At 45.4% G+C, this 505,180-nt stretch overlaps 3 protein-coding genes, 4 long non-coding RNA genes and 1 pseudogene across 12 annotated transcripts in view; 5 read left to right on the forward strand and 3 right to left on the reverse strand.

Annotated features, from left to right (window-relative positions):
* LOC106781550 (uncharacterized) overlaps positions 1 to 4,628 on the forward strand; it is a 4,980-nt gene extending 352 nt beyond the window's left edge. Inside the window, exons 1-5 of one of the 2 annotated variants that reach the window (XR_011424710.1) lie at positions 1 to 12; positions 848 to 1,228; positions 2,080 to 2,198; positions 3,179 to 3,245; positions 3,408 to 4,628. The exon at positions 1 to 12 is cut by the window's left edge and continues 352 nt beyond it. This is a non-coding gene — a long non-coding RNA (uncharacterized lncRNA). The remainder of the gene's footprint in view (positions 13 to 847; positions 1,229 to 2,079; positions 2,199 to 3,178; positions 3,246 to 3,407) is intronic. The other variant, XR_001378193.3, reaches the window with a different exon arrangement.
* A 4,610-nt stretch (positions 4,629 to 9,238) lies between these two features.
* LOC138917157 (uncharacterized) lies at positions 9,239 to 10,092 on the forward strand. The gene is made up of 2 exons (XR_011424715.1): positions 9,239 to 9,356; positions 9,958 to 10,092. It is a non-coding gene; the product is annotated as an uncharacterized lncRNA (long non-coding RNA).
* A 501-nt stretch (positions 10,093 to 10,593) lies between these two features.
* Positions 10,594 to 90,910, reverse strand: CACNG3 (calcium voltage-gated channel auxiliary subunit gamma 3). Its single transcript, XM_001501201.5, has 4 exons — positions 89,617 to 90,910; positions 21,089 to 21,172; positions 16,081 to 16,221; positions 10,594 to 11,645 (listed from the first exon to the last, which is right to left on the reverse strand). The coding sequence occupies exons 1-4, from the start codon at positions 89,825 to 89,827 to the stop codon at positions 11,134 to 11,136; spliced, it is 948 nt and encodes a 315-aa protein (XP_001501251.1). The 5' UTR covers positions 89,828 to 90,910; the 3' UTR covers positions 10,594 to 11,133.
* LOC138917155 (uncharacterized) lies at positions 90,099 to 128,081 on the forward strand. 3 transcript variants are annotated; one of them, XR_011424711.1, is made up of 4 exons: positions 90,099 to 90,230; positions 96,288 to 96,387; positions 114,771 to 114,930; positions 116,965 to 128,081. It is a non-coding gene; the product is annotated as an uncharacterized lncRNA (long non-coding RNA). The 3 variants fall into 3 exon arrangements; XR_011424712.1 differs by lacking the exon at positions 90,099 to 90,230 and adding an exon at positions 92,658 to 92,767 and having other exon boundaries at positions 116,965 to 120,736; XR_011424713.1 differs by lacking the exons at positions 90,099 to 90,230; positions 96,288 to 96,387 and adding exons at positions 99,420 to 99,535; positions 100,151 to 100,213 and having other exon boundaries at positions 116,965 to 117,251.
* On the reverse strand, positions 121,195 to 425,630 carry PRKCB (protein kinase C beta). 2 transcript variants are annotated; one of them, XM_023616107.2, is made up of 17 exons: positions 425,217 to 425,630; positions 424,184 to 424,215; positions 294,585 to 294,667; positions 265,298 to 265,409; positions 262,310 to 262,438; positions 218,290 to 218,446; positions 216,737 to 216,871; positions 207,585 to 207,681; positions 202,486 to 202,632; positions 177,956 to 178,129; positions 163,255 to 163,346; positions 161,309 to 161,371; positions 156,089 to 156,227; positions 151,965 to 152,045; positions 151,569 to 151,676; positions 146,810 to 146,950; positions 121,195 to 127,903 (listed from the first exon to the last, which is right to left on the reverse strand). In XM_023616107.2, exons 1-17 carry the CDS (start codon positions 425,387 to 425,389, stop codon positions 127,745 to 127,747), a joined length of 2,022 nt encoding a protein of 673 aa, XP_023471875.1. In that variant the 5' UTR covers positions 425,390 to 425,630; the 3' UTR covers positions 121,195 to 127,744. The 2 variants fall into 2 exon arrangements, with proteins under 2 accessions (XP_023471875.1, XP_023471876.1); XM_023616108.2 differs by having other exon boundaries at positions 121,195 to 121,847; positions 425,217 to 425,608.
* Positions 155,438 to 157,905, forward strand: LOC138917156 (uncharacterized). Its single transcript, XR_011424714.1, has 2 exons — positions 155,438 to 155,512; positions 156,422 to 157,905. It is a non-coding gene; the product is annotated as an uncharacterized lncRNA (long non-coding RNA).
* LOC138917154 (cAMP-dependent protein kinase inhibitor gamma pseudogene) lies at positions 343,162 to 343,387 on the forward strand (annotated as a pseudogene).
* A 43,788-nt stretch (positions 425,631 to 469,418) lies between the features above and the next one.
* CHP2 (calcineurin like EF-hand protein 2) lies at positions 469,419 to 484,022 on the reverse strand. Of its 2 annotated transcripts, none has more exons than XM_023616110.2 (7): positions 483,811 to 483,966; positions 483,239 to 483,311; positions 483,053 to 483,133; positions 482,799 to 482,929; positions 482,542 to 482,603; positions 481,648 to 481,770; positions 469,419 to 471,821 (listed from the first exon to the last, which is right to left on the reverse strand). In XM_023616110.2, the coding sequence occupies exons 1-7, from the start codon at positions 483,875 to 483,877 to the stop codon at positions 471,660 to 471,662; spliced, it is 699 nt and encodes a 232-aa protein (XP_023471878.1). In that variant the 5' UTR covers positions 483,878 to 483,966; the 3' UTR covers positions 469,419 to 471,659. The 2 variants fall into 2 exon arrangements, with proteins under 2 accessions (XP_023471878.1, XP_023471879.1); XM_023616111.2 differs by lacking the exon at positions 469,419 to 471,821 and adding an exon at positions 480,670 to 481,450 and having other exon boundaries at positions 483,811 to 484,022.
* Between the last annotated feature and the right edge of the window lie 21,158 nt (positions 484,023 to 505,180).

A 505,180-nucleotide genomic window follows, 5' to 3' on the forward strand; every position in this document is an offset into this window, starting at 1 on the left:
GAAGAAAAGACGGTAAGTTTTGGGTTTTAGAAGTTCCCCTTCCTGAGATAGACTTGGAGTGGGGATTGCCTGCTTCCTTTGGTTAATTAAATCGGCGATGTTTCTGTGACTCAGCTGTTCTGCCTTCTCTAAATTGTCCTGGGACCTTAAGGGGCAAGGATACCCAGGCTGGAGGTGGAGGTAGATAGGACTAGTACTGGTGACTATCTAACAGGTGCTCACTTATTAGGCACTGACTATGAGCTGGTCATGTGTTAAGTGCCACACAAACATTCTCTTGTTTAATCCTCACTTTGCCAATAAGGTGGATTCTGTTGTTATCCACATTTTGCGGTATAGGAGAGGAAAAATGTTTTCCTCTACCCTCTTACATTCTGTGCCTGAGACCCTGCACATTAAACTGACAAAAGACGGGTTAACGAAGAAGAGGCATGCACATTTTAATTTGATGTTAATATTATAATTTTTTACATGTATATGGGGATCTCACAGAAAGGAAATGAAAAGTCAAAGAACTGGTTGGGTTGCGAGCTCATATACCATTTTAACACAGGGTGATAAACTTGTGGAGAAGTGACAAGATAAAAGAAAAAGGTTTGAGCTTCTAGGAGCAGTAAATTGTGGGAAAGTAAATATATGGGGGAAACTAATGGAAGACAAGGGTTATTTCAGTAACATTTGCTTATGCTTATGGTGCCATCTCCAGTGATCAGAATCCTTTCTTCTTCCTGGTGTGGGAGTGGGGGAGGGTGGACACCTTCACAAAGGGAAATTTATGCCCTGCCTTTATGCAGAAATGGGGAGGAAAGAGATTTTTCTGCATCTGCTGTTTCTTGATTGCCTTTAGCTCAAAATAATCGTCATGCCAAAGTGGCGTATTTCGATGTGGCGTATCCTGATCCCATCCAGCAGCTGAGTAAACTGAAGCATAGAAAGCAACTTGCCTGAAGTCGCAGAACAGGCACCTGAGCTGGACCTGTTTTAAAGACAGAGAAGGCGGGGCTGGGGCAGCAGGCGCGGAGCTCACGTGGCAAGAACGTCAAGGTCATGTAGCTCAAAATCTGCTCTCCCAGCCCGTTAGTCCTTGGGACACCCAACACAGGGGAAGAAACTGCTGGTCCTCTGAGGAGGTGAGAAGTAGCAGGAGAGAGAAAGAACCAGGAGGATGAGGAGCTGTGGGTCAAGCCAGGAAACTTCCACCAGGGAGGCTGGGATTCAGGACAAAAAGGTCAGAAACCTGGGATGAGTCAATACCAGAACTGGGCAAGAAAACTCAGGATTTATGCCTTTTAACAAGGCGGTGGTGGGAGGAGAGGAGGCAGGGAGGGAGGAGGGTACGGAGAGTTAAGGCTGTAAAGAGATTTATCACAAATAATTGGCTTATGTGATTCTGGAGCTGGCCGGGCAAATCGGAAATCTGCAGGACAGGCCGTTAGGAAGGGCAGGCTGGAAACTTGGGCAGGAACTGACGCTGCCGTCCGATGCAGGCCGAATTTCTTCAGGGACGCCTTGGTTCTGCTCTGAAGGCCCGTCAACTGATTGCATCAGGCCCACCCAGGTTATTGAGAATAAGCCCTGTAAAGTCTAACATTTTGTAGGTGTTAATCACGTCTACAAAATTCCTTCAGAGCAACACCTAGGTTAGTGTTTGTTGGAATAACTGGGTTGTTATCAGTCAGAAATAATGGTCAGCCAACTGACCATCACAATGCTCAATAAACACTTGCTGCATTAATAAATAATAATAAGCTAGTATTCTTTGAGCACTTAATAGATGCCAGGCACCGTTCTAAGCACTTTGTATGTATTAATTAGTTTTCCCTTCCCGAAAACCTATGAAATCAGTATTATTATTACTTGTGTCCAACATTGGTGCTGTTTATCAGTCAATATTTCCTCTTCTCCTTTCTCCAGGTAGATAGATTTCCACTTTGTTATCTTCCTTCAAATTCAGTAGAGCCACGTGACTTTTTTTGATCAATGAATTATGAGCAGGAATGACGTGCATTACTTCCAGGTGGAAACATTTAAGAGCCAGTTTATCACTTCTCTTTCTTTTCTCCTTGTCGTTCTGACCAGCACTGTCCAGATGGTGGAGCCTCTAGGAGCCTGGGTCTCTTGGAGCGGACAGCGTGAGCAGAGCCCCAGCTGACCACATTGGGCACAGAGCATGTGTTTTAAGCTACTGATATTTGCAGGTGTTTGTTTCCTCTGTATACCCCAATCTATCCTGATTATCCCATTTCACAGAGGAGGAAACTGAGGCACAGAGAAGTAACTTGACTGAAGTCGTACATCTAGGAGACGGTGGAGCCAGGATTCAAAGTCAACCGTCTATTAGTCCTTGCTGTTTAGAACCCTGGAATGACTCAGATGGCCATCTTTTCTGAGGCTTCGCTCTTAGCTTTCTCACTGGGAGAAATTTTACTCCTCCCTCCCCGACCCCAGACATTTGGCAACGTCTAGAGATATTTTTGGTCATCACAACTTGGGGGGTGGGAGGGGAGCTGCTGGCATCGGGGTGAGTAGAAGCCAGGTACGCTGCTAAGAGTCCTATCGTGCACAGGACGTCCCCCACCACAAAGAATTACCCATCCCCAAACTTCAATAGCACCGCTGTGGAGAAGCCCCAACTTACACGAAATTCCTCTGTTGCTTAAACTAACCGCAGTTGGCTGCTTCTGCTTGCAGCTGGAGACTTAGTTGGGTTGTTATGAGTTAGTTAATTAATTAATTGCAAACAGCGGGGTGTCGGTGCTGGGCCTGGTCCTATTTGACATTTGCCTAACTAATGTGGAGGAGTAAGTGGTGAGAGCCCCACATTCGCTGATGACACTTAGCTGTGCCAGGTAGTGAAATGCCAAGCCGCTGGTGATAAGCTGCGGGAAGATCTCACCAGGCTGTGCGAGTGGGCAGAGGAGTTGCCAAGGAGGAGCTTCAGTGTGGGCAAGTGCAAGGTGCTGTGTTTGGCAAAAAATAATCCCAGCTATACTTAGAGGCTGGAAGAGGACGGAAGAGGATAGAAGAAAATGAATAAAAATTGAAAGGACTCCAGAGAGTGATTCCCACGCCTGATTCTAAGGCTCACCTGCGCTCTGGCTAACAACACCACAGGCCCTGGCATGGGCTTGACCCGAGGCCTGGGCACTGCTACTTGGCTGCTTTTTATTTTCTGCAGGAATACAGACCCAGTTTCTCCAGATTTCCTGATTTTCAAGAGAAGCCCCAAATCCTGACTTTTATGTGTAAGTTCCCACTTTTCCTTTTCTTTTCTTTTTTTTTTTTTTGAGGAAGATTAGCCCTGAGCTAGCTACTGCCAACTCTCTTCGTTTTGCTGAGCAGGACTGGCCCTGAGCTAACATCCGTGCCCATCTTCTTCTACTTTCTATGTGGGACGCCTGCCACAGCATGGCTTTTGCCAAGCGGTGCCATGTCTGCACCCGGGATCCGAACCGGCGAACCCTGGGCTGCCGAGAAGTGGAACGTGCGAACTTAACTGCTGCGCCACCGGGCCGGCCCTCTCCTTTTTTTTTTTGGTCACTTTTTATTTCAATATAATGTCAAGCCTATAGAAAAAAATGCAAGGATGGCATAAAGAGCTCCTATACCCTTTACCCAGATTCACCAGTTGCTAACATTTTGCCCAATTTGCTTTATCATTTTAAGTTCCCAATTTTTGTAAACATCCCATGGATCAAGCTAAAGAAGAATGTGAATGGACTTTGGTCCTTAAACCATCAGCTGGTGACTTCTGAAGCTCAGGCTCCCCTCAGACCAAATAAATGAGAATCTAGGCGGCGGACATTTGTATTTTAAAAAATTTCCTCCAGCTGGTGCTAACGCGCAGCTAGGGCTGAGAACTGTCATGGTGATTCCATTCCCCCTATTCGTGACTGGCTTAGGGGTGGCCACGTGACCCAGTTGCGGTCAGTGAGAATAAGGAGAAAGTCTAACGGAGTGCTTCTAAGAAAGGTTTCTTCCCGCTTCAAGATACACAGGAGAGCGGCAGCTCTCCTGTTAGGTGCTGTCTCTGCATTTGATGGATACTGGCCTAAGGATGCAAGTGTGAAAACACGGAAAGACTGTGGGTCTTTAAATTTATCTTTGAGCTGCTGAATTAACTAAGCTTGGGGCCCGTTTATCTCGAGATTTCTTTTTATGGAAGATACATTTTTCTTCCTTAGGTTGTTTGGCAGAGATGACTAGTCACCTGCCAAAGATCCGCGCATACCCGTGTTATGTAGAGTTAGTCCTTGGAAGCAAGTCTCCAGCCACGGATGACATTTCCAGCATCCCCTCCCCTGCAATCTAGAGGGAACCACGTGACTCGTTCTCACTAATGGAATGTGACATGAAGTGGCTTACTTCTGGGTCAAGGTGGTTAAATTCAGGTGCCTGAGGGGCTGGCCCCATGGCCGAGTGGTTAAGTTCGCGCGCTCCGCTGCAGGCGGCCCAGTGTTTCGTCGGTTCGAATCCTGGGCGCGGACATGGCACTGCTCGTCAGACCACGCTGAGGCAGCGTCCCACATGCCACAACTAGAGGAACCCACAACGAAGAATACACAACTATGTACCGGGGGGCTTTGGGGAGAAAAAGGAAAAAATAAAATCTTGAAAAAAAAAAAAAATTCAGGTGCCTGATCCTTCACCTTCTCACCACCACCCCTGTCCCCTTCCCCGATCTAGCCAGGTGGGTGACATCAGGGTAACCCTGAAGCCACAAGATGGCAGGACTAAAAGACAGAAGCAGCTTGGTTCCCTGGTTACAGGCTGGAGCAGAGCCGTCCAGGAGTGCAGCTCGGCCAGGAGCACCTACATTGGACTTTGCGTGGGCAAAAAATAAAGGGCTATTGGGTTAAGCCCTTGAGATTTGGGGTTTTGTTATGACAGATAGTGTAGTCCACCTGACAAATAGAGTCTAGCTAAGCTAGAATCAGGTGTTGTTTGCAGCCTAAAGGTTCTTACTGAAAGTTTTGGAGAAGGACCCACGAAGTCCAGACCACCACCTCACAACGGGGCGGTTTGGTTGGTGGTGTTTTTATTTACAAAGAGGCAATCAGCATTCCGCGGATTTGCTCTAACATCTAGGAGTTGCTTGCCTTCAGCCTGGTCACCTGACCTTGCCACTGCCATTATGGTGGCTTTGATCCTAGACTGAGGATTTAGCAGCTTTCAGTCTCTGCCACTTGGCTGCTGGTCTCTGGTTGTTTCTCCGTCTCGGCTCCTCCTGAACTGAGCTGCGTTTGAGGTTCCGCTCTCCCTTCTGTAAACATTCTGACTAAATACCGTTCTGGTCCAACTGTCTTGCTGACCCTAAGAGGGACTCTCGGCTGCCCCCATATGGCTGGGTGTTGCCCAGCTCTGGAAGCTTCTGGAGGCATGGGTTCTAGTCTGTTCACTTGGTAACTAGGAACAGAGACTCCCGGAGGCTCGAGGAGAGGGGAGATTGTTGACAGAGTGCGGAGAAAGGCTCCCAGAGACCTGAGGGCTGCAGTCCAGCTGGGCCTGAGGGAAGGGGACGGGGAAGCCGTTAGAAACCGAGGAAGCCCTCCTTCCTCTCCTGGCGGTGTTTCTGCTTTCCTCCAAGCAGTTCTCCAGGCTTTCTTGTTCTTTCCCTCCTTCCCTCCTTCAGATATCTGAGCAGCCACCAGGTGACCAGCTCCATGGAGGACAACAGTGGAGAACAAGACGGTCAAGCACACTGCTCTCACAGAACTTATGTTCTAGTAAGTAAGCAAACACACAAAAAATAAAATATTACAGACTTTTGAGCTATCAAGGGAGTAAGTATGGACTATACTAAAGAGTAACAGGGGATCTCCTTTCGAGGGCTGATGAGGGAAGTCCTCACCAAAGAGGTGACTTGTCAGCTCAGACTTGATGGATGAGAAGGGGCCAGCCATATAAAGAGACACAAGAGATTTCAAGCAGCAGGAATGGCAGGTGCAAAGGCCCTGAGGCAGAAATATGTTTGGCTGGATCAAAGAACTGAAAAGGGAGGACACATGACTGGAGTGTAGGCAGCAGGATGAAAAGTGGCATAGAGTAAAGTTGGATAGGTTAGCATGGTCTCAATAAAGGCACGACCTTGGAGACCATGGCAAAATGTATCTTATTTAAGTGCGACAGGAAGCCTTTGCAGGATTGTCTTTTCTTTACCAAACAGTTTTGCTTTTTTCTTTTTTAAGTAACTTCAGCTTGCGTTTTGCCCATTGTCGCTGCCCTGGTCCCAAAGCTTCCTTATATCTTTTCTGTTCTGCTCCCCTCTAGCCTACTAGCAACTGCTTTCCATGTCCCTTAGTTGAAATTCCCAGCAGACGTCATCTGATTGGCTCAGTTTACCTTTCTAAGTCCAGTCACAAATCCTAGGCCACCGGCTACCCTATGGATGGCTGTGAATGGATTGGCTGGCCTTGGGTCAGGTGCAATCTGTGACCCGGTCAGCTGTGGCTGGAGGCAGAGTCCCGTCCAGGACAAGGTCATGGACAAAGCAGGCAATGATGCAAGCTCTTAAAGAAGTATTTCCAGAGATAAGACTTAGGAAACTAGTGTTTTGCTGTGCGCCTGACTTATTTAACTTCTGAAAATGCATGTTAGGTGGTATCTAACGTGCCCCTGATGAAAACTCGGAAATGGCTTCTGAATGCACTTAGGGTCAAAATTCATGGTGCCATGTCCTCTGGATCCAGCTTTCCCATCTGGTTTCATCTGATGCTACTCTTCCCCTCACTCTGTGCTCCAGCTTTACTGGCCTTTTTTTTTCTTTGGTCTCTCCAGTCTCAGGCCCTTTGCACATGCTCTTTGTGTTTTCGTCCTTCCATACTTCCCTCCCTTTACTTGGATAACTCCAACTCTTCCTTTAGGTCTGATTGTAAATGTCACCTCCTCATCCTTGACCCTCCATCAGAATTACAGAGCCCTGTTTATATTCCTTTGCACTTTCTGCTCTATATTTTCCTTAATGATGCAGATTACAACTTTAAATGATGTTGATGTGTGTTTACCTGCTTAATGCTTGTCTCCCCCATTGGACTGAGAATTCTGTGAGGGAAGTGGTCATATCTGTCGAGATTGTGACTGTTTCTGGCACACAGTAGGTACTGGATAAATGAATGAATGCCAAGAAGTGAGAGATTATGTGGCCTGAGGAGTCACTGAAGACTTCATGGAAGGAACAAGGCTTGATCTTGCCCTTGAAGAATGGACCGAATTTGGAGAGAACAAGGGAAAACATTTCAGGCAGGGACACACTCGTCAGCAAGACCAGAGAATTGGGAATAAGTATGGTATAGCCAGGGAGCAGTGTGGACACCGGCCTGAGTAGAGCAGAGGTGTGTGTTGACAAGATCTGGAAAATAAGACTGTCTGGGTGGGAAAGGGCCCGAGTAGGAAAAATATAAGTCTGAGAATGGTATTAAATAACAATAGCTAATATTTGTATGGTGATTATTATCTTTAAAGTAGTTTTCCAAGTGCTTCACGAAAATAAGCTCATTTAATCCTCACAACAAACTCATGGAGTCAGTACTATTTTCGTGTCCATTTTACAGATGAGGAAACTGAGGCACAGGGAGATTATTTTGTCAGAGTTCTCATGGCTGATAAATACAGGGCTGGGATGCAAATCTGGGCAGAGATACAGCTGTAGAGTTTGTGTGCTGGAACGTTACGCCAAGCTGCCTCTCCCCTTCCATAACTTGGCAAAAGATCAGCTCTGGGGGGTGCAGAGTAGAGAAGCGTGACAGAGGAACCCAAGGGTTCTGGTCTTGAGACGGGAGGTAGGATGCTGCTGGGCCAGAAATGAGTGAGCCGGGAAAGGGAGGGGAACAGCCTTTGAGGAGAAGGGGAACTCAGAAAGGAGCAAGAGATCAGAGAAGTGTGGCTGGGAAAGCTTAGTGACGGGCTGTTGCATCTGCTCGGAGGCACGAGGAAGTGCTTTCTGTCTCTCTGCAAGTTTCAACACCTGTCCCATGAGTTTAACAATAGCACTGATCTCAAAGGTTAGGCTTGAATGAGACAAAATCAGGGAGGGTCACGGTACATTGCTTGGCACACACAGTGGGGGCCCAGTGAATGTGAACACTCTTCAGAGGGGTTGGGACCACAAGGACTGCCCGGGGTCCTGGCTGGGAACCGGGAGTGGTAATATTAATGTTTATTTGGTGCCAGCCAGCTTGGGCCAGCTGAGCAGTCTTCAGGCAAAGGCACTTGGAGGGCCCACGTGCCAGAGCCCTGGAGGGAGCAGACTGAGATGGTGCGGGGGTCCTCCCAGGGGTCAGGCGCCTACGTCTCTCCTCCAGCTCTCTGGCCTTTGCAGAAGAGCTTTGACCTGGGTCTCCAGAGCAGGCGTCCCGCTAGTTAAGCCCCTGGGACCCTTCTTTCCATGCTCCATCAGCGACCCAGATGCCCTGTGGTTGACGAAGTCCTAGTTCCCAGGGCTGCAGGTTGCTGCATCTGCCGCTTCACCACTGCTCGTCACCTTTTTGCTCCATCTCTCAGATCCTCCCCTCTCCAAGGTGCCTGGAGCCGCTTTGGGGACGAGACAACTCGAGGTGACATGGCGCAGGATTAGAGGCATGAAGCCCACAGAGGGAAGGATGTTCCCTTTTGCTCCTCCTTTGATCTCTCTGATTAAGCACCTTCTCTGGTGCTAGACTGTCTTATCTTTAACACCTTTCTAACACTTCGGTTGTATCTTTTTTACAAAGAGCAGGCAGCCGGCCTTCAGCTTACAATAGGCAGCAGCCAGAATATGGCTTGATTGTTTTGTTTTTGTTGTATTTATTTTCCCAGTTACTACTTGCTTATGGCAAGTAATTCAGTTTTCTTTTCACAGTAGTGATATAAAGTTCACTTTCAAAATATGTTTATTGAAGTAAAAAGCGAGTCAATTTAAAGAGAAACATGAGATACATAACTGTTGATGTGGTGTGTGGATATGAAACACTTCACAAGGGTCGTACGCAGATGACCGAGGTTGGGAAAATGCTGGAAGAGTGAAGAAGCCTGTCAAGTGTGGAACCAGAGCTTCCCTATAAGCGCCGGCTCTGCTCATTAGCACCCAAGACACTTACTCTCTTTGAGCCTCTATTTCCTCATCTGCCAAAATGCAGACAATAATTCCTACTGTGTGGGGGGTTGTTTTAAGGATTCGATGAGGTCATTTGATGTCTGTGAGTGTGGTTTGCTTGCGATGAATCTTAAGTGTTAAACAAAATGAATTGTTGCTAGTTTGAACTCTGCAATCAAATTCACCAGGTGCATGTGGACAGTGGCCAGCTTCCCAGGACTTCCATCCCACAGTGGGGCTGAAATCTGGGCAAATCGGGAAGCTCCCTTGCCTCATTTCCTCCTAGGTAAATGGGGATGGTACTGGGAGGATTAAACCATGACATGAGTGCACAGTGCTAGGACACAGCCCGGTACAAGCGATGTTGGGTCAGTGTGAGCTCTTACAACTGTAACTCTGCCCCCAGAGTGACTGGAATCCTATGTGGCTCAGCTCCCTGGAGCTGTGAAATACTGGGTGTGTGCCAAAAGCACTCCAGGAAGTCGGGGTTGGCAGAGGTGACGACGTGGGCCTCTCATGCTTTCTGATATTGAATATTCAAAATATCCAACTGTCCTTCCACTCTCCCCGGGGAGCCAGAGCCGGCACAGAGCGCCCTCCTCCCCTCCTGTGCCATGTGGAATAGCTCCCGTTTAGCTTTCATCTTCCTGCAACAGCGCTTGCTGCGGACTATATTGTGTCCTCCCCAGATCCACGTGTTGAAGCCTTACCTCTCAACGTGGTGGTATTTGGAGACAGGGCTTTTGGGAGATAATTAGGGTTAGATGAGGCCATGAGGGTGGGGCCCCCATGATGGGACTGGTGGTTTTATAAGAAGAGGAAAAGAGAGCTTAATCGCGTGCACGCGCACACGCACACACACACTTTCTCTCTCTCCTCCATATGAGGACATAGCAAGAAGACCGCGTCTACAAGCCAAGAAGAGAGCTCCCACCAGGAGCCCAATCTCTGGCTCCTTGGTCTTGGACTTTCCAGCCTCTAGAACCGTGAGAAATAAATGTCTGTTGTTTAAGCCCCCCTGACAAGTGGTATTTTCTTACAGCAGTCTGAGCTGACTAAGACAATGCTAACTCTGCCTGGAATCCTCCCCAGGTTAAAAAAGATATATGGATTATTTCCAAAGTGCTAATCCTTTTACACGCGACATTGTACTGAAGCCTCACGACTCTATGGAGGAGAGTACTGTTACTGTGTCCCATTTGACAGATGAGGAGACTGAGGCTTGAAGTTTAGGTGGACTTGCCCGGGGTCCCAGAGCTGCTGTGTGCCAGAGCCAGATTTTGAACACCAGCATTCACACGCCCACCCCCAGCTAGCCTCCAGCCATTCGGATGAGGGACACACCCACCCTGATATGGGCAAGAGCACCTTGCTGGCCTCAAGGGGTGCAGGGGGATCCTTCCTAGTGGCCCGAGTGTGGATGAGCAAAGCCCAGCTTCCACCACAGAGATGAGCCAGCTGGATGACAGGGCAGTGAGTTTGTGCAGACGTACCCAGAAGAACACCACTCCCAGCTCCATTGGTTACGACAAGGCAAAACCTTTAATAACATGAGTGCTTATTACATTAGCTGCTTCGGGGCTCTGACATCTTTGATTTCTGGTCATGTTTTTCTAACACGTAAAGGTGAATGCCTCCCTCAGGGCCACCTGGGTGGTTGGTAGCTCGAGGATTTGTGTGAGTAGACAATGGGGACAACTCTGCACACGCCTCCTGGGGATTCAGGGATCCCCACCCCCAGCCACCACCTGTGACTTTGAGTGAAGTCCTCTTCCAACGAGGGAAGAATGTGGAGGTCCTTCCAGTAAAGAAGGAAGAGAGGAAAACATCTGGCACAGATACACAAAGAGGGGAATGACATCATGGGTTTGGCTTGAAAGTTGGGGAGGAACAGAGGGGTTAGGACTTGGAGGGCGAGGGGCAAAGTGTGGGAGAGAGCTGAGTCCATTTGGTTTCATTCTTTGTAAAAAGTAATACCATCACGAGGACCATGCCATGCAACCTCGGAGACACCTCTGTACGCTTCCCCCAAGGCTGTGCAGGGGCAGAGGGCAGAGGTCAGTTCAGACCGGCGTGGTGCGCCTGTTGGCCGGATTATTATGCAGCGAATCTTTGAATTCTTTGGGCGTGGAATTATGGAACTGTAGAAAAGCGTGGTCCCGGTCAGAGTTGAGGAGGGTCCCCATGGTGATCTTTGAGGGGTCCCGGGAGAGGGTGAACATTGAGATGTCAGTGGAAGGGATGGTGTGGAAGCCTTTGCTGATGGGGGACAGGTCTCGGGATCTGGGCTCCGTGGAGCGAGAACTTGACCGCCTCCGGAATCTATACCTGTAGGGTGGAAGGCGGGCAAAAGTAGATTTCTTCAGGAGCTCCGAGTGGGATTTGGCACGTAGCTGCTGATGTTTTTCTATATAGATGTGCACGGCGACGACACCCACAATTTCCGCGATGATGAAAGAGAAGGCTCCGAAATAAAAGGACCAGCCATAGGAGTAGCTTTTTTTGGAGTCTCGCTGCCCGGGGTCTCCGGCATTGGCTGATATATAAACTATGATGCCGATGATGTTGCTTAACCCTAAGAGAAGGGAAAAGAAAAATACGTCTTTTAGAAAGCTCAGAGGTAACTGTCATTTTTAGTCTTGAAATATTTATAGAGAATGTGGAGGTAACAGGGAGAGAGGAGAATGGATTCATGGCCAGGAAATCCACCCGCTGAGCTCCTGTCGCATGGTCTGTCTCCTGGGAAATGAAGAATTCCAGGGCTCCGTCCCAGGCGTTGTGCGTTCAGCGGAAGAATACATCCCACCCCTACAGCAAATGCAGCAGACTCAGAATGCGGGTATTTTCCCTTAAAAGCAATTCATTCCATCAAAACTTAATCTTCAGCACTAAGTCATGAGAAGGATAAAATAAAGGCGCTACAGGTCCCTGGCCTCGAGTTCTTCACCATTAGTAGGAGAGACTGACATAGAAATGCAATTATAGCAAAATACAGTGAGAGCTCTCCCAGAGACACATGTAAAATGGCTCGGGAGCAAAGGGAGCGAGAATGACTAAGCCACCTCTCTTTGAAGACAAGGTGACATTTGAGCTGGATCCTGAATTGAATAGGGGTGAGCCAGGAGATGAAAGGCTATTGACTATGGAGTGTGAGAGAAGGAATTGAGAATGACTTGCTAGGGTTCTGGCTTGGATGATGGGGAGGTTGGTGGCATCTTGAGCTAAATAAGAGGCAGCAGAGAGAAGAGGTTTAGAGAAGAGGAGATATTTGGATACAGCAAGTAGGAAGTGGTTATCAAGAGTGCAAATGTGGCTGTCCAGGGGACATATATGGGTCTGCAGGTGCAGTCTGGTTACTGACGAGCCTGTGGCTGGGACAGTAGCTTACCAAGTCTTTGCATCTGCACAGGACAAGATAATGCTTTAGATTAGCTGTTGTACAAGCATCAGGAATTGGGGAAGATGAAGCTGTTGTCCCCAAAAGGCAATGCCTGCGGACTTAGTGTTCCCAAGGGCCAGCGGAATAGCACTGGAAACAGCTGCCCAGTCAGCCGGAGAGGAATTGATTCTCTAAGGAGTAGTAAGGAGAAACGATAGAACCTGAGAGCTCAGGGGCTGTGCTCATCTCTGACCACCTTTCTCGTATTATTGCTCCAAAGGCAAAATGTCTGTTTTTGTCCTTCTGCTTCAAGGGCCTCATCTGGGCCTTGATACCAACCGTGACTCAGGGAGGTTGGGACATCAGCTGGAATCTCCTTGCCTCCAAATTTAGGCCACCTGTGGGGTAGTGCTAAATGGAGTCTGTTCCTGGCACCAGTTGGCAAATGACCATTTCCAGGGGCCTTCTGAGTACCCCCTCTTTTCCTCGAATGCTCCATACTCTTCCTGGGGATCCCCAAGATCTCCCCATAGTCCAGCAACCCAAGGGTTAAAGCCGGGCATAGCAGGAGCCTGTGGACTCTGCTCCAGTGCCGCCACTCTGATTGGCCAGTGCACAAGCACTAAGGGGAATTAATACTTTGCATGTGATCCCTGGCCATACTCCATCTAGGACTTGCCCTGGAGGGCAGCGCTGGAGTCTGCTTCTGCCCTGTCTCCTCTTGGCCTGACCCAGCTCAGTCATTCAGCAGGTAGACAGCGCGTTTTAATCACTGAGCTATTCCTTAATATGTGGGTTGACACAGCCGGCCCAGTGTCAGGCTGCAGGAAACCACAGGATGAAAAATGGCTCCTCTTTCTGGAGTGTCAATTTGGCTTGAAGATTAGTAAGGAAGACACATTCTTTTATATTAAAATGAACATGGATATAATAAGGAGGTGAGAGCAGAATTCACATGAATTTTTAAGTGTAAAGGAGAGACTGACTTCAAAGACATTTCAGCTCACGGAAGGCGGCTTCTAGCGATGCCCCCTGACTCCCCAGGGCCAGCTTTTCTCTCTCCTCTGCCAGCAGGGAAATTTTGGTGGCAAAGTTTGGGAAGCCCCCAAAGGGAGTCTTGCCGGGGAAAAAGTAAACGAAGAAGTTCAAAGAGAAGCTCAGATGTCAGCCCAGGCGAAAGGAGGCAGGAAGCCAGATGAGTTGCCATCTATTTATAGGGCACTCACTATGAACCAGGCAGTGTGCGGAGTCTTTATGAGCATCATCGCAATCCTTGCAACGGGCCCACTTTAAAAAGATTACCCCTTTTTACAGACAAGGAAACTGAGGCACAGAGAAGATAACTTCCCAAGTTTACACAGCTAGGACATAGTGAGGTGGGATTTGAACCCAGGACTGTCTCTTAGCCACGGCTACGTTTAGATTTCAGTAACAAAGCTTAGGAAGAACAAGGTATAAGCGGGCAATTGCTGCCTCCCAGCCACCAGACAGTCGGCTCCCTGCGGGCAGGCCTTGGCTGGTTTTGTTCATTGCCACAGCCCCATCCCCTAGGCAGAGCCTGACCCAGAGCAAGACTGCAGTGCATATTTGTTGAATGAGTGAACGAATTGAATCGGCCCAAGAATTAAGTGGTACCATTTGTATAGTAACAGTTACTGTGTGCTAGGAGCAGTTCCGGGCACGTTACACATACCAACTCATTTAATCCTCTCCACAGCCTGAAGAGGTAGAGCCATTATTAGCCCCATTTTTCAGATGAGGAAATTGAGGCACAGAGAGGTCAAGAGACTTGCCCGAGTTTACACAGCTGGGAAGTAGTAGAGGCAAAATTTGCACCAGGCAGCCTGGCTTCAGAGCCTGTGCTCTCCAACATCGTGCACGGTGCCTGGCACACAGTCGGTGCTCAGTAAAGGGTTGTTGATTGCTTGCAGGAAACCACAGAACCTTACAACAGCTGAGCGAAAAAGAGCCTTAGAAAGTGCTGAGTCCTCCAAAACTTTCATTTTATAGGTGGAAAAACTAAAGCTGTTCAGGTCTTCCAGGAGATGTGTGTGTGCAGGGGCGGGGAGTCCATGAACAGACCCCAAGCTTCTGGCTTCTCCTCGGGGCTTTCGCCACCTGCTCCTCGTGTGTCCCAGTTCTCGTGTGTCTGATCTACCTGCCATCTCTCAGAACAGCCCTGTGAGAAGAAAGCTGTGACACTCTCTTCCCTAACAATCCCCTTGGGGGACAAAATAATGATCTTCTCTTGTTTGGGAAACCCGCACGTCAGCACAACACATCCTCCTCTGGGTCAGTCAGAGCCCAGGAGGTCTGGACGGGCTGCCAGCGACTAGAACGTGACTCCAAGCCACACAAGTCCCTGGGTTACCATCTGTCCACACAAAGCGTGGTCCGGGGCCACAGCCACCTTTGGGGTGACCACATGCCTGTGGCAAGATGGCAGCTTTCTCCCTGGTCTGTTGCTGGAGTCTGTTCCCAGAGACTCAGAGCTGGATGCGGTCCAGCTTCCTCATTTCACGGAGCGGGCAACAGTGGGGCCAGAAGCCGAGCAAGATCGTAGAGGGGCCAGGGCTTCAGACTTTGGAACTACAGATATTGTTGCTGCTTTTCCAGTACTGGAAAATAATACTGTGCTTTTTATGTTCAGCCTCCTTCCAACAACCCTGTGTAGTAGGTACTCTGATTATTTCCCAATTTACATCAAGGAAACCAAGTCACAGGGAGTTGGTAGTGTTCCCAAGGCCCCACAGGTGGAGCCGGTGGGCAAGTCCAGGGGGTGAGGCCCTCTTACCCACCATGTGAGACTCTTCCCCATTGTTCCCTCCCCAAAAAATATCATGCCGTTATTGGGCAAAGTTTGAAGGTCATCACCAAGGTGTCAATTCCCCTTCTCCCCCACCCACCTTGCTCTTTGCTTCTCTAAAGCATTTCTTGCAGCTGGCATTGACTGAGGGGTGGGGTGGGAAGAGATGGCAAAGGGATGAACGGAGGGGAAAGAGGGGAAGACGAGGAGAGTGGAGGCGGGGTGCAGATGAAGAGGGGAGAGAGAAGGCAGAGACTAGGACCCCTTCCTGAAGCCTGTCTTGTCCTCTTGCCACCTCTTGCTCAGAGTCCTCCCTGAGAGCCTCTGGCGCTGCCCGCTTTTACCTTGTTCTGAGACATGTTTGAACAGTGTGAGGATTTGAGCGCTTGAGAAGCTGGGAACAGTACTTAACCAGCAAGCGCACGTCTCAAAGGGCCAGAGATAGTAGGTGAACATGACGAAGTGAACACAAAGTTGGACCCCTTTAAAGCACACTGAAGTAGTCTCAGGTTCACGCATTACACCGTATGTGCCCCCACCCCTCCATGTGCAAGCATATACACCCCCTCTCTTCTCAGTCACTCTCTCTCCCTCTCCGAGCTGACCTTGCCACCCTGCCTCCTCATCTCGCCATCACGCCACCCTGAGCTAGAGTGTCATCACCTTTGGTTCTACTTAAAGGCTTTGGGTCCTCCTTCTTAACACAAGTCAAACATTCTCTTGCTCTTTCCCTGGAGGGAACCCTCAATAGCATTGCTTTGTCCTCCTGGCCCTGGCTTGAGTTTGGTGTCTGTGAAGATCTCAGGGCTGGGGCCAGATGCTCACCTGCAGAGACAAAAAAGATGCCCGCGCTGAGGATGACGTTGTGTCTGCTGCGGTGGAACTCGCTGGCTGCCACGCAGAGCCCACCGAAGAAGAGCAGCGTGACGCTGAGGATGGGGAAGATACTGGAGGCCCTCACGGCCCCTGCGGAGAGAACAAGAGAGGGTTCGGCCTGCACCCCAGCCAGCCCCAGGACCAACCCCGCATGGGCATGGGGCTGCCGAGGGGAAAACAGCCCCCGAGCAGGGGGACAGAGCCGCAGCTCACATGGGCGTGAGACCAGTGCGGTCACTTGGGGCTCTGGGCTTGCAGTTAACGCTTGCAGTCACCGTCCTGCAATTCCTCATAATTTTATCTTTGAATTTGTCTTTTATAAGTAAGTCTGATGGGCCAATGGAGCACGCACTCGGGGCTTGGAGCCCGGACTTAAGTGCGACCCCACCTCCCTACCTCCCCTTCTCCTTGGAGTACGTTCTCAGCTGTCCACTCTCCCACCTAACCAGTGACCTCTGCCACGCTTTGCTCCTGGTGGGGGCTGGGCGTGGACACGAGTAGAATCAAGGTTGGGTGCAAGGCCCAGGTAATTTTGAGGCTACATACTCACCCCTCGAGTGTCCCTGTGCCCCAGGGATATGACATTAAATAGCAAATAAAAGACACCATAACAGGTCAAGAGAGAGATCCCAGACGAAACAAAAAAGCTTTTTTTGCCTGAATTTTGAACCAGGAGCCCGAGATCTTTGTTTTGCACTGGGCCCTGCAAATTACGTAGCCAGCCCTGCATCCAGGAGCTCCCATCCAATCACATGCTCTTCACCCAAATGCAGAATCTTTCCCACCACACACCTACATTTGCCTAGCACTGAGTCTGGCAATACACACTTAATATCCATTTAGTCACTGAATAAACAAACGAATTTATTTATTCATTCAACAATATTTATTGAGCACCTACTAAGTGCCAGGTGCTGTGCTGTGTCCTGGGAGACTAGTGGAAATGTCTAACAATCACAAGGGAACAGGAAGTCACTGAGAGCTGGAGCAGTGTCCTGGAGGCCCCTGTGTTAACTCTTTAGTTGCTGGATCACGGAGACACCCTAAGGTTCGGGGAGAGGGCTCCTACGGTGGGGATCCCAGTATTCACCCAACCAGTATAAGAGTATTTCCTAGTAGGCCCAGGCCAGAATACAGTTGAATAAATTCTGTGTTCACTGGTGTACAAGAGCTGAGGTCCCTGTCCTCACGGGGCTTGCATTCTAGTAGAGATGACAGGCAGGACCGGCTACATAGTTGGGAGGGCCCTGTGCAAAATGAAAATGCAAGGCCTCATGTTCCAAAATTATTAAGAATTTCAGGATGGCGACAGCAGAGCACTGAACCAAGTGTGGGCCCTTGTAAGGGCGGGCCCTGTGTGGCTGAGAGGGCCTGCAAGAACGAGGCTTGAGCTGACCGCGGCTCAGACTAGGGTGGTAGACTGGAGGTGGTGAGGTGTCGGAATCAGGATGTATCTCGAAGATACAGCCAACAGAATTGGCAATGGAATGTGAGAGAAAGGAGCTGAGAAGGACTCCCACGTCTGGTGCTCAGCCTCTGCGTGAACGGTGGTGCCCTTAGTGACACAGGGCATGTGCATGGGCGGGAGGAGCAGTGGCGGGTCGGTGCAGATTTAAGCCTGCGCGTTTATTGAGTTCTGCTGTGGCTCTAGCTCCAGCCGTCTCCGTTTGCTGCTGCGCGGCAGTGCTCATGCTTCAGCTGCAAAGCTCCTTCCACAGCGCCATGATGGGGTTTTCTCAGTCTCATGGAAAAAGTTTTCTGAAAGTTTGGTAACTGATTTAGCCAGTGAGGGTTGTCTGGGAGGGCCGATCGAGGAGAACTGGGGGTAGGGGCTGAGGCCACGCAGCGGGGAGGGTCTCAATGGAGAGAAGAGAATGGAAGAGTCCTTGCTTTTGCTTCAAGACGGCTGCCCCAAATTATGCAACCTTGGCGTCTGGGCTGACCAGGGTCCCAGTAACCGTGTCCCTCCTGCCCCTCTGCTGCGATGGTGGAGTTTTGGGAAGTGCTTCAACCTGCCTAGAAATGCTGATGGGAGAAGTGAGGCATGGGGAGACCCTGTCCCTGGGACCGTGATTAGGTCAGTCTCCATCCTGGTTTCAGGCCGGTCAGTCACTGCCCAGGAGTCCTGGGCCCAGGTCTGGCCTCTGGCCTGCCCTGCGCTGTCCTGCACATCTCTGCTACCACACAGGCTTGCAGGGGGCAGAGCTGGTCCCCTGTTCCTCTAGCCCCCAGGTCAAGGGGTGATCCCCGGGAAGCAAGCTTTGGGTCCTGGGTGGGCACATGGGCCCCGCTGTGGGTGTGCTTTATTTATAACTTCTAAATATTTACACGGATGACCTGTGGGTTTCCATTAGGACTTTGGCCCCAGGCCCCACAACTATCAGGGGTGAGTCTGCCTCCAATGGTTTCAAGCACTTGTTAGGAACTTGTGAACAAATGTTTAAAGTGATCATTTGCATTGTGTATTCAAAAGAAGTTGCTCAGATATTCAACATGATGAGTTCAATTGGTTAAAGGAGAGTACCCTTTTTTTAAATAATTTTTTTTATTTCAAAGTATGGCTAAAGGATGATTATGCCCAAAGGAAATGATCTGAATGTTGGAAGCTATTGAATTGTGTTGGTTGTGTGTATCTGAAATGTGTGACCATGAGCTGTGTAAACGTGGCTATTTCCCACTTGGTGCAGTAACCATTTGGCAACCAATTGGTGGCCCACTCTCCACCCCACAAATGAAACACGAACAGATCCTGTTAACTCTGGCTACAGGCGTCTGCCGCAGACAGGACATTCGCTGCTGCCATTTTCTCCTGAGCCAGTCGGGGTCTACGCAGGAATCCTTTTATCCCAGCGGACACGTGGTGGCTTCAGAACAAAAGGTTTTACTGTCTTGCTTCCCTGTTTCTCCTCCTCCTCCTCTGGGGCTAAGCTGGTGTCTTAGGGGTGGGGATGGAAGCCTGTTCAGTGTAATTCCACCACTGGTGTCTGAGCAGGGCTTGGCCCAGTCCAGGGCTATATATACTGTGGGGAGTCTCTAGTTAGCGGGACCTGCGGGCCGTTAAAACTTCCGCTATAGGTTTAAGCTGTAGCCAACCCAATAGCACAGGAGAAAGAGGAAATAGCAGAAAAACCAGTGTGCAGAATCCTGTCCCACTAGCACGTGGTCACAATGGCAGCACACACACTGGACAGGCCTGGAGACACCTGCAGGAACGTGCCCCCAGCCCTACATGGTAGGCTCAGGGATTCCAGAATTCCCAACAGGAAATTCATGTGCTCGTTAAGGTCCCTCCTTAACCTTAGCCTGATTCTGTGGCTAATGGTGAAGCCTGGGTGGGCCATGGTGAGGGTGCCCATCTTCCCAGAGGGGAGAAATGTATTTTGTCGGGAAAGCGATTGACCTCTCCAAAGAACTTAAAATCAGCTTTGCGAGTTGTAAAACAGAAGTCACAGCTCTGTTCAGTCACAGGGCAAACATCAAAATGTGTCATCAAATTAGGAGAGAAAAACTTTGGGCACGCTGGTCAAACCCACTGGTGATGACTTTGAGGAGGCCCAAGTAATTTATGTCATCCCCAAACTTTGGTCAAGCTACATGTCAACATGTGGCCTTTATTCCCCACAACGAATCTTTCTGAGCTGCTGGTATAAATCCTAGTAGATAGATAAGGACTGAAATGAGAGAAATGGTATGTTTATGTTTTAAAAATTAGCTTAAAAATGACTGTTTCTTTCAAATTGACCCCTGCACCATTGACATTGTCATGTGATTTAAGGCTCATATATAGACCCACAGTCCATCTGCAGACTAGCAGGCACGACTAGAGCTAAAAATCATTTTAATTGTAAAAACACTCTTCTTGAGCTATGAGTTACAAATATAATTTGAATAGGCCAATTTCTTAAAGTTTTTATTTATAATAGTAGTTAAGAAAAAAACCAAAATCTTACTTTAAACACTCCCTAATAGTAATTAGTCAATGCCTTAGAATTTTGCTTTTGAGTGAACTCGACACACATACTCATTGAAGAATTACACTTAAATTACATTAATCCCAAGTTCTCTCTGTGCCTGGATCAATGTCAGGCCCGTGTCTGCAGTTGGCCTTTGCTATTGCTCATCCCAAACCACGAAAAAGAGCTAACACACATGGCTTCATGACTCCATCCTGGCCCTGGGCTAAGGGCAACGTGCATGAGCTTATTTTATTTTCACGAGCTCGTCAGATGATGACATTATAATCTCCATTTCTGACTAGATAAAGAAAGCGAAGCAATGGAGAGGTAAACCAACATGGTCCAGGTCCGACCCAGCTGGCAGGGAGGGAGTCAGATCAGAGGAAAACCCGGGTCAACCAGAATCCAGAGCACTTGCTCTAAGCCACCACACTCTACTGCCTCCCACATGCTGCACTTGTGACAGTCCCGTGTCATATCCAGGTTACTGACCTTGGGACAATCCTAGGGAGACACTGGCCCTGCCCCAGTAGGATTGAAACTGGAGGGAAGTCAAAGAGAGGTGAACTTCAGTTGGCATTTATTCTCCCAGGCCTTGCCCCTTAGGACCTCACCCATTAGCACATCATCACCCATTAGCACCTCACCCATTGGCACTGTGCCCATTAGCACCTCAAATCGACCCCCTGGGGAAGGTGAAAGCTTGTATTCAAGTTGAAGAAAATCCCATAGATTTTCTGCTAAGCAGACTAAAAAGAACTTTTCAGGTTTGACTCACCTACTTTTTTTTTTTTTTTTTCTATTTCTAGTTCATTCGTATTAAAGACACTTAGACATCAGAACCACTCAAAGGTCTGTCTAGTAACCGAGGTCCCCGAAGCTCTTTTATAGGTGTCCATCTCTAGGGGCACGTATCAAGGAGCCTTCAGCTCAGAGGCAGCCTGGTGCCCACAGGGCACCCTTCCCTCCGCGAGGGGAGACCTCGGACGCTGGGAACTTACGCAGGAGATACTCAGCTGTGTCCTGTTCATAGTCAGCGTCTTCAGGGAAGTGATCGATTTTCTTGCATACTCCTCGGAAAGCCCCTGTGGAGACAAAGGCGGTCCTGAGCCAGGGGAGGAGAGAGAGGCCCTGAGGCCCAGCCTGGCTCCTCAGCCCCAAGGCGAAGAGCCTGGCTATTCTGGGCTGTGCATAGGGTGGCCCATCAGCATCATTCTTTGGGCACAAAAAGGAGACCAGCAGACGTCGGGAGGGTGGGGAAAGGAAAAGACTGGAATTCTCTGCTTTTTAGACTTGCATGCTGTTGGGATCTACTTAGCAGGGCAAAGAGCTATGAAGCATAAGCATCCATTATGAGGACTGTCTTGTCTGTTTTCTTTTTTCCCCAATTAATGAGGAGAAAGGGGAAAAGGAAGCAGAATTTATGTATATTAATTTATCTTCCCATTTTACAGATGGGGAAATGGCATAAGAATTTGGCTTCAGCTCACACAGGGAAGCAACAGAGCCACGATTCCAGTCAGGACCTGCTGAATCCGGGGCGTAGATTCCAGGCATGGATTCGGGAGGAGGCCAGTCTCCCCAGTAATGCCCACGTCTGCCTCAGCACCACCCCCTTCCCGCGCCCCCGGCCGAGGACCACAGCCTCTGTGCTCTGCTGTGTGGCCACTCCTTCAGGAGGCACAGAATTGTGCTAGTGCGTCTTGGGGAACCTGACTGTCAGCATTTTGCTTCCTTTTCTTTCTTTGCCATCAACCTGACTTAACTCATTGTGGGTGTTCGACAATCATTGTGGGTGTTTGCTAACTAGCCAATTAACCAATCTCTGGGGCAGCTAATGGCTCTGCCAGTTCTGATAAATGACAAACAATTTCAGAACTTCTCACCACAACACAGTATGAAATTATGCATTATTGTTCTTGTCCCTGCCCGTGGAGATGGCGTGGAGGTGAGGGGCAGCGTGGTGTCATGGACAGCGGACAGGGTTTAGAGTCACACAGAGCTGGCCTGATATTTCAGAGAAGTTACTGTAAGAATTAAATAAAGCAATAAATGAAGATGAGATAATTTTTTGCTAAGCTTTAATGAATAATGAATAATGGCCAACATTTTTTAAGTGCTTTCGATGGGCCAGGCACAGAGCTGAAAACTTATGTTGCTCCCCTTGCTTATTCTTGTCCACTGTCCTAGGAAGGATGGGCTATTAATACTGACATTTGATGATGAGGCAACCCAGGATCACAGAGGAGATCAAAGTGTCACAGCCGGACACTGGAGGAATCGGTATTTGAATACGGGCTTCCAAGCCTATGGTTTTCACCATTATACTATGAACAGTAGCCATTATTATTATATCTAGTATAATCTTATAATAATAAGAGTGCCATATATTTAACCCCTACTATAAGTAGGATCTAAGCCAGAGGCATTTCACAATAAATGCAATGCAGTATGAGAGCATCCTCTTGGTTCTGATTCTCTGCTCACCAGGCAAAGAATGGACTCCGAACCAAGAGGAGTCCTGGAGAGAGGACCTGCAGACTCAAGGAAATTGTTGGCAGAAAGACAAACTTATCAATATCTTCCTTGATATTGACAGAACGCCCTCCTTTTTCTTGTTTAGATTTTAGAGTTTGATTCACACATTCCTGTTTGTTTTTAAGGTCCATCCCCTTCCAGCTGGCTGGCTAGTAAATCATAAGAAGTCACACACGTTGAGCGCTTACCGGATACCGAGTGCTGTTCTGAGCACTTCGCATGGTTTACCCTTGTACCTGGTATCATGGTCCCTATTTTACAGATGAGGAAACCGAGGCATAGTGAAGCAGGTGATTTCCCCAAGGACGCAGCCATCAGTGGCGCACCCAGATGGAAGTCAGCCTGACTCCAACGCTACAGTTCCTACCGCAACTGTGAACCGCGCTCTCTTCAACAGGTTCTAGGGTTGGAAGCAAAATCCTTTGCCAAGTGGCTTTATGACAGTTTTGTGGTCCATCCGCTGCTATCTTTTGCGGCAATGAACTGGACTAGTGGTTTTTCCATCAACCATGCTTGTCCCACGATAGGCATCAGGGGCCGCTGAGCAGGGCAAGGGCGGTGGGCGTGGGACTGTTAGCTGTTTTACATACTCCACGAAAGATTTCCTAGGAAGGAAAGGTCCAGCTGAAGATGAGATTTGAACACGACTAAACCTGACCAGCCCGAACCGTGTGGGAACAAGGACCAACACGCATGCCTGCCTCTGCTTGTGAAATGGGCCCTACCCAAGGTGGCTTAAGGCAGCTTGAAACTGGTATCTAGAGCCAGCAAACACCAGTATCTCCTGCAGAAACAGTCATCAGTATTTAATGGTCTAAGGTAGCCCGCCACCTGTTTTTGCCCAGCCCACCAGCTAAGAATGGCTTTCGCATATTTAGAGGGTTGGAAAAAAATCAAAAGAAGAGTATTGTTTTATGACATGTAAAAAAAAACATGAAAATCAAATTTCAGCATATGTAAATAAAATCATATTGAAACACAGCCATGCCCATTTGTCTACGGCTTTCACGCTATCATAGCAGGCCCGAGTAGTTGCGGCAGAGACAGCAAAGCTGAAAACATTTACTATCTGGCTAAGGAAAATTTTACTGATGTCTGGTCTAAAGATCTCTGTGAGGTAGCACAAACTTGGTGAGGGCAAAAATGGAAAGCAAGGAGGAGTTTGGATCTTCCTAGGACTGGAGGATGTAATTCAGGCTGGTGTCTGAATTTTAGAAAAAAGTAGATAATGTTGGGTGTTTAGGGCAAATCTGGGTGTCTGAATGTTTTGTTCGGTGTTCTTGTTTGTTTATTTTGTTTTATTTTTTCCTGCAGTATTTTAGTGCATATTTAAAAAAAATTAAATATGTTGCTGCAATTTACAATTCATGATATAGCAGCTGAAAGCCTGACTTGCAGCTTCTCTTAAAAAATGGGGAACTCTGTCCCATATTTCCACGTGGAAACAATCCTGTGCCGCTGGATAGCAGCATCCCCCTTGAGACGAGCTCTCCAGTTGGCCAAAGTCCCCACCAGGCCCTAAGTCACTTGAGGTTCCTGTGGCGAATTACCTCTCCAGACCTCCGTTTCTTCTGCAGAACGAAGATAATAATGATCGCTTCATGGAACTGTCATGAGAACTAATGCAAGCTGTAAGAGTAGTCACGGTGCCAGTCACTGTTCTCAGCGATTTACTCATAACTCTGTTAATCCGACGACATAGAGCATTTAGTACCGTTCCTGGCACATAGTGAGAACTCAATAAATTACAGCTATTACTACCGTTGGTTTTAGTAGGTATTTTAGGACCGGAAGAGACACATTGGCGCCATGGCGAGATTTAAAGAAACAATATAAAAAGAAAAGGAGTGGAGAATTTCCCCAAGGAAGACTCCACTCTGAAAATGAAGCTGCTGGCACCCCAAGTCATACACTCATCAAAAAGTAAACTTGGCCTTGCGTGTAGGTAGCATATTGCTAGCTCCCAGAAATAACTCCTACTTAGCATTTCTGTATATTTCCTTCCAGGCTTTTTTTTCCCCCATGCTTTCACACACAAATGGTTTTAGAAAATTGGGATCATGCTGTTCTTCTTCTCCTACATTTTTCATGAGTATTTCCCCATATCAGTAAATCCAAGAAAAATAGGATGGGGTTGGACTTGCCCATGAACTGCAGAGGATGGAACCAAGAGAGATGTTGAAAATATATACAGTCATGCATCACTTAATGATGAGGATATGATCTGAGAAATGCATCTTTGGGTGATTTTGTCATTGTGCAAACATCACAGAGTGCACTTACACAAACCTAGATGGTATAGCCTGCTACACACCTAGGTTCTATGGATCTAATCTTACGGTATCGCCGACATATGTGTGGTCCGTTGTTGATGGAAATGTTTTTATGTGGCGCACGACTGTGCCCTGCAAGGATGAAGCCAGGATTCAGAGACAAGCACTGTCCTGGCTCAGTTGAAGCTAAGGCACTGGGGCAGAGAGAAGCAGAAAACAGGAACGTGGTAAACCATGAAGAGGATCAGTGGTGGTTGGTCTGGGAGACAGATCAGTGGTTACATGGGAGAGGCAAAGGGAACCCAGGATATGGCAGGTGTGGGAGCTGGGCTGTGAGAACTCATAGACCCCAGGACCCCAGGGAGAGGTTTGGGTGGAAGACAGAGTAAGGAGAGACTTCCCGAAGTGCTGAAGTCTAATTGCAGAGGCTGGCTTGATGATGACAACAGCCTCATCCTGGATAGAGAAATTGTGCTAATGGTTCCTCTCTGGCTCAGACAATGGAAGAATTCTTCCTTCCTACGAGGAAGGGCACCTTCTTTAAACCAACAATCCTTCTTACATGTCAAACCCTAGAAATATTCCAATTACAATCAAGAACGAGACAAGAATGCCCACCGTCGCCTCTATTATTTACCACTGTTCTACAAGTTCTGGTGCAAGAAGAAATAAAACAGAATTAAGAATTATAAGCAACAGAAAAATAGGATAAAATTACCATTTTTCTTCCAGGTGATAGAATAGCCTACTTGGGAAGCTGAAGGCAATTTGCTAGGAAAAATATTAGAATGAATGGAAGAGCTCCGTGAGGTGGCTTTTATAAGACATTAACCCATAAAATAAAGCTGTAATAACTGTCATTGTGGTACTGACATTTAAAAATAGCATTTATTAGGATATTTTTTCGATGCAGAGGAATATTATAAAGAAAATAAGAATAAGTCCATTATCTCATATGCAAATAATCCCTGTTAAATTAAAAGAATATATGTACGTAGTTAGAAAATTCAAGCAGTATAGAAAGACATAAGATTAAAAGGAGAAATGCTTCCCCACCACCAAAAACTCTCTCACCTGAGAACTCAGGAGCGTGATTTTCGTTAACTGATGTTGAGGGAAATCCTGTCTCAGCTGAGAGCTGAAGGTGAGTTAGAATTTAGTCAGAGTAAGGGTGGCGTGTTGCTTCAGGCAGAGTGGAATAGCACGTGTGATGGTGAGAGCGCGAGAGAGGGAGAGAGGGCCTCGTTTGGGAACTCAAGTAGTTGAGGGTGTTAGGAGGATTATGGTGGTTGGTCTGGGGAACAGATCCAGGGGTTACAGGTGAGAGGTGAAAGGTGATGGGAACCTGGAGTAGGGCACGTGTGGGAACTGGGCTACAAAGATTGGTTGATTCAGCCGTTGTCCTCCTCCCCTTCCTTCCTTCCCTTCTTTCTTTCCCCAAATTTATCAAACACCTCCAATGTACCAGAGATGTTTCAGGTCCTAGGGATTTGCTAGTGGCCAAGACAGACGATCCTCAGAACTTACGTTCTCACTGGGGAGAGAGCCTATAGACTAGTCAGTAAACGAACCACACAATGGTGCTTTGAAGGAAACACAATGGGGTGGTGTGGTGGTGACTATGCATTGGGAGGGGGCAGGTGGTGGGCAACTTTGGATGGGTGGGTAGGGTGGACATTTGAGCTCAGACCTGAATAAAGAGAAGGAGCCAGTTATAAGGAGAGCCAGAGAAAGGGCTTTCCAGGCAGAGGGAACTGCGAGTGCAAGGGCCCTGAGGCAGGAATGAGCTTGGTTAGTTTGAGGAACAGAAGAGAGGTCAGTGGGGAGAAAGAAGGCCTATTGTGGTGGTTTTACCACGTCCATCAGCATCCTTCTAGCTGTCCCTTCAGCACTCGATCTCTGGACTATCTAGGAGGTTGGGTTGCACAAGGGCCAAGTTCAACTCCATCTTTCCCTTAGGGCTGGGGCAACCTAAAGGCCCCACATGGTCCTGAGAAGCTTCCAAATGTGCAAGGGAGGCAGCAAGGGCGAGCAGGGAGTCTGGAAGGTGGGATGTTTGTGTTTTTAACTCTTAAAGCCCTTAAAGCATAGCTTCAGGAAAAGTGGTGCTTCCACGTTCCTTGGCTCGAATCTCTTTTCTGAGTATTTCCATTTAGGTCCCAGCAATGTGGGCCCCCAGCCCCATCTGGGAAATCACCACAGTCATGAAGGGGGATAAGACTACTTTGCTGTGAATTGTCACAAAGTCAGATTCTTGCGACCTTAGGGAAACAGGCGGCTGCTTCTTCAGCAGGGATGTATTTGACCTGTAGAGAGGCGGTGTGGTGCACTGGTAGGAAAAAAGCTTTGGAGCCCTTGGGTCTGAGCTCGAATCTCTGTTCCACCGCTTACTAACTGACTGGTTGAGTGACCTGGGGTGAGTTACTTCTTCCTCTGGGCCTTGATCGCTTCATCTGTAAAATACAGAAAACCTGCAGATTGTTAGGAGTTTTCAAAGAAATAACTCTGTTATCTGTTTGGTTAGATGAACTCTGGGCCGGGCAGTTGCTTAAGGGAGCTTTCGATGTTCCTCACGACCCCGTGAAGCAGGCACTACCATTGGTCAGAGGGTGGGTGAGCAGCGTGGGTTCTGGAGCCAGACTGCCTGGGTTTGAGGGCCGACTGTGCCACATGTCAGCTGCGAGTTACTTACTGTGCCTCAGTTTCCTCATCTGTAAACAGAGAATAATAATAGTGTCTAGCTCAAGGGATTTTTTTATGAGGATTAGAAGAGCTAATATTTATTAAGTACTTTAGAGTGATGCTTAGCACATAAGTATTGTGTAAGTTAATTCAATAAATATATTTATAGATGGGGAAATTGAGGCATAAAACCAAGTTCTGTCTAACCCCAGATACTGAGCTCTTAGAAAAATCCTCTAAATGTACCAACACAACACTGGGCCCCGAGAAGAGGGCTAACACGGGACAGCTATGAACATGATTACTGTCTCTATTTTGGGCATGGGGGTGAGAGGAAACCAGTGGGAAGCTGGAGCTCGTGGTCACCTTTCTCCCACCGTCACATAGACATGTGTGCAAACGTGCAGATATGTATGTGGCTGCTCGCGTGTGTGTACCCACCTAGGACGAACCCAGGGAGGGAGCCCGAGGAGCCGTCACACTTGGGCAGGAATAGGCCGAGGCCACCTGCTGTGCCAAGTTTGAGAAAACCGAGTTTTCTAGGTCATCTAAAGACAGCTCTGCATTTAGCGATTTTGGCCTCAAGAAATACCAGACCCTCAGAAGAGAGGCCTGGGGAGTGAGAGCATTGTCCAAGGCCCAGCCTTTCCAAGTCTGCAGTCCTGAAGGGAGACCCTGAATGGGGGCGGGAGGGGGGGCCGAGCTGTCCCCTGGATGTCCATCCTCCACAGAAGGAGAGGACATCAGCAGAGCCTCTCGATGGTCTTCCAGGAGGGACCCTCCTCATCTGCCTCCCGTGGATGATGAGCAGCCCACATGGATGGTCCTGGGGCAGAATTTGGTGACAGTGGCATCACCCAAACTAACAAAGGGACATTATTTCTGAGCCATCTCTGGACAGTTCCACACGCTCAGAGTGAGAGTGGATGCTCCTATGTAGCCCACGCAGCCCAGCAGCAGTGCCCAGAACCTGGTCCAGCCCAGAAACACAGCCAACCCCATGACCAGAGCTTGGTACCCATCTCAGCCACAAGTCCAGCTGGTGCAACCAAATTCCAGGCCCCCAAAGTCCAGCTCAGAGCTCAAAACCAAGGCCGACTAGAGACCAGGGTTCTGGGTCCAGCCATATAGGTTTTTTTCTTTTAGGTCCCCACTGTGATGCGTTTGCCTTGAGAAATCAGAAAAGAACAAACACCGTTTGTTTACACCCCAGGAATACTTGAGTTGAGAAAGCACAAGGAAGCTCCAGACTGTAAGACTGTTTGGGTTCTTGGTGTTACAGTGGATCTTTATGACAGAGGATAAAGAGACCTAAGACGGTGGTTCTCCACATGGTCGGCACATTGGAATGACCAGGCAGGATGGGGATAGGCTGGAAAATACTGACGCCGGGCTCTACCCTCAGAGATTCTTACTTATTGGTCTTTCAAAGCTCCCCAGATGAGTCTAACTGATCAGCTAAGGTTGAGAACCATGGCCTTCAGGGGAGTCCACTTAAGAATAGAGACCACTATTTCATAGCAAATGACAAAGTTCAAAGATGTGCTTCCAATTTTATCTTGAAAATGAAATTATCGTTCATGAAAACATTTATTTTGTCTTATCTTTTCTAACTATGCACCAGGGTGAACAAAAACGTAAGCCGTGTTGATCTTTGGTGGGAGGGGGCATCATTTTTCTGATAAAATTGCAAGAGGGTCCAATATAAAATCCATCACTTTCCAGGCAGGATTGTAAAGTTTTGACTTTCACAGCAGGATCATAAAGTGGGTCATTTTTGCAAAAAAATATTTGAGTACATCATCAGTGTTCTCGAGGGCCTCTCTCAATCTTTTGATATTCAAATCATGGGATGTTCCTATCACATCATCTTTCCTGTCCATTTTCTCTTCTTCCATTGTGAACTGGCGTCCCTCTGCCAGGCTCTCGGCTGCCCATGGTTGGCATGTCACATCCCTCTGGCAGATCTCCAACACCCCTCTATCCATTTCACGAAGTTCTGCGTATTTTGCTAGGTAGACAATCTCACTTTGCAATCGGTTTGCCTCCTATTTGCATTGTATTGTCACATGTTGACAAGGGCTGGCAATCAGAGGCTGCCAGACAAACCCCATGAATTAGAGTATTAAATAGGGTGGGGTGGGGCATGGGGTGGTGGGGGGAGGTGTTTGAGGAAAGACTGGTTTTAGAAGTGGTCAGGCCATTAATGCGTATACGCATATTAAGTTGGAGTTTGCTTGCTTTCCATGCAACCTCACATGTGCAGGCATTTGGATAATGAATTCGTGGATAATGAGGACCCTGAACTAAACCTGGTCTCTCTGAGCAAGATGAAGGGCTTGGGGTAAGCAATTATGGCTTAGGGCTTTAAGAAGAGAACCACAGGAGTGAGTGGGTTAAGCAGAAATAAACATGCTCTTCTGATGTAACCGAACTGCTGTCGGTGCACATTCACGCCTTTGTTATACAGATGTCGACTGAGGTGCCTGCTTTGCATTAAGCGCTGTCCTGGGCTCTTGGGGTTTCTCAGTGAACTAGACAGACTAGGTTCTGGATCTTAAGGCTGTTATATTCTAGCGGGGAAAAACTTACAGTGAAGGAATGAATAAATGAAACTAGTGTACCAGGAAAAAGGAAAAGGCAATTTCGGATAGTGCTAAGTGCCATGAAAATAATAAATTCTGGAGAGTGACTTGGAGGAGGAGGGGAGGGGCAATCATGAGATTGGTGGACAGGGAAGGCCTCTCTGAGAAGATAACCTGAGTGACAAGACAAAGCCACCTGCGGGAAGATTTGAGAGAAGAGTTTTCTAAGAAGAGGGCACTACGAGTGCAAAGGCCCCCGGAAAGGATAACACTTGGTTGTTTCCAGAAGCAAGAGGAACGCAGGTGACTGGAGCAGAGTGAGTGAGGCGGAAAGCAGAATAAGACCAGGTCCACGGAGGAGGCAGGTGATGGAGCGCCTACAGGCCAGGGTCGGCAGTTGGGAAAGTGTGAGGTCCACGCTTTGGGAGAGCTTTAAGCATATGAGAAACGCAATCTGATTTATAGTTTGAAAGATCTCTTTGGAGGCCAGGGGCTTGCAGAGGGAGGACCAAGAATGGAAGTGCATCTTCAAAGGAATCATTGAAAGCCATCTTGTAATTGGTGACGGGGGACAGCGGTCAAGCCAGAGTTCAGCCACATTCACCCAGAGAGAGACACCCAATCGAAAGAGTGTGCTGCCTTGGAACCAAGTACGGGAAATTTAATTAGGAGGAAGGGACCGTGGGTGCTAGCCATCTTCCTGTGCACCCAGGAAATAGGCCTGCTTTATTTATGAAAGCCTGATGTTGGGTGCTTCGCCTGATCAATACATTGGGTGGATTTGGGAGGTTTGGGGTAAAATGCTTTCCCTGGTCCTTAATTATTTGTTTAATTACAGGTCCCACTGGAACACCAGCCTAGCCCAAAGCCCAAGTCCCACCCAGTCCTGGAGCACAGAGCTGAGGGCCCAGCCCAGAGCCCTGCCCATCCCAGCCAAGACAGCAGTTCTAATCTAGTTCTGTGTTCTAGTTATCCTTTGCAGCCCGGCACCCAACACAGTACCTGGAACGTCATAGGCCCTGGCGTAGAATTAACTAATTAGTCAGAATAAATCATGTGGTTAGGGTAGCAGCAAGGCAGGGGTACAGAAAGAGAGAATAAGAATGGGAAATTATCTGATATTTGACTTTTATAAAAGAGCATCAAAATAGCATGGAAAAAAATCAGAAGTGTGTTGATCTTCCTTATTTAATAGCTTCGTACTATTATTACTACAGTGTGTGGGAGTGTGGGGTTCAAAAGGTTGTTATTATTTTTTAATAGACTTTATTTTTTAGAGCAGCTTTAGGTTCACAGAGAAATTGAGCAGCAGGTCCAGAGATTTCCCATATCCCCTCTGCCCCCAACACATGCACAGCCTCCCCCCATCAACGTCCCCCGCCAGAGCGGTACATTGTTACAATAGATGAACCTACATTGACACATCAGTATCACTCAAAGTCCACAGCTGACATGAGGTTTGCTCTTGGGTTGTACATTCTATGCATTTGGACAAATTTATGATGACACGTTTCCATCATCATAGCATCATACAGACCAGTTTCCCTGCCCTAAAAATCCTCTGCCTCCACAACCACTGATCTATTTACGGTCGATATAGTTTTGCCTTTTCCAGAAAGTCAGATAGTTGGAATCGTACAGAATGTAGACTTTTCAGACTGGTTTCTTTCACTTAGTAGTATGCATCTAGGAGCCTCCCTGTCTGTTCATGGCTTGATAGCTCATTGCTTTTTAGCTCTGCATTACATTCCATTGCCTGGATGTACTACAGTTTGTTTATGCATTCACCTACTGAAGGACATCTTGGTTGTTTCCAGGTTTTGGCAATTATGGAATAAAGCTGCTATAAATATCCATGTGCAGGTTGTCGTGTGGACATAAATAACAAGGAGTATTTGGGTAAACACCAAGGTATGTGACTGCTGGATGGTATGGTAAGAGCATGTCTAGTTTTGTAAGAAATTGCCAAACTTCTTCCGAAGTGGCTGGTTCACTTTACGTTCCCACCAGCAATGAGGGAGAGTTCCTGTTGCTCCACATTCTCGCCAGCATTTGGTGCTGTCAGTGTTCCAGATTTTGGCCGTTCTAATGGGTACGCAGTGGAATCTCATTGTTTCAATTTGTGCTTGCCTGATGACATATGATGTGGAGCATCTCTTCATATGCTTATTTGTCCTCTGTCTATCTTCTATGGTGAGCCGTCTGTTAGGGTCTTTGGCCTATTTTTCAATCAGATGGTTTGTTTTCTTATTGTTGAGTTTTAATAGTTCTTTGCGTATTTTGGATAAGAGTCCTTTATCAGATGTATGTTTTGGAAATATTTTCTCCCAGTCTATGGCTTGTCTTCTCATTTTCTTGACATTACCTTTCCAAAAGGTTATTTTTCCAACCCTAATTTGGCACTTTCTTTATTAAAAAAAAAAATTCAAAAGAGTTTCTCAAAAAAGAGTGGCATCTCGGGCTGGCCCCGTGGCCGAGTGGTTAAGTTCGCGCGCTCCGCTGCAGGCGGCCCAGTGTTTCGTCAGTTTGAATCCTGGGCACAGACATGGCACTGCTCATCAAACCACGCTGAGGCAGCGTCCCACATGCCACAACTAGAAGGACCCACAACTAAGAATATGCAACTATGTACCGGGGGGCTTTGGGGAGAAAAAGGAAAAAAAAAATTTAAAAAAAAAAAAGAGTGGCATCTCTTAACTCCTGGGAGACCTGGGCTCACATTTCTGCCCCCTGCAAATTCTGTAAACATGTTGCAGATCAAACCTGCAAAACCAGAGCCCATGTTTAAATTGTCTGTGCAGAAAGCTGCCCTTTTTGACATTTTGTGCCATTCTGACTCTGCTAAACCGAGAAAGGGGGAGAGAGAGTCTCCTGGATCTGTTTCCAGCTACCCTGGACTGCTCATTTCAACCTTCACTGGTCACCTCTGACCAGCGCTAACAGATATGCTCCCAAGCAAATCCATCCTGGTCCCTGACATTTATTCAGCATCTTTTACTCTCTTCTATTCATTAAGCATGGGTGGTTGCCACGGCAACCATTAACTGCACCTGACATCCAGGAATAGTTCTCGCGTTTTGAGCAAACACCACGCTGGGAGTTAGTTCTGCAAGGTAAAGAGCCTGGCTGCCTCCCCTGTAACCTCGGTGGATGGCGGGCTTTCTCCCCTAAATCTGAGCTGCCCCTCAGGCCTTTGGCCTGGACTCAGAGCCTGGGGTGGGAGAAAGAAGGCGAGGTCTCCTGCTCTCGGTTCCCCATTCTGCTCCCTCACCTACCAGAGTCTTTTCGAGTTGCAGCGTGATGGGAGTGTGTCGGGTGTGTCTCTGGGTGGGGCATGTCTAAGGGCAGGAGTGGGTGTGCGATGGGGTAGGGATGAGGGTGGAGGGGGGCATTGGAGGTTGTCAGAGGTGGATGCAAATATATTTTGGAAAAGCAGAGAATGTAAAGGGGTCTGTGGTGCCCACGTGTGGATGTGACTATATGTATGTGTGCTGAGGAGGGTGTGTTTCGTGTGTGTGGTGTGTCCATGCTTGTGTTGCCCTTGGAATGAAACCATGCTCTTAGAGTAAAACCCATTTGACCTCTCTCATCTCTCCTGTCCCACCTTGTCCTGCTCACACTCTTCCCTCTCGCTATACTCGAGATCAGCCATTCTCAAACTTGAATATGTACATGGACAGCCTGGGCACCTTGTGAAGACGCAGGTTCTGAACTCATAGGTCTGAGGGGAGAGCCAGCATGAGAGTCCTTCTGAGATTTCTAACCAGCTCCTACGTGGTGCTGATGCTGCCAGTCCGTGGACCACACTTTGAGTAGCCAGGCCTGGCTCATGGGTTCTCAGTCCTGGCTGACCCCAGAGTTACCCCAGAAACTCTAAAATAGCACTGGTACCTGGACCCTACTGCAGACCAATGAATCAGAATCTCTGGATGTTGGCCTAGTCTTTCTTAGAAGCTCCTCCAGGTGATTCTAATGTGCAGAGGGATGAGATCCGCGGCTCTTGCGACACCCGTCCTCTCTCTGTTCCTCTAACACACATTGTGTGGCTGGGAGGCCTTTGGTTTTCTCTTCTCTCCACCCGAACCTCGGTCTCCCCTCACGAGCTGGCTCCTTCTCAGCATTTACGTCTCTGCCTGCCTCAAACACTTCCGGTCATTTCCTTCACAGAGCTTGTGATTATAGGTGAGTGTGCTAATTATCTTGTTTATATTTACTGCCTTGTTTATTTTCTGACTTCTTCACTAGAATATAAGCATCAGTGCATCTCCAACATCTTGCACGAGGGCTAGTACATAATAGGTGATTCATAAGTATTTATTGAATGTCTGTCTGTTGTGTGTTGCATCTGAGGGAAACTTAGACAAGGCGGCTTCCTTCCTGACATAAGTCCTTAACCTGGCCTAAGCGGTCCTGTGTGGTCTAGCCCCAGCTCATCTCCAGATTCTTCTCTCTACACTCCTCTTGCATAGACTTTGTTTTTCTTACCTGCCTCAGGTCCTTTGCACCTACAGTCTCTCTCTGCCTCATACGTCCTTCTCTATCCATTCTCCATTTGATTAATTCCTACTTGTCCTTAAGATCTGACCATCAACATGTCCTCAGGCTGATGCTGTCTAATTATTTGCTCTCACAGCACCTCATGCTTTTCCTTTGGGGGACATATTATAAATAATTGTGAGTTTAATTGTGTGTCTGTTTATTCGATGCAACAATAAGTTCTAAGAGTGCATCGCTGTCTTGTTTACTGCTGTCTTCACAGTGCCGGGCAGAGTCAGTTATTAAATAAAGAAATAAGTGAATGAAAGGATGAGTATTGAGTATTTCCTTGAAGTCTGGATTCTTTGCTAAGCTTCTTATGTTGGCATCTCTTTACTACCTGTGGCCTTCCTTTTATTCCAGAGCCTTTTGGAGCCTGGGCCCTTGGCTTGCCCCTTCTCTTCCCTCTCCCAGGACCGTGGGTCCCCGAGCCCAGTGTACTCCTTAGACATGTGTGTCCCTCTTCATGAGAAGGTACTCAGGCTCATGCCCCTTCAGCTGGTAGTGCTGGCCCCCAGGCATGGCCAGCGGCCTCAGGCGTGGAGCCTACCGTCAGGTGTCATTAGCTGGGCTGGTTCCGGGTGGGGCAGTGGGCAGACATCACAGCGTGTCCTTCTCTATGGTCAGGGAGTCTGGGGTCACTGGTCAGTACCAGAACTCTGGAGGGGACATCTGTTCTAGCTGCCTGAGGCGTAGCCACTCCCTGTCTTCTGTTAATGGCCCCTGATTCCACTGTATGGAACCACTTCTCCCTCACATCAGCCTGTGTGTGTGCTGGGTGGCCCTACTGTCAGCTTAGGGGTGGGCATGTGATTCAGTTTGACCAATCAGAACTCCAAATTGGCCTGGCTACTGTGGTTGGCTAAAGGGGGGTCACATGACCTAGATTTGGCCCATCAACACATTTCACCTCCCTGACCAGAGTGATTGGTTCAGGGCTGAGCAAGTGACCAAGGGGGTCCAGTGAGGATAGTCCTGGAGCCTTGGCTAGAACTATTGAGAAACAAAAATTTTCCTTCTCATTGGGTTGCTAAGGTAGTGAGCTGGCACTGGAGCCCCCAGGGGCCCCTTTTGGTGAAGGCAAGTCCGAGGGTGAAGGCAAGACAAGACCATAGAGCTGAGAGGTGTTGAAGGTCCGAATCTCCATGACATCATTTGAGCCCCTGGATCCAGCCATGCCTGAATTAGGTGACCCTTTGGATATTTCAGTTACATAAGCCAATAATCCTTCTGGCTGCTTATGGTTATTTGACTTGGGTTTCTGTCAATTGCAACTGAGAGTCTTCATAAATATGGGGTCACCTTCTTGAAACAGTAGCATCTGCTATTTATTAAATGTTAACTATGTAATAATAACAATAATAAATATTGTTATGTGCCAAGCCCAGTTCTAACCACTTAGATCTAACCCTATGAGGTAGGTACTATTATTGTATATTCATTTTAGTGATGAGGAAATGTCATAGAGAAATAAGCAACTTGCCCAAGATTACACACCCACTCTGTGGCCGACTCGGGATTCAATCCAGATTCTGGTTCCAGAGTTCATGCATTTGCCACTATGCTACCCTGCCTCTCTCTTTCCTATACTTACTGTATGAAGTGTTCAGTACTCATTATCCTATGTCATCCTCACACCCCACCGCTTGAGATAGATCCGTTCTTGTTATGACCATATTACAAACGTGTAAACTGAAGCTCAGAGAGGTTAAGTATCTTGCCCAATTCACACAGCTAGTGAGTGGCAGATTCAGAACTTAAATGCAGGTCCTTCTGACTCCAAAATCTGAGTGTGCTTCCTTGTGACTAATCAAGCAGGGGTTCAGTAACCAGCCCCTTTTTAGCCTGTCACAGACCCTAATTCCTCCACAGGGCTTTCTCTGGGTGCGAGAGCTCTCAGCCACTGACATTCTCAGCCTGTGCCCAACATGAATCCTTTTCTTTCACCAATGATGAGTCGCACCCTCAGGAATCCAGAGCAACTATTCGTTTCATTCAGCAACCATTTCTTGCATACATGAACGAATGTGCCTCCTGCTGAAAGGACCAGATCAACAACAAACAGTTATTGAGTTTCAGTGGTTACTGATATGTCCAGGGGGTGAAGCTGATTCAGGCATGGCTGGATCTAGGGTCTCAAATGAGGTCATTAGGATTTGATCTCTCATCCCTCGTCTATGGTTTCAACTTCCAGCAACCATCTGAAAAGGTACCCACTGAAGAGAATCAGTGGACCCCAGAGCAAAACAGATCTATGTCCCAGTGCCAGCTTTGCCCCACGCCTATGCTGCAAACCCAGGCAACTCACATAACCATCCCTGGTCTGGGTGTCCATGTCTATGAAAGGAGGATCACCAGGCCCACTTTTCCTACATCGAGGGCTTGCTGTGAGAGTCAGACGAGATGATGGGTGCAGGTGACTCGTAAACTGTGAATCCTTGGCCCACAGCGCAGGACCAGTGCTGAGCCTCATCCCCCAGGATCAGAGCTCGCTGGCGTGGGTGAGGCTTGTGCAGCTCTGGGGCCCAGCAGCTGGGACTCAGGACAGGGAGAGCCCAGGCTGGGCGCACTGCCTCTCAAGCCCGTGGAGGAATATAGTGGGATAAAGATGTGTGGTGGGTGACTATTCTGGTGTATTAACTGATGTCCCTCCAACCCTTCTTCCCATCATCCTTCCTTTTTTTGCCCCAGGGAAGGAGACTATCTCAGCAGATGCCAGCATAGATAGGAGATGACCCAGACCAGACACACCCACCCCTCCTGCCCCCAGAGTTTATATGCCCTTCAGGGAAAGCGATTGGCTGACATCCAATTCTCACCCCCCTCCCCCCTCCAGCCCGCCAGCCCGCCATGGAAACAGGGCTCATAACAAAAATTCATTCATTCACCTCACTCAATAAATAGGCCACCTGCTAGGTGCCAGGAACCATGCTAGGCCCTGGGACCACTGTCACAAGACAGAGAGCACCCGGGGACCCTTCTAAGGGGAGGAGGAGCAAATTGAACCAATGATTTCAGACAGGGATCAGAGCTATGAAGAGTTTAAAGCAGGATGAAGGGCTTGGGTGTGACTGAGGGTGGGATCCAGGAGGGTGTCTCTGAGGGGGACATGTGGCCAGAGGGCCGGGTGGGGAAGGAACCAGCCTCGTTCTAAATCCCGGGCAAGTGCACTCAGGCAGCGGGAAGAGGAAGCGCTGGGCTCTGTGGGGGAATGAGCTGGGGCATCAAGGGGCAGAAAGCAGGGAATGGGAAAGGAGGCGGTGAAGGCTGAGATGAAGGTTGAGGCCTCAGGAAGTAGAGCCCGTGGGTCATGGAAGGGCCCGGAGGTCTTATTCCAATGGCCTGGAGCTTGGGGAGGGAGGTTAAGCAGGAGAGCAAGACGACCAGATACTCAGTTTTTAAATGACCCCTTTGACTGCCAGGTGGAGAATGGTCTGGAGGGGAGAAGTGGAGGGGGCAGGGTGCTGGGGAGACAAGCATGAAAACCGGGGCAGCCAGGGCCATGCAGTCCGCAGTCCTCGGCTGAGAGCAGTCCTCCGCAGTGGCCTGGGCTGAAAGGCAGCTCGGGGAGGTGGGAGGAGCGTTGGGCTAATTCAGTATTGTGGAGGCAGAGCCCACAAGACTTGGTGTATTGGATGTGGGGGGAAAAAAGAGGCATCAAAGATGGTTACGCTTTTGGCCTGTGCAACTCGAGTAAATAGCGGTCCCAGGAAATGAGATGGGAAAACTGGGCAGGGAGCAGGTTTAGGAAGAAAATTAAGAAACGAAGTTCACTTGCAGAAAAATACAATCATATTCATGCACACTTGAGTCTGTGGGCTGAGATCTGTATCCATTAGAAACACAAGCAAAGAAGAAGTGGCTTGACTCCCAGCGCCCCCACTTCCTGTGTGAGCTGGGGCAGGTGACCTCACCTGACCTTCAATTTCCTGTACACAAGGACAGCAGCATCTTTATGGACGTCTTCGTTGATGTTCGTCTCTTTGAGAACTCAATAAAATAATGTATATAAAGCATCTAGGAAGATGCCCGACACACACTGGGTGCTAAATAAAAGTTAGTGTTCCTTTTCTTCCCTCTGCCCTGTCTCCCTTTGTGGACGGATATTGACCAACATCAACCCGTGAAGATGACGATCTTGCCTTATTGACAGCTGCTGTGAGCCATGCTCAGGATGGAGTGCTTTACATAAACAAGGAGTCAGACTGACCTGGGATTGCATCCTGGCACTTCCTAGCTGTTCATGCTTGGGCAAGTTACTTCACCACTCTGAGCTTCAGTTTCCTTACCTTAAAACCAGTATAATGATGCCACCCCCAAAGGGCTGCTAGGAGTTTTAAAGGGACTACATAAGAGTCAAAAAGCTTGGAAACATCTTAGATGACTCTCATTAGGGTAAGGGTTGCATTCATTCAGGGACAGCCATACTATGGACTATCTGTCAGGCAGCCATCCCTCTGACTACATGGGTGACCAGGAAAGATGTCTGTAATGAGCATATTTTTTTTAAAGTTGCAGTTTAATATGACAGGGCTCATCTCATTTTTGTAAGGCAAAAAATACGTGTGAGTGGATTTTAAGGCAGTGTATGTGAATAGTGGCCCCAGGAGTTGAGCAGTGCACTCCCTGAGCAACCACACATAGGTTATTTCGTGGGTCGACAGCTGCATAGGTAGATATTGATTTAGATAGAGAACAATCATGGATATAGATCTGGACATAGATACCCCACAATAAGCATAGGAAAAGATTGAGAAAGTTGCTTTCAATGGTGGTTACCTCTGGGGGTGGAGAAGAGAGAGAATTGGAGAGGCAGAATGGGGAGACAACTTTCGCCTCTTACTCTCTCTTTTTTAAAGTGGATTATGAGTGAGTTTTCCTTTGTTGCCTCCATTTTCCTATATTTTTCAAATTTAAAAATCTCTAAAAACAGAGGTAAATATATAAGAAAATGTGTAGCTCACTGCCTGGCACGAGGTTTGTGTGTTCAATAAAAATGGTAAAACAGGGAAAAGGGAAAAAGGAGGCAGCGGAGGGTACATTTGGGGGGGAGGGGGCAGGGTAAAGGCTGAAAGGAACTGCGGCTGCGCAGCGCACGCTCCCCTCTGCGGCTTCCGGCTGTCCCCAGGGTGACCGGGTGGCCCTGCGGTGCTAATGCAATCTTACAGCTGCTCGCGGGCGCTGGCTGGGCTGCTTCTCTGGGGCGTCTGGAGATGGTGTCTCCTCTTTCTCTCCTAACTAAGGAATGACGCTGATGCGAGAGTTTCGGTCCCAGCAGGGGAGTGGGAGTCAGCAGGGCACGGGCCGCCCACGGGGATGGCCGCCTCTGAGTTCCAGGTCATTCTGCTCGCCTCCTCCAGCTTGGCTGGCTTCCAATCCCGGTTCCACCATTATACTAGTTGTGTAACCTTGGCAAGTGAATGAGCCGCTTGAGGCCTGAGTTTCCTCATCTGGAAAAGGGGTACAATCATGGTACTTAACTGCTGTGTTGTCATGAGGATTGAATGAGATCGAATAGGTGGAGCACGCAGCAGTGGAATCCTCATTAACCCCCAGCTAGGGTTCGTATGAGTCGCATTTCTAAGGTCCATCATCCCTATCCAAAACTCTGAAATCCAAAAGGCTCTGAAAAAAGAAAAGTTCCTTGTTATTTATCTGGGAGCAAAACTGTGAGGTCATCACGTGGGCCCCTTCCGTCACAGCACCTGACCTGAGTGAGTATGGTGGTCTTCATGGACCTCGCTCCTTGCAACTATTTCAGAGTTTTGCTGCAGGGCAACAAATGCATCTGATTGCAGGAGCTGCCCCAGAGGTGTGAAGCCATCTGTGGTCAACACACCCCAGAGCCTTTCTGAAATCCTAAGCATTCTTCTTTCTGAAATGAGTCAGAGTACAAGACTGTGGGTGCAGCCACAGCGAACCACATGTTCCCCCATCTTTCTGCCTTTCTCCGTGTATTTATATCACGTTTTAGTATTTGTCTTATACTTATTTTTCTTTAAATCAACTTACTTGTTTTTTTAACTGAAATTTATTTTAAAACGAGACTTTATAACCTGACTGTAAGTGGAAAGTTAGTATTCTGGCCATAAATAGAAGGCCACTGCAAAAATAAGTACAATGAAAACAAAATGATGTTATTAAATCTCAGCTGGATACTGTGAATTGAAAAGCAAACAGCTTTCTCGTCACGTCGTGGGAGGTTATTCAGTGCCGGGTCCGGATACCAGGCCTCTGCCATGGGGGGTGCCACGGGACGCAGGGGAGCCTCCTGCTGGTGGAGTGTCTGGTAGCCCCCGCTATCCCGTGGAAGGAAGGGGCTGGGTAACCCCTCTTCCCTCTAGGGTGGGCTGCACAGATTCCCCGCGCTCCAAGTGGCAGCATTAACAGCTGTCCTTCATGTGATGAGAGCAGCCAGAATTTGCCCAAAGCCACCCCCGCCTATAACAGAAAACGTCCTCCTTGATCTGTAAAGCTCTCGGGCCTGCATTGCTGGAGACCTTGCCTTGAAGGAGCCGTCATTTAATAACCGGGGGACAGTGGGCCTAGAAGCTGGTTTTGGCCGGGTTCGGGATTACGCAGAAAGTTTGGAAGTTTGATCATTCATTCGTTCCAAAAAGGATTTACAGAGTGCCTACTATGTGCTAAGCGCCATGCCCGGCTCCAGGGATGCAGAGAAATGTTAGATGAACAAAATCCCTGCCTTTGTGGATGGGGGGAGAGAGAGAAGGAACAAACTCATGACTGCATGGGGGACGTGCCGTGAAGGGAGTAAACCAGGTGCCGTGACAGCCAGTTGCAGTGGGAAGTTAGGGAGGCCTCTCGAAGGGGCGTCTGAGCTGATGCTGGATGCTGAACAGAAGCCAGCCATGCTACGAGCAAGAGGGAGAGCGTCCTGGCGGGGTGACCAACAGGTGCAAAGGCCCAGAGGCTGGAATCCTTGTGGGCAGCGCTTCTCAAACTTCAGGGATGCAGAATTCCCTGGGAGACTTGTCCTAATACAGATTCCCCAGAGATTCTGACTCAGCAGGTCTGCAGCACGGCCCACGGCTCTGCATTTCTAGCTCCCAGGAGATGCTGACACTGCTGGTCCAGGGTGCATCTATTCTGCATACCTGCCCCCCATCCCAGCCTGCCTACAGCGCTCCTTGAGTGGAGCTCCTCACCTTCTTCCACCTGCTAGTGCCCTCTACACACACGCATTCCCCTGCCCGGGGTGCGGAGGTGTGCAGTCTCTCCAGGCTTCCAACCTGCGAACACTCCCAATGCCAAGATGCAAGAACCAGGCCTGTGGCTCTCCAGCTCTCACTTGACTGGAGCCCCCGCACGGCTGAGCAGAAACGAGGAGACTCCTTCCCTCCAGTGTCGTGGCTCTGGGCTCCAAGGTGGCCTGCCTGGGCCTCAGGGCTCACCCGTCCTTGTGAACAGTGGCCCCTGCACGTTCTGCCGGTGGTCCCTGGTGCAGGTTGAGGAGCACACCCATCCCCTCCGCTTCATCCACCTTGCCTCCCGTTGTCCGATTCCTCTGTGATGCGTCGGTGCCGCCCAACGGCCTCAGAGAGAGCCAGCCTGCAGGATAACTCGGTGCTTAAGAGCTCAGGCTCACGCTCAACCAACCCCAAGTTCAAACCTGCCTCTGCCCTTTCTTGCCTGTGCGACCTTATTCAAACTTCTCTAAGGTTCCGTTTCCTCCATCAGAAAGTTGGAATGGCCAATTAAATGAGATAATATAAATAAAGCACTTAGCATGTCCCTAGGACACAGGCTATGTGGGCGCTGATGATGATGATGGTTACTCGGCAGGCTGGCGGGTCATTTGTGGGACCCCTTCATTCACATCCGTTCAATCATTGCCTTGGTCCAGTCTGGGAAACTGTCATGATGCTTATGTCCGGGTACTATATGAGGTGTTTCTCCTGTTCTGTGATTTCTTGCTCTGTTATTTCTTTATCCATATCTCACAGGTGAGGACCCTACAGCTCAGGGGAGGCAAGGCAATGATGTAAGGGTGGCCCAGCCAGCAGCCGAGCTGAAATTTGAACCCAACACTGTTTGTTTCCATTCCCCATGGACCGCCATATCAGGACCTCAGGGGAGGCCAGACAGACTGGGCAGAACTGTCACCCAGGAGCCGAGGGCAGACAAGGCACAGCCTGGATCAGGTTGGGGGGCTCCAGGGCTTCTGGGGGTGGGGTGATCTCAGGGTGTCTCAGCTGGGCTGCTGGGAGGCGGTCTGGGAAGATGCCCAGAGCAGAATGAAGCCACAGATGGATCAATCAGTTGTCGCCCCAGTGAGCAACATGGCTGCCTGTGCCATGCTGGTTCGGCGGGGGACACGGGGAAGCAGGCCAGCACCTTCCCGCGGGAGCTCTGTCTCACTGGCAGAGAGCGCACTGCCTCACAAAGAGGGAATCCGTTCCGAGTGGGCAGTGGACGCTCAGGGCTCAGAGGAGCTCGCAGAGCGCTGGGCATTTAGGCTGCAGCTTGAAGCAAAGGCCGAGCCTGGTCCTCAGCCAGGACAGCGACGGGGAAGGCGTGGGGCTGGCACAGCCCAGACCGACGGGGAAGGCTCTTCCCCAGGGGTTGGAAAGGGAGGCTGGGCCTGCTCTTGATGCCCTTCAGGACGCATGAGGTCCAGTGGGCTCCCGAGATCCTCTGAGTGGGGAAGACCTCAAGGTCTGCTCCAGCCTGGCTCCCAGTCTGTGTGACCTTGGGCGAGTTACTTATGCCCCCGGAGCCTCAGTTTCCTCCTCTGTAAAATAAGGATACTAAGAGTACAAGCCCCCTAGGGGAGCTGTAGGATTAGATGGCCAGTGCCTGCGACGCACACGGCACAGAGCTGTCTGGCACACAGCACGTGCCCAGTGAATGCAAGCGATCAGTGATGCCGGAGACGGTGAGGATGGCCATCAGAGGAAGAGGGAAAGACACAGGTGTGTTCTGACGGCTGAGCAGGTGCACCTGAGAAGTCCAAACATCCGTCCCTTGGATTTGGAGAAGACCTTCCTCCCGGCACACCTGGGCGAGATACACAGATGGGTAAATCTTGGCCAAAGAGAGAAGGCCAGTCGGCAGTATGACAGTGTGGCCAGGCCCCGGGGAAGCGCTCAATGAACACTTGTTGAATTCATAGGGTTCCAAAAATAATTCTGCGAGGCGTCGGGGAGAGGCTGGGGATGCTGAGTTAGGGAAGTGCCAGCGCGAGCCTGGGGGTGGGGGGTGCTGGAAGCTCCATGTCCTGGGAACCTTCAGGTGGGCAAGGCCACACTCGCATCCTGGGAGCTTCCCTAAGAGCCTGGCAGAGAGTGAAAGTGGCTGCAGGAATCAGCAGTTTTGTGATGCAGCCGCCCGGCTGGCCGAGGGGTCACAGCCTTGCTTTGCAATCACCACGACACTTAGAGCCCTCGCTCCCAGTTCCCACCCCCTATTGCCTACCTGGATTTCCTGATTGTGGGGATCGTGGACGGTGTGAAAATGAGGCAGAGAGGGTCGGGGTGGAGGAGGAGGAGGCGGCGGTGAGAGTCTTGGGGAATTTGCCTGGTTCCAGAATGATGGCTGTGGGGAGTGGGCGGGAACACAGGGACTCATGTATCTCTACTGTGAGGGCTGGGGCGGCCCACACTCGTGGAATGTTTTGGTGGTTCATAAACCCTGGGGAGAAGAACTGGGCTTTGGTTCAGACTGAGGAAGAGCCATTCTCTAGATTCCTCCATGAGGGCAGGCCTTCCTACCTTTTCCATGGCAGTATGCTCCGGGGCAATAGGTCAAGGCCACTCATAAGGCAACAGGTCTGGGGTCACCCATGGCAGCTGGGTTGCCCCTGGCCCGAGGCATCAGGGCCAGCTTCATGGTCATAGGACCCGAGCAGCCTTAGGGGGTCCTATGTTCAGAAGAGTCCTCTACTTGGTTTAATGCTCTGCTCTCATCATCTTGAAATTTTTAATTTTTTTTTTTTGAGGAGGATTAGCCCTGAGCTAACATCTGCTGCCCGTCCTCCTTTTTTTTTTGCTGAGGAAGATTGGCTCTGAGCTAACATCCATGCCCATCTTCCTCTATATGTGGGATGCCTGTCACAGAATAGCTTGACAAGCAGCGTGTAGGTCTGCACTCAGGATCCGAACCAGCGAACCCCAGGCCGCCGAAGCGGAGCAAACGAACTTAACGGCTACACCACCAGGCTGGCCCCTGAAATTCTTAATGCTTTTTGAACAAGGGGCTCCACGTTTCCATTTTGCACTGGGTCCTGTAAGTTATGCTGCCAGTCCTGCTTGGCACACCAGCAAACACACAAGGCCCACCTGGAGGGGCCTGTTTTGGGGCGCTGAGGCGTGCTGGGTATGCCTTTTGGCCAATTTCAGCTTTTTATTGATTCTGAAAGGTGTAGGAAAAGAAAGGTTTCAAGAACATAAAAGTGCTAAAAAACCCACGACTCTCTTAGTGTGGGGATTATGAGCCTTGACTCTGGAGCCAGAGGGCCTGGGTTCAAATCCCGACCACCGGCCACTGCATGCTGTGTAACCTTCTGAGCCTCATTTTCCTCATCAGTAAATTGGAGATAATAGGATTCATCTAAGAGCGTTGTTGTGAGAAATAAATAAATTTGTAGAGATAGAGTTCTTAGAACAGTGAATCTTTTAGCTACTCTTATTTTTTTTAAAAAAGAGAAATTGTTATACATACTGTGATTGCTATTTATTCAGTGCTTATTGCGTGCTAGCAACATACTTTTATTTAATTATCACAACACCACCACAAGATACATATTATTATTATTATTATCACCCAAGTTTTTACAGATGAAAAAACTGAGGTCAGAGAGGGTAAGTGGCTCGTGGAAGGAAGCACAGCTAACAAGTAGCAGAGCTGGGCTTTGAACCCAGGTAGTCTAGCTCTGGACTTCTACACTATGCTTCTCTTTGTTACACTCACCAAAGCCAGGGATGGATAGAGATTGTTTTGATGAGGAGAGAGGAGATGCTGAGCAAATTATGGACAGGTCGATTAGGAGAGGATCGTGGAACATCCTGGTGGAGACATCCGGTGGGCTGCAGCCTCCCACCAGGGGGCCACGGTTCATAGTATAAAGCCCGTGTCTCACTGCCTGATGCCGCCCAGCCGCCGATGCTTGCTCCGTATTCCTTCTTGTTGAGTTTGATTTCATATTTAGAGCTGGTCGGCGAAGGCTGACTTGAGCATTTTTCCAAATCAACCCCCAGATAGTCAGGTCTGGGGCCCAACACGATGGTTGATCATGCTGGGCACATCCTGGTCTGTGGACGACAGTCCTGGCCTGGAGAAGCCTCTCCCCTCCCCAGTGTCCCCACTCACACCCTTGAAAAGCTCTTAGAATGTACCAGCTACTTATGAATCGCACTTTACGTATATTAACTCATAACAACCCCACGAGATACTAACATTTCCCCCATTTCAAGATGGGGAAACTGAGGCACAGAGTGGTCAAGTCACGTGCCTAGGGTCTGTGGGCAGAGCTTCTGATCTTTTGCCCCCCACTGTGTCTAAACAAGGCCACCCAGGCGTCCTGTGGCTGCGTTCCTGTTCCCCGACAGAGAAAAGGGAAACAGCTTGAGGATGCCTGAAGGCCCTGGGTCCTCCTGCCCATGCTGGGGAGCTGGCAGGGAGGCAGGACCCTGCAGAGTCCCCAGTGTTTGTCCCTCGCAGGGACATCACCTAGAGTGTGTCCGGGAGGAGTGTCTGCCTCCCTGTGAGCTCAGCCAACCTCAGGAGAGCAGCTCCATTGACTGCTCTGTGCACACTGACTGAGCTGCTCATGGCAGGATGTACGAGGCCAGAAAGGTCCCCCCTTTGTGAGCATTCCTCTTCGAGGAGGAGAATACAAGGTGAGATTGCAGTGCGTGGGCCCTTGAGCCAGACCGCCCAGGTGCAAACACCAGCAGCACCACCTACGAGCTGTGTGACCTCAGGCAAGTCACTTAACCTCTCTGTACCTCAGTTTCCCCAGCTGTAAAATGGGGATAGCAATACCACGTATCTCGCCGAGTCCTTGTGAGGATTCGGTGAGGTAATCTGCGGGAAGTGACTAGAACAGTGCCAAGCTCACGGTAACCACGGTCTCAGAGACGGCTGTCTTCATCGTTGGGCCTTCCCTGTCTCAGGAAAGCCGACGTCTTGTTATCTTTCCTTCACTCTCAAACGTCCAGTTTATCATCAGGTGCTGTCAACTCAACCTCCAAAGCCTGTCCCTGTTGGGAACTCTTCTTCCTTACAGCAGCTCAAGCCACCACTGCCTCTTACCTGGAGTGCTCCAGTGATCTCCTACGTGGTCTTCTGGCTCCCCGGCCTGCTCACTTCTTCTCCATTTCGATATTTCACAATGAAAACCACAGCACGCGACGCTTCTGCTTTCAAGCACTCCAATGGCTCCCATCACATCTGGAACTACATCTGAAGTCCTCACAGGCACCATGGTGGCCTTCCTGATCCGGTTCCTGTCTACCCTCCAGCCTCATCTTCTGCCACTCTGCCCCCTTGGTCACTATGCTCCAGTCATGTCAGCTGGAAGCACACTGAGCTCTTCACTGCCCCAGGGCCTTAGCACATGCGGTTCCCTCTGCCTGGAATACATCTCCGTCATATTCTCATGTGGTTGGCTTCATCTTCCCACCGAGGTCTCAGCTCAAATGTCATCTCCTCCAGGAGGCCCTTCCTGCCGTCCCATGGTGGAACATGGTCTGATTTACTCTTTGAGAAGACCACTCGCATTGCTTTGTGGAGAAATCATTACTTACGCAGCACATTCTTGTGCTGCTTCTGCCAGTCCCATCAGGCACCCGGCATCCCTGTGTGAAAGTCCGTGAACTGTAATTCATCTGCTTGCTCAACAGGCATTGTGCTGGGAAGTGTGTGCAGACCCAAGGCAGACGAGAAATACGCTGGCCCACCAGGAGGTCGCAGCCCGAACTAGGAACTTATCTGGTGGTTTTCTCATGCTGAAAACATTCCAGGGCCCATAGTTTTCTACAAAGAGTGAAGTTGCTCTAATGGGTGTCAGGAGGGCTGGGTTTGAATCCCGGCTCTGACACTTGCTTTGATGACCTTGGGCAAGTTACTTAACCTCTCTGAGCCTCCCATATTTCATAGCACTGCAGTTGAAAGAAAAAGACATAAAGTATGAAAAAGGACCTAGCACACATTAGGCTTTACATAGCATTTGTTTGCTGCCTTCTTTTTCTACCCTACCTACTCATGAGTCCTTTTTCCGTTGTTCAAATGCCTTCACTTTGTGCACATTGGAGACATATAGAGTGGTGGTTAAGCACTTGCACTCAGGGCCTGACTCCACTGCTTTATTAGCTGTGTGACCTCAGGCAAAATGCTTGACATCTCTGTGTCTTTTTCCACATCTGCAAGATGAAAATACTAGCTCATAGAGCTGTTGTGAAAGTTAAAGGAGTGAATTCAGGAAACATAGTTAGGCCACTGGCATGTAGCAAATGCTTCAAAGCTGTTAGCTTTTACCACTGATAGTATTAATCAATCAAGTGCTTACAATGGGCTCGGGCCTGGACAAGAAGATGCGAGAATGCAGACGCAGGTAAGACACAGCCCAGCTACAAGGACAGCGTGTAGAGACAATGGATGGGACTGAAGTGTACAAAGCCACAGCCAGCGAAGTTGTGCAGGCTGTGCGGGTTCTCAGGCACAAGAGGGGAACGGGTGTGCTGCCTCTGCCTTGGCCGCTGCAGGCTCTGGAAGAGCAGAGAGCTTCAGGAACAGCGATACCCAGGCCTGAAGTGACAAGGAGTGATCTGCGCCTTCCCACAGGCACGGGGACTGCCATCATTGATGGAATGGGGAGCTCAGTAGGGGGACCCACTGTCTAACCCCCATCACGTGTGCTCATTTCCACCTTTACTGGCCTTCCTCCTGGGTCCCTGGCTCATCTGTTCATCCAAGCACTCAATGTTCATTCAGTGTTTTCTGAGTGTCCCCAGAGTCAAAGACCCCAGCCTATGCCCAGGAATTTCAGACGCAGATAAACATCGTCCCCCCACCTTGAGAGCTCAGAGCAGAGTGGGGGAGGCGGACACAGCAGCAAGCCTGTTGCCTCTTGGATGCAGATGAGAAAACACAGCACCGCTGGACCAACGAAGGGAGAGCCCGCTGCGGCAGGCCCAGGGCTGCTGCCGGCATCTTGGCCTCCTCAACCCACACCCTGTGCTGGGCGATGCCACCAACCACAACAAGCTGAACCGTGGGTGAGAAATGCAAAGGATGCAATGGAGTTGTCCAGAGGTGGGAGCCCCCGCCCACGGCACGCGAGGCAGGGTTTCCTCCCTGGCTGCATGCTCCTATGAGCATTTTGTCATGCGTGGGCCCTCCGGTTCCTCCAAGAGGAGCACAGGGAAATGGAGGAGCTTGGGGCTCTGTCCCTTCTCGGTTTGCTGGGTACCAGATGGAGAAGCCTGTGGGTAAGTTCACAGCAGAGCCTAGCAGTTCAGTGTGTGACTGGGGTGTTGTCTTCGTTTGTGTTCCCAGGACACAGACTGCTCGAGAGTTGCATGCCAGAGGCTTATGGGGTGGGCTCTTGGGAGCGGTCCCCCCATGGTAGGGCAGTGAGGGAAGCAGGACTGGACAGAGGGAGAACGGAACCGTGATGCAGTTCTTATGTAGACACAGCCAGTGCCGCAGGAACTCTCAGTTGAGATGGCATTTTAGAGATGTCCCGAATGAAGGCGAGGAGGCGGGGCCTTTGTACCCCCACCTTGATCAGCCACTGGATGTGGGATGCCTCTGGGAACGGCGTGTGACCTTGGCCAGAGCAGCTAGCTCGCTTATGCTGAGGGCAATGCCCGGAGAGGGCTCAGCTGCGTCAGCAGGTGCAATCCTGGCAGCTGAGAGGATAAGGGCTGAAGGGGAGGTCTGGCTGGTACACCCCAGCAGCTGCCACTCAGGTCAAACAGACTAGGGTGCCAATCTCGGCTCCGCCACTGACTAGCCGAGAGACCTTGGGTAAGTCAACCTCTGGGAGCCTCATTTTCCTCATCTGTAAAATGGGGACGAGGCCAGGAGGGGCTTCCCAGGGCTGAATGGGGGCTGCAGGTGAAGCTCTGGCACAGGGCTGGGCAGTGTAATGAGAGGTCAGCATTATGCCTGAGAGTGCACAGAATATCACCCTGAATGCAAACTGTGGAATTTGTGTGGGGGGGAGCAGGAGTTAGGGGTGGGGAGGACTGGGTCCAGGAAAGCTTCTCACAGTTGGGGACAGTGCATTTTGAGGAAACCGTAGTCCCCGGCCATACATACATACCTACAGGCCAAGGTGTGGGGTGAGGGCAGTGCAAAATGGGCAGAAGGAAGAGTTCAGAGCCTGTGGCGAGAGAGAGCCCGTGGACTGCCAGGCTGTCGCCATCTTTGGGGTCGGTGCCCGCACCCTCCTCCCTTCGCGTCACACTCCTGCTGCACAGGAAACTGGGCCCTGGCCAACTGCCTCAGCACGGCTGCGTCATGAACCAGAAGGGGAAAAAATGAAAAGTCCAGAAGGAAGAATAGCAACCTCGAGCTTCCATGGGGCTAAAAACAAGCCCCAAATGCAAAGAAGCCCGAAGGCCAGTGACCGCGGTGATGCCAAGCAAAGGCCACCGGTGGAAGAAATGCTGCTGCTGAAGAGTGTGGCGCAGCGGGATGAGCGCCCAGGGTGGGTACCCAAGAAAACTCGCCTCGGGGGTCCCTTCAAAAGGCTCATACCAACTGGACCTTGCAGATGTGCCATCAACTGCCCAGCGTCCGAAAGGGGACTGAGGTCAGCTCTGAGCCCATCGCTTGTTTTTGTTCAAATTAGGCCGTTCGGCCTCTGAGAGCCATGCTGCCTCGATTCCCCAGAAAGAGTGTGCATGAAGATGACTGGAGGAAAATAATCCATCGGTTAACCAATTAGTTTAGTCAGCAAACACTGATTGGCTATCTGGTATTGGCCAGACACTGTTCTAGTCACCAGGCGACAGAGATGACAATATCGGATTAAACCGTTCAAAAATCAACAATCATTTTACAATACTATATAAATGTATCAAAGTAACACGATGCACACCTTCAACTTACACAATGTTACACGTCAAATTTGTTCAATTCAAAAAAAAGATTGGGAGAGGCTGGCCCCGTGGCTGAGTAGTTAAGTTCGCGCGCTCCGCTTCGGTGGCCCAGGGTTTCTCTGGTTCGGATCCTGGGTGCGGACATGGCACCGCTCATCAAGCCATGCTGAGGTGGCATCCCACATGCCACAACTAGAAGGACCTACAACTAGAATATACAACTATATACTGGGGGGATTTGGGGAGAAGAAGAAGGGGAAAAAAAGAAGATTGGCGAAGATGTTAGCTCAGGTGCCAATCTTTAAAAAAAAAAAAAGATTGAGAAGCTAGAAGACAAAAGACAGCTTCAATTTTTAAATAAGATATTGAATAAAAATTATACAGCTATCCAAGTTATATTGTCATACATAAAGTGCTTGCTATATACTAGGTACTACGATAATCACTTTTTTTTCATTGTGTCATTTACCAAAAAAAACAACCCTTCCAGAAACCCAGTCTATGCTGTCAGAAGTCAGGACTGGTGGTAAACAGGAGCACGCGAGAGGCTTCTAGAAGCTGATCGGGTACAACTTCTTGATCTGGGTGCTGGTTACACAGGTGTGTTCAGTTTCTGAACTTTCATTGAGTTTTATGCTTAGGATACATTTCTCTGTAGGCATGTTATACTTTTTTAAAGTTTAAAAATGTAAAAGCTCTGAGTACTAAAAAACTGATGGTAACCTTTCCCACATGTGATTGAAAAAAACATTCTCTTTAAAATGTGTATGAGGCAGTACAACAAATTCTAGCTTTCCATGATGACTACTTTGGTCAGTTTTTGCAATAAATATCAAATCTTGTTTTTAAAAAGCTTTTCTCTCTCCCCACTCGCCTCACATGTTCTCGCCCGAAGTACACGCTTAGTTTGCTGTGAATCCGGCTCTGTGGGTAAATAAAACCCACGAGGTCTCTGTCTTTCTGAAACTGAAATGCTGCTGAAGGAAAGCAGCCATTCCACAGGCAAATAAACCCAGACACGAGCTAGCCGCAGAGAGCAATGAGCGCCGTGAAGGAAAGCCAACAGAGCAGTGGGACACAGATCTGGAGAGGGTGGGAACAGTCGGGGAGGTTCCCTGAGACGGTGCCATTAAGAGTCAGGTCCTAAATGATGAATAGACAACCATGACAGGAGCTTTCTAGGCAGTGGGAATGCAAGGGTGAGGGACTAAGAATTTGCTGGAGTCTGAAACAAGGGTTGGAGTGACTGGAATAGAGGAGAGAGAGGGAAGTAGTGGAAATGAAGCTGGAGAGGCCAACAAGGGACAGAAGGAGCAAAGCAGGGTTTTTGCCCCCATTCACACCTTCCATCCACCTGGGGAGCTTTCAAAAAATACCAGTGCCTGGAACCCACCACAGTGGATGGGGTCCGGGCATGGGCGTGTTTAAAACTCCCTAGGGAGTCAATGTGCAGCCAGGGGTGAGAACCACTACCGAGAAGCCTGGAATGCCAGTTTATTAGACTTTTCTGTGCATCCCAATCGCCAGAGGATCTGGTTAAAATGCAGATTCTGATTCAGTAGGTTGGGTTCGGTAGCTGCATTTCTAACAAGCTCCTCGGTGATGCCCATGCTCCCAGTCCAAGGACCACACTTTGAGTAGCAGGTTTTGGGCTGTGATAAGGAAGCTTATTTTTCAAGAGCCATGGGAAGCCATTGGAGAATATTAAGCGGAAGGATAGCATGATCTTATGGATGTTTTCAGGATGACAATGGGCAAAATGGATTGGAGGCAGGAAAGGGGGGAAGATAAGCGATGAGAAATGAAAGGGAAGGTTGAGTGACTTCTCTTGCTTTCCATGTTGTCTGAGGCCCTAAGGTCTCCCGGCGTTGGGAGAGCCAGAGAGAGACTAGAAATTGACAGTGTCCAAGGCTTGAATCTAGAATCTCTATCTTTGCCATCTAACCAGATACTCCAAATTATCCCGTGAGCAGTAACGCACCCAGATAATGACTTTCAAGCCCAGATCCACACCCCAACCATAGAGATCTCAGAGAGCAGAGAGGAGGAGCAGACCTAGGGAAGTATGGAAAACCAGAAGACTATACAGTTGTTTTAAGCTACAAGAAAATGATCATTAATGTCTCAACTCTTTTGTTACCAACTAATATTGCTGTCTTGGGTGAGAGAACATAGGCTGCATGCCCAGACGAGTGAAGGAAGGATGGTTTTCACTCGGAGGCCTGATCCTGCGGGATGGGTAATAATTCCCCCGCCCTCCTTCCCTGCCTTGGGCGATGCCTTCAACCCAATCTCCACAGCGCTGAAAAAGAGTTGTGAGTCAGAAAAGCCGAGGAAGCAGTGAGACCGCAGGGCGGGCGGATAGATAGTTTAGCTGGATAGAGATGCCCTGCCCGCTCCCTCTCTGTGACTGTGTTGGGCTGTGGGACACCGTGCTTCTCCCAACACTGCACAGAGAAGGCATCTGACTTGGGTCGCTCTGCTTCTGATGCTTTGCTCCATTCCAGTGGTAATCCGTCAACCTGCGGAGAATCTACATCTCATCTTGTCTGCAAACTCAGTGACCCAGGAAAGAAGCAAAAATGAACGTTTTTGCAAGACAAAAAGACCCAGTGGTACCCAAACTTTGCAGTATGTGGGACCCCACATCAGGGATCCCCAGATCATTGAGTGGTTAGGCTTTTTCTATCAACAAAAGAGCATAAACGTGGAGCTCTCCAACTGGGCTTCTGAAGGTCATATCCTGCCTGAGGACACTTTTTGGTTGGCGCTTACAGCATTTTGGAAAGATTGACAATCATAGCTAACATTTAAAAACTGCAGGGGTTCACAGAAAAATCTAGATTTCTGGCTTCTTCCAAAAAGTCAGAGGACCTGGCAACAAGGGTCTATGTTCCTGTAACAGGCCATGTGACTTCCAGTTGTCATTGTCCCTCCTCCCTTCCCTCATGCATAACCCACCTGGCTCTGTAGGCACCTGAGTTTGTGACCCTTGGCTATAGATTCAGGAGCCCATTGTTGGCCCCATGAGGTCCCAGGTCCACAAGTTGGGAATAAAAGACTAACTCTTTATCTGGGGCTTAAAAGCAGTTTGGAAGCCATTCAGCTCAAAAGATCTTAGTCATAGCTCAAAAGAGGACTCTGCAAAGCGAGAAATAAATGTAGAAATAACCACAGCTGTCCACCTGGAGTTCTTCTCTGATGTTAGCGGTCTCGGGTTCTCAAAGTGGGTGAGTTGTGCACACAAGTACTTTCAGACTTTGATCTCTTCAAGAAAAAGCACTGGAAGTCCCTGGAATAGCAGGAGAAATGTTATCTTCGGATGCGTCATTCTACCCTGTGTGTGCGCGACCGACTTCATTAAAACCTGATTGGCAGCAAATAGGTTCAGGGCGTACTTCTTCCCCTCCTGTTCTCTCCCCACCAAAAGTTCACGGAAGGCAATATGGCAATATAAATCAGAAGCCTTTAAAATATAGCCATCTTCAAGGAGGAGGAAGGCTGGGATGAGATACTGGGTTAAAATTGAAGACATCAGTATGAATTCATGTTTAGCTGGATAGAGATACAGATAGATAAATACAGAAATAATTATAGATATGTCTATACACACGGGTTAGTGTACACACATATTTCCAGGCTCTGTTTGCCAGGAGGGCCCGGAAGCAACAGCACCCTGGTAGCTCGTTGGTAGCAATGAGCATAACTAATACCCAGATCTTGGTTTCGAATCCCATTCTCCAGTCAAGGGAACCAGGCCACTTGGAGAAATGACTTCTTCTAGGGCTAGGGTAGGGAACACACAATAGGAGCCCAGAGCATCTTGTAGGCCAGAGAATAAGGAAGTGTTCAAGATACAAACCGATGGGGGACACAGGGGCCAACTGAAAGATGGCCAAAGCCGGAACGATTTCAAGAAGGGAATAAAAATGGAGTACTGGATTATAATCCAAAGTATAAAATAAATATCTCTGAGTCTATACTGATATAAATAAATGAATGAATAAATAAGTAAATGAAAGAGAATAGACAAATCTCCTGTACAGAAGAATTCTAATAGTTTATGTAGATATTGCCCCCTTGGAGAGCACGGCTCCCCACTCCTTAGGTGTGGGCCATGCGGCCTAACTTCCTTCCAAATAGTACAGCATGGAAAGGGCGGGGAGAGCGGCTCCACAGTGGCGAGACCTGAGAAACACGACCTCAGCCAGGCGATCAAGGTCAACATCAACGGTGAGGAGTCATGTGGAGAGCGTGTACCCTTGACATGATGTGAGGAGGATGGTGCATTTTGTGGTCTTAGTCCCCAAACCCCATAACTTCTGATGTAATCATGAGAAAAACATCAGACAAAGCCAAACTGAGGGACATTCTACAGAATACCTACCTGACCAGTACTTCTCAAAACTATCAAGGTCATCGAAAACAAAGAAAGTCTGAGAAAGTGTCACAGTCTAGAGGAGCCTAAGGATTATGTGATGACTAAACATTGTATGCTGTCCTGGAGGGGATCCTCGAGCAGGAAAAGGACATAAGGTAAAAACTAAGGAAGTCAGAATAAAGTATAGAGTTTAGTTAATAATAACATATCAATATGGTTCATTAATTGGAATATATGTATTATATTAATGTAAGATCTTAACAAGAGGGGAAACTGAATGTGAGGTACACAGGAACTCTCTGTACTGTCTTTGCAGCCTTTCTGTAAATCTAAAACTACTCAGAGTAGAAAGTTTACTTAAAAATATGCTCATCTTTTGACTCAGTAATTTCAGCTCTAGAAATTCCGTCATAAGGAAATGATTACGAGTGTGTGCAAAAATTTATTTACAATGATGTGTGTGTGTCTATTGTTTTTAATTGGAAGCAATCTTAATACTAAATAATCTCAATAATAGGGGATTAACTAAATAAGTTATGGTACGTCATACAATGAAATACTATCTATTCATTAAATGATACAGTAAAACGTTTGTTGATGTAGAAAAGATGACCATGATGCTTTAGTAAATGAAAAAGTACATTACAACAAGTATACAGTATAGTCCCATTTTGGTTAAAAATAAAGGATAACTGGGGCTGGCCCCATGGCCGAGTGGTTAAGTTCGCACGCTCCGCTGCAGGCGGCCCAGTGTTTCGTTGGTTCGAATCCTGGGCGCGGACATGGCACTGCTCATCAAACCACGCTGAGGCAGCGTCCCACATGCCACAGCTAGAAGGACCCACACGAAAAATATACAACTATGTACTGGGGGGCTTCGGGGAGAAAAAGGAAAAAATAAAATCTTTAAAAAAAAAATTTCAAACTTAAGATATTGACTTATATGATAGGCAGGAAATCATAATTTAAAAAAAAAGGATAACTATATAGAGTAGAAAATGTAAATATAGATACCCAATGGTCATTATATCTGGGCTAAGAGAACATGAGAATAACTATTACTTACTTTCAAACTAATTTTTATTTTCTAAGTTTTCTATAGTGAATAACGCATTGCTTCTAAAGTACGAAAGAAAAGCAATTATATATGTAAATATACTTTTTCAAAAAGAAAAGAAAACAGGTGTCCAGGCCAGGCCGTGGACCCCCACTCGGACCACCATAACAAGAAGCTTTGCGGAAGGATCCAGTCTTTCCTTTGCTCAAGGTCCCTAGAAAAATGCGAGGAGATCCTTTTCGGTGCAAGGATTTTGTTGCTGAACACGTCTGGGAAACAGAACAAAACTGCTCACGTGGGGTGAGAGCTTCTAGAACCTTACAGAGATCAACCTGCAGCCCCTTTCTGTCCATCATCCAGGCTCCTTTCTTGGACGCCTAGCAGATGCCTCAGTCTCAGAGACGTTTCCGGGTGCTCAGGCTGCCGAGTCTGGGGGGGCCCTTTGACCTGCCCGGGGTGCAGTAGGTTCTTGATAAACACTGGCTGAGTGGGTGGGTGAGTAAGTGGATGGATGCTTGCTCCATGTCTTCTCATGTCCTCTCTTCCAGTTCTAAGTTGAGAGGATTTTGATTTTGGTTTTCGGAGGCCTTGCTCCCTGTGGCAGAGCAGTCCTCACCCCAGCTGCCCATCTCAACCCCCGGAGCAGCTTCAAAACAAGCTGTTGCCCAGGATTCTGGTTGAAGCGGGTCTGGAGGAGGGAGGCAGACATCAGCACTTTTAAGCAATCCCCAGGGGATCTTCGGGGCTGCCAGGACAGAGGACCACTGCTGCTGGCCACACTCTCAGCTCCTGTCCCTGTTTGAGGGACAGTTGGCCATAAGGGCCATTTGCAAACCCAAAATGACAGGCAGACGCTGAGGGAACGATGAAGGCTTTTCTGGCCCAGGGCATCACCTCCTTGCAACTTTTGTGACTCACATAAGAGCCAAGCAGCCTCTCTCCTCCCCTCGATGGTATTCTGAGAATCCTGGCTTTATAATGGAATGCTAATGAGCTTATTCAGACACAGTAGTAGTTACCGTGTACACCAGGAATGAGGAGGGTTCATGCTTTAACGTCTTCACTTAAGAGGAGAAAAGAGAGAGAGAAAAAAAGCATTACAGAGGAAGCCGTAGATCTCGAAACACCCACGGGGATGAGCTCGCATGGCCAGCAAGCCCACCCTGGCTTTTCAGAGGACAGCCCAGAAGTGCCTTCAGAGATAGCAGCAGTCTCGCCACAGCCCCGAGCTTCTCCTTTGCTGCTCTTATCTCAAAAGTAATTGATTAATTTTCTGTGCACCGCTGGGTGCCTGGTGAGGAAGAGGTTTAATTTTGTTTTCTGCAAGAGAAACGGTTGCTATGCAGTTCTGGAGGAGCTGCAAGTTCAGAGGACGATTTGCAGGAGACCAAGATGAAAAGTTGTGGAACGCTGTCAGGGCAAACTGGCCAAGCTGATGGTGCGGGACAGCGATGCGGCCATTTGAAACGGAAGTCATTCTGAACGGAAGTCACCCCGAGGGCGGAAGGAGACAGGATGAGGAGTGAGGTCTCCGAGGGGGAAAGACAGTCGTGGATGGTGGACTTTGGGAACTCCTGACCTTGCCATCCTGAGGACAGACTTGACCTTGAAGCTAAAGATCTGTATGTCTTATTTTGGTGTGAGGCGCCTCGTGGAAAATTCTCTTTCTTCTTACCTCCTCCAGTGGAGCTTGGTGGTTAGAGGGGATGGCTCTGGTTCAAATCCTGGCTCTGTCACTTACAACTGTGACCTTGGAGGGTTGCTTAGCCTCTCCAAGCTTCAGTTTCCTCATCTGTAAAGTGGGGTAATCCTAATCCTTGCTTCTTAAAAGGTGTCTTGAGGGTTAGAGATACTGTACGAAACATGCTCAGAATAATAATCAGTTCATTCATCGCCACATCCCTCCATAACTGTCGGCTGTCTTTATAATTCACACTGGAAAGGATCGCAGCAGCCTGGGTGGAAATGACGCTCTGGAGACTGAGATGGAGCTGCCGCCAGTGCCAGGAGCTGCAAGCTGAAGATCCATTTGGCCTTCTCCGACCTGGTAGGCAGGCCTCATGGCTTGGCAGCGTGGAGGCCCATTCTGAAGCTAGCGGCTCGGTGGCAGTTGTGACACCCTGTAGCCTTCAGGGAGCACATCTTGGGTCCAGTTAAGGCTGCAAGTCTGGAGAAAACTGGACTGATCATTTGAACCCCAGGAAGCAACCTGGAGTAGTAGGAAGAGACCGGAGGAAGGAAATTGGACGTCCAGCTAAACTGGCAGGTGGAGGTCTAGGACTTGGCCTCTGGAGGGCGCTCCTGAGAAACCATTCCTCCGCTCTGATGGCAATGGCACACCTGTCTTCCCCGCCATGCGCGAGAGGGCAGTTACCACCCGACACCACTCGATCGCCAATGCCTGGCACCTACTAAACACTCAGTATCTGTCATTTGAATGAATGAATGCATGCATAAATGAAGACGTGCAAAATATTTCTCAAAATCCTTTTCTACCTGGTATCTCATTTAATTCTCATCATAGTCCTATGAAATACCCAGGGCAAGAATCGTTTTTCTACTTTTGCCAGATAAACTAACACTTGAGGCAAGGTCTCAGATGCCTCATTGTTCTTTCTGCTGTAGCACGCTGCTTCTAAAATATCTTTCATTTGTTTGTTTTGTTAGGAGTTAAGGACAATATGGTTTCATCACCATTATCCTCCTGGACTTTTTTGAACTGTGTAAAGTTACTTGACCTCCTTGCCAAGGATCCCCTGGCTATAAAGACAATTATCTTCTCCAGTGCTCTGGAACCTGGACCTTCTGCCCGTCGGAGCAGACAGACTTCTCCCTTGGCCTGTGGGCAGCATTAATGAGCAGTGGCTGGGAACCCCGTGGCTTTGGCAAAGGCAGCTCTGCTGCCAGCAGGGATGGTGTCGTGTCCCTTCACGCTGGCTAATTCAGGGGATTTCTTGTTCCCCAGCCAAGGGGATGCTGGCCCAGCTGCCCGGAGGGGAGACATTCTGGTGTCTTCTTCCGATGTCCTCTCTCAGCTAAGAGTTTGCAGAAAAGCAAAAGAAACCAATTTTACCACCTGGATTCGTCTTCTTGCTCCTGCACCTATGATCTGGTGCACAATGCTTAGTCAGTGGGGAGAATCCATCTTTTCAGAAGCAGCAAATTTTCTTGGAAGGGAGTTAAAGCAAGAGCAATTTTCAATGAAAACGTGTTCCCGCGGCCGAGGACGAGGCTGGAGATCAGATGGACGGGATAGAGGCAAGAGGATCAGAACGCTCTTGATTCAAGGGTTTTTTCCCCACCGGTAATGTTTCCTTTACGGGTCCCAGGCCCAGATGCAGGGCCTAGGAGTGAGAGAGAACTTCCCCATTCCAGCTCTCCCGTGGCCCTTTCAGCAGGCACTGGAAAACGTCTGCTGACTGGTGCTGGGCAGATAGCTTTGCCTCTCTGGTCCTCCCCTTTCTCAGGCTGGAACTGAAATGGAAACAGATCCGAGGAACGACCAAATCTCCATTGCAGAATATTCCCCTGTTGGTTGTGGAGGGCATCACAAGACTCTTACTACCAGTAATCCTGTAAGTTCTGAAATGTGCGAGTGATGTACTTTTTATTTTTATAAATTAGGGCAGTTTCTGGTCTTACTCAGTTGCATTCTGATATACTTTCTTGAGTGGAGTGGAAAGAAAAGTGGAGTGAATAACCCTATTCTTATCCATTTTACAGATGAAGAAACTGAGTACCCTAAGAGTTCAGAGTTCATAGCCACCCGGTATAGAGGCAAGATTCAAATGCTGGCAGTGTGGCTCGGAAGTTCACACTCTCAACTGGCTGCCAAGAGGAGTGACAAGGCTAAAGAGAACAAGAGACTGAAGGTCAGAGCTGGAGGACCCTTGAGGTCATCTTATCTAACCCTCTCATTGCGTAAAGAAGGAAACAGGGCCCTCAACGGGTGTGATTTACTGCAGGGCTCAGAGTAAACTAGGGGCAGAGCTGAGACTAGAGCTAAGATTCTCGCTTTTCCACCAAAGAAGACTTCAATATTTTCTTGACAGCACCAGGATCTTTAAATCCAAGGGACAAGGACTTCTTGACTTGGGTGGGGACCCACATCCACAGTGGCCAAGACCTAAAAGGCCAGATCTATACAAGCAATGACCCCAACGTTTCCAAGAGGAGAAATTTGGCACAGAATGGACTTGACATTCAAATGATTGAGTAAATGCTTTCCTCTCTCCCTGCTGGCTTTCAGGTCTTCTGATCAAACACCTTGGTTTGGGTTCCTCTCCAACATGCTGGTCTTCACCTCCTCTCTGCTCTTCTCTGTTCCACATTCTGTCTGGGGAGCTTAGGTTCTTTTCTCTAACCCATTTCATTTTTCAGGATTATTGTTTGGTTCATTCTGGCTTAGATTATACCCAAATTTCTTCGGACTGACTCAAAGGAAAAAGCATTTTGTTAAAATAGCTGCGTTGCTTTTAAACAATTTGTCCTCCTACTCACTTTTTCTTTTTGGAAGACAGAAACTGAATATAGATTTGTGGGAGAGGGATAAAGAGGGAAGCGGAGAAGAGGGGTTGAGAGGAAGAAGGGGAGAAGAGAGAGAGGCTGGGGAGAGGGGTGGGAGAGAGAGGCAGAGAGGGAGAAGAGTGCAGGATGCAAGGAAACTAGCCTGGACCCTTTTGCATTTCTGGTTGTGTACCAGCTATGAGTCAAGACCAGGCCTTGTTTATGTCACAAAGGAATCAGCGCACAGCTCCCTGGTGATCCGGAATCTCTAAACATGTAGTTTCATTTAACAAGGGGAAGGGAGGCCCCTCTCTGGTCCCCTACAGGGGGTTTGGGGAAGCCGGTGGCCTGAACCCAGGACAAACAGGCACAGACTGCCCTCCACACAGGGATACCGGCTGACTCTGTTTCCCCATTCATGACTCCCATGAGAAACAATTGAAAAATTGAGCTGTTTGGCACAGCGGGAGGACAGTTCATGCATATGCAAATCCCTCCCTTCCAGTGCTAAACTTAGCTGCCACCTTGCTCATCCTGAATGCCTCCCACCTCCGCATGCCCGGTTATCCGCTCCACCTGTGCCCAGGAGCCCCTCTCGCCTGTCGCCCCCACGTCCTCCTCATCAATAACCACCTGAGTCTCTCTCTCTGCTGGCTCGTCCTAAGACTCCACTCTGCCCCTCTTTGAAAGTCCATTCTCCTTCACCCTTGCCTCTACCCTCACGCCTCTTCAGTTTCTCACCTTCCATTCACTCCGGGGTAACAGCTAACACTTAGGTGGGTTTTCCTGCGGGTGCCTGCTCAATGCATCTTAGGTGTACCTGTTCACTGAATCCTTATCACAACCATTGGAGGTTGGCGCTATTATAATCTCTCCCCTTTTGTTTAACAGAAGAGGAAACGGAGGCACAGAGGGGTTAAGAAACATGTCACAGGTCACATAGCCAGTAAGTGGTGGCAGCAGCCCTTGAACCCAGAACAGTCTGACTCCCTATGCCGTGCTCCTGTTAAGTTGTAATAACTCAACCCTGTGCATCTGGCTTTCTCCAACTCAATTTTTCTAAGGAGGATCGGGAAATGGCCTTTCCTTCAGGCCCAGGTCATTATAAGGCTCCTTGTCTTCTTCTAAACGATACTGCTTCTAACCCCCACTTGATTATTGAAGCCTGTGTGGTTTGCACTCAGTCGACAAGATAAGACAGCTGTACTTGGACACGGGCTTGAGAGTGCGGTCTTGAAGTGCATTGTCATGCAGTGGTTACCAGGAGGATGACTGAGAGGAGAATATTCAGGATATGCAGACGGCCCACCTCCCAGGTATTCTGAACGTCCCTCTGGATCAAGCCAGCCTAGCAGTGATGAATTACAGTGCTGTCAACATCAACGACAAACAATATGGCCGTTGAGTGCTAACTGCCTACTAAAACCATGCTAAGTGCTTTGTCAACTAGAATCTCATTTAATTTCCATAACAACCCTACAAGGGAGGTACTATTATTTTACCCATTAACGGAGAACCCAAGTACCGGGAGAGGGAAGTGACTTGGCAGAGCTGGGACTTGAGGCCCTGGCTGTGGTCCTAGGCGCTGCACGCCATGGCTTTGGGGCTCTAGCCACAGTCCATGCTGAGGATATCATGTTTTGTTATGTGCAACGTCATCCTCTTAGAAAGGGAGCTAGTCCTATCTCACCTTTGTACCAAGGAGCGCTGTATGTATCTATAAATTCCAAAATTTATCTATTTGAGCTACCATTTATGGCACACTCACTAAGTGGCTGGTGCTATGATAAACACTTCACAGATATTATTTCATGTTACTCTCAGAATAACCCCATGACTACAAGTATTAGCCACACTGCGGGTGAAGAAACTCAGACTCCATTAAGTAATTTGCACGGGGACAAGCCAAGGAGGCTGCTCTGGGCCCGGGACGGCCTGAGTGCGCGTCTGCTTGGCCGCCGCGTTTCCTGCGCTCTGTGGCCGTGTGACTGACCAGGCTTCCCTTAGTCAAGGGGCCGCGAGGAAACCTGGTTCACAGGCTGCCTCGTGAGCCACCCTTAGAAGGAATGTCATTCCTCATGTGGTGCTTGTTTAGACTCATTCTGGGCTCTGTTCTGTCCCCATTTTTTCTTTCTTAGTCCCATTTAAAAATTGGACCTATCTTGTCTTATTTTGTATACTGGAAACCCCCTTAAATCCTTTCTGGAACAAGATGGATATAAATCAACAATACATTAAGTATTAATTTTGAATCCCAGCAAAGCTTCTGACATATAGCAGGTCCTCATTATATCTCGGATGACCTTTGCCCTAACCCCACCCCTGACTTGCTAGATCCTAAGCCTCTCTCATCCCCTGGGACTGGGCTGCCTGCTGTTGTTAGCCACTACCCCAGATCTTTCTTTGCAGGTGAGCTTTCTCTGTTAATAAACGATAGCCAACGTTATTGAGCGTTCCTCATGTTCTTGGTACTGTTCTAAGACACTTTCAAGACTTAACTCACTTAGTCCCCACAGCAACTCCACTAGATAGTTACTCTCCCCATTTTACAGATGGAGAAACTGAGGCACAGAGGAATCAAGTAACTTGAATAAGGTCCTAAGTTTATAGGTAGTGGAATCAGGCAGCCTGGCTCCACAGCCTGAATCCTTAACCACTATGCTGTACTGCCAGCGGCTGCCAGGGCAGTGGGGCAGCCTTCATGGACTAAGCCAGGAGTGTCTCTGAGAATAAGCTCTGTTAGCAAGTAGCGAGAAGGAAGACAAGGACCCAGGCATGAAGGGCTCCCTGCGAGTGGGTGGCCACCCGTCGTGTTGATGGCTCAGGCCCACAGGCTCATCAAAACCCTCTGAAATGCAAGGCTCCCACTCTTGTCAAGTCGAACCGGCTCTGCAGATTTCAGTTTCAATCCTGCCAACTTGAAAGTTTTAGCATTTCAGCTGTTTCAGAATTATAAAAGCCTACAAATGCTAAGGTGCTTTTTTTAGAGTTAAAAAAAATGTGTCTTTTCCCCACCATCACATAACAATCTGAAGGGATTTTTTGCAGATTCTTGCCAAATGTATATTTTTAAAGATTGCCTTTGGCCGAAGACCAGAAGTAGAAGATTTGGGAGGAACGTTGAGGAAGTTCTAAAGCATGTTCCCAGAGGAGAGGGGAAGCTCTTTCTTCTCTGCAGAGCCCTGGGTCCTGGCTGGGTGCTGTTTATTTCAGCTTTCTTGCTGCTTTTGGTGACAAAATGTTTCCTTAGGACACTGACGTTTCAGCTGGTTGGGTGGCCCAGAGGACAGTTGGACTACAGCCCTGGCCAGGGGAGACCATCATCGCTGCATAAAAAGCTCCCAGCTCAGCAACTGTCACCAGGAGCCAGATGGCCCCTCAGTGGATAAAGTTACTGCACCCCTTGGACCAGGTGCCACCTTGGTCCTCACTAATTAAGTGTCTCGTGTGTGTGTGTGTGTGTGTGTGTTTATGTGTCACAGACTCTCTTCCAGTGTGAATCAGCTCAATCATCATTTTGCAGTGTTTCAGCTTCAGATTGCAAACATCAACCAACAAAAAGGAGCCTTGCTTTCTAACGAGCTGGAGATGTGTGGAAAATAGAATCACTCACAGTAGTAGTGAGCCACAGATGTTCCCTGGAGACAGCAGGCTGCGCCAAGTGCAGACGGCATGTGTGGCCACGAGACAGGATGCAGAATCTTGCCATGAAACTATTGCCCACAGAACCCAGAAGATAAAGGATGAAGACAGGCAGGTTGGAATCTGGTTTCTTCCCAAAGCCTGGCCTTCTGTAAAGCTGCATGACACTACATTTGGAAGTGGTCCAAGAAGCTGAATGTTTAAATTTGAATAACTGCCACCAAGGCCTTCACTACCAAAGCAGAGGAAAGACAACTCACTTCTAAGGAATCAGAAGGACCTGGGTTCCAATCCCAGCTCCAACACTTACTAATTGAGTGCCCTTGAATGATCACTTAACCTTTTGGGACCTCGGTTTTCTCAACTGCAAAAGGGGATGATAATAGGACTTACCGACTGAATTGTTGTGAGGGTTAAATGTGAGAGCACAAACGAAGCTCTTCGAATAGTTCCTACTCAGAGCAAATGCTCAATAAACAATAGTCATCATCATCATCATCATCATCATCGTCATCGTTGTCGTCACCATCACCATCATTTCTAGCTCTGCAATCCTAGCAAAGTTATCCTGACTCTGCCAGGTTTCCTATTCCTCCTCTGTGCAATGGGAAAAATTATGCCTACTTCACACAGCTGAGTTAATGTTGATTAAGTTCCAGCACGGTGCCCAGCCCATAGGCCCTCAACAAGCGTGAATTCGTTTTCCCTCTCTGCTTATCAGCCCTCAACCTGACTTGAAAACATCACTGAACTTAGTTATCGAGAATCAATATTTGCCCAGTATCGTGCAGGTTCCTCGAGACCTGGAAGCCAAGAGGCAGGACCTTGACCTGTCCCCGAGGAGATGATGCTCTAATAGGTGAGACAAGACACTGAGCAGATGGTTATGCTGCCAGGGAGACTGGGAGGCTTAGAGAATCTCCGGAAATTCACTCAAAGACAACAAGGAGGTTTCCAACCCAAGTCATCCTGATTCCAGAGTGAACCACGACTATCTATGAGCTATCCTGAGAGAATGGGGAGAGGTCCAGCCAAGGGTCCTCATTTCTCTTAATTGCTTCATTTCTCTGTTTTGGGAAAGAAAGAGAAAGAGAGCGGGAGAGAGAGAGAGAGAAGAAAGCTGGCTTCTGAATTGAGTGCGGAAGCAAGCAAACATGTCAGCCTAGGGGCCCGGGGAGCCCAGGAGCTCACTTTGGAGAGGGAAGGCCCTACCTGAGGTCAGGCGCGCCTCAAGCACCTTACAGAGGAGTGCTCCTCCTCCACAGCAGGAGGCAGGGCTTGGCCCATTCACAGTGAACGTCAGAGTTCATGTCGTTTGGGAGCTCTGATGAAACCGTCTCAGCGACGGCGTCCTTGGAAGAAATCCCACACGGTGGTTAAGAGCACAGGTTTTAGAGTCAGCAGGACTGGAATCAAAGCCCGGCTACACCACTTACTCGACGTGCAACCTTGAGTAAGTGTCTTAAAGTTTCTAGGCCTCAGTTTCCATTTCTGTAAAGTGAGGATGGGAATTCACAGTATCCATCTCTTACCTTGCAATGAGAGGAAAAGGAAAAACATGCGCTTAACTTGATTGTTTTCAGAGTAGTGCCTCCTGGGGGCCGGCATGGAAGTGGCTACAGAGAGTACCAGGGACGACCGAAACTCAGGGCTCGTATTTGTGCTTCCAAACCCCATTCTAGGGGGTCTTCTTTCCAAGCAAAAGTCTTGGAGTTTGCTGAGGTGGGGGATCTTTTATGGTAATAATGAAGACGTTTGCTTGCTAACCACTCCACTCCCCTTGCTATAATCTTTTAGGATAATAATCTGTCAATATCCATTAAGATTATAAGCCCATTCCTCTACTTATCCAGCAATCTCCCCTTTGGTAACCTAGCCTCTAAAAATAAAAGCACCAGTACTTAGGAACACATGTGTAAGAATGACCGAAACCAAAACCAAACAAACCTGGAAACAAGACGAATGTCCACCAACAGGGAAATGATTGAATACACTGAAGGGGTTCCATTCTGTGGAATATTATGCAGCTATAAAAAAGACTGGGTAAGATCTGTCTCTGACCAGGAAGGATATCTGTGATGTGTTGATGGAACAGGCAGTGGGAGACGAACATCTCCAGTGTGACTCAATTTTAAAAATCCAACGATGCCGCCGCGTGCCCATCTGTGTGTGTGTTGAGGGTGGAGAGTGATGTGGAGGAAGCACGTCTGGTTGTTAACATCGGTTACTTCGGAGCGGGGTTGGGGTGGGACGGGGTGGGAATTGAGCAGGGTATATGATTATTTCTTCTTTTTCTATTTTTGGGTAGTTATAGTAAGCACATGTTATTCGTATAATTTTTGAAGAGGGAACTTATTTGCAGATGTAAAGAAAAAATAATGGGGTGAGGTAACCTTGTGACAGAGGAGATCACATAACTGAGAAAGGCTTTTCTTCATACCCCGAGTCCCTGAGGAAAGGGGCCACATCTTTTCAGCTTTGTGTGTCTAAGACCAGCATGGTGCCTTCCTCATCAAGAGAAAGCACTGATGAGTGTGAGATACGCGAGTGAACAACATTCGCTCAGCCAGCGTTAGGTTCACTAGCTTTTCAGGGAGCTCACTGAACTTGAAGTGAATTTGCACTCGAATGAATCTTCTGACAGTAATCATGCTTGGCTAATTCTTTGCCACAGAGCGATGTTCCCAAACTTTTCCTTTCCAATGGTTTTATCAATGACTTGGTGAGAATCTAAGTGGCAAGCTAGTCAATCACATTGGCAGATGACACTTAGCTGGGAGCTCCGGTGACTTTGCTGGATGATAGTTGTGATCCGAAAAAGAACCTCTTCACATTAAAACACGCCACCCTGAACAAGACGAAATTTTAAATCTGGGTTAAAAAGTCCCAAGAACGAAAACGTGTTGCTCAAAATGGCATTTGGCCAGCCGCCTCCCAACAGCTCTTCCCAGCTTCTTAAAACATACATAAAAACAGAAAGATATGAAAGTGCAAAGCCTAAAAATTGAAGACTGAAAGACAACTTCATGGCACAAGCTTGGAAGAAACAACACCAACTATAAATGCCGTTGGAGACAAAATAAGAAAATAGAGAAAAAAATAACGACACCAACTATGAAGGCAGTTGGAGCCAAAATAAGAAAATAGAGAAGGAAAAAAAATGCCTTGGAAGAAAATAAACTATAAGCCATCGCACTGTTCAACTCTATACTAAAGCATTTATACATTTCTACGTTGTGAATAATTTTCTAGGAAACAAAAATGACTCTAGAAAAACGCTGATACTGACTAATAAGACATACAAGAAGTTGTCAAAGAAGTACTTTCAAAAAGGCCCCAGGCCCAGAGGGTTTTATATAAAAATTTCCATGCTGTTTAATCTATCTCGGAGCATAGAAAACGCCTTTATCAAACTACCACAACTCTGATATCAAAAATTAACAGGAAGTGACATACAAAAGGCAAACTATACACAAATTTCATTGACAAAGAGAAAAATCCTAAATTACATGTTAGCAAATCTATTTCGGCATTATATCATCAAAAATAAATTATGCCCCAAAAGAATTTATTACAAGAATGAACGATAGTTTGCTAAAACAAAAGATATTAACACAATTTATCCTATTAACAAGCCAAAGGAGAAAAAGCTTGCACTCTCAATAGACATTCAAAAACGTAAACCTTCAGACCCAATCAAAAGTGTCAGTTAGCTCGACATTGCTAGATATCTCCATAGCATCATAAAGGAAAGCTTTCTGAACCAATAGCAAATACCATGCTTCTTTTTTTTTTTTTTAAGGAAGATTAGCCTTGAGCTAACATCTGCCACCAATCCTCCTCTTTTTGCTGAGGAAGATCTGGCCCTGAGCTAACATCCATGCCCATCTTCCTCTACTTTATATGTGGGACGCCTGCCACAGCATGGCTTGACAAGCGGTGCCATGTCCGCACCTGGGATCCAAACCAGTGAACCCCAGGGCTGCCAAACTAGGAAGTGCGAACTTAACCGCTGCGCCACCAGGCCAGCCCCACATGCTTCTTGACAAAACCCTGGAGCTGCTGTCCACTTTAGGGAGCTCAGAAAGCACCCCAGCAGTTTGCTAAAATGAAGATTACTGTGTTTGCATAACTTGTGGGATTTGTACCCAGCTCTGTAGACCCAGATCTGCAAGCACACTCTAAGAAACACTGTCTGTAAGGCATTACGATTACAGTTAGAAGTAGGGCAAGGTGGTCTTTGACTACCACCATTATTTAACACTATTCTCCAAGCGTTGGTCAAAGAAAAAAGAGCTGGGGGGAAAAGTTCTATCATTTGCAGATAATATGATTGCCTACCTTGAAAACCAAATGAAATTAATTACAGCACAATAGGCACCAATGAGAAAGTTCAAGCAGCTTACAAATAGATAATTATAGATCCATAGCTTCCTCAAATATCCATAATACTAACCACTTAGACAATATCCTAGAAAACACCTCCCATTAACATTAGTAACCAAAAATATAAACTCTACCTAAAAATAATGTAACCAATCCATGCATAGGCTTGAATGAGAAAAATGGTACAACTTCTTTAAAAGACATAAAAGAAAATGTTAATAAATGGGAGATACATTTTTAAGTGGGGAAGAGTCAATGTTCTAAAGATGTCAATTGTGCCAAAAGAAGTCTATTAATTACATTTTTATTAACATCCCTGTTTTTCTGGCAACTCCACAGAACGCTCAGAAAATTCACTGGGAAAATCAAAATGTAAGAACTAAGAAGATGTTGGTAAAGAAGCAGGGTCAAGAACATGCCCTTCTGGCACTGAGTCTTATAAAGCTATATTAATTCAAACAATAGTATCATAGAACCTCAGAAATAGAAATACAGATTAAAAGAAAAGAATAGAAAGTCCAGAAGCAGATACAGATCTATGATACGTGTGTGTGTGAATTTAATAAGAGATAAAGGTCATAATTCAATTCAATGTGGATGAACTATTTTATAATTCATAAATAGCTTAATTTGCAGTTTAAAGAGCTAGGTCAACTTTGGGTCCAAATTCTTGGCATTCGCCTATCTGCCTACAACAAACAGAGAAGGAAATTAACATGGTGGCAGCAGAGAGGTAGTGTTCAGAATTAGCCTGGATGAGCCCAATACGAGCCTCCAGGGCTGTGTGGCTTCCTAAACATTTACTAAAATCTTAGGCTACGTTACTGCAGGGTCAGAAAGGATAGGCACGGGATTCTACTCTCCATTCCCCTATCGACTTGATGTTTGACCTAGAGCGAATCACTCAACTAACCTGAACCTCAATTTCCTCATTGGAAAATGAGGATAACGCTCCCAGGTCCTGATCATTCATAAAACTATGAGGGAAAGTGAAGTCATGTATGAAAGCCTGTAACTGTAAAGTGTTGAGTGATGGTGGACATCTGCTAACACCATCCTAGTTTAGGATGCTATCATAGCTTAGGGGATAAGAGCCCAGACTGTGGTAAGAGGCTGCCTGAATTTGCATTGTGGCTCCATCATTTGCCATCTGTGGGTCTTTGGGAAGGTGACTTCACCTGTTTGTACCTTGGTTTTGTCATTTACCAGCTGTAGGCCTTTGGGCAAGTTACTTAACCTCACTGTATTTTGACTTTCCTCATCATTAAAAGAGGATCACAATAGTACCTACCTCAAAGAGCTGTTACAACGAGCAAGTGAAAAAAGCATGCATCCTGCTTAGAACAGTGCCCGATGTAGTAATTGATCAATTACACCTGTTGTTTAGCATCATAATTATCTCTGGGGATCTATGCCTCTCCTATGCCGAGGTTAGAGCAGGTGACACAGGGCAAAGCCAATCAGGACTTTGGGACCCCTTGTCTACCATGATTGGTTCATTAATGGACATATGACCTAACGGGAGCCAATGAAATGCAGTAAGACTTTTACTTGCTGGAAAGAAACTCATACTCTTATGCCAGATTCAAGCATAGAAGAAGATAGCCCCGAGACCTGCTGTTGTCCATCCTGTCTCCATGAGTCTCCCATCCATTACTCTGAAATGGGTTAATCAGAGAGGAAGCAGAGAAAGGAAAGGTCAAAGAAATAGCGCACTTGTGAATTTGATCCCTGCATCAAGTCATACCTTTACTATCCAGGTATGTGAGCCAGTAGAGCTCTCTCTCTCTCTCTCCTTAAGTCAGTTAGAACTGGGTTTTCTGTCACTTGCAACTGAATGGATTCTAGGTGATACAACAGTGTCATTGCACTCTTATGACCTCAGACAAAATGTCCCCAAATTCTCTGGAACAGATTATTAACCTAAACTCGGCACTTGGTACATTTTTCATCCTCGGTGTGTGGTCACACAATTATGAATGATGATCCTTCATCCAAATGATGGACGTTTTAAGGATGAAACAGCACTGCCCTTTTCCAAATTCTGGTTGAGAGCACAGGGCTAGAGACGAGTCAGCAGCCCCGGGGCTGGACTGGAAATTAACCAGAAGCCATCATTTCACATTTCAAAAGGTCACCGTTTATGAAAAGATTCTTCAACGTTCACCCCAAACCACATGATAAGTCAGAAATGGAAGGGGAGGGGAGCTGACATGATGGTTACACACAACTTGGTTTCCACGACCCAGTATGCTCTCTCTGTGCCAAATTAGACTGGCAGTGACCTCTCGATGTTGCATTCAGACTTTTAACGTCAGTTAATCTGTCACATAGAACCTCGTCTGATGACCTTTTGCTGGTTGCCTCTATTAGAATTAGCAGGGGCCGGCCCGGTGGCCGAGTGGTTAAATGCGCACGTTCCACTTTGGCAGCCCAGGGTTTCGCCGGTTCGGATCCTGGGTGCGGACATGGCACTGCTCATCAGGCCGTGTTGAGGCAGCATCCCACATGCCACAACAAGAAGGACCCACAACTAAAAATATGCAACTATGTACCGGGGGCACTTTGGAGAGAAAAAGGAAAAATAAAATCTTAAAAAAAACATGAAAACCTTATCATGTCCCATTTTAAACTTTCCAAAGGATTCCTGTCGCCCCCAGAATAAAGTCTAACTTGGCATATCTCCCAAGGATCCACATGACATGGCCCTGCCATTCTCTGCACTCACCCCACCTGTGAATTTACACTTTTCTCTATCACGTCATGCTCTCCCTAGCCTCCAGACCTCCGCACATGCTGTTCCCACTTCCTGGAACATTACGCTAGCCCTTCACCTCTCTAACTCTCATTCATGCTTCAGCTCTTGCGAGAGCAGTAATCTTCCTTTGGGAAGATTCTTCTCAGTCCAGGGAGGCAGCTTGATCATTACGGGAGAAGGCTACAGAGTCCCATCATTTGAGTTCGAATTATGTCTCGGATAATAGTGAGCTGTGTGACCTTGAACCAGTTACTTAACCTCTCTTTGCCTAAGTTTTCTTATCTGTAAAATGGGGATGATAAGTGCTGTTAAAAGAGTCAAATGTGATCACGTAAATTGCTTAGCATAGCAGCTGGCACGTAAACTCTCAAACCGTGTTAAATATTATCATTATTATCTTACTTGCTATACGTGGATTTCCCAAAGGCTCTGTCTTTGATTCTATTCTCTTATTTTTCACAGCAGTATTGGAGGTTCTTGTTCATAGCGAAGGCTCTACCTCTTGCCACTGACGATTTTCATATGTGTATTTCCGGATCAAACCTCCTTCCAAACTTCTAGAGTCTCTCGCCGGTGTTATTGCAATAGCCCCCTGGCTCATCTCCCTGCTCCCTCCAGCATCTCTAAAATCTGTTTGCACGCATCACCTAGCTATGCTTTTAAAAACGTCAGTTCAGAGCACATCGCTCCTCTGCTTATAATCCTTCAACGGCTGCCCGTTACTTTTCTATCAGGGCTCTCAGCTTCGGCGCTGTTGGCATTTGGGACTGGAGGCCTCTTTGTTGTGGGAGGCTGTCCTGTGCATTGCAGAACATTTAGTAACATCCCCAGTCTCACCCCCTAGTACTCCCTGATACCCCCACCCAAGTTGTGACAACAAAAAATGTCGCCTGACATTGCCAAATGTCCTCTGGGGGGTGGGGCAAAATCATCTTGCATTGAGAACCACTGCCCTCGTATAAACTCTTGATGCCTCATGGTAATCTTCAAGGTCATACCTGGGTCACTTGCTCACCCTGAGAGCCAGGCTGGGGTCATTTCTACCCAAACCACACGGATGGAGGACAGAGTGACAGGATGATATGATAATCACCCCCCGCACCCCCCAAATCAGAATACTGTTACCAGAGGGGAGGGATGCAGGCCTGGCAAAGCACAAACAAGCAGGAACAGACATTCCCGGCAGCCTCCCCAAGCTTCCCTTCTATTCCCTGATTCTTTCTCTTCCCCAGTGCCTTTTTCTTTTCCCAGCACTGGGACTGGCCGAGAGAACTGTTCAGTAACTGCTCGATAGTCCCCTCCATTCCCTAAACTTTCCATCTTCACACAGTCTCTTTTAATTATAGGCAGAAGGTAGACAATTTATAAATCCAAACCCCCATCCACCAAAACCCCGAGGGATCAGAGCTCAGTTTTCCTACACTCTGCTTCATCTCACGTGTAAGGAATCTTGCCACTGATCCCGAGCTTTCACCTCTTTGTGGAGTCATGCCTAAGCTTTGTCGGTGTTCCTGGGCAAAGACACAAGATGCGCTGAATCCTTCGGGCGCTGTCAAGCTTTACACCAGCAGGGTTGCATTTTAATCAAACGCATCTCTTCCAGTGCCTGCTGAAATCTCATGTTGACTCTTACATCCAGTGATGGCGGAACAATGGCCGGGCTTAGCTGCAACTAAAGAGAACCTAAAAGCAGAGAGACTGGAACAGGCTGAGGGACTGCGTTTCATCTCTGGTGGAGAAGAAAAGGCAGAACCAGAAGGAAATCTTCTGACAAAAGTATGAAAAGGGTTCCTTCGGTTCCTCTCCTCAGCCATTTGAAGTTTGTCCCCGGAATTAAAATACAGCTGTAGCAGAGGTTCTCAAGTTTTTTGGTCTCAGACTCCTTTCCACTTGTGCAAATTATTGAGCTGAACTTTATTTGGTTTATACCTACCCATATTTCCTGTATCAGAAAATAAAACTCAAAACATCCAAAAATATTTACTTTAAAATTCATTTGAAAATAAGGATACACCCAATTGCATGTTAACATAAATACATATTTATATGAAAAACAACCATATTTTCTAAAACAAAAAAAAAGTGACAGGAGTGGCATTCGTTTTTATATTTTTGCAAATCTCTTTAGAGGGTCTGGCTTAAGAGAAGGTGGACAGATTCTCATATCTGCTTCTGCATTTGATCTGCTGCCAAATGTCGTCTTGATTTCGTTGAAGTATATGAAGAAAATCTAGCCCCACACAGCTATGTTGATGGCGAAGAGAGGCATATTTGAATAGCCTTTGAAGATAGTTGTAAATATTTTCTTTAATACTACACCAAAACTCGACAAGCAGTAGTTTCTTAAAGGCTAGTTGCAATTTGGAATATGAAATCATATTAATTATCTTTCCATGCTCTAGGAGATTAAAATCCATCGTTCTAATCCTGCACTTTGAATGACTCTTTTACCCAGGAATAATTTTGTAACATCATGCATTGGTCATTTGGAAAATATTGGTTTGCTGAGTTCTATAGGTCTTCCAGATTTGGCACATTTCATTACACAATATTAAAAAAAAAAAAACAACACATTCGTTCCTGGGGGGCAGATAGAAGCAAAATTGTAATTTTCTCTTGAAACCTTGAATTTTATCCTTGGCAATAAATTCTGTCAGTTGCTTTCCTTGAAGTGACAGGCTCGCTTAGCTCATTTTCGAGAAAATGTCTGCCAAATACCCAAGCCTCAATAACCATAATTTGCCTGTCAGTCGTTCTTTCAAGTAAATATGGTGTTTCATAGAAAAAAAGCAGCTAGTTCAGCTCGCAACTCAGTTGCACAAGTGGTTTTGTGGGAGACCAACACTGTGCTTTTCTTGTAACCGGAGAGCTTTCTGTGTACTTCCGACTTTGTTACATACAAGGTTTGAGATTTAATAAAATCGAATAGAATTAATACTCTTTCACTGCTTCACCAAGGACATTTCAAAGTGAAACTAGCATTTTCTTTCACTGTGGTGAGTGGTGGCGATACATACAATGACGACTAGTACAGTTTGGGGCCACAGCCTTTGTTTGTGCTCAGGCTCCACCAGTGTTACCCACCGTGGCTTTTGCATCACCAGTGCAAACGTCAACACGGTGAAAAAGGCAAGTCGCATCTTATTATTGCTATGAAATAGTCTTGACCTTGCAGACTCCCACAGAATGGTCTTGGAAGGCGCCCCTGACCCCCAGGGTTAACAGAACACACTTTGAGAACACCGGGCTAGAACCTCAGCTCTAAGGACATCGGCTTTCGGATTTCAAAGGCCTGGGGTGGAATCCTACCTCTACCACTCACTAGCTATTGGAATTTGGGACAGTTACTTCTCTGAGTTCCGTTTGCTCGTCAGTAAAGTGAGTCTAACACCCCATCAGGCTCCTGAGAGGACTGAGTGAGATAATGCGTGTGATGTAATGCGTTAATGCACATAAGCACTCAGTAGGCACTTTCTACTGTTATTTATTAAGTGCTAATGGTTCCCCAATGTGGCGCATCTGGGGGATATGCCAGAAGACAGATTTACTAAGGTTTTGACCACCTCGTCAACTAGTATGGAAAGAATCAGGCACCAAGATGTGTCACTAAAGACCATGAGAGATTCCCTCGTAAGGTCTCCATCAGCTGTGTCACTGGCTTTGCCTCTGGGAAGCAGAGACTTGTGAAGATTCTTGAGGACTAACAGAACAGTGGTAACTGCAGCCTGGATGCTTCCTTGCTGTTGGCAGAACAACGCAGAAGAGCAGATTCTGTCCATTCTCTTTATCATAGGAAGATGGTATCAACCAACACCAAATTACTACTTATATGTGCCGGGCACTGTTCTAAGTGCTGTCAACATATTAACTCATTAAATACCCATAGCAACCTTATGAGTAGGTACAATAATAATCCTCATTTTATAGATGAGGAAACTGAGGCACAAAGAGGTTAAGTAACCCACCCAAAGTTACACAGTTGTATGTGGTTGACCTGAGATTTGAACCCAAGCAATCTGACCGGATAGGCCAAGTTCTTAACTACTATGCTGTACTAAGGAAGCAGAAAAAAAGCAGAGAAAGAGGGATTTTTCCAGAAGGTCCTTTCCCCCACCGCCAGGCTTACGTTTAAAAAGCCCAACTTTCTCTGAAATGACCTATTAAAAACCACTTGGAGTCAATCAGAAACTCCAGGAAAAATGAAAACTGTACCAAAAAGCCCACGTATGACACAAACAAGTATATGGAATGATTTTGAACAATTGGTTAAGTGTTAGAAAGGAGGCTCCATTTGGATGTTTTCCTTTGAATGACTCAGAGATTGTAACATTGAAACCACAGAGAAAAATGCAATCCTAGAAAACAACTTAGCTTTGCAATGAACGATATCTACATAATCATAATAATGTTCATCGGTTTTCATACTTCAGAATTGCTGTATAACCTCAACATGGAAGACATTAGCATATAGAATAGAATGCAAATGGAGAGAATCTTGACCATGACAAAGCAAGGATACAAGTAACAGACGTGGGGGGACGGAAGGGGGAATGTTTGACACCTTCATTCTGTAGAGTGGGAAGCTAAGACATCCTACCCAAGGTGGACGGAAAAAGAAAGGGAGATTTATGCTATTTTTAGAAGTTAGAAGGGTAATCAATAGAGAAGGTGGAGTGAGTTAGCTAAATGCTCACCTATTATGGCAGGAAGTCAATAGATTATAAATCAGGAAATAGAGGATGAAACACATTATTTAGAGATGTGGATGTATCCACAAGAAGAACTGAATCAGAAATGGTGGAATGAAAGCTTGCTCTGAGGACCAGGTCTCGGCGTGAGGAGGGCTGAGCACCCCTGAGGTGGATGCACGTCATTAAAAAGCCTTTCTATATGATATGATGTTTTAAATAGTGTGCGTGATTAAATGTCTTTTAAATTGTAAGATAATTTTTAGAAGTTTTTGAGCAAATTGTGAAGAATTTGATCTAGAAGAGAAACACGTACCCCTTATAATCTCTTTGACTTGGTAGGGCAGAGAGAGAGGGAAATGGTATTTATTAGATAGTCACTGAGCTGGAAGTAGCTGCCATTTGGTGGCAAGGAGAGGAGGAGGTAGTGAGGGTACAGGGGCAAGCTTGCCTTTCCTATTTTGTTGTAAGAGTTTATATTGAGAATGTGTTTTTGTATTACTTTTATAGGAAATGTGTTTTAGTTAAGAAAATATGACAGGAAAAATATGCCACTCAGAAGAACATGACAAAAGTCGAATATCCAGGATTATTTGTAAGAAAAAAGAAAGTTCAAAAAGAAAAAAAGAGGGAAATGTGTAGTCACCCAGCTAGTCTCTGTGGATTTCTAAAGGTCGGCTATCATTCTGTTCTCTTTCCCCTCTGCTTGAGGGTGAGAAATCAGGAGGTCTGGATTCACTTCCACTCCGGCCCCCAGCTCTTAGGAGAGCTCAGTTCTCTGTGAACCTACACACGCCTTTTCGGCAAATGCGTTTCAGGCATCTATTGTAGGCGAGACACCTTGGGGACGCACAAATCCTAAGAGAATATTTCTGTAACAAGACCTCCCTCCCCCTGACTATGCAGGACCCCTGCTCCAGGAGCATCCTGCACTCTTCACCTCGCTGCACTTCTTTGCATCGTCCCTATGCAATTGTGAACTCATGAAAGATGAGAACTTGTCTACTTTATCCTCTGCTGAATCCTCAGCACCTAACGCCAACCTGACACATAAAGCAGGTGCTCGGTGAGTACCTGTAGAGCAGAGGACCCAGGCTGGCGGTCCCCTCCAAATGCAAACCACTCACTCTGCACCTCCTATGGGGTCTCCGGGCTGAGAAGAGAGACCTGCAGGGGAGAAGATGCCAGCTTGAGCTGGAGAAGGCTGAGGAGCTGTGAGTTAGGAAAAGCTGCCCTACAAGAATGATGACTCTTGGCTTTGCAAGATTCAATAAGCATTAGAAAATTTCACACCATTGTTCTCCCCCTTGCCCCCCACCCCATTTTCCCACAATAAGAAATACAGTACTGAAAACAATAAGGGCCCATGGGCTTGTCTTCAGGGGCAGAAGGAAGACAATTCTGAAGAGATGCTATTCCACCGTGCCCATTCCCTCCAAGAGCCACCTTGCTTGGTTTCCCACCTCCTCCATATTTTGGGTTAAATGTCACCTTCTCAGGGAAGCCTACCGTGAGCACACTATCTACCATTTCATCCCCCTCCTGACCCCAGCACATCTCCCCACCTAGGACAGTTTAGAGAAGGTCTGGAGTGCTGGGCTAGGACTCTGCATTTCCTATGCCAATGGGATGTCGCTGCAGCCCCAGCGACTCCAACTGGAAAATCAACTTTGGGGGTGGGCCAGACTGAATTTGCCTTGCTTCAGACCTTATTATCTCCTGGAACCCCTGCCATCTCTCCCCTGCTAGGGAGCTAAGCCATCACTCACCACAGAGTAGAAAAGCAGAAAAGAGCAATTATTATGCTGTGCGACAGACCTTTGACTCAGATTAACATCATTGCCTCTTGATTTGATCTTTTTATTTTTCTCTAAACACTTAAAGCATTTTGATCGCAAGCCAGATTCATCTTTGGTGAAAAGTAATATTTTGAAAAAACAGGACTTACTTGGTAGTACATATTTTAAGGCATTTTAAGCTGATTGGTAAGCTAATTGGTTCTGCTGTCCTATAATTTGCAAAGGGTGAAAATGATTTGTCGTAAATATGCATCTATATTAACAGCTCTATGCCAAAACCAATTTCCACAGGTGACAGAAGAATTTTGTAATAGATGAGGTGATGGAAGGCACCCCAACGGTTATCTATGATTTTCTGAATCACTTTAATTTAACAGGTAGGTATTATTGTATTCCAAGGCAGCTATGCATGATGCTGAATAGCATATGCTGCAGAATACAGAGTGGTGGAAATTCCATTTCCTAAACATGCAGATAACCAAATATATATAGAATCTGAAACACAAGGAATAGCAACAGTGCCTGCTGGGTCTGTGTACAATATGTCTACACAACATGTATTTTCTTTTTTCTTTGCCCAAGTTTGCACCCAAGGTATTGAGGAAATTTTTAAACGAAACTGTTAAACAACTCTGGATAATCTTTGAGGAAAAAATGGAAAAATAAGGATGGACAAATAATATTGAGATTTTCGAGACTGTGAAGTCGGACTTCCTCAAAATACAGGCTGCTGAATTAGCAACAACTGTGGCAGGGATTATGGAATATATTATTTAAAAGGTGGTTTGCAAGCATTTAAGAACAGAACAGCATTAAGAATTAGCATGGATTCACCAGGAGAAGCTCAAGGTAATCGCATTACCTACCCTCAAGCAACAAACTCAAGATGTATTTATTGAGTGTCTACTACGTGCCAGGCTCTGGTTCTAGGCTTTCTAGGCTGGTGGTTCAGGAAAATGTGGTGGATAATGAGTGTTTAGAAGGCAACAAGATATTTAATAATGTTTCTAACTATAGGCTGGTTAAAAGGTAGATAGAAGGTATTAGGCCTTGCCTGCCCCCAGCTCATCCTAGCTGCCTCTTCCTGGCCTACTCAAGCCCAAGGTCACTAAGAAGCAGGCCTGGTGGTCCATTGGTCCACTGCATATCTGGTGGGTGTTTGGTGCTTTTCAAAGATTGTTTTCGGCTCTCTAGTGCTGCATGAGAATCAGGCTACAGATCCCTAAGTACCAGAGTTATCCAAGCCAGAAATCTTAACTCCTGCCTGACACAGAGTTGAAAGCTCAAAGAAGTCAAATAAATGATGCGCCCAAGTTTGCTCCTCAGGCAGCGGGACAGCCATGAACCTGATGGCATCCCCAAGTTTGCAAACACCCCCAACTCCGATGCAGAAGACGTGAGAATCTCCAATAGCTTACTCACCTGCGTCCAGTCAGGCTCTTTACGAAAGAAACTCTGTTCTCACTTCCAAAGGATCGGTGTTGCCTTTTTTTAAAAAAAAAAATTCATATTTGATCTCCAGAACTGGTGTTTGTTCACAGCCTACTGCTACAATGTTTAAGTCTTGTTAGCTTTACCCTTTGTTTTCTTTGTCCTTGCTTTCTGGATTTGGAATAAAAATTGGCAAAGGTTGGGTTAATTATTTTTCACAATATTTCCAGTCAATGAATGGCTCAGGGCCAGTGACTGACACAAACTCTCCTTGACATAGAAGTGGGCATGTTGGAGAAGACCCACCCCACTAGGCGCTTAAATTAAGGCAGTGCAGTGTGGTGGTTAGGGTGAAGCTTCTGGTTCAGCCCTGCCACAACCTAGCAGATGATCTTGTGCAAGCCACTTCATTTCTCTGAACCTCGGTCTCCTTGTTGGTGGAACAGGCCTACTCGTGGTACATGCGCTATTACGAGAATAAGTTGCATCTATTTATACTAAGCGCTTATCCAGGTGCATGGACTACAGTCCTGAAAGGCAGCACAGGGTAGGGCTGGAATCCCAGCTCTGCCTCTTACTAACCATGTGCCTCTCTGGGTCTCCGTTCTCTCACTTGTAAAGTGGGGGTAATAGTAGTATCCAGCTCTGAAGAAGTCACAGGGTGAAATATTTGTCAGGTGCTGACCTAGTGCCTGGCATATCGCATGTGTCTGCTAAAGAAATAAATGAATGCTCAGGAGTTAGTTCAGAAATGAATGTTCGGTCTTCTGCAATAATTGCAGCCTGCACACAGAAGGTGTTCATTAAGTGTTACCTATTCATTATTTAGACCACTCTGTGGCGCCTCTTTCTGGAATTCTCACGGCCCATCTTCTCCTTCTAGAGCTTCCTTGGAAGCAGCCCTCAAGGATCCATACTGGCATCTCATCTGCTTACTGATCCCAGAAGGAGGGGTAGACCTATCCTGGAAGTGAGCCCCCTCGTGCAAACCCAGGAAGTGGCCCACAGGTGACACCACTGCTTTGCAGGGGGTTCTCCTAGGCTGGAGAGCTTCTAGTATGGACTTTGCTGTTCATTTGCATCATTTTGGACCAAGCCGCAGTAAGACCATCAAAATGTTGGGTCAAATACTGAATTTTCCTTCTCTTCCTTCATCTCTGTTTTTTTTTTTTTTTCCTTCCGATTTTCACCAGCTCCTCTGTTCCCTGCTCCCTAAGTGTCAATGCCACTTAGGGTTCTGTCATTTTCCCTCTGGGTACTCATTGGGTTTTCTCTGGCACTTCTGATGTACTTTCATGTCTAAAATTACCATCCATGTTTGGATGAGCCTAAGTGCCATCCCAGGTTTCACGTCTGTCCTAAGCTCTATATTAGTGATTCTTAACATTTTTAGAGGACAAGACTCTCTCTATAAAAGTGCTCTTTCACATATTCTCTAGGAAGTTTCATAAGCATATGAACTCATCCACAGAACTAGATGGAAGAGTGCCTCTATCTGGCCTCCCAATACCGATGGCCTGTTCTGGACCTCAATTTCTTCACCCTCACCCACTCAGCACCCATGTCTGATTGAGTCTACTTTCAATCTGTCTGTACCGTCCCTTTCTTCTCATGGCCATCAGAACACTGGCTCCCAAAACTTCCTTCTCTGCCAGCCCCAAAGACATTGTTCCTTGGGTACCTGGTCAGGGCTGCCTTTTCCTGGAGACCATCTGAGAGGGGAGGATCTCATTGACTTCCTTTCAACCTTTCCACGTCTCAGGAAGTGGTCAAGGACCACCTGGGCAAAGAACTAAGCGAGAGGACTCCAGGAAAGGCAAGAGGATTCAACAGAATACCTGATGAGAAGAAGAGTCTATGATAGAGGCAAGCAGTGCAAGAAAAAAGGAAAGCAATTCAATACTCTTGGGAAAACAAAGGGTACTTCTGAAATAAAATGCCATTATAGATTCCCACGTGTCTCTCCATGAGCTATAGAAGGGGTCAGCGAACTTTACTTTTTCTGTAAAGGGCCAGACAATAAATATTTCAGGCTTCTCAGGCCAAGCAGCAAAACTGAGGCTACTATGTAAGTATGTATACAACAAGAGAGAGAACAAATTTTTATAGACTTTTTATTGGCAACATTCAGAATTATGAATGCCGAAATTTGACTTTCTTATAATTTTTATGTCATGAAATATTACTGATGTTATTTAATTTTTTCAACCTTTAAAAAATATACAAATGTTCTTAACTTGCTGGCTGTACAAAGTAAGCAACAGGCTGAATTTGGCCCTTGGGCCATTGTTTGTCAACCCCTGAGATATAGTTATGTGTCACAGCTTATATTCATCATTGGGTTTTCAACTTTTGTGTGTGTGTGAGGAAGATGAGCCCTAAGCTAACATCTGTGCCAATCCTCCTTTATTTTTTTGTATGTGGAACATCTCCACAGGGTGGCTGGTGAGTAGAGTAGGTCCACGCCCGGGATCTGAACCTGCAAACCCTCGGCCGCTGAAGTGGAGCATGCAGCACTTTAGCCACTCAACCACAGGGCCGGGCCCCGAGTTTCCAACTTTTAGAATTTTAAAGACAAAGCATGATGATATCTATCCTGTGTATCGATGAGTGTCGACTTAGTGGAGTATGAACATGCAATTGTTTTATTTTGGCTTTCCACTGCATTATATCCAATCCTTCATCTCCTCAATGATATTTTGGGCCGATTTCATAACTTCCCAGTCTCTTTTGGTTGTTAAAACTTCCAATCGCATATCTGATTGCAAAGCTAACATCTCTGCTCCTCCCTCTCTTAGATTCTAGCACCTTCAGTATGTTGTGGCAGGGAACAGGAAGTAAAAAAGGCCAAAATGTCTCTTCACTGAGCTGGGTGAGGTTGCAAACCTTTACTGTTCATTGTTACCGCTTCTTCAGCTAACAGGGCTCTTCAGTTGTCAGTGCTCTCTGCGGGCAGGGATCTATGTGTTGATTACGTTGTGGAGGCACGTGCATTGGTTATTGGAGGGCCCTGTGGGGCCTTTCCACTGCAACTTCCCTCTCTGATGTGGGATATCTGAGTCTGGTCCAGCGTTTTCCAACCCACCTTGGCTCCCACCACTGGCAACTCATGGCCCCATGCTGCTGAGCCTGTGGTTGGCCCGTACAGGATCCTGTGAACGTTTTTAAAAGGCCCTTCCCCCTTTAGATGGACTCAGTTTTGGACCAAGGTGCATGGTTTGGGGAGAGGAACATGGGTTGACTCTCAGCCCCTTCTTGACCCCTGAGCCAGGCAGCTCTGTGCAGGGTAACATCTTCATAGATGTCATGCAGCCCTGGCTAGGGTCTTCTTACTTAATGGGTTGCTCTCTTGGGTAGGATACTGACAAAATGGCTCAAGTTCAGGTATCCACCACCACATCTACTCAACTCCCAGAACATCCCCATTCCAAACAGCCTGCCTGGTTGCCGTTTCCTCTCTCAGCCCTGGTGTTTCTGCCCAACTCCCTTGCTGAGGTAGGCACATGAGCAGATGAGCAGCTGTGCTGCCTGAGCAAGTGTCAAATCCAGGAGTGAGATGCCAGTCTCTCTTTCTTCCAGGCACCCTCAAGCTTTATGAATGATTCTTCTTGGAGCCACAGGCAACTCACTTAGGAACTACAAGTATTGGGAGGAAGACAAGCACTGGTATAAGAAAGCTAACTTATCATTTGCCTTAGCAAGTGGATATTGTCCAGAATGAATCAAGAACTAACGGTCCACATATTATTTAGAGGTATGAAGGAATGAAAGAACCACAAGAAGAACTAGAAGAGAAAGAGTTGAAAGTGCCTTCTACTTGTGTTTCCCCATTTTAGAGATGAGGAAACTCTTGTGAATCTCGGAGATTAAGTCTCAGAGATTAAAAAAACTTCCAAAGTCTTGCAGCCAGTAAACAGCAGGATCCGGGTAAGAAGCCAGGTCCGCCTGACCCCACAGCCCCTGCTGTTACCCGATATTCCCTGCGGTCTCTCATGAGTTATTAACGGCCCGTTTGCTCCTACATTGAAAAAGTGGGCTCTGGCAGGGTTGTGGAAAGGGGAGAAGAAGAAAAACAAGCTTAGAGTTTACTAGGCTTCTCTTTAATTTCAGAAACGTTGGTTTCATTGAGGGTACTTCCACAAGTCTGAGTATAATTTTCAAATTGTTTAAAACATAATTTTCCTAAAATACAAAGTGAGTTCATGTCAAGTTTTATTTAACTCATCACTGAGGGAACCAGCAGAATGACAAAACTGGTTCAAAGAAGGATCTATATTTTTTCAGGAAAAAATTCTGAAATAAGATTAAGTTAGATATAAAATGGATTAATGTCCTAGGGGGTGGGCAATAAAGCCACAAGGTTTAAAGTTATCTCCTTTAATGAACGGAAATCATTTGCACCTCTACTGAAGAAACAATTTATTGTGTCTTCCCAAGTTTTCTACATGCAAACATCTAACTATACAACTGGCCCCGAATCTATAATAACAGCAAAGTCACACAAAGTTACATTCTCCTGGAAAATCAAATGACCTCTTACGCAAGCCTGTTAGACACTGCTCTATGGGAAAGTTAAAAGGACATAATCATCTTTTTGCCTGATTTCTTTTTTTATTTTTTCTTGACTCATGCTAGTAACCCACACTCGTCACCCATGTTAATAATCCACACTGGTCACCCAACTTTGGAATACAGATCACTTGCCTTTATTCTAATCCAGAAGATAAAATTTCAAATGATGAAGCAAACAAAAGTATTTTCAAGGCATCTACTTCCCTAAGATGGATATAATCCTAACGTCAGATTCTCGAGGGCTGGGTTTGAGGTAGAAAGAAGAGGAGTAGGTCTTTTCCACCAGTGATGACACAAGTAGGAGTAAGATTCAAAATATTAAACCACCAGTAGGACACAAGACCAGCCGCTCAGGATGGATGCTCCCATAGGGTTGGAGCAAGATGGTGCAGGGGGCTAGTGGAGGACTTGGGCCAGATGCTGTTTACCAACAGGTAGAGAAGTATTTCCACCTTTTAAAATTCAGTGTGGCTATATGGACATGTTCTGGCTGAATGTTAGTCATGCTCACACCCCAACCTCTGCCACCTTCCCAATCCTGACCTGCCCCACAAACACAGTCATGGTCACTCACCCCCATCCTGCCTTAAGACTCCAGCCCGTTTCTCCCTTCTCTCTGCCTCTTGGGCTTTACGGACAAGGAAGAAGAGGGCAGGGAAAAGAATAGGGAGAAGGTCAGGAGTAGGGAAGAGAATAAGAGAGTTCTGATGCGTTCTGCATCCACGTCTAAGGGAAGGAACAGCATCAGACCTAGGATGGGAGGAGCAGAAGTGACTATTGGTACTGCTTCTAAGCTCCAGGGATGCAGCAGTGCCCCAAACAGACAATTGCTGTCCTTATCGAGTTTATATTCTACTAGGAGATATGAAAATTATGAGTTAGTGTATTTGAAAGCACCTAGTGCTGGGCTTGACACGTGGGAAATACTCAACCAATATCATGACCTTCTCTCCCCCTTGTCCTCAACCACATCTTTGCAGCTTCCCCAAAGGCTTCTGAACACATAAATAAAGCTGGAACCCCATCTGGCTGAAAAAGTCAACCATCTGGAGATTGGGAAATATGGGGGAACTTCTAATGACTGGATATTTTTTTCAGTTTTTCAGCCAGATGTTTGATGTCATCCAGGCCCATCTGTAGCAGAAATAGCAGTTTATTGAAGCTCTATTCTAGAATTTTAAGTTCCCTGTCCTAAAATCCTAAATGGGCTTTCTTTTCTTAGTAGGCATTTTTTTTAATGAATAGAAAAAGTAAATATTGGCTAATGAAGAGCAATTCAGGAATCAAATATGAAACTATCAGAAATTTGGAATAAAAAGGCCATTTAGATAATTTCCAGGGCACAAAACTGGCCATCCATGGGTCAAATTCAGCTACAGGGTGAGTTTGGTTTGGCTGGCACTGTGTTTTTTAAAAGTTGAATTAGTCGCCCACATTTTAAAAATCAAAATTCTACATCTGGCATTTTAAAATTTGGAATATTGAGCCAAATTTGGTTTCCCCAGGGTAAAAATCAATTCCAGCTAAGTAGGAGTTGTCCCTCAGATGGGGCTGGTGCTCTCCAATTTGCCGCAGTCCGTGTCACTCTCTATTGCCCCCATATTGAGACCAAGTTTCTTCTATCTTCTCAAATGCACTGTTACTTTTCCTCCCATAGAACTGAGTTAAGAGGACTGTGAAATGCTTGTTTCACACTTTAAATTATCTGCCTAGTCCACGTGAACATATGGATTTTTTCCTTCCTAATCTAATCTTAGCTGAAGCCCTGGTTTCAGAATTGGGTAAACAGAGGTCCAGATGAGGAAAATAACACGCACAATTCGCATTACTCTTAGTGACAGAAATGTGATTAGTACACAGGGTCTCTTGCTACTAGGCCTGTGGTTTTCCCACTATCTAAATACATCCCTTTGATTGTATCTGGGACTTCAAGAGGTCCTCTTAATGAGAGAATCACATTTTGAACGTGTTCTCATTCAAATTCAAACGCTGCCATTGAAAACACGCAGCAGGTTGGGGCACCACTTTGTGAATGCCTTGCATGCTTTCCAGATAATGAGTCAGGCATGCGTTTTGGTTTCTCAGTGTGGGTGTCTCTACATAGGTCGATTGTTTTCTCATTCAAAGCGTGTCCTTTGCTGCCTCTGAGTTTGTGCCTGTCTGGTGGCTCCTGCACCCCTGCAGACACTGCACAGGCATGCTGGGTATTCTGGGCTCTGGGGCTTCTGAATGGAAAAACCCATGTGTCGGGGCATTCTCAAGCTAACGTCTGTACCAGTAGCAACCTATCCAGCAGAGCATGAAGTAATGTTGTGTAGCAAATGCTCTTCGCCTAACACGGCTTAGGTGAAGTACTGCCTGCTGGGTTATGTATGTGACCTTGGGCAAGTCATATGACTTCTTTAGGCCTCAGTTTCCTCACCTATAAAACAAGGATAATAACAATACCTACAACATTGAGCTCCTTTGAAGATGAAGGGGGTAATTTTTCAAAATTCTTAGAGCAGTTCCAGCACATAGTAAGTGCTAAATGTGGAGGACATTTTGGTGAGTTATAGAAATGAAAACTGGAAACATCCTCTCTCTCACTTGAGCAATGTGATCCTTTTTAACACATGTAGTCGCTCCCAGGCCTATTGTAAATTCTCAGTGCATAGTGGCTTTAACATCATAATTGCTTGGAGGACTTTTAGAAAATCCAGATTCCAGTGATGCACCGCAGACCTATGGAAGCCGGGAATCCAGTTGAGGGGCCTGATCGTCTATTTTTTAAAGTTCCTCACGTGATTCTGATGACTAGCCAAGTTTGGAAACAATTGATGTAGTTGTCTTATACTTGAATATCTTTGGTGGTGGAGAACTCATAACCTCTTAAAGCTTCCCATTCCACATTGGGTAGTTACTTATATTAAGGTAAAACTGTTTTCCTCTAGCTCCTCCTTCTACCCCTCGAGGCCACACAGAACATTTCGAATCTCTCTTCAGTATGACAACCCTTCAGACGTTTGCAGGCAGCTGTCATGTCCCTCCTGAGCATTCTCTTCTTTTGAACAAAATAGCCACATTCTCTCATGGCTCTTAAAAAGTGTAAATGAACTAACTCTTCTAATTTGATATCAAAGAAAATTGAGCTACAAGACCCCCCACTATCCTTTGACGTTAAAGGACCAGAAAAATGAGGATGTTGAGGCTCTGGGAGAGAGGAGATACTGAATGAGAGATGGCTGTACCTTCATTCCAGCAACGTATGAATGCTGCCTACTGCATATGTCTCCCCATGCAGAAATCAGAGGCTCCTGCAAATTCCTTGAACACTTGATGTATTCAGTACATGAGGAAAAATCTTGGCCTCAGATTTCAGCCAGGTCCATCTAGTGCTGGTTATATGGGTATAAGCATAGCTAAAAAATCATTGGGATTCATTAAAGTTCATGCATCTTACTATATTTAATACTTCAAAATATGTTAAAAAAAAATTAGCTGGGCCAAATTGCATGGAGACTGCAACAAATTTTCTCAAAAGAGTTCACATGACCAAGAACATATCTTAGAGTCATCCGACTCCTTCTTGATTCAAATTCTCACTTCTCCCACTGAGCCCACAGAATGCCCGAGTGCGGTTCCAATTCCTTGTACAAACTGTGGGTGTAGGACATGATGTTGGAGAAAAGAGAAACCCTCAGTTGAGAAATTCTGAGCAAGGGTTCAGGAATTTTAGGCCCTAAGAGGGGGAGCCGAAATTGGTGTTTAATTGTGCATTCTCAGGTTTGGTTCCATGAGGCAAAAGAATTGGAAATTACTAAAACATGGTCTACATATGTGCCACTTTGAGCTTGGGAAGAGCTTCAGATTTTTTATGCCATTCCTAGAACCATGTAGCCATCAAATCACCCACCAAATCACTGCTTCACAAAAGATTATTCAAGTCCTTATTGTCAGTACAGGAAAGGGAATTATGGAATTTCCCTAAGGTAAATGACTTCACCATAACTGATCACAAATAGCAGATTTTTGTCAATGTTTAGGAAAGAATTATTCTAGAATTTCCATCAGTATGCTGGATACAATATAAGCTTTGGGTAGTGCTAATTCAAGACTACCTACTCCAAACTAATCATTTCCCAGATTACTAAACTGAGGGTTAGAGAGGGTAAGAGTCTTTGCCAAGGTCACACAGATAGGTTGCAGGATTAACCAGGTCTTTCGACTTCAAGTACAGAGATCCTTGTTGCATTGAATGTAGTTCTTTCCTACCTGGGCTTCCCACCAGTTGCAAATTTGCCTTGCAAACACAATCAATTGTAGTAGTGCTACACTCAGGAGAGCAGTTGTTCAGAGTGTCAGGACATGGGAAGGAGGCCAGGGGATGACGCAATATTACACTAGCAAGTGATGTCATAGCATGATTTCCTAAGCGATTTACATAAATGCAAGTTCTCAAGAAGCCCTGACAAATGCCAGCCAGTGGGCTGTAAGCATGGAGAACCAATGACAAGCAGGGGACGGGAGCATACAGAAAACCCAGGTTTCCTTGCCCATCACTGTGACCAGCTTCACAGATTCCCCAGAAACCTGAGAAAACTCCCTTCTGCCCCTCTAATCCCCTCTGATCTGAGAGTGTCTTCTCTCAGGTACATAGGCTCCAAAGAACTTTGCTTTTCTTCTCTGTCTTTCTGTTTTCTCCCACTGACATCCAGGCATTGCCTGTGATGCTGAGAATGACTCCTGGTGTAGTGAAAGCAAGTTTTATAGGGAGAAAGGATACCCAGGAGCTTGGCATTCTAAAATTGGTCCATCCTCTTCATTATAACTTAGAACAAATTCTCATTTTTTAACATTAGAAGTGACAGGCTTCGATTCTTGGAGAATCCACCTCATGTAAATATCATCGAAATATATTTGTTGGGCTTTGGGGATGATTTAGGAAAGAAGACAGGTGGATTCTAAGCACCAAGACTTCGGTTTTGTTTTGATCCCAAATAGCGAAAGATGTATTAATAAGGACGTTTTCTTAAAATGTCTGTGTGTTCATGTAGGGGTTCACACATGTTAGTCTAGAACTGGTTGGTAATGGAAGTTCATGGAAATATCTGGTTAAACCAAACTCAGAAGAAACTGATAAGACTGTGTTGAGAAATAAGGAAATAGCTCAAAGTGTGCCAGTCTAGGTCAGGGACTCTCATTCTTTCTCTCTTTCTCTGTCTCTCTCACTCTCTCTCTTGTCCCCCCTCCCTCTCAGCCTCCCTCCCCCTCCCTCCCTCTCCTTCCCCTCCAAAATGCAATTTAAGCATAGCCAAAGACCCATCTCAAGCCAGAGACCAGAGCGGTTCACAATATGCCTAAGGATTTTGGATTAGAAGACTTTTGTCAACTGCAGAAGCTGCCTAGAGTGCCACAAAATCTCATCTCATGAAGCTTTTACAAAAAACAATCAACAAGACTCAACCCCTTCATTCCACACAGCATTCGTCTTGCTGGGAACAGTCTGGACATCTGCACGTTCTCAGCAATAATTTGAGCTATTCCTCTTTCCTTATCACTGCCTCCATCTCCCAAACACCCACTGGAACATCAGAATATCAGAAACTGGATTATTTGGGACCAGTAAGAGGAATTTGCAAATACCTTCTAGGCAGCAGGTCCTCCACAGCCCCGAATGGGTCATTACTTCTTCATTCTTCCTGCTGGTTTCATTATCACTTGTAGATTTAGTCCTGCACACACCTCTGGAATATAACCAGTAGTCCGTGCCCACTGCAATGGTCATTAAACTAAAAGCTGCGAAGGCTCCCACAGTGGTGATCAACATCTGGATACCTCTGTCACACATCCTCATAATTCTTCATGGTATTCTGGATGGCTGGGGGTGCAGAGGGAGCTTCAATGCCAGAGGGGAAAATCACTCTGCAGCTGGATAACCTAGCACAGGCGCTTCCAAAAATCCGAGTCTCCTTCTGTCAGCATCCACAGGGACTTTGGGAAAGCTGGGATTTCCTGTCAGGAGCTCTGTCTTGTTCTCTGGGTCGCCTATGGCCCTCGGAAGGGTGCAGGCTCCAGGGGATTGGTCCACATCACTGCTGCTTTCTGAGGGTCCCTGGGTTCCTTTCATTCCTCAGGAGCTTGGTAAGGATGAGGGTCCGTGCAGGGCATGGCTCCAGAGCCTGAAGATGCCAGCTCGGTTTGAGATGCGCCTGGCTCCTCACAGCCCCAGGAGACTCAAGGCAAAGAAATCCAGAGAGGTCTGTGTGTGTGTGTGTGCGTGCGTGCGTTTGTGTGCGAGCGCGTGTGCTGGGGGTGAGGGCGGATGGCAAAAAATAGCACTGCTGGGAGGCGAGTCGCTGAGAAGAGTGTTCATTGCTTCCCCAGCCACCCAGGAAAGCTCTCCGCCTGCTCCCGACACCCCCGCTCAAACTGGAGAAAAGACAGTCCTGGGGCGGGGGCCGGACGGTTTCACCGGAGGGCAAAGGTCCGTGGTGCTGAAGGGACAGCTTCTCTGCTGCTGCTGCACCCCCGCCTTTCTAGCGCCCGGCCTGGAGACCTGGGGTGCTGAAGGGTCGGTCCTCCCCCATGCCCTTCCCCCCGTCCCTTCCCAGACCAGCCAGCCGGCTCGGCTCTGCCTAGTCAAGCCCACGCTCCGCGCAAAGTTTCGGGAGCCGAGGGTAGTCAGCGCCCCGGCTCCTTGGCGCTGCAGCACAGCTCCGTTCCTCCGCTCCCGGAAGGGTTAAGGAAAGGGGAAGGGGAAAGAAGCCCGCAGCGCACTCTGGGGCTCTCTCGCTCCCACCCAACGCGGCGTTTCCCCCCACCAATGAGCCAGGCAAGTTTGCCTTTTGCTGCGGGCGCTGCTGGAGCCCATGGGGAAGACCGAGTCTTCTTAAAGGGACCGGCGACTCCGGGCGACGTTTCTATGTCTCACTTGGGCGGGCAAAAAGTGTTCTCACAGGCACATCTGTGTATAGTCTATCTCAATTTGGTTCCCCAGAAAACAAACCAATATGTCTACCCTCCTTTCTCTGGAGCTCTGGTTTACACCGGAGACAACGTGCTCAGATCAGAGCCGGAACTGTTCATATACATGATTGTGTATTCCTAAAAGACAGAAGGAGCTAAACGTATATAGACTCTGTTGTACACATAGCAGGGATTTGGGGCAAAGGGGTGTGAGTACCGGTCTCTGAATTCACATATATATTAATATCCCTACATTTGGGGGTGCGGAGGCGATAGATTAAAGGCGGGAGAGCCACCAAAAATGTCAGATTCTTTCCAAGGGTGCTTGGGATATTCATTTGTTAAAATCCTTGTCTCAGTTAGACTAGGAGGCAGGTGAAGTTAGGTCTGCTCTCCTTGTTAGTCCAAAGTGCACATGCCACTGCACACCTGAAAGCTAGTGAGACTCTCCCTTCGAAATAGTCAGTGTTGCAAAACAGCGTTTAAGCCAATTTTTGTTACTATGCATTCTGGCACAGCCATGAGTCACACTGAGTTGACTAAGGACAGTCCACAGAACGCCTTTAATATTATTTTTTTCCTACAGCATGATGGAACAGATGCCCAGAGGCTGGGTCTTTGGAATTGAGGTTGCTTGGGCTGTTTCTGCAGTCCCTGAGATGTGTCCATAACCAACTGTCATGTTTGAATGTTATTTAACTGGACAAAAATATAATGGGAGGTAAACTCAAACACATATAGTCCCCTGGTGTCATCTCTGGCTGTCAGTCTGAGAGATTCCTTACAGATGAGTGAGTAGCAGCAACGTATTGAAGAGTTCCCAAATGCAGCTCACAACTTCTCAGTGACTTTGCTACTTTTTCTTTGGTGTTAAACTCACTTGAAGATTTGGTTCTTGGTATTAGACATATACGCACTTTCATGCATAGGTTTGAAGATATAGTCATGGTGTATTGTGTTTGAATGTTTACCTGTGCTGTGTCCAATTTAGTTACGAGCTCTGAGTACCTGCGAATTTGTTGAAGTGAAGCAGGTATGCAAATACGTGTCTGTGCCTGCATGCAATGTTGTGAGCCATGTGGCTATGTTTGCTGCAGATGCATCGCTCTGTGCATGTGTGGGTCTACCTGCCTGTGTATATGTATACTGTCAATTTGTGCACTTATATTCATTTAATTGCATATGCATGTGTCATGGTCCATTGATTTGTGGGCAGGAAGTAGAAATGTTGTAAATTTGCCACACAACCAAAATGGAACAGATAAACTTGGGACCAGAGCCACACTAGCCATGCCCCTGAAGAATGACAGGAAATAATGGGGGAAAGTATACAAAGCCTTCTATATAAGTTACTTAAGTGTTCTTCCTTTCCTAAAAAGAAAACTTCCTTCTCAATAAAGTGTCCGGCCTTGATTATTTATTTTTTTGTTTGTTTATTTATCTTTAAGGAAAAAGCCATATGTAACATGGAGGTGAAGTGGGTCTCTGTTGGGAGGGATTATTAAATGAGTGGAATTTTCCTTCCTTCCCCCTCAGATATTTAAATAACATGAAATAATTAATAATGACCAAAACAGCCATTCAAGGATCTGTTTGTTTCTTCACTTACTCCGATAAGGGTGAGAAATGTCTTTTCTCAAATCAGGACCGTGTCGGTGGAACGTCAATGGGCTTTGGGCCGTAGGGAGAGTATGCTCCAGTCACTGCCTTCAGCAGACCCACAGTAACACAACAGCAGCTCCGTCTCCACCTCCTCAGCTCTGTAGTGTAGGCCCCACAGACAAGGTGTGGTGCCCGGGAGGTCCAGCAGAAGGAATCAGGTCTCCAGGTAGGACAGTGCGGGGTTGGGGGGAGAGCTTGGGAAGATGAAGGTGAAAATCATGGGTCAGGATGTGGACAATTTTTCTGAAGGAGAGAAAGGGACGCATGTGACAAGAATGAAGCTTTATGCTGAGCCTTTGACATGGTGAGGCAGGATGATCCTTTGCAAGACCTGCCCTGGCCAAAGCTGCTCACAGAGTGTGGGGAGTCCTGAACCTGCATTTGGAGCAAGTCAGAACACCTGACTGGAGTGGGTGTGCGGAGGCAGGGAGGCCGTCAGTCAGCTCCCAATGGTGCCTCCCCACTTACTAGGGGGTGACCTCATCCTTTCATTCAATTGAATGTGTAGGTGTGTGTACAGAGGTGCGTAGAATCAGCGTCTAAGCCTAGATGTAATTGCTCATTTTCACCACCAGAGGGCTCTTTCACCAGATCAATCAGGGACCCAAGAGATTCAAAGCACTCTCTCTTCTCATAGTGATGGAGCCAGACTTTTTCTGTGTCTGCTGACGATCTTCTCTGATCCTACTAACGTGGCGGGAGACTGGGAGGCATTCAGACAGCTTAAAACTGACGTTTGATTCTCTTGTTACGGCTTCTTCTTTTTTTCCTCGGTCGGACTCTTAGCCGGTAGGGTAGCTGGCATGGTGCGTCCGTGCTTTTTTCTGTTCATCCTCTCATACATCCGAGTTAACCTCACCTCAGGAGGAGGGGTCACTGCTCCCTGGAAGCTGTTGTGTCATTTACGAAGGGGTGCTGACATCTGATTCAACTCAATAAACGCTTCTTGAGTGCCTACTACGTACAAGGCATTCTGATTCGCACTTTGGAGAATACGAAGGTGTGGTTCCTATGCCACAAGGAGCCCGTTACAGAGTAGGGGATATTTTGTTAGTACATTTTGACTGTAAGTAGCAGAAACTCACTGGAGCTAATTTAATGGGGGGATTTGGTATAAGGATATGGTGGGGTTTCAAGGAAACTTTGGGCAAAGACACAATCAGGTTTCGTCAAGGAAATGAAATCAGGCAATAAAAGCCATCAGGAGTCTTGAGAGTCACTCCATTTTTATCTCTGCCTCTTTTCATGTTTTTAGTTGAAAAAGATTGTTTTGCTTTCTTTACTCTTTGATTCTCAAGATGGAAGCTAGATTTTGAGTTTTCGTGTTTTTTCTATCCAAGAGACTAAACTGAGCAGTTTTAATCTGAATTCTAAATTTCCAGGAGAGACAAACTGATTGTGTCATGTACCACTTCCTGGCCCAACCAGTTGGTCACAGAGACAGGGTCATGTAGCACAAACACGGCTATTGGGACAAGCCCCTGTGAGCTGTGAGTTGGAGAAGGGATGACACTTTTCAGAGTAGGAGGAATTTCCATGAGATCTCAAGAGACAACTATGAAACTTCCATGTGATTCGATTTTGGAGCCACTCTGATGACGCCCAGGTGCTCAGCAGTAAAACATGATCATGAATGAGAAGATGACATGGCAGGATTTAGGGGCTCTGAAGATATTTGAGCTCTCTGCCAGAAGCAGAACTGAGCTGGGTGTCAGTGGTACCAAACCAGCCTCACCTTTGTCTATGCTCTTCTTCCGAGGGACATAGGTTAAAAGAGAAAAACTCTTCTGAGGCACCCACATGGGTATAAGTCAAGGAGATGGTGAAAACCAAGCAGACGTAGACAAAGTGATGTAGTGCCTCCCATCTTGTAATTTCCCCTTGATGTTTTCACATGGTCTAGTTAATAGTTTTCTACTTTTAGATGCAATCTATAGAAAAAGCATTGAAAGCCAAATACGGTTATAAAACACATCGTCACATTATTATTTAAACTTTAGCCTTACTAACGTTCTTTCAGTCTCTGAAAACCCCTATCCTATCTCACCCAAGTGCTTGCAAGTTCTTTTCCTACTGTCTAGGGTGAGGATAGAAGTTGGGTAGTGCAAGGTGGGGAAGGATGGCAGGGGTGCAGCGTCCTGATATTACAAAGGCAACAGCAAGATATGCTGTCCACAGCTGATGGAAGGAGAGCTAGAGGTTTGAAGATGCTATTGAAAGTTACAAAGGAAACCAATAAAGGAACCAAAAATGTTCTACAACTATACTTGGGGTGAAGTGAGCTACACTAAGGCAGAAGCAGTCACCGTGGATACCTTTGGGGAGAGAGACTGGACTGGGACCAGGACAGCTGCTTTTCATTACAGCCCCTTTGATTTTTTTAAATCTGTGCATGTATACTCTGATAAATGTTTAAAGTTAATTAAAAAATAAATGAAAACAGTAAGCAGCCTGCCACCTGTCCATCTCTCGCAGCCACCTCCTGCTTTATCAGTATAGAAATGCCAGGTGTTTCCTGTGATTCATCCGTCTATTCTCTGGGTTTGGAATGCACTTCCCTGAGATATTCTTCTTATAAACAAACTTTTATTTTGAAATAACTTTGAATTTACATAAAAGTTGCTGCCGCCAGATGTTCTCCTGGTTTGATTCCTCATATCATTCATATCCCAGCTCAAATGTCACCTTCTCAGAGAATCCTTCTTTGACTGCTCCATCTAAAATAACACCCCATACTTCCCCTTGTCCTCTCACTCTGCTTTGTTTTTCTCCATAGCATTTATCAATATCTGACATTATCCTATGTACCTGTGCACATATGTACATATGCATGTATATAATGTTTTTGTGTTTATTGTCATCTCCCCAACGAGAGCAAAGAATTCCGTGAGGCTGGGTGCTTTGTCTTGTTCGTGTCTAAGTGACGAGCCCCTGAAACAGTGCTCAAGATATAGTAGGCACTCAATTAGTATTTGATTAATCAGTTAATTGCGTAAATGGTTTTTATCGTTCACATACTGTGCTAGGCACTGAAGAGTCAATAATAAGCAGGAAAAAACTTGTTCTGGATCACCGGAACTCTCAGTCTGGTGGCAAGGATGGAAGTAATGAACAACTAAGAACAATGGTAGTAAATGCTGCTGGTACCCCACAAATGCCCAGATCCCCCTTCCTGGATGGGTGCATTTGCTCCTTCAACCCTAACCTCCCCACCCCTCTCCCTGCCCTCGGCTGCCCCTTCTTGGGAAAATTGCTCTCAGCTGATAAGAGCTGCCTCACCCAAGGAACCACCAGCCTCTCCCCCAGGGGAAGCCTGTAGTCAATGAGTGGCTGATACAGGCGTGCAAAAGGCTGCCCTCTTGTCAGAGGCGGGGACAACTTAGCGGTACAATTTATGCTCCAGAGTCATCTGTGGGTGAGGCCAAGGCTGGACTTTGCCTGGGATCACATCCTTGTTTGACTCTGGCCCCTTACTCTGCGGTTCTCAAACTTTAGGGTGCATCAGAATCACTTAAAAGGCTGGTTCAATGACAGATTCCTGGGTTTCCCTTGCAGAGTTTCTAGGGTAGCTCTTGAAACTTTTCATTTCTAGCAAGTTCCCAGGTGACGCTAATGCTGCTCCTTTGGGAAATCACAAGTGGAGAATCACTGCCCTTCCTTATACTGTTTCCCGTACTCCCTTACAGGTTTTCCTAAAGATCACTCCTCCTAAGAGTCAGCCGCCTCTGAATCCCTGCCTCAGGCTCTGCTTCTGGGGAACTGCATCTAAGACAACAAGGAGGGTTGGTAAGTGCTCTGCTGGGGAAGTGCAGGTGAGGGACAATGAATGCCATTGAAGGTCATCAAGGAAGGCTTCACAGAGGGAGTCCCATTTAATCAAAACCCTTAAAGATGAGCAGACAAGAGCAGGGGAAGCTGTGTTCTAGGCTGTGGGACTTGTATGTTCAAAGCCCTGGGGCGTGAGGAGTTGGAGGGAATGAAAGAAGTTTAGGATGGCTGGAGTGTAACGTGGGTTAGTGTGGCAGACTCTTCGTGCTTGAATACTACGTACAGATGAGACGTTTGGCCATGAATACTCTTCCAGACAATATTGGAAACCTATTGGCTTTTTGGAGGAACTATATTGCCAAATACTTCCCAAGCTTGATATGTAGCAACCAGTGACTATTAACCCCTAAACAGGTAAACCCCTAAAAGATTCCACAGCCAAATAGGAAGATTGCCCTCCCCCAATTCCATCTTAGATGAGTCCAGGGAGAAAGAAGGACAAAGAAGAATCTTCCAGAAGGCAGATAGAAGCATGAGGGAAAGTAATGGATAAGGGAGTTCCTCCTTGCTAGCCAGGAAACTTCTTTCATTCTCAGAAAAGAGAAATTTTGTTATTCCTGCTCAGTTGGGTTGATCATTTCTACAAACCTGTGGATGCTATGTGTACCTCAGTCTCTGCTTTTACAAGGACCTCATGGAGCTGGCCCAGTGGTGTAGTGGTTAAGTTCTCATGCTCTGCTTCAGTGGCCTGGGGTTTGTGGGTTTAGATGCAGGGCGTGGGCCTACATACTGCTCATCAAGCCATGCTGTGGAAGTGTCCCACATACAAAACAGAGGAAAATTGGCAAAGATGTTAGCCCAGGGCCAATCTTCTTCACCAAGAAAAAAAAAAAAAGAGGAAGATTGGCAACAGATGTTAGCTCAGGGCTAATCTTCCTCACCAGAAAAAAAGGACCTCTTACTGGTTATCTGGTTCTATCTGCATAATTGACTAATGGGTGTGCTGGTAGCAAGTAAGTTATCTTTTAGTTTAGACCAAGAAAAGACACCTACAGACATGCCAAAGAGGCCTGCACATTGCCCAGAAATCCTACCCTCTGAAGAGGCGCGTCTTTGTCATTGTCTTCTTTGGAAAAAGGTGGATGTGTTCTGTGTATGGAAAGATATTTGCTGGCAAAGGGGTGAACTGTTGCAGAGGCTGCTAGTTGCTCACCTAATAGCCTTTCTTCATTTCTTTTTAACTAATAAAACTCCAATTGTGATTGGGAACGCTCTCTGTCTAGTCGAAAGAAAATTACATTTTCAACTCTCCTTGAAGAGAAGGGCGGACCTGTAACAAAATTCTGACCAATAAAATGTAATTAAAAGTTGTTTTGTGGACTATAGCCAAAGATGGAAACAACCCGAGTGTCCATGAACAGACGAATGGATCAACAGACGTGTTATACACCCACAATGGAATATTATTCAGCCGTACAAAGAATGAAGTTTGGACACACGCTACGACACGGATGAACCTTGAAGACATTATGCTAAGTGAAAGGAGCCAGTCACAAAAAGACACATATTGTCTCATTCCACTTATATGAGGTACCTGGAACAGGCAAATTCGTGGAGACCAAGTAGACTAGAGGTTGTCAGGGGCTGAGAGGAGAGTGGAATGGAGAGTTAGCGTTTAATGGTTGCAGAAGTTTTGTTTGGTATGATGAACAGTTTCAGAAATAGTGGTGATGGTTGCGTAACATATTGAATGTAATTAATGCCACTGAATTGGACACTTAAGTGGCAAGTTTTATATTACTTACATTTTACCACAATAAAAAAATGAGGGAGAAAAAGTTATTCTGTGGGATTTCCGGAAAATCTCCTTGAAGGGGGTCGGTGCTCAGACTTTGCTGGAACGTGTGTTGCGTTTTGCTCTTCCCTTTCACCCTGCATGGAACTAGAACTCAGTGCTGGAGTTTGATTGGCCTTTTTGTTACCATAAGGTGATAAGCACAAGTTTAGGGATGGCAGAAAATAAAATAAAATCGAAGAAGCCTTGGTCTCTGATAGCATTACGGAGCCACCATTCCAGGCCAGGACTGTTTATCTCCAAAATTATTAGTACATGACAAAAACAAACTCCCTAATTTATTTCACCCCATTTTAAGTTTAGCAGATGAACATAAATCCCGATTTATACAGATGAAGAGAAGCGGAATTAGAGAGGTGGTCTATTGGTCATGAAGCTTCAGTTGACAGAAACTCAACATAAAACGTGCGTAAAACAAAAGCAAGCAATCAGCGCATGCGACTTGCAAGTGCAAAGTGACTTAAAATATCCTCATGAGTGACTGGATCCAGGGCTGCAGACAACGGCAGTCAGGATCTGCCTCTCCGTCCCAGCGCTGTCTCCGCCTGCACGGGCTGCATTCTCAGCCCGCCTCTCTTCTCAAGTACCAAGAACCCCAGGCTTGCATTCTACCAGCTAAGCAACCCTAGAAGAAAGAGCACTGTTTTCCACCAACAGTTTAAAAAAATGTTGTGGGGCTGGCTTCTCATTGACCCATTTGGTTCACACCCACCTGTGTCAATCGTGGTTGCCAGGAAATGGGACTCATTGATCTTCAGGTCTGGGCTGTCCTTCTGTCCCTGGACACACAAGGAGGAAGATGAGCTTCATCTTAATCTGTGAGGCCTGAGAGTGGGTGAAGGACTGATGCTTTAGAGGAATTTGAGGGTGCTCTTGTCAGAAGAAGGAAGTAGAAAACACTGTAGATATGTGGATGCCAGGTCATGCAGGGCCTTTTAGCCACGTTAGATCGTTCAACAAATATCTGTTAAGACCTGCTTGTTTACCAGGCCCTGCTGTAGGTACTGAGGACGGAGCAGTGAGCAACAGTTCCATGCCCCTAAGGAACTTACATTCTAGGTAACAGAGACAGCCAGTGAGCCTGTACCCAAACAAACAAAAAGGGCAGGAAGTGACACATGCTGTGAGGAAAATAGAAGTGGGTCATGTGACAGGATGTGAGCGGTGTTGGCAGTGGAGGAGGGACTGCTTAGGTAGTGCGGTCAGGGAGGGCATTCTGAGGAGACTCTGAGCTGAGCAAAGCCGATGCACGCAGGAGGAGTCAGTCCTAAGAGGAGCTAGGGAAAACGTCCCCAGCAGAAGGATCAGCAGGTACAGACAACCTTCTCACAACCCTGTTGTGAGAATGAACATGGCTTGTTGAAGGACAGAAAGGATACTGTGGTGGGAATCCTAGGAACAAGAGGAAAAATTATAGTCAGTGAGGTCAGAGAGGTGGGCTGGGGCCAGATTATACAGAGCTAATGGGCCAGGGTGAGTAGAGTCGGGTGTTCTCTAACAATGTGAAGCCACTGCACCATTTTAATCAGGGGAGTCACATGATCTGATCCATATCAGATCCATATCAGATCTGATCTGATCTGACCAGATGGATCTGATCCATCTGAGTGGGTAACGGACCCTACAGGTGCAAGAGTGAAGCCCAGGAGACGGATGAGGGGGCTGTTGCGTTAACTCGGGAGGAGACGTTGGCGTCTTGGACCAGGCATGTTAAGGATCACGACTTTCTCCTGAGGGTGGCGGGGGCATCGAGAGGCTGCAGCAAGGAGGGCTGTGATCCAGCTTGTATTGTTAGTGGTACATCAGAGCCTCGGCTCCGCTCCCTGGAGGAGAAATAGCGGCAGAGACCAAGAAGATGGCAAGAAAATAGCAGAGCCCTTTGGCCCCAAGCTTCCTCAGGGCATTCGTTCTCCTCCCGCCTTCTAGGTTGAGATATGTGGAAGGAGGCGCTGGCCTTTCCCCAAGACCTGACGAAGGAACCGGACTCAGGTTAGAGACCCCAAATGGTGTCCTGGACAAACAAACTTCCCCAGGAGAACTAGGAAAAAGAGGCTTTGTTCTTCTCTAATCCAGAACAGGTTTGGGGGACAGAAGCTCATATCTACAACCAAGCACTGTACTTTGTGCCTGGCTGAAGGCGTTGATAGAGAGTATGGGGTTTGGAGTCAGTGGAACCTGGATTCAGGCTCTAATTGCATCACTTGCTGCGTAACCTTGAGAAAATTATTTGACCCTTCTGTGTCACTCTTTCCTCAGAAATAAAATAAGGACAGCAATACAACCTATCTCTTTGGCCGATAGGACCTTCTTCTTGTGTAAGAAGATTACATGTGCTAATACACATAAGTGATTAACACAGTGCATGGCACGTAGGGAGTGCTCAATAAACGTCAGCTCCAGCTATAAATAAAACAGTGATGCCAAGAAGCCAGCTCACTTAATGAGATTTATTTTAATCTGCCACCTTCAGAATCACAAAGGCTGACTATTATGTGGGTAATCACTTTCCGTGAGACTAGTGCACCAGGAAAACAAAATGACCCCCGAGGCAGTTAGGGATTCAAAAGGTGTCTTTATTGAGAGATGAGATAAACACCTCAATAGACAACTAAGAGGCTTAAAACCACTTTGGAAACCTTCCTAAAATCAGAACAGGATGTGGTTTAGGGCTTTTCCTGTCGGCTTAGAGTGTTGGCCAAGGCCCCAAAGCTGAAAACAATAAGCATGAAATATTCCCGCATCCAGAGCCAAAGAGCTGCCAAGTGACTCCCCAGGGCTCACGAGGAGACGGCCAGACAGGGCCTGCAGCCCTCGGTCCGATGACTCCCGACTAGGCTGTAGGGACGGAAGACTAGGGTTCAATGGGGTGGAGGGGATAATGAGTTGGGGGCTCAAGGGAGGAAGGTGCTCTGGCTCTTCTTATCCCATCCCCATGGTGGAGGAGGGCATGTCTCTTCCCTACAAAGCCAGGTGAGAAGAGGTCCACTCAGCTCATTGGAAGGATAAGGGACCTGCAAAACGGGGGACTGACTCCTCACTCCCTGGCCAGTGCTCGCTGAGCTGTGGAGATTCTAGCCTGGCACCTGGAACAAAGTGCGGGGCCAGAACACCTGGAGGGAGTGCTTGAGAGAAATTGATGTGTTGTCTGGGGTTCGGAGCACGCATGAACACATGAACATAGAGACTAGTGCCTGATACCTGCCTGGAGAACCGTGAAGGCAAGAGGCTGGCTGGAGCAGCCTTCCATTCCAGGGCGAGGAGAGAGGGCATCACGAAGGCAGCTTCGACTCCTAGGATTTGGTGTTGTAAAGATGCACTGAGTGCCATGTAATTACGGAGGAATATAACTGAGCTCAAACTCTCCTCCATGGGACCACACTCACGAAAGAACAGCATTTGGATGCCAGCAATGCAGAGAGCATCAGCAGCCAAGAGAGAACCACTGATGGCACCATCTCAGTAAGAAGACTTTTCCTCTTACCCTCTACCCACCACCCCAGCCCCAGAGGAGCCAGGAACAGAGGAGGGGAAGCAGACAAGGACATCCCAGCCTTCTCCTCTCCCACTGTGAAGCCCCCCGACTCATGGTCAGGCTGGGGCTAAAAGAGGGAAAGACTTCGAATTGAACGTGAGGTTGAAGTTTTGATTTTGACTGAATTAGAAACCTTTTCATTATGAAAAAACTAAAAACATACATAAAAGTGGGAAGGAAAGTATAATGAACGAATGGCCTTGTACCACCCATCGCTGACTGCAACAGTTATTGACTCATGCCCAATCTCATGTCATCTCCGTGTTCCATTAACTGCCTCTCCCCACTGGATTATCTTGTTTTTGTTTTTGTTTTGTTTTTGGTGAGAAAGATTCGCCCTGAGCTAACATCCATTGCTAATCTTCTTCTTCTTCTTTTTTTTTTTTTGCCTGAGGATGATTAGCCCTGACCTAATACCCATGCCAGTCTTCCTCTATTTTATGTGGGACACCTCCACAGCATGGCTGATGACTGGAGTAGGCCGGGGCCTGGGATCCGAATCCACAAACCCAGGCCAAGAACTTTAATTACTCAGCCGTGGGGCAAGCACCCCCAATGGATTATTTTGAAGCAAGTCCCAGATATCATATTGTTTCTGGGTTGAGCTTTTAATTCCTACAGGTGAGTGCTAATTACAAAATTGAGGTTCTTAACCTTGAAATTGATCAGGAGACCCTGAGTTCTGCCGATTATTTTTACAATCACTAGAACATAAAGTTCCATGAAGGCAGAGCATTTTTCTATTTTATTCACTGCTTTACCTTATTAATAGCATACGATTCATAGTAGGTGCTTGATAAATATTTGTTGAATACATGAATGAATGAATGATTTTTTCAAAATAGTCCAGCCTTCCTAACTGCACAGCCATGTGCGAAAGAATGAAGGCAGACCATTATCTTACACAAAAATCAACTCGGAATGGATTGAAGGTTTGAATCTAAGACCTGAAACCATAAAACTCCTAGAAGAAAATATAAGCAGTACACTCTTTGACACTGGTCTTAGAAGGATCTTAGCGAATACCGTGTCTACTTAGGCAAGGAAAACAAAAGAAAAAATAAACAAATGAGACTACATCAGACTAAAAAGCTGCTGCACTACAAAGGAAACCATCAACAAAATGAAAAGACAACCCACCAACTGAAAGAAAATATTTGCAAATCATGTATCTGACAAGGGGCTAATTTCCAAAATATATGAAGAACTCACACAACTCAACAACAACAAAATGAACAAAAAATGGGCAGAGGAGATGAACAGACATTTTTCCAAAGAAGATACACAGATGGCCAATGGGCACATGAAAAGATGTTCAATATCACTAATTATTGGGGAAATGCAAATCAAAACTACAATGAGGTAGCACCTCACACCCATCAGAATGGCTGTAATTAACAAGACAAGAAATAACAAGTGTTGGAGAGGATGTGGAGAAAAGGGAGCCCTCATACACTGCTGGTGGGAGTGCAAACTGGTGCAGCCACTATGAAAAACAGTACGGAGATTTCTAAAAAAATTAAAAATAGAAATACCATATGATCCAGCTATCTCACTACTGGGTGTTTATCCAAAGGACATGAAATCAACAATTCAAAGAGATTTATGCACCCCTATGTTCATAGCAGCATTATTCACAATAGCCAAGATGTGAAAGCAACCCAAGTACCTATCAACTGACGAATGGATAAAGAAGATGTGGGGTGTGTGTGCGTGTATATATATATATACTACTCAGCCATAAAATACTACTCAGCCATAAAAAAGACAAAGTTGTACCATTCAAGACAACATGGATGGAGCTTGAGGGTATTATGCTGAGTGAACTAAGTCAGACAGAGAAAGACAGACACCATATGATTTCACTCAGATGTGGAAGATAAACACACAGATAAGGTCAACAGTTTAGTGGTTATCAAAGGGGAAGGAGATGGGAGGAAGGTAAAAGGGATAAGTGGGCACACATGTATGGTTATGAATAAAAACGAGATTATTGGTGGTGAACAAGATGCAGTCTACACAGGAACTGAAATATAATAATGTACACCTGAAATTTACACAATGTTATAAGCCTGTATGACCTCAATAAAATATAAAAAAAATAGTCCAGGCTTCCTTTATCATAACTTTAGAGGTGCTGAGATTGAGATAAAATGTAAAATCTTATTTTATCTTACTCAATCGACTTGCCTCAGGACTGACTGAAGGACTGATGGGGGTAATCGTTTCTTCTGAGAAACAGCTTTTACATCAATTCTAGCCGATGGTGTGGAGGTCGCCTCTCCCTAAATCCTGTGTATACCGAGCATTTCCAAGAGAACTTGCAAACTGGTAGCTCACAGGTTCCTTCCGGTCTGTCAATGTTTGTTTCGCCCACCTCCTTTTACAATTTGCATTGCGCTGAATTGACTTGGGCCCACATTCCTGCCAGCAACTGGCTGGAGGACAGTAGCATCTGCCCGCCCCCCCCTCCACCCCCCCAACCTCCCCCCACCATGAGGCATGCCTGCTTCAGCTTACCGCAGTCCCCAGCCCTCCCTGCGCCCCTCTGCCTGCATCTCTCCTAAGCCATCTGACTGGCTCCAGTCGGATCCCTGGTTTAGAACCAAACAGAGACCTGGGAGTATAGATTCCGCCAACTCCCGTCAGTCTGTCCAACTGTGTGATCCCTCCACAACACCCACTGGGCCCACTGCCTTTCCTTGACTAATTTTCATCTTTTCCCCACGGTTTTGTATCTCACTCAGATCTTTTAATTCTTTTGTAATCAATTTTTTGGCCATATATGTTCTCCCATAATATAATCTATGTCATCAAAATTTTCTAATTTACCAGTATGAAGTTATGCAGAATATTTTATTGCATTTTAAATTTTTTTCTTAACTGCTTCCTCTTATTCTTAACAGTGATTTTTCTCTCTTCCTCCTCTTGATTAGATTAACTAAAGATTTCTTTTTCGTTGACCCCCAACACCCACCAAAGATCCATTTTTGAATTTTGTCTCATCCATACCATACTGAGTAGAAATATTTTGAAGTTTCAAATATATGGATGAAAGCCTTCCATGGCTTCCAGCACAGATACAGCTTTGCTTCTAGTCTTTAAAATATCTGTGCGTGTATCCGTGATGCGTGTGTGTATATGTATTCTGAACAGGGGAACCTGGGAGAAAGGAGTAGATAGATGTCAGCTGCCTGTGATCAAGTTACCTTCTTCCCCAGAACTTCGTCTAGATTGTTCATTAGTTTTAATTAACTTTTAAATTACTTCATAGTTTTTAATCAATCTGGAATTTACATCGATGTATAGTATGAGACGAAGATTTAATTTTGCTTTATGTATCTCTTCCAAATATTAATCAGTTGTCCTAGCGTCATTTATTGAATATTTCTTCTTTCTCCATAATCTTGTATGGCCCCTTTTATTATCTAATAAAGTCAAGTACATGAAGGATTGTCTCAGAGCTATCTGTTCTAGTCCATTGATCTATGTTTCCATACTTATGTACAATGCTCTTTTAATCCATGAAATTTATAGTCCATCTTAATATCTGTATTTGGCGTGTCCCTTAATTATTCTTCACTTTCAAGTTGTTCTTGGCTATTTTGCCCATTCATTCTTCTCATTGAATTTTAGAGTCATTTTGTCAAATTCCCTCCCTTCTCACCAGGGGAAAGCAAATATAACACATATAAAATTAATTGTACAGGGATTTTTATTAGAATTGCATCAAATCCATTTATTTATTTAGGAATAACTGACATTATTAAATAATTTTTCTTTAATTCCATTCATCTGATCTTATTTTGAATTCCCTTCATGAACTTCTGTTATTTCTTCATATATGTTCTGTGCACATCTAGTTCTGTTTATTTCTAGGCAGGGACTTTTTTACCCCCATTTTTGAAGTGAAGAAATTAAGTGTTGCCCAAGGTCACACAGCTGGTAAGTGGTGGAGACTGGATTTGAATCCACATCCATCTAACGGCTGAGCCCACCCTCTTAATCATTATGCTACTTCATTTAAGATCATATTATACCTTGAAAGAATTTTAGTAGTTATTTTCCAGAAAAGCATCCATTTCATCAAGATTTTTCAGCTTGGGAAGCATAGAATTGTACATGGTACTTTCACTTCCTTTCCTAACTTCTTGAGCTGGATGCTTATTTCATTTAATTTCCTTCTTTCTTATTTAATGAATGGAAACCATTATGGCTGCCCTCTACTTTCCGTGGCCCTGCCCACTCTCTCTTCCTGAATTCAGAACCTTGTCATTTTGGCTCTTCTGTGTACTGTCTTGCTGACCTCCTGTTGCTGGAGTAGGAAGATCATCACTCTGGATAGACAGAGCTCCGGTCAGGCCGAGGGGCTCACATCTGGATGCCGGGAGTCTGATGTTCAGATCAGTTCAGGGTTCCATGATTTAGTACATACCCCTCAGTCAACACTGAGTCGAGCCTCCCCGCCCACCTGCTTCCCCTTGGTTTGGTCCATTGAACAGCCAGAAATGACACTTTTAAGAAATTGACCAGCTCTGTCACTACTCTATTTTTTTAAAAAAAGCTTTCAGATTTCCCATTTTTCTTAAAATGGACCCACACTCTTTACCTTGACCAACAACACCAGTGTGGTCCGGCCTCAGCTGTGCTCTCTGCCCACATCTCATTGCCTGTCTTTTCTTGTTTGCTTCCAGGCTGGCCTCTTTTTGTTTCTTGAATATGCCAGGTGCTCCCAGAACCCTGGCTTTCTTCTCTATGTTTCTGCCACCTGGGAAACTCTTTCTCCAGGACCCCATACATAGATCTCACGTCATGTCTCTCAAAGGCCACTTCCTCAGAGGGGTTTGAAGGCAGCTCCTTAATTACTACCCGTCTCATCACTATTTCCCTCACAGCAAGGATCACAATCAGCAGTGCCGTTATTTATTTACTGACTTGCTCCTTTGTTTTCCTGTCTGCCGCACTGGAGTCTGGGTGCAAGAATCTCATCTGTCTTCTTCCCCACACTGTCTCCGGGGCCTGGCACTGCATGTGGCACATCGTAGGAGCTCAATAGATCGACGTGGAATCAGTCAGTCAATGAAAACCTGGCTTTGCTGCACCCTAGCTGTGCGTCTCTGGACAGCTTAACTCCCTGACTTCAGCTCCAAACCTGAGAAAGATGACAATGCCATGGGGGTGTTTTGAGCAAAAAAATGAAAATGGAAGGAAAGCCCGTAGCTCTCTGCGTGGCACGTACAACACTCTCAAGAAGCAGCAGCGTGAATTATCCTCCTCATCTCGATTATTTAAATTTAGACGCACCGTTAGAGAGGCAGCGGAGAGTTGCCCAGAGAAGATTTTGTAGGATTGGAGCCTACTCAGCTTGGAGTCAAATCCTACAAGTCAAGCAGCTCATTTTTACTTTACTTTTTGTCAGGACCCAAGGACTGAGCATTTTTTACAGGAACTAATTCATATTAACTGTTCCTAATGGCCATCACTTATTATCTCACAATTCTGGAAATCCACTGGGATCAGTATGTGGTTCTGGTTCAGGGTCCCTCACATGTCTTGTGTGGATACTGGCTATGGGTTGGGACCTCAGTGTGGGCTCTCAGAGGGAGCACCTACACGTGGCCTCTGTGTGGCCTGAGCTTCCTCACAGCATGGCAGCTGGGTCCCGAGTGTGAGCATCCCAGGACATGGAGCCAGGTGGAAGCTCTATGGCTTTTTCTAAGCAAACCTTGGAAATTTCAAGCCATGTCTTCTGCCACATTCTATTCGTTAGAAGCCAGCCCATATTCAAGGGGAAGGGAATTAGTTTCTCCCTTCTGGTGGGAGGGGTGTCAAAGAATTTGTGGACATGTTTAAGACCACTAAACTAGTTATACTGAGAGAAAATTGATGTGTGGATCAGATGATTCTTTAACAATTAGCAAAAATAAATACAGTTGTCAAATGGCTCAGAACATTCATGTCAGCTCATTGATGCATTCTCTTTCCTAGTAGGCCTTATAGTGTGGTGAGTAAGCTAGAGTGCTAGATTTATAGCCAACGAGGTTCAAAATCTGGCTCTGCCACCTATTAGCTTTGTGACTCCAGGCAAGTCCATTAACCTTTCTGGGCTTCCTTCTCTGTGGAGTGGACGTGATAAAAACATAATACATGATGAGTGCTGGCCCACAGGGAGCACTCACGATATGGTGAGGACTACTGTAAGCCCCACTTCCTCCTGCAAGACCTTTACTGGTGTGGATGCTCCAACCAGACAGGGGGCGTGCTCCTTTCAAAAGAGTGAGCAAGCCTGGAGGGCACTTGCCCTCACCTGGGTCACCTTCGGGACTTGAGTTCCACCCCCTCATAGTTCATACAGCTCTCAAGTGAGCCCTTCCAAAGGGCTGGGTTCCAGGCTGCTGGGGTGGGTGGGCATGGCAACAGCCCCATCACAGCCGGCGCGTGGCCAGGGACTCAGATCTGCCAGTGTGGGCGCAAACACTCTCTCCCCAGAAAAGCTGCTTGAAGGCATAGACATGGGGAAGGGAAGGTTAAAAATAAAGAGTGGTCATGTCGGTTTTGAAATTAAGGAGCACCGTGGACTCAAAGGCCCTTCTATCCTCTTGCTTTTGGAGGGGCAGGGGGCTGAGGTGAGGCACCACGGAGCTCCCTTTCTCCAGAACCCTAACCCATGGGAGCACCCAGAATCAGGCACCTGCCCCTCCTGGCTCGCAGCTGTGGTCTCTCGTGAAACATTCCTGTTTTAATTGATTTGCAGGGTTTGTGAACTAGCAGCCCCCATCCTTATTATGTTCGTCCCTCACAGAGATTTTAAATTTTCAAGTTTGAATGATTTTGATTTGGGCATTTGCTCTCCAGTTAGCCCCACCCTCCCTGTTATCTGAGACCAGCGAGCTCGTCTACAGCCAATGTTTTCTTGGCTCTGATAGACATTCAAGTTTGGTTTTCATCTCGCTTACTTGGGCTTTTCCCGCTCTCCCAACGCCAGTGAATCTTCCATGGATGATGCACACACGGTGTTCCCAGAACTGTGCTAAGGATTAATCAGCTAGACCCTCAATGACTATCCGGGAAACCCTGCAAGCGTTCTCCACTCCATAGAGAAGGCAACCAAGGACCAGAGGGGTTAATGGACTCGCCCAAAATGACATGGTTTGTAAAAATGGCAGAGCTGGTATCTGAACCCAGGGAGTAGCAGTTAGTTTTTAGTTGTAAGTGATGGAAAATCCATTTCAAATTGGTTTAATTCAAGAAAAGAAAAATGATGGTGATTAATTGGCTCAAATAAGGTCCCTCTGGGTCCCGGAGCCCAGACTCCATCTCTCAGCTCTGGCTCCCTCTATGTTGGATACTTTTCAGGCCAGCTCTATCCTTGCAGAGGCAAGATGGCTTCTAGCATCTCATGGCCAACATCCTACTCTCTCGCCAACCTGAGTCAAAAAAGAACTTTTTGTCCCCCATTAGTTTTTTTTCTTTTTTACTGCCCAGGACATGATGACTCTGGTAAGAATCAGATCATATAACCTATCAGAGCCAATCATATAGGCAGAGGTATAGGATGGGCTTAAGGCACAGTCTCACGCTTGAAGCCTTGGGGGGTTAGCTCCACCTGAACCGTGGTGACTGAGAATAAGGAATGGATAGTATCACAAGGAGCATTGGTGTGGTCTTTCCAGAAGGGGAAATGTCCACTATATATGCCAGCAAAGACATTTATTGCCTTTCTCATAGGCTTCAGAGGTCTTAAGAAACTTCCATTAAGAATGAACAGGTAAGGGCCGGCCCTATAGCTGAGTGGTTAAGTTTGCGCGCTCCTCTTCGGCAGCCCAGGGTTTCTCTGGTTCAGATCCTGGGTGTGGACATGGCACTGCTCATCAGACTAAGCTGAGGTGGCATCCCACATGCCACACCTAGAAGGACCCACAAGTAAAATATACAACTATGTACTGGGGGATTCAGGGACAAAAAAAAAAAAAGAAGATTTGGGCTGGCCCTGTGGCCGAGTGGTTAAGTTCGCACGCTCCGCTGCAGGCGGCCCAGTGTTTCGTTGGTTCGAATCCCGGGCGCGGACATGGCACTGCTCATCAAACCACGCTGAGGCAGCGTCCCACATGCCACAACTAGAAGGACCCACAACAAAGAATGTACAACTATGTACCGGGGGGCTTTGGGGGAAGAAAAAAAAAAAGAAGATTGGCAACAGTTGTTAGCTCAGCTGCCAATCTTTAAAAAAAAAAAAAAAACGAGTGACTAGGTAAACATAATAGGGACAAGATGGATCTGTGTCTATAACCTTAGCATCCAGAAGAAGGTGACTATAGAGCGAGCTTTCAGAAGACAACTGTTAGTATCTCTCAGAACTCACTCTCCTTTCTTTTCCCAGTTATACCACCATTTCCCTCTGGGAAACCCTTCATCCCCCAAGTGATGCAAGGGCACTGTCTCTTATCTCCATACTACTCCAAAGGGGGAGCATGTAACCCAGTCTTGGCAAATCTGATGCTTATCCCCCAGGCTAAGATAATTAAGTTAGAGGTAAATAATCAAGCCAAGCTAGTAAAACTCAGTCCCATAACTTTTATTGGGACTATTGGAAAAAATTTAATTCTTCTTCCACAGGTATTGCTAAGCTCTGGGGTTAGTGGTTGGAACTTCTGGGGGCCACCAAGAAAATGAGGTCGTGGAGAAAATTAGATGAAGTAGAGAGGGACAGTTTTCTGATATTGAACGAGTCCCTGGATCCATTTGTACTTGAAGCCAGACAACCCAAGGCCTCTTTAGTTACCTAAATAAATAAATGATCTCTGTTTTTCTTTTAATTACTCCAGCTTCAGGTGGGTTTTGCCACTTGTAAACCTCAGAGGGTTCAACACACAAGTCCAATACCCAGGCAGGTGTTGGGTTCCAGGAGGGAACAAGGCAGAAGGACACTCTTCACATTTAGCAAGAGGAAGGGGAGGGTACGTGGTCCTCTTGTTTCAGGGTGTCTGAGGGCTGGGCCTGAGGGATGTCAGGGAGACATCCTGGTGAGGCTGTATCCTAAACCTCGACCCCTCAGGCACTGAACGTCTCTTTGAACTTCTCTTTGGAAACTCCCTGGAAGTTACCCCATGGCTGTTTGGAATTAGTCCTTGTTCTCATTTATTCCACCCCCTTAGCAGAAGTAGTTCTGGAAGTAACAAGCTCCTGAACATTTTAATGCGGCACTTAAACACACAAGCTGTAGGATCTGATAGTCCTGCATTCAAGCCCTCCCTTGAGCACCTATCAGCTGTGTGACCTTACTCAAGTTACTTGGCGTCTCTGAGACTCAGCTTTCTCCTCTGTAAAATAGCTTTAATAATATCCAGCTCCTACAGTTTATACGAGGCTAACATGAACTTAACCCTGGTGGTAACCTAGTGATAACTCAATAAAAGCTAGCTATTGTCATCATTATAAGCAAACTGCATTCCCCCCAAAATGTTCAGTCTCATCTGTAACTTAATTTGAAATCTCTCCTTTGCTGTGTTCTTTCTTGCTTATGGGTGTTTTTGCAGTGGATGTAACTACAGGTAATTGACGTTGTCAATCGATTTATGAACAAAGAAAGGGTAGTAGCTGAGAGTGTAGACTTGGGAACTGAACTGCCTGGATTCAAATCCTGCCCCTGTTCATGGCTGTGTAGACAAATGGCTCCATCTCTCTGTGACTCAGTTTCCATATAATGAATATATGATAGAAATAGCACTTTTCATTGTGGTTAAGTAAATTAGTATTTGTAGAGTGTTTAGAATAGTGACTGGCTCACGGTAAGCGCTCTGTAAGCGTTAGCCATCAGCTACCTTTAATGCAGTGCCACGTCAACCACAAATATGGTTCAGTCGCCAAGTACCGACTTCTGGGGGACACAAGCAGCTCTGTGTGCGTGACGAGGCTTTGCCGAGTTCTGACTGCTTGAGTTCTCTCGTGGTCCTGCTGATCCCAACAGCACTCAGGAACACACGCCCTTATAAATACACATTTTGGTGACAGCTCTGGCCATGCCAACATTTTGTGTGGGTTTTAAAAGAATTTCATGTGATTCATAACAAATTTTTTGAAGGCAGCCTGCATTCAAAATCTGGCTCTACCACCTGCTATTTTGTCTTGAGCAAGTTACTTAACCTCTGAGCTTGTCTCCTCCACTGTAAAATGGCAAAAATAATAGTACCTGCATTATAGGGTCGTTGTGAGGATTGAGTTCTTATCGCAAAGCCCCAGGATAGGGCTCGACACATTGTTAGTACTAAATTATTATATTACGAATAATAATGTCCAGTTAATAAGTTCTGCAAATACAAGCCCCCTAAAACACCCTTAGAATTCTTGTAAAAGAGCTGAAAATGTGTGCCCATTGCTTTTCTACAGAAGAGGTTTCAAGCTTGTAGCCTCCCTGACGTATATCAAATGGATACATTTTATTTGTACAGACTACAGTTTCAAAAAATTAGAATTAGTGGCCCATATTTTAAAATCAAGACATTTCATATGAAACTCTAGATTTCCAGCTTCTCTGGAGGAATGGGAAAATACGGCATTGTTGAGCTGTGCTCTTGCAGGTCATCTCTTGGAGAGGACGCTGCAGTGGCTGCCACTTTAGACAGGTCAAGATACTCTCCAGGTCAAGAACACTTGGCTCACAACACCCCTGTGTTTTCACTCCTGGAACGCTTCATGAATTTGCCTTATTTGCCTGGCTTCTGTCATAGTGAAAATAATAGCTAAGACATATGTAAAACATACCATATTCTAGGTACTGTCTCATTCGATCTCCACAACAATTCTAAAGGAGAAGTATTATCATTGTCTTCTCCCATCTTGAGGATGGGAAGACACAGCTAAGTAACTTTCCAAGGTTATGCGGCTGGTTTGTGGCCGAGCTGGGGGTTGAATGCTCTGGTTCTGGGGTCTGGGTTCTCATCGCTCGGCTGGACTCTAGAAGCCCTTCATTCTGACCCAGGTCAAGTTTTCTGCAGTGGTATCAATGAAATGGGAACAGGTTCCACGGTGTCAGTCTTCAGTTCTCATGGTCCTGTTGGCCAAGAAAGCTTAGATATGGATCCCTAAGGTCATGATTTAGGGACTTAGCTGCCTAGTTTCCTGTTGCCCTCAGCATCTCCAGACTCATCTATGATACCTAAGGACGGTCCTATTTGGAATAGAAGCTCTTGCTGGAAGCCATTGAACTTGGAGCGAGAGTCTCTTCCCACCCTATTGCCTCCCAACTCAGCGTCTGCGATGCAGGGCATGAAGGACAAAAGCCATCCCCAGAAGTTGGTACATGTGCTCATCCTCTACAACCACAGACACATCCCTTCCTAGATGGCTATACTCACTTCCCAAACGTGCTGAGACTCAAAGGAAAGTGACACATCCCTATACTGAAGGTGATACACACACACCCTCCCTTTTTTTAAAACGTTGTGTCCCTTTTTGATAAACATAAAAATCTCACCATGGCCAGGAAATTCCAATAAGCCCTCACCCCAGAGTCTATAATTCTTGATTGAGAAATTCTTCCATTTTCTACACAGCCCTTCTAGCCAGATTTGGTCAAGCTTTCTTTTCTGAAGTCTGTATTATAGAAACAAGACATCTTCTTTCCTTTTCTGGTTATAAAATTATGTGATAATATTTGAAGATGCTGTTTCAAAATACGATTCACTCCTCATTGCAAACCCTGGAGAATCACCGATCTGTGAGTGATTCTTGTGGATTTTTAAGACAGTCTTTACCCAAATGGTAGCTTTTGAGATAATGCCTGACAACTGCTATCAAATGCTTAACATTTGAAAATAAATTCGCAAAACACAGAAGATGAACAGATGGTCTGTGAGTTTTGTCCATTCTCTGTAGCTTTCCACCACTCTGCAGCATCAGACATAAGGGAGTTTGAGCCAACCCCAGGTGGGTGTATTGCGAGGGGGAGGCGAGCCGTGCCCAGGCCTGAACCATACAGAGCAACAGCTGTCTTCAGGGGCTCCGCAGCAGGGCTGTGCCCACAGAGGGGGGGTCCTTGCTCCTGCTTCCAGCTGGTGAGGACAGCGCCAATAGGGAAGAGGTTTAAAGGCACCAGGGTCCCCTGGCTGTCAGAGTGGCCTTCCTAGTTTCCTCTCATCTTGTTGCCTGGGACAATTAGGAGTGAGAATTCCATCCCTGATTGCACCTGGCTGGTGGCACCCCACATTGGAAGGCTTGGTCCTGGAATCCCAGTTCGGTCAACTGGCCAGCAGTTGGGTCAGACTCCAGGCTATAATCTGGTCCACATCAGGTGTATTAGTTTCGATAATAAAAGACCACAAACTAGATGGCTTAAAACAATAGAAATTTGGGGCCGGCCCCGTGGCCGAGTGGTTAAGTTCTTGCGCTCTGCTGCAGGCGGCCCAGTGTTTCGTTGGTTCGAATCCTGGGTGCGGACATGGCACTGCTCATCAAACCACGCTGAGGCGGTGTCCCACAGGCCACAACTAGAAGGACCCACAAGGAAGAATATACAACTATGTACCGGAGGGCTTTGGGGAGAAAAAGGAAAAAATAAAATCGTAAAAACAAAAAAAACAAAAAAAACAATAGAAATTTATCCTCTCACAGTTCTGGAGGCCAGAAGTGCCAAATCAAAGTGTTGACAGGGTGGCACTCTCTCTGCAGGCTCTAGGGGAGAGTCCACTCCTTACCTTTGGCATCCCTCTCTGCTTGTGGCTTGTGGCTGCATCCCTCTCTGCCCGCCTTCACACTGCCTCGCCTGTGTATCTGTATCTCCCTCTGCCTCTCCCTTATAAGGAGACTTGTGATGGCATTTAGGGCCCACCCTGGTAATCCAGGGTAATCTCTTCATCTCAAAATCCTCCATTTAATTACTTCTGCAAAGTAAGATGACTTTTACAAACTCCAGGGTTAGGACTCAATATCTTGGGGTGACCATTCCTCAATTTACTGCACCAGGTTCTTCTCACCACTGCTGAGGCCTTAATTTTATCCTGCTCTACTCCCTTCCAGACCAGCCTCTTCCCTTCAGAAAAGTCACAGGCCCCGGCGGTCTCTGAGGAAACTGACCCTGGCCAGCTGAAAGAGCACCACTTTGGCTGGCTTAGTCCGAATCAGTCACCTCCCTTCTCTGCGTTTTTCTCTCACCTCTACAAAGATGGCGATGGGCAAGGTAAGCTCACCTCTGCTTCCCCCTGCGCTTTTGCAATGGACCCACTGATCTGCCTGCTCTCCTCTCACCCCTACAAACCATGTTGTCTAAGGTAAATCAGGTCATGTCACTCCTTTGCTTAAAGCCTCTGTGAAAAGACAGAGTAAAGGCCCTCCCTGTGGATATGTCCCCTTCCATGGCAAAAGGGACTTTGCAGATGTGTTAAGGATCATGAGCGAGGGAGATTATCCTGGATGATCTGGGTGGGCTCAACGTAATCCCAAGGGAGGCGGGGAGGTGCCCCGGACAGAAGAGGAGCTGTGACAATGTAGGCAGAGGTTGGAGTGATGTGCTTTGAAGATGACAGGAGACCACGAGCCAAGGAACGTAGGTGACCCCTCAAAGGTGAAACAGACAAGGAAAGAAGCTCTCCCCCAGAGCCTCCGGAAGGAACCAGCTCCGCTTACTTCTTGACTTTGGACCAGTGAGACTGATTTTGGACTTTTGGCCTCCAGAACTATAAGATAATAAATTTGTGTTGTTTTGAGCCACATAGTTTGTGGCAATTTGTTGTAGCAGCAACAGGAATCAAATACAGTGTCAAAGGGATTCTCATTGAACTTAGAACAAAGTCAGATTTCTCATCATAGTCTACAAACGCCTGCAAGATCTTGCCCCTGCCTTCCTCTCTGGCCTCATCTCCATCACTTCGCCCAGACTTACCATTGTCCAGCAACAGGGGCTACTTTCTGGTCTTTGGCAGGCCGGGCCTCATGCTCTGGCCCTCGCTATCCCCTCTGTCTTCAATGCTTTGCTCTGGCTCTTTGTCACTAAGCTCAAACTATCACCTTCTCAATGAGGCTTTCCTTGAAAACTCAGGCTAAACAGGTGACAACCCAATCGTCCCCACCCCAGCCAGTCTCTCTCCCATCACTCTGCTTTGCTTTTGCTCACAGCACGTATTGCTATCTACAATCGTGCTATTCACTATGTTTAATATGCATCCCTCCCAGAACGTCAGCTGCATGAGAACAGGGTCCATGTTTTGTTTCCCATCTGGAACAGCCATTGATCCTAAAGAGAGATTTATTCAATGAATGAATGGATGAAATATTCCTTCCTAATGATTCTTCTCTGCAGTCACGGGCTGCCTGACATAGTTTCAGCCTTTGTAGCATAACAAGAAAATCACCCTCAAGCCCAGGTTTGAGCCATGAGATGAGAGAGGACGGGATCTGGAGGCACTGTCTGCTTGCTCCTCTCTTCAGTCAGAGTTTCTTCCCCCTTAACGCAGTTTTAAAATATTTCCCCCTTTTCATTTGCTTCCCCTGTAAGCCCTCCCCTGGGCTCTGTCCATTTGCGACTAGTAGAATTTCCTGAGGATGATCTTAGGGTCAAATACCCTCAGGGACTCCTCAGCTAAAGCTCCTATGGTCCCTTTCGGCTTCCTGCTGCTTAACGAGGGCAGAGGTGTGAATCTGATGCTGTTCATGTTTTAGGGGCTCAAGGAAACTCCTGTTTTGAGACTGAGGGCCCTTAAATCTTGTGGGCTTAAATAAATCCTGACTTCTGTTCTACTCATGAAGGGCTTGAATCTTTTGATGCCAAAAAAGGGTGATTTCCATTCAGAAAAATGGTATCAGTCTGGCCACCCATACCAGCTCAGAAACTCTTGGTCAGAAAAGAGATGATCATAGTGCCTGCTCCCCACCTCCGCTTCACATCTAAGGAGGAGGCTTGATCTGGTTGATCAAGATGGAGCACATTCACTGGACATAGAGCTAAGACCCCCCTTTCCCTCTCATACTCCACCCCATACCCTTTGGAGGATACCCTTTACACCCATGAAGTAGGCAGCTTCTGACATGGCTCCCAGTGGTCTCTGTCTTTCCTATTTATGCCCTGTGTAATCCCTTCTTGAGTGTGAGCTGGACCTAGTGACCTGCTTGTAATGAAGAGAATAGGGCAAAAATGATATAATGGCACTCCTGTGATGAATTTTCAAAAGAATGGAATTTACATCTTACTGGTATTCTCACTATATTGCCTTCTTAGCTTGAACACTTTAATGAAGCAAGCCAACATCCTGGAAAGGCCCACATGGCAAGGGACAAGGGCAGACTCCAGCCAAGAGCCAGAGAGGAACCGAGGCTCTCAGCAGAACAACTCACAAGGAACTGAATCCTGCCAACCACCATACAAGCAAGCTTAGAAGTGGACTTTTCCCTGGTTGAACCTTCAGATGAGACCACAGCCCCTGCCACACCTTGATCGCAGCTTCTAAGGGACCCTGAAGCAGAGGACCCAGCTAAACTGTGCCTGGATTCCCAGCCCATATAAATGTGAGCTAAAAAATTTGTATTATTTTAAGCTGCTAAGTTTTGGGGTACTTTGCTAACAGTGATAGATAAGTAATACAACCCACATGATATCTAGGAATTCTCCATGCAATTCAACCCACCTTAGGATTAGGATTCCACATTGGGATATGAAGTCAAATCGTCAGGTAGTAATCAACTTTTCATCTGCTAGGCTTTGTCCTCTATGCATTTATTTCCCTCTTGGACCTTGTGAGGGAGAGTGACTGGTTGAAAACAGAATTGAAAGTTCTTGCTTCTCTCGTCCAAATGCCATTGTAGTCTCACTCTGACATCTGGCCTAATTTGGACAGGCCATATGCCAGGGAGACTAGCATTTATGGGACAAAATCCACAGTGGAAAGAGTCTGGGTCAAACATTGAAAGGCCTCTAGAATTCAAACCTTTATTGTTTTGGGAAATTGGGATTCACTTTTGGGGTCAGCACTGCTTGTCCAGGAAGTGATGAGCAGCAGAATTCCATGTGGGTCAAAGCGGTTTCACATCAAAACCAGCAAATATACGGGACCCGTGATATTTGGCTTTCCGGCTTTTAGAGCCAGACATTGATAGGTGGTACTGGATCAGGCGTGCTGGATCACATATTCCAGATTTGGTTCCCATTTATCTTGCTTTGCGTTCCTTCCTGATTTCTCCAGTATTTCAGCTTGTGTGTGAGGTTAGAAAAAGAATCATGGCAGGAATAACATTTGAGGATTTTGGAATTGTGTCATCATTGGTTGTACCATCAGCTCTCAAGTGGGCTCTGCTTATCCGACTGACAAGCCTGAACTCTGGCACTGTCTTTGTATTTGGGATTGAAGAGACAAGCAAGAAGACTGACTTCTGGTGATTTATGCGGCCTAACCTTGGGGCAGCCGAGGACGCTCCTGCAATTTCTTTCCCATCTGTCTTATTTCTTTGATCCCCTCTAAGTTCATGAATGGCTCCACTGATAGATTATGTGGTAGATAAAAAATCGGCCACCCATTATGCCATTGCTGTGTCCACTCGCCTTTGCAGTGTGTTTCTACAGTGCCTCCCATGCAGAAGTGGAGTCTATTTCTCCACCCCTTGAATTTGGCTTATGGGAAAGCAGCAAACGTGACATAAGCAGAGGCCAGAAAAGTGCTTGTGCACAGGGGCTTCTCTTCGGCATCCTTAAAGCCACCATGTGTAGAGACCTGTGTTCTAGTGGGGACATAAGAGAGCACATGGAGCAAAACAAGCATCTCGACTGAGTTTCCTCTAGACCAGTTAGTGTGTCAAACACCATATATGTGAACGAGGCCACCCCAGACCATCTAGTCCCCAGGTGACCTTCCAGCTGACTGAAGATACACAGGCATTCCATCAGAGACAAGCCAGACCAGAAAAGACACCACCGTGAATTAAATAAACGGTTATTTTTAAAAGACACTAAGTTTTGAGGTAGTTTGTCACTCAGGATTAGATAATTGACTTAGACTTCTATCATGTGTATGTTTCCACCAACTCACCTTCTTGCTGGATCTTGAGTCCCCGAAGGCAAAGGACTATAACTCATCAGAAGGTCAAATTCAGGCCCTTGCTTTTGGTGGTGAGCTTGGTAATGAAACGATGGGGACCTCTATGAACCAAGAGCAATGACAAGCAAGTCACTTCTTTAATTGCTTCTCAGTGTTGGCCTGTCTCTTTATATCACTAGCCCTAAGTATCTTGGGCAGCCCCAAATCCCCATCTGCAGAGAATCCACCTTGGTGGTTTGCTTTCTAAGCACGTAGCCCTCTTGCTCCAAGAAGAACTTCCAATTTTTGTTCAGAGAGCTGCCCTCACCCATGCTCGGTTGCCATGGTTTGAGTGGCACTCTGCTCACAGCTCCAGAGGCGCAGCTCCTGATGTAGGTGGTTGGCAATCTCTAAGATGACACCTGGAGGCCTCCACTGCCCGGAATTCTCACCTTGTATAATCCCCTCACCTTAACCGTGGGCTGGACTTACTGACTTCCTTCTAAAGAAGAGACAACAGCAGTATGACAGGATGTCACTTCTGAGATTGGCTTACTTCTGAGACTAGATGTCGTCCGGATTAGGCATTCTCACTCAAATCATTTGCACCAGGGAAAACCAGCTGCCATGGCCAGAGGCGGCCCTATGGAGATGCCTTCCTGGCGAGGAACTGAGGCTGCCATGTGAGTAGGCTTAGAAGTGAATTCCATCTCCCCCCAAGATGAGCCTTCGTATGTGACAGCACCCTGGCCAAGAACTTGACTGCGACCTCACGGGAGGCATTAATCCAGCTAACAGACATTGAGAGGTAATGAAATTTTGTTGTTTCAAAGTTTTGGAGTAATTTGTTACACAGCAACAGATAACAAATGTAATTTGGGTCTGGCCAAAGCACCTCCCCTGCCTCTTCTCTCTGACACAGTGCTTGGTTCAGGAATGTACACGTGACCAGGCTGAGCCAATCACGGTAAACTGCAGGATTTTTATAGGAGCTCCCACTCTTTCTCCCTGGACGTGATCCCAGGAGGAGGAGAGGCTGGGACTTCCGTAGTCTTCTTGCCCCTAGGAGTGAAAAGTCCCGGACTATCTTGCTGGTCTCTATATCATCAGCACCCAGAACTATGCCTGGATCACAGCAGATGCTCAATATTTATGAAATGAAAGCTGGGTTTACAACCAGCAGAGGGAGAAAATACGACGGGCTGACATGGAATGGAGAACCAGAAGCAGCAATGGTAACCTCCTCCATAATATCATCTTAAACGGCACGTCATCGAACATGGATAGAAATCCATGTATTTTCACTTTCTAAATATGATGTTCTAAATGGAACACACAATTTCTTCTTTAAATTTAAGTTGGCTTTAGCCAATTTTAACTGGCAGAATTTCTAAAATTCTGCAAAGTCCACTAGGACCAATGCATTCACTGTATCCTCCTAATGCTCCATTTATTGGGGGTCTCCCAAGGAGGGAGGACATGAATAAACTCTGTAAAGTCATAACGTAATTGGTGTGACAGGTCTCTTTTCTGCTACCCACTGGGATTAGCAGCCACAAATGCATGTGCTGTAGATTGGCTTACTACAGCTTTCAAAAAGAAAACAGAAGCATGATTTCACTCAGAGAAGATATTGGGCAGACACCCAGTGATTCAGTAATGTGCCACTCTGATCTCAGAGAGCGTGGGGCTCCTTGTCATGCCAACAGCTTTTGGAAGCAATCTCCTTTATTTTCCCCTCCTCTTCTGGCCTCCCTGGACAAGTATGTCTGTGGAGAAAACAGCATGCACCTTTTTTTGCAGATGCTCAATTAGGAGAAAATAGTAAAAGGTAAGTAGTTTTACAAATAGTGACATCCTCATAGACCATGAAAAAATGTTCTCTCTTTACTGACACCAACCTCCTTGTTGACTTTTGTCATGCCTGGAAAGAAATTTTTGTTCTGTACTTTGTGCTTGAGGATTTAATATACATGAACCACACTGACTGGGTGACTGAGCAGAAACCATAATTATGGGAACAGGAGGATATTGAGGTCATTAAGCTTGTGACTTGCAAATGGCAGAGGTTTCAACCTCAAATGGCTACACCAGCCAGGTAAATGGATGGAGAGTGTAGGACAATAGGGCACGGTGGAGACTGTGGTGAAATGAGAGCACACACCACTTTTAAAGGAGATACCTATTTCTCAGTTCTGTCAAATTATTTCCACATGTGTACATAGGCCCAGTGCTGTCAGTCTTCTGATGCTTTCCAAGTGAATCTGAAAGCCCAGAAATTTATATAAAATCTCCTATTTTTTAATGTTGACAATGATATCAATTAAGTAAAATGTTGTGCATGTGAGACAAATCATCTACCAGCTGTATCAGCCCATGGCTCTCCAGTCTGTAACCTTTGTACCAGAGTCTATTTAGAAGCAGACATGTTAACAAGAGAGTTCGCATATATTAACTCAGTTTAATCATATCAATTCTTAAACAAAAAATTTCCTCCAAGAGACAATAGTTCACAGTAACTGCAAAGCTTACTCACAATTTTTAAAAATACCGGTCATGCTTAGCATTCAAAGATGATATTTTAGAATAACTGTAAAAACTTTTACCAGGAACATCAGCTTCTGACTTTAAAAATTACAAATACTGAAGCATTTTGGTATCAGACACAGTAGTTTTGACATCGTCTGTTCATTTGATGAGTTTCTGGAAGTTTGGAAAATTGTACCTCTATAATTGGGATAAAGCGCTTATTCTAAACTAAACATTTTCCAATGTAGAAAACAAACTAGCAAGCTACACATACAAAGAAAAGCCCTCTAGGACAAGCTCTCCACCTGTTGAATGCCAGCATATGCACCATGAATCCTGGAAGACTAGAATTGATACATACATTTGACCTGAAGTCTTACACTCCAGGCTCGGCAATGGAACCTGCATTCACCTACACATTAATGACAAACTCTGGGTTAGTATAGGAGAAGCCAGCAAATTCGTTTTGGTCCAAGTTCATGATGAAGAGCTTATCCGTAGGCGTGAGTTCCACAGGCTGTCTGGTGAACTCTTTGTCGAAGTTGGAGGTGTCTCGCCTGTCTCTCTGCCAAACGGAAAGCAAACACATTAACACAGCAGCGGCAGAAGAAAACAGAACCAAGACATGCCAGGTACCGGGAAGCTGACGACATCTCATGGGCAGAGTCAGAAAGAGCCCTGTGCTCACAGTTTTTAGCAGCTGCATTGTGCATACCACTCCCTGGCCTTCGTTTCACATTGTATATTGGCTTCAGGAGAGAAAACTTGGTGGAAATTTTCTAAGAAAGGAAATGAGACATGAAATTTCTTTAAGGATTGCCCTTAAGTGTTGTGTGCGTGCTCTGTTTTCTTTGTCTTTGAGATGAACTGAGTTGGCAACTACTTCTTACCATGGATAAGGTCACAGAATTCATCAGGGGGTAGAGCGTCCTGGAGAAAACCATCCAGTAGCGACCTCTGTGCCCAGGAGGCTCTTTTCTTTAACAAGGGGAACAGCTGCACAGCCTTTCCCAGCCTCCAAGAAGGCTGAGTGGGGTGTGAGGAAAGGAGATCGCTGCCAATGAAAGGAGCTGACCACTGTCTGCCTACATTCTTTGGTGCAATCTAGACTTTGAAAGGATGCTCAGAAATCCACCCACAGACTAGAATTTGGGTCTTCATCAGCCAGACGTTCTCTCCAAGGATGTTTATAGCATGCATCTAGTCAAACTAGATAACTGTAACAAACAAAACCCAAAAGCTTAAAGTAAGGTCTGTAAGGACAGCCTTAAAAGAAACAAAAATGCTATTCTCCTAGTTACCCTGGTATTTCTTTCAGGGGGGCAGATGGGCATTGATCCCAGTTTACTAACTACAGTTTGGGGCAAGTTTTACCAGGGAATGTCAGAGTGCGCTCTGATAAAAACATCTCACAGACGAATGATGCTCTCCCCTCTCCAGGGTCTGTGTCAGCCTATCGTCTCTTCCCATCCTCACCACCCACCTCGGGGCAGGCAGAGCTGGAGTCCTCATCTCCCATGGTTTGGTACAGGAGGAAACTGAGGCACGGGAAGGTGAAGTGACTTGCCCAGGATTGCACAGTGGGTTAGTGATTTTTATCTGACCACATCGCTCCTAATTATGCCTCATCTCAGTCCCTCTGATTCGAGGGAGACAGCCCAGTGGCTGGTTTATTACAGGAAAACCAAGGATAATGCCTGGGTTTCACTGTTACTGAGCAGGCTGCCTGGCGTTAGCCAGAGTTGTAGCAGACAGTCAAGAGGGGAGGGTCAGTGAGGACTGACTGACTTGCTAGTCTGGCCAATCGCCATCCATGCTTTAGTCTTGGCCCCCAGTGGGCACTGACTGCTAAGGATTTCTCATTGCTGGGCTCATTCTCCTTTGCAAGACACCTCTCACAAGAATTCCTTTTTTTGGGCTGCTCCCTTGAGATAGGTAACATGTGCCTATGGAGTTCTCCACTCACTTGTGCAGTGTACGTGTTGGGGTGCAGGAGTAAGGGGGACATCAGGAACACATTTCAGTACGTGTAGCCACAGCAGAGAGGCTGAAGGTGCTGACGGAGCTGTTCTCTGGATGATGGGCCGTCTCCTGCCACATGCCACCTCTTCTGCTGTGTCTCCTGCCTGTTGTGAGCCTGTCCTGTGCTGTCCCAGGCACTGAATGCATCACTTCCTGTGTTCAGAGAAAAACTCAATTGCCAGCTCTTCCTTTAACATTGTCTGTGCATCCCTTTCCTGACTCCAGAAATCATACTTTAGCATCCTTTCAATTGTCTTCATGGCACCTGCTGCCATCAGCAATTGTCTTGTTTATTTATTGCCTCTCTCCAGGAGGACAGAGTCCTTGTCTGTTTCTTCACTATCGTATTTCCAGTGCCAACAATAATGCATGACACACAGCAGGCTGTCCACAATTATTTGTTGAATGCATGAATCAATGAATGAAGACCTGAGGAAGGATGAGACTCTTCCCCTTTCTCAACTTATAGTTGTCCCCGAGTCAGAGACTTCACTCTATAGCAAAACAATTGTTCCCATTGATCTTAAGGGTCTCTCACATGGGCCACTGCCCATTTTGAGTCACAGTATAGACTGAACTGTGTTAATCCCTTTCGAGGTCTGACAGCTCCAGGGCTGTGTGTGGGTCGTGGGTATATCTTGGGCTAGAAGGCAAGAAGCTGCCTCTTTTCGGGTCTCCCCTGGTAATATGAACCTATGTGGCCTTCCCTGCCTGTGGGCATCCAGCAGGGCTCCTTTCCCACTACCCACAACTTTGAAAGCCCTTCCCATTTGTGGTGCTGGTGATGTCTCATGCGTCAAACAGCCACATGGTCCAAAGAGGACTTGCCATGATGGACTTTGCCCTATTGGCAGGTCCCCATAGGAAATATCCCTGAATTTTACCCTAGAAGTTGGGAGAGAATGTTGGGACAATTCCTTTCTGGGTTGATAGCATTTGAAGCCACATGAGAATAGTCTCACTAATCCAATGAGGGTTATTAATTCCACTGGCCTCCTATTAATTCCCCAAGAAGGTCATTGTGACCACGGCACTATCTTTTCTTAGAAGAGGAGCAGGTTAGTGAGAAGTCTAAGGAATGAAAAGAGGATTCCTGGATCCTGGTAGACAATTAACCATGGCTAACATGGATGTGTTTAGGTTTCTTTGGATTTTCTCATTAAATTTTCTTTTTTTTAAATTCTGCCCTTATTTAGGTTCTTTCAGAAAATCTCAATCTGTCTCATCTAGAAGAACCAAGTGGCGTGAGGCCAGGGACAGTGTGCTGGAAGGACAGCAGTGTCTCCCTGACCCGGAAAGGGTAATGCCTGCAGGAATAAAGAGGTGAGAGCCAGGACTCGGAAGCGAGCTGTAAAACTGGCTCCCTTTCTCCACATGAGCACCTGTCTCTGCTCAGATCTTGGTGATCCTGTGGTCTGTTCGAGCACAGAGACCGTGCCTTTGGCCTTCTAGAGGGAAACCCACCCCAGCTTCCATCCTGCCTCTCTCTTTCCTCACCCATCATGCTATAGGATTGTCCCAGAACTCTGAGTCAAGAGGGCGCTGCTGCAGCTTCTCCTTCAGCCTCAAACTGTGGTCTCCAGAGAGAAGAAAGAGCCCCGAAGATTTTAATGAGTTTCTCTTTCTCGTAAGAAGCCTCCCTGACTAACGCAGAGACTAGTTATCTCTAGATCCTATCATGCTTTTAGTCACTTGTTTGATGACTGCCCTCTGGACGGCATCTGGATGGCTCCTCACTGTGCTCCTGGCACCCAGCACAGAGCCTGGCACACAGCTGGTGCTCAATAAATGCTGGTTGGATGAATTAATGGAGGGTGGAATACATGGATGATGGCAAAAATAAATTAAAAATCTTCCTTCCAGGATAAATTTGCGAACTATTGCCCAGAGATTATATATGTTAAAAGCTGTATCTTGGTCTCATCTTTACTTGAAATGTTGATAGAAAAGGAAACTGCAGGAATTCTGACTAACGATCTCTTACTTCCACAGAAGGCTTTCCTGACCAACCTCAGTAGGACATGTTAGGGGAACAGAGACTTTGGCCTGAGCATCTATGTATGCAAACTGTTAAACTTCTGAAAAATAATGGCAGCAATTCAGAAAACTTAGAGTGCAGTATATATAGACAGTTTAGTCTATCTATCTGTGTCTATCTATCTTACATTGTTCTCAAAAGTTGTCATAAATCATTTGTCAACGTCCCAGCATTTCTCCATGTTTTTATCTTCCTGAGAGTATATCCAAGGAAAAGCCTGGTGACCCAACGGCCAGATGAAGGGCCTCAGATAACCTGCCTGTTGATGGGCATGGCTCAGAGATGCTGGTTATAGAGCAGGAGGAGTCCCGCCCTGAGAATCAGGACACTCAGGTTTGCATCCCAGCTGGCTGACCTTGGGCAAGTCACTTCCTCTCTCCAGACGCCAGTTTCCCCAACAATAAAATGAGAGGGCTGTGCCTCGATTTCCCTCCTTCTCTAGCCTCCTAAGCTTGTCAGCTAGGACTGAAGTTTGCTTCACCTGAGGTCTAGATTGCCACCACCATGGCAGTAGCAGAGATGGCCCCAAAGCCTGCAGCAAGGAGAAGCAAGAGGGCAGAAAGGAATGAAGGGCAGGACCCTGGCCTAAGCAGAAATCCAAATCATGGTTTTCTTAAGATGAGAAGTCTTACTTCAAGGACATTTGTCAAGTTTTTCAAGTTCCCTTGATGGTCTCTTAGAAGCCCTGGCGCTTCTGGAAATCACTCGACTTGTGATAAGAATTCTCTTTAGGGCTGCCTGCAAATAGCAGGAGGCAGCAGGCAAGGATGGGGAGCCATTTGCTGTCCTCATCCACTCAGAAAGAAATGGGATTTCTGCCACCCAGGGGGTTTCCTTGGGCTTCTGGGGGCTCATAAAGCTGCTTGCTGGAAAGAATGTTTCGTCCGAGCTGGGAGGAGTGGTGATTTTAATAAGAAAAACAGGAGCGTGCCCCAGCCACGCTCCAAGCTGACCCCTAAACGTGACTGGTGGGGCTGTGGGCTTTGAGCTCTGACATCCTTGGAGGCCCCCCAGCTAGCTCACCCCATCCTATTACAGGCCACCAGGAGTCCCTGAACGGTCCCCAGTCCCAGCCTCTCTGAACTGGCTGAACACTGGGGCCAAGATTAAGCTCTGGGTTTAGCTCCTTTCTCTCCTGAAGCCTCGAGAGGCCCCACTTTGTAGTTTGGGTCCACATTTTTCAAAGAGAGTTGTTTTCCTTGAAATAGCATTTCTTCTTCTTCTTTTTTTTATTATTGTATGCTGACGCTAGAAGAAAAATGGCACATAACAGATATCCAGATACAAATGAACATTTTCACAAACATCTTGCAAAACAACATCAAAGTGAAGAATACAACTGTCTATGTGTCAAGAAATGGTGTCTTTCTCAGAGCACTTAATTAGCTTTCCAAAGCCAGCAACGAACCTAGACAAATCCCATCCACACAGGCCTGGGTCTGCTGGCGCCAGAGCTGTCCTCTTGGCAAATCAAAGCAGGTCATCATGGTTAATAACATTTGGACACATATTTCAAAGCGTGTGTAACAAAGTGAGGAATTTTTTTGCACTTGAACAACAACAGAAATAAAACCCCAAAGCAAATAAAGTTTGAAATGTAATGTAAAACCGTGGCCCGTTGGGACCATGTAGAGTGACCATGCCTTCTCAGGGAGTGGTGCCAAATGCCCTTTTCAAGTAGTTTGGGGGTGAAGGTCACTGGGGACATATAGCATCAGAAATTACAGTCCTGAGGCAGCACCCAAGCTGGTTGTCTTTTGACCTCTGAGGTGCTTTTAGATCGAAACTGCCTAAAAGCACACTCTGAGAATTTTCAAAGGGCTTAGATAATCTTCTTAACTTTGAGTTAAAAAAAATAACAAATAAAATTTTATTTTTAGCACGTTCTTTTCAAAGCTCATGGTGTTTCCAAACCAGGCAGAATGGAGGAATTCCCTCTAAGTCAAAGAAACCATAAACTTGGGTACAAGCCAAGCTCCAGGTCCAGAAGTGGAAGAATAGGCTAGCATCCGATTATCCACTCATTTGGTAAGAAAAATCTGGACTGGATGGTTGGAGTTGGAGAAGGTATGAAAACAGTAGTGCAGAATAAAAGGGGAAGAAAGCAGGCATTTTCTGTCCCCACTGGATCTACTTGGCTGACATGCTGGAAAAAATAAATTGTAAGAGGACTATGATAACGTGTTAATTATGCAGCAGCATTTCCATACGCCATCTGCATAATCCCATCTCACAGAGATGCTCCAAACTACCTGAGGACATTTGGGTTCTGAAACACGGTCACTCTAGTCTCATCAGCAAATAAAGACATGGATGCAACTTTGCAATGAAAAAAACAATGTCACCACAATAGCCGTTGAGCTTGAATGACAGAAATGAAGGACGGAGATCTACACATCTACTTAGCTCTTGACTTCAGGTTTTAAAAATTCAGAGTTAACAAAGGAAAATCCTTCGAATTCTGATTGGTCAATATTCCTGATGACTTCCTGGTCAGGAGGTGTTAGGACTGGTGGATGGCGGGTGAAAAATCTGTCGAAGTTTTCAGCATTTCGCCCACACTATGAGAGGGGAAGAAAAGAACTTGTGGTGGGTGGAAAAAAAAAAACAAAACCAAAATCAAAACAACAGAACCAAACAAAATCGGGTGTGGTTTTCTTCGATCCCTTCCCTTTCACTACCTCAGAGAGATTGTTTCAATGATCTGAAATGAGAGCAACATAAAATGCAAAATTCTTATGACCTTGGGCTCCCGACCTTCAGTTCCTGTAGCTCGTGAGCTGCCCCTGGTGTCCTTCTGGGCAGTCAGGAGCTGTATGGTAAAGGCATGAGATGGTGGGGCTGGTGACACATGGCATGTCCCCCCACCCCCTACCCCCAGGAGTCAGCCAAGTTCATCTGTTGAAAGAGATGGGATTAAGGTACCTGAGATGTTTCATGTGGCACATGATGCAAAGTAATGACCTGCTTATACATCACCTGTGAGGTCCCAATACTTAGCAGCAGGTCCCTCAAAGTGCTGTCCTCTGGCTCTCAATCAGGAACAAATGACGTTTTCCAGCTCATCAGATACAGGAGTTTACAAACTCCAGTCAATGGAGAAAGATCCCAAGACCTGGGTTTGGTGGTTGTAATGCATGGGCCACCACAAGGGCCTGGTTAGCTGGCTAAGTCATTGACCCTTACTTACAAGGTGCCAGGAGGTAAACTCAGCCATTCTCTCCAAGCGGGAATGAAGGGTGTGGGATGAAATACAAACCAGTGTTCGATGGGGCAACTGGGTCCTAGGGAGAAAATCATTGCCATTTCTCACCATCCTGCGGTCCGTCTACCGTATATGAAAAGGCCCTAGTCTGAGGCAGAGTGGTAACACGTGTGTGTTTGCACATGCATACCTGTGTGTGCTCATGCATGAGTGCACACACATGCACACGCTCATTTCCACCTAATGAGAAGAGACGAGTCACTAAATCTGTTCTTTGTTCTTCACCAGCAAAATTCATTTTCACAAAAGTTCTAAGTGTTTCAAACATGGTGTCTACAGGAGGTAACTACAATGTAATAACATAGTAGTAGCAGTAATAATAATTATGACAACTAATATTTATTATGTGTTTGCTATATGCCAGGCACCCTGGAATGCTCTTTATGTGCGTTATCTTATTTAATCCTCCCAATGACCCTATGAAGTGAGTATTATTATCATCCCTATTGTACAGATGGGGAAACTGAGGGCAGGGAGATTATGTAATTTGTTCAAGACCACACAGCTAACAAATAGCAGAGCTGCACTGTGAGCCAGGTCCGTCTGAGGTCAGAGCCCTAACTCCTGGCTCTATTTTCCAAGAACAGTTGACAGGCTGGGGACTGACTGGATAATGGAGTGTGGCAGGGATGGGCGGGGAGGGAGGAGAAGCCAAAGATGGGATGATGAGGTCTCTGGTTTGAATGACAGAGAATGTAGTTATATCAATCACTGAGACGAAGAAAGTGGGAGAAATGGGAAAGATGACTATTTCTGTTTCAGACATGATGACCTTGCGGGACCTGTGAGATTCTAGGGGGTGACCTGAGGCAGCTCGAAGTACCAGTTCTGCAGTTTGGGAGAGAGAACTTGAAAAAAAATTTAAAGGACAGAATATGAAGGGTGGAAAAGAGATAATAATACTAGTCATAAAGATCATTGAGCACTTCCCAGGCAACTGACACTTGCCAAGTGTTTCCCATATGTTACCTTTTAATTCACGTAACCACCCCGTGAAGTAGGTGTTTGATTCCCGTCTCCCAATGAGAAAACTCCCCCTAAAACTTTGAGCGGTAAGAGCAGAACCAGGAGAGAGCAATGGCAGATAAGCTGGGGACTGAGGGGGATCCAAAGAGAAGGGCATCGTTATAGCAGAAATACCTCCAAGAGGTCAAGCAGGAAAGTCACTGACAGTGGACGATTGCACTTGGCATTGGGAGGAGTCTGATGAGAAAAGGTAGGGCTGCCATTGAACTTTAGTGGCTGGAAGAGGGAAGGTCATTTGAGAAAGTGAAAGAGCACCAGCTCCTCTTCCACACCCTGCAATGAAAGGAAGCAGAGGTATAGGACGTGTGTGCCGGGACCTAACTCTCAGAGGGCAGCCTCCTGCTCAGGTCCTATTTGGGCAGAAGGAAGCCCACGCGGCCGTAGCCTGGAGACGTGGGTTCGAATCTGGGCATCGCTGCCCACCAGATGCGCAGCTCTGGGCAAGTCCCTTAAAGTCTCAGTTTCCTCTTTTGTGACCTGGGGACGATTCTCATTCCTCTCACATGGGGTTGTGATGAAGATAACACGAGATAATGCGTGTGCCAGGTACAGTGCCTGGCTCAACACGTCCAAGCTGTAGGCATTATTTGGCTCTTGTTTTCCACTACGAACCCCTCCAGGGAGCATCTGCTCCCCACGGTGGGGTGCTTTCATGACGTTTAAGTTTTAAACACTGAGGAAAGAGCCTTGCATTTTTAAAAGATCCATGTCAGACTTAGAGAAATATGCTTGTTATTCTAAGCTAAATTGTTTCAGCTGTTCTGATATCTTGGCTTCTGTTCTGCTGGCCAGTGGGGAAAACGCCCTGAAAGGATGGTACCTTAGGGTCAACACAGTGTGGTCAGGACTACTGCCCAGATTCTTTCATTGTTTATTCATTTTCTCATTCAATGAATATTTATTGAGTATCTACTATGTGCTACTAGTAAATTACCCTGTGCCAGCAGAAAATTATACAAAATTGGGGCTGGCCCCGTGGCCAAGTGGTTAAGTTTGCACGCTCCACTTTGGCAGCCCAGGGTTTTGCTGGTTCGGATCCCAGGTCTGGACATGGCACTGCTCATTAGGCCATGCTGAGGCGGTGTCCCAAGATCTGCTGATGGATCCGATGTGGGGTAGGAGAGGAAGAAAGGACCCATCAGTGACCCCAAGATTTTTTTGGCTTGAGCAAACTGGTTGGGTGGAGGATGCGAGGGGTAGAGCATATTTAGGGGGAAACAGAGCACTTAGTTTCATTTATGGTAAGTTCGAGAGGCCAGTGAACATGTCAAGGATCGAATGGGAGTCCCCTCACAGCGGTGTGGGCACTAAGGGCAGCAGGAGCTAGACTGATGGCAGAGGCACTCGGGAGGGTAGAAGATGACGCAGAGGAGAGAGATGGTGGATAGGGCCATGGAAGAGAGGGTGGAGCAGAGGGGATGGAGATGGAAAATACAAAGAGGCGCCTGTGGTGGGGATGGTTGGAGTGAGATGGCACGTTATAAGGCAGACCTGCAGGCGTTTCTCTTTGGCCTGGGTGCGTTGGGACCCTAACCAGCCATCATAGGAAGGATGTTAGCATAGAGTCTTCAGGGGCCGTTTTTCTCTAAAAGCCATCAATTTCCCATCCACGCCAGAAGGCTGCTGCTTTGCCGAGGCCTCCCCAGAGGCTGTGACGGGAGACAGAGGAACGAACAGCTTCTAGCAGCTCTGCAGCCTCCTCTCCCAACACTCCCCCACTGCCTCGAGAACAATGAAATTTTTAAGTGAGATAGCAGAGAGACGCAAGAACAGGGGTTAACCAAGGGGGCGCGATACAGCGGGAGCGTGATTTCCCTGCTAATAAGCAGCTTATGGGGCTGGCAGATCACAGCCTCCCTAAGCGTTTCCGTGTTTTTCAAATGGAGCTGTCACTGCCCATTAGCTTCAGGAGCGCTCCCTAAATGGAGACGTCAGCCCTTGGGAGGCACAGCCCGCATCAGCTCTGCGCCTGCGGCGTCCTTGGAGAATGGGCAGCTGGGCGGCTGGCATTTAATTACAAACGCAGCGTGGACCACACCTGCTTCTCTGGCTGCCTTGGGTGGATACTTCAGCCTCATTCAGCTACTAAAAGAAAACCCAACCCCCTTGTCATCCGGATACACCACTGGGGCTCCTGGAACAGGGATGGGGGCCAAAAGCAACTGGGTTACTTACATCAGATGGCACCTCTTCCAGGGCTGGAGAGGGGAGTAAGGACTGTGACTTGTTCAATCGTGCCCTGAATCTAAGAACCTAGACAGTTTGAAAAGCTTATCTGTGAGCTGTTACATGTGAGCTCTTTTTTTTCTTCTTTTTCTCTTCTCTCTGACGTCTGTTTCACTGTGTTAACAGCTCCGAGTCTAGCTGTGGAATGTGGAGTTGGCTCAGACACAGCAGCCACAGGGATCTTTCAAAGACGCCAACCTGGATATGTCACTTCCTTGCTCTAATCAGCAATGGCTCCCCATTGCTCAAAGCCCACACTGCTTAGCATGGCTTACGGGGCCATTTAGGACTTGGCCCTGGTGACCTGGTCAATAGGCCCCCTTGCTGTCCATTCCCTTAGCCCAACTCCTCCCACCCCCAACACACCCTCCAGCTGTACTGAACTACTTCCAGTTCCTAGAACACTCACGCATTCCTTCACGTCCAAGGCAATGCACAGCCCACCTCTTCCCCCAGCAACGCTGGCCTCCTGCCCTTTCCCCCTCCCCTGGGAACCTCCCATGCATCTTCTTCTCCAGACAGATGTCACTTCCTCCAGGAGGCTTTTCCTGGACCCCTCCTCTATACTCCTGGGTTTACAGGACACTCATCAAAGAATTGTTAGAGGGTTTAAAAAACATTGAAATCAACTATCAACCAATAGGGAAAACAGTTAAATAAATAATGATACATCTATTTGAAGTATTACCATGCAAAACAGTTCTAAAAATTAAAAGAAGCTATAGAAGAATATTAAATGACAGAGTTATATACAATTACTAACAGTGTGTACAATATGTTTCCATTCTACAAATTATATACATAAATATACATGCAGTATCTGTATGTATATTATATATATGCCTATAGAGATTGAGAGAGTTACGGATTGTTTAATTTTCTCCTTTATCCTCTATGCTTGATTGTCTTTTCCAAAACTTAAATAACAATCAGATATATTTTTTTGTAATAAGAAAAGAAGCTATTTTAAGTGAGGGAGCTATTTCTGCGGGAGAAAGGGAGAAAATAGAAATAAAGAGAATGGGAGGATTTCGCCAGATTGTTGAGGTCCGCCTATTGCTGTGGAACCTGCTTCATCTTAGTGAAGAACTCTAAGCTCTCCCAGGTGGCTTCCCTAGTGTACAGCTTCAGTGTGTATTTTGGTGCGCAGGGATGGTGAGGAAGCCTAATATTTAGGTCCTGGGCATTTTCTGCCCAGCAGTGTGCTGGGTCCGGGAAATGCAATGACACACAGAGGGTCCCTGTCCTTGTCGTCATGGAACTTACAGTCTAGCAGAGGAGACAGTTGCATACACAGGCCACTGCATGGTCCCATGTGACAGAGGCGAGGAACCCAAGAAGGGCCAGGGAGACTCTCTGGACGAGGTGACATCTAAGCTGAGTGGGACCAGAAGGAAGGGCATTGCTTCCATGAAGGAGGGTAGGAAAGAGCCCAGGAAAGAGATGGAGGTGAAAAGTGGGCAGGGACAGGCTGAGATGCTGGAGAAGAGGATGAAGACCCATGTGATGCTGTTCACTGCTCAACCGGGTTTGATAAGGTGAGGCTAATGGCACAGTGCAGCTCCCTGCCGCGCCTCCATCAGACTCCAGGACATCCTCAGGAACTGAAACTAGAAGGTTGCAATGAAAAGGGACCCAAGCCATATAGCCTGGGTACAAAGACGAAGGAGTATCTTTTTAAAAAAAATGTGCAAATTCAATGAAATTCAGGGTCCTTTTTATGCCTTACAGTTCTCCGCAGCAGGAGAAGGCAGGAGGGCCCCACTCAGTGAGAAGAAGCCGCTAAGCACGGAGCTGCACACACATTTGATCATTTGTAGAAGTCGTCTGCGGACCAGGGTTTTTCTCCCAAGCACAGTCAAACAATATTCAGCATGCTCTGGCCTTGGGCAAAGAGAAGAAAGATTAAAGCCCCCTTTTCTGCGAATAATGAAGGTCCCTTATAATTGGGGACATTTGCTCTCTTGTGGCTATTTAGGAGGAAGTTGGCGAGAGAGGGGTCTTGTGCTCAATGGCAAGTTTCTTTTTTTTTTTAAATTTTCATTTAAAAATAAAATGCAATGTTTTGTTTCCCTCCAGATCTCAGTGTAAATGCCACCTCTTCAGAGAAGCTGTTCCAGATCACCTCCAAATAAAGTAGGTCCCCCATTCCCCCTTCCCTTATTCCCCACTAGAGCATCCTGTTCGCTTCCTTCATAGGAAATCAAATACCTGAATAGCCCAACCTACAATCACATGTTTATTTCTTTGCTCATCCGTTTCTTGTCTGTACTTCCATCTGGACTGTGAGCTCCATGAGAGCTGAAGCCACCTCTGTTTGGCTCATCAGTGCATTTCTAGGACCCAAGACAGGCTTCGGCACACAGTAGGCACTCGATACTGTCAGACGGGTGAATAAGGATATATATTAAGTGCCTTTGATTAGCCAGACACTGTGCAAGGGCTTTACAAGCAGTATCTCATCTGATCTCCCAACAGTTCTACGAAGTCTTTGCTGTACCATGAGGAATGGGGTTAGACAGCTTAAGTATCTAAGATCTGATCCCAGATCCGACAACTGATCCAGACTCTTCTGTCGTCTTCCACATTTATTGCCAAAACAAACAAGTTCTTCAAATGCACCAAGAAAAATTAACAACAAAACCCTTTGTAATTCCACCACCCGAATATCTTTATTATGTTAGCATTTTAACATGATAAATGTTAAAATGTGTCCTGTGTCCTAGATGGCTGGATGAATAGAAGGATGGATGTTCTTTACTCTTTAAACAGATGTAGAATTATTACTTTATTCCTCAGCCTGCTTTTACAACACTAGATGAAATACGCTCCAAACATTTTCCCACGTCAACAAAGCATCATATTTCTTGTCTATTCTTCACCGTTCACCCTAAACCCACATTGCTGGCTTCAAATAAACTAGCCCTCAAATAATAATAATCTCTTTAATTTGCCTATGTTTTTACAGTTTGATTCTCACGCATCTGTGAGATAGGCAGGAAAAGGATTAGCTTCACCTAACAGATAACTGGAAAAGTAAACAATTTGGTCAAAGTCAAACAGGATAAAGGAGGAGAACCAAGATTCAGAGTTGGGTCTGTTCCATTCCGAAGACCACAGGCTTCCTATTACATCTATCTCACCGACTTATAATTTGTATCCGAGTTTGTGGCGTGGACTTAAAGTTGACCTGGGTACCAATCCCAGCACCATCAATCCCCAGCTATCCAACCTTTAAGCAAGTTAGCTAAATTTCCTAACCCAAGTTTTCTGTTACAGCAAATAGACGTGCCTTGCAGTGTGCACAGGGGATGACTAGATCGAATGCACGTGAAATATTTGACATGATAGCTGCCATTGAGTGCTGCCTGACCCAGTCCTGTCCAGTGAGCTACACTGATGGGGGTGTCTGTGCTCTGGCTACAGAGGGGTCCTGCAGGCCTGCCACAGCCCCTTATCCTAGGTACTTAAAACACAAAACAAAATCTTTCGCACTAAGGCTGGTGGGATATGTGAGGGAGCTGCAAGGTGAAGCCAGGCCCTGGGGCTCCCAGTGAGAGGAAGTGAGGAAAAGATGTGTGCCCAGGGGCAAAAGGGACACATTTCCACTCCCACCCAAGCCTTTGGAAAGACATTTCAAGCAGATTCACATACCACCTCTGAGGTGTTTTTCATACCCTACTTGGGGGGCGTTCTGTGGTTGTTTCTAAGAAACTGCTTGTGTAAATAAGCAACAAATTAGCTTTCTTTTTCCCTTTCTGGGTCACGGACATGTCTCAAACCTCCAAGTTCTACTGTCATTGTAAGTCTTTACGGAATCAGCTTTTCCACCAGGGATGGCTGCAGAGGTAGGAGGCAAATGAGCGAGCTGGGTGCCATAAAGATGAGGGAGAAGAGGGGTTCAAAGGAGAGAGACTCAGCATTTATCCTGCAGATGCACTCACACACATAAGAAAGTAGGACGCTACCGAAAGAATGAAGTAGATTTCGACGTGCAGATAAAAAACAATCTCCAAGATGGATGGGGCGGGCCCAGTGGTGTAGTGGTTAAGTTTGCATGCTCCGCTTCGGAGGCCTGGGGTTCACAAGTTTGGATCCCGGGTAGGGAGGGATCTATGCACGACTCACCAAGCCATGCTGCAGCAGTATCCCACATACAAGACAGAAGAAGACTGGCACAGAAGTTAGCTCAGGGACAATCTTCCTCACCAAAAAACACAAAACAAAACAACAAGAAAAAACAATGTCCAAGATAGAAGGGAGTAAAACAGGGCATGGAAATTGAGCACGGGGGCTAACATCCTTGCGTATGAGGTACAGTACTTCTGTCTTCAACACAGCCTCTCTAGAAGGTCACATAAGACCCTGGTCACAGTGGGTGGCTCTGGGAAAGAGAACCAAGGAGCCAAGTTAGGAGTCTATTGGGGACTGGAGGGTGCCTTAATTTCACTGTATAGCTTTTGATGCTACTTGAATATTTTACTTTTTTCAGATTTTTTTCTTTTTCTTTTTCTTTTTTTTAAGGAGGGAAGATCAAAGTATCAAATAATGTGAGGTCAAGAAAGAAAAGTCTTCAAAGGAGGCCATTTTGAGGTCATTGATGACTCAGTGAGAGAAATTTCAATAGAATGCTGGGGCAGAAGCCAGAGCGCACCAAACTGAGGAAAGAATGGATTGTAGTGGAGTGGAGATAACGAGAACTGGCAACTCTTTCAAGAGTCTGTTTGTCTGAGAAAATAAGGCAGAAGCCCTAGAAGTAGGAAGGAGGGATCCCAGGTTTGAAGTGAAGGGGCTTTTAAGATGAGAAAGACTTAGCATGTTCCTGTGTTGAGGAGGATGAGCCAGAGTGGACATCCGCTGGCTTGCCTACTCAGTAGGCATTTCCTTTTTTTCTAGCAATGATGCTCTATTTTTCTTGGCAGACCCACTCCTCCCCACCTCTCAAGATGGCTGGTTTAGATAGGCATAGATCCAGTCCCTTGGCTGGTGACCCAGGCCTGGCCAATCAGCCATCCCACCTGCCTGGCATAGTGACTACTCCAGAGATGGGTCTAGGACCCAACATCTTGCAATAAGATTGAATTTCAGGCTGCTGAGAATTTTAGGAAAAGGAAATTCTTTTTTGGCAGAAGTTGCTAAGATATTGGGATGTTAGTCTAGAATAGCAATGCACCCAGGAAAGCCTGAGAAGGAAGAATGAAGTCAGTGCAGAGGAAAGCAACCTCCAGGGATCCAGAGGAATCCAATGGATTCCTCTTCATGTTACTTGAGAGCCTGGATCCAGCCACAACTGAATACTTAAAAAAAATTCTGTTGTTGTTTAAAGGTCAGCTTGCGTCAGGTTCCTATTTGCAGTCATCGGAGCCGTGGTTAACATAGAGAGAAGCTGTAGGCACAGACTGGACAGAGGAGATTTGTGAAGGAGATGGGAGCATGGAAGTGCAGAGCAGGAGGGAGGGTAAGTCTTACAAGGGGAGGACACCTGTTTGCTGACAATAGAGGGAAGGAGATAAGGAGGTCAAGACGACTGTGCGGGTGCAGGGAGGGTGCAGGAAGTTGAGGGCCACACCCTCAGGGGCACCCATGGGCCTCAATTTCCCCCATGACTCAGGGGATAGGGCTATCAGCCGAGACCAAGGGGACTGGAACTTTAGCAGGAGGATTGGCAGAAAAGAGAGGGTTTGGGGATTTGCCTAGGGGACTCAGAGGGATTGACCGGAAAGGCTGAGGGCCCTGCTGAGACTCGAGCTTGATTTGTGGAGGCTCAGAGGGTCAAGCTACTGGCCCATCTTTACTCAGCTGCTGAATAGCAAAGCTGGTGTTTGAATCCTGGGTCCATTTGACTCTCAATCCATTTTCTTTCTGCTTGACCCGGTCTCCCTGGACCCACCTGCTCATCTCCTCAAGTTCTCCTCCCCTTTGGTCAATTCTGGGGCATTGTGATAAGAATTACAACCTGGGCAGGGCTGATGGCAGAATCCGAGAAGCTGGACTTCACGGACATTCACTCGACAGAGCCCATCCCCCAGGAAAGTATTTAAACTCAGGACTGGACCAAGAGCAGTTTAAATCCCACATATGTGCAGCTGAGTTTGGAAGAAGAGAGAAGAAACTCTGCAGCGGCCAAGAGTACAGGCTTTGGAAATAGGACTTTAAATTAAATTGGCACTCGGACTTACTGGCTGTGTGACCATGGGCAAGATAGTTAACCTCTCTAGGCCTGTTTCCTTAAGTGTACAGGGGAAGTAATAACAGCATGTATTTCACAGGGTTGTTGGGAGGATGAAATGAAATTAGTACAATAGATAGAGTGCTCTGCTCTCTAGCAAAATTGAATAATTTAATAGAACTGACCCATTTTATTGTTGTTGTTACAAAGCGTTCATAATAAAGTCCTGCATCCATTAAGTGGAGTGTCAGTTTTCTCGCCCTGGTTCTGTTATATTCCCGGCGTAAATCACTGAGGCAAATTTCTGGGCCTCTGCTTGCTCATCTATATGATGGAGTTGAATTCTACTGCAAAGGTATCTTTCAATTCTTGACTTCTGTTATATTTCAGTGGTCATTGCCAGACGTAACCTAACAGTCTCATGCTCTCTCCCAGCATGTGACTTTCCTGTCTCCCATTTCAACTCAAACTGTTGGCTTCTCCGCCAGGGGACAGCTCAAAGTCACACACCTGGTAAGTGATTTAGGAACTTCCCTTGACCTAGGAATGTGCCAATTCGAACCATCCGAAAGGAGCTTGTTTGATCTGCAGTTTAAATAGCTTCTCTGTGGATCGGTGGACAGACGGAAAGAGAGAGAAAGAGACAGACTCCAGGCTATGCGTCCTAAACGACTCTTGGCTATTTGTTAGTCAGTGTACAAATGTAGCTAATATTTTGATTACAATCTCTGCAAACTCCACTCTCTGCATAACCGAAAGAACAAAACAAACCAAGTAGGGAAACGTCTACTCCTTAATGAGCCCGTTGTGAGTGCCTCGGTTCAGATGCTGCCATGCCCTGCTTCCAGGCGTTATTCAACGTCTGCTGCTTTTGTCAGCCTCAAAATCAAAGCCTTAAGGAACAAGTGAGATTTGCATCTTTCAAAATCCTGCCAGTGAACTGTAAAAGGTGTGAATATGCTACTTGTTTGTTGCAATATTTTAAAATAAATTGAAGATCATTTGAATTGTAAGAATACTTAGTCTCTTTCTATTATGTAACAGACACCATTAGATGGTGTTATCATGGCTTCTCCCAGGAGCGCAATCACAAACCTTAAAAGGGGCTCCACGGGCTTCGAATAATCTTTCTAAGAATATTGGGCAGTATGGAGCCCAGGGGTCAAGTCCTGGCTCTGCCAACTGCCAGCCGCTGGACCATGAGCAAACGTCCTCACCTTTCCCAGCTCTATGCCCTTATCTGCACTATGGTGACAATGACACCTACCTCATAGAGTTGTGAGAATTAAATGAGGTAATGCCTGAGAGGCGGTTAAAACAGAGCCTGGCACAGACGAGAACTCAATATTTTTTCCAATATATTCGAATAGTATAGGGTTTAAGAGAATTATGCTAAATCCCAATTTTCAGAAAGGTATTGTTCTCTCGAGCATTTGGTACTTTGGGGGAGCTGGGCTCTATTCTTAAATAAATCATATTAAGTAAAAGTTAGATCCCTTTCTTAAGCTTCGAATTCGGAGCTTTAATAGCAAACATACAAAGGTCACGCTTTGTGGCTTCGATTCAGAAATGTCAGCACATCAAACACACATTCAGACACACACACAGAGACACTTACTCTACGGTGTAAAGGGCAATTGAGTTTGGAGGAGAATGTCACATGAACAGAACTGCAGGTCATTAAAGCAGCACTTAAGCTTCTGACCTCAGCTACATAAACAATGTTTTCAGATGACAGAACTACCGAGAAAGCCAGTCCTGCGAGCACGGTTTAGTTTCCGAAGCAGTTCAGCACGGAGGCTCCCCGAGGATGCGGGCAACGGTGTGTGGTTAGATAACCTAGGCAGTATTTCGGAAACGAGATTAAATGAAAAGCTGGAAGAAAGCAGAATGGAGACAAGGGCCCTGCTCTTTTGCACTCTTTTAGACTGCAAGATGCCAAAGCTTTCCTGATATGCAGATGCCTCAAAATTCTACGGGGCTGCATGTCAAGTGAAGATGAGAATAGGTAACCAGAGCAGAGATGACTGGAATCGGTCCATTGCACAGGTGGGGCTGGCGTTTGTCTGGCCAGTGAACTGGCCATCGCATTGATCACATTTTAGAACAGCCGAGCCAATTTCATAGTGGGCAGGTCGCTGAACACACACCCTAGCGTGTGTTGAGTCAAGACTCCATGGACTGTAAGGAAGCAGGGGATCCTTGTCATCTGGTCACTTTTCTCTCACCCTTTGATGTGCTGCATCTACGCTGCCAGCTGGGTGAGTTGATGCAAGGGCTGCCTCCTCAGGGCAGCTGGAGCCTTGAGCTCAAGGTTTGTGTCCCTACTTCGTTTTCACAGCGAGCCCTGCATTATGGACACTCCTGGACTTCCCTGAGGCAATTTTATAATAACATAGGAATGCCATCAAAATCTCTATCAGCCAGTTCAACTTAAACATACTACGCCAGTATATCTTGTACTGTGACATGATACCACCACATATCACAAATTCTTCAATAAAACATGCTCGCTTATGGTGTGCCCTCAATGCACCCTCAGGTACAGCACAGCCAAATCTGGAGCCGATCACCCAGACCAAGGGAACTTCCGGCTACAGCCCTGGGCACGTGGAACCTCCCACAGTGCCATATAATTTACGCTGACAGGAGGAAAGACAACCCATGGCACCACCACGCCCTGCTCTGGGCCCTGCAAGCCAGCACTCTGAACTCTGGAAGCTTTCACGACAACCCATTCCTTTGGTTCACCCTGCTCTTCACCGGGACCAGTGCTTGGCCAGCACACGTTACACTCCAGGGGCAACTCTGCGGGCCGTCTGCAGGGATTCTCCTTCATCCAGCCTTCGTGTCCCAGGGGGTAATCCCTGAGCGCCTGCAAGGCACCAGGAACCGGGCAGGGGCTGGGGACGCCAAGGTGAACACAACCCAGCGGCTCTGAAGCAGCTCCATCCTGTGCAAGTGCCCACCACCTCCCTCCTGGATTACTGCAGAGGCCTCGGAGCCAGTCCCCTCATCTCACTCTTGGATCTACAGCAGTCAGAGTGATCCTTTTAAAACCCAAAGTCAGAACAAGCTATTTCTCTCCTCATAGCCCTCCAATGGCTGTGCATCTTAGCTGGAGTAAAAGCCAAAGATCCTACAGTGGCCTGCACCATCTGCCCCTCCCGTGACCTCTCCGATCTCACCTCCTTTTACTGTCTCCCTTGCCCACTCAGCTCAGCCACCTGGACTCTTTGTTCTTCCTTGAATGTGCCAGGCAAGCTCCTGCCTCAGGGCCTTTGCACCTGTTACTACCACCTGAGCCACCCTCCCCCCAGACAGACACATGGCTCACTCACTCTCTCACCTTCTTCCCACCTTTGCTGAAATGTCACTTTCTCAGTGAGGCTTTCCAACCACTCTATTTAAAACTGACCTCTCCCTGACCTGGCTCTTTCAATCCCCATCCCTCCATAATGCTTATCGACTTCAAACATATTCACACTGATTTCTATGTTTACTATTTGCCCACTCCCTCTAGAATATAAGTTCCACGAAGGCAGAGATTTTTATTATTTTTCTTGCTGTGTCCCCAACACCTAGAACGGTACCTAATCTCAATAAACACCTACTGAATGGATGGCCCATGGCATCTGGCAACGGCCGCACCAGAGGACACAATTTGGAATACACTACTTCTCACCCCACTGCTCCACCAGGCACTGAGCCACACACTCTGCCCTTCAGCACACAAACTAGCACCTCCCACCCACCATACACTGACCCACAACAGCCTGCTGTGTGCCCTGAACCACATTCACCAGCATGTTCTGTACCAAAGCTTATATACCCCTTCAGTACAGCCCTCACCATCCTACATGGCACACCGACTACAAGAGGATCTGCCATTCAACTCACCAGCCTGCGGCACCCCGCAGAACCAAGACCGAGCCTCAGCTATGCGAAGTGTAGCCCGTGGTCCAGCAGCATCCTCCCACCAGGGAGCATGTCAGAAATGCAGAATCTCTGGCTCTACCCCGGACCGGCTGAGTCAGAATCCACATTTTACTCAGATGCCCAAGTGACTCGTGTGTGCACATTACGGTTTCAGAAGCTCTGCTAGGCTATGTCACGGCCCCCGTGGCATCAGACAGGGCAATGGCAGACTGCAGGAGTCACAGCCCTCTCCAGCCAAAGTCCACCGATGCCTGCGTTACAGCTTCAGATTCTTCACCAGCACTCCACCAGCACACACCGCACAACCGCACGATGCCCTGACAGATACAATTCAGCACCCAAATTATAGCCCTTTATAAATAGGGTAGTAACTTACACAACAACCAATTTATCTGAGACACCCTGCCGTACATGAGAAAAACACGCCGTGCTCTAATATATATCCCTCCAGAATTCCTTGTTTCTCAGCGCAGTGCATCGCAGCACCCTATTTTATAGCCATTCATTTATTCAGTAAAAATTATTAAGCACCTGTTATAGGCTAAACCCTATGCTGAGCACTGGGATTTGACACTGAAAAAGACAGACACAGTCTTTCACTAGTCAAAAAGACCGACATTAGATTGAACAAGTAATTACGACAACGTGTGATGAGTTTGTGCAGAGGACACTAGCAAGGATCCCTAACCAGGAAACAAGAGCCTCCCTGAGGGGTGACGTTCTACCGATTTGATGAGGTGGAAGGAGCAGGCACCAGGAGGGGCGAGGGTGGAGGGAGCATGGGAAGGGTTTTGGGCATCCCAGGTGGAGGGCTCTGCACGGACCAAGCCGGGAAGAAACGAGAAGGCAGGGCATGTTTGAGGAACTGAAAGAAGCTCAGAAATGCTGGCTCTTGTCAGGAGCTGAAGCTGGGGAGGGGGCAGAGGCTGGAACCTGGAAGACCCCAAAAGTCATATCTGTGAAGGAACATAGACATTATCTATCCTGGGGGAAGCGGGGGGCGGGGGGTGCTTCAAGCAAGAGAGCGACACAATCAGATACACTTGAAAAAAAATTACTCTTGTACCCTGAAACCATACACCAAAGCTAGTGTATTTCCGTAGCTTTGAACGACACTCTGAGAACAGCTCTTTGCCATAATGAAAGATGGCACTGAGAACAACTTAAAAATCCATTTAAAATGATTTTAATGAACCTCCAATAACAGCACCCTTCAGTGCTGTGGGAGTACCATCCTCTGTTGCTGCCCCGTGTTTTTTCTCTCCTGCACTCTACTTAACAGCACACATGAATCAGGAGCACGGTGACAGACACAGACATGCCTTTTATATCCCGCAAGCACACGGCACTCTGCACACACTCGCCTCGGGCCTCTGGGAAGGTGTGGGGGAGAGGAAATGTGAAATCCTTGGGTTGGGGGGCTCTAAAGCCAGCATTCGCTCTGTGAAAGGCACAGGCACAGGGTGAATCGAACGAGTGGGTGGTGTGTCCGTTATTATTATTATTTCTAATTCAGTCGAAGAAGATCAAGGGCAGCACCTCTTGCCCTGGAGCCGGAGGCAGGACTTCTTGAAGTATATAGGGCAGCCCAGTCATTGTACTCTAAAAGTCATTGTCAAACCCACGTGAGGGGATTCGAGCATTGGCTGGTTGGAAACCACGTCAAATGCAGAACACTTGAAGGATCCTGTTGATCATCACTAATTTTTGTGATCTTATATTCTCCATAAGAACAGCTACTTTTCCCTGAGCACCTTCTGAGCCAGGCACTGGCTAGACCTTTCATATTCATTAACGCTTAGCAAGAATATTCAAAATATTTCATCAATTAGAATGGACTCTGGTTATAAATAACCAGTACTAACGGGAACTGGCTAAATGTCAACCTGTCTTTGAGTAATGACTACCCCGGAGGTTACAAACTGACAGTCCACGGCCACATAGGGCTCATGGGTGTGTTTTGTTGGGCCTGAACTGTGTTTAATTTTTAAAACTTTGCTGCTGGTCTATCAAAAAAGAGTGAGAGTTCATATAAAAATCCTGATGAGGACGGAGCAATGGAGAGCCTGCATCCCGGCAGGGCCAACCTGGCAGTCCAGTGCCTGGGTCACAGAAGGTGCTCAGAAAAAGGTAGCTATTCTCACCACGGATAATATAAAAAGATTATGGTAATTAGTAATGATCAACAAGATTTTCCAACTGTTCAGCTGGAGATGAACACCCCCTGAGCCTTTTAGATAGCTTGTCAGCTCTCCAGTCTGCCTCTTCCCTCATTTACATTACCTGCCTGGCCTCTTAGGCATCTGAGTTTATGACCTGTTCCTGGAAGCTACGCCCCCTCCCCCCCCCCCCGCCCCTGACCACAGGCTGGGCAAGAAGCAGTGTCTTCCTCTTAAAGAGCTTTTTCCTTGCCACATTCCTCTGGCCTTCGCTAAGCTTCCCTGACTGAGCTTTTAACAGTCAGCTCCCCAGCAGGAATTCTCAACCTGGAGTGTGATTGGATTCACCTGGAGGGCCAGACCCTCAGAGCGTCTGATGCTCCCAGGTGATGCTCCTCGTCTGAGGACCACACTTTGAAAACCACAGTTCTACAACTAGAGAATGAACCCCAAATGTCACTGGATTCAACACTGTGGGGACAGGAGCATTTGCATCTTGCCTCTGGCAAGTGAGGAGCAGGGGAGGTCCACGTTTTGAGACCTCATGAATAGCCCCACAAAACCCAAATGAGTTGTATACCCCACCTCCGAGATCCCAGTTTCCTGACTAGAGAAGCCGTTCTTCTCTTCCAGATTGCCTTTGGATCCTTATCCAAATGGTTCAACGAAAGCGATGATACTGCCTGTGACGTGCAGGGCCCCTCCCCAAGCCCAAGTGTACACACGGATATTATCTTACAGAATAGTGTCAGCAGGACTCGACACTGTTCTGCCCCTCAAAGACTCTGCACCTGAGACATTGATCAAGGTGTGACACTGCTAACAAAAACAATTAACTCTCCTAGAGTGCCAACTATGTGCCAGGCATGTATTGAGAGCTTTATGCATCATAATGATCCTCTGACGGAGAAACCATCATCATTGCTGTGTTACAGATGATGAAACAGAGGAGCAGAGAGGAGAACTGACTCGTCCAAGCTCACCAGCTCCACAATAATCAAGAGATTGTTTATTGGACCCACTGTATTCACTGAGGGCCAGACGCTGTTAGGAATACTGTGCTCAATCTTGTGTCTGTATTTTAAGAGGGATGTTGATTACCTGGAGAGAAATAGGCATCTGGAGGCGACGTCATATGGAACATGCTTGCGTGTGTGTGTGTAGGGGTGTGTTTAGCCTGGAAATCACAGGATTCAGGGATCTAAGACCAGCATCTGCAAATGTCTGAAGGATGCCCTACAGAGAAAGAGGCTCTGGTTGACAGAACAGGACCCCGTGGTGGCAGTTCTGGGGAGGCTGATTTGATATCAATATGAGTCTGCAACAATTAGAAGGGCCATGAAGCAGATCTGGCTGCCTGTCTAGGACCTGGCTTCCTGACACCAGGAAGTGTCAGAGAGAAACAGCACTCATGAAGGATGCTGTACAGCTGCGATTCTAATCACCCGGGACGGAGGGAAAGTGCAGCACCAGGGAGAGGGGAGAATCATCTGAGAAGCTTTCTTAAGCTACACGCCCTTTGCCCCTGGGCATTCCGGTTTGCCTCTAAGGGAGTCCGACCGTCTGGGATTTGAATCCTTGCTTCATCACACACTAGCTGAGTGACCTTGGACAGAGCACATAACCCCTCTGAGCCTCTATTTCTTCTTCCATTCCGTGGAATAACAGCACCTGCCAAACAGGTTGTTGCGAGGATTTATTTAGATGCTACATGTGAGGCGCTTAACATGGTGCCTGGCACATAATAAGTGGCCAAGAAATTAATAATAGTAATATCAAAATAACTACCCTTATCGTCGTCATTTTCTTCATCTTAACACCCGAGACCCTTACAACGTCAGGATTCGTCGACAGTGTTTATGTTCACTTTTCAGCCGCCAACGGCACTTTTACAGCCCCTAATAAAGTCACGAGGTCTCCGCTGTACTTAATCTACAAAGAAACATCGCCCAGCGGCATCATTGCAGTTGTGATTACTGAGGTGCAAACTCCTCCTCCCTCATGCTGACAAGTATTCCCCCGCCCTGAGGCTTGGGGGATGGAAAACCCTCCGTGTGCACACGACTAGGGGAAAGGTGAGACTTCTTCTTCCATTCTAACAGGTACCACGCAGCCACATCTACACCCAGAGCCTCCAGGAGATCTCGGAGCACGCCAGCTTCTGCTCCATCCCGCTTCGCCTGGGCGGGAGCCGGCTGGTGCTGCTGTCTTATTTACTGACTCAGACGTAGTGTATGTTTCAGAATTAAATTTAAATACTGTTGAGGTAAACAACATGACCTTTTCAATGTCACTATTAAGAAACCATGACACAGTCGAACCAAGGAAAGAACGAGGGCAAAATTAGATTCTTTATCATAGTCCAAAAATGGATCTGAACTCTGCTCACCAAAGAACCGTTCCCAAAAAGTTGCCAGCTAAGACAGTTACAATAATTCAATCAACAAAACAAAAACTCGATATTCAATTGTCTTTTCTGCATTTACAGAGGCTGGGCTGTGTGAATGGAGATCTTCATTTTTGTACCCAGTGACTTCGTGCATAAACGTGAGCACTCACAGACATATTCAAGTAGAGGCATCAGCATCTGCCCCTCAGAGAGCATGGATGGCACACACAATCGGAGAGGGAAAGAGCGGGTTATGCGTGTGTACCCAACAGTCAGAGAGAACAGTTTACTTACGGCTTTTGGCTTATACGGGGGCTGAATCTCTTTGCGTTCAAGTTTCTCCCAGTCAATATACCGGAAGAATGCATGCTCTTTGATGTCACGTTCGCCTTCAGGTCCACAACCCAGACGCTTGCCTGGGTGTTTGGTCATCAGCTTCAAGAGAAAGAGAAACGTTGAATTTAATGAACTTCAGAAGAGGAAATGTGAGACACTCAGAAATGGTTACTCCAATGAATTAGGGAAGAAAGCACAATGAAGAGTCGCAACTAATTTTTATTTTTTGCTTCTCATCCCAGTGATAATTTCCTAGCCAGGTCTTCATAATAGGAGGACCCAACGATAGCACCTGCTGCTACTTGTCCCAGAGCAAGATCTCTGTGTTGAATCAAACCTAAGCCTGAAGGTGGCCTTGAACTTCAAGTTAGAAATGTTACACAATGCATTTTGATTTAGGAATGAGTCTTATGCAATTACTGGTGCATTTAATGAGAACAGTTTCAAAATCTTCAAATTCCCCTCCTCCCACCACAAGGACACTGGAGTGTGACCAAGGCAAAGGCCAAATTCATTCAGAAAATATTTGCATTTCTCAGTAAAGGGCTTGTGAAAATGACAAAACAGAAGAAAAAATATTAGTGAAATGGACCCAAGTTTCAAGTAATTACTTTCTGAAAGCTCATTAAATAGTCAAAACCTAGCCCAGCTCATTTCTCTTGTATCACACATTACACTAAACTCTGCTGAGGTTTCTTTGGTGTTCCATTTAAATTACTTAATTATCAAAACCCTGCATCTTTGGGTCTCTGAGTCAGTGCTAAAGAACAAGATGAATAGATGCTCCAAGATGAAACCAGACACGCTTCCTCTTGTAAATGAATCCAAAGCAGCATGAAAATATCTCTGATCTCAAGACTTCAGCAAATACACAGAGAGGAAAGACGGAGGAGTTGATGATTTAAAAAAATATCCTGACAAGAGGACATCAAAAGAGGAAGCAAAAGTGATTAGAACATAAAAGTCCAAGAAGATTCCCCAAGTTGACTTGACACCAAGCAGCCGTGACGTTAGAAGCCTTAGATTTTTGCTAGGATTTATGAATTATGGGGAAGAGACAAACAGCAATTCACACCTACTCCACTGGACATTCAGCTTAGCCTGATTCTTGCTTACAAGATAATTTGTCATCAGAAACTACCCCCTACATACACATATACACAAGCACATACTTTCTGTGTATGCTTTATGTTCCAAGGGAAAAAATAATTGGGCATTAGGTTCTAAGCTACTTCTTTATTTACATGCACGATCTTATCTGATTCTCACAATAACCCAAGGAGTTGGTGCATTATTTTTGCCATTGGAATGACAAGGCAATTGACACTCAGAGAGGTTAAGCAACTAGCAAGGACTCCGAGACAGCTCCAAAACTTGGGCTTTTAAGAGAACTCAGAGAGCTCTTCACATGTGGTTTCCCCAGAGATATTTGTGGCTTGGCTTGGTGAGGAAAGGTTTATGGAGGGCAAGCAAATTGGGCCAAGCCTTGAGATTTGTGTAGGACTAGGATGCAGGAAAGAAAGGGCTGAGAAGTCTTGACTACTAAGAATATCAATAATGGCTTCCGTGTACTGAGCGCTTCCTATGTGCCCAGGCTCTGTGTCAAAGGCTCTCCAGCCATTATTCACCACTCTTTCATCTTTACAACCACACTTTAAAGCCTCAGCAACTACTGTCTTCATTTTCCAGATAAAGAAATTGGGTCCGGAGAAGTAGTCATCTGCCCAAGGTCACACAGCAACGTAGCAGGGTCATGCTTTGCACAGATCTGGAGTTCTTACAGCTCTGTCCTCTACAGCCTTTGCTTGTTTTCACACTGATGTGTGGCCAATTTGGCTTCTGTCTGCTTTAAATTTGTTCAAAGTGGGAGTGGCAACGTGAGCAAAGTTATACTAATCTTGTTTTTGGTAGAAAATGGGGTCTTCAATGGGATGGGGATATAGAAGACATTTTCATTTGGAATGGGACTGTTTTCAAAAACCTAGTTCAACTTCCGTGTAAGCAGGAGGATGCCAAGCAAAGAAAAGCCACTGCAGAAATATCCAGCACTAACGCGAGTGTGCCCAGCCCCTCGCTCCGCTGATATGCCTGAAGCCACGCAGACAGCTGGATTTAATCACTGTTCCGATCTCTGATCACATCCCAGACGCATCCCCTGGGGCCCGCTGTGGAGGAGGACGCATTTGGCTGTTCGCTTGAGCATCACCCTTCTTTGGGGCATCAACCTTGAAGAAAGAGCCCACACTGGACTCAGCCCACTCAACTCAGAAAGGTCCCCAAACCCAACAGTAAGAAAGCCACCCCAGTTAATCCTGAAGGTTACGGGTCCTAAATTAATAGAAATCTGCTGGACCAGGGAAACTGCTAATTGGAGCTGAAGCTGAATGTAGCTGACCTGGAAAATCCTCTCTCCTCCATGACCCACTTAGAACCCCAGCTGCCCAGGCCGGGCAGAGTTGTGAAGGAGAAGATCCTGAGCGTGTATTGAGCACCTACTGTGTGTCAACACCACACAAGGACATTTCTCTTATGTTACCTCATCTAATGCTCTCAAAAACTCTGATCAATGAGTATGATGACTCCATTTTTAGAGATAAAGAAACAGAAGCCTGGAGATGCGAACTTGCTCAAGACCACACACCTAGAAAGGGGAAGGGCCGAGAGGTGCAAAGGGTCTCTTGGTCTGGAAAATCGCTCATTTTTAAAATTCCTGTTGCAGGGGATGCAAACTCAAATGGCAAGAGAAGCCTGGCGTGTAACACAGTCCTGCCAACATTAGTATTAGTAATAACAATAGCCTAAGGGTTTTGGAGCAGAGCACCAGGCTAAGTGATTTGCTTCTAACCTGCCTGAGTGATGCTTTGCAGGAATGACAGACCACGTGGTAAGACTGGATTTTTCTTTTCTTTCTTTCTTTTTTTTTTTTTGTTTGAGGAAGATTAGCCCTGAGCTAACATCTGCCCCCAATCCTCCTCTTTTTGCTGGGGAAGACTGGCCCTGAACTAACATCCATGCCCATCTTCCTCTAATTGCCAAGCAGTGCCATGTCTACAACCGGCATCCGAACTGGCGAACCCCAGGCCACCAAAGTGGAACATGCGAACTTAACTGCTGTGCCACCAGGCCGGCCTTGGTGAGATTGCATTTTTCAAGAGAAACTGGAAAGTTGAATGCTTTTGGGAAATCCCCTGATCTTAAAATGTTGGTAATTATTAAACAAACTCAAAGCTCAGGATACGGCCTCCTCCCTCGCCTCTCCTTAAAATGTCTACAGGGGTCTGCACTGGCTTGAGTCTGTGCCCTCATTTTTTCCAAGGGCCTTGCCTAAGTTCCTAGGGAACCCCTGGGTCTCCACTCTCTGTTTCTCATTTTCCCTCTCCCTGCCTCATACTCTCAAAGAAAATATTTTCAACCAATTCATTTTAGGAGGTTATGCATTGAGACTAATTCACATGTGGTTTCCCCAGGGATATCTGCATCGTAACCTCTGCAGCTGAAACACAAAGCTCAGGCGACTCACTAACAGTGGGAATTCAGGCGATGTGAGAGGGGCTTCTAGACTGAGAGGTTGGCCCAGCGATTACCAACCGCCTGAATCTTCCAGCTTTTCTTCTCCCAAACCAGCTCACATGGCATCTGACGAACCGGGAAGAACGGGGCTGGGTCGGGGATTAGGAAACCTGCAAGGACCCCGAGGATCTAGGACCAGCAGCCCCTGTGCGTGTGGTTTATTCGGACACACAGGCGGCACCCACTGGGAGAGCAGAGCCATGCCGCGACCTTGGGAACGCACCTGCACCAGTGACTGGGGGGAGGGAATGCTTTAGAGAGGCAGCATCGCTGGGCCGCACGCTCTGGGGGTCTCACCGCGATGCTTTCACACTTTCATCAGAGTTGAAAAGTTACCACATTTGGAGGATACGTTTAAAAGCAGTGGCTTTCAAGCCACATGGAGACTTTCTCAAATTGCAGATGCCCAGACTTAATCTCTGGGGCGAGGCTGAAGTATGTGCATTCCGACTTCAGGTCATCCTGACAGCACCAAAGGTGAGGACCACTGATCTCCAGGGACTCACCCAGGTCACCGCGAGCACGGCCTGGCCTAACACAAGCCGCATAACAAGCAATCCGTACCCTCAACCTGTGTCCTGCTTTCTCTGTGGGTGCGATCTGCATACACTGCATGTGTACAAAGGAGCGTGCTATTCAGCCGTTTGTGTGTTGGGTGGGGAGACACTGAATTTGGGTCGCCTGATCCAGAGAATCCCTTAAACTCAATATGGCTTCATATTGTCTTAGGACAAAAGTTACATGCTGTTAGTATTAACTACCCACACACGCGGCAGAGCGGGGTGGGGGTGGGGGCTGACGGATTCGGGCCGCAGACCTCTCGCGCACCTTCCCATGGGCTCCAGCTCTTTGGCAGAGTCTCTGTGCTTCCTACCTCATTCATTCAATAAGCAATCTCCTGTGCTGGGCTGGAGGCTGGAGCCCAGCCAGCAGCAAGACGCTGTTGCAGGCAGGCCTCTACGGTGCTTTTGTGCAAATTAGAAAAAAGCTCCCTTTCCTCTAGGAGATAGCAGCTCCCTGCCACAGCTCTTGGGTTGGCAAGTGGGTGAGGGGCGGAGTTCTCCCTGGGTGGGGCATCCTTGCCCAGGATGCAGGCTGTACCCCTCTAAGTGGCGGTTGGGCTGCCAGCTTTAAGGTGCTCACTCACCCCTTTGCAGATGGCCACAGCCTCCTTGGACATGGACTTCGGATAAGCCACATTGTGTTCCATGATGGACTGGAAGAGTTCATCCTCATCCTCCCCTTCAAAGGGAGCCTGTGGGACAGAAGCAAGGGCGGGAGGAGAAAGATTCCTGCCTGAACCTCCCCAACCATCCCACAGCAGCAGGCCCTCCTCCCTGGGGCCCCCAGTGAGGCCACACTCCAGGGCTTCCAGCGAGAAGACAAGGAAAAATGATCAAGAAATTAGGGTAACCCCAAGGCCGTGGAAGTTACAGAAGTTCAAATCTACGAGCTGGGATCAAGTTGACACTTTGCTCTAAAGAAACCGTATAGATGAGGGGAGGGGAGGACTTTCCTTACAAATGACTTCAAATTCGATTACCTGCCCAGCCAACATTTCATACAGCAAGACTCCGAATGCCCACCAATCCACGGACTTCCCATAGGGCTGATAAGCAATTATCTGGAAAACAGAAGGCACTGCATCAGGGAGGCGTGCAGGTTTTTGTCGCAACTGGAGTCTGAAGGCGCACGTCTTTTACAATAAGAGTGGAGCATCGCTGGGGGCGGGGGGTGGGAGTTCTTTCCTCTTCCTGCCACCTGCCTATTGTGACAGGTTAAATGGGCTGTCACAGTCCCAGATGCAGGCCACTGTCTACAAGAGTGAACAGGGCGTCTGGCGTCCACCCCGCTATTTCTTTACCTTCGGAAGATGGATAGGCTTTACAGAGGGACCTGCAGGCAGGGGAACATCTGGGGACGCCACATGGTCTTTCCGAGGCACTGAGCACAGTGTGCTAGCTTTCATTTTCATACAGTGAGTGCGGCCTTTTTAAGAAGAAAAACTGTCTTTGTTTCTCATTACAAAAGTAATAATATTTACATAACAACGTGAATATACTTAACACCACTGAACCGTGCGCTTAGAAATGGATAGGATGTAAATTTTATGTTTTGAGTTTTTTTACCACAATTAAAATTTTTTAAGTTAAAAAATGTAATAGCATGTATTACCACTTTATGATTTATTTTAAAAATATAGATAAGCTAAGAGAATACAATTGAAGTCACCCATAATCCTTTATCGAGAAAAAAGTTATGATTGATATTTGGCCTATTACCTTCTAGATTCTTTTCTATTGATACAATATTAAGCTCTGCGTGTATGTGTGTGCCACATAAAGACTTTAATATGTAGAGTTTTAATGAAGTATTTTATTCACTTCAAATTTCTATGCTAATATTTGTACATTAACATAATCAGTTTTTACCTCTGCATAGCCTTCTATTGAATGAATATACCAAGATCTATTTTGTCAATTCCCAATTGATTAGGTTTCTTCTGATGCTACTATTCATATTCTTTGGGATTAGGTGTTTGGACATTTGTCCAATTATTTCCTTAAGAGAAATTCCTAGAAGTAGAATTGGTGGATCAAATGGTATATAGTTTTCAGATTTTTTTTTAATTATAATAATGGGATTTTTTTTTTTAAAGATTGGCACCTGAGCTAACAACTGTTGCCAATCTTATTTTTTTTTCTGTTTTTTCACCCCAAATCCCCTCAGTACATTGTTATATATTTTTAGTTGTGGGTCCTTCTAGTTGTGGCATGTGGGATGCCGCCTCAGCATGGCCTGACGAGCGGTGCCATGTCTGCGCACAGGATCCAAACCAGTGAAACCCTGGGCCGCCGAAGCGGAGTGCAAGAACTTAACCACTCAGCCATGGGGCTGGCTCCTAGTTTTCAGATTTTTGACACTTATTACCAAATTGTCAGAGCATGGCAAAGTCTGGAATAGCTGTGTGACCATCCAACTTCAGTAGGTACAGGTGTAAAACTAAGTGGTTCAAAGGGGTTAAGAGGTGATATAGCAAAAGTTAAGGGTCAAGGTTTGAGGGTCAAACAGCCTTGACTTTGAATCCTGACTGCTATTTCCTGGTTGTGTGACTTTGAGGGAAATGATTTAACTTCTTTAAGTTTCAGTTTCCTTATCTACAAAACAAGGTTTATAATGATATCTGTGTCATAGGGTTTTGTGAGAATGAAAGAGAAATATGTGCCTCTCACACACAATGCCCTCAAAATCTTAGCTATTACTAGAAAGTTCTCTAATTCAGTGATTGCTCGTTTTACTCCACAAATGTGTTGGAGCAAACCTGGCTATATGTGCAGGTCTGTTCACAGAACTCCATCTCTCACCTCGGCTTCCACTCTAAAATCAGACACGCCCTCTGAGGAGAATTAACTGCCGGAGACTGAAGGGAAAGCTTTCTGTGAGAACGCTTCTCACTGAAAGTGTTTTCACACTTTTAAAGTACTTCATGTCTTATTTGATCCTCGTGACAACCTGACAAGTTAATCCTTTTACAAAGGAAAACAGAGCCTGGGGAAGTGAAAGAAGTTGCTGGAGGTGATGTGATCAGTTAGTGGCAAACCCAGCTTATTCCTACAGTCAGTGGGCTGAGGAAGACGCCACTTGACCAGCAACACACCTAGGGGCTTCTCTGGCTTGCTAGCATCACAACCCCCAGGAACTTTTGGAAACCACAGACAGGGGCCCCACCCTGAAGAGATTCTGATTCGACTGACCTGTGGGGACACCTAGGCACCTTACACTTTAAAAGCTCCCCAGGTGACCATAAAGTGCAGCAAGGGTTGCGAACCAGAGATGACTGAACGCGTGGAGATCAAGGGACTGTGTCTGATGTCCTAACTAATTAACACAATGAGAACAAACCAAGTGATGCCACATAGGGAAAACTCCCTTGGGCCCTAAAAAGAAAGAATTAATTTTTTTTAAGGATTACTTTTTAATTACTTGAGTAATACACAAATACATTTACCTTGTGAAAAACTTATTTACAGTGTGAGCTAAATTTCCCTTTACCATGCCCTTATCCTCAGAGGTAACCAACGTTATAAACTCAGTCTATAATCTTCCACATTTTCTATGCTTTTACATGCAAATATACATACTCATAGGAAACATTTAGCAGTGTTCTGTGCATTGTCATTATTTTCCACAAATGGTATCACATTGTATTTATTATTGTGTACCGTGATTTTTTCTCTTAAGAATATGTCTCGAAGATCTTTCCATATCTACATATATATCTAACTTACTATTTCGAATTGACGCCTAGTAGTATTCCACACTATAAACAATTCAGTCTATCGCCCGTTCTGTGATTGATGGACACTGCTTACGTTCATACGTACAGATGCATTCTGACCTTTGTAAGGGCTGTGTAGTATTTCGTAATATGACTATAGCATATTTTAGCTAACCATTCCTTTACTGATAACTGTTGAGGTTGTCTCCTATTTTTCATTATTAAAAAATCACAGGGCCAGCCTGGTGGCATAGTGGTTAACTTGGTGCACTCTGCTTCAGCAGCCTGGGGTTTGCCAGTGTGGATCCCAGGTATGGACCTATATAATGCTTATCAAGCCATGCTAGGGTAGGCGTCCCACATATAAAATAGAGGAAGATGGGTACAGATGTTGGCTCAGGGCCAATCTTCCTCAGCAAAAAGAGGAGGATTGGTGGTGGACGTTATCTCAGGGCTAATCTTCCTCCAAAAAAAAAAAAAACTCAGTGCTGCAATGAAGAAAGAACTTTGAACACATAACCTTCCACCCTTGTGTGTGAATGTGTGTCCTGCACACTAGGCTCCTGCAGGAGGAACAGCTTTGGTAAAGGAGTATGCAGGTTTTAAATTTTGTGCCAAGTTATTTAGTTGGGCCTCCCACCACCATTATTACATACCAAGTGACTGACAGGCAAGAAGAGAGGAATTCTAGAATGTGCATTTCCAAGACTCTGTGCCACGCCCTCAGTTCTTTTCCTAAAAAATCTAGTAACAGATTGCAGAATGCCACCTTTTTGAGCACCGACTCAGAGAAAAAGGAAAGATATCATCTGGTACAAATTTTTGTACCATGACATGTTGGGGAAATCCATTCTGCCACTGACCGTTTCCTTTGGGAAGGGAGGGGGAGGCGTTAGAATAAAATCCTCACCGTTCCATTTACAGCTTAATCACAGGAAGACTCTCAGGGTCCAGCACAGCTACTGCATACCTACTATCCACAGACCCTGTGTCACACATCAGCCCAAGGGGTCAATCTCTCTCTTTCTTTCCCTGCTTTTAACAAACATTTCAATGTCATAATCAGGAGGCATCATATGGCCATGAGCCACAGCAGCTTGATGAAGAATTCTACTGATGTGTGGATGGTTCTTTTGAGTTTTATTTAAATTTTCTCCCAAACCTTGATATATTTTGGGCCTGAGCTTCTGGATGTGTGCTAAGTTAATTTGCATGTGTGATCCCAAAGGAATCATTTCAAGTACAGGAGAAGGACCAGCCTGAGCTTGTTTGCCAGGTACCCCCCCCCCCCCCCACCGGACCCTCCCCAGCAACGACACGGCCATTTGGAGCACAAGGGCGACATCGAGGCAACGCAGACATGCGTTAGGGATCCCATCAGCTCTCACCTCAGGGGCGATATAGTCTGGAGTGCCACAGAATGTCTTGGTCGTCACTCCGTCCCAGATGTTTTCCTTACACATGCCAAAATCAGCGATCTTGATGTGGCCCTCCGAATCTAGCATCACGTTATCAAGTTTTAGGTCACTGCGGCAGACATAAGAATTTAGGGATTTAATTAAATGCTATTTGTTTCAAGTCAACCAACAACCACTCATTTTGTATAAAACACTGTGCTAAATGTTGTGGGGGCACAAAGTTGAGTGCCCTCCAACAGCTTATAAACTGGCCGGGAGATGAAGAAGGGTCCGCAAACCTCTGTTGTTTTTCTTTTTCTACAGAGCAACTGTGCCAAGAGTCTCACGAGGACACAGGGAGACAGCAGCTCTGGGAAGAGAGAGATCTACAGAAAGCCAAATAAAGGGCAGAATGTCCATGGAGGCATCCTGTATCCAGAAGCATTTCAAGAGTTGACTTTTGCAACTTAAGGACCCCTTATATTTCATAAGAAGATATACTTTTCACAAAATTAATATTTTGTTAATATCTCTGAGGATCACAGAGAAAAAAGCTGATTGAAAGAACATTACTTAATTCCAAGTACTCCAAGCCCTCCTAGGCTAGCTCCTAGGAGATGATCCAGGAGTTTCCATCGATTCTTTCAATCAAAAAATATTTCTTGCCCACCTACTATGTGACAGGCACTGTGCTTGAAGCTAGCTATACACTGTGAACAAGATAGACAAGTACCCTGGTCTTGTTCAGATTAAATTCCAGTACAGGGAAAAAGATAGTTAAGTATTCACATCTGTACGCGAGATTATTATAGGTTCTGATGTATGGTATGAAGAAAACAAAGATGATGATGAGATAGAGAGTAACTAGGGAAGGTCACTTTAAACAGGGTGTCAGGAAGGACCTCTCCAAAGAGGTGACATTTGAGCATTAACCTAAAGGACATGTGGTACACTCTCATTCTTTTATTTCATCTGTGTTGATGAGGAGAGCTTGATATTTTGGGGGACCCTTGCACATTCCCAGCATATCAGGTCACTCCAGTATCAATACACTTTCCTCCTCCCTAACTACCCACTCCAGTGTCAACATTTGGTATTTCAGCACCAATGAATAGCGATGATCTATGGGCCAGACTTCCTCAATTCTAATAGAAGGGCAACTTCCCGAGAGGTGAGGGGATCTACTGGTCAATTCAGATCTCGACCTTAAATTGTCTTCACTAGGTGGTGGACATTGTGGTTTCTGCCTATTCTAGCATCTTGGGGTGAGGGTGTCCTAATATTCCTTTGAAGAACCATCCTTCCCTGATTTTCAAGCCATGTAAGGTTGGTGGTGTTGAGCCTAACTCCTGGCTCCAGGAGTGGTCCTGTGGGCCTGTCCTGGACAGTGGAAATATCCCACCCTGTGGTCACAGTGATTGGTTTAGGAGTGGACACGTAACTCAGTATGAGCTAATCAAAGCTAGTGAGCATCAGTCTTGGCACTTTTGCTGGTACCATCAGGAAAGACATGAGCTCTTTTTACACTGGGATTGCTCAGGTGGCAGAATGTAAGTCTAGAAGTGCCAGGGGTACCAGATGGAGAAAAGAAAGCTAATAGATAAAGCAGAGCCTAGAGAGAGGGTGATAAAGTGAATACTTATAATTTGAGCCCCTTGCTCCATCCAGACCTAAAGTCAGATCTGCCCCCTGGACTTCTTGGTTGTCAGCCAAAAAATGCCTCTTTTAACTTAAGTTAGTTTGAATTGAGTTGCTGTCATCATTTTCAACTAAAAGAATACAACTTGAAAATATACCCTGGCATCTCCTATCTGTGTCTGTGAGGTCTCTTCATCCAAGGGGAGGCCCAGTTGCATCCACTGTTTGCCAACAGCAACATTCCATTCTCTTTGGTGCTGTCCGTGGTACTACCCATATGGAGCCTTCATGATTACCTACAAGTCATGGGTGGTCTCTGAATGCCAGCTTGGAACTTAGAAAAACTGGACTTTGCAGCAAAGTCCAACTTACTTTACCCAAACGTATCAGGTCTACATGTGATTTGATTAACAGAGACTCAAGACATTCCTTTCAGCTTGACCACATGTCTCAAAACAGGCAGCTGGGGCAACTAGGGGAGTGATAAAATCTTGATCTGTCATGGTGTCAAGAGCCAGCAGGTCTTGGGGCTGGAGGACACCCCAGTCATATTCACTGTCACTCAGTAGTGTCTTGATAGTCTACCGCATTCTTCTGTTCAATGTAATAAATCCTCGTTTCTGCTTCAAAAAGGGGCTGGAGCAATTGTTTTCATTTTCAGAAATCCATGAAGAGCAAAATCAACACACATGTCAGAGATGGCAATCAATAAATCAGACACTAAATTTAGAAGTATCTTTGGTCCTCCCCCAACCCAACATCTCCAGCCGCGGTCCTCAGAGAGGGCAGTTCTAATGTAACTCTTCACCCCTTTTACTTAAGAACTGACCAATTAACTAAGCTCTAAATGAAGGAGGGAGGGATTTATGACATTTTAAGAGACTTTACCACCATGAAGACAATCTCAACAAAATTATGAAACCATACATCTCCTGTCATGTAATTTTTTTTATAGTTTTCATTTGATTATCAATTTCGAAAACTCTGCCTCAACCAAAGGTCTTGACTGTGAGCAACAAAAACATACTATAACTATTTTGACCTAAAAAGGAATTTTTAAAAGGGTATTGGGGAGCTCCCAGAATCTCTAAGGAGGCTAGAGAACTAGATTTGGAGGCTCCCAGTGAGGAATAATACCTAATGGCAACACAGAGCTGGACCAGTGAAGATGTCACTGATACCACCATTGGGCACAAACATCACCCTTTGTTTCAGGAAGCCCTACTGCTGGACTCTGGGTGTTGCTGCTAACTGCTTCCCCTCACGCCTCTGAAAACTAGATATACCTGATTGCCGTGGCCACTCTCAATGCTGCAGTTTCTGCTTTCTTGGTCACTAACTGCTGATTCAACATCTTGAGTGAGTGTGACAAGTGTCAGAGCCTAGGCGGTGGGCCTGCCCTTGCTGCAGGGAGGCCGTGAAAGTATCTGGTATTTCCCATCTGTATAGTAAGAGATGGACTCTGTTCCTATATACAATGAAAGGGGTTCAGATACTGAGAGGCTTAAAAGAGTGATAAATGTCCCCTAAAAAACATACGAATAGTGGAGGAAGAAGGGGAGAATGTGTAGTTAGGAGAAAGAGCTTTGGGAGTTAGATATGGTCTTAGCACCCGAAATGCTAATCTTTGGGTTTTATGACCTGAATGGTCAACGTTCTGGATCCATGGATCCCAGATCCCAATCCACTTCCTTACTAGATTGGAAACTTGGCTCTGAATCCCAACCAAGTTGACAAGAAGTCTAATTATTTCCTCTCCTGGAACCTCCCCTGGGACTGGATTTTCTTCCAATAAACTTGCGGTCTCATGTTTAACCTTCTCAGCAATCGTCGAGTGGCTGGTTGTATTCTACGGGAGGCCCATCCTCTATAGGAGGTAGCTTCTGGTGGCAGCACAGAAGGTGAAAATCACGTTGAGTGAACAATTACCCATGACTCCTGTTTCTTTGGTTAAGCACCAACGGAAGTCATTGGCTTGAATTTAGGGGTCATATCATACAGAAGATAATGTGTATCTTTCAACACCAGAATTACATTCGGTCCAAGATGCTCCCACTATGACAGTGGAAGGGGGAACTGAGGGAATTAGAGGCTTCACCAGCCCATCTCACACTCACATGGTGAGCCGTGTTCATTGAGGGCAAGCACAGGCACAAGACCACAGCATTTACAGTTTGAATTCTCCTTCTCTCTGTTTCTATTTCTTCACTGAGATCACCCATGTGCCAGTGCCAGGTGAACACTCCTCTTCCTGACCTTTATCCTTCCATTACCAGGAGTAAACAGAGAGAGTGGGGACTCTATGCGTTCAGGGTAGGATTGTCCTTGCCCCACTGGACTCATTGCCACTTCAAAGAGTGAAAAGAGCCCCAGGACTCAGCAGGCTTCCTGCAAGGCTCCCACCTTCCAGCCCTCCATCCCACCAGAACCCATAGGCTCACCTTCCTATCTGCCTTGAGACCACCAGGGCTAAATCCTTACGCCTTTTAGCCCCATACCTTTCAGTTGCAGCAAGAGGCCCAGGACTCTGAGGTCCCCCTAACTCTCTAGACCCTAATCCCATGCTCTCTACAGAATGACAGGGAACCCACCACCACCCAGCACCCACCAGCCCCTCCTCTGCTTGATTTTTCTCCACAGCACTCATCTACTTGACAGACTATATCTTTATGATTTACATATCTGACCCCCACCACTAGAATATAAGTTCTACAAAGGCAGGGGTTTTGTATATCTTCTTCACTGCTCTATCTCCACCACCGAGAAGAGTGCCTAGCACATAGTAGGCTTTTGATAAATGCTTGTCAAATGAATGAATGAAATGGACTTTATGGCGCTTCATGATCTTTTAACAGACTCTCGCCTGTGCCACGTGCCCTTTGGAAACCCCATGCCCCTGCCAGCCCCTCCTGCATAACAAACCAGCCCAAGTCTGCACTGTCTATGCCATCTGCATCCATGTGGTGTAAGGAGAATTATACACCCCAGACTCACTGACAAATAGCAGCCTCAGGCTCAACAGTCTGCCTTGCATGAAATATAAAATGGGATGACTCACACAGCTATGATCATACACTTCCTCCTCCAAAAACGAGCAAATGGCAAGTCCTGAACTTAATCCTGTCTTTTAGGGCAAGCTACTCAGAGATCCATTTCCAAGTTGTAGTTACACAGCAAAAAAAAAAAAAATTTGTTTCATAATAACATGATCCATCACATTCTGCCAGCCAAGATTCTCTGCTTACTCCCCAAATGTGGGGTCCGCAGGCAAGAGAAAGAGGTGCTGGGCCCCCAGTGGTGTGCCTCCTTCTCTTAGAGCAATTGCTCTCACATTTGAATCTCTGAACCATCAGTGGTGGCAGAGTCCATCGAGATCTTCTATCACCATATAGAGCTGCCCAAACTCTGCCAGGGCAGTGGGCGATGCTGCCTGGCAGAACACATGCCCAAGTTAGTACTGGAGGATTCCTCCCCCAGCATGGATTCTAATTTTAAAAGCAGTTAAAGGAAGAGCCAGGGAAGGGAGGAGCTGAGGGAGATGAGGAGATGGAAAGCACAGCAGTGTTCACTTACCGGTAAATGATGCCCTTGCTCTGTAAGAAGAACAGACCGATGGCAATTTCTGCAGCGTAAAATCTGAAATTAAAAAAAAAAAACGCAATGGAGAAATTCAAGGACACCATAGGCTTGGCAACTCTCAGAATTCAATATAGTATTGAACTAGGCGTAGGGCATTAATGTCCCACCATGGATGGTCAGTCACACATCTCATAAAATGAAGTATGAGAGTGTGGACGGATTAATAGGGTTTAGAGAGCCATGAGACTGCCTTAAGGACAAATTGGGGGTGGGCAGAGGTTCAGTAGTCGCTTAGTGGGGGAGGCCATGGGGTGTCATGGACTGGATGGAGGACAGTTTCAGACTATAGCAAGTTAAAATATCTTAATAATAACAGCTACCATCTGTTGAAGGCTTACTATCTACCTGGTACCATTTCAGGTTATTAGCTGATTAAATCCTAATAATAATCCTATAAGGTAGGTCTTACTATTACCTCCCTGTTCCTTAAATGAGAAAACTGAGGCTTGGCGACATGAAATAATTTGGCCAAGTTATACAGCTAATGAATGGCCCAGCCAGGATTGGAAACAGCACCTGTCTGATGTGTAAGCTCTTAATGAAGGCCCAGAAGGAAAGAGGTTTTGGGAGAGCCAGAAAGCTCAGTTATACCACAGGCTTAGGCAGGGCTTTGGGCACTATGTTAAGTGTCCTGACAATACATCTTGTGTAATAATGGGATTAAGGCCTGTAGTCAATTAGATGTTAGAAATAAAAGAAGAGACCCAACCTTATAATCCCATTAGAATTGCGCCAAGATATATGAATGGCATGATTTGGAAGCACAAGAATGCAAACCCTATCAGAACATAGTGCTCACAATCTTGGCAGGTGGGAGGAGAAGAGGCAAGGCTGATTTGAACAGGAGCCAGTAAACCTCTGCAATGACAGGATGGGGTCCTAGATATGAGCCCCTGAGAGCCTTCTAGAGGGAGAATAAGATCTCAGCAAACTCTCTGGGAGACGTTATTGTGGCTAATCCTGTGATTTGCCATGTTCCTGTTCACCAACAGCAGGGGAGAAATATGAAGAGATTCGCATGCTACAAAGAAGAGACTGGCTGCCTTGTGGACTGAAGGGGACAGAATGGACTCAGGAGGGGAAACACATTTCCAAGAACCTGGAGCCAGTCTCCCCACCCCACAGAGCACAGCCTCTATGCAGCTTGATCTTTCATCTCCCTGGCATGAGGGCACCTAAGAGACAGTGTGGTGTAGGACAGAGAACATGAGCAAAGGAGAGTCGGGTCAGAATTCTGGGTCTGCCTCACACAGCTCTGTGATCTTGAGCAAGTTTCCAAAACCTCTCTGGGCCTGGCACAGAGTAAGCTCCTAATAAATTCCAGCAAAGAATAAACAAAACCTACGATGACATTCTCCAAGGAAGCTGTAGAGCCTTTCCTCAAGAGTCAGGGGCAAGAATGAGAGATAAGGAGGGGCAGGTCCCACGGCTGAATGGTTAGGTTTGTGTGCTCCACTTCGGTGGCCCAGGGTTTTGCCAGTTCAGATCCTGGGCACCCACATGGCACTGCTCATCAGGCCACGCTGGGGCGGCGCCCCACATAGCACAACCAGAAGGACCTACAACTATGTACTGTGGGGTTTTGGGAGGAAGAAGAATAATAAGGAGAAAAAGAGTGGCAACAGATGTTAGCTCAGGTGCCAATCTTAAAAATAAAAAGAATTAGAGATAAGGAAACAGGTGCGGTTTTCAAGCTTCAAGTTCTTAGCTGGTATCAGGAAAGAAAGATGCACCCCATATCAAGCAGAATGCCCTTTTCCATTGGCCATACATTTCTCATGAAGAAGCCAAGGATGTTTACAATCCCTATTCAGCTAAAAACCCAAGGGAACTAACAATCATCCATTCATCCCAAGGGGAAAGCACAAGTTCCCACTTACACAGCATGAGGCTCCTTAAACCGGCCAACTTGTTGGATGTGGTACATGAGGTCACCCCCGTTGACATACTCCATCACAAAGTACAGGCGGTCCTGGAAGAGGAGAGTAAAGAGCAAAATCAACATCTTGCAGCTTCTTGGGGTCCAAGTGGAGAGCAGGGAGCAGCTGGGATTTATGACCAAAACCACCAGGACCCTATGACAGGCCCTTATTCGCCAGGCCCATTGCTTCTCCAAGTGTAGTACGTGTGCCATTGGAGGTGTGCAAGTGAGCGGAGGTGGTACAGGAATTTGTTTTTTAATTAATAACTCTAAGTTTATATTCATTTGTACCGGAAAATGTAATTAGCCCATTAATCTTGTGACTTAATAGATATTATTGTTTAGGACAAAGCTAATTTTAATAAAAAGTGGGAAATATTGAGCAAATCATATTACAGGTAATAGGCAGCAGTGGCAGCCAACCTCCATGATGGCCCCCCAGTGATTGTCACCTCCTGGTGCTCACGTCCTTGTGCAGTCCCTTCTCACAAGGAATAGGACTAATTTGTGTAACTAACAGCGTATTGTAAAAACAACAGTGCGTGACTTCCAAGACTAGGTCACGTAAGACATTACAGCTTCTACTTTGCTCTCTCTTGGATCGCTCGCTCTGGGGGAAGCCAGCCACCAAGTCAGGGGACAGTCAAGCAGTTCTATAGAAAGGTACATCCGGCGAAGAACTGAGGCCTCCTGCCAACAGCCAGCACCGACTCCCCAGCCATGCGAGTAAGCCACCTTGGAAACAGATCCTCCAGCCCAGGCAAATCTTTGGATGATGGCAATCCCAGCTGGCAATCCCAACTGCAGTTTTCATTGGAGACCCCAAAGCCAGAACGACCCAGGTAAGCCACTCCTGAATTCCTGCCCCACAGAAACTGTGAGATAATAAATGTTTATTGTTGTTTTAAGCCACTGGATTTTGAGGGACTCCGCATTAGATAACTAACAGAGAGACTATGCAGGAAAAAAAATGAATTATTAAAGTTTGAAAAATAGTGGCTAGGAGGGCATATCTAGAAGTAAAAGAATTTGGGCCAGAAAAAGAAATCTATACCCCATTCAGGGAAGTTTTTCAACACATCTTTCAAGGGAGACGTAAAGTCAGGGGCTGTGTCCTGCTCAGCCGTGTAAGCCCCATTCCTGTGCCACGACTAGCACATAGCAGGTGCCCAGAGAATGTTTCCAAAGAGACTTTATCTGAAACCCAGCTCTGCCTCCTGATAGCTGGGTATATTTGGAGAAGTTATGAAACATCTGGGTCTCCTTTTCTGAGAAATGGAGATGATAACTGAACCACAGCGCTGTTGCTAGGATTCAATGAGACCGACGTGTGTTATGGTCCTTGGGCAGCACCTACAGGACATCCGCCTTCTCTCCTTCCATCAAAGGCTGTTGTTAAATGAATGAATGACTTCACCTCTCCTTAGAGACTGCCACTTGGGTCAAGCTATTCCTTTATGCCACATGATCAACTTAATAAAACACAAAAAGAAAGAGAATGGAATAGAAATTATCAGAGTGCCCTGCACAGGGTACCACTAGGTTATTTTGTGACATGTGTGTTTTGGTTATATTTGTATGTCGGGAGGGCTGGGTTGCAATGTAAAGAGAGGTTTACCGTCAAAAGTCGCAAAGCTTTTGTGCGGGGCTATGCAATCAGGAGCAGGGTCTGGGAAAGTGAAGCAGAGAGCAAAGTTTCCACTTTTGAAATCAATATAAGATTTGAAGTCTCATTCCACTACTTACTAGCTGGGCAACAATGAGCAGTTAACTTAACCTCTCAGATCTCCAGCTTTCTCTTTATCTGTACAGTGGACATTGTTCACTTGCCCCATAGAGTACGAAGACAACATATGTAAAGTGCCTAACATGATGTTGGCCGTGTGACAAATGTTAAATCACCAGTTCCTTACAGTGCATGAACTTTATCTTAAATATAACAGCCATATGTACATTTATCAAATGTGTATTGTCTAATAATTAGAATAACAGCAATAAGAAATAAAGCTACCATCTTGTGAGCAGTTACTATGTAACTGAGCCAAGTGCTTTATATCTATTGTCTCACTTCTCTCTCTAAACAACCCAATGTGATCAGTATTACTATTCTCCCCCTTGTAAAGACACGACAGTTGAAGATCAGAAAGGGTCTTGCCGATGGTCACTCAGCTGTTAGGTTGCAGAGCCAAGATTTGAACCCAGGCAGTTCCTTCCCACGGTCTACACTTGCAACCTCTTATTAGGCTGCTTTCCATGTAAGGTTCTGAGCTAGACATTGTAAGGATGTGTGGGTGTGTCCTCCCTTCTGAGGGCACCAGGTTGAGGGCAGGAGAGAAGGGACATAGAGATCCAGTCATACATCAAGACAGAAGCTGGCAGGTCACAGGAGAGGCGTACAGGTTAATCATTTTTTTTTTTTGGAAATGTCGACTTTCTCAGACTGATACTACTTCACCCTCTCAACATCTCTAATGAGAGGCAGAGAGGAGGCAGAATTATCACTTCTGTTCTCAGAGTCCAAGCCATATGAGATTTGCAAAAAGGTCACAGACAAGTCAGTGGCAGAGTGGAGACAGTCAGCCAGAACTATCGACATCCAGCCCCTGGTTCTTTGGGGTTTTTTTTTTTGATAGAAAACAAGCCTAAAAATAGCATCTGTCTTTGCTGCACATTGAAGAGAACCAAAACACTTGCTTTTAAAAATTATTTTTAAAACGAACAGATGGCATCGGCCACAGAGAGAGAGAAATAAGTGAGGGAGAGATTTCACTTGCTTGCTTTCTGCTTGGAAGAACTCAACTTGCCCCCCAAACTCATTCGTCAGAATCCCGGGGAGAGCTCCACTGTGGGTAATGCCACGTCTTGCGGTCTGTTTCTACCGCTAACCACATGCAGGGGAACCCCGAGATCATCATCTTTGAACTGTACTGAGTCCGGCTTTGGCACACCAGTATCTCAGCTATTAAACATTATGGCTGGCGTTTCACTGTCCTTTCATTTTCCGAACAAACACTTAACGATGTCTGCTGTATGCCAGGCACTATTCTACGGCCAGAAATGCTGCTGTGAACAATCCATGGTGCCTGATGTGAAGGATTCCCCAGATGAGTGAGGGAGACCAGATAAATTTCCAAACAGCAATGTTTCCCAAAAGGGGGTGGGAGATAATTTTAGGTGGGCTATGGATGCATATGTTTTTACCTGTATAGGTTTGCGTTTATTTTAATGTGTATTGTGAAAAATATAACTAGCACTTGAAGCTCCTGATTTTACGGCTACTATTGCTGGAGAGGGAGAGCAGAATGCATAGAGTTAAACAGGAGAAGGGGTGAGGTAGGGTGGGACAGATTATGACAAACTGCATAAGGCCATCAGCTCAAACTTGGGGTGTCTCATCCACTGGCTTCAAGATCGTTACCATGCTGGTCTGCGTCATCTACTAAAATTTACTTATTTTTAAATATCTTTATTAACTTGCTTTTGTTTTAACTTAAACATAGTTATTTTAAAATTTTAAAATTTCATACCAAAGTCATAAATGGAAATGCATTGTCTCTGTAAAAAGTAAATGCATACCTAGAGTTTATCAACCCTGTGCTGTATCCTGTCTGGCTTTGGTATCCCAATCCCTTAAATGACTTATTTTTAAAACAAATGTAATTTGTCCATGTACCACCGGTTCATCTCCTGCTCCAAAGTAAGGAACATCGAAATGTTGAAAACACTGCCAGAGGCCATCTAGAGCCAATCTTGAGCAGAGAAGTGAATTTTAGAACTTTTATTGAGCATTTGTTTTTGCAAGTCATGTTTTAGGTGTTAAAGGGTCAAAAATGATGAATAAGGCAAAGACCTGGCCCTTGGAGAATTCAGAATCATTGTGAAAACAAATATACAACTAACTCAGGCCATAATCTAAAAGAGAATGTGATAAAAGAAATTGCATGCGAGCCATAAAGGGTAAGCTCTGAGGACTTCAGCCCTCACCCACTGCCTCCAATTCGTACCTAATTATTCTCCTACATGGTGCCCTGAAATTTGACTTTGTTCCCAACTCTCCCCATAAAATTATTTCAAAGCCTCAAAAGATCTTTCTTAGAGTCACAGGCAGTGGTTTTTGATTAGGACTTATTTGCTGGACTCTACTATGTGAAAATCAAAAAGTATGTATTGTGCATCGACTCAAGGCCCAGCTTGGCTCTCTGCTACTTGCTCAGCTTTCCAAAGAGGACGTGTCATGGCTCAAAATTTCAACTCTCATCTCTCTGGGCTGATGAATCTTGACTTAGATTTCTATCCTCTCCCTTTCTCTGGAGCTCCAGTCAGCTCCAGCTGGTTGCAGGACGTTTCTACGTGGGTGTTCCACTGTCAACTCCAATTAAAAGCTCACAAAGGCAAGCTCACCATCTTTCTCTTCAAACTAGCCAGTCTGCTCAACTTGCAAAGTGTTTCTTCCAAATTGTCATAGTTATTACTGTTATCCTTCATTACACATTGCCCTTATCCCCTGAGCATGAAGCGACTTCAGTTAATTTTAAATTTCCTTTCTCCTTTGTCTCTCATATTTAATCAGTAAATAAACAAATTTAAATGTTTGTCTGTCACTGCATCATGTAAAATAGTTGGATAGAATTTCTCAAATTTGGAGCATGAGTATGAGGATAGCCTGATTTACAACAATGACTGGATGGGATGTGTGGAATTCACCTGGGGGGTCTAGGATAGGGCAGAGAATTCAAAGAGGTAATCATTCTTCCTCCAAGACAGCGGGAAGTGGGATGTGACATGATGCCCATGTGACTGCCAGGGGAACATTTGCCACTTTCAATATGGTACCATGGACAGAGCAAATCAACCATGTGGGCAACTCCAAGAGCGTGTACCAGGCTCTATGGTGAGTTACAGTAAGCATTTACCTAATTAATGATCTTTAGTGATTTTCTAAGCTGAACAGTGAATTAATCCCGTCTGTGAGCTGTTCCTCTTATTGCTCAGATCCATCTGTTTCTCTCGAGAAGCCGTGCAGTCCTGTAGTTAAGAGCCCTCGCTTTGGCATAAGCTAATCATGGGTTCAAGTTCCACTTACATTGCTTACTCACTCTGAGACCTTGCATCAGATACTTAAACTTGCCCTGCCTTCCTAAAGGGGTTAACAATAGCTTGTCCTTCATGGGGGTGTTTCAAAGATAGTATCAGATGAGGCACATCAAGTCCATGCAAACTCACAGAGTGTTGCTCAAGTAAGCGTGTGGTCAAGGACTTGTGTCAATCACAACTTTTCCTTCCTCTGCAGTCTATAGCCTTAGAATCACTACCAGAATCAAGCAACTGATGCTCCTCTAACTTTTTTGCAGCTTTCTAAGCCTTGCCCTTCCACATAAAGAGCAAAGTTCTCAAGGGCTAGGACCATCTTTCTTCTTCCTTAGAATTCTCTGGACCTTTGATTATTGAATGAATGTGCAACGGCCACCATCAAGAAGGCAGAGAGAACCAAGCTGTCTATTCTTACCCAACCCAGCTTTATATGCCTGGCTTGAATCCCTGGCTCCTTTCCTGCACTCAAGATCTTCGGATGGCTTTAGTTCCCTAAACCCCTGACCCCTGAAAAGCCCTCACCAGCTTCCTCTCCTTGGAGGCACTGAATGCCATGTTTGTACCACCAGCAGCAGGCTATGTCCTGCTCCAACCCAGCTAGTTTCCCCGGACTTAGGATGGTGTCTCCCACCTGACATGAGCACCAATTATTCCCTCCCTTTAGAAACAATCCCTTCTTAAAGGTTCCTGCCAAACGAGTAGTAGCCAATTACCAGCTGATTGGGACAGGAGTAAAACACCTGACCTACGCTGAAGCAATCAGATTCTCTTTCTTATGAGTATCAATGGGAACTCAGGGAATTTGGAGGTTAGGCAAACTGCAAGGGGCTAGAGAAGCCATGTTACCATGAGCAGGGAATAGCAAAGAAAACAAGGAGAAAGAAATAGAGATCTATTCTAGAAACCTTCGAAGCTATAGATTCTAGTTCCTAATGAGTCTAAGGCACATCTTTACCTTCGGATTGTTTCCTTCCAACAAAGTCCTTTTTTAAAAACTAACATCAGCTAGGTTGGAGGAGGGGGTGCTCTATTTCTTGCAACTAAATCACTGCTGACTCTGAGACTACTGCCACAGCTTCCTACAGCAATGCCCTTAGATCAAACCACACCCTTGGACGCTGCTGCCAACCCAGAGCTGACCCTGAGTCACCAGGACCTTGTGACACTCTCGAGGCTCAACAGACATGCCATCAGGGGTCATCTCTACAAATGTAGTCATCCTCATTCCCCTCCCTGTCCCCTCTTACATTCCGGCTTGACACCCTTCCCAGCATGCCTTGCAGCTGAGTTCTTGCTGGGCCACGACAGCAAATTTGGGGAGGAAGTAACTTCTGTCCTTCAGTGACTCATAAAATCTAATTCTATTTAAAAAAAAAAAAAGAAGTGCATATGTTCAATTGAAAAGAAAACATTTAAAATAGATGTTTTGCTGAGGAGACTTAACTGCTTGTGCCCACTGGCAGTTGGGAAATTGCATGAATGTGCCGGGCTGACAATTGTCCCTGGGAAAGACTGCAAAAGGACTGGAAGAAACATAATCCTTTCATGCCCGTGCAGCAAGGTGCCCCTCCAGCCCAGCTCTGATAATGCAGGTAGCCTCTATTTATTGTTTATTCTGCACTTTGTATAGCATCTCTTTTAATCTTCACTCATTAGGCCCAGTTTGAAGAAGAGAGAACCAATATTCAGAGCTGTTAGGTGATTTCCTGGAGGTCACACAGCCTATAATCACAGACCCAAATTTTATTTGACTGAGGTGCTCATGCTTATCCCTTTGTGCTTCTAGAACAATTTGCCTAAACACCATTCTCCTAAGACCAATTCATCTAACGAGCAATCCTCTAAAAATTCAACCTCCTTCTGATGGCTTTTGCATCTATTTGGGCACTATCTTTTGCTGTCTTGTGGCACATTCAACACATTTAAACTGTTTTATTATAGATACTTCGGAAATAATATAAATTCAAAACAAAGACCATTGCCCGTGGAGCCCTCACTAAAGCAAATCAATGTTTTGATTTGTCCATGTCTCTTTCTGATTCTTTTCCACATGCATATTCAGTTTTAACGCACTTAGAAAAATCTCTTAAAAATAATTTAATATCTTACATTTTCTGTTAACATGTGCCATGCATATTTTTCAAAGATTTTTTAAATCCAATTGTCTAAGAATACTTCTGATGTAACTTTGCTTTTCTAAGTAAGCTTTTAGAAATTAAATTTGCATCATTTTAAGGATGACAAAAGTTATTTTGTATACGGGTGGGTGTCTTTTTCCCTCTTATCTATTTTGATCACCTTTGGGTTTTTTATTCTATTAAGGATCTTGCATCGTCAAAATTCTAAGTCTCTAGCAAGAAAAATATATCAAATTTGCAGCATGTTATACTAGATTTGTCATTTTTTAAAGGTAGCTGATTCATAAGGGAATTCTGGGTCACAAAATACAAAATGACAGTCTACTTGGGCTACACTGGCCTCCTCGCTGCTCCTCAAACACACCGAGCATGTTCCCGCCTCAGGCACTTACACTCACTTTTCCTGCTGTCGAGAACACTTTGCCCCCAGATATCTACATGCCTCGCTCTCTCACCTTCTCTGGTCTCTGCTCAAATGTCATCCTTATCAGAACGACCTTCCTTGATCATCCTATCAAAAATAGCATCTTTCTCTCCCCTCTATTTTTTACTGTTCTTGTTTATTACCTATCTCCTCCATTAGAATGTAAATTCCAAAGGGACAGGGATTTCATCTTTTGTTCACTGATGCACCCCTCACAGTGACGCAGCTGGGTCCTGACACATTTATTTCAACAAATAAATAGTCGTTGACAGAATCAATGAGTATCCTCCGTAGACTGGCGATAACGATCTGACTTTTAGGGACCCTGCCCATTCCAGCCCAGGCTGCCTCCCCCTCTGGAGCACCTATCTGGGGTCGGGGTTGTGCAATTCTAGAAGGTGAGCATGAGCCAGACGACCACCCTCAAGGGCCTTCCCCCAAAAGGGGTGTCACCGTCCTGCTCACCTGAGCCACACTAACGATGGTTTGCCTCGTATATACACAGTGGTCCCTAAACTTTAAGATCACTCCCACCATAAAATCTTTCCCATTGCTGCAATATCCTTGTGGGGTCAGTAGGTGACTCTTCTACAGCAGAAAGAACACCTGAAGGGGCAGTAGGGAACCTGCCACTTACCGATTGTGTAAGCAGAGCCATTTCATCTTTCTGAGGGTCGGGTCCCTTTGTATGGAAATGTGGACAGTAATACTTGCTCATAATGTTCTTGTGAAAATCAGATGTGATCACAAAAGTGAAAATAATTTATAAACTAGAAAAAGGGATCTGGAGTTAAGGCAGAGGCAGGACAGGAAGGCTTCGGAGTTTGGGGTTCTGGACTCTTACAGAACAAATCCCAGTACCACCACTTACCAACTGAGTGGTATTGCATGAGTTACCTAACTTCTCTGAATATCAGTGTCCTTATCTATAAATTGGGGACAGCAACTGTGCCCTCCCAGTAGGGGTGTTGGGAGGATCAAACGAGAGAATACCTGTAGAGTGCTGAGCCTGTGCCTGACGCATGCTGAAGTGCTCACTAACGTCAGCTGCTGCTTTTTGTTGTTTATATCATCCCTTTTAAGCCCATTTTGGTGGCAACTCAACAGTCTACTAGTGAAAGCTTGGGCTCTGAGTTCAGCGGGCCTGTGACCCTGTGCTGTGTCTACAGAGAACTACTGTGCATCTCAGATCCTCAATCCTTTCACCAGCAAAGTGGGATGACAGATAATCCCTTCCATCATAAGATATTTTGTGAAACATGTGAAATAAAAGTTTTGAAGGCCCATACAATGGGAGATGCTCAGATGGAAAGTCAGCCACTCTAGAGACGGGAAAGCTCATCAGCATGTGCCTTTACTGAGCAGGTGAGAGATAAGCCAGGCTCGGTTAGAGCTCAGGCCCCTGCTGGAACCTGCAGACAGGCTGGCTGCTGGTGTCCCGCCCCAGGGGTGGCAGGTGCCTTGGGAATCGGTGATCCACACTCAGCACCTCTTGGGGCAGTGGTTAAGTGTAAAGCCTCTTGGAACCAGGCTGCCTGGATTCAAATCCTCGCCCTGAAATGTACTAGCTGTGTCGCCTCAGTCCCCTCATCTGTGAAACAGGTGATGACAGGACTCATCCAAAGGGTGTCATGTGGCTTAAGATGGTTAGTCCTGTGCCCGACATATAGCAGGCATTATTATGCTTTTGAAATAAATTTAATTTATAAAATTAAAATATATGTGGTTAGCCAAAAAAAAGGAAAAGTAAGTTTAAAAAAAAGTAATTTAAACTGGGGCCTTTCACTCCGTGAGCCTCTGCCGCTGAGTGAAGGTGCAATGGGAGGGGTCTCTGCTCGTCCCTCAGCTGGCCTTGCTCAGCCCCCGAGGGCCTCTCCCTCACAGGAAGTGCATCTCCTCAAGCCAAGCACAACTCTACCATGTCAAGTTACCTGCTTCCCCCCAAGAACACAGCCCCTAGAGACAGGATAACTATTTCATCTGATCCTCACCAAGGAGAAAGCAAGCCGTTCCACCCCTGGCCTTGCTGGACGGGAAGAGTGCCTGGGTCTCCAATGTGGCACCTTCATCCCCAGGCAAAACTCGAATCCACTGAACCCTCGTCTTCTAGGCTCTCTTGGCTCTTCTCTTCCCTGGCATGCGACAACTCCTTGCAGGGACCCAGAGCACTGCGCACTTTCCATGTCAACCCAGGCCCTGCTCTCTAATTCCAGAAAGCACACTGAAATATAGCTGAGCGAGGTGGCTCAATATTAAATGAATAAACTCACATTTACTCTATCATTTTTAAAACAGTAAATTACAAACGAAGATACTGTACTTTAATGAATATTAGTCACAAATGACTAATTTCCCCCAATCTCAACACATCCAGCTGAAATTGAAAACTGCTGCTGTGAATGAGCCCAGCTTCCTCCTTGAGAACAAGACCTCTTTGAGTCTATTTACCACACTGAGACCGTCCTTCACCTGGTGATGTCAGGGAGTCAATCTAGGGACCACCAATGGAAAAAAGAGAAGATGTGGGAATGAGGGAGTCTAGAGGTTTAAGACTCCAGTCTAGTCCTGTCTCTGCCACCACTTGAACACCCCTAGGCCTTAACTTCCCAAGGTAAAACTAGAGGTCTAGACTAGTAAGATGTATGCCCCTCCCCACCTTTGCCAAGCCCCGTCTGATATGAATTCTTGCTCACTTAATATTTTTCTTTGGCACAAAAACAGACATACAGATCAATGGAACAGAATTGAGAGCCCAGAAATAAACCCACACATCTACAGACAGCTAATTTTCAACAAGGGAGCCAAGAACATACAATGGAGAAAGGATAGTCTCTTCAATAAATGGTGTTGGGAAAACTGGACAGCCACATGCAAAAGAATGAAAGTAGATCTTATCTTACACTACACACAAACATTAACTAAAAATGGGTTAAAGATGTGAATGTAAGACCTGAAACCATGAAACTTCTAGAAGAAAACATAGGCAGTACACTCTTTGACATCGGTCTTAGCAGCATATTTTCAAGAACCATGTCTGACCAGGCAAGGGAAACAAAAGAAAAAATGAACAAATGGGACTACATGAGACTAAAAAGCTTCTGCACAGCAAAGGAAACCATCATCCAAATGAAAAGACAAGCTAACAATTGGGAGAAGATATTTTGCAAATCATATATCTGATAAGGGGTTAAGATCCAAAATATATAAAGAACTCACACATCTCAACAACAACAACAACAACAAAAGCCAATTTAAAAATGGGCAAAAGATCTGAACAGACATTTCTCCAAAGAAGATATATAGATGGCCAACAGGTACATGAAAAGATGTTCAACATCACTAATTATCAGGGAAATGCAAATCAAAGTTACAATGAGATATCACCTCATGCCTGGCAGAATGGCTATAATTTACAAGACAGGAAATATGTGTTGGAGAGGATATGGAGAGAAGGGAACTCTCATCCACTGCTGGTGGGAGTGCAAACTGGTACAGCCACTATGGAAAACAGTATGGAGATTCCTCAAAAAATTAAGAACAGAAATACCACGTGATCCAGCTATTCCACTGCTGGGTATTTATCCAAAGAACATGAAAACACGAATGCGTAAAGATACATGCACCCTTATGTTCACTGCTGCATTATTGACAATAGCCAAGACTTAGAAGCAACCCATCAAGGGACGAATGGATAAAGAAGACGCGGTGTATTTATACACAATGGAAAACTACCTAGCCATAAAAAACGATGAAATCTGCCCATCTGTGACAACACAGATGGACCTTGACGGTATTAATGCTAAGTGAAATAAGTCAGAGGAAAAAAGTCAAATACCATATGATCTCATTCATAAATAGAAGATAAAAACAACAGAAACACATAGAGACAGAGACTGGATTGGTGGTTACCACAGGGGAAGGAGGGAAGGAGGGGGGCAAAACGGGTGTTTCGGCGCACGTGTGGTGATGGATGGTAACTAGTCTGGGTGGTGAACATGATGTAATCTACACAGGAATCAAAACATAACGATGTACACCCGAAATTTATATAATGTTATAAACCAATGTTACCACAATGAAAAAAACTAAATTAAAAAATATTTTTTTCTTTACGTGACTCTCTTCTTTTACCCCAAAATTTTCTTTTAAGAGCAAACATTAGTCACCTTTGGAGCATAATAATGAACCAATTCATGAAAACTGTTAAATAACGGGAAGAATCAAGCGTTTATCCTGCCTTTCCTATATGAACTGTACCACTGGGGATCTAGGCAATAGATAAGGAGCAGGCTCTCTTTACAAAAGCATTCCAGCTAATAAATGAAAAAGAAATGATAGAATTAGGATACCACCATCTCACAATCCTTAATGAATTAATGGACCTACGCATCGAGCATCAGTGGTTGCCAATCTCACAAAAAAGAGACAATCAGACATTATGTGCCTTTGGATGAAAGAATACACTACCCCCCACGGCCTTGCCAAAGGGATGGAACCTCAGTCTGACTAAGCCTCAGGTCAACCACCAAGGCACAGGAAACACAGAGGACAGAGGGGTCCTGTGGAAGTATCCCATGACTGTGCAATCAGCAAAACCCAGACTGAAAACGGCCCGAGGATCTCAGCAGATAAAAGTAGCGGCTGGAAGGGATAGGGGAGGAAATCACTATACCAAAAGACTCAAAGACATATCAAACTTCTAAAAGCAGGAAAGATTAAACTAGCCTATCGAGGGATGAAAAACTATAAAGGCAGGCAAGGAAGTCAAGCTACCATTGGGGGGAGGTTGAGATTAGAACACAGAGAAGTTTCCAGAGTGGCTGCCAAAGTTCTCTTTCTCGGCCGGGGTAGTCGTACAAGGAACTTCACCTTATAATAACTCATTACTCAAGCATCTATTTGGTGTGGTTTTCTGTATTAGTTATACCTCAAAATTAAGAAATGAAAAGACTTCATAGCACTGTCATAAATTGAAGAAGTCTGTAAAAAATATATACAATGAAAGCAAAAACAATGACCTAGAAACTGCTGGTTGCCAAAGCTCAGAACCTGAAGCCTGGTACTCTCTCTTTGTTAAAAAAGTGAGTGTTAGAAAGATGTTGTGGGCGTCCCAGAACCAAAGGGAAACATTGTCCTCGACGTACTCAGAAGAACTTCAAGTGAGCTGAGGAGGGGAATGTAATTTCAAATCCATGCCCCACCCAGAAGCACCCTTCACGCTACCCAGAATAGTGGTGCATGCTCCATACTTTGGGAAACACGATTCCAGCTCCTCGTCCTGCCTGCAGTGAGGCAAAGGATGTTCTTATAGCCCTGTGTCACCCAGCAGACCCCAAAGGGGCTGGTGGACCAAAGTCCCCTCAGGAATACTGTACATATTGCCTAAAATGTTTCCTCCCTCGACGACCTGTGGTAGCGAGACTGTCTAGGATTTGGAGAATCTGGCCCCAGAAAAATCATCTCATCACTCAAAACGCAGACGCCTTTGTGGCGACCAGGCCACAATCTGCAGACCCAATCGCCTCTCCAGGTTCTGCCATCACACCCCCTATTGCATTGTTTTGTAACCATCCCCACATCTGTTTCCTCTGCACTAAGACCATGAATTTCTTAAAAACAGGACCTAGCTTACTCAGCTCTATACCTCAGCACTTTGTCAAGGCCAAGGCCAATGTTAAATGTTTGTGAAGTGAATAACCAACATTTCTTGAGCGTTCACCAGGTACCCAGCACTGTGTTAAGAGCTTCTCAGGTGTAATCTCACTTCCTCCTCACAACAACCTTGTCGCTACTATTATCTCATCCATTTTACAGATGAGGAAACTGAGGCCCAGAGAGGTTTTTATAATTTTCCCAAGGCCACTCAGCCAGTAAGTGACAGAGCCGGGATCTGAACCCATGTTTCTCTGACCCCAAAAATGTATCAAGAGACTACTTTGAACAGGGAAGGAGTGAGTTCCAGCTCTACCCATCTCACACAGGGCAGTTCTCCGGCTGGCGTGTGGTCTGCAATAAGAAAACACCCCGAGTCCGGCTATGCGTCTTTCTCGGCTGCGAATGTTTAACCTAGCTTAGCAGAGCACAGAACTTGGTGATGTTGGAGAAGAAAGGAAGTCCCAACCTTTAAATTATACGCAGCATACAATAGCATCCCCTCTCACAAAGGGGTTGAGCTCTAAAATTAGTATGTAGGGTAAGAGCTGGAGAGAGTCAAAATAATCTTGAAAAATCCCTTAAAGCATCTTTCAGTCACCGGGCCACTGGCCCTTAGAAGCCCCAAAGGCAAGAATTTACTTTTTACCTCTTTGTCTTTGGGCTCTGGCCTCCCCGTCCTGAGGAATGGAGGCCAAGGTCTAATTTGGACAGGAAAAAGCTACGAAGTTACTTAAAGGGATGTCTCCTGCTCTTGGAGATAGAGTTGGAATCACAGTTAATAGTAGATAGTGGACAAATGTCCCCTTCCCTTCATTGGAGCCACAGCTCTGAGCTCACAGCCCCTGCCTAGGACACTGTGCGCCTTCCCGGAGTCCTCTGAGGGCTTTCTCAGGCTACCCCGCCTCCAAGAAGGTCCATGCCACTTGCAGGATGTACTCGTGCATATATCTGAAGGGTCTGCAGGGCCGACCGTGACCATCTAAAGTCACAACGCAGGGACCTTTTCTCACTGCCGTCTGGAAGTTCTGCTATTACATCTCATATTGTGAGACCAAAAGTCCTGAGTGCCTGTCCTCAAGTCACCTCTTGCTGTCAGGGAAAGGCCCTGCTCTGTTGGTTATAAAACCAATTGCCTGAGTTCCTTTATCTTTGTTGAAACAGCATCTGCCTCAGAGGAGAGCACTTCTCAGCAGCAACCTCAGAAACTCTCAGCAGAGTTCCCAGGCCCCAAATCTTCCCGTCTAGAATGGGAGGGCCCAGGGGTTCCTTTGGGGTGGGTGCTGCTGGGATAGCTTTGCCCAAATCCTGGTGAAACTCTGGAGGTGGAGTGGCCAGGCCTGCATGCCAGTTACCATGGTCTGAAAGCAGGAGTGCAGCTGGGTCAGGAACGGCGGCTTCCCGGGCAGGGCCAGCACCCGCTTCTCCACCATCGTGCATTCCACATCGTCATCTTGGATCACCACATCCTTCTTGAGGATCTTCACAGCATAGAGCTCATCTGTGCCCTTTCGCTCTGAGAGCATGACCTGGAAAGAGAGCAAGGATGTCAGGATAGTTGGAAGGGGCCCGAGGGAAAGCCACGGGTGGCTGATGTTCCTTCAAATCCACTCCAAGCTTTGTCCAGACGCCCTCTGTTGACGCGGAAACAATAGGCGAAGTTTTGACAGACCTCACACTTGGAATGGCTGAACCTAGTGAAGAGAGGATGGTTCCAAGAGCAATGATCCAGTACCGATCCCTTTGGGATATGTATCAATGCCCAACCAACATGGTTAGAACATAAACCCCACGGGGGCAAGCATCTTTGCTTGTTTTGTTCACAGGTGTAACCCAGGAGCCTGGAATAGTGCCTGGCACATGGTAGATGTTTAATAAAGATCTGCTGAATGAGAGAATCAGTGAATTCCTGATAAAACTGAATTTGGGGCACTTGTTCCCTATTCATTCAACTATTTAATATTCATTAGGATCCTGCTAGGCACTGGGGATACAACAAAAAACAAGCAGGCACGTTCTCTGACCCTGCACTCCAAAGAGGAAGGAAGACTTCAGACATTAATTACAGGGATGATTAACGCAACATTTTAACATCCTCTCCTGTTGTCCTGGGGGTTCTTTCCACTCAGCTGTGGTCACAATCAGGGCATGTAAATTGGTGTGCTTGTGATGTCATTATTTTCACTGGTTGTGACTATGCCAGAGGGAACAGTGACCAGCAGATACCATTCTCAAGAAGCCACTTAGGAAGCACAGGGTAGGACTACTTGCACAAGACCCAGCCTGGCCTGGGGGCTTCTGGGAAGGCTTCCTGGAGGAAGAAGCAATCATATTGAAGTATTTATTGCATGCACTATATCGGATATTTTGTAGATAATATTATCAATCACCACAATATTTTTGAGCACATATCAATGTGCCAGACAACGAGTGGTTTTCATGTATTATTTCTCATTTACTTTGCATAAGACCTAGTGGGTAGGAACCATTAAGAATCCTATTTTATAGAGAACAGAGGCTCAGGGAGGGTAAGCAACCTGTCACAGCATGAATTCAGTTAGGAACAGAGGCAGGATTTGAACTCCGGTCTACCTGACAGCAAAGTCTCTGCTTGTAAATGCTCCACCTGCTCAGAGCTCCAGAAGAATCCTCCAGGAGGTTAGGTGGCTGAGGAAACAAAGTGCTCACATCTGACTCAGCTGGAGGACCAGAGAATGCAACAGAGGCCTGGGGTCAGAGGAAGTGATGCACGGAGGGAGGCTCAAGGAGGAAGGGCAGCACAGCCCGCTCCACTCGGCCCTTATCCTAAAGCTCAGAGGTCTGACTGGACTCATGCACAGAAGCTTCCAGCCGAGCTCCCTGGCTCACGCAGAGGCCCCGTCTCCTGCTCTCACCATCTTCTGGCTTGTCACAGCCGGGGGGGGGGGGGGGGGGGCCCGGGCACTGCAGACTCAGGACTTTAGAGCTCTTAGGAAGAAAGTTTCCTGGCGTCCGCTTCCACAGCAACAGGACTTTCTCAACCTTTTTCTCTCCAGCCCCACCGTAGAAATAGGAGCTGCCAAGCTGAGCAGGTCTCACCTGCTGGCATTTACTCAGTCCTCACAGCAGACCCACCAGCCCACGCTGCAGGGTAGGTCTCAAAGTGCTGGAACGTGTGTCTTAGTTTATTTCCCATTTCCTTCTGTTCTCTCGCTGGTACCCAAGAGCCGTTTCCCTTCCCCAGCCCTCACCAAGGCAGAAACAGTGACTCCAGGGAGCCACCGTCCTAAGATGCAAAGAGTCGGGTGGAGTTGGGTGCTCTGCTCCCAGATTCCAGAGAAGGCTGGGGTGAGTGCAGGGCGGGGGCAGCGAGGTGATGTGGCCAGAAGGCAAATGGGGAGAGGGCCTGGGATTGGGAGCGAGAAGAACCTGCAGCTGAGAGGACCCCAGAGTACAACAGATGCTCAGGCTGTGCTTTCTTTGCTTGTGGACAGCCCCACAGACCCATCAGACGGGTCAAGGCACCATCTCACAATCCTGAATACTTGTAACACCCCCTACACCTGCCACACACACACACTGCTCGTGAACACAGGGGAGGGGCGCTGGGCACCTTGAATGCTGACGCAGTCATGATAGGACATCTTAGTGCCCTGCCTGGGGAGAAGCAGGACAGATGGCTGGGAATTCCCCATGCACCAGCAGCACGGGCGGACATCCTACATCTGTTTCAATTATCCCCATTCTACAGATAAGCAAACTGAGGCTCAGAGAGATTAACCTGCTTGAGCTAACGATTGCTGTAAAAATGCAGATCTGAACATGCTCCTCGAATGCTTAAAGTCCTTCACTGGTACCTGCAAGCCACACAATTCCATAACCACATCCTCCTCTTTCTCTTCCTTTGAATGTTCTGTTCCCACTGCCTGCAGTGTCCAGCCCAGCTGATAACTTTCAGTGATCCACTTAGACCAAAGGGGTCACTCCCTCCTCTGGGCACCAGGATTGCTTGGTAGCCCTGTCAGTGACTTTGACACAGGCTTTTCCAAACTTCAACCAATCAGTCATGTGCCTTTTCCCATCTTTTCCTACCACCTAAACTGGTACTTGCTTAGTATTTTAAAAATCCAGTCATTTTTTTACTTAACTAAACTTATCTGAAAAGGAAACTTTATATCACCACTATTAATGGCAAGCCAGGATCACTAGCCATAAACGGAAGACAAACATAAAAATAAATAAAAGCAAAGCAGTGCAGGAAATTCTAGCTCGATACTGCTCACTGCTGAAGGTTCTGAGCCAGGCCCTGCGTTTCCTCCTTGTTAAAGGAAAAAATGATATTAGCAAATATTAGAGAACTATTAGTGGCATATTGCCATCAAATGAGACTTTCTTGTTCGAGTAATTAGAAAGACAAAAAGAAAACATAAAGAGAGAATAATGGATATCTTGATGTGATTTACTTTTATGTAATATCACGTCTATGTACCACCTAAAAAAAATCTCAAGTACTAAACTAAAATCATCTTGCAAATCATCAAGGAGAGGGGTTCACACCTTAGGAAATTCTGTTGCATTTGTAAAGATAGGTTTTTCAGTCGATCAACAAGGTTGTATAAAGATTCTCAGTGCCTTGCCCTGTCCTAACCACATGGGTAGACGGAAGAACAAGCCAGTGCCAGATGGCACTTCTAACATCATGCGAGTGGTATGCAAATGTGCCAAGTTTGGGAAATTCTCTTATATTGGTTGGAGGGAAATAGAACTGACGCACATGAAACATAAGTAACAATTTAGATATAGAACTGAATTAAATTCTAGAGCAGGGGTCGGCAAACTTTTTCTGTAAAGGTCCAAATAGTAAACATTATAGGCTTTTTGGGAAATCTCGGTATCAACTACTTCACTCACCATTGTAGCACTAACGCAGCCATAGACAATACACAACGATTAGCTGTGTTCCAATAAAACTTTATTTACAAAAATATATGGTGGGCCAGGCACCCTGTTCTAGAACTTGTGTTTCAAGAAAGATGAGGAAAAATAAGAGTGACTATACTATCAAAAGTGGCTGCAGTTTAATTTTGAGATGAACTCTACCATCTCTTTCATTTATTCCAACTCCTTATTAGAAGAACCCTCTGACTGGTCAGTGGACCCACCTGGCCATAGATGATTGGATCAGAGGTAGATAACTGATCTAAGCTGAGCTGATCAGATTCTCTCTCCTAAAATTTGGAATTGAGACACTCCAAGCAGTCAGTCCTGGGCCACTGAATAGAGAAACACACAGAGCTGCCAGGAGTGGTCCTTTTCCACCACACACAGGCAGAGACGAATGAAACACACGTGCGGGGGAGAAAAGAAGGTCAGAGAATGAGCAGAGGCCTTGCTTTCCAGTTCCTGGTTCCAATCTCTCATGAGGCTTGGCTGTTTCCTATTAGAAACCTCCATATCCCTCCAATAAAGTTACCATTTTTATTTATATTAGGGTGAATGGATTTCCGTTTCTTAGAGATCCTGTAAGACAAAATTATTACCCGGGTATCTCAAATTCTTAATAAAAATAAAAATTTCAGGAAGCCAAATAGCATTAGGTCAGGACGTGACCTAAAACAAGGCAAATTCCACGCTGTGTAAGGACAGAGCCTCTTGCCTGTATCAGAAGCACATGGGGGCACTTGTTTACAATACAGATTCCAAGAACCTTCTCGCATCCGGAAGCTCTGGGTGGTGGCCTGGGAGTCTGCATTTTAACAAGCACCTCCCCTCCCCTTCATTCTAATCACTAAATTTGTTGTTCTGAGGAAGTATGAGGTGCTCTTAAAACTGATTCATTTAATGCGGTGGTTAGGAAGTGTCCACAGGTACAACAGAATCCTTCGATCTTGATTTTCCTGAGACTCTCTCAGCAGTCATTCATGTGGGGTGAGAAGGGAACTTTCTTTTGCTTCTTAATATTTTAATGAAGCTTTCCTTTTCGGTAGGAATCTCTCTGCCCCCTCTTAGAGAACTATTTGAGAGCTTTCCCCATGTCATGAAGGAAGTGATATTCTGTAGTGGTTTCAAAAGATGTCTACAACAGAATTGAGAGCCCAGAAATAAACCCACGCATCTATGGACTGCTGATTTTCGACAAGGGAGCCAAGAACATACAACAGTGAAAGGAAAGTCTCTTCAATAAGTGGTGTTGGGAAAACTAGACAGCCACATGCAAAAGAATGAAAGTAGACCATTATCTTACACCATACACAAAAATTAACCCAAATTGGATTAAAGACTTGCATGTAAGACCTGAAGCCATGAAACTTCTAGAAGAAAACATAGGCAGTACACTCTTTGACATCGGTCTTAGTAGTATCTTTTTGAATACCATGTCTTAACAGGCAAGGGAAACAAAAGAAAAAATAAACAAATGGGACCACATCAGCCTAAAGAGCTTTTGTACAACAAAATGAAAAGACAACCTAACAACTGGGAGAAGATATTTGCAAATCATCTATCTGATAAGAGGTTAATCTCCAAAATATATAAAGAACTCATACATCTTAAAAACAAAGAAACAAATAGCCCAACTAAAAAATGGGCAAAAGATCTGAACAGGGATTTCTCCAAAGAAGATATACAGATGGCCAACAGGCACACAAAAAGATGCTCAACATCACTAATTATCAGGGAAATGCAAATCAAAACTACAACAAGTTATCACCTCACACCTGTGAGAACGGCTCTAATTAAAAAGAGAAGAAACAACAAGCATTGGAGAGGACGTGCAGAGAAAAGAACTCTCCTACACTGCTGGTGGGATAAACTGGTGCAGCCACTATGGAAAACAGTACGGAGATTCTTCAAAAACTTAAGAATAGAACTACCATATGATCCAATTTTTCCACTGCTGGGTATTTATCCAAAGCACATGAAAACAGAAATGCATAAAAATATATGCACCCCCATGTTTATTACAGCATTATTCACAATAGCCAAGACTTGGCAGCAACCTAGATGCCCATCAAGGGACAAATGAATAAAGAAGATGTAGTACATACACACAATGGAATACTACTCAGCCATAAAAAAGATGAAATCTTGCCATCTGGGACAAGATGGATGGACCCTGAGGGCATTAGGCTAAGTGAAATAAGTCAGATAGAGAAAGCCAAATAATCTATGATCTCACTCATAAGTAGAAGGTAGAAGATGAGAGCAAGAACAACAACAAACACATAGCAACAGAGATTAGATTGGTTGTTACCAGAAGGGAAGTGAGGTGGGAGGAGGGCATATGTGTATGAGGACAGATGGTAATTAGTCTTTGGGTGGTGAACATGATGTAATCTACACAGAAATCAAAACATAATGATGTACACCTGAAACTTATATAATGTTCTAAAGCAATGTTACCTCAATAAAAAAAATATCATATCTACAAATATTTAATACTCCTCAATCAAGAGGCAGAGTCTAAGCCCTCTCCCCTTGACCTGGGCAGGTCTTTGTGACCGACTCAGCAAAGAGAATATAGTGGAAGTGATCTTGTGTGACTTCTGAGGCAGTAGCTTCTATCAGTTTCTCTTGGGACACGTGTCTTTGGAGCCCTGAGGCCATGGTGCTGACAAGTCCACAGAATGAGACTTCACGGAGGAGCCCGGAGATTACACGAAGAGCTTGGTGCCCAGACAGCACCAGGTGGAGCCACACTGGCCCAGCCCCGGCCACCATAAGAGAAAGCCCGAACCACAATCAACCAGCGCGCATTCCCAATTTCCTGACCCTTGGAGACCATGAGAGACAACATACGATTGTCGTTTGAAACCTCTGAGTTTGGGGATGACCTGGTATGCAGAATGGATATCTAAGTTCCTATGTGCACTAATGCAAACCAGCGTCGTCACGTGTGGCCCTGTACCTCGGTTTGTTTAATTCTTGGGTTTCGCTGTGCACACATTTTTCAATCAATTTATTTTAGAAAAAAGGCTTCAATTGAGAGGGGCAATGGAGATGAAATTCATTCTGCCTTCCCATTGTATCACCTTTCCTAGTCTAATCCAGGACCTGGAAGGCTGGCCAGCTCATCCATTCATTCAGTAAGCATTAGGTAAGTGTCTAGGATGTGCCAGGCACTAAGTTAGGCACTGGGGATGCAGAATGACAAGGCCCCTGCCCTCATGAAGCTTACACTCCAGCACAAATAATACCTAATTGAGCCACAAGTAAACCCCTGAAAGAGAAGGGCATGGTGCTCTGCAAATGTTTACAGGGAGGACTCAACCTGATTGGTGGGTCAGCAAAAGATGCCCTGAGGAAGTGACAGTTAGGCGAGACCTGAAGTATCAACAGGACTAGCAAGGTGGAGATGGGGAGGCATCTTCCAGCTCAAAGGAAGAGAACTGTACTCCCTTAGGATTAAATTCCCTGCATCCATAAAGCTTGGCCTAGAATTACTGCAGGAAGTAAGCACTCAAGCTCTAGAACTCAAATTCCAGGTTCCAACTCAAAACGTCTGAGACACAGCGAATGACTCTCCTGCAGAATCTGAGAGACCCAGCAGCCAGAGCAGCACCGGTGCTGAGCAGGGTGACTGCACAAAGAGGAGGCGATGTTCGTTCAAAGGGGATGGCCCAATGTTTGTGCTGGGGAGAGAAAGGGCAATGCTGGGAGGGAGGCCCAGCACATGAGGGGAGGTGGCTGACTTGGGGTTGACAGGACAGCCACTCCCACTTCTTACTTACGCTGTGCATTGACTCATTTACCTTCCACACCACTATGTAGGGTAGGTACCACTACTATATTCCCAATTTACAGATGAGGAAGCTAGGTTCTTAGAGATGTTAGGTGACCTGGCCAAAGTCACTCCACCACAAAGTGACACTTCCTAGGTCACCTGTCTCCTACATCCATGCTTTTAACCACACCCTATCTGATTCTCTGAGCCCTAAATACCAAGTGGTGCATTGTGAGGCTGCTCTGTCTGCAAATTATTGCTGGGGTGTTTCGAATTTGGTTCCAGATCCTGGCCTTATTCCTCCCTTTCTCACCCATTCCAGCTGCTGAGGCTTGGGACCCGGTGGGCTATTCATGGCCAAGGACAGAACAGTCATTTCCTTTTTCCGTTTCTTATACAACCATTAACGAACCATTCATTCACTTAGCAAGATGAGCCTGGTGTGAGTGAGTGCTGCAGTCACCATTCCAGTTCATCCTGCGGTCCACAAGTTCTGTGGGGAATTCTGTGCTAGGCACGATGCCTGGCCCTGATGATACAGCCATAAACAGAACACACATGGCCCTGCTTCCAATCATAAGTGGCTTGAGAAGATCCTACTTCCTCCACCGGGGCCCTGAAGCCTTGGCACAGGACAGAGAAATGGCAGAAAAATAGCCAAAGCACCGGCTATGGCGGTGATGGCCATGTTCTAAAATGTTCTTTCAAGTGGAAACGATCTTTTATGAATTGTCTCAGGCAGTTTCTGGAGCTTTCCCTGGAGTTCATACCAACATAGAGGGCGTGGGCTGTTTGCTCAGCTGTCCCTCCATCTCCAGGGTGAGGATTCCAAACAGATTGAGAGGATGTGTTGAAGTGACGTTCTTATCAAATTCCAAGCCACATCTGTTACCCAAGAATCTTCTGGGAGAGATGTGATAAATAGCAACACTCCAGTGACAGCAGATAACATGGAGGAAAGCAGCCCAGGGACTCCCGGGTGGAAAGTTTGTTGTGGTGAACTTTCCTGGCGAATCCACATGGTGAAATGTGCCTGAAATCTAAGCTCTTGGCCAAGGGACAGTGTTGCATAATGGTTAGGGCACTGATTTTAGAGCTAGAAGACCTGGTACATGTCCAAGTTCCTTCACATACTAGCTGCATGACCTCGGGAAATTCACTTAACTTTCCCAAGCTTTCATTTCCTCATCTGTAAAATAGGGACACCAACAATACCAAGCTTTTGGTGGTACTGAGGGAACTTTGTGGGATAAAGTGTGCAAAGCACACACCTTGACTCAGTCCTGTGCCAGGCAAATGATGAGTGCTCAAAACCCGCTCTTTGTACTCATTTCTGAGGGCTGCCAGAGGAAGGAACCAGAAATTGGGTGGCATAAGACAACAGGAATTTATTCTTTCACAGTTCTGGCGACCAGAAGTCCAAAATCAAGGTGTGGGCAGGGCTGGTTCCTTTGGGAGGCTCTGATCCACGCCTCTCTCCCAGCTTCAGCTGGCTGCCAGCGACTGTTGGCACTCCTTGGCTTGCAGACGCATCACTCCAATCTCCGCCTCTGTCTTCACATGGCCTTATTCCCTGGGTCTCTGTGTCTGTGTCCACTCTTCCTCTCTTATGAGGTCTCCAGTCATTGGATTGGGGCCCACCCTAATCCAGTATGACCTCATCTTAACTTGATTACATCTGCAAAGACCCTATGTCCAAATAAGGCCACATTCACAGGTCCGGGAAGTTAGGACTTGAACATAAATTCTGGGGGGAGACAAGTCTACCCACCACAGTGGTTATCAGCAACTTCATCTTTTCAGAGAACAAGCCAGGGGACTGCTTGTGATCCTTGTACCAATTTCCAGTCCTCAAGTGGCTAAGGAGATCTGCGCTGAGGGAACTGTGTGTTCATTTGCTGACTAATGAGAGAAGGCAGGGACAGTCAGGGGCCCAAGACCCATTCCCGAATCCCCCAACTTCAACAGACACCCACCAAAAGTCCAAAGCCAAATGGAGCTTCCCTCAATTCCTTTCTCTTACATCTCTCATCCAACACATCAACAAGTTTTGTCAGCTCTACTTTCAAAATACATACCACATCCACCCTCCTTCCTGCTCTAAGCCCCACGGTCTCTAACCTGGTCTCCTGCAATTGCCTCCTAACTAATTCTCTGCTTCCACTTTACTTCTCCCAACCCCCACGTACACTGTGTCCTCCACAGCGCCCAACAATGCTTTAAAGCTCAAGTGGGCTCGTGTCACGCAGCCTTCCTCGGATCTTCCTCCGTCTTCCCGCTGCACTTAGCACTGAATCCTATCTCTTGGGATTGCTGCATCCCGTTTGTCCTGCCTGCAGGATGCTTCCCCCAGATATGCTCAACAGTTTTCTCCCTTACCTTGTCCAGTGTGACCTCCTTGCAGAGGTCCTCCCTGACCACCGTCTCTAAAACTGCAGTCACCTCTGTTGCTCCCCATTGGCTTCCGCTATTTTTTTTTTCTTCGCAGCACTTACTACACCTGGCAACATAGTAATCTCTATTTGTTTATTTTCCTCTCTTCTTAGAATGTAAGCTCTGTGAGAGCAGCTATTTTGTTTGGCTTGCTCACTGTTACATCCCCAACATCTAGCACCTAGTAGACACTCACTCACTCAGTATCTGTTGAATAAATGAATGAAAAGATCTGAGTGGGGGGCAAGTAGCTAAAAAACTCTAGAGCGAGGTCACCAAAGATCTTCAGATACTTAGGCCTCAGCATTGTTTAATTTACCTACGACTATATCCAACCCATATTTCACAAAGAATTAGAGGTAGCATTCAAGATTATATAACATAAACAAGCAGATTTTATGGTATGTAAATCATACCTCAATAAAGCTGGTTAAAATGATTACACAGCATGTAGCGCGTATGTATATGTATTGTGTATATATATATGTATATACATGTATATATTCATATATATATATACTAAATATAGTGTGTACCCATGTGTACTCTCAGCTTCCTAGAGGCCAAAGCAGCCAGAGATACATGAAAAATAATAAAAGTTCCTATTTTCTATAAGGGAAATCATTTTTTGAGGAGAAAAATAAGCTTCCCCTAGAACTTAGGTCTAAAAAAAAAAAAAAAGCAGCTCAGGGACTCCCGGGTGGAAAGTGCATGGATCTTGAACACACAGTGCTGTGGCGGATGATGTGCTTAACCACACCCGTACAAGGTCGGAAGAGGAGGAGGAGAGGGAAGAGGAGCAAACCATCGAGCACCGTGGGAGCTGTAAGCTTGACTGACGCACAGGGAGCGGGAAAAGATTCTCACTCGATGAACTCAGAGGCTGCATCTAAAACAGAGAGACAGTGGGGCTCACAGGGTCCCCGAACACTAATTTTGGAGAAAAGGATTGGTAAGGTGCAGCGAGCCGGGGTCGACATGGGAGAGGGGTAGAGAGGCAAGTTAAAGCCATGTGTGCACACTGTCAGCTGTGGGGCACCTCAAGCCCCTCTGCTCCTCCGGTCCCACACCCATCACACTAGGGAGAGGCCTTACAGACAAGGCTGGGTACCCGACTGGGTGCCGATCTGCTGCAAGGTGTGTACCCTCCTCTAGTTTAGGATTCCACCTCTTTGAGGGTTGCCCCGCTCTCTGGGGCTGTCTCCCGCTTGGGCTGCACCCAGTCCCTCTGAAGACCCGCAGAGGGTACCTTAGATCAGCTCAACTCTAAGTTTCAAGGCAGATTCGGGCTCCTCCCCTCTCCCATCCTTTCCTTGGGCTTGCCTTGCCTGCTTGCACTGAGCTCCTGTTTCTCCAGGCTACACATTAGAACGCCATGTGGAGCTTTTAGAAGCTGATGCTTGGGGCACACTCCAGACCAATTAAATCAGAATCTTCTAAATATTTGGGCCTTCCTGTGCTGGGGCTGGCCTGCCCTGGGGGAGGCCATCAGGATGCTGTTGTAATCGGGTCCAGAAACGCTGGGCAGACACCGTCCACCTGCACTTCCAAGGCTGTTACCCACTCAGGAGTAGGATTTTGAGGGAAATTTGGATGCGGCCAGGTTAAAAAAGGAGGTTAACGTCAGCATCCTTATCTTTACAACATGGCAGGTATCCTGACAAGCTCTTCAATACAAGAATGAGATTATGATACCAACCGAGTCTGAGGAGATGGAAGTTTATATCTAATTTGAATTGCAAAATCATAGTAGGTACAAGTTCAGCTCTGTAATCATGAGTTCAAAGCCTGACTCTATCATGTGCTTGCTGTGTGATCTTGGGCAAGTTACTTAACCTCTCTGAGTCTCAGTTCCCTCATCCATAAAAGGGGCATAATGATAGTTCCTCTCTCACAGGGTTGTGGTGAGAGCAGGTAACATAATGCGTGTAAACCTCAGTGCCCAGCACACAGCAAGCCATATTGATAAAGTGAAAGCATAATTAGGGAGAACAAGAGGAATGTTCTAACTCCTTCTGTGGGGATAGAGGTTCTCTCCCACATTCTCCAGATGGGAGAAAGAGAAAGGCAGAAAGTGAATCAGAGTCATAGGCCAAAATTTCTGCAAAATCTGAAGCCCAGGAGATCCTTATGCGAAGCCCAGAAGGAAAGGCAAGGTTGTCCTGTCTGTGCTTAGAGCTGGGGCAGGGCAAGAGGCCTCTAGAAGAGGCTAAGAGGACTCTCCCGCATGGAACTGCATGCCCAGTGCAGAAAGGCTTCCCTGTGGAATCAGCAGACCAGCTGTCAACTTCCAAGATTCCAAATACGGAAGGGGCTACATAGCCTGGTTTCCAGGCCCCCCTAGACTCGTCTTTCTAGCATAGAGGTTTGCCAAAGCTCTCCTTCAGACCGGGTCAGGGATGAAGAGTGAGCCCAAGTCACCCAGCCCTTGATGACCAGAGGCCCGGACTGAGGGCAGAGCCATTCCACCCAGGAGATCTCATAGTCTGCCGGATGTGGGGGTAAAGAGTAGACAAGAGTTCCCCAGTTCACAGGGCCGTGGTGCTGATTCAGTGACACAGGGCATGTTAAGAGCTTAACACATAGGAAGAACTCAACATACCATGTTCATCACAGTTGGCGAACTGTTGGCCTTTTGAGGTTCTCCCAATTTCAACTTTCACCAGGCATGAAGATGTCCTAACACGGTCTAGGTTATCCTGAAGGCCCTAATTTTGATTCTACAAAGTGTACTGTTAGCGTTCAAACTTTGGATCAAGTATTCTGAGCGTTTATATCCACACGTGCGTGTTTAAACTTTATTTTTGCTGGTGGTCACACGAATGGAATATGAAGTCATTTGGTTCAGGGGAAACAAACAGATTTGCCTCTAGCAGCAAAGTGGAAGTTAGCAGGATAGAAAGGATTTCTGGCTTCTAATAGCTTGTTTTGAGGAAGACAACTGGGTTGACTTGCTAATTGAAGAAGTACTTCAGGAAAAATTGAAAAGCAGCATAGGGGGGAAAAGATGCTAATTGGGAGTTAACAGGGTGGATCTGGGTAGGGACTGAATCACTTTGTGGATACAATCTTCAAGTTGGCTAGACAAAAAAAGAGTGGTGACACTCAGCATGCAGATCAACTCAGATGATACACTCGGTTATTTCATGATTTATTATGTAAGGTTTTCCGTATTTAAAATAAAATCTCTTTATATGGTTACATACTGTATGATTCCAACTATATGACATTCTGGAAAAGGCAAAACCATGGAGACAGTAAAAAGATCAGTGGTTGCTAGGGGGTAGCGAAGAGAGAGGGATGAATAAGGCAGAGCATAGAGGATTTTTAGGGCAGTGAAACTATTCTGTATGATGCTATAATGGTGGATACATGTCATCATACATTTGTCCAAACCCATAGGACGCACACCACCAAGACTGACCCCTTATGTAAACTGTGACTTTGGGTGATAATGATGTGTCAATGTAGGTTCATCGATTGTATGGGGACGAACTCTAGTCGGGGATGCTGATCCTGGGGGAGGCATGGATCTCTGTGATAGAAAAGCTGAGTTTTCAGATCAGAGGTCAGGTTGACAGGTGTTATTAAGATCTAAGCCTTTTAAAATGATGCCATGTCACACCTTAGATTTAATTAAGTTGAATTGTTGTCCACTACCAGAGAAGGCCAATGGAAGTGTGAAACAAAGTTGAGAATGGAGGTCCTTTTAGCCTACTCATCTCAGGGTCTTGTGTACTTGCTATTGTTAAGCAACTGTCACTACACCCGTGGCAGGAATGACTCACAGTGACTGCTGGGAAGGGGGAGGAGAGTGAATAAGAAGATTTAAACCTGAAACGCCAAGCCCCTGAGCTTTAAATGAAGATGTTTTGTTGGGTTTAATAAGAAGCATTTAATTGTTTAATTGGGTTGTAATAAGAAATGCAAAAGAACGACTATTTCAACACTCTGGGCTGCATCAAGTCTAATTATTGATATCAATAGAATTGATATGATAAAATTGATAGGTATCAATTCGAGTTATTGAAGTATCTTGAGCCAAAATCAGCGTTGGTGGCATATACAGTCAATTTTCTTTGAATCATATGTTATATTTGACAAAGCTAGATGGTTAAAATAAAAGCAGACTTAATTTGGCTGCTTTTTAGATGGTTCCCAGGGGGCAGAAAACAATAATTGATGCCTTTTACCAAAAGAAAATGCAATGAAACTCTTAAGGGTCCAGCATTCAGTCTCAACAATTAGGTTGCACAAAGGAAGCTGGTTCTCTGTAATCTGATCTGCCCTGGGCACACAAGCTTCCCTTTGTTGTTGGTATTACAAACGAACAGAGAATGGGCTTCCTCCAAGGCAGGAGAGGAACACGTGAGTGCAGCATAAGAGACTGGGTGGCACAGTGGTTATGCACTGGGGAGCCAGACTCCCAGGGTTTCAACCTGCATCCACAGCTGCCTGACTTTGCAAGTCTCTCACCTCTCTGAGTCTCTGTTTCCTCATCTGTCCAGTGGAGATAATAACAGCACCCACCTCAAGAGATCATTGTGAAGAATAAATAAAGAATGCATATAAAACACTTAGACGAGTTCTCAGTGCTCAAAATACATTATCAATCTCTGCAGTGGTTTTCAATAAGGTCAACACATAACGTGAAACTGGGTGGCAAGGAGGGGACAGAAACAAACCATGGCCTGTTTAATCATATTAATCATACATATTTGTACATCCAAAATATGTACCATGGGTGCTGGAGGAGTATAATCTACAGGCTTCTGCTGTTAGGTTTGTTGTTAAAAAAAAGATTATGGGTTATGCTGTTAGTAACCAGGGGTTCATCTTAACAGGACTGTGAATTCGGAAATAGCACATAAAGATGCAGTGGAGATAGATGTGCGGAGGGGAGCAGGAACTATGACAGCACGATAACTGGACCAGTGGCCATGAATTATCACCTGAAACCGAGTTTCCATGTTAATAGGCTCTATCTGGCCCTTCAATAACAGGACTAACTTTGTATTATTTTTCCCAAAGAGTTAGGCAGCATTTTAAAGAATACAATCTTAAAGGAAACTCCCACTTTGGTACCAAACAGGCCAGTCATTTTCTTCCTTCTGTTAGAGAGACTGCCCATACCACATCGGCTTTTCAGAGAGTCTGTTCCTGTCGTCCTAACTGATGGGTGGCTGGAAAAGTGACCCATCCCCGTTGGCCACAGCTAATTGGATCGTATGGCCATCAGCTTCTCATTCCTGGTATTTCAGAATTCTAGGATGTTCTAGATTTGAGAATCAGACATAGAGAATTGAGAAGCGACATAAGGCTGCGGGATGTGGTGCTGGTGCACATCCACGGAGAGAGACGTAAGCAAAAAGCAGGGATGGCAGATTAGGGGCCCCCAAGACGGGGACAACGGCAGTTGGGTTCCTGGAAGCTTTCTCGTTCCAGCTGCTTTTCCTGCCTTTCACTGTTGTGAGATACACAGAAACATGCCACGTCTTTCCAGTAAATACCCCCTTTATTCACTCTGACTTGACAATCTACTTGCAAGCAGGGCAGAGGGTTGTAAAACTTGAATTCCAGATATTTTACTTCCCTTGATATCATTAATTTTGTTGCGGAAAGGGGACCCTTATGCTTTCCTGTTGTGTAATTTACTATCTTCTGAGGAGTAAATGTAGGGGTTACAGAAAAGCAGTAAGTCACTTCATTGAGGAGAGACCTGGAAGAATTCAGAAAGCAGAAGGGCCTCCCAATGATTTGGGAAGATGAGTTGGCAAAAACACACTGCAATCAGAATTGCATATGAAAGACTGGGGGCTGGGAGGAAGGTGCCATCATTGGGATGAAACCAAAGAGAAGGCAGGAATCCAAGATCAGACAGCGAATGTCAAAAGGTTCTCTGGAAGAGGATTAAGGGAACAGGTAGCTAAAGACTTTCAGCTATCTGCGAACCATACGATAAAGGAACTCGCCATATGGTGCAGGAAGATAGCAGAGCAGGGTGAAGTAAAGGGAAGTACTTTTGTCTGTAGGATTATGTAACCACATCTAATGTATGTACGCATATGAGTGCGTGAGAATCCACAGCACTAATGAGATTAAAATTAGGATAGACTCCCACAACAGGAGCACCAAGATGAGAAAAGGCCTTTGTTACTGGTATGAACTAAACTGCCTTTTAATCTCCTCAGGAAATTTCTTCCTGTTGTAATTCAGTGCTGCACTGGCTTCCAGGAGAACACGCTGTAGTCTGGGTCTTGCAGTCCTGCATTGTTCTCTTGTGCCCAAACCCAAAGCGCATGCTACTTAAGTACCCCGGTGGCTTTTGGGGTGACAAGCTTGGGAGTTGCTGAGGGACGTGCTGGTTCTAGCAACCATGGTTGATGCCATCAAGCACACTAGGCATAGTGCTAGGGGTCACCATCTTTTTAGGGGCTCATGAAAGCATTTTAATTTCTTTTAAAATCACAAGAAAAAAGTAAACTTCTAGGTTTGCTTTAACATAAAATATTAATATATTTGTCCTTATACCATTGCAGTCATAAGATATAATTTTTAACTTTTTTTTCCCCTGGTGGAAGCAGGAATTCATAATGCAGATCTGTGGCAGTTTTGAAACCGCTTTTTCAAAAAAGAAAAGACTAGCAGTTTGGTGGAGATGAGTAAAATGCAAAGTAGAGAAGAGTGCTGTAAGAGATGGAAAGAGTCAATTGGAATCAGAAAATCTCATTTCAAGTCCTGGTCCTGTCTCCTCCCAGCTGTGTGGTCCTGGGGAGGTTACTCGATCTCTCTGACTTATAATTCCCATATAGATATAATAGGGTTAATAACAGTAACTACCCTACAGGGCTGTGGTGAGAATTAATATGTTGTAATGCATGTAAACCCATAGCATGGTCCCTGGCAGTCAGTATGAGCTCATTAAAAGTTGGAGGCAATGGGGGGCTGGCCCCGTGGCCGAGTGGTTAAGTTCGCGCACTCCGCTGCAGGCGGCCCAGTGTTTCGTTGGTTCGAATCCTGGGCGCAGACATGGCACTGCTCATCAGACCACGCTGAGGCAGCGTCCCACATGCCACAACTAAAAGGACCCACAACAAAGAATATTCAACTATGTACCGGGGGGCTTTGGGGAGAAAAAGGGGAAAAAAAATTTAAAAAATCTTAAAAAAAAAAAAAAAGTTGGAGGCAATGGGGATGGAGGTGAGCGGAATTGGAGAGGGTGAGGATGGGAGACAGAGTGGGTGAGGATGAGAAGAAATGGAGGGCGAGGGTTGAAAGGGAACCAGCTGTGGAGTTAATGCACGCACTAGAGATGCTGCCAAGACGTGGAGGATCCCACAGGTTGAAGCCTGCGGGAGATATGAGAAAGGCAGTCGCTGGAAGAGTGAAGTCCCTTCTCATGAGCCCTCTCAGGAATCCCTGCTGACGGCTCCCAGTTCCAGCGAGTGTCTGCACATGGATCGGTGATTGACAGGCACAGAGCAACGAGGGAGAACAGAAAAGCTGAAGCCTTCCATCACTGTGGGCATGCAGTTTGTCTAATGGCAGAGGCTCAGAGTAAGAACAAGGCATGCAAACTCTGTTACACATAGAGGGAAAAAGAAGAGAAAGGAAAAAAAAAATAAGAAGAAGGAGGAAAAAAAAGAAGAGGGGAAAATGGTTAACCTCCTAGACTACGTCTGTGACGTGGTGCTGAGGAGACCACTGTGGAGAGTAGGAATACAAGTGTTAAGCACCAAGCAATCAAGAGCCCAAGAACCAAACCTCACCTGTTAAATGCCACTCACTAGCTGTGTGACTTTAGTAAGTTATTTCAAGTTTCTGCATCTCACGTCCTCATCTGTAAAATGGGGATAATAGTAGCTACATTACAGCATGTGAGCCAATACCTATAAAGTGCTTACGGCAGAGCCTGGCATGTAGTAAGGACTCAAAACATTAGGTGGTATCATCGTCATCATCACCGCTAGAATATGTGTTTCTTGAGGGCAGGTATTTTTGTCTGTTTTGTTCATGGCCATTTCCTCTGCACCTAGAAGCGTGCCGGGCACATAGTAGATGCTTGACAAATACTTCCTGAATGAACAAATCCTTAATTATGCCTGTCAGTGGGCAGTTATTATAAAAATGATGACTTCTCTCCGCTATGGGGTTCCAATCTCAGTCTCAATTCCTTTCCCTCATGCCTGCCCTCTGCTGTTATAAGCAGCCCCCACGCCTCATGCTCAGATCTGGAGAATTAGGACCTAAGAGATCAATGATAACGTGGGATACAGTTGTTTCCGAAGTGGCTGAGGGTAGAAGTCATATTGCAAAAGGATAAGGCCTGGGTGGGGGGAGGAAGTGGAGGCAGTATACCTCAAAAGACCAGACTGATTCCCTGGATATATTCAGTGAGTAAAGGATGGAGAAGGGAGGGTCCAGATCACAGGAAAGATTTTTAAGGACACAGGAAATATTGAGCACGCTCATCTAAAGGAAAGGATCTGGGGGACAGGGAAGATCAGAGACTTTCTGTACCTTTAGGTATGTGCAAGATATGTAGCAAAAGATTTCACATTCTTAGAAATGCAAGGGTATTGAAGTGCCAAATTGTCACAAAAGTGTAAGATTTTAAAAGAGTTTTTCACAAAATGTAGTACTCATACCATCATCAGTACAAGGACAAGATTTTTTTTAATAAATTCTCCTGAAACACATTAAATATACAGCTGATATATCAAGGCTGTGATTTCACAAAAGTTGTTGCTTAAGGCAATGCTAAGAAGAAGACAAGGAAGTCAGTTAAATGAATTTAAAGAAAAATACTTAAGATAGTAAAAAGGAGGTATGTACATGACAGAAAAAAATAAACAGGTGCATGAATAACTAATATTTGGGACACTTGGCCACAGCCACACACAATCCAATCATACAGTCTGAATTTTGAGCCAAAGGAGTTGGCGTCAGCACCTTGGAGAGAGGCACTCATGAGCCCAGTCTCTAGGGGTGCCTTAGTGGAAGTGGCCACCGCCTAAGCCTCAAAGGCTTCCTCAGTGACACTCAGGCATGTGATGTCATCAATCTCCTGGGGCATTATCTAGGAAAGTCAAGCACCAGAAAAGGAGGCTTAATGGTTTTGTCTCTCCCCTTCTGGCTTTTGATTTTAGACCATGTTAGAGGCATAGAGAGCAACAGACCTGGATGGCGGGACTTTTTGAAGAAATAAATGTAATACCTGGGCACCCAGTTTCTAAGGACCTTCCACTTTTTCCCTTTAATTTCATAAGCTGCTGAATTCTTCCGACTTGATTTATTCCTGGCTTATGCTATGCTTCAGGAAAAGCAGCAGTAACACCTGGCATGCTCCATGATTTGAACACAAGGAAATGTCACTGAGAAGAGGAGCTTGAAGGTTTTTGTTTGTGGGGCATGACAAACTGGGAATTCTACAGGGAAAAGTCAGATCTTGTGTGTCCTCAAGAAAAATTCCAGCCAGAGCTGAAAAGTAGGGAGAGTGGCTGAGACCACGAGCTTTCCACCAAAATTGTTCTCCCAGCTTCCCTTGCACTGAGGCATGGCCCTGTGACTAAACTGTCTCTAACAGAGTGTAGGCAGAAGTGATGGGTGCCACTTCCAAACCAAGACTTTTAAGAAGTAGTTTGTGCCGCCTCTGTACTCTTTTTCCCCTCCTCCTTCTGAATGTAGACAAGAAGGTCACAGAGATTAATGCAGCCATATAAGATGGAAGGAACCTGTGACCCTTCATCACCATGTGGAGAGAGTGGACGAGGCCAGGAGCATCCCTTTTGGACTGTTACATGAATGAAAACTAAATTTCTACGGTGTCTGAGCCAGTATACATGTGGGGCCTATTTGTAGCAGCAGTTGAATCCTCTCTAACTAATATAGGAGCTTAGGTGTCCTGGCTGCCACACAGATCAACGAAGCCTGGCCTGGGGGTGGAGTGAGGAAGAGGAGACATTCTGAGATTTCCATTTGCTCCCTCCCCTCTTTGCACAGTTAACTCAGCCTTTAGATACAGCTCAAGAGCCACGTTCTTGCAGAAGCCTTCACTGACTTCAGTGAGGGCTGATGCCACTCCCACGCGCTCTCACAGCCCACAACAAGCATCGCAGTTGCACTTTACATCTGTTAGTGTGATTTTCTTGATTAATGTTTATATCCCCATTGGGTTTTAAAGTACGTATTTTTCAAAACTCAGAATGATACATTTACTTGTGCATTTTGTTGTATGTAAATTTTACCTTAAAAATTATCAAAAACAAACATTGAATTCTGGTTAAATGATAAGCATGCTGAAGAATTTAGGGGTAAAGTGTACCAATGTCTTCAACTTGCTTTGAAATGCACTGAAAAATGGATTGACAGAGGGACAGATAGATGGATAGATACGCAATAAAGCAAATACAGTCAAATGTTAATTGTAGAATCTAGGTATTTGATATTATGTATGTTCACTGTATAATTCTTTCAATTTTTCTGTGTTTTTAAAATTTTTCACAATAATATGTTGGGGGAAAAGTTTAATGAGAGGAGGGACCATGAGTCCATTATATAAAGAGAATTATTCTACCTAGAGTTTATTTTCCATTAGTAATCATAATGTTCCGTGATCTGCTTCTATTTTTACTTTGTGTTATGTCACGGACATCTTTCCATGATGATAGACAGGCAGACAGACAGATAGCGATGAGAGAGAAAGAAGACAGAGAGAGACTTCATTCTTTTGAATGTATCATGGATACACCCTTATACATTTAACTTTCACACTACTGATGAACACTCGGGCTATATTCATTTTTTTTCTATTACCCATCACTTTCCATGATAGATCTCTTACAAAGACTTTTGTGCTGTTGGGTTTGAACTCCTTTATTTTAGATCTATGTCCACCACAGCATACACCTGCTTCTCCCCACATCTCCCCCACATTAGCACACTACCCTTCATAGGCAAGAGTCAGAGATATAAAAGAATAAGAAAGGCCCCATTCAAACTTGCCAGTATAACTTTTTTAAAAGACTTGGATCCTATGAATCACTACCACAAGCACATCTGAAATCTCAGAAAGCAAGCAGTAGCAGCATTAATTAAAGATTTAATGGATATTTATTGTGACAGTACTTCAGGGGTAATGAATCAAGTTTATAATGTATAGAGTTGTATTTTTGCTGTGTATATACCACATCAGGCACTTGCTGTGTTTACTTTATAAGGTCCACTTGTATAATGAATCTGGACAGTCTGTATCTGCCCAGTTGATATATTTGGAGCACAATTTTAACTCCAGTCATCACTCGACAACCACAGAGGTTAAATTTCTAAAAAGTGCAGTGGTTGGCAAAGCTGAAGTCAAAGGTTCAGGAAATCATAAAAAATAGAGAGTGAAGGATAAAACCATACAATAAACATTAAATAATAAATGAATAATACATTCAAACATTCTATAACAAAAGTCCTAGAAGGCATCTATCTCCAAGGAAGCCAGACATGCCAAGATGCCCTGCTCTGGTAAGACAACCCCTCCAGGTGAGCACTCTCACCTGATGGGGACAGCACGCTCTCCAACCTGCTCTTCTTTTTAAAGGGTTTGAAACAGGCTCACTTGTTCGGAACTCAGTGGCCTTCCCACTGGCTTTCTCCCTTGTTCCATTTTCATAGGTCTTAGCACACTGTTTGTCATTTCCTAGTCGCTCCACAAATTATGACAGTGCTGAAGAGCATGTTTTCCAGGGCCAGACCTGGCTCAGTGGGCCCGGGGGAGGGGAGGTGTAAACGGATTCCCCAAAGGTCGATCCGTGTCATCTCTCGAAGGGGGAGAGCAACTACTCCACTTGTTTGTCCATTTAAGGGGCTTGATCAACATACCTAACAAGATTGCAAAAAGTTAAAAGTAGACATTCGAATATAAAACCACAATAAAATCATCAGTAAAACTGGAGTTGCAAAGGGTTACTCTATGCTTTAAAGGCTCAGAGAAGTTTCTGTTAGTCTATTTTGCTAGTCACGGCATGCTGTTGTTTTCATCTGTGATGTATTTGATGCCACATTCCTAGACTGGAACAGAACTCTCAATTATTATAACAGTTTCGTGGAAACATAAGATCTATTCTCTCTCATTCCCTCACTGCTCCCCAGTGACCCACTCTCCCACTTCTTTACCCACCCCCCCCCAACCCCAATCCCGTTCTGTAAGTCCCTCCGGAACTTCCAATCCTCAATCAAAAACTCTCAAACCTATATTGTTAAGTGATCAAAAAAGTGCAGAATTATGTGTATAGTACGGTAACTTTTGAGGTAACAAGGACAAGAATAAAAATGCATATTTGTCCAATTAGCATAGAGAAACCGGAAAGATGCAAATTAAATGAAAAGTGTTTATATATGGAGGGCAATAGCAGCAAGGGGGCACAGAAAGACATGAACTTGGGTGGGAGCAAGACTTCTCAATGTTTATCCTTTTAACATAATTTTAATTATGAACCATGTGAATACATCACTTATTAAAAATATAACGTAATTTTTTCAAACTCCCCGACAGCCTCCGCACGTTAGAGCCTCTTCTGCCTTTAGATCACTTTCTTCCTCGTCCTCACGGAAACAGCTCCATCTTTGAGATCTAAATGTCTCTCTTCTTCCTAGCATTTTATCTCTCGATCTTACCCATTGGTTTGTCATCCCTAAGCCTCTAGACTCCTTTCCTACGCAGGTTATGATTCTCTTCCTGCTTTGACTTCCTTCCCGACCTGGTCTAGATAGCATTTTTAGTCGTTTATTCAGTACACTTTGACTGGGCATCTGCTAGAATCCGGCTCCGTGGGACCTGCAGTGGGCGACACTCTTCCCAGAATCCTTCACTCCCTTATTACTGAAAACTTCTGGTTCACTGGTCCTGCTAATCTCCACCCTTAGCTCAAACCCACCGTCGACTTCTCCATCTCCACACCCAGGTTGCTCAGAACTGAGGGCAAAAAGCGCACTTCCATTACCAACTGCTGTACTCTAACTTTATGGACCCCGGAGCTGCTCAGCAATCTGGGTGCGTGTGTTCTACTCTCTGTTCCGGTTCCATGCTGAGGCTCTTCAATCTTTGGGCCGCCACCTCAGACCCCTCTTCCATCTCAGCAGATGACCATGTGACCCACAGACAGAGAAAATCCGTGCATTCAATCTAGGCCCTGAATGAGTTCAATCCGTACGCACTGGAAGTACAGTGGGGAACAGACAGAGGTGGTCTCTGCTCTTATGGAGCTTAGATCTCAGAAGGAGAAGAGAGACAAACCAATAAACAAACAAGAAAAGCATCATCTGGCGATGGGTGCTATGAAAGAGTTAAATATCATGGAGGATGAATGCATGGCTCTTTGAGTGGGTCGTCAGGGAAGGCTTCTCAGAAGAGGTGACATCTAAATTGAGATGAGAATTACAAGAAGGAGTCAGTCTTGAAAGACCGAAGGGAACAGCATCACAAAAGCTCTAAGAGAGGAAGGAACTTTGCATGTTTCAAAAAGCCCAAGAGACACCACTGTGGCCAGAGCACTGTGGATGACAGAGAGCCAAAAAAGAAGTCATCATGCAGAGGACAAGGGTCAGACTGTCAGGAGAGGTGTAAACTGAGGACGTAGAATGGAGTTTATTCCAACTGTGACGGGAAGCCATTGGAGGGCTGTATGCAGGGGAGTCTTGACTTAACAGAAGTTCCTAAAAATGACTATGGCTGCTAAACAGGATCACAGGCAGGGAAACTAGTTAGGAGCTCCTGCAGTGGTCCAGGCGGTACGCACGCTCTAGATTAGGGTTGCACTAGCGAAGATGGAGGGAAGTCAGTCAACTTGTGACAGGCTATGGAGGAGGATCTGGCAGGAGTCACCACATGTGGCGGGGCTGAGGGGAGCGTGAGGGAAACTCAAGGATAACTCCCACGTTTTTGACTTAAGCTACAGAGATGGAGAAGAAATTTATATTTTTTGCACACCTGAGTTTGCGGTATGAGATTTATACTAGACATGTTTGTGGCACACAAAGGGATTCAAAGACTCTAAACAACACTAAACAAGTCAAGAATACTTAGAACACAATCTCAACTTGAGTACAACAGTGTCTCCCGGTATCTATGAAAGCATCCAGCATCATCCTACGAGTCCCAGGGTCATCCTTCAACTGTGCTGCTGCTCGAAAGCAACGGCTTCCATTCTTGGCTGCCAGAGTGATCTTTTCCAAAGGCAAATCTGATCGTGTCACTTCTCTGCTTAAAAACTTTCAATGGCTCCCCATTGCACTGTAAATAAAATCCAAACTCATCACAGCTCATGAGGCTTTACATGATCAGGCCTCTGCCTATCTCTGCAACCTCACATCCTCCTACCTCCCCTGGCTCAGGACTTTTGGCCCCAAAATCTTCTGATGGTACCTAGAATGCACTAAGCCCTTCCCCCACCTCAGGACCTTTGCACTTGCTATTCTCTCTCCTGGGAAAATTCTTTCCTAGCCCTTGGAATGCATAGCTGGTTCATTCTCATCCTTCAGGTTTCAGTTTATGTCACCTCCTCAGACAGTCTGAGTGGGTCCCCTCTTGACTCGTTTGTGGCACAGCACTCTATCCATTTCCTTCATGGTATTCATTACCAACTGTAGTGCAGACTTAGTGACTTTTTACTCCGTCCCTCAGTGTAAGCCCCATATGAACAGCAAACGCGCCTGCCTTGTTAGCTGTTCTGGAGTGGGTGAGGCCACCGAGCCATACTGTACCTTGCCAAAGCTGCCTTTCCCCAGCACCATCAGGAAGTTAAAATCGGTCAGCTTCATCCGGTCCCTGTTCCCATTGTTGTCAAATTTGGATATGGTGTTGGTCGTCTTTTCTTCTGGAGTCTTAGTCCCCTGACTGATCTTGGCCCTCTGGAGGGAGAAGCACACAGAAAACATCATCAGGGTTTGAAGATGCTCTTGGAGGAAGGCACACGTAGACGGTCCATGCTGTGGTTCCTGCAACTCGCGGCCCCCCATCTCGGTGAATAGAAGCATGGTCAACATCCACGCTGCAAGCCCTAAACCTGGAGACCATCCTTGGCACCTCCTTTCCTCCTTTATCCCTCATGTCTCATCCACCACCAGGAGCAGTCATTTTTTCCCCCATAGCTGTCGTTAGAATTCATCTACTTCTTTCCATCTCCACCAACACCACCTGTCATCATCTGTCACCTGGATAGCCCACCTTGGTCCCTCCACACTGGGCTTCACATGCAGCCAGAGTGACTTTCCATTTCTTCACATCCAACCAAGTTGCCACTTGCTTCAGTAGTGACCCATTATTGTTAGGATAAAGACCTCGGTGCTTTCACTGGCCTATGTGGCCCAGTATAATCAGGCCCTACCTGGTCTCCAAACTCATCACTTCTTGGGTCCTTCTTCCCTGAAACCCAGCTTCATTCTCCTTTCATGCCCTTAAATGTCCCAGGCCCCTCCTGCCTCAGGGCCTTTGCACATGCTGTTGCTGCTGTGTGGATGGCTCTGTCCCCCTTGCCGGCCTAGTTACCCCCCGCTTCACATTTTCACTTCCTCAGGGAAGGGTTCCTTGATCCCTTCTGTCTGGATTAGGTGTCCCTATTTGCTCCCTTCATCGACCTCACTTCCCGTTTATATTGGATAATAATTGTCTGTTCATTTGTTTCCCCCAGTAGACTGGAAACTGCACAGGCACCGAATGTCTCATTCTCTGCAATTTCCCTGACAACTAGGAAAGTTTCCGGCTAAATATTTGGTTGGATAAATGGATGAATGAGGCCCATGTTTGTCCTCAGTGCAGTGGGGGAAGGGCTTGCTGCTGTGAGCCGAGTGGTGACTCAGAGTGGCAGCAAATGCTTTGGAACAAGGAGAGAGAGGACGCCAGCAGTGAGACCTGCAGCTGCCAGGGCTTTGTTACTGGATTCGCTTCTGGGAGCAAGAAAACTGTGGAGTTAAAAGCTTGGGTTAGCATCCTGCCCCGGCGTGGGTAAGCTAAGTGACCCTGAGTGAGTCAGTGGGCTCAGGACGCTCCTCCCTGCAAACATCCCACAACTTCCCGTCTCTCGCAGGAAAACAGCTGAGGGCCACAGCTGAGGGCCACAGACGACCCTGGTCCTCTGCACCCTCTCTGATTTCAGGCCCTTCTCCTTGCTGCTGCCACACTGGTCTCACTGCTATTCTCTGAAAGCTCTAAACATGTTCCTGCCCCTGGGCCTTTGCACTCGCTGTCCCCTGTGCCTAGAGGTTTCTTTCCCCAGAGCTCCCTCCCCCCTGAATGCACAGCCTTTCCCAAGGCCGACTTGCAATAGCTCTCATTTGAGTTTGTGGCCCCTACACGGTGAGCCTCTGCAGGACAAGAACCCTGTCCTCTGTCCCTCTGAAAGTCCCATGATGTCCCAGCAGGTACTCATCAAAGAGAAACTGAGGCCCCAAATAAAAGGATCCTTTATCCTGCTGGGCCGGATATGCCTTCAGACACAGGAATACACTAATGGTTGCGTTTTCATGTCTGCAGCTGAGAGCACTGGAACTCGGGGCTCAGAGGGACAGCAGACTGCCTGCCCCTCTGAGCAGAGCCTGCCTCCTCCCAGACCATCCACACCAGGGAGAGTGGAGGCGTCCTGGCAGCCAGGCTCCCGGCACCATTCAGACGATGCATGCCTGTCCTGGCTTCAACTAGACCCCTCTGCCACCCCCACCCCTCCAAGGAGCTCGGACGGGCACTCCCAGCCCAGCAGCAGGGGTAGAGACCTCAGGAGGCAAGGAGTCCCCGTAGATGCTCCCCAACCCCCTGCAGCCCTTCCAAAGCCCAGAAGGAGCTTCCAAGAGGGGCTGATCACGATAACGACGACCTGACGTGTGAACGCTCTGACACGCCGGATGCTGTTCTAAACGCATTAGCTCATTCAGCCCTCACATAACCTCAGGAGGCCAGAAGTGTGTGATTCCCCCATTTTACAGATGGGGGATGGAAAGCTCCGAGAGAGGAAGTAACTTGCCGACAGCACTCAGCAGGAAGGGCAGAGCTTGGATTCACACTCAGCAGCCTGGCTCTCAACCAACCTGAACAGAGAATGGGCTACACTGCACAGATGCGCCCAGTGTCCCGCCAAGACCCCCGGGCGCTCTCCTCTCTACACCTGTGACACCGCCTGAGGGCTCGCCTCCTGGCCACAGGAGCAAGCACAGCCCACAAGCAGGGCAAGTGGAAAGTGCTGGCGAGTTAATTCCCCTGGAAGCAGCCCTCGGCCGGGGACGGAAGGAGCTGGTGGGTGGATCATGCTTCAGCTGCCTGCCTCTTGGCTGGGAGACCCTGCAGCACACATTCAACTCCCAGAGTTCTCCAGTGGATTACAGCCCAGCTGCCCACAGTGGGACTTGGGAAGACACCCCTTCCTGTCCCTCATCACATTCCCTCTACTCTATGATGCTCTGGGATCATCTCCCAGAGAAACTCCTTGCACTTGGATCCTCAGCGTCTGCTTCTGAGGAAACTCCAAGCAGGACAATGGCCAGCTTTGGGATGTTAGAAAGTTGCTTAATTCCTCTGGGCCTCAGTTTGCTCATCTGTAAAAGAAAAATGAGGATGATAACAGTACCTGCCATTCAGGGTTGTTGCAAAGATGGAATTAAATGAGTTCAGATTTCTACAGCACATAAGAAATGGCACACAGGAAGCATTTTGTTTAAAAAAACTCATTCTGAACCATCTGGAATGGAGTCTTTCCTTCTCTGGCCCAGCGGCAGGCCCACGGTCCGATGAAAGCCCCCCAGAGAGCCTCCTCCGATGTTCTGAAACCCACCACGTGCAGCACGGCACCCTGCTCACCCCGCGTGAAATTCTATTACCCCGGCTGCAGCAGCTCGATTTTACCGGCACTCAGAATTTCCCCAGATAAGAGGCTTGAAAGTAATTTCTGAGTCATTCTGGGTGCTAATTGGTTATTACATAGGGATTACATTTCTCACATTCAAGGTCAACTGAAATTTCTCTCTGTGTCTGAGAACAATTTTTGGTCTGCTGGAAACATTTTTTTAATCAACAACTATGGTATGGAGCGATTATAATTCAGGCATAAACAAGCATTTAAAGGCTCTTGCTAGAAATAAAGGGACACATTTTGTTGCGTGTGGATAAAACAGTCCTTTCCTGCAAGCCAATAACTGGCCCAGACAAACGCTCTGTTCATATAGGCGATGCTTTCCTCGGTGTTCTGAAATGTCACCACAGCTGCCCTAGGACTGAAGAAATCATTTTGTAAAACCCAGCCTTCATATACAAGAAAGTACTGGCCTTGTCTTTTCATCCACAACAGTGCATTTTTAACCCAGCAGCAAATGGACACGTCTTCATCAGAAAGTTGAGGGAAGGAGATGCAAATCTTCTGGAAGGACAGCCCTCCTGTCCGAATCAAGCGTCCAGTTCTCAGCTCTATAGGTGGGGAAGTTCTTTTATGAAGTCACTCGGGCTTGAGCAGACTCTACGGGAATGACGCTTAGTTATCGAGTTCACTGGAGAATGACTGGGGAGCCCAGGGCCAATTCCATTTGTTTCCAGGAAGGGATATCCCACGGGGTCGGAACCATCACCCCAGTCCACGTTTTGCGGCGGGCACAGGCTCAGGACAAGAGTCAATACTCAAGTGCTTTTTCTGTCAAATTGAGGGGGAAACTAACATGGCTCTTGGGATAAATGCCAAAATCCTGTTAAGGCCAGCACAGTCTTTCTACTCTGACCCCCACCTATTTCCCCAGCCTGACCTTGAACTCACCCTTGACTCTCTCTGTTCTACCCACACTGGTCTTCTTTCAGTCTCAGATAGTTGCTATACAACTCCCACCACAGGGCCTTTGCACATGCTGGCCTCTCTGAATGGAATTCTCTTTCCCTCTCTTTACTTGGTTCACTTCCACTGTTGCTTCCTCAATGAGTCCTTCCTGGTCCTCTCAGACAAGGTTACATTTCCCTCTTATATAGTCTCAAAGTACCAAGGACCTCTCTTTCACAGAACTTTACCTGGTCATCATTTTTTTTCTTCGCTTGGGTGATTATCTGATGAATAACAATGGTGGTAATCTATTTCATTTTAGCTATTTTATACATTTTTTTCAATCAGTAGGCCATCATTGCTTATCTAGAAGTGATGATTTCCCATCAGAGTCAGTATACTATTGAGTTTGTGTGAACAAAATAATGTTTTCCCTCACAAAACTACTCTAAAATCATTCAACACACATATAAGGAAAGTAGTCAAACCTGTCTTGCCCAAAACATTTTCTTTGTAAAACTAGGATGTGGCTACACACCGGACACCTGCACAGAGATGAAATGGAGGGGCTCATCTGAGATACAGCAGAGCCAGCAGCACGGCCGAGCGCTCTTGGTCTTTAGAAGGTACACCCACGGGCGTCATGAAGTCGCCTCACAATCAATTCCACTTGCTAGCAGTACAGCACCCTGCCAACAGATCCAAGTCCAGATTCTAGGCCTCAGCGAGCCTCGCTGACTCAGCCACCAAAACACGTCACTACTCTGTCCGATTCTTCCTTTCGCCACGACCACCATCCCAGTCCAAGCCACCATCCAAATGACCTGGGCAGCGAATGAGCACTTCTGAGGAAAGGTCTAACCCTGAAGGAGGACGGGGAGGCAGGAATGGCTTTTCGAGGCGGGGAATACTTAATTGGGGTCTTGAAGGATGAATAGGAGTTTTCTGGGATATGGAACAACATTATAAAGGCACAGAGTCGTGAAAGGCCTTAGTAGAAACCACACCATAAACAGAAAACCAGCACGGGGGCAGACTCGATCAGGTCCCGCTGACGCAGAAAGGAAGACAGCTCACCTCGAACTTCTGCCGCAGCTCTTCACTGCCCTCGCCTCCTTCCGGCGGCACAGGCACGTTGAAGTACTCGCCTTCCTCCTGGCTCAGTAACTTAAACCTGAGGGGAGACAAGGGGCAGGACAAATCCCGTGACTCGACTTGATATGATTTGGTTGATGAGGATAAGAGAAGGAGGCCTATGAAAACCTCTACTTTACAAAACGTGTTGAGGGTTTTCGTTTTGGGGTGTGTGTGCGCAGCCAGGTATACACTATAGACTTCTGTAACTATTCCATGGGCATCAGCATAAAATTATAGTCCGCGCCGGTAGGATGCAAAGTTCCCTCTCCCTCTCTGTCTGGCTGTCTCTGTCCACACACACACTTTTCTTCGTTGTAGCATTCAACACTGCATGTTTCTCCCTCCCTGTCCATCCAGTGCCTCCTTACTCTGAAAGCACGCCACGAAGCTCTCCCCCCGTCAGGGCACTCTCATCGCAGCCTCCCAGCACTGCGACCGTCTCCACTTTACGCACACGGCCGCCTCGCTGTCCTGGCACCCAGCGGCATTTGGACGACTATGAACTTCACTCCACGGTGCTGCTTTTCCCGGCAGAAGCTTTCCCAAAGTGTTCTGTATTGAACACTTGAGAAGCGGTATTCCTTGGTGGTTAAGTACACAACCCCCGGAGTCAAACTATGCCTGTGCCCAGATCTCGCCTCTGCCCTTGCCTCCTTGGATAACTGGATACGTTGGTCACGCCCTCTGAGCCTCGATTTTTTTCTCCTCTACAAATTGGAATAAAAGCCTCTTTTTCACAGGATTATTGTAAAGCCAAGACATGATGATGCATGCATAACCATAAACACGCTGCCTGGCATTTAGCAAGTGTTCAATGAAGGGCATTGTCATCATCAGTAGTGGTATCAAAATTATTATAATAAACATGATGGCTTCAGTTTATTTCTTGGCTACAAAGATGTTTCCATCTACTCAGAGGATGAGATGAGAGTGAAGAAGGAAAAGAGACATTCCAAAGGCATTTGAGTCAGTAGAGGGGAAAAAAGATCCCAAACGCCTCATTCCCAAAGAGACTTCCTAAACCAAATTTACGACGCTCATCACAACTTTCTTCTCCATTCACAAATCTTCCTAGGCTGCTTCTAAAAATAGGAGGATAGGTGATTCAAAGCAGAGACGACAATTCGAGTCTCTACGCCTCCACATTTACACTCAATGCTCTTCTTCCAAGTTTCCATTGAAATTACCAAAAGAAACACAAAAATAAGAGAACATCTGTATCTTTGCTGGAAATCAAGAGGGTGCTATCCACACAGCAGGGACTTCCAGGAATTTCCACAAATTAAAGTAATAGTAAGAATATGGAGCAGCGTTTGGCAAACTCTATCCACCTTTGTGGATTTTGCTAAATCTGGATAGCATTATCAACAATGTTTTTCATTAAATCATCTCTTTTTTATAATAAATTCACCTTAAAAGGACACTTTATAGCTCTTCCTTGTAAAGAAAGTCAGTATCATTTGTTACAAAACAAGTAACTGTAAAAAAATAAACAGATGCAAATCAATGTTACTCAAGTCCACGTAGATGCGTTACTGACCAAAGGCTCTGAGACCCATCCCAGCCCTCTTTGCTAAAACGGCAGATCAGCAAGCAGCAAGTGTTACAGAGCGCTAAGGATACACTCTCTGAGACTTTCTCTTTGTAGTAATCTTAAGATTTGAAGGAGCACTGACAAAAGAATAGCTTTGTCAGGGAACAATTCAATATTATTTATACCCCAACCATGTACTATCTGAGCTGTTTGGGGTCCCACACTTTGGAAACTACAGGTAAAGGGGGGTTCACCACCTGTGATCAGTCAGTGGGAACCCCAAAAGAACCCCCATGAACAACCCCGGGTCAGACCATCAGCACTGGATGCGGGTCAGCAGGTGTGATCCACATTCAGGAAGTACGGGATGTCGGCCCCTGGAGCATCAGGCAGGGCGTGGTGCCTCAGCCACGTCACTGTGGCCTGTACACTGTCACTCCTGCCTCCAAGTAAGGACACTTGTGCCCATTAGAAAAGAGGATCAGGGACCCCTTTAAACCTTGAGTGGCACAAAACCAACATGGGAAGATGCCCCTCCGTGGGGCAGTAAGGCTGCCTACTGTGCAGCTGTCTGCAGCTATAGCCCTCCCCCAAATCTCTACAGGGAACAGGACCCCTGAGGTGACGAAGCAGAATTCCAAAAAACACCAAAGGCTCCTTTCTCCCTTTGTCTGGATAGGAAAGATTAGGACAGGGGCCCCCTTCATTTCTGTGCTCACCCTTCTATAGGGATGGGCAGATAGAGAAAAATAACAGGACGTAAAACTCATTCAAGTAAAGAGAAACAAGGAGGGAGCAGATAAGCACCTCCCATGAAATAGAACTATTGCCCAAACAGAGAAAATTCTAGAAAATATCTAATTCATATTTTCAATGAGATTCAAGAGGTCAGTGCATCTATGAAGGGAACAATCTGAGATTAGGAAAGATTACTTTCAGAAGAAAAATATATCTCCAAAGATCCATTGGAGATAGTGAACACTAGGATGAATAATTCTGATAACAATTAGTGAATTAGAAGACAGACTTGAGAAATTTTTCTGGCAGTTGGCTTGATATTTATTATATTGATTAGAATTGAACCGAATGCTTTATATACCACTAAGAAAAATGCATATTACCAAAATTAACATACAACACGAAAAGGGGGAATACTGCAACATACATGTCAGTGAAGACATGTTAATATCCTTCTTATATAAAAAGTTCTTAAAATCAATAAGAAAATGATAGGCAAAAGACAGGACCTAGTCATTTATAAATATAAACAAATGGCAACATACAAATGAAAATCTTCAACATGATTAGTAATAAAATATGTATAAAAATGTATATTATGTATAATATGTAAATACGTATAACTAGTAACAAAATATGTATAATCTTTGCATCATATCTTTGACATTTATAACATCAGATGTTGACAAGTGTGGGTGAAACGAAAACTCACACATCATTGGTGAGAACGTAAAAAGACTGAAAAAAGTTGCAGAACATTTTGTCAAATATGTTAGTATGCATGTGTTCCCAAAGCCATCAATTCCAGGTTGAGGAATTTATTAGGAAATAAAGCTATGCACAAAAGTTTTGCTACAAGTACATTTATTGTAGAATTACTTATATAGGTAAGCAACGCACACCTCATAATAAGAACATGATTGTGTAAGTTGAGGCAGAGCTATAGAAGGGACCATATGAAGCTATTAAAAATGATGTTGCCCAAGATTACTGAGTGACAGGGAAAGAGTTCATAGGTCATCGTTAGTGAAAAATGCAGGCTGCCAAGCAATATGTACGGTGAGACTTCACTGTTGTTCACACACACACATGCATACACACAGAAAAAATTGTGAGTAGTGTGGATAGTGATTCTCTCTGGGCACTGGGATCCTGGATGACATTTTCTGTTTGCTTATTTACAGTTTTCTAATAATGATTCCGTTAATAATAAGATTAACATTTACTGAATGTTTACCATTGACCACCTGACACTGGGCATTTCACTTATACTAACTAATTTAATATCACAACAATCCTATGACATAATTACCACTGATTATCTTCAAATGATGAAAAGAGGCACAGAAAGGCAAAGTAACTTACCCAACGGTACACAGCTAGGAAGGGGTACAGCAGAAATTCTAACCCAGGAAGCCTGATTCCAAAACCTTAGGTATATTTTTTTTGTAATAAGACCAAAATGTCTTTATTAGTAATAACAAAAGAAAGCTTAAAGAAACATAATTTTAAGGTAACAACGATTTAAGATAATAGTTGTCTGTTCAGAAGGAGAAAAAATGAAATAGGAAAGAAAAAAAACTTGAGAAACAAAAGCATCAGGAGAGAAACGTGGCAATTAAGACCATAAACGTTGAAATATCTCCCTAACAAAACGAAGAGAAGACTTTCAGATTCAAGTTTGTGTTTTTTAATCCAACAACATGCCCCTTGTTATACAAGACGTAAGGACTTAGAAAGATTACACAGAACGGCCAAGCCTCCTCCAGGCGAGAAGTGTCCATCACTCTGCACCCCAGAGGACGGGTTAAAGGTAGCCCAGATCTCCTCATGCCTCGGCTCCCTCACTTAGAGCAGGAAAGAAAGTCCCTCCAAGGCCCCCATGGGGTCTGCCAAGCTGCCCTCACCCTGCACGTCCTCACCCCGCTGCGCCCCACTTCACTGATGCAGCTCTGGCCACACAGGCCGCTTCACTGCTCCTCAAACTTGCCAGGCACATGCCTGCCTCAGGGCCTTTGCTCTTGCTGTTTTCTCCATCTGGAACAATCTCTCCCTAGACTTCCATGAGGTTCACTCCCTCACCCCCTCAGGTCTTTGCTATAAGTCCTTTCCAGCGAGTCCTTTCCTGAGGTCTCTGAGGAGTCGGGACCCACCATCCCCCAGCAGGCCCATGCCCATTGGTTTACTTCTCTCTAAGCATTTATCAGCCTCAGACATGCTATTTTTCACTATTTCTTTTTGTCCATTTTTAAAGTTTTGTTTATTCTCCAAATAAAAAGAAAATCCATGAGGCCAAGGATTCTTGTCTGTTTTGCTCACTAGAGTCTCCTCAGGACACAGGTTCTCACCTGTATTCACTGAAGGAATGAAAGAGGCCAGCAACAGGCAAGGTCACAGGCAGAAATATTAACCGCCAAAAACACAAGTTTATGTTGATAGAAGAAGTCACTTTTAAAAAGAAGCCTTTTTAAAAAACTGTTTTGAAGAGTTATGTGACCAATAATGATGTCACATACATATTAACACAAAAATCATTAGAAATGAAAGGAAATTTTCGAAAAAAGATTTTACTAGGAGAACATTAAGAAGCACTAGACACGTAGGTCAGATCAAGCAAACAGAAAGAAAATACAAAGACATAAAAGATCCAGACATTATAATAAGATGGAATTAATAGACCTTAAAATGTATCTCCTAAAAATAGTAAATATAATGTTTTTATTGAAGTGTCCACAGAACGTTTAGCAACAGTGAGCATATACTAAGCTAAATTGCAAAAAAAGAAAGAAAAGTACACAGGTCACATTATCTAATACTAATACTGTCATTTAACATTAATAACAAAAATGTAAACCAAAAGCTAATACTAGACGTTAAAAAATATACCTCGATAAAAGCATGTTAGAAAGGAAATTAAAAATACAACTATAGACCTTGAGTAAGCAGCAGAAGTTAGACTATGACATATCAAAACTTGGAGGAAATATTTATTTCCTCAAATGCTTGCTCATTATTTTTAAAGAGTAGAGTAAGTTAAAAGCAGAAAAATAAGTGAGCAAAATATTCAACTGAAATTCAAAGGAAACCACAAAATAAACCAACAGAAAAAGAGAAAACAGAAACCCAGAACTAATATACACATCCCAAAGTTAATTCTTTGGAGAAAAAGAAACAACGGCAATAGAACAGATGAACCTCTGGAAAACAAGGGGAGAGAAAGGACACAGCAAAAATAAATAAAATTAGAAACAAAGAAGAGGATTTGCCAACAGACACAGAGCTGGCGGCAAAGCAGCAGACGAGGGGCCTGAGGCTGACGCACGACGTCTGGGAGCTTTCACAGCTGCCTCTGCTGTTTCTGCCACGTGGTCTTCAATTATAGCCCAAGAGAAGAGCTCAAGCCCTTCCAGAGGAAACTGAGTCTCAGAGAGGGGATGTCATTACCCAAGATCACTTTAACATGGGCTTAAAAGAATTCCTGGGACAAAAATCCAATTTCTAGAATGTGGTCCAGTTAGAGTGAAGACAGCATTGTTGATGTCTTGACCCTGAATCTGAAGAAGACTTTTATCCGCCAAATCTGAAGAGGGCTTTTATTTTGCAAAAGCTCCCTCCCAACCTTTATTTTATCAACCTCACAACTATCCTAAGAGGTGGATGGGGATGCTGTAATTATCCCTGATGAATGGAGTCATCTCTGCTGAGAAGGCTACAGGAGGTGAAGTGACTCACCTGAGGGCACCGAGCGTCCATCCAGTCAGAAGAGGCAAGGTCAAAGCCTTTCTATCTAGCCTCTAGGCCTCTGCCAACTCCGGTAGGAGGAGGCAGAAAGGGATGTGCGTGTGCTTAGGCTCTGGCATCACAGAGACCTGGACCCAAACTCCAGTGCTGTCACGAGCTGTGTGTCCCTAACACATTGTTTAACTACTCTGATCCTGGGAACAATGCTCCACCCAGAATTGCTGGAGGAATTAAAGAATGATGTAAGTGTAAATGTGGTAATCTTTTGGACTTATTCCTGATGGCCCATCCCTTACACCAAGCTGTTTTGTCCTCCCTGCCCTCTGTTGTCTGTTTCAAGGCAGTAGACAAGGCAGGTGTGGGACTAGGAAGAAGAACATGGCACCTGAGGAAGAGCGTCCTGCCCTTTAGGGCCTGGAGAACCACGGGAAGAAGGGAGAGAATAGGGTGAAAGCAGAGGGGGTTTGCCCCCTCCTCTTTGCAGCTCTGGGCAGAGACCTACGTTGGAGGGCCCCAGCATCACAGCCCCAGCTGGAGGGAGGAGGAATGGATGGAGGACTGGTTTTCCAGGCAGGAGGCTCAAAAACCAGGGGTCATGGAAGTGCTGAGTGGGGTGGGGCCTGGCAGTGGCCTGGGGTTGGGACAAAGAGGGCACTATATGGAGGGACCTCACAACCAGAGGCAAGAGGCAAGGCCCTGGGACTCCAGCAGGAAGCCAGAATGATGTCCCAAAGCTGGGACCTATCCCGCCTCAGTGGGCACTGGTTCGGGGACCAGGCAAGATCGGCCACTCTGTAGCAGTGAAGACCAGAAGATGCCACATGCAGTGAAAGGTCCCCTTTTCGTTGGCCACCATGAGGTCACAAAACTGCATAAGAAAGTCTAGGTCCATTATAGAAAATAAAGAAGCTGTAATTTTTCTGCACGTCGGATTAGTGCTGTATGGCTGTGTGACTCCGAAACACCTGGAAAGTGATCAGCCAGCACCTGGTATCTAGTAAGAGTCAATAAGTGGTTGCTGTTGTTATTATAATTGTTATTATTATGTTCTCTCCTGTCTCATTTATACCCCCTGGGGATCCTGCATTCTTTCTGTTTAACCTCTTTACACTTGACTGAAACAGGAAGGAACGTGCGATCTGTGAGTGGTGATGGCTGGAGCATGCAAAGGCAAATCATCCATATGTTAAGAAAAATTATCCAAAACTTCAGAAAAAGGCAAAAAGTTGACAGTGTGACCTTTTATGTCACGCTAGAGCATTTTCAAATTAGTTGTCTCCTTCCTCGCCATAATATTACTTATTATTCACAATCCAGTAGAACCCAGATGGTCTCCCAACTCTGCAAAGATAGATGTTAACTTTGAGAAAACCAAGGTGAGATTTTGCTCTCCAGTCTGGAAGACAAGATTTAACCTCCAAGGCTGTGATTTCATTGCCCTGTTTAGCAGCCAGTTATATTTCCAACTTAGCAAAGTTATCTCAACATTCCTTTGTCTACTGACACACAAATATCAGTTTCTCAAACCTTTGGCATCAACTATTCATCTTCCTGGTTTCCTCGTTTGTGAGCTAAGGAAAACTGTGACAAATGCTCATTATCTATTCTAAGAGAATTATGTTTTTAACCATTTGTGAATTGTGCTTTCACACACATTATTATTTTTTTTTTTACACTCAACTTCCATCCTCCTTCACGTCTCACAGCATATTGTCACTGATTAGTTATTTGTGTCATTTCTTCCTCAAGGTTTCTCTTCTCTTTCCAGAAGCTAAGTGCCAAGGCATGTCCGTCTTATAGTTGATGTATCTCAAGTGACTACAATGGAGTCGACACAACACATATCTGAATAAAAGCCTACGATAAATATGGAGGAGACACAAGGAAGGGGTAAGATGAGCAATGGGAGGAACGTGTGGTTCTGATGACACATCCTCTTTCTGGCTCAACCAGTTTGATTTTTTTGTTTGTTTTGTTTTGTTTCGTCAGGAAGATTGGCCCTGAGCTAACATCTGTTGCCAATCTTCCTCTTTTTGCTTCAGGAAGATTGTCACTGAGCTAACATCTGCACCAATCTTCCTCTATTTTACATGGGATGCCGCCACAGCGTGGCTCAAACAGTGGTGCTAGGTCCGTGCCAGGGATCTGAACCTGTGAACCCTGGGCCGCCAAAGTGTAGTGTGTGAAACCAACCACTACGCCACCAGGCTGGCCCTCAACCAGTTTTTTATTTTCTTTCACTTGTAACTGAAAAAGCCTTGAGTGATACCATCAGAAATGAGACAATTTCTCTTGAAGAGATAAGAGCAGCCCCTAATCCCCATTTCTCCCAAAGTTATAGTGCCAGGCTGGACTATCTATTCTGACTCCTTTACTTAGAAAACTGTGAAGCAAACAGTTGCCAAGGGGGTTGACCCTGCCTTTTTGTTGGGAATATTGGGCAAGGATTTTTTACTGTAAGAAGTGAGCAAAGGGCAAAAACTCCAGAACAAAGGAGACATTGCAAATGACCATGACAGCAACTCCCCAGCACCTTTGTGGTCAGGCTGGGTGAGCACTCCCAATGAAGGAGCATCTTCATAAGGAGTTGAACTCTGACAGTGGGTTGCACTTATCTTTTGGGTAAAATGTGAGAGCCACTTTAGTGCCCATGGGGCCAGTCAAGTTATATAATTGTGTAAAGTCGGGCAGATGTAAGACAATAGGGGGTGGGAGGGACCGTGGCAAATAGAAAACCCACGTCCTGTCTGGAAGGGGCATTAACTATGCAACTCTTCTCCATTGTTCTCAACTGCTCCTTCTAGGCCAGGTGTGCCCAGATATTTCTCGCTTTTCAAGCCAGAAGTCCAGATTTTTATAGGAAATGTCCTGATTTTTTAAAATATTGGTGACTAATTCTTTTTTCTTTTTTTAGTCCAAGGACCAAATAAAACATATCATGAGGCAGACCCAATCTACCAGGCATCGCTCTGTGACTCCGCTTTAGCATTTCACTTTCAGGACAAAAAGGAATACATACTTGATCTCATGTTTGATGGATCAAGCTATATCATAGCTTTGAAAGCAATATCTTCCTTACCAGCCATCAACACCAGCTTTCTGCAATTCAGAAATCCCAAACGACAAAGATCCCATGAAGTCATTCCTGCTGGTCAGATCCCAATCCCAAATCTCTACAGACAGTCTCCTGTCTTTGTCCGATTCTTTCAGCTGGCTGCAAAGAGAAAAAAGAGAAGTCAGTGCAGGTTATAGTGATTTCTCCTGCCAATGAAACGTACAAGAGGACAAGGCCCAGAGGTAGGAATTTTTAAAGATTACAAGCTGTTGCAAGATACAAATTCAGTTTGCATCCCAGGCGAGCTCCCCAGGGAGTGAGAGCTTTCCTGTTTGACAGCCTGTGGCTTAAACAAGCAGAGGACCTAGGCCAGCTCCGACAGGAACAGTTCTAAATACTTCTGTTGTCTTATGTCTTTATGGGGTTCGTGGTGTTCAGGAAATCCTATTGAGACAGTCACTATAAGAAATATGAATGTCAGTTACATAACCATGTGAGTGTTTGCACACGTGTGGATTAGGAGGAGGCTGAGGAAACGTATGGAGGAAAGAGTCTTGTGGATGTCGATCTGGGGGAAATCGTCTGTTCTAAGGCATGTCTTTGACTGAGGCTGAGATGGGCCCCAGTTTTGCTCTGAGGGAAGAAAGAGGGGATGGGGCTAATAGAAGGAATCATGCTTTTGGCCCATAGTCTCTGGAGTCAGACTGTCGGAGGTTGAAGCCCCCTCCACCCCGTATTTGTTGTGGGACTCTGAGCATGTTCTTTAATCTCTTTAAGCCTCACTGGTGAAATGGGGATCAAACGACTAATGAAAGAATACAGTGCTTGTTATACATAGTATACACTCAGTAAATACTGGCTGATATAACTAACACTTGTTGGCCCAGATGCATCAAAAAGTGACGCCAGGGGCTGGCCCAGTGGCATAGTGGTTGCGTTCACATGCTCTGCTTCAGTTGCCCAGGGTTCATGGGTTGGGATCCCAGATGTGGAGTACACACTGTTCATCAATCCATGCTGTGGCGGCGTCCCACAGACAAAATATAGGAAGGCTGGCAACAGATGTTAGCTCAGGGCCAATCTTCCTCACCAAAACCAAAACCAAAACCAAAACCAAAAAAAGTGACCCCAGGTTCTTGGAGCACTGGCCAGGGAAGACCCTCCATGGCAGCTGGCAGAGAGCTCCCAGCGGGCAGCTGGCCCAGCATTATCCATAATGCCCTAGAGAGGTTATCCCCACACCCTATGGGTTATGTCCCACTGGATGCTGAGACCCAGAGCCTCTCCCACAACTTGCCTTCACCTAGCAACAAATCACACTGTTTTCTATCCCACCCACCCTCCCACACCACAGACATTCTCAACTCTATTAAAGAAAAAAAGTTCCAATTTTTATTTGGCTTGCAATGCAAAAATGCAGATGGAAGGGGAGGAAGGGAAGGAAGGAAGGAGGGAGGGAGGAAGGGAGAGAGGGAAGGAGGGAAGGCAACAGAGGCTAGGAGAGAAACTCCGTGATCCCAGGTGGCCCACAATCCAACCTCCACCACCCATGCTGAGCTGCAAGAATTTTCACTTACAATCTAAACGTCTCATTCCACTCAGGGTTGAGGGAGCACTTGATGGTTTTGGTCTTCTGCTTGCTCTCACTTTTGGGGTCAGGAATCAGTTTCAGTTTCACGTAAGGATCTGACAAGCCATTGGGATCCATAGGTACAAGGTTTTTAGCATCTCTTACTAAAAGAATAAAAAGCAGTTTCAGGATTAATAGCCCCTAAAATGTGTAAGCACCAACCAGTGATGGCTGTTGAACCGGTAGAGGGGTCCTTGGCAGCACACCTAGTTAATGGGAATTTTTAATTTATTAACACCAATATTTAGAAGCATACAAAGTGAGATAAACTGCCAAGATGGAGACTCTGCTCTATATTGGTTTAAAATTGATTTCTGACTTTCATATTGCTCTGCCTCCAAGATTAACTGTAAGTTCTCTAAGCTTGTTTTCCATAAAGCTTACAAGAAAGATGGGCTTCCTTCATTAAGTATAATGTCTTCAAGGTTCATCCATGTTGAATCAGTACTTCCTTTAAGGCTGAATAATATCACCTTGTCTGGATATATCAAATTTTGTTTATCCACTCATCAGCTGATCAATATTTGGGTTGTTCCCACTTTTTGGCTATTGTGACTAGTGTTGCTATGAACATTTGTGTATTCTGACACAATAAGTCACGTATTCTATGATTCCATTCAGATGAAACATCCAGAACAGGTAAGTCCATCAAGACAGAAAGCAGTTTCCAGGGGCTGGACGGAGCTGGGGGATGACAGTGATTACTTAACGGGCACATGGTTTCCTTTATAGGTGATGGAAGGTTTTTGGAACTAGATAGAGATGATGGTTGCATGTACAACACTGTGAACGTACTAAATGCCACTGAATTATAAAATGGTTAATGGTTAATTTTATCTTATGTGAATTTTACCTCAATTCAAAAAGAAAAAGCTGAAAGAGAAAGAAGGAGTTGCCCTCTAAATCAAGGTGCACCCATCTACCATGTACACCCCATAACCAGTACCCAGACAGCCCACAGAGAGAAGGTTGGAAAAATATTGGTATGTATTGTAGCTAGGCTCAACCCTCAATCAAGAACACCCTGGGTAAAGGAGTCTATAAGGCCAGTTTAGAGAAGGAAAGGAAGCAGAGGGTCAGCAGTGTAGATGCAACTAGCCATGGGAAGGATGAGATGGAACAAGGTAGCAGCCTGGAGAAACAGGAGAAAGTCAATTAGGAATCAATTCAAAAACCAGTAACGTAGGTAGCCACAGGAAGGAGACAAGAAAATGGGAGTTGTACAGATTTAAAGGATACAGTGCCAACCATCTCACTTATGAGAGAAAAATTCAAAGTAATATATTAGCAAATTGAATCAAGCTATCTGCCAGGTTAATATATAATGACTCCTACCAGGAATGCAAAGATGGTTCAACCTTAGAAAATTATTATTAAAATATTCATCATATTTATAGGTCAAAGGAAAAAAAAACATAGGATCATTGCAATTAGCTGGAAATAGCAGGGAATTTTCTTCACAGGACAAGGGTTATCTGAAATAATAGTAGCACAGTGAATGATAAATGCAATCCTATTAAAGTCAGGAACAAGTCAAAGATACACATTACCCTAGCCATTTGCAACATTTTTTCTAAGTGTTCCATAAGTGCAATAAGACAACAGAAACAGTTCTATACACTGATGGCAAGAAAAACAAATTAGAAGAAAGATTGGAAAGTAGGGACTAAAGCACTCTCTCAATTCCTGCAAACGTTGCTTCCACCCCATCATAGTCACCTCCACCTTGAGCTTATCATCCCAGAAATTACACCACTTTCTCAATCTCAGTTTCATGTACCCCACAACCCACAACCTTACACCACTTCCCATTCTTCCAGTTCATTAACTCTAGTACCCCACTGCAACAAGCCTTTCACCACCAATCAATCTATCGAGCCCAACACATTTTGTCTTCCTTCCCATTCCCTCCTGCCTTTACCCCATCCACCCCAGCTTAGATTTTATGGTGCATTATAATCACTCCCTCGAAAAAACCCTCAAGTCCCCTTCTTTCCATTTTACTTCTCTGACAAAACCCCATCCCTAATTAAATTAAAATATCTTCCTTTTATTATCCTACATCCAAGCAGCTGACCCTTGCTGGGGGGAAAAAACTGACTTGCCTAAGATCATACAGCTGGTAAGGGGTTGGAACTGAATAAATTAGATGAGAAAAGGGCTGCGTGGGCTGCCAGATGAGTGACAAGGGACCCCAGGATGCAAGTTGTAGTTTATGCTGCACTGACACTTTTCTGTACTCTAGCATATGGCACTTTCTTCCATTTATCCACAGATTGAATTCATGCTCCATCTCAGCTTGTAAGTTGCATCTCATTCTTGCATCAGAAACTTTTTTTTCACTTTTTTACGTTTTTAACTTTGGTTCAGTTCAACAAGCAAGTTCCTACTATGTGCTAGGCGTTCTGCTAGGCACTGGGGACACAGGGGAAAATATAAGATGTTGATCCTGTCCCACAAGAAATATATAAAACCAAATTTATATAAAGTATGGTTGATTTTTCATAAGACAGTAGCCAGGTCATATGGTGTAGTGGATACGAGACTATAAGATGCCAGCGTCTGCATCTTGCTTAGCAGTTACTTCATATTTTTGAACTCAATTTCTTAACCAATGAAGTGGAGATAATGCATACCTCATAGGGTTGTTACAAGAGTACAATTGGATAAAGAATACACATGTTTAGGGGCTGGCCCCATGGCCGAGTGGTTAAGTTTGCATGCTCCGCTTCAGCGGCCCAGGGTTTCACTGATCTGGATCCTGGGCATGGACATGGCACTGCTCATCAGGCCACGCTGAGGCGGCATCCCACATGCCACAAATAGAAGGACCCACAACTAAAATATACAACTATGTACTGGGGGGATTTGGGGAGAAAAAGCAGGGAAAAAAAAAAAAGACTGGCAACAGTTGTTAGCTCAGGTGCCAATCTTTAAAAAAAAAATGAATATACATGTTTAGCATAAAATGTGGCATCTAGGAAACAGTCAATAAATGCTAGCTATATTCCTGCTGTTTCATTATTATTATTAATATTCAGTTCCCTCTTTTACATTTGTTCATTTTTATGATGATGATGACAGCCATTTCTGAATGGACTGATATCAGACAGAACCACTTGTGGTTTTTCTTCTCGAGAATAATGCATTGACCATTCCAACCCTTCCCCAGGAGTGTCTCTCAAACCGCAGTGTGTGCTAAGAGTCACGCAGAGGGCTTGAGAGACACAGATTCCTGGGACCCATTCCCACAGATGGATTCTGATCCACCAGGTCTGGAGCGATACCTGCTCATTTGTTTTTCTAACAAGTTCTCAGGTGATGCTGAGGCTGCAGGTCCATGGAGCACACATTAAGTAAAGCTTTTCTAGATGATATAATTTCTTAAGATCCCCATGCATTTTCCCCACAGAATACAATCTCCAACATTATTTTCTCTTTTATTGAGCCTTCCAAGGAAAACAGCATGTGACAGTTTCTAGGCTGGGCTCTTCGAATGACACATCTATCACATAGTGAGCTGAATAAAAACACGATTTGAGACACTCTGAAGTGCCAGAAACTTGTCTGGTCGATTGGCAACACATATCATACACATATTGGCAAGTGGAAACAGTGCATCTTTCTTCTCTTTGCTAAGGCCACACTGCCCTTCCCCGTCCTTGAACTGACACCACAGGACAATCATCAGGAGAAGATTCTTCTCGTGTAAGTTTACGACTTCAGGGCTCTTTCAGAGTGCTCTTTGCAGGACAACTGTGTGGGACGCTTGAGCCAATCTTGCAACTAACGGTTTAAGAATGATCTCTCTTTGGGCATCTACTGCCCCTGAACCAAACATTCCTAAGTGGCGCCTGACTCCATCTCTCCCTCAGCCCTTATAGACTCTTTCTTATTCTTCTGTCCTTTTGGGTCTATCCTCTACTGAAGGGGCCAAGAATTTCTGTGGCAAGGAATGGAGTGGAATTGATTCTGGGACTGCTGGCATTCACGTCTCCAAGGGCTCTGGTTACTAAAACCATGGTATCATGAGCAGTTGACAGTAGCTGCAGGCTAAGACTCAAAGCCTGTCCCTCTTGAAGCTTTTCAGAGTAGAGTCATGTTTCTCAGCAGCAAGAGACCACATATGTATCGAGGAAGCAAATCTCTCTAGACCACACTTGGCGAGACTGACTTTGATTTTTCTTGATAAATGTTTCTTTACTATCTTTGTTGAAATTCAGCCAGCCCAGATGGTACAAAATGCTTTACACAAAGCAGAAATAGCAACCTTCCCCCCTGGTGGAAGACGGCTAAATGTACAGGAGAAAAACGTCCTGATCCAGGGAACGCTGCTTGCCTTGGAGTGAAGCCAGGTGGGGGGTAAGGTCTGGCTGTTTCCATCAAAGGGTCTTCAAAGCAAATGAGGCCTCTGCATTCTGGTAAAAGTTACTTAAAACAGTGCTGAATACATAAAAAGATAGCACTAATGTTAACTATTTTCCTAAGAATCATTCTTCACCAATAATTTTCCAACTGTTTTTTCTCCCCCAAAAATACAACTATCTATTGGAAAAGTCCGAATAATTTTGCTGCTTCAAAGCCTTTATCTCATATTGTGAGGATCATGGGGCGTCTCTTTATGAACTCCTCTTGAAGGAACTTTCTTCAACATCATGAGTCCTCACTTGTCCTCACTGTGTATCCTCAGAACAGTTATTCAAAGCAACACTCAGTAACATTCAGTTAGCTTTGAGGACGTTTGCAATAACAGAAAGTAGGAAATGACCTGAGCACCCATCAACAGGAGAAACGGTACATAATCCACAGCATATTCACACTGTCAAATACCAGGCACATGGTAATAAGACTTGGGTGTCTATATGCACCAACATGAAGAAGATAACAAGATGAAGATCAATGATTACAACATAACACCCTTTGTTTAAGAAAAAGGTCTGAGGACATCAGTGGTTCAGTAGATAATATCTAGATCTGGACGGTGGACTAGATAACAGCATTGGGTCAATGTTACATTTCCTGATTTGGATAATTATACTATGCATATGTAAGAGAAGGTCCTTGTTCTTGGGAAATAGACACTGAAGTATTTAGGGGCAAATGGGAACCATGACTCCAACTTACTCTCAGATGGCTCAGAAAAAAAAAGATACGCATATATTAAAATATTTAATAAAGAAGATGATAAACCAAATGGGGCAAAATATAAACAATTGGTAAATCAGGCAAAGAGTATACAGATGTGGCTTGTACTATTCTTGCAACTTTTCTGTAACTTTGAGATTATGTCAAAATAAAAGCTTTTAAAAAACAAGGCCCTTCCAAATCTTCAAGAGAAAAGTACAAAAAAATAAATTTTCTACAAGGTTATATAGGAATGTAAACATACAGAAAAGAGTCTGGAAAGATATAGCTAAAACTAACTTAAAATAATGATCACAGGGCTGGCTTGGTGGCACAGTGGTTAAGTTCTTGCGCTCTGCTTTGGCAGCTTGGGGTTCGCCGGTTCAGATCCTGGGCGCAGACCTACACATCGCTCATCAGGCCATGCTGTGGCGGCATCCCACACAGAAGAACTAGAAGGACTTACAACTAAAATATACAACTACGTACTGGGGCATTGGGCAGGGAAAAAAAATAATAAAATAGAATAAAATAATGATTACATCTGAGGAAGAGGAAGAGTTGTGGGCAAAAGAGACTTTAGCTGTATCTGTCACATTCTAAATTTATTGCAAAGAGAATGCATTCTTGTATTGATTGTGTTATTAAAACTAATTTTTTTAAAAAAACAATCCAGTTGCACATCTCCAGCCTCCAAGAATCCATTGCCCTGGCCTTCAAGGACCTCATCCTGTTCCCCAAAGGCTATAGAGCAATTGGGTCTGCAGAGAGTTGCTTAAAAACTCTTGGTGTGAATCACAGAACCCTTGGGGAACAGCGCACAGACTCTGGAGGACCACGCTGAGATCAGCGGGACACTGCCAGCACATACCCCAGGATCAAAGCAGGGTTGCAGGCCAAGAGACTAAACAGGTGAAAGATTTCAGAGCCACCAACCTATTTTCACTACCCTGCCACGCTCCTCTCTTTCTACTCCAGTGACTTCCTGGTGGCTGACAGGTTACCTCTGCCTTTTGCTAACCACAACTCTCTCCCCACCACCCTGCGACACCTTCTCAAGGTGGACGCTTCTTTAGCCCTTTGCTCTAAAGTCTACTCCTACATCTGTGTCCCTTTGACTCCTGTTTACTTATTACTTCTTCTAATTCCAGTGTTCACTGATGCTATGGCTTTCGTGAGCCTTGGATCCATCAGAATCCCCTTCCCACTCTTCTTAACTAGCCATCCCCTATGGCCTCAACTGATAGGTTCTGATTGCAAAGCAAGCAAACCCAGGGTCTTTGGGCAGCTCACACGCAGCATCTAAGTCATCCCGAGCACGTCCTGGCCAAGGGCTCCTAGAACAGCTGGCTTCCTGTCACTGCTGGCAGTGGTACAGTTATCACACATCTAATTAACTGTGTTGAGACAGACTTCCAGCTGGGACCGTCACAGTGTCTGTCTAGAAGAGAGCCTGTCAAGCCATGGCAAGTGAAACGATGGTGGGGAGCTAGCGCAGATGAGTCAGGAACCACGTTAGCAACAGTCGGACTTTGGAGTCAGACAAAACTGGGTTTGAATTCTACCTCTGCCATGACTCCCACTAACTGGGTGGTCTTAGTCAAAGACTTCTCTGAGCCTCAGTTCCCATCTCCGAAATGCTGATAAAACCACAGACAACTCTGTTGGATAATAACTAGGGTGACCATATACACTGGTTTGCCCAGCACAGCCTCAGTTTATCTCTGTTGTCCTTTGACTCTCAAAGGGTCCCAGTGCAGACAATAAATTATATGGTTACTCTAATTAAAGAGGATAACAGCATTAAAGCAGAATGTAAAGTACATGGCAGAGGCTCAACAAATGTTGATTTCCTTTCTCCTTTGAGAGAATTTAGATCAAGTTATATAACTATCAAGATCAATTTCAGGGCTAAAAGAGTATGCCTCCAATGTGATTTTCATACAAATGAACCTGGAGGAGTGTAAGAGAATGAGAGATGATCTGAAGCCAAATGTGATCAATCGACTTCTTCTCATGGCTTCCCCTCCATTACAATTCAGCCACCTGGAGTTTCACCCAGAATGGCACTTCCTCTGAACTCTCAAGTAATCTTTTATCCTTTTACTTCCCTACCCCCTTACACCAATATTTTGACTTCATCAAACCCTCTAATACCTCTACTCTTTCCTTTCATCATAAATGGACATTAAATTTTGTCAAACGCTTTTTCCACATCAATCAATAGGTTCATGTGTTTGCTTTTCTTCTGATTATTAACATGGCTGATTATATTAACTGATTTTTGATTATTGAACCAGCCTTGCATTCTCAGGATAAAACTCACTTGGTTGGAGTATATTACTCTTTTTATATATTTCTGGATTTGACTTGCCAATATTTTGTTGAAGATTTACATATTTATGTTCATAAGGGATATTTGTCTTTAGTTTTCTCATACTATTTTTGTCTGGTTTTGGTATCAGGGTAATGCTAGCCTCACAAAATAAGTTAGGAAGTGTTCTCTCTGCTTCTATTTTCTAGAAGAATCAGTGTTATTTTTTCTTCAAATGTTTGGTAGAATTCCACAACACATATATCATTTCAAGCCCTTCTTTACGTGGATTCCACAAATTTTGGTGTCATTTTCTTTCATGGGTTCAAAATATTTTTTAATTTTCCTGGAGACTTCCTCTTTGAACCATGGATTTAGAAGTCTGTTTTTTAATTTCCATATTTTCCCAGGGGCTCTACTCCCATTACTGAGCTTTAGAGAACAGTATATACAACTGTCTAGCAGAAATCTTGTAGGGGATATCCCATAAGTACATCAAATTCAACACGTCCGATAATGCTCATTATCTCCCTGGTCTCCCCCATCACCATGTCTGCTCCCCCTTTCAATGCCATTCTTGATGAGTGCTCAACCATCCACCCAACTGTCCACGTGAGAAATCCGGAAATCACCCCGGTCTCTTCACCCTGGTGCAATCTATGTGTGTACTGTTCCTTCTACCTCTTTACCATTTCACTGCACCTGAGCCCTTCTTACCATCCACGCTGCTACCACCTTCACAATAATAATTACATCATAGTGTTATTGCAATTACTTTATATTAAAGCCTGTAAAGTGCCTGGTATTGTCTTTGGCCGGTGAGTGAATAGTAAGCAGCAGTTACTCACATGGTTGTCGCTTCAGCTCTCATTTGTTTGCTCCTGGTGAAATTAAGATCCTCCTAGTTGGTTTCTTGCCTCCTGTCTTGTTCCATCCAGCCCTTCCTCCACTCCAAAGTAATCTTTCAAAAACTCACATACTGTCTAAACAAAACCCTCATAGTTTTAGAAAAATCTATTAACATTATTCACTATAAAACTAGGTCAAAGGAGAAAAATTCTATCATCTCAAAAAAATGACAAAAAGGCAAGTGACAAAATTCAGTAATCATTCTTTCTTTTAACTCTTAGAAAAATAGGACTAGATGGATGCTTTTCTTAGTATAATAAATATATCAAAGGCTTTCATCATGCTTACTGGTAAAAATCTAGAGACATTTCTATTTCCACTAAGGCCACAATCAAATCAAGAATGCCCACCATCACCACTATAATTTAACAACATTCTGGAAGTACCAACCAGTGCAATTACACAAAAGAAAAGTATTAAGAGGCTTAACTGTTGGAAAAGAAGAGACAAAATTAGCTACTATTGTCTGAACTGTATCTTAGAGAAATTCCTCAATAGTTCTGGCATGTGACTGACATTCTCTTTCTGGTTGACAGCCTTCATAAATCTTTCCCATTTTTAATCTCCTTGTCATTCAGTGGGAATTTGGAAAAAGGAGAAGTGAAATATATGGTCTCAGTTGAGCATGAATTACTTTTTTAATTAGAAAAGAAAGGTTACTCTAAATCTGAGAGAATTCTTTGCTTAATGGGAGGCCAGTCTTGTGTACATTATTCTTAACAAATTGTTATTGGATACAACTTGGATGCCCCAAGATGCAGTTGGCTGATTCCTCCAAGTTCTGAGTCTGTACATCACTGTCCAAACCATGCAACTCCCGTGGTCTGTACCTGGGTTCTCCTTGGAACCAGAACTCGGAAAGCTGGACAGCTCTATAAGCCATTAAACCCAGCTTAGTGGCATCTGTTCTCTACAGAGGTTTCTCTGCAATTCCTAGGGCTGCTCTACACCCAGTGACTCTATACCATCTCAACCCCAGAAGGCCAGAGAAGACTCCCCTCCCTAAGGAGGAGCTGGATTAGGCCCCCTTTGAGGTCTCACAAGCCTAGTCTCTTAACACCTGGCACTCCTCCACGGTGCAGCCAGTATCACCACCGGTCCCCCTGGGGATGCAGGGCATCCCCTCTTCAAACCAGCTTGAGAAAAAAAGGAATAAACTCTGCCTGCGTGAACATCTGATCCCCTCGGGCTGGCCCTGGGGTCTTTCCTTGTGCCTAGGACAGGTGGTTTGTGAGTAAGGCATCCAAAAAACAGCTTTATTTCTTGTTTGGAGACAACCTCATGCCTCAAGTCGAGAGAAAAGAAGGACAGACGAGGCTTCCAGCCTCTTGGTCCCCATCCTCAGGACGGGAACTATGACGGTGTGCTGAGTAAACACAGCAGAAGCACCAGGCGGGGGGCGTTCAGACCCTCAGCTGCAGTGGCTGCTGACATGGCTTTCGGCGCTGCTTCACAATGTGATTATTTCTAAAGATGTGACATAAATACTAACTTGGGGTCCCTGGAGCTGCAGAGTTGCTACTTGGCAGCTTAATTTGGACATTCAATCAAAACTATCTGTCGGCAGCTTTGTGCAGCCCAAGCAGCAAGGCCCAGAAGCCCCGAAATCTGCTAAGTGATGGGTTTAATTTCCAGAGGCTTGGGACAAAAGCCGCCCCAGCTCCGAGGAAGGCAGGCTTACCTCCCTTCTGTGGAGAAACAGTACATATTTTCTCATTTCTTCAATGGGCTCTCTGCTTTGATAGAAGAGCCCTATCTACATTAACCACATCACTGAATCATGAAATCCAACAGATTTTTTAAAACCTGACAGCCACATTCTCACACCATGTTCCCCAGGCAGTCAGAGGAAAGGGCTGTCATTTGAAGATAAGTTTTCTGTTTCTTCTACTGTCATATGGGGGTGATGAGGGAAGAAAACATCTGTTAGCAGGAGTCCCAACAGAGGAATGTTCTCCCTTATGTACTGTCAAACATCCTCAATGGCAAAGAAACACTAAAAGAAGGAGAATTTTCCTGCTGGACCCATTTATTCTAAATGGATGGATGAACAGATGTGTGGATGTATGTATCTATGGATGGATGGATGGATGGCTGGATGGATGGGTGGGTTGGGTGGATGGATGATTAAAGTGATGGGTCTTAACCAGCCTGAAGGAAACTATCACCCTTCCTATTTCTTTTTTATTATAATTTTACTGAACTATTCATATCTCAAGGCCATTGCAGCACCTATGGAATCCTCCCCACCCTCCCCCACTCTTCACCACTGAACACACACACACACACACCCACATACACACACAAACAGGTGTTATATTCAAAATACTTCCAAATGGCACAGCCTAGGCACCAGCTAATCACTACTGACGCCATCCTCAGCATTAGCAAAGGGTCTTGGAGGCCCCTGATTTGCCCAGGCACTAACTTTAGTTCCTGGGCTGTGGGGAGGTCCAAGGAGGATCCCAGGAGAGCAGCTAGGACAGTGGGGACAGCCATCTTAGGAGGGTCCCAGCTATTTGCCATCTGTACAGAAGTACTGCTGGTGTGTTCTGGAAGAATGTCCAAACTGCATTCAGACGCTTATGTAAGTTCAATGACCATCTGTAAGATGGTGCACAGCTGGGGCGGGGAGGGTTTTATTGCTTCCAGTGTATCACAGCCCCACCCTATGCCTCTGCCTGATATTCCAAGCTCAGCTCAGATCCAGGTGAACATCCCAGGGCTCTGTCCATCCACAGATGCTGTACTCTGGCTCACAAGCCCTATGGTGTTTCCTTCTGCAGCTCAAACGAGTTTGAGGCACACTAGTGGCAGGGTAACATGTCAAAGTTTTACGTGATGTGTCTCCCCCACTTTCACATCATTGAATTCTGTCACTTATACCCCAGCCCCTTCCCCCCAACCCCCTCAACTGTGCAGCTAGACTTGAGTCATTCATGCCTCAGGGAGAAAGTTGTCAAGGTACAACCGAGGGACAAAGGCAGCAAATTCTTGGCTTTTTAGTTCTGAAAGCATCTGTCTCTACCTCCTCTCCATCAGACCTCAAAAGCCGAGCTCCAGAATGGCAGGCAGAGGACAGGGGACGGCAGATACTGCTCCTTCACTACCTCATTAGTTTCTCTCTTCTCCAGACTCGGAATTAGCCCCACCCTTATCCTTCTTCAGCCAGAAAAGCCAAAGCTCCTATGCATATTTCCTCATGAAACAGACCCCCAGGAGCGTCCCCAGCCTGTCAATCCTGGACAGAGACTGAGTCCAAATCCCAGATGGGCTTAGCAGGGACACATAAAGAAGACATACATGATTTTCAACAAGCTCAAAACAACTCCCCTTTCCCTCACACCATGAACTGAGAAGTGCAGGTCTGGAGATGTGGTTCTCAAAGGGGCATCCTAGACCAGAAGCATCAGCACCTCCTGGGAGCTTGTTAGAAATGCACATTCTTAGGCCTCACCCCAGATCTCATGAGTCAGAAACTCCGGGGGTGGAGCCCAGGGATCTGCATTTTAACAACACACCTCCTAGGTTATTCTGATGCACACTGAGAACCACTGCTCTCAACTGGTACTGTCCGATAGAACTTTCTAGAATGATGGAAATGTTTGCTGTCCAATACTGTAGCCACTAGCCTCACACGGCTATTGAGTACTTGAAAGGTGGCTATTGTGTCTGAAGAACTGAGTTTTTCATTTTATTTAACTTTCATCAATTTACATGGCCACACGTGGCTAGTGGCTGCCATATTGCACAGCGCAGTGCAGACTGTCACGTCAGCCTCCTGACCAATCGCGCTTCCTTCCAGGTCAGCCTGTGAGCTGCAGACAAATTAATCTTCCTAAAGCAGAGATCTTATCATATCATTCCTACTTTCAAAAAATCCTCAGTGACTCACCATTGCCTACCGATTTTAAGTCCATGTTCTTTTTGCTCTTTTTTAGGAAGCCAAAAATGATTTATCCCCAATACGATAGAAATAAAGATTAAATCATAATAGCCGGTGGAGACCGAGCTCTTCCTATGAGCCAAGCACTATGCTAAGTGCTCTGCATGTATTAGCTCATGTGATCCTCACAAAAATCTTCTGACTGGAGTATTACTGTTTCCCCATTTTACCAACGTGGAAACCGAGAGCTGAGGAGGTAAGATGACTTCTCCAAGGTGACGTAGCTGGTAACCATCCAGCAGAGATTTGAGCTCAGGCTCTCTGGCTCCAAAGCCCGCAGCCTTAATGGTGACATCACATTGCCTCTGAAAACCCCTGGGGGTCAGACCTCTCCCCTCTGACTGTGCCTCTTTTCAATCCACAACTGTGGTCAGACACTCTGTGGCAGCAGCTTCTATGTCTGTCTTAAACGCATCACTTGCTCTCCTGTAGTGAACAAACGAAAGCCATCTTCAGATGTCTTGGGCTCCTTTAGGGAGACGGCAACATATTTCTCCCCAAAATAGCATCGTTCCATCTCAGAAGGTGTATCTGGCACACTTTAGGTAAAGTCAGCACATCGTTCATCAAGGTGTGAAAAAACATCAAGGAGAGAAAATATTGAACTTTAGATTAAGACATTTAAAAAATGGTAAAACTGTTCAAGACAGGTGGGATGCAAACAGGTGAGCAATGGGAGGCAGTCTTTGGACGAGGAGAGGCTCTGACATCTAGAAGAATTCTAACCCTAACCTCCCCCACAGGGCTGATGGTCAAACAGTGTTACCCACCAAAAAGGATACAACAAAGGCCCTGCAGTAGATCTGAAGGCTCCCACTGGACTAGACGTCAGCCTTGTCATTGCTGGCTCACACCCAAGGGTCCTGGAGAGCGGGCCGAGGAGGCCAAGGAGGCAGGGGGCACTTGGAGTACTGGTTATTTGCAGACTGGTTCAGAAGTATTTTGATGTCCTGACAACCAGCCCTGACCTAGATGAACGAGTGTTGCATGATTATGCTCTTCATTGCAGTAAAAGATACTTGAGACACTGACTAGTTTCATTTTTAAACAGTCTTCAAAAGAGAGAGAGTTAAAGAAAGCAGATTGATGGTTTCCAGGGGCCGAGGGCAAAGGGGAAAGAGGAATGACAGCTGAGTGGGTATGAGGTTTATTTTGGAGTGATGGGAATGTTTTGGATCTAGACAGAGGTGGTGGTTGCACAACATTGTGAATGTACTCAATGCCTTGAATTGTTCACTCTAAAATGGTGGCGTTTACATTATGCGAATTTCACCTCATTAAATTTAAAGAGAGAGAGAGAGTTAAGCTCAGTCTAAATTGCAATCAGCCCAGAAGAGAAAAGCAAGCTGAGTTGGGGACCCTCATGATGATAATAACACCCTCACTGAGACCCTGGAGCAGGGGCCAAAGATGCCTACAATTCCTCCGGAATGTGTCCACTGTGATAACTGGCACCTGTCCCCACCATAACTTTCCAGACTTCCCTGCCACTTCCTCCTTAGGTGTGTTCCAAACTCTAGTCATACATGGCTGCTTGCTGCTCCCTGCAAGTTCCTGCCTCCGTGGGAGGAGACAGGCAGCATCTAGTGTCCAGGGTCATGCCCACAGCTACTTCCTGTGGGGTATGTGCAGAACGGACAAGCCAGGCAGAGATTCACTTTCTTTACTAGAATCTTTACCCCAAAGCACAAGTAGAATCACTCACCCTGGTAAGCTGGGCTAGACCAGAGTTCTCACCCCTGGATACATGTCAGGATCAGTGGGAACTGGATGGGCCCCTCTTGCTTCCTTTCCCCTAGTCCTGTCTGTTTGCACAGCAACTCAGAGAGAGTAATGTGTTCCATGCAGGAGGGACGCTCAGGCTCCTCTTACCATATAGCCACTGGAGCTCTGGAGGTCTGAAGACAGAGCAAGCCTCAAACAGAAACCTAAGAGAGAACACTTCAAGGTGCGGCGTGATGATGAGGTCAGTAAGCTCCTCCCCATCTCTCTGAAAGCCCTTTAGCTAAGTCTCATGAACCAATAGTATCATCCTAGTCGTTAGCCCTGACCAGTATCCTCCCACTGCCCTGAGCGGAGAGGAGCTTTGAGCTCCCCCTAGAGGTCAGAGTGTGCACTACCCTTTACCCCGTGGGTTCCCTCCCTCGGCCCTTTGCTCAAAGTCCACCCATCCTTGCAGTCAGACCTCTAATGCCACCTCTTCCCTGAAGCATTTCTTGACTTCATCTGACCCTCCAACAGGATTTGTTTCTTTCTACTGTTCAGTAGCACAGTATTGTTTAGGGATATGTTTACTTGCCTTGCTTGTTCTACTTAATAGAGCTCATTCAGGGACAGGACTGTGACTTTCTAATATTTCCAGAAGGAGCATTACATAGTGGCTAAGCACCTGGCCTCAAACAGCCCTGGGTTTGAGTCAGTCATGCCCTTTTCTAGCTGTGTGACCTTGAAAAGTTACCTAACCTCTCTGAACCTCACCTGCCTCATCTGTAATATGAGAACAGTAACAGTGCTACCACACAGGCCTGAGAGGGTTTAGGAGCTATAATGCACGCTAAGTGGCTGCCACTTATTATACACTCAACAACTCCTAGCCGTCATGATTATTCTGTCCTATTAAGTGCTTAGGTCTGGGCCAGGTATTGTGTAGGTGCTCAATATATATTATTAAGTGCCATTAAATTTGCTGATTTCCTGCAAGGTTAAAGGCTTCATGGGAGCAGGGTCTGTTTCTGTGTTGTCACTTTTGTATTCCAAGCCCTAACACAGTGTCTAGCACATAGTAAGTGCTCAATGAATGTTTGAGGAATGAATTGATAAGTGGATGAATGATACGTTCCCTTCTCTCTATGCCCTAAAACCACTGCAGAGCCCCAGAACCTGCAGGGTTGACACCCCTTCTGTGCTCTCTCAGGACACCAGCACCAATGTCTGCACAGCACATGTAACACTTCACTGTGATTATTCATTTATCTGTCTTACTGGTGGTAGGGACCCCTCCGTCCAGCACAGCGTGAGGTACACTCTGAAGGAAAGAAGGAATGACCTTGAATCTTATCACCTTGGGAGCATCCTTTGGCAATGGAGAAGAATCGTCTCAAGCCCAGAGAGAATTCGCAGGATTTGTGATTTGAGTTGTTCTGGACAAGGATGATGACGATGAGGACAAGAGCATCTACTGAGCAGGTACAAAGTACCAGGCACTGTGTTAAGCACCTCACACACACCTGGTGTTGCCCGTCCCCAGCGCCCAAGCACCTCACTGCCACACTTTACTGCTCTCTCGGGGACACAGGAATCCAGCCCACTCAGAAAAGAGAGGGTCCTGACCGATTTAAGAACAGACTGTTCTGAGACCACCCGCTTGCCTCGCTTCAGGACCTGGAGCTGGACTCTTCCTCCAGCCCAGCGCCTCCTGCCTGTCAAGCACCCTTATCTGATCCAAAGCCGCTGTCTTTACCAAATTCACATAGTGGGGTGGTGAGGAGCTCAGGCATAAAGCCAAGGACCCTGGCCTTTAATATAAGCTCTGCCACTCAGCGCTGTTGCCCTAAACATTCTCCGTGTCTCCTGTCTAAGAAATGGGGCTAATGATAAGGATGTAGTCTCATAAGGATGTTGTAACAATTTAAACGAATTAATAGGATGTCTGGCACATCGTAAACATTCTGTATGCACTAGGTTGCTAGTGTTGGCTATTATTCTGTATCAATACTCCCATAATATACTTAGAAACGTTAACCTTGGTGTCTTCATTTCCAAGAGTTCTCAGGGTCTCCCCACCAGGACCCAGAAGAAACGGGCATTCTGCATTCTGAAGCTCTCACAATCCCCTCTTTTTTAAAAAAAATCTTTTTGAACTTAATTGCAGATGTAACAGAAGCCAAAGCAAATACTGCCTTTGACCCTATCCTAAACGTAAGTAAATCCTTTAATTTGTACACTCACCTTCTGGTCTTTATCCACATTAACATTCAATTTTTACATAATTATAAAGCCATAAATCCACTTTCTATTTTACATTTTCACTTAAAATCATACCACTTGGGGCTATGATGAAGCAGCTTATAGAATCTCACTCCTGCTGAGAACAAGTACAAAACCCAGATAAACAAATGAAAAACAATTTTTTCACGGAATTGGAATGTTGAAGGAATTGAAATTGAGATAAGCCTAAAAGCCTCAAGTGCCACTTTGTCCTGTGGGGCATAAGCCAGTTCTCAGCACAGGGCAAGAGGCTAAGAAACTAGTCAGAGGGCAGATGCTAAGAAGCAGAGAAGCCAACAAAACTTGAGGCATCCTCTTGGGGCAAGAAATAAGAGCTGCCAGGAAAACCAGAACTTGAGGGGCCAACATATTAGAGAGAAGAGAAGAGCAAAGAAGTGAACTTGACCCTAGGCACTGGTTTTCCCTGGAGGCTTTGCCAATTCAGCGGGCAGAGGCTGAGACACAAAACAGAAATCAGCTGAGTCTTTGGCAGTCTTCTGTTAGAGAATAAAAACTGGAGTTCAGAGCCCAGGAAGGAGGAGAGCCCTGGGAAGTCTTCAGCCTCATAACTGGAAACCTCCAGTAAGCTACACACAGGAGTGAGGAGGAAGAACGCCTCACCCACAGCTCTCTGCTCTGGCCTACAAAGCGACTGGAAGTCAAACCAAAGTTCCAAGCATCCCAAGAAATAGGACCAGAAGAAAAAACAGACAATAGGACAGACCCACAGGTCACCAGGACTGGAATTACCAGACATGCACTTAAAAATAACTGTGATGAAGATGTTTTTTAAAAAAAATGGATGACAAAATGGAGAATTTCCCCAAAGAGCTATAATCTATTTAAGAAAAAAGACCAAATGTAAACTTTAGAATTAAAAATAAAATGATTCCCGGGGCTGGCCCCGTGGCCGAGTGGTTAAGTTCGCACGCTCCGTTGCAGGTGTCCCAGTGTTTCGTTGGTTCGAATCCTGGGCGCGGACATATGGCACTGCTCATCAACCCACGCTGAGGCAGCATCCCACATGCCACAACTAGGACTCACAACAAAGAATATACAACTATGTACTTGGGGGCTTTAGGGAGAAAAAGGAAAAAAATGAAATCTTAAAAGTAAATAAATAAATAAAATGATTCCCAAATTGAGGGACATTCTACAACATACCTGACTAGTATTGCTCAAAACTGTCAAGGTCATGAAAAACAGAGACAGACTGAGAAACTGTCACAAATCCGAAGAGACTAAGGAGACATGACAACTAAATGTAATCTGGCATCTTGGATCGGATCCTGGACACATAAAGGGCAGCAATGACAAAACTAGTAACATCCAACCAAAGTATGGAGTTTAGTTAATCGTGATGTACTAATTAAAGCTAATTTATTAGTTTTGACAAACGTACCATGATAATGTAAGATGTTAACAATAGCAGAAACTGGGTGAGGAGTACATGGGAACTCTACCATCTTTGCAACTTTTCTGTAAATCTAAAACTATTCTAAAATAAAAAGTCTGTTAAAAAATACAATAATTAAAATTAAGATCTCAATATAAGGATTTAGCAACAGATTAGAAGCTGTTGGCCGGTCTATTAGTGACCTTAAAAGAAACTCACGGAGAACAATCAGACTAAACAGAAAGAGGAAATAGATGGAAAGCATTGAAGACAGTGTCAGAGACAGTGAAAAGGGCTAACATATGTGTCATCAAAACCCAGGATAAAAAGAGAAGGAATGGGGAAGTGAATGGCCAAGAATTTTCCAATACTGATGAAAAGACATAAGCTGACAATTCAAGAAGCATACAAACACCAAACAGGATAAATACACACATACACACACACACACTCACACACACACACACACACACACATCCCTAGGAACATCATAGTCAAACTGTTGAAAATCAAAGAGAGAGAAAATCAAAAAAGCAGCCAAATGAAAAAAGACATGTTACCCTCAAAGGAGGATCAATAAGAATAAGAAGAATAAAATGATGGAAGAAGAACAATGGGATACTATGTTTAAAGTGCTGAAAGAAAATAACTCCCAATTTTGAATTCTATACCCAGCAAAAACATTCTTGAAAAGTGAATGTGAAATAAAGGTATTTTTAGATTTATTTCCAGCAGGCCCAAACTCAAATAAGGATTAAAAGGGTTCTTCAGATAGAAGATAAGGATTCCAGATGGAAACGTGACTATGTAAGAAGTAATGGAAAACAACAGAAAGAATAAATACATTGATAAATCTAAATGAATGTTGAATGTACAAAGCAATAACGAAAATGTATGGCTTAAGTGACATGTGAAATTAAAATGCAGAGAGTGAGATGGGGTAAACGGAACCAAAATGTTTAAGAACCTAAGGTTATTTGGTAATATAACAGACTCTAAAAGGTAACGATGCATGTCGAAATCTCTAGAGCCAACATAAGAATAATAACAATCCATGACTAACAAGTTAACAGAAAGGAGATATGAAATGACAAAATATACATGAGTGATGCAAAACAAGGCAAAAACAAACAGAACAAGGAATGGGACAAATAGACAATAAATAGGAAGATGACAGATATAAGCTCAAACATATCAGCAATTACACTTAATGTAAATGGTCTAAACGCTCAAATTAAAAAATCAAATGACTGATTGGACTTAAAAACTATGCTTATAAGAGACCCACTCTAAACATGAGGATGCAGAAAGATTGATAGGGACAGGAAAAAGAATATGTATATTTTTAATGTTTTTTCTTTTCACTTTCACTTTATATGTTTTTCTTTTTCTTTTCTATCTACCATGCAACTTTAATCAAAAGAAAACTTGTGTCTTTATATGAGGCAAAAAGGCTTTAAGGCAAGAAGCATTATTTGAGATAAAGAGACATTTAAAGATGATAAAAGGATCAATGCAACAAGGAGATATAACAATTATAATTTAGGATAATAACATTGCCTCAAAGCATATACAGTAGTCCCCCCTTATCTGCAGGGGGATACAAGACCCCCAGTGGATGCCTGAAATCATGGATAGTACCAAACCCTACATATACTATATTTTTTCCTATACATACATACCTATGACAAAGTTTAATTTATAAACTAGGCACAGTAAGAGATTAACAGCAATAATAATAGAACAATTGCAATAATATACTATAATAAAAGTTACCATAGATCTTAGCAACTTCAGCATATGATTTTTTTCTTAAGTAGAGAACTTTCACCTTCTCACTTAAAGAAAGCACTTTATGGCTTCTCTGGCATATCTGAATTGCCAGCATCACCAGTCTTGCACTTTGGGGCCATTATTAAATAAAATAAGGGTTACTTGAACACAAGCACTGTGATACCACACAGTGGATCTGATAGCCAACATGGCTAGTAAGTTACTAACGGGTGGGAAACATCTACAGCATAGGCACGCTGGACCAAGGGATGATTCACGTCCTGGACAGGAGCGAGAGGGACAATGCCATATTTCATCACACTACTCAGAATAGCGCACAATTGAAAACTTATGAATTGCTTTTTCTGGAATTTTCCATTTAATATTTTCGGACTATGGTTTGCCACAGGTAACTGAAATCATGGAAAGCAAAACCACAGATAAGGCGAGACTACTGTAAAACAAAAATTGAGAAAACTAAAAGGAGAAAATCCACAATCTTAACAGGAGACTTGAACACAGCTCTTTCAGTAACAGATAGAACAAGCAAGCAAAATAAAAATCACCGAAGACATAGAAGATGTGAACAACACAATGAACACACTTAAGCTAATTTACACATATGGATCCTGCATGCAACAACTGCAGAACATATCTTCTTTACAAGTCCACAGGCAATATCTACCAAAATTTTAAAGGAGTGAAATGACGTATGTTCTCCGACTACAGTGCAAATAAGCCTGAAATCTATAATGAAAAGATAAGAATATCCTCAAATGTTTGAAAATTTAACACACATTTTTAATTAGCCCATAGGAAAAAAAAGAAATCATAACGGAAATTCAAAAATTTCAAAACTTGTGAGAGTCAACTAAAGAAAATCAATGATCTAACTATTCATCTCAAAGTTGGAAACAGAACAGCACTTTTTTAAATCCGTGTGTGCTTCCCCATTTTGCTAGTTTTTTCCCCCAAGTTCCCCTCCCCGTCCTTCCCCACCCTCCTCCACCTCCTCCCCCTCTGCCAGCAAAACAAGGCTAGTAAGTTGGTGTTGACGCTTCCCCGCCTCCATACTCGCTGAGATAATCACCTGCAAACAAAAATGGAATCACGCTACACATGCTGCCCTGCAAAGTGCTTTTTCTACCTCCCAATACATCTTGTCTATTTCCCCACATCAGTCCATTTGAAACTAACTCATTCTTTTTAAGGTGCCTATCACACCACTGCATAGACAGACCCCAAACCATTCAGCCATTCATTCCTCCATCAACAGGCATTCAGGAGGTACTCAGCTGTTTGCCGCCACAAACAATGATGCCATAAATACCCGTGCATGTGTTTCCCAGAGTCCTCAGAATTCCCTGAACAGAGCTGAGACAACGGGAACTCTCACGCTCTGGAGCCGAAGTTCTCCAATGCTCTTCCTGCTGCGATAGCAATTCCATAGGCTACGCACGCCTTTTCATGGACATGCCCAGCACGACACCTGGTTCCCCAAATTGCAGGCTGCAAACTCCATTTCCTTCTCCCGTTATAAGAAAATAGAACCTGATGAAAATATATCCACGTAGGCCCAAGCAAGAAGGAGAATCCAATTCAGATGGTTCAAGAGACTGTAATTAAGGGATTACTCAGAAATGTGAGGACAGGGTTAAGGGGATCAGCAATGGATGGCGAGGCACCCAGAGACTCGCCATGGGGAATGCCATGAAAGGCAAAGAGAGGAAACAGTGTTCCCAGGGCCAGTGAAATCTGGAGCCGTGGACAAGAACTACTGCCCAAACTGCGCAGCGCAGACGGCCTGGGAAACAAACGCCTCATCTTCTCTCTCCCACAAGCCCACAATCTCTTGCCAGTGCGTGAACTCAACCAGAGGCTAGAGAGCAAGAGAGCCCGGGGCATGCACTCCCCAGGGGCCAGCCTCCCAAAGCACAGAGAAGAACAGAGAGCAGATGGGGGCTGAGGGATGCGAACAGAGAACAACCAGTATAGCAGGGCAGCGTGAGTCCCAACTAATAAAACAATAACATCACCCCAGGACTGAGAGAGGGGCCAAGCATGTTGATAGTCCCCACAGGGAGCTGTCCTCCTGGACGCCAGAGTGGTAGAGGGAATGAAGGAAGAGGAGATAGAATGTGGCAGCACAGGGTGAGCTCACCCATGGATTGGTTACACAGTGGATTCTTGCTTTCCTCTGTGACCTCAGGCCAGTTGCTCAACCTCTCTGATTCTCAGCTCATTAGCTGTAAAAGGAGACTACTTGGTGTCTGCCCTGCATATAGACTCCTCTTTATAGCCGAGAAAGTGAAACGCCAAGGAAAGGATGAAAGGCTATTTCTCCAATCTCTGAATGTGGACTTGATCACAAGTGCTTTAGCCACTGGGGACATTAGCCAATATGACGCAAACAGAGTCCTCAAAACTGCTTGTGAATTGAGGCTCGAATTGAACTGCTCTCGCCCACTGCTCTTGAGACTCCTAGGACCTCAACCTTGTGAACAAGCGAAGGCTAGTCTGCTGGGTGGTGGGAAGCACATGGCCACGTCATGTCTCCCACTCCAGCTTACACTGAGCTAATCATCAGACAGGTGAGTGAGGCCTTCCTAGACCATTCAGCCCCCACAGACAAGACAGCCCAGACCAGAAGAACTTCCCAGCAGACCTGATAAATGGAAAGAAAGAACGTTTGTTGTTTCAAGCCCACTACGGTTAGAGTGGTTTGTTACGCAGCAAAATCTTACTGATACCCTTACTAATGAGATGCTGGCAATCTCCTCACTCATAGCAACACAGTAGTGGATTGGGATACCAGAGGTGCACATCGTGGGGCCATGCTCCAGAGGATGCTCCAGAGGATGCTCCAGTCACCTGTCCCAAGCAGCTGTCCCAAGCGAGCTTTGTCAACAGCATGGGCATTTTCAAAGTCCAATAAGTCTCAAGTTCAAAAAGAAAAAAAAAGAAAAGGAGGGAAAAAATGAGATACAATCTAAATGTTTAGATTGCTTTTGCCCCTCCAGACTTCCTTTTCTTTTCCTTTTTAACAAATTGCCCAGTGTAAAGAGTTCTTTTCTCTTTTCCCTCCTGGGAGGTTATTTATTTTTATGGGCATCTTTCGGGAAGTAAAAATCAATTTTGGAATGCAAGTGATACATTTTACTCTCCCAATAATGAAAGCTAGAAAATTAAAGGCCCCAAGGAACAACCTCTCTGTACAAAAATGATGTCGAATGCAACCCAAATGGTCTTATGTTAATGTTTTCTAAATCGCGACCACTGTTTGCTGATGGAAACCTGGAAATCGCTCACAGAGGACACAGAGCCATTGCTGGGGAGGGCTTCACACGGGGTGGGTCCAGTCACTTCTGGATCACCTGTTCTGTCATTCACAACTCTGGAAACCTGTCTATCTCAGGGCACTCCTGTCTGTGTGCCTGGGAAAGCTGTTTGCTCATTTATTCAACAAATAATTAATGGACATCTTTTATGGGCGTAGACCCGGTGAGACAACAATGAACAAGACAGGCACAGTCAGTGCCTTCAGAAAGCTTACAGTTTAGGGAAAAGACACAGACATTAAACAAGATGTCCGAAGTCAGCTTCCCTGAAAACAGACTCTGATGTGGAGGTCTGTGTGCAGGGGGCTCACTGGGGAGGCCCCTTGGGAACCACCCTGCAAAGAATGAGGAAAGCACGATAAAACAAGAGGGAGGAGTTAAAAGGCAATGCAGCTGCAACAGAGGCCTCACCCAGTCCACTGGGGAGCCCTGTGATGGCAGTGGCCCTTCAGCCATGTCCCCATTTGAGGCAGCGGATAGGCCTTTGTTCCCACTCCCCACCAGTACCCAACCACGGGGTATGGGCTGCGCCTGGATGGGGAATAACCCTGGACAATGAAGCCCGCTTTGGGGCAATTCCTGGAGAAGGACTGAGCTGTGAGTAGCCAGCAGCCAACACTGCCCACAGCTTGGAGCAGAAGTGCCCCAGTGCTGAGAGGGGGATCGGAGTAGCGCACCACGGTACGTACTACACAAGGAGTCTTTCTAAATGAGACACAATGTTGTACGTGCGGAAGTTCAGAGCTTAGAGCAGGAGGGACCTGACCTGGACTACAGGTTAGCGTGTGTCACTCGGGTCTTTTCTAAACGGTACTTAGAAAGGAGCTTGGTAAGTGTTCACTACCTCAAAACTCACAGGCGCTAGGCGCCGTGGAGGCCTGAGACACAGGCTCCTTCCAGCCCTGCCATGACCCTGCGAGGATGTGCTCTCTCCAATAGGCAGACGAGGAAGCTGAGACTCAGAGGGGTTGACTCACTTGCCCAGAGTCCCACAGCTGGTAATGTGGCAGAGCTGGGATTTGAACACCTAACTATGTGACGACAAGACTTATGAGGTCTTCTGCACACTTCCTGTCCCTTTTCCCACGCATCTTGAGCCTCCCTTCATGCTTTCTTCCTTTCACACTACAAACCTGCTCAAGTTGCTCTCATGAATGACTTTCTCTCAAGCTCCCTCTCCTGACCCCTTCTTTCACATTCCACATTCTCTTAAGAGCTGTGAGCTGTCTACACTTCTCTTTCCACTTCCCCTCCTTAACATCCAGCATCCTGGCTTTTCCTCCCACCATGCCATTGCACAAGCACTGTCCAAATCCTTAAGTTAAATGACCAAATATGGTGACTGTCTCAATTCTTAGCCTGCTCTCTCCACCATTACCAGTTGGCAGCATCTAACAGGCTGGCCATGTCCACTTTCTTGAACTCTCTTCTTTTGGTTCCTGTGACTCTCAACTCTCCAGATTCCATTCTCCCTCGAGGAGTACCATTTTTTCTTTCTCCTTCACTGACTCCTCTTCCTCCACTACGCCCTGAAGTGACTCCACTTCTCAGGGTTCCACCAATGCTGTTCTTTCAACTCCCCACTCTCTAATACCTGACACGCCCAACGGCTTCAGCACCACCATGAGCTACTGATTCCTAACCTATACTCGGCTCTATTTCCCCAGTTGGACCTCTGGATATATAGATTCACCCACCTACTGGACTTAGTCACCAATGTAACCCCAAAACATCTCAGACTCAAACTATGCAAATCCAAGATCACTGCCTTTCCCTCCCAGTGAGCTTCTTGGACTTGTAACCCTGATTGGTTATTGTACTCACTATCCACACATCCTCCTAAGCCACAAATCTCAGTTAATCTTTGACTCCTCTATCCTCTCCCTGATTCTCCACATCAATTTATTATCTGTCCATTTCTGTCGTCACTTCTTTAATTCAAGTATGCATCACCTCATGCATCCTACTGAGATCCATCTTTCTAATTGTCACCAGCGGTATCTAGATCAGGTTATCACCACCCCCAATGCTCACCAACTACTAAATAAAGTGCAAAGTCCTTAAAACGCACGAGCAAGGTCTTCTGTGATCTGGCATCGATCACTCTTCACAGCTACACTCTGCAATCTCAACACACCAGAGACGTAACGTCCCTTTATGACCCAGGGTCTTTGCTCACGTGGCCACTTCAGCTGACAGCAGCCTATTTGACTCACTTTTCCATCTATTTAATTACTTATTCAGCAAACGTGTATTGTGCACCTGCACATGGCAGTTGCATGCCAGGCACCAGCACACAGTGGTATGAAAAAGAAGGCAGGTTCTTGCCTTCCACCCAGTGGAGGGAAACAGGTAAGAAGCAAATAGACAAGCAAACAACATAATGACAGATACACGTGACAAATACAAAGACAGTATCACACAGAGTAACTGGGTGGGGCTTCTCTGGATAAGGCTCAGGGATGGCCTTTCTGAGGAGGTGACATGTAAGTGGACAACTAAGGGGTAACCAGAACACGCAGAGCCCAAGGAAGAGCAATCTAGGCTGAGGGAAGAGCAAGTGCAGGAAGGAAGGGAAATATTTGGTGGGGCAGAGAGGAGGCCACTAAGGCAAGAGGACAAAGCGAGAAGATGAGGTTGGAGAGAAAGAACGAGATCCTGCAGGCTCTCAGAGTGGGCCGAGGGGTCTGGGTTTCACTAAAAGCTCTGAGAAGCCTTAGAGTAGTTTAAGCAGGGGAGTGACGTGGTCCAATTTACATTTTAGTACGCTCCCTCCAGCCCGGTGTGAGGAGTGGATTTCAGAGGGCAAAAGCCCGTGAAAGCTTCTATTCATCTTTCAAAGTAGGAAACAGACAAAGCACCTGGCTGAGTCCTACTGGGGGGTTAGTGCTCCTCCCTGTCCAGAACTAACTCCGTTGCCTTTGACTCTGTGAAGCCTTTCCCAGCCCCACCGGTTGGAATCCTCTGTCATCGGCAGTCTCCTCCCACAGCACTTCCCTCCAAGCTGGTTATCACTTCACCCACGCCCCCACTTAGAGCGCGTTCTCTCTTCCTCTCCCTCTCTTGCAGGCTGTGAAAAACTCCATGTGTAAAGGGTCACGCTCATTCATAGAGCCCTCGCGGTGTCTGGCAAGTGGCCTCCCACACAGGAGAGACTAAAGAACAACTGAGAGAATGAATGAATGAAGTCTGAAAGGGAAAATCTTTGCGTTCCCAGGAATGCTGTGCATTAAGAGCCTAGGTTTAGAATCAGTCACCTCTGTATTTTAATTCAAGCCCTGCCGCTCACTAGCTGTGGGACTTTGGGCAAGTAAATTCACCTCTCTGAGCCGCATTGTCCCCTTCTGTAAAATCAGAATAACAAGAGGTATGGGATAGGCATTACCTCATAGGGTTGTCATGAGGATCTAACGAGACCAAAGAAGCACCAGTGTCCCTTCTTCCCCAAAGAGTCCAAAATGTGGACTTGCAACTATATAATACTTGTTAACAAGGTTCTGTCTTTTTGTTTAGATTTTTGTTTTTAACAAACATCTGTTGAATGCTGACCACAGACAACATTATAACCACCACCCCCATTTTGTCTGCTGTTAACACTTGGGGAAGGACACTTGAATGTGCTCATGGGTGAGGGCTGGGTCTGGCCCCTGTCAATGTGCCACAGGCCCAATGCCATGGAAACAGGCCTTTCTCATTCACTTTCAGACCCCAAGCCCTAGTCAACAATGCCCTCCCTGGAGAGCTGGGGGGCAGCACCCCAGCTGAGGTCTGGAGACAAAACATTTCAAACCCAGACTGCCTACCCATCCTCCCATCGAGGGGAACCCGCAGCCCACAAGCCCCTGAGCTATCTCGTAAGCTAATGACAGGCATTGATAGTGGTTAGCCCAGGTCAGTCTGGGGTCAGGAAGCATGGATGAGGACGCGGGGGAAACCGTGGCTGGGGCCAAGGAGGACCACATGGGAGGCCAGGAAGCTCTGACTGCTGCAAGGCCGAGGGGAAGCACACTCATCCCTCAGTTGAAATCACTGTTTCAATTCCTAAGTTCTCAATTGCCACAGTGGCTCAGGACCTGGGCTTCAGATTCAACCAGAGTCAAACTTCAGTTCTGCCACTTAGTAACCAAAGGACCCTGGGCAAGTCAGTTAACCTCCCTGAGCTTCAGTTTCCCCATCTGTAAGTGGAGACTAAATGTATCAATACAGGTAAAAAGGTTGGCACTGTGCCTGGCACTTAGGAGGCCACAGTTGCAGAGAGGGAGAGACTAACGATTTGGTCAAGGTAGCTGCACTGCAAACGCCCCTGCAAAGAAGGAGAAATTAAGCAGAAAGACGCCACGGAGCATCCTTTGCATCTGCTGGCTCTTCATGAATATGCCCACGTGTATTCCATAATTTCCTGCCGTTTTGTTCACTTTCCTTTCCTCAATTCAAAGGCTGCTTGGGTTGGGATTTCTCAAGCTACAGGCGAAGACAGTGAGTCAGATGAGAAGAAGAAATGAAATCAAAGGATCATTGATCCTCAGCTCGGGGGGCAGGCTCTCAGCTCTTCTTCCCACTGCCCGTGGAGACCCACTCTCTGAGCTGAGGCAGGCACCCAGCGAGGACCACAGAGCTGGCGTGGGAGCCCAAATGCAGCCATCCGTGGCTGCCTCACGCAGCTCCCAGGGGGAGGAGGAAGAGACAATAGCAGTCAGTTACCCGCCATTTCCCTTCCTTCCTGCACTTCTCAGAGCCCAGCAGGCAGCTGATGATAACTCAGTGGCTTCTGACAGCCCACGGAAATGCTCACTGTCTCTCCAGCTTCCAATCAACAGGGTCTGAGGGGCTGCACGAGCAGGCAGCTTCTGCCTTTATTAAGAGCCCTTTGCTGGGCAGAAAAGATGATTGTTAGAGGAACTGTCAGGTTCATCAGCCAACTGAGGAGGAGGGGGACAGAAGCCCCCAGAGCTCTGCTCTCCTGACCCACGCCAATGCAGCCTCCTCATTTGCATCTCATTTGCTTTGCATTCTTAACGGGACTCCAGCTTAACTTGGAGAAATCATTCTGTCACGTGCTGAAGAGAGGCTCTGCCACTGTGTTCGTGTAAATGATCCCATGGGGGGGGAGGGGTCCACAAAGCAAGTCTGCGCAACGGTCTCTGCCCTCCAGGAAAACATGACCTCGATCAGACCACAGTGATGCAGACAGATGGGGACCAAACTATTCCAGGACGGATGACCAACTAAATAAAGCCGTGTTTACATCATGCACAAGGCCAGACACAGGGAAAATTCCAAATGTTTTCAAGAGGCCGTGTTAGAGTGATTCGGGCTAATTGCATGCAAGTCTTGTACGATGAATGTCAGACGGCACCAGCATCACACAAATGAGCTGTCAGCGGCTTGGGGAAAAGGCGCTTTCCCCTCTTCAGAACAGTTCCTGTTTTGTTTGATTGATACACACACATCCCTCCTTGGCAAAGGGTTTTCCATTTTATTGTCCAAAAGCCACAGGCTCCCCCAGTATCCCTGAAGGATCACGGCACTGATTCTCAGTAGAATGTGGGTGCTAAAATCTCTATATTAAGGCACACCTGGGTTAACATCCCGGCTCTGGCATTTACTAGCTGCATGACCTTAGCCAAGTCACTCAACCTTTCTGAATTTCAGTCCCCTCCTCCATAGGATGGGGACGATATTAGTATCTATCTCATAAGGATTAAATGATATAATGCATGTAAAAGTGCTTGGTACCTTGCCTGGTGCTTCTTACAAAATAAAAGTCAAGAGCTACCACTTATAGTTGAGCAAACAAGAAATGGAGTTGGAAACATATAACTTAAAGAAACTATTAGAACTACAACAGCCACAATAACGGATTCCCACTTGAGTGGGAATTCCTTACAATGAATTAGAAAGCCTTCAGCAGCTGCCTCGATGTTGCCTCTGATCTCCTCTCCTGCTCTCCTCCCCTTGGCTCTCTCCATGCAGACACGCAAGCCTCCTTGCTATTTCCTCAAGCATGCTGAGCATGCTCAGGCCACAGGGCCTTTGCACTGGCTGTTCTTCTGCCTGCAATGCTCTTCTGCAGCTGCATGGACTGCTCCCTCCTTCATCTCCTTCAAAAATCTTCACTCAAATGTCCCCATCTCAGTGACTCTCTGCCACTATGTCTAAATTTGCAAGTCCTGTCCCCCCCTGCCGATACTTCCCATCTTCCTTTTCTGCTTTATTTTTCTCCTTAGCACTTACCATCTGACATACTCTATATTTTACCTATTTACCCACTTCATCATCTGTCCCACACTCTACAACAGAGGTCTGCAAACTATACCTGCAGACCAAGTGCAGCCAGCCGGCTGTTTTTGCAAATAAAACTGTATTGGAACAGAGGCACACCCATTTGTTTCCATCCTGCTGGTGGCTGCTTTCACGCCACAAGGGCAGAGTTGAGTAGTTGTGACAGCGGCCATATGGCTCTAAAGTCTCTCTGGTCCTTAACAGGAAAAGCCCGTGGAACCCACATTGTAACAGAAGCTCTAAGAGGCCCGGACTTCGTCTTGGTCTCTGACAAATCCCCGTGACTAGGCCAGGGCCTGACACCTACAAGATGCTCCACAATAACACCATTTTGCCAAATGAGTGAACTAAAAATGGCAGCATACCTGTGCTGCAGGTATGTGGGGGAGGGAACCAGAGGGATGGTGTCAGAGAGCAAAATCCTGCTCAGGAAGTCAGAGCTACAAAGCAGTGAAATGAAGTTGTGCCACAGCTAGTCATTACAATAGACAGTTAAAGTACCAGAAGAGAGAATTAAAAATGGTGTCCTCCAGGTAGTAGTTCTCAGAGGGGGTCCCACGGAACAACAATCCAGCAGCAGCCCCTGGCAACTTGATGGAAATTCAAATTCTCAGGCGTAACCCAGACCCACTGAATCAGACCCCCGGGGGATGGACGCTCTGTAGGTGATCCCGAAGCACATACCATACTAGAGAGCGGAACTGGGGTTGGGGCACGGGACTCTGCTTTTTGTCACGAGTTCTTTAATGCACATTGGGTTTTTAACTCTACACCTAGACTAGTTTGATAATATAATTAAATAAAAATAGCTTAAAATGTATTAATCATAATTTTTCATTTTCTGTATTTCTGATGCTTTGACATCTGGGGCCTTGCTGACCGAGGACAGACAGCCCTTTCGAGGGCTGGCCAGTTCCTAGAGATAGTATATGACTTATTGCAAGTGCACCTTTCATGCATAAACCATCCCGTCCAGAGCCCGCACCCCAACCCCCTCCTCTATGAGGCTCTTCCACTCTGGGCCACTCTTCCCTTGCCCTCGTCACCCCAGGGACAGGGACCAGACAACCAGGGACACCGCTGTGCCCTGGGCCCACTGAAATGATTCCAACCTGCCAAGCCAACACCTGCTCACCCTGCCTCACTCCTTCCTTCCCATGGAATCCACGAGAAGGGCTCTTGCCCACGTTTTCCCCTCGCTCCTTCTGCCTCCTTACGGACCTTTGTGCTGCCCTGTGGGGCCCTCCACAGTGTGCCTCTTCTCTTGGAATCCGTGAGTAACAAACTATTCTTTCAATGACAATCATCTCCTGATCTGTTGGTTTCACCATGCCTAAATAATAATAAGACCTACATTTTAATACAAAAAGATAAACAAACATGGGGGAGGGGTTGGGCAAGTGGCTCAGACCTAATACAAAGAACAGAGTGGGGGAGGTGACATCCAGAAGACACTGGCAGAAGAGCGAGAGGACACAAAAAGCTCTCAACACAGCCCTAGAGTAAAGGGCCCCATCCAACGAGATGAAATGCATCCAGCCCAACCTTGAGTCTGAACAAAAACCAAAAACTGCGCAAGGAGGGAAGAAACAGGCCAGCAGCACCTGGGGTAGTAGATTTAAGAGGTTAAACCAAGACAAATCAACAGTGTGATGTGGCTGGCCTTACCCTAAACCCACCCAAAACCAACAATGTCACCTCAGGATGCAGAAAGAAAATTATGTTGTCTAGAACAGTGTTGTTCAAATGGTCATGACACATTTGTCAATGGTCAGCGAAATCAATTAAGCGTCAAGACCATTTTTCTTAAAGGGTTTCTGAAAGGAAGGAGAACAGAACAGGACAGGACAGAAGGCTGCAGAAGAGAGGACACTCTATCCAAATGCATAGCTAGCATAAGTAGAAGTATTATTTCACGACAGTTTGATTTCAGCTGTGAGTGTGCATGTGTGTGTGCTTGTGTGATGCGTGTGTGTGACATGTAAAACATACTTCTCATAACGAGCTGCAATCACAAACGTTGGAAAACCCCTGATCTAGGCCGAGGAAGGGGGCGCTCCCTCTCTCCTCTGCCCCACTGGAGGGTTCTCTCTACCTCGGGGCATCATGCTTGACAGGAAGCCATTCCAGCTGGAGTGGTGTCTGGGGGCAGTTCTGGGGCTGTGTTGGTGAAGGGACACTTAGCTACGCCACGTGGTGTTCGAAGTTGTGAGTTGTGGGTTAGGGATTAGATAGCAAATGGCCGAAGGAGTTGGGGCAGCTTCACCTGGGAACTGAAAGATTCTGGGGCACCTACAACTGTCCTTGAATAAGTAAAAGGCTGTCAACACACCTGTACTGGCTGACCCAAGGCATGAAACTAGTAAAAGCTTCATGAAGTTAATCGACACCCACCGTGGCAGCTCTGGGATTCCCTACCAACATGCACCCCGTCCGTCGGCACCATTGTACTTCCTCTCATCTTCCCACTCACCCTCCCGACCTCACCATCCCCAGCTCCACCAAGTCTGTGGAAAGTCTAATTCCTCCAGGAAATCCCCTGTTCCACGGTCTGCATAGTGGCCCTGATTTCCCAAATGATACAGGCGTCTCGCAAGGCCCAGCTTCCATGATGCTAGGTGGGAAGCCCATTCTGCCGTGAAGACCTGCCCTTCCCCGGAGCCCAAATCACTTTGCATCCTGATGTTTCCCTGTGACCTGAACGCCCCGTGAGCATCTCTTCATTTTTAAGTGAGAAAACTTTCTCAAGATACGCTGTGAAGCTTACTCTACCCTCTACCTCTCACCTTCCGGATGCCCTCAATTCTAACGGCTGGAGCTGCCCCAAAGAGTGCTCCCCAGGAGGCAGGAGGACAGACCCTGGAATCAGACAGCCCAGGTGTGAATCCTAGATGTGCCACTTCATAACTGTGGTTACTTAACTTCTCCAAGCTGCAGCTTCTTCATGCGAACAATGGGGTTAAAACTTCAAAGGTTCGAGATGAGCATGACAGGAGATGGTCCCCTGAAAGCACCTGGCAGATAGTAAGTGCTTAGCAAATGTTGGCCGAATCTATCACTGGAACAGTGTGTCTTAAAGTGACAGGCTTACAAACCAGGTCCCTTGATACCTCAGCTGGGGAGATACCCCTCAGGCCATTTTAGGCAGAGTGGTGCAGCCGCCCTGAGCGGTCCCAAAGCCTCACTTCCTCATAAAAGATTTACCTTAGGTGTTGTACTCCAGGATGTGCTGTGCCAGGGAGGGTAATAATAAGAGAAATAACAACAGCTGACATCTACTAGGGGAGCCTCTGACCAAGGCACTCTCTGCCTGCCCATTACAGGCAGGGACTCCAGGAAGATGGACTTCTGTCTCAGGAAACCACGCCCTGACTTGCCCACTTTGGGAGGAAATAAACAGGAAACTCCAAACTCAGGAATCTGACAAAAATCAGTCAGGACACTCAGAAAGGACGGAGTAAATCATGCCAACTAGAACAATAGCAAATACACACAGGACCGCTCATACATCCCAGGGGGTGTTCTAAATGCTTTACATAGACCACTGAGAGAACGCAATGATGCTATGAGGTGGGTACCCTCACTACCCTCACCTTGTCCTCCTGAGCTACCCAGGTGTTCCCTACCTTCCAAGCAGGAAGGGTGGCAGGTATCAAAGGACCCAGTCCCTGGCCTCCTGCAGTGAGGTTTAGAGAGAAGACTTTCTCCATCTGTCCACCTCTCACAACCCAGGAGTTGAGCCAGCCTCTTGGGCAGGTCTAGGACAAGAAAGTCTGCCTTTCTGCAAAAAGACAAGCCGACTTGAAGAAGTGGCATCAGCCTTACAGTCCAGCAAACACTGGCTCCCATACTCCCAAAGGAGAAAAACGGGCAAGCAGGGAGGGTTGGGCAAACAGAGCCTAGGAAGCAAAATCTCCATCAGCACAAGGCAGCCGGTCCCGCACCTCGGCTTCCTCGTCTGTAGAATGGGAGCACTGCACTCACGGCTGAGGGGGTGCCTGTGGAGCTCCTAGCACCAGTCGGCACATGGGAAGTGGTCTAGAAAAGGGGGCTGCTGTTAATGTTATCCACCATCACCACCCCACCAATGCAGGATAGAGGCAGGACAGGTGATGCTCCAGAGCATAGTGCTCTAGAACCAGCACTCAGCCTCAAGTCCCAGCTCCATCTCTTCCGAACTGTGTGATTTGGGCAAGTTATTGAACCTCCCTCTCTGCGCCTCAGCTTCCTCATCTGTAAAATGGAGACAATAGCAACTATCTCATAGGGTTGTTGATAGCATTATGTGAGCGATTGGAAAAGGGCTTAGCCCAGGGCCTGGCACTCATCCTCCCTGTTCTTTGCCTTGTTGGCAGTAGTAGTAGAGAACCCCAGGGAGATGGAGAGGCCACTCAAGAGCCTGAACCGCATCTCCCATGGCCCTTACTGCCCCACGGGGCCCAGCACAGCGCCTGGGTCACGGGGCGCACTCAGTAAGTGTCAGCCATGGGCCCTCCTCTCTTCCATCACTCTTGGATCTTAGACCCAGGCTACCTCCTCCAGGGAGCAACCTGGGACATCTCCAGCCCATACCACTTCCTCCCTCATCTAAACTCCAATCACAAGAAAGATTCGGACCCAGCAGTACTGAGGCAACTGGCTGAAGATGAGCAGGTCTTTTCCACGACCTTGACACTAAGCTATTCCTGACCTACGCCCTAAAGGAATTGCCCACATTGCCCCACCTCCCACCTCTCGCCCCCTGGAATGCTGGGCATGTCTCTAATACTTTCATAGCCATCAACCGTATCTTTCCAGTGTATGCTCGGATGTGCTGAAATCTGACAGATGGACCCTGGGTGCAAATGCTGCCTCCTCCATGTGCTGACAGCACGACCAGAGGCAGGTGCTCAGATTCTTCAAGGTTTGGTTTCCTCCTTTGCAAAATGAGGAAAATAAAATGACCGCACTCATACGGTGGTTGTGGGACTGCACACAGTGACCTTGCACGATGCTCCTTGAATACTCTTAGCATCTAAAGCCCCCTGCACTTAGAAAGAAACTCAAACCCCTCGAGGCTCACAGGCCTACCTGGCACCTGTCCACCCTCCAGCCTCACCTCCCTGCCCATCACTAGGCTCCAGCTGCACCATTTTCAGCCAGTCCCTGCAAGCACAAGCCCACCACCTCCTCCCTCAGGGTCTTTGCCTGTGCTGTTCCCTCTGTCTGGCATGTTCTTCCCTGGATTTTCAGTGAGCTGGCTTCCTCCTGCTCACGATTCAGGTCTCAACCCCAGGCCATCGTCTCTGCCGATGACCCACAGGTCATCCTCAATCAAGTCACTCTGCTTTATTTTATTTTCTTCTTGGCCTTTATCACTATCTGAAAGTATTTTGTTTGCTTGGTGTTCATTTCCCATCATTAGAAAGAACTCAAGTGCCACAAGAGCAGGCGCTTGTCTGTCTTGTTCATGACGGTAAGCAGTGCCTGGCACACAGGAGGCACCCAATGAAGATTTGTTGAAGAAGTGGAGGAGCCAGGATGCAAACCCAGGCCTGACTTCCAAGCCCCTGCTCAAGCCCTGTGATCACAGACTACCCTGGCCTATAATTAGTATAGACCTGCAGCGAGTCAATGAGAAAAGCAGGCTGGGGCCAGTGACTGGAAAGCAAGGTGTGCCTTCTCCCCCTGGGTGGCAGGAGACAAGGCTCAGGGTCATTTTACACGAACGGCTCAAGCCAGGGGCTCATGCTACACGAGGCCTGTTCCAGGGCAGGCAGGTGGGTTTGGGCCACCAACAAAAGGGGATTCTGGCCCCTAAAGTACTGACACCAACCCTCCTGCCCGCTGAAATGCCACGGCCGAGGTGGGGCTGGATGGCACACCACCCCAGGCACGAAGAGCACGGGTAAAGCCCGCCACCTAGTGGACAAGTCACATCTTCCTGTTCCATTGTGACTGTCTGCAGCCAGCAAAGGGTTATGGAATTTTAAAGCGCATACAAACCACCTCGTGGTGAAACGCAGATTCTGATTCAGCCAGTCTGGATGGAACCTGCGATTCTGCATTTCTAACCAGCTCCCGGGTGATGCTGATGCTCCTGGGCCACAGAGCACACTTAGAGCAGCCAGGGCCTACAGTTTGTGAAGTGTGAACACCCCAAGTGAAACTCTGAGGCCTGGGGAGGCCACACACTGGGAAACAGAATTGGAAGGCACCAGAGTATTTGAAGATTTTTAAGTCAAAGAAGTCAGACCTGGAGGCAGAGTGGGGATGGAAGGGGTATTAGTGTGGGCTGCCACGCAAGGGGCAGAGGGAAGAGGACACGCTTCCTGGGCAGCAGTAAGGGGGGTGCAGGTGACAAGGGCTGCACAAAGGCATCCGATGGCAAACACCACGAGAGTCAGGGATCAGGCCCAGCTCACAGGATGGATGCCACACAAGACACAGACGAGTGACAGTGCAAACACCCAGCCAGGGCCTGGGCCTAGCTCTACCCTGGCAGAGAACCACCCAGCAGTCCTCAGAGCCACAAACACCCTGTCACTGGCATCAGCCACTTAATTTCACTGCTTAGTTTTTTCTATACAGAGATTTTTCTGGGTTTATTTTATTTTTCAAAAATTGCAAAAGTGGTGTTTATTGCAACCGGAGAAACAATTCCTAAGACCTAAAAAGAGGTGACACAACCTCCTCCCGGCCCCAGTCTCTCTCCACTTCCACTTCCCCAAACCTTCTGTGATCCCAGTGTTTACAGCCTGACTTGTACCCTTCCACACTTTTCTTCCCACCCTTATAAAACTATACAAACATAACTTCACACACAGGAAGTGTCTGTTGCAGCTGCTTATTTCTTCGCAATGAGATCATACTAAATATATTTTTATGCAACCTAATCCTCTCACTTAACAATACATCAAAGACGTTCCTGCAGGTCAGGGGTTGGCAAAGGTTTTCGGTAAGAGCCAGAGACTAAAAGTTTTAGGCTCTGTAGACCATATAGGCTCTGCCACAACTACTCAATGAACTCACCACTGTATCATAAAAAGTAGCTATAGTCAATTTGTAAACGACTGGATGGGGCTGTGTTCCAATAAAACTTTATTTACAAAAACAGGCAGCGGGCCAGATTTGGCCCACAGGCCATAGTTTGCCAACCCCTGCTCCAGGTCAATAGCTGTAGCTCTAACCCATTGGTGTTTTGTTTTTAATAATCTAGAATTTTTATTCTTTAAGATTTTGAAGTAATAAAAGTATAATTTGCAGTATAATATGCATACAAAAAGTGTACAAATCATAATTGCATAGTTTGATGAATTTTCAGAAAGTGAATACATCTGTGTAATTAGTTCCCATATCAAAAAACAGAACATGACCAGCTCCATGGAAGCCTCACATGCCATTTTACCTCACTGTTTTCAACAACTGCATAATATCCTATAAAATGGATAGACCCTAATTAGGCTGATTCCAATTCTTTGCCACCACAAACAAAACATCAATAAACATGCTTGTTCTGGACTCTATTTCCTTGCATGCTGGTGTTTTATTTTTATAAACAAGGATAGACTCTCAAAAAGGAAATTTGAGAGTCAAAATGTCCTTCTGTACTCATACTGTAATAGGTATCGTGGGACCACTTCCCCCAAAGGCACTAACAAGTCACAGCCCTGCAGGCCCAGCAGCGCCCCTTTTGACGCAGTTCAGCAGGCATTTGGAAAACACAGCACATCTGCATGTTTGGGGGCCCTGGGCAGTGGCCTGAGCTTGATAATTCTCATGAAACTTAAATGTTCAGGGAAGAAGAGAAGGAATAATGAGTAGAAAGACTTCACCTCCCTTCATCTCCTCAAGTCAACACCGTCTCCTTCAGTGTCACCTATTACCTCACAAGCCAAAAGGCTTCAAAGGAAGGGAGGGCAGGGATCCTTGCCCTGGCCTCATGGGTGTGCAGACAACCATCTACAATGCGCTGAGAAAGACGGTTAGAGTTCATCGACGGAGATGCGATTTAACTCAATTTCTTTATTACAAAAACACTGAGGGGAAGCAAAGTAACGTGGGTGTCTTGCTGAGGTTTGTTTTAAGGGAATTCATTCTCCGACGAGTACACAACCAAGTGTTTTCAACAAACCTATTTTACTGCATCACAATTTCTCAAAAAAAAAATAAAATCCAGCAACTCTTAAGTATGACGTAGTCTAAGAGATCGTAGGCACTATGGTGCCCCAGCTCCCAGAGCTCACGGGTGTGTGGGTGTGTGTGGGTATGCATGTCTGCACACGCAGGTCATTTCTCTGAGAATGGTGTTCACAGCTTGCACCAGACCCCCAATGGCAGCTGTGACATCAAAAAAGAGGATTAATTTGGTAGGGGTTAGAGTTACACAGTAGTATGCATTTGTTAAAACTCAACCACTGTACACTTAAGGGTGTGTGCATTTCACTGTATGCAAATTTTACCTCAAAAGTAAAAAAAAGGAACTGTAAATAAGTTTTCAATTCTTCTTGGTGATGTACATGCTGAAGCATTTAGAGGGAACTGAATTGATGTTTTCAATTTACCTTGAAATGTGTCAAAAATAAGATGGATTGATGGATGGAGAGCAAGATGCATGGTTATGTGATTAAGTAAGTGTAGTAAATGTCAATGGCAGGATCTAGGTGGTGAATAAATGAGTGTTCACTGTAAAATTACTTCAGCTTTGCTGTATGTTGGACATTTTTCATAATAAAACGTTGGGGAAAAAATACTAGCCAGTAATGTATAACGGAGGGGGGGGAATCCACAAGAACTGGGTCCTATCCCCACTCCATGATGTGAGCCCTTGAGAAGTTACTTCCTTTCTCTGGGCCTCAGTGACCCAGCTGTTTAATGGGGGGCAGGGGGGTGGTGGTTAACGGTTCTCTGCACCGCCTTCCATCATGGACAACGATGGTGCTGCAGTGTCACTTTGTGCAAGATCTGGGCATCTCTTGAAAGAGATTCTTTGGGGAGGAATGGCTTTGAAGGCAGACTTGTCCCCTAGTGGGTCCTGGTGGCCTAGTTTATTCTCACTTCATGTCCCTTCAGTTGATGCAAGGCTGGGTAATATTTTGAGATATTAATCCATCTGGATTTTTCTTCATTACATTTTCCTTTTCCTCCCCTCTTCTCTTTCCCTTTAAAGCAAAAAGCCAGCCCAGGGAAGTATGCGGCAGAGCAAAAAGCAGAAATAGCCTTCAGGTCATTCTGGCTCTGTGTTCCAAACTCCCAAAACCCAGAGGTTTTAAAGAAGAAATCATGGTAAAGTAGGGGATTTGTGGACACAGAGTATCCAAAAAAAACTTGAAGTGCAGTGAATTTTAACCTGGTAAGAAGAAGATTGCTTGTGGCTAATAAAAGGAAGAAAGATTTTAAAAGATTCCAAGAGCCCCAGGGAATTGGCAAGACCCCAGGTTGTGACATTCATCCAAAGAGACTTGTCTTGTCCCCTGCTGTATCCCAAGGGTCTAGAATATGCCTGACAAACAGTAGAAACTGAATAAATATTGTTGAATGAATAAGTGACAGACTGGGAGAGTGAGTGAATAGATTCTAGAGGAGCTTATACCCAGAACATAGGGAAGGAAGCCATACTCAACAGCTACTAGTCTCCCACATTCCTGCCATTTCTGGTCTCCACGCTTCCATGCAGTGTTCCCTCTGCCTGGAATGCAGCATCATGGTAAGACTGTGGCTGTGGAGCCAGACTGCCTGGGCTCAAATCTGAGACCCAGCATTTACTGTGTGACTCCTGGAAAGTTACTTACCTGGCTCTGTGCCTCAGTTTCCTCACATATAAAAAGGGGATAATAATAACACTCTGACAGAGCATTGTTGTGAAGATGAATGGGTTGACCCTGTAAAGCTCTTGGCATGTAGTAAGTACTCAATAAACACAGCTAGTATTATTTTTCTTATTTACCCTGACACAAAGCTTGCTCCATCCAGATAACTCCTACACATCTTACAGACTCAACTCAGACATGGCCTCCTTCTGGAAGCTTCTGCGTGCTCCCATAGTACCATCACACTACTTGCCATGTTGCAATATAATTATCTCCGTCTATCATTCCCACTAGGCTGTGAGCTCCCTGAGGGCAGAGACTAGATCTCATTTGTAATTGGATCCAACCTAGTACTCAGACCCTTCCTGAATGAATGAATGAATGAACACCTATGCTTACTGAGCTCATCTCACCTTCCTCACACTGTAAATGCCTAATCATTCCAAATCTCCCCCACCTCCCGCCCTGGACCTCAGGTAGAGTATACCCATGCCTGCCCTCTGCTCTTCTGGTCTTGTCCCGCCATATTGCTTTTAGAAGGAAGATGCTCAAATGGAATATCCAGGTGAAGGGTCCTCACAGGTTTTCCTGTGCTCCTTCCCCTTTGTTAGAGGCCCCAAGAAGGCACAACCTTCTCCACCTCGCAACAGTTCTTTATATAACAAGAGGGGCTTCTGTGAGTCTTCACCATCAGCTTCCTTTCTCCTAAGAGTGCTCGTCAAACCTCTTTTGCCATCTAGCGTGTAGGTAGATGTGATCCTCAACTTTCCCCAATAGCTTGTCAAGAATTTATGCCTCTTTGGTGCTCTTCGTTTTTTCATGTGTGGATGTCAGATCTTGGGAAGGATTTAAATACCATAACACTGGGAGCACCTAAGTCTTTCTGGAGATGCTTCAGTCTAAGAAGGTTCTATACAAAACAATGCAATGGTAAGAACACTGAATGGGAGTCCCCGCCCTCCCCGACAAAAAAAAATTTTTTTAATTGCTCCTTCTGATTTTTTAAGAACAGCTCAGCCTCAACTTCTGTGAGAGATAATTATGGATATGGTTAAGGATTTGCAGACGGCTGTAACGTAGAAGAAAGTAAATAATGAAATGCCGGTTGTTAGGTTAATAGGGAGATACCGAATTGAAAGAGGGTTATATATATATGAAGACATGGGCTTCACACACTCCAGAGCATTTTACAACTTGAATCTGGGCTTCTGACATTGTATTGCCTGCTCCCATGACACCACCGAGCATCATGAAGCCCACACGGCTTCCTGTGATTCCACAAGTCCCATTGCCCTGTGTCTTTCCTATATTATCCAGGCAGCGAGGGTGGTGACGGCTGCAAAGGGTAGGTCCCAGTGCCAGTAATAGCTGCTGTTGACTTGGACCTGGTCCTTAAGATTTTCTGTGTGGTCTCCTTCCTATAAGAATAAGTGTGTGAAATGGACTATCTGCTGAACTTCAGCTCTTGACTTCAGAAGGCACTGATCTGAGGATCATCTGCGAGGTCCTGGTATCTAACAGGATCCTCGAGTGGCATCTCATTCATACATGTGTCCACTGGTTCCACAGATATTTAGTGATGCTCATCACACTAGGTGCTGGAGAAAGAGTGATGAGCCAAAGCACATACAGTCCTGCTCTCCTGGAGCTTAAAGGCCAGTGGGAAAGGCGGACACTAATGAACCCCAACATTAAACCGCAACTGACACAAGATCAAGTTCAGGATACCATAAGCGTCTACCACAGGGAAAGGTCAGAAGAAGCTTCCTTGATGGTGAAAATGAGCTGGGACCTACAGAAAGAGGACAAGTGAACTGCTGGAAGAAGACAAGAGGGCAGAGACAAACATTCTGGACTGAGGGAACAGAATATGCAGATGTCCTAGCGTGGGAGCAGCCTGGAGAGGATGAAGGATTAAAAGAAAAGAGGGGGAGACAAGGAATAGAGAGCAATATCCTTATGTTAGATTTAGTCTGTCCTAAGGGGAATGAGAACCATCGACCAGCTTTTTAAAGGAGACTGAGCAGATTTCCGTTCTGATGGAATGGAAAGGGTTCTGCAAGAACCCTGAGAGCAGATATAAAGCCTGGATTTCAGCGGCCAAGGGAGATGCAGAAACCTTCAGATCTTTCAGAAGCACCTGTAGCCTGGTGGCCTCTGGAGATGCTGAGATTGCCAAAGAGCAAGTGACGTTGACAGCAATGTGCAGAGCTTCCCGGGCTGGTGAGTAGAAAGTCCTAAGATTGAACGTGCTCTACGGTCTGGATGAAGTGCTGGCTGTGGCCAGCACGGTGAAGGGGCAACAGCAGGGCACAGTGACCTGCAGTCAGGAGGCCCAAGAGTTCATCCCTGCTCGACACCTGACACCAGGCAAGCCGTTCAGCCTCACTGAGTCTTAGTTTCCCCTTCTATATGGTGGCAACAATGCTACCTCCATCAGATGGCCCGACATCAAAGCACTTGGAAACCCTGCTAGCTGTTTAACTAATGCTAACAAAGTTAGTCTGCCTCAAAGGTTAAGGCAGCCCCAACTTTCTTCCCTTCCCCCTTGTTATGGGTTGAATTCTGCCTCCAAAAAAGATACTTTCAAGTCCTAACCCCAGTACCTGTGAATGTGACCTTGTTTGGAAATACAGTCTTTGCAGATGTAACCACCTTGAGATGAGGTCATACTAGATCAGGGTGGCCCTAATCCAATGCCTGGTGTCCCTATAAGAAGAGGAAATTTGGGCATAGAGACACACAGGGAAGAATGCCATGTGATGATGGAGACAGAGATTGGAGCGATGCCTCTACAAGTGAGGGAACACCAAAGATTGATGGCAGCTACCAGAAACTAAGAGAGAGGCACGGAGCAGGCTCTCCCTCAGAGCCTCCAGAAGGAACCAGCCTGCAGACACTGATCTCAGTCTGGCCTCCAGAGCTGTAACAGAATAAATATCTGTTGTTTGTTTGTAGTACTTTGTTACAGCAGCTCTAAGAAACAAATACGCCCTCAATTCATAGGCATGTACTGGGATTGTCTGAAAATCATGTCTTGTGAGCAAGATATGCCAGAGTATATCTACAACTAAGGGGGAAGACTTCAACCTTGAATTTGAAGAGGTGTCGTATTGTGTACTACATGGAACAAAGACTCCCCAAGAAATGCACATAAGAAGTAACTTAGCTAAACCACAAAGGGATTAAATAAGGGGTGAGGGCGGGGGGAGCGCAGGAAACTAAACTAAAAAGTAACCTGGTTTAGGGTACTTAAGAGTCGAACAGACCTAGGTGATGAAGTGTGTGACTCTCCACACCTGTTTCCTGATGGGTAGATGACAATCCTACTTAGCTCATTAGAGTTGCTGAAAAAACTTAAGATATTGCCTGTAATTGCTCTGCACAGTGACTGATACATTAAAAATATCAAATGTTAGCTTTTGTTTTATTATTATTAATGGTGTGCGCTTTTGGAAGCATAACTTCTCTGAGCCTTAATATCTTCATTCATAAAACAAGCACAATAGATGCTTGTTTTTCATAAAGTTGTCGTGAGGATTGAAGGAGATAACATGTAAGGCTTTTTTTATGGAGATATAACTGACACCTAACTTTGTGTAAGTTTAAGGTATACAATGTGTCAATTTCAGACATTAATATATTGCAATACAATTACCACAGCAGCGTTAGCTAACACCTCTATCACATCACATAATTCTCATTTCTTTTTTGTGGTGGGAACAATGGATGAACCTTGAGAGCATTATGCTAAGCAGGGTTTTGAGCACTGTGCATCCAATGGGTTCCACAAGCGTTGGCTGTTCCCAGTAACATATTTGAGCCAGTGTGGTTCCTAGAGAACGACAGCAGAGGGCAGCAGGGTCTCATTTTTGCCCCTCCAGCCCCAGGAAGCTTAGTGGGGAAAACTAGTCTCTCTGGAATCCACCACGGCAGCCTTCTAGGGCCCTCAAGCATCCCACTGGGAGGAAGTCAGCCGTTTGCCAAAAAAGCAATTCACTGGAATGTACATTTCCTACGAGCTCACTAGGTGTCAGGAACCTTAGTTTAAAACAGAGATTGTACGTTATACGGATATTTTTCAACTTTTATATGGCGTAGGTGAGGCCCCTCCCAGCACAGGGCTCAGCATATCAGAGCTGCTGAACCATTCCGGGGCCTCAGAAACTTTTTTTTTTGCAAAATCAATCCCTTCCATGATCAGTTTCCTAAGTTACCAAGTCATAGAACCTTGCTTACATTAATTGGTTATCAAGTCCAAGTAGTTTGTCACAAGGCTTTGTGACAGAATTCCTCCAAAGTTTTAGTCCCGTTCAGGTCGAGCTCAGTGTTGGTTTTACCGTAGCTTTATGGCTGAGTATTTACCAGCCCAGAGCAGCCGGATTTCCATTTTGCTTGAGCTTCCTATGCCAGAGCCAAGTATTTCTCGAATGCTCCGTTGCATGAGCGACAGACACCATCCTCCTCTCTAGTCCCCTAGTCCCACTGCACCTCTTCAGGAGGCTGTATTGCCCCTCTTTCTTATTATTATGAAGTATCTCAGAAGTGCAAAAAGTATAGAGAATAGTATCACAGGGATCAGCGTAGCCACCTCAGGTTTGAGAAAGAAACATTTCGAATAGAAGGAAAGCCCCCAAGGATGCAGACCGCATCTCACCTCCTCCCCAAGATGCAACACTCTCCCAAATAGGGTGTTTATCATCAAGACTCTATTTTTCCCAATGGAAAAGTTTGAGGAACGACCAAGCATCCCTTCTCTGGAATCTTAGTAAAGGAAATAGAACTGCACACTCCAAAGACGCTGAGCCAAAGAGTGGGAAAGGGAGGGGGAAGCTTGCAGAAGTCAGAAGTCCAGGCGCCCCATCTCTGAGCTCCAGGCAGCCCGAGGTGCTCACAGCGGAGCTCTGTGGTGTACACTTTCTAAGGATGCCCAACAGCGGGGAAGGCCGTAATCGGGGGCGGGGGGTGGGGGGGCGCAGGCAGTGTCACGCCACCTCCCTCCCCCGCCCCCGCGGCCGCCCATCCCTCCTCAGCCTCCCCTCCCCCAACATCCGCATCGAGCAAGGTCTGGACCCAGAGGAGCGGGCGCAGGAGCCCCAGCGCCACCTACCGACAACGATGAGGACTTCCCTCTCGATGTGGGCCTGGATGTAGATGCGGCCGCGGCGCTCCGTGTGGTCCGTGCCGCAGAGGCTGGGGACGTTCATCACGCAGCGCTTGTGGACGTTCATCATGCAGGCTGCGAGGGCAGAGAGGCGCGCGGCTCAGGCTGGTGCCCACGGCATCTGCCCCCACCGGGCCTGGCTGGGTCCCCCCTGCTCCCCTTCTTTCCTCCAAGGCTGGCCAAGCAAGACCAGCCTGCCCTGCCCGAGTCTCATCTGAGGGGCTTCTCCAACTCTTTTCCCCAGGCCCTGACGGACAGAGGTGGAACTTGTCCGCCCTCCCCCAAGGCTAAGGGAGGCACACCACCCCCCACCCCCGACCCCACCCCCCACCCCCAGCATATTCCCAACAGCTCGAAAGCCAGAGTCACCAACTTCAATGCCACGGGCAGCAGGTAACACAAGGGAGGGAAGATGTGGGAGTGGTGGAACTTGGCCCACCTGAGAACGCAGCAGCCCCCATGCAGGCGCAGCCTTGCGAGGTGCGCGCCCAAAGTTCCCATTTTTCAAGATAAGCAGGAATCCCGACTTGTATGTGACATCACCCGATTTTTAAATATTGACAACTAACAGGTTGGGTTCCCTGGGAAGAGAGGCTGAAGAGTTTTGAGCAGCTTTATGGCGAGTGCTCTGGGGATGAAGGAGCTGGCGCACCACGCAGAGGCACTGAAGCTGAAGGGGTGGGGAGGCCAGGGCTCTGACCACCTTTCAGAGTTGTCCCAACTTGAGACAAGAGGGCCGGGCCAGTCTTTGGCCACGCCCCGGGAGGGGCATCACCGTGGGGAGACCCCAAGGGCTATTCCTAATGCGGGGCCCACCTGTGAACCCACAGCGGCTGGAGGGTAGGGAGGGGCCCTGAAAAGGATCTGAGCCGAGCCCCAGAGTATCACCATAACTAATTACAAGAAAAAAATTTAGACCCAGGGTAAGACGAAGGAAATATGTCTGCAACTGAATCTGACCCACTGACGTCTCATGTGTTATATGATAAACATATGCTCCCTTCACACACTCCTCCTAGTGTATCTGTGTTTGTCCCAATGGGTAGCTGATTTCCGCTAAGTCTTCTGGACCAATGGCTGCTCAGGAAGGTGTGCCAGGAATCCAGTGTTGTCTCAGGGGCCCCTCGTTCCAGTTTGAGAAGCCAGGAGGGGAGGCTGAATCATCCCATGAGGCCTGCATTTCAGGAGATTTCCCCGGGAGCAGGAGGCATGGCATCCCCAGGGGCAGGGAAGGCTGAGGGGGCCCCTTCTCAGCCTGCACAAGCTCCAGGAGGCAGCAGGCAAATTACAAAACAGGAAATGAGTTGTGGAGAGAGAAGGATGGTGGGAGAGGAAAGGAGCGCCCCCTGGGACCTGAGCACCCAAGTTCAGGGCCCTGCGTCAACCCAAGCTCCCTCCCACCCACCCACCCCTGTCCCCGAGGCAGGGGTATCATTCCCACACTTGAGGCCACACGAGTGCTAAGGGGAATCAGTGTCCTACAGACAGAAGGCATCAGCATGGCTCCCTCTCCCTGCCTGTGTCGTGTGTCCACCTGGGGGCCCCCACCCAGCATGTGTGTCTCTGTGGTCGTAGCCCTGTCTCTGTATCTGTCTCTCTCGGGACCTACACTAGCGTATGTCTCTTTCCTTCTCTCTGCTCCTCTGCTTCTGTGTGTGCCTCACTCTCTTGGCTGCATCTGTTTCACTCTCTGTGCCTGTGTCTCTATCTCTCCATCTCTCTCTCTCTGTCTCTCTCCACGTGTGTATTTCTCTGTCTCTGTCTCTTGCCCTCTCTACATCTCTGCATAAGCCTATGTGACTGCATTTCTCTCTGTGTCACTTCCAGTCATGTTGTCTTTTGGTCTGTCCATCTGTCCCTGCTCCTGCCTCACTCTGTCTGTCTCTCTCTCTAGCTGAGCCCCTTTGTAGACTTTACCCCCACTGCTCCCGACCACTCAGTACGTGTGTGGCATCTATCTCTGTCCGTGTGGAGTGTGTGTTTCTCTCTGTCCCACACTCTCTTCCACCCCATCCACATTCACACTCCTCTCTGTCACTCTCTGCCCCTGTGAGTCTCTCCTTCTGTCCTCTGGGCCTCCGGATCCCTGTGACAGGGACAGCTGGCCTCACGACTGCTCAGCCCGCCATAGGCCCACAAGCCTCTGGGAGCCACCAGCAGACCAAGCCCCTCATCCCTTTGCAGCCACAGCTCTCTAAGCCTGCTCACTTCCCTGCCCCATGGGCCATTCAGTCCTTTACTCAACAAAGAGGAGCCCTGCCCCCACCTGCCTTTTGCCACCTCAGCCTGGTCAGACAATCACACTTTCTTTCCTCTCCTAACACAACCTGTGGGTGCTGAAGGGAGGCTGGTCTTCTCCATGCAAACCATGTATCAGCCCCACACATCAGTGTTGGAAACAGCTGTGTGCCTGGCTGCAGGAATGGCCCCGATTTATCCATGCCTCCCTGTGTCCACATCCATGGACTGTCCCCTCCCCCACTGACTGTGCACCTTGCTGTGTGACTTGCTTTGATCAATGGGTCTTGCCCTCCTGCAGCAGTTGGGACCTTGCGATCTCCATGTGGGCAAGCCTAGGCTAACCTGCTCAGGATGAAAGACATGTGGCCCTGTCATCCCCATCACCCAGATGATAGCCAGCCATCCTTCCAGACATGTGGGTGAGGCCATCTGGGCCCAGACAGCCCCCAGCCAACCCACTAACCCACCACACAGGCATGAGTAAGGCCAGCCCAGACCCAAAGGACTGCCCTGCAGAATCATGAGCTAGATAAATGGTTATTGGTTTAAGCCACTATATTTTGGGGTGAGAGGATCGTTACTTAGCAACAGACAACTGGTACGTCAGGCTACCCAGGACCTGGGAGAATATGCTGCAGACTTCGACCCCAAACCACGAGGAAGCAGAGGCCGTCAGAGAAAAAATGTACTTACTGTCACATTTCATCCCCTGGTGGATGAGTCCATACAGCAGTGACCCACAGTGGTCACAAAATGTGGGGCTGGAGTACGTGTGGATCTTAAACTTGTGTTTGCTCCGGGGATCCTAAGGCCAAAAGAAACAAACAAAAGAAGCCAGCGTCAGTGTGGCATGCCAAGGATTCGCACTCATTGAGTATCCCCGGAGAACTCACCGAGAACTGAACCTGGTCCCCAGCGTTCATCATACCTGTTGCCCTGTGCCCAGATACGGTGCTTGGTAAGTTGTCGCTGAATGAATAACTAAGACAGCTGATGGCTCCCATTCCAGCCCAGCACACTCATTGTGCCTACAAGTCCTCCATCTGAGAACCCAACCTACTGACTCCCGCCTGCAGCAAGGACTCGAGAGACGGCAAAACGAAGTGACAGACACGTCAGTTAAACAGGTCCCTTTGCTCCTATTTTCCCCCCCCTTTATCCTCCGAGCAGGCTACTGGAGTGATCTAAAACCCACGTCTGGGCATGAAACCTCCCCACTTAGAGGCCACTTGCTAATACCTCCTCACCTCCAGAATAGAGCTCAAAGTCCAATTGACAGTCCGCAGGTTGTGGCAGAGACTGCCAGTTTTCCACCAATATCCATTCTTCCCTTTAATAAGAGAATCCTTGAGTTTCAGCAGAAAGCAGGCTGCCCAATTAGAGACCACATTTCCCAGCCTCCCTTGCAGCTTAGTGTGGCCATGTGACTTAGTCTAGCCAACAGGATATGTGTGCTTTAATGTTGCATTAAAAGGAATGTGTACAAGCCTCCCTGGCCTTTCCACCTTCCCACTGGCCGGAAGATGGTGAGAACTGGAATCAACCACCTTGGACCCAAACTTGGAGCCATCTGTTGAAAGGATAAAACCACCCCACCAGCCTTGGACTCTGTCCCTTTGGACAGACACCTGAGAGAAACCCTACCTTCTGTCTTGTTTAAGTCACTATATTTGGAGGGCTATTTGTTACGGCAGCCTACACAGTACCCTATCCAACAAACATGCCCTTCATAACCTGGCAGGGTAGTGCAGTGGTTAAAGGTAAAGGCTTTGGAGCATAAACTGCCTGCATTCTTCTTAGCTGTATGACTTTAAGCAAGTTACTTAATCTCTTTGTGCTTCAGTTTCCTTGTCTGTAAAATGGAGATAATGATAGCACTATAAGCACATAGGACCATTCGAAAGAATAAATGGGTCAACTTACGTGGAGCTCTTAGAACCGCCGGGCACACTGTAAGCAGTATAAGCTCTTGTGTTATTATTACTACATCCCCCAGGTCGTCCCAACTATGGCCCCAGGCGCACACTGTGATCTCAGCACACAGGACTCGGTCATACTCCCAGACGTGCCACACCCTTCATGAGCCTCTGGCTCTGCCCAGTGTCCTTCTCCCCCAGGAGCTGCTCTTCCATCACTGCTCCAACTGCGAAATTCCTTCTTCCCTTTCCCCACCCAGCCTGAAAGTTGCTTTCTCTGTGAAATAGGATACTGCCAACATTAAGACCACAGACCTTAGGTTCCGACCCAGGGCTCATCCGACACTCTAGCCTTCACTATATGCTACTCATCTCTTCCCTCATGCTTTCATCTAGTCACATGTGTTTATTGACGCAGGTGCCTTCTTAAAACTTATGTTCTAATAACAGAGGCAGAAAATGAACAAGTAAGCAAATAAATAGACACAGTAAGTAGATACTATTTTATGCCCTATTAAAGTGATGAGCGTTTCTCCTTAGGAAGCTTGTTTTCAAAATTCAAAAACAATCCTTATACCTACTAGAATGCTAAAATTTTAGAAAACTGAAACCGGCAATACCAATGCTGGTGAGGAGAGAACACAACTGAAGTCTCATACAATGCGGGGGGGATGCAAAATGGTAGAGCCGCTCTAGAAGACAGTTTGGCAGTTTCTTATGCAGTTAGCTATACCCTTATTGTATCTGAGCCAGTATCCCCACTCCTAGTGTGAAATGAAAACATTTATCTGTACAAAAACCTGTACATGAAAGTTTATAGCCGCTTTACTTATAATAGCAGAATCTGGAAACGACCTAAATGTCCTTGAATGTGCGTGCGGTACATCCACACAAGGGAAAACTTCTCTGCAGTAAGAAGGAATGAATTCCTGATACAACGAACAACATTCATGGACCTCAAAAGCGTTACGCTGAGAGAAAGAGCAAACACACGCTGTCTGATTCCACTTAAATGACCTTCTGGAAAAGGCAAAACTATGGGGACAGAAAACAGATCGGTGGAGAGGGGATTGACGACAAAGGGGTAGCATGCTGGAACTTTCTGAAGTGACTGGAATGTTCTATATATCAACTGTGGTGAATTTTTACTGTATGTAAAGAAAGTGAATTTTGTCGCATGGAAACTCTATCTCAATAAGCCTGCCTTAAAAATTCTCAGTCACTGCAGGCTTTTGTTGGCCTGCATCTTCTCAATGAGCTACAAAGCTGCTTTCATGACATTCTGAGCCTCTGCAGTCAGGCACATGAAGTGTTGGCCCTTGCACAGCTCTGAACGGCCAAGTTTTTGAGGCTGGGTCAGCTCTGCTCTGGCCAGTGGGACCCTGAAGGGCTCCCAAGACGCAGAAGGACCCCAGCAGCCAGCTGCCCTGCTCGAGGACAGAGGTGCTACCCCAGTAACAACAGCAGGGCTTAGAAATCACAACAGAAAAGCTAATGGCTCTCAATTGATGGCTTAACCATTATGTTTCCATCCCTGAGCAATGAGACTAAGAAATGCATCTGGTTCCTGGAAAGAGTCCTAGTGCTCTGGGCCATAAAACACTTCCCACGTGCCTGCCCTTTGAGAATTCACCTTGAAGTTGAGAAATGAGTGCCTCAAATCCACCTGAAAAGAAACACCTGCTCATGACTGATATTAGCCTTTAGGGGGCGCTCAAGGCTTCTCTCACTCCCCTACTTAGCCTCTAAGGAGGAGAAGAGCCAATCTGATTGGTCAGATTCCAAGATGCTGATTGGCTGGCCTCAGTGGGTGGAGCTTGCACAGCTATTAAAAGGTGCGCCACCATCTTTTTCTTTCTCTCCCATCTCCCTCTCCTCTCCCAGGAGGATGCAGGGTCCAGGTCAGGTGGTGTCACCCTAAGAAGGCTGGGCATGAGTGGGCTGCACCAGCTCCACTCCAAGCCCTGGGGCAAGTAATCTCTTGACTCTTGCGCTCCCTTTTGGGTTCCCTGATTGTGGACCTTATAGGAGCCAAGAATTCATTTTGATTAGGTGTTAAATTTCCTTAGGGCTACCCAGTACAGAAAAAAGGAGTCCCCGAGACCTCATGAGCCCTACCTTGAGACTTGAGGCAAAACCCCAACTAATAATAAATTGCCTCTTTGCTAGCCCTGCACTTTCCTCCATGCATATATCTCCTGGGGGAATCTCAGGGCGAAGGATTCAAACATTTCTCACCAGATGTTATCAAGCACCTTCTCGGTCTCAGCATGTCTCTTCAACAACGGGAGATGCCAAGTAGCAGAAAGGATGGGAAGGGAAAAGAAAACACACCTGTTGAGAGCTGCTCATGTGCCAAGCCTATGCTGGCCGTGCCACATGTACTTTCTCCAGTCCTCATGGTATGCCACGTGGAAGATGCTATTCCTTCCCATTTCAACGACGATGATATGGACCCAGACTAGGGAGGAAGACCGTCTCCAAGGTCATCCATCTGGCCCCCTGCAGAGCTTGGATTCACCCCAGGTCTGCCTGGCTCCAAAGCTGGGATGCACCAAGTTACTCTCTCTTTTCTCCTCACTTCCCAACATCACTAATGCCTCATCATTCAGGTCCAGCTAATACAGCACTTCCTTCCTGCCTGCCTTTGTTAATTCACCCAGCAAATGTTTTGTGAGAGCCAGATTCTTCCTAGGCATTGTGGATACAACTGTGAGCACAGGAGACAGAATGCCTGCCCTCATGGAACTTACATTCTAATGGCAGAGAGAAACCAAAAAGAAACAAACAAATCTCCTGCCCTCCCAAAGCTTCTGCATCATAGCATTTAAACTACTGTAATGTAATTGTGTGTTGAATAGCATCTCTCTCATGCTTATTTGCAAGCAACATGAGGAAATTTTGCTCACCATTATATCCCAGGGCATATACTGTATTTGGCATATGGAAGGTACTCAATAAATATTTAATAAGTGAGAGTTAACATTTATTGACCATTTATTCATGCCAGGAGCTATTTTCAGGGATTTACCAGGCATTGACTCATTTAATCCTCATAACGTTCCCATGAACTATGTATTACTTACTACCCCCATTTTACAGATGAGGAAATGGAGGCATCGAGCGGTGCACTGACTTGCCCAGGGCTCCCCAGCCTCGGCAAGCACAGAATTTTGCACAGTGGCTGGCATGTAGTAAGAGGTCAATGAGTTGTGATGGCAGCTGTGGGGCTGCAGTCATAGCTACCAACCACTGAGAGCTCCTGCGAGAAGCACATGCTGTTTTAGGAAAATGCCTCGAGACTGCTGTGCACGGGGCCTAGAGCAAGACAGGAGAAAGGAAGGCCAATCAGGCAAGTTGCAGGGAAAAGGTTGTTTCTTTATGGTATGTTTAGAGGCTGTTGGAGGTGACTCCAGCCTCGTTCCCCTGCCTCAGCTTCCAGGAGGGCTCACATTTGTAAGTACCAACTCCACCCCCCATGGCGCCAATCCCTCAGACCACCCGCACAAACCAGGTCATCCCCCGATTGATTCTGCCAGCCTCCCACCTGCCACCTGGAAGAGCTTGGGATAAGGCCGCACTGCCACAGCTGAGGTCCTCATGACTCCATGACCCTCAAGCAGAATCCTTCAGGGTGCCCGTCCACACCTGCCATTGCCCAGGGCCAGCTCTGAGGTGGGCGGGTTTGCACTTTGAGATGCCCCGTACCCCTGTGCCCAGACATAGCTGACTGACATGGAGGTGGACACTTGGCTCAAGGGCCTCACATGCTTAGAGGCTGGGATGCAGGTGGCCAGGAGACATGCAGCCCCAAGGCTGAGGTGGCCATTTTTTACAGCTAGCTCCAAGGAGCAGAGATCTGTTACCTGCAATGGGGGGCTTAGGGGGAGCGGGGCAGTGTGAGAGTCAAAATGTTTACAGTCACTTTGGCTCAGACACTACCCACTGACCAATCAGAATGGACCACAGGGCCCAGCTATGCGGGGAATTAACTCTTTAGTTGCCAGCCAGCGAGGCAAGGTAGGGAGGAGCTGGTGGGGAGGACGTGGATGGAGGGAAGATGGTGGGGGGGGGTGCTCAGAGGGCCCTGTGGCTATTTACCAATCGGTTTAAAAGTATTTCAATATTTTCACAACCGCTACAGTAGCGCCAGTGGATACAGGTTAAATGTCAGCCCTGCCTCTAACCAAAATCCATTCCCTTTACCGCCTCTGAGGCTGTGGCTACTGACCCGCCCTGGGGTGAGCCCAGGGACCCACGGAGCCTCTAAGTCATAACTATCCCTATGGCCTTGTTTGGATCCCATTCAAAGAAGCAGTGCCCACTTCTGCCTCAATCCCCTCCCCATCCCAGGACACAGAGGCTGCCCCTCCCCCCATCCCCGCAATCCACCTATAGCCCATCCCATTCCCTGGCCTGGGTCCTTCTTCATGCTCAGAGGTCACAGTCTGGAGCCCATGGGCCATACCCAGTTTACAAACAAGCTACATTTGGCCCATATGGTGCATCTTTAAAACGTGAATTAGTTGACTACATTTAAAAATCATAAAACGTCAGATAAAAATGCAAATTTCTGACTCCTTTTGAAAATTCACAAGTTGTGGCAACACTGCACACACATTCCTGTGGGCTGAGCAGTGACTGCCCCCTTTAGATACAGAATAAGTTTCCACTTCTCCACAGTCCCCACCATTCCCTACTGTGTTATACCATGTCTGCCTCACTCTTCCCTTCCCCACCCGGACTCTGTAGGAATTTGGGTTTGTGACTTCTGCCAGATCACCCCATCCTCTCTCCCTACACTCCACTCACTGGGATCCAACCACATGTGAACTGAATGAGTTCATTTGGCTCCGTGCCAAGTACTTTCAGAAATAGGTTTGAAACTACTGTATCCCTACCCCAGCATCACACCCTGATTCCCATGTCCCCGGTCATCTCTGTCACCCCCAGGAGTCAGGTTTCCACCAGATCCCGGCATGACTCCTCTCCTCACTATTTCAGGTGGCTGAGGCTCCATCATGCCTTGTACAAGGCAAGCTTGGATTTGCACATTTTCTTCCACTTCTGATCCTGATCTGAGAGATTGCTGAATAACAACAACAAAATAATAATCAACTCTTGCGACTCTTACTACCACCAGGAATTGCACACAGACTAACTGCCAAGCACTGTGCTAAGTGTCCCACATCACGTCATTAAATCCTCATGACGGCCAATGAGGGACGAGTTATTACTATCGCCTGGTGTTCCAGATGACCAAACCGAGGCTTAAAGAAGTAACTTGTCCAAGGTCACAAAGCAAGGAAGTGGGAGAGCCAGGACTGGAATCCAGGTTTGTCAGGCTCCAAAGATGCAGGCAGCTGAGCGGGCACACCTGCGTGCCACCTGGCTGCTTCCCTGCTCCTCAGCCTAGCCAGAGCGTCTCCCACCTGACAGAGGATTCTGGAGGATGACACCCTTCATCCCACACAAAAGCAGCACCAGCCAGTGACAGGCCACTCAGGGTTCCCCACCCCCTGACCAAAACCAGAGTCTTCACCACGAACACCCAAATCCCAGGACCAAAAGTTAGGCAGATCCTGGCTCAGCATCTTCAGGTCATCACCTGACTCCAGGCACAAGCAGCCAAGGAGGAAGGAAGCACAGATCAGAAAACAAAAAAAAAAGAAAAAACTTTAAACCTCTAAGTCAAAGCCTAAAATAGCCTCTCTCAGTCTGAATGGGCTGTGTGGCTTTGTTCACAGGTGGGCTGAAATCTGGCCGAGCTGAGGCAAAGCTGCAGGACCAAGGAAGCTGAATTGAAACACAGCCCAACACCATCAGTCAGAGGAGGAAGTAAAAGCAGCCTGTAAATTCAGACTGTGTCGTCCCTGCGCATTTGCAGGCCACAAAAGCCCCCAAAGGTACATTTCCCAGGTGGTAGATGGGCCAGGCAAAACTGAAGATCCCAGATGGAAATACTACCGGAACAGAGGGCAGGTTACTAGCATGGGCTCTGAAGTTAACTGTGTGACCTCAGGCAAGTGGCTTAACCTCTCTGAGTCTCTAGTTCCTTGTCCATAAAATGCTAGACTGGTTGTGATGATTAAAGCTCCCAGCAGAGCACCCTGCACACAGAAAGCACAAGCTCTTGACTTTATTATTCCAAAGGGAAAAAATAATCATGGTGATACTCCCAAACTTCAGTCTTCAGCCATCATAATTTTACACATCTACAGACAACCCATAATATTATTTTCTTGGCACTTTTCCCTAACTCATTTTTACTTAAATAAACTTAGTTTAAAATGAAACTCTGTAAGATGGGCCAGCCCTGGTGGCCTAGTGGTTAAGTTTGGTGTGCTCCACTTTAGCGGCCCAAGTTCCATTCCTGGGCGTGGACCTCCACTGCTCTGTTAGTGGCCTGCTGTGCTGGCGGCCCACATACTAAAAAATAGAGGAAGATTGGCACAGATGTTAGCTCAGGGCTAATCTTCCTCAGCAAAAAAAAAAAAAAAGAAAGAAAGAAAGAAAAAAGGAAACCCTGTAAGAGTGTGAACTCATGGGACTGATGTGCAAATTATGTTTCTTCTAATACCTTAAAATGAAATAAACAAGCCTTAAAATGAAGTTTTAAAATGTTCATCCCAACAGCCTCCATTGAGAAACTGTGGAGACACAGATACACATATTCCTGGTGGGTGAGCCAATTGGTATTATTACCTCATGTGCTCAATTTGGCACTATCTATCAAAATTACAAATGTGTCTCCCCTTCTGACGCCCCATGCATTCCACTTCCAGGAGTTTATCTTGGAGAGAAATTGCATACAAAGGAAGTAATATATGCATGAGGTTGTTCATTGCAGCGTTGTTTATAACAGCAAGAGATTTTAAACAAGCCAAGTGTCCTAGGCAGGGAGCTGCTTAAGTAAATCATAGTGCAGCTACACAATGGAATACTATGCAGATATGAAGAAGAACGAGGAATTCTCTGCACTAGTATGGAAAAATCTTAAGGGTATATTTTTAAGTGAAAAAAAGAAAAAGAAAAAGAAAAAGACAAAATGCCAGTGTGCAGAAGAGTGTATGTTGCATGCGACCTTGCGTGTGAGAAAGCGAGGCGGGATATGAAAGTATATTCTAAGTGACTCACACCTGCATAAAGAAACACTGGAAGGATACACTGTGAGGAACCTAATAAAAGCGTTTCCCTAGGAAGCAAAGAGAACAGGGAGTAAGACTTCTCCATATGACCTTTGTGTAGTTTCGATGTCGAATAGAGTATTTTAGTGTTTATCTGGGTACAACGAAAATCTCCCACCAGGCTGGGTAACATGATCCTGCCAGGCCCCAAAATGCAAACAACACTCCAAAAATTCCCGAGAGACAAAGAAGCAGGGAAGCCTTAATTGGGACTGTGTGACCTGAGACTTTGTGAACATGAAATGCGTACAATGCTAGAAGCTGTAATTACACGCGCGCCGCAGTTGAAAGGAAGACGCTATAATTTGGCGAAGATCTTTCATCTGTTCCTGGAGCAGAGAGTGAATAGAGGTGATAAGGCGGCCGGTCCGCTCCAGCCTCTGACGCACCACGCCTTCGGCTAACCCCGCCCCTTCGGCAAACAAGTAATTGTTCAACTGGAAGGACGAGCTTCCGCTGTGTAAACCTTGGTAGAATTCTAAATACGATTTCCTGGGTTCAGATCTACACTGTAGTCAACGTCAATATCAGGGGTTAATTAATAGCCACGTTCAAACTTAAAGCCTGGCTCCGGCAGCTATTAGCTTTTTGACTCTGGGGCAAGTTATTTAACCCTTTTAAGTTTTAGTTTCTTCATCTGAAAATGGAATAATGGTACTATCTAATTCCTAAATTGATGAGAGAGTTCAGACAGTTACTGCATGGAAACCACCTAAGTGTCACTGGTGGGAATAAACATTTAATAAGTGTTCACTGTTATGATTAATTTCCTGTCCATATGCTTCGTCCATGTTTAATTCAAGTTTGTTTCTTTCTAAATGATTTATAGCAAATTTCCTTTATAATTATGAAGGATATTAACCATTCACCTATGACAAATGCCATAAATATTTTCCTAGTTTTTCATTTGCCTTTTAATTTTGTTGACGTTCATTTTTCAACATACAATACCACAAGTGTGTTTGTGTCTGTGTGTATTTAAATAAAGTGAAAATTCTTCCATTTTCCTTTATGGTCTCTGCCTCTGCTGTTATATTTAGAAGGTCCTTCCCTGTATTTTCTTCAACCTCTTACAGTTTCATTTTTTCACATTGAAATCACTATTTCCCTTGGAATTCATTTTAGCAGGAGCTCTGAGGAAAGATCTTTACTTTTTTTCTTAAATGTTTAGCCAGTTGTAACAACAAATGTATGGAATGGATCTTCCCCCTGCGGATTTGAAATGCCTCTTTACCGTACACTAATTTTTCATGTACCCTTTGTTCACTTTAAAATTTTCTCTAATGCTCCATTGGTTTATCTCTATTCCTGCCTCAGCCCCATACTATCGTAATATATCACTGGTTTATCATATCTTAGTACCTAGAAACATGCATATTATACCCACCCACCCCGCCCCCACCATTACTGACTGCTTTCAAAATTTTCTTGGTTATTCTCACCCAGGTATTCTTCCAGATTGTATTGGAAATGCCAGTCTTTGCCAAGCCTACTTATTGTCCATTCTAGAAAAATTCCCACCTGCAGCACCAGCTCAGTGAGCAGCAGAGCATCTGACCCCAGGCTTCCAGCCCGTGCTGAATGGACCAAGGTCTGGTGAGTGATGTGCAATTTAGGAAGGAAGAAATGGGCCAATGAGAACTTAGAAGAAGGAAGTGTGAAGTGCTGGGAGCTGGAGCAGAGCTACGGGTGTGTGTGTGGTGGGGCTGCTGCAGAATCAAGGCTGCAGTGGAGAGAGAGAGGAGACAGAATTCACGTGTAACTTGAGCCTTCTTTTATGTCCTTCCAGAAAAGCTGTTTTCTTTTTCCCCTAAATTCTTCTTAGTTGCCATTAATGTGAAGCTAGTCTCTTCTTTTCCAGGATTTATATGTTATTTCAACGAGTGACCCAATTCATTAGCTAAGTCAGCAGTTACCAACCTGGCTGTGGCATACATGCACAGCTCCTGCAGAAATGTATTCCCAGGCCTCTGGGTGGGGCTCGCAGTAGTGGGGAGCCACGATTCTATGGGGGGCTTGTATCCCTCAGATATATACAGAACGTTCGTGAAGAGCTCAGAACTGGTGACACCGGGCCAGCTCTCCTGAAAGTAGCCATGGGCTGGAGCTGAGTCCTGGCCACACCCTTCGGTGGGGCATGTACTCAGCAAGTCACCACCGTCCCGACTCAGCCTGCAGGTTACTGCCTGGCCCCTGCAGGCATCTGAGTTTGTAACTCCTGCCGGATCCCAACTCTGCCTAGTGTAACCACAGGACACAGCAGCCGCATCCATTCATTGAGCTTCAGAGAAAAGTGCAGACCCAGCCTCAGCTGAAAGTGGGAGTCCTCATTCTCCACAGCAAACAGGAGAAGGCTGTGTGCGTGGACGAGCCAGCCCCAACTCTAAGCTGCTTCAAGGCATCCAACACTGGACCTGCAGCTTCAGCTCCAATTTGGTCCTGAGTCGGCAGGGATAAGGAGCCACATCCTTTCCAGCAGGTGAGGCCTGGAACTGGACAGGTGACCCTCAGCCTGCTGCAGGATCCAGTTCACCATGAAGAGGTGGTTTAGCCGGGTATTTAAAAGGTGAGGCTCCAGCTCATGTGCCAATTCAAAAGCCAGTCTCACCACTTGGCCATGTTGCCTAACCTCTCCAAGCTTGTGTCCTCGTCATTAACGAGGGGTAACAAGGACATTTATTTCCTGGGATTGTTGTGGGGAGTGAATTACTTCAAACCTTTAAAACAGCTGCCTGACACAGAGCAGGTACTCAATAAACACCAGCTATTTATTATTAATTATTGCTTGCCAGGGCATCTCTACATCTGCTGAGCTGTAACTTTCCCCAGTAAACCCCATATATGTTCCCAATTCTGGAACGTCAGTCTTGATTTCCTGCGCCGATTCCCTCCACTAAAGCAATGAGCCATTCATTTATCTATCCATTTGTTCACCAAATATTCGTCAAGCGCCTTGCAGGGGACAGGTGGTGGACGAGCAAAATCAGATACAGGCTCTGCCCTCATGCGCTCCCAGCCTAGGTGGCAGGAGACGGTGAAAGAGCACAACAGATGGACAGGACACTTGTGACTGCTGCCAAGGAGAAGCTCACAGTGCTAGGGTCTCCAGGGAGGGACTCAGCTGCACAGAGAGGTCCGGGAGGCCTCCCTGAGGAAGTGAAGACACAGCTAAGATCTGAAAGATAAGAGGGCAGCAGCCACCTAGCTGGGGCTCCGCGTGCAGTTCAGCTGCATGGGGTCCTGCTTCAACACAGCAGGTACTGGCTGACACCGCCCCACCACCCCATGGCCGCCTGCTGGCTTCAAGCTCTGCCTCGGCCTCCATTCCCTGTTCCCAGCTGGGACCCCTCAGCCATGAGACCCCAGTCCCCACGAGAGGAAATTTAGTAGAGAGCTCATGAGACAGACTCTAAAGCTGGACAGTCCAAATTCACCCCCAGCTCTGTTACTTCCTAGTCCTGCGGGCTTGAGCAAGTTACTTAAGCGCTATGAGCCTTAATGGTCTCACCTGTGAAATGGAGCGAAGCGCTGTCAGGTGGAGGGGCACTACAGCAGGGCAGTGTGCGCTGCAAGGCCAGGCTGCCTGGGACTGAATCCCAACTCAACTACTTCCTAGCTGTGTGACTTTGGGCAGGTTACCTAACCTTGCTGTGCTTCCGTCTCCTCATCTCTAAAGTGGAAATAATAATAATAGCACTAAGATTATAAGATTTTAAAGAATTTAAAGGATTATAAGAATTTAAAGAATTAATATCTGTACAGGGCTCAGCACAGAGCCTGGCACTTAGTAAACACTATGTGTTTGTTGAATATAATAAATAATATTTCTGCTTTCTAGATTTGCAAGGATTAATGAAATCAGATTATATTGTGCTTATTAGCCCAGTGACTCGTATGTAGTGTGCACCTGATAAATGTTAACTTAAAACCTACATCTGTGATCTTGGGCAAGTCACTTCCATGCTCTGGTCTCAGTTCCCCCTTCAGAAAACAAAGGGGTTAAGCCGGGTATTCCCCCCGACCCCCGCCGAGGGCCTTCAAGTTTGGACAACCTCGGTGGTCCAGGCCGTGCCCAGAGTCGGCCCCGCCTCTTCCTGTGGAGGCCGCAACGTGAGTTCATCGTTCAGAGTGTAGAGCAGTCATTTCAGGCAACAGTCCCACCGCAACAGATGACACCCTCGTGTTATAAATAAACCCTCCCTCACCCACAAAACATGCACATCCACCCTCTGCCCTTCCCAACAGCGCCAGCGGCCAACAGAGGCGGAGCCCCCTCCTCCCCGCTGAGCGGGGGTCGCCCAGATGCAGGACTGTGACCCAGGGTTAGCCGATGTGCAAGGACACTGTCAGCCTGATTTCTGGGCGCAGAGTGCAGGGCCGCTTCCTGACGGCTCCCTCTGCCACAGAGCCCTCGGCACACCTGCCTGTGTTCAGAAGAGCAGAAGGAACCTTAATGTGGAAAGACAGGAAGGGCGCCACCGAAGCGAATGCCTGCCGGGCCACCACAGGCAGTTGGGACTCGACGCCACAGGCCCCCATAGGTTCTGATCCTAATGATGCCGGCCACTAGAAACGGGGATCCTAAACCGTTAGGTCCATACGGACAAGGAAGAGAAGTTCTGCACGTGCCGATCCGCCAGCCTTTACCAAGAGCATCACTGGAACACCACTCTACCCAACCAACAGCCATTGCAGAATATCACATGCCAGGCACTGTTGCAGGTGAAGAGCAATCAAAGAGCAGACAGTGAGCCCACCTTCAATGGGGGATAATCATTCCAGTGGGGGATCATAATAACTATTACTACAGGAACAACTAAGACACACAGCGCTCACCATACGCCAAGCACTGTTCTAAAAGCTCTACGTATAATTAACTCATTTGACCCTCAATGACCTTGTGAAATAGGTTTATTATTATCCTTATTTACAGACGAGAAAACTGAGAGAAGTTAAGTCACTGACCCTAGGTCACACAGCTAGTGATTTGGACCCAGAATCTAGACTCTTTGTCACCATGTAAGTAAATGCAAAGTCCCCCCTGCGATGAGTGGCAGCAAGGAGAGGGATGTGTGCTCTAAGAGTGCAAAAGAGGGAAACTGATCTGGTCAGGGCTCTCAGGGAGGGCTTTTCTGAGGAGGTGGTGCTTGAGCGGCGACCTAGAGGATGAGTACAAGTCAGCCAGGGTTCTTAACCCTGGATGCACATTCAAATCACCTGGGGAGCTTTGAATCAACCAGAAATTCTGATTTCACCTGTCCAGGACGGTCCCAGGTGCCAGGGTTCCCTTATAAAGCTCTGCAGGTGATTCAGACGGCCAACCAAGAGGGAGACTCACTGACCTCGGGGGAAGAAGGGAGAGCAGAAGAGCCCAGCAGGGAGACAGCATGTGCAAATGTCTCGTGGTGGGAGGGCTGATGGGCAGGACAAGAGACTGAAGGAGGCTCAGAGGGTGAGGAAGGGAGTTCATCAAGAAGAGACTGGAGGGAGAGACGGGGCCACAGCATGCAGGATCTCAGAGTAGGGCGACCATACAATTTATCTTCCAAAGGGGACTCCAGCGAGAACCCTCTGGGATTCCAGTGCAACAGAATAACCAGGTCTGTTTACGAGCCAGCTTGGCACAGGGGGATGTATGATGATCCTGCTCATAGGTCATGTCAGAGTATCGACTTTGCCCCAAGAACAATGGGAAGCCACTGCCGTCTTCACGAAGGACGATGACATGACCACATCTGGTTTTTGGAAAGATGACTTCACAGTCATGTGCAAATGAGGGGCTGGAGGAACAGAAAGAAATCAGGGAATCAGGACAAGAGGCCACTGGGTCAGGGAGGGTGAGTGGAGCCTGGACAAGGTGCTGTCCACGCAGAGGAAGAGAAGAGGGTGGCAGTGCATCATGGTGGCTAAGAGCAGACTCTAGAGCCAAAGCAAGTTCAAATCCAGACTCCACTTATGAGTCACGTGATCTGGCCAGTCAGATGGCTTCTCTTCCCTAGTTTCCTCCTCTATAAGATGGGCATAAAAAAGGTATCTCATGGGGCGAGGATTCAGTGAGCTAGTCTATGTGGATCACTTAGAACAGCACCTGGCACATGATAGGCACCATCGAAATGTCAGCTGTGAGTATTATGAAGGAGGGACAACAGGAGTCAGCAATGTGGGAAAGTCTGGGAACACAGAACAAGAGGCCTCAAGAATTGACCATTGCTCAGTAAGATTTTGGAGATTCACAGTTAAGAGCTTAAGGAGAATCAAAGAAAGCAAGCAGCATGGGGAGGGGCTGAGATGCAGAATTAAGGAGCAGAGCCAGGACCCAAAGGCCGAGATTGAAGACAAAAACACATCCAAGATTCTGGGTCAGGCAAACACTTATATAATACACCGGGCACTGTTTTAAGCTCTTTGCATATATCAACTTATTTAATACTTACCACATTCCTTTGAGGTAGATATCATCTTCATCTCGTAAATAAAGAAACAGAGGCACAGAGAGGTTAAGCGATCTATCCAAAGTCACACAGCTAGTAAGTAGCAGAGCCGAGATTTGAACCTAAGCAGGCTGGCTCCAGAGTCCACACTCTTAATCAACATGCAAGACCACAAACCTGCGCCTGAACATTTCACTCTGCCCTCACCCCCAAAATGACACGGAAAGTACCAGAAAGAACTGTTTAAAAATAGGAGACTTTATTTCAGCCCAGAAACCAGGGAAAGGTGCCAAGTAAATGCCAGAGACTCTTCAAATGTTTTTCAGTATCTAGAAAAGGTGAGAATGGGACTGAGGGAAGGGCAGCCCGGCTTGCTTCTCCCAGTATAAAGAATGAAAGTGACAAGGTCTGATGCGGGGGTGGGGGGGCGGGTAGGTGACTAACCAAACACAGCAAGCCAAGGTGAATCCTCACAGCTGCCTGTGCAGTCACCAGCAGCAGCAGGCTCTTGATAAACGTGCAGAATGGTGAACGACACCCTCTCAAAGCCTTCAGGAGAAGCAGGAGCTGCCAGACCCACCTGCAGATCCCACTGGACATGGAGTGCTACGTCCAGCAGGGGGCGCTCCGGCAGCTGATTCCTAACCAGGGCAGTGTTCCAGGGTTAGAGAAATGCATGTGCCTCCGCCAGTTTCGGGCTCAACCACGGTGCGCAGGGAAAGGGACCTCTGCATGCTGTTAAAGTTCCCCGCCTTGGACTGTTGCTCCCACACGACTCCCCAAAGAGGGCTGATTTGACTAAATCTACATTCTCCCTTTTCTCCCTACATAAGTGGGGAGACCTTCCACGGACCGTTCCCACCTACAAATGCAGAGATTATACACTGGTGGTCCACAGAATGAGGCCAGTCCAAAAATGTGTTTAAAATACACCATTGTTGTAATTCTAGAATTATTTGTCAACATCTAAATTTAGGAGATTTAGAATTATCTTGAAAAATTGGAAAATCTGGACTTCGGTCCTTTAAAGAACAGAAATTTTTTAAAAATGGAGCTGAGTAGCAGCTGCTCCTTTCGGACAGGGTGCACACGCACCAGATGGACACTCCCTGTTATCACACACTTGACTCATTTACTCTCCTGCCTGATCCCGGCTGGCTCTGAAGGTGGACATTTTGATGACTGGAATGCTGTGCATCCTTTCAAAGTCATGTGGCCACAAACAAAACATTAAGGAAAGCAACCAGACATGAGAGGGTCTACTGAATAGTTCCATCTGTACCTTCCTGGTCACATGGTTTTTGAAAACTGTTTATGTATTGTACATAAAAAGTGTCCATCTTGATGAATTCTCATGCAGCGAACATTTCAAAAGCAGGCAAAATATTTTCCATAGTGGCTGCGGCATTTTGCATTCCCACCAAGAGTGTGCAAGGGTTCCAATTTCTCCACATTCTTTCCAACACTTTGTCTTTAGTGTTTGCTTTTATAACAGCCATCCTGACAGGTGTGAAGGGATAGCTCATGGTGGTTTTGATTTGCATTTCCTCATGATTAGTGATGTTGAGCATTTTTTCATATACCTGTTGGCCACTTACACATCTTCTTTGGAGAAATGTCTATCCAAGTCCTTAGCCCATTTGGAGGTTCCTCAAAAAATAAAAAATAGAACTACCATATGATTCAGCAATCCCACTTCTGGGTATTTATCCAAAAGAATTGAAATCAGAATCTTGAAGAGATACTGGTACACCTATGTTCACTGAGGCACTATTCACAATAGCCAAGATGGGGAAACAACCTAAATGTCTACTGACAGACGAATGGATAAAGAAAAGGTGGTATACACATACAATGGAATATTATTCAGCCTTAAAGAAGAAGGAAATTCCACAACATGGGTCAACATGGATGAACTTTGAGGACATTAAGTGAAATAAGTCAGTCACAGAAGGACAAATGCTTCACGGATTCCATTGACATGAGGTATCTAAACTAGTCAAACTCATAGAATCAAAGAGTGGAATGGTGGTTGCCAGGGGCTGGAGGGAGGGGGCAATGGGGAGTTACTACCCAATGGGCACAGAGTTCCAGTTAAGCAAGATGAGTAGGCTCGTGAGGTCTGCCTCCTCTATACCCAACGGTACTGAACTGCTCGCTCAGAAATGTAAGAGGGTAGAGCTCATGTTGTGTTCTTTCCAAAATAAAAATAAATACTTCAATGGGGGGGAAAAAAGGCAAGCAAATGACTGGTGGCCAGGGTAGTGGTGACCTTAATGGAAGGGACTGGAGGCACAGGGATCAGAAGGGAGCACAGAAGGACTTCTGAGGTTCTGGTTACAGAGAAATGTTCGCTGCATGAGAATTCATCAAGATGGACACTTTTCATATATAATACATACACACTTTTCAAAACCCATGTGATCAGCCCAGCCTAAAACCACCCCCTGTGAATCCAAATTCTAAATTCCTGAGGAGGGAATCTGATTGGTCCAGCTTGGGGCAGATGTCCACGTGCATCTGGACTCAATGGGGGCTCAGAGAGCTTCTGGGGGTGCACATCTGGAAAGGCGGTTCGTGATGAACAGCGCTGTGTGCTTCAGTTAGATTTGTCCAGGTGAACGAGGCTGAGGGAACGAGGCAGTTTGGGGTGCTGGGTAAGAACACAGACCTGGAGCCAGACTACCCAGGTGCGAATCCTGGCACCACGGCTCACTGGTCCCGTGACCATAGGCACATCTCTCAGTGTCTGAGTGCTTCAGTTTCCTCATCTGTAAAATGGAGTTGATAACACTGGTACTTACCTCATGGAGTGTCATGAAGAATAAAGGGTTATTATATGTAAAGGGCTTAAAACACAATTATATCTATGAATGCTGGCTCTTGGATATTATTATTTAAAAAGAATACTCGGAAATCCTAGAATCTCAGACCACTGGAGTTGGGGGGAGCCCTCGGGAATACAAAAAGTCAGAGACGGAAGAGAAGGAAGTCTTCTGACTCCAGGACCTGCACCTTTCACATCCCTCCAGGGTCATGTGCCTTTTGATTTCTGTACTTCCCCCAAGTCTGCAGGCTCTGCAGGCTCTGCAGGCTGAGGTCTTCTGGGAAACTGCCTTTATCAGGTTCTCGGGCTGGTCCCGCCCCCAACCAGAAGAAGCCAAAATAATTCACAAGACAGGACATATCTGCCTCATTCCAGCCCCAGCAGCTCTCCTCTTCGTGCACAGGAGAAACAGCAGGTTTCTGTCCTCCGGACGCTGCATGTCATGGATTTGCTTCTTCCTCCACAGCATGAAGCTCTGTGTCTTTGTGACAGTGAGGGACAAAGGGCTGTTGAGAAGCAATTCGTTCTGACCTTTACATGCCGGTTCTGCATTGCGGAAGCCGTCAGTGGCACACAGCAGAAGAATCAGATGGGATTCACTCCACAGTCAAAAGAATGGCATTTTATAGCATTACCATCATTTTATGAGACTTTGCCCTCAACCAGTCCTTGGGAGGTGCCTTTGTATTTCCATTTTGTGGCAAGCAAGATGGATGCAAGCCATGCCAAAAATAAGGCTGGACTTTTGGAACTCACACTCTAAGACTTGAAAGGACCATTGCTGGTAATAATATTAATTAGCATGAACTATATGCCAGGCCCCACAAGAAGCCCATAATATGGATTAATTTATTTAATCCTCACCTGAACCCTACGAGGAGAGTGCTAATTTATCCTCTTTTTACACATGAGGAAACCGAGGCAGAGAGTTCGGTAACTAAGCCCGAGATCATTCAGCTAGTTTTAGTGGCAAACCTGGAATTCAAACCCAACCATTCTGGTTTAAGAGTCACAACATGATATTGCCTTACGTTGGTTTCCAAACTTGGCTCCCCATCAGAATTACCTGAAGGGCTTTAAAATACAGAGTCCCAGGCCCTTGCCTGGATCTCTTCAGCTGAGGTCTGTTTTATTACCTAAACAATCCTTCAGCATTCAGCCCTTCTGTATTCTGCAGAGGAGCATGGAGAAGTTGCAGTGGACAAGTGTTATTTTGATTGGCCAAACATCTCTGCTTCCCTTTTTCGGTAGCAGCGCCTCAGTTCTCCTTTGAAAGGTCATCCCACTCCCACCGTGTCTAGTCTTGGAGGGAACACTTGAAAGGCCCACCCAAGGGCTGGTTAGGTAACTTGGGTTGACCAGATCACCTCTCTCCTTCTAGAATTTGAATTTAGGACCACAGCAACACCAGATGGAAAATCAGACGGAGCTGGTCTGCTTGTTCAGGTTTTCTTCCATCCTCTGAAACATCACACTCTCTCCAATAAATTCCTTTCCAACTTAAGATAACCAGAGGTGGTTTCTGTTGCACTCACCCAAACGGCACTAACTAGAAGAACCACCCATGTGGTAGGAACTCGCATCTACCACAGAGGTGCCCTCTACAGAATCCTTGGCAACTGATCTTTGCTCTACTCGGATGGGGAGTTAATACCCTTAGACAGCAACCAGTCAGTGAGTTTGGGCTCTTCTTCCTTAGCCCACCAGCTAAGGAAGGTCCTCAGTCCTGATTCTGTCCTTTGAAGCTATACAAAAAGATCAATGCAACAAACACCTCCTTGGATATTCGACGGCAGCATAGCCTCTGAGCTGGACAGGCCAATCCTCAGCGTGTCTCCAGCCTCCCTGTAAGGCATCCCATTTGGCATTTGGTAACACACACTCTGGTTACTGAGCACTTTTGCTGTGAATGCAGACGTTATAGACTGCGGTGTTAAGTAACGTAAATAGGATGTATCTTCAGCAGGATGATGTAATTTCAGATTTAGACAGATAATAGATAAATGAGGGAGAGAGAGAAACTGTACTGTTTAGACTGAATCGCGCCAACGTTATTTATCCTTAAGAGATGCAGATGGGTCTTTTGGTCCAGGTGATGGTGACATCTTAATGTGATGCCAAAAGAGATGTTTACCTCTAATTGTAGCTCACCTCCTGGAAGGAGCGAGGGAGGCTTGGAGCATCACCAGAGCTGTGTGGGGTGTCCCCACTTGGTGTTATGTAAGACTGAACAACCCAGGCTTTGAGAAGAGTGCAGCTGACTGTTATGTTGCTTTATGTGAGCCAAGGAGACCAGACAGTGCCATGGAGGAGGGGGTGGGCCTTTTCACCAATGACAGAGACACGTCTTACTGCCACTAGTGCTGAGGCAGGAAATGGGCAGGACCTCAGACTGGCAGAGCTATGACTTCCCTCCTTCTCTGGGGCCCAAGGTGACTTGGCCCGGGCTTATCAGGGGCCGGAATCTCATCAGGGGCATCTGAAGATTCTCATTTGAGGGACTGAGCTGGCTCCCAGCTGACGGAAGATCTTGAGAGTAACCACATCCGGAAGCAACTGTAATTGCTGACAGTTATACCCAAGCCTTCACTCAGGTTTAATTTTCACTGAATTAAGTGGGAGGTCTGAGTCCACACTGGAGGTGAAGCGGCACCAAAAACAAACAAGACTGGAGAAAGCAGTTACAGAATATCCCACAGCGATCTTTGGAGTTCTGCAGGCTACAGTCTGGAACAAGACAGCGAGCAGAACCGACAAGCGGCCACTAAAATGTGTTTAGGAAGTGGGACCTTTTGCTTTTATGTGTGTATATATTTTTATATTTTTTGATATATAATACCACACGTAATGTTTTGTTGTCTGCCTTTTTCATTTAGAAATATATTATGACTATATTACCACGTCAATAACATTTTGATCACTGGGACTTTTTACTGAAGTATAAGTTACATACAGTAATGTACAGATTTTAAGCATACAACTTCATGAATTTTGAAAAACGTGTACACCTGTCTAGACACCATCCCAATCAAGATACAGAACATTTCCATCAGCCCAGACACTGTGACATTTTCATCACTGCACAGCATCCCATCACAAGGACATATTTTACGTACATAAACCCCAACTGGCAGCCAGTTAGATTGTTTCCCGTTTTTTTTTTTAGTATAAATTCTGATGCTATGTGTATCACTTTAGCTAAATATTTGCACATGCCCTTAAATAATTCCTTAGCAAAAATTCCTAGAATTGCAATTCTTGGGCCAAAAACGATGAGGTTTAGTAATTCTTAGGTCAAAAAGGTCACTAAAGTTTTTGATACCTATTGGTAATTTTCTCTTGAGAAAGATTATATTAATTTACACACTCACCAGCAATATATCAGAGCCCATTTTTCCTCCTCTTCCTTCTGTTTATGCTTTTTTCTTTGACTCCTCCTTCCCTGATATTTTTACTAAGGCCATGTTTTATATTTATGTGTGTTTTGTGGTATATCTTTGCCCTTTTTATTTTGACCTATGTTTTAAGTTTCTCCTATGCATTGCCTAGAATTATACATTGTTTATCCAATCTGATAGTCTCTGCCTTTTAGTAGTGAATTCCAATCCATTTACATTGGTTGGGTAACTGATACTCTGCTGTCACTTCTACCATCTTAATTTATACCTTCCAGATTTCACAGTCCCTTGCTGGCTTATTTTTATCTTCGTTCGTATATTTTGCTACATTGATCAAATTTTTCTTTGTTACTTTTACCTCTAGATTGTTTCTTTCTCATTAAAAAAAGTCTATGTGAACTAATATGTCTATGCCAAGAATTAAATCATCATCAAATATTTTATTTAGGATTTGTTCATCTAGACTCATAGTTCACTACAGTTTCCTTTTTTATGCCAGCTTTATTAGGTTATGCTGGTTATTGCAGTCAAGCTAGCTTATAATAATAAACTGTGGCAGCTATTGATTTTGTCGGCTCATCAAAGTTTCCCGTCCTTTCTTCTTACAACAAACACTGCTCTCTGAGCCATAGGGATGTCACATGATCCGGGCCTGATAAACTATGAGAGTTCATTCTCCTAACAACAGAGGACCAATCAATCAGAACTCTTCCCTGAGACTGATTGTGAATACAGGGAGAAAGAAGGCCACTTCTTCCACTAGGGTTTCCATCTTTCCTTGAGGTTGACTATAACTGGGGTGATAGACACATTGATAGACATGTCCTGTCTACAGTGGGAGAAAATATGGCAAGGACAAATGAGTTGGGTCCCTGCAGGAAACAGAAGGCATACTCAAATTAAGAGAGTTTAAGAAAGGTTTCATAAAAGAACTATTTATAAAGGTGTGGGCATGGTGTTGGAAACCACAAGGAATAGGGCAGTAACTGGGGGCTAGTAAGAGCAGAGGGATAAGGGAAGAGAGTAGCTCCTGGAACCCAAAAGGAGAGAACTGTGTAGAGAAAACTGCCTTTAGAGGAGCACCAACCTTCAGCGAAAGGGTAGAACCAAGATGAGCCCAGGATAAATATCCTGGGCTCACGCTCCCTTCACCCTCCAATCTCCTATTAGTCCCTCCCCTGGAGCCCAACCTGAAGTCAAAGAGTAAGGGAACCCGGGTTGATGCAGTCCTTACAGGTCAATCTCTCAGGAAGACAGCAGAGTGGATCCAGAAGGATAAACAAGACAGCTGGCGCAGCAGACGAGAGCCAGCGAGGTAGAAGGCAAATGGCCACAAATTCCTCCCATTCCTGTAGGCATCTCTGCAGTGTGACTTCGCAGCTCCTCCCATCCAGAGATGAAGTCTGTTTCTCCAGCCCTGAATCTGGTTTGGGCCATAACCAGTGTGACACAAAGAAAGCCTTGAAAAACACCTGTGTTTGGGGGATTTCCCTCTCGTGCTGTGCTTGGAACCCTGAGACCAGTGTGTGGATGAGCCTAAGTTAGCGTACTGTGGGGAAAGAGACCACATGGAGGAGAAATGAAGCACCCCAGCCAACGGGCTGCCAATGATCAGTCATGTTAGTGAGACCTAGGTGACCCAGCACCAGCCAAGTCACTGGCTGACCAAGACCCATGAGAAAGCCCAGCAGAGATTAGCTGAATGGACCCAGATCAGAAGAGTCACCCAAGTAGCCCCCAGACTCATGAGAAATAATAAATGATTGTTGTCTTAAGCTACTAAATTTTGGGATGGTTTGTTACACAGCAAAGCTAACTGATACAGCTGATAATAAGAAAGCATCTTGCAAGTGCTAGAGCCTCAGTTCTAGTGTCTGAGGCCATTGTCCCTGACACTCTTATTCCATTCTCAAGATTTTCACACAAGCCCATCTCTTTTCCTATTGCCAATTTGAATTTTATTTCCCTCACTTTCAATTTGAAAAAAACAAAACTCTGAAGCTTTCCTTTTTCTCTGTAATCTTATATCTTTTAAAATGAATAGAAATCTTTCCTTCCTCTAATGTTTAAAATAAACATTTATTAGTCTATTATTCTGGAGCTTTGGGAGAAGAAAAGTTTCTTCGGCAATATTCTCATTTCTCTCTTGGTTATTTGCCTATTCTGGTTTTCAATTCTTCTTGAGACAAAATGGGCAATTTAAAATTTCCTAGAAAATCATCCATTTCAACCAGATTTTCAAACACATTGGCATTTATATACACATTCTTTTTAATATATAAATATAAGATATTCTTTTTAAATTTTCTTTTATTTCCCTCTTATTAAGTCTTCAACAGGGGGCCCGTCCTGTGGCCGAGTGGTTAAGTTTGTGCGCTCCACTTTGGCAGCTCAGAGTTTCGCTGGTACAGATCCTGGATGCCAACATGGCACCACTCATCAGGCCACACTGAGGCAGCATCTCACACGGCACAACCAGAGGACCTGAAGCTAAAATGCACAACTATGTACTGGGGGATTTGGGGAGAAGAAGAAGAAAAAAAGAAAAGATTGGCAACAGATGTTAGTTCAGGTGCCAATCTTTAAAATAAAAAAAAAAAGTCTTCAACAGTTAACACATGATCTATCATTTTTAACATATTTCTTCATAAAGTAAGACTTGAATAAAAAACACAAAAGGATACACTCAACAGTAGTGCCCATGATCTTTAACTGACCTGATTTGGTGATGGAATCAGGAGGCCGTAGGGCATAACAATGGGTTTTATTCAGTATCTTGACTATAAATGATAAGAAATTACTTCTAAAACCATAAAGTGTTGAAGAAAGTACCTTTAGACAAACCAGCTAAAGAGTCCCTTTGTACTCGTGTACTACCTGGCACAAAGCCCGTGCTCCATCAAGTTAGCCATTATTATGAGCCATTATTCCTTGGCAAGTCAGGGGGTGACCTGCATCCCTTCTTGAGTAAGAGAGACTCTTCCAGGGATTAATAATAATTTAGAAACCATTTATTGAGTGCCTTCTTTGTGCCAGACAGTATTCTGGATGTGGCTCAAGCAACCTCTCATTGAATACTCACCAAAAAACTATGATTTAGGTATTATTTTCCGCATTTTAAAGATATAAACTAAGGGTCACAGAACTTAAATTATTTTCCCAAGACCGTTGGAGAAATAAATGGCAGTGTTGGAAGTTGACACCAAGGTCTTCTGGCTCCAAAGTCCTAGCTCTTTTCTCAGCATCGCACCACAGCATTTGAGGTTTTGTGTAAAGTAACAGAAATGGAAAACAGTGATTACCTCACCAGGCATGCTCGGGTGGAGGAGTGCAGAGAATCCTCAGTACATTCGCGATTGGGGAGAGAGGTGGAGAGGTCAAAACGCCCTCAGCTACTTGTATCAAGGGCTTACTATGTCGCAGGCTCTGTGCTAAGCACTTTCATGCAATGGCTTTTTGTTCCTTTTATTTTTATTTTCTTATTCACCCTTTTTCATTTTAAGGATTGTTTTTTTGTTATTACAATAAACCTATGTGGTTAGTACTAATATCCTACTTTATAGATAAGGAAACTGGGCCACACAGAGGGTAAGTGACACACCCAAGTTTCCCTAATGGTCACTGGCAGAGTTAGGCCCTGAATTCAGGTATGTTTGACTTCGGAGTCCATAATCTTAACTGTCATTGTCTTTGGGCACGATTGATAAATTGCCTACTTCCCATTTGTAGCTGGAGATGGCTGGGTCAGCCGGGGACCGGGAGCAGGGAATAAATGAGGTACCGTCTCTTAATGAGGCCACCTATGACTCTCTGAACCACACAATGACCTATGGATCTTTTATGAAGTCTAGTGGGAGGGTCTCCAAGGGTTCTGTTCTGCAGTGGCCCTTGGATCAACAGTATCTGCAGTAGATTGACCAGAGATTCTTCCCCTCCCATGAAGAGTAGAGTCTATTTCTCAACCACTTGAATCTGGGCTTGGCCACGAGACTACTTTGTCCAGTGGGACAGTATCAGACAGGACGCACAGCCTGAAAAGGCACACATGCACTGGGGCATGCTCTCTTGCTCTTCTTGGAACCCTGAAACCACCATGTGAACAAGCCAGAGCTAGCCAGCTGGAGAATGAGAGGCCACATGGAGGAGGACCTAGGCACCCAGGCCAACAACCTGCTCACTGCCAGTCATGTGAGTGGGGCCATCCTAGACCAGCCAGCATATATCCACAAACACAGGCAAGAACCCCTTAAATTCTGTGCCCTGGGCAAGTACTTCACTTCACCCACCCTAGTCCCAGTTCTCAGACATAACTCCTCTCTTTCTTGTTCTGAGAAGATCTGTCAGGAGGCTGTGTACGTGGTCAGTATTCTAAGTGCTGACTAATCTATAAATGTCCATACGTAATGCTTACGGCAATCTCAGAGACTTGGTCTCTCTAAGAGGTCTGAGAGACAGCAGAATTGAGGGTTTCCACGAGGTGAGACCAAGAACCAGTAGGATGCCTGTAAATGACTAGAAGTACCACCCAGGAACTCTGCCATGTTTTGAGGTCCTCCAATGGTGGGTGCCCATCTATGTTGTCTATTCCCAGTGGCATTGAATGGTTGGGTCAGTAGTTGGGTTCACTGGGACAGTGGCCAGTTCATAAAGTTCCCTAAAGCAGCCTAATGTCATGAAGTGGACCTATCTGTAGAAGAATGCCAAATACACAAAGTTCTACTATTATCCAGAATATTCCCTGGTTCAAACTGCACTTGGAATAGCAGAGGATAGAGGACAGAGCCTGTGCTTTTCTGCTCCATGAGCCTGCCGCACAACAGCTCCTCCAAGGTCACACAGGAGGAGGGCACTCCTCCATACCCACACGAGCCTCAGGGGCAGTCAAAAGAGAGCCTGGCCAGGTTGGTGAACAGGTGTGGCCAGATCTTTAATCATGCCTCCAACCATGGACAGAGAAAGGTCAGTGAACTGAGTCAAGTCAGTTCAGGAGTCTGGATCAATTCATCATCCTTGGTGCCAACTGACCTTCTTGGAACTGTGTCCAGAGTTAGAATCATTCCAGGTAGGCTGCCAAATCCTTTGCATGCCAGCTGCAAGGTAGTGCTTCCTGCTGTCCCCATGCCCAAGGTAATGAATGGCTGCACTGGTCCATTCATCCAGAGAGGGGTCTCCTACCACTTATGGAGCCTACACACTCCTAGGAAGGACTGCCAGGTGACGGGCAGAGGACCTGCTCATTCTTCAGACTTGCTTTGTAGACATTGATCCTTGCTGCCTGCATGTATTCACGATTATTGATTATCATTGTCATCATCATCCACATAGCTCTTCCTATGAATGGTACTAAGTACTTTCACAGATATTTATATGTTGGATACTCATAACAATGCCATAAGGCAGGGACTATGATTTTATCCATTTTTCCGTGAAGGGATCTAAGGCACAAAGAGATTTAAGTACTTTGCCCAAGGTCACAGGAACGTAAGCCTAGGAATGCCAGCTCCATAGTCTATGATTTTAACCAGGACACAGTGCTGCTTCTCTAGTTTTCCTGAGGGAGGGACCAACTCTCCCCCAGTCTCAAATCATGGGGTGATGCACGGGCCCTCCTTGCCAGGAGTAGGCACATAACCAGGTTATGCCAATCAGCAGAACCATCCTTCAGGCTGCAACTGACCCATGGCCCAATGAGACCTTAGCTCTTGTCACTGGAGTTGCAGGCTGATAAGACATAAGACAAGGGTGCAGCAGCTATGGTGCTCCCACAGGAGAAACGCCTTCCTGAAGCTGACACCCAGACAGAGGAAAGCTGAGCCAAGAAATGGAGAGAGATTCCTGAGGACCTGATTTCAGCACCTTGATTCTCTGTGCCTGAAGCCAGGGCTATTCTTGAGCTTTTCCATTTCAGGAACCAAAAATTTCCCTTTTCACATAAGCCAGTTTCAGCTGAGTTTCTGTCTTAGGCAACAGAAAAAGTCAACGAACATAGACAGGATATGGGAAACATCCTGTCGGCTGCTCCCTGAGCATAAAGCCTTGGTCTGCACGAACATTCAGAGCTGCGTAATGGAGCCAGGCTGTCCCCACAAACTTCCCGCCTGCCTTCCTGGGGACGAGAGAAGGAATTACACTGAAAGGGCCAGGGAGTGTGATCTGAGAGGGTGCGACAAACGGTCCTGTCTTCATCTTTGCACACAGGCCTGCAAGGGCTTTGGTTGTTCCATGTTGCTTGGAGTTCCTCAACCCAAGTGCCACAGTTTCCAAGCAAGGTAACTGCAGCATAAGCTCCAGCGTTCGCGTTGCTGTGGTGACAGATACGTCCCTGATTTGCCGCAAAATGGCAGATGACCACTTGTAGCAGGCCAGCAAGAGTGGAACAAATGCAATGACAGAAGGTAGTCACCACTCACTTCTAGTAAGCTGAGGTCAGCTGTCAAGTCGAAGTGGGTAAGAACAGGACCAGTAATGGAGACAAAGCCAATGGGAAAGACTCCAGGAAAGTGAACCAACGCAGGAACAAAGTAAGAGAACCAGGGGAGATGGCTGTACATAGGGTATGCATGGCTGCACATAGGGTATGCTGCACATAGGGTATGCTGCACATAGGGTACGCTGCACATAGGGTATGCATGGCTGCATATAGGGTATGCTGAACATAGGGTATGCATGGTTGCACATAGGGTATGCTGCACATAGGGTATGCTGCACGTAGGGTATGCTGCACATAGGGTATGCATGGCTGCACATAGGGTATGCTGAACATAGGGTATGCATGGTTGCACATAGGGTATGCTGCACATAGGGTATGCTGAACATAGGGTATGCTGAACATAGGGTATGCATGGCTGCACATAGGGTATGCTGTACATAGGGTATGCTGAACATAGGGTATGCTGAACACAGGGTATGCTGAACATAGGGTATGCATGGCTGCACATAGGGTATGCTGCACATAGGGTATGCTGAACATAGGGTATGCTGCACATAGGGTATGCAGTTCACTACTGGGCAATGGAAGAGTGTGCATGGTGGAAGGTTCTAGCAGGACAGTTTTACCTACATGTAAAAGAACACCCCAAACAATGAGACTTTATCAAAGGAGCTTCTTATCTCACATACTCAGTCTGCAGAGTGGGCTCAGCAGCTCGTCAGTGTCATCAATGACCCAGGTTTCTTCAACTCTTCCACTACGTCAAGCTCAGGATGTCCGCCGTGTCTCCCTCATTGACCCAAAAGGGCTGCCACAACTCCAAGCATTATATCCTCACACAAAAATGCCCAACAGGACAAAGGAAGGGATGTCTTCTCTTATCAGAAAGGAAAGTCTTTCCTGGAAGCCCTCCTCAGACTTCCCTTGAAGTCCCACTGAGCAGAAGTGGGTCAGCTGCTCATTCATCAGCTATAAGGGAGCCTATGAAAGCAAGTATCAGCCATTTTCAGCCTCAAGCATAAAAGGTGGCCTCTTCCAGAAAGCAGAGAGTGAGAGCCATGAATGGGTGTTGGGTACGCAATCAACAACATACCCCAAACTTTAGATAGATGTGTACAAGACTTTTACCATATCTTTACAGCACCCATCCTGTCACTCACTTAATATCTTCCTTAAATCAATCTAACCTTGTTTAACCTAAATACTTTTATGTAGGTAGGAAATTTTATATCCCTACTATAAACGCAAAATCACTACTAGATACATTTTTCCAATCCATATTAAAATAAATTCATAATTATTAAAACAAAAATTATTTGCCTGTTTTACCTAGAAGCATCTCTTGTCCCACCAGCGGTAGTCATACTTTGGGATGCACAGTTGCAGGAGAAAATCATTTCCCCCTAATTTTTGGGCCCTGGTATCAAGAATTGCCTAACAAAAAAGCTATAGGTAAAGTGCATTGTAAGGTACCATCCTAACTGCCTTTCTACAGTAGCAACAATTTAGCCCCTGCCCACCACTCTCCATGCCCCAGCTGTAAAGATGAAGACATTTAGCAAAATCGTAGTAGGGGAACTAGGTGTTTCCTGTATAGTCACGCTCCAACTCTCAAAGCGTTTCACTATTTTTGCTCATTAAAATGAAAAAACATCTCAGAGGCTATAGGGACCATCACATGCCTTGGAATGAGAACACCCTGACTTTTTTGTCACAGCATACTCACTCACATTTACCCAAAAGGATGCATCAGCTGTGGACAGAGAGAGGTGACCAGTGCCCGTTACTTACATCAGAGGCTGGGCCCTTGTCCGCGCCTGGGCAGGAGAAAGTGACAAATTCATGGCACCGCTTGTGCACGACAAAACAGCAGACTAGAAGGGGGGAAGAGAGGGAAGGAGAGGAAGAGATTGTTAAAACTGGACAAGTAAAAGATTAAGACAAGTAAAGATTTCATACCAAAATAAACAATGCCTTCAGTATCCGCACCTTGTCCTCTGTTGACGTCGAACTCTGGGGTACCCCGATCCTGCATCGTGCAAATGAGTTAAGCTACTAAAGTTAACTAGGGTTCAAAAGATCACATTTGCTCAAAATTACACTCCCTTGGAAATTTCTTAGGTTGCCTGGTTTTGGAACAGAACGTTGTTTCTTAGATGGAACACCATATGAAGTAGTTGGCTTATGTTTAGGTCCATAATGCATAAGAAATATGTATATTTAAACACGAGAATCACACTTAAAAGAGATGTGCATAATATGAAGGGCATGCAGAGACAGAGAGAGCAGGAATGGCAGGCCCATGCCCCCATCTCACCCAGGAGCAACGTCAATTATGTGGAAGAGGGGAAGAAACAGGCTGCAATGTTTACGTTGTTACTTTAGTAGTTTGCAACCAAACACGTATATGCTTGAATATATATTTATTCGTATGAGTTAAAACGCATCTATGATATGGCTCTGCTATTTGGGGATTTTATCACTTGGGGGGAGGGGTAGTCAGAGAATATATACAAAATAAATCTGATTTTTTTTTGATGTTCCAATCTTCTTTTACAGTTTTGTGGTTCAAATCAACTTATCCAAACTCTAGACGGTGGGTTTGTGGAAGACGGGCATCATGTTGTAGGGCCCAGCTCAGCGTCTTTCTAAAGTACATGCTCAGTAAATGAAAACAGAACAGGAAAGCTAGGCTTCCCTAGTGATACAATGGATGAGGGCAACAATCATTGATGGCTGCTAACATCACAGGAAGACACTGCCTGCCTATCGATGGAAGTACTACAAAGTACTCGACCACCAGGGAAGGACTCTTGCCAAAATAATCAAACCTGAATCAATTCAAGCATCTTGATCCAACGACCAATTTACAGAAAATACAAGTGACAGAGGTGCATACTAAATGACACCACAAGGGAGGCAACCAGGAAAAAAAATTTTTTTTAATACACCAGAATGTGGAAAACTACAAAATGACCAAATAGCTTCTTCAATAAACAAACTGCAAGAGGACAGGGCAAACTACTCTGTATGATATCATAATGGTGGACACATTTATAGAATGTACAACACAAAGAGTGAACCCAATATACACCATGGCTTTTAGTTAATAACAATGTATCAGTATCAGCTCGTCAACTGTAACAAATGTACCAGAGTAATGCAAGATTTTTTAAGTGCTTTACATATATTAATTTACTTACCACTCATAACAACACTATAAGGCAGATACTATTTCTTTTTTTTTAGATATAACTGACATATTCTATTCGTTTCAGGTGTACAACCTAATGATCTGATACATGTATATACTGCAAAATGATCACCACAGTCAGCCTAGTTAACATCCATCACCACACATAGCTACAAATTTTTTCTCGTGATTTTTTTTTTTTCCTGAGGAAGATTCGCCCTGAGCTAACATCTTTTGCCAATCTCCCTCTTTTTTTGCTTGAGGAAGATTGTCCCTGAGCTAACATCTGTGCCAATCTTCCTCTATTTTGTATGTGGGATGCCACCACAGCATGGCTGACAAGTGGTGTAGGTCCTGGGATCTGAACCTGTGAACCCAGGCCACCAAAGCTGAGCACGCCGAACTTAACCACTATACCACAGGGCCAGCCCCGGAGATCTTTTAATATTTACCCTCCTAGCAACTTTCAAATATAAAATACAGTACTCTTAACTATAGTCCACACTGTACATTATATCCCCGGCACTTATTTAGTTTATTTTGACCACCTGCATGATTTTGCCCACTCCTTACGCCCTGCCTCTGGCAACAGTCAGTTTGTTCTCTGTATCTGTGAGTTCCAGGTTGCTTTGTTTTGTTTTTTAGGTTCCACATATAAGTGAGATCATATGGTATTTGTCTTTCTCTGTCTGACTTATTTCCTTGCAAAATGTTAATAACGGGGGGACAGGACGGGAATAGGGTTCAGGGAGTTTACGGGAACTCTTTGTGCTTTCCAACCAATTTTTCTGTAAACCTAAAACTGCTCAAAACAAAGAACAAAAATGAAAATAAAACTGCAAGAGAAAAAAAGCAGGGCAGAGGAGACACTTACAGATTCAAAGAGATTTCAGAAACTTATCAACTAAATGCAATATGGAGACCTGTCTGGATTCTAATTTAAATAAACTAATAGTTTAAAAAAATGGTGATACAATCAGGAAAATGGATATACACACTGTTTGATGAGATGACAGAATTCTTGTTATTGATACTAAAGAATTATAATTTTTTGGTATGATAATGGTATTGTGGTTATTTTTGTTAAAGAATCCTTACCTTTGAGGAGACATCCTATAATCTTTATGGATAAAAGGATTCAATTCAAAATAATTCAGTATGAAAGGAAAGGGATGGAAAGGGAAAGGTTATAGATGGAAAAAAAATTAGTCATGACTGATCATTACTGAACCTGGGTCATGGACACATGAGGACTCATTATACTAACCTGTCTACTTTTATATACGTTTAGTATCTTACATAATATAATATAAAATTATTTTAAAACCTTCATGTTTTGGAATCAAGAAGAGGTCCAAAGGGAACAAATTCTTTCTCCTTTACTTACTCCCTCTTCTGTTTCAACATTTACTGTACTTTATAAGGAATATATGCTTTGTAGAAAGATGTTTGTGTCAAATAGCGCACGTGTGTGTGTCCCTCTGTGCCTATATGTCTGTGGATTCTGGGAGAAATAGACGAGCAGTGGTCAAAAAATGCCAGTGATGGTTATCTCTGGCAGGATTGCAGATTATTTCTACTTTCAACCTTACATTTTTCTACATTGTTTGAAATTTTTACAATGCACACATATTAGTTATATAATCAGGAAAAATAAGCCTCCTTCCATTTTGAAACAAAACAAAGAGTCAAAGAAAAACAGAAGTTGGGGAATGAAAAATATGATTGCCAAAATTGGGAACTCAATAGTTGGACTGATAACAGAATGGGCACAGCTAAAGAGGAACTTAGCAAACTAGAAATCTAAATTGAGGGATTTTTCCCAGAATTCTGCAAAAAGTGCAAGAATAAAACAAATGATATAAACCATATATGATAGATCCAAAAATTCTAACATCCATCTAAAAAGAGGTTCAGGAGAGAACAGAGAGAATGGTAAAGAAGGTGTAATCAAAGAAAATAGATGAAAATTCCCTAACGATTAAGAAGAATTTGAATCATTAAATTGAAAGAAACTATCAAGAGTCAACAGGTATGAATGAGCAAAAGACTGATGGTGAGGACAGCAAGGCTTTGAAACATTCTAATGTGTCTAACAGGAGGAGGAAGAGGGGAGGAGAAAGATTACTGACAAAGGAAGAAAAATAATTTTCACATCAGATTTCTAATCTGCAACTCCGAATTCTAGAATATGATGGAGCAATATCTTCAAAGGTTTAGAAAATTCATTTGAGCCTAAGACTTCATACACAACCAAACTAACATTCAAATGAAGATACAAAATAAAGACATTTCCAGAATACAAGGACTTAGAAAATCCACTTCCCACAAAAGAAGTACTAGAGAATATACACCCCGAAAAATAACAACCAAAAAACGAATAAAAGAGGCATAAGAAACAGTGGTGAAGGAAGCAGCAGAAGGAAGAAGGGGGAACCTAAGTCATAAGGAATGGGGGTGGGCGAAGGGCTGTATAATCGAAATGTGCTAAAGGTCTTGTCTTACTCCTTGAGATTATCGATACTGGGAAACTCTATATAGAATATTACGTTTAAACGTGTATATTAACAATTAAGAATAAAAGTAAGAATAGGAGTATCCCCTGTAATTTAATGGTATCTAATATGAAATGGGAATCTAATTTGCCTTTTTTTCCCAAACAGGCAACTGTCCCAGCATCTTTTATTGAATAACTCATCCCTTCCCCACTGATTCCAAATGCCAACTTTATTATACGATAAATAATTACACAAACAGGGGTCTGTCCTGTTCCACCGATCTGCAGTGCAGTAACACAGGTTTTAATGATAGTAGCTTTATAATATGTGGTATCTTGGCAGGAAAATCCTCATTAGTCTTATTTTCACCATTTTCTTGGCAATCACTCCACGTTTATTCCAAGTGAACTTTAGAATCAATTTATCAGGCCTTTAAAAACACTAGTGGAATCTTTTAGAATTATATTTATTCAATCCTCCCCCCAAAAAATTTATTGGGACTTTGACTGAAATTGTCTTAAATTTAGAAATTAAACTCAAGATAATTGGCACTTTACAAGAATGAGTCTATCAGGAACAGGGTGTCCTCTTGTTAAAATCTTGTTTCATGTCTTTAATTTTTTCCATAGATCCTACACATCTCTCATTTAGTATTACCTGAGGGATCCTTTTTTATGCTACTGTGATTTTGACATTTTTTTCTTTTTTGTTTTCCAAATGGTTATTGTTTACAAGTAGGAAAGCAATAAACTTTCAGCATATTTATTTTGTAAGCTTTTTTTTTTTAACTCATAATAGTTTTTGTGGGTTTTCAATTGCTTCCTTCGAATTTTCCAGGTAGAGAATCATATTATCCCCAATAATAATATTTTTCATTTCTCCTCTGTGACAGATATGCCTCTTTTTTTCCTTTATCACATTTCCAAGTCTAGAACTTTCACAACAACGTGGACTAAAAGGGATGACAGCAGATGGCCCAGTCCCGCTCTGAGCTTTCCCCAGCTCCGCCTGTCGTGCACTCTCTCCTGAAATGCACTTTTGGAATTTATATTTTCCTTGGGAATTGTCCATAGTGTTCTCCTCACTTTCCTTCAACTGCATCATCTTATCCAGGATGACGATTTGCCTTTTCTCGTTCTTTCTTCACATTGTGTTGTTAGGTAGTCTCTCTCTTATTTCTTCCAAAGGTTTATCTTCTTTGTCGCCTATTTTATTATTCTATCATTTTAAAGAAGCAGATCGTGATTATCAGTTCTACTAGGTTTTTTCTACTTTATTAATTGCTGCTTTTGCTTCTATTTGTCCTACTTATTTTTATTACTTATTTGTACTTGTATTACTTATTGGTTAGGAGTACAAATTCTGGAGTCAAGGTCCAGGTTTAGATCCTGCATCATCGTTTGCAAACTATAATATTTGGGCACTTACCTCTTCATGTCGCAGTTTCCTCTCTGAAAAATGACAGCGATATGGGTAAGAATAGTACCCATAGCATTGTATTGTTGTCAGAATTAAATGAACTAATCCGTGCTCAGAACTGTGCCCAGCAGACCATGAGTAGTCAACAAATGTCTGCCGCTGTTATTTATTGTTCTTTTTAAAGCTTCTTGAATTGACTGCTCAGTTAATTTATTCCCATTCTGCTTCATTAAAAACATCAAGATTTTTAAAGCTAAAAATTCTCCTTTCAAGTACAGTTTTGCCTGCCTCCTATGTTTTATATTCAACGTCATCATTGTTTTAAGTTTCTAAATGGTCTATTACTATCATTTTAACTTCTTCTTTGTCACAGAACTATTTAGGAAAGTTGTTTCCCCCCACCCCCATTTACAAGTAGTTGCTTTAGTCTAGAACCTTTCTTCAAAACATCCAAAATGGTAGTTACAATCTTATTCATCCTTACTCTTTTTGAGGCAAGAAGGGGGGCTCGCCTCTAGTCTTCCAGTGTCTACCACAATTCCTGGTACATGACTATATGTAGTAGAATAATGTTTGGGGAATGAATGAACAAAACATGAATATCATCAGCCAAAGAAAAAGAAGAAAGCTTCACGGCAGACACAGCTCCCAGCTGGCCTTCCACTTTCCAACACCACGGACAGGGGCAGCAGTACCTTAGTCATCGACAAGGTCTCCTTCGGCAGCCTTCTGGTTAGCCAGAAAAATAAACCACCCACCCCCAACAACGTGGCATCAATATGCCAAGTGACTTGACCACGCTCCAGCAGATTCTCTGGAGGAGCTGGGAACAGACTCTGGAAAGAGCGTGAGCTTCTGCTGCAGGTACCTCCTTTGCACAATGTGTTTCAGAAAAGTTGTGCAAATCAAATTTCCCATTAACTACAACGCTTTAAAGAAAAGTAGTAGGCTGGCTATTTAAAGAAACAAACTAAATCCTTTTGTGATACAAATAAACACCCCCTCATTCCTGTTTGGCAAATTCAGGGTAAAACTAGCTTTTCTTAAATAAGACGCAACATTTACTGAGCTGCTGAAACATGTACCAGGTCCTACTTTCAAACAGGTACCTGGTAAGAGCCAAGAATTCCCAGATGCTGCATGGTTTATTCAAGAACTGCTTGCTCCGCGGAGGTTAACAGCCTGCAGCCCACAGCCCTGTGAATGCAGCCTGCAGCCGTGCTTTATTAGGACCACACAGCGAAGACTCACTCAGATGCCTAGGGGCCAGGTGAGCAATGGGAATGTCTGAGGCTCAGGCGGGAGATTGCATGCATCACCTGTTTAAAGGGGAAATTGCTACCCAGCACCAGCAGAGAATGAGATAAAGGCCCCAAGCTCTATCCACCTCCACCCCTCCCTGATTACATGTGAAATCATAAAGGTCACAGGTCAGCTTTTTGGGTAAGATAATGCCTTCCACCAACCCTCACCAAAGATGCCCACATTCTCATTCCTGGAACTTGTGACTATGTTCCCTTACACGGCAAAATGGATTTTGCAGATGTGATTAAATTAAAGGTCTTGAGATGGGGAGTTAGACTGGATTATCCTGGTGGGCCCAATGGAATCGCAAGGGTCCTATTCAGAGGGAGGCAGCAGGACCAGAGTCAGAGAAGAAGTGACGATAGAAAAAGAGGTTGGAGTGATGTCATTGCTGGTAAGGAACATAAGCCAAGGAATGCGGGTGGCCTGTAGAAGCAAGAAAAGGCAAGGAACAGACTGTCCCCGGAGCCTCCAGAAGGAATGCAGCCCTGCTGACACCTTGATTTTAGCCTCATAAGACCAATTTTCAGACTTCTGACCTCCAGAATTATAACATAATAAATTCCTGTCATTTTAAGCCACACAGTGTGCGGTGATCTTTACAGTAGCAAGAACCTAATAAACCAGCCAAGGGTCAGAAACACTAGTTGATCCCAGAAGCAATAAACTACAGTCAAAAGCCCAGGGGACCTCTCTGGAGTATCTGCCCCAAGAAAGCAGCGGGACCCCAACTCTGCTTCGCACTGCACCCCACCCCCAAATTCCCAACTAACTACTATAATTTATTCATTACATTCCAGAGAGGACTAAATCAAACCATCAAGATCTTATTTTTCCTCTTTGGAGTTGATGCTCTTCTACCCAATTCTCTCTGGGGTCTATAGTGGAAAACTGACATCCCTGGGCAGCAATCTTTGTCCCTAAATCCCCATCAACCTGAGACAGAAATTCCAGCACTAGCTGCACGTGTCTGTGGTGGGAGAAAAAAAGAGAAGGGCCCTCAACACTTTCTTCAGCTCTCATCCCTCTCAGGAGGCCCCAAAACAGCCAGTTGTCAGAGGAGTCCACCATCGGCAAGAGTGACAGGTCAGGCCTCTGGGAGCAGATGGACCTCAGTTTGAACCCTCATTTTACCACCTATACGCTGAAGGACATTAACCCAATTACTACGCCTCTCTGAGCCTCAGTTTCCTTCTCCAAAATGGGAATAATAGTACCTACCTAATAATAGAACCACAAGGCTGTCGTGAGGCTCCAATGAAACAACACACACAAAGTGCTTCGCAGAAAGGGGCATTTGAGTCGGAGCCACCAGGGAGAATCCCTTTTTCCTCCCAGGTCAAAGCTGACTCACAGGCACGACATTCTGCCTAGTGTCCAAGGTGAGGTGGGGCTCCCCCTAAATGCTTTCCTGAACCATCTCCATGATCAAAGGCAGAAAGGCCCGGTCACCCTTCCCACCCAACACCTGGCCTCACCGGCACGCAGAAGAGTGGCTCACACAGCCATGCGACTTGAGTCTCAAAGGACTTCCATATCCGTGATTTCACCTGAGCCTCATCACTCTGTGGGAAAAGTGGTGTGCTCCTCATTATATCGACAGGATGCTGATGTTCTGACAGAGCTGACTGCCCACGGGCGTCCAGCTAGTCAGTGGCAACGCTTGTATTTGAAACCGGGTTTGTCTTCCTCTGAGCCCATGCTCTCAACTCACACAGTGTAGCTGCATTTGTGTTTGTCATTCATCTCACTGTTCCGAAGAAATCCTCCCCAGCTTTCCTCACCCCCGCCATACAGCCAGTTGCTAAATCCTACTGATTCTTCCTTCGCAACATCTTTTCTGCCATATCCTCCTGTACCTTCCCCTGTGATTCCACCCTAAGTGTCCTCAGCAACTCAGACGTGGAATTTTGCAATGAAGCGTTAACTGGTCTCCCCAGAAACTGATGAGCCCTCCTGGATATCTCATCATCTCTATGAACCTCAGTTTCCATAACCACAAGAGATAAGACCACCAATGCCACATGACTGCTACAAAATCTAAATGAGATGTCATGTACGAATGCAGAGCAGCAGGCCACAAAGTAAGCTCTCAGTGGAGGTGCATTCGCTTCCTTCCAGGATGGAAGGGTCCACAGCACAAGTTCCGCAGCCAAGCTGCTTGGATTCTACACTGAGCGCCACTATTAGCTCTGCGACCTTGAACAAGTCCATTGACCTTGCTGCGTCTCAGTTTACCGGTCTGTAAAACAGAAATAATAACAGTACTTTTCTCGTAGAGTTGTTATAAGGATTAAACGAGTTAATCTTAGCACAGTGGATGGACACAGTAAGTACCAAATAGATGCTAAGTATTGTCAATATTATTCCCACCCACGTCCCTCCACCGCATGCAGCCTACACACTCCTGGGAAATTCATCCTCTGAAAACTTAGCTTTGATATTATTTCCCTGCTCCAACACATTTACTGGCTGCCTATTGCCTAAAGCTGCAATTTCCAATATGGCAGACACTAGCCACATGGGGCTATGTCAACTTAAATTAACCAAATAAAATTTAAAATTCAGGTCCTCATTCCCACCAGTGATATCTCAAGTGCTTCATCACCACATGTGGCTAGAAACTACCATATTGGACAATCATCATGGAAAGTCTTACTGGACAGCACTGGCCTAAAGGATAAAGTTCAAATACCACAGCCTGGCATCCATCCACAATTTAGCGCTGTCAAACTCTACTCTCAACTCCTCTCTCTCCACTGCCCCACACTCTTGCCAAGTTAGATGACTGTTTCTTTCCATAATGAATTGTACTCATTCCCTACCATGCAGATTTGTTCCACAAAGACATCAATGCCAACAGCCTATCACAGGAAGTCCAAAAGAAAATTTAAGGCCAAGGAGCTTAGTTTTCCAACCAGCAGACTGAAAGCCAGATTGGAATAGAAATGGCATATTTCACGGGATAATTCAACTCACTAGCCCCATGGGGCAGATAATGGTTGGCTCATCCTACCTAACTTAACGCAAGGGTTACAAGGTCAAACGCCTACAGAGGCCAGGCCTTGTGACTAAGTGAAGCAAGCCTAGTGTGATACAGCAGGGAAGGGTGGTGGCTGGGCTCAACTGGAGAGCACATGCCCATCCCGGGGACACTCAGCTCCACCCAACAGTGGTCCTGGGATCCAGTGTTGCTAGACAGGATTTTTTTCAAAGCTCTAAGTAGGCCATCCAAAAACATCTGAGTCCCGCGAGTTGACAAGCTCTGTTTTAGCTGGTCACTCTACTCAAACGCTTCCAGCTTGGTTACATATTATCTCTGAGCTAAAATACCCCCAACCACAGAATGGGGATAAGACCACCTACTCCACATATGGTCGTGAGGATGAGACCAGATTAACATGCCTGGCGTGTGTCTGCCTCACATCTAATTCTTAATAAAAGTATGAATGAATGCATTAACAGTGAATGAATAAACGAATGACTGGGCTCTTTAGTCACTCCCACACTCAGAAGTTGCCCACTCATCTGAGTCAAGCCAGAGGGAGGCAGCTGCGGCCAGGGGCAGTGTGCATGTGCATCTGTGGGCGGCTGTCCCAACACAGTCAAGTGTGGGAGCTCAGAGGGTCATCTCACTGCCCTGCGTGGCCAGCTCTAAATGTGCAGTGAGAATTTCTTTTTAAAAGAGTGTACCAAGCTTGCGGTTTAAAATTCGAACATTACTGATGAGTATACAGTTGAGAATCAGCACTCCACTCCATTATTGGAGGGAACTATTCTTTCCAGTTTCTTGTTCATCGTTCTAGAGATAAATTCTCTGCAGGTATGTGAATACAAGTGTGAGCCTCTGTCTACATATGGCATGAGATAGTCTCTATTTCCTTTTTGTTTTTCATCTATGTCCCCTTTGTTTTACCAATAGGACACAATTCCACATCACTGGTTCTCAGTCCTGGCTGCACACTGAGTCACATGGGGGCTTCTAGAACTGATAAGTGCCCAGGTCTCACCCCCAGAAATTCTAATTAATTGATGGGGGATGAAGGAGGGGCTGAGGGCAGGTACCAGGTACCAAGAGCTCCCCAGGTGATTCGAATGTTGAACAGCATCACTGCTCTGCACACTATTCTACCCTGTGCTTTTTCCCCAACTAGCCCACGGGAGGCCCAGGCCATCCAATATCTAGAGAATGGCCCCATTCTGTTTCCACAGCTGCGTCTTATTCCATCATATGGGTGGGCTACCCTTGATTTACACAGTCTCATAGGGAATTCTTAAAGTTCTGATAATGATGATTTCCTCCCGTAAGAGAGGAGGAAAAGAGCAAACTTCATTTATCAACAGCCAAGCACTTTGGAGGGAAAACAAACACAAAAGCAATAACCTTGAGTGGTCACAACTGCAGGAAAGGAATGTTTTCGTTTAGAATGTTACCAAATTTATTTAAGCAAGGTAAAGCAGAGGAGCCAATAAGAGCTAAAGAACAGGCTCAGAAGTAAATAAACCCATGGGAAGAAAGCAGTCCCCGCCCCCAACCCCTGCCACCACCTTCTGCTACACAAACCCTGGGGAGACAGGCCCCTGGGCAGGGCAGCTGCTGGAAACATCCTGCTTGTTTGGATAACACAAGACTGTTCTTGACCCCTTGGCCTTCCCTTTTATTCAGGCCCTGAAGGTGGGGGCAGCAGGACATAATGCCATGGCCTAAGAGGAAACAACAACATCCATTCATTCACCAGCTACATCCAGCCTAGAGTGCTCGGCCCAGGAGAAGAACTGGTCCTGAAACCAAGTGTGGTGGACAGTTCTTGTTTCTGCCTAACCAGCATCCATCCCTTGTGCTTCTCCTTCGGGGAATCACCTCTCTCTGACCCCAGTTCCCATGAACCAGCTAAGGCTGCCCTCAGCCCCTGGCTCCTGGGATAGACAAAGGACCCAGGCCACAGCATGGATTCAGGGATGGGCATGTGACTCAAGCTGCCCAGTGAGAATCAGCTTCAGGATTCCTGCTGGAATTATTAGGAAAGAGGATTTATTTCCCAGCAGAATTGTTAAACTGGTAGGGAATGAGTCTGCATTTGCCATCTTTATATCACAAAGGAAAAGCTTTTCTGAGAATGAAGCCAACAAAGAGAAAAGCAGAGTCAAGAGTTGTCTGATGACCACATATGAGCACCTAGATCCAGCCAGGCCTGAAGGGAGACCCCTTGACTTCTCTGTATAAGACAACAAATCTCTCTTTGCCTAAACCAGCTTGAATCAGGTTTTTCTTTCTTGAGACCAAAGGACTTCTGACTAATAAACTAAAGGTGAGAAGTTGGAGGATGGGCAGTTTTCGGGCCCTTATTTTCTCCTGTGTTTCATGTATTCCTATAAATTAACCTCTTTTCTTTTGTAATTAGCGGTTTGGTATTAAGAGCACTCGATTCAATCAGTCTGTGTTGATGACTTGAGAAAAGGTGGGACACAGTGATTCACTTTTCCCTTAATTCCTCTAAATATTGCAGCCCTTGATGAAAGCAACTGCACCTAGGAGTTTGCTAAGGTAAGAGTAAGTGCCAGGAGAAACAAGATTTGACAGGTCTCTCTTATCCACAGATGCCTATTACTTCGGCTTCTTTTCAGTAAGTGCCTATAGGATGGGCACATCCACCTCACTGATGTAACAACCATTTACACCATCTGCCTACTGCCAGCTCCTACCCTTGCTGATGAAGGCAGGACCACACAGCTGAAAGGCCAAGTCCTTTCTTAACATGACTGAGTCGCATCCACTCAATTGTGCCTCTGGAGTGAGGTGGCTTGAAGCCCAGAGAAATTCATGTCAATCTCAGTCCCCTAACTCATTTAAAAAGCAAAGAGAGAAAGCTTAATCCTCTGGCAGGTGAAATGCCAGCAACAACTCTGTAAGGAGGGATGGGCTGCTATGTGACTATTGCAAAAATCACCAAATCAAAGACAGGGCCATGGAGATTACAGTGGGCATCTGTTGGGTTTTTCTGCCCAGCATCCACTGTCCCTTCTGGTAACTGGCATGTGGACTCTCCTTTGGGAAACTAGCCAGCCTCCATTGCATGCAGTCTTGGTGAGGCTGTCAATCAAGGTGTGCAGCTCTCCCCTGGCCAAGGGGTAGACACAAGAACCAAGACTGGTCAATCACACCCTTTCTCTCAGGAATTCTTGAATCAATAGTGTTGCCGTACAAAGGCTGCCCATTGGTTCCTGCCACCTAGATTCAAGAGCTACTCTGGGCTCTGTACTTTCTAAGGCCTGGTGCTGCATGAATGTGGTACCCCCATACCCTTCCAATTGATTTTCTTAAGACAACTACAGTCAATTTTTGTTGCTTACAGAGAAGCAAACAACTCTAGCCAATTCAAAGGCATCTGCTCTCCCTCCATACTGATTCAAATATCCTTTCTACAACATCCGTGAGAGATGGTCACCAACCTTCTCATTGCACACTTCAAAGACAAGGAGCGCTCTCCTCCAAATGACGACTCTAATATTAGAAAATTCTTTAGACTGCGCAGAAGTCGGCCTTCCTGTAATTGGCCAATCCTGCCCTCCATGGCCCTTCCTCCTTTCACTGGCTCCTCCTCCTCCTACTGTTCCCCTTGCCTTATGTACTGGAATTCCTCAAGGCTCTGTCCCAGGTGCTGATCTCTTCCCTGCAGACAGTCTCCCCAGGCCATCCCATCACTCCACGAGAGTTCCTAACTCTATTCGTGCTGGTGACACCCAAGTTTGTATGTCACAGCCCAGAGCTCTCCCCTGAGCCCCACACCTGTCTTGTCACCTCCTTCCTCAGCACCACCACTTGGACATCAAACTGAACATACCCCAAACCAACTCCTCCTTCTGCCTCACTTCTGATGTTTCCCTCTCAGGATGTGCCTGCATCACTGACCCTGGGAGCCACCCTTGATCCTCCCTCACCACCACTGCTCACCTCCAATCACCAATTCTGTCAAATCTAACCCCAAATTACCACTCAAAACCAGCCTACTGCCCTCAGTGAAAAAATAACCACTGTCTGTGTTCTCTGAAGCTGGCGTCTTGTTTACCGAACTCCTATCACCCCTCAGATCTCAGATTAAATGTCATTTCCTCAGTCTTCCCTGGCCCACTAGTCTAGGTTTAACCTGCTTACTGTACGATCCCATTTGACTTAAATCTCCCTAAGACACTTTATTATTTTCAATAATAAAATGGGGATAAAAAGAGTAACTATTCATAGAGTTGCTGAGGGATTAAATGCAACAACACGTTAAAAGCTTTCATAGGAAAAATAAGCCTTTGCACAATAACTGGCACATAGTAGGTGCATTACAAATATTAACTATTGCTATTGTTATTGTTTTTACTATTAATACTAATAGCTTTCCCTCCTAGACTGTTAACTCTATTCAGGCAGAAGAACCACATGCCTTGTTCACTCCTACATCCCTCGAGCTGACACATAACAGGAGCTCAATAATATTTAATTGACTGATTGATTGGTTGAGATTTGAAGCCAACAGCTGTGCCACCCACACCTGTGTCCCCAATATGTCCCCTTCACCAGACTAAACATTTTCATTTCTTCCCAATATATTTGGGTAGAAAGGAGGAAATCTTCTCACCTTCATCTTAGGTGCCCTAAGGCACAGTAAAATCATAGGAAAATGTCCTCATGATGGAGATTTTCCACTTGCTTTCTTTTTTTTTTTTGAATAAGACAGTTGAGGGTGGAAAATCTAAGTACATAAAAAAAACTGGAAGGAAACACGTGAAATGTTGATGGTGGTGGTGATCTCTGCTTATAAAGACTCGGGGTTTTGTTCTTCCTTCTATAATTCTGTATTTCCCTAATATTTTAAAGTAATAAAGCAAATAGAAATTTTAATCAATTGCACGAGGTATAATTTAACACCAAAAAAATACCATTTTAGATGCACAATTTGATGAGTTTTGACAGATGTACTACACACATATAATTACCACCACAGTTAAGATATAAAACACTTGCATCACCCCAAGTGCCCTTGTGCCCTTTCACAATTAATCCCCTCACCACCACCCCTCCCCAGCTGTTGGCAGACACTAAGCTGCTCTCTGTTACTACAGATTAATGAAATCATACAATATGTACTATTTTGTCTGTTCTTTCACTCAGAAAAATGTTTTGATTATTAATGATTCATAATGCAGTTGTCAGTATCAGTAGTTAGTTCATTTTTATTGCTGACAATAAAAATAAAGTATTCCATTACATGGTTATTCCAAAGTTTGTTTATCCATTCATCTGTTAAACAATATTTGGGTTTTTTCCCCCAGTTTCTGGCTATTCTGAATAAAAACGCTATGAACATTCATTTATATGACTTTGTGTGGGCATATAATTTAACGGATCTTGGTAAATACCTAGGAGTATAATTGCTGCGTCATATGGTAACTCTATGTTTAACTAATATAAGAAACTGCCACTGTTTCCCAAAATGGCTATACCACTTTATTTTTTAGAATGAAAACAATCCAATACATTATTTTTAATAGGTTTATATGTTCGTTGGGGTCTCAGCAGGAAATGGAATTCACCCTAGATGTTCAATTAAAAAGACTAACAACTCTGGAAAACTGTTACCACACCTAGGGCTACCTGTATAATCGAAAGAAGAGCCCAGTGAGAGCTGGAACCAAGGAAGAAGGAGGAGCTGTCATTGCAGAGGGAGCCACAAATGGAGGGAGGGGGTTGAGGGTGGAAATGTCCCAAACTCTCTCTCCTCCTGTCCCCTGGTCTCTGGCCACCACCTCCCATTGGCCTAACTCAGACGAAAGTCAGCCAGGAAGGGAGCCCAGGAGATGCAGTCCACAGGGGTCTAACTCCCTGGACACAAGACAGGCAGAGAAGGGTGGAGAATGGTGGTCCTAGAGAAAGCATCAAATAGAGAATAAGCAGACACCGTCCGTCCTCAGAGGAGGGGAGAAAAGGAACAAAGAGACGATGTGCAATGCTCTGAGAGGTCAACACTCACAAACCAACATGAGTCTCGGGTGACAGAACCATCCTATTACTATCACTGCTACAACCACAATCACAACAATAACCACCACTACTAATAGTAATATTCATAATAACAATGGCAGCAAATACTTTCTTGAGTTTAAACTGTATCCCAAGCACATGCTAAATGTTTACAGGATTATCTCACGTAGCCTTCATGACAACCATGGAAAGCAAGTGTACTATTATGCCCCATTTTACAATAAGAAAGTCTGAGCTTACAGAGGTTTAGAAAACCTGCCCGAGGGACTCCAGAGCTTGGTCAAGCCCTAACCACTACCCGACATTGCCTCCCTGGATGAGGGTCCAAAGAGAGGCTCCAGTACTCGCCCTGTGTGGTGTGGATAAGCCACTCTGTGCCTCAGTCTCCTCATCTGTAAAATGAAGGAAATGTTCATCCTCCCTGTTGGGGCTATTCTGAGAATTTAACACAATAGAGCAGTTCAGCAAACCTTTTTTGAGCCCCAGGGGTTCTGTAACTTCATGATCTCTAATCCTGCAAGGGCCGCAACAATTCCCTTCAAAAAAGAAGCTGGTGGCTCAGAAAGACTCACAGAGTCTTAAAGCCACTCGCCGAAGGTTAAAGCCCTAGAAAGAAGCAGAGGAGGGATTTGAACTCGGGTCTCCCTGTCTCCAAAGTCACACTCTGCCCTTCAGGGAGGAACAGGAAGGATAAATAAATGTACGAAAGGTGAGGGTTTGGCGCTTTCACTCTTAGATCCACAGTTTCACACACATGCAGTCTGGCTCCAGCGTGCGGCTTCACCTCAGCAGAGAAGCCTCAAAGCTCCCAGGCAGCCAGCCCCAAAAGACGTGCTTCCACCCATCACCAGGTGCTTCTCCTGCAGAAGCCTGTGCCCCAGAGCCTGAGCATTGCCCTGGGGCAACCACCCACTCCACTCCTTTTCTGATCTTCCAGAGAGTGTGCGTGTGTGTGTGTGGGGGGGGGGGGGTCGGGTAGGATGGGAGGCGGGCAAGGGGTGTTTCTACCCTTTGGTGTCTTCTTAGAGACGACATTAACTCTTGGCACCTCCACTGATTTCCTAAGAAACCCAACGAAGTTGAAATACAAACACACAAGCTGCCTGCAGTCTTGAAACTCAGCATTCTTGTCACGTCTTAATACCCTGTCATTTGAGCAACACTCATCCTCCATGCACTTTGAAATCTCTCTTGCTTTACATCCGCCAAGAGGTTCCAATTTTTCTGTACTGGCATTGACATGATGTAGAAAGAACATGTGAGCCATGAGGGCTTCAAAAATAGCCTGGAACTTTTCAAGGAAGGGGCCCGTAGTGGGATGACAGGCAAGTTATTCTGCATAACAAAGCACAGTGTCCCCAGAGTCAGGCACAAGCCCTCCCTTCCCCACGTACATACACACTCACCCATCAATCACGCACTGAAATATCATATCTGTGGGAGGACAAGAAGATAATGGTATGATCAAGGAAGCACCCGAGAGGACAGGTGGGATGGACTCCATCCAGTGGAGAATTTTCTACTGACAACAGGTCAGTTTTGCTTGGAGTGAACCCATTGTGGTAATAGGTGATGATGACGATGATGAAGATGACAATGATGATGATGATGATGACGACGACAACGATGGCAACCGCTAACAAGATTGACATACTGCCTACTATGTGCCAGGCACTATTCTAAGCTCTTCACATAGATTGACTCATTTAATCTTCACAACCCTATGAGGCAGGAGTTACTAATAGCCCATTTTACAGATGAGGAAAATGAGGCATGGGAAGTTAAGTAACCCAACAGCAAGGGACAGTCAGGCTGGAGCCCAGGCTATCTGGCCCCAGGGTCTTTGCTCTTAACAGCTATACCTCCACCTGATACTCCCCCAAAAGAAGCACTCAGCCCAGGTCCCCACTGAGGGAGAGGGAGGGGAATGCCTCTTGATCCTGAAATTGTGGAAGAGACAATTCGCAGAACCCTTTCCTCTAGACGCCAAGCCCTTAGGAACAGCTTGAGACCCACACTGAGTCTCAGCATTTACTGAGCACTTACTGTTGACCAGGCACGTCCCCGAGTGAGCACTTTCACCCCCCGATAACCTTTTGAGATAGGATGCAGCATTATCCTCCACTTTCAAGGTAAGGAAACTGAGGATCAGCATGCTGGCTGTCCGTCATCTTCCCTCCCAGATCCATTCTTCACCTGACTCTGCTGTGACCGAGCCCCAGGAGGCGGACCCCTGCAGAACTGATCACCCAGGCTCCCTTGCCTCCTGGTTGCCAATGGGGCTCAGCCAATGGGTGGGACCAGCAGGCGATGGGAGAGGAGGAGAGAGGCTGGGGTGTTTCTTCTCCTTCCTGCTGCCTTGATGCTGCAGCCCTCCGGGACCACCACTCCTGCTGTGGTCCCTTCTTCCTCAGCTCTGTAGGCCCCACACTATTTCCTTCACTTCCTTCTTCCTCCCCAGAGGTAACAAATAATCCCTTCATTAAACTCTCTTCATTGAAGCCACCTGAGTATTTCCGTTTCCTGCTGGGATCCTGACAGGCACAATCACAGAAACAGAGGAACTTATCCAGAGTCACACAGCTGGTAAAAGGCAGATCAGGAAGACCGGGTTGAGCCTCGAATCCACTATCTCAAATACTGGGCCATAGGCTTCCCTCAGAGCAGGGGGCACAGCTCAAAGGCCTCTGAAGGCCAGGCTAGTAGCATAAATGAGTCAAGCAAGCGGGTGAAGTGCAAGAGGGAGTGGTGGGGATTGAGGCAAACCAGAGAGCACACGCCCTACTTACAGGGAACCACATGTAGAAAGCAAGCATGTTAACCACGGTGCACACAAAACAAAAAGTACCTCCAGACTATTTTTCACATTTTCCCAGGAATCTCACCACTCACTCTCCAAAAACCTTCTGCTGTTAGGCATTGTCCCTGATCACGTCTTACATTTCTTTTCTCCTCAATCGTATTCCAATCTTTCCCACACAGCTTTTAGTTCAGTTCTCCACTTTTAAAAGATTCATGTGGGGCCAGCCCAGTGGCACAGCGGTTAAGTTCACACATTCTGCTTCGGTGGGCCAGGGTTCACCAGTTCGGATCCCAGATGTGCACCTACACATCGCTTGTCAAACCATGCTGTGGCAGGCGTCCCACATATAAAGTAGAGGAACATGGGCATGGATGTTAGCTCAAGGCCAGTCTTCCTCAGCAAAAAGAGGAGGATTGGCAGCAGATGTTAGCTCAGGGCTAATCTTCCTCAAAAAAAAAAAAAGATTCAGGCAACAAAGACAACTAGTTCTCTGGGCTTCAAAGGCTGCTTCCCCTACCTTCTGCATTTTCTCTACGTCGCCACCACTACCTCATTCCCCCCACAAGTGACTACAGGGAAGCTGCTTCCATCCTCTTGACATCTTGTTTGGGGGCTGAGTACCCAGCCACAGCTGCCATCCAAAGGAAGGACGAGAGAAGAGATACTCGAAGTCCCTGCCTGCAGCCTGAGGCAGAGCAGTGTCATCTACACTGTGGGCAGAAAAAGCCACGAGACCCTCCAGGCAAGAGAGGGAAGAGGTGCCCTCTGTGCCAACGACCTTGAAATCAGACCAGCTGCTGGTGTGCAGAGCAGAGATACCCCTCCTCCAGAGCGATCCGAGGAGCGTCTTACAGCAGGGGCTGCAAACTGGCGCCCTCTGGGCTCCTGGGTCGGTCCGCACTGTGCTTCATAAAACAACATGAAACCATAGCTAACACTTAAGGTAGGAGAGTACATGGTTTTAAAAATCCAAGTTGCATGCTTTTCTTTCCAAAAATTGGAAGTTACGGCAACAACGGGCCCATATTCTTGCAGGATGACACAGCAATCGGATCTGAGTGCACAAAAACGTCAGCTCCAAGAGGGTTTGTTCACTGCTGTACCCCCATGCCTAGAACAGCACTTGGCACATCAAGAAGACGCAATAAACGTGCGCTGAATGAACGAGTAACAGCTCCCCTTTCAGACGACCTGACAGTCTCCATTTCACAGCAATCTCCACCTAGCTCAACTCATGCATTTAAGTTCCCTTCCAGGCCCCCGCAGAGGGTCGAGTTTGAGACCCCCAGTTTACAGTGAGGGATTTAAAGGCAGGCAAGACACAGCTCCTATTCCTCAAAAATGAAACATTAGAGGACAGAATCACGGTCATCATCATCATCACTTACAGCACAGGGACTATGAGCCACATACTGTTCTAAACATTTTCCACGGGCTGGCTCAGTGGCATAATGGTTAAGTTGGTGCACTCCACTTCAGCAGCCCAGGGTTCGTGGGTGTGGACCTACACACCACTCAGCAAGCCATGCTGTGGCGGCATCCCACATACAAAATAGAGGAAGGTTGGCACAGATGTTAGCTCAGCGACAATCTTCGTAACCAAAAAAATTAAAATAAATAAATGTTTTCTCATATATTGGCCCCTTAATCTTCACAACAGCCATCTGGTATGTCCTGTTATTATCCTCTCTGTGCAGAAGAGGAAGGTGAGGCACAGGGAGAGAAGGTAACTTGCCCAAGATTGCACAGCGGCAGGTGGGGAAGGCAGGATTCAAATCCAGGCGGTCTAGCTCCAGAGCACATGAAAAATAACCACGTGAAGATAGAGGAGGGAACAGCCAGGCAATGAAGACCCCTTGGCTGTAGTCCTCAGAGCCCTAAAGAAGCCACTCTCCATGTAAGAGATGGAATTCTGTGACTCTGTGCTCCTTGCTTGTGGCTGACTGGATTTATTTAATACCTCTTCAACTTAATTCAGCGGGAAGCCACTTTGCTCCACAAGAAGCCATCTGAGAAGGTGCTTCAAGAGTATAGTTTCACTCAGCCTCTAGCTCAATGGCTAAAGATACCCCCGTGGCCCCCTTAGTTTTGCTGTAACAAATGTGTCAAATCACGGATGGTCTCGACTCAAACCATCCGTTCGATGGCTGCAGTGGCCAAGAAAGAGATCATTCAAACTTGGCCGACCTACTTGAACCCAAATGCCTCAGCAGCAGAGCTCTGTGAAGCCACAGCCCCGAGAGCACGGCAGAGCAGCCGAAGCTGGAGGAGAGGAGACGCACAGCAAAACACATATCTGGCTGCAGGAGGAAGAGGGGAGGCACCCGCTCTGCATTTTGGTGCTTCCAGAGAGGGCAGAGGGGTGCAGCAGAAGGAAACACACAGACCCCTTCAGGTGGAGCCCCAGCTCTACGCTTCCACCAGGCACAGTGGCTTGTGTCGAGGCCATGCCCCTCTGAAGGGCTTCTGTTTCCTCATCTGTACAATGGAGCTGATCAGATTTTTATATTTGTTCATAAAGTCATTTATTCATTTATTTATCCTTTCATTGCTCACCAAACATGTGCTGAACGTCTATTAGGTACCAGGCACTGCCCCAGATATAAGAGTAAGTGATGAACAAGGCTGATGAGCCCTTTGCCCTCCCGGAAGTTCGAGTGTAGGACTCCAGTCCCAGTTTCCTCATCTCTAGGATGGAAATAACAATACTTACTTTGAAAGGTTATTTGGAGAACTAAAGTTACGTTCTTTTTGAATAAATAAAAAATAGCAATCATTTACTCGACACCTACCAAGGGCCAGGCAATGCTGTGGACCAGAGGTTGGCCAACTCTGTCTTCAAGGATAAGGGAGTAAATATTGTAGGCTCTGCAGGCCACATGGTCTGTGTCGCAACTACTCAATTCTGTCCTTGCAGCACAAAAGCAGCCATAGATGACAGGTAAGCAAACAGGCACAGCTGTGTTCCCACAAAATTCTGCTTACCAGTTCAGTCAGTGGATCCCTGAGCCACAGTTTCCCGACTCCTATTCTACACCAGCTCTGTCCAAGAGAATTTTCTGCGATGACAGAAATGTGCTATTAACCGCACTGTCTATTTGAAATGTGACTAGTGTGGCTGAGAAACCCAATTTTTTCATTTTATTTAACACTGATTAATGAAGACTTAAATTTAAGTAGCCACATGTGGGTTGTGGCTACCACGTCACAGTATAGATATAGATGCCTGATAAGTCATGTCATCCTCGCAGCCCCCCTAAAGTACACACAATGTTAGCACATTGTCTCTCGCAGACACTGACTAAACTGGAGTGAATGTTGCTGCTTATGTTACATTATGTTACATTCATGGGGATGATAATGGTGATGATGGTGGTGTTCCAGCCAAGAGCAACATCCGAGGATGACCCATTCCTGTGGCTAGCAAGAGGGACAAACACCATGCAGAGATCAACAACGACTAATTGAGACAAAATGAGAAAAGGGGGACGCCTCATGTGGCAGCCCCAGGCAGCCCTTGGAACGCAGCAGAAGCAAACCCCTCACTAACCTTAATGAGGCTCTGCCCCACGAGGGGCAAGGCCACCCTCCTTAGATCAAACATGGAAACCAGTGCTGGCGACACCCCACCCACCTGGGCACCCCAGCGACATCAGAGAAGACCACCTCCCATCACAAGAGGGAGGGCTTCCAGGCCCCGCTGAAACTGCCCTCCCCACCTCAAGGAGAAAAATGAGCTCATGACTCCTAATTGCTGTGCCGCAAAGGAAGCATCAAAGGCTTTTTTTTCTTTTTTTTCTCAAATTTTCATAATGAAAGTTTCAACCACCCAGTGAGCCTACTATGTTTCAGGTTCTGTTCTAGGCCAATAATAAGAGCTATCATTTGTTGGGAGTTTATTTTATGCTGGACACTGGATACGGTAAAGTAATATTAATAGTAAGTGGACGGACTCTGCTTACCACGGGCCAGGCCTTGCTGAGCACTTTGTATGGGTGAGATTACCACTTACTCCTCACAGCAGCTTGGTGAGGGAGGGGCCATCATTACCTCCATTTCAGAGATGAGAACACTGAGGCTTGCGGAAGTGAAGGAACTCCTCCACGTTCTCACAGCTCAGGAGCGGTGGAGCCTGGATTCAAATCTTGGTTTGCCACACTCTAGCCCAGACTCGTAATCTTGTCTGGACTGCTGAAGACATAATGATGAACAAGGCAGACGTGGCCCTGCCCTGATAGGGAAGATGCAACGGATCATCACAGTCTGGGCCCGGGGTGCAGTGATGAGGAGGGCAAAGCCCAGTGGGGCCCAGGGAAGGGAATCTAACCCAGACCTGGCAGAGAGGGGTAATCGGGGGAGAGGTCCCCAAAGAAGTGACTTCTAAGCTGAGGTCCAAATGGTGGGTAGGGGTTCATCGACCAAAGAGAATGCCAAGGAGAGTTCCCAAATCAGGAAATGCACATGCAAAAATCCAGAGAGAGTGTGTGGCACGTTCAAGAAACCAAAAGAAGCACAATGTGGCTGGAAACCAGGCTGGGGGTAGGGAGGGGGAAGAGATGGAAACCTGAGCAGCCCCACAGATAAAAACTGAGAATGTTAGGAAGAGGACCCAGGTGGGAGGCGGCCAGGGTTGGGGCACGCTGAATTTCAGGTCTGGGTGGCACAACCAAATGGGAATGCCTAACTCGAGAGGGTAGGGAAACTGAGGCCACAACTTAGAAATGAAGTCAGGACTGGAGATGGGAGCTCAGAATCCTGTCAAGGCAGGGAAGAGCAGAAATAAGGGGACGATCCCTAGAGACAGAGAAGAGCAGAGCACCGAGCCCAGAGACTTGGTGTACAGACAGCCGCTGTCTCTGCCTGTCCGGCACCCATTCCATTATGTCCGAGCACTTTGGTTTTTCTTGGGAAACCACCTCTCCGCACTCTCAGTCCTTGTGATTCAAGTGGAGCCAACTCTAATCTTGGCTCCAAGGAGGATGATGTGGCTCAGCCCGGCCAATGCAAATACTACATCCCTCTGGCCACTGGGATTGGTTTAGGGACATCCACATGATCCAGGATAGGCCAAAGAGAACGATACTGAAAACTTTTGCAGGGACTCTCAGAAAAGAGGCACTCTCTGTCCACTGATGTAGCTAAGCTGATGGAAGAGAAAGTTGGACCTATCAGTTGCCATTGCCTCACTAGGGAAGAGCCCATCTAAGAATAGGGCAATGCAGAGGAAAGCAGAGTCCTGATGTAGACGAAACCAGATGGCTCATCATCCTCTGAATACCTGGATCACACCTTTCCTGAAGCCAGTGTATCCTAAGATTCCCATTTATGTGATCCAATAATTTTTTTTTAATTTTAAAACAGCTTAAGTTGGGTTTTCTGTCATTTGTAACTGAAATACTGAGACACTGGAGATGCCTAAAATCAGGTGACCAAAGAAAAGAGAAGAGCCAGTGAACAAGAAAGAAAAGGAGCCACCAGAAATAGAAAGAGAATCATACTAGGCATCACAGAAACCAGAAAGGGGAAGAGTTTGAAGAAGAGACAGCCTTCAATAGTGTCAAATGCCACAAGGAGGATGAAGACATAAAAGCCTATAGAATTGAGTTAGGACCTTGGGCAACTGTTTGGGATACCCCCAGAAGCAGACCCTCAGAGGACGACAGAAGTACAGGCAGTTCATTTGAGAGGTGATTCCCGGGAACACCAGGAGGGAGTGGGGAAGGAAGACAGGGCAGGGAATGAAGCTGATAAAGGATGTCTTTTCAAGCACGTGACCACTTAGGGCCACTAGATCCTAATCTTGCTGGGGGATCTCCAGGAAACACGAGCCTCAGAAGTATATCTGTCCTTGACTCCCATCAGTTACTGGTTGAGGTCTGCTCCTGGGGGATTTAACGCCCCCACTCCTCACACTTCCAGCCTAATCTGCACGTGGACAGAGTGAGCCCAGGGCCAGAGCAAGCCCTCAGGCGAACAGATGCAGGTGCTGCCAGGCGGGAGTCAGGCCGAGTGCAATGAAATGGAATGGGGAGGGGACACCAGCAGATCACAGACAGTGACAGCTACAGTATGTTGCTTCATTTCTCTACACCTTAGTGACCTCACCTGTGATATGGGGGAAATCACCTAGAACCACTATGAAGATTAAATGAGGATAAATCCATGTCAATACTTAGCCCAGGGCCTGGGAGATAGCGCTCATAAACACATGCTAATATTTTTACGTCTGGCGACTTTCAGGGGAGCGACTTCTATATGGAGTTATGGAAAGCGGGACCAGTGAAGAAGTGTCATCAGAGAATGCAGACTGCTAATTTGAGGCTGCATCAAACCCAGGAGATTCCACTGGATAAATGAGAATCGCTAATATTCTATTTAAACAGCAAGCAAGCTTGTGATTATTTGTGTACAAAAGTTCTCGATTTAGCAAGAAGGTTTTCCTGCTGGGCGCTGCCTTTCCACCCATCCTTTTGTAAAACATCAGTCACTCCCACTATCGGAAACAAAACAGCAACAGTACCTTCACCCGGTTTCTCTGGTTCTACCCCAAAGTTACATTAGTGAAAGATTCAGGAAGATCAGAAAGAGAGAGAGGAAGAGGTCTGGGTGACAGAAATTGCCCCCACTGTGTTAGCTTCTCAACAGTCAGAGCTCCTCCTTAAAGACTGGCCAGAGTTGATTCTAAAAGCAAAATGGAAAGTGGCCAGGCTAATAACGATGAATCATCCTAACACCTCTCATATGCATACAGCACACCATGGTTTTCAGCATACTGTTTCCTTTCTCTTGACATGATCCACAGCGGGTAAGTGATATATTTAAGTGAGACTCTTTATTTTGTAATTATTCTAACAAACATTTGTATGGCACTTACAATGAGCCAGATACTCTTTATCTGTTTCACAAATATTAATTCATTTAATCCTCACAACAGCTGTGTGAGGTAGGTTCCATTATTATCTTCATTTGTCAGATGAAGAAAATGAAGCACAGAGATGTTAGGTAACTTGCCTAAGGTGTACACAGTAGTCAGTGGCAAAACCAGGATTTAAATGATGGCAGTCCGGGTCCAGTGTCCGGCTCTGAACTGATACTTGCTACCTCTAGGGCAATGAGTGAACTTGAGCTCTCCTGAACCCTGGCACTTGATCAATCTATTCCTGCAGGCATTCGTAAGGAGGCACTTAAAATAACAAAGAAGGAGAAGGAGGAGGAGGAAAAAGAGGAGAGAGAGGGGGAGAAGAAGGAGAAGCAAAAGCAGAAAAAGAAAGAGAAGAAAAAAGAAGAGTAGCTAATAATAGCTAACATTTATTGAGCATTTCCTAAATGCCAAGTGCCATGATAAGCAATAATAATCATAATAATAACAATCTTCAGCGCAATGCTAGGAGGTAGGACCATTTTATCACCATTTTATAGATGGGGAAACGGAGGTTAGAACTTGTGCAAGGCTATTCACCTAGAAAGTGGAGAGCTAGTGTTTGAAGCTGGTCCACCTGACTTCAGAGCCACTACTACTAAATTTAAGACCAGTGATCCCTGCGGGTGCAGACTAATGGAGCTTTGAGTTTAAGGAGAGCGGGGCCATACACTCAATTTCATCAACCGCAGTTCCCTGGTGGTGGCCAGACGCAAGGAAGAGTGCAAAGGGCTGACTCCGAGGCTGACTGAAAGGGTGGGACAAATACTGAAGTGAGGGCTGAGCAGAGGGGCTCCTCCAGGAACAGCCTGAGACACCCAGACTCGAAGAGGCAAGGAAGACGATGCTTCTCGTGGGATGGGACATGGAGCGAAGGAGCCCTGGGCCAGGCTGAGCACTAGAACTTGTGGCTGAAGCTGTTTTGATGGTGTGTTTTTATCTTCCCTCTCCTGGGACACCTGAGGCTTTGGGTGGGTACTCAACTTTCTCAAAACAATAAAAAGTAAAGAAACAGAAAACATTTCCTTCCCTTTTCTTTACTCTTCCAGAGCTTACCAGGTTTAGGGGCCACACATGTACTAGTTTATCATCCAACTCTATTTAGAATAAAAATTGCAGAATCCTTATCCCTGACCAGTCTCCCGGACAAGTGTCTGTCCTAAAACTTACTTCTTCATTAACTTGAACTTTATTCATATTGGATACCATTGCACATTATCCACTGGGCCTATTTTTAATAGTATTTCTTAATTAAATAAGTAATTCATGACTACATTCTCCTTTTAAAAGGTTAAATTATTTTTACATAATCAAAAAATACCTACTCTTTTCCCTTATGGTTTCTGGGTTTCCCTCTCGTTACAGGAATATGCTCCTAAAATTTCTCCAATATTCTTTATTATTTTGACTTTAAAATCTTTACTCTGCCTGTAATTTACTCCATCTGTAATTTATTTTTGTATAAGATGTGAATCAGGAATCAAACTTGGCATCCTTGCTCCCGGCCACTCAATTACGTCAGCACCATTTATTAAATAAACCGTTCTTTTCCCACTCATCCAAAATGTCACCTTTTACTACATTAAGTTCCCATTTTTCCCAAGACCTCTCAGTCCTGTTCAGGATTCTAGCTTCTTATGCCGCAGCTGGAAGAATTTCGTCAATTATTCGAAATGTGTTTCATGGCTTAACAATAGGTATTTTATCTTTTAAAAGACATTTCTAAGAGGCACTCTCATGCACTGTTGGTGGGTGCATAAATTGGCGCAACCTTTTGGAGAGCAATTTAGCAGTATCTACTACAAGTGAAAAATGTTCACATCCTTTGCCCTAAAAACCCAACTTCTAAGATTATTCTACAGAAATTGTCACTGAAGTGCCCAAGAATGTTCACAGCTGCATTGCTAATAACAGAGAAAAAAACTGGAAACAATCCAAATGCCCACCAATAGGATGTTGGTCAAATAATGAATACAAATATAATGTAAATAAATAATATGGTGGCCACCATACTATGGAATACAATGCAGCCATTAAAAAAATAAGGTAGATCTAAATAAAGTATTGATATAGGAAAAAGTCCAAGATATAACAGGCAAAAAAAGGTAGGCTGTAAAAAACGTATGTAGGATATGATTTCATTTTTGTTAATTAGTAATACAGGCTTATATTTACAAACTAAAAATTTCACAGGATAATACACCTAAATGTTAAGTCTGTAGTTTCTATAAAGACTTTCTATCTAGATTGCATAACTACACATTGTTACATTTGTTTATAATAAGTGTCCCTTTGGTGACAAAAAATACAAAGATATTTGGTGACTAAAGAATACAAAAATAGAAATGCGGACAACAGCCTATGAACGAATGAGCATGAGGTGTGCCCAGGTGATGAATGAAGATCCCATGGCACAAGAAGTCAGGGAATTAACAAGGATGAGATTCAAAGGGAAATTCTTTCCAGCCCTGTGGTCACCTGACCCATGCCACGCCATCCCTTCAGCAGGAATCAAACCTGTCTCTGGCCTAGCCCTGGCTGTTTGGCCTTGCTCATCCAACATTTACCATGTTTCCTTCCTTCAGAAGCCCCAGGTCACTCATGGGCAGTTCAGGGCAGAAGGAAGATGAGAGAGTAAAAGGGAGTAAAAGGGAGAATTAAGACGACACTTCCATGGTCTCGCCCATGGCGGGAGAAGTAAACGCCTCATTGGCTCCAGCACCCAATGCAGGTGAGCAGACAGGCTGAGTCCAGTACTTCCCCTTACCCGACACGGGAGAGCCAGGGGCCTGCACCTTATCTTTCCATGTGCTTTTGTGATGTTATAGGCACCCTGAACCATTAGAGGTGCAATGCCCCCACCCTCCCTGATAAACAGATATTCCCAGATACGGAACACTGGGCCAGGCTAAGACACTGCTCTGTGTTGGGGATGAGAGCAAGAATGGGGCCCCAGAGTCACTAAAGAACTTGCCTGGGAACAGCAATGAATTGAAGTAGTCACATAGGAAGGCTGCATATCATAAATATGATATAAAAGGGCACAGCTATTGTCCATCAAAGAAAGAGCTGTCAGAAAATTATGCCTCAAGCAAGACTGGCTGATACCATATAATAATCATGATACTCATACTCATGGCTAGCATTTATTAAGTGCCTACCTTTATGCTGTGCCCGGCATTGTTCTAAATGTGTTACATCAACTCATTGAATCTTCACAATAACCCTACTATATTGGGTATTTTATTCCCAATTTACAGATGAGGAAACTGAGGCATGAAACCAGCCCGTTATCACTCAGTAGGTAGTGCAGGTGGGTTGAACCAAGGTGTTCTGGCTCTAGCACTCATGCTATACTGTCAACTCAGAATATGTGTGCTTATCACTGACTTAACTCTTTCACTTCTTGCTTTACTCTATCATCTACACCAACTCTCATAAATGGAGCCAGTGAGCTTACTCCCACTGGAGAAAACGTCTAGCCATGGGTCTTGATACTAAGACACCTCCCAAGGGTACTGAATAGGCCAGGAAGTGCACAGAGCCTACAGAGCCCATTCTGAGGAATTGCCCCTGGAAGGGTCTTTCTGTAAGAGTTTGCTGAAGCCCCTGTCATATGTCATAAGCTAACAGAGCTCCCATGGCAGCAAAAATGAGCCTAGGAGGCCTTCCCTGACACCAACTTCCGCCCACTCACTCATATCCCACCTAATAAGTCTTAGATTTATGTATTTCCTTATCCTTTTGTGGCATTCATCACATTTAATATCTGACTGCCCCCTTTGAGAGCAGTGACTGCATCTGCCTTATTCGTGGCTATAATCCTGGAATCCAGCATAATGTCTGGCACATAAGTAGGTGCTCAGTTAGCATCTGTTATGAAATTGGATGGATGGATGGATGGATAGATGATGGATGTACAGAAGGATGGTTGAGTGTTTGGATGGATGGATGGATGAGGTAGCTTCGCATAAATTTTCCATACCAGATAGTATCAAATTAAACCAACTAGGGCCTCTCTTGGGTGGAAATGAAAAACACAAACAGATAGCTTTGGTGAGCTAGACCATACATGGATAGCCAGCCACACTCCCAGCTCTGGAAGCGGGTTGACGGGGCACCTGTCTTGGAGTAACCATGTGGCTGATGAAACCATTTCCTCTCCATCCCATTTCCCCTTACACACCTGCAGTTAACCCTCACTCCATCTAAGTTATTGTGGACAAGTCTTTCCTTTGCAACCTGAAGAATTCAGCTAGCATTCAGGGATGTTTCACTGCATTCTACCTTCGTACCAAGCTTCAGGCCAAAGGAATAACTCTCAGAAGAATTTAAAGCAAAGGGGAGCCACGAAGGGAAGTCTTTCTAGAAGTCCTTAAATCACACCAGGAGAGACGTGACCCTACCAAGAGAGCTGGTCTTGCCTGTGAAAGGATCTCTATGGCCCCTTAATGCTGTCCCCAGATTCAGTTCTACCGTGCCCTGTGGCGCTGCCCCCCACCAACCTGACAGCTCTGGGCCCGGCAGAACTTGGTTTGGCAGATAGGAGCGATGGTGTGATTTTACTTATAGACTGATTCAGTTCCCACTAACTAACCTCTCCAGCCCCAAGTCCTGCAGTAACACCCCCCCACCCCGACACACACACACACACACACACACGCTGCTCCAGCCATACTGAACTCTCAGGCATTCCCCACGTGCATCACGCTCTCCCCTCCCAGCCTTTGTACATGCGATTTCCTCAGCCTGAAATGTTCCTCCTCCAATTATTCTTTGCCTGGCTAACTGTTTCCAGCCATCGCTGAGTCTCAGCAGATAGTACCCCTTGTCGGAAGGCCTCCCTGATCTAGTCCCACGATTTGAACAGATGTCCTCTATATACTCTCAGAATTGCCTGGGCATGCTCCACTCATGGCCTCCTGACATTGTTTTGTAATGCCTATGTACATCTCTGTCTCCCAGTTAGAGCCTGAGCTCCTTGAAGGAAAGACTAAATATCATTCATTGTTGTAACTCCAGCACCTAACGCTCAATGAATATGTTGAATGAATGAACGAACGAACAAATGAATGACTGCTCTAACACAGTACATCTCCTGCTGCAGCCTTCCTTTCCTGCCATGAAGATCCTCACCCAACCACCCACAAATTCTCGAGACTACAGGAAGAAAATCCAATAATCTCAAAAGCTCTAATCAGCAAATGACAACAACAGCTAAAATTAAACCTAATTTCTAACAGAATGAGGAGCTGTCAGCAGACAATTCTCAATTAATTCCAACAGCCCCTGAGTGTGGTGCCCGGGGCTTTCTCCCAGCTGCATCATGGGGTGCCCAGTGCTGGCTGGAGAGCTGATGCCCCAGGTAAACTGTGCAGCCTCAGAGAAGCAGCTGCTGGAGGGAAGGGCTGCCCCTAGTCAGTGGCCAGATCACCCACATTTTCAAAAGGAGCTAGAAATTGTCTCCAGTTTGTAAATGTCGGCCACAAATTCCATTTTGAAAATTAAAACCCCTGTGGATGGCTAGTCAGCTTTCTCCGGGGTAAATCACTGTGAGGAAAGGGGCTGAGTAGTGAAGACTCAAGCTCTGGAGAGGCACAGTGGCTGAGGACCTTTGAGCAAGCTGTTCCAACTCTGTGCCCCAGTAAATCAGGAAGATAACGGCATCTCAGAGGGCCGGCGTGGGGAGGAAATGCAATAACGCACACAGAATGCTCAGCACAGTGCTCTGCACATGGCAAGCAATAAACATCAAGAAACACGCCCTCTCGGTACAGGCTGACTGGGGACCCAGGTCTGCAGCCTCAACCAACTGCACTGCGATTCTAAACCCACAGCGCCCATTCTTAAACCCGCCGATTCAGGCAGCACCGCATCCTGGCTCACCCATAGCTCCTGAGCCGGCTTCCCTCCATTACCCGGATCCCTGTGCAGCGCATTTCCATGGCAATAACCTGCTCCACAAAAGGTACAGTAAATATTTACTATTTTTTCACACATTTCAGATTATTTGGGTCCAACAATCTAACTGGCACTCCCCCTGCTTCAGAAAATGACAATGCAAAAGCCAAGCCTCTAGAAACTAAATAGAAGCACCTTCAGCAACAGGGACATCAGCCAGCCACATAGACAAGCAAGAGCATCATGTGGCCACAGCCCAAGAGACTTCTGGAAGGAGACTCGCAAGGAGCACCCCGCCCCCCACCCCCGAGTTGCTTAACCCCATCCTCCCAGCAGCGAACGCAATACACTGCAAAGATTCTTAACACCCCCTTCCTCTCTCTCTCCCCCTCTCTCTCCCTCTCTACTCAGCCCCAACACCCACACACACACAGGTCCTCTCAGAGATTTTCAAAGGCTTGTTCACACATACACAACACATGATACCACTGAGTTTTAAATGATACACCCTCCACAAGTGCACACGAGCACACACGCGAGCGCACGCACACCCCCCCCCCAGCAGAACCCCACTGTGCCTGCTCAGGAAGAGGCGGAGGGTCCCCTGGAACGAGGGGGGCTCTCTGCTCAGGCTTTGGAAATGTCAGCGGAGGCGGGGGTGGGGGGTGTCTCTGATTCACTGCCTGACTCACTCCCATCTCCCCAGCAGACCCCGTCTCTGAAGGCAGGGCAGCGCTCGGCTTTTTCATTCACTCCCTCATTCAGGCACAAAACCTGTTTTCAGCAAAAAGGAAAAAAAAAAAGCTCATTCAGGCACAAAACTCCATGCTCAGCCTGGCACCAGTCCCTGAAGAGAGAGAGAAGAATACAACGCAGCCCCTGCCCTCGACTTTCTCGGAGTCTGACAGACTGAAACAAACGGGTCACCACAAACCAACGTGATCAGTGCCATCAGAGACGAGATGAACCCAGAACCATTGAGAGGACTGGAAAAGTATGACACGGCATGACAAAAAATTCCTCAACACAAAGGAAAGACACAGGACAGGCCAGGGGGATTTATTTTCAACATACAGCACAGATAACAGAGTGGTATCCACAGTATATAAAGATAGTTACCATCACGCCATCACAAAAAGCACACCAGAAAAATGGACAGAGAAATATGAAGAGGGAATTCCCAGACAAAGAAATACAAGTTGGCGACGAACCTATGAAGATATGCTCAGCTGCATGGATATCTGGGAAATAGAAATTAATACAGGATACTTTTTCATCCATTAGATTGGCAAAAATTGAAAAGATTGATAATTCCAGTGTTGGCAACCATGGGGGTTGAATGAACGATGAATGCGTGAATGAAATACAGTAAGGCGCCTGCCATGCGAGGGAACGGGCATTGTATTACTCGGATATTCATCTCCCTCCTCCCGTGAGCTCCGTCCGGGGTAGACACTCAGCACCTCTGCAGAATCAAGTTAAACCCGGGAAGGATTGCTACATATCTGAGCTGCAGAGGATTTTGTTATTCAAACAGCCTTCCCTGTGGCTCTTCTGGGATCCTGGGGACGATTGCAAGGAGGGTGACAGGTGTGGGAGCAGGCATGGAGACAAGGCAAGAACAGGGCTTGCTCCCCAGGCACCAAAGTGCTTCTCTGACGATGGCTACTCCTCTTGTCCTCACCAGAGGGAACCAGGGGTGCCCAGGTGTTCCTCTCCCCCACAAACAGAAATGGGGACCAGAGAAAAGGGAGGGTCGTAAGTGACCGTTCCCTGTGGAGAACAGGGAGGAAAGAGATCAAGAGACGAGCATGAGATGCCTTTGCTGAAGTGAAACAGCTGGGAGGCCCCACCCTCGAAGGCAGAGCCCCCTTAGCAGAGGGGGCCGCAGACACAGGGAGGCCCCTTCTGTTCTGCCCGTTAATGCAAACAGCCAACACGTACTGTTTCCTGGGTGCCGGCACTAAGCTAAGACCTTAGGTGCCTTATGCTACAGCCTTCTGACAGAGGTGTTCTCCTGCCTATTTTACAAAAGAACTCAGAGAGGTTAATCAGCTTGTTTGACGCAACACAGCTTGTCAGTGGCAGCACTGGGATTTGAACCTAAGTCTATCTGACTCTAGAACCCCCTATTCTTAATTGCACTGCTTGGCTCTAAGAGGCATAGTACTAGGAAGTCAGCTCTCACGGAGGAAGTCCTGCCCAACAATGGGTAGGGACCAGAAGAAGGTTTATCCACAAGAGAACAAGCAGAAGCACAATTGTGGGTGGGGCGGGGGAGGGTCCAGTGGGCCAGACGTCTCAGAAGGGAGTCACTATTATCATTCGGGGCACAAAGAATCTGGAACTTGGGTTGCTTCCGGGCTTAGGTGAATGTGGGTGTGCCCCACCAGCCTCCCCACCCACATCTGTTTCCCCTAGAGGGATCAACAGGAAAAAAAATTTCAAATCTGAAGGGCCGAGGCTGCTGCTGGCAGAAACAGCAAGGAAGTAGGCAGCTGAGAGGGGGCCACATCCGCCCCGCGGCCAGGCTCCTTGGGGCATCATGGGTAGTGGCAACAGTGGAGAGAGCGGTGGAGGCTGGTGCCTCAGCCCAGGGGAGGAAGGAAGGAGAGGTTCTGGGTCTCATCCCAGGCTGAGAAGCAGTCCAGAGTCAGGTTTAGCTGGACTCGTGTGCCTCTGATACTCCTAGATCTCACAGAGATATGAGCCTAACCGTGAGACCTCAGGCAGTTGACTCAAGGTCTCTGGCCTCAGTTTCCTCATCTGTGAAACGTGGATAAGAAAGGCATGTTCCTAGGGAGTGGGGCCAGGACTGGGGGTAAGGGTGGAGAGACCGCCACTAAATCAAATTGCACCTGCTGGCTTTGTGCCCGCTGGACCACCTGTCTCCCACTAAATTGGAAACTCGCTGATAGGTGGTCTGCCTTGTTCACTGCTGTATGTCCAGCACCTAGAACCAGCTGTGGCACAGAGGAGGCACTCAATAAATATCGGTTCAATCAGTAAATAGCAGGGGCTCCAAAATATTTGCTGAAGAAAACAAAGGAGAGACAAGAAGGAATGAAGAGAGATAGAGAGAGAGGAAGCGAGGGAGGGAGGAAGCTGGATCCCCAGGAAGGTTCTCAGCCATGAGAAGCAGCTGAGGTTGACCAGTTAGCTAGTCCACCTCCTTTACCTATGCTGCTTGGTCACCGTTGACAGGACCAAGCACTGCTGGTCTGTAGGTGGTGGCTGGGCTCACTTTCTGACCAGTCTCTGGATTTGAGCTAAGGCTTCCTTCTCCTTCCTTTTCTAAGGAGGCCCCAGATGACGGTTCTTTCTTTCTCCTCTGAGTTTCCATCTCATTCTCTTCCCCCAGTATCCACCTGTAGACTCCAACAGAGTGTCACATTCTAATGTTCATCTGTGGTCTCACATGTGCAAACTCTGAGCCAAAGCCAGGTGTTGACACCCAAATCACCGTCACTGGAGGAGCTGGCTCTATTACCACTCCTGGGGGAAAATGTGGGTGTCAGTAAAAACCCAACAGGCCCGCCCAGCCTAGGCCTGGATCTAATGAGCCCTGTACCACTGACAAGCGATCTGCAAGGACCTTGCTACACCCAGGAATCCCTTACAGCAGACACGTGGTGGTCAAGAATATCTGCTTTGGGGCCAAATGATCTGGACTCAAATCCTGGCTCTTCCATTTACCAGCCATGCATCCTTGGGCAAGTTAGTTCACCTCCTGTGCCTCCATTTCTTCAGTTGTAAGAAGAGGAGAAAAACTACTTCACTGGGTTACCGTGAGAGTTAAATGAGATGAGGCACGTAAAGTGTGGTAAGCAGTCAAGATTCTTCTGTACAAACAATGGAAACCCAGCCCAACCAGTTTAAGCAGGAACGGCAGTTAATCTCTGGGAGGTCTAGAGATTCTGGCTGGGAGGCTACACAGCCAGGAGGAGCATCTAAACCCCGCCACAGAACCCAGCCAGGAGAGGGACCGCTGCCACCACCTGAGAGTCCAGACGAGGCAGTCTACACCACAGACGCCGGGAATATTCAACCCTCACATGGGGTAAATACTTCTAGAAGCCTTGTCACAGCCGACTCTGTAGTGTGGATCTATCTACCACCTCCCTCTCCAGAATGGATCGCACAGTGTCTGCTCCTTCTCATCATTAGCCGCCAACTCAAACTCCAGCATGGATGCCTTCCATTGGCAGATCCCAGGTCACATGTCTGTGCTCCAGCTGCAAGGGAGGCTGGGAGGTGGGTTTCTGAATTCTACATTAAAGAGGCATGGGATCATAAGGTGGGGAATTCCCAAACATAAACAGTTGTTCAGCTGTGTCTGGCCAGAAAACACAACAAGGTCCCTTATGAGCTCTTGGCACAGCACCTGGCACATAGCTGCTCAATAGGTAGGAACCATTCCCTGGAGATGTGGTTTAGGCCCCAAAGCAAGGAGGTTCCTGTGCCCCCAAACGTCCCTCTTCACCTCTCTGGGCCCAGCCATTATCTTTCCAAAAAGTTTGGCTTAAAGCCTTACCTTACTCCTCCTTACTCCTAACTCTATTCCTCGAAGTGCCTTTGGAGACTCCACTGGAAACCTGGAGCCCAGAAATGAAGTCAGACACTCCTTATGACCTGGCAAAAACATGCCAACCAGCTGGAATCACAGATTCCCAGAACTTCAGAAGGCCCCTGCGGGAAGGTTATTCTGTCCTACCGCTTTATTTTGCAAATTTCGAAATTGAATCCTAAAGAGGGGAAAGGATTTGGCAAAGATTGCAAAGCTAAGTCCTGGCAGAACCAAAACTAAGATCAAGAAAAATGAAAAGGAGAGGAAACCAGTCCCAGATCCGCCCCCCCAGCAAAGTGTGTTGCACCGCAGCCAGATGCCCTCAGCAGGGCTGAGCAGGGGGCTGCTCCAAGGGAACCAGGCTAGAACAAAAAAGATCCTGTCTTGTGAAGAGCAATCTTGGAGGTCATGGGGACAGAGAGCAGAGAGTTTAGCCGCAGGAAGGTAAAATGCTCTGTCAAGGCATCCCAGCCCCTGGCTATTCAAAGGGTGACCCGTGGACCAGCAGCATCGACATCATCTGGCAGCTTGTTAAAAATGCAGGATTTCAGGCCCCTCCCCTGACCTGCTGAATCACAATCTGCAGCTTAACTAGAACCCCAGGTGATTCATATGCACATTAAAGTTTGACAAATCCCAGTATAAAGAGGAATTCAAGAAGAAAAAATTAGGCTGCTGTGAATCAGCATTTAGGTGACTCTCATGCATCAGAGAGGATGTGAGGTGTTTTACATACTTATCTCATTTAATCCTCCTAACAATCCTTTGGAGCAGACAGTCAGGGTCCCATCTAACAGATGAAGAAACTAAGGGTTAGACAGGAGATGTAACTTACCTTTCACCACTATGTCCACCTGGTAAGCCCCTCTGCTCATTCTTCAGGTGGCCTCCTAGGTCAGCTCTTCAGCAAAGCTGTCCCTGAATGAAGCCTCTCTCCAATACCGTCCTGGCAGAATTAGCCGCCCTCTTACTCTGCAGTATTCAAAAGTGCCTCATGAAACTCATCCCTTGACCTTGGACAGCCCAGTGGGTGAGTGGAGAGAGCACAGGACATTAGAATCCACTCTGCTGCGGATTACTGTAACAGACACACCATTTAACCCCTCTGAGCCTCAGCGGGCCCACCTGTAGGAGGGGGAAACAAATCCTGGATTCCGGAGTTGCCAGGAGGATAAAATGAGAGGATGTATGTCACACACACAAAGTTGTGCTGGGGACAGAGCAGACTGAGCTTTTTATTGCTGTTTGTTGTTGCCCCATTCATCTTTCCTCCTCCAGTGGCATGCATCCCTCTCAACTCTGTGTTCAGGCGTCACGTGAAATTGACCCCGGTGGGATATTTACACCAAGGAAACGGGCAATCAGCAAGCATTACCTCGTGTTTTCGCTCTTTGCCAGAGGGCCAATTATTAAACATTTGTCAGCACACCACTGCTCCCTCCATCCCTCCCTGACCCACAGATCAGTAGGATCAGCATTAAGATTCTGCTGCTTCTGGTCTTTGACTTCCAGAAAGCTGAGAAGTCACTCAGTACCTCTCCCAAAGAATGTCCACAGCAGTCTCCTCATTTACTCACTCAACCAATAATTATCGGACACCTGTTATGTGCATGCATAGTGCACCATCCCTCCACGAGGGTGGTAGGTGCCCTGCCATCTGTCATCCATCATATTAGAAGAAGGATTTTTCACAGCTATGACAAGTGGGGGAAGGAAATTAATAATAAGTCCCAAAGGTGGCGGGGGAAGGATCACATACATCATTTCCGTATCATCCCCCCATCTGTGGTAAATTACCTCCTGATAACAGGATAACCTTCCCCCTGGCTCGCCCACAATCACCAGGCACTGCAGAATTGAGTGAAATAAAGACAGACCCAGTCTTTCACGCTGTCACTGCCAGAACTGTCAGGTGCCTCTGGGGGCCTGGAAGATCAAAAAGCTTGGAGCTATGGTCACTGAGCTTTTGGCCCCATGCCCCTGAGAATTTTTCTCTCTGCCCCTCAATCCCACCATGCTCTCTGGTCTCCTGCTGTCCCCTCCTCCCCATCAATAGCCTCCTCTCTGCCCTTCAGTTCCTTCTCTTCTTGCTCATCAGCAGTCCCTCAATGCGACCTCAGTCCCCTCCTCTCTCTGTGCCTCATTCTCTCCTCTCATTGCTTCTCAGCATGCAACAACAGGGAGCAGGGATGGACACAAATCAGACATTCCTTAAAATGCTGATAGAAAACTAGTCAACTGGTATTAACTTCAGTGAATTGGCTTTTGCAAGATCGACCTAAAGCGGCACGATGAACTAGAAGCCCATGAGAGTTCATGAGCAGCTGACGGAGGAAAATTGCTCAGCTTCCAAAATCTGGCCCACCAAGACCTGTCTCTGAACCCAGAACACTGTCACTCTTTGTAGCCTGCCCTCCAGCCATCCAATGACACATGTCAGCAGGAAGGGGACCTGGCTTGAGTAAGACATGCATGCTTGAGTCCATCTGTACCCCTACACCCTGCCGAGATGAAATGCTGGCAAAACAAAGAAACATCTGAGACCATGGAGACCCTGGCTTCCCCGGAACGGCCAGAGTGCCCTAACATTTGACTTTGATGACTCAAGCATTTGTCATTCCAACTCCCCCACAGCAGGGTGAATAAAAAATCTAAAGATTTAACTTAAAAAAAGTTTAACAAGTTAATTTTCTAAATTTAAAATGTTTCAGAAAGAAACACAACCTACAGAAGGATAATTTTAAGCTATATTAAAGCTCAAAGATGACATCATGGAATTCTAATTATATAGACTTTGAGGCAATAGAGTTTAGGGAACCTTTCTAGATAGTTCGAAATTTCTCATGATACGCCAACACTATGTTGGTATCCTGTCTTCTGGATATACTAAAGGTCCTTCTCATTGATTATTTGGGAAAAGGAAAATAAAGGCACCCTTCTGAGACCTCAAGCAAAATTAGAGCTCTTCAGTTTCGCTGTTTACTCTCAATTTCTCTCCTAAGATGAGATTATTTCTAAGACTATATACGAAGATGAGAGTTGAGATCAGACTAAAACTATCGTGAGCTTATAGATCCATATGGAACCAAGCCGTTACCTTTGCAGAGAAGGGTCTTCCTCACGTGATCTCTTTCCTTTGTGTTGTGAGGGAAAAAATGAATTAATTCATCAACAAGATCCTAGCGCAGTGCCAGACATGGAGTAAACCCACAATACACGTTAGATTTGGTAATATTCGTGATGAGGAGGAAGATGCAAAAGACGATACAAATGATGGAACAACAGGAAGTACTGCATGCGGAGCTACCTGTGGTGTCCCTGCCTGTTGCTATTTCATGAAAGTGTTGTGTGTCAGGGTGGAAAACATTTAAATCACTCCATTCAATAACTTTTCCTATAAAAATGCATTCCCTATTTCTGAGATGTCTTATGCATCAGAAAGCTTCACTTTTTTTTTAAGGCATGATTTTTTTTTGGTGAGGAAGATTGGCCCTGAGCTAACATCTGTTGCCAATCTTCCTCGTTTTTTTTTTTCTCCCCAAAGCCCCAGTACATAGTTGTATATCCTAGTTGTAAGTCATTCTAGTTCTTCTATGTGGGATGCTGCCATGGTATGGCTTGATGAGTGGTGTGTAGGTCTGCACCCAGGATCCAAACTGGCGAACCCCAGGCTGCTGAAGCGGAGCATGTGAACTTAGCCACTGCACCACCAGGCTGGCCCCAGCTTTAATTTTTTTTTTTTTTTTTTTTGAGGAAGATTAACCCTGAGCTAACATCCGCTACCAATCCTCCTCTTTTTGCTGAGGAAGATTGGCCCTGAGCTAATATCCGTACCCATCTTCCTCTACTTTATATGTGGGATGCCTGCCATGGCTTGATAAGCAGTGCGTAGGTCCGCACCCAGGATCCGAATCAGTGAACCCCGGGCCACCAAAGCGGAACCTGTGAACTTAACCACTGCACCACCAGGCTGGCCCCCCAGCTTTAATTTTCAAAGACACATAGTCTGTACATTATATGAGCTATTAATATATAGGACTTATATGTGTGTCACATATTTACATAAAACACATTCACATATGTATGGTGTTTACAACAACGCCCCAAGAAAGATGACATCATTTTTCTCATTTTACAGCTAAGAACACTCTGAAGCTTCAGAGCAGTTAAGAGAGTTTCCCATGAGACAAAGCTGGTAGATGGTAGAGCAAGGACTAGAAGGGTACCACTTCTGACATCCGAGGCCATGCTCTCTCCTCCCCACCATCACCTCTCCAATTACTGCTGTCCCTCTCTGCCCGACTTTATCTCTCCATTCCTATTCCCAGAATTACCCTGAATGCTCCAGGTAAACAAGAAGGTAAAGAGACAGATTGTCCCCAAGAAAGGATGATTATGAATAATTTATTTTTCTCCTTTTCTGAAATGACAGTAAAGCTCAGAAGCAGGCAGCAGTTGAACCAGACAAGCAGCATAAGTTAAGATGCCTCAAACTCTAGGATCCATGCTTAATTTCCAAAAAGGAATTGAAGGCCAGGCTTCCTGGCATTTTTAAAAGGGCCAAAAAGGAATGAGCCATCCTAGGAAGGCTTCAAAAAGGGAATTAACTTTTACTGAGCAATTGTCGAGGTTGTTTCTTTTACCAAAAAAAAAAAAAAAACACCTGTATTTAACACTACAATACCCTAGGAGAAAGGTTTGATTATCCTTATTATGTAGGTAATGCAACGGCGGCTCAAAGAAGTTGAAGAATACAAAATTAGAAAAGAAGTCAAAAACGGAATTTGAATCTAGTTGCCGTCCATATCCTTTCCAGCGCTTCTCACTGCCGTCATCAAACCACTTCTCAACCTCAACATTGCAAGCTCCGGGGTCCTTCCATGGAAGGAAACACCATCGGTGAGAACCTAACTCTATATAAATGCCAAATATTTTCCCTGAGACACTGTGGTATGCTCTGATGGCGTTTGGGATCCAGCGTGCCAAGTGTGACATTTTTTTTAATAACCACTTTTCTGTAGACACATGGCAGAGGTGGCTTTGGCAATCCGTGGTTAATATTCAAGTTTCCCACATTCCCTTCTGTCGTAGAGGGCTACAGCACTCTTCTCTGGCTTTCTGCCAAGCATGCAGAGGAGGAAAAGGAGCTGGGAGGCAGGGAGGTGGCAGCTGGAAACCAAAAGGGATTATTTTTCCATTATGTCATCCAACTAGTTAGGGCTGCTCTCTAAGAAAGTTATTGATTTGGGTTGGTATGTTTTGTAACCAGCCCCCTTACCTAACTCTTTATTAGTATAATAGTTTTTCAGTTGATTCCTTTAGAGTCTCCAAAGTAATAATGTAACCTGTGAATAATGTTAATTTGGCATTCTTTTTTCCGATATGTAATTACTACTTACATCTGTTTCTCTTCTTATTTCATTGACTAAAACATCCAAAACAATGACAAATAACAGTGCTGATAGCAACCGTCCTTGATTTATTCTTGACTTTAGTGGGAACGCCTCAAGTATCACAAAATTAAGCATATTTTTGGCTACTGGTTGGCCATAGTCTTTATCATGCTGAGAAAGTATATTTTTATTCTTAGTTCTTTCTCTAAGAGTTTTCACCAAGAATGAATATTAAAATTTTAACAAATGCTTTTTTAGCATCTATGAAGATGATCATATTTTTTTCCTTTGACATATTGATGGGACTTATTAATAGATCTCCTAATAATAAACCATAATGTATTTCTAGAATGAAACTTCCTTGATCATGATGCATTGTTCTTTTAATATCCAAAAGATTCAATTTGCCAAGATTTTACTTAGGACTTTTTTTCTCTGCGTTTATAAGTGAGATTAGACTATGGTTTTATTTTTGGTGTTAACTTTTTCAGATATTTATGTCTGTAGAACACTAGGTCAGAGGACAGAACTGAGAAAGTTTTCTTCTTGTTATATGGTTCAGAGAAATTCTTTAAAAACCAAAAGGATCACTGGTCCTGGAGGTTTTACTGATGAGTTTGAAAACTTTCATCACTTCCTTCTTTGCTCTCGGTCTAGACCAGGGGCCAGTAAACGACAGCCTGCAGGTTCCACCTGTTTTTTTTAAATAAAGTTTTATCGGAATACAGTCATGCCCGCTTCTTTACAAATTGTCTATGGCTGCGTTCATGCTACAACGGCAGAGTTGAGTTGTTGCTACAGAACACCCCATAAACCTAAAATATTTACCACCTGGCCCTTTTGGAGAAACTTTCCCAAACCCTAATCTAGACAGGCTCTCTTTCACGTTAGACAATTTGCACATTTCTGTTTTCTTAGACTTTCAAATTTAATACCAAAAATTGATGACAGTTACCATCTGAGTTCTACAAAGCGCCCAGCAACGGGTTGACCTCTACATATATTATGTCACTGAATACACACAATCACTGCATTATTATCCCCATTTTACAGTGGAGGAGACTGAAGCTGAGAGAGAGTAAATAACTTGCCTAAGATCAGACAGGGGTAGTGGAAAAGCTATGATATAAATCCACATACACCTATGCTGAACACTATTATAGTGGTATGTCTTAACCTCATAATTTTTTCTATCTCTGTATTTATGTCCTTTCTCATTCTATTTTGCATATTATGGATATATATTCATTATATGTATTATTTATTCATTTTATATATTTTATTACATATATTCATTTTATACATATGATTAAAGTAGATCTATTTTATTGGCTTTTTGTTTGTCTTGCTTTATCCTGTTTTCTAGGACCAATTCTTAGAGTTATCAGCACAATGCTTTTTATATATTCTAATGCCACATTGCATCAGAATATAAAATGTTATATATTCTAATGCTATATTCTAATTCTACATTCTTACTCCTGCTTTCCTTAGGTTTCTCTTGTGGAGTTTTTTCCCCTACCTCTTTGAGTGGAATGCTTAGTTAATTTATAGTCTTTCTTGGTTGGTTAATATGTTTAAAAGCACCTAGGACTATGAATTGGGGATATTGATTAGACACTGTCTCATAAGTTTTGATCTATAGCTTAACATCAACTATACTAAATAGCCTAAAATGAAATTTTTTGTTTTTTCAACTAAATTTTTTATTTTCAGATAATTCTAGATCTCCATGCAGTTATAAAAAGTAATAAAGAGATCCCATATATCTGTTACTCAGTTTCTCCCAAAAGCAACATCTCTCAAAACTATAGCATGATATCACAACCAGGATATTGACATTGACATAATTAAGATACAGAACATTTCACAACGATCCTTCACGTCGCCCTCTTGTAGTCACACCCACTCCTCTCCGCCCTGCCATCTCCTCACTCCTGGCAATCACTAATCTGTTCTCCATTTCTATAATTTTGACATTTCAAGGGTGTTATGTAATTGTAATCATACAGTAAATAACCTTTGTGGATTGGCTTTTTTCACTTGACATAATTCTCTGGTGATTCATCCAGGTTGTTGAGAATATCAACAGTTTGTTCCTTTTTGCTGCTGACTAGTATTACATAGTGTAAACATACCACAGTTTGTTTAGCCATCCACCTATTGAAGGACATTTGGGTTGTTTCCAGCTTTTGCCTATTATGAATAAAGCTGCTATAAACATTTGCACAGAGGTTTTTGTATGAGGGTAAGTTTTCATTTCTCGGAATAAATACCCAACAGTAAAATTCATGGGGCATATCACAGTTGCATGTTTAGTTTTTTAAGAAACTGCCAAACTATTTTCCAGAATAGCTGTCCCATTTTACACTTCCACCAAAAATATACAAGAGTGATCCGGTTGCTCTGCATCCTCACTAGCATTTGGTGTTGTCGTTAGTTTTCATTTTAGCCATTCTGATAAGTGCGCAGTGGTACCTCATTTTGGGTTTTGTGTGTGTGTGTGTGAGACACTGAGTACCATTTCATGCGCTTATTTGCCATCTGTATCTCCCCTTCAGTGAAACGTCTGTTCATCTCTTTTGCCCATTTAATTGGATTGTCTGTTTAGTTGAGTTTTGAGCGTTCTTTATATATTCTAGGTAATAGTCCTTTGCAGATATGTGGTTTGCAAATATTTAGTCCCAGTCTGTAGTTTTCTTTTTATTTTCTTAACAGGGTCTTTCACAGAGAAATAGTTTTAAATTTTGATGAGGTCCAATGTATCAATCTTTTCTTCTGTAGTTCCTGCTTTTGGTGTCAAAGTCTAACAACAGGCAAAGGCCTGGCCCTAGATTCTAAAGATTTTCTCCTAAGTTTTGTTCTAAAAGTTTTATGTTCTAAATTTAAGTTCACGATCTATTTTGAGTTAATTTTCATATAAGGTGTGAGACTTAGGCCAAGGTTAATTTTTTCACCCCTAGGTGGACAATTGCCCCAGCACTACTTGCTGAAAATTCATTTCCTCCATTAAACTGCTTTTGTGCCTGCGTCAAAAATCAATGGGACATAGTCCTGTGGGTCTGTTTCTCAGCTCCCTGTCCTGTTCCATTGATCTATGTGTCTACCCCTCCACCAACATCACAGTCTTAATTACTGTAGCTGTGTACTAAGACTGATTCCTCCCACTTTATTCTGCTTTTTCAAAACTGTTTTAGCTATTCTAGCTCCTTTGCATTTTCATATAAATTATAGAATAATCTTGTTTATAGTCACAAAGTAATTTTGTTCGGATTTGGAAAGGAACTGCATCAAACCTGTATATCAGTTTGGGGAGAACTGACATCTTTCCTACGTGGAGTCTTCCATGTTCATTGCTAGTATATAGAAATACAATTGATTTTTGTATGTTTATCTTGTATCCTGCAACCTTACCAAACTCACTTATCAGTTGTAGTAGAGTTTTTTGGTAGATTCCTTGAGATATTCTGCATGAACAATCATGTCATCTGCAAATAAGGGCAGTTTTATTTCTTCCTTTCTTATCTGTTTGCCTTTTATTTCCTTTTTTTTTTCTTTATTACAATACTTAGAACTGGCTAGAACATCCAGCACGATGTGGAATACATCCCAGGGTTATTAAGGAAAGCGTTTCATTTTCAAGTCCTTGAGTTTTATAACCTTTGTTATTAACTTCTAGTTTTATCTCATTTTGACAAGAGAAAGTTGATGGTATATTTTCTGATTAAGTCTTCCATATAAAAGACAGTAAATTAAGTAAATTTTCCTTACCCTCACTCCCCTACTACCTACTTTGCAGTCTTTATTAACATAAGCTGGCATTTTAGATTCAAATAGATTATGAAGGTATTTTTATGCCATATTGCCTTTCATTCACAAATATCTTTGACATCTATCTATCTTATCTTATTACTAAGACTTTATTTTTTAGAACAGTTTAAGGTTCACAACAAAATTGAGGGGAAGGTACAGAGATTTCCCATATATCTCTGCCCCTATACATGCATAGCCTCCCTTATTATCAACATCCCCCACCAGAGTGGTACATTTGTTACAACTGATGAACCTTCCGCCATCTATTTTAACATGAGACTTAAAGTGATGATTTGGACTCAACATTATGTTTAATCACTGGAAGTGTTCCTCCTGGTTCCTCCAAACTATAACTTCTTCTTCCATTCTTAAGTTCCTAATATTGGATCTTCTCTCAATCAGATAGAGGATATCTTCAAATAACTCTTTCATTGGTGGTAGATTTCCAGAGCTTTTTTATATCTGAAAACTGTCTTTGTGTTGCCTTCACACATTAATGACAGCTTGACTAAGAATCAAATACGTAGATTATAAAATTTCCCCTCATAACTCTGTAGACACAGCTGCATTGTCTTAAATACTCTATTACTCATTGCAAGTACATATCCAGGCCCTGTATTTGCCAAAAGATAGGTTGAATAGGTTATCCTTGGTCCTGCCTTCTGTCTATTTTGGTGATGGTCAAATCCCCTTCTCAAGCCAAGGCTAGAGAGCAGGATAATGTGCCCAGCACCTGGTGTCTGGCAAGCACTCATCCACTGCAGCTCTGTTGTCCTGAATCAGACTCTCCTCCTTCCTCCACTACCTAGTTCTCTGATCCCAGGATGCACCTAGTTCCTTTGGTCTCTCCTATGCACCTTCCCTATGCAAGCCACACCACTCAAGGTTGGGTTCACCACCAACAGTTAGTTCCCTACACAAACAGTGCACGGGTAAACTGCCTCCCTCCCCTTCCTGACTTCTCTGCATGAATCTAGGAAGATTAGGGGTTGTAAGAAGCCTCTAGTCATTTCAAAAAGTGATTCTTGAGCAGAAGAAGGCTCACTTCTCAGTTGGTACAAACTTGGGTCTCTTAGTCTAGGAACAGGACAGTGGAAGAGAGAGAAATGTCTTCTTACTGTTTCCAATTGGTCTTCATTTCCGGAAGTTATGACTGGAGTGAATGGACCCAATCCAGCCCCATCTGCCATACAGTTCATGGAGATTTCACTGAGATGCCAACAACTGGCTATCTATTTTCAGTGCTGTCGACAGCATTCCTCCTATTCTATGTTATCTTAGGCATATGAGGGCAAAGTTGGAAACGCTGCATTAGGCACTGACAACCAAATGTTATTTTCAACCTATGCCAAGCCTAAGTCTTTACTTGGAATTATAGAGCTCTCGATGGCGGTTGCAGATCCTGTCCTGGATGAACCAGTGTGGTCCTATGTGCTAACCATATGGAAGAGTTTCCACCCAGGGCGTTGCTCTACAGCAAACCCCCTAGAACAATGGTTCTCAAAGTCCAGTGGGCAGAAGCATCACCTGGGGAGCTTACTAAAAATTGATCAGGGTCCACCCCAAAGACTCTGATGGAGTCCAGGGACTGCATTTTTAACAAACACCAGAGGATGCATGTAGGTGGTCCAGGAACAGCCCTGGGAGAACTGCAGCACCAGAAGCATCTCTTCTAAAACCGTCAGGTGTGAACTTTTCAGCTGCCCCATCTGATAGCTCCTCAAAGCCACAAAGGGAAAGAAGCAAATATAATTCTGCACCTACAACAGCTGCTGAAGCAGAACTGCCTGGTGCAGAGCACTGGATAACGTGATACCCTCTCAAAATTTCTCATTGCTAGTTAGACTCCGGAAAATGCCCTTTCACCAAGAAACAGCACTTGTGGGAATTCTACAGATGGATTTCTACATATCTGAAGTGATACATTCACCACATTATTCTTTCTTTTTTTTTTTTTAAGATTGGCACCTGAGCTAACAACTGTTGCCAATTTTCTATTTTTTTTTTCCTCCCCAAATTCCTCCAGTAAATAGCTGTATATTTTAGTTGTGGGTCCTTCTAGTTGTGGCATGTGGGATGCCACCTCAGCATGGCCTGATGAGCGGTGCCATCTCCACGCCCAGGATCCGAACCGGTGAAACCCTGGACCGCTGAAGTGGAGCACATGAATTTAACCACTTGGCCCCAGGGCCGGCCCCATACCACATTATTCTTAATGGCATTGTTTGTAATGGCCCCAAATCGGAAATGATCTAAAGTCCACCACTGGAGGATGGCTTACAAAACTAAGAATCATCCATACAATGGATTTTTAAGTATAAGGAAGCTCTCTTTGTACTGATATAGAAAGATCTTCAAGATGTGGCGTCAGGGGGTGGGTAGAGGGGAACAATTCAAATATGTAAAGATTATCACAGCATAAACCCCTGCCAATCAGCGAGGATACCCAACAAATCAGAACAAATGGTGCCATTACACCACACTGGAGCCTATTAACCAGATATTAGGAGAAAAAACCCCAGATATTAGCAGAAAAAACAAAGTGGAGAATACGGGTTGTAGTGTCCCATCTTTTCCCATGAAAACAACAGGAGTAGAAGAAAAAGCTTCTGGAAGGATACCCAAAGAAAGGGTAGAAAGTGGGTGGATGGAGGACAGAAGTGAATGAGAGACTTTAAAACTTATATTTTCTTGTATTTTCTGAACCATGTGAATATATCACCAAAATATTACATTTTAAAGCATTCTAAACTTTTTTTTAATTTAAGAGACTTTGATAAGGAGGAGGGATTTGTATGCCCAAGGCTGGTGTGATTTAATTTTAATTTTATATTCCTTTTGGGTCCCTGTGGTTTGGTATTCTCCAATGTGCCCCTCAGGAAGCAGTTTGCTGCAGTAACGAAGGCGGGGAGAGCCTGCCCTGCCTGTGCTGATAAGCAGCTACAGTCCAATCCTGATGTTCAGAGGACTGACTGCACCGGGCTTTACAGAGAGTACAGATTTCTCCCCAGTGGCTCTCAGACCTGGCTGCCAAATATAATCATCTGGGGAGCCTTTAATGAATGCTGCTGCTCTGGCCCCACCCCCAGAAATTCTGATTTAATTGATTTGAGTCAGGGCCGGGGCACTGGGACTTTTAAAAGCTCCCCAGGTCAATCTAACACGCAGCTACTAGTGACAACCTCCTGATTTGGCAGATCTGAGGTGAGGTTCTGAATCCGTACATATAAACATGCCCCCCAAGAGATTCTGTGTTCAGCCAGGTTTGTGACCAGTGGCTCCAGATGTACCAGCCACCCAAAACAAACCCCTCCTCTTCCCCATCTATCACCACCTCAAGCAAGCACTCAAGCATTTGCAAAGGCCGGCTCAGAAAAGAAAAACAACTTTGTTCAAGAAGTCAGAACTCCAGGCGTCGGCAAGGCACAGGCTGGCAGGATTTCCACATCAATTAGTCAAGAGTGGACAATCTGAAGGGACATGAGCAGGAAAAAGAAAAGAGACCGGGCCTGAAGAGTGAGGCAACAGCATGATGGAGATCAAGCCCTCCTACTCGGACTCCATCTCCTGTGACCCGACGGACCAGGGGAACATAGCCCCCGACATCCAGGGAGCCTCCGAGGCTGGGAGTGTGAGGAAGCTGGCTGGAGACCTGGGCGAGCTAGCACTTAGAGGATGGAAGGGCAGGTGCAGGTGGGCACCTCAGACAAGGAGGCAATCAGCCTGAGAACAGCGATGGGACCACCTTGTCTTGAGTTTGACCTTGCCCAAGGAGGCTGGAAGAGAGACCTGCTGTCCCCCCCTGGACAGGGAGCCCTAGGACTGGCCCAGCTGCTTCTTGTCTGAGCCCCGTGTCCCAAGCCAGAGTGAAGGGCACCCCCAGAGGCCACTGTGGCCCCAACCCTGGGAAGGCCGCCCCCCGGCGGCACCCACAGGCTGCATGCTCCCACCACCTCCTCCCCATGCCGGGTACACTTTTCAGACACCGTAACCACAGGATGTTATTGATTCGGCAGACACCAGGACTCAGGGTTGCAGCCTGCCCACCTGGTGAGCAGCCCACCCAAGAATGCTCCTCTCACGGCAGCCTGGCAGGGACCACAGCCTGCTGTGCCCCCTCTTCTGCAACCCAGCCTTCTGGGTCAAGACCTTCTTATCCTTTTTTTTAAAAAAACACTCTAAACTTTTTAAAAACTAAACCCTTTTTCAGCAGAGAGGGAGGGAGCTGACAATCAATTCACTTTTTTTTTGGAAGCTACTGTAAACTAAACTCTGATCATCTAGGCAGCTCCGAGGTCCCCTCGTGGAGTTTCACAGGTCCGTTTTTAGGGAAGAGATTTTGTGCTCAAAACTATCTGATCAACTCTTTGCATTTTCTACCAAGACAGATGACACCCAGGACCCAGGAAATAAATCCTGATGATTTCTCTCAAAAAAAGAATCAAATACATTTATTCCTGAGAGTGCAGCTCACACTCCTACCACCTGGTTTCTTCCTCCTCCTCTTTCCTCCTCATACACAACCCCAAGGGCCTCAATGGGCAATCACACTGAAATGCTACCAATGCTGTCACCCCACCCTCTAGCACCCCCGAAACCAACAGACCAAGAGCCAGAAGGCACCCACACAACACATTCCATTTCTACCCTGAAGTAGGTAACGGTCTAAGATGGGTAAAAACTTTATAAATTGAAAACGTTTTATAGAATTTACTATTGCAATAAAGACCAGAGCATCTACTTGAGAGAGCACAATTCCTAAGAATCAAAAAAATAAAGATTATCTTCCTCTTAAAATTACTATTAAAATAGTAATTATTTCCTGAAGAAGGCGTTCCTGATGCGATTCCATAAGATTTCTCTGCAGACATACACTGGCCCTTTCCAGCCAACAAAGCCAGGCCTAAAGCTGACAGAGCTTGAATATGTTTGAGGAAGCTCCAGGGAGTAAAATAAGGGGAAGTGAGAGCTTTTAATGTCCTAAAAACTGAAGAAACACTTTTTTCCCCAACGTCTAAAAATCAACACTTCTCTTAAAAATGCCAGACACTTTGGAAGGCAAGACATCCCTAGAGAAAGGCTGTAGCAGAATCTCCTTCACACCCTGCTATGACCACCTAATCTCGTTTCTCTACAGGTGACCTAACCGGAGAAAGAAAAGTATTTACACTGAAACGATAACAAATAGAATCAAGCTAGGTCAGGAAGGAAATCCTCCATTGCCAAAAGGGAAACTTCCATAAAAAGAAAGTTAAATGGAGGGACGGATGGATGGATGGATGGATGGGTGGATGAAGGATAGATGGATGGATGGGTGGGTAGACGGGTGGGTGGATGATAGATGAATGGATGGATGGTTGGATGGATGACGAATGAATACATGCATGATGAATGGATGGGCGGATGGATGGACATCAGCTCACACAACTCTCAAAGTCAGAGCTCTATAAACCAGGCTATAAAACCAGAGCTGAAGGTCTCCATGTGGAAAAGTGTCAATTTTCTGCTTAAAAAGATTATTTTCCCCAACTGTACATGCTCTTTCACCTTGTTTTCCTCCCAAATCTCCAAATCATAAGGTCAACTGTATCAGTTAAGATGCTTTTGGAGTCAATTAACAGATCGGCTAACTAAATGCAGCTTAAACAAAAGGGGCTTATGAATAATCTCACACACACACACAAAAAAAGTTCAAAGCAGGAGGTTTCTGGGGCTGTAGGAGTGACTCAAGGATGCCAGCACTCTTGCTCGGCGTCACTGCAATTCTAGGCATCTGTTTATGGTCACAAGGTGGTTGCCACAGCTCCAACCATTATTTTCACATTCAACAACCTCCAAGGCAGGAAGAAGGAGTTGAAGTGAAAAAAGAGTTCTCCTTCCTTACGCTGGCCAAAACTGGGTCTTGTGCCCACCTCTAAACCAATCACTGAAAAGGGAAATAGAATAAAACATGGATCACTCATACTTTGTCCCTTGGGCACATTGTCACTAAACAACAAACCTAAAGAACAAAGGAGAAATGGCTGTTGGATGGGCCAATACCATCAGCTACAGCATCTGTTCCCACCTCTAAACCCCCAGATACGCACAAGGCCCCCTCCAATCAGAAATGTACCCTAATACTTCCCATAACGTGCCCTCCAGAGAGAGTCCAACAACCTCATTCCCTTTACAGCCAAGTTTTCCACCTTCATCTCGTCAGCCTCTTATCCAGGGCTCTTAGGATTACAAGGGACAGAATCTCACTAACACTAGCTCAAGCAGAGAAACAAGTGTGTTATAAGGAAACAAAGTGTCTCACAGAAACCAAGGGCAGTAACTGTAGTTCAGCTTCAATGCAGGATTGTCAGGAACCAAGGCAGCCACTTCCCCATCTCTCTGGCCCACACGACCTCTGAGCCTGCTCCACTCTTCTTTGTTTCTGCAGTTAAGCTTTCTCTGCTTCTGGATGCACACTGCACAGACCCTGAGATGGCACAGCCTTCCAGGCCAGTGTTGATGGAGACTAGCTGGCACCTCTCAATGCTAAGTCCAAGTTCCCAGACAAAGAAGGAGGTGGAGCCATGCCTGGTCCATCAGCAACAGGCAGGAATGCCAGGTCACATAGTTCAAATGTGGGTGCTAGGGACCATCCCTTGGGGCCTGTTTGCCAAAAAGTAGAGAATGCATAGGCCTCAAAGTCACCCTTAAAGGGTCTGTACAATCCCTCTTTGCAGGAACTTTATCCTTCTCCTGGGACATCAGCCTCCGAGACCAGAAGGATGGGAAGGAAAACACAGCAGTCATCCCAGAATGACCACCTGACCTCCGGTCTCTTGGTAGCACAGCTGGAGAGGAGGGAGGAAGCCATACAGGTTGGCACCACATCGTGCCCAGCAGCTTCTCTTTTCCCTCCTCCCTGTTCTGCCTCAGGTTGGCTCCTGCCCACGTCTCTTCTCACACCGTCACACCACCTAACTACACTCATCCTCACATTCAACGCTCCACTCTGGGCTCCTCTTTGCCAAAATGCTTTCCCACACAGGGGTCCCTGTCTTCCAGCTCACTCTCCACGCATACGTCTACCTCAGAAGGGAGCTCGGTCTATTTTAAACTCCTGTAGCTGTCTGCCATCTGTCTCGTCTGGAGGCCTCGTGGTCTGCAGAGGGGAGAATAGAACCGAATTTGGAAACCCAGAAATTGAAGTCTGGTCCTGGCTCCACCATTATCTCCAGAACCTTGGGACAATCATGGCATCCTTCCCATCGCTCATAGAGAAAAGTCCCCCCTGGTTAATTCCTGGGCTGTTGGGAGCATCAAAGGTGATGAAAGATAAAAGGCTTATACAGTGGATGACAGCAGACAGTAAGGTCTTTGAGGGGGTCTTCACTGACCCCAAGGCAGGACACTGTTCAGGAATTAACGGCTTCCTTTACTTCTCTGACCAGACACTCCCTGTGTTCTAGGGGACCAGCCAATGCCAGACCAGGAAGCCTCAAGTCCATTCTTGGGCACTGAGGCTTGGAAATGGTTACCATGGCAATCAGTTCTGCCACTTGCTTCGTGAGTGATCCTGAGCAAGTCATCAACCTCTGTGAGCTTCAGATTCCTTCAAATGTGACTAGGCATCTGTTCACAGTCACAAGATGTGACTCGAATATCATCAAGGTGTGTCTCTATTATTGACACAGTAACAGTGCCTACTACATGATGCTGTTGTGAGAATTAAATGGGCTCAGTGCTAACCAATAACAACAATAATAATACTAAATGTTTTCTGTATATTCGGTACTGGGCTAAGAGTTTTGCATGTATTAATTAATGACAATCCTATGAGGCCCATAATAAAGCCCATAATGAATACTAAATGTTTTCATTTGGAGGCATAACAACAAGTTAGAAGGAAGAAATCCAGAAAGACTGCAAACCAAATTTAATTTCTTTCCTAGAATCTGCAGACAAGTCATTGGAATGCTCTTCAAAAGAGCAACTCCATAAATTCAGGTGGGAAAAAACCATCCACCTTGAGCACCTGCCCATCCACACAAAGTGGAGCTGCCTCAGGGCATTGGAAAGACCAGCCCCATCAATATTCCCCCACACACTTCCTGCCACCCTTCCTCAAGCTGCTATCTTCCCCCAGAGGAAAGCTTCCTACGTCCAGAAGACACCAGCTGGCTGGGACAGAGCTGCCTTCCTGTGTAGGGAGACGTACAAGGAGGTCTGATAGTCACCTGAATCCTTACAAATCCCATCTCGACCACAGCAGATGGTAGATGGAAGCATTACAGATGCAAAATGTTACAGAAGATTTCTAGGGGGGTCCACGGAGGGAGCCACACTTCACAGGACACAGCCTCCTACGACCTCATCGGTTCTCTCCTCCTTCCTACCTCCCTCCCGATGGTCTCAGGAACCCCAAAACCTTCTGTTTCGCAGAAGAGTCAGCCTCTCCTCTCTGAAACTCAGGCACTGGAAGAAAGGGAATTTCACCTTCGCCCGAAGGTTTTATCAAAGTATTTTTCCACATAAAAACAGGTCCCTTCTAAAACAAAACTGGCACAAGTCATTTCTTATCCAAGAAATATTTATTGAGTATCTACTATATGCCAGACACTAGCCTAGGCTCTGAGGCTACAGGAGTGAACAAGTTGTTAAGATGATGCACAGTCGCCTCATTTTTGCAGGTCTGATTATGCATAAGGTATAATTATGTTAACATGTATTAAAGATTTCTGTATTCCAGACACAGCTCAGTGCTTTCTATACATATCTTACTTCATTCCTCACAATCCCTTAGGTAGTATTTCAGTCCTATTTGACAGATGAGAAACTGAGGCTCAGAGAGGCAAAACTGAGGCAGAGTTCAAATTCAACCCCTGGTCTGTCTGGTTCAGATGCTCACACTCTGAGCCAGGATGCTCTGGAGGCCGTTAGTTCCTAATTGCTCAGTAATTCCCCTGTGTCTCCATAACGGACCCCAAACTGCAGCATGGTTCTCAAAACCACCCTACTATTTTCTATCACGATTTGCCACAAATGTCTTTCAGCCACCTCGATTCCTACCAAGGTGAAGGACTAACTTTTCCCAAAAACATCCCTCACACTGTCCGTCCTCTGGGCCACCCCTCACACAGCACCGTCTCACCGATCTGTCCATCCCCGTTCTCCTTCATTCCCAAACTCCACCTCCATCTGACAAAAGATCTCCTTAAACACTAAACATAAAAGTCACCTTCTTAGTTTTGCTTACGATAAAAGAGCAACTACAATATTATTCATATCCAATGCCAGGTCAGAGTACCAAATTAAAATCATGTATTAAGGTTATTATTCCAGGTTTTTTAAAAAAAGTCACCTACTCCAGGAAGCCCTCCCAGTCTCCCTAACAGACGTGTGTTTTCCAGCCTATTTTGCTCACTGCCCTCTTTTTCGACCTCACCCCCAGCCCTTACCACCAACTCTTTTACAGTACAGGCGTTTATAGACATCTTCTCTGCCCCTAATGGCAATAACTTCCTTATACAACACCTGAGCTCCATTCACCTGAGGGTCCCTCACAGAACACATACCACAGAGCCTTGCACAAGCTCTTGCTCAATAAATGTTTGCTGAAATAGCTCTGTAATTTCTTTCATTTCCACACATTTCAACAACATTTGCAAAGCCAGTGTCCTCAGCCTGGGGCCCACTTCTCCTCTCACCAGAGCCTACACAAGCTCTTGGGGAAAGCTCGTTACACTCCATGACTATAAGCACCACTGATAAGCAGCCGAGTCCCCAGTGTCTGTCCCGACCCCAGATCCATGCCCTAAGCCCCAGGTCTGAAGATCCACATGCCAACTGGTCTGTGCCATTTGGACATCAGCTAGGCACCAACAAGGGGAACTCAGGATTCCCTCAAAACATGCCCCTCTTCCCATGGTCCCCATCTCTGTGAACGGCACCACCAACCCACCAGCAACCACAAGCCAGAAGCCTGGGAGCCATCCCTGACTCCTCCCTTTCCCACCCTCCTCCCACACTCCATCAGTCGCCACGATCTCTCGATAACACTCCCTAAGCATCTCTCCAACTCTCCATCCACCTCTCCTCACTGCAATCCAGGCATCCTCACGTCCTGCCTAGATTCCTACAGCCACCTCCCAACCCAAGTCACTTCCCCCAGCCTTGTCACCTGGAAATTCCTTTTTCAACTGCAGCCAGAGTGGTTTCTAAAAGGCAAATCTAATCATATAATGCTTTATTAAAAAACAAACAAAAAAAGACCTCTGTACCCTCGGAATAAAATCCACACTCTTTAATTGGACATCTGAGCCACTGAAGATGGAGTTCTTGCCTTCCTGTCCCAGAACCACATCTCCCACCTTGTAAATATACAAACACAGATGCTCTGCACCAGCCATGCCAAATCGATTTAGGTTCCACAATCCTCCTCTGCTTTCGTATATGCTATACCCTCTGCCTGGAACTCTCGTCCCCTTTGTCCCGCACCCTCCTTTACTCAGTAGAACCTATCATCCTTCAGGCTGGCTCTGATATCATTGAGTCCTGGAGGCCTTGCTGATGCCTTCAGTGAGGTACCCCACCACAGGATCCTGCACTTACAGTGATCACAGTACGTAGGTGCTATGTGCGCACCTGCCTGCTTATGTGTCTGCATTCTTTCCAAGACAACGCTTTCGTAATGGCTGAGACTGTGCCAATTGTATTCACTCTTGGACGCCACCATCTAGCACAGCAAGTATTCAATAAATACTTCAATGGATAAATAAATCAACTAATGTGTATATCAAGGCTTTGGAGAAAACTCTGGATTAAAATAATCTTGCAGGGCAAATTTTGGAAGTCTGGGAGCTGCCTGGCAGACCGAGATCCTTTATTTAAGTTTCGAGAAGTCTTCCCATTTGGAAGAGAGACGGGACAATCTCAGGCAGGGATGCTGGGGTCCAGCATCGCAAGGCTGACAAGACAGTGTCAAGAACAGAGTCCTTAGCACTAGAAAGTGTGGGAATATAAGCTTTCTTTCTAAGGACATACATATTGTGATCAATGAGGGGAGAGTCAAGGCTTGGAAGGGAGTGAGCGTCCATGGCCACAGATACCCAATGAGCATCTCAATGAGCTGAGAGTGCCCCAGCGGGCACGTCCTGCAGAACGAAAAGGGAAAGAATGCCTCTTCACGGGTAGTGATCCACTGAGACGGTCCCAGGGCAAAGGACGGGGATCCCAATGGAAGGTCCTCCAGGCAGAGATTTTACAAGGAGAAATAGCCCCAAAGGGGACAATTTCAAAGCTTTCCCATATTTGGCAGCTTCCATTCCATTCCCCTTTCCCCCATCTCTCAATATCCTTCTAGGAGTTGTTTCCCATTCTTCCTCCACTGAGGGCTCAAGATTTGAGGTAAATTAGAAAATGGTTAACTAACTATACCCAAAACGTACTAACAATCAGACGTTGACCTCAAAGGCCTTATCTGATGGATTGCAAAAGAGTCCAAGGAAATAGCCAACCTCAGTAGCCTGTTCGATGGTTTTACGAGATCCAGAAGGAAGCTACATCGCGTCTACTCGTCAAATGAGCAGATGATGGGCCACCAGGGGCCTGCAGAGCCTTTGGGTTTTAGAATCAGGATCTAGAGATATCACGGTCTATTAGGAAGTAAGAAAACAAAGATGAATCTTAGAGTCTTGTCTTTGGGTCTTGAAAACTTAATTATATGTCACTAGAGGACACAGAAATGGGTTAAGAAGAGGAATGCGGAAATACAGAAGTCGAGTTGCGTGGTGGTCAGTGGTCAAAGCCTCTGCTTCTCCCCTCCTCCCAAGGATACAGCAGTGTGGTATCTGCCCAGCCCTTTGAAGTCGTGTGTGGCCACATGACTTGCTTTGGCCAATCACAGGTGTTTGCCAATGACGAGTGCTTCCAGAGAGAGCTTCAAGGGCTGCTATGAGACTTGCCAAGGTCCTCTTTCCTTCCTCAAGGATTATGGAAGCACGCCTCAAGTTAGAGCATCCGGTGTTCCAGGTCCTTTTTGTGATCACAGTGAGCAACCCTTCCTACCTAGCCAGACCATGCTGAGCATCATTGGGACTAAAAATAACGCCAAGAACTACAGAGATGCCAACATTAGTTCTGTATTAAGAGAAACTCTGGGGGCTGGCCCGGTGGCATAGTGGTTAAGTTCACACATTCCGCTTCCATGGCCCGGGGTTTGCAGTTTGGATCCCAGGCACTAACCTACACACCACTCATCGAGCCATGCTGTGGTGGCATCCCACATACAAAATAGAGGAAGACTGGCACAGATGTTAGCTCAGGGACAATCTTCCTCAAGCAAAAAGAGGAAGATCTTGGGAAAACTGGACATCCATATGTAAAAGAATGAAAATAGACCATTCTTTTACGCCAGTCACAAAAATAAACTCAAAATGGGTCAAAGACTTAAAGGTAAGACCAGAAACCATAAGGCTTCTAGAAGAAAATATAGGCAGTACACTCTCTGATATCAGTCTTAAAAGGATCTTTTCAGACACTATGTCTTCTCAGACAAGGGAAACAATAAAAAGAATAAACAAATGGGACTTCATCAGACTAAAGAGCTTCTAAAAGGCAAGAGAAGACAGGATTGAAACAAAAACACAATGCACCAACTGGGAAAAAGTATTTGTAAATCATATATCCACCAAAGGCTTAATCTCCATAATATATAAAGAACTCACACAACTCAACCACAAAAAATCAAACAACAGTCAAAAAATGGGCAAGGGATATGAACAGACATTTCTCCAAAGAAGAAATACGGATGGCCAATAGGCACATGAAAAGAAGCTCATCATCACTGATCATCAGGGAAATGCAAATCACAACTACACTAAGATATCACTTTCCACCCATTAGAATGGCTAAAATATCTAAAACAAAAAATAACAAATGTTGGAGAGGTTGTGGAGAAAAAGGAACCCTCATACACTGCTGGTGGGAATGCAAACTGGTGCAGCCACTATGGAAAACAGTATGGAGATTTCTCAAAAAATTAAAAATACAAATACCAAATGACCCATCCATCCCACCACTGGGTATTTATCCAAAGAACTTAAAGTCAGCAATTCCAAAAGTCCCATGCACCCCAATGTTCATTGAAGCATTATTTACAATAGCCAAGACATGGAAGCAACCTTAGTGCCCATCAACAGACGACTAGATAAAGAAGTATGGTGTATATATATACAATGGAATACTACTCAGCCATAAAAAAGGATAAAATCGTCTCATTCACAACAATATGGATGGACTTTGAGGGTATTATGTTAAGCAAAATAAGCCAGATAGAGAAAGACGATCTCCGTACGACTCCACTCATATGTGGAAGATAAAGAAACACATGGACAAAGAGAACAGATTAGTGGTTACCAGGGGGAAGGGGGGGCAGGGGGTGGGCACAAAGGGTGAAGTGGTGCACCTATAAAATGACTGACAAATAATAATTTACAACAGAAATTTCACAAGGTTGTAAACTATCATAACCTCAGTAAAAAAAAAAAAAAAAAAAAAAAGAGGAAGATCTTCCTCACCAAAAAAAAGAGAAACTCTCTCATTACTAGAGCAGTCCAAACATAGCACTAGAGAGCAGTACGCTACTAACTGAAGACTGGACCATCACCAGCAATACGCTGTGAAGGGGAGTCAAGCACTAGATGGCACAGTGAGTACTTACTTAACCTTCTTTTAACAACAACCACATATCCTTCTGAAGAACTATCCCTTTTCCACTCTCAGTCCACACGATTCCACCCTGAACTCAAGAGTACACAAGGCTGGCCATCACTGGCCCTGGTGGCCAATTCAGAGGCAGTGAGATACAGGAGAGACAGAGGTACTGCTCCATGCATAGACTTGAACCTAGTGGAAACATGGGTAGAGCTTCCACTCCCACCTGGCCACAGTGAGGGGAGGCTCTTCTATCTGAGAATGGAGCCAATAGAGAAGCAGAAATGGAGTGAGAGAAACCACATCCTGGTAACATAAAGAGCACCTGGATCAAACTATCCCTCAAGGCAGATACCCTTGGACTTTTCAGTTATATGAAGCAATGACTTCCCTTTTGCATTAAACTAGTCTGAGTTTTCTGTCCCCTGTAACCAAGACTCCTGCCTCATATGAAGGGTAGTTGGAATAAATGAATGTTAATGTAATAATAATGGAATAATGAATGTTAAGGTTCCATCCCACTCAGCGATTTTGATTCAAATGTCAGTATTAGCTAGCTTCCTTCAGCATTAAAAGGTGTAGGTAGCTACGAGCAGAAAAAGAAAAAAATATTATTCTAAAGAGCAGGCAGATCCTATAAGATTAGTCAAGTTTGTACAAAGCTAAACTGTGTCTGCCAACACTGGCTATCTGACATAAATGGCTGCCCTCCAGATGTTAGCCACTGGGGGTAGCTCATGCAGACACTAGCCACTATCCCAGCTGCGCAGCCATAACTGTAAGTCAAATACACCTCCTGACCCTTCAATAAGGTGCAGCACTGGGTTACGACAGCAGGAGCTGGCGGGACTAACATCCTGGGAGAAGGACGGTTTGCTGTTTTTCTTTTGGAGGATGTGTTTTCAAAGCAAACGTGTCATTTAGAGAAGATGCCACTGAAGTTTGTGCAGAGACCGTGCTGTAATGACCACTACGGTCAGTGTACGTCCTCCAACAGTGACTCGTTCAAGTCATGTGCTCTCACCACACGAAGACTTAAGTAGTTCTGCTAAATAAAGCTCGCATATAGCCTAAAAAATTCAAACGGGGAACAGATAAGGTCACAGAGTGCCAGTCTGCAGACGTCTTTTATACAGTCCATATCGTGTCTTAAAAAAAAAAAACATGAAATTTCACATAAAATCCAGATTCCCAGCTTCTCTTGAAAAATTAGAAGAGGTGGCAACCCTGAGCTCACATTCCATCAGAGCAGAAATTCCTATTAGGTGCCCCTTGTAACAGGGCGCCACTCTCCAGCCCAACACGGGCCCCACCACCTCCACCGTTTTACACCCAACCCACTTCCCTCGTTCAGGTCCCCTGCCCAGCTCCTGTAGGATTTGAGTTTGCAAACCTTCTACATTTACATATGTGGCCACAGATAAATATTAATACGTCCATTTTAATCAGTCATTGCCTTTTTTGAACACGGAATTTCAATGTTTTTGTGATCTTACAATAGTGTTCCATGCACCATGACACCAAACATCTCAGTCGGTAATTAACCATGAACTCTTGCGCCTCAGGGCCTTTGCTCACGCTGTCCCCCTGCCTGCCCTGCCATTTCCCTAAGCCTTGCTGTTGGAACCCAACTGAGCCTGTGAGATTCAACTCAAATGGCTTCTACTTGTGAAGCTTGCCTTGATGCCAGCCCAGGAACAATGGTTCCGAATTAATGGTTCATTTCCTAGCATTCTGGTACGATGAGGGCATATCACATCCCAGCCCTTAGTTCTTCCCATTTTGCATTACAGTTCTGCATGGACCAGTCTGTCTCATCAAGAAACCGATGGCATCCCAAAGACAACAACTAAGTCCCCAGTACCTTTACAATAACTTAAGCACTCAATAGGTACCAGCGTTTTACCTGCCTTTTCTCACTTACACCCCACCACAACCCCTATGAGGTGGGTCCTATTAATGTCCCCGCTTGAAAGATGAGGAAAACGAGGCCTACAGTGACTCAAAGTCCAAGAGAGGTTTTCTTAACCACCTGCTACCTGGGCACGCTGCCTCCAGTACCCTGGACTTAGAAGGCAACAGAATCCGTTGGGGGAATAGAACTCTTCCACCAATTTCTGCAGCATCTTGAAGGACTGCCTTTCTCCTCTTCCATCCCCTTCCCCAGGCTCTGCCCTGAGCCCTCAGGGGCCTGCAATGGGCCTTCTCGCCCCCTCCTCCCCCCAAGAGCCTGCAGAGAACCACCCCTTGCTCCCACCTGCCCGCCACCCGACAGTGGAGCTGGTTAACCTGCCTTCATCGCACAAGCCTCTCCAGCAGCTCTGCTTCCCCCTGAAATTACATTAAATTGTTCCATTAGTGTCAAAAAAAGGGGAAGATGCATGATACTTTTATGAATTTCCTTTTTTAAAGAAAGTTATCTTCAGAATTGTGCTCGTGCGAACTGCTTCCAGAAAGTTGGGGGTTATTTGGGGGCAGAATTTATTTGCAGAAAACCACAAAATTGGTCTAAACGCCAGAGTTTATTCCAGTTGGCTTGCCTGAATCAATACAGATGGGATAATGCAAAGTCATGGAAGACGACTTGAATAGACATTTCACCAAAGATGATATACAAATGGCCAATAAGCACATGAAAAGATGCTCAATATCTCTCATAAGGAGGGAAATGTGAATCAAAACCGCAACGTTACCTCACACCCATTAAGATGGCTACTATCAAAAAAATAGAAAATAAGTGCTGGTGAGGATGTGGAGAGATGGGAAGCCTTATAGACTGCTGGTGAGAATGCAAAATGGTGCAGCCACTATGGAAAACAGTATGGAGATTCCTCAGGAAATTAAAAATAGAAATACCATATGATCCAGCAATTCTGCTTCTAGGTATACATGCAAAAGAATTAAAAGCAGGGTCTTTCATTGTTTTTTTTAATTTTTACTGAGATTATGATAGTTTACAACCTTGTGAAATTTCAGTTGTACATTACGGTTTGTCAGTCGTGTTGCAGGTGCATCTCTTCACCCTTTGTGCCCACCCCCCACCCCCCCTTTCCCCTGGTAGCCACTCATCTGTTCTCTTTGTCTACATGTTTAACTTCCACATATGAGTGGAGTCATACTGAGATTGTCTTTCTCTATCTGGCTTATTTCACTTAACATAATACCCTCAGGTCCATCCATGTTGTTGTGAATGGGACGATTTTATCTTTTTTTATGGCTGAGTAGTATTCCATTGCATATATACCATATCTTCTTTATCCAATCATCAGTTGATGAGCACTTAGGTTGCTTCCATGTCTTGGCTATTGTAAATAATGCTGCGATGAACATAGGGGTGCATGGGACTCTTGGAATTGCTGATTTCAAGTTCTTTGGATAGATACCCAGTAGTGGGATGGCTGGGTCATTTGGTATTTGTATTTTTAATTTTTTGAGAAATCTCCATATTGTTTTCCATAGTGGCTGCATCAGTTTGCATTCCCACCAGCAGTGAAAAGCAGGATCTTGAACAGACATTTGTCCACCCATGTTCACAGCAGCATTATTCACAACAGCCAAAAGGTTTCAGAAGCAACCCAAGTGTTCATTGACAGATGAACAGATAAATTAAATGTGGTGTATACATACAACAGAATATTATGTAATCTCAGAAAGGAAATTCTGACACATGCTACGACATGGATGAAGCTTGAAGGCATTATGCTAACTGAAATAAGCTAGTCACAAAAAAACAAATACTTATATGAGGGACCTCGTGTCGTCAAAATCATAGAGACAGAAAGCAGAACAGTGGTTGCCAGTGGAGAATGGAGAATAGTTTTTTAATGGGCAGAGAGTTTCAGTTTTGCAAGATGAAAAGGGTTGTGGAGACAGGTCGCACAACAATGTCAAAGTACTTAACACTGCTGAACTGTGCGCTTAGAAACAGTCACGACGGTAAATTTTATGCCAAGTGTATTTTACCACAATTTTTAAAAATCATGGAACTCAGTAAGTATCCTTTCTTTATCATAAAATGGTACAACCCAAAAAGGATCTCAGGAGAGCCTCACCAATGCCCTGGGGTGTAGAGAGGTTTGGGTTGGAGTTGAGGGAGGGTTGGAGACAAGTTGCTGGGAGCAAAGTGCTATTCCCAGTGAGCCTCTGTCCCCAAAACCGAAGACTATGAGGGTCAGAAATCTCACGGGAGACCCTGCAGTCCCACACACCACACACAGAGGAGGAGGGATGCTGAGCGGAGCAGCGGCACAGCTGGAGAAGGGCCGGCTGCTCCAGTGGTTTTGAGCTGGGAGGGCAGAGAGGGAGGGAGGGCTCACGGAGACTGAAGAAGGAAAGCATGAAGCTAAGGCTGCCCCCTCCATCTGAGCTCCCCGGTCCCCTTCCACTTCTGGGTATCCATGCTGCCAAAGCCAATTCCTAGAAATCTAAACTTCTCCTTCTCCTTTAGTCAGAGACTAAAAAACGGTGACAGTGCCCAAACTCTGGCAAAATGCATCTCAACGGTCAATACTGGACAGAGACCATCTCTGCAGGAAATAGGAAAGAGGAAAAGCCCTGTGTGCATTCATTCACTCAAAAGTGCTCACTATCTCCAGCTACAAATCAGACACAATCCCTGTCTGATGGAGAAAACAGATTTCTGGCTGGTAAAAATTAATAATTATAAAACTGCAGTGTATAGTAAGTGCTAAGAAGGAAACAAATTTGTCACAAGGAGGAAGACTAAGGGGAGTCATTCTGTGACAGGTCTGCTAGTCGCACACCCAATGTCCATCCCCACTTCCCTTCTTACCAACAGAACCTTGATGTTGTTCAATGTTCCCAGATGAAAATATTCTAACTCCTAGCCTCACTTTCAGTCCCAACTAATAAGATATAGACAGATTCCCAGAGAAGAGTATCTCTATCCCTTCTCAAGTAAAAAAGACAAAATCTTGTAAGGAAAAGGGTTTTGGCCATTTCATATTCTTCATGCCTGGAATGTAGATTAAATGCTTGGAGGTTCTGCAGCCATTCTGTGACCATGCTAAGGCCATCCTATGACCAAACTACCTGCCAAGGCTGATGGAGCAGGACAATCAAAGGAGCCCGAGTCCTTAACAATGTCATTTATCCGCTCTACAAGTTCTGGTTTACTGACGCTCCTACCTGCCTTTTTTTCTTCTTTTTGCTTGATTCTCCTTTCTTATTTCTGCAATGGTGGTACGTTGCTTTTGTGTAATAAGAAAAACTAACAAAATACACTTCATTTTGAAATATATAGATACCCAGTTATATAGGAGAGATCGTGAAAATATATTTGGGAATTCTATCCAGTACTTTTGTCAGACTCCAGAAAACCTTAGAGATTTTTTCCAAATTCTTCCATAACTCTAACATGAACCTCAGTACTCAAAGCACCATCACACAGTTTCTTCTCAGGTGCAGTTTGTAAGTAGTTACTCAATTTGGTTTTAAATGCATCCTGGGAAACATTCCAAAAGTGACAGAGGTACAGTTACTTTCTTTCAGAAACAATTTTCTCTGTGTATCCTCAACTATTCACACCCCTTCCATCACAATGTGATCACCGCTCAAAAATATATTTCATGAATAATACTGTTATGGGGCTTTTTAAACAAACACCTGTGAATTCAAACAACAAAATGAATGTTTTACCTTCAAAATACTCACCTTAGAAGGTTTAATAAGTAAAACTGGGTCTGAATGAAGCTCCTAAAGAGGTCCCCCAGAAACATTTTCAAGCTGTGACAGGTTCATCAGAATAAATGAGTAGCCACATGTTCAAAGCACAGCATCGCACCGATCTTTCATCATGAAAGGGTTCAGGCTATGAACTTCTCTCCAAGCACAGCACTGGCTGACCTCCTAAGTTATTTTATACAGCACTCTATTTCTCTTCATTTACGCCTCTCTGCAATTGCAGTTCTGAGTCCTATTTGATCCTATAGCTATTTAAGAAGGTAATTTTTAACTGCTTGATGGTTAGGTTTGGTTAGATATTTGTTTCACTCCATCCCTACAAAATAGTAACATAATAAAAGAATGAGCCTTTTTCTTTTCCTGATTCTACTCAATAACAAAAACTTGGTCATGTGGAGTTGACTGAAATTTAGGGGGAAAGTTATAAAGTAAGTCTCTTCCAGTGGATCTAACCTAATCCATTAAGGACAGATCGTTACTTCCTGGGTTTCCCACTGAAACCCTCTCAGCTTCTCCATACCACCATCCCAGTTTCCTCTATATCCTTACGAGCTCCCACCCATCCTCCAAACGAGGGAAATCCCCCATTCTCAAGTCAAATCACCCCTCTTGTTTGGAGAGTCACAATTCTCATTTGCTTATACAAAAGACCCCGCCAGGCTCTAGGAGGTCTTTCACTGTCCTTGCTGACAAAGCCCACTCATTAAGACCCCACATTTTCCTCCCATCACAGTCACTTGAAGCGTTTCCTCAACCTATTCAAAACATTCTGGGCTAGTAACTTAAGACCACCGAGAAAGACAAATAGACAAATGTGAAATCGATTTGCAGGCAAGTGGATGTTTCCAAGGCAAACACAGAATTCTTTCTCGCTTTGAATCAGTTTGATGAGATCACTTACCCTCTGATTCCCCTCAACCTCCCGCCAGAAATTGAAAGAAGCATCTGATCCCCTCTCTGGGCCTTTGCTGAAACATTTTCTCAACCAAGTGTAAATGAAGGTCAGTGCCTCTGTTTGAAATGTGGTCCCTCTGGAGAACTGCAGATAAGTCACAAACGGCCTTTTGCCAGTGACCGCCACCTGCCATGTGGCTACCAGCTCTGCTCTCTGTCTTTGTCACTCAGATCTGTCCAGGCCAATCCCATTCATAATCTGGACCTGCTGTCCCACCTAATCTCTGAATGGGCATCCTTTCTTTAGCTGCTCCTAGCCAGGCCATATGGACAGGGAGCTTGAACAAAACCACAGGATAGGTTTCTCCGAGTCAAAACATCCTAATTTTAAAAACACAGCAGGATGTCCATACCATGGACCACGACGCAGTCATAAAATAGAACAAGGAGATTCTTTATGTACTGATATGGAACAAGCTCCAAGGTATATTGTTAAGTTAAAAAAAGCAAGGTAAGCTAACATTTGAATGTGTGTGTTTTGGGGAGAGAAAAATAAGTGTATATGATTTGCATGTATATTGTGGACTATTTCCAGAAATATACACAAAAGATTGGTAATATCAGCTGCTTATAGGAAGAGAAACTGTGGCTAAATGTCAAGGTTAGGAGAGAGACTTCTCAAGGTAAACCCTTCTGTAGCTTTTTAATTTTGAACCAATGAGTGTATATAACTATTCAAGATTTAGTTTAATCAAAACTTTCTCAAAAAGAGATCAAAAATACAGCCACACAATAGGAGACAATGATGCTTGATAAAAGATGCCACTGATGTATAGTTCTCACCTTGGACAGATGTTCGCAATATGTTAATTGTGGGGGATAAAAAGCAGATTTCAGGATAATGTGTTTTAATTTTGGTTTCTAATTTTAACTTAAAATACATATAAATGTTGATTAAAATCTGCAAGAATATAAACCAAAATGTTAATGGTTGGCTTTTTCCCGAGTAGTGGAATTATGGGTGATTTTTATCTTCTTCTCTTGGTATATGTTCGTTTTTCTAATTGTCTATATTGGGAAAGCATTTGAGAATTTTTTAACGTATTTTTAAATTAAAAAAATAAAGAATCTTTCTTACGCTTCTGTTCTACACACTCCACTCCTTGCTAGGCAAGGCAGTGGTTCTGAGGCCGCAGGACTTCACAGTAAATACCATATTTGGAGGAATGGCAAAGGGCCGCCAGGAAACATCCCCGTGGCCAGAAGCAGAGGGAGGAAGGCAGAATTTTAAAAGGCAGAGCCGTAAACCTCAGCATAAAATCAGCAGCCAGGCTCTCATTTCAGGCATGTAAACAGTAGTGTGTATTCATTAAAACTGCATTAGTCTAAGGAGTCCCCAGAGATGCGGGGGGGGGGGGGGGGGGGGGCGGGGGGGAAGATGCTGCCAACTGCACCTGCTGTTTTCTAACACAATGCAAACAGGCTGAAAACAAGTCGCAACCAGAGAAGGGCCACCCAGAGGGGCTTCACAGCTCTCATTGGTCTCATCAAAGGTAAACAGAGATTGAGAAAAGGGAAGCAGCCAGGCCCCCAAACATCTGGCTTGCCTGGCCCCAACCTGTCCTGCTAAATGGTTCTCGAGGAAAATGTCTGCCCCAAAGTTGAGGCCTGTGGGCATTAACAGCATGGTCCGCTGCAGAGCTGGACTGCACCATGCAGAGGACTTCACAGACAGGCTCCTCCTCCTTCCCCTAGAGGCCAGGCCTAACCTAATCTTCTACCCACCAGGTGAAAAAGGTGTGGCATGTACTAAGAACTTACTGTTCTAAAGGCTGTGCATGTCTTAACTCATTTAATTCTGGGTACTGTTAGCATCCCCATTTATGCATAAACGAAATGAGGCATAGAGAAGTTAAACAATTTGCCCAAGTCACCCAGCTAAGTGGGGGTGTCCAGACTCAGAAACAAGTGTCACTCCAGAGCCCACAATCTTAGTCAAAACACCCTTTCGGTTCTCCCAAATCTTGCCAAGCATCCAGTTCAAACTGGAGCTTTAAAACGGTGACCTGCGACCCTGTGCCAAGGATCTTCTGGGTAGCTAACCAGTAGGAACCAGCACTGTCAAATCCACAAATGCCAATGATGGGCTGCATGTGCCCCACTGTAAAGATTAAGTAACTGAGGCTTAAAGGCTTGGAAATATTTCCACATACTGGGGAGCATTCTCACCCCCAGGAGTGGATGGACTGGAGACAGGAATGGAGAGTGGGGCTACCCCAGGCAGGTGGCACAACTTAAGCTAAGGAAACCCAGAGAGAGGAGTGGCAATAGCCCCCAGAAGCAGGGAACAAAGTTTCCTTTCCATTTCCCGTACACAAAGCCAAAATTCACCTGAGCAGGAATTCTGAGATGCAGGACAAAGAGAAGGAGCCTGGAGGTTCCAATGGCTCTAAACCTTCGCCCACTGAGCCAGAGGAGGAAGAAGAGCCTCCCTACCCAGAAGCAGGAGCAGACCAGCAGCTTCGTGCTCACTCCTCCCGCTCCTAAGCTATCTCTACTTAGAGCTTTCAAGGTTAGCAAGTCTGATGTTAACTGTTTTTGTCACATCATGCTCTTTCCCCACACTCACAAATGACTTCCCCAAAGCCTCAGAAAGAAGGAGAAGCTGAGGTTCCTGGCTCCAGAGCTGCCTCTTTACCCAATAACGAACACCACTGAGGACCCAGGAACCTGCGAGCCCACCTTGACTGCCTCCCTCCCCCACAGTACTGGTGCTATATGATCCCACCCCTTGCTCCAGTTCATTGGCCACCAGATCTAAGCTGGGCCAATCAGATTCTTTCACGGACTTCAGAACGGAGGCTGAGATTCAAGGGGATGGACACTAGGCAGCTAGGGGACATCATCTTCCATCTAATATGTAGAGTAAGAAATAAGGAAAGCAAGTGTGCACAGAGGCAAGAATGATGAATGGAGACAAGGAGAAGAAGAGATGAGAGACGGCGAGTCCAACAGTTTTCCAGTTCCCGGTTCTCTTCTCTCCCTCCAGCCAGGCTGCCCATTCCCTTAGTCCCAGGCAACGTCCCTGAATTCTTATACTAGCTTCCCCCTCTAGCTTTAGCTGACTCCAGTTGGTTTCTGTTACTTGCGACCAAAAAAGCTTAACTAACACACACCCCTCTCTCACTCTCCTGGGACATGAAGACCTCTGGCAAATATACCCAAACACCTGAAATAAGTTAACTGAAGAGTAACTACAAGCCAAAAGTAACAGCAAGCAGGAGGACTGAGGACAGTGGGGCTGGCTCCAGGCTGAGGGGAAGCTCTGAGTTCTGCAAGCGTCTATTAAGCACCTATGAAGTGAGGGGAACCACGGAGCACTCAGTGTAAACCCTGCCTTCAAGCAGCTTATACTAGAGAAGAAAGATTCACCAACAAAGCTGTCAGTGAGAAATGAGCGAAAATGCAAGTAAGGGTTAAAATGTTGATTCTAGACAAAAGGTGACTTCAGAGAAGTCTAGCTCCCTGGGGTCTTGAAGGGGGTGGACACTTCCTCTCCTTTGAGGAAGGAGAGATACTTGGCGACAGTGGGAAGACTAGCTTGGCTAGAGAGATGGGTGGGAAACTGCCCACAGAGGGGGGCATGTCCAAGCAGAGTGCCTGTTCTTCCACCATCATACACCACCTTAGTGACATCCGCCATAGCCACACACCATTTGCAATACTATTAATATTTTTCTTTAAATTGACTTATCCTAACTTAAAGTGTTTTAAAAATGGAAATGGTCTGGAAAAGTTAAACACAGAACAGAAATCATATGACCCAGCAATTCCACTCCTAGGTAAATACCCCAAGAAAGTTGAAAACATGTTCACGCAAAAATTGTATGTGACGGCTCATGGCAGCATTATTTATAACAGCCAAAAGGTGGAAACAACCCAAATATCCATCAATTGATGAATGGATAGACAACATGTGATATATGTTGATGGAATATTTTTCAGCCATAAAAAGGAATACTGACACATGCTACAACATGGATGAACCCTGAAAACATTATACGAAGAAGCCAGTCACAAAGGACCACATATTGTATGATTCCATTTATATGAAATGTCCAGAATAGGCAAATCTAGAGACCAAAAATAGACTAGTGATTGCCAGGGGCGGGGGAGGGAGAAATGGGGAGTTATTGCTAACAGGTACGAGTTTCTCATGGGGCGATGAAAATGCTCTGGAATTAGATTGTGGTGATGGCTGCACAATACTGTAAATATGAAAAGCACTGAATTGGACATTTTTAAATGGCGAAATTGGTGAATTTTATGTGACGTGAATTTTAATAAAATTTAATAATTTTAATAATAATAATAAATTATTGGAAATGGAATGAACACCAGCATCTCTCAACATAACTAGAAGTCAACCATAAAAATAAACACAATGAAAACAAAACAACGTTAGTTCATTCTGGCTTGACATCATTGCCTGCCCTATGCCCTGAGCCCGAGCTGCTCTCTCCCTGCTAGGATGCCGGTTGGGGAGCTGGTGCTAATTGAAGGCACCAACCTGAGGCTTCCTGCTTGGCCCAACCAGGATTGGAAGAGAATGGAAAAGGGAATAGTCCCCCACACTGTGATCTCATGTTAATTAGTGTCAGGTCTTAAGGCACTTGCTGCCCGTTCCAGACCCACCTGGCGCTTTGGGAACTTGGCTCTAAAGGATGAAACCCATGTGCACGTGCTGCCTTCTGTATGCCAACCGATGCGCCTGATACTCTGCATGGGGTCATCAATCCCTCACAACAAGCCAACAGGGCCAGCGGGGAACCAGGAGGGGACTCAGAGTAGAGGGGGTACACATAACGAGGCATCAGGACGTGCTGGAGGAGAAAAACTTCAGAGCAAAGATTTCACCACAGGTGCTTCCCCATGGCAGCACTGCTTGTTGCTATGGACTGAACGTCCGTGTCCCCCCAGAATTCACATGTTGAGGCCCAACCCCCGTGTGATGCTACTAGGAGGCGGGCCTTTGGGAGGTGATTAGGTCATGAGGGGAGAATCCCATGAATGGGATTAGTGCCCTTATAAGAAGAGACCCCAGAGAGCCTGCTTCCTCTCTCTCTGCTCCCTGCCCTGTGAGGAGTCATCGAGAAGAGGGCCCTCACCATGCTGGCACCCTGATCTCAGACTTCCAGCCTCCAGAACTGTGAGAAATAAATTCCCATTGTTTAAGCCACTCAGTCTGTGGGGTTGCTAGAGCAGCCCAAACTAAGCAAGACATTTGTGATAGAGAAACGTGGGAAAAAACTCATCAACAGCCGGAGGACTTGGCTGAGTGAAGTATAGCCCATCAGCCCAGGACAGGAGTCTGCACCATGACAAACGTGTGTCCCGGAAAGGGATCTACTGACACGGAAAGTGGCTCAGGAACCATGACGTGAAGAGGGCAGGTGACATCAAGTTTGCAGTCCCCATGTGTTCATTCCACAAATGGGTACTGAGTGCCAACTGCGTGCCGGGCACTGTTCTAGGCTCTGTGCACAAAACAAGCCCCAGCCCTCGGGGGGCTTCTATTCCAGTGGGCGCGAGGTGAGCACCCTAACAACGTGCACAAGAAACAGGAAGGTGCTTATGGCGGCGGTCACTGCGTGGGTGACACCGTGCAGCACTGTCTTCGTTTGCACACCTCTAGTTTATGGCTTTTCTATATTGAGTAGGTGAGGGGTGTTTTGAAATAAAGAGAAAACCCAAACCCCTTAGCAAGGCATCCAAGGGGCCCCTGAGTTCTGGCTCTGTCTCCCATCATGACCTACATCCTGCGTTGGAGCCACACCTGGCGATGACTCGTATTTGTCCAACATGCTCCACAGAGGTGTCTTTGAAAAGCTGTTCATCTGCCAGAGTTGTCCTCCCTACATTCTCTGCCTGGACCAAAAGCCCCCAGGGGACCCCCTTCTTCAAATCCTGCCTGTCCACCCCCATGCCACTCAGCAGCAGCGTCTCTCCTGTGAGGCGCTGTCATGAGCAGTCCCGGCCCCGCCTCTAACCGGTGAATCTCCAGAGCCTGGGCTCAAACCTCAGCCGCTTCCGCTCTGTGTTTCTTCCTCCTCCTGGGCTCCAGAGATTTCACCCACTTCTCTTTCCTCTTCAGCCTCACTCCCACACCTACCTACTCAATATGGATTTCCTCTCCCCACCTGCAGCCTTCATCTCCCAAACACACGTGCTTCCGTGCTGCCCCCAAAGACAAGCCCACGGACCTCTTTACTCTTAAGGGAAAGGCAATAAACTGACACATTGTCAAATCACAAAACTTCTGCCACCTCACATCTCAGAGCCATTGCTCCCAGATCCACCGGCAGGGGAGGCCCCTTTGCCTGGAGGTGTGGTCTGCAGGGGGAATGGCTCAGGCTGGGACCGAGAGATTGTCTGCAGGGCCTGATGGGAACCTTTGTTCCACCCACAGTTGACGTGTTGGGCCCCACCGTCCCCAGACAGACCCCACACTCACACCAAACCTGGGGCCTCTGGTCTCTGAGATAGAAAGGCACCTCCCTTCCCGGCTCCCAGACCTCTGGAGCCCTCGATATCATGAATGACACAATCTCAGAACAACAAAGGGCCTCACACGCATCTAAACAGAGAGTCTGCTCAACCCAGGCCTGAGAAGCAGTGATTCTCAACCTGAGAGCATCTGGGCCCCTGGAGACATTTTGGCAACGTCTGGAGACATTTTTGATTGTCATAACTCAGGGCGAGGGTTGATACTGGCATCTAGTGGGTAGAGGCCAGGGATACTGCTAAACATCCTACAATACACAGGACAGCCACCAGTAAAGACTCATCCAGCCCAAAGTGTCAACAGCGGGAAGGTTAAAAAATGCTAAACCGTCCCATCATAGGGAACTCACCTTCCTCTTCCCCCAGGCCCATCCCCACCCAGCAACCCACTGCTCCTAAACGCAGCATTTCCGGCTGGATGACTCCCGGTGGGCCCTGGTCCCACATCCTCCTAGAGGTCAGGGCCTCTGCTTCTACTTGGCTGAAACCCCCTAAGGTCCCTGCTGCCTAGCGGGTTCCGGAGGCTCTCAGAAATGAGCACAAAATCCTTCCTCCACAATCTAATAGATGATAAAGGCGGCATTTCAATTCCGTGGGAAGCGATGGATTATTCAATAAATGGTATTGGGATGACTGGCTGGCCATCTGGTAGAAAATAAAGCTGGATCCTCACCTCCCTCCTAAAACCAAAATAAACCCCAGAAAGATTAAAGATTCAAATGCAAAAAAAAAAAAGTTTAAGTAGTAAAAGAAAATATGGGAGAATTGCTCTCTAATCTCATGGAGGGGGAGGCCTCTCCAAGCAAGACACGAAATGTAGAAGACACGAAAGAAAACTCTCATAAATTTGACTATTCAAGAATGTTTAAATATCTCCAGAGTAAAAAATTCCATAATAAACCAATTTTTCAAAGTTAAAAAACAGCGTTGTATACTATTGTTATATATAAAACATAGGCCATAGACATGTCCATTAATAAATAAAAGCCTGTTAAAAATCAGTAAAAGAGCAGAAAAAATTAGGCAAAAGACAAGAGGCAGTTCACAGAAAGAGAAATACAAAGAGCTTTCAAACACAAAGGGGTTCTCATAAGCAAAGAAAGGCAAACTAGGATGAGACACCAATTTTGCACCAATCAGGCTGGCAAAACGAAAAATCGGATAATATTCTGCACTGGTGAGGATAGAGGAACAAGCTGTCTGATGGAAGCGCAAACAGACCCACCATGGAAAGCAATTCAGCGGCGTCGATCCTCATTTTAAGGCACGTGCCCTTTGTCCAAGAGATCCCAGCGCTACATCTATCCTAGCACACATAGCCAAACTCACACAGGTAAATGTACATAGGAACGTCACTACCATATCGTTTGTAACAGCGGAAGACCGTTGGCATCGCCGGTGCCCATCTTCAGGGGGCTGGTTAAACACATTATCATGCGTTCATAAAAGGAAATACTCTGAAACTCTTAACAATAAGTGAGGCAGTGCTAAGCATCAATCCCCCTTATTCAAAGGAAAAGCAATGCATGAAATGGTATTATAATATACTTCCCATTGTGTAAAGAAAAATGGGTGGGTGCATCTTCAGTCATTCAACCAATATTTATGAAGCACCTACAATGTGCCAGGCCCTGTTCTGGGTACTGGGGATTCCACCAGGAGTAAGTCTGTCAAAGTAGCCATGGGTTGCACAAGCTTGGAAAACTACGAGCAGGAAATTAATGAAGGGGAGGCTCCGGGTTGTCAAATTTGACAAATAAAAACACAGTACACCCAGTTAAATCTGAATTTCATATAAACAGTGGAAACTTTTGTAGTCTAAGTTTGTCCTATGCAATATTGGGGACATACTTATACTAAAAAGATTATTCCTTGTTTATCCAAACTTCAGATTTGACTGGGCATCGTGTTCACTGGGCATCCTACCCTGGAGACGCAGGGAGGGAGCAGGAGCAACTAGCATAGGAGAGAGATTTCCTTTGCGTGCTACTGTGCATTACTGCAGTAATGTATTGCCTTGTTTGGAATTACAATCAGATATACATATTGCTTTTATTTATTATTTTTTAAGTTGACACAAATGAATAAAAAGAGAGAAGAAATTCCATAGACCGAGGCCCAACTCAGCTGCAAAGTGCATTCCTGGCCAGCTCGGCCCTCAGAGGCAGCCTGGCAGCGCTGCAGCCACATTCCAGGGCCGGCTGCTTCTCTAAATGGAAGCACTCTGTCCCACACGCCAGCAGCAGCAAGTTAGCCAGCAAGATTCGGAGCTGCGCTATTTTTTTAAAAAACAGGCCCAACACAAAGAAAGAAATGTAGAAAGCAGTGGGGAAAAGAAACAGAGGGCATGCTGGAATCTAGCCTTTTCCAAGAGAAATAAAATGTTGCATTTCTTAAACAGTCTGGTTGTAAGGATCTCGGGCCTCTGGGATCATCTCCTTCTGTCCTGACCCCTTTCTTAGCGGAGATTTTATCACTCAAAGAGGGGAAGTGTCTTTATGTAAAGACCCCCAACCTTTACGTCCCAAATATTCTTTGAGTACCAACAACTGATATTTATGAAACACTTACTATATGCCAGGCACTCTTCCAAGCATTTTAACCAATATTAACTCATTTAATTATCTCAGCAACCCCATGAGACAGATGCGATAACTATCCCTTTTGTACAGATGTGGAAACTGAGGCACAGAGAGGCTCAGTGCCTAATGAAGATCAGCTAGCTGGGAAGTAGAAGAGCTGGGATTTGAACCCAGGTAATCTGACGCCAGCACCCACACCCTTCATCACAGGCCAGGCCTGTCGTCGGCATAAGACACATAGTCCTACCCTCCTGGACGTTACGGTTTGTGAAGGAATCTGACCCTCCAGCAAGGAAACAGACAAGCTAATACAGAAGTGCTAAGTCCTAGAACAGACACAAATAAGGACTGGAAATAGACCGCTCATTCATTTATCCAACCGTTAATAAGGGCCTAATATGCACCTAACTCTGTTCTAGGCCATACAGGGTGCAGCCGCGAATAAGACAAACAGGTCCTTGACCTCATGAAGGTCCAGTAAATATCTGGGAGGAATTTTAGACAGGATGTCAGCCCAGGCCTGCCTGAGGCAGGGAACATTTAAAGCTGAGACTACAGAGCAAGAGCTCAGCACCTGAAAAGTATTCCAGGCAGAGGGAAGAGATGCTGCAAAGACCCTGGGTGGAAAGTTCAAATTTATCCCCAATCCCATGAACCCTGACACAGTTGCTCTGGCCTGTAGCCTTCCCCTCCTCCTAATCTAGAACCCACAGTTCAAACTGTTTTTCTACTGATTTCCCCTCCTGGCTATCTGGAAGATCTAAGGCAGAAAGAACTCAGCCTCTTACAGTCCCGAGGCATGTGCTTGCTGATTAATTGAAGTATGATTTTCTTTGACTTTCAAAACTAAGTCACTTCTGACTGTTCACATTCTGACCAAGCTTGGAGAGTCTTTTCTGCTGTCGGGAGAGAAATGAGGTGGCAATACCAGTGCCCAGATGTACAGAGCAGACCTGCCATTGTATTTCTACAAATGGAAAACATCTAGGACAGAAACCAGCAGATTCTCCATCTCTCTCTTTCTCTCAGACACACACACACACACACACTCTAAGGTGCTCTTCCTGCCCCTACTCACAAAATCTTGGGGCCATGTATTTTTGTCCTAAGCAGGACAATAAAATCAGTGCTCTTCACCACAACCTTCTGAGTGAGAGGGAGGGTTTGGAAATAATACGTGTAAAACTTTGAATCCAGTTCCGGAGCACACTGTCATCAAGAGATGACAGCTATTATTGTTACTGTGCAGAAAGTAACAATGAAGGGTGAGAACCTGGAGCCAGACAACTTAGGTCTTAAATACTAGCTGGAGGCTAGCTGTGTGACCTCTCTGCCCCACCGCTCTGCCTCGGCTTCCCCATCTGTAAAATGGGTACTGTTGTAACAGTGCCCCTACCTCACAGGATGCAGAAAGGGTCAAACGAGCTACTGCAGGGCGGGCGGAGGCTTAGAACCAGTGCTTGGCAGAAAGTACTATCTTAATTGCTAACTTCTACTGGTCCTGGTATTACTATTATCATTTCACTGTTATTATTATTAAGATCCAAATTGAAAAGTCACTGGTGAATTCCCGAAGGATTTCTGATCAACCCCCCAAAACGGCAGGGGCAAATGACCCAGAGTTATGTAACATCAGCATCAGGGGAAACTGAGTGACAGGGATTCAGGAATTCTCTGTATTAACTTTGCAACTTTTCTGAAAATCCAAAAATGTTCCAAAATAAAAAGATTATTTTTTTAAAAGGCAGAGGCGAACATTTTCTCACTGCCTCCTCAGGTCTTCTCCCTTATCAGCAAAGAAATCCAAATGGCCAAAAGGACAGAACATGGTGCCCATCCCACCCCACACACCCTGGTTTCCCTCCTTCTGGTCCACGAAGCTGCATATCAACTGGTTGTGAGTTAAAATCAAGACTCTCTGCAGGGGTGAAAATCCCAACAGGCCCAGACCTCTATCTGCCGTCAAGTTTTCTCTTTCTGTCAATGAATATTTATTGAGTGTCTACTGTATACCAGGTGCCTTTCCAGGAGCTGGGAAATACAATGAACAGGACACACAGGCAGCCATGGTATCTTTGTGCACCAGCCACAGGAACTTAGAGAATGCATTTGCCAGGCCAGAGTTCTTTTGTAGCCCCCAATGCTGGCTAAGGGTCATTGCTCAGTTGCTTTTTGACCACTCGAATCTTTTGGATCTCAGAGAAGGTGCTGCTATCAGGCAACTTGTGCAAAAGAGACTTCAGGGGGCACCCTCGAAAGCTCAGACAACACCCTGCAACCCAGGGAACCCAATAAGGCTGGTTCCTGGGCAGGTGTGGCAGAAGCAACCCAACTCCCCATTCATTCCTACTGGGCATTCCAAAGCGATGGGCAGGAGAAAACTGCCACATCTGTCTTTAAAAGAAGACATTTCTCCCACGGCTTCCTCTTCTCCTAACTCCCTCATCTATCCATCTATTTCACTCCCCTTCCGCTCTGAGCTGTTTCCTGCAGATAAAAACACCCCACAACTCCCAGTCTGCAAAGTGAGATTGCAGCCAGCAGGCTATAAATGCCGACATCCTCCCAATCAAGCAGCAGGCGCCCCCGTGGAGTGAATGATTTTTTTAAGCAAGAGAACCCATGCCTTCTCCTTACCCTCAGGAGAAATCCCATTGGGGAAGGGATTGGATGCGATCGGTCATGAAGGATGGCTGCAGGGAGAGAGGCTCTCGCTGCACTGTATGAACTAGGACCAATTTGGAAAACTTATACCCTAAACCCTCACCCTCAGAGCCTCAGAATGACAGACACAGTTTATATTTCCAAACCATCCTTGGGAATTGCATTTTGATTAGGAGAAAAAAGTTCACCTGGTAGATTAGAGAAATAAGTTCCAACGGGAGGAGAAATAGAGGTGCCCCTCTCAGCTCAGGAACCCTACAGAAGGGGAGGGCCAAGAAGGAGAAACACAAAGAAAGCTTGGTGCACAGGATCCGATGCCACCGAGAGACATCTCCAGCCAAATTCAAAATGCATGTGCCTTTTTACCCAGCAATTCCATTTGCAGGATTTTGGGTCATAGTTGTGCTCCCACGTGTATGTCCACAGTGAGTACAAGGATGTTCACTACAGCACTGTCTGTTAGAGCAAAAGACCGGGAAGCACCTAGTGCCTGTCACCAGGAGACTACACGGGACTGTGCGGCTGGGAAAATGACTGAGACGGCTCTTCATGGGCTCTAAGATCTCTACGATATGCCATCAAGTTAAAAAAAGGGCAATAAGCGAAAAATTGTGCATAAAGTGCTACTGAAGGTATCAAAAAGATTCACATGCGGAATACCTCTTCACTAGCGTATGCAAACTAGTAAGAGTGGCCTCCCTCCAGAGCAGGGAATTGAGGACTTGGGGACAAGAAGGAAGGGATAGATTTATTGTATATCTTATGGCACCTGGAGGATTTCAAACTTTGCATTACGGAGGCAAAACAGATTTATAATTGATAATAGATAAGTAAAATACCTAGGAAAAGAAGATAAAGGAGGTCATATCAATTAAGATCAACACACACACACACACACACACACACACACACACACAATTTCCTATAAACAGTGATAACTGATACCCACCATGCCTGATTGGCTTTACCAAATTGGTACTTTATGAGTGAGATCAAGGTTTCTCAACCACGGCACACTGACATTTTGGGCTGGACTATTCTTTGTTGTGAAGCTGTCCTGTGCACTGCAGGATGTTTAGCAGCATCCTTGTCCTCTCCTCACTAGATTCCAGCAGCAATCCCCCCTCCTCCAGTTGTGACAAACAAAATGTCACCAGACACAGCCAAATGTCCCAGCAAATCACCTGTGGGGTCCTAAAGTGCAATACCTGTGCCCTCTTTATTTCCTTCTCTGTCCATACTTAATAATACACACAGAGTTCTTATGGATAAATAATTACAAATAAACAAAAGTAACTTACAAGTGTTGTTTCAAATATTTGCACACACACAGTTTGGCACTGGGGCTGTTGGAATGCTGAGAAGGCACATCCATCATTCTGTTTACCTCAGTAAGTTGATATGTGATATTTGTAACCAGGGAAATGGCCCTGGTTCTCAGCAGAGATTCAGGGAAAATGTCTTCCCAGCAGTTAAAGAACAGGAACTATATTGGTCTTACCAATAGACAAGGAATGGAATGTACTGTTTCCCCTAAGCTGTCTCTTCTTTGAAAATTATTACCCCTGACCTTCCATGCCCTCTACAATGCCAACCAACGTTGCAAATGCCCACAGCCAACCCCGATGTCCCTGCTGCCTGGAGGCCAACCCGGGGCTGACATCTCCGCCCCCTTCTTCCTTGGGAGCAGATGGAGAAGCAATTGTTTCACATGCTTGGTCGTACTGAGTGGCAGACTTCCACTTCTGCAGAATCTCCAAGAGTGACCCCAACAAAGAAATCGTCAGCAGGACCAAGCACAAGCCCTGAGCCCCAGTAAGAACTCCCTCTCACTCAAGACCATTCATAAAAAGAATAGTAACGACTACAGTCATCCAGACACTTACTATGGTCCAGCCATAGTGCTAAGGACTTCCAGACATTACTTCACTGGATCCTCAAAACAACCCAATGAAATAAGTACAATCATTATCACCCCGCTTTACAGATGCACAAACTAAGGCACAAGGAGGTTAAATGGCTTGGTCAAGATCACACAGTTAAGGATTGCATGGTACCTGGAAAATAGCAGGTTCTCATTAAGTAGTAGCTACTGTTATTATTTGCGTTATTATTCTATTGTGAATTTTTACCTTCCTCTGTGCTATCTTTATCCTTCCTCGCTCAGAGCCTTTGCAGAGGCTGTGCCCTCTTCCTGGAAGGCTTTTCTGCCAATCTTCACCTAGGTTTTGTTTCAACTTTGCTTTGTCAAGGAAGACTTCTCTGACCCCCCAAATAAGACAGCTGACCAATCACTCACTCTATTCTTCTCACTTATGGCCTTATCATAACAGTAATTATATTATTAACTGTAATTATTTGCTTGTCTGTCACCCTATTAGATGGTAAGTTCCAGGAGATAAAGACTGTGTCTAATTGGGGTGAGCACCAAGCACAGTGCCTGGCACACAGCAGACACTCAATTAAATACTGGATAGATACACGGAAGGATGGAAGGAAAGACGGGCAGGAGGGAGGAAGGAAGGGTAAGACAATAAACAAATGACTAGACTTTAAAGATAGGCAGGGTCTCAAGAGACCAAGTAGTCCAATTCCTTCCTCATCTCACAGTTGAAGACAGTGAGGTTCATGGAGATGAGGGTCCAATCAGACAGGAGCCAGGATCAGAATCTGGTCAGATGCAGGAAATTGGTCAGTTCCAGGAACTAGAGGACATGAGCTTCCAGGTCACAGCTGGATGACCCAATGTCAGGTGCCCAGGAGAACCTCCAACAGGAGATAGCTGCGTTTGATTAGCGCTCCCCCCCGATACGAGGTGTGCATTTAAATTCACCCCAAGAACCTTTTTCCAGGCTTATAAAATTGGTCTGATTATCCCTTCACAAAGTCTGAAAAAGCAAAAAAAAAAAAAAAAATTCTTTCACACATCAACAAGCTGTAGTCTTTAGATTCAAAATGCCCTTGCAAACCCACAGGAAACGCTGTTCTTGTGTATCATATCGCAGCACGAAGTCCCCACTTCCTTCACGGGGAAGAACGAAGCCATCTGGCAGGAGTTGCTCTCAGCTCTTTCCATCACTCTCCTCCCTGCTCAGGGCTCTGCAGAGCTCATCACATGTGCCTTCCCCACCCCCTGGTCCATCCCACTCCAACAGAAGCACCAAGCTTTATCCTCAGGAGCCCTCCTGCCTGTTCACACAACCGGGCTTTACACTCCAGGGAGCGCTTATATTATTTACATGGTCAACATCTGACACAGAGCATGGCACATAGTAGGCACTCAATAAACGTTTATTGGATGGATGGATGGATGGATGGATAAAGAACATTCCATCTGGCTTTCAGGTGACCTTTCCAACCCTTCATTTGATAGCCTACAAGGGACTACCTGTGTTTATATGTATTCCTTTCATTCAAAAGCTAACTGTTCAACATAAACAAAGAATTAAATGGGAGCAACATTAGAATAAGGCTCTTACCTCTCTCAGGCCCTTTGCACATGCTGGACCTTCTGCCTGGCATGCCCTTCCTCCTCCTTTCACATTTCTCATTCCAACTCTTAAGGTGCCAGAATAAATGCCATCTGCACGAGAAGCCCCCCCTGATTAAACTTCCTAAATAGAGACCCCATATATGCTCACTATTCTCCTTGACCCTCTCATCTACTTCTTTTATATTTGTTTTAACTTGCAGTCTACTTTTCTGTTTACTTCTTTTCTGTCTCTCTCATCCTCCAATGTAGGTTTGATGAAGACACAGACTAGCTCTATATCGCACATTCTTCCCCCGGCACCGAGCATGGTGCCTGCATATAGTATGTGTTCAATAAATATCCATTGATTGAATTAATGAATCAATCAATTAACTCCAAAAATATAAAAGGTGAATAAAGAAACAAGTAAATTTTAGGAGGCATGTCTCAAAAAGTCATCTTAAATGGCATGAAATAACACAAATATCAATAACAGTTCATGTGAAATCAAATGTATTTAAATTTTTTCATAAAATTCTGGCTCTAAAATCTTCAAAGGCAGGAGAGTAGATTGGGAGAGGGAAGATGTAAAGTTTGAAAAATGCCTTGTCTTGCAAAAATGTGAATGGGTTGAATCATCCCATTAAAAGACAAAGATGCAGGGGCCAGCCTGGTGGCACAGCAGTTAAGTTCATGTCCTCCACTTTGACGGCCCTGGGTTCACAAGTTCAGATCCCGGGTGTGGACCTACGCACCGCTTATCAAGCCATGCTGTGGCAGGCGTCCCACATGTAAAGTAAAGAAAGATGGGCACAGATGTTAGCTCAGGGCCAGTCTTCCTCAGCAAAAAGAGGAGGATTGGCAGCAGATGTTAGCTCAGGGCTAATCTTTCTCAAAAAAAAATACAGATTCACAATTTGGAGAAAAAAATCAAAATTCAAAAATATGCAGTTCACAAGAGACTTGCTGAAAATGAAGAAATGAGAAAGCTGCCATGAGTAGAAATATTAATATCAGACAAATAAAAGTAAAGCACGAAAATATTACACAGGACAAAGATGAGTGTTTTGTATCATAAAAAGTACATCAACAATAACAAAACCAATCGTGACGTGCATTCCATGTGCCTGGCATTATGTTAAGCACTTTACATTGATTATATCATTTAAGTACCCAAAAAAAGTTACACTGGCATTATTTTCACCACCAAGCTTTTCGGAGGATATAAAACTAGCCCATCATTGCTAAGAGCAGCCAAGAATGACGTGAGCTCAGATCTGTCTGCCTTCACAATGAAGACTGGAGAATCATGAAACTCTGACTCCTACACCAGAAAAATATGTTCAAAAGAAAGCAAAATTTGTTCTAAAAAACATAAATACATGTTGAAAAAAATCACTATCATAGTTGGAGACTAGCATACTATCCATTCTTTGACAAATCAGTAGACATAATGAAAATTATATAAAGGTATAGATGTCATAAAACTGAGAAAAGAGTAAAGGATAAAGCAGGAATTAATCAACAGGAAACAAAATTGAAGGATAAATTTAAAGGGTGGATATTTGAGGGGAAAAATAAAACAGTCACATTCTGGCAAAGCTCATCAAAAGAAATCTCAAAAAACAAAAATAGGAACCTCTCAGTAAAAAATGAGAAAAGAGATGGAACTGCAAATGGCAAGGAAACTTTTCAGATCACTACAGACTAATATACACAGTCCCATACTAACAAATTAGAAATTCAATTAAATGATTATTCTTGGGAAAACATATTTGAAAGTATATCAATAACGATCATGGAATAAATTGGAAAAATTGTCAAATAACTAATCCCAGAAAAGTCACGAGGCCTAAAAAGTTGTTTTATTTTGGGAGTATGGCAAATTCACTCAAACTTTTCAAAAATGTTATACATCCTTTGCCATTTAGACTCTTCCTAAGTATTAAAAAAAGAAAGAAACAAGAAAAGATAGGTTTCCCAGATGTTTTGATGAAAAGAGCAAAAACTTGTGAAAGATAACAGACCAAAAAAGGTAAATTTCATGAACAGACCAATTTAATGAATGAATATAGGCTCAAAGATCCTAACTATAACATAAATAAATTTAACCGAATGAATATAGGCTCAAAGATCCCAACTATAACACAAATAAATTTAACTGAACGTAGTAAAAGAATAATGCCAGAATGAATCAAATACTGGGGAAGATAGTAACAATGAAGGCCATACATTGTTTCGGTGTTTTACAATGAGCCTGTATTTTTCAAAAGCAACAATGTTATTTCGTGGAAGAAAATCAAAACAATGATTATATGGTGTGATCAAGAGAATTTGGAAATGCACATGCTCTAGGTAAGTGTATAAATTAGTTACAGCTTCTCTGAAGAGTAATCTGGCAACAAAAGCCTTTAAAATGGCCATAGTCTTTGACTCAGAAATTCCAATTTTGGGAACTGCGATGGGTTGACTACAATAACGGTCCCAATTTTTTGCCTCCTGTAGCCGTGCCCTTTGGGATGTCCTCTCAAACTAGCTCTGGGCTTGGTCATGTCACATGCCTTTGACTATGTGACAGAAGCAAACTCGACACCAACACAAACTTGAAAAAAGTCTGTGCATCATGGGCCTTCTTGCTGCTCTTACAACTCTAAGTGCTCTGTAAACAAGCCTGGCCAGCTGGGAGATGAAACACTATAGTCATCCCAGCAATGCGCAAACGCAGGCGGGAGCCTAACCTACAGTCACTGATTCTAGCCCAGACCAAAAGAACTGGCTGACCCAAACTGCAGCCCTGCAGAGCCAAATAAACAGCTCTTGTCTTACACCACTACTTTGTGGGATGGTTTGTTACACAGGAAAAGCTAACTAATACATGAACTCACCCTTAGGAAATATGCAGAAATAATCATCCATAAAGATAAGTACACAAAGATGATATTTATAATAGTGGTTAAATAATGTTAAATAATAGGGGCTGCTTAGGTAAATTTTGGTATATCCATTCAATGAAAACCCACGCAGTTATTAAAAATCTCTTGTAGAAAAAGATTTGATGTGGCAAAATGTTTACAACATATCACTTAGTTCAAAAAGAAGGCTATACAACAATGTTATGGTATGAGACTATTTTTGTACAAAACTGAAAATAAGTACACATATTTACTTGCATGGAAAAATACTGGAATGACATAAAAATGTTAACAGTGTCAGTCTTTGAACATGATGGTTTTTTCCCTTTTTTTCCTACAGTTTTCGCATTTTCTGCATTGATCGTAAGTCAAGGCTTGTAAACCGTCCCTGGACTGCTCCAGGAACTGAACCTGGAAAACTCTGAGCCCACGGAAGGCCACTGCTGAGAAATCAGACAAGGACTAATCCAGGCATGGCTGCTAGAAAATCTTCCTAGTATAGTCACTGTCAAACCAGCCTAAGCATGGTGCTTGTCAGCACAGCTGAGAAAAGCAAGAGGAAAAGGGGCTGTTGCTGGCAAAGGTCTTCACACCATGGCCAATTTACTGACTCCAAGTCCAGCAAGGTTTCCTTGCTTCTCCCTTCTACTCCTCAAGTCTCATTCTCTCCTCCAGCCTCTCCTTCTCATGGTCCCTCTTATCTTTCCCTTTATTTAATCTCTATTTGGATTTTCTGAGTCCCTTTGAGGGGAAGGGGAGGGATTCAGGGAGGGGGCTGGAGGAGAAGTACCCAAAGATGAAACACCTCCAAGGTCTCAGCACAGCTTCCACATCAGACCATCCCTATCGTGCAAGAAGCAGCAGAAGGGCCATTCCAAGCTCACCCTCTAGACTGAGTGACCAAGGGAGGTAGGTTTCCAGTCCTGCTAAAAGGATGATGATTCCATCCCCATGTTAATAAGCTGGCTCCACTCACATGGCATTGTGGAGAGAGGACGGAGTCAGACAACAGGCTGAGATCAGGCAACTTTGACAATATAGTCTAGTTCGGATGCTAACTTGATACTGAACCTGAGAATTCACTTCACCTGCTGTACCACCTTTTCTCCTCTGCAAAATGGGTCTGACATCCCCTTAGACTGTGTTAAGCCCCCAAAAGAACTGATGTTTGTCTTGTTTGTTCAGTGCTGTATACCAACAGACACTCAATACACATATGTTGACGGAAATAAATAAAACAACCTATCTGTTCACTCACACAGGGGGCTTTGCATGAAGAACAGATAAATGGGAATGTGAGTACTATGAATGGAACTACTTTGAATAAATCACATTACAAAGACGACATATTATCTTAATGTTTTTTACTAACACGAAATAGAAATAACATTGTCTGGGAAATGACATGCTCATCCCCTGAGATAAAAGCTCTGGGGCTTTTCAAAACAAGGTCTGAGAACCACTGAAGTAAGAATTAAAGCTCATGACCTTAAAACGATTTAATCCACCAAATCAGCCAACACTGCATCCTGAAGCAACAGAGCTCTTTAAACCAACCACGTTTTCAGTCTTTAAAGTCCAGGACATAAGGCACAGAAGGGCAAAGGGGTGCTATTTCACAACATTCTTACTGAAATGGAAGGAAAAATAGAAAAAAAGGAAGCTGTCCCAACACATCTGTCTACCACCAATTAAAATGTTGGGTGTTGAAGCCCTCACCAAAGATCTCCTCTCAAGGGCTCCCAATAACAGGTACATCTTCATCATTGAGACCAAGGGAGTCATGCCACTTATTAACAGGCATTTGTTCCAGCAAATGTCACAGGGAGATGTGGGATCCAGCCGTCTCCCAATTTACACACACTTGAAAGCTGTTGGTGACACAGCTCTGGGAGGGCGTGGGCAGGGGGCCTATGGTTTTTCACACATTACACTGGAAAGGCTTCTAACTGTACAAGAAGGTAGGTTGTGGGATGCCAGCCAAGCTAAACACTGACAAACTCCCTTCTGGTCAGAGCCTGAACAATTTCTATGCTGTCTTTAGTGAAAGCTCCTTTCCTGGGTCAATGTGATGGGCAGACATGTGACATCCTCTTTCACAAATGGTTTCATTAAGATGCTTATCAATCTACCCAGGTCATTCAAAACAACACAGCCCCTTGCAAGTGGGCAATGGATCTAGAGCTGAAATCACCACAAGTGATTGGTTCCTCTAGTTAAAAACTCACGCCTCGTCCTTTGTTGAACTGGGGATTCCAGAAAAAGTAATACTAATAACCCCTGACAAACTCCTCTACTTCTGGAGACACACCCAACATAGGACATTGGGCAACATACCTTAGGAAATGCCCAAGAAAGCCCCTGCTCCTCAGTTATGATTTTTATTATTTTCAAAAATAATATTTACTAACACATGCTCAACAGGAAAAAACTGGAGAACAAAGATGCATACACATACACACACACAATGGCACTCATAACTTTACCAATCAATGATAAGCACATTTAAAAACATATAAGAACATCTTACCTTCCTTTAATTTTTTTCCCAGGCATACAGATACACATAAAGATAAACATCCTATTTCATAACCTGATTTTTTCCTACCTAGCCATGTATCATGACCATTATTCTAGGGAAGGCGACAAGTATTTTTCACGCCAGTATAATAGTCTATCAAGATGCTTTAACATTATTTACCTACTGGATAGTCTGAATATTTACAATTATTCTCTGTTATAAATAGCACCATAACAGCCTTCCTAGCACACATCTTTAGTACGTCTCTGTTTCTTAAAGGGGCTCTGGAACTGAACATAATTTAAGTAAGGAAGTACAAAAATTACAAGGCTTGGTAGCAGAAACGTATGCCTTCATGGATGTTGAAATATCCTAAGGTGATGGTAGATACTGATGTGGGAAGGAAGATTATGAATCAGGTCCCAGTGTCTTCAGTAAATGGGAGGAGTGACTGGTAGCCTATAGATGAAAGTGGAGAAGAAGCAAGAGGGCAGAACGGTCATTAAAGATGAGCCTTAAAGGTGAGCTCTTAAACAAGATGGGGGTCTCCAGGAAGCAACAATAAAGAACAAGAGGAAAGCAGACTCCTGACTCCAGAAGGGTTGTCGCTCCAGAGAGGAATGAGGTCCCCAAGAGAAAGTCAGGTTCCTCTTCAGGCAGGAGGAAGAGAAAGTCTTCAACAGAAGCAAGTCCAGAGGGTATGGTGGAAAGAGTCAGCAAGGGGATCAAGAGAGCAAGGAGCCAGGTATGAGGAAGGTGATGGCATTGGGACCAGAGCTTGCCTCTCAGCCTACGACTGAAAATTACAAAGATGGGAAGCATGGTTGGAAGTGACCAGCCTCCTCAATCTTGGAAGGGGCACAAGCCATTTTGCTTCCAGAAATAGTTAATGGTCCTAGAGAGTGTCTCACTTAGTTTCAAAAAAGTGGCAAAAGATATGCTAGGCTTACAAAGGCATTCTGTTCTGGGTGATGGCTGTCACAGACAGGGCAAAGGCCCCTATAAGGTTCAGAGCAAGAGAGCAGAACCTTGATCTGGACGTGGACTGTCTTACAGGGTTCAGGGAAGCTTCTTACAATGGACTAAGGGCATTAGGAGGTTTGCAGAGAGACAATGAGGTATATCTCAGGGAATTTTTTCTTGATTCAGGCAATAAAATTGGAGAATGAAAGGTCACTGTGTTCCTTCTCAAATATTCGCTGCCTCAATAAGGCTTTTCAAGGGAGCTGCAGAATTCAGCAGAACTTCCTAAAAGTTAAACAGATCCATTCATTCATTGATTTATTCATTTAAAGAATACTGAGTGTTTACTATGTGCAGGGCACCATCCTAAACACCAGAACCAGAGAAGTGAACAGATGAGTCCCTGGCCTTATAGAGCATACATTGTATATAACTAACAACAAACAAATATATATATAATAAAATACCCACTAGTAATAGGTGCTATAAAGAAAAGGGAAAGAAAATAAAACAAGACTGCGGCGTTATTGTACATAGACAGATGATAGATGAGAGAGAATTAGTTAGGATTGCCGGGTAATACTGCTGTAATAAACAAACCCCAAATAGGCAAAGGTTTCTTTTTCTTTCATATCATTCATGCCAGGTCAGCCAGGGGACCTGTTCCATGTCTCCAGGGTCAGGTTGATAGAGAAGCCTTAACTCAAAGATTGCTCTGGAGAGTCCAGAACCAGTAATAAAATGCTCCAGCATAAAAGTGACATACATCACTTTGGATTACAACTCACTGGTCAGAACTACTCATATGGCCCTACTCACCCACAAGGGAGCCAGGAAGCGCAATCCTACTATTGGTCTGCAAAATCAAAAACCAGAAATATTTAGGGACGAGCACTAGCGATTATGAACAATGACAGCTAAATAGTGATGGACAGATGTAATAATAGTAATAGCTAACACTCATACAGCACTGCTATGGGCCAGGCACTCCTGAAAGCACCTTACATCTAGTGACTTACATAACTCTCATAACAACACCATGAGGTAGGCTCTATTATTATTTTCAACATTAATCCCATTTTACAGCTGAGGAGGCTGAGGCAAGGAGAGGTTAAAAAACTTAGCCAAGATCACAAACCAAGATCACTTGGTGAGTGGCAGAGGTGGAATTACAGCCTAGGCAGGATTACCTCAAAGTCTACGCCCTTAACCATTACACTCTGTTGAATGCGGATAGAGGATAGATGGATGGATGGATAGGTAGATGGATGGATGGACAGATGGACAGACAGATGGAAGAATGAATGAATGGATGGGTCAGTGGGTGGGTAGGTGGATGGCCAGTCATGTTGACTGGTAATGATAGCATCTACTAGGAAAATAAGAGAGCTTGATTCATGCTCTCCCAGTAGAAGGGAACTCACACAGACGCAGGCCTCACATTTGTCTCACCAGTCTTGGTCATCCAGCTATGTCACCACTTACATTCTCAACAGCTCCACTTATAAAAAAGCTGTCACAGGGCTCTAAGCAGAAGGCCAGAGGCCTGTATAGACATAGCATGTGCTTGCCACTGAAACTCTGCCAGCCATCTTGTAACCATAAGCCTGAAACCCAGTCCCCACACAGAAACCCCTCCTTGGCAGGTGGGGAGGAGTAACTCCTTACAGAAAAAGACAAGCAAGCCCAGGCCAAGAAAGTCAGCCCATACAGGCCATGGTTGGAAAAAAGCAGACATGACTAGGGCAGTGGAGGGAGGAGGGAGAAACTGGCGGTTATGGCAAAACCAATGGCGCCTGAGTCAGAAGTGGTGGGTTTTGAGGATTTCCCCTTCTCTGGCACCAGCCTACACTTAAAACGGGAAATCGTTACCAAGCAGCATTTTTCTTGCTAATAGCATTCAGCTTCCTGGATAAGGAGAATACAGAAAGGCAGCGAGAATGTCAGCCTAGAATGCCGCACATCAGGAACTTGAGCCTTGCTTTGGCCCATGAGGACCCAACATCCAAAGAGGGCTTGTCTGCCAACCCATGGAGCCACCCTCCCACCCAAAGAGCTTTTACAGACCTGCCTTTAGTTGAGTCCAACTGTGCCTTCCGCTGCTCGGCCCAAGTGTCTCATCAACTCAACAACCTCAAAAGCCACTCAGATTCAGCATCTGCCCCAGGAGACACAGGCTGAGTGGAGAGAGAGGATTGATTTATCACTGAGGTCACAACAGTCCACCAAGGGGAAAGGACTTGCCTGAAGTTCACCTCTAGTTAGGCCTTGCCATAACCAGCCTGGGAAAATGGAAAAGCCAGGCCTGATAGCCTCAAGGAGAGGGGGGGAAAGGAGAGCAAAGCAAGCCAGATTTGTGCAGTAAGCCATATGATCTCAGTGCACTCAAGAAAAAATGGACCTGGGAAGATGCCTGGGACCCAGTTGGGGAGAAAAGGTCAAGGCCACACAACTGCTGGCCACAGGGCCCGGCACACCCAACTAGAGCATCATGCAAGGGCGCTGCCTGCCAGCCTCTCAGAAAGCCTATGTGGTACCTTGGGATTTGGAGATTAGTTCCAGAGTCACCTTTGGAAAGGGAATGGAATGGAAGAACATCCATTGTCCCAGTGACCCCTGGCTGAACACAGAACTTCCCTTCCTAAAGTCCAACATGACAGGTAGAGAACTGAGTGACGCTGAAACGTAGGAATGTGGGAAGGAGAGCCATGTACCAAAAGAAAAGAGACCATCTTCGTGGGGTGCTAAAAGCAGACAAGAAGGGGAAGGATGGACATGAGGCATAAAAAGAGAAAAGCGGTAGCAGTAACCATGCTAATCCTTACGGAGCACCTACTGAGGCCAAGAGCTCTGTTCACCCGTGTACATGTTATATCCCAAGCCTCAGAGCAACTCTAAGAGGTACGGTGACACTGAATGCCTTGCCCAAAGGCACGTGGACCAGGATTTGAACCTCGGTCTGTCATGTTCCAGAGCTGAGTTTCCCAGAGTAACAGAAGCAAGGAAGAGAACCAGGCAAGAGAAGCCTCAATCCATCTACCAGTCAAAGAGCAGAGCCAGTCAAATGCCCACAGACAGCAAAGATGGTCGTTAGGGACACCTTGCGGTGTAAGGCTTAGGTTCAAAGCCCAGCTCCTTGACCTTAGGCCAATCTGTCCACCTCTTAGAACCTCAGTCTCCACATCTTTAATACGGTAACAATAATATCCTTGTCGCGAAGGGGTGGTTTGGGGATTAAAAGAGGAAACAGACGCAGAGTTATTTAGCACAGCACCGGCACGTGGCAATCGATCCATGAATGTTTGCTATTGCTAACATTATTAGTATCGTGCTCCTCAGACCTGCTGGGGCCCGGTATAGAATCAAAAAGAAATACACTAGGACCAGGGTCACTTTACTACAAGGTCAATTTGGCGGGGGCTCTGGAGATTTCAAGGGCTCTAAAAAGACATCCAAAAACATATCCCCCACCAGCTTCCTCATGTCTGAAATACACATTTCCCACCACATGATGGCTTTCACCCATTTAAAAACAAATCCAGTGCAGACACAAGTTCACTCTAGGGGGAGAAACGGGTACCATGAGCAGCAGAGTTGAGGGTGAACCAAGAGAGTGAGGAGGGAAAAAAAAGAAGCAGCTGAGAAAGTGGTAAAAAGCTTCAGGATCTCCAGTCTGCCTGAGTAACACAGGATTGACTGGGTCAATACAAAAGTGTAATGCTTAGTAAATTTCACTTCTAAAGAAATAATGAGAGTAAGAGGAGGGAAGGTTAATACCTTTGGGATAGTGTCTGGCACATACCAGGCTCTAACAAACAACATTAATAATACTAATAATAATTACAATGATAATATTTTTATTGTTATTATTACTATCATTATTGTTATTGATTTCTTTGGATGATACTTTACATGTATCATCGCACAAAATCTTCACAATAACCCCTGAAAGGTGGGTATTGTTATTTTCTTTAGTTAGCTGATGAGGAAACTGGAGTCCAGAGAAATTAAATAACCTGCCCAAGATCATCCATCTGTTGGACCTGGGACTCGAATCCAGGTTTGTCTGATCCCAAAGCCCCTGCACCTAGTCTCCACCCTACTCTACCCTACCCCATTCAACCATCAATATCTGCTGAACGAATGAACAACCCCACAGACAGAAGAGCTGCTGGAAGGCCCCAAAAGAAAAGGAGATGGCCAAGCTCCCCAGGGTCCTCAGGATGTGGTGGTCAAACAGAAAGCCAAAAGGGGAAGACAAAAGGGCATGTTCACATTTTTCTAATGAAGAAATGTTTGCAAAGAGGAGCTTGGGCCGAGGAAGGAACCGCTCTCGAGTCAGTCTGCTCTGGAAAGAAAAATGCAAATATGTGACAAATGCTAGTCCCTGGGTCCACATGTCTATGATATGGGGGAAGTCTGTGCAACTTCCGAGGAGATTTGCTGACATCGAGAAGGCCTCAGCCACTGGGGATGGACACAGGGTTGTGAGCACAGTATGGGGACCAGAGTAAAGCTAGGGTTCAAATCCCAACTCTGTAACCTTGAGTGAGTCATTTACACTCTCTGAGCCTCCGTTTCCTCACCTATAACTGTGCCAACATGGCAGCCACTAGCCACATGTGGCTACTGAGTACTCGAAATGTGCTTAGTTCAAATTGACATGTGCTGCAAGTGTAAAATATATATCAAATTTTGAAGACTTAGTACAAAAAAAGTGAAATCTTTCACTAATAATTTTCCATTGATTACATGTTCATAGGATAATATTTGGGATTACCAAGGGAAAGGAAACATTACAAAAATTAACCTCACTTGTTTCTTTTGATTTTTGTAATGTGGTTACCTAGAAAATTTTAAATTACATATGTGGGTCCTGTGATATTTCCACTGGACAGCACTGATCTACAAAATGGTGTTATGAAGTTGATACAAAGTTCAAAGGAGCTGTCATATGTAAACTGTACTAGGCATCCAGTTTTGTGTTCATTTTCCTCCCCTACCTTACATCTGATCCACCAGCAAGTCCTTTCAACTCCTAAATCTGCCCACGTCTCTCCAGACGCATCATGTCTCTCTCATCATCTCTCATCTGGATGTCTGCAGTAGTCTCCTGACTCACCTTCCTAATTCAACCTCAGCCACCTGAAAATCAAGTCTCCACTCAACAGCCAATGGGAGATGTTTTACATACAAATCCAGTCTTTCCATCCCCTACCTAAAACCCTCCAGTGGCCCCACTGCACTCAGCATAGAAGCTTATCCTGGCCTCAAAGCCCTCTGTGATCTGGCCTCTGCCCACCTCCCCACCTGCTTCTCCATCCCACCGCCACTATATCCCAGCTACATGATCATGCCAAGACGGTTTCCTCCTCAGGGCCTTTACATGACTCATCCCAGGGCCCAGAACAGTATTTTCCCCAACTCTGCATGGCTGCCTCCTTCTCAACTTGTAGTTCTCATGTCACCAGGTTAAGAAGGCCCTCCCTATCTAAAGAAACCGCTCACCACTATCTAAAGAAATCACTCTGTTGCCTTCTCCTGTTCAACCTATTCACGACATTTATCACAAGCTCAACTCATCCTGTTTTTTCAATTTGCTTACTTGGGTATCCTCTGTCTTCTAGTTGGAATATGAGCTCCGTAGAGGCAGGGACCTGTCTCAGCCATTCCATTGCCACAGCCTAGCTTGGTGACTGGAACATGGCTAGTGCCCAATAAATGTCAAGTCAGCAAAGGGATGTGTCAGCTAGAGCTGTAGAGGAATGAGAGGCCAGGTCCTTAGAACAGTTTGTCCAAGATGCTTCCACTCCCTTCATTCCACTTCTGGATATATAGCCAAAAGAACTGAAAGCAGGGTCTCAAAGAGATATTTCTAAACCTAGGTTCACAGCAGCACAATTCACAATAGCCAAAAGGTGGCTTTGAAAGATGAATGGATAAGCCAAATGTGGTATATACATAAAACTGAATATTATTCAGCCTTAAAAAGGAAGGAAATGTTGACACATGCTACCACATGGATGAACCTTGAGGATATTATGCTAAGTGAAGTAAGCCAGTCACAAAAAGACAATTACAGTATGATTTCACTTATATGAGGTACCTAGAGTAGCCAAATTCACAGAAACAGAAAGTAGAATGTTTGTTATGAGGGGCTGGGGAGCGGGGGAAACGAGGTGTGGTTTCCTATGGGCACAGAGCTTCAGATTTGCAAGATGAAAAAGCTCTGGACATCTGCTGCACAATAACATGAGTATACTTAACACAATTGTACTGTACACTTAAAAATGGTTAAGATGGTAAATTTTATGTTTTTACCGTAATTTTTAAAATTTTTAATTTCTTTTTTAAAGATTTTATTTTTTCCTTTTTCTCCCCAAAGCCCCCCAGTACATAATTGTATATTCCTCGTTCTGGGTCGTTCTAGTTGTGGTATGTGGGACGCTGCCTCAGCGTGGTTTGATGAGCAGCGCCATGTCCGCGCCCAGGATTCGAACCAACGAAACACTGGGCCACCTGCAGCGGAGCGTGCGAACTTAACCACTCGGCTACAGGGCTAGCCCCTTAATATTTTTTAAAACAATAAAATTTCCACCTATCCCAGAGTGCAAAGCTGTAACTAAACCCGGTAAAAGGAGGGGGGAAAAAAACAACTGGAATTGGAGAATGAGCCAGGAGAGGAGGAGTTAACACAGGACACCATCAACTGTCCTGTCCATTCCTTGACATCCACCTTGGGAAGATGGACGCAGAGACCTCGGGGCCGGGGCCCCCATGAGCATCAGGGGAGTCAAGAGGAAAGGCAAACATTCCTTTTAGCATCACTGCTAAAGACTTCTAGAAATCTGCTCTGAGGACCTAATTAGGGATGCAGGCCCAGCATGTGTATTGGAACACTGCTTATAATAAATAGTGAGAAACAGAAACACACTCAATGACCATCCTCGGAGCACCTGTTAAGTAAAGAGTGGTCAAGCCATGCCACAGAGACTACAGAGTCACGTGAAAAAACAATGATGAAATCTGAACTGTCCAACAGGTAGTCTCACATGTCATCATGGCTCCATCCACGTGTGCGTGAGAGCAGAGACAGAGAAGGATATACACCAAGGTATTAACAATTTGTGGAGGGTGAGATTATTTGCTTTCTCTGTACTTTGTAATGTTGTGTAATGATTACGTATTGCTTTGGCAATAAGAAAGAATTATTTTAAAGATGAAAATATGGCAGAAAAAAAATGTTTATAAGAAAATACTAGGGGATCCCAAAGAAAATTCTAGTACCCTAAGAGTCAAATTATAGCACAGAAAGAACCCCCAGTAAGGAAGATAAAATATAAAACCTCACTTATATAATTCAGAACGACCTACAGAGGCTGCCTGACACCCACAGAGACCCAAACAGACCTTTTGGAACTCAAACCAGGGCAGAGAAAACACACAAAAAAGTAATAGGACCCAAGAGAGATGAAAGATTATGCGTGCAGAATCTCACAGACGAAAGCGAGTGTCAAAAAGAGGGGGCAGGAAATGTTCACACTTCTTTCGGGTACCAGTGCCGACTGTGGAGGAAGGAGGATTGGTTCTCAAAGTGCACTCCCCATTCCCCCTCCCAGGGGGCCCCTATCGTTAAGCTAATGCTAAGAGGAAGGAGCCCTTCCATTTAGCTGGCATCTGCATGAGCACAAGAGGTGCGTCAGGCAGCCCCTCTAGCAGAATGGAAAAGCCGCAGGAGCCAGCCAGCTGACCCAGCTTCCATGGCGATCGCTGAACTGGCGGTGGGGATACACATAATGATGTCTAGGGATGTGACTCTCAGAGCTGGGGACAAATAATAATAACAGTAAACACTTTTAAGGCACATCTTACGTGCCAGGCACTGTTCTAAATGCTTTATAGATAATATCTCCATCCTCATTTAATCCTCTCAATGACTCTATGAGATAGTTATTACTATTATCCCCATTTTACAGACGAGAAAACTGAGGCACAAAGAGGTTAAGTAACTTGCCCAAGGTCACAGAGTTAATAAATGACGGAGTCAGAATTCAAACTCAGGAAGCTGGGGCTCCAGAGTCTATGCCCTGAACCACTCACCACGCTCTGCTCTCTTGGAAATCCAAAAGACCACAGGCAAGTGTTTCTCCCAGACTACTCTGACATCTGTTTGTAGGCGATTCATCTCAAGGAGAAGTTACATAGGAAACCTCAGAGTCAAATACCGTTGAACCTCATCACAGGCTACGAAAGCAGCCCAAACTTACTCAGGAAACCCACTTTCCCACTCCCACCTCCCCTACTGCTTCAGTCCATGGCCTCAGTCTTCTCTACTTCCTAAGTGCCCACAAAACATGAAAACTAGCTCTCAGCAGGGGCCACACTGCACTCAACCACTATACCACCTGCCTCTTAAGAACACAGACTCTGCAGGCAGGAAAACTAGCCAGACCCTACTCTACACTCCCTGGTGGCATTACCTGCAGAAAGCTAATTAATCTCTCTCTACACCTCCTTGTCCGATTTGTAAAAGAGGGATAATAGTATTAAAGTCGATACTCACTACTCACGAATTCCATAGTTGCAAATTTGCCTACTTGCTAAAATTTACTTGTAACCCCAAAATCAATACTCATGGTACTGTAGTACTTTCACGATCATTCTCGGACACATGCAGAGTAGCATACATTTCTAGCTAAGGTTGAACAAGATGATGGGCCTCCTTTTTCAGTTTTCATGTTGTAAACAAATATTCTTTTTGTGGTATATTTAGTACCATGCTTTTTGCATTTTTGTGCTTTTCGTTGGAAACTTTCCTGTTTACAATGGCCCCCAAGGGCGTGTTCCTAAGTGCAAGACGGCTGTTACGTGTCTTTCAAAGAAAATACCTTTGTTAGATAAGTTCCATTCAAGCATAAGTGGTAGTGCTGTTGGCCATGAGTTCAATGTTAACAAGTCAACAATATACATTAAACGCATGACTTTAAACAGAAACACAGATAAAACAAGGTTAGGTATTCATCAGTTGACAACAATATCACGGCCAGAGGCTCGCAGGAACCGGACCCTGTATTTCCTCTAGGAGCGATGGTTCAATATTCACTAATTCAGCGTTTGCAGCAACTTTATGGAACATACCTACCACAGAAAACAAGAACTAACTGTACCTCATAGTATTGTCAGTCTTAAATGAGCTGAAATCACTAAGGCACTCAGAATAGCACTTTGACAATACTAAGTGCTATGCAGGCATTCTCTATTACCACTTTTACAGATTCTTAGCCTGAAGACTGAGATGAAATAAAAGAGAACTAGGACAACAGAACAACTAGTGTTCTTGACTTGAGCTGAATGGAATAAATGAGTAGCCCAGACAAATATTTAGAAAAAGAGCTTTGATGGTATGGCACATCATTGGTGATGAGCTCAGAGTCAATAACTGGTTTTAGGTTGAGGAAAGAAGGTTCCAGGGAACATCTATGGGTTGACTTGCCTAAGATCCACTCCCCTTGGTTTTCCTCCTTGGTTTTCCTTGAGGAGTATTACATTGGGTCTTGGTGGAGACAGCAATGCCAGGATGGTCATGTGACCCAAGATAGCCAATCAGAAGCTCCCTCCCTGGATTTTGCATCTTGAAGAGTTATTCATCCTGTCCATGGTGTCTTGAAGGAATGGAACTAGGTCCTGCTTCCTAGACCCCCAGAACGTCTCTGCTTCTAGAACTTTCTAAAGCCTAAGTCTTCATCTTTTCCTTCACATCACTGATTTCTCCCACATCCTTCTAATAAGCTAATTTTTGCTTAAATCAATCAGAGTCTATTTACATTACTGGCAACCAAAGGATCCTAACTAAGACAGGAGTTTTCCATCCACCCTTCCCAGTGACTTAGAGCTTCAGAATAAAAGAATTTCCAGCACTAACCACTTTCCCCAACTGAACACTTTGTTTTGAGTGGTGGTATTCTGAAGGGAGAAACCGGAAAAAAATACATCTATGAAAACTCAGACGCCCTCAAATGAGTTCAGTTCTTCAGGCCCACATAAATTCCTTACCAGCGTTGCAAGAGATCTCACAAAAGAGATCACAAACCACTGCCTAGGACCCCAGAAGAATCCTGGAAAACAGAAAAAAACACTAAGAGGTACACCAGCCTCCTTCTGTTTTTCAAAAAGAGAAAGAAACCGTGGATTCTGCAGATGAGAGCTAGCATAAGGAGAGTGAGACATAGCAGACCAACCTCATTTCCCTTTTGTGTGTGTTTTGGTTAGTTTTTGGACAGTTGCTAATCTGGTGGACAGGGAAAGTATGATATGAGATATGTCTCTGGGCTTTAGCAAAGTTTTCCTCAATGCTACTGCCAATAGTCTTTTGGGAAAGTCAGAAAAGTCTGCTCAGCCTTCTCAGATAATTTAATGGATTAGCGACAAGTTAAACTTCTAAGCCAAATGGTACCATAATACAATTTGCCTTTGTATATAAGTATAATTATTTACTTATACTATATACTTATATAAACTTTACTTTAGTATATACTTACATATATATATATTTACTTATAGTATATACTTACATGCTATAAGTAAAATTACTTATATAATTTTTTTGTATCTAACCTCCCCAATAGATTGTGGGATCCATGAGTGAAGGGATAGCGTCTGTTTTGCTCATTATTATATCTCCCACACCTAGTATGATGCCTGCCACACAGATCAGGGTTCGAAAACTACTGCATGCATCAATGAAGGAATCAATTAATTTATGTCAACCTGGTGAGAGACCTCTACAAGAGCTTCAATCATAAATGCCTCCAGGGCCAGGCCAGTCATGAAAAATGAGGCAAATAGAGAGACTGGAGGAACCATGTCCATCCAAAGGAGTTAGCTACTGTGCTGTGGGTTCTAGCCCTGGTGGCTGATGGAATGCAGAACCTGGGCTGCCAGTGCTCATGACCTTTCAAAAGGTGCCTAAATACAGGTATTTTATTATGAAATCCTATTTTTAAACATAGGTCATTAATTTCTTTTTAATATTTTTTAACTCTATTCAGTTGAAGCCAAACATGTCTAGGGCAAGATTCCATCCTTGGACACCGACCGGTGAGCTCTGCGAAACAGGGGCCCTGGCTCTCAGTCCAAAGTCCTGTCTCACTCAGTATTTTCATCATAAGACTTGCAGAAAGGACCAAATGGGTCAAGTTTGAAAACAACACATAACTGAGAAGACTAGTGACCATGTTGGAAGACAGAAGTAAGATCTTAAACATATGTAACAAAATGGATTTCACACGAGCAAATATAGCGTCCAGAAACCCAATTTCCAAGTCCAGGAACCCAACTTGGATTAAGAGGTTTTCAGACCAAGCACTCAGCAATCACTTAAAGATTTCATTAGACAAAAAGCTCAGTGAGTCAGGAATATGAGAGGGCTGCCAAAACCAGTTACTGAGTCTAGACTAACCAACGTATATCAGCCACATCAGCGATTGTAGGCATATATTGTTTGACCCGCAAATTGTTTTTTAGTCTTCAAAACATAAATAAATTACCAACACTCCAAAATTAGGAGATTTCCCATAAATATTCTGATTTCCTGTCTCTCTTTTAAAAAGTTAGGAATCTGGCAATGCTAGGCCTGTGTTCCCACGCTGGCAACAACTGGCTTAAGCTGAGAAGTGGCCACCCGTTGAGATGGGGCATATTCCCTCTGTTTTGCCAAAGTCTCCACCACTCTCTGTGGATTCCCCATCACCAAGACTGTCAGCTGTCAACTCTCATCACACTTAGACTGTTATTCTCCCTATGGTACACTTAAAAGAAAACATTCTTCTGTACCCATACGTCTATGAAAAGAGGGGGAAATAAAGGCTACATTCAAAAAAATGTCTGTTTCAAAGAATTATACACTCTTTTGTATAAGTGAAAAAACTCTTATGGCTTAATATGTAGGTATTTCTTCTATCTAGGATGTTTCACTCAATTAAGTTATCTGCCTGGCTCCTGGAGGAATTTAAGTTTGTCAGCCCCAATCTATAACATGAGAGGTGACGGTTGATCTCTACTCAGCAACAGGCAGATTCCAGCTGAAGCGTTACATGGGAATTCAGAATCTGTTACAAAGCACATGGACAAGCTGGGAAACTGAGGACAGGTTCAAGAACTTTTAGTTCATGCATACAATGAATTTCTATGCTACCAATTTCTCTTACCGTCTACATGTTTTCTATGTTCCGATATAGAAAGACAGACATTATTGGTGAAATCAGAAAGCTGTGGAACTGAATATTTGGCCTAATACTATTTTAGTAAATACATGAGTCTGTGGGTGTAGGTGTATATCTGTTACAAGCATAGAAGAGCAGTTTTCCCACCCAACCCTGAAATTGAGGGATTCTGTGAAGTTTCCACACTCGTGACAGACAAATATAAGATCAGGAAATGACCAAGTGATTTACAGAGGCAGAAGCCTGGTGTAATCAGAGGTATGTGTGCCAGGGAGTATGTAAAAAATAGTAATTTGGGTGAAGCTGAGTGGGAGCTTATGTTTGAGAGCCTTGAAAAGCAGGCAGAGGAGCAGCCTTGCAGCAGATATAGTAACTGCCTCTCGCTGACATCTTTTGGGGTCTCTGCCCATCTCTGGTGGACTTCTCTGAAACCCACAGGGGCAAGACCCCAGCTAGAGTGTCTGCCATGTCCACACCAGCTGCCCACAGCTGAATGGCCCAGGGGTGGGGGGCACCTGACCCGAGAAGGGACGATCAGATTATCCCAGAAACTTGGAATTAGACCTAAGAGATGATACCTGTCCCAGGTGGGAAATAGTGAGACTATGACCAGAAAGAGCATGGTTGGTCCAATGCAAACACAGGCCAAGAAAGACAGAGAAAGGAGAACAAGGCAGATAAGCAAGAACAAAAGAACCCACAACCTGGAGACAAAGAGGGCCTGACAGAGCAGAGCTGCCTGTGTTCCCAGTGGTTTTCCAGTTCTTCTGTCTGGTCACTCACGAAGCCCGGCTGAACTTCCTGCCCTTCGATCACACATGAGACCCTCCAATAGTAATAGTAACAGCAGCAGCAGCTCACACTCAGAGATGCTTACCATCTATGCAGCAAGAAGTGCTTTACATATATGACATCATTCCTCTTCCTGAAAACTCTACGAGGCAGCAAATACTATTAACCCCGCCTTCATCTTTTTGAGGAAGCTGAGGCACAGAGAATTTAAGTAGCTTCCCAAAAGTTGCCCAGCTAGGAAGTGACAGAGCCAGAATCTGAATCCAAACAGCGCAGCTCCAGAGGTTTTGCACGTAACTATTAACTTAGTCCCCCTCTTGGCCTAAGTTTGATTGAGTGAATTTCCATCACTTGTGCCCCAGAAAGTCCTGCCTGAGACACAGAGAGGCCACATGGACTTGGGGAAAAGCAGCCACCTGGAAGGCGCTGTGACAGGAACCCGGCCAGTTCCTCCTGCTAAGTTGGCCAGCGAAGGACTATTTGCTCCAACAAGGCTGGCTGCTGGCACCAGGGCCTGTGGCCACAAGGAGACCATGGGGAAGCCACTCGGGCCCTGATTTAACATCCCCTCGACAAACATGGTGAGCACCCACTATGTGCCAGCTATCGTTCTAGCTACTGGAAAAACAGCAGAGGACAAGACAGCAAAAGATTCTGCTCTCCCAAAGCTTACTTTCTAGAAGAAGGAGACGTACCAATCATTTTAAACACAGATGCCATGAAAGAAAAAAAAGATGATGTGATGGAGTGTTGAAAGGGATACTTCAAGGGTAGTCGGAGAAGGCGTCTCAGAGAGGTGAGAGTTGAGCTGAAATGGAAATGATAAGAAGCCGTGTGGTGGGTAAGAGTCAGAGAGAGGCACTGAGGTGGGAACAAGCTTGCAGAACTCAAAGAACAGACAGAAGGCACAGGGCTGGAGCACATATTCATCCCACAATACCTATTTTGTCACTTTCGTGTGCGAGACATGTGGAGAGAAAGGTGTCCATGCTTTGCTCCCCTGCCTGGTGCAACTCAGAAATTAGCAAAGGAGCAAGCGTGGTAGGCTGCAAAAATGGCCAGTTCTTCATTCCTCCCTGTGTCCACACCCTGTGCAACACGACTTTCAGCTTCTCTCCTGGAGAGGTAGAGCCTATTCCCCCACCTCTTGAACCTGGGATGGCCCGTGGCTTGTTTTTGGCCAGCAGAATGCAGCAGAAGTGACAGTGTGCCAATTCTGGTGCTAGTTCTCAAGAGTCCTTGCACGATTGCGCTTTTGGAACCTTGGAACCTTGCCCAAGTGCCAAGTGAACAAGCCCAAGTAGCCTGCTAGATGAGGAGACAGACAGGGCCCAGTCTCCCTGTTGCTCCAGCTAACCTGCATCTAAGTGCTGGACATGTGAGTGAAGCCATCCTAGACCAGCTAGGCCCCAGGTAACCTGTTGGCTGACCAGAGACATACAAGTGAACCCAGCCAAGATCAGCAGAACCACCCAGCTGACCTACTGACTTTTGTGCAGTTTAGGGGTAGTTTCTAATAAGGAAGTAGCTAGTGCATAGACCTGGGGTGGATACCCGAACAGAGAGAAGCATAGGGGACCACCGGACCAGGTGGAAACAGCCCATGAGAGGCTGCTTTGTGGCTGTGCCTGGCAGGCCTAGCTACCACGGCAGAGAGGCTCTGACACGCCACAAGAAAGAGAAACACCTAGTAGCTCTATTGAAAGGTCCCAAGTCAGCAGTTTGAAGGAACTCTATTTCGGCCTAATAGTCTGGAATCAAACAGACCGGGCTTTGAATCCCCACCCTGCCTCTTAGTAGCCGGGATAAGCCGAGTAACCTGTCGAATCTCTGTTTCCTCACCTAACAAAGGAGTAAATAAGTAAAGCACGTAGGAGAGTACCACAGCACATGCCATCTAAGCATTTACGATTACTACATATAAACAAAAGAGAGGGAAAATCCCTGTGTGAGGCACAGATCACTCTCCGGTGGTATGTGAAAGAATTTTAGGGGCGACACAGACATGGGATTCAATCACACCAAGCCACATCAGGTGGAAACTGTTCCCATTTCAACTCTTTCTCACTCCCCCTGAATTCATCCCAGGACAAAGTCTCAGTTTGGTGCTCATATATTTTGACACCACTCTAATATTTGCTAAACTTCCTTCTGGAACAAAGAGGGAGGATGTTTCAAACCTGGATCCTTGTCAGCCAACAGTACCTAGCTAGAACTTTATAATATTGTTTTAATTATACTCATTTTTATAGTTACTAATTATGTGTGGTGACATTGTTTTTCCATTCATACAGTGATAACGTTTCCTTTAAAATAAGTGTGTTGAAATAAAACTGAGACCATTTAAAGAAAAATGTACGTTTTAAAGAAAAAAAGGACAGGTAGCACAGATAGAGCAACTATTGTGAAGAGGGGAGTATTAGGGAAGACTAAAATAAGGAAAAGAACATGGATAGGATTTGGAATTCAACCTGGTTCAAACTCCAGCTTAGCCAAGTTACTAGCCATATGACTGTATTGGTCAGCTTTTGCTAGGTAAGGCTGTAAGCAATCCCAAAATTCTAATGGCTTATGATATGCAAAGCTTAGTTCTTGCTACATGTCATTGCAGTTGTCTCTAGCTCTGTGGCTTTGCTCCATGTGTCTTTTATATCCCAGGATATAAGCCAAGTAAACAGTCCTTGCTTGGTCTTATGGCAGAGGGGGGAAAGAGCAATGGCCAAACCACACAATAACTCTTAAAGCTTCTGCTTGGATGTAGAATATATCACATCTGCTCATCTACTGGCCAATGTGTGTCACATGACCAAACTCCACATCAATGGAAGAGGAAAGTACATCCCTCCTATAAGTAGACACCACAAGTCACATAGGTGGGTGGGGATGTATAATCCTCTCATAGGAAGAAAGAAATAATTGATTCAATAATATAATACACCACAGTGACCTTGGGCCAAGTCATCTCACATCTATTTCTCCATCGGTGAAATGAGAACACCTACTTCAGAGTCAAGCTCAATAAACATGAGCTCCCTTCCCCTTTCCCGTCTTCTGAGATTCATTCAGGGCAGCTCAAACCAAATTCAGAAAGACCTTGGTAAATCAGTTGTATTCAACCGTTTGGTCCAAGATCTGTAAGGAGCCAAAGACAAACCCAGTGGACCTGATTATTCATGTGAGATGAATGGTCCCTCGCAAGCAGGCCATAGTCCCTTCTATGCCACTCATGCCACAACTTTATGAAAATCTTACTGGACAAACACGAATTCTGGAATTAAAGAGAAAATGGAGAGGAAATGCTTCTATTAATTGATATCATAACATTAGTGTAATGAGTAAGAGCATGCAATTGGGAATTTGAATCATAGCTCTGCCACGTATTTGCTAAATGACTTTGAGCAAGTTAAATAACTGAGCCTCAGATTTCCATAAAATGGGGACAATAAACTAAGTCATACATTACTGTGAAAATTAAATGAAATAATTCATATGTATGGCTTATTCCTGTGCCTGGTCCAAATAAATGCTCAATTAAATAGAGACTTTTATTAATGCTGAGACATGTCCCAGAGTAGAGATGTTCAAGTATTTCAGATCAACGTTTGGCATCAATGCAGCAAAGTCCTTGCTTATACCCAGTGTATAAATCTGAGTTGAATTTTTGTTTCCCATTCTGCAATATGGGTCAGTGCGCTGCTCCCTGGGAATCCCATAGAGATGCCCTGACCTTGCCTCTGTCTGAGAATTGAAAAGAATTTTCAATTCTTTCTGAAGGACCTGAAGAAATAAGAAATGCAGAGGTCATTCCTGAAAGTGATGAATGGATGCGGCCCATAGCAACAACAGTTTCCCAAGTGTTCACAGGGCATTTCAGCAAATGGCTGCTGTCAGCACACAAGGAGACCCTCAGAAAACAGGCTCCCAAGGAGAGGATCTCCATTGATTAGTCTTTGCAGCAGGATCCTGTCTTATATGTGGTGGATGTTTTTAGCAACAAAGCTTATTCCATCTTCCAGCTAGAGGACTTGTCACCAATTACTTGGAAAAGAGGTGAATAATTAAACAGACTTTTCTCTCCAGATACCAAGTGGAAGTGTCTGGGTAACAGTGAAAGGTTACAGGTATGACTCTCGCTGAGGCTCACAGCAGTTCGGTTTATTTCTAAGTCTGCTCAAGCTTTCAAAGTTTACCCAGGACAGCACAAGTTGTGACCCTGAGTTAATCGCTTAATCTCTCTGAGCCTCAGTGTTCTCATCTTTAAAGTGGTAATAATGGATTGCTTGGAAACACTTTGCTAGGCTTCAAGAGCTAAACCAAGGTCAGGGAGGCTATTATTCCAGACACCAGAGTGACACAGGACTCAGGACTTGAAAATCAACCAGAACAAACACAAATACAAATAACTAATGAAAGACTGGTGTCCAGTAAATTGAAGTATAAATTCGTACAAATCAATAATAAAATGTGAAAAAAAAGGCGGGGGGCGGAGGCGGACATTCATAGAAGATGAAATACAACTGTCCAATAAATATGTAAAAAGATGCTCGACCTCACTAGTAATCAAGAAAATGCCTACTAAAATCAAATACCATTTTTCTCTCATCAGATTGGCAAAAATGTTAAAGCTTGACAATGTGGGGAAGATAGAGTGAAGTGGAAACACACACTGCTGGTAGGAGTGTGCACTGGTCCAGCTACTCTGGAGAACATTTGGCGATACCTATTAAAATCTGAATCGTGTATACCCCATGAGTCACTCTACTTCTCAGTAACTGGAGAAACATAAGCCTTTACGTGAGACGTGTGTAACCACAGGCCTACTAGGATCAGTTCAACCGACCCCATTTCATCAACAGAGGAATTAAGAGTTGTCTTTCTGTAACTGAGACCCCTCTTATCCAGTTCAGGCTGGCTGAGACCACCAAGCCACCAACTGGGCCTGAGCAAACGCTTGATAAGTGACCTTTCTGATGTCGAGGGGCTGAAACTCCACCCACAGATCATACTAACAGCACCATTTTGTGAACACGCGCCCCATGAAGAGCCGTGAAGCTTGACTACACGCACGCAGATAATCAATTACCCCACTTCCCCTCACTTCTAATCATCTAGCTCCACACTTCGGACTGCCCTGCCTTTCATCCCATAAATTTTGCCCCAAGCTCTGGGTCAAGGAGACAGATTTGAAAGTCTTGCCTCCTGTCTCCTTGCAGATCGATCTCTCAATAAAGCCTTTCTTCCCTCAAAAGCCAGTGCACCAAGGTGTCGGTTTCTGTGCGCACTGGGTGGCGAGCCCTTGCTTAGTAACACATGTATAAGGATGTTTATTGCAGTACTGTTTGTAATAAACACCACCCCTGAAAAAAGAATCTAAATGATCCTCAACAGGGGAATAGCCCCAAACATGGAAGGAAGTTCATACTGTGAAATACTACAAAGTAGCTAAAAGTATAACAACAGAGACTGCTCTTAAAGACACTGCGAAATGAAAAAGCAAGTTGCAGGATGGTGTGTGCTGTATGACAGCATTTAGCAAAACACACACACACATAAATCTATCATAATCTGTATGTGATGCAGGCTCAGTGAGTCAAGGAGTCGAAAGAAAGATTTCTTGGACTCTTAAGGTCTGGCGGTAGTGCTCCTTTATTCAGAGACTAGCATGGGGACAGGACCCACAGGCAATGAAGAGCTGCAGGCATGGGGACAGGACCCATGGGCAGGAAGAGCTGCAATGTGTTGAGGGTTAGGGTTACATTTATAAGGCATGGATATGTGACTTATTTTTACTAGACAAAGAAAAGATAATGTAAAAAATCATTAAATGGTACCAGTGCAGGTGGGGGTCTGGTTATTGTGTGGTCATACAACTTTAGATATGTATTGGGTCATAGAGATTGGCAGGTAGGCCAGGATGCCCTGGGCTTCTCTCCCTGGGGCAGCCTTGATCCACATCATACAGATGTAAATATGAACAGAGAAAAGGTTCTAAAAGGAGACATCAATGGTGACCTCTGGGGAAGGGAGAGGGGACACCTAGATTAGGATGTCAAAAAGGCCAAAAAGGTCTTTCACCTTTATCTATGACATTTCATTTATCTTAATGAGATGGTACTCATGCATTTCTTATGGACTTAATTTTTTTTAACACAGCAGGACGACTTCACTGCATCATCCATGGTGGGTGACAAAATCTAGCCGACTCCAGAATCAATAGAAGAGACATGCTTACTGAATAAATAGGGCCATAATTATTAGCACATGACTGAAGTTTCTGTCTCCCCTGATGCTTTCTCTTTACTCTGAGAAAGAAACAGGAAGCTATGGCACACCTGGCCTTTTGCTATTCTAACAGCCTAAAACCTACAGGCTTAATCCCTTCCCAGGGGCGATAATTAACATTTTTAACGCAGGCACTTTACAATCAATAGAGTTAACAAGTGCTGCTCTTATCTACTCACACTTAGGTGTGACAAGCAGGGGAACTGCTTAAGGGTGGAAGAGAAGTGGAAAGGATAGAATCAACAGGAATCCCCAGAACCTGGGCACAATTTGGCCAGACGGGTTCTGAACTGGGGAGAAGAGGATGCAGAGTGGATACAAAGCCCACAAGGCAGATTCTTTAGCATGACACCCAGAGCCTGTCATATTCTGGGCTTAAATCCACTCCAGAACCTTCCCTCAGCTCCATCCAGCCCAAAGGGCAGAATCTGTGGCAAGTGTAAAGCGTATGACCTACGCCAATGGAGGGGAGTGACCAACCAACCTAGAGGCTCCAGACAAAACAGAGTGGCCAGCCCAAGAAGAGCCCACTCTGCTGCGTCCACCGTCTCTCGCATTAAGAGACATCAGAGGCCCGATCATAAGAAACAGCCTGTCTCCACTTAGGAGCAGAGGGACGGAGGGAAGGCTCCGCCTCACGCTTCCTGTTTGATCACAGCACCCCCAAAAGGCAGGTTTCTGCTTTAAGAAGTCTCTATATTTTTCTCTTTCCCAGCACTGATCACAATCTATAGTGATCTTTTTTCTTTATTTATTTGTTTGTTTTCAGCCTTCAACTAGAATGTAAGTTACACGAGGAGCAAGGACTTTCCCTGCCTTGTTCGCTACTGTATCCCCAGTATCTGGCATACAGCAGGCACTCGAGTATTTTTAATCTTGAAGGTGGGGCTACTCCCAGAAATACAGCAAGAAGCTTGAAACATAGCACCTGCTGGTGAGAGAGATGGCCGAGCAGAGAGGGTGGTTGAGAAAGAGAACTGGCAGGGACGCTGTTTCAGAGGAGACCACTTCTGTTCCTAAAGTAAGGGGCATAAAACAATAAGATTTTATGAGGATTCCACTCTGTGACTCTACAGGTTATTTAAAAGTCAGAAACTTCATGCCAGTGGCCCTACAAGGAGAAAAGGAGACCCTTATGACTAACTCAAAGCTTGACTTAAGCTTAGCTAAGATTTTACTCCACATCCATTAGTGACAAGGCTGGTACAGAAATGAGAGCAGTCACTTCCTCTTTTATTAAAAAAAAAAAAAGAAAAAACAGAGAGGAAAAAAAAACTTACTGAACTCTGAACTTCCTCTCTTTTAACCACAACTTACTACTGACTTACTTTGGTAAAATGATTGCCAAATCAATAATAATCAGGTACTTCATTGGTGCTGACTGATAAGTTTCCATCCAAAACTCTGCCTGGAACATTGCCTACTGATTCCAACCTTGTAAACGAGCCAGTCCAGGGATCCTGATTAGAAGGGGACAAAACCGACCCCAGGCTGCCATGAAACTCCCCCGTTCAGCTTTGCGGCTGCTACCGCTCCACTCACAGGGCAGACATTTTCCACGCCAAAATGAAACTGAGCCAAAACTGGCAGACTATTTTGAGGCACAGATCCACACTCAGATACCCTGGAGGGAGCCTGGATACTGGGTGCAGCAGCCTGAGTACGGGCCCAGGCTCTCTATTTACCAGCTCTGTGATGTTGGAGACATGGCTCAACCTCTCTCAGCATCAGTTTTTCCAAATGTTAGAAAGAAGGAAGGCTTTTGTTTCTGGAAGAGTCAAGCAAATGCCAACTGGACCCAACCTTCCTGTAAATAGCAAGTATAACTCTGGGCAAAACTTTTTTATACAATTTTTTTTACCTGAAAGCACTGGAGAGTAAACAAAAGAAGGCAGATTCAGTGTTGGGGTGGAGGTTGAAGCTTGAAAGAAGGGAATGGCCATTTTACAGCTCTTACCCTGAGAGCGGAGCGCAGTCAGCACCAACCAGTAGCTAAAACTCCAACACAAAACCCTAGGTCTTTCTGGCTTGCAGAGCCAGATGACAGATTTCAGGCCAACCACAGCTACTGCAAAGTGCGCAGGAAATCCAAGGACAGAGAGAACCAAAAGAGAAGGAGCCTCAAATTCTGTTATTTACTCTATTCAAGTGTCTGACTGACTCTTAAATCATGCATGCATGGGGCAGCCTCAAAAACAACTCAAAGATAAAATAAAAAACAGAACTGACAGCTGAGCTGATGTCCAAGAGACAGTTTACTGTCCAACCAAGTCAAGAGCTTACCAAGACAAAAACATCAATGTTCTTCAGAGAAATACAACAGAATCCAGGGTCTCCACAACACAACACACAAAATGTCCGGGATACAATCTGAAATTACTCAACATACGAACAATCAGGAAAATATGACCCAATCTCAAGAGAAAATATAATCAACCAAGGAAAAAAAAAGAAATAAGTCCTACTAGGTGGGGGCAATAATCTGAAATTGCATGATACAATGCATTCAGCGGAAAGTAATAGAAAACCCATCTTGAAATGGTTTAAGCAGTAAGAGAATTTATTATCTAATGAAACAAAGTTTCCAGAGATAAGGCTATATCAAGGTTAGTTAATTCAACGTTTCAATGACATCATGAAGGACACAGCTCCTCTCCATCTTTCCACACTGCCATTCAAAGCAGGTCAGCCTTGTTCCTCACGGTCAAGACAGCATTACCACACAAAATTGGGGTTCTCTTACTACCATATGACCCAGCTGTCCCGCTACTGGGTATCTACACAAACAACTTGAAATCAACAATCCAAAGTAACATATGCACCCCTATGTTCATTGAAGCACTATTCACAAGAGCCAAGATGTGGAAACTATCCAAGTGCCCATCGACTGATGACTGGGTAAAGAAGATGTGGCATATATATACAACGGAATACTACTCAACCATAAAAAGGACAAATTCATCCCATTTGCAACAACATAGTTGGACCTGGAGGGAATTATGCTAAGCAAAATAAGCCAGACTAAGAAAGACAAACACCAGATGATTTCACTCATATGTGGAATATAAACAAGCAAATGGACAAAGAAAACAGTTCAGAAGCTGACCATGTGGCCGAGTGGTTAAGTTTGCACGCTCTGCTTCGGCGGCCCAGGGTTTCACCGGTTCAGATCCTGGGCGTGGACATGGTGCTGCTCATCAGGCCATGATGGGGTGGCATCTCACACGCCACAACTAGAAGGACCCACAACTAAAAATAAAAAATATACAACTATGTACTAGGGGTGCTTTGGGGAGAAAAAGGAAAAATAAAATTTTCAAAAAAAAAAAAAAAGAAAACAGTTCAATGGTTACCAGGGGAAGGGAGGTGGGGGGTGGACATAGGGGGTGAGGGGGAGCACTTACATGGTGACAGACAAGAAATAATGTACAATTGAAATTTCACAATGATGTAAACTTTTATGAACTCAAATAAAAACAATTGGGGTTCTCTTGCCCAATATACATAAACAGCAAATTAATTACAGCATCAGCTTTTGGGGGAGAAATCAGCTTTATTCTGTGAGATTAACCTGCAGGGGGAGAGAGGGCATGTGCCCTCAGATCTGTCTCCCTGATTCAGGATTTGGGGTGAAATTTAAGAGGTTGAGGAGAACAGGCTGACATGCAGAAATGCTGGCAGGACAGGCTTCGATTGGTGGGCTTCAAGCATTTACGGTAAGGTTTTAAACATTTATGATAACGTTCTAAACATTTATGATGAGGTTCTAAATTTTTAGGATGAGGTTCTAAACATTTATGATGAGGTGGGGAAGGAATCTGAACACCAGGCCTTCGTGAACGAGGGGCCCCTCACTCCTGATAAAAATCCAACTGTCAAGTTCCAGTCGAGTCCTGGTCCTTGGGTTCCGTGGGAAGAGGATCTTCCATTCTGTGGTCACTTCAGGTCAAGATTTCGTCTTCTCTGGCTACGTGACTTTGCACATTTTCTGAAAGGCAGCTCTTAATTACTCTGTTGATTTGAGATGGGGTCAGGTGAACTGGCCCTGGAGAGCCCGCAGTTACAATAGCTGCTACAATTCCAAGGTGTGACCTGAGGTACTTGAGACGAATGTTTTGTGCTTTGTCCCCTTCCTTCCTGCTTTGTACATTCTCCTGTAAGGATGACTCTTGGAACTTATTACAGCCTTCTGGGACCAAGAGGGGAGATACTGATGACACTTGGAGGATGGCAGAGAAAATAAATGGGAGGATCTTGAGTCTCTAACGATCCTGTTAAGCCTCTGATTAAAGTAACCTGGAATCACCTACCTCCAGACAGCTTGCTAAGTGTCCTGTTATTAACAACCAAAGCATCCTATCTGAGACGACTGCCACAACTGGAAAATTAGCAATATTTTCTCTAGATAGAAGACAAGCATGCACAACACAATGAAAATTAAAATTATTAAATTTTAGCAGGCACATAGCTCCGAGCCTGAGGCTGCCTCATCCTTTATGTTTAAAAGGGAGATTAGCACGCGTTAGAAAGATGTTTAAGGGGCCGGCCCGGTGGCGCAGCGGTTAAGTTCGCACGTTCCGCTTCTCGGCAGCCCGGGGTTCACTGGTTCAGATCCTGGGTGTGGACATGGCACTGCTTGGCATGCCATGCTGTGGCAGGTGTCCCACATATAAAGTAGAGGAAGATGGGCACCGATGTTAGCTCAGGGCCAGGCTTCCTCAGCAAAAAGAGGAGGACTAGCAGTAGTTAGCTTAGGGCTAGTCTTCCTCAAAAAAAAAAAAGACAGGGCCTGGCCCTGTGGCCGAGTGGTTAAGTTCGCGCACTCTGCTGCAGGCGGCCCAGTGTTTCGTTGGTTCGAAGCCTGGGTGCGGACATGGCACTGCTCATCAAACCACGCTGAGGCAGCGTCCCACATGCCACAACTAGAAGGATCCACAGCGAAGAATATACAACTACGTACTGGGAGGCTTTGGGGAGAAAAAGGAAAAAATAAAATCTTAAAAAAAAAAAAAAAAGATGTTTAAGACATGATAGCACCAAACTGAGACATTCTCCTTAACAACCAGAAGAAATTAAGAGAGAATTGAAGAAGAAAATAAAACTATGTAATTCCCTGTTGTTTAATGTCAGATACAATGAAAATCTTTGAGTGCCACCAGTAATATACTTTAGATATTTTGAAAAATATAGCCCTGTATTAATAACTCCCAAATCTTCACCTCCATCCCTGACTTCTCATTATTCCCAACTACCTTCTGGACAGCCACACGTGAATACATTATAGGTATCTCAAACTCAACATAGCCAATGCAGAATTCACTGTCTTCACCCCCAAGCTTTCTTCTCGTCTTCATTTTTCCACTGCTATTTATGATACCCCTATTCATCAAGTACCCAAACGAACACTTCTTCAATAGCGGACACTATTCATACTATCATTTTTTGTACTGTGTGCCAGGCACAGTGCAGCTATGCCCCCACAAACATTATCATATATGATCCTCACAACTTTATGAGGAAGGCACTATCATTACCATTTACCCTTTTTAAAAATGAGGAAGCTAAGGATAAGAAATCTGTCTCAGGTCACAGGATTTGAAACTAGATATGTTTAATTTCTCTTTTCTCCTACTTCACAAAACAAATAGAGACTATCAGGCAAGAATTCCTCAACTGGTCTCTAAACTTACCATATTTCCCACCCATTTTTCCCTTCTTTTCTCATTTTCACCCATGCTCTCCCCTCTTGCCTCCCCTGAAGGTGCCCTCCTTGGTCCTTCCTTCCTTGACACTCTCTTTTCAGCACTTAATGTTGTCAACTTAACCACCTTGAGAAGAGTTGTGCTCACTACTGAATCCTGGAGGTCCTCCTCTCCTACTTTCAAAGTTCCCCTGCCTTCTCTCTGCCCCTCCATGTCTTCTCTTCTCCACATTTAACATTCCTGGTCCTTTGACAGCTTCCTCTTAACAAGAGTGCCTTCTCCCTCTTGTTTCTCCTCCCACCTCGCTGACTCTCCCTCACTCTTCCACTGCTTCTGCTTCCTTACAACTCAACTCAGAATTTGGGCTCCTCCGTGCAGCCTCCCCAGGACCCTGGGAAGCGAGCTGCTCCCACTGTCGATAGCCCATATCACACTGTGTTATCAATGTCTGACTTCCTATGAGCCTGGGGACTGCTTAACGGCAGAAACATGCCTATTTCCCTATATTCCCCATACACATGTGGTGGCCGAATATGCCAGCTGGACCACTCTGCTATTACTCCTTTTATATTACTCTCCTCTGACTGGATTTTGGAAAAGATACACAGGGATATGAACCACACCTTGTATTCCACCTTCTGTGCCCTGGCCAAACGCTGATCAGGGCTCCCAGCAGAGTACTTGAACCAGGAGCTTCAGAATCAGATGGCCTGGGTTTGTCGCCCTCTTCAAATACGTCTCAGCTTCAAGACCTGGGGGAGTTACTTAATGTCCCTGAGCCTTAGTTTCTTCGTGGAGGTAAAATGGGACTTACTTCCCAGGGTGCTGTAGACTTTAAATGAGATCATATGTAAAGTGTTCAGCTCAATGCCTCAATAAATTAGAACAGCTCTTCAGGGAAGTATTATCATTCCACAGACACGTCTGCTGCTATGTGACCCCTTCCTTCCAAAGGACACAAAGATTTTCACAGTTCTCAGCTTCCTCCCAGCCAGCAACTCAGACACAAAGAAATCAGCTGACTGTGGCCACATGACTACCAAAAGCCCTCAGACCAGAAACCACTCTGAATTCGTTATTCAGGGTTATGGCTAAAAATCTAAAGATGTGCAAACTCCTGCGCTGGAAAAAACAATTGAACAGAAACATTTCTCCCACTAGGGAATTTCCACGTCTTGTCAAATTTTGCCAGTTTTACCCACTGGTGTGGTGAGCACGCTTTCCTGGCCCTGAGAGATGAGCCAGCTCACCATCATGCACCCCAGAGCCCACCTGGTTGCTGTTCTGCGTCACTCCGCAAGGGCCTTTCCACCATGGCGCTCGCCCACCCCGAGTCCTTCAGCCTAGTGACTGAGAACTTGGAATCTGACTCACACAGACCCGAATTCAATCCAGGCTCTGCCGTTCTTAGGAAAATTCTTTATCCTCGCTAAGCCTGCTTCCTCATCTCTGAATGGGGATAATACTAACAGCAAATCTGAGTGGAGGGTAAAGATTCAAAGGGATGAAGTTTGTGAAATGCCCAGCTCCTCTCAAGCCCCCAAATAATAGCTGTCTTCATCATCATCGTCACCATCATCATCTCTACGCTCCTTGTATACAATCCTGAACCCAAATCTATATTTGAATTCTAAATCTCTGTAACTGTGGAAAAATTTAACTCTTTGTGCCTCAGTTTTCTCAGTGTAAAATGAGAATAATAACAGTAGCAACTTCATAGGGCTGTTGTGAGGATTAAATGAGTTAACATCCGTAAAGCACTTAGAAAAGTGCCAGGCACATAGTCAGGACTCAATAAACACCAGCTGGAGTCAGAGCACTTGAAAGCCTTATTTGAAGCTGTCCAGGAAATGGAAAATTCCCTTGGCCTGCCTCCCCAGCTAACAGAGACCCTCCTAGGGACTACAGAAGAACATACACATATGCTCAAGCAGGGACATGGCTAGCCCTGACTCCATTTTTTTCTTGAACTTCATTTTTTTTGTCCCATCTGGAGCACCCTGGCCCCACTATGGCCCATGGGCCCCAAATCGGAGAAGGTCAAAAGGGAAACACAAAGAGGCCAGCTGTCATTTAGGCACCCACCTATTGGGGAAACCAGAGAATGCAAACACACAGTGAATCCCAGCTCTTGGAGGTCCCAGCTGGTGGCTGCCCTGAGTAGAGGGCCACGATGGGGATACTACCCACCCGCAGGCCGGCGTGCTGTTCCCACATATTCCAGCGGCTCTGTGCAACCCTGAACACCTCCTCCTCCTCCCTCTGGGCTGGCCCTGTACATAAAACACTTCTTTCTCGGCCCACATTATCCCCCAGGATAACCAGCTCCTTCTCTCTGCAGGAGAAGGACAGCTCTCTGCCAGCACTTGACACAGTACTTGGACATTTCACCCAAGTGACAGGTCAGGCCAGGCAGTTTCACCAAAACCAACAACTCCATTTAAAAAAACTCTTAGCTCATACTTAGAATTCTATTTAGAAAAATAACTTTCATCAGTGATATGTCAAAGCTCAAAGATGACAATCAAAATAATCTTGGGATAAGATTAGTGTGATCGGGTGAGAATAAAACATCTAATTATAAGGAATTCCAAACAATGTATTTATATCATCTCTAAAAATAAATAAAGCCCTAACAGTCCATAGGCCAATCTGATGAGCCTCCAACGCTGAGAGCAGAGAGGATTACAGCGTATACAGAGAAGCACAGGGCATATAGCGGAGTACAGAGTATATGAGAAGTATAGAGGAGCTTCTCTATACTTTTCACAATGATTTTCAAACTGCGTGGACCATTACCCACAGTGAGAAAGACATTTTACATTTGACCCAGATCACACATGCCTATGACGTATACACAAAATAAAAGTTTTATGTAACAGTACTTGCACTTCCTGAGTGTGATGCTTCCGATATTTTCCGTTCTATTCCTTCACGGTGTTGGTGCCTACTAAATTGATTTCACAACCCTCTAATGAATGACGATCTGCAGTTTGAAAAATAGATTTAGAGGAATTCAAGAAAACTCATCCCACAGAGGAGCTGCAATAAGGTGTAAGGGTTAAGGGCAACAAGGCATTGAAGTCATGGAGTCCAGGCTTAGGACACAGGGCTGGCATCTCCTGGGACTCAGGAGAGCGTGGTATATGGGAAGTTAGCTGAGGTGTGGGAACCCCACATCTTCTTTCTGGTAGCTGGAAGACCTTCAGCAAGCCATTCCCATGTCCCTAGGCCTAGCTGGATTAAGGCTCTCTGTAAACGAAATTCCAGTTCTGGCAAGATATGGTCTACGAATCCAGATAACAACTAAACGGGTTCTGTGAAGGGCAATGAAGCCCCACAGGCTTACTAATGGCCAAGGATGTATAGTTTGGAAGGAACCTCGAAGAGACACCTGAAAGCACGCAGTGGACCCCACAGCGCAACCCCTTGATCCTCCTCACACCTGCAGGGGCAAGACACGCATTTCCCCAGCAGCTGGGAGTGGCGAAGGCCAACGGCTCACAGCCGGATCCTCCCTGGGAACCCTCCCTTGAAGAAGCAAGCTGCCTTGCTCAAGGTAATGCCACCCTCCCAGGAGCAGCCCAGGCCAATGCCCACTTGGTGCACGTCCCCATTGTCCCAATTCTGAAGGGCCAGCCCAGCTCCAGCCATGGGATTGGCTTTGGTCTCTATTACAACTACTGAACCACAGTTCAGCTCCTCGCTTTCCCTGCTTCCCTCAATCCCTTATGGGTGCTGTTCTCCCCAGCTACTCCCCCATACAGCACCTGTGTGCAAAACTTCATCTTTCAAGGCAAAGCAGCAATGACACCGGCCAAAGTCACAGGGGGAGAACTAAGTGAGAATGGTGACTTTAGGACATTTTTCAAGACTATTTTTGAGAGTATTTTTTCAGAACTAATATTTACTGAGCAATCACATATTCTTAGCATGCCCCATCTCATTCAATCCACATGGCACCCTAGGCTATGTGTCGTTACCTTCCTGTCACAGATAAGGAAATCAAAGATTAAAGAGGTTAAGAAAGGTGCCCAAGACCTTTCATGTGATCATTGGAGGAGCTGAGGTCTGAACCCATGCCCTTGACCTCATCTCACTCCACTGCAGCTCTGTGATCACACTTACCACCCTGGATTACAAGGATTCACTCATATGTTTGTCTCTTTCTTGGCTCTTTCCCTCCTCAAGGGCAGGGGCCTCGTTTGTGAATCCCAAGCTCTTAGTGCAATGCCAAGAACACAGTAGGACCCGGGTGGTAGTCATGATAGTATTTGGTGGTAGTATTCAGCAGTAATGGAGGTATTATTCAGTAGTAATGGTGGCAGTATTCAGAGGTAATGGTGGCAGTTTTCAGAAGTGATGGTGGCAGTATTCAGAAGTAATGGTGGTAGTATTCAGTAGTAATGGTGGTAGTATTCAGTAGTAACGGTGGTAGTATTCAGTAGTAACAGTGGTAGTATTCAGTAGTAATGGTGGTAGTATTCAGTAGTAATGGTGGTAGTATTCAGTGTTTCATGTGCAATAAGCCCTGCGCTATGGCCTTAGGCCTGCGCTGTGCCCCTTATACAGCATCTCAGTTGGCCCCGCCACTTCTCTGTGAGGTAGGTCCTCTTATTAGTAAGCAGTGAGCACTCACTTGGGATCTGCCATAGATTCAAGCATGGTTCAGGAGATGCACTCTATAACTGGAGCATGTTTCAGAGAGCTAAGCAGTCATGAGGGCAGCACTGAAACTGGTCTGGTAGTTCCCCAAAATGCCGCGCATCATTTGCAGCTTCTCCCCTCTGGAGGAAGAGTCCATTCCCGCCTCTATTTCCTCCTTTATTTCTGGAAAGGACTCAGGATTTGCTTTCGCTAATGGAATATGCAGAAGTGGCACTGTGCAAGTTCGAAGTCTAGCCTTCAAGAGGCCCTGCAGTGTCTGCTTTGTGCACTGGGAACACACCCACCACTGTGTGCCCAAGCTCACACTAGCCTGCTGGAAGATGAGGGACCACCTGGAGAAAGGCCCCAGTCGTCCCAGCTGAGGCCGCAGACATGTGAGCCTGGCCCAGAACAGCCAACCCCCGCCTAGACCAGAAGGATCCCCCAGCTGAGCCCAGCCCAAATCACTGACTCACGGCACCAACAAGAGCTAAAGAAAATGAAGGTACTTTCAGCCACCAAGGTTTGAGGCGGTTTGTTATACAAAAATAGATAATTGGTTTGTTAAGTGTCCAGTCAAACATCCGAAAGTAGAACCAGCAAAGGATTCTTCTATCGGAGAGATGACAAACGAGCAAAAGAAAAGAACTAACTGGGTAATCCTGACCCAGACTCAAAGAGAAGTGTTTACGAGGTCCACTAGCAAACAGAAGAGGCAAGAATTCTGACTGGTTGGAAAACTGGAAATTCTGACAAGAACCACATTGTTCTAACGCCTAAAAGCAAGAAGAGGGCTTCTTTATTTCACTCTTGGGAACAAAAACAGACTGCTCTCCCCCAGACATACTCTCATGTGCTTGATAAGATAAAGAGGTCTAGAGTTTCACATCTCAGTTGTGCTCAAGTCAAGTGAAAGATAAAATTGGATACACAACCCCAAAGAAAGTAAAAGGAACCCATGGCTTTGGAGACCAGAACAGGTTTTGCTGTGTTCATCAATGCCTGTTTTTTTTTCCCTCCCGGACAGGGAGCTGGTCAGCAAGTCCCAGGACCCCCTGCAGTAGCCATGGCCCTGTGTCTGCGCTCTGGCCAACAGAATGAGCAGCAGTGACCTATGTCCCTTCCAGATGGAAGTGGTTGTGAAATGACTGTGCTTTCTCATGTTCCCTCTCCCCATCCACCAGCCAACAGAGAGGGACCTGGAGCCCTGAATGACTGCGTGGAAGACTCCTGACCAGAATCCTGCAGGGGCCTGTGCCGTGAGCGAGAAATAAATCCCTTTCTGTCAAGCCACAGAGACTTCAAGCCTTATCTACCTCAGCAGCCTTCATAGATTCTTACTAATACCTTAACTAATAAAGAATTTTTTAAATGCAAGCCCTAAAAATAGTTTGTAAGCTCAAATTTTCCGGGTATTAACAGAGCTAAATTATTGGGTGGAAAAATTGTCAGAATGCCCTGGCTTCCTTGTTCCACAGTTTGCAACCGATGGGCAACACTGAAATGGGAAGCAGATGCCCCTCAAGAAGGCAAATGGCACCATTCCTCCATGGGTGACTCCAGAAGGTGCTTGTCTCCCATACGGATTTCACTTCTGTGTGCAAAACCGAAAAAGTCCCAACTCACATTTCTCAGATCCAGCCTCAGTGATTCAAAACTCTGTGCTTTTCAAATGTTTTTATTAAAGTGTCATATACATAAGAGAAAAGTGGACACAAGTATATAGCTCAATGAGCTCTCACAATCTGAACACACCTAGTAACCAGCACCCAAATCAAGAAACAGAACATTGCCAGAACCCCACGAGCCCCACTTAGTCCCCACCAGTCCCCCAGAGGGTAATCACTGTCCTAACCGCTATCTCTTGTGGTTACTTTCACCTGTTCCTGAGCTTCAAGTGCATGGAATCATACAGAATGTGCTCTTTTGTGTCTGGCATTTTAGCTCACATTATGTTTGCGAGCATCATCTATGCTGCGTATAGCTGTAGTTGGCTCGTTCTCATTGCTGCATGGTATTCCACGGTGGACCCACCACTCCCTGCTGGTGGGCTTTTAGGTAGCTTCCAGTTTATATCATGTTAAATGAAATTCTCTTCTCTCCAGTGCACCAGGGTCCGTGACGAACAAAGGCAGGGACTTCAGTGGAAAAACTGTTTATCTTCACAGAGAAACATGGACAGAGCCTCAAGCTCTGTCCAAAGTTAAGATCGTGGCATTCACATACTTCTGAAAGTCACTTCCCAACAGGATCTGATGATGGCAAAATTTTTTGTTCAAACAAAAATGATCAGAGCTTATAAACTGAAGTGATGTACTCTTCATAAAAATCACAGATCAAGGATAGCAAAACTAGCACCAAAACCTAATCAAATAACTCCCTATTTTGACTCATTTCCCCTCCATACCATTTATTCATTTAATAAGGATTTAAGAACACATACAATATGCCAGGTATGGAGCTAGGTTCTCCAGAAACAATAAGAAATGACAGAGATGTGGTCCCCACTCTCATGAAACCGACACTCTGGTGGGCAAGACAGATACTAAACACTCAAATGAATATACAATTATAAAATGTAAAAATGACAAGGGGTTATGAGATTGTACAAGGAGGAACCTGATTTGGAAGATGAGGGAAGGCTTCTCGGAACAAGCAACATTTGATCTAAGTTCTGAAGGATGAGTAGGAGGTGAGCAGGGGAAGAGGAGAAGGAAGAGCCATTCATGCTGAAGATAGAGCATGTGCAAAAACCCTGGGGTCAGCAGGGGTGTGTCACGATTGAGGAAGACCAGTTGGATCTTCAGCTGGAGAGTGAAAAGTGAGGGGAAGGACAGTGCAAGGAGAAGCTCTTGAGGGCCCAGATCAGGCAAAGACTTATAACTCATGTTAAGGATTCTGGACTTAATCCTGGGAAGAAGAGAAAGCCAGCCACCAAAAGATGGATATCTAACTGAAATAGAAAGAGGTCCCTTACCGCTCTATATGCCAATCCTGCTTCTGTAAGTGCACTATTTGGCCCAGATAAAATTATCAATACCCCCAACCATACATTTTGCCACAAACAAAAGAATCCAGGTAACTCTCAAAATTCTCTTTTGCAGCATTGCGTAAACTCTCAAGAATAATCCCCACCTTTAGGGAGTAAAGGAAGATCTTCAGTACAGGGCTATCCCATGAAAATCACCATCCCTACCATCACAATAAGACAGGGGACAGTCCTGCAGACCTCACCCTCCACCTGCACCCACATTAGCTGCCAGCTTCTTCTTCAACCCAAAACAGCATGTCAACATTCCATCCAAAGGGTGAAGGGAACCCAAAATGTAAAAGATGAGATGGTCAGAAATCTATTTAAAGTTGAAATGCCATCAACACGTTTTCAAAACGAGGCAGCAGATGGGGCAAGCACAGATTTCAATTCAGCTCTCTGAGGTTTCCTACAAATTAAAACATCAAAAGCCAGGAAACAGTTGCACAGAAAGCACTGCACTCATCCAAGCTCAATTCACCTCTCTGACCCCAGCTAAGCATCTCTCACTCAGAGCCTCTGTAAGTTGCGCCTAATGCTACTGACCACAGTATGTCAGCACATTCATTCTTGCATCATCTCCTTCATTCAGGAGCATTCATCTTGGCTCCCCACCAAGATTATAAACTCAGGAAGCACAAGACAGTGCCCAATCCTAGGGATAACAGAAACAGCTGCTGTTTATCAAGGGCTCAGGGTATGTCAGGTACTAAGGAAGCACTTGACATGTACCCTACAAACTAAGTCCTGTTATTATTTCCTTTGACCTGTGAAGAAACAAAAGCTCAGAGTTTAAGTAACACGTTCAAGGTCCCATAACAAGAAGCCAAGATTTAAGCCGACGTCTTGCTGTCCGCAAAGCATAAACTCCACCACATTGCAGCATGTGCTCGACAAACACGTGCTGGATAAGTGACAGCAGCTGAGAGGGAGAAAAGGAGTGGGAGGATTCCTTTCAGAGGAAAAATAATTTCTCTGGCCCTCTGTGCCTAAGGATGCAGGGAGGAGAGATATCCCTATTGTTAGAATCATAAAAATAACCCAGTAACCACCTCCCAAAATAGAAAAATCAACAGTATGACTGACACAAAAATCCGAATGTCTCTTCAGGATGCGAAAAACAGCAACAGCCCCTAGACACTCTGGGAACACGCCCCCACAGCTTCTAAAGGGTCACTGCAGCTCCCCTCACCTGACCTCCAACCCTGCGAGCCTGGAATTTCAGGATCTGCGTCATGGCAATTATTGTTTCAATATGCTGCTCTTTTTCAAACATTTGGCCATTTCATTCACCCCCACACATCCCACTTTAAAACAATGACAACAACCACTTCCTAGCCAGTACACTGCCTTCACGAGGTCCAAACCCTCTGGTGTGACGTTCGTCTCCCGCCAGCTCCTCCCTCACACACCCTCCTTCCTGTTCCCTGCATGTGCCCTGTTCCCCCCTCCATGTCTCAATTAGTGCTGTCCTTTGCCTGAAACGCCCTCCTTGGCCCCCACTCTCTTGTCAATCTGGAAACTCCTACTCCTGCTCTAAGATTGTTCCCAAATGTCACCTCCTCTGTGGAATCTTCTCCACCCCTCCCAGGAGTAAGGATGTCATCCAAAGTGTTTTTACACCCGGGTGTAGCACTTTTTATTTACGTATCAGAACTAATCAGCCATGTGCTGTTCTCCCCTCAAAAGACCAGGAAGATCTTCAAGGTCAAGGATGGTGTCATATTTCTCTCCAAAGCCTGTATTGCAACCTTACATTATACGATACCTTTCTTCTAAGTTATTCATCCGTTGCTGTTCTCCTTCTCCTAGAATGTAAATTCCGTTCTGTCTTGTTCATGGTTCCAATTCTAGTGCCTAGAACAGTACCTGATACATGGTAAGGTACTCAATAAATATTTATGAATGAATGGACAGATGGACAGATGGCTAGACAGATGGGGGAATGGATGCATGGATGGATGGATGGATGCAAAAATGGCTGGGTGGATAGATGAATGAATTGGTGAGTGAGTAGATGGATGAATGGATAGATGGATGGGTGGATAAGGGCAGAATCATGTTTCACCAGGCCAAGGTCATGGAAGCACGGAGAGACAGAGGCTAAGATCTGAAATCAGGTCTGTTTGATTTTTTGAGCCTCCGCTCTCAAACAGTTGTTCTACTGCCTATCTAGAAACCCAAAGTCTGGGCACTGGGCAGTGGCCATGTGAAAGAAGAAAGAGTCTAGAACTCCCCCAGGAACATAGTTACTGTTGAGCTAAGTTCATTTCTATCTACTTAGCAAATGCCAAGGCTCAACAGGAGGGTATCGGAGCCCTCCTTACTGGGTTGAGTGTCCCTTCTGACTCAGCAGAGCGACTTTCTGCATGTGGACTGAGAGAAAAGGAGACACAGACAAGCAGGACAAAGGACAATTAAAAAGCAACAATAACAACAGTAATAGAAAAGTAATAGAAACAGTGATAAAAAGTCTGACACCCCTGAATAAAAACTACCCTCTCTTTCAGACCCTGCCAGAGCCTGCAGATGCTGTGCCTTTCAATCCTCTGCAACATCCAGCTCTTCCCAACACCAAACGTTTCCAGGACAGACACTGAACTCTCCCGCCCTATTCACAAGGACCAACAGCCAGTACAAAATCAAGCCCAGAAGCAGAACAGGACCGGGCTCAAAATTAGGTAAAAGTGGAGAAAAAAAAAACATTTACAGGTAGAAACTAACATATCTTTACGTTCTCATAATTCCTTGTAGTTCCCTTATAATAAAAAAATAAAGAACATTTACTGAGTGCCCAGATTTGTGTTGGAGAGGTGTTACAGACACATTAGGACCAAACTGAGACTTTCTCCTTGATGAAATCGGAAAGATGAGACGAGAATTGACAAAAGATCTTTCTCTACGTGTGAGTCAATGCTGTTTATTACGAAACTACTTAAAAATTATCTTCCAAACAAGAGAAAACACTGCCTATGCCACAGGAATGAACAGCGGTAGACTATCAGACATGGACCCAAGGAGAGGAGGGTATCAGGAGGCCATGCAAGCAACCTGTGCCCCCGAAAACTGGCCTTCAGCTCACAAATGCCTCTCACTGAAATCTGCTCTCTCTCTTCGTTTATTCTCAATCTAAGGGCTCAGACTTGCTCCTCCACCTCTGAAACGCTCTGATTTGTCTGCGCTGGAACCGCCACCTCAAACTGCAACCCCTGAATGAAAAGAAAGTCGGCTCATTATCTGAGTTATTAGTTAAGAGGAGATGAAATTCTCTGTCTGCCAAACTGACAGAGAAGCCATCTTAAAGTAACTGTCTAATTCTACTAAATAGTCATCTACTTGCAACCACAGCACAAATAAAGATTCAGGGCTTCTCTATAGAACGTCACAGAAATGAGGCCTCCTGCAAATCTTTACTAAAGATATGAGCAGTTTCACAAGACAGATTTTTTTAGCTCCGGCTCCTTGACTCTTCAGACTTCCTCCAGTTAGCTCAGAGAATGGGAAGTTTGTTTTTTGTTTTTAATTCTCAGACCGAAGAATTCCCTAACTACGCCCCCAACTGTTACACAGACTAGCATCCCATCATACATTCTCAGAGCATCCTGTACATTTCCTTCAAAGTTCTTAACAAAAGTGAAATTAGACATTGGTGCAACAATTTGTAGGATGTCTTATCTCCCCCATTATACTATAAGCTCCATGACAATAAGAATCTTCTCAATCTCATTCACCATTGTGTTCCCACCACCTAAACTTGTTCCTGGGGCTGGCCCCACGCCCAGTAGTTAAGTTTTCATGCTCCGATTCGGCGGCCCTGGGTTTCACCGGTTCGGATCCTGGGCACAGACATGGCATGGCACGGCACATCAGGCCATGCTGAGGTGGCGTCCCACATAGCATAACCAGAGGCACTCACAACTAGAATTTACAAGTATGTACTGGGGGGCTTTGGGAAGAAGAAGAAGAAAAAAAGGAAAAAAAGGAAGATTGGTAACAGATGTTAGCTCAGGTGCCAATGTTTAAAAATAATAAACAAGTAAATAAATAAAATAGTTCCTGACACATTGAACTTAAGGGGTGAATACTTTTTGGAAGTATGAATGGATGAACGAATGGATGGATAAATGCAAGGATGGATGGATGGACAAGTAGATGTATGTGGTAAATCTACAACTTTCCTACCAGATTTTCCAGCAGCCATCATACCTCAAATGCCATATGTAACCTCTGTGGATTTTGTATACTCTATACAAAGACCAAGAGTCAACCTTTGGAATATCACACAATTTCAATGGAGAGATTGGATGAGAGAGGTCAAAGAATCCATCATATTAGACCAAATGCCAAAAATGACAAGGGACCAAGCTTTTGAATGCATCAGCCAGAGATGATGAGCTTTTCAGCCGATCCTCCCACCCACTCGAGAATTAACTGGACTGCAGAGTCAAAAACACCAGAGCACGGATTTTAAATTGTACTTAGTAATTTCACTACCTGCAGCTGAAAAGCATCAAAAGGAGATGCATATTCTCAAAATTGTGACACAATGACCTATTCACATATGTGTGTGTGTGTGTGTGTGTGTGTAGAGAGAGAAACAGACAGAAAGAGACAGAGACAGAGGAAAGAGAGAGAGACCCCAACAGAAAGAATGTGTAGAAATTACTTTCAAACCTTCGGTTTATCTTTTGACCAGTTACCTTCTCTGTATCTTTTTCTTTACTGATCCATATACACCATGGAGACGCTGTATCTGGTCCTGGGCAGTACCTGGAGTATCCACTAGTACTCAGAAAGAATATCTTTTTTAAATTAGTTTCTAAGAACCCGTATATCATATCAACTAGATTTTCAAAGGTCACATTTTCCATATTTACTTAGAAAGGCATTCTGTTGCCCAGTGACAAAGCTTCACATTTCCCCGAGTGCTCCACAGCTCAAAGTGAAGTTGATGTTGCCTTGCTAACAAATCAACCCTCCTTTTTGAGACCCAACGTTAAGCCACCTAAAGATTTTTATTTCAATTGAGACTTTGGGCCTGAAATCCCACTTCAGGTGGAAAAAATTAAAAAGCCAACCCATCAAACACAGAGTCAAAAAGCTTCTGCCTTTATCCCCACAGACGCCCCCAGGAGACACCCAGAATCAGCCAAAAGGCGAGCAGAGTTTTGCTCACAGGCCTCTGGGATCTGCTTCTGGGAGCAGAGGAAAGTGCAACAAGAGAAGGTCCAATAAATGCAGCCTGACTTGGCGACTGCACACACACACACACGCACACACGCACACACGCACACACACGCACACGCGCACACACACACACGCACACGCGCGCGCACACAGACACGCACACGCACGCACACGCACGCGCGCGCGCACACACACACACACACACACAAGGTCCTCTTTATGATTGTACTGAGAAAGTTCAACCTGAAGTGCAAAATATCATACTATAAGTTTGGAGAGAAACCTATGCCAAAAATAAAATTCACCTTGATTCATCTTTGATTGCTGTTTTCAAAAAGTGCATATTTAACCTACATGTGTCAACCGTAGACTAAAATAAACTAGTATTCTATAGAGTTGATGTTGAGGAAAACAGCAATGGTTGGATTCATGCAATACTTTGGGGCTTTTCAAGAATAATCTCTATTAGAAAGTTAAAAAACATGTTTTCTAATCTACACAGGAAAGGGTTTACTCATTAAAACCATGAATGCTAGGTCTTCATAGTCAGAAAATTAGTGCACTGGAGTTTTTCTGGAGAATTCATGGCAAGTTTAGATCTTTCTCACAAGGAAAGGCGTGCGAAAACAAGCCTGGCTGTCTGGGCCCAGACACTGAGCTGGTGTGACCCAAAGTCTATGAAGAAATATACCTAAGAAGAAAATCCACCTGAATACATGAAAGAGACAGAGTCATTTAATGAGTTTCAGAATTAACTTTGTTCCACAGTTTCCTACAGCTAATCAAGTAATAATGATCGTCTCACTTAGACTCACTGACACTTAGTGTGGCTATTTCTCTAGCACCACCTCATTACTCCTCACCATAACCCTGTGAGGTAAGTACTATTAGCCCCATTTTACAGATGAGGAAACTGAGGCCATGACAAGTGGATGACTTGCCCAAGGTCACATAGCAAGTAAGTGGCAGAGCAGAGATTCAAGCTCAGTTCTATCTGACTCCAACCCTATGCTATGAATTCTGAATCTCTATACTTTACTGCCTCCCTATTTCTACTGAAGTGACTTCCTTTAAAAAAAAAAAATAGTTTTTCTCTCTGCCAAACTGCAAAAGCTTCTTGGGGTAAGAGTCTTATTCCACCCAAAGGCTTGTCTTAATTACACTGAAAGCACAAATGCAGATTCTGGGCTCCTGGAAAGAATGCTCGGAGACAAGTCTGCCTTGCTTATCTGAAGGGCCCCACTCCTAATCCCGAATTTAGGCAGGTGCATAATAGGGATTCCCAGCCCCAGTCCGCTGTCACAAGAAACATTCTTAAACTACCTCACAGAGAGTAGAGAGAGTGGAAACAAAAAGGGAGAAATTATGTGGCAGTCAGTCTGGAGTTTGTCCTCTAGCAGTACAAAAGCAAGAAAATCCATTCTTAAGCTCCCCTGAGCACACAGAAATCCAGAAATTCCCATGCTGTATGAACTTTCCATCCTTCCTCTCTCTGCCCATCCCAGCATCTCCAGTTTCTACGGCAGCACAACGGAGCACGGAGGCTCAGTGGTCTCCTTGCCCTACATCACCCGACACACCTCCTACCCAGGAATGGTAGAGACTATCTGCTCTCTCCCCTTCTACTTTTGAGATGCAACACCCACTGCCCTGGCTTTTAGCTGGGAACATGGCCACCTGAAATTAGCATTACATGTCCCACACCCTCCTTATGCGATTAAGTTCTAGCTAAGAGCATACAATTACAAGTAGCTCGTGGCAACTTCCATAAGTGACAGGGAGCACCTGTCCTTTGTCTTTCTTTACCCTCTCCTCCTTCCTACTGGCTGAAATAAGGATGTGATGGGGGCTGGCTCAGTGGCATAGTGATTAAGTTCATATGCTCCGCTTCGGCGGCCTGGGGTTCACAGGCTCGGATCCCGGGCACGGAGCTACGCACCACTTATTGGGCCATGCTGTGGCAGGCGTCCCACATATAAAATAGAGGAAGATGGGCACAGATGTTAGCTCAGGGCCAATCCTCCTCAGCAAAAAGAGGAGGATTGGTGGCAGATGTTAGCTCAGGACTAATCTTCCTCACCAAAAAAAAAAAAAAAACGGATGTGATGACTAGAGAGGGTAACATCTTTCTTGGACTGTGAGATAGCTGCTATTCCTGGGATGGTGGAGCAGAAAACTGAAAGGAACATAGGGCCCCGGGTTCTGGACTTCTGACTTGGATGCGAGAATAAAACCTTATGTATCTTCTATACAATGTTGATCCCATTTTAATTAGATTCAATTTAACAGAAAATACGTGGTGCCAAAAATACTCGGATAAGGAACCCCTCTATGGTTCCAAAATGAGTCCCAGGTAACTCGGAGCATGTCTAAGGATAACCTTCTCCCCTTCCTGGATGTCCCCATCCTAAGCATCACAATTTCAGGGGCTGCCAATCTGCCCCGTCCCCTCTTGCTCCTTCCCACTCCAGCCCAAATGGAATACACTGCCAAAGCAGTGACACAGGACGACCAGATGTTCACAGCTGGATTTTGACTCTCACCTGGCAGCTGGTTCCATGGCATAGCAACCCTGCAGAGCCAGTGTGCTCTCACACCAGCTGCCCCAGCAATGGGGATAATCGTAAGAGCTAATATTTTCTGAGTGCTTACTATGTGCTAAGCTCTGGTCCAAGCATCTTGTATACTGCAACAACTTTGAGCTGCTCAGCAACTTTTCAAGGTAGGTACTGTTATTGGACCCATTTTACAGATGAGGAACCTGAGGTACAGAGAGGCTCAGTAACACGGCTGGGAAGTCTCGGAGCCAGGATTCAAACCCAGTGACTTGCCTGATAGCCTGTGCACATGCTCACTACCCCATACTGCCTCCCAGGGAGAGGAGCAAAAGAGAGGCGATTAAAAAAAAATAGGCCTCCTACCTTTTAAGTGGCCATATTTCCTTAGAAACTTTAATTCCGCTTTACTCTCACTACTCCAGAAAATTCCTATCATTTTCTGGGCTTTGAAAAAAAAGATTTCCTGCGTTCAGACGTGTCAACATCTGCACATCCTGGAGTGGCTTTCCCAACCAGTAATAACTGCAGAGCAGGTGGGATAGAAGAGTAGTAGTAAAAATGTGCGAAAATCACCCCGACCTCAGCGTGAGACCAAGACAAACCCCGATTCATGGAAGTGAAAGGTCACCTCAAAGATCTTCTATGCATCTGGCACCAAGACACCATTGGCATTCTGCTTGAAGGGTCACACAAAGTTCTAGAAAACAAGCCAACTGTTTGCACCTGGACCTCAGTTGCTGCCACTTAAAGGATCTGAGAAGTCCTCCAGGCAGTGCGTGAACTTGGGGCTCTAAGTCTTGGTAAGAAAGGCAAGGCGGGTCCACGAGGCTCCCTAGCTGAGCCGCCCCTGTCCCAGATCCCAGGGGAAAGGCCGTGTGAGTCTCAGAAGACAGCCTTCTGTACCACCGACAATGCCACCCCCCTCACCGGGGCGCACCTTACTTCTCCCTGGAGGGTGGAGGTGCGACAACAAAACTGTCAGTCAGTGCTGGGCCACATCTCAGACTCTAAGGCTCAAACGCTCTTTTCTCCTCCTCTAACCCCTGCTCACCAGGATGGTCAATTTGCCCCTAAGACACTCCAGAAATGTGACATTTCTCACCAAACTCAACCACGCCTGGCCTAAAACTGGGGAACAAAAGAAACTTTCCAGACCAGAAGTTGCAAACTCAAATGCCTACAGGGGCCAGGGATGGGTGAAGCAGGCCTGGCTGGGATGGACTGAGACAAAATGGCGAATGGACGCCCTGCCTGTGAAAACAGCTGGCCTCGACTCCAAATGATTGTTCTAACAAGAAAGTGGGACCAAGACTCGGCAAACTTGAAGCTGGAAATTCAGACAAGGATGTGAAATCTCTCAGTTCTAAAATGCTGATGTCAAATTCAAGAACTGTTTCACACCCTTTGGGCTAAACAAGACTACAGGTGATCTGGCCTGGAGAGCAAATTTGGAACCAGAGAGAGCAAGGCCACCTGACACGTAATTGAAAGACACCATGAGGCTGGGCATCCCTGGCTAAGATCAAGGATCTCAAACCAGATGCAAGGACCCAGGTGACCAGTCACATGGAGTCCTTCCTGTATCTAGCCAGAAGATAGAAAGGGCAATTTAAACCAGGATCTGAGAATCACCCCATCTGGAGCCACCTCTGTCAGAGAAGGAGGAGGCCTGGGGACAACCACAGACACCTTTCCAGGGGACGCACCATCTGCAGAGGCAGTAGCCACCTGCAGAGACCTCTGTGAGGCAGGAGAAGAGGCAGAAGCTCATTCTGTGAGATGAGGAAGGGAAATGAGTAAGAATTAGAGAGGAAGGGTCCTCCCAGAAACGGCCCCTGGAGACACTTCCACCAGGAGCAGGACTGGCCAGGCACCAGGGGTTCAGGAGACCAGTGTTGACTCTGCTGGTGCTGGGAAGGGAGAAACGGTGGATGCACTCCTTTGGCATGGAGGGCCTCTCAGCGCCACCGGCCTTTCCTGGATGGAGCATCACTGCCCGGTACACATACACCCCTTAAAAGGACCCTTTTGTGGTGATGAATTCCTAGCTAAGGAGGTCACTCAGACAAACGTGATTCCTTCACTCTCTGCCTAACTCAGTCACTTCTAGAAAGTCTTTTTCACCATCTCTTCCCACAAACGGCATCTCCAGAGCCCCACAGCCTACCTTGGCACTGGAATCCTTGCTTCCCGAAGCCCCTGCAAAGACAGAAGGAGGCATGTCAGGCAGCCCGAGGGGACCAGCCACCAGCTACTTCCCCCAGAGAGTCACCCGCCTTCCCCCTGCCCTGCTACCCCAGGTGCAACCTCGCAGCCACAGGCGGGTGCCCGAGTCTTCCGCCTTTGGGGGGAGGGGAGTAGGTGGGAGCTCGGCGGTAACCCCCACCTCCCCTCAGAAGGCAGAAGAGAGGAGGCCGCTGCGATCACCAGGCGGCGGGATCGGGGGAGCATTTCCGCGGTGGGGGCGGAGGGCAAGCGGGAGATCTGTCCACAGAGATGCCCGAGTACCCTCGGATAAAAAGGAAGAAATAAAGATGCATCCAGAGAATGAGAGAGACCCTAGGACGGTGGTGCTCCCTAGGGGACTGGGAAGGGCGAGAGGACTCCCCATGCCTAGAGGGACAGCGGAGAAAAAGGGGCCCGCAGTGACGTGAGGCGGGAGGACTAAGGAGTGGAAAGGAGAACCCAGGCCCTCAGGGAGGCGCAAGAAGAGAGAACACAGGGCGCTGCCCCCAGAGACACAGAGCAGGAAAGGATGCCCCATGCCCGCAGGGAGATAAAGAGAGGACACCCAGGGCGCTGCCCCCGGAAAGGAGGGGAGACGGTGAGGGCGCCTCGAGCCCGGAAGGAGGCGGAGAGATAGGGAACCCCGGGCGAGAGGGCACTCGGGGCGCTGCCCTCCCGGGGAGGGAGAGACCCCCCGCGCTCTGAGGCCGGTGGAGAAAAGGCGCCAGCGACGCGGCCCCTCGGCGCTCCGGAGGCGCCCCGCTCCGGCCGTCCGGGGCCAGGGGGAGAGGGAACCCGCAGGACTGTCCACCAAGGAGTCCGGGGCAGGAGGGTCCGGAGCCGGGAGCTCGGGGACGCGGGGCCGGCGGGGCTTCTTCTCCCTCGGAGACGCGGAGGGCGCGGAGAAGGGGTCCCCGCGCGCGGCGCTGCCCTCGGGGACCCCAGGAAGGTGCCCTGCGCCGGCGCGCTCTCACCAGATGAAGTCGGTGCAGTGGCTGCAGAAGGTGGGCTGCTTGAAGAAGCGGGCGGTGAATTTGTGGTTCTTCACCTCGTGCACGTTCTTCTGCCGGAGGGCGCCTTTGCGGGCGAAGCGCACCGTGCTCTCCTCGCCCTCGCTCGGCGCCGGCCCCGCAGCCGGGTCAGCCATCTTGCGCGCGGGGAGCGGGAGCCCGAGAGGTGCCGGCCCCGGGGCCGTGGGACCGCGGGCTGCGGGCCCGGGAGGCGCGGGAGGAGGCGGCCGCTGCTGCCGGCCGGGGCCGCGGGCGCTTCCCCTGCGCCGGCTCTGGCGGCCGCGGCGCGCGGAGCTGGGGCTGTCACTCGCCCAGCTGCCGCCGCTCGTCCAGCTGCGCTTGGCACCGCTGGCCCCAGCTGCGGGGGAGGGAGGCGGAGCCCCGGGCAGACCCCGCCTTCCTCATTTGCATCGCGCCCCAGGCCCCGCCCAGCGCCGCCAGCTGCTTTACATATTGGCACCCGGAGGCTGCCGGTCTCCCAGCGAAGGGTGCTCAGCCGCAGCGCTGCGGCGCGGGGACCGCAGCGTGCGATCGTCAGACCTGAGCCTCGCCCCCTACCCGGTCCTCAGCCTGGGGTTGCATTAAGAAGATGAGCAGTTTGGGTGCGTCCCGGGGTAACCGAGAGCGCAAGGACCGATGAGGGTAGGGTCGGGGGTGGAAAGGGGAGGAGAAACAGGTACCACTCTGGCTTCTGCAAACTGGTACCCATCCACCCCCCATCCATCCCATTGGTCATTCTGCACGCGGCTCCTGGAGGGATGGGCTCCCGCTGTCACTCACTCGGAAAGGACTGTGGCTCCACACACTTACACACACATACGCACACACGTACTGCAGAGGTAGGGGAGGAGCAATCTTTATTTTATATATATATCTAACTCCACCACAGAGTTCTTGGCTTTGTTTGCCCGACCAGTTAGAAGAGAACTCCCTACCTTCTGTCCATCCCCTCCATAAAGAGACTCAGTTTCCTCAACTGTAAAATGGGGCTAATAAGGGAAGTGGGAGAGAACTTTAATAGGTCAGCATTTCCTCAGCTTTCATTCCTTCCCGACCCATCTTCACAAATTCTTATCATATTTGTGCACCATCTGAAAAAAAGTCTATCTGGTTTCTGAGTTTGAATAGCAAGAGGTATCTATACAAATCTCTCCAGATGCTGTCACTTGCCCAAAACATTTGTGTCTGAGGTCTTCTTCTGTTTCTTAAGAAGGGAGATTAACAAATGATAGAGAGATGTTAAAGACACGCTAACATCCAACTGGGACTCCCTCCTGGATGGAATCTGAAGGATGGAAAGGTAACCAAAAGAGTAGTAGTTGTTAGATGAGTAATGCAGTGGATTTAGGGCCCTGTCCGTGCACTGCATCTGAACATCCCCCCACAGGGCCTCACACTCTGGGAACACAGCACTGCATTAGACTACAAACTCTGTCACTAGACCTAGGCTCTGAGGGCGCTGCTTGCTGCGGTGCCATCGGGCACCAGGCTCAGTGCCTGAACCCTCCTAGGAGCTCAATAAATACTAGTTGAATGAGTGAATGATTGTGTGAACAAATGAGTGAACGAAAATGTAAAGGACAGCGCCCTTTACCCCCACCCGTGTGCAGCTGGTGTTCAATGACAACCTGCAATTTGTCAGGTACTTGCACTGTCTTGTTTAGTTCTCCCAACAGCCCTGTGTAGTCTGGCAGCTTTCATTATGGACAAGGACCGTGACACTGAGAGTGATGAAGATACGCCTCCAAAGTCTCACTGTTGAGTGGTGGCTACAAAGGAGACTCATGTGAAGGGGGTGAAAGAGGGCAGGACGGAGTTGATCCAGCTACACCGAGCTTCTGCCTAATGAAGCTCGGGTCCCACTGTGACAATTTTGCCTGGAAGCTGCTGAGTAGTAAGTCGTTATTAGGTGACATGTGGAGAGCAATGGCTGTCATAATGGGATGTCCCTTCCCTACATAGTAAGTCAAAGGTAACAAAGGAAAAAACAGCATTCACTTTTAAGGTTGACATGTTTGGGAAAGCAGATGCTTGTCTATTATTAGTCCCCTATAAGGCCCCATCACCTCCCAGGGAGGCTTGAGAAAACATCCCAGGAGATCTTGCTGCTGAAGTAGATTTCCTTTGAACCGATGAGCTGGAAGCTTGCAGCCCACATCCTGCCTTTTGAACAAAGTGCTCTGGAGGGCTTTGGTCTTTAACAACAAACAGTACCTCATGGGGCCCGGGCCTGAGAATGCAAGGGCTGGTGGATCCTGAAGAACCACTCAATTCCTGGAGGGGCTGCACCATCTGAGGATAGGGGAACACAGTTCCCTTTGGACCCAGATCCCTATAGGATGAGGGTCTCAAACTAGTGGCCCTTGGATGTATCTTTTTAGTCAGCCAACATTTTTTTTTTCTGTTTGGGTTCACACTTGGTAGAATTTCACCTAAATATCCAGATTCTGACTTCTCTAGGAAAAAAGATATGGCTACATGGAGCCTGAACTCCTCCTCTCACTCATTCATTTGTTCATTCATTTGGCAATGAATTTATTGAGTTCTTGCTATGTGCTGTTCCACACGTTAAGTAAAACAGTCCGAAGTACCTGCCTTCATGGAGCTTCACAGTCTAATGGGGAAGATGGACAATAATCTCACAAACTAACAAATCTATACGAGGCGGTGTGGAGATTCATGCTGTAAAGAAAAATAAAGCATAGTAAAGGAGTAAAGAGTGACAGTGACCATGGAAGTTCTTTAGGATAAGGGGATATCTGAGCAAAGACCTGAAAGAAGTGAGCCATGGGGCTATCTGAGGGTAGAATGTTCCAGACAGAGAAAACGGCAGATGCCAAGAGCTGGGGGAGGAGTGTATTTGGCATGTTGGAGAAGCAGCAGGAGGCCTCTGTGACTGGAGTGGAGAGAGAGGCGAAGGCAAGTACCAGAGAGATCAGTCAGGTCGTAGGGTCTTGCAGACATGGCAAGGAGTTTGGATTTCACTCCAGTGAACAGGAAGCCATTGGAGGGTTGAGGGCAGAGGAGCGGCCTGATACGACTTCTGTGGTGTTTTTAAAAGATTATGCTGGCTACTACGTGGAGAATAGATTGAAGGGGAGAAAGGATAGAAACAGGTTGCACAGTTGAGGTCATTTGCTTAGAGGAGGCAAGCGATGAAAACAATATGGCATGATGTCACATGGAGCTAAAGAGTGGCAGCTGCCTACAGATTGGGCGTAGGCCCTCTAGGGTGCCAGATCCCCCCAGATGGTCCACCCGACTTATAAAGGAACGGATGCTGGCCACTTGAAATATTTCAGAGGCAATGAGGAGGCAAGTTGCTCTGGCTTAGAATGGAGTCCAAGGTCTCTTAAATCCAAACTTGCTGTATATGTTAGATTCCTGTGGCCACCATGACAAACAAGGTGGCTAAAAATAACAAAATTTATTCCCTCACAATTCTGGAGGCAAGAAGGCTGAAATCAAGATATCTGCAGGACCCTGCTCCCTCTGGGGACTTTAGAGCAGGAGCCCTCCTTGCCTCCTCCGAGTTCTGGTGGCTGATGCATTCCTTGGCTTCCTTGGCTTGTGGCCACATCACTCCCGTCTCTGCCTCCATCTTCACATCAACTTCTCTCTGTGTGTCAATCTTCTCTTCTTCTTTCTGTCTAAACTCCTCTGTGTATCTCTTAAAAGGACATTCGTCATTAGATTTAGGGTTCACCCAGATAATCTGGGATAATCGCTTCATCTCAAGATCCTTAACTTAATTACATCTGCAACAACCCTTTTTCCGAATAGAGTAACATTCACAGGTTCCAGGAATTGGGACAGGGACATTCTTTGGGGGGCAACCATTCAACTCACTACATTGCATAACCCTGGACTAGTCATTCCTCCCTCTGTCTCACTTTCCTCCCTGTAAAAGAGGGGCAGAGATGTAGTAGATTGCCTTCCAGATCTTTCCTTCTAAGGCTGTGCTCTCCAGTAGAGTAGTCACCAGCCACATGTGGCTATTGAGCACCAGGGATGCAGCTAGTCTGAATTGAGATGTGATTATAAATGTAAAATGCACGCCGAAAGATCAAGTACTTAGTATAAAAAGGAGGCAAAACATCTCATAAATATTTTTTATCTTCTTTGTACATTGAAATTATAATATTTTGGATTTGTTGGGCTAAATCAAATTTCTCTCTAAAATTAATGTCACCTGTTTCTTTTTACTTTTTTAATGCGGCTACTAGAAAATGTAAAATCATGTGTGTGGTTCACATTATATTTCTTTGGACAGCTCTGTTCTAAGGAGTAGATTGAAGATAATATTAAATAAATTAATTTAAAAACTAGTTAATCTAAATAAAAGGTCCTCTCTATTCTATGCGGCATCAGCAGTGGTGGCTTGTCTAGCGGCTGAAGGATCCACTGTCAAGATGCTCACTCACAAGGCTGATAAGTTAGTGCTGGCTGTCAGTTGAGAGCTCACCCAGGGCTTCGAGCCAGGGTCATGGTCCCGTTTATGTGGTCCTCTCCACTGGCAGCTTGAGCTTCCTCATAGCATGGTGGTTGAATTCCAAAATTGAGTGCCCTAAGAGATAGCAAGTGGAAGATGACAGTTCCTTAAACCCTGACCTGGAAACTGACATTTTGTTATTTCTGACATATGCTATTGGTCAAGTAGTCACAAAGCCTATATACAAGAGGAGACCTCATGTCTCAGTGAAAAGAGTGTCAAAGAATTTGAGGGCTCAATAAATATTTATTGAATTAATTTAAAAATCGCATTTCTCATCTGATATATGAGGAAACAGAAATTTGAAAAAAAAAGCAATTCTCAAAGTCACTCTAGAACTGCTACGGCTAATAATTAACAATTAATATTAAGAAACAGGAAAGAATTGCCTGTTTAAAGGAAAAATTAAACCAACAGAAACTATTGCAGTGAAAGACTATGTAAAGAACCTACTAGACAAAGACTTGAAAACAACCATCTTAAAGATGCTCAAAGAACTAAAGGAAGACATGGAGAAAGTCAACAAAATGACGGATGACAAAAATGGAAATATCAAGAAAGAAAGAGAAAACCTAAAAAAAAAACAAAAAACAAAAAGAACTTCTGAAACTGAGAAGTACAATAACTGAAGCGAAAAGTTCACTAGAACAATTCAAAGGCACATTTGAGCAGACAGACAAAAGAATCTGTGAATTTGAAGATAGGACAATTGAAATTATCAAGAAACAGGAAGGAAAAAGATTGAAGAAAAGTGAACAGAGACTAAGGGACCTGTGCAATATCATCAAGTAAATCAACATACACATTGTGGGAGCCCCAGAAGGAAAAGAGAGACAGAAAGGGTAGAAAGATTATTTGAAGAAATAATGGCTGAAAACTTCCCCAGTTTGATGAACGACATGCATATAAACATCTAAGAAGCTCAGATAACTCTAAGTAGGATAAACTCAAAGAGATTCACACTGAGACAGATTATGTCAAACTGTTGAAAGACAAAGAAAGAATCTTAAAAGCAGCAAGAGAGAAGTGATGCATCACACACAAGGGATCCTTAACAAGATTATGAGCCAATTTCTCATCAGAAACTTTTGGAAGCCAGAAGGCAGTGGAATGATATATTCAAAGTGATGAAAGAAAAAAGCTATCAACCAAGAATCCTATAAATGGCAAAACCATCCTTCAAACTGTGAGGAGAGAATTAAGACATTTCTAGATAAAAGTTTAGGGACATTTTTTATAACTAGACCTGCCCTGCAGAAATGCTAAAGGGAGTCACGCAGGTTGAAATGAAAGGATGCTAGATGGTAACAATGGTAAGAATTTTTTTAAATTGTGGTATAACATATGTAACATAAGAAGAAATAAAGATCTCAGTAAAGGTAAATATATGGGAAATTATAAAAGCTAGTGTTATCATGGAAACTGTTTGTAAGTCCACTCTGTTTTCTACATGATTTGAAAGACTAATACATTTTTTTTTACAAAAGAATTACTAGTCTAAAAGCTGGTATTATTCTAACTTTGGTTTGTAACTCCACATTTTATTTCTACATAATTTATAAGACTTATGCATCATAAAAACATTATTAGTTTATGTTTTCAGACACACAATGTATAAAGATGTCATTTTGTGACATCAATAACCGAAACGGGTGGGGACAGAACTGCTAAGGAGCAGAGCTTTGTATGTTGTTAAAGTTAAGCTGGTACAAATTCAAATTAGAGTGTTTTAACTTTAGGACATTAAATGTAATCCCCATAGTAACCACAAAGAAAATAGTCATAGAATACACAGAAAAGAAAATGAGAAGGAAATTGAAATGTTTCTCTACGAAAAAATCAGCTAAACATATAAGACAGTAATGCAGGAAATGAGAAATAAAAAAGCTATAAGGCATATAAAAAGCAAACAGCAAAAGGACAGAAGTAAGTCCCTCCTTATAAGTAATTACTTTAAATCTAAACTCTCTAGTCAAAAGACTAGATTGGCAGAGATTGAGACAGAGATTGGCAGACTATATTAAAAAATATGATCCAACTATATGCTGTCTACAAGAGAATCAGTTTAGACCCAAAGACACAAATAGGTTGAAAATGAGAGCATAGTAAAAGTAGAATCTTGAAGAGAAATATGTACACTGATGTCATAGCAGCATTTTCATAGTAGCTAAAACGTAGTAGCAACTCAAGTGTCCATCAACAGACGAATGGATCAACAAAATGTGGCTTATACATGTGATGGAATATTATTCATCCTTACAAAGGAAGGAAATTCTGACGTACACTACAACATGGATGAACGTTGAGACTATTATGCTAAGTGAACTATGCCAGTTACAAATGACAAAGACCGTATGATTTAACTTATATGAAGTATCTAGAATAGTCAAAATCAGAAAGTAGAATGGTGGTTGGGAAGAATGGAAAGTTATTGTTTAATGGGATATTGAGTTTCAGTTTTGCAAGATGAAAAGAGTTCTGGAGATGAATGGTTGCACAATGATATGAATGTATTTAATATCACTGATCTGTAACCTAAAATGGTTAAGATGATAAATATTATGTTATGTGTATTTTATCACAATAAAAATAATGGGATAAGGAAGTGAATGGATTAGTGGATACAGAATTTCAGTTTGAGAAGAGAAAAAAGTTCTGGAGACGGATGGTGGTGATGGTTGTACAATAATATAGAATGTAGTCAATACTACTGAGCTGTACACTTAAAAATGGGAGGTAAAATGGTAAATTTTATGTTTTGTATACTTACCACAATAAAAAACTGAATGGAAAAAAAATATCATTTAGACACTAACATTGGACCAGATCCTGTGCTAAACACTCTACATGCATTGATGTCTCCACTGCATGATTCCAATATTATATACGGATGGGGAAACTAACTTGCAAAGAGATTAAGTAACTTTTCCAAGGCTCACGTTAGAAACTGACAGCACTAAGATTTGAACCCAGGTCTCCTGATTGCAGAGCTCAAGCTTTAACCACTACAGCTGTTTTTATGACATTCTCTGGGAAGCTCCTCATATCTGCTAAAGATGGGACACTTCTGCATAGGAAAACTATACCAGAAAAGATAACTAACTACCTTGAAAAAAAGAAAACCTTTTTTGTTACAGTATAGCGTATACACAATAAGGTACAGTAATTTTAAGCCTACAGCCGAATGTTTTTACATATGTCTATACCTACACAACCTCTACCAGATCAGAATACAGAAAGGTTCTAGCTCCCCAGAAAACTATCTTGTGCCCTTTCCCAGGAAATACCCGTTCCAGAGGGAACGACTGTCTGACTTCTCTCATCGATTAGGTTTAGTTATTTTTAAGAATTTTTTTAAATTGTGGTATAACATATGTAACATAAAATTTACTATCTTAACCACTTTTTTCCTAGTTTTGTTGAGATATAATTGACATAAAAACATTGCATTAAAGTGTACAGCATAATTATTTGATAGAGATATATATATTGTGAAATGATTACCACAATAAGTTTAGATAACATCATTCACCTCACATAGTTGCGATATTTTTCCTTTTTTCCTATTTATTTTTTTTAATTGAAGTCATAACAGTTTATAACATTGCTAAATCTCAGTTGTACATTATTATTTGTCAGTCACCATATAAATGTGCCTGTTAACTTCTTGTGCCCACCCCAAACCCCCTTCCCGCTGGCAACCACTGAACTGTTCCCTTTGTCTGTGTGTTTGTTTATCTTCCACATATGAGTGAAATCACATGGTGTTTGTCTTCCTCTGTCTGGCTTATTTCACTTAATGTTGTATCCTCAAGGTCCATCCATGTTGTTGCAAATGGAACGAGTTTGTCTTTTTTTATGGCTGAGTAATATTCCATTGTATGTGTGTGTGTGTGTATATATATATACCACATCTTCTTTATCCAGTCATCAGCTGATGGGCACTTGGGTTGCTCCCACTTCTTGGCTATAGTAAATAATGCTGCAATGAACATAGGGATGCGTAAGTCTCTTTGAATTGTTGATTTCAAGTTCTTTGGATAAACACCCAGTAGTGGAATAGCTGGCTCACATGGTAGTTCTATTTTTAATTTTTTGAGAAACCTCCATACTGTTTTCCATAGTGGCTGCACCAGTTTGCATGCCCACCAGCAGTGTATGAGGGTTCCCTTTTGTCCACATCCTCTCCCCCAGAACTTACTTTTCTTTTAACTGGAAGTTTGTACCTTTGAACACCTTCACCCATTTTGCCCACCCCCCACTTCCTGCCTCTGACAATCACCAATCTGTTCTCTGTTTCTATGAGTTCAGTTTTTAAGATTCCATGTGTAAGTGAGATCATACAGTATTTGTCTTTGTCTGACATTTCACTTAGCATAATGCCCTCAAGGTCCATCCATGTTGTCACAAATGGCAGGATTTCCTTCCTTTTTATTGCTGAATAATATTCCATTGTATATGTATATACCACATTTTCTTTATCCATTCATCCATTGACAAACACTTAGCTTGTTTCCATGTCTTGGCTATTGTAAATAATGCTGCAATGAGCACGGGGTGCAGATAACTCTTCGAGTTATTGATTTCATTTCCTTCAGATATATACCCAGAGTAGAATTGCTGGATCATAAGGTAGTTCTATTTTCAATTTGGTGTGGCACCTCCATACTGTTTTCCATAGGAGCTGCTCCAATCTACATTCTCACCAATAGTGCACCAAGGTTCCCTTTTCTCCACATGCTCACCAACACTTGTCTCTTGACTTTTTGATGACAGCCATTCTAACGGGTGTGAGGCGACATCTCACTGTGGTTTTGATTAACCATTTCTAAGTGTGCAGTTCAGTAGTGTTAAATACATTCACATTGTTGTGCAACCCATCCCCGGAACTCTTTTAATCTTGCAAAACCGAAACTCATTACACCCATTAAACAGCACATTCTCCCCTGCCCCCAGCTCCTGGCAACAGCCTTTCTACTTTCTGTCTCTATGAATTTGACTACTCTAGGTAATTCATGTATGTTGATTCATACAGTATTTATCTTTTGGTGACTGGCGGTCTTAGTCAGTTCAGGCTGCTATAATAACTTACAATAGAATGGGTGGCTTAAACAAGAACATTTATCCTGGTTCTGGAGGCTAGAAATCCAAGATCAGGGTGCCAGCATGGTCAGGTTCTTGGTGAGAGCGCTCTTCCTGGCCATGTCCTCACATGGCCTCTCCTTGGTGCACGCATGCAGAGAGAGAGAGAGGCATCTTACATCTCTTCTTCCTCTTATATGAGCGCTAATCCCATCATGGTCATGGCTCCACCCTCATGACCTCGTCTAAATCTAATTACCTCCTAAAGGCCCACTTCCACCTACCATCACATTGGGGGTTAGGGCTCCAACAGATGGATTCGGAGGTGGGCGGGAGGGGACACAAACATTCACTGGCTTATTTCTCTTAGCATAATGTCCTCAAGATTCATCCGTGTTGTAGCATGTGTCAGTACCTCATTCCTTTCTAAGGCTGAGATCATAGATCAGTCTTGCCTATTTCTGAACTTCACATAAATGGGAATCATACAGTTTCTGAATGTTTTTCACTCTACATAATGTCTGTAAGCTTCCTCCATGGTTTTTTGTGTATGTCAGTGTTCATTCTTTTTTTTTTTTTCATTGCTCTGCATGAATATATCACAATCTGCTTATCCAATCAACGCCAGCGGCCATTTGGGTTGTTTCCGGTTTGAAACTACTTTGGGAAACTCCACTATGAATATTCTTATATGTGTCTTTTTGTGAACATATGTGCTCATTTCTCTTGGATAAATACCCAGAAATGGAAGTTCTATAATCAGCTCCTTTAAGTCTTTTGACCTGACTCCAAACAGCTGGGGGCAGTTGTAGCTGTGACGCCATGTGGTCCTGTATCTAACCCACTCTCTTAGCTGAGGCCCCCTTCAGAGAGGAGGCTGCATCTCCAGCTTCTCCTTGCCTCCTCTCAGGGCCTGCAGGACCTAGGTAGGTTCTTGGAGCCCAGCAACAAACAGGAACTTGAACAGGAAGTAATTGTGGGTAAAACGCTGTGTAATAATGAACACAGCATAATTAAACCCAATACTCAGGTCAGAGAAAGTCTTGTTGGGTTTACTAAATTCTAGAAAAGGAAACTGAAAAAATGAAGCCATGAGGGCACAAACAAAGAGGTCAAACATCCAGACTAGGGCATTGTTCCCATCATGGTCCTCTGGTCCTCCCAGCAGTAATAGCCCAGTGACTTTGGCTCAGACCAAAGGCAGACTTGCTGTTGTAGGGTTCCAGCTTGGCTACCCTCCTCATCCAAGGGGCTACAGGGAGAAAGTCAGAAGCCTGCTCATTCTCGTTAAGAGGGTCAGCAACTGTTGGAGTGGTGTTAAAAACCCATTTGCACCAATCTGAAACTTTCTCCTGAATGTTTTCAGAATAATAGAAAGCAAGTGAAATCAGGAAAGATCTCATTGTGAGATTCAGTGGGTTTGGTGCCATGTTAAAGCAACACTAAAAGTCATTGGAGGGTCCCCATTTGGGGAATGAGGATGCTAAGGAATGTCTAAGTCTGATGAGGGAGCACTTTCTCTTTTCTCTTTCCTCTCCTGACGCTGTCTGGAAAGGAGGAACAGGGAATGCCTTCTGCATAGAGAGCCTGAATTGGGTGGAATAAGCAGTTCCGTCTTTTTTTTTTTTTTTCCTTTTTCTCCTCAAAGCCCCCGGTACATAGTTGTGTAGTCTTCGTTGTGGGTCCTTCTAGTTGTGGCATGTGGGACGCTGCCTCGTGGTTTGATGAGCAGCGCCATGTCTGCGCCCAGGATTCGAACCAACGAAACACTGGGCCGCCTGCAGCGGAGCGCGCGAACTTAACCACTCGGCCACGGGGCCAGCCCCAGCAGTTCCATCTTAAGCCTTCCTCACTTGGCATTCCTCAGCAGGGCCAGGACTAGGGTGAGGAAACTGAGGCACTCGACTTGAGCCCAAAATTTAAGGGGCACCAAGAAATCAGTAAGCAGGATAAATAATAGTTCAGTGCAATATATTAAATATATTTATATTAAATATAAATATTAATATATTAAATATAAATATATTAAAAATCTGAAACTAATGCAAAAAAAAATGCATGATGAAGAGAACATAAACATTTTAAGCAAAGGTAGGATCTGATAGCCAGAATTAGGGCGAGGACGAGTCATGCAAGTGCAGAGTAGATCCACAAAGGGGTCATTAGGATTAAATGAGCTAACGCATGTAAGGTGTTTGGAACAAGCCATAAATATGTTTTAATTATCATTATTGCTGCTACTATTACTATTTTTGCTCTAGGAGAGAGAGGGTTGTTTCGTCACTGGGTGTAGTGGGGATCTGCTATTCCCATCCCTGCCTCTAACATGTCTTTCCTGATTCCCGGAGTTTAAATTAGGTGCCTCACCTGTGACCCTCTGGCATCCCGAAGAGACCTGATCATTGCACTTACCCTGTTTGGAGTCATCTGTTTACTTCTCCATCCCTCCAGGTAGCCTAGGACCTCTGTGAGGGTAGAGGCAGCCTTATCTTGCTTACCAATTTATCCTCCTTGGGGCTGCTCACACTACCTGCTACACAGTAGCTACCGGAACTGTATTTATGATCTTGAAGGAGTGTGAATTGGTGTCCAGAGACCTCTTCTCAATCCTTCTTCAATAGGATTGCATCAAATTGGTCGGGGTTAGGGGATGGGGGGCGGCAACCTTTTACATTCCTGCCAACTCTCCTATTTAGCCTGACGTCATATAATAATAAAATTATCATGGCTATTTCTTTTAGTGCTAACATTTATTGGGAACTTTATATGTGCTAAGCATTGTTCCAAACTTTTTTCACGGATTAACTCATTTAATCTTCATAATAGTCATATAGATAGGTAATATTATTATCCCCTTTTTCCAGACAAGTCAAGTGTGTGCCCAGGACCATTCAGTCACCAAGCGGAAGAGCTGTGCTTCAGCCTCTCCGTCTGACCCCACAGTCTGCTACTGAGCACTCCTTCAGTGACCCACTCTCCAGGCTAACAGAACCCTGCCGCCCACACTGCGAGGAGACGCCAGCTCGATGCCCCCCAGTCATCCTTACTGACTCCTTCTTGCACTGAGAGAGTGCCAAGAGCAGGAACATACAAGGAAGAGCAAACAGATGTTGTCCTTTCTCTAAGAGGCCCCCCGATCCCTGCAGGTTAAAGAGAAATCTTTAATATAGCATCTCTCTTTGTCCTGGAATTCTTTTATGTGCTTGGCTGGTCAGCTTCGTCTTGAGCTGGCCAAGCAGAAGGCCCATCCATAAAACTGCTTCCAGACACAGTGCAGCCTGGAGAGCGGAGGTTTTAACAAGCATCCACGGTGCCAAGAGTGGAAAGCACAGAAGACACTACCCAGGTCGAGGGACCTTTATCGCACAGCTCCTCTGCTTTTGGATTTTCAGCAGTACGTTCCAGGTCTGGGTATTTTTTCAAACAACTGTCAAGGTATCAACGTAGCATATTTTCTTCCCACGGTCCTGATTTATTCAGAAAACAAGATAGAATTGAATGATACAATATTTTAATTGGCAAGTGATTTTTTACTTATGTTCATTTTTAGAACAGTTACTACATTCACATTTTCAAAAGTCAAATGATATAAAAAGCTTATGATTGAGAAGTATACCTCCCCCCCAGCCATTCTCTCCACCCCCTAGAAATAACCATGTTTATTCGTTTATTAGTTTATTGTTCATCTTTCCATACTTCCTTTATTAAACTTACCTATCTAAACATAAGAAAATGAGAATACATATTCTCATATAGTCTTCTTTCCCTCTTTCTTACACAAAAGGTATCAAACGATGTACAATATTCTGCACTTTGTTTTTTCACTTAATCTATGTGGAGGCATTGCCATGTGAGAGCATAGAGGACTTCACCAATGTTTACAGCTGCGTTGTATTCCATGTGAGCATGCACTCAGTCAGTTTAACCAGTCCCTCATGGGTAGACACTTGGGTTGTTTCTAAGCTTTTACTATTACAAATTACAAATGATGCTCTAATTAAATGGCTTTGTGCATACATCATTTTCTCCCCATGGCAGTGCATCTGCAGAATAAATCCCAGAACAAAGGACACTAGGTCAAAGGGTAAGTGCATTTTCGAGGCTGATGGATGCTGCCAGCTGGCCCTCCGCAGGGACTACCGCCTTCTGCACTCACACTGGTCGTGATGAACAGCTCACCAATAAAGTTGTTGGACCTTTCTCTTTTTGCCAATCTGATGAGTGATCAATGGTACCTGAGTGTAATTTTAATCTGCATTTATCTTATTATGAGTAAGGTTGGGCATCTTTTCATAAGAACAGTGTGTTAAAAAACACTTTTATTGTGAGTGACAGAAGCTCATTAGGGCTAGCTCAAGCAAATAAGTAGGAAATTACTGTAAGAATTATAGGGGTGCCTCCTGCAGCCGAGAACAGCAATCCAGCCAAGAAAGCCAGGAGAGACTGGATCTGGAAAGTGGAAAAAAGTTCATGAGATTCCTCTCTCTCTCTCTCATCCCCTTGTGAAATACGGCCTCCCCACTCCCCCCACCCCACCCCCACTGTAGCTGATACAGTTCCCATCCCCCACAGGCGCTATCACATAGCCTCAATTCCAAATACCCGGAAAGAGACTCTCATTGATTCATCTTTCTTCCCCAGTACATCCCTAGTCCAATCAGCCATCACTGGAGGTGGAGAGGATGAGGAGAATCAGAAAATGCAACTGCTGGGGCCCACCTATAGTAGATGCCTATTGTATGCCTATGGAAAACCCACTGCCGCTTCACTCATTGTCCCTCCCCCATGTGGGGCTCTGCCAAAGAGACAGACGGCTTCTATTTTTTTGGCAGAGCTCCACTTGGGGGATAGTCTACTCTTCTCGGTACACGGCCCCAGTACTTTTCCAAGCCAATCATGGCAATTCTATTCCCTTTGCTAGTGATGGGTTTAGGAATAGACATGTGGTGCAGTTCTCGCCAATGATACATAAGGAAAGATTCCTCGCAGCTAAAAACAGATACAGTGTCAAGATGGCCACTCTCCTGTTACTGTACGCTGCTGTGTCTGTGTATGAGTCTATCAATTGCCTTGTGCTGCATAACAAACCACATCCAAAATCTAGTGACCTAAAATCATTTCCCATTTCTCATGATTTTGTGGTCAGGTGGTTCTTCTGGTCCGGGCCAGCTCTGCTGGAGGTGGATGGTCTGGAACGGCCTCACTCACATGTCTGACAAATGACAGGCTGGTTGGTCTACTGGGAGTCAGCTGAGGGCAGTGGCTCATTTCTATTCTATCAGCAAGCTAGTCTAAGCTTCGTAAAACAGAGTCTCAGGTTCCAAAGGGCAGCGAGAGGGAAAAAAAGCTCCAATGTGCCAGCATTTTCTAAGTGTCTTCACATATCACATTACTATTGTCCCATTGACCAAACTCAGTCACATGGCTAAGCCCTGAATGGGTGGGAAAATAGACTGTATCTCTTGATGGGAGTAGCTGAAAAATAGTGTAGCCCATTTTGCAGCCTATCAGAGTGATGCCTAGAACTCTAGCCAACTTGGGACCATGAAGGGTGCTGGCCTGAGGACATCAAATGAAAAGATGAGAGGATTTTCGATGATGATGTTGAACCAATGAATTTGCTAACCCTGGAGAGGTGCTGCCTTGGAAGTTCTTGTTATGTGAGATAATTCATTTTCCTTTCTGTCTAAGATAGTTGAATTGGTATTACATTATCTTTAAATATCAGTTGAGGTGTTGTGAGAGCAGGGGTCAGTTCCCAAACAACAGAAAATGGTTTGCCCACAGCCAGACGTCCCCAACGGGCTGGATATTTTTTAAAGTTTCTGTGAAGAAGTGCTGGCTGACTGCATGCCTAATACGCACCAAGTGTGAGGAGTGATTACCCAAAAATCAAACGCAAACTTGAGCATCCTTAACATTGTAGAGTCCAGAAAATGACAAGCAAAGTCCAGTTCTGGGGTCCAAAAATCCAAACACACATGTACATAGTTCAAGAGATGGTATAAAATGCACAGTACAGGGCCGGCCCAGTGGAGCAGCCGTTAAGTTCCAACGTTCCACTTCTCGGCGGCCCAGGGTTCGCCAGTTCAGATCCCGGGTGAGGACATAGCACCACTTGGCAAGCCATGTTGTGGTAGGCGTCTCACATATAAAGTCAAGGAAGATGGGCACAGATCTTACCTCAGGGCCAGTCGTCCTCAGCGAAAACAGGAGGATTGGCAGCAGATGTTAGCTCAGGGCTAATCTTCCTTAAAAAAAAAAGCACAGTACACGAAAAAATGCAGGGGTTTAAGCTCCATATAACTTGTGACGACACTTATCATGGTCTCTGACGTGTTGCAGGCGTCACCCAGTGTGACAATCCTAAGGAATATCAGAAAGAGAAAGAGAAAAAGGTGTCATAGGAATATGAGGAAGAAAGGGCTTTACTTAATGTCAAATATGGCAAAGAGGTTAAGTTCAGGAAGGGCTAAAAAGAGATGATAAAATTTTTGTCAGTGGACACCTTAGCAGGAGCAGTTTTGGTGGCGTGAGACAGTGAAAAGCAGACTATGGTGAACCGAAGAGTGAAATGAAGAGAAAGGAGGAAAAGCACACTTAGAATGCTGTACTTCCCAGGACTCTTGATTATATGCCTCATAATCCCAATTTAAACCCACTTGGCAGGGGGCAGGGGAGGAGGGGTTGGATTCGGTCGCTCTTATAACTAAAACAGCAAAAGGGAGCTCGCTTCAGGCATACCTGGATTCAGGGGTTCACAAGACATGACTGAAACTCTGTCTTTCTCTCCACTTCTCGGTTCTGCTAGTCTTCTCAGAAAGTCTCTCTCCACATGGAGAAGTCGGGGCGTCCTTCCCCACGGCTCTGGCAGAAGTCTCAGGAAGGATTCGGAAAGGTCCAGCTCGGGAGACTGGGCCTTCCCTGAGCCAGTCCCTCGAGCCCAGGAGACAGAGTGTTAGGAGCAGTCATACCCCAGTTAGCCTCCATTCCTCCAAACCACACAGACTGAACACGATGTTTATGGAATAAGGAGGGTGATGATTCTCTAAAAGAAGAAGAAAGGGGAAAGTGTACAATGGAGTTTTTAGACATGACATCAAAAGCAAGGAAAAACTGATAAATTAGACCTCATGAAAATAAAAAACGTTTTCTCTGTGAAAGACCTCGTTAAGAGGATGAAAGTACAAGCTACGGACTAGGAGACAATATTTGTAAATCACACAACCCATACAGGACTAGTCTCTAGACCATATAAAAACTCTCAAAACTCAACAATCAGAACAAACAACACAGAAAGTGGGCAAAAGACATGAACAGACATTTCACGGCAGAAGATAGACACATGACAAATAAGCACATGGAAAGATGGCCACAATCAGTAGCCACTAGGGAAATGCAAACTAAAACCACCATAATATATCACCACACGCCTGTCGGAATGGCTACAACCCAAAATAGTGATAACACCAAATGCGGGTCAAAATGCACAGAAACAGGATCACTCATACGTTGCTGTGGGAATATAAAACGGTACGGCCACTCTGCAAAAGAGTATGGCAGTTTCTCACAAAACTAAATACACCTGGGACTACATGAAGCTTGCAAACTTTTGTGCATCAAAGGGCACAATCAATAGAATGAAAAGGCAACCTACAGAATGGGAGAAAATATTTGCAAATCATATACCTGATAAGGGGTTAATATCCAGAATATAAAAAGAACTACTACAACTCAACAACAAATAACCAAATAACCCAATTTAAAAATGGGCAAAGGACTTGAATAGACATTGTTCCAAAGATGATATACAAATGGCCAATAAGCACGTGAAAAGATGCTCGACACCTCCAAACATCAGACCAATGTACATCAAAACCACAATGAGATATTACCTTACACCCGTTAGGATAGCTACTGTTCAAAACAAAACAAAACAGAAAATAAGTGTTGGTGAGGATGTGGAGAAATTGCAACCCTTGTGCACTGTTGGTGGGATTGCAAAATGGTGCAGCTGCTATGGAAAACAGTATGAAGTTTCCTTAAAAAATTAAAAATAGAATTACCCTATGATCCAGAAATCCGTCTTCTGAATATATATATCCAAAAGAACTGAAAGGTCTCAAAGTGATATCTTGCACACCCATAGTCACAGCAGCCGTGTTCACAATAACCAAGAAGTGGAAGCAACCGGCTTGCTTCCATCTATGGCAACAGATGAACGGATAAGCAACATGTGCTACATACATACAGTGGGATATTATTCAGCCTTAAAAGGGAGGAAATCCTACCATATGCTACAATATGGATGAACCTTGAGGACATTACGCTAAGTGAAATAAGCCAGTCACAAAACACAGGAGACATGTAAAGTACTCAGGTTCTCTTCCTTCCTCCATCCATACCACACAGCACCAGAGAGCCTTACTCTCCCTCGGCATTATGCTCCGACATAACCAAGGAGCTCTCCTTGAGGTCCGTGGCTGTTTGTAGCTTCACTTCTGAGATTGCTTTAGAATCCCAGGCGATCCTGTCAGCAATTCACGCGTCACCTCATCTGTATCACTGGCTGTTTGTCCTTCCTTCCATCTTTCAGACACGTCCTCTAAAATCCAGCCTCACTGGAGGGCTCCTTTTGTAGTCACGCTCCTTCGTTGGATGTCCCCTTCTCTTTATTCTTATATGCCATTGTGAGCATTTTCCAATTCTCTTGAGCTAGCTTCCTTTCCAAGCCTCATTTCAGGAATTCATGGGTAACTTTTTTCTGAATGGTCTGAAATCTGCGTAGTAGTTAGGACTCTTTCAGCTGCAAGTGACCAAAGCTGAATTTAATCTGAATTGAGGGTTTGTTATATTTTTCAGGATTTTTAGGCTCACATAACCAAAAAAATCCAAGGATAGATCTATAGCTTCAGGCACAGTTTGATCCAGGTTCTCCAACAATGTCCTCATGAATCACCCCCTTTTTCATCTCTTGGCTCTGCTTTCCTGGGTTGGGTTCACACTGAGACAGGCTCTGTCCATGGAGTGGCCCTGGCAGCTCTGCATAGTCCTACTGGTTTAGTAACCCAAAGAAAAGGGCGCTTTCCCTTTCCCCATGATTTCAACCAATATCCTGAGCAGAGCTGGCTTCATACCTGTATTAGTTTCCTGTGGTTGTCATAACAAATTACCACAAGCTAGGTGGCTGAAAGAACAGAAATTCATTCTCTCGCGGTCCTGGAGGCCAGAAGGCTGAAATCCAGGTGGCGGCAGGACCACCGCTAGAGAGCACAGGTAAGAATGCTTCCCTGCTTCTTCCAGCTTCTGGGGGCTGCTGGCATTCTTGGCTTCCTTGGTTTGTGGCCACATCACTCCCATCTCTGCCTCCATCATCACATCAGCTTCTCCTCTGTGTGTCTCCCTTCTCTTCTGTCTGTCTAATCTCCTCTGTGTATCTCTTATAAGGACACGGGTCGTTGGATTTCAGGTCCACTTAGATAGTCCAGGTGACCTCTTCATCTCAAGACCCTTGACTTAGTTACATCTGCAAAGACCCTTTATCCAAATAAAGTCACATTCACAGGGGCCGCATATTAGGACACGGACATATCTTTTTGGAGGCCGACATTCAACACACTACAATGGACATGCAACCTATGCAGTCTCAAAGGACGCCACTCTCAGAAGGGCCCTGCTGTCACCATCCTGATATTTGTGATTGTTGAACAAGGGACCCCACAGTTCTGATTTGCATGGGACCACACAAATTATGGAGCCAGTCCTGGTCCTGGTGCCGGTGCAGATGGACCACGAGAAATCTTTACATAGGCTCTATCCCAGGCCACTTCCCAGATCATCAGACCCTGGAATGTGCTTGGCTTTCCCATCCCCACCCCATCAATCCTGGATAAAGACTATGAAGGGAATAGGAGGTACTGTGGAGCAACTAGCTTAGGATGTCAGGGAAGGCTTCGCACTGGAGGCGGCATTTAAACTGAAACATGAAGGATGAAGAGTTAGCTAGGCAGAGAAGTGAGAGAAAGTGTCGCAGGCAGAGGGAAGAGCACCTGCAATGAAGTGGATGCAAGAGATGGAGGGCACGTTTGGGGATCTTGCTTGTCAGACTTCTCATTACAAGAGACAGAGCGAGGCTGTGAGGGATACTGACCACAGGGATGTTCCCAACCGGGCTGGATGGAGCTGGAGGGTTAACCAGGGTAGTGGGAGGCAGAGAGAGTGTCTAGAATGACACAGTCACTTTCTCCCAAGGTTCTTGTTGCTTCCTCCATCAGCTTGTTCCGCCTGGTTGGCTAGAGTTTGGCCCAAGGCAACAGTTCCTCTAGATACTTCCTCTACCTTCTGAAAGACAACAGCATCAGCGAGAAAAATGAAGAACTGGCCAGAATCTCAGAGTTCAGTTAGCCAGGACCCGCTGCTGGTATCCGGATCACTGAGCCCCTACATAAGATGAGAGAGGCATTTCAAATGAACGGGGAGAAGGCAGCTTCACCAATAAATGGCTGTAGGAGATCTGGGCAGCCATCCAGACTTTTACAAAAAGGCTGAGTTCCTACCTCACTCCTCATATCAAATTAATTCCAGATAGAGCAAAAACATCAAAGTGAAAAAAGAAATAAAACCAAAACAAAACAAAACCATTAGAATGCTAGAAAAATGGAAAAAAAATCTTCATAACCTTGGAAAAGGGAAGACCTTTCTAAGAAAAACACAAATCTGAGAAGGGATAAGAAAAAAATGGAAACATTTCAATAGGTAAAAATGTTAAATTTCCACAGGGCAAAAAAAAAAAAAGATACTGAACAAAATCAAAGGACAAATCACAGATTAGGAAAAGTATTCACAATGTATATACAAAGCCTGGGCTAATTTTCCTAATATAAAAAGATCTGTTACAAATTAATTAGAGGTAGGGCCCGGCCCCACGGCCAAGTGGTTAAAGTTCTGCGCACTCCACTTCAGCGGCCCTGGTTCGCAGGTTCAGATCCTGGGCATGGAACCTACTCCGCACACTGACCACGCTGTGGAGATGTCCCACATACCAAAAAGAATGGAGGGAAACTGGTACAGATGTTAGCTTAGGGCAAATCTTCCTCAAGCAAAAAGTTAAAAAAAGAAGAGGACTGGCAATGGATGTTAGCTCGGGGCAAATCTTCCTCAGCAAAAATAATAATAATAATAATTAATTAGAGAAAGACCAACAACCCAATAGCAAAACAAAGTTGACAAAGGACACAAATACAGAGTTCACAAGAAAAGAAATTCAAGTGGTTTATAAATCATAAAGAGATGCTCAACCTCACCACTGATTAAAGAAACACAGTGAGAAATCAGTGTTTACCCACCAGACCAACAAAGATGAAAAAGCTTGACAAGAGACTAGATTTAAAAGGCAGTATAGGGCTGGCCCCATGGCCAAGTGGTTAAATTTCCGTGCACTCCACTTTGGTGGCCTGGGGTTCATGGGTTCAGATCTGGGACACAGACCTACTCCACTCATCAGCCATGCTGTGGAGGCATCCCACACGCAAAGTAGAGGAAGATTGGCACAGATGTTAGCTCAGGGACAATCTTCCTCAAGCCAAAAAAAGAGGAGGATTGGCAATGGATGTTCGCTCAGGGAGAATCTTCTCCACACACAAAAAAAGAAGTATAAACACAGACACCATCACACATTGTTGGCGTGAGCATATGTTGGCAAAACTTTATTGGAAGGAAATTATGAAATAGCTATCAAAAATTAGAAATAAAAAAAAAATCTTTGACCCAGGAACTCTAGTTTCAAGAATTTATCCTAGACATACTCTCATATCTGAGTAACGATGGTCGCTCAAGGTTATTTTTTTGGTCATTGTTTGTAGTAGCAAAAAATGAGAAATAATCTTTCCCAATCAATGAGAAAAGGATTCATTATATTGCAGAGCTTCTATATAAAAATATTCAAAGCCATTTTTTTTTAAATGAGGTGGATTTCTATGGGTTCTGATATTAAACAATTTCCAAGATGCACTGTTGGGGGCAGTATGTATGTGATACACCCACTTGCGTAAGAAGAGTCAAGGACGTTAGGCAGACAGAGACACTGAAAGACCATACCCAGAGCATATCTAGAGACTTCCATAACATAACAAAGAGGTGACAGTAACTGTCTCTGGGGATGCAGGGAAAAGAGCAACTCCACTGTCACTATACACACTGTGTTCCTCTTTGAATTTTACCGTGTTATTTTTTCCATAAAATACTTAAGTGAAAAATATTAAGAGGATGGAGATGCCTGAGACGGGGAAAAGAAAGCAAAACTCACACATAATCCTAATTTAAGACAGTTTTTTTTACAAAGAAAGAAATAAAATCCCCTCCCCCAAGTTAACCACTGACAAGTATGGGGTTCAGCTTCTTCCAAAACTGTTTCTGTGTTTATACAAATGTGGTCGTGTCATATTTTGCCTTTAATTTATGGATTTTTATACACTTTCCCTCTGCCCACCGTCTTTCCTCCACGCAAGCAGAGGGCCAGCTTAGAAGGTCCTTGCCGCAGAGGAGGTTTGTGGCACTAAGACTTCGGGGCCTTTGCTCCAAGAATCTAAGCCTATAGAAGAATGTAGAGGGTTTGCAGAAGGTCTAGAAGGGAGAAGAAATTTTCAGGAATAAAGGCACTGAACGAGACAAAGACGGTTATTTTATATTTTACAGGGATGTAAGGTATGTTGCTGTCATGGATCTATACGAATCGCCTCAGCGACACAGAGAACAAAGCACGAGTGTTAAGATCATTAGGAGGCATTTACAAATTCAAATAGGTAGAGGAGGAAGAGGGGAGCAGATGAGAATGAGGAAGAGGAAAGGAGAACTTAAAGAAGATCGAGTATGCCAAAAATAAACTCCACCAGGGAGCTGAGTAATAACGCGATCAGATAAGAAAGTACTGACGGGAGGGGAGAATTTCCATTCGTGTAAAGAACGTGTAAAGGCAACTCACAGAAAAGGAAACACAAATGGCTTATAAACATAGGAAAAAACATTCGAGCGCACATAATTAAGAGAACGCCAATCAACCCAACAGTGAGACGTCGTTCCCCATCCCCCCAGGCAGCCCGGCCCCTCCGTGCGGGTTAGGAAGCGGCGCCCCCTTCCGGGCAGATGCGCCTGGGGACGCGCGACGCGGGCGCGTCCTCGACCTCAGGCCTCCTGCCCCCAGCTGGGACCTTTTTGCAAACAGACTCAGATCCCCCTCCCTCGCAAAACATAAAAAAGGTTGGGACTACACGGTGTTTAGAAGGATGTAGAAAAACACTCATTCACTCACTCCTCACATGACACTTTCTTGTTTTAACTGTGGCGTTAACCCTATAATTTTAAAGGATTATACCTCTATGTCTTGATTTACCATCTTGAAGCCAGATTGTCTCCGTTGCTATGAAAGAAGTGAAATTTAGCTCGGCTTCACGATCCCCCTGTCCTGTCTCCTCAGTTTTGTGATATTATTTTTAGGTAATTCCTGCAGTCAGTCAATATATGTTTATTAAGAACCTACACACAATAGGCTCTTCTAGGTGCTGGTTGCTCTTATGACTTTCTAATTATCTTTTTCTTGCCTTTATGATTTTAAATAACAGACAATTATTTTTTCTATTGACAGAAGCTATCCTAATTCATATTTTTAATTCGAGGTTTTGGGTTTTTTTTTTTTTGGCTTTTGTGATTTTACAGGGAATAGAAACTAACTCTGACTAGTTTGGGGGTGAGGGGAGATGTAAAAGGAAAAACGTATTGGCTGGATGTTGTGTATGCCGTGGATTCCTAGGAAGGGTGACCAACCAAGGCCCCAGCGGGGCCGGCAGCCAGGACAGCTGAGACTCAGCAGCAGGACACACAGACTTCCTCCCCACAAAGCAGCCTTTATAGCTCTCAGGTCAAAACCTCAAGCTCTCCTTGGGTCAGGGGTATAGGGTCGTGTGGCGTAGACATGGCTGATGAGACATTTCCAGAGAAAGGGGAACTGTTGGACTGCTATCCCCAGAACTGGCACCTGTGACACAAACGTCAATTTTTTTATTCATCAGACGGTTGTTGAGTGAGAATAGATTCAGGATCTGTTTGGAGGAAAAACAGATGACATGTCCCCTCACCCATGACAGAGCTGTCTAGAGACAGGACTGCCCCTACCCCCAGGGGCTTGGTTCTCGCCTCTCAGAGAATCCGGAAGTTTCTTCGCACCCACTCTTCTAGGCCCACCATCCCTTTCCTTTGATGTGGTCCTTGCTTTGGGGGACCAAAGCAATAGGCAGCGTGTGCAGAGGGAACTGTAAGAAAGGCGGCCTCCTGACCTTGATGTTCTTTTCCTTTCTGTACACGGAGGTGCAGGCCTGCCCCCTGGTGGAAGCCACCAGATAACGTCAAGGAGGGAATGACTCCTGAACCACAGGTTTCATGCCTGCTTCAGAGGGATGCTGTAAGGTGCTTGGAACAGAGCCCCGCCCACGGTGGCTCCTGTATAGGTGTTTGCTCAAAAAAAGAAAAAAAAAAAAATCCTGCTTGACTAGGAGCCCAAAGCCTTGGGGTCACACCTACCTGAGTTTGAATTCCAGCTCCGTCACATACTAGTTTTGAAGCTTTGACTTGCCTATTAGCTTCCTAGGTCTGCTGTAACGAAGTGCACAAGCTGGTGGCTTTATGAAACCAAACCAAACCAAATCACAGAAACGTATCGTTCCCCAGTTCTGGAGGCTAGAAGTCTGAAATCAAGGAGCAGGCAGGACCGCGCGCCCTCTGAGATCTGTGGGAATCCTTCCTTGCCTCTTCCTGGTTTCTGGTGGTCTTCCAGCAATCTGTGGTGTCCTTGGCTTGTAGACACATCGATCCAATCATCCCTCTTCCCCGGTGCCCTCTCTGTGTCTCTTCATATAGTCCTCCCGCTGTGAACGTCTGTGTCCACATTTCCCCTTTTCATCAGGACACCAATCATATTGGCTGGTGCCCACCCTACTCCCGTACGGCCTCATCTTAACTAATTCACATCTGCAATGACCCTATTTCCAAACAAAGTCACATTCCGAGGTACTGAAGGTAGGACTGTCACGTATTTTTTTTGAGGGGGACACAGTTCAACCCATAACAGCAGGCATGTCTCTTCACCTCCGCGGCCTCAGTTTCAAGTGTAAAATGAAAATAATCAAAGATACCTTATAGATTAATATATCCCGACATAGAAAGATATTTGAGATATGTTGCTCAGACAAATAGGAAGCTTCAGAATAAAATATATACCATAGTATGTGCGTTTGGACGTGCACAGAAAATTCCTGGAAGGATGCGAGAGAAAAGCCCCAGTGCCGTCTCTGGGGAGGCACTGGCGAGACTGGCGGGTCTGAGGGAAAGTGTTTGGCCTTTCTGATTGGATCCCTTTAGTTCTGCTTGAATTGGTTTTACAGAGACACGTTTTGTTTTTATAGTTTAATAATAAAAAGAAAGTGAAATAAACCACAATCGCTTCTGCCTGGTTGGGTTGTTGAGGATCAAATAAACGAGGGACGTAAATCGCGTGGCCCAGTAAGTGCTCTGTGATCCTGATGTGGGCACGCCCGTTGCAGCTTTCACCGAAGCATTAATTTCATTAGACAAAAATTGGAAACAAGCTAATTGTCCAACTAATAGGAAAGATTTACTCAGAAAATTGCAGTACAGCCACTTGGTGTATTATTTAGCTGCATTAAAACTTATATTGACCGAAAGCCACGGGCCAGCCTGGTGGCATACTGATTAGGTTCATGCGCTCTGCTTCCGCAGCCCAGGGTTTGCAGGTTCAGGTCCTGGGCACAGACCTACACACCACTCATCAAACTGTGCTGTGGCGGCATCCCACACATAAGATAGAGGAAGATTGGCACAGATGTTAGCTCAGGGCCAATCTTCCTCACCAAAAAAAAAAAAAAAATTATATTGACCAAAAGTCCACAATAACAAGAAAAACTGCTCACAATATAACGTAAAGGGAAAAATAAAAGCAGGACACAAAATTCAAGTTATGTAGCATGTTTTTAAAAATATTGTAACCAAAGTGAAGAATAGTTTTGCTAGTGTAACAGAATTATGACTGATTTTTTTTCTTCTTTCTTCTTTCTTCTTGGTAGTTTCCATATTTCCTTTAAAGAACATGCCCTACTTTTACAACAAGGAAAAAATACATCATTTGAAGTGAAAAAGAGAGAGAGAGAGATTAAATATGACATTGTTTCCCCTTTAGAAGGATTCTTTTCCAGGTGAATAAGCACCCTCCCCACTTCGCAGAAACCCTCATTTTCCAGAGAGAGACATCACCAACATCACCCCTGAGAGGCTGCGCTTTCAGATTTGCTATCATGATCCCTCAAGTCTCCAGCTCTTTCCCAGAGCTTCGTTCTTCCATCTAGTTCCACAGCTCTATTTTAAACTTTTTCATTTTCCTTTCCCACATGTTGAGAGTCTCTCCTGTCTTTCTTTGACCCAGGGACACTTGTATTGAGTGAAGGTGAAGGACAGAGTCCATTTTCCCAAGCTCGGTTTTCCAGCTTGATAAGCAAGCCATGGGCCAAGCAACGCTGGTGTTCCTTATAGTCTGAACCTTCTCTAAACACACCCAGAGCTGTCTGCTTTCATAGTTCTTATGATTGTGTAACCGCAGGTTCTCCAGGGCCAGTTTAACTGACCCCATCTCTTCTCAACAGAGTGATTAAGAATGTCTTTCAGAAAAACTGCAAAGTCACGCAGCCAGAGCATGTGTAAAAGAAGAAATCGGGATCTGACATGACCTCGGAACTAAAGATCCTCCTCCCCATGGAACCCAAGGACTGGGATATGACAGGAACTTGAAAGCCGGACTCTTATCAGAAAGGAGGGGTCCGTCATTCAGGAAGATCAGTGTTAAAATTTCTTCCCCACTTTACCATAAATGTTTAGAACCTCATCATAAATGTTTAGAAGCTTACCATAAATGCTTGAAGCCCACCCATCAAAGCCTGTCTTGCCAGAGTTTCCATGTGCAACCTGTTCTCCCCCACCCCTTAAATTTTTCCCCAAATCCTGAACTGGGGAGGCAGATCTGAGGGCACATGCCCCCTGTCTCCCTGCAGATCCATCTCGCAGAATAAAGCCAATTTCTCCCCCCAAAGGCAGATGCCATAATTAATTGCCTTGTTTATGCGCATCAGGCAGAGAACCCCAATTTTGTGCTGTAACAATTTGAGATTATAAATATCCTTATTGTTGAGTGGCAAGAGGACCATTCTGCTTTTCTCTTGTAGTTTTCTGAATCCTGAAGCATTTCAGTTCTTCCTTAGCTCCTGCTGCCTTTTCTTGTCTTCCAGGCTGCTGCTGGGAGATGGTCCCCCAAGGACAGCTCCTCTTGGATGGGAGCTTTCACAAAAGATAATCCCCAATTCTGTGTCCTTAGGGCCAGGGAGAACTCAAATGCCTCTTTCACTCCATTTTTCCTTTCCATCCTGCATTCTTGGCTCATGTGTGTTATTATGAAAACATGCCATTTGTTAAGTGCTTCTTATCCAAAACCTAAGTTCCAGCATCCTCCCTTCTCCTTCAAGAATCATCTTCCTCAGAAATATTTGGGTAAGATATTAAGACCTTGCCAAGAAGATAAAAAGACAGGCTACAGACCGAGAGAAAATATTTGCAAACCACATATCCAACAAAGGACTAGTATGTAGAATACATTAAGAAGTCTCAAAACTCAACTGTTTAAAAAAAAAACCCACAGGGCCAGCCCTGTGGTGTAGCAGTTAAGTTTGCACATTCCACTTGGATGGTCTGGGGTCCACTGGTTCAGATCCCAGGCACGGACATGCCCACTGCTTATCAAGCCATGCTGTGGGAGGCATCTCACATATAAAATAGAGGAAGATGGGCACGGATGTTAGCTCAGGGCCAATCTTCCTCAGCAGAAAGAGAAGGATTGGCAGTGGATGTTAGCTCAAAAAAAACCCCACAAACAATCAATTAGAAAGTGGGCAAAAGCTATGAAGAGGCATTTTACTGAAGAGAGTGTACAGATGGCAAATAAGCACATGAAAAGCTATTGAATATCATTAGTTGTGAGAGAAATGCAAATTAAAGCCATAGTAGGATATCACCTCACGCCTATCAGAATGACTAAAATAAAAGATAGTGACAACACCAAATGTTGGCAAGGATACGAAGAAACATACATTGCTAATGAGGATGTAAAATGTTATAGCCACTCTGAGAAATAGCTTGGCAGTTTCTTTAAAAACGAAATATGCAACTGCTATATGACCCCAGCAATTGCACTCTTGGGCATTCGTCCCAGAGAAATGAAAATTTATGTTTCACAAAATCTCTACATAAATGTTTACAACAGCTTTATTCCTAATGGCTGAAAACTGGAAAGAACCCAAATGTTCTTCACTAGATAAATGGCTAAACAAACTATGGAATGTCGACACCACGGAATACTATGCAGCAATAAAAAGGAACACACTATTGATACACGTAACAACCTGCAAGAATCTCCAGAGAAACATGCTGAGCGGAAAAACCAATCCCAAAAGGTTACATACTGTATGATTCCATGTATATAACATTCTGGAAATGACAACATTATAGAAACGGAGAACGGACTCGTGGTTGCTAGAGATTAAGGAAGGGGTGGAGGTGGGAGGAAGGTGAGGATGGCTATAAGAAAGCAACATGAGGGATCCTCGTGGCAATGAGAGTGTTCTGTATCTTGACGGTAGCTATGTCGATACTCTGGTTGTGATATTGTACAATAGTGTTGCAAGATGTTACCATTGGGAGAAACAGGGTAAATGGTACATGGGATCTCTATATTTTTTCTTAGAACTGCATATAAATCTACAATTATCCCAAAATAAAAAGTTCAGTTTTGTTACACAGGGGGAATCACAACATATAAGGGGAAAAAAACGAATCTGGTTGTTAAATATTACTCACCTCATAGCTAATTCTTATGTAGTATTTATTAAGGGCTAGCTACTGCCCATAGGTGCTCCTAGATGCTTCACATTGCTGTCTAATTTAACCTGAAGTCCTATGAGTAGTACTGTTATGATCCTGTTTTACAGATGAGGAAACTGACGTTAAGTAACTTGCCCAAAGTGGTGGATGTGGAATTGGAACCCACTCGCTGTGATTCTAGAGTCCTTGATTTTAGCCATTATGCTATGAGAAAGCTCAGGCCTCTCATCTTCTCCTGCTCCTCAGTGCCTCCTTTCTCAGGCCTACAGAGTATATATCTCCATCCATCTTTATGGAAACTTTCAGCAACAAGAAAGAGAACCTACCAGTTCATCTGACTTTGCACTCTGAGCAAATGTTGTTATCTCACATAATACAATGAGGCAGCTTCAGAGTTGGTTGATTCAAGCTCAATTATATCAGTAAAGACCAGCTTCTTTCTGCTTTTCCGTTCTGCCATCCTTGACCTGACAGGCCCCTCATGGCCACAAGATGGCTGCCTAAGCTCCAAGCAGCACTTTCTCACAACAGTATCCAGAGTCAGTAGAGAGGTTACTTCTTCCCTTTTTGTCTCCTTTGGATCAATGAGGAAAACCTTTGCCAGAAGCCTCAGGACACGCACCACTCATGTCTCATTGGCCAGAATTGCCTCACTTTGATACCGAACCTGAAGTGAGTTCGCTCACCCATTGCCCAGCAGGTTTCTTTCAGCCACAGCTTGTATCTGGCCCCAGTTTCCCAGTCCTTGAGGCCAAGGTGTGCTCTCCTTTGAAATTCTCATCAAGGGATCCTCTGCAAAGTGGTGGCCGCATTGTGTGTTTCATTCTGCCCTCAACCCATCAAGATTCCTTCCTTTCACTGAAGAAAGGGAGCGTGTGCCATAAACAGATTCTCTCTCAACTCCTTAGAGGACCAGTTTTGTGTCCCTACCCCCTTGGGGCCACAGTTTTCCCAGAAGTAGTGTCTTGACCTAGAACTCCCTACTGTCCTTCCAGCTTTGACAGCCTGAGGCCCTGGGAGGACAGAGGAGCCTTGAGGTGTGAGTGAGAAAAGAGAATGAAAGGAGAATACAGTTACTCCTGGGGAACATTGCCTTTCTCTGGGGGAAAAGTGGTAAATCACGGCTGCTCTGGATCTCACCAAGTGTGCCAGCATCTCTTAAAATATTTATCTGAATCTACAACACCAATGAGCAATTGCCAAAGCTACCTTCCCACTAATAGTGTCACGTTGTATCCCTAATGAGCCTTGATTGGCACTACACTCAAATGCAAATCTGGGTCTTTGTTTCTTACAAATAACTTTTTTTTTTTTCCTTTTAAAGACAAGCCCTGGCTGACTGAGAGTTTCAGTTTGTTTGCAAATCAAAATGGGGTTTTGGGATTTCATTCCTTCAATTCCTACTCCAATTCTGCCAGCTTGCCCCATTTTCCCAGATTCATCAAAAGATGTTCTTTTGGAGTAGATTTTAAATTTAAAAGAGATGGTGGGCTCAAAACTGGATAGAAGTTGCTGCAGGTTCTGACAACCTAATAAGAAGCAGTAGTGTCTGCACCCTTATCATGAGAAGATGCCCTTCTTTGGGCAAGGTCTCACTATCTTGAAGCTTCTAACAGTCTTTCACCTTAGTCCTAATGCCCATTATTGAAAAACGCAATTCAGCTGAGTAAATAACGAGTGGAGCAGCATCCAATCGAGCAGATAGAAAGGAGCTCCAAGGAGCTCCACAAGGCAAGAGATTTTCTAGGCAGAGGGAGCAGAACAAGGACATTGTACCAGGGACAAAATCGGGTTGGTTTTTGCAAAGTTACCCTCCTTTAGGGGATGGCAGGGTCTATGAGGCAGATTATCTCACCGCTGTTGATCAGGCGGTATTTCTGGGAGAACCCAAACTGGAATTAAGTCTTGGTTTGGCTACATGCACTTCGCATAAGCGACTCCATTTGGGGCCTGTTGTCTTGTCATGATGGTAAGACCATCATGTCAACATCATGTCAATTTTCACATTGTTGAAAATGCACTTCAGAGAACAACTGTTCCCCTGCCCACACTTCTGAACAAGTAGGATCCGGCTCAGACACAGGAGGTGTTTAATGATTCCCCATTGAGCTCCTACATTCATGTGCAGCATCATGGCCCATTTGGGGGCCATATTTATTCTTTCCATCTATTTCAGATAGTCTGTGGAATATGACCTCTCAAGACTAGTCCAAGGGTACAGAATCCCCTGCAATAGTTGAACCAGATTCATGAGGATTCTTTTCTTTAGAACTGGAGAGGCTGCTAAGCCTGGCTTGCTAGACAGGCAACTGCCAGGCTCTAAGACGGAGTGGCCCCTGGGGGAAGCTGGTTAAGCGAGCTCACCTCTCTCCTCTCCTGAGCTGGTGCAGTGGGACACAAGGGCTCAGGTCTGAGGGAAGAGGCAATATAAATAGCATAGGACTTAAGACACAGACTTTGCCACCTTATAGACCTTGACTTGAGGCTGAGCTTTGCCCAATAGCAGCTGTGTGACCTGGGACAAGTTCTTTAACTTCTCTAAGCATCAGTTTCCTCATCAGTAAAATGGGGATGATATGAGTATGTAGTGGATTGTTTGTTAGATGGCTACCGTCTCTCCCATACCGTATCTACACCTTGAGTAGGTCACTTCCATAATCTGATTTTAACCATGTGACTTCCTTTGACCATGGGACATTAGTAAATGTGATACAAGCAGAGGCTGGAGACATGCTTGCACATTAGGGTTTACTGTCTCCTGTTGCTGAGAAACTTTCCACCACCCTGTGAACAAGTGTGGGCTGGTTGAGGAGACGTATGTGGCCGTCACCCCAGCTGATGTTAGGCCAGCTGCCAGACATGCAAGTAAAGCTATCCTAAACTATTCAGCTCTAGCCAAGTCAGCCCAAGTCAAACTCCCAGCAAAGCCACAGAACTGTGAGAAATAATAAATGTCTGTTGTGTTAACACTACGTTTTGGGGAAGTTTGTTACTCAGCAAAAGCCGACTGATACACATTGCCTCTGTCAGAGCGGTGTTTGTGCCTTAAATGCACATGCATATAAAGTCCGTCAACCAGCACCTGACACATAATATGTAGTCAATCAGTATTACTTGCATCATTTGATGTGTGAAGCGTGGACACCAGGAACCTCCTAGAGGTGATCTCCACTGAAACAGAGGAGGCAAGGAAAGAACGTCTGCTTTATTCAGCCAAGGCATAGGGCTGGACCTGGTTCCCTCCCACAGGTGCCTCTTCCTGCAAGAGCACCAGCAGTCATGCTGATCTGCAGATTGTGACAACCTCATTCTAGTGCCATCTGCTGCAGAGTCAGCCAGTGGGAAGAGGGCAGGCCCTCCTACTCCAATGCCACCAATGAAAACCTGCCACTGCCTGTCCCAGACCCAATGAGTAAGATACCCACCCACCCAGGTCATCTGACAAGAGCCCTTTCCCCACTAGTCGGCAGGTCCGGGGGAAACCTTGGCTATAGTGGATTCACACGGAACGTTTACACTTAGGCCCAAATTACAATGCTGCTGAGCCTCCAGCTGCACCCCATTCCCACGTCCAAAGGGTAACCTCACACGCACTCACATGCCAGTCTTACACTGCAGTCTGAAGACACAAAAGTCGCCAAGTTCTTTCTTTCCCTGGCTTCAGCTCGAGGTGCAGGAAGCCACACAAAGAAGACATTAGCTGAGACGGTCCCTTGTGAGAATGTCTGTCCTGGTCTCGAGGTGCCAGCTCCCAATGCTCACAAAGCCACCAGTTCCTAGGGCACCCAAAGAGAGGGGATGCTGCAAAGACCTGACCGTGCCCCATGCCTGCATCACCGCAACCCTGCCTGTTTCTCCAATACTCACAAAGGCTCTCATAGAAGCAGTTCTGCAGGCGCATATTTGTAACAGCCAAACATTAGAAACAACCCGAAAGTCCTTTAACTGTAAAAGGGGTTGAAAAAAACTGTAGTTAATTCACACAATGGAATGGAATGCCACAGAACAGTGAAAATGCACATACGCTCCACACAATCCCATGCATGAATTTCACAAATAAAATGTTAAATGAAAGAAAACGTTCACAAAAAAGTATGTTGAATAAATCTACATAAGGTTCAAAAACGGGCAAAATCAAATGGCATGGTTCAGGGATGCATTCTAAGGTAATAAATGTATGAAGAGAAGCAAGAGAGTGAGTTCCAAAAACTCAGGAGCATGGTTTCCTTTTGGGGGCCGGGTTTTGAAAGTGAAGGAGTGTCCAGGGCTCTCCTGGGGGCCGGTGGTGTTCTCTTTCTTGATCTGGGTGGTGGTTACTTACACGCGTGTGTGCTTTAGAGCGATTCCTTATGCTGTCCACTTACATTTTATGCACCTTTCTGTATGTGTTACATACCCCACCCACCTCCCAAAAAAAGATTTACGACAACAATTTTCTAGCGCATGTCCTTTACGTTTCTAATGACGGGAGCTGAAACCTCTTCCAGGAGGCCCAGCAGGTGCAGATGCTATGTCGTGCTGTCCACTCCCATTGTTCCTGCCTCCCTCACCTCCTCAGACCTAGGCCTAATGGCTCCTTCCAGTGCCAGTTAGACAATGATAGCCCCCGTGCGCAGCAATGGGTGCAGCTGGATATTGGTAACGGTAGTGCTTGGCGTGGAAGGTGTTTATTTCTACGACAAGGTCTGAGGTCCTCTCCAGCCACAGTGCCAGTAGCAGTGGCGGCAGCAGCAGTAGTCATCCTAGTAGCAGCCTTCTGTGTGGATGCTGAGCCTGCTTGGAACAAGGCTAGAATTTGCTTGTATGTCCTAAGCTAGACTTTCATTCAAACTTGATTCCTGCTCAGCATGTATTTCAACAGCAGGGGTGGGTTTGCAAAGGAGGATGAGTTCTGTGCCCCATCAACTGAGAGAGACGAAAACAGAGCCCAGAAGAACACCAACCTTTAGGGCAGGAGCAGATAACAGAAGACCCCAAAGGAAAGGAGAGCATGGTCACCAGGAAGCCTAGGAGGAGTCAGTTCCAGAAACAGTGTGGTCATGTTCAATGCTGCAAAGTCATAGAAGGTACAGATGTGTGGGGACCTGCAGTTGGCCACCCCAAGATATGTCTCTTTGGCATCAGGATTATTTGAGGCTGATTGCTTTTGATAAACTGGGACAGGGAAGGAGGCTCTGAGGAATGGAACTTGCCCTTCCTTAGGACACATTTACATTTGTAAGGTAAATCTCTATCTGTAAAAGCTGCCTCCCTCTCTGTACCAGGAAGAAGAAAGGAGATGACCTACTCTCCAAAAACTCTTAATCAATACCAAAGGCAAGGACTTAAAATCTGCATTTTATTGTGCTAGTCTGGTAACCTCCTGTAACTGACTTCCCTCCCCCTCCCAACGTTGGCATCTCCTTAAAGATTAAGCATCTTTCTTTAGGCTGGGAACCGATTGCGGCGCTCATCTGTGACACGCCCCAGCCCGAGGCAACACACCTGCCACCCTGCAGCGCTCACTGAGACAGCAGACCTATCTGCCATTTCCATCAAGCGCTGGCTGTGCTGACAGAGCAGCCTCGTGACTATTGTAAAAGGGACTTTTCAATCACATGTGAAACACCCCGTTTGGGGGCTATATAACCACTCTGTGCACCCCACTTCTTCGGTGCCCTTTCTTCCTTCGGGAAGAAAGGCCCCGGGCCATGGTTCCTCATAAAGCTTTGTTTAATTTTCTCTTGCTATTCTGTCTCAGGTGAATTTAATTCGTTCTCCAGCTAGACGAACCCCCATTTGGGGAGAGGAAATGTCCTCCTCCCCTACAGATGGAATCAGCCCAATTCTCAGAGCTGTGATTCTCTTAACGCACCATTTTCTATAAATTATGCACATTTGTACTAAAGCTCCATTAGTCTAAATTGCATTTTGAAAAATAATTCTGGAAGGATGAACACAAAGCTACTCACAGTGGTTATCTCTGGGGACCAGGACGAGTTGAGTGAAGGAAGGTCTCTCACCTTTTTATTTGATATGCTTCTGAATTATTTTAATTTTTTACAAGGAGCATTAGTGCATTTGAATTTTGGGGTTTTTTGAGGAAGATTAGCCCTGAGCTAACATCCACCACCAATCCTCCTCTTTTTTTGCTGAGGAAGACTAGCCCTGAGCTAACATCCATGTCCATCTTCCTCTACTTTATATATGGAACACCTGCCACAACATGGCTTGACAAGTGGTGCATAGGTCCGCATCCGGGATCCGAACCGGCAAACTCTAGGCCGCCAAAGCGGAACATGCAAACTTAACCAGTGCACCACCACGCCGGCCTCAGTGCATTTGAAATTTTAAATGACAAAAGTAAATTAAAATAGCTATACATTAACTAACACTAGCACAATGATATTGGAAGAAGGGACCAGTAGCTCCTGACAATGGAAGGAGGAGAAAAAATCAGCAGGGGGTCGTTGATGACAGATGGGGGATTCTGCAGAGTGAGGCCTGAGGATGAACTGAGAGTGTGGGAAAGGACACGTGGTAAGAGGTGACTCGATCCAGTAACTGCGTAGGTGGTGTAGTCTTCATCCTGGAAGAATGGTGGAAATATGGTCTGGTATTTCCACTTCATACTGGCGGAAATACAACTGCAGGGGCAACTCCCTGTTAGGAGTTTTTAGGAGGCTCCTCCAGCTGCCAATGGTCCTGTAAAGAGGCAGGAGATGCAAGACAAAGGAAGAGGGTAAAGATATTTGGATTCTCACCAGCCCATGAGGGCCAAGGCATGGGGGGCACTTCTTTTGGCAGCTTACATTGGGGCAGGCTTCCTCAAGAGTCAATGAGAAATAAGGAGGAAATTGTTCCCTGCACACCCACACCCACTCCCCAGGCAAGACATACGGGTCCAAGAAAGAACCCAGAGCAGAAAACAGAGGCAAATGGAGGTAACGACATCGGGATAACTTAGCCAAACTGTGTTCTAATTCACCTGACATCAGAGAGCTACAAAGTGCCCTTTTCATCACAGCCTAACGAGGATTGATCGTTATCTTTTGGTTTCTTTTTCAGTCTTTGCTAACGTGATTGGCAAAAAGGACTTTATTGTGGCACAGATGACATTCTACCTAAATTGCTTGCTTCCTCAGATCCTTGACAGTGAGATAGTAACTTTCATGTTTGCATTCCAGGCATGTCACTTGACCTAGAATTAATGAATAAAAGTGCCGTAGCATTGTCGTTTTATTTATGCAGACGGTCCTCGACTTAGGATAGTTTGACTTAAGATTTTTTGACTTTAGGATGGTTCAAAAGAGATACACATTCAGTAGAAACTGTGCTTTGAATTTTGATCTTTTCCCCGGCTAGCGATAGGCGGTACGTTCTCGCGATGCTGGGCAGTGGCAGGAGCCGCAGCTCCTCGTCAGCCCTGCAATCACGAGGGTGAGGAACCGATATACTCACAACCATTCTGCACCCAGACAGCCATTCTGTTTGTCACTATCAGCACAGTGGTCCATAAACTACATGAGATATTCAACAGTTTATCATAAAGTAGCCTTCGTGTTAGATGATTTTGCCGAACTGCAGTCTAATGCCGGTGTTCTGAGCGCGGTTAAGGCAGGTGAGCCTAAGCTAAGATGTTAGGTGCGTAAAATGCATTTTCGACTTATGGTATTTTTAACTTATAATGGGTTTATTGGGACATAACCCCATCATAAGCCAAGGAAAATCTGTATTAAAATAATATAAAGAATTACACATTTTCCCCACAGGTTTAAGTACAGAGAAACTTTGTGAACACGTGGCCCACAACAATGCAAATTCAGGTATCACATAATTGGCAATTGGCTCCCATCATCATGAAAGGTTAACCCAGGTTATTTCATTAACATTGCAATACACAATCCCGCATTTTATACAACTGGATTGTTGGACTCACAGCATTGTGGAGAGGTTATAATGTAGTCAGACTTTCTAGTCTTAGATGCTTCCACTAGGGGTCGTCTCTAGACCTCTGAGAGGCATCCAATAGAATGAGCACAAAAGGGAGCAGATAGTGTCTTCTCCACGAGGGGTCAGCAACCTGTAGTCAGTGGGCCAAAGCTGCCTGCCGCTGGGTAAATAAGGTCCTATTGGAACACAGTCAAGCTCATTCATTTGCATTTTGTCTATGGTGGCCTTTGCACCACAATGGCAGAGTTGAGTAGTGATAGAGAGCTTATAGCCCACAAAGTTAAAGATATTTACTATCTGCTCCTTTATAGATAAATCTTGCTGACCCCTATTCTAGAACCTCCTCCAGAAATGGTCTATGGCACTGACCCATCTGAGAAGGAGCCACAGCAATGGATGTAGGGCAACACCACAACAACTCTGTGAGGTATGTACTATTACTGTCCCCATTTTAAAGATGAGGAAACTGAGGCCCAGAGAGGTTAAACAAATTTCCCAGGGTCCATTAGCCAATAAATGTTGGAGCTAAGATTTGAACCCGTGTAGTCTGGTTCTAGAATCTGCACGCTTAACCACCACCTACAGTGCCTCCTAAAGGTTTTCAGAAAGGGAAACCAAGACCAAAAAACAGCCACATACAAAGATTCATATTCTTCAATAGCAACATAAGAAGCTAGCGGGAAAATGAAGCAATGCTTTCAAATATGTGAGTGAAAAAATATTTTCAACTTAAAATTCTAGATTCTGATAGAATAAAGATGTTATCAATCATGGAAACTCTCAAATTATTTTTTGCCAATGTACGCTTTTTTCAGATTCTACTAGATACTGTGCTCTATCAAAAAGATGAGTTACAACTATAAAGAGAAAATCAGGGGTCTGGGACACAATGGAACCAGGAAAGAGGAAAGAGAATCCCTAGAATGAAAGGAAATCCACAGTGTGCAGCAGGCCTAGGGAGAGCCTGATCAGACTGAATCAAGAAGGTATGGAGCCCCTCAGGTGGGAGGTTGTATTAGTCAGATATGCTGTGTAACAGGTGACCACAAAAGTTAGCAGCTTAAAACAATAACCATCTATCATCTCACACAGTTTCTAAGGGTCAAAAATCAGGGAGCTGCTTCTGGTTAAGGGTCTTTCGTGAGGTTGTAGTCAAGCCAAGCTGCAGTCATCTGAAGGCTTGGAAGGGACTCAAGGATTCACTCATTCACATGGCTGCTGGCAAGAGCTCTTGTCACCCAGAGAAGTCCCTAAAACATTTTCCATGTCTAATGCTTTGTTTTCAAGTTGTATTTGCTTATAAGAACCAAGGCAAAACAATGCCAGATGGTCAAACCACAGAACCGGTCCAAACCAGAAAGGTCCAAGATGGCAATGGGTGCCATGCACAAAGGAAATGTGTGCCAAAGGTGCCATGTGCAAGAAGAGAAGATCTGCACATGCCCCAAATGCCCTTGCCCTGAACATGGAGACCCCTCCCCTTTCATATCCCACAAGAACCCTGCTCACCTTCCCTTCGGGGAGGAGGTGTTACAGAGCACCAGCTCCACCTCCTCCATTCATTGATCAACGAATAATGTTTCTCCTCTGCTATTCTGAACCTGGTCTCGTTCTATTGGCATGGGCGGTTCCAGGCAAAAGGATCCACTTGCAGGTCACCAATGCCTTAGGGCTCAGTAACACCCTCAGTTACTTGCCGTGTGGGCCTCTCCATATGGCTGCTTCCCACATGGCAGCTGGCTCCTGCCAGAGCCAATGATCAGACAGAGAGGAAGACAGACCAGGACAGAAGCCACAATGTCTTTTATATTCTAATCTTAGGACTAACATACCCTCACTTCTACAGCATTCTATTGGTCACTAGTGGCCAATCCTGATACAGTGTGGGAGGGGGCTACACAAGGTGTGTGTACCAGGAGGCAGGGATCATTGGGGCCATCTTGGAGGCTGGCTACCACAGAGGTGTTCCAGTTACATGGCAGTGTAATGTCGGGGAGGAAAAATTTCTCCTCTACCCTTTTAAGTTCTTCTGGCTGGTCTAAGAATTAAATTGACATGAGATAGATTAACAGGAGAAAACATGTATACCATGTTTAATAATAATTAATAACATGTTTAATAACATGTATACCACCTGTATACTTGGGAGAGACCCAGGAAAACTGAGTAACTTGCCAAAATGGCTGAAGCCATCACCTTAAATACCCTCTTCAGCCAAACACAAAAGAAGGTGTTGGGGGCGGGGAGTCAGTCATGGGAGGTTCCCAGGAAGCCCAGTAAACACGGGTGAGGTTGTTATGCAGATTTAAGCCTTTGCCTTCTGTGTTAAGAGTTTCTAGAGACAAGGTCATCCTTGTCTTCTTGGCACAATGAGAGAGATACCCTCACAAATGGAGATTTCTCTTATACACATAAATGTCTCTTACAAAAAGGTAATTTCTACACAGTTTTAGAGCTTTTCCTATGTCTGCAGTTTAAAAAAAAAATCAGCCTAAAATAATACTTATGCCTAAGAGAAAGCCATATTTGGGGGTAGTAGAGTCTGCTCCCTACAGTAACAAAATTCAGTGGTGAAAAACAACCACCTATTGGGGCTGGCCCCGTGGCTGAGTGGTTAAGTTCTCGCGCTCCGCTGCAGGAGGCCCAGTGTTTCGTCAGTTCGAATCCTGGGCGCGGACATGGCACCACTCATCAAACCATGCTGAGGCAGCGTCCCACATGCCACAACTAGAAGGACCCACAACAAAGAATACACAACTATGTACCAGGGGGCTTTGGGAAGAAAAAGGAAAAAAATAAAATCTTTAAAAAAAAAGTTTTAAAAAAAAAAAACAACCACTTATTATGCTCATGGATATTTTTGGGTCGGGAATTCAGACAAGGCATAGACGAGATGGCTGTCTCTGCTACCCAAGGTCTAGAGCCTCAGCTGGAAGACTCAAAAGCTTGGGGTCCTCTGAAGGGCTGTTAATTTATAAGCCTAGTGGTTGGTGCTGGCTGTCAGCTGTCAGTCATAGTGAGCCTCAGTTTCCCACTCTGTGCTCTGTCCATGTGGGCTAGTTTGTGCTTTCTCACTGCAGCGACTGGCTTCTAAGGGTAAGAGCCCTAAGAAAGACAGTCAGCCAGAAGACAGGCCATCTTTTATGTCCCAGCCTCAAAAAACACACAGTGTCACTTCCACCACAATCTATTTGTCAAAGCAGTCACAAAGTCCCACCCAGGTTCAAGGAAGGGAAGTAGATTCTGCCTTTGACGAGGAGTGACAAGATTCTGGAAGAGCATGTGGCAGAGGAAATATTACTGTAACCAGTTTTGGAAAATACAGTTGACTGCAGGGGGTCTGGGGGTAGGGAGGGGTGGAGATGGGTGATAAATTACCTGCTGTGCTTGAATGTGACGATTTTACTGAGAAGCTACTGTTGGTACAGGCAGAACTGGTGATGAGCATGTTCAAAACTAGTACAGTAAAATGAAGGAATTTTTCACTCCAGGGAAAGCAAAAACTTACACAAGAAGAAAAGGCAATCACAGTGACGAGGATCAAGGCTGCCCCAGGGAGAGAAGCCCAAAGCATCCTGCCCTACATACTGATCTCTATCATCCTCCAGGAAGCATAGGACGTCCTGACCTGATTGGACGTGACTCGTATCCAAAGTTCTAGGACCACCCGATAGCCAGACCCCACCTTCACGGATCTTTCCTTTGTCTTGTAAAGCAATAACTCACGTACCTATGCCTTATAAGTTTAGCCCTAACCCTCAACCCGCTGCAGCTCTTCACTGCCCATGGGTCCTGTCCCCATGCTATTCTCTGAATAAAGGAGCACTACTGCCAGACCTTGAGAGCCCAAGAAATCTTCCTTTTGACTCCTTGGCTCACTGAGCCCGCATCAATAGTACACAATTTGGCTCAGCTTACATAATAATGTTTATATCATCAGAATAGTCTAAGCAGTAAATATTGATTTAACCAAACTTTGTAATGTGATTAGGTTAAGGATGGAAAGGAAGTAGGGAGGAGTGCACGAAAGAGCTAAATCCCTCATATTAGGAAGTCAGTAAATAAGGTTGAGATATTGTGGTATAATAAGAAATATAATTTGGATTTTGTCCACAGTTCCTGGCACAGAGCTCCTAAAACCCTTGGAATTTCCTAAGTGCTCAGGTTTAAGGGGAGCGTCCTTTGTTTTTCATAATAAGCCCCTTTCAACCAGATCTGAGTTTATGCAAATAAAGTGACTCTTGGTGGGCCCCTAGATGGCTTCAGGATGGGGGCTGGTTGCCAGAAGAACCGAACATGTGATTAGATGGTTGGAACCTTCAGCTCTACCCTCTGACTCCTGGGGAGGGGAGAGGAGCTGGGGATTGAGTTAATCATCAATGGTCAGTGATTTAATCAATCATGCCTACGTAATGGAACCTCCATAAAAACACTAAACAACAGGGTTCGGAGACCTTCCAGGCTGGTGAACACATAGGGGTGCTGGGAAAGCGCATGGAAGCTCCACGCCACCTCTGCCCCCATATCCTGCCCTATGCATTGCTTCCATTTGGCTCTTCCTAAGTTGTATCCTTAATAACAAACTGATAATAGTAAGTAACTGTTTTCCTGAGTTTTGTGAGTCATTCTAGCAAATTATTGAACCCAAGGAGGGGATTATGGGAACTCCTGATTCTATCAGAATTACAGGACTCGAGATTGGTGTCTGAGGTGAGGGCAATTTTGTGGAACTGAGCCGTTAATTTGCGGGATCTGAGGGTAACTCTCAATAAGTAGTGTCAGAATTGAACTGAACTATGGGACAGTCCGCTGGTGTCAGAGAATTGGTTGCCGTGGGGGAAACAAACCCACACGTGGTGTCAGAAGTGTTTTGTGGGTAGAAAAAGATCATAGTAGTAAAATTTGTAATTGAAAAGACAAGAAATGGCAGCACAGATATAGATTTATAAATGTGGAGGTAAAGCAGAGAAGAAATGGCTAAAGAAATTTAAAGAAAACATCCGTCTAGACTGGGATTGGGAGGGCGCAGGAAGGAGACCGCTGGTTTCTGAGCCAAACCTGATGCATAGCTGGGCTTTCGTATCCTGTCTCCTGTCTTGGTTACCACTCCGAGGCCTCTGTAGTCTGTGTCCTTCAGGAGACGGTCATTCTGAGCTTGGGGCCTCCCACCCGGCCCCTTCAGACCCCTTCAAGTCATGAGACACACCACCCAACTCAGCTCCTCTGAGGGGCAAATGCCCAAACTCAGACTCAGACTCCACCCGCCCGGAGCTGGCTTGCCCCCAACCACCAGACCAGGAGCTGCCTCTGCCCCCAGCCTTGGAAAGAAAGCAAGAGGGGGCCCTACAAGTGTTGCATTTGCCTTGTACCTACCGAAAGTGAAAGGGCCCACCTAGATGGTCCTTCCTGGTAAAAAGAAACTGTCTGCCCCAGCCCAACCTTGAGTCTCTGCCATAAACAGCAGGAACCATTTATCCTTATCTTTTTTATTTTATCAAAGAATCATGATGACTAGCATTTATTCAGTGCTATGAATAATCAGCGCCCTATGAGGTAGGTATTATTATTGTTGTTGTTTTAAAGAGAAGTGAGGCACAGAGAGATTCAACATTTCGGCATGGCACAGCACCAACCTTACAACCAAGGGCTCTGGTGCCAGAGTGTTGGGGTTGGAATCCTGCCCCAATCATTTTTACCAGCTACATATCTGTCCATGCCCCTTGGTTTCCTCATCTGTGAAATGGGGGTAATAACAGTTCCTATCCCATGGGGTTATTCTGAGACTTAAACGACCTACTCTTTCTAAAGTGCTCAGAACAATGCCTGGCACATATTAATGGTGATATAAGTGATTGATAAATAAAGTAAACAAACTTTCCCAGGGACGCTGAGCCAGTAAGTGGTGAAATCAAATTTGAGCCCTCACAGCTCAGGATCCAGAACTCTCTCTTAATCACTCACACTGTGAAACCCATGGTGATAGCAGAATTTTCTTGGGGTGTAATCCCCTCCCTGACCTCCGTTCCCACTGCTCAGAAGTAACCAGTACTAACAGTTTCTTGGGCGTTCTCCGTAAAAGTATCTACATGTATGGCATGTAATTTTTTAAATGGCCACTTTTAGATTTCAAAAAAAATAATAACTCAGTGTCCAGCGCCTCCCAGACTCTGTTGCGTGTGTGAGGAGTCTCTCTGGAGAACTCAACACTGTTTCCATCTGCACTGAAGGATTTATGTTCTCAGCTGCGGGACAGAATCCCACAGACCCACCATCAACCTCTTCAATGTTACTATCTTTAACTAATGTCCAAGGCATGATGCTTAAAACGTCAAAACTTAGGAGACTGCACAAAAATGACACATTGAAAATATGAATGCTTGTTTTACATTGCTGACGCATGTTGGTTAGGGATAGTGGGCCAAAAGCAGGTTCTGAAATTCATTTATTTATTTATTTTTGGTGAGGAAGATTCATCTTGAGCTAACATCTGTAGCCAATCTTCCCTTTTTGCTTGAGGAAGAGTGGCCCTGAGCTAACATCTGTGCCCATCTCCTTCTGTTTTGTATGTGGGACGCTGCCTCAACATGGCTTGATAAGCGGTGGGTAGGTCTGCACTGGGGATCCAAACCCATGAACCCCCAGCAACCCAAGCAGAGCGCACGAACGTAACTACTACACCACCACGCTGGCCACTCTGAAGACATTTTTTAATGCATTGGATTTATATACTATGAATAAACAATTTCTAGGCAACTTCTTCAATATGCTGCTTGGCGGAGGATGGGAAGTAAGGTTCAAACTTTGGAAATTATAAGGAAACATATTTTTCTAGAATTGGCACAGTATCAGACAGAAATTACAAGTAACAGAGATCCAATTACCCTGGATGAAACAATTTAGGGTTTATTCTCTGTTGTAAAAGGCCAGAACTGATACGGCAGCTCCATAAAGTTATTTGGGATTCAGGCTCCTTCTCTGATTCTCAGCACATAACTCCAAACCTCAAGGTCAAGGCTGTTCACGCTCACATTATGACTGTGGAGTTCATGTCCTAAGCATGCAGAAGAGGAAAAGCAAGAGGTAAGAGGGAGGTCCCTCCCAGCTGAGTCATTCCCCTTTCAAGAGCTTTAAAGACCTGCTTATAGCTCATTGGCCATCCTTAACTGCAAACGAAACTATGAAAGGTTGATTTGTAGCTGGACACTTTGCCACTCTAAGTAAAATCAGCTTTCTTTTATTAAAGAAAGGGGGAATGGTTAGGCTATAGGAGGCATTAGTAACCTCTGCAATGGGCACCCTCTCCAAGAAAAGGTATTATTTTGCTTAAGTAGGCACAAACCTCTTCATTTCCCCAAACTTTTGCTCCCCTAGAATCTCCCAGCTCTATCAATGGCGCCATTCTCCAACCAGATGCTCAAGCCAAAAACCTGTGAACCACCTCTGAGTCTTCCTTTACCTTATCCCCACATTCAAGCCGTGAGCGTGTTTTGTTGACTCAGCATCCAGAATATGCTCCATGCTCTCCCAAATCTAACCTCCACCGTCACCATCCTGGTCCAAGCCACCCAGTGCTGCCTAATCTTCCCGCTTCCACTCATTTTTTTTTTAATGGCAGGCCCCTATGATTCCCCAGACTTGCAGAGTCATAATCTCTAGAAAAGAGACCCAGGAAGTTGAAATTTTAACAAGCCCTTGGGTAATTCTTTTATTATTATGATTATTATTGTGGTAAAATACACATAAAATTTACCATTCTAAGGTTTACAATTCAATGGCATTATATGTATTCCCAATGTCGGGCAACCATCACCACTAACTAGTTCCAGAACTTTTTGACCACCCCAAGTGGAAGCCTCACACCCATCGAGCAGTCCAAACCCACGTCCCCTGCCCCCAGCCACAAAGCTGCTTTCTGTCTCTATGGATTTACCATTCTGGACTTTTCATATCAATGAATTAGACAATACGTGGCTTTTTCTGTCTGGCCCCTTTCATTCAGCATAATGTTTTCAAGGCTCATCCGGGTGGTAGCATGTATCAGAGCTTCATTCCTTTTTATGGCTGAATACTATTCCATTGTGTGGCTACATCATATTTTGTTTATGGATCTGTTGGTGGACTCTTGGGTTGCGTCCACCTTTTGGCTATTGTGAATAACGCTACTATGAACATTCAAGTACAAGTTTTTGTTTGAGCATCTGTTTTCAGTTCTTTTGAGTACACAGCCGGGAGCGGATTGCTGGGTCGCGTAGCAATTCTCTGTTTAACGTGCTGAGGAAGTGCCAAACCCAATTTCCATTCTGCTCCCTCCACACAGCAACCAAAGTGACGTGTTTAAAATTTAAAACACATCATGTTTCAACCCCACTTAAAACTCTCCAATGGCGTCCCATTTCCCTTAGAATAAAATGTAAGCTCCTTATACCAGCCTACATAGTCTGGTCCCCGCCTCCTTCTCCAATTTCTCTCTTAACTCTCCTCGCTGACTGAACACTTTCTGTTCCCACCTCAGGACCTTTGCACTTGCTTTTCCCTCATGCTGAAACGCTCTTCCTCCTGACCTTTTCATGGCAGACTTTCTCTGAGTCTTCAGGGCCCACTTCAAACATCACCTCCTTACAGAGGCCTTCACTGACCACCTTTCTAAATAGACCCACTCCGCCCTTAATCGCTACTTATAAAATCATTTTGTTTTACTTTCTTTATAGCACTTGTCTTTATTTGACTTTACTTTTTATATACTTTTGTTGTTTTATTGTACCTGCCTCCCTCTCTGGAATATGAACTCTATGACAGTGGGGATGCTTGTCTTGCTAATCCCTGTAACATCTGCTTTTAGCTCAGTGCTTGGCACGTCAGAGTGTTAATGAATATTAATAATTAATTAAGTAATCATTCGCTTGAAACTGAATCTCAGAATATTGCTCAGAGTCAGGAGAGAGACTGGTAGGGGTTTCAATGAGAAGTTGATGATCTGAGCATTAAATTAAATAACTTTTGTGAATTACTTTTGGGCCAGGAAGTGACAAGCAGACCTCTTAAACATCAAATTAGTATACACTGAAGTAGAATTATGAGAATTCATATATAAAGTTGGAGGGAAATCAGGGAGAATGTTTAATTAAAAGATACACTTACATGATTAGAAACCAGTCATTTCTCAACAGACAGAAAGGTTTAATGATGAAGAGCAAGCGCCATAGACTTCACCACTTAGCAGCTGCAAGACCTTGAGAATATTACTCCACATCTATAATGCAGGGCTAATAAAAATACCCAACTCAGAGCTTTAGTGTAAGAATTAAATCAGGTAATGCCTGTGGAGGGCTTAGTTCAGTAAGAGATAGCTGTTACTATTATGCCTTTATAGTTACAATTTAGCAAAAATATAATATTTCATATGGTATAGTTTAGAGTAACATAGCTATTAGAAAATTTTTGTAATCAATTAAAAAGAAATTTTAAAATTTATGTTGTGTCCATTGGATAGGTGGGCTCACCATTCAATTCCTTTGACAAAAGTCTGTGGAACACCTACTATGCAAGAGACAACTGTCAGGCTCAGAAATGTATAGACACAGGCTCTGCTCTTAAGGAGGCCACACTCTTAGGTGAAGGCCATCAAAAAGAGATAATTCTGGGGCCAGCCTAATGGTGTAGTGGTTAAGTTTGGCATGCTCTGCTTCGGCAAACTGGGTTGGTAGCTTCGGATCCCGGGTGCAGACCTACACTACTCATCAAGCCATGCTGTGGTGGCAACCCACATACAAAATAGAGGAAGGTTGGTATGGATGTTAGCTCAGGGCCACTCTTCCTCAAGCAAAAAGGAGGAAGATTGGCAACTGATGTTAGCTCAGGGCCAATCTTCCTCACCAAAAAAAGAGAGAGAGAGAGAGAGAAAGAAAGAGATCATTCTAAAGCACTATGATAAATGCAGTGGTTGTGATAATTCCAAGAAGCTTCCAGTAGTTCCAAACACTGATAACCAGCACAAGAAATCTTCCGGGAAGTTGAGTTTTTAAACACACTGTGGTAGACACTACTAGTTGTCTTCCAGATCCATTCTCCTCTTCTTCCTAAAAAAAGAGAACTTTTAGTATGCATTTGACCATTCAGAATAAAGATTACTTTTCCCAATCTCTCTTGCATCTAAGTAGACTAAGTTCTGACCAACAGATGTGAGGGGAAGTAATGTATGCAACTTCCAAGTAGTGTACTGAAGTGGAAGGGGCATGCCCCCCCTCTTCACTTGTCCTCTCTTCCCATTGGCTGGATTGCAGACTCGGTGGTGTGCCATCTTGGATGACAAAGAGGAGGGCAGCTTCCTAAAAATGGCAGAACAACAATATGGAAGGAGTCTGGTCTCCTAACAGACATCCTAACAGAGCAGACCTGTCATGTCAATTTTGACTTTTCCATGAGAGAGAAATAAACGTCTGTTTTGCTTGAGCCATTAGTTTTTTGGATCTCTGTCACCTGCAGACAAATCAATTTCCAAAATAATATACAGCATTGCCGACCCTACCTCGGCAACTTATATTGTAGTAGATCTATGGTGAAGCCCAAGTACCTGTATTTTTTTAAGTTTCCCAGGTAATTCACTTTAATGTTCAGACAGTTTGGAGAACTATTGAGTTGCAAGTGATCAACAAAGCACTACCAGGAAAGGTCTTGAATAATAAGTAGGAAAGTAGGAAAATAATAAGTAGGCAAAGACTGGGGAGAAAGACAGTCCAAGCTAAGAAGGAAGCCAGAGTCGGTGAGAACCCACAAGGTGCCAGAGAGGAAGCAGCTCAAACATTTAGGATTCCTTCCTAGAACATGGAACAATAGGCATGGAGGGGTAAAGGAAGAAGCTGGAAAGATCGCAGAGGTAATCTACATTATAGAGGGCCTGGGAAGCTACCAAAGTACTTAGACTTTATAAATTGGGGGGAACTCTTTACATGTTTCAAGGAGAGTAGTGACCCAATTAGACTTTTGTTTTTGTTTTAAGATGTTTAACATCTTAGAACACTTGTCTTTAGACGCTTATATACATTTTTACAAATGGGGTCATGCTGTACAGATTGCTGTCTTTTAATGACAGTATTTATATACAACATCATTTTAAATGGATAAATACCATCTCATTTTATGAATATATCATATTTTTTTAACCAATCCCATTGTGATGGCTTTATTCTGCTTCAATTTAGCTAAGTTTAAACTACACTTCTAAGAATTCCCATCCCTTTGGTCTGAATTCTGGTTGGCCATGAGCAAAGATTTGGCGGGCGGAAGTGAAGGAGCAGCCATTTTTATGCTCTGAGGGTCCGTGGACAGCACTATTGCCACTCACACACTTTGCGGCTGATCTGCAGGTTCACCTCGTTGGCATGGGACATCAGCCAGGCCTGGGGCTCCTCCAGTGACTCTGGGTCTCCTTTGACTCCTCCAAATACTGGGCCAGGTGCACGCGATGGGTGCCACCTTCCTCTGCCAGTTGCCCGAGTCATCAAGGTTGGAGGCAATAACAGACACAGGTTCCAGCTTGTCCTTCCAGGTTTCATGTTGTCCTCACCGGCTGCTATTCATCTCTCACTTTACATGTATTTCTTCTTCCCAACTGCTGATTTTGCTGAGTTCCGGCTCAACACCAGATTCAGAAGAGCCACCACCTTTCCCACGCTGATTACCTGCTCCCACGATTGTCAGGTTTAATCCCTGGAGTAGGCCCCTTATTCCGTTTCATGCTTAGTGGTTCTGCTTCTCTGATCAAACTCTCACTGAACTCTGACTCACTGTTTGTTGGGTTCTCTGGGAAGCAGACTGAGATGGAGCTGGGAGCGCAGAGGTTGGGAGTAACACCTAGGAAGATAAAATGGTGAGGAAGCAGGATTGGCCAGAGAGAACCTCAGAGCGCCTTGCAGATCTGGGAAGGGTTCAGGCAACCCAGTGGGGAGTTCTGAAGCAAGATTTCCCACTGAAAGAGCCCCACAAATTTGCAGGATTCGTCAGCCCTAGCACCTCGCTCAGTCCTCGGCTGGGGCTGCCTGAGAAGAGCATGGTCTCAGCTTGAGAGCTGAGGAGGTCCTGAAGGGGGAAGAGCTGGGATCGGACAGCTCAGCACTCCTTGCAGTGAAGGGCGAGTTCACTCAATGGGAGATGGAGTTCACTCAATGGGAGATCCGAGCGGCGCACCCACACTGTTCCACAGTTGATGGACCCATTTTTCACTGTTAGAATAATACTTAGGTGAACAATTTAGTAGGTTGACCTTTTTGCACATCCATAATTATTTACTTAAGATAAATTCCTAGAAGTGAGAGTTCCGGGCCAAAGACTATGGCCACTTTTAAGGCTTTTGGTATGTAAAACCAGAATCCTTAAAAGAATCATGGTCTTCAGAAGAATCACGGTTTCAATTAGAATTTAATCAACATTGAGGCTGAACACTTTTATATGCTTTTGGACATTTATATTTCTTTTTAAAAACGTTTCATTCATATTCTTGCCTATACGATGTTCATCTTTTTTAAAGGATTTGAAACAGCTATTTATGTGTAAAAGCTTTTAACCTCCTGTCTGATATACATAATGCAAATAATTCTCCAGCTTGTTCTTAGCCTTTAAAATGTTTAATGTTGCTTTTGATGTACAGAAATTTTTAATTTTTATGTAGTTAACACTATTTTTTAAACTGTTGTCACGTTGTACATTACATCTTCAGTCCTTATTTATCTTATAAATGGAAGCTTGTGCCTTTTGACCACCTTTATCCAATTCCTCCTCTGCCACTCCCCGCCCCTCACCACTGGTAAACACAAATCTGATCTCTTTTTCTATGAGTTTGACTGGGTTTTTTTTTTTAGATCCCATTTCTAAGTGAGATCATACAGTATTTGTCTTTCTCTGTCTGACATTTCACTTAGCATAATGGCCTCAAGGTCCATCCGTGGCAGGATTTCCTTCTTTTTATGGTTGAATAGTATTCCATTGTACATTCCATTTTCTTTATCTATTCATCTGTCGTTAGACAATTAGGTTGTTTCCACGTCTTGGCTCTTGTGAGTAACGCTGCGATGAACATGCCGTGCAGATATCTCTTCGACATAGTGGTTTTGTTTCCTCCAGATAAATACCCAGGAGTGGGGTTGCTGAATCGTATGGTAGTTCTATTTTTAATGTTTTGAAAAACTCCATACTGTTTTCTATAGTGTCTGTACCAATTTACAATTCCACCAACAGTGCACAAGGATTCTCTTTTATCTATATCCTGGACCAGCATCTGTTATTTCTTGTCTTTTTGATGACAGCCATTCTAATGGGTGTGAGGTGATGTTTCATTGTAGTTTTGATTTGCATCTCCCTGATGGTTAGTGATATTGAGCACCTTTTCATGCACCTGTTGGCCATTTGTACATCTTCTTTGGAGAAATGTCTATTCAGGTCCTTTGCCCATTTTTTAATTGGATTATTTGTTTTTTTCCTCTTGAGTTGTATGAGCTCCTCATATACTATTTTGGATATTAACCCCTTATCAGATATATGGCGTGCAAACATTCTCTCCCATCCTCTAAGCTGCCTTTTCATTTCGTTGATCGCTTCTTTTGCTGTGCAGCTTTTTGGTTTGATGTGGTCTCACTTATTTATTTTTGATTTTGTTGCTTTTTCTTTAGGTGTCATTTCTAAAAAAATCATTGCCAAGACCCAGATCAAGGAGCTTTTTTCCTATGTTTTCTTCTGGAGTTTTACGGCTTCAGGTCTTACTTTTTAATCTTAATCCATTTTGAGTTTATTTTTGTCTACAGTATAAGAAAGTGGTCCGGTTTCATTCTTTTGCATGTATCTGTCCAGTTTTCCTGGCACCATTTATTGAAGGGACTCTCTTTTCCTCACTGTATATTCTTGCCCCCTTTGTCATATATTAATTGACCGTACAGGCATGGATTTATTTCTAGGCTCTCCATTCGGTTCCACTGAGGTATGTACCTCTTTTTATGCTAAGACCATACTGTTTTGATTACTACAGCTTTATAATATGGCTTGAAATTGGAAAGTGTGATGCCTCCTGCTCTGTTCTTTCTCAGAATTGCTTTGGCTATGAGATCTTTTGTGGTTCCATGTAAACTTTAGGATTGTTTTTTCTACTTCTGTAAAAAATGCCATTGGAATCTTGATAAGGATTGCATTGAATCTATAGATGGCTTTGGGTTAGTTAACACTATTAATATTTTTCCAGATGATTATGCTTAGAAAAGCCTCGGGCACCTCAAGATTACATTAATATTCACTTATGCCCATTTTGTAACCATTTATTTCATTTTATGATGTGATTTCTGGTCTAATATACAATAGCAGATCATACTGTATTAAGTATGTGTATATATATACATATTTCTGTACTTTCTTTTTTTGTCCCATTGCTCTTTCTATAGCAGTATCGCAGATGTCTTAACTATTTTCACTTCATGATAAATATTAACTATTTAACATATATGTTAAGCATATAACATATGTTAACTATTTAACATAATGATATTTTAATATTTTTGGTTTCATGATAAATGTTAACTGGTTGGGTAAAGCCCATCTTACTACTCATTTTTTTAAATGTCTATTTCCCTTCCCTGTAAGAAGATTATACATCACCACCTGCAGCCACGTGTGGCAAGTAAACTATAGCCCATAAATTCTTTAATACTCGTCCCCCCGAGAGAGGGAGTCTATATTCCCTCCTCTTGTAGGCTCCATGCCTGTTTTGTCCCAATACATCATGGCAGAAGTGACGTTCTGCCAGTTTCCACACCCAGACTTTTCCACTTCCTATCTCTGGGAGCCCTGAGCTGCCATGGAGGAAGTCCAGTCTTTACTGGTATTCCTACCAGGCACTTGTGAGTGAAGTCAAGGTGGACCCTCCAGAGCAGTCCATCGGCCAGCTGAATAGCACAGAGTGACCTCAGTCAATGCCACATGCACCAGCAGACTTGCCCAGCTGGGCCCTGCCTGAATCCCTGTCATCAGGTGTGATAAAATGGTGGTTGTTTTAAGCCACTAAGTTTTAGGGTGATTTGCTACACCGAAACAGAACATCATGCGATAGGCAGGGACTCCCTGTGGGAGGAGCAGACATTCCTCTCCCATTGACCTGCCCCATCGTGTGTGCCTTGCTTTGGCCAATGGTGTCCAAGTAGAAGAGGCATATGCCAGGTCCGAGCAGAAACTTAGCTATCATTTCGGGGAGCTCTTTTGCTTTCCCTCTACCGTGAGAATGGCATATCCCTGATGGGGCCTGCTCCTTCAGCCTGGGTCCTGCAGCATGAAGACACGTAGAGAAGAGCTGAAGCTGACCCACAGCCAGCAGCATATAGTATAAGCAAGAAATAAACTCTTGCTAGTGTAAGCCATTGCAATTGAGGGGTTGTCCAGGACCACCGTCACACTTACAACAACACACCACACAGCTACTCTTCCTCACCCCTTTCCTCAATACTGATAAAGTCCACTTCCCATGATAAAGTCTGAAAATGTCAGATATTCATTTTTCCAGCCTCCCTTACAGCTAGAGGTGTTCTTGTTCTGACCAATGACAAGTAAAACCTGCGAAGGGGGTATACTTCTGGGAAAGATTATCCTCAATGATCAAAAGAGGGGGACGTGAAAGCAATTATCTTTAGCTGCCCTGCCCTCCACTTAGACACCCATTCTAGATACTTTTCCAATGAGGATGTGATGGCTAGAGCTACAGCAGCCATCTTATTACCATGAGTCAACAAACCTGATAATTAAAAGCAAACATACTGAGGAATGGAAGGTTAAAAAGATCTTGGACTCTTAATAAAATCATTGAGCCACTCAGCAACTCTAGGACTGCCTACCACCAAAAACACCTTATAATGTGAGATAACTGTCTTAATTTTTTAAGTCACTATTAGTTGGTAATCCTGTTATTTGTAGGCAAAAACAAACGAACTAGTATAGAGTTATCTGTTGATTTTGCATGCCTAGCACGAAGGCCTCGTCTTCTGGTAACAGCATTCTGACTTTCCTTCAGGGTATCAGCATACTACACACATACAAACACACCCGTACACACACACACACACGTACATTCACACACCCACTGATTTGCTTCAGGTGAGATTGACTGTAATCTCCAGTTCCTGGGGCAAGCACGTGACCAGGTGTGGCCAGAGAGAGCAGTACATCCACCTGGCTACAATGAGTAGGCTGAGGTCTACTTCTGGGACTTTTGGCAGAATTGTTGGGAAAGAGAGGCTCTCTGTTCATTGCAATAGCTGCTTAAGAATGAGACCAACACAGAGGAGAACAGAGTTGAGAAACAAAGGCTAATTTCTGATAACATCATTGATCCTTTGGGACTCTCACTTGCCTGGTCTACCTTTGGACTTTTCCTCCAGTTATATGAACCAATAAATTCTTGCTCTTCCATAAGCCAGGTAACAATGGAAAGAATCCTGACTGATACAGACCAGAGTCCTGGTTTACAGGTGGGGCCAAGGGTCCTCAGCTGAAGTAACGCAGGGTTAGGGGCGGGGTGAGGGGAACGAGGCAGAGGAAGGACAAAATACAACAACACTACGAGGTAGCTACTATTATCTGTCTCTTTCATAGATAACAGAAGCTGAGGCATTGAAGAGTAAAGTTACTTACCCAAGGTTGCACAGCGAGTAATTAAAAGGGTCCAGATTCTATCTCAAGCCTAACAGAACTCCAAAGTTATTTTTACTAACCACACTGGTTCTCAGGGTAGGTCTATACCAGGACTCAAGTCTGTAAATCGCCTCTTAAACATCAAAGAGTTTTATTGGTGTTGGCTGGGTGGGGCTGAGGACAACAATTCTATTTGAGATTCAAGTTCGGAATTCTTAACTGTTTTCCTGATCACTTGGGAAGAGGCAATGGCAGCCATAATCAGGTTTATTCAACATCACTACTTAGGTCCGTCAACTCGCTTCTCTTCCCAGGGCTCCCTACACATGCCTCAGGTCCAGTCACCTTGGAAGGAAAGGGGCTTCCTCTGGAATTCTCATCTCATGTTCAGGATATGTAGATGGCTTCTTCCAGGAAATTCCAGGTCTGCTAAAGCCCCTCCCAGCAGCCAGGTGGAACAAGCTGGGACAGTGCCCATTCCCAGTGCCCATTCCACACGTTTCTGGGAAGCCCCTCTCCAGTGAGGATCCCAAGCACCATGCCTAGAGTTGCCCCCAGCCCCTCCTGTGAGGACTCTGCCTCTTAGCCCAGCAGGTGGACAAGTTCACAGGTCTGTCTCCAAGCTCACAAGTCCTACTGGGTGTGGAGACAAACGTCAGCTGAGGGCTGTTGCTTTTAACATTTCCAGCTCTGTAGTAAAGCATCGGTCATAAGACCCTGCTATTTATCCCTGGACCTGATCCGGTAAGTGGACTCCATTTCGATGGCCAACCTCTACCAAACCCAATCTGACCAGCAGCTGGCCTAAGGATCATGATGTCCAGCCTCCTGATGCCTGCCTCCAAATGGTCTATCGAGGAGGCAGGCTCCTCCAAGGACCACTTCCTCACAGTTCCCTCCAGCCAGTGGTTCCCAAAGCGTAGGAAACACACCAGTCATGTACACAAGATGATTGTCAGTGGTACCCCACAGCTTTAAATAACACTGACTCACACAGTGAAAAGACTGCTCCCTTCTCAATTCTTTATCCATCCTTCAGATCACCACAGAGAAGCTCTGTTTGGGGCAGGCTTGTTTTTTATAATTCTTCAACACTTGCTAATTTCCCTTTTGACATTTTTTTGGGGGTTCTTTGCATGTTTTTGTGTAGTTATTTTATTTACAGCAATTGGTGCTCGTTTCGAATTTATAGGCGTGGTATTGTTTCCTTTCTAAGCTCAAATATGTAAATTTTAAATGAGTCTGTTTATAGACAAATAATAAGTTAATAACGGCACCAATTGTAGGGACTGTATGGCAATGAAAATGAGGGCGGGAAACAAATCATTGAAACTTGCCAACTGCTGCTCACAGCACAGGGGTTCCCCACGGGTGCCATCAGCCCCCTTGGAACATACCCACAGGCAACTCTGTCAGGGTTAGCATCAAGAGGGTGGGGTTCAAACAGCTTATGCCACAGCAGCCAGATGCTCCTCCCTCCTGCACAACAAGGCTCTCCAACCTCCTGAACTTGGGCAGGATCAGGGGCTTGCACGCTGAGAAAAGGTGGGGCAGTCTGCTCCCCATCCACCAGAACGGTGAGCGGTCCTGGGGATCTGCTTAGCCGTCCAGGAGCACACGTCACTGGCACAGAGCAGAGCAGGTGTGGGCAGGAACGGATGGGAGCTCTTCCTGAGAGCCCAGGGGCCAGGGCTGTGCCCAGCGCTTTGTGGATGTTGGAGAACCTTACAGACAGCTGTCACTAGGAGCCTGGCCGGAAGCTTTAGGTCACTGTCTCTAAAACTTTGGTCCTTAGACCTCCAACATCAGAATCACATATTAAAAATACAGATTTCTCTGGAGACTTAGGAGCTCTCAAATGGGGCTGAAGGGTCTGTACTTTTTTTTTTTCTTTCTCTCCCCAAAGCCCCAGTGCATGGTTGTATATCTTAGTTGTAAGTCCTTCTGCTTCTTCTGCTTGAGCTCCCGCCACAGCACGGCAACTGACAGACGGGTGGTGTGTTTCCATGACCAGGAAACAAACCTGGGCGACCAAAGTGGTGAGAGTGCTGAATTCAACCACTAGGCCATCAGGGCTGGCTCTGAACTTTTTAATCAGGTGATATTTACCATCAGGAAAATTTGGGAAACACCATAATGGAAAAAAGACGAGCTATAAAGAAAGATCCCTCTCTCCGTTCCTCCCTCTCTCTCCCTCTCTCCCCACCATTTCTCTCTATTTACAAATCGTCCCCCACAATGCCTGGAAAAAACAGCCAGTAGCCACTCTGAGTTTCATCCAGACCCCCATCTTTAATTGGGAACAAAGACAAAACAAACATCCCTCAGTTGGAAAGTATTCACGTGGTAATCCTGACAAAAATCCCAAAATTCCTGAAGGAATCAATTACCCCTCACCCGCTCCCCTCAACTAGGAGACTCATCTGTCAGAATCATACTACAGTCAAAACCCAAAAGTGGCAATGGGGTTAATATGCCACCCCAGACAATTCGGTTCCAGAGTCTCAAAGGTGCATAATCTTTACAGGACCTTGAACTCCCTGAACTCAGAAAATGCCAAGAGTTGGAGAATCTCAGCTTTCTTTTGTGTTGATTTCACTCTCAGGAAAGCTGAGACGGAGAACAACTGAGCCCTGATGGCATCTTTGGAGCCCTCGGATCTAGCTGTGCCTGAGACGCTTCCAGACTTTTCCAGTCTTCTGAACATACCTCCAGATTTTTTAATTACACAAGCCCATAAAATCCCTTTTTAACTGAAGTCCCTTTGATTTGGGTTTTCAGTGACTTGCAACCAAAAGATTTCTGCCTGATTCACAGATCTGAGATCAAATGAGTTAGACTTTAGTATATATCCTTCCAGCTTTCTCTCCTTGGCCTTAAATAGAGTTCAGTACAGAAGTAAGAATACAATTTATTGGGGCCGTGCCTCCATGGGGCTAAAGATGACTCCCAAGCAAGGCCGGTCTGTGTAAGCCAGCCAAAGGCACAAACGGGGTCACTTCAGGATCCGGATGCTCATTTTCTGCTCGATGTCCATCTTCTCTAAGGACTGAGGGGACATGGGTGGTAGTCAAGAGGCTTGAATTCCACTCCTCTATGCTTCCAACCTCCTCTCCCATCCCCAAGGCCCCATTATTCCTTGGGAACCCCTCTCTTTCTGCCCTCCTCCTTCCAACTTCATTTCCCATGTCCATTTGTCCTAGGGACTCCTGCTCACAACTCCCCAGGCCCCAAGGACATTCTGACCTTGGCAAACTCCAGGAAGGACACAGCCCCATCGCCATCTTCATCGGCCTCCTGCACCGTGCGCTCGGCGATGCTCTCCAACTGCTCTTCCGTCACCTGTACTCCGACCATCAGCCGGAGTACCTGGGAGGTGGGGGAGAGACCGCCATAAAGAGGAGGCACAGAGGCTACTAGTAGCATCACCCAAACTTTGCCAACTTTACCCCAAAAGTCATTGCCAATTTCATAATCCATCCCTCATGCATTTTCACCCCATTCCAATCACTTCTCACCATATCCCCCAGTAATTTCCCCCACTACTTCTTCATCCAAACCCTCATCTGTCCCTTACCATCCCACACTCACCTCAACAATATACCCAAATTCATTGCCCAACCCCAAACCTTAGAACCCAGCCTCCAAGCGTCCTCCACCCCATTCCTCACCTCCTCCTCCAACTGTTTCTGATTCTATCCTCCACTTCATCACATCTATTCCAGAGTTTCTCCATCTCAGCACTATTAACATTTGGGGCCAGAAAGCTCCTTGTTGTGGAGGGAATGGGGGCTATCTTGTGCATTGTAAGATATTTAGCAGCACTCTTGACCCCTGCCCACTAGATGCCATGTAGTGCCCCCCCCCCCAGTTGTGACAACCAAAAATGTCTCTAGATATTGCCAATGTCATTCCAGGGACAAAATCACCCCTAGCTGAGAACCAACCTCCTAGCCAACTGTTCCTCACCCCATTTCCCAGCTAACCCACACTCCAACCCCACCCATTCCCATTTCCCACCCAATACCCCAATTATTTGCATCCCCCATCCACCAATCATCCACCCCATCCCCCACAACCACTCCATTCAACCACCCCACCCTACACACATCACATCTCTTGCCCTTGTGTTCTTCTAACCTGTAGCATCTCATGCCTGGAGATCTTTCCATCCCGATCCAGGTCGTAGAGCTGAAATGCAACTGGGAAGAGAGTGGAAGGTGAAAAGGAAGGTGAGTCTTCCCTAGTTTTCTTCTAGCAGAAGGTCACCCTGGAGGAGTGTGGGAGGTCATCTATAGGCTCACAAAAGGAATGGGAGGTGCCTGGGGCCTCTCACTGGTTTGGGAAATCCCAGGTCTCACTTGGGGGCGAGGGGGGTGGGGTCCCTATAAACTCACAGCGAAGTTTGTTCATTCTGCTGTTGAGGGGTTCAGGTTCCCTGGGGTCCCGGAGTCCTGCGTCCTCATCGTCTGCAGGTCGAAAATGAGCCAGGACCCTGACAAAGTCTGGGAAATCCACTTGCAGACTCCTGGCGGGGGTGGAAGAGCAGAGGCAGTGGTCACTTTGGCCCTCCCCCTGCCTCCGTCCCTAACCTCCTCCCTACTGCCCCCCCCCCACACAAGCTTTTCCACCAACCCCAGCGAGACCTCACCCATCAGGGAAGAAGCTGTCTATAATGCGGTCTCCCAGGGGGTTCACGGCCAGCGCCCCAATCTGCTGCAGATCCATGCGGCTGGAAGGTCAAAGTAGGCAGCGCAAAGACCAAGATGGTGAGTCAAAAAGGAGAATGGGGTCAGAGAGACAGAGGTGGGAGGTCACAGGGTCAGCTCCCCCTCACCTCAGGTAGCCCTTCTTGTTCGTGTCCAGGGCCCGAAACCGGTGGTAGAGGCGGAGCAGACTGGCCTGCGAGACTGCGGGACGGAAGGCAGAGGGGTGACCTGCCCAGGAGGCTCGGATGCGCTCCAGAAACCCTCCCCGGCGGCCCGGGAGGTAGGCTTGGGTTCCACCAGGGACCCAGGGGCAAAGCTGGCGGGGTTGGAGGGGGCGTGACAAGTCCTGGGAGTCTCGTCGCGTCCCGGCGGTCCCCTCCGGGAGGCCAAGGGACCAAAGCCGACCTCTCCATCAGCCGTCCGCCTCTGCTGTCAGCCTCGATCTGGGCTCGAGGACACGGGTGCTGGATTAACCTGGCCCCCAGGCCCGGGAAGGGACCCGCCTCAAACCTGGACGCCAGGACCCTCGGTTAACGCGCCCCCAGCCCTGCGATTCCAGACCCTCGGATCTTCTGGTTCGCTCATCCCTCCCGCCAACCCCCTACTCCGGGGCGCCCAGCTGGGGTCCCCGACTTAAGCCCCTCGGGCCCTGCCCCGGGACGCGGGCTCGACCCCGGGCGCCCTCCGCAGCCGCACTCACAGCCCGTCTCCCGCCGGAGGCTGTCCGCGTCGGGAATGAGAGCCGCGTGCGAGCTGCGCGAGCCCATGGCGGCGCTGCAGCCCGAGCGCCAGCGCAGCGCCAGCGGCCGCCGACCGCGCGCCCCGCCCCGCGCCGCCCCTCTGCCCCCGCCCCGGCCGAAGGCCACAGGCCTGGCGCGAAGCCAGGCTCGGGAACCCCGGCGTTCCTCGCCTCCCCCCGCCGCCCGGCGAATGGCAAACAATGCCCGGGGAGCGGGGGCAGAGGGGCGGCGCGAACAACGGGTCGTTTCACGCCGAGATCCCGAGGTCGGCGCGGGAGAGCCCGGGCCCCGCCTCCCCGCACCGGGGCTCGCCCCGGTTCCCACGGAGTAAGGCCCCGAGGTCCCCAGCTTCTTCGTCCGGAGACAGAATCCCAGTCCGTCTGGGCAGGGGGTGGCGGATGGGGAGCGGAGCGGGACGCATGCGTTCCGATCCCGGTGGCGCCCGCCTGGGGCCCCCTCCTCAGGCAGGAGGGTCGGGAGGGAGAGGCCTGGCAGGGCTAAGGAGAGGTGAAGTGGGGAGGGTCGTGAGGCTAGAGGAAGGGCTGGGTAAGTGGAAAGAGCACTGGATCTGGAGAACGTGGGTTGGAATCCGGTTACGCGGCCGACTCTGGGCATATCAGTCTATCTTGGTTTCATCTCTTTTGTTTGGTCCACATAGCGTTATTGTTGTTGTTTAATTGAGACAATGCTTAAAAATCAGGAGATGTAACCAAAAATCCAGATTCCTGGCTTCTCCTGAGAAATCAGAAGTTCTGACACCACTAGGCCCGCCTTCCTCCCTGGCACCACTCAGCTGCAGCTAGGGAACGGCTGCCGTGTTTAAATGAGGCATGGTGGGCTGTCCACTTGCCTCAGTCCCCACCCAGCCCAACTTACTCCCTTATGAACCCCGTGGGCCTTTGGTGGAAGAGCCGGGCTAGGAATGACTTAGACCTCTGACTAGTCAAGGACAGTGGGAACCCACAGCCTGAGCGAGGGTCACAAATGTCACTGCGACCAGGCTTAACATAAAAATGATGACAACAACCGAGTCTCATTTTGTTGAGCACTTTCCCTGTGCCAGGCACTTTGCTAAGTACTTTATGTGCGGCAGCTCAAACCCTCCTCACAGCACAGCGGCTAGCCTGCCTTCTTCCTGCGTGTCTGCGGTGGAGGCTGCCCAGGGTGCAGGCTGCCAGCTACTGCAAAGCCTGCATCCTCAATGGGGGCCACATCGCCCCCAAGGGGGCCCAAAATTTTATTTCTTACGTATAAAGCACAGATATACATACAGCACATAAATAGATATATAATACATCTGCGGCATTAAAATTTCATGGAGAGTGATGGTTAGGGGAAAAAAAAGTCTAAAAGCTCTCCTTAGGTGGGGGTGATAATGAAAAGAAGGTTGAGAAACGCAGTTGCAGAGGATCAAGTACAACAGGTGTCTAGTTCTGAATCCATCCTCCCCTCTCCTCCCCCATCATAATCACACATGTACACAAATTTCCCAGGGGAAAAAAAAATACAAGCCGTTCATGACAAGGGTTCAAGTTCCCACCCGGCCTGGAGAGAGAGAAGCTGGAGACACAGTCAATCCTCCAGCCCCAGGAAGAGGCTTGTATCAGATAAGCCTTGAAAATATTGATCTAAGGAGTGCTTGCTTCTCTTTCAGATACCCCAAGGATTAAAGAACTGGCACAAGGAATGCTTGATTCCCTTTCAGATGCCCCCAAGGACTACAGCAGGGGGAAACCACACTGCTCCCTAATGAAGCCCAGCAACCACTCCAGCCCATAGCTGTGAGTCAGGCTGTGAGCATAGTTCAGGTTAGGTTCTGAACCCAGGAGGGGATAAGAGTCCTGGGACGCTGCAGGCTTCACCTCAGGCCAGCTTGGGATGCTGGTCTTGGAAAAAGCGTCTCTAGCCTTAATCTCTGAGTCAGCGCTACAAGAAGGTAAATTAGGCCAGAGAGTAATTAACCACTCCCATCCGCACACCATCACAAGCCAACAGGAAAACACTTTGCTGGAACCCATTCCTGCGTCGTGCACACAAGTGGTTTAAATCAACTTTACAATATGGTGGCCACACCCTTTCAGGGCGTTTAAAGGGGCGACGTTTGGAGAGATTTCATCTGCAGAATCTGTTGGACTGGATTCAGGCTGAACATTTGTTTTTTGCTTTTAAGCGACATAAAAGTTACTAGCTATTCTTGATGAAGCAATACTGAGGTTCAGCTGGGAAAATGCAGATGCAAGAGTAGTCAGGAGAATTTAGAACTCTTACAACTCAATAACAAAAAGACAACCCAGTTTTTAAATGAGCAAAAAACTCAAATAGGCATTTCTCCAAAGAAGAAGTACAAATGGCCATTAAGCACATTAAAAGATGCTCACCATCATTAGTCATCAAGGAAATACAAAGAAAACCACAATGAGATATCGTTTCACACCCACTACACAGGCTAGAATTTAAAAAACAAAACCGAAAAATCACAAGTCTTGGCCAGAATGTTTAGAAATTAGAACCTTTATACATTGCTGGTAGAAATGTAAAATGGTGCAGCTGCTATGGAAAACAGTTTGGAGATTTCTCAGTAAGTTAAAGAAAATTACCATATGAGCAATTCCACTCCTAGTTATATACCCAAAAGAATTGAGAAAAGATGTTCAAACAAAAACTTGTACGTGAGTGTTCATAGCAGCATTATTTAGAATAGCTACCAGGTGGAATCAATCCAAATGTCCACTGGTGAATGGATAAACAAAATGTGATATACCCATACAATGAAATATTATTCAGCCATAAAAAGGAATAAAGTACTGATACGTGCCACAACGTGGATGAACTTTGAGAACACTATGCTAAGTAAAATAAACCAACCACAAAAGACCGCATATTTTATGATTCCATTTACTATGAATTGTCAAGAATAGGCAAATCTGTAGAGATAAGAAGTAGATTAGTGGTTGCTTAGGGTTGAGGGAGCCAGTGGGAAAAAGAGTTATAGCTAAAGGTATGAGGTTATTTTGGAGGTTCTGAAAATGTTCTGAAGTTGACTGTGGCGATAGTTGCAGATATCTGTGAATACACTAAATCTATTGGATTGTACACTTTAAAAGGTGAATGGTATGCTATGTGAATATATCTCTATAAAGCTGTGTAAAACCAAAATCAAGAACAGCCAGGAAAGCTCTGGAAAGTAAAAATAATGAAGGTGAACTATAACAGATTTTTAAATATATTATAAAGGTACAATGAGCTATCTGGTAACAGTGCAGGAATAGACAGACGAGAAACAGAGAAGAGAGTGAGAAATAGACCCAAATATTCATGGAAATTTGGCATGTGACAACAGTGACATATCAAATCAGTAGGGGAAATGTGGATTATTCAACACACATCGTTTGGGACATCTGTCTTTTAGGGGGAAAAATAAAGCTGTACCTCTGCCTTCTTATACCAAAATTAATTCCAGATAGAATAAAGGTTTAAATATAAAATGAAGCCATACAATACTAGAGGAAATCTTAGATTTTGTTATAGTCTTGAACTGGAGAAGGCCTTTCTAAACATGAAACAAAGCATATAAACCACAGAGGAAAGATTGGCAAATTTGACTATTTGAAAATTAAAATCTCTGTATAGAGACATATATAGATATAGATATATAAATATATAGATATCAAAGCCCAAAAGACAAAACCAAGGAAAACCTTCACAGTCTGTGTAAAAGATAATTTCCTTAAAATACAAAGATGTCTTAAAAATCAAAAAGAAAATGACAAAACAACAAAAAAGAAAACAAAAAGCACAGCCTTTTTCTATTAGAAAAAATGGGATAAGTTGAGAAATAGAAATGGTAAGGAAGCATAAAAAGATGCTCAACCTCAGAGTTTAACAGTACAAATTAAAACAAGAGACTGTTTTATCTCTGATGTGGTCGAAACAGCAAGGATACAGGTCATGAACGTCAAGTAGGCAAGAGTCATATCTTGCAGAGTCTCTTAGGCCACAAGTTTTATTTTAAGTGTGATAGGACAGAATTGTAGGCTGTTAAGCTGGAGAATGAGATAACCCAATTTCTGTTTTAATAGCATCACAAAAATCACTCTGACTATTATGTGTAGACGTGAACAGGGACAAAGTGGAAGCTAGAAGACGGACGGTTGCAATCATTCGAATGAAAGATGGTGGTAGATTAGGTACTGGCAGTGGAAGTGGTGAGAAGGCGTCAAATCTGAGTCCTATTTTGAAAGAAGAGTCCACGAGATTTGCTGATATATTGGATGTATGGTGTGAGAGAAAGAGAAGAGTCAAGGATAATTCCAAGATTTTGGCGCTAAACAACTGGCACGTTTGGAAGGTGCCATTAGCTGAGTTGGCGAAGAGAGGGAAAGGAGAACATTTCAGAGGGAGAAATTTTAAAAGTCCTCGAGCTGCTTGCTTTACATGCTAATAAAGATATTAAGCAGTTAATTGGATATGGGAGTTTTGATTTCAAGAGAGAAGTTGGGACAAGGATTATATACTTGCTGTATTGCATTTTTATTTTCATTCATCTCAAAGTATTTTCTAACTTCCTCTGTGATTTCTTTGACCCGTTGGTTGTTTAAGGGTGTCTTGTTAAATTTCCACGTATTTGTTAGTTTTCCGTCTCTGATTGGTTTCTGGTTTCATCCCTTTGTGGTCAGAAAAGATACTTTGTATGATTTCCATATTTTTAAATTTACTGACTTGTTCTGTGGGCTCATGTATGATTTATCCTGGAGGATGTTCCATGTGCACTCGAGAAGAAAGTGTATTCTGCTGTTGTTGGGTACAGTGTTCTATATCTGTCTGTTTGGTCTGGTTGGTTTATAGTGTTGTTCAAGTCTTCTCCTTCCTTATTGACCTTCTGTCTAGATGTTCTATCCAGTATTGAAAGTAGGGTATTGAAGTCTCAAATTACTATTGTCTATTTCTCCCTTCAATTCTGTCAATGTTTGCTTCAGATATTTTGGGGGCTCTGTTGTTTGGTGCATATATGTTTATAGTTCTTATATCTCTTGAGGAATTGACAGAACTATACATTTGGGCGTTAGCAGTGTATACCTGGTATTAAGACTATGAAACTGGATAAGATCATCTGTGATGTGAATGACGGGAGAAGAGAAGAAAGCCCAGGACTAAGCACTGGGGACCTTCCAAGATCTAGAAGTTGGGAAGAGGAGAAGGAATTGACAAAGGAGGTTGAGGAGGAGTGGCCAGTGAAGTAGAAGGAAAATCAGGAGTGTGGTTTGTCAGCTAAGTGAAGAAAGCGAGGCTGGTGATGAGTCAACGTAATATTCATGAATTGGAGTTCATGGCTCAAATGTGGATAATCATAGGTAAATTTGGGGATTGTGTTTATGGAATGCTCATCAAAACAAGGACTGAAAACACTCATCTCCCCCTTGCTTACTAATGCCAAGCTGGGTGCTACAGTGGAGGGGGGTTAGCTCTGTTGAGGGTTGGCATGCTTCTTCCGTAAAGACCCAGATAGTAAACATTTTAGGCTTTGTGCATCCTACAGTCTCTGTCCCAACTACACACTTCTGTTGTCGTACAAGAGCAGCCATAGACAGTACTTAAACAAACGGATATGGCTGTGCTCCAATAAAACTTTACTTAGGGACACTAAAATTTGAAATTCATATCATGTCCATGTGTCATAAAATATTATTCTTTTTTTCCTGACTATCTAAAACTGTGGAAACTATTGTTAGTTTATGGGCTATTCAAAAACAGGCAGCAGGCTGGGTTCGGCCCACAGCCCATTGTTTGCTCATCTGCTCTAGATCATAACTTCTGCATTCTCTACAGATCTGAGCTCAGTAAAAGACTGATATGATTTCTCTGCAGAGTTCTCCAGGAAAACTAGAATTTGGCATGAAGACTGGCATAGGTCAGAACCCGGTGGGGCATATTGTCGAGAGTACCTCAAAACCCAATGGACGGCAACTGAAACAACTGACTTCAACCCAGTGGTACCAAGCCATCATTCTGATAGACCTTTAGGACAATTTTGTCCATCTGGGGAGGAAATCTGAGAACTAAAGCGAAACTGGTTTTTTGGGGAGAAGGCTAAAGAACCAGGTTTGGAGAAGTGCAAGAAGGAGGACAGTTCTGGAGAGCTTGACAGCAGGAGTCATCGCAGGAAGAGTGCAAGAAGGACCTGGTGACCCAGCAATTCCTCTCCTCGCTATATATGAGAGAAATGAAAATATATATTCTCATAAACCAAAAGGCGGGAACAACTGACAAACAGATAAGTAAAATATAGTATATCCACACAATGGAATATGATTCGGCAATAAAAAGAAATGAGGTACCAATACATGCTATAACATGGATGAACTTTGAAAACATTATGCTAAGTGAAAGAAGCTGGACACAAAAGACCGTGTGTTGTATGATTCCATTTATACGAAATGTTCAGAACAGGCAAATCTCTGGAGACAGAGAATAAATTAGTGGTTGCCTGGGGATGGAGGAGTGACTGATACAGGATATAGGGCCTCTTGCTGGGGTGATAAAAACTTAAAATAGATTGTGGTGATGGTTGCACAACTCTGCGAATATACTAAAAACCATTGAATAGTGCAATTCACATGGCTGGATTGTATGGTGTGTGAATTATACCTCAATAAAGCTGTTATTAAAACAAAACAAAACAAAACGAAAGAATGACCTGGCTTTAAGGAACTGTCCTTCCCCTCTGTGTGTCAGGCTCATGAGGAGGCTGAGTCCTTTGCAAGTGACAAGATAAAAGATAATTTTTGTCTAGCTTGTGAGATGTAGATCTCTCTCTCTCTCTCTCACACACACACACCCCTTCCCACCTGCCTTTCTGCATCTGTGAAGGGAGAACCACAGTGGCTCCTCTTGGTGCCCTGTCCAGACCCCTTTACCCACCAGTGCACCCAACCCCCAGCTGTGTGGGTCCTGGCTGATAACTCATGATGCCCCCTTTTCTGGTAAACTGCCCTGGGTCAAAGAGGAGCCACCCCTCCCTGGAGGTTCTACACACACACTCTGGGGGCCAACCTCAGCCAGTGGCACACAGCCCAGCCCTTTTGCCTCAAGGTGGGATGTGCTCTGTCGTGTATTTGTGCCCCAGAGCGTCTCTGTGTGATCAGAAAGGAGCTAGCCTTCAGCTGAGACCGCACTCTTGCCTTTTCATTTTTAGAGACTTTTATTCTCTGCCCTAGCCTGCTTCCCTCACTTCCTCAATCAATCGCTTGAACAGGAGTCCCTGTCTCTGGTTCTGCTTCCAGCAAATCTGGCCTAAGACGGGCGCCGCATAGAACAGAGAAGTGAGATTGGGCGGGGAGGAGGCACGAGGAGAGAAAGGAAGACGACGAGAGAAAGGAGAGGGTGCCTGTGTCCTGTCCTCAGTGGATCCGTGGTTAGAGGCAGACACTGGAGGCAGTGTTTCCCAGGGGGGACTCCAGGCAGCCCTGAGCTTCCAGAAGTGAAGTTTGGCTCAGAGTTAAGGCTGAGGCCATTCTCCCCATCTCTCCATTGAGCCCCACACCCTTCGGGCACCCCAAGAGTTGGAGGCATCTGGGACAACGCCCTCGGCGTGGACACTGATATTGCTGGACAACAGTGAGTCTTTCTCTCGACAGCTCCTAGAGGCAACTGCTGTTGCTCTCCTTCCTGTGAATCTTCCAGAGTTGTTCTTGATAGACAAGAAAATATGTGTGTGTGTATATATAGGTGTGCATCCTAAGAGGAAGGAATCTGTTCCAGAAGCATCCCCCAACAAATCTCCCCCTCTTACATCTCATTTACTGAGGCTACCTCACTTGCTCATAGAAAACACAACAAAAACCCACCAGCAAAGGAAATGTGCAGCCCTGGCTGCACAGCAGAATCATCTGGTATTTTTTAAAATGCCGCATGCTGGGGGCCCAACCTCAGGCCAATTAAAGCAGAAGTCGAGTCAAAGGGTCCAGGGTCAGGGACGAATGACCCCAAAACTAAAACCTGGGACTGGGTCATCTCCTGCTGACAAAGAAGAAAAAGGTGGAGGAGGAAGGAGAAGTGGAAGAGAAAGACAAGACGGGTGGGCAAGTGACAAGGGAAAGGATGGAGGAGAAAGGAGGAAGCAAATATGTCCCTTCCTTTGTGACAGAAAGGACAGTACTCCCAGGGAAACTCTATTCCTCCTGCTTATTCATCTGAGAACTATTTATTGAGCAAGCATGTGCTGGGTGACGAGGGTGGGGCTGTAAATAAAACAGACACCACCCATATGCTTTTTTCACTTAATATAACCCCGTTTATATCCAGCCACAGTGTGGCAGGTCCCCGTAGTTCATTGTTTTGACTGCTGACTGACATACATGGTGTGACTATACCACGGTCTATTCTTCCACTCTCCCGTTGACGGGCATCCGGATTTCAGTTCTTATGAACAACGCTGGGATGGACATCGTTGCACAGGTTTCCAGCTGCACATGTGCAGGAGTTTTTCTTGCTGAAGAAGAAGTGAAATTTCTGGGTCACAGCATAGTGAATATTCAGCTTGAGGAGATAAAGCCAAACTGTTTTCCAAAGTGTTGTGTACAGTTCTACACTTCCGCCAGCAGTGGATGAGCATCCTACATATTTACAATCGAAATGCTCAGGACTTGTTGGAAAAAAATTAAAGAATTAAAGAAAAGGAGTTTTAGTGTCGGGAGCAGAGGAATCTCATGGAAACCTAGAGGAGAAAGTTCAGCTCGCCAGCAAACTGGTTTTCTGTCTGGGGACAGATCACCTCCCATCTCTGCCTTTCCCTTTCTGGCTATTCCGCTCTTCTCTCTGCGGGGCAGCATCCTTGGAAAGGCTGCTCGTGTCCGTCTCCTCCATAATTTAGACATGCCCTTGGCTTTGGGTTCCACGGCACCAGCTCTGGCCCAAATCCTACAGTATCTCACAGCTCCCATGCCCCCAAACTTGCCCTCCCTGACTTCGGATTTTAAGGAGAATAGAGCCATGTAATTGGCTTAGCTGGGGTCAGGCGTCCCAAGAGCCTCGGTCACTTTGAGGCAAACCTGACTCCCGAGGTCCACACCCTTTGCAGGGTCTGCGGGGGCAATTCCGAAGAAAGAATTACAGGTGAGACACACCCCCCAAAAGCATTTTCCACACTGATGTTTGCTCTCCCTAAAGCACAAGAGGCCACACCACATACACATTGCCAGTTAGCCTCACACAAATAAACTGGTAATTCCTCCCTCAGCGTTAGAAGGCAGGAGGCAAAGAATTTAGCATGATTCTTACCCTGTAAGAATTAAAGGAAATAGGCTCTCTTATCCAGGACAATGGAAGACTCTTAGGCAGGAAATTGAGTTTCGAAGCCAACATGTAATTCAAAAAGCAAGTGCAGGCAAAATTACTCATTACCATGAAACACAGCATATGTGGTTTTGTGTCTATAACCCTGTATGGTAACCCACACGTCTAATTGAATAGTGTATGTCATATGGTGAGATAATGAAAAAGACTGCTGTGTACCCTCTGAGGGATAATCTTCTTCATCTCATGACAACACAATCTAAACTATTGTGTTTCCTCTTTTCTGGGTATAATTGGATTTAAATGAGTTACATAATGACACACTTGATGCAATTCCAGTGGATCAGAATCTAAACACACTTACAAGCATTTCCATTCTCATGGAAAGTGCAAGAAAACCACATAAGCTGGGCATTTGACATGTTTCATGCCTTGAGATATTGCGTAATGATGTTATAAAACCGTCACAATTAGCAAAACATTTAAAAACTAAGCATCCAATTCACCTGTAGTCTTATGAAGAGAAACGCAAACTAAAACTACACTAACATACCATTTTTCATTTTTGACATTGGAGAAAATCCAAAAGTTGAATGAACACTGTTGGTGAGGCTCTGGGGAAGTAGGCGTGGTCGCCACTGCAAGCGGGTGTGTTAACTGGCATAACCTCTGTGGAGGTCACAAGGACACTATCTATCAAAATTATAAATGTGCACACTCTTGGGCTAACAGTCTAAATTCTAAGACTTCATTCCACAGATACACTTGTACACTTGTAAAATGGCATCTACACAAGGTTAGCTGACGCAGCATTGTTTTTTCCAGCAAAAAACTGGAAACCACCCAAGTATCCATCAGGTTAAATAAAGTAGAGAACCATGAAACACAACAAAGCTGTGAAAAAAAAACCACCTTCCACAAACTGATATGGAGAGATCTCAAGAGATATCAAGCAAAAAAAGCAAGTTGAAAAACAGTGGGTATCATTGTGAATAAATATGCTCTCTTTTCTGTAAAAAGTTGGGAGGATACAAAAAATATATATGTATATATGTATATGCATATTTGCATAAGTACCTTTTAAAGATACCTAAGAGACTAACAAAAGTGGGTACCCGGGGCCAGCCCATGGCCCGTTGGTTGAGTTCAGCACACTCCACTTTGGTGGCCTGTGTTCAGTTCCTGGGCGCAGACCTATACCACTTGTCGGCAGCCATGCTGTGGCAGCGGCCCACATACCAAATAGAGGAAGATTGGCATAGATGTTAGCTCAGGGTGAATCTTCCTCAGGAAAAAAAAAAAGTGGGTAACTGGAAGGTGGGAGGGCACAGCCCAGCTTAGGTGGACAGACGATAGCAGTTGAACAGAGACTTTTTGCTTCATAAATTTTCATATGATTAGATTTAAAAGCATGTGAATGTCTTCCCTTTTCAAAAATTGTTTTAAAAAATTTAAATTCAGTATAAAAGGAAAAAAGAAATCTAGCAACCAGAACATGAAGACAAACCTCTACAATCTTGGAGCAAAATATTTTATGCCATTAAATTAACAAAATGTTATTTTAAAAGTATATTTCATCCTTAATGCTTTCATCCATAATTATCTTGAAAGTCAAAATAATTATGCTGAGTGAAAGAAGCCTGACTCCTGGAAAGAGTGTGTACTTGTGTGATGCTATTTCTATCAAATTCCACACAGTGCAAACTAACCTATAGTGACAGACAGCAGATCAGTGGCTGCTAGGGGCTGGAGGAGCAGGAAGGGTGGGAAGAAGCAATTGCAACGGGACACGGCACAACTTGCAGGTACGAGGGTTATGTTCACTATCTTGACTGTGTGATGGTGTCATAGGTGCACACATGTGACAAAACTTATCAAACTGTGCATTTTCAATATGTGCAGTTTATGGTCAATTACACCTCCATAAGTGTTTTTAAAAGTTAGTTTCACCATTTTTCTCTATTTTTTTATTTCAATTTTGTTGTATTTTATAATGTTAGGGCAGGAATCATGTATATAATTTATCAATAATTTTACATGTGTTTGAAGGTGCATGTTCAAAACTTTGTCTTGAGAGAGGTGTGGAATCGCAAACGGTCCGGAGCTCCTGGTTGAAGCCTGTGCCAAACCCAGCCACAGAGGCGAAGCCCACACATTTGACCGCTGCTCTCTACTGCCCCCTGCTGTAAGTAGGTTTTGTAGCCACCCGAACCTCCTAGACCAGCGCCGGGATTTTAGCGATGAGAGATGCATCCAGAGGCAAACGACTTTCATTAGAGATCTGCCTAGAACCAAACTCCTCTAAACCATACACACGCACGCCTGCACGCGCACACACACACACACACACACATATACACACATACACACGCACACACACTCACACACGCATAGCAGAAAGCAGCTCCAGAGCCCTGTACCACACTAGCCTCAAAGGAGATAAGAAAGGAACCATTCAAAGCCATGAAGGACAAAAAACAAAAGTGAAATGACCAGGCTGAAGTCCAGCTTCAAAACCCTTCCACTCGTGGGGCAGTGGGTGGAAAGGGGTCTCGGGCTCCCCTGGAGGCCAACACTTGCCTCCATCCTTTCTCAGCGTAACTCAAAGACTCAAAACCAAACCTCTCGTCAGCCAAGGCGGCAAGAAAAGTTAACTCTGAGAGTTATTCTGGCTACTTCCAGGGAGCTCTGGGACAAGCGCAGGCTCAGGTAGGGACTTACAATGCCCCTTCACTGTTGCTTCCAAGGACTTCTGAGAGGGTAAGCCCGTTGCTTCAGCCTAGGCCGCGCTGTGACACGTGGCCAAAAACTCACCTTCCACCGAGTTCCTATTTCAAATTGCGCTCTGTGATGGATCCAGCCAAGACTCATCCTACAGGGTTAGAGGATGTGCCCGAGATAACCCCAGCACTAAGTAAGACAAGCCTATAGTGTCCCAAATAAGCCACCACCCTACCAATGCTACCACTATTACCATCAGTTCCTGTTTCCACAGAGATGTAAAACTCACAGCCATATGATTTCATCTGACGGAAATGAAAGAGACAATGTGTCCAGAGCATCTTCTCTTTGAGAGGCAATATAGCACAGAGGTTAAGAACTTGGGGTTGGGAATCAGACACACCCAGATTCTGATCCTGGCTCTTTAATTTTGCTTTTAAGTTATGTATCCAGGGAAAGTGAGCGCTGAACTTCTCTAAAACTTCTCTGTAACTCAGTTTTGTCATCTATAAAATGGGGGTAATGGTAGTACCCACTTTTTAGGATTGTTACAAGAAATATGAGACTACAGGTGCAAGGTTCTGAGCACGACACCTGACACGACTCGAACACTCGTATCTTTACTATTACTGTTGTTGGTGGTCTATCTTTCCCTTCTCGTCCCCCCCAAGTCCCAGTCTTGATGGGCTGGAAGGACTCAAAGAGGGGCTGGGCTGGATCACGTTGCTCCATCAAGGCCTCCAAATTGGAGCAGAGTCTCTGATGTCTCCCTTTTCCAAAGTTCTAGAAGTCAAGAGGACCCATAATGATATCTCAGGACCAGCTTCACACCCAAAAATTTAGAAAATACAAGGAAATATCAGAACCAAATATGACGACAGCAGCAGTTTAAAACTGAAACAGCGGGCCGGCCCCGTGGCCAAGTGGTTAAGTTTGCGTGCTCCTCTTGGGCGGTCCCGGGTTTTGCAGGTTCAGATCCTGGGCGCGGACATGGCACCGCTCATCAGGCCATGGTAAGGTGGCGTCCCAGATAGCACAGCCAGAGGCACGCACAACTAGAATAGACACCTATGTACTTGGGGGCTTTGGGGAGAAGAAGAAGAAAAAAAAAAAAAGGATTGGCAACAGGTGTTAGCTCAGGTGCCAATCTTTAAAAAAAAAAAAAGAAAGAAAGAAATGCTGATCAATGAGGGATTGAAAAATAATAATAATAAAATAAAATTGAAACACTGATTCTTTCCTCAAGTAGCATTTCCCACCCCAAAAGCAAGAACCCAGATGCAAACGTCTAAACTCGTGTGGCTTTTGACAGCCAAAGGGAAAATGTGTTGGTGGGGGAGAGAGAAAGCTTTCTTGCTTTCTTAGCTTTGCCAAGATACCAGTTGTCCTAATTTCCCCCACCTCTGGACTTAAGAGTATGGGAGAAATCTCCCATCAAGAGGTTAATCCCCCCACATTCTGGGAGTGAGGTTTCTACCCATGGCGTGTATCTCCTCTCTCAGAGCATGGTATCTCACACACTGAGACCAGTGGCTCTCAAACTCTAGGGAGCATCGGAATCATCAACACAAATTTCTGGGCCCCACCGTCAGAGTTTCTGACTCAACAGGTCTGGGATGGGGCCAAGATTTTGTAATTCTAACAAGTTCCCAGATTCTGCACTAGAAACAAGCCCCAGAAGAGAAATCAATTTGCAAGAGCTTAGCCCAGTTGAGACAAGAGCCTGCCCTCAATAAGTGCTTCTGCTCTCAAAGTCTGAGCATGCAGAGAATCTCAGGTTGGGTCCTCTGAAGGCAGAGCCTGAGACAAGGATTCGAGTGCACGGGATTTGTTGAGAGAATCTCTCCAGGAGAAACCTGTAAGGGAGGGAGAAGAACAAGACAAGGCAGAGGGAGAGACGAAGCAAAGATGTAGTCTCTGGGGTTTGGGAGCATAAGCGGTGCTGCAGAACGGTCCCTCCTTGAGACCAGGGGCACAGCCTTTCTGAGGACAGCAGAGATGGGAGGAGCAGGGTGACTTCAGAAGCAGCGGCTTGCATCAGCTATGGGCTGGAGAAGGGAGACAGCTGTGAGCTGCTAACAGCCAACACGGCAGGTGGGAAGTAGTGGTGGGACGTCACAGTGTCTACTACACAGGGAACTTCCTCTGACCCACGAGTAGATATTACCCAACAAACCTAAAGCTGAGACTGCAAGCTTTCGCTTTTGGGGGGAATGAGGTTTCCTTTTACAACGTTCTTATATTTTATTAAGAAAATTAAACAAAGCTGCTACGTACGAGACCCATCATACTTTGACCACAAAAACACAGATCCACGGGCCTGCTTCTCTATTTGTTTTTAACCTTTCACTGATCTATAACCAGTGGTGTGCTGGTAAAATTTTAACAACCAGCTCTCCAAATGTAGCTCTGACCTGTACTTTGGTTGCTATTTCTGTTTACATTAACAACAAGGAAGAGGAAGGTGAAACGGCAGAAACGAATTTCAGAACTTCACTCATTCTGCAGTGATGTGACGTCAACAACTTATTTGCTGAATCAGATAACAGGTTTCAAATGCGGAAAGAATAGTTCCCTGATTTCTTTTCTGCCATTCACAGGCACAACACATTTTTAAATTTAATCTGCATTATTAATATTTTATTCATCACTTTCTTAAGTCTAGGCAATCAACAAAATAATAAATCAAGCTCTGATTTGTAGCGTCTGCCTATTTCCATGGTGGGAATACTCCCACCACCACTTTTTCGACCTGCTAATGTGACGTCGCTGAGTGTGGAGTTGGGATATGATGTGTAGTAGAAACCATTATATAGTATTTCCACTATACAGATATCATAGATGTAAATGATCCTGAGCAGAGAAAACAGCAGAATAATTAGGAAGTGATGAGTTTTGAGTATTTATCACTTTTGTTTTAAATATAATATATTTAATTGTAAATTGATATAATCTCATTTTTAAGGATGGCTGTGATTAATTGACAGCTCAGAAAATTCCAGAAAACGTAACAATCAGCTTTCATGAACCGACTCCAGCACACCAATGCAATATACTCAAAGTGCTCACGCAAGCAACACTCACATCAACAAACAACACAACCGGAGCCCCAGAAGGCTCCCGACAGCCTCCTCGCGGTCACTAGCCACCTCCCTCCCTCTACCCGCTCCGTGGGTAACCAACACCCTGACTTCCAAAGCGTGGATTAGACGCCTGGTTTTCTAGTTTCTGCAAATGGAATCCTAAACCTGCAGTTTGAAGTGTTACCACTAGAGGCCTCTCGTGGGGCAAAGACGGAATGCTCCTCCCACCGAATATGCAGGATGCTCCACCCAAACCCAAGGGTTGGGCGCTGACTCACGTCGGTCCTCTGTAAGGAGGCCATTGGTGACTCACGGCGGAGGGTGGGAGGAAATAAAGGCCTGAGCGCCGTATCTGAGCGTGGGTGAGGCCCCAGGGGGCCTGTGAGGACCAAGTTTGGGCAGAGGAATCCCACCGGGGTCTTTGACCTCAAACCGTGTGTGGTCTGCCAGTGCGCTAGCTGGTCCCGTCCAGTGAGCGCCGCTGCTGCCCAGGTCGTAACCGGCCCAGCTGCCGCAGTGGCTCCTTTATGGGGAGGAGGTGAACCCACTGGAAAACACAGCGAGGGAAGCCTAGGAGAAAGGAAGTATGACACAGAGGTTAAGTTCACAGACTCGGGAGTCGAGCAGAGCTGGGTTTCAATCACTGACTCTTCACTTACTTTGTAAAAACCTGTAAACTTGGGCGAATTACTTACGCTCTCTGAAATTTAGTTTGCTCATCTGTAGAATGGGAACAATAAAACCTTCCTGGCGAGTTTGTTAACAGATGAGGTAAGGCAATATATCTGAAGCAAGGAGAGAGTCTAATATATTCTTTTAACAATGACCTTTTATACTTAGGATGATGGGAAGACTTAGTTTGTGAAGGCATTTTAGAGGGCTGAGTTATTACACACAAACTGGCAGGGTGTGGAAACGGGGATTAAAACTGCTCTGCGTAGGATATGAATAGTTATTTCATTTGGGCAAGGACTTACATGCCCATTAATGCATACACGCACACCATATGTAGACATTTACTTTTACATAAATGGGATAGATACATGATGATATTTTTTTGAGCAGCTTTTTAAAAAAGTCTTTTTTGCTGGTTTTACCCCTTCATTGGTATAACATATCCCCTCCAGCCTACGGCAAACCCTTGTTAACAAACCAGTATATTGAATTCTGTTTCTATCTGTGCTCATATAAAATAATTTGCAAACATAGACATATACACACTTGGATTTACAAGAATATGTTCCTCTAATAACCATCACCCATAGATCATTAAAGCAGCAGATTTTTACAGAAGCTATTTGGAATCTTCATGGTGACCAGTTCAGGCTCCTTTCCTTTTGAGTAAATTCATTGTTTGTCCAAAAAAAAAAAAAAAAAAAAAAAACCAGTAGTTTCCTGTAATGCTCTTTTCTGCATCTTGCTCTTCTTAATATGTCACAGAAATATCTTTCTGAGCTAATGAAATATCACTGTATTATTTTTCGTGGCTGCATAATACTCCAAAGTGCAAATGTTCTGTAATTAGGTCAGCTATGTGCCAGCTGAAGGCGACCTGCCTTGTTTCTGCTTATTTTCACTAAGAACAGTGCTGCAATAAGCTCCCTTATACCACTACCATTATGGACTTTTTAAAACCTATATAATATATTTTTAACATATTTTTTTGTTAAGACCTTTTATTTTTATGAGAAAGAGCCCCAAGAGTGAGTTTTCCAGGTCAAAGGGATTGTGCATTTTTTATTTTAAACAACTGTTTCCAGACTGCATTAAAAAAAGTCGGTAACAATTTACATTTCCGCCAGCCTCCTATGACAGTGTGCCCTTCTCCAAATCCTTGGCAGCAATCGATTTAGCCTTCTTTGTTTGTTTGAGGTGCTTTTCTTTTTATTATGGACATTTTCAACCATTTTGAAACCAAATAGAATAGTATAATGATCCCCAAATACTCACAACTCAGCTTCAGCAATTAGCAACATTCTGCCGTTACTGTAGCCTTCTTTTTAATTTTTGCAAATTTATGGGCATAAAGTGATATACTTGTTACTTTTTAAAAATCTTGTTTAAAAATTTCTCTGACTGCCCATGATTTTGAGCACGTTTGCATGTTTGGAGTTGATCTTATGTAAGTGCCTATTCATAGCGTTTGCATATTTTTTGGTTCTTTGTCTTTTTCTTGTCAGTTTATAGGAGCAGTTTGTATATTATAGATGTTAATCTTTATTTGTCTTCTGTGTTGCTAATATTTTTCTAATCCCATGTTTGTTTATGATATCTTTTGCCCTTCTAATGTGTTTTATTTTTTGTATATTTTAGATATACCTTTTTTTTTCCTTTATAGTGTCTACATTTCCTGTATTGCATAAGAAACCACCACCACCGCCACTCTAGGCTGGTGCAACCACTTTGGAAGATTGTTGGGCAAAATATGCTGTAGCTGAGTGCGCATGTATCTTCTGACCAGCAGTTCTGCTTCTAAATATATACCCAACAGAAATGCGTAGATGCATTCACCAAAACGCGTGTGCAAGAATAGTCATAGCACTCTTCTTATTAGCCAGAAACTGGTGGGAAAAAAGCCTAATGCCCATCAACATTAAAATAGATTAATAAATCAAGGTGTATTCACACGACGTAATACTGTACAGCAATGAGGGTGAACTACAATTGCACTTGGTGACATGGACAGTCTCACAAAAATAACATTGAAAAAAGGAGCCAGACGTAGAAGAGAACATACTGAATGATTCCATCTATATAAATATTAACAATAAGCAAAACTAATTCATAGTGTTAGAAGTCAGGGTAGAGGTTAGTCTTAGAATGGGGCACAGGGACCTTCTGGGGTTGTTGGTCATGTTCTGTTTCTTGATCTGTGTATAGATTAAAGGGATGTGTCTGCTATGTGACCTACGGTTTGGACACTTTTCTGTAGGTGTGAGATACTTCAATACAAAGTTGACAAGATCCACATGGAAACCTGCACACGGATGTTTCTAGCAGCTTTAATCATAATTGCCAAGACTGGGAAGCAACTAAGATGTCCTTCAGTAGGTGGATGGATAAATAAACTGGATGATGGTACATCCAGACAAAGGAATATCATTCACCCACGAAACAAACGAGCTATCAGGCCATGAAAAGACATGGAGGAACCTTAAACGCATATCACTAAGTGAAAGAAGCCATTTGAGAAGGCTACATTCTGTGTGATTCCAAATATGACTTTCTGGAAAAGGCAACACTATGGAGACAGGAAATAGATCAGTGGTTGCCAGGGACTGGGGGGAGGGAGGGGAGACTAGGAGGAGCACAGAGGATTTCGAGCGCAGTGAAAATACTCTACATGATACTATAATGGTGGATACGTGTCGTCATAAATTTGTCCAAACCCATAGAATGTACAGCCCAAGAGTGAACCGTCATGTCGACTGTGGACTTTGAGTGATAATGGTGTGTCAATGTAGGTTCATCTGTTGTAACAAATGTACCGCTCTGGGGAGGGCTGTTGATAATGTGGGAGGCTGTGCATGTGTTGGGGGCAGAGGGGATATGGGAAATCTCTGGACCTGCTGCTTAATTTTGCTGTGAACCTAAAGCTGCTCTAAAAAACAAAAAATCTATTTCAAAAAATAGAGAGAATTACTTACTTCCTGATGGATAGATAATTATGCCAAGGCGTTCATTACATTTTTCCAAAGAATTAAAATATCATGTTTGTCATTTATTAAATTCTCACATATACTGATAGATATTTCTGGATTCTCTTTTCAATCCAACTGATACATTTCTCTATTTGTTGATTCCGGTGCTAAAATGATACTGATATTGCAGTTTTACAGTATATTCTGATATCTGGTAGGACGAGCCCCCTTCCCATTATTCTTCCTTTTCACAATTTTCTTGACTATTCTCAGGCATTTATTCTTGCATGTGATCTTTATTTTAGCCAATTTTTAAAAACCTTGGGTTAATAGAATTTCACTACACTTATAATTTAATTTGGGGAGAATCGACATTTTAATTATATTGTCTTCCCACATAGGGTCATATTTTTTATTTGTTCACATTTTGTTTATATCTTTCATAAGATTTTATGGTTTTCTTCACAAAGGTCCTGTGCCTTTCTAGTTAAATTTATTCCTAAGGATCTTCTTTTTATTGCTATTATGATTGGAATATTTTTCCTGTTACTGTTTCTGTTTTCTCCATTCTTTTGCTGGAATGGAGAAAGGCTATTGGTTTATGTATATTTGTCTAGGAGCAGAGACTGAAGAGCGCAAACTGAGGTATGGAGAAGAAATGTAACTTTAGTTCTTTAGAACTCAATTTAACTGCTTATTTTGAGCTCCCGTTGTGCCAGGTGGAAGAAATTCAGCCCCATCTGGCTTCCCCAGCTTTTCCCCAGGGCGGGTTTAAGTTTCATGCAGTTTACATAGTGCCAAGAGACAAGAGGGCACAGGGTCCCTGTCATCATCTGTGCCAGCTGGCTCCCCCTGAGATGTCCGTGGTTTCATTGGGTCCCATCTCTTGTCCCTGCCGGTCTCTGCTGCATTGTCCTTCTTTTCTTTTGTAAGAGTCTCTCCTTCTTCCTCTCTCTCTCCCTCTCGCCCCCTCAGGCATGTGGCAAACATTCCCCCACATGCATATCGCGCTAGACAGTGGGGACCTCCTTCACTCTCCCTCTCTGCCCAGACACAGCATGTGGCTATGCAGCTTCTCCAGGTCTTAGTACTTCCCCAGGCTCTGCTCGGGAAGCGAGACAGATCCCCTCTGCCCTTGGACCCCACAAACCTACGTGGGGCCTGTCCTTGAGTGAGGGGGTTGCAGCATGGATCCCCCTTTCTCAGGGACCTGTGGCATCTTCTCACTCCTTGTTCCTCCTTCGTCTCCGAGTCTGGGGAATCTTTTCTATGCTCATTACTCCTTCTCTCAAGTCTAGGTTCATGCCCCAAGTTATTTGAAAACTCAAAAGCTAAAAGAAGCTTCGTTTTCTCTTTCTGCTTCCTCATCCCTTCTCTGAGGCAATAAGTTCAGAGCAGCCTGACTTGAATAGGAGAGGGGCTGTCGGGGGAAAAAGAAGCTCAGGAGGGGCAAAACATTGTTAATATTTCAACACAGTGTTTCACCAGACACGCAAGCATAGGAAGAAGCGTCCTGGAGGAAATACAACAATTGGAAGAGAGATGCTCTATTTCCAGGAGATGGAAACATGCAGGAATTTTGCTTTCTTATTTATATTTTTCTGAATTTTACAAACTTTCTAGAATGTGTATTACTTTTAGCATGACACACAAAAAAAACAATGATTTATTCCAGTTCATTTGTAGTTTGTATTCTAGGAGAATCAAATTTATCACATGAGGAATTACTATGAATCCAAGTGTAATTAACAAACACGATGATGTTCCAAAACAAATGCACAGCGTACAAACTATAAAGCATAAAGGAGGGCTCATTCACACACTCAGTAACTTGGGTTGGTTCCTAGAGTGGCAAGCAATCACTTTTGCTATGAAGTTGGGATGATTTTGCTGATTTTGGAGTCTTGAAACCACTAAGCCTGGAGGAGTGAGTAAACCAAAGACTTCCTCATGCACGTATTTCTAAAAGAGGTTTTTGTGCCTTAAGGCTGTTGTGGTTTCTAAGGCTACATTTGATGAAAGAGGGTGCCTTAGACTGGGTCCTTAAAAGTAGAGCCTGACACAGAGATTCTTGCCCAAGTGCTGTGTTGGGAAGAACTCTCTAAGAGAAGGTGAGTGAGAGAAGCAGGTGGGGCAGGGGAAAGAGCCAAGTAAAGGGGGGGTCTTGGCTGGAGACTGGCTGCAGCCTAATCCTACGGGGACCTCTGAAGCACAAATTGCGCCACAGAGTTGGTTCCACCTTGAGGCAAAGGGGCCAGTCTTTTGCACCACCATGTCGGTCAATCATGGGTGGGGGGCACTAGTCTGCTGCAGTCAGCCAAGGGTAATTCTATAGAGAAACAGGCACCTGTGAGCCAGCACAGCCCACCCTCAGAGCAGCTGGGAGATGGAGGTGCCAGCCAGGCAAGATTGACTTGGGGTTACTTGGGCCAGCCTGGGTAATCATGAGCTGACTACAGCACGGGTCAGGGTTAGTGTGTAGGAGCAGCTGACACTGAAGCCACCAATGATGATGGCACAATTTGGGGTGGAGATGAAGGCTACAGGCCAGCTAGCAAAGTCTTCAGCAACTGTGAGGGTGTGAGCAGAAGGGC

Source organism: Equus caballus, chromosome 13, assembly GCF_041296265.1.
Source record: "Equus caballus isolate H_3958 breed thoroughbred chromosome 13, TB-T2T, whole genome shotgun sequence".
NCBI lineage: Eukaryota > Metazoa > Chordata > Mammalia > Perissodactyla > Equidae > Equus > Equus caballus.

Bases quoted from the DNA above. Each gene is read 5' to 3' on its own strand.
- CACNG3 (XM_001501201.5), bottom strand. From the start codon at position 89,827: ATGAGGATGTGTGACAGAGGTATCCAGATGTTGATCACCACTGTGGGA. The intron at 16,222-21,088 runs GTAAGTTCCCAG...TTCTCTCCGCAG, and splicing joins CACAGCTGAGTATCTCCTGC to GGGCCGTGAGGGCCTCCAGT. The intron at 11,646-16,080 runs GTGAGCATCTGG...CCCTTCTCTTAG, and splicing joins CATCTTTTTTGTCTCTGCAG to GGTTAAGCAACATCATCGGC.
- CHP2 (XM_023616110.2), bottom strand. From the start codon at position 483,877: ATGGGCTCGCGCAGCTCGCACGCGGCTCTCATTCCCGACGCGGACAGC. The intron at 483,134-483,238 runs GTGAGGGGGAGC...TTGACCTTCCAG, and splicing joins AACAAGAAGGGCTACCTGAG to CCGCATGGATCTGCAGCAGA. The intron at 481,771-482,541 runs GTTAGAAGAACA...CCCACCTCCCAG, and splicing joins CCAGGCATGAGATGCTACAG to GTACTCCGGCTGATGGTCGG.
- PRKCB (XM_023616107.2), bottom strand. From the start codon at position 425,389: ATGGCTGACCCGGCTGCGGGGCCGGCGCCGAGCGAGGGCGAGGAGAGC. The intron at 218,447-262,309 runs GTAGGTGGCGCT...TTATTCTTTTAG, and splicing joins GGAAGTCCTCATCGTTGTCG to TAAGAGATGCTAAAAACCTT. The intron at 207,682-216,736 runs GTAAGGAAGATA...GTCTCCCCTCAG, and splicing joins AAAGCTGGTGTTGATGGCTG to GTTTAAGTTACTGAGCCAGG.